Genomic DNA, 576716 nt, shown 5'->3' with positions numbered 1-576716 from the left:
TGTACTATGATAATCTTATTTTTAACTGTATCTTGGTTTTGTAACAAGAAAAATTTACTTTTGAAGTGTCATTTTTAAATATATTGACTCTTTTCCTTTCTTCTCCTTCATTTTTCTTTTTTTTTTCTTTTCTTTCTTTTCCTTTCCTTCCCTTTATTTTCCTTTTCCTTCTTTCCTTCAATTCCTTTTCTTCCCTGAGTAGTACAGCCCTGAAGACACTAGGTGGGACAGTGTAAGGTAGCCATTCACACTAGTGAATTGAGGGGAAGCCACAGTGGCCATGATAAGGGCAAAAGAGCAGAAACTTGGTGAGAAGGGTATCTGCATAGAAGGGCTGTCTGGCACAGGAAGCCCAAGCAGAAGTTATTTTATATTTTAGTTATCTTTACTTTTAAAAAATATTTTATTTTGACATAATCACAGATTTACAGAGAGTTACAAAGAAAGGTACAGGAAGATCCCATGCACCCTTCACCTTGACGCCTCCAAGTTTGATACCTTGTGTGACTATAGTACAATATTGAAACCAAATAAATGTCATTGGCGCTGTCCACAAAGCTTATTCAGATTTCACAAATTATACATGCACTCGTGTGTAGGGGTGTGTGTGTGTGTATGTGTGTATGTGATTCTATGAAATTCAATCACAAGGTAGCTCTGCATAACTACCCCCCCCCCCACAATTAAGATACATGACTGTTCCATTACCTCATAGTAATCTTGCACTACTACCTTATTGCCACAGAATTCCACACCTGTATCTCAATCCCAAATCCCTGGAAGCCACTATTTTTTTTCTTCTCTATATTGTTTATTCAAGAACGTTATAAAATAGAATCCATGAGGTTCATGTGAGTCGTGTCATGTATCAATAATTTGTTTTTTCATATTGCTAGTTAGTAGCCCATGCCCATGATATGGTTGCACCAATGTTTATTTGACTATTCACTTATTGTAGAAATTTTAGTTGTTTCTAATTTTTTGCTATTGTGAATAAAACTGCTGTGAACATTCTTGAACAGGTTTTTGTGTAGACATAAATTTTCATTCCTCTAAGATAAATGCTCAGGATTACAATTGTTAGCATGTCTGACAGTGGTATGTTTAGTGTTTTAAGAAACTGTCAAACTATCAGAGTGGCAGTACCATTTTACATTTCCACCAGAAATGTATGACTCAACTTTTCTGCATCCTCTCCAGCATTTGGTATCATCACTAGTGTTTTATGTTGGCCATTCTGAGAGGTGCATAATGATCTCATTGTGGTTCTACTTTTAATTTCCCTAATGCCTGATAGTGTTTAATATCCTTTCATGTATCTATTTGACATCTGTATATCCTCTTCAGTAAAATATCTTCTCATGTATTTTGCCCATTTTCTAATTGAATTATTTGATTTTTTTGTTTTCACCATTGAATGTTGAAAGAGCTTTATGTACTCTGAATATTAGTAATTTGTCATTGGTCAGAGATGTGGTTTATAAATATTTTCTCTAAGTCTGTAACTATTCATCTTATTACTAAGACCTTTCACAAAACCTTTAATTTACACGAAATTCAGTTTATCGAGGATCTCTTTGCCTAGTTCTAGATCCCAGTGACTTTTTTCCTACACTTAGTTCCAAAAATTTTATGCTATAAAAACTTACAGTAACGTTCATCATCTTTTTCAAGTTACATTTTCCATAATATGTGAGACATAGGTCTAGGTTCATTTTTGTACCTGTGGCTGTCCCATTGCTTCAGCACAATTTGCTGAAAAAACTTTCTCTCTCCACTGAAATGTTTTTCTACTTTTGTAAAAAAAAAAAAAAAAGTCAATAGGGCATATCTGCATGGGTCTATCTCTGGGATCTCTATGTTGTTCCATTGATCTATGTGTCTATTCCTCCATCAATACTACACACAACCTGGATTATTATAGCTGTATAAGAAGTCTTAAAATCACATAGACTAGACTGATTCTTCTCACTTTATTCTTCTTGTTCAAATTTGTATTAGCTATTCTAGTTCCTTTGCTTTTCTATATATGCTTTAGAATAATCTTATCTGTAACTACAAAAACTTAACTAGGATATTGAGCGATATCGTATATCAATTTGGGAAGAATGGACGTCTTTACAATGTTGAGTCTTCCAATCAATGAACATGGTTTGTCTCTCCATTTATAAAACTATTTGATTTTTTTAAATCAATATTGTATAAATTTTAGCAAACAAATCCTGTAAATGTTGCATTAAAATAACACATAAGTATTCCTCTTTTTGGTTTGAACAATTGAAAATAATACTCTATTTTAAATTTTAGTGTTCATGTGTTTACTATTAGTATATAAATGTACACAATTTATTTTATTTAAAAAATTGTAAGAGTATTCTGAAACCTTGCTGAACTCACATATCAGTTTTAGAAGATAATTTTGTGGACTGCTTAGGATTTTTCTGTGTAGACCATTGTGTTATCTTTAAATAGAATATCTTTAAATATTCTTTTCCAGTCTGTATGCCTGTTATTTCCTTTTCATGCCTTATCATGGTTAGCTAGAACTTCCAGCACTGTGTTGAGTAAGAATTGCAAGAGTGCATATGATTGCCTTGTTTCCAATGTTAGGTAAATGATTTCAGTCTTTCACCATTAGATATAATGTTAGCTGTGACTTTCATTAGGTGCACTTTAACAAGTTGAGAATATTCCTCTACATTCCGAGATTGCTGAGAGTTTTTATAATGAATGGATATTGAATTTTGTTAAATGCTTTTTCTGTATCTTTTGATAGGATCATATGACTTTTCATCTTTAACCTGTTGATACGGTGGATTTCATTGTTTGATTTTCAAATGATGAACCAATCTTGCATACTTTAAGTAACATGGCATATTATTTATTTATACTGTGCTTAAATTGATTGCCTAATATTTTATTGAGGATTTTTATATCAAACTTCCTGAGAGATATTAATCTGTGGTTTTCTTTATTTGTGCTGTCTTTTTCTAGTGTTGATAGTGGGATAATACTGACAATAAAATGCATTGGAAAGTGTTCCCTCATTATTTGTTTTTTAGAACAAATGTATAAATTTCATTTGGTGTGAATTCTTCTTCAAATATTTGGTAATATTTCCCGGTGAATCCACCTGAGCCTAGAGGTTTTCTTTTGGAGTACTTTTAATTATAAATGTAATTTCTTTAAAGGTTATACAAGTATTAATGTTTTCTATTTCATCTTAATTGTATTTTGGTTGTTCGCGATTTTTTGTAAATGGTCTATTTTTTTCTAAGTTTTCACATTTATGTGTGTAGAGTCGTTTGTAATATTTGCTTAGAATCCTTTTAATGGCTTCAGGATATGTAGTGATACCCCATGTTCATTCTTGATATTGGTGATGGGCATCTTCCCTCTTTTTGTCTTTGTCAGTCTTGTCAGAAGTCTATTTTATTTTTGTTTAAAAACACTTTTTAATTAATATTTTCTTGTTTTTCAGCCTTCAATTTTATTGATTTCTGCTCTTATCTTTACTATTTCTTCCTTCTACTTTCTTTGCATTTAATTTTCTCTTTTTTAAATTTCTCTAGGTAACAATTTAGATTATTAATTTGAGGTGTTTTCTTTTTTTTAATTTTCTTCCTTTTTTTATATTTATTATTTTTTGAGACAAGGTTTTACTCTGTTGCTCAGGTTGGAGTGCAGTGGTGCTATCATGGCTCACTGCAACCTCAGCCTTCCAGGCTCAGGTGATCCTCCCATCTCAGCCTCCTGAGTAGCTGGGTCTACAAGCACATGCCATGCCCAGCTAATTTTAAAAATATTTTTTGTAGAGACAGGGTTTTGCCATGTTGCCCAGGCTGGTCTTGAACTCCTGAGCACAATTGATCCATCGGTCTTGGCCTCCCAAAGTGCTGAGATGACAGGTGTGAGCCACTGTGCTAGGCACTTTTTTTTTCTAATGTAAGAATTAAGTGCTATAAATATACCACTCAGCACTGCTTCAGCTGTGTTCCAAACATTTCGATATGCTCTATTTTAACTTTTTTAGTTCAAAATATTTTTTAAAAAATTCCAACTTATTTTTGACCCATGAATTGTTAAGAAATGTGTTAATTTTCACTTGTTTCAAGATTTCCCTGTTGTCTTTCTGTTATTGATTTCTAGTTTGATTGCATTATGATCAGAGAACATACTCTGTGTAATTTTAATTATTTTAAATGTGTTGAGGCTTGTTTATGACTCAGGATATGGTATATCTTGGTGAAAACTCCCTGGACACTTGAAAAGAATATGTATCTTGCTATTATTGGGTGGAGTATTCCATAAATATCAATAAGATCATCTTGATTGATGGTCTTATTCAGTTCTTCTCTGTCTTTCCTGAATATTTTGTCTAGTTGTTCTATCAAATGCTGCAAGTGTAATTTTGAAGTCACGAACCATAATTGTGAATTTTCTTATTTCTTCTTTCAGATCTCACAATTTTGCTTCATGTATTTTGAAGTTGTGTTGTCTTGTGCCTTAATGTTTAGAATCACTCCATCTTTTGATGGATAGATTCTTTTAGCCCTTCAGACCCTTTCTTCTTGTTTCTTAGTCTCCTGCTTTGCCCAGTTCAAGAAATTTGTAAATACTTAAAAGAAAAGCTGGCAATGTGTCAAGCTCAGTTCAGAGAACCTCCCTTCTCACTGGGTTCATACTGGCTCTTCAAAGCAGTCTTGAACTCCTATTTTGGTCTGTCTTGACCCATAAGTTTGCCAAAAGTTCTACTTATTTCTCTCTCTGGGCAGCAGCCTAGAGATTACTGCCAAAGTGGCAGACTAAAAGTAAGCAAATGCTGTAGAATTCTTACTCATTGCTCTGTGGCTCCCTTTTTTATATTATCCCTCAAGTAATTTTGCTGAGCAGGTGTTTGATACTTTCACATATACTTTTTAAAATTTTATCCAGTTTTTCTCGTTGTTATGAGTGGCAGGACTGGTCTACCTCAAGCTCATAACTTGCTTAATTTTTATATAGTTTTAAAGAGGTCCTCTGTGATTGTCCTTTCCTGAAATGGTACCTCACTCTTTGTAACAAATTTTCACAGCAATCAAACATTTTTATGCATATATGACAATAACATGTATTAACCATGTATGTCAAGTATTTTGTAAGAACAAGAATTTTATACTTTGCTAGTTTTTTAAACTTCTAACTGCTTTATGCATATCAAAAGAAAATTTTCCAAGTATAGCCTTTAGAACGGAAGTTGACAACTTTCTCCATTTGTTTTTATGAGCTATATATGTATATCAAGTGTAATATATGATGACTAGTTATAACTCAAGCTCTGCTTACATACGGAAGATTAGCCATACACTGCAATAATTAATCTAACTGCAGAATTATAAAGTGATGTAGATTTTATAGAACCTCACATATCATATATTTATGTTTGGCGAGTATTCTGAAATGAAGTTGTTCAATAAGAAGAGATTCTGGTGGCGCCTGTTAATCTTCCCTACCACCCCCCATTACCTTTAATTATGATACAAAATTAGAAAGTGGGAAGGTTAACATGAAATATTTTGCATTTGAGGAGCATCTTAGTGAATAGCCAAAAGGCAAACAGTTTTAAGATGACTTCAAATTAAGTAAAAATGCTGGTAAAAATGAGTGAATGAATGAATGAGTGAGTGACCAAGCTATAGAAATCAGGTAACAAACACTCATTCTCTAACTTTAGCATATTTACCATATTTGTTCTTTTTTAGAGATTTAACCTTCTTAAGTGTTTGTCAATTAAGTATAATATATGACCTTTTAGTTTAGTATGCCATTCTACCTCAATTACAGAGAAGTAGATGGGTTAAAGCTATGGGATAATCATCCTGAAAATAATGTAAATGCTTTCATTTACATTTTATCTCCTACATTTATCTTTTCCTAATAGAAGTCTAAAATTGTATGTTTTCAGCAAGAAATTCTGATCATATTATTAAAAGCTTAATTGATTAATTCTGTCATTCATGTGTATGAGTATATGTCATTCATGTTTTATATGCAAAATATCTATTACAGTTACCATATAAATATATGTCATTTTTCTATACATAGAATGACATATCCTATTTCTGTTAAAACTACTTCAGAAAATTTAAACCAAATTGTCCTATAGTAGTTACGTTTTATGAAAGAAGTATTAAAGCAAAATAAACAATGTCATTGGTGAAAGGAATGTCAAGCTGCTTTTGAACTGACTAAATAGCAACTGATGTCCTCAAGGATTCTAGTGTATTATGACCCTGCCCTGCCAATCTGTTTAGCTACTGACGCTTCACCATATGGGATCAGAGCAGTGATTTCTCACATAATGCCAAATGACCTAGAAAAGCCCGTAGCATTTGCATTGTGAACACTTGCTAAAGAATTAGGCACAGATGGGGAGGTTTTACCTTATATGTTTGGATCTGCTGTCATTAAATTACTGAATATCACTTCCATGTATATTCCAATCACCATGGGAAAATCCTTGATGCTGAGACTCTAACTTCTGTTGGGGTCTTTCTCAATGTGAAATGCTCCACTTGGAATTGAAGTTGGTACTTTATAGTGGTACACATGATTCTATAAATGTTAAGAAAAAAAAAAACTTGAAATAATTTATTAGCAAAAGGTGTCCTAAGAGAAACTGTCTCTTAAAAGATAAAGAGACGTTGGATATAAACGTGATAGTGGAAAAAGAGGTTAAAATTTTGATACATCTTAATCACTTTTCTACAAGCTTGCTTATATAGAATGGTTATTTCACAATGCCATATGAAAAAGCATCTTAAATGAAAGCAAATGGTACAGAAGATGCCAAGGGGCATGTGTAAGACATCAGGATAAAGCAATTTCAGAGTGTTTACAGGACCGTCAGTGAGAGCAAAGTCTATAGACACAGTGAATAATATTTGACTTTATAGACGGTTAAGGGCAAATGTTGAGTGCAATGTACAGAAAACACAGATACCTAGTTTCAATGAAGGGAAACAGAAGTCGTTGCTCTACCTAATGCTACAAATCATGTTGAAAATGAGCATATTAGAGCTAGGTAACAAAGAAGATTACTGCTAACATTAATGAGGTTTTTCTTAGGGTCAGAAAAGCCAAGAAAATGTGAGTGGCAATTAACAGACATGAGTTTTACTTTAGTTTAATTAAAATAAATGTTGGGGGAGAAATGAATGTCGGGTTGGCGGGGGGCAGGGGGAACTAATTGAAAGAATCATGGGGCATATTATCAGGCTTTGATTGAGAGGCCAAAAAGACATTTTTTCACCCATTGCTCCATGTTCTTCCCTGTTAACTTTCTTTCATTTTTATATTTGTTTGCCGATGAATGTATTTCATTCCTTCTTTCATCATCTGTGTCTTAATGATGCGCAACACCTGACCTTGGTCTCGCCTCATAAACAGACCACCATTACAACAAATGTCCATAATGCAATTATTACCTTGAAATATACATTCTTCAGTGAAAAGTCACTTGTGTTCTCCATTTTCAATAATCCCCAAATCTGTTCACAATATGAGAGTCCAAAAAAGAGGAATCATCCTGAGTTATTTCACCCAGTTCAGAAACACTGCTAAATCCCCAGTGATGAGTAAACTACAATTTCATTTTCAAATAGCTTGGTGATGTCTTGTTCTACATGATTTTGCATCTAGTGAGCCTGCAAAATACATGCGTTCCAGTTAAATACACACTAAATCTTCTCATTCTGATGTCTGATGGGTGATTGGGTAATTTGTTTTTGGCCTTGGGTTAAGGTCTTACACTCTTTTGCTGATGAGAATATTATCTGTTGAACTCTGATTATGCATTAAATTCCCTTAAAGTTTTCCAACCAAGATTATAGTCAATTTTTAATTGTACCATTTTGGCATAAACAAAATAATATTATCTTAAAACTATCTGTGGTAGCCATGATAAATGTAAACGCTGCAGAACCTAAAAAACAGTGTTCACTTCATTTCTGAAATGAATTATATCATACGAGCATGTGCAACTTTCAATGTCAGCAAACCCCAGAAATGATTGTATGTTGCCTTCTCTAGAGTAAAATAAATTAACAGTTTTTCTAAGCTTGCCTGATACTTGTGCTTCTCTTAGAATGCTATCTTTCCTTTATACTTTCTTGGGTGAAAGAAAGTACTTTGTGTGAGCACCTAAAACTTTTTTAAGCTTAAAGAATCTGCTTTAAGGAAAAAACTGCCTGCTAGACAAACTGCCTGGAAAATGAAATGTAGAAGGCATTATAAGGATGAGAAACCTGCACAAGTGGAGACGGTTACTTGGGGAGTGAATGGTTTGCAGAAGCATGGGGCAGAAGAAAAAAACTGAAGGAACTAGCTCCTCATCCACTTTTAAATTGAATAGTGTCTCTAATAAAAGAAGGTTGATGAAGGTAAGAAAAAACTCAGAGACACCAGACTGTATTTGCATATATGTATGTGATCTCGCATATTTTTTTATAATAGCTCACCAAGGGTAAAAGTAATGTGTTTCCAGGGCCTACTTTTATGTAAATATTTCAGCATGTAGTATGTGCTTAAAATTATAAATTTGTGTGCTAGGAGGATAACTGTATGCCTGTTGGCATGCAAAAGTACAATTTGGGTATAGAACATAACATCTGTGTGCAAACCCTTTAACTCTTGACTTCACAGTATGGGATTTTAAGAAAATGCGTTTTTCTAACCTATCAGCCAAGGTTACATTCCCCAGTCCCCACTACTTATATTCACACAAAGTATTTTAACTTTTAACTCTGTAGATAGAGTAGGCACATTGCATTTGGGTAAATGACACAGAGGCATCCTAGTTGCAGTCTTCTTCTGGTTGATTAGGCATCCCAAGTAAAATTTTAGAAAAATAAGGCTTCTATGGTATGCACATGAGGAAGATAGAGAGATTGTGAAAAATGAGCTATGACATACAACTTCTGGGTAAATATGGGTCAATGGAGAAATCTTTGGCCAAATAATCGGGTCAAAAATCCTGATATCCTTATGTATGTGCATTTGCAAGTACATTCATTTATATAACTGTAATGCGTCAGACTTATTTACAGAGCTTTTCTAGATCACTGTAGTTATGTGACTGACTCAAGAAAGCCCTTTTTAGGTGCTAAGTACCTGATTTGGGTTTTACAAATTGATTCATAACTAGAGTGTTTTGGGCATGATTGTCAATCCCATACAGAAATACATTTCGAGGAACATATACTTCTAAAATGATGGCTCTATATGCATGTTTAGAATAAATCATTCAACAAAAGAATGGCTTTCATAACTGACTTTTCTACACTTTGTGACCTAAAGTAGACCATTTAATCATTTGGGGCATATTTAAGCCATATATATGCATATACATCTTCCTGGTTGCAGTGCTAAGAGAATGTTTATAAAGCACACCGGAACTCTAAGATGAAAGGTTCTAAAGAAAGCAAATTATTAAACATCCCAATAAACATGCTAATCATGAAAGGTTTAAGACTAATGAACAGCATGCATTTTATTTCTTGAGGTCTTTCTTAGCTTTAGTTATTATTATAAGAAGAAACAAATATTATTGACAGAGACAGGTACTTCAGAAGGCCAACTCACCCAGGTGAAATTGTATTTACATACATACACACATATCTTAAGGCAGATAATTCACTTATTTTCATCAAGAAATAACAGTATGCCTCCAAGTCAGGCCCCTCATTCTGTCTAATACTATGTCTAACTCATGACTTGTTACACGTGTTGTTTTGATTTAATACTACTTAGCAAGATTTAATTTAAAATTCATGAGTTATGAAAACGGCACACTGTGAGTGGCATTTTGACGAATAGGTAACTGGCAAAATTTCCCTTGTATCTTCTATGACTACCTAGGAATAGAAACAAAATGGCTAAAACGGAATTTGTACTCATTTTCATAGCCATAGCTTTTAAATTCTGAATTCACTGGGGCAAATCCTAGGCCTGCTGTTTTGTAGCTGTGTGACCACAGACAAGTTTTGTTTTGTTTTTTTTTAACTCATTTTCTCATCTGTAAAAGGGGATTAAAAATAAGTACCTCTCAGAGTTATTGTGATGATGAAAAGAGACAATTTGTTTTAAAAACCTACCAGTGGGGGGAGGGGGGAGGGATAGCATTGGGAGATATACCTAATGCTAGATGACGAGTTAGTGGGTGCAGTGCACCAGCATGGCACATGTATACATATGTAACTAACCTGCACAATGTGCACATGTACCCTAAAACTTAAAGTATAATAAAAAAAAGAAAAAAAAAACCTACCATAGTTCTTGGCACACAGTAAGTAGCAAAATGTTAGGTGTTTCTGTTTGTTATTAGCTGTATCACTCCTACTTCTGCTGCTACTGTTACTACTACTCCTGCTGGAGCTACTACTATTACTATTACATTACTATTACTGTTGCTGCTGCTGCTTCTAATACTCCACTACTACTACTACTACTACTACTACAAGATAATATCGCAATAAAAGGTCAGTTACAAATATTATAATTTGTCTTAACATAAGCAATTCATAGGTTTCAGGCACAGTTGCTTTCAAATTGTAATCTCTCTGTAGTAGATGCCAATCTGACTTTTTGTTTTCTTTGCAGGGGAATGACTGTGCTCTTTCCTTCTCTGGAAAAACTTGGGCTTTCTGCCTCTGCAATACTGTCAGCACAGACTGTATAATGACATGGTAGACAGGTAGCAAGTCAAGCAGGAATACGAAAGGGCACATAAGTTAACTACAACAACCACCACCACCACAAATATTCAAAAATGTCTGTCTTCTTTCCATGATATCAAAGCCACAACGAACATTGTGTTCAGCTTTGTGAGAAAGCCACATGTGTAACCATAAAATTCAAGCTGTTATCAGTCAAATAAACCTCTTTCATCAGCCTTCTGCGAAACATGTTGCAAACCTGAAGACACAATTTACTTCCGTGAAGTGAATGAATGTTTTATTCTCTCATTTTGACAATGACATAGGAATTTTCCAGGTGAACAAGCTCTCCTATTAAAACTTGCTGTCTTACCAGATGTATGCTTGAAGAAGGGAACAGTGCAAGCTTTTTGTCGGGGAAGAAATGTGAATAAACTTTGGCTTGGTTAGACCAGAAGGAAAGAAACATTGTGTTTATGCTCAATTCCTTTGCCATTTGCATTAATTGTTCCTTTAGATTTGCATATGAGCAGGCAGATGGAGAGTGGATTCTAGGGAACCGTTTGTAAGGAATCCTAAATGCATAGTAGTTAATATTTAGAGAAGTCCAACTTCTGTGTCTTGATTTCTTAATTTCTAAAATGAGATTCTCATAACATTTAGTATCCATCGATAATAAGGCTGTTGGGATGATTAGGTTAGTAATTTAATGGGCTTTGAGATCCTTGATTAAAAGTTAAGGAAAAGTAATGATTGCAATTACATTATCACACAGGAAGAATCCCAGTTTTCTTCCGTGCAATAAACCTACAATGTGGACCAGATTTTCAAAGGAAGGTGTAATGGGTATGCTTACCAAATTTCATGTACATGCGTAATACCCTCAGAAGCATATAATTGCGTATGCAAAATGGATAATTGCATACAAAATTGCCCATTTGTGTGTGCAATTACCCATTTTATGCACACAAATGCTTGTTTGGAAATCTTGCCCTAAAACTCTAGCTATAGAGAAAAATCAGCTTGCACACATGGTTTCTGAAACAGAAATTATGTCCTGCCTTTACTGTATAACTGCTGTCAAGTATTTAAGCTGTCTTCTTTTCAGAGTTGATTCAAAATGTATTTCCAGACTGTATTAGAAGGCAGGAGAATGAAAGATTTTTTAAAAGATAAACATAGAAACTTTTTATCCAGCTGCCTCAGAAGATGCTGATATAGCTTCTAACACTAGCAGCCAGTGATGAGGGCTGTGTAATCACTGCTGGGTATAAGAGGTTATTGTATGTAGAGGAAAAGGGAATCATGTTTGATCAAAACTGTGAAGCATTACATTTTAAAGCTCTCCACTTTTCCATAGTATAGGATGACTGAAAAGAGCCAATTAAATATTGGCTTAGTTAAAGGTAGACTGCTTGTTCTGTAATTATTACTAAGACCTGGCCTTTGTATAACTTGAGGTTTCTTCATTAGCAAAAACCCATCTATGATCTCAGTAGCTTTTGGAGTATATAAGGGCCTAAGAAGAAAATCAGAGTGCCTTACAAAATTAGCTTGTCAGCTTAGAATGTGGATTTAGCCCATTATTTAGTCTAGCTGTTTCTTTCAACAGAATAATCCATTGTTACAGAAGTGAATATCCAAAATTGCTATCCCAGGCTTGGTTATTTCTTGTCCAGAGCCTCTGATATAGTGCTGTCTTCCTAATGGCTAATTTACCTTCTCCTCCACTCTATAGTGACATCTTGTTTTCTCCACTGAGACCACACTTTCTCTCTACTAAAATGTCTTTCATTAGGATATGCAAAACTTCCCAAAGTGTTTCCTTTCATGGTTTCTTTTGCCTGCTATCTGAGTTCAGTCCGTGTCAACCTCGCTGCTGCTTTCATCGTTTTCTCACTTCTTACTTGACATGTTTTACCAGAAAATCTCTGTCATCCCAAGCCTGGCAAATAGTCTTCTTCCTCCTTTTTAAAAATTAATACTATGTGACTAAACTTCTTCAGACTGAAAAGAAGTGAAGTGACAATTACCCAACCCAACTTGTCTGTTTAATATTGTGGGGACAAACTTCATCTTACAAAAATTGCAAACATCCAAAATAGTGTAGCCTGTATCACTGCAGATTCTTGCCACTAAATTATTTATCCCATTGTAAGTTGCATGTATAAATGGGTTCAGTTTGTATTGTATTAATGTAAAGTCATGTGGAGGAAATGAGGTGAGAAGATAGGTTGACTTAGTATCATATATTATAGAGGGTATATTACCTGTCTCAGGAAAATTCTAGATTTTACTTCAAAATCCCTTTACCATTTACAATTAACTTCTAAACATATTATTCCATTCAATCCTCTTAAGAATTCTAGCAGAAGGTAGATGATGTCATAATAGCATATTTTTAGAGTTGGTAAACTGAACCTCAGCAAAATTCTTACTTGACCAAGAAGATATGGCTTGTTAGTGGTGGAGTTATGATTTTTGCAGATTTTATAACTGCAGAATCAAATTATTTCTCCTCCATAATGATGCCAACAATTAGATAATTGAGTGCACACAGAATGAATAATGGACACTGGCATATCCTTACCCTCTATCAGAATCACCACAAATCCCTACAAATACAATTATTCAATCCGTATTAACATCTTGAAATAAATTCAGTTCAGGCACAGTGGCTCTTGCCTGTAATCTTACCAGCACTTTGGTAAGCCAAGATGGGAAAACTGCTTGAGGCCAGGAGTTCAAAATCAGCCTCGTCAACATAGCGAGACTCCAAAATAAAAGTTGAACAATTAAAAATAAAAGACAAAATTTTTAAATTACAAATACTTGTAAAAGAGAAAAATTAAACGAAAAGAAAATTTAAAAAATTAGCTGGGCGTGGTGGCACACTCCTGTAGTCCCAGCTACTAGGGAAGCTGAGGCAGGAGGATCTCTTGAGCCCAGGAGTTTGAGCTGCAGTGAGCCATGATTGTGCCAATGCACTCCAGTCTGGGTAACAAAGTGAGACCCTGTCACAAAAAAAGAGAAGGAAGGAAGGAAGGAAGGAAGGAAAGAGAGAGAGAGAGAGAGAGAGAGACAGACAGACGGAAAGAAAGAAAGAAAGAAAGAAAGAAAGAAAGAAAGAAAGAAAGAAAGAAAGAAAGAAAGAAAGAAAGAAAGAAAGAAAGGAAAGAAGGAAGGAGAAAGAAAGAAACAAAGAAAGAAAAGAAAGAAAGAGAAAGAAAGAGAGAGAAAGAAAGATTGATTTAGCCTTTAAAAGAAAAAAAACATTTAAAAAATACAACTTGTTTTTACTTGCTAAAGACATTCTTACAAGTATAGATCTGGACCTAATTTCTATAGGTTCTCTTACTCTCAGGTATATATTTTTCCCAAAGTCAGAGAGCAGATCTCCAACTACTTTATAAGCAAAATTGTATGAAGCAAGACAACATATGTTCAGCAAATGCTTTAGTACTTGTGGAGAGGGAGAAAGTGTGCTTCTCTCCTGGTAATTTCAACTATAGTTGAAAACTTGCTGTCTTACCAGATGTATGCTTGAAGAAGGGAACAGTGCAAGCTTTTTGTCAACTATATTTCAACTATAGTTGTAATGGTTTCTAAATATATGATTTAAAAATTGTTATTGAGTAAATAGATAATCTAATACCCCACCCCTGTAGTAGAAATCATCATTAGATATATGCACCATGATTTAGGAGCCATTTTCAAGTTCAAGACACAACTTGGAGCATAGACAAAACAAGTGTTTGCAAAATAGAGCACTTAAGAGCTTCAGAGTATCTTCCAGTTGTGTTTAAACCAAAAAGTTTTAACAATCATAGCACATAAATGATAGTTTCCTGATTAAAAAATGTAATGTTTATTATAGAGCTGAATCATTTATATCTGGTAAATAAATACATTTATAGGAAATAAATATTTTGATAGAAAACTAACAGTTTTTAGCATGCCAGTTACAATTAAGAAGAGTAAATTGACTATTTCTATTTATGATTTTAATTGCCAACAGAGGCCGGGCGCGGTGGCTCAAGCCTGTAATCCCAGCACTTTGGGAGGCCGAGGCGGGCAGATCACAAGGTCAGGAGATCGAGACCATCCTGGCTAACCCGGTGAAACCCCATCTCTACTAAAAATACAAAAAAATTAGCCGGGCTTAGTGGCAGGCGCCTGTAGTCCCAGCTACTCGGGAGGCTGAGGCAGGAGAATGGCGTGAACCCGGGAGGCGGAGCTTGCAGTGAGACGAGATTGCGCCACTGCACTCCAGCTTGGGCGACAGAGCCAGACTCCGTCTCAAAAATAAATAAATAAATAAATAAATAAATAAATTGCCAACAGAAATACTTTTACAATTTTGCATAGAATTTTTTATAGATTCTTTATATCAACATTTGTACATTTCCCAATGGGTATTAGGATAATTTGTGACAATGCGTAATATTTTCTTACTGTCACTTTTGAAAATTCTCAGTTATCAAGAGAATACGTTTTAAAAGGAACATTCATGAAAAAATTATTTTTCAAATATTGTCATATTCATCTTTGAATTATCTGACTTCAAATTCTGTTTATGGAATGAGGTACAAATAAATACATTTAAACAGGGAGTAAAAAATAAATATGAAAATTGTTGTGTTAATCTTTGATTTGGTGAAAAACTATGTAAGACCAATGCTAAAGGCAAATTTGTAAATATAAGAAATATTAATTACATATAGTGTAACTGTGCCAGTTTGTAAAATATTATCTTTGAAATAATTACAGGCTAAGTTTATCTAGTTTATACAAGTTTACCCATTAAGCAAGAGAAAAGTAGTTGAAAATAATACCAAAAAAGGCTGAAGAAAGTAATTTATGTGAGCTTGCTGAAACATCCTTTCAGTAACTTCTACTTAAGGAGAAGATAATAAATAAGAAGCCAAGTATATCAAAAATAAGTCAGAATATAATAACAGTTGAAAAAAGTTTGAAGTCATATCAAGTGGTTCTATTGTAATTAAAACTAGAACCTGCTTAACTTAATTGCTGAGGACACAATACTTATATGGCGACGAGTCACTTCTGTTTCATTTCCATGACATTGCAAAGCAGTCCTCACACCAGCAAACTTGAATGCTGACTGAAAGGAGGGAAGGGAGCATGATTAGTATAAATCCATTCCTCCACCTGAAAAACCCAGCTCAAAGCAAGTATATTATCTATGCTTCACAAACATTTCTTTATACATAAAGCTTCTTTCTATTGCTTGAATAAACAGAAAGAGAGGAAGTCCTACAGAAAAACACATTACAAAATGAAAAACAGATTTTGTGAGCTTAAAAAATTGTTGGTGTTTTATGAAATACAATTGGAATTGTTTTGTAAAAGTGAGACTACAAAAGGCAGAGAGAAGATTGATAGGGTGAAAGTAAAGGCTGTAATTTAGCTCTTGTCATCTTTCATATGTGTTTTGCATAGTGAGTGTGAGAGATTTGGTTTCTGGCAATGTTGTTTACAATGACAACATTTAGAGTTTTATCCAGATTGGGTGGGGACAGGGGCACTATTATTAACAATGATGCAGCCTAAACAAAGGAACACAAGAGAGCCTCTGAGGCCCCTGTTGTCACATTCCACCAACTCATGGTTATGAAATTATGTGTGTTGGTTTTACCACATTATCATATGTTCATATAAAATGAAAAGAAGTCTTTCAAGTTTCCATATCTGGTAAACAGTAAACTTACTCTGACCCTCTCTCTCAGCATACATTCCCTTTTCACTCCCCCTTTCTGACCTGTCATCCCATCATCCCATGATGCACACACTTTGAACACATACACACACACACACACACACACATCAAAATGGGGGATAGTATCCCAGGCTGAGTTGTAAATATACATTTTAAATTTAAACAATCATGATCCCTTAACTCCTGAGAGCTATTGTTAATTAGTTATTACTCAAAAAGAGCATCAGCTATCTGCTGCCATGATAATGCTACATAACAAACCATTATGAAACTCAATATCCTAAATTAATAGCCATGTACTATTGCTCAGAGGTCAATTGTGTTGGCTGGGAAGTTCTCATATTAGTTGAGCTTGACAGGGCTCACTCATAGATCTGCAGATCAGTGGATAATATGCCTGATATTGGTTGTCTCACATAACAGAGACTTCATCTGGTGCCACTGGGCTGAATAAGCTCTGTTCCACATGGTCTCATGACTTCCAGCAGAACAGACTAGTTCTGCTCTTAGGAGAGAGGTAGGGGTTCCCCAAAAAAGTACAGACGTGTTGGGTCTCTTGGGGTCTAGACTCAGAACAGGACCATCATCTGCTACATTCTTTTGGCCAAATGAAGTCACACAGCTAGAACAGATTTAAGAAGTGGGAAATCAGCAGCTTTTAGCTATTAATGGGAGGAGCTGTAAAGTCACATTGCTAAGGGCATAGATCCTAACAGTAGTAGAGATTTATGCCATTTTTACAATGAATCCACCACAAAAATAGTCTAATAAAAGAGGATTCCAAAGATTCAAGTGTCACCCAAAATTAGAATCCCCCGATTTGCACAATATGCGAGCACTTATGAAACAGGCTTTCAAATGGAGGACCAGGACATATCTGCTCCCAGATATCTGCTGATTTTCTCTCTCACATTATTTTCTTTCTGCGCAAACTTCACCTCTTCAGAGAGACCTTTACTAACCACCCTCCATTCTAATTAAAATTGTAGACCCACTTCATTCTCTATCCCTTTACTCTGCCTAATTTTCCTTTCTAGCACTTATCACCACATGATATACTATTTGTCACTTATCCTGTCTGCCCCAGCTGCAATGTGAGTTCCTTGGGCCCAGGAATTTTGTCCATCTTGTTCACTGCTGTATCCCTGGCATTTAGAAAAATGACAGAATAGATGCTCAATAAGTGTTTGTTGAATGAGTGTCTTCACAGAACAAGACTATTGAGACCCCTAGGCCCTGCTTCAAGAGCTAGGCATAAAAAGGCACCAATATCAATGACTATTGGTAGTTATATGTAGGTCTGACTTATGCACTGGAATAGATCAAGCCACATCTTTGTTTCTGACTTCCTTGCATGTGTTCAACGATCAACAAGTCTTCATCTTGCTGTGATCATTTTTGAGGCAGAAGCCTCATATGTCATGCTCATAAATTCTATTTAGACCCCCATTCACAGTGAAAACACTGCCATAAGCCACTTCAAATCTATTTGATTCTCAATCTGTGTAAGAATGCTTCTTGCTTTAGGAAGAAGTTATAAAATGATGAAAAGTCTGACTGCGTTGTGAGCACAGGACCTAGGTACAAAGCTCATTTCTGCTTTGGTTGACTTTGGAGAATCTAATTCTCCTATTGAGATTCATTTTTCTCACACCTGTAAGATAAATGACAGTATCTATTGTACCTAAGCTCATAGCTGTCACTCTTCCTAACAGAAAACCTGGTCCAAGGAAATGGACCACCAATAGCCAAGCTTGTACTAGATGACCCATCCCCAGTCATATTTGAGTGGCCTGAATCTAACCCAGGTTAAATCCATCTCCCCATTCCACTTACCCTTGAAATTGGAAATGAACTTGGGGACTATGGACTGCCATCTTCTGCCATGGAGAATAAGCAACAAATAATTATTCTGAAGAATGACAGAGATAAAGCAGACCTTCAGAAAAAAATGAGAGTCAAGAAATGAGGGGAAAGTGCTTCCTCACTTCCTGACAAATTTTAATTTTCTCAATCCAATTCTTTTCTGAGGATTTTTCAATCACACGTTTGGATGTCATAAAACACTCTTGTGTCCTAACAAAGAATGTCCTTTTTCTTTGTTGATCTATTTCATGCTTCTTTTAGTTATTTGCAACCAAAATATCTAAATCAATCTACCTACTCTTGCTGTTGTTGCAAAGATTAGACAATAAGGCCTCAAAAATGCCCAGCAAGCTGTACATTAATTATGATTTAACTCTATTGGAACCATGCTTGACCCTAACCCTAATCTGTGCATTATTTCTGTTTGTGTCCTCAATGACCCTGCTCTCTGCTGACTTGGTGCAACCTGAGAAGGTTCTTATACTAAACTCTATCCAAATCTATTCAATACATCTTGTTCCTTTTCTACTGACCCATGCACTTTTAAAGATGTGCTTACTTTTTTTATCAAGCAGAGGTAGCACAGAGATAGATCACATCTGCTCTCACCTCCCTAGAGACTTTGTTCCTACCTTCACAGTAGCCAAACTGGCTGGAATGCTAGGTCTGACATTTGCTAGCAGTGTAGACATGGGTAAAATACTTAACCCATCTTGTTTCTGTTTCTTCTGAAAAATGGTTTTCACAATAGTACCCACTAAATAAATTGTTGTGAAGCTCCAATTACTTACCATGCAAAAAGCATTTTACTGCAGCTCCTTGAAATTGAACTAGTTTACTCCTAGAATACCTGGAGCCCATTTCAGTCAATATATACCTATTAATCATCTTAACACACCCCCTTTCAAATACATATTATCATTTGCTGATAGTATTAACTGAAATTAACAGATACTAACACACTAATTCTGATTTTTCCTATTATTTATATTTCGTTAATACTTACAGATGTATTCGATTATTTTGTACTTCCCGGTAAATTCAATTTACATTTAGAATATTTTTTAATTTTTTAATTTTTAATTATTATAGGCACATAAGAGTTGTACATATTTATGGAGTGCATGTAATATTTTGATGCAAGCATACAATGTGTAATGATCAAATCAGGGTAATTGGGGTATCTATCTCCTTAAGAATTTATCATTTCTTTGAGTTGGGAACATTCCAATCCCATTCTTTTAGTTATTTTGAAATATACAAAAAATTATTTTTCAGTATAGTTGCCCTATTGTGCTACTGAACACTAGTTCTCATTCCTTCTATTTAACTGTATTTTTATACCCATTAACCATTCCCTCTATATCCCTTGCTGCTCATTACCCCTCTTAGCCTCTGGTAACCATCATTGTACTCTACGTCTCTGTGAGTTCAATTATTTTAGATCCCACATATAAGTGAGAACATGAAATATTTGTCTTTCTGTGTATGGCTTATTTCACTTAACATAATGTTCTCCAGTTCCATCCAAGTTATTGCAAATGATAGAATTTCATTCTTTTTTCCCCCTTAACTATAGTGCAAATTCCTTAAGGACAAGAGCTATATCAGAGTTATTTGCTTCCTCTCACAGCAGTTGTTAGCTATGCTCTATACTTGATTCACAAATGTTTTCTCGTTTTTCACTTATTTTAATTTAAAGAGTTAATATTTAAGAATATGATATAATTTAGATTTACGTCACTGTGATGTCTTGAATCTGTATCACAAATGGAAGAATCAAGCTTGTAATATATTTATTTATTTAGTTTTTTTTAGGTGTGCTTATATTTTGCAAATACTACCTCAGAGATTTTCCCCAGCTTTTTATCTTCATTGTGATATTCTTTTAACTGGAAATGATTTTATTGTACGTAGTTAAAACTGTAGTGCTAGAGACAAAATCCCCTAGAGGTTAGATCAGAGTGACAAGGAAATGTACCCCATAGGGTTCCCATTTCTTTAAACACAGATTTTTCTAGAAAATATAATAAAACTATACCAACTAAATATTTTCTTTGAGAAACACAAATTTTTTTAAGCTAAAATCTGTTTGCCACTCTCAGTCCTCATGATAATTTATAGCTTTTTGTTCTAAAGTGATTTATAGTGAATTTAGTTATCAGATCCCTACAGATGTGGCCTAATAATGTGTTGATTAAGTGCTTCTGCTTGCATAAAAGTGGTTCGTACTTTAAAGACTATTTGCTCTGTTGAGCTGTTTGGTAAATTCTTTAAGCAACAGAAAATGCCTTCTCTTTCTATGTCTGCTCTCCTGCTGAAATCATAACGTTGTTTCAAGGGATTTCTCCATATGCTAACTAATGTAAACAAAATTATCCTTCTCATGTATTAGTTCCAAAATTGTGGATTTACATATAAATTCATTCAATTTGAAGTTGGTTTTTCCATTATCTTAGGTGTAATAATTTACATTACTACATGCTATTCTTTGTCTCTTAATCATTATACACCTCACCAGAATTTTTGATAATTTTAAAGTAATGATTTTTACATGACATGCACAGGCAATAACCTTAATTAGTGTTTAGTTTGAGTCCAAGCTATTCACCCAGAATTGTACTTACCTATTATTTCCAGATGTTCAGGGTTATATTTTTTTCAACCATCTGTCATTTAAACAGTATAAATATACAATAATATTACCTGATATGTTATCTTAAATAATTATCTCTGCAACAGTTTTCTAATACCTTCTAGACCTCTACTATCATTTATGTGTGCTTTTTCCATGCATTTCAATTTAATAATTTGATATGTAAGTTTAAGCACAACAAGAAAGTGATTCCAAAGAGCTTCTTGGTATAGAGTATTTGAATAATATGTACTATATGGTTTTCTGGAATGTTTATTTCCATCTCGTATGGTCATATTTCTAAAGGACCAGACATATCTTCTGCTGTAAAATGTTTCATATAATATCATGGAGAAGTAGAATCATTTAACAGTTGGGGTAAGTATGTAAATTGAGGCATTTGTAAGGACAACTTAGTCATATGTATCAGGACTCCTCACAAATCATGGATGTGTTTGCTTCAATGAGCAACTACACAATTCGTCTAAGAATTTATACTTAGGAAATGATCATGGATGTGTAGCAAACTTTATAGAAGGATGCCCACTACAAAATTGCTTACAGAAATAAAAATTTGGGGGAGAAGATGGAGAAAGATGGCAGAGTAGAAAGCTCCACTGATTGTCCCCCAGCAAGGATGCCAAGTTAACAACTATCTACACAGAAGAAAACATGTTCGTAAGAACCAAAAATCAGGCGAGCACTTCTAGTACCTGGTTTTAACTTTGTATCACTGAAAGAGGCACAGAAGAAATAAAAAACCATCCTATTTGCCGATGCCACCCCTTGCAGCAACAGTAGCATGGTGCAGAGAGATTTTCTGGGCACTGGGGGAGGGAGAACACAGCAATTATGAGGCAGTGAACTTAGTGATGTCCTGTTAGAGTAAAAAGGAAAACCAGACCAAATTCAGCAGACACCTGCCCATGTAGGGAGCATTTAGACCAGCCCTAGACAGAAGGGAATTGCTGATCCCAGTGGTCCAACTTCTCACAAACCTCGCCATTAAGGGCTACAGCACTCTGTGTCTCCAAGTAAACTTGAAAGGCAATCTAGGCCATAAGGACTGCAACTCTTAGGTGAGACCTAGAGCTGAATTTGGCCCAGAGACAGTGAACTGTGGGGGCATGCGATATACTGAGATACCAGCTGGGGCAGCCAAGGGAGTTCTGGCATCACCCTTCCTCTAATGCCAGGCTCCACAGCTCACGGCTCCAAAAGAGACCCCTTCCTTCTGCTTGAGGAGATAAAAAGGAAGAGTGGGGAGGACTGTGCCTTGCATCTAGGATACCAGCTCAGCCACAGCAGGATAGGGCACCACTCAGAGTCCTCGGGCCCCCATTCCAGGCTCTAGGTCCCAGACAACAGTTCTAGGTGTACCCTAGACCAGAAGGGAACCCTCTGCCTTGGAATAAAGGAGCCAGTCCTGGAATCATTCATCACCTGCTAACTGAAGATTCCTTGGGATCTGAACCAGCAGCGATACCCAGATACTACATCCTGAGCATTGGGTGAACCTCTGAGACTTGCTAGCTCCAGATGAGACTCAGCATGTACCCAGCTGTGCTGGCTATGGGACAGAACCCCTGCTTGAGAAAAGCAGAGGGAAAAGTAAAGGAGACTTTGTCTTGCAACTTAGTTATCAGCAAGGCCACAAGGGGACAGAGCACCAAGTGGGCTCTTGGGGCCCCTGATTCCAGGACTTGACTCTTGCATGGCATATCTGGACCCACCCTGGGCCAAAGGGGAGCCCATTCCCTGAAGAGTGAGTAACAGGCCAGTCAGCATACACTACCAGCTGACTCAAGAGACCTTGGGCCTTAAGGGAACGTTGGTGGTAGTCTGGCAGTACTCCTCATGGCCTGTGGTGGCAGTGGCTACACAGTGAGGCTTCTCTGCCTTTGGAAAGGGGAAGGAAGAGTGGAAAGCTCAGCTGCAATACAACAGAAAACCAGGTGGATTTCTAAGGATTTTGACTGTAGTCCCTGACTCCTGGATGGCACTTCTGGACCCATCCGAGGCTTGAAAGACCTTGCCTCCCTGAAGGGAAAGACAGAGGCCCAGCTGGCATTGCCACATGCTGATGGTATAGCCCCAGGGCCTTGAGTAATATAAGCCAAAGTGAGGGAGTGGTTACAGCAGGACTTGGGTGAGACCCAGTACTGTGCTAGCTTCACGTCTAACCCAGTGCAGTTATAGTGTTGGTGTCCACAGGTGTGCTTGTGTCACTCCACCCCCAGCTTTAGGTGGCTCAGAACACAGAAAGAGAGAGATTCTGTACATTTGAGAGAAAGTAAGGGAAAAGAACAAGAGTCTCTGCCTGGAAATCTAGAGAAGAATAGCAGAAGTCACTATGCTTATATCAGACAAAATAGATTTCAAGAAAAAAACTATGAGAGACCAAGAAGATCACTATATAATGATAAAGAGTTAATTCAGAAAGAAGATATCACAATTTTAAATATATATGCACCCAAACATGAAGCACCCAATTATATAAAGGCAATATTATTAGAGCTAAAGGGAGATATGGGCCATAATACAATAATAGTTTGAGACTTCAAGAGCCCTCTTTCTGCCCTGGACATATATCTTCGAGACAGAAACTCAACAAAGAAACATTGGACTTAATGTGCACTATAGAGCAAATGCATCTAAAATACATTTACAGAAAATTTTATCCAAGAGCTGCAGAATACACATTCTTTTCCTTAGTACAATGGCTCCTTCTCAAGAAGAGACCATATGTTAGATCAAAAAAGCTAGTATGAAAACATTCAAACCAATTAAAATAATATCAAGCATATTCTCTGGTCACAATGGAATAAAACTAGAAATTAATAACAAGAGGAATTTTGGAAACTATACAAATATGTATTAATTAAACAATATGCTCCTGAATGAGAGGGTCAATGAAGAAATTAAGAAGGAAATCAAAAATTTTCTTGAAACAAATGATAATGGAAACACAATATACAAAACCTATGAGATACAGCAAAAGCAGTACTAAGAGGGAAGTTTATAGCTCTAAGTGCCTACATCAAAAAAGAGGAAAAGCTTCAAATAAGCAATCTAACTATGCATCTTATGGAACTACAAAAGCAAGATAAAATCAAAATCAAAATTAGTTGAAGAAAAGAAATAATAAACATCACAGGGGAAATAAATACAATGAAAAGGAAAAAAATACAGAAAATGAATGAACAAAAACTTAGTGTTTTGAAAAGCTAAACAAAGTTGACAAACTATTAGCCAAACTAACTATGAAAAAAAGGAGAAACTATGCAAGGAAATAAAATTGGAAATGAAAAAGGAGACATTACAACTGATACTGCAGAAATTCGAAGGACCACTAGTGACTGCTATGAGCAACTATGTGCCAATAAATTAGAAAATCTAGAAGAAATGAACAAATTTCTAGATAAATACAACCTATCAAGATTGAATAAAGAAGAAATCCAAAACCTGAACAGACCAATAATAAGTAATGAGATCAAAGCCATATTAAAAAGTCTTGCAGTAAAGAAAAACATGGGACCCAATGGCTTCACTGCTGAATTCTACCAAACACTAAAAGAAGTACTAATACCAATCCTACTCCATCTATTTCAAAAAATAAGGAAGGAGGGAGTACTTCCAAATTCATTCTTTGAGGCCATTATTTCCCTGATACCAAAACCAGACAAAGACACATCATGAAAAGAAAACTACAGGCCAATATTTCTGATGAGTATTGATGCAAAAATACTTAATAAAATACTAACAAACAGAATTCAACAATACATTGGAAACATCAATCATCACGACCAAGTGGGATTTATCCCTGAAATGCAAGGATGGTTCAATATACACAAATCAATCAACATGATACATCATACCAAGAAAATGAAGGGTTAAAAACCATATGATCATTTCAATTGAGCTGAAAACATATTTGATAAAATTCAACACCCATTAATGATAAATAACCTCAAAACCTGGTGGTGGAAGGAAAATACCTCAGCATAATAAAAGCTATTATATGAGATACCCACAACTGGTTTCGCAATGAATAAGGAAAAGCTGAAAGTCTTTTCTTTAAGATCTGGAACATTACAAGGATGCCCACTGTCACCACTGTTATTCACTATAGTACTGGAAGTCCTTGCTAGAGCAATCAGACGAGAGGTCAAATGACTTTATATGAAAAAGTCTAATAATCCAATGAAAACATGGACAAAAGATTTGAATAGAGAAAGATCTAAAGGGCATCCAAGTTAGAAAGGAAGAAGTCAAATTATCCTTGTTTGCTGATGTTATGATCTTATCTTTGGAAAAACCTAAAGACTCCACAAGAAAACTATTAAAACTGATAAATTCAATAATGTTTCAGGATACAAAATCAACAAACAAAAATCAATAGCATTTCTATATATCAACAGTGAACAATCTGAAAAAGAAACAAAAAGTAATCTCATTTATGATGCCACAAATCAAATTAAATACCTAGGAATTAACATAACCAAAAAAAGTTCTCTATAATGAAAACCATAAAACACTAATGGAAGACATTGAAGAGAACACCAAAAATGGAATGATATTCCATGTTTATGGACTGGAAGAATGAATATTGTAAAAATGTCCATATTACACAAAGCCATCTAGAGGTTCAATGCAATCCTTATCAAAATACCAATGAAATTCTTATCAAAAATTGTAAAAGCAATCCTAAAATTTAAATGGAACCACAAAAGACCTAGAATAGCCAAACTATCTTAAGCAAAAAAGAACAAAACAAGAGGCATCACATTCCCTGATTTCAAATTATACTACAGAGCTATAGTAGGAAAAACAGCATAATACTGACATAAAAACAGGCACATAGACCAATGGAACAGAATAGAGAACCCAGTAGCAAATCTACACACCTAGAGTGAACTCATTTTTGACAAAGCTGCCAAGAAAATACAATGGGAAAAAGACAGTCTCTTCAATAAATGATGCTGGGAAGACTGGATATCTATATGCAAAAGAATAAAACTAGACCCCTATCTTTCACCCTATACAAAAGTCAAATCAAAATGGATTAAAGACTTAACTCTAAGACCTCAAACTATGAATCTACTGTAAGAAAATATTGTGGAAAATCTCCAGGACATTGGTCTGGGCAAAGACCTTTTGTGTAATACCCCACAAGTACAGGCAACCACACCAAACACGGACAAGTGGTATCACATCAAGTTAAAAAGCTTCTGCCCAACAAAGGAAACAACAAAGTGAAGAGAAAAATCCATAGAATGCCAGAAAATATTTGCAAACTACCCTTCTGACAAGGGATTAATAAGCAGTATATACAAGGAGGTCAAACAACTATATAGGAAAAAATCTAATTATCCCGATGAAAAAATAGGCAAAAGGTATGAATAGACATTTCTACAGAGAAGACATACAAATGGCAAACAGGTATATGAAAATGTGCTCAACATCATTGATCATCTGAGAAGTGCAATTGAAATGGCTTACATAAAAAAAAGACTGGCAATAGCAAATGCTGGTGTGGATGTGGAGAAAAGGGAACTCTTGTACACTGTTGATGGGGATGTAAATTAGTACAACCAGTTTGGAGAACAGTTTGGAGGTTCCTCAAAAAACTATAAATAGAGCTACCATAAGATCCAGCAATCCTGCTGGGTATTTACCCCAAAGAAAGGAAATTAGTATATCAAAGAGATATCTGCACTGCTATGTTTGTGGCAGCACTATTTACAATAGCGAAGATTTGGAAGTGACCTAAGTGTTCATCAACAGGTGAATAGATTAAAAAAATACAGTGTATATACACAATGAAGTACTATTCGGTCATGATAAAGAATGAGATTCTGTCATTTGAGGCAACATGGAGGGAAATGGATATCATAATGTTAAATGAAATAAGCCAGACACAGAACTACAGCATCACATATTTTCACTTATTTATGGGATCTAAATATCAAATCAATTGAACTCATGGACATAGAAAGTAGAAGGATGGTTAAGAGGCTGGGAAGGGTAGTGGCAGTTGGGGGAGAAGTGGTGATGGTTAATGGGTACAAAAAATAGAATGAATAAGACCTACTATTTGATAGCACAATAAGGCAACAATATTCAATAATAACTTAACTGTATATATTAAATTAAAGAATGTGATTGGATTGTTTGTAACTCAAAAGATAAATGCTGGAGGGAATGGATACACTGTTCTCTATTATGTGGTTATTTCACATTTCATGTCTGTATTAAAACATGTCATGTACCCCATAAATATATACAACTAATATGTAGCCACAAGAGTTAAACATTTTTTAAATTTAAATAAAGAAACTAAAACTTGAAAATAGCTCAAATATTTGAAGGCTATATAATAACATGGCAATAATGATTATCTCTGATAGCTAGGATATGGGGTCAATTTATTTTCTTCTTTTTGCTTACTATATTTAATTAATATTCTACAGTGAATATTTATTATCATTTTGTAAACGGAAATAGAACTACTTATTCAGGTTTTTACTGTTGTAACTTTTCTTCTCTTGATTCCTGATTGAAACAATCTTGGCACTTTGGTCTTCCCCAGATAAGACTATTTAACAGGTCTAAGTAATAATTTCTAAATCCTAATCACATTGGAGTGTGTGTGTGTGTGTATTTGTGTGTAACCTTGAATAAGTCCTAGAAAATCCATGAACCTCATCGCCTTGTCACTTAATTTGGCTTAGTAATAATTTACATGACTATGTGCAAGTGCCTAAACCAGCTGATATCTTGAGATTCCTTCTACTAAGATTTTAGATTATATGAAATCATGAAGAAAAATCACCTTACAAACACTGTGAGGAAAACTTTATTAGCATTAATATAAGACAACTGACAGCATGACAATAAGCCCCTAGCAGCATTAAAAAAAATTTTTTTTTGTCAGATCAGGCTGATTTGCCATGAATCTAATTTATACTGTGATGGGCCCTAGTATTGTGTTCACATGGTGATATTTATTTGCTAAATTTTAACATAGAAGATATTTTAACCACAATCTATTTTGATCATTATTTTTACAACTTCATTTTTCCTTTTCTCACATGTTATTTGGGGGATACAACTAAGGAGAAGTTGAATTGAGGGTATGCCATTTTAACTGCAATTTGGAAAAGCAATGCGAAATGTTTCAATTCAGCAAATGAGACATAATGAAGTCTTGATTTAGACATATATAACAGATATCTTTTATTACAATCTTAACATTTATTAAAGAAAATTCAAATAAAAATAATTAACAGATTATGAAAACAAAATAGAATGACATAATAGAAATTATTCTGATATCATGAAGTGAATCATAAAAACAAATTCAGGCCAGGTGCTGTGGCTCACGCCTGTAATCCCGCACTTTGGGAGGCCAAGGCGGGTGGATCACCCGAGGTCAGGAGTTCGAGAACAGCCTGGCCAACATGGTGAGACCCCACTTCTACTAAAAATACAAAAAATTAGCCAGGCATGGTGGCATGCACCTGTAATCCCAGCTACTCGAGGGGCTAAGGCAGGAGAATCCCCTGAACCCAGGAGGCAGAGGTTTCAGTGAGCCTAGATCACGCCACTGCACTCTAGCCTCAGTGACACAGCAAGACTCTGTCTCAAAAAATAAAATTAAAATTAAAAAAATAAATTCAGATCAGACCAAAGCAATAATTCATTAAGAAGAAGGGATAAGGTTTGAATCAAAATAATAAATAGGCTATTGGATTTTTTGACAATTTAATTAATGAGGAATTAATCAAATGACCACACTGAAAAAATCTTTAAATTTTTTGCTGATTTGATGTGAATTACTGACGTTGATAAAAGTAACACAAAACTCAAAATCTGTCAGTAAAACAAGGACATTGTTGGCAAACCGGATAATAAATGCTGTCAATTCTAAGGTTACTTAGGCATTGCTACTGCACAGGAAAACTTGAAATGCCTTTGAAATCTTACATCTAACATATGAAAAATATATGACAGAGGTTTCCCAAGTCTGATAGCAACCCTAAAATTTAAATGACATTGACAATAATGAGTTATAATATTGAAAGAAACTGTTCTAAATTATCAAAATTATAAAAACTGGGATTAATTATATTATTATTATTTTTAAAGCATAACTAATATATTAGATGCACATGTATGCATGAGAATCATACAATATATCAACTCAAAGAAAGGCCAGATGATTGAGAATTAAATGCCCTCTTCATAGAGGAGAAGAAAATGGGGGAATGAAACAACCTGAGGGTATGAAAGTAATAGCAAGCCATTGCAACCCTGGGTACTTCAGGAGCAAAGAAACAAATCTCCTACTCCCAAATAATAAAATACTACGTATCACAAAAAAAGTAAACCAAACATATTTTATTTCCCTTGAGGGATAAACTTCTTTCTTAGTGATTTTTGTTTTTGTGAATTTATCTTAGAATGAAACAAAATGAAAATTAAAAGCCTAGTTCATCAGTGTTGAGCTCAAAAAGGGATACCCCAAAGACTGGCACTTTTACATGCTGAGAGGCCTTTCAAGCTGCCTCAGAATCAAGGTCTTTTTAACCTTGTCTTATTGTCCACTGTTCCCCCAATACCTGCCCCCACTACCCCCATTCTTCACTAAGTGCAGAGAGAGACTCTCTGGAATTTCCTTATCTGAGTAAGAAAACTTGTTTTCAAAAGAAATGCAATCTTCTGAAGACCCCCTCCCAAGGAAACTCATCAAATAACCAGGAAAGATCAATCATCTAAAATTAATCATATTATAATAAAGGCTTTTTTTACCTTCTTATTCTCTCTATATAAACTATGACAAAATAATTTTTCATGTTTACAAGCGATTAGCGATTATACAGAGAAAAACATACAGAAAAAATATTATAGAAGTATTGTGGAAAATCACTTGAAACATTTTGCTTTCTTTTTCTCAATTATGTTTGTGATATTTGACAAGTTTTTTAATGTGTAATGTATTGCAAGTTACTTAGTCATTTTGAATATATATTAACTTTTGTGCTTAGTTTACATACTCAATTGTAATTGATATCTTTAAAAAAATAAAATCTCTAAAAATTTTTAAGCCTCAGGTCTCAGAAAACTTCGATCTACCCATTATCATATCATTTTATTTTGTGTTAGGGCTTTAGATGAAATAGAAAACTGCGGAAAATCTACGATCACATTATTCACTAGTCCAGAGTAAAATAAAATACCAAAAGAAATAATAAAAAATAAAAATAATAAAAAAGAAGAATAATAATCACCTATTGCATTACTGATTTTCCCATTCAGTTTTGGTAATTTTGTAAAGAAAGAATAGTAAAGATAAATTATTATTGTTGGTGATGCATCTCAGTACCTGAAACAACAGAAAAAAAGTAACAAAACAAGCCCTGCATCGTGGTTGTTTTTCACTTTAGAATGACCAAAACTACTTAGAATGTAAAGTTGTTTAAAATTGGGGATTTTATTTTGCAATAAATTGCCCGTAAAAACAGAAGTGTGAATGCTGAGCAATGTCACCTAACTGAGGCATACGAGATTATGCTACATGTTAAATAAAAACACAGTTTCTGACTATTCATTAAATGTGCTTGAATATTGTAATATTGGGATATGCACTGGGCTTTAGTTCCAGCAGTTGCAGTTTTTGTTACATACTATTTCCCTCATCAGTGGACTTTGGTTTCTTTTATATGTGTGATTCTCAACCTACTGCTTTAAATACTACACATTACATTTTTCTAAAAGTAATTATTGCATCTTTAAAAAAAGAAAATTTATTCTTACATGTATTCCAACACAACTTTATAGAAGAGAAGCACAAAAAGTTTGACAATCATCAAGTCTTAGATTCTGTTGGACGAGAATGCTAAAGCAATATAAATATGAAGAAAAGGGGCTCAGAAAAATACTCTGCATTAGTGTTTAGATTTTCTGTTAATTTATTTTACCAAGGTTTGAAATCTCTATGGTTTTTTTGTGTAGACTTCTTTTAGTTATTTGCCACAATAGAAAAGACCACTCTAATTGAGCGATGGCTTTGAAAAAAATACTTGGAACTCAAGAGAGTGAACATTTTACTTCTGTAATAAGTAGATGTCTTTACTTAAAGTGTGACTGTTCAATTGTATATTTAATAACTTTATTAAATAACTACTATATGTTGACCTACCCCTAATATGTGTGGGGTCTGGAGCAAGAGTACAAATAAAAGTCCACATACCATATTATAAATATTTACAATTTATAAACCAATATAACAAGCAAAAATATCATCACAGTGACAAATTTTTAAAATATGGGTAAAACTATCATTCTTATATGACTGAAAGTCGGCAAAATATCAAAGCTGACATTATTATTATTCTGATGTTGGGTTAGCAATGTTTGCATTAGTTATATATGTAATACAAAAATTGTACTTAATTCCATAAAATGCATTTTTCTTTCTCTTATTTCAGTAAAATCACTGTGTCATAATTGTTTCACATGATTAGAAATTTGTAATCTAAAGAATTAAAAAATAAAATGGCATTATATTCAAAGTACATTTGAGAATATTTTATCAAAATATAAAAAGTAAATGTAAAATTTTTAAAACTAAATTTACTTTTTATATGTAGTTATAACAAATTATTTATCATCTAAAATATTCAAAACATTTGTTATATTTAAATGATAATACAAATTAAATTTAATGAATAGTAAAATTTTAAATCAAATGTAAACAAATAAAATTTTAATTGTATCACATTTTTATAAATGTAAGTGTATTTTTTAACATATCTTTATAAGGAAAACTATTAATAATTCTATTCTTTAATGTAAATCAATATCACACTTCATATGTGTTATATCTATACTTCCATAATTGCAAATTTAAGGCTTACATAAATTATTTAATATTGCAAAATATCCCTAAGCTGCCATGTGGGAAAGTCATGCTAATACATGAATATTTTCAAAGCTATAAATTTGAATATGAACTGAAGCAATAAAATGGACACTCAGAACTACTGAGAATTCACACTTCATTTTGCAAGAATCTATTATTTTATATCTGAGATGAAGGATTTTATTATCTACTTTTTATAAAGTTTATTCAGAAAAGAACTACACCAAGACCCTAATAGATATACTAGATATAAGCAAAAGACATGAAAAGTCATTTCATTCTAAAGGAGGTGTATAAGGCAAACAACCATGTGGAAACTTTTTCATCTGACTAACAATAAATGTAATAGTCACTACAATAAGAGCAAAGTATTAGTCTTTTATTCAATTAGAAAAGTATTTTAAGTATTTTTTAAGCTTAATAATACGGGAGCAGAATAGAGAAACTGGCATAGTCATACCTTTCTGGTGGTGAGGGAAATTGGCACAATTATTCTGGATAGGTATTCGAAATTTCATTAATGTATCAAGAGACATAAAATTACTCATATCCTCTCTTTTAATAATCTTATTCAAGGAATTGCTTTAAGAAACCTATTCAAAAAAGAAGAAAAATTCCCTTTATACAAAAATGTATAGATCTTTGTATTAGAAAATTGGAGACATTAATGGTTTCACATGGGAGAAAAAATAAGTAGGTTATGTTACATCACATGTGCAAAGTATCTATTAAAAATTATAAATAAAAACTCTAGCAAATGAATAAAACTGTTTTTAAGTGAAGAAACAGCATAAAATTGAAGGCACAGTATGCTTAAATGATGTAAAATATTCGTACATATGGCTTAAGACTTGCCAGAGAACAGAGAATTAAAAATAGCTGTGAGATTATGTGGATTTTTTTTTTCTTTTCTTACTTTCTTGATATTACAAGTAATTTTATTTTAACTTACATCTATATCCAACTTACAGGTCATTGTCTATCATTTCCATATGCCTAGGGCCAACCCAGGAAACATCCTGACTCTCCATCTTCTCTTCATAATTTCTGGCAAAATTCCAACCCTGGGTAAAACAATGTCTACCATCTCTGTGCCTACACAAAGACAGCTGATTGCTGTCAGAGGAAATAATATGACCAGGATTTGGGTAGGATTCTAAATTCATGATCATGAACCTCAAATAAGTCCCCAGCTACTCTGGCCGTTTTATAATGTATAATTGTTTCTGTTTGCCCTCCCATGTCTTACAGTGATTATTTTAAAATTAGTTCCATTAACTTCAAATATCTAATGTGTCCTCCTCACTCACTTTCAGCACATTATTTCACAGAGAAAATAGAAGCCATTGGATAGAAATACTCTTAACTTCCATATATCACACCTGAAAACCTATCTGAATCTAAGATATAGCATAGCATAATGGTTAAGAACATAAGCTCTAAATCTAGATCTCCTATGTCTGAAACTTAGCATTGTCACTTACTAGCTGTGTGATTTGAGGAAAGTAATTTAACCTCTCTTTAATTCTATCTTCTCATCAGCTAGATAGAGATAATACTAGCCTTACATAAAACTGTTAGAACAATAAAAGAATTTAGCTTTGTAAATATATTAGGACAGTATTTGGCCTATAAGAAGGATTCAATAAATTTTAGCTGTTATTATCTGAACCCATCCTTTTTACCTTTCATTTTTATTACAATTCATAAATAACCCTCTACTTTGAATTATGATTGGATTCCATCATCTCATGTCTGCTCAAGAACATTATCCAGTGGAAATTCCTTTGTATTATTATATTTTCAACCACGTCTCTAGTATAGACTCTTTTTCAACAGTATTTAAATATGTGTAGGTATCTTGCATTCATAGCTAAATTTCTCAAAATAACGGCCTCTATAAGTTATTCTCGAATTTGAGCATACATCAGAATCAACTGAAGACCTTGTTGAAACACAAATTTTGGGGCCTACCCACAGCATTTCTGAGTCAATAATTGTGATGCGGGGCCAGAGAATTTGCATTTTTCAGGAGACCTGAGGTTGTTCATATGCGACTGGTCCAGAGACTACACTTTAAAAACTTCAGGCCTATACCACTCACATACCCTTACCTACCACAGATTTCATATCAGCATACCTTTACAAATGGTCTTTGTATGATCAACAGTGACTTCCAGGTTGCCTTTTGGATACTTATTTTGTGGTAATCATCACTCCTTTCAATTTTTCTCCGAGAGAAAATATATTGTGAATTTTCACCCTGCACTTTGTTAGATATGATTGGAAACAAACAACCTTAGCGCCAAATGATGATGATGTTAAAAACAAAAATAACAACAGTGTTCCAGGGCTCCAGATGAACAAAAGCAATTAGAATGTATAACAATCACATGAAAGATGTCAAAAACTGTGGAGTGCCCAGTGATTTGGATACCATCCCCACAGAATGGTAAAAATAATTCTTCCTTTTTCACAAGTCTATCAGGTGATGTTGACGCAAGTGGGCCTTGGACTATGCTTTGAAAAGTTGTGGCTACTGAGATAAAACCAAAGGTCTTAAGAGCCTGTGAAAGACCTACCTCCAGCAGATGGGTAATTTTGTGAAACATCTGCTCAAGGCTTTTGCCCATTTTTCTATTGTCTGTCTTTTTTCTCGTTGAGTTATAACATTTTTTTCATGTGTTTTGGGTGAGTCCTTTGTTGGATGTATACGTTATGAATATCACTTCCTATACTGTAAATGGGTTACCTTTTTACATTTCTAACGGTTTCTTTTGATGACGAGAATTTCCTAATTCTAATATAGTCCAGTGTTCCATATTTTTCTTCTAAGGCTAGTAACTTTTTGTATGTTAAGAAATATTTGCTTCTTCTAATGTCATGAAAATGTTCTATATTTTCCTCCCAATTTAATTTTTATCATTCATTATTATATATTAAGTCAATTGAAATGGTTTTGTTGTATGGCAGTGATTCTCTTATATTTCAGTCTCAATAATTATCTACAATCTTAAAAACCAGTGAAGACTGCAAAGAGCTTTTGTTTATGTGGGTTATATCTATTGATAGTTACCATAATAAAAAATAAAAAAGAAAATTTTAGAATATTTATTCTATTAAAATAATAATAAAATTACATGTTAATACAGCATGTTTTGTGAAAAATAATTATATTTTATAAAACAAAAGGCCTATTTACTGAGGAGAGCAACATTGTTTTTACATTTTTGAAAAACTCTTCAACATATGGCTTAATAGAAAATAGCTGTATTCTCAAGCCAGGCTCCATGGTGTGTGCCCATAGTCCCAGCTACTCTGGAGGCTGGGGCAGGAGGATTGCTTGAGCCCAGGAATTCATGTCCATCATGGGCAACAAAGCATGACCCTGTCTCTGAAAAAATAAATTTAAAAAGAAATAAATGATCTGAATTCTCATATCTGCTTCTCCAATCTGTTATGCTTTGTGGTTTGGGTTGAAGTTTACTAAGAAAATTTAGTCACACACAGATTTTAGTTGGAAAGGGGAGGAAGAAAAGTATTTTATTAATTTTCTGATATAATTGTGGATATTCTTTAATATTACACTTGACATGTGGTAGTTTCTTAAAGACTAGTTAAAATAGGAATCTGAAGAACTAGCAATGAACTTTTTGTACTTCGTTGCTTTAAAAGTAATTGATATATGTTGCACATTGAACGAATATTTTATCCATGAGTGATTTTTGTACCATCTTATACTGATAATTTTTAAAATATTTATTCATTGATTTATGCAGATCTTTCAAATGTTGACACATTTATTTATATAGTATCAAAAATCACATTAGTTAATAACATCACAGATCTCATCACAAAAATGTTTAAGTAGTTGAAAGATATCAGGTTAACAGTGGTACATAAAAGTTTTTCAAAATTCCAAATTTCACTTGAAAGATCAAATTTTATAAAGATATCAGGTTAACAGTGGTACATAAAAGTTTTTCAAAATTCCAAATTTCACTTGAAAGATCAAATTTTATTTTCAATTGACAGGCTGACTTCATTCAGTTTCAGCAATTTGCTCACCCAATAGTAGTCTTAATAACCACAGTTTGACAATTATCCTTTAAGATAAATATGTTGTACCATGTAAAAAAAATGGTTAGTTCAGCTGGCAACTCAGTCACACATGTGTTTTTCTTTGAGACAACTATTATTAGGCTTTAGTACACAGCAGAGGTCCTTTATATGTATTTCCCATTTGGTCACACAAAATATTAAAAAATAGGTACTAAAAATTGATATTTAGTAAAAGTAATAAGTTTGAGTGCTTCATCAAAGCCATTCTTAGATAAAACTGGCTTTTGTTTTTACTGTGAATACAGGGTGTTAAATAATACAATGACCACTGGTAAAGTTTGCTGCCACTGACTTGACTGGTGCGAAGGTATAGCCAGTTTTACCTATCCTTTCTTTTTGCACCATCATTTTAAATGTCAACATGGTATAAAAGGTAAAGAGTGTGTTAATATTGTTATGAAAATAGTTCTTACGTCAAGGATCTCCTCAAAGGATCTCAGGAACCCCAAAGATTCTGTGGATTACCTTTTGATAACCAGTAGTGTTGTCCTAAATAAATACTTTCCATATGGATATCCAATTCACCAAGTACAATTTACTGAAAAGACCCTTCTTTCTCCATTGTATTACAGTATCACCTTTGTCAGTCAGGCGACTGTATATGTATGGGTCTGTTTCTTTGTTCTTTCATCTGATCCATTAGTTCATTTCTTTATGCTTGTGACAGTATCATACTGCCTCAGTTCCCATTGTTTTATAATATATCTCAATAACTGGTAGTTTATGTCCTCAAGCTTTGTTTTCTTACTCAATATACCCTTGTCTGCTCTTGATCTTTTGCATTTTCATTTGAGTTTCATAATCAACTGAAAAATTATCTCAAAAACCCTGCTAATATTTTTATTGTGACGGCATTAAATTTGTAGAATAATTTGGAAAAATTGACACATTTACAGTGTAGAATTTTCTAATCCATTATCACATATCCCTCTATTTCTAGTTTCTCTTAATTATATTCTTTCATTTGTCAATATAGATGTCTTGCAAATCTTTCATTTGACATAGTTTTAAAGTACAATTTAGATTTTTTTAGATTTCTTAAATTTTAATTGTGAAAAAATATACTTAGAATAAAATTTACCATCTTAACCATTTTTAAAGGGTACAGTTCAGTAGTGTTAAGTATATTTACACTGTTGTGAAATTAATCTCCAGAACTCTTTTGCCTTCAAAAACTAAAACTCTGTACCTATTAAACAGTAACTCTCCATGGGACTCTCTCTCCAGCCCCTGGTAGCCACCTTTCTACTTTCTTTCTCTATGACTTTTACTATTCTAGGTACCTCATATGAGTAGATTCATACAACATTTGTCCTTTTGTGTCTGGCTTATTGTCCTTAGCATAATGTCTTCAAGGTTCATCTATATTGTAGCCGGTATCAGAGTTTCATTCCTCTTTATGGTTGAACAATATTGCATTATATGTATAGAACTCATTCTGTTTATCAGGTAATCTTTTGATGGGCATTTGGGTTGTTTCTACCTTTTAGCTATTGTGTTGCTACGAATAATGGTGTAAACGTATCTGTTTAAGTCCCTGTCTTCAATTATTGTGGGTGTATACCTAAGAGTGGAATTACCGGAAAATATGGCAATTCTATAGTTAACTTTTTGAGAAACTGCCATAGTACTTTCCACAGCAGCTGCATCATTTTATATTTCCACAAGCAATGTTGGATGGTATATTTCATGAAAATATATTTTGACTTGTATGATGTTGCTACATAGACTCCTTTGGATTTTCTAGATACATAATCATGCCATCTACAAGTAATGAGAGTTTTATTATTTCCTTTCCAAACCTTATATGTTTTATTTATTTTCTTTTCTTCTTGGACAGACTGGCTTTGCTAATAAAGTCCCAAATAAAAGTGGTGATAACAAGCTTCTTTATCACATTCCAAAGTTCAGTAAAAAAGTTTCCAAAATTTTCTGATTGAGTATAATATGTACTGCAGGGGTTTTGTAGATGCCCTACATCATATTTTTCTTCTAATTTGGTCTTGAGGCCTCTCTCTGAAGAGTGGGTCTAAATTCTAGCCCTGTCCTGATGGATTTCGAAGAGATTTGTTCATGGGTATTTACAGTGTGTCTTTCATAGCATACTTCTTTATCCTGGTGAATGGCATAATGTCTAAGTGTCTGACCCATCACCAGGTGCTCCTCTCACAGGAAACTTGTTTATACTTACAAAATGCTCCTGTGGCTCCTGTCTGATTTGTTTCTAGTTTATTCCTACCAAGAGAGACGGAGAGCCCTGACCAAGAAAAAGTTAAGTTCGGGTGTGTCACTAAAATGAGAAACAGAGGAGACAACTCAACAAAGTACATGAAATAAAAAAAGCATTGTATTACTTACAGATCCCAGAGGGAAGAAGGCAGCACACCTCACAGGGCCAACAGGAAGGGAAGAGACTTCTGGAACATGTATGCTCAACCGGCAGGTGGGATGCAAGACAGAGAAGGAGAGAGAGAGAGATGGACCTGTGGGCCAACATTTACTGCAATTTAGAGCATTACCCAAGTAGATTTCCTGCAGGGAGTTCTAATTTGTAAGTTTAGAGCAAGCAGGCACAAGTTCCATGGATCCATGCTGTGACTAAGAGGTCACTGGGTGTATCTGTGCAGTCCATTTGAGGCATGGGGTCAGTGGGGCAAGTCAAGTAGGTTGTATCTTGCTGTCCACACAGAGGTGGTCACCAGATGATGGTCGTATAAGGTAAATATCTAGATAGACCACATGGAGGAACAGAGCAGAGAGAGAACTGGAAACTGTGTCAAGGGTGACTAAGCCCTCCTTCTGGTATGAGAAAGTCCAATTCATATTCAAAATGGATGTTGAGGCAATATAAAATTATGAGAATTCACTACACCCTGTGGTAGACAGAATGATATTTCAAGAAGATGTTCATGTCCTAATCTCTGGAACCCATTAATATATTAGATTATATGGAAATAGGGATGTAATTAAGACTACAGGTCTTAGAATAGGGAGATTACCTAGATTATCTGGGTGGACCCAATCTAATCACATGAGCCCTTAGTAGCAGAGCACTTTCTCTGACTAGAGTTAAAGAGATGAAATGTGAGAGGAGGTAGGGAAAAATGCAGAAGAAAAGAAACTCAGAGAGATTGCAAGAATGAGAAGGATTCAATGTACCATTGTACTAGGACCATTTATAAGAACTAGATAGCAGCCTCTAGAAGCTAAGGACACCCCCAGGTAAAAGCCAGCAAGGAAATAGGAATCTCAGTCTTACAATCACAACGAATTGTATTTTTCTAAAACCCTGAGTGAGCTTGAAATCTGATCCTTTTCCAAGCTCCCAGTAAGGAACGAGGCCTTGCCAATGTCTTAATTTCAGCCAAGTCCACCCAGACATCTGAACACAGAAACTGTGAAATAATTTGTGTTGTTTTAAGCTGCTAAAATTGTGGACATTTTTATGGCTGCAGTAGACAACCAACACATGTCGTTTATCTGATTTAAAAAAATTCTTTCTAGCCTTAATTTGCTTAGAGATTTACCATGAAGAGATGCTGATTTTTTTCAAATGCTTTGTCTTCATCAAACAGAATGATTCTATGAATTTCCAAAGGTCTTTTATTTTCTGTTGGTGTAACTGATTTTCTAATACTAAGCCGTTTTTGAATAACTAAAATAAACTTCAGTTGGATGTAATGTATTTTTCTTATACTGTATGATTTCAATTTGCTAATATTTTCCTACTTTTTGCAACTATGGAAATGAGAGAGACATGGATTACATTTACTTTGCTGCCATACTCAGATTATGGAATTGATGTTATGCTGTTCTTTAAAAATAAAGTGAGGAACTATTCTTCTATTTTCTAGAAGAGTTTGAAAAAAATTGGTGCTATTTCTTTGTTAAATATTTGTAAGAATTTATTAATAAATTCACCTGAGCCTAAAGGGGTGTGTGTGTGTGTATGTGTGTGTGTGTATGTGCATGTACATGCATATGTGTCTGTATGAAAAAAATTAACAGCAGATTCACTTCTTTCAAAAGGATTCAGTGTATAAGGATATTCAATATCTTCTGTCAGCTTTGACGGCTCATATTTTTTGAAAGATATTCTATTTCATGCAAATTGTTAAAGGATCTGTATAAAGTCACTCTAATAATCTATCATAATCTTGAATGTCTATAGTATGTTATGATGTTCCTTATTCTCCCTTTTTTTAACCAGTCTTTCTAGAGATTTATTATCTATATTAATGTTTTAAAGAACAAAACATGTTAATGATGTTATCTATTTTATCATTGCTTTCTAATTCACTGATTTCTGTTCTTATCTTTCTTAACTTTCAATTAGTGTTCACGTGGTATATGGATTTCATTTTCCTTTAAACGTGCTCTGTCATTAAATTTAAGTTTTGCATTTTTTAAGTAACGTACAATTGGGTCTTATCTTTTTATCAATTATTATAACTTAATATTCTACTCAGAGTATTTTGTCCATTTTCATTTAATGTAACTTCTATATTTTTGGATTTATATTACTATCTAATTATTTGCTTTCTGCTTAGAAAATTTGTTCTAGGTTTCTTCTTTTCACCTTCTTTTTTCCTCCTTTTTATGACTAATCAAGTATTTCTGTTATTTTATTTTTCTTTGTAGAAACTTTATAGTCAATGTTATTTTACTATTCTTCTAATAATTACCCTGAAGATCACAACCCATAGCCATTAATCATCACGGTTTAATAAGTATTAATATTTGTACCACTTCTATGATACTTATATGAACTTAGAATATTTAAATCGATTTATTCCATCCCCTCAATATACTATTTTAATATATATTTTAAGTTTCTTATAACATGTACTTATTGATGCAAGAGTAAATATTTATTTATACTTATTCACATATTTACTTTTCTCAGTGTTATGAATTTCCTCCTGAATTTTCATTTTCTATATGAGATCATTTTTATTCTACCTAAAGAGTTATCTTTAATTTTTCTTTTAGTGTGGAATTGCTGGTGAAAGTCTTTGTTTTTGGCTTTTTAATAAATGACTTTATTTCACTTCTGTTTTTAAAATTTTAATTTTTTAAAATTATTTTCTTTATTTTCATTTTCTTATTTAAAATAAAATAAAGAAAAACATATTAAACAAATGTGTACTATAAAACAATCATTCTTTTTACCAACGAGCTCCAGAAATAGAAGTTGTTCAATTACCCAAGACCTCCCTTTATATGGCCTATTGTAATCACAGTCCCCACTCCATCTACAACTGACCACTATTCTTTTATATAAATTATTTGCTTGCTTTTCTTGATGGTTTTATCAATCGAGTGTGCATTATAGTTTAGTTTTGCCAATTTTAAAAATAGGCAATAAATGAGAAAATATGATATATTGTATCTGTCTTACAATTAATATATTTCCTTATACTTCCCTTCCTCTCCTTATTATTTACTTGCTGAAGAACCCAAGCTATGAGAATTGTAGACTTTCCCACGGTCTAGATTTTGTTGATTGCATTATTATGGTGTAGTTCAAAACATTCTTCGGTCCTCTATGCTTTCTGAAAATTGGTAGCTAGATCTGGAGTTTAATCGGCAGATTCAAACACTTTAGTGAGAATAGAAGTGGTATTGTGTTTTTTTATCAGGAGAATGGTAATGCCTGTATCTCTCGCTCTCCTTTTCTGTCTCTCTTCTTATGTTAGCAAGCATTGGTATTCAAAGCATAGATCAATTAATTCATTGCTAGGTTAAACAAATTGATATATTAATTCAATTATTTTCCGTTCATTTATTCACTGGGAGAATGTTGTAAGGAGACACTTCCCTTCATCTACTTTTTGGTTATCAATTGGCAAAGTTTATATAAGAAAAGCAGTACGAATATATGATTTATTCTATTTAACTACTTAATTTTCAAAATATTGAATAATTTCTCTGTGATCCTCAGAAGGTAATCAGCATTTTCCTGTTTAATACAATTAGAAACTCAATGGATTAAACACAGTTGATGAATTTTAATTTTTTTTCAGTTTTCTAACACAGTTTTTTTTTTTACCACTTTACACTTCTACTAGCAATGTATGAGTGTTCAAGTTGCTCCACCTTTTTGCCAACACATGGTATTTTTATTCATTTGAATTTTACCTATTTGAATGCGTGTGAGATGTGTGTATATGCATATGTGTGCTATGTCATTGTGTTTTAAACTGCATTTTACTAATGAGTAATAATATTGAGCATCTTTTCATATGTTTATTGGCGATCTGGATCCTGAATTATAATTGGTGATATTATCTGGAATTCTTTTCTGCCCCCTTATCTTTTCACTCTTCACTCCTTCCATAGTTCATCTCATCCAGACCCATGGATTTATTACTATTTGTATACCAGTGACTTCCAAGTCCAAACTTGGGCCCTAAACCCTTATGTCTAAATGCGCACTCTACATTTTCCATCACTTATTCACTTTTTTCCTTTTGCCTCTTTGCTCTTCTCTTTTCTTGACTGAAAAATTGATGTGAAGCCTGGAGACACAATAGTTACCTTGTGACCACAAATACAAGGGCAAAAGGCAACCCATTGAGAATGGCAGAAGATAAAAGTGGAAAAATTCTAGGTCACTGGCAGCATTGTGTGCATTATCATCCCTAAACTGCGTAATACTGAACATTTTATTATATAACACAAATAAGGCACAGTCTTTTTTTAAGGCATTGTGATAGGATTTTATTTTCAGTATAAGGCACTGCTGGTACAAAGGGCCCTCAAGAAATACTACTTACTATTTGATTCTATTATGTTTAAAAAGAAAATCTGAATGATTTGCTCTACAGAATGAGATTTTGAATATAACCTAATTAAAATATATAGATTTCAGAAATTTGCCAGTTATTTATTTATTTATTTATTTATTTATTTATTTATTTTTTGAGACGGAGTCTTGCTCTGTCACCCAGGCTGGAGTGCAGTGGCACGATCTCTGCTCACTGCAAGCTCTGCCTCCCGGGTTCACGTCATTCTCCTGCCTCAGCCTCCTGAGTAGCTGGGACTACAGTTGCCCACCACCACGCCCGGCTAATTTTTTATATTTTTAGTAGAGATGGGGTTTCACCGTGTTAGCCAGGATGGTCTCGATCTCCTGACCTTGTGATCCGCCCACCTCGGCCTCCCAAAGTGTTGGGATTACAGGCGTGAGCCACCGTGCCTGACCAGAAATTTGCCAGTTTTCTGATGTTTTTAACATTTATGATTTATTAAAAGGACTAGTATGAACATTTTTATTGATATGTACAGAAAGATACATATATGTGATATTTTATATATTTGTAGTTATAATGTACATATACGTATATTAGTCAAAACTCAGTTGCACATGAGAGAAAGCCAACTCAAACAAGCTTAAGCAGAAAGGATATTTATGGGTTCATATATATAGGAAAGTCAGGTTTAGATCTGGTCTCTGCAAGAATATTCAGAGTCTCAAACAATATTATTAATTTGCTCTCTATTTCCACTTCCTTTTCCTTTCTCTTCACTTAGTGTCTACTTTTTCTGTGGATTGGCCTCATTCTCTTTTACCATATGGAAGCTTTCTCTATATAGATAGAGATATGACCAAAGGCAGCTTTAGGTTTATATCATATTTTATGGTTCATAATTGAAAGAAAACTCTCTCTCTCTCATTCTCAGCTGTAGAAAAAAGGTCCAAGGACAAAAATCTATTTGACACAGCTTTAGTGACTAGCTCAACTTCTAGATTCCTTTAGCAACTGGGTCAATTTATGTTTGGTAGGCCTGGCAAATATTATGTTTTTCAGAGTGCTGGAGAAACTACTCATCAAAGAAATACAACATATAATGTTTTCTCAAGCAGTGGAGAAAAGTTGAGCAAATAATCAATATCTGTTAAGTCCACTCTTCTGTGCAGGTTTAAACATAGGTCTGTTCCTGTCACGTTAAGAAGTATAACAATATCGTCATATAAGAAATATAAATTTTAAAGGTAACATAACTATAGACAAACCAAGATAAGTAATAATTGTCCCAATGAAGCAGGCAAACATTTCATACTAACAAACAAGGATTATCATTACAAAATTAATAAATTTCTGTTTTTTAAAAGACAAAGAGGTTCCTCTTATGGAATGGCAGCATGAGGAGCTCCATGGCCCCAACCCCCGGTGAAAGAATCATAATTAATAAAAAATAATATGCATATAGGTATAGATATATTGATACAGATAGAGAGAGATTATATGTACATAAATAGATATGTCCATCTATATCTACCTATATCTATCCATATCTATATACGTTAAAGTCTCTGTAAATTGACCTAAGGGCTTACAGCAAGCGAAGAAACATTTATTCAAGAAAATCTACTAAAACTTTGTAAGAACAGCAAGAGTCTGTGACATTTGAACGATGAGTCACTTTGTCCTTCATCACTCCCACCTCAGCACAATAGGAATAACTGCAAAGACCACTAACATTTCAAAGTACTTAAGTATAAAAGCTAAAACTATAAAACTCTTAGAAAAAGGCATACATGTAAATATTCATGATCTTGAAATAGGCAATGATTTCTTAGATATGGCATCTAAAGTACAAGCAACAACAACAACAAAAAATAGATATATTGGACTTCATCAAAATTTAAAACTGCCTCAAAAAACAAAATCAAGAAAGTAAAAAGATAGAAAGATAGTCCACATAATGGAGAAAATATTTGCAAATCATTTTTGATAAAAGATTTAAATCCAGAATATTCAAATGACTCTTATAAATCTACAATATAAAAACAAACAACCCAATTACAAAATGGGCAAGAAATTTAAAAATGAAGTCTTTTATCCAGGGAATATATGAAAATGGCCAATAAACACATGGCAAGATGCTGAACACCATGAATCAGTAGGAAAAAGCAAATCAAATGCACAATGAGATACCAACATTATCCTCACTAGTATGTCTATAATTTAAAAAGAAAAAAACAGAAAATAAAAACTGCTGTATTAGGCTGTTCTCGCATTGCTATAAATGCCTGAGACTGAGTAATTTACAAAGAAAAGAGGTTTAATTGGCTTACAATTCTTTGGGTTTTACAGGAAGTATACTGATGACATCTGCTCAGCTTCTGTTAAGAAGTTTGCAATCATCGTGGAAGGTGAAGGGGGAGCAGGTACGTTACATGGCGAAAGAAGGAGCAAGAGAGAGAGAGTTGAGGAGAGGTGCCACGCATTTTTAAATGACCAGGTCTTGTGTGAACTCAGAGTGAGAACTCACTTATCACCAAGGGGGTGGCCCAAACCATTCGTGAAGGATCTGCTTCCATGATCAAAACACCTCCCACTAGGCCCTACCTCTAACACTGGGGATTACAATTCAACATGAGATTTGTGTGAGGGCAAATATCCAAAGTATATCACGGCACCCCTGGCCCTCCCAAATCTCATGTTCTTTTCACATTGCAAAATGCAATCACGCCCTCTCAATAATCTCCCAAAGTCTTAATTCATTACCCCATTAACTCAAAAGTACAAAGTCTTATCTGAGACAAGGCAAGTCCCTTCCACCTATAACCTGTGAAATCAAACAAGTTATTTACTTCCAAAATACAATGGGGATACCAGCATTGGGTAAATATTTCCATTCCAAAGGGAGAAATTGGTGAAAAGAAAGGGACTACCGGCCCCACACATGTCTAACACCCACCAGGGCAGTCATTACATGTCAAAGCTCCAAAATAATCTCCTTTGACATCATGTCTCACATCCAGGTCACACTGGTGCAAGGGGTGGGCTCCCAAGGCCTTGGGCAGCTTTTCTCCTGTAGCTTTGAAGAATACAGCCTCCGTGGCTGCTCTCACAGACTGTCAAGTGCCTACAGCTTTGGCAGGCACAGGGTTCAAGCTGCCAGTGGATCTACCATTCTGTGGTCTGGAGGATTGTGACCCCCTTTTCACAGTTCTACTAAGCAGTGCCTCACTGGTGACTCTGTGTGGGGGTTCCAACCCCACATGTCCCCTTGTCATTGCCCTAGTAGAGCTTCTCTTTGAGTTTTCTACCTCTGCAGTAGGCTTCTGCCTGGACACCCAGGCATTTCCATACATTCTCTGAAATCTAGGCGAAGGCTGCCAAGAATCCACCACTCTTGCATTTGTGCACCTGTAGGCTTAATACCACATGGAAGCCACCAAAGCTTATGGCTTGTGCCCTCCAGAATGGCACCCAAGCTGTACCTGTGTCCCTTTAGCTGAGGCTGGTGCTGGAGTGGCCAGGATGTGGGGAGCATTGTCCTGAGGCTACACAGGGCAACAGAGCACAGGGCTTGGCCTACAAAACCATTTATTCTTCCTGGTCCTCTGGCCTGTAGTGCTGCCATAAAGTGGCTGCCATAAAGGTCTCTGAACTTCCTTCAAGGACTTTTCCCAATTTTTTTTTTTTGGATATTAACACTTGGCTCCTTTTTAGTTATGCAAATTCCTCTAGCAAGTGGTTATTTCACAGCATACTTGAATTTCTCTTCTGGAAAAACCTTTTTTTTCCTCTGCCACATGGCCAGATTGCAAATTTTCCAAACGTTTATGCTCTATTTCCTGTTTAACTATATATGCCTACTTTAAGTCATTTCTTTGCTTCCACATCTGAGTGTAGAAACAAACAAGTCACATCTTGAATGCTTTGCTGCTTAGAAATTTCTTCCGCCAACTCAAACTTCCACAGATTCCTAGGAAATTCACAGAATGCAGTCAAGCTGCTTGTTAAGGCATAGGATGCATGACGTTTGCTCCAGTTCCCCAAAAATTCCATGTTTTCATCTAAGACCTTGTCAGCCTGGGCTTCACTGTCCATTAGTCTCTAGCATTTTGGTCTCAACCATTTAACTAGTCTCTAAGAAATTCCAAACTTTCCCTCATCTTCCTGTCTTCTTCTGAGCCCTCCAAACTCTTCCAACCTCTGCCTGTTATCCAATTCCAAAGCTACTTTTACATTTACAAGTATCTTATAGCCATAACCCACTGCTGGTACCAATTTTCTGTATTAGGTCATTCTTGATTTGCTATAAAGGAATAACTGACACTGGGTAGTTTAATAAAGAAATTTAATAAAGAAAAGAGGTTTAATTGGCTCATAGTTCTACAGGCTTTACTAGGAGCATAATGGCAACATTTGTTTGGCTTTTGGGGTAGCCTCAGGAAGCTTACAATCATGACAGAAGGCAAAGGGGTAGCAGGCATGTCACAGGATGAAAGCAGGAGCAAAGAGTGTGAAAGAGTGGGAGGGAGGTGCCACACAGTTTTGAAAGACCAGATTTCATGTGAACTCAGAGCAAGAGCTCACTTATCATCAAGGGGATGGCACAAGCCATTCATGAGGAATCCACCTCCACTATCCAAATACCTCACACAAGGCCACACCTCCAACATTGGGGGTTCCATTTCAACATGAGATTTGGGCAGGGACAAATATCCCAACTATATCAAGTGTTCACATGGATGTAGAGAAATTGGAATAATCATAAACTGCTGGTGGGAATATAAAGTAGGGCAGCTGCTATGGAAACAGACTGGTGACTTCTCAGAAGTTAAACATACATTTTCCAGATGATTCATAAATTCCACTCTTAGGTACATAGCAAATAATACTCCCATTGTAAGAATGTCCCACGTTTTGCTTATCCACTCATCAGTTGATGGTAATTTGGGTTGTTTTCATCTTTTGGCTATTATGAGTAATGCTGTCATGAACATCCATATACAAGTATTTGTGTGAACTTCTGACTTAGGTACCTGAGGGTTAATGGTGAAATTTGCACAAAGATTTTTAAGGGGTTATAAAAATGTTTTATAACTAATGTAGTGGTGGTTGCAAAACTTAGAATATTCTAAAAAATTGAATTATACACTTTAAGTGGTTGAATTGTACGTGAATGATATCTCAATAAAGCTGTTAACAAAAAAGAGAAAGATAGAGTAAGTTTTTATTGTAACAGTAATATTTGCTCTTCTGTAAGACTGGCTTTTTAAAGGATTTTATAATAAAATTTAAAATAATCTGAATACTCTTTATATTCTAATGAAGAAAAGTATTTTGTGTGTACATAGTACTTGTGTGATTTCCCCCACACTTGAAAAAAGAATCAAATCTATTTGTGTGAAAACTATTCTTGAGACAGGCTATAATGCAGTAATTTAAATATATTAAGTATGTCAGGGTATTCTGAGCTGAATTCTAACTAGTATTCATTAATACAATGGTATATAATTACCTCAGCCAGTAGAAACTTAATTATAAAGGCTATTTGGCTGTTAAAAAAATTCTAATCTGCATTGAAAAGTTTAGTGTGTCCACATCCACCCCGGAACAAAGACATTTCGTCATGTTGAAATCACTATGAGGAAAAAATTATAAATTTACTAATTCTTGTTGAGATCACTATGAGAAAATAATTATACATTTACTAATAACATGTTCAGTTAGTAGATCTAAAATATTTACTTTTAAGATATAGCTATTTAATTTTACAACTTTATATGTTTTCACATAATAAGAAGCATGTTTAAAACCTCAAAATGAAGGGATCTGATTGCCTGGATCAAAACAAAAACTTTGAAGGTAATAATCCTGCCAAATAATGGCATGTTTACTTAAAGAATTTGCAAACTTTCAGTTATGCCAAATTTGTTTTCCAAAGTTAGTCCAGCTGCACTGGAGAGACTTTCAAAACTATTTGCTTGAAGCAATCAACTTTTATTCAATGTTTCAGGTTAATCAATATTTTTGGCACTTTTCAAATAACAGGACACAACTTGTTTTGACACTGAATGGAAACTTACTTTTGACACTCCCTTCCTTCAATTAATCACTTGTCACTAAATCTACCTTACAAAAAGTCACTAAATTATTTGTCACTAAATCTACCTTATAAAAGTCTCTCTGTTTATGTATCCTGTATATGGCTAGCTTAGGTTGCTCAGGTTTCATTCTTAATGTCTCTCTTTTCTATCCTTTTGTATATATTCAAAATAGTTACGAACCCCACAGAAGAGAAAGGGGTGATAGGAGTGGTGATACCTAGGTAGTTTTGTGTGTCTGTGTGTGTGTGTATGTGTGTGTGTGTGTGTGTGTGTGTGTGTGTTTCCTTACATTGTAGAGGATTTCAAATAATTACCTACTTGAAAATATTTGATAAATTTATTCTAGTATTTGATGCAACATGTTATATGTAGTGCTTATCAATAAGAAAGTAAAAGAGAGAGAAACTTTGGAAAATATTTGCATTTTACTGGAAAGTTAATACCTTGTTAGAGAAACCAGCACACATTTTTTTCCCACCCAACACTCAGCTTGCTCAGACTCTTCTTGAGGCCATAATGCAATGGGATACGTAGCTAAAATGCTTTATTCTATTCTAAATGGAAAAATGTCTACAAGCTGTCAAAAATAAATTGCAGATAGATAGGTAAATTGATTTGTTTTATAATGTATCAAAAGTTTATATAACAGATCTTTCTCTTCATTGAATCATCAAAATTAACTAATTGTTTTGGCATTTTGTAAACTCAGATATATATTTATCTCATATATATCTCATATATATATCAGAGTTTACAAATATATATATATTCATATATATGTTTATATGTATTCATGCATGTATATAAAAACATTTTGTAATGCGGGGAATTATTCTTGGATCTTTTGGTAGTTTAACAAGTGTACCATATAATCCTTAGTATACATTATATTCTTGAATAGAATACTTTTTCTACTTAAGCACAATCTTATGTACACAGTCTTCTGTACAACATCACACAGTACAGGTTAAGAATAGACTTTGAGAAAAATTACAAACTGAGGTTCAACAAGAAGGAAGCATGCATTTACCAATCGTTTCATTTTTTGGTAACTATGCTTATTGTATCACTCATATTTTACAGATGGAGAAATGCAAGCTTCAGAATTTTTTAATCGACATAATAATTGTACATATTCATGGGGTATGTTGTTATGCTGCAACACATATAATGTAAACTGATCAGATCAAGGTAATTAGCATATCCATCATCTCAAACGTTTACCATTTCTTTGTGTTGGGAAAATTCAATATCCTCCTTCTAGCTATTTGAAACTATATATTACTGTTAACTATAGTCATCCTACAGTGCTATAGAACACTAGAAGTTTGTCCTCCTATCTAACTGTAATTTTGTATTCTTTAACAAATCTCTCCCTATCCTCCTACCCACCCCTTCTCAGTCTCTAGTATCCTGTTTTACATTTTACTTCTATGAGCTGATTGAGGCCAGATCATCTAGTAAGTTAATGATGGACTCAAGTTTAGAATGAGTCTCCGGATTCCATATCAGTGGTTTTTTTTTTTTTTTTTTTTTTTTTTAACTCCAGTGTTTCTGAAAATGTGCCCTTTGCATTAGAATTACCCATTTAGTTGCTTGTAAAAATGCAGATGACTGAGGCCCACTTCAGTTCTTTCTCCGTTTTTTTTTTTTTTTTTTTTGGTCTCCCATGTTTGAACACACGAATGCCACGAGCTCTTGAGTTTTACAATCTCCTTGGGAGAAAAACTGGGGGAAAATTCTGACTGACCTGACTTAAGTCAGGTATCTATCCCTCTATCAATTAATAGCAGATAGAAAAACGATATTCTCACATATAAAGATAAGCCTCTGCCAAGGCCTAGAGGTAGACAAGTGTGAAGCATTTGTGAGAAAGGAGCAGTTTTATTTGAAAAGAGTGAAAGATTCATGTGGCTAGAAAACAATGAAAAAGTAGCTTGGAGTATATTATAGTGGGCTTTGTATGCCAGACAGACTAGTTTGAACTTTATTCAGTAGATAAAAGGAAATTATTGAAGGTTCTTGAGCAGAAAGCAACATATCAGAGTTAAGATTAGTCTTTCACCAGTAAGTAAATTGAATTTGAGTGGAGGTGAACCAGACCAGCAGTTCCCAAACTTGTGCATACCTCAGAAATATTTAAGATGCTATTTTTTAAAAAAGCATATTTCAGATTCCTAGCCTCAGAGACTGTAGTTCTGGAGTACATTCCAGGAAATGATATTTATTATCAGCACCTCAAATGTTTCTTACATACTCTAAGACCTGAGAGCTTCTGCTCTGGTTTGTCTTTACTCTGACCTTCTCAACCCATTCATTAGTGATTCACTTGGAGTAGGGGGGACTGTGAGACAGAGATCCCAGGCTGTCTCTAAAGCAGGCAGCTGTGACTCAAGTCAAGCCAGTTTTTGCCATGGGACAATGTAGGTCTAATTTTGTTTGATCATCTGATTTTTCAGGAGAAATCAGATATCCCAGTTCTTATGGGACTCCCAATATTCAAATGTTTAATGTGAATTGTGTGTTTACAAACCAAACTGAACAGAAATTGTTTATTTTTTTTTTAATTTTTCCTTTGTTTCTTCTTAAAAAAAGTGAGATACACTTGCAGAACGGGTAAGTTTGTTACATAGGTATACATGTGCCATGGTGGTCTGCTGCACCTATTAACCTGTCCTCTACGTTCCCTCCTCTCACCCCCACCCCCCAACAGGCCCTGGTATATGTTGCTCTCCTCTCTGTGTCCATGTGCTCTCATTGTTCAACTCCCACTTATGAGTGAGAATATACGGTGTTTGGTTTTCTGTTCCTGTGTTAGTATGCCGAGGATGATGACTTCCAGCTTCATCCATGGTCTCATTCCTTTTTATGGCTGCATAGTATTCCATGGTGTATATGTACCACATTTTCTTTATTCACTCTGTCATTGATGGGCATTTGGGTTGGTTCCATGTCTTTGCTATTATAAATAGTGCTGCAATAAATATACGTGTGCATGTATCTTTATAGTGAAATGATTTATATTCCTTTGGGTATATACCCAGTAATAAGATTGCTGGGTCAAATGGTATTTCTGGGTCTAGATCCTTGAGGAATCGCCACACTGTCTTCCACAATGGCTGAGCTAATTTATATTCCCACCAACAGTGTAAAAGCATTCCTATTTCTGCACAGCCTCACCAGCATCTATTGTTTCCTGGCATTTTAATAATTGCCATTCTGATTGGCATGTGATGGTATCTCATTGTGGTTTTGATTTGCATTTCTCTGATGATCAGCAATGTTGAGCTTTCTTTTATAGGTCTGTTGGCCATGTAAATGTCTTATTTTGAGAAGTGTCTGTTCGTACCCTTTGCTCACTTTTTGATGGAGTTGTTTTGTTCTTGTAAATGTGTTTAAGTTTCTTGTAAATTCTGGATATTAGGCCTTTGTCAGATGGGTATATTGCAAAATTTTTCTCCCATTCTGTAGATTGCCTGTTCACCCTGATGATAGTTTCTTTTGCTGTGCAGAAGCTCTTTAATTAGATCCCATTTGTCAATTTTGGCTTTCGTTGCAATTGCTTTTGGCATTTTTGTCATGAAGTCCTTGCCCATGACTATGTCCTGAATGGTATTGCCTAGGTTTCTTTCTAGGGTTTTTATGGTTTTGGGTTTTACATTTAAGTCTTTAATCCATCTTGAGTTAATTTTTGTATAAGGTGTAAGGAAGGGGTCCAGTTTCAGTTTTCTGCATATGACTAACCAGTTTTCCCAGAACCATGTACTGAATAGGGGATCCTTTCTCCATTGCTTGTTTTTGTCTGGTTTATCAAAGATCAGATGGTTGTAGATGTGTAGTGTTATTTCTGAGGTCCCTGTTCTGCTCCATTGGTCTGTATGTCTGTTTTGGTACCAGTGCCATGCTGTTTTGGTTACTGTAGCCTTGTAATATAGTTTGAAGTCAGGTAGCATGATGCCTCCAGCTTTGTTCTTTTTGCTTAGAGTTGTCTTGGTTATATGGCATCTTCTTTGATTCTACATTAAATTTAAAATAGTTTTTTTTCAAATTCTGTGAAGAATGTCAATGGTAGTTTGATGGGAATAGCATTGAATCTATAAATTACATTTTGCAGGACAGCCATTTTCATGATATCGATTCTTCCTATCTATGAAGATGGAATGTTTTTCCATTCATTTGTGTCCTCTCTTATTTCCTTGAGCAGTGGTTTGTAGCTCTCCTTGAAGAGGTCCTTCACATCCCTTGTAAGTTGGATTCCTAGGTATGTTATTCTCTTTGTAGCAATTGTGAATGGGAGTTCATTCATGATTCAGCTCTCTGCTTGTCTATTGTTGGTGTTAAGGAATGCTTGAGATTTTTGCACATTGATTTTGTATCCTGAGACTTTGCTGAAGTTGCTTATCAGTTTAAGGAGTTTGGGGTTGAGATGATGAGCTTTTCTAAATATAAAATCATGTCATCTGCAAACAGAGACAATTTTACTTCCTCTCTTTCTATTTGAATATCTTTTATTTTTTCTCTCGCCCAAACAGAACTCTTGATTGGATTTGGCTCAAGGGCAGCTAATGTGAGGCCTCTGGCCTTTCTTTATACTCCTTTTTTTAAAAAAAATTATTTTATTTACTGATATATAACAGATACACATATTTTTGGGAAGCGTGCAATACTTTAATACTTTTATATAATCTGTAAAAATCAAATTATTGTAATTGGGGTATCCATCACTTTAAATATCTGTCTTCTTTTTTATGCCAAAGACATTTGAATTATTCTCTTTAGCTATTTTGAAATATATCATAGATTATTATAAACTATACTCATCTTACTGATCTACAGAACATTAGATCTTATTTTTCTATCAAATTGTATATTTGTATCAGCACTCAGCCTATCTTCATTTCCCCCTTCCCCCACCCTTCCTTGACCTTTCTTGACTAGCCTCACTCAGTCAAGGTTGTGTTTATTTTTGTAATTTTTAAAATTATCTTTTTGTGTGATCAGCCTTATATTTACATTTATTTCCATGGGGTTGTATATGTTACTATGGTTTTTAATAGATATCGACTGTGTCTCTTTAAGTTTGCTAAGAGTTCCTCCAAAGTAGAGATCATATTCTCTGTTTTAATTCTGCTCTACTTGGAGTGAGCACATTACAAGTGAGGTGGGAGGTTGACTTATGCTCCAGCAACAGTTGCTCTTTGCGGTCACTGTGTTTTAGTGACGGTGACCCTTATAGCCTAATATTAAAATATATTTAATAATTACCTATAAAAAACAATCATTCAATGTGTTATATTTTTATGTGAATTTCCCTGTTGCATACTTTTATGCATATAGATCTTTTCTGCATTATTCTGCCTTCTTTTCAGTAGCATGCTAGCTGCTGTGTGTTGTGCAAATGTTTCCCTACGTTTACTTTTCAAGTGGTTTCTCAGACCAGATGTTCCCCCAAGTGTACTTTCCTCCTCGTTTACTAGCTTTTTTTTGAAACAACAGATTGCTTTTTGGCTGTCTTTTAGGTTTAAGGAGAAAAAATTCACCACTACAGATGTTTGCTTCTCTTTCCCCACTCCAAGATTCTTAGCAACGATTTAAAAAGGAAGATGTATCCTTCTTCCTCTCTTTCATCCTTACCTCCTTAATGTCATAATGCTTGGCTTGCAAATATTTTCTATAGATTTATTGTTTATGGATTTTCCTAACAAAATTGCCTTCTTAGAGTATTATCATTAGATCAAAATGTAGTGCTCAGAGATTCATGAACAAAACTCACTTGTCGGCCAAATAAAATGAAATAATTTTATATTATCCAAAGTTAATTGGAAATAATTAAGAGTGTTGTTATTTATCTAAAGTTGATTTTTCCGATTGGTATCAAGGGGGTCTGTGAGACTAGGAATAAAAATAAGGGTGTCAAATACTGGAATTTACATACCTACTGTGTATTATAATGATAATTACACATTTATAGTTACCTTACCATATCTTACATTTGAATAGAATTTTGAAACTTACAAAACATTTTTACCTATACTATCTCATTTAATCTTCCCACTAACTAGTTCTGGTTTTATTATCCCTAGTTTTACAGTTAAAGGCTGAGAAATGATTTACCCAAACTCAGGCAGCCTCCAAACTGAGGTGCCAACATCCCAGCCCAAATTCAGTTGTTTATTTGTATTGTATGAATTTCCCTCTCTGCCATTTGTATAATTACTTTCAAAGCATCTTCAACTGAATTTTTGCAGCTTTATTTAAATATAATTCAATTGCATACAATCACCCATATAAAGTGTACAATTTAATGTTTTTTAATATTCACAGATTTGTGCAGCCATCAGTAAGAGCCAATTTAGAACACTTTCATTACCCCCAAAAGAATCATATCTATTAGCATTCGCTCTTCACTCTCCCTTCCTCCATCCCTAGCGATGGCTACTCTTCTTTCTATGTCTTTAGATGTACCCATTCAGGACATTTCATATAAATGCAATAATACAATATGTGGCCTTTTGTGTCTGGCTTCTTTCACTGAGCATAATGTTATCAAGGTCCATCCATGTTGTAGCATTTATTAGTACTGCATTCCTTTTTTTTGGCTAAATAATATTCTATTGTATGAACATATCACTTTTTGTTTATCTATTCATTCATTGACAGATATTTGTGTTGTTCCCACTCGTGAATAATGCTGCTATGGACACTCAATTGCTTTTTCACCTGTAATATATCTTCAGTTTTTTTACTTGATGAATGATCACCTTCACCTGGAAAAAAGAGTGGTATGTTCAAAGGCCAGCAGTTGAGTATACTTGTCACTCATTTGGGTGTCTAAAATAGTTGAGTATGGCTGGAAGACTAGAATAAAGATTTTGAATCAGGGAGGTGAAAGTTGAGGTTAGAACTTCAGGAGGGTGTCAGATCCAGCGAGGCCTTACAGACCACTTTAAAGATTTGAGCTTTTTCCAAATGCCACAGAAATGCCAAGAAGTGTTTTATTCAGGCTAGTGATTTATTTGGAACTGTAGAAAAACCACTTTGGTTACATTGTGAAGAAATGATAGGAGGGGAGACAAGAAGACTTATCAGGAGGCTATTTCAGCATTGCCTTTAAAAAATCAAATCTATGCATTATCTTTACATAAAAATAAAACTTCATTCATGTCTGTTACTGAGGCTTCTCTGAAGCTATGGCAGGTACAGTATCCTATGATGTAATAATGCAAAATGCTCTAAAATATTTATCCAGCTTGCTTCAATTGTGATAGGCAACATTTTGCTTTCCAAATAACATTTCTTTGGACCTTTTAGTTTATATTAGTGTCAGAGCTAGAAGGAATGCCAGAGATCTTCTCATCTGTTCTTGCCATGTTATAGAAAAAAAAAATGAAGCTTCAAGAGATTTTCTCAAGATCATACAGCTGTGTGACTTATGTCTCTTGATTTCGAGTAGAATATTTCTTCCACTACAGTATGCTTATGTATCAACTAAACATTCATCATTCAACAAGTATTTGTGGAACACCTGTTTGGGACCTAGAACAGTGCAAAGTGCTGTGGAGACTATTAAGAGTATATAATTGTTTTTGCTTCTGAAAAACCCTGGAAGAGATTAAGCTTATTTGTCTTTTTCTAGACACTGGTAATAGTACTTAGGATCCCTAGATAACTAACACAATGTAAAGTCCACGAGGATTTAGACTTCCATCCTGAGGCAAGGTATCTACTCAAATCCCTACTTCATAGCTTTCTGTGAATAATAAATAAGATAGTGTGTGTTTTGTGTTTTGCACAATGTCTGGCACATAGTAATTACACAATAATGTAAGGAAAGAAAGTGCACTAAGGACAAACTCAAAAGGGTATCAGAGAAGAGAGAGATCAATATAGGCTGGCATCATTGGAGAAGTATTCATGAAGGTAATGACACTTCAAATTGGGTGTTGACTGATGGAAAAACACTGTTCCCCTTTCTAGGCCAGTCAGGTAGCATAAAGTTATGGATAGCAAAAGAGTCAAGGGTCACCTTCTAGTAGTTGCCTTCTTCCTTTAGTGGAAATCTGTGGCTGTTGACAGAATGAGTCATGAAGATTAGCAATGTGTTTATTGGTTACAGAAAATGATTTATAATGTGGAAGATACAGGTGACTTTTAAGTAGACATTTTATGAATTTTGAATGTCTGGTTCAAATTTTCTCTTTCATGGACTTTTTAAAGATGTAGTTTCTTATGAAATTGAAATAGTAACCCAACACAACTTTCCAAGCTATTACTATGTCTTTTCTCTTTACTATGTAAAGTAGTGATATAAATTTGAACTCTTAGCCTAGCTTATTTTCTTCTAATGGAAAAGAGATTTGCTCACATAAAGCACATCAGTACACACATGATTGGCCTTACTATCTTGTGGTAGCTTTGATCTCAGGTCCAGTTACCTGAAATATTACCTTTTATAGGCCTTGTTTACCAGGCTCTTTCATCCTAGTCAATGAAAATTCTCTAAATGTCTGGAATTTTCTATGTTCTTCATATATATCACAAAGAGATCTAAAAGCACAAGGTGATTCCAAGGTTACTCTATAGGTGGTTCAACCTCTTCAATCCCCAGGCAATCATTGATCTGTTTTCTGTCATCATAGGCTTGATGGATATGTTCTGTGGGTTTGTGTGGTGGTGATGGGGGGGTGGTGGGGAGGGTTTAATGAATGTATTCATAAGTCAAAATTTATCAAATTCTTTATATCAATTATTCATCAATAAGCTGTTAAAATATATATTATATGGTTCAAGGGACATAGAAAAATTAGACATAGTAAAATTAAAACAAAAAACAAAATACCCAAAAATGTACATTATCTGACCCAATAATTTAACTTCTAAGACTCTATTTATTAAAACAATGACATATGTATACAGAGATATATGAATAAAGATATGCATGGTAAAAAAAAAACAGTGCAGACAATTTCATCTAATTTTCAGTTTTTGAGGTAGAATTTAAAGCAAGAATGTCAAGTGATACTTAAAAAATAGAATATTTTTAATCAAGTAAAAAAGAAATAAATGTCCATTACTTTTTAATTTTGTGACCTGTGAAAAAATATTTAACCTCTTTCATTCTAAAGCTGCTTTTTAAAAAAACTGGAAATAAGCAACCTACATAACAGATAGCATAAACCATAAAGTAAAATAGTGTATGAGAAAGAAGCTTGCCACTAATAAATCACAATAATTTCCCTTTTATGAGTTCCTAGTTTGTAAAGCATTGCACTAGATATATGTATTCTTTTCCTAGGGTCGCCTTAACGAAGCATCACAAACTTGGTGGCTTAAAACAACAGAAATTTATTTGCTCATAGTGCTGGAGGCCAAAAGTCTAAAACTGAAATGTTGGCAAAGCCACGGTCCCTTCAAGTGTTCCAGGAAAGAATCCTTCATTGTCTCTTCTACCTTCTGATTGTTGCTGACAATCCTTGTTTCTTGGCTTTGAGATGCATCACTCCCATCTCTGCATGTCTTGTATGGCCTGTGTGTCTTGGTATTTGTGGACATACTTCTATTTTCTTATAAAGACATTAGTCATATTGAATTTAGGGCCCACCCTAATCCAGTATGATTTCATTTTAACTTTACCGCATCTGCAAAAGCCCATTTTCTAATAAGGTCATATGCACAGGTTGTGGGTGGACATAAATTTTTAACTTGGAGGGGTCACTGTTCAATCCAGTATAGTGAGCTATAGTCATTACTTAACTAAATTCTGTTTATAATGCAAGGTAGATATTTATATTTTTTGTCTCACGGCTAAAAAAATTAATCATCAGTGTAATTTGACATCACTCAGCTCAGAACTAGTAGAGCCAGTATTCTAGGTTATACTTGACTGAATGCCAAAGCCTTCTTTTCACTCTACCATGATGATGTCTCTCCAGCATTATATGAATATAAAAGATTTTAAAACCTCTAATATTCTTGAAATTGTGGTAGTGCTTATTTCTGTGAAAGGCTCATATTACAAGACAGAATGATAATCTACTAGAATTACATATTTTTAAATGTGAATACATTTTGACAAACTGGCCTACAGAAAGGGTTACATCGATTTACATTTTGTGTAAAAATGTATTATTATAATTTATTCTGTTTGTCTTTACCAAAATGATTGGTCAAAAATAATCTCATTTTTTTCATTATTGTATGTTTATTTGAGTATTAGTAAGGTTAAATATTTTGAAAATAAGTTTGCTAAACATTTGTACTTCTGGTTTTATGAATTGCCTGTGTATTAGTTTATTCCTGTATTGCTATAACGAAATACTTGAGACTGGGCAGTTTAAAAAGAAAAAGATTTAATTGGCTCATGGTTCCTGAGGCTGTACAAGAAGCATGATTCTGGCATCTGCTCAGCTTCTAGAAAGGCCTCAGGAAATTTACAATCATGGCAGCAGGAGAAGGGGGAGCCAACACTTCACATGGCCAGAGCAAGAGGAAGAGAAAAAGGGCAGAGATGCCACACACATTTAAACAACAGATCTCATGAGAACTTCATCATGAGAACAGGACCAAAGGGGGGAAATCCGTCCCCATGATCCAGTCACCTCCCACCAGGCCCTTCCTCCAACATTGGGGATCACAATCATCACGAATTTGGGTGGGAATATGGATCCAAACCATGTCATTTGGCCCCTGGGTCCTTCCAAATCTCATATCCCTCCCACATTACAAAATACAATCATGTCTTTCCTACAGTCTCCAAAACAGTCTCTTAACTCAATCCACCATTAATTCAAAAGTCCGAAGTCTCACCTGAGACAAGGCAAGTCCCTTCCACTTATAAGCCCATAAAATCAAAAACAAATTAGTTACTCCCAAGATACAATAAAGGCACTGGCATTGGGTAAATACTCCTTTTCCAAAAGGGAGAAATTGGCCAAAAGGAAGGGGCTGCAGGTCCCATGAAAGTCCAAAACCCAGCAGGGTAGCCATTAAATCTTAAAACTCCAAAATAGTCTCCTTTGACTTCATATCTCACATCCAGGGCACATTCATGCAATGGGTGGGCTTTCAAAGTCTTGGGTAACCCCTCCCCTGTAGCTTTGCATGAGTCAGCCCCTGCAGCTGCTCTCATGGGCTGGCATTTTCCAGGTATAGGATGCAAGCTTCCAGTGGATATATCATTCTGGATGGTGGCCCTCTTCTTATAGTTTCACTAGTTAGTGCCACAGTGGGGACTCTGTGTGGGGGCTTCAACCCCACATTTTTGTTCTGCACTTCCCTAGTAGAGGTTCCCCATGAGGGTTCTGCCCCTGCAGCAGGCTTCTGCCTGGATATCCAGGCTTTTTTATATACCCTCTGAAATCTAGATTGAGGCTCCCAAGCCTCATCTCTTGCACTCTGCACACCCACAGGCTTAATGCCATGTGGAAACCATTAAGGCTTATAGCTTGTACCTGCTAAAGCAGTGGCTCAAGCTGTACGTGGGCCCCTTTAGCCATGGCTGGAGCTGGATATCTGGGATGCAGGGGCCAGTATCCCAACGCTGTGCAGGATAACAGGCCCCTGAGTCTGGTTCACAAAACCATTCTCTCTTCTAGGCCTCCAAGCCTGTGATGGAAAACGCTGCTGAAGAGATCCCTGAAATGCCTTCAAGGCCTTTTTTTCTATTGTCTTGGCTATTAGCATTGCCTTCCTTTTAGTTGTGCATATTTCTGCAGCCTACTTGAATTCCTTCCCAGAAAATAGGATTTTCTTTTCTACCAAATGTCCAGGCGTAAATGTTTCAAACTTTTACCCTCTGCTTCTTTTTAAAATATGTTTCAGGTTTAGGTCATTTATTTGCTCAAGCATATGGGCATAGGTTGTTAGAAGCAGCCAGGTGACATCTTGAACACTTTACTGCTTAGAAATTTTTTCCACCAGATACCCCCTAAATAATCACTCTCAAGTTCAAAGTTCCACAGATCCCTAGGGCAGGGGCCTCTAACCACTTTGATAACACATAACAAAAGTGACCTTTGCTCTAGTTCCCAGTAAGTTTCTCATTTCCATCTGAGACCCTTTCAGGCTGGACTTCAGTGTCCATATCACTATCAACATTTTAGTCACAACAATTTAACAAGTCTCTAGGAAGTTCCAAACTTTCCCTCAACTTACTGTCTTCTTCTGAGCCCTCTACTCTCTTCCAACCTCTGCCCATTACCTAGTTCCAAAGCTGCTTCCACATTTTCAGGTGTTTTTATAGCAATGCCCCACTCCTTGGTACTAATTTTCTGTGTTATTCCATTCTCACATTGCTACAAAGAAATACTTGAGATTGGGTAGTTTATAAAGAAAAGAAGTTTAATTGCTTCACTGTTCCACAGGCTGTAAAGGAAGAATAATTCTGGCATCTGCTCAGCTTCGGGAAAAGCCTCAGGAAACTTAAAATCATGGCAGCAGGATAAGGGGGAACCAGAACTTCACATGGCTGGAGGAGGAGGAAGAGAGAGACAGGGAAGGTGCCACACATTTCAACTACCAGATCTCATGAGAACTCTATGAGAACAGCACCAAAGGGGGAAATCCACCCCTAATGATCCAATCACCTCCCACCAGGATCTATCTCCAACACTGGGGATTACAATTCGTCATGAGATTTGGGTGGGGACACAGATCCAAACCATATCAGGTGTATATATATATTTAACACATTATTATATTAAGGTGTTCTATTTTAATTATTATGTTTTTATTAATTTATAAAAATATAAATTTTTTGTTAATTTGTAAAAATTAATATATTTGTATAAAAATTTATATATTTAAGCCATCAGTCTTATATCCCTAGATGTTGCAATTTTTTCTAAGTTTATGATTTTTTTAATTGCTCATTTATTTTTGTAACAAAGATTTTAATTATAATGCATTCGAATAATTATTTTTGCTCATTGATTCTGAATTTTGTCTCTTGTAAACCTTCTTTACTACAAAATTATAAACATGTTATCCTATATTTTCTTCCTGTATGGGTTAATTTTTACATTTAATGTTTAATTTATATGAAATTTGTTTTGAAAAATAAAAAAGTGAAGTATGTACTGACTTGAAATTTTAAAATGGCTCGTCAAATTTCCCAATGAATAACAATTCCTTTGTGCACTAATTTGAAATGCTAACTTTAACATATACTAAAGTCAGTCATGTACAAATTTGCTTTTGAGCTTTCTGATCTGCTCTATATTACTTAACTGCAATATAATATAATAAGTTCAGTGGTTTCTGGATTAAATATAGAATAACGTTGTTAGAAATGCAAGAAGTAGAGAACAGCCTGAACAATCTTGAAAAAATAACAAGGTTTGAGTACTCACACTTCTCAATTTCATAATTTACTGCAAACCGACAGTAATCAAGACAGCGTGGTGCTGGCATAAGAATAGACATATAGACAAAGGGATAGAATCGATAGTTCAGAAATAAACCCATATATCTGTGACCAATTAATTTTCAACAAGGGTGTCAAGATCATTTAATGGAAAAATAACAGTGTTTTCAACAAATGGTGCTGTGGCAACTGGGTATCCACATGCAATATAAAGAAGGAGGACTCCTACCTCACAGTATACACAAAAACTTAACTCACAGTGGGTCAAAGATGTAAATGTAAGAGCTAAAATTATAAAACTTTTTGAAGAAAATTTAGAAGTAAACCTTTATTTCCTTAGGTCTGTTAGTGGTTTTGAAGGTATTAAAAACACAAGCACCAAAAGAAAAAATAGATATGTTGGCTACATCACATTTTCAAAAAGTTTGTGCATCAAAGGATACCCTCAAGAAAATTAAACTGCAACTCATAGAATGGGAGAAAATGTTTGCAAATTTCCAACAAGTACATGAAAAGATACTTAGGGGAGGGAGTGGCCAAGATAGCCAACTAGAAACAGCTAATGTGTGGCTCTCATGGAGAGGAATGGAAGGTATGAGTAAATACAACACCTTCAACAGAAATATCCAGGTACTATCTTTGGGACTAATCAAGAAAACAACTTGACCCATGGAGAATGAAGAAAAGCAAGACAGAACAACGGCCTACCTGGGGGCAACATGGAGCCAAGGTAACCTCCCCTGCCCAGGGAAGCAGTGAGTGAATGTGCAACCCTGGGAAACCATGCTTCTCCCCTGGATCATTGCAACCTGCAGGTCAGGAGATCTCCTTGTAAACCCACTCCACCAGGGCCTTCAGTCTGACAGACAGAGCTACGTGGAGTCTTGGCAGAGCAGCCACTCAGGCATGCATGGAGACTCTGGAGTCACAGATATTTGAGCTATCCAGCAAAAGTTGCTGCAGCTTCGGCAAAGTGAGAGGTTAGACCCCTGTACATACCCCTAGAAAACAGGCTGAATCCAGGAAGCTGAGCAGCGACAGCCTGCAGGCCCCACTTCCATGGGACCTAATAAAATAAGATCCACTGGCTTGGAACTGCAGCCAGCCATGGGTAGTGGCATTGCCTCTTTCTAAGAAGGAGCTCGTGGGGGCTGGGGTGGGTCTCCATCTTTGCTGCTTTGGCACCTCAGCCTTTCCAGCCTTCGGGCTTTGGAGATTTCAAGTTGACTGAAGAGGTGAAAGGGATCCCTGAGCACAGCAATCTGCTCTACCAAAAAATGGTCAGAATGGGATTAAGCTTTAAGCAGGTGCTTAATCCCATTCCTCCTCACTAAGGAAGACCTCCCAACGGGGGCCTCCAGCCATCCCCACCCATGTTCTCCAGCCAACAGAGATATGAATTTTCCCTAGGATGGAGCTCCCAAATGGAGGGGTAGGTGACCATCTTTACTGTTTGGGTGACTTAGCTGTTTCAGCCTTTGGGATTCAGAGTGTGTGAGGTGAACAGGGGCTAAAGCAGACCCCAAGCACAGCACAGCTGCGCTACAAAAATGTGACTAGACTTTTTTTTTTTTTTTTTTTTTTAGCAGGTTCTCAATCCTATTCCTCTTTACTGGGTGAGACTTCCCAACCATAGTCTCCAGCCACTTCCTACAGGTGCTTTTGGGCTGGCCACAGGCCTGCACCTCCCTGGGACAAAGCTCCCAGAGGGAGAGACAGACTGTCATCTTTCCTGTCTCACAGCCTTCGTTGGTGATCCCTCCAAGGTACTGGAAAATTCAACAATCCAGGGACCAGAGTGGGTCCCAAGAATAATGCAGCATCCCTACAGAAAACTGGCCAGACTCTTACATGAGTACCCATTCCCATATCTCCTCATCAGACAGGTCCTTCAGGTCTGGACCTGCAGCCACGCCCTGCCAGAGCTGTTGAGCCAGTAGCAACTTGGCAACTACCTGGACAGAGCCTCCAGGGGCAACTGAAAGCTTCTCTGCCACTCCTTCTGCAGTGGAACTGCCCTTACCACCCTTATACTAATGAAGGAACAAAGACCCTAAGTGCCTTATCCACACCTCCAAGAAGCTGCAGTCGACTCAATGAGAGAAAGCCAGTCTGTCTCTCATGGGTCTCACACACCCCCAGCTTCTCATCACCAGACAGTAAACCCTTGGCTTGGATCAACAGCACAGGCCCTTCATCCTGGGATGACTGCACTGAGCAATTGCTGACCTGCATCTTTATGGGGTGGAGCCGCAGGAGACAAGCAAATGATCCTCAGCCACAACCACTGCTAGGATCTCTTCCTCTGCTGCCTCCAAGTCAAGGAAGGAACATAAACACTGAGATTTCCCCAGAGCTGAAGTGGGCAGCCCAGAAGTGGCAAGTCACAATCTATAGCCAGCACTCAAGAAGGAGAGGTACACATAAGTTTAGAGCATTGAGAGGGAACATGGGTGTAACTGCGAGGAAAAACTGGGAGCCAAACAGCCAAGCAAGAGTCTACCAATTGACCAATAAGCCTAAGTGCCACCTGCTGGATCACATCCCAAAGCTTCAACACCAAAAGTACCTCACTAACCTACCCCCCTCTGAAACCAGAGACAATAAATCAGCTTCAAACAAAGACCCTGAACAATGCTTCAGCCCAGTGAAAATATCCAGAAAAGACGCTTATTGACTGTACTCAATCTACATGGCAATAAAGGAATACCCACATGCAGAGATGAGAAAGATCCAACACAAGAACTCTGTTAATTCAAATGGCCAAAGTGTTGTATGTCCTCCAAAGATCACACCAGTTCTCCAACAAAAGTTCTTAATCAGGCTGAACTGGCTGAAATGACAGAAACAGAATTCAGAATATAAACAGGAATAAAGATCATTGAGATTTAGGAGGATAGCAAAACCTAACCCCAGGAAAATAAGAATCAAAATAAAGCAATACAAGAGCTGAAGGATGAAATACCCAATATAAAAGGAAAACCTATCTGGTTTGACAGTGCTGAATAACACAACACAAGAATTTCCCAATGCATTCACAAGTATTAACAGCTGAATAAATTAAGCTGAATAAAGAATCTCAGAAGTTGAAGACTGGGTCTCTGAAATAAGACAGTTACAAAAAAATAAAGAAAAAAGAATTATAAAAATAAACAAAAACTCTGGGAAATATGTGATTAAGTAAAAAGGCCAAATCTACTAATCATTGATATCCCTCAAAGGGAAGGGGAGAAAGCAAACAACTTGGAAAACATATTTCAGGATATCATCCATGAAAACATCCCCAAACTTGCTAGTGAGGCCAACAGTCAAATTCAGAAAACAAAGAGAAATTCTGCAAGATTCTACACAAGAAGATCATCCCCAAGAAACATAAACTTCAGATTTTCCAAGGTCAAAAGGAAAGAAAGAACGTTAAAGGCAACTAGAGAGAAAGGGCAGGTCACCTACAAAGGGTACCCCATCAGGCAAACAGTGGACCTCTCAGCTGAAACCCTACAAGCCAGAAGATATTGGGGGCCTATATTCAACATTCTTAAATTAAAAAACCTTCAACCAAGAATTGTACATCCAGCCAAACTAAAATTCCTAATTAAAGGAGAAATAAGATCCTTTTCAGATAAGCAAATGTTGAGGGAATTCATTACCACCAGACCTGCCTTACAAGAGATCTTGAAAGCAGCACTAAATATAGAAAGAGAAGACCACTATCAGCTAATTAAAAAAAAACAAAACAAAACAAAAAACACTTAAGCCCACATACCAGTGTCAGTGTAAAGCAACCACACAGAAAACTCAACATAACAACCAGCTAACAACACAATGACAGGATCAAATACACACATGTAAAATTGACCTTAAATTTAAATAGGCTAAGTGCTCCACTTAAAAGGCACAGAGTGGCAAGCTGGATAAAAAAGCAAAATCAAGTGGTATGCTATTTTCAACAGACCCATCTCTCACATAATGACACTCATAGGCTCAAAATAAAGGGATGGAGGAAAACCTACCAAGCAAATGAAAAACAGAAAAAAAAGGGGGTTGCAATTCTAATTTCAGACAAAACAGATTTCAAGCCAACAGAGATAAAAAAAGACCAAGAGCATTACATAATGATAAAGGATTCAATTCAATGAGAATACCTAACAATTCTAAATATATATGCACCCAACACGGGAACATCAAGATTCGTAAAGCAAATTCTTAGAGACTTATAAAGAGACATAGACTCCCACACAAGAATAGTGGGAGAATTCAACCCTACACTGACAGTATTAGACAGATAATTGAGGCATAAGATTAACAAAGATATTCAGAACCAAAACTCAACATTGGACCAAGTGGATCTGATAGACCTTTACAGAACTCTCTACACCCCAAAAACAGAATATACATTCTTCTCATCACTACATGGCACTTAGTAAAGAATTGATCATATAATTAAAAGTATAACACTCTTCAGCAAATGCAAAAGAACTGAAATGATAAAAAACACACTCTTGATCCACAGCACAATAAAAATAGAAGTCAAGAAAAAGAAAATTGCTCAAAATCATGCAATTACATGGAAATTAAACAACATGCTCTTGAATGACTTTTGGCTAAATAATGAAATGAAGGCAGAAATCAAGTTCTTTGAAAGTAATAAGAACAAAGATACAACATACCAGAATCTCTGGGACACAGCTAAGGCAGTGTTAAGAAGGAAATTCATAGCACTAAATGCCTACATCAAAAAGTTACAAAGATCTTGAATTAATAACCTAACCTCACAACTGAAAGAATCAGACAAGCAAGAACAAATCAACACCAAACCCAACAGAAGATGAGAAAGCATAAAAAACAGAGCTGATATGAAGAAAATCAAGACATGGAAAACCATTCAAATACACACATATCAAACTGAATCTAGAAGTTGATTTTTTGAAAACACTAATAAAATAGATAGGCTACTAGCTACACTAATAAAGAAGAAAAGAGAGAAAATCCAAATAAACACAATTAGAAATAATGAAGGGAATGTTATTACTGACCCCACAGAAATAAAAAAAAAATCAGAAACTACTATGACTGCCCCCACACACACAAACTTGAAAGCCTAGAAAAGATTAATTCCTGGACACATACATCGTCCCAAGACTGAGCCAGGAAGAAATTGTTCCCTGAAAAGACCAATAACAAGTTCTGAAATTGAGGCAGTAATAAATAGCCTATCAACCAAAAAAAAAGCTCAGGAACAGAAAGAGTCACAGATGTATTCTATCAGATGTACAAAGAAGAGCTGGTGCCATCCCTTCTGAAACTATTCCAAAATTCTGAGGAGAGGAGAATCCTCCCTAACTCATTTTATCAGGACAACATCATCCTGATACCAAACCCTGGCAGAGACACACACACACACACACAAAAGAAAACATTAGGTCAATATCCTTGATGAACATCGATGCAAAAATCAACAAAATACTGGAAAACCAAATCCAGCAGCACATAAAAAGCAAATCCACCATGATCAAGTAGGCTTCATCCCAGGATACAAGGCTGGTTCAGCATACACGAATCAATAAATGTGATTCATCACATAAACAGAATTAAAGACAAAAACCACATGATTATCTCAATAGATGCAGAAAAGGCTTTCAATAAAATTCAACACCTCTTCATGTTCAAAACTCTCAATAAACTAGGTATTGATGGAACATACCTCAAAATAACAAGAGCCTTATATGACAAACCCACAGCCAACATTATACTGAATAGGCAAAAGCTGAAAGCATTCCCCTTGGAAACCAGTGCAAGACAAGGATGACCTCTCTCACCACTTCTATTCAACATAGTATTGGAAGTTCTAGAAACAACATTCAGGTAAGAGAAAGAAATAAATAGCATACAAGTAAGAAGAGCAGAAACCAAACTTCCTGCTTTCAAACAACATGATTGTATATCTAGAAAGCCCCATAATCTTAGCCCAAAAGCTCCTTCAGCTGATAAAACAACTTCAGCAAAGTCTCAGGATATAAATTCCGTTTACAAAAATCACAAGCGTTCCTATATACCAGAAACAGCAAAGCTGAAAGCAAAATCAGAAAGGCAATTACATTCACAATTGCCACAAAAAGAATAAAATGCCTAGGAATACAGCTAACCAGGGAGGTGAAAGATCTCTACAATCAGAATTACAAAACAGTGCTCAAAGAAATCAGAGAAGACACAAATAAATGGAAAATATGCTATGGGTATGAAGAATTAATATTATTAAAATGGCTATATTGCCCAAAGCAAATTACAGATTCAATGCTGTTCCCATCAAACTACCAAAAACATTCTTCACAGAAATAGAAAAAAAAAACTATTTTAAAATTCATACGAAACCAAAAATGAACCCGAATAGCCAAGGCAATCCTAAGCAAAAAGAACAAGGCTGGAGGCGTCATGATACTTGACTTCAAACTATACTACAAGGCTACAGTAACCAAAACCAATAACAGTATGGTACTGGTACAAAAACAGGCAATAGACTAATGGAACAGAATAAAGAGCTCAGAAATAAGGCCACACATCTACAACCACCTGATTTTTGAGATAGCTGACAAAAACAAGCAATAAGGAAAAGACTCTCTATTCAATAAATGGTGCTGTGATAACTGGCTAGCCACATACAGAAGATTGAAGCTGGATCCCTTCCTTACACCATATACAAAAAGCAACTCAAGATGGATTAAATACTTAAATGTAAAACCTAAAACTATAAAAACCAAGAGGAAACCCAGAAGATACAAAAAAAAGATACGGTAAACAATAGATGACTGAAAATATTTATATTAAAAATGAAGTCAGAAAAGAAATATTAAATTTTAATAAAAATCTATATTTGTAATACAACTGAAAAATAGCTATACTTCAAACACTGTATAAATTGAGAAGAAAGAAAAAAATAGAAAAATAGGCAAATTATATGAATAACCAGTTGACAGAATATCAAATCCAAATGGTCAATAAATGTACAAAAATGTTGTAGAAACACACTTGCGGTCAGGGAAATGCAAGTTTAAGTTTCAAAGAGATTGAATTTCCTCCTATCCAAAAGATAATAAAATAAAATGCAATAAAATACTTATTATTAGTGTGGATGTGGGCAAAATGATACCATCAAAGGTTGAAAGAAGAGATATTATTTGTTACAAATGTTTGGAAAGGCAATCTGTTGGCATTTATTAATATTAAAATGCAAATAAACTTACACAAAATAATCCCTTTCAGAGATTCTACTCCTTAGACATAAAAGAGACAGTAAGTATATTTGTTGCAGAACATTTATTAGAGTATTATCTGTAGTGCACTGAACCTGAGAACAAATTAAACACCTACCAGAAAGGGCATGTTTAAATACATTTGTGGTCATTGAACACCATGGAATCTTAGGAAACCATTAAAAATAATAAATTGCAGATATACCTGTTTGCTGAAAGAGATACTTGTTTGCAGATATACCTGTTTGCTTTTATAACATACAGTTTAATGAAAAAGTAAAGATGCAGAGAATGTATATAGTAGAATTTTTTGTAAAACAATATCCAAACCTGTCCATATGTGCTGTATTTGTATGTGATTATATAAGTATAAAAATATAGAATTATGCAAAGTATTAGGTATTTACCATGATTTTTGGAGGATATAATTGAGGTAGACAGAGGCAAGTAGGGAACTTGAAGTGGTAAGCTAAAAGCCCCCAGAAAGAAGACTGCTATTCTAAAGAAGCATAAATTTTATATTACAATCCCATCTCATAAATATAAATTTATTTATACGTTTCTTAAAAACCAATGTTTAAAAGGAATAACTTTGTTATTCTAAAAAGTCAGATTAGATTTGAGTATTTTAAATATTAAAATCAACCTGGAGATAATTAACGATAGGGTATTGAGTCTTCTCATCCAAGAATAGTGTGTCTCTTTATATATTCTAGCACTCCATTAATGTTCCCTTATAGAGATTTTTTCTTCCCTTCATGTAGGTCCATCATATTTTTTTGATGCAGTTTAGAAGTGTAAATCTTTTATGTTTTCTTCTTTCAAAAGCTATATGCTTACTTTTAAAATGGAAATTACAGTATAAAAAACCTTCAGTGAAAACCAAATTATATTATATACTGCCCCATTAATACTATTTGTAAAAAAACTTTAGGCAATCACTTAATGTTTATCACGCATGTCTCTGAAAATTCAAGAATAAAGCGTCATAGGTACCATTGCTACTGAAAGTATTCCAAACAACTGAAAAGGAGGGACTGCTCCATAACTCATTTCATGAGGACAGCATCATCCTGATACCAAAACCTGGCAGAGACACAACAAAAAAAGAAAACTTCAGGTCAATATCCCTGATGAACATCGAGGCTGAATCCTCAATAAAATATGGACAAACCAAATCCAGCAGCACATCAAAAAGGTTGTCTACCACAATCAAGTTGGCTTCATCCCCGGGATGCACGGTTGGTTCAACATATGCAAATCAGTAAATGTAATTCATCACATATACAAAACTAAAGACAAAAACCACATGCTTATCTCAGTAGATGCAGAAAAGGCATTAGATAAAATTCAACATCCCTTCATGTTAAAAACCTCAATAAACTAGGTTTTGAAGGAATATACCTCAAAATAATAAGAGCCATATAGGACATACTCACAGCCAATACCACATTGAATGGGCAAAAGCTGGAAGCATTCCTCTGAAAAACAGGCAAAAGACAAGGATGCCCTCTCTCACCACTCCTATTAAACATAGTATTGGAAGTTCTGGCCAGGATGATCAGGCAAGAGAAAGAAATAAAGTATATTCAAATAGGAAGAGAGGAAGTCAAATTATTTTTATTTGTAGATAACATGATCTTATATCTAGAAAACCCCATCACCTCATCTCAAAAGCTTCTTAAGCTGCTAAACAATTTCAGTGATATAAAATCAATGTGCAAAAATCGCTAGCATTACTATACATCAAAAATTAGCAAGCAGAAAGCCAAATTATGAATGAACTCTCATTCACTATTGCTACAAAGAAAATAAAATACCTGGGAATACAGCTAACAAATAAAGTGAAGAACCTATTTACAGGAGAACTACAAACCATTGCTGAAGTAATTCAAAGAGGAAACAAACAAATGGAAAAACATTCCGTGCTCATGGATAGAAAGAATCAATATCATGAAAATGGTCATACTGCCAAAACTAATGTATAGATTCAATGCTATTCCCATTGAGCTACCATTGACATTCTTAACAGAGTTAGAAGAAACTATTTTAGAATTCATATGGAACCAAAAGAGAGCCCAAATAGCCAAGACTATCCTAAGCAAAAAGAACAAAGCTGGAGGCATCATGCTACCTGACTTCAAATTATACTACAAAGCTACAGTAATGAAAACAACATGGTACTGGTACAAAAACAGACACATAGACAAATGGAATGGAAAAGAGAATTCAGAAATAAGAATGCACACCTACAACCATGTGATCTTTGACAAACCTGAAAAAAATTAGCAATGGGAAAATGAGTCCCTATTTAATGAATGGGGTTGGGAGAACTGGCAAGCCATATGCAGAAAATTGAAACTGGACCCCTTCCTTACACCTAATACAAAAATTAACTCAAGATGGGTTAAAGACTTAAATGTAAAACCAAAACTATAAAAACCCTAGAAGCAAATCTAGGCAATACCATTTAGGATGTAAGCATGGGCAAAGATTTCATGATGAAAATGCCAAAAGCAATAGCAACAGAAGCAAAAACTGATGAGTGGGATCTACTTAAACTAAAAAGCTTCTGCACAGCAAAAGAAACTATCATCAAAGTGAACAGACAACCTAAAGAATGGGAGAAAATTTTTGCAATCTATCTGTCTGACAAAGGTCTAATATCCAGAGTTTACGAGGAACTTGAACAAATTTACAAGAAAAAAAGAAACAACCCCATTAAAAAGTTGGTAAAGGACATGAACAGAGACTTCTCAAAAGAAGTCATTTATGTGGCCCAGAAACATAAGAAAAAAAGCTCACCATCACTGATCATTAGAGAAATGCAAATCAAAACCACAATGAGATACCATCTCACACCAGTGAGAATGGCAATTATTAAAAAGTCAAGAAACAACAAATGCTGGGGAGGTTGTGGAGAAAAAGGAACACTTTTACACCGTTGGTGGGAGTGTAAATTAGTCCAACCATTGTGGAAGACAGTGTGGCAATTCCTCAAAGATCTAGAAGCAGACATACCATTTAACCCAGCCATCCTATTACTGGGTATATACCCAAAGGAATATAAGTCATTCTACTGTAAAGACACATGCACACATATGTTTATTGCAGCACTATTTACAATAGCAAAGACATGAAATCAACCCTAATATCCATCAATGATAAACTGGATAAAGAAAATGTGGTACATATACACCATGGAATAATATGCAGCCATCCAAAGGAATGAGATAATGTCCTTTGCAGGGACATGGATGGTGCTAAAAGCCGCTATCCTTAGCAAACCAATGGAGGAACAGCAAACCAAACACTGCACGTTCTCCCTTATAAGTGGGAGCTGAACAATGAGAATACATGGACACATGGGGGAAAACAACACATACTGGGGCATGTTGGGGGGCGGTGGGGGGAGGGAGAACCTCAGGAAGTATAGCTAATTGATGCTGGGCTTAATATCTGGGTGACAGGTTGATCTGTGCAGCAAACTACCATGGCACACATTTACTTATGTAACAAATCTGCACATCCTGCACATGTACCCCAGAACTTAAAATAAAAGTTGAAGAAAACAAAGAAATAAAAGAAAAAATGACTTTGAATAAAATTTTATTTAAAAAGATTAAAGCATCTTAAGCAAACTTTAATATGATAAACAGAACTACTCTGTAAAGAAATATTCTGTAAATTAACTACCATAACGCAGTTTACCTTTATGTTATATTTTTGTCCTATAGTTCAATATAAACCAATATTCAGAATTAGGTAAGAATTTCAATATTAAAGTATTATTTCAATATTAAAGTTTAAATATATATGGTATATGGATTTTCTTCTTCATCATATGATTAATCTTTGTGCTTCAGATTTCTTTATCAAATGAACAAGTGAAAGAATAAAGTTTTTTTTTTGGTTTTTCTTCTTGCCCTGATCTTTTTTGAGAATACTGTTAACTAACTGGAAATCTTCTTAATCATTTTTTAATTGTCTTTCTGTTAATCTGAAAAATGAGAAGACAATTGGTGGTTGACATGAGAAACCTTTTAAAAATTTTTACCAAAAAATATTGCTCCTCTTATTTCCCCCGCCCCCCTTTTTTTTGGTTCTGCTTTCTGCCCCTTTAATCATCACTTTGAAAAGTTTGCAGAGGACCTTTAAAGTGATTGGAAAATAACCGGGCTCAGAGGAGATAGAAATTTACTTAAAACAAAAACAGATGTGATACACATAAAACATTTTTAATATTTCAATCGTGATTGCTTATGTGCCTCACTTTATAAAAACTATGCCTAAAAATATGAATTAATGAAACAGAAAAACTGAGTTAACTATTCACCTCTCAAAGTTATTACCTTTATAAAATGAATCAACCTAGATTTAATTTAAACACTCAAAATGTCTGGGTCATTTAAAATATAACACAATTTAGAAAAAGGAATAGTCTTATGCAAAATTTAAGGAATAATTTGTTGCTTATAGAAAGGTTTATCTCTTTGCAGGTGTCAAGATATGAGTAGGATATAGTCCACTAGTTAAATCCTTCCATTATAAACATGCTTTTTCTGTTACAGCCATTTCTCTTGACTTCTACTTCATTCACTTTTGGTATCCTTTAGAAATGTTGCTTTACTCAGAAAAATATTGATGATGAACACTTCTAGAGACACAACAAGCCTTTGCTTATGAGCCTTAACCATGAGAAGCACTGAATTAGATCTTCTCGTAGTATTTTTCCTGGGTCTGTGGGAAAGTCTTAGAGAAGGAAACCAAAAAATTGATATGTAGACATTTGATCTTTGAGATTACTTCCTTCAGAAAGGATGTCATCTTTTGCCAACCATATCAGCATTATCTACAAGATGGACTTTCAACCATCTGGGTTTGGAATAAGACTGCTAACTTATTGTTCATAGATCACAAAGCAGCTAACAGATGGTAATCGCCCTGAGTCACCATTCATTTTGGATACATTCAAGCTGGTAGCCTATGGACAAAAAATAACTTTTCTAATTCTTAATCCCTCGGCCCTTTATTTCACCCCTAGGCTTATTAATTTAAAATAAGGTATCCAAATAAACCATTCTACTTACCTTCTACATCTCTCCCTAGCATGACATAAATATTTGTATGTATTAAGCTGTTTTATCTGAATGATGGCTTCTAAAACAATATAGTGATTCTAATACATCATCTGTTTGCTGCTTTAAGTTTTAATGGATATGTGAAATTCTTACACAGATCTTTAAGTCATAACTATTACTAGTCACATTCTCCTTAAAAAATACACATGTGATATGTCCCTAACAAAATCTCATGTTGAATTTTAATTCCCAATGCTGGAGGTGGGGCCTGGTGGGAGGTGTTTGGATTATGGGCCTAGATACCTCATGGCTTGGTGCTGTCGACATGATATTGAGTTCTTGTGAGATTTGGTCATTTAAATGTGTATGGCAAGTACTCCCCACTCTCTCTCTCTCTCTTGCTCCTGCTTTCACTATGTGAAGTACCTGCTCCCACTTTGCCTTCTGCCATGATTGTAAATTTCCTGAGGCCTCCCCAGCAGCTGATGCCAGAGCTAGGCTTTCTGTACAGCCTGCAGAACTGTGAGCCAATTAAACCTCTTTTCTTTATAAATTACCTAGTCTCAGGTATTTCTTTGTAACAATGCAAGAATGGACTAATACCACATGAGTTCACCAAAAAGACTGTGTGCCAATTGGAGGCAATATTATAACACTTTTAAATTAAAATTAAAATATTTGAGATTTTGGGTAACTCTGGAAGGGAGCATAATACTCATCTAGAATGAGTCTTTCATTTAGAAGGTGAGTGAGTTGCCCAAGGCCACAAAGCTTTCTGGTTGCAGTAGACTCAAGATCCCAGAGAATCAAACTTAGTATCTTGTTGTATGGAGTAGACTGCATGTTTCTCCTCAGAAAGTTCTGCAGTTATCTCTTTTAGTTCTACAGAATTTTTACAATGCAGTTCCCAATAGTCCCAGTCTCAGCCAGCCAAAATATTTATCTCAACAAACCTTAATAACATTAAATTTTAAAATAACTTTAAATATATCTAGTTATTTCTATGATTTCTAATCCATTCCAGTCCAATCTGTGATTTCTTATATTGGAAACTCTAGGTCAACATAAAGGTTTTTGATACTATTGCTGTTTTACTGATTAAGGAATGAAAGATTAGAGAATTTTAGTGAGCTGTCTAAGACACCACAGCTAGTAAGAGTGGGAGCTGGGATAGAACTAATGTCTCCTGATATTCACCTGTGGGTCTTTACACTAAAATATTTAGGCTGAAAAGGTTTTAGCATCCTGCATTTCTCCTAACTTTAGCTTTCTGCCAGTCATTGTGTCAGGGAGTTATGAAATATCAGAATTTCCTTTTTATTATCAGACATTCTGTACGCATGGGATTTCAGTGACATTAGCTATAAGCTACGCTCATACTACAGAGAAAGACATGGCAAACGTCAGAAATAGATGAAGTAATATAATAAAAGCTGGTAGAGTGCTTTCACGGCAAAGGTTATGCAAGCATGAAGGAAGACTCTTCTCACACATTCCGTCAATGGGAAAGAGAAGATTTTGAAGTGCAATTTAATGGGGAAACAGAAGTCAAAAGCCGACCAAAACTATCTGGATCTTAGTATACTTCAAATGGGATATAAATTTTTGCCTTGGAGTAGTGATGATCTACTTTTTACCCAATAAATGATGAACAATTCTGTCTACATTTACCTGAATTATGATTCACTGGTGTTCACATAAAAAATGTAATTCAATACATTTTAAGGATCCTCAATCAAAACTTATGGTCAATGAGTGAAAGCTTTTAACTGAATCTATAGGAAATAAATAAATTTATTAAATAAATAAATATCCATTGCCTTTGTGAAAGGAAAATAACTCCTAGGGCCCCAAAATCGCTAAGCTAAAGAGAAAAGTCAAGCTGGGAACTGCTTAGGGCAAACCGGCCTCCCAGTCTATTCAAAGTCACCCCTGTGCTCACTGAGATGAATGCATATCTGATTGCCTCCTTTGGAGAGGCTAATCAGAAACTAAAGAATGCAACCATTTGTCTTTTATCTACATATGACCTGGAAGCCCCCTCCCTGCTTCCAGTCATCCCACCTTTCCAGACCAAACCAATGTTCATCTTACATATGTTGATTGATTGATGTCTCATGTCTCCCTAAAACGTGTAAAACCAAACTGTGCTCTGACCACCTTAGGCACATGTCATCAGGACCTCCTGAGACTGTGTAATGGGTGTGCATCCTCAATCTTGGCTAAATAAACTTTCTAAGCTAACTGAGACCTGTCTCAGATATTTGGGGCTCACACCTTCGTTTGAGGACAACTGGCTAACCTGCTCAATGCTCCCTCATACAGATAGGTAGGTTTGAAATACCCCAGAGATCATTGGTGTGCAATCATTAAATATGTAATGACTCACTGGGCCTACAGAGCAGCTGCATGCATCCCCAGTTTTAAAGCACTAACACTTTACTTTCTAAAACACAACTTTGAAAGACAGTAACTCCTGTGCTTGCTAACAAAGACTTTTAAAAAACAAAACATAGAACTTTAGTCACTGATGTTCTCAGTGTACTTATTGTGCTTTTAATCTTCATTGCCATGCATATTTTAAAAAGCATTTTCATACATTTATTCGCCATTTGTGTTTTCTCTTTGTAAAGTTTCATTTCAAATATTTTTCATTTCAAATATTTTGCTGATTTCCTATTTTTCTATCTCATTTCAATTGATTTTGAGTTCTTCATGTTTTCTAGGTACTAGTCTGTCAGTTCTATGTATTGCAAATATCTTGTATCATTCTATGCTTTGCCATTTAACTGTTTTGATGGTATCATTTGATCAACAGATGTTGTTAAATTTTTATCAACTATTTAAAGTCAACTATATTGAATATATTATGTTTATTGACTATGATGCTTTGGTGCTTTATTATTTATTCATTATTTAAGTTTGTACAAGGAAAAGTTGAAGAGACTTCACAACACTACGAGAGCATATTGAATAAAAAATAATTGTCTCCTTTCGACAACACTCCACTGCCCACACAAAACTAAACACCAAACAGATATTTTTCTAGGCATTTGTGTGTCCATGTGTGCACATGCATATGTGTGTGAGTGTGCATATAAAGAGAAGCAATATGGAGTGGTGATTAGGAGCACAGCTATTGGAAGCAGATACTTAGGTTCAAATACAATCTCCAAAGTTTAGCAGCTAGGTGGCTTTGGGCAAGTTGGTTCACCTTTCTCTTTCAATGTCCTCCTCTGCAAAATGAGGATAATACTAATATCTACTTTATGGAGTAGCTATGAAGATAAAAGCATATAAGGCACTTAAAACAATGCCCTTCCCATTAAAAAAAAATAGCTAACATTTATTCAGTCCTTACTATTTGCCAAGCATTTTTTATGTGTTAATCTCTTTAACCATCCCAACAATTATATTCGTTTTCCAGATGAAGAAACTGAAGCCCAAAGGATTTAAGGGACTTGCCCAAGGTGGCACTGCTAGTAAAAGTCAGGATTGGCTTATGAAGCCCAGGTAGTCTGGCTCCAGAGTTTACACTCTTAACCACTATGTTATGTGCTAATCTTCCCATTAAACATACTCAACAGCTATTACCTGATATTACATACATATTCAAATATATGATTTAGTATGCATTTATTACATAAATGACACCATAATACACATTTTACTGTCAATTGCTTTCATCATTACACAATGTAATAGCAATTTTTCCTTGTTAGAACTTTATTTGTTTAAACAGCTAGATCTATACCATAGTGCAGTTGCCTATAATGTATTTAAACATTTCTTTCTTGATGAACATTGAAGTGGTTCCTATCGTTTTGCTACTGCAGTGTAGCAGTGATCATCTTTATACATTCATCTTCTGTGTGTATGTGCAAATATTTCGGCAGAGTGAATATCTAGTAATGGGATTTCCAAGGCAAAGGGCTTGATATTTGCTTAAGTACTTGCTCAGGCAGGGCATCCCTGAGTAAACACAGGTTTTTATATGTCACATATAGATTTTGATAAATTTTCTTTACAGCAACAGAATTTGTTGAATGTTCTTTGCTTGATTCATTCTGCCACTGTCCAAATGCCTAGCTTTGCAAATATCCTTTTATTTCTTTCACTTATATAAAAGGTAACTTTGTAAGAAATCCCATCATATATTTAGATAAGAATTTTAAGACTATCCTACTTCCATTCTCCCTTCTTGGAACCAACCTCAAAATGTCTAACAATTCTTTATTGGTAAATTGAATAATCTCAATTTTGTTTTCTTTCTACATCTACACAAACCATCTACAGTATCAGTGCAGTGCAGCCTCTGTGTCTGCTCACCCTCCCTTTACTCTGTAAGCAAGTTATCAGTCATAGGAGCAGTCATAAGTAAGTAAAAATTACCTTGTTCAAGAAATAGTTGATTATGGAACACTGTAAAGACCCCTGTGGACTGCATTCTCCCAGGGCTTCTCCTAGAAAGCAGAGACAAACACTATATTCAGTTTCAGAGCCCAGTCTCTTTAATCTTTTTATCTTCCTGGGATTCCTTCCAAGCAACACAACAGAATATAGCTCTATAGCTTGTCTCCCAGTGACACACCTCTCTTGGTCCTCTCTGCTGGCCAACAAGGCAAGCTCTCTACTGATTTTATCCAACTAAAGCAACCTCCACTTTCCTACCTTTTTCTTTTCATTTTAATCAAGTTCTCTTAATTCCTCTTTATAGACTTGAGTTTAGCATTTTGAGAGGCATTTATCTGTGAGATAACTTACACATCTTCAGGAGAGCTAGGGGGAAGCTGTCATCCTTGAAAATACTTTGGCAATATGGGGATTATCTTGACCTCATTTGTGGAGTACATCTCTAGCCTGAATAGGTTTGTTGTTTCCTTTTAACAAAAGATATGTTTTTAGTATTTGAGTCTTTTATATGTGCCTAATAGCAGAATATTTTGCTTCCATTGTAATGCTGGTATACTTCAAGAACAGCAGCCAAACTCATTCACAGAAAGTGATAATGAGAATAACTTACTATATAAACTTGAGTATGTACAAATGTAAGTTTTCTAAAGCTGCCCATTTTGTATTAAATCAAAAATTTTCTGGGTCAGCTGAGATACTCAGTGTAATTGATGACCAAGGCTAGAAGGTCCAAGTTGCTGATTAACACTTTGAGTGCTCAGTGCATTCTAGAATTTTTAATTTCTTTCCCAACCAGCATGAAGTCAGTCAGATTAAGCACTCTTGACATGTTGGTTTTAGGGGGATGCAGATGTAAAAATAAGTGCATCACCATCTTTATTCCTCACTTGTGTTCCTTCTGTCCCAACCTCCTTTGTCCAACATGGGTACCCAAGGGAAAAAGAGATGCATACAATAAGGAATTATTTAACTACCCAGAATTCCCCATCTAATATCAGCTCCTTGTTTTTTAAGCAAGTACAGGAAAATGTGCAGTAGTTCTAACTGAGATTTACATCTCAAATTCCTACATGATCGTCTATACTGATAAATTGAGCTAGATTATAGGTGAGTTTTAAAAAGATCCATTATTTAAATAAAGTTTTTATTTTGGAATAATTTTAGACATACAGGAAAGTTGTAAAGATAGTACAAAGAGTCCCATATATCCCATACTCAGTTTCTTCGATTTTTAACATCTTATGTAATCATGGTACATTCATCCAAACTACTGACATTGATACATTGTTATTAACTAAACTAGAGGATCCATTTTTTTTCCACTCCAATTTTAGTTTAAACAAGCAATAGAGCATAATCTTGGCATTCCCCGATGTTGGCATTCTAATGGCTGAAGATACTTTGGAAAAGTAGGTATAAAGAGTTTTAGTGAGAAAAGCTTCAAGTACAACAGGAATAAGCCTCCCATTCCCTGTTTCTTTTCTATGATACATTATCGCTAGCCCTGTTAGGCTATGAAAAGGGGGCAGGTTGGGATTTCTAGGCAGAAGACAATCCTGGGCCTATCCTACTGCACCAAATGACATAGAAGAAAGAAAAGAAAAATTGGAGGGAAAAATTAAGAATGTATATACCAGAAAGAAATGAGTTGTAAACATTTACACTTTCCACTACAAGTAACATTCCTTACTAAATGTGTGTCTCTGATTCATACTTGAACAACCATATAATGGTAGAAGTTTGTGATGAGGGGAACCCTTAAAATACCTTCATAGGTTAGGATATACCACAAACTGTACTCTATATAAACTGTTATGAAATTATGGTATAAATTACTTTCCAAATTTTGATGATCTTTTTAGGGATAAAAAGTGGATATTTACTTAGAATGAGGGGGAAGAATCATCACAAATGACACATTTTTTTAAAGCTGACAGTGCCATACCACCTGAACACGCCCAATCTCATCTGATCTGGTATTGTTACAGTAATTTGTTTTATTGGTAACTTTTTGTCTAAGGAACCAATGACATAAAGTTCAGGATTCTGTAAATATAACAGGAGATCATAATTTCCAAAGGTTGGAGGGGCTTTTAGATACACCTTCAACTGGAAGAAAAGGTTACCTAAATTAGTTATAACATCTCTAATAGTGTCTTCCTGTCTCTCCTTGAACTTTGACATCTTTGGGCAGCTTTGTTTGTTGGAAGGTTTTGTTTTGTTTTGCTGCATTCAGCTAACATTTACCTTACTGTAACTTTAATCCTTTGATTATAGTAGGTCTGAAGGATCCTACTAAAGCAAATACCCAAAATAATTTTTTTTTCTTTTGAGAGACTAACACACATCTAAAGCTAGCTATTACCTCTTGCACACAACTCTTCTCTTTTCAGGGCTAAAATATTCCTGGTTTTCATCAACAAATCTGTCTGAGGGATTTTACTACTTTGTCTTTGATTGCTCTTTGAGCAATCAATTTCAGCAAAATTACAACCTCATTTTTCTTACTAAATAAACACATTTTCTTTTTGTTGAGAGGCTGTCTCCATGGGAGTTATGAGTATATGCTGTACATGGAGAGAACTGGATTCAAATCCAGGTTTTATGATCATGTCAAATTACATAATCTCTGAGGCTCATTATTCACCTTTGTACAATGGACTATGGTAATAGTGCTTATCTCAGCATGTTTGTATAACAATAAAAGAAGGTTATTCAGGTAAGAAATTAGCTAGCACTCAACTAGAATTCATCTATTATTATTCGGTTTTTAAGGTTGTCATTTCATTGAAACAATTTTGTCTTTAACAAATACATGACATTACAATAAATAATTTATTTTTTAAATGTATCATACTCAAACTAATTTTCTTTCTTTCCCCACCCTCATCCCAAAACATTAGAATCCAAGGAAGAAGGACATTCTTTGCAGAAGGGTATAGGAAAAACAAAATTGAGAGAAGCAAACTAGTCTTTATTCCCTTTATTTGCATAAAAATGTTATTTCATTCAGCCTTCACACTATCCCTCTTAGTTACAGGTTATTGTGTCTTATTGTGTCAATGTTATTATTCTATTTCTTTAGTCATTAATAGTGCTGGTATTTAGTTAGTTTTTGCATTTCCTTTGAGTGACTTGTCCCAGGGCAGATACTTTATTTGAAATATACCAAAAAATTTTAATTGAATTATCAATCTTATCACGTAGATCTGGTTTCTAGGACATTTTTCAGTCTGCTGCTATGATACTATCTTAGCATGGATATCTTGTAGCATTGTTAATATTACAGTAGTAATAAAACAGTCTTAAAACGTGCTACCAAATGGTCACAAATTTTGAAAGAAAAGTTCAGCATAAACAAAGTTCAGAATTTAATTGCATAAATGGATTGCAATAGAGTCTTAAACTTGATTGTGTTGAGTCATGAAACTCCACAAAATGTTAAAATTCAAACATGTCTGGAATATTGGAAAATAATTTGTTGGTGATATTTTAAATGATGTCTAATAAAAATGGTCACCAATTTCTAACACCATGTAGGAAAGAAAGGAAATAGGTATGCTTTCCAAGCATCTAGACTGCATTAACTAAATATTTTCTTTGATGGAATCGCAAGTAATTTCAAATTGTGTTTGCTTCAGTAATAGAAAGTGCCTCTCAGACTCAGTTCTATCTTTACATGTGTCTTCTTTCGTGGGTACTGTGAAGAGGCTCAAAAACAAAGCAGCTTATTTGCCACAAAGAACAACATTAAGATGGTTGAAGGTGAGAATTTCAAATAATGCAGTTGTGAAAATAAGAGAGAACCTTTAACAAACTTCAATTTTGAAATTCTTTTTCCTCTTTCTATTTTGGGTCTCATCATTATTGTCAGAATGGTGGCTGTTCTATCAAAAAAGCATGGCAGAGAAATAGGTCGGTGGAAAACCAGTTGCACCACTAATCAATGTTGTGAATGGCAACCTGTCCTGGGAAGTGATCGTGCTGCTAAATATTCAAGGAAAGCTGTTGGATAGATTACAATAAACAAATCCTTGTAGTGTATAGTCTAGTGGTAGTAATCCCAGTGGCGCTGCTCATCCTGAATCCCCAGGTTCTAGCGAGTGTCTGCTAAATGTTTTGGACATGTGAATGCCATTGAGGTCCTAACTCTTGCTGTTTATTATCCTTGGCTATAAAACTGTAAAATCTAAGGAACAGACATTCACATGAATATTACCATTCATCCCATCAAAAGAAAAGCCCTGAAGCAATTTACCTATTTTTACTAAGCAGAGTTAGACAAGCAAGTTCTACCATGAATATATTGAAAGACTAATTAATATCTTAGCAATGTTTCCTAATCATTGTGTCATGACAATTTGAGCCATTGTCAAAAAACTCTCTGTATGTTGAAATATCCTGAGTTTCTTTACCCCAGGAAGTTCCTTTTTTTTTTTTTCCCAAAATCATTGTTTCTAAAGTCACTGCTTTCAGCTTCTGCCTGTATCTCAGAGATAAAAGCCAACTAGTTCCTTTGAGGAACACAAACAACTGAATAGGGCAATCAAGATTAAGGAAGAGACCTCCAGTACAAATGTAGTAGTTGTCCTGGACTGAATTCTAAAAGCATGAAGTTACAGACTGCACAGGAAATGCAAATTTTAAAATAAACTAACACTTAAACTCTATGCTATGTATAGAAAAAGTACTCAAAATTTGAAGTCATAGAATTGCCCCAAACCATAGAAGTATTTGTCAAAATTTGAAAAGGTACTGATTAAACATTCAAATGTGACAGCATTAATCTTCAGATATCCAGAAATTGGAGACCCACATCACCAGAAATTTTATGCATGTAAGTTATAGCATTTTGGTCTCAATATAGTCAAGGGAGAAAAATGAGTTGGGAAAATATTTACTGCAAGTAAAATGAATTGATTAAATTTGGAGCTGTGTTAAATTCTAGATACTCCTACAGTTCACTTCACCTATGTGATCTGTTCCTTAACCTCGATTTTCTATTTTTACTTATTTTCAAAAAAGAATGATTAAATCTTGCTTCAGTAATTATTCACTACTAACTACATTTTACAACACTATTCAGCTGACCAAGATATTTTCCTGAAATAACAGAACGTTTCCATTTTTGTACAATTCCTGATTATTGGAAACCAAGCACATGCTAAGAATGTTCTCGTGGACTTGTGGTCCCTCCAGAGTAACTGAAAATAGATGGTTTCTGTTTTCCAGGTCACTTTGCTAAGTAAATTTGGTTATCATAGAATAGGAATTTTTTTCCAGCTTACTTATTCATTATGAACAGAAAATTATGCTGGAGAGTATTTTTCTTCTAGCTGTCTGATAACCTTAAGAATGATTTTCTAGATGCAATTCGAGGAAATAATTTATCTTACAACAATAAAGATTCCTTCAGAAAAAATGAAATGAAGAACTAAATATGTATTAAATGAATTAGAGACAAGCTGTCCTAATTTGGGTAGTTTAAGGTTCCCAAATCACCTGAATTATTCAAACTCTCTGTCTCTGCTACCAGTTAATTGCTTAACAGTTTTGTTTTTTTTTTCAGGTTGATAGACCAGGCTCTAAAATACCTGAAATCAATATAGCATTGCTCAATGGTAAAACAATAGAAAGCTGATGTCTTCACTCTATCATTCATTCATTCATACATACACTAAACACATATTTGACATCACTTTTCTTAAGTCATGTTAAACAATTTTCATCAGGGAATTTTAAACAAAAATAACACATTTAAATATAAAAATATTCTAAGTAATTGAGAAGCCTTCTTAAGATGAGCCACATTGTTTAAACACTTCACTCAATAAAGTCATGTTCTATGACTTAGAAAGGGATGCTGTATTATTTGATAACAACCTCGAGTGTGAACAGAAGTCCTGGTACATTACTAATATGACATGGGTAATTCATGTAAATAATACTTATATTATAAATGGCTTTATATTTTCCAAAGAATGTTCACACTATTTATATCACTTGATCTACATACAAGCACTGGAAAGGAGATAGGGCAAACAGTACTTTTTTCTATTTTACAGATAATGAACCCCAGCTCACAGAAGGGTAGTGGCTTGCCCTGAGTATATATGGCAGAACTGAGACTAAACCTTTGTTGACAGACTCCGAATCCTTTTTCATTCGGTGCACAGGATGTTTATTAACTGAAGGTCACACTTACTGAGAGAATACATTGTGCCAGAGGCTGCACTATCTTTATATGTATTAGCTCATCTGCAATTAATAAACAAGGAAATCAAGGCTTAGTGAAATAAAATAACTTTAATCAAGGTCATACAATTACTTAGCGGCAGGACCAAAAATTGCAGGATAGCCCTGTGATTCTAAGGCTCACCTTTTTAACCACTTCTTATTTTGTAATTTCCTCCATCATCACAGGAAGGATTTTAATTAGGTATAATTACATCCATTTCCTCTTTTCATCACATTAACTTAGAGAACAGACAGGCACCTATCTCTATTAAATACCATTTAGTTTCTATTTTTGCTATTTTTCAGCTTTCTCTTCTAAATATTCACCTCTAACATTTTCTACTCTTTTAATCATTTTCAATGGGTTCAAATAAATTCTCTAAATTCTTCTCCTTTCTCATTTTTTTAAATAGTAACTTCTTTTTTGTGTCTTACCTAATCACACAGCTATATATTCTTAATGAAGAAAACATAAAGCACAAAGGAAAGAACAAAAGTTATCCCAAATACCACCAACGTAAGATAACAATGGTAATGGTTAAATTTTCTGAATATGTAGAAGTAAAAATAATGACTATGCTCGGTGCTTTCATATATTTAAGGATCACAACAACCCTTGGAAGTAGGTACTATACTTACATTCATTTATAGTTAAGGAAAGTTAAGCTTATATAGATTGAATTATTTATTCACATTCATATAGTTAAGAGGCAACTCTATGATAGAAGTAGAACTGTCCACCTGCCTTCCCAAGTGTATCTGTTTGGATTGATACTGTATAATATCCCTTCTCTTTCTATTTTTGGCCTTCAGGTATATCAGAAACATCTTCCGTATTCAGTAAGCTTCAACATGATTTCTAACGGAAGGGTAGTATTCTACATTAACAATGTAATGTAACTTATTTAAAGAACCTCCATATTTAGGGGTATTGTGACTGCTTTTTTTTCTGCCATAAAATTGCAATGAAACATCTTTGTGCTGTTGCACCAAAAGCCAGCATTCTATATCTGGCTTTCTCTGTGACATGGGGTCTATGTTTGTCTGTTTTGTGTTGCTATAAAGGGATACCCTAGACTGGGTAATTTATAAATAAGAGAGGTTTATTTGGCTTATTGTTTTACAGTCTGTACAAGCATGGCATCAACATCTGCTCAGCTTCTGATGAGGCCTCAGTAAGTTTTTACTCATGGTGGAAGGTGAAGTGGGAGCATACATGTGACATGGTGAGAGAGGAAGCAAGACAGAAGGGAGGACATGCCATGCACTTTTAAACAAGCTCTCTTGTAGACTCATTACCATGGGGAGGGCAACAAGCCATTCATGAGGGATTCACCCCCATGAGCCAAACACTTCCCACTAGGCCCCACCTCCAACATTGGGGATCACATTTCAACATGAGATTTGGAGAGAACAAGCATCCAAAATATATCAGTGTCTACTTTTGGTACCTTTTCTGCTCCTTGCCTGAGAGGAGCCCTGCCATCTCCAGGCTTTGTTTATTTGATTATCTTTACTCTTACGATTCTTAGTGTAGCTGATTTCAAGTGCTGAGTTTCAGTGATATTGATCCACAGCAGAGCAGCACCCAGTCTCTCTTGATCTTCACGTTTGCCTCACTTTCACTGTTAAAAATTTCTTTGTTCAGCTGGGCGCGGTGGCTCACCCCTGTAATCCCAGCACTTTGGGAGGCCGAGGTGGGCGGATCACGAGGTCAGGAGATAGAGACCATCCAGGTTAACACGGTGAAACCCTGTCTCTAATACAAAACAATTCGCTGGGCGTGGTGGCAAGTGCCTGTAGTCCCAGCTACTCGGGAGGCTGAGGCAGGAGAATTGCTTGAACCCGGGAGGCAGAGGTTGCAGTGAGCCGAGACTGTGTCACTGCACACCAGCCTGGGCGACAGAGCGAGACTCCGTCTGAAAAAAAAATTTTTTTATTTGTTCAGTCAGTTCAGGTTCTTACAGTTGCATTAACAGGAACAAAGACTAGCTAACTTGAAAAAAAGAGATGTGTTTAAAGGGTTTCAAGCAGCTTGCAGAATGGATGGGAAGATGGAAGAAGGAAGTTCAGGAAATGAATAGGAACCAAGGGAAGTTAAGCAGCCAAAATAGTGCAGGAAGAATAGTCTAGCTAGGTCCCTATACCACCACCACCGCCACCACCAGAAACACTGCTTTTGAAAACCCTGATGCCAGCACTTCTTTAATGGCTTCTCCTTACTTCTTTGTAAAACTCCTTTAATCTTCAGTCTTGGGTGACTACATCTAAATGAGCCTAGCTCACGTCCCTAGATGCTGCTTGGCTGCCAGGGACTAAAGAAAGGTAGAAGCTCCCTGCTTTAGCTTCTGTAGCTGGAGGCAATTACCCAACCAACAGAACACATAATGAGGAATTTCTCCCACATTGGTAGAGGATTTGAATGCTAGGAAGCTATGGAAATAAGAAATATCCACTACAGTTTTGCTTAAGAGATTTTTCTATCTCAGGTAAGCCTGTTATGAAATGGTTGCTCAATCTCTTTGATTTAGTCTTGTTTTCATTGTTCCATACTTAGCAAAAATCTTCCAAGTTTGTGGCACAGGGATGGCACTCTTCTCTAAGTACTCGACTTGATATAGAGTTCCCTCCAACTTTCATGTTATTTTGCAAGTCATCACAAGCATGACAGTGCTTCAAATGTGTACATTAAACAAATTAATGCATTTAAAATACAATGACTATATGTATGCAATATTTGAAGACAATATAAAAAGTCTAAATTTGGCTGGGCGCGGTGGCTCACGCCTGTAATCCCAGCACTTTGGGAGGCCGAGGCGGTCAGATCACGAGGTCAGGAGATCGAGACCATCCTGGCTAACACGGTGAAACCCCGTCTCTACTAAAAATACAAAAAATTAGCCGGGCGTGGTGGCGGGCGACTATAGTCCCAGCTACTCAGGAGGCTGAGGCAAGAGAATGGCGTGAACCCGGGAGGCGGAGCTTGCAGTGAGCCGAGATGGCGTCACTGCACTCCAGCCTGGGCGACAGAGTGAGACTCCATCTCAAAAAAAAAAAAAGTCTAAATTTGGGGAGGTCTTTTGTCAATATGCCGCCTTGGCCAGAATGACCCTTCTATATAATCCTCTGCTACACCCCCACTTCCTCCAATGATTCCCACAAATAGGTTCCTTTCCTTTGATTATTTAAGTCAGTCGTGCAGGAAAAGCATTTAAGAAAGAAGGATTGGATGCATTTACTCAAGTTACCCTCTTTCACAAAATCTCCTGTGCATATATTATTAATGGGATCCTAAAATGTCTGTAATAGTGGGGCGAAGTCAGGGCAATGTTATGTATGATGTAAAGTAAACTCTAGATTTCCATATAATAAGCTCTTTCCTTTTTTTTTTTTTTTGAGATGGAGTCTTGCTCTGTCGTTGGGGCTGGAGTGTAATGACACGATCTCGGCTCACTGCAACCTCCACTACCCTGGTTCAAACAATTCCCTTGCCTCAGCCTCCCGAGTAGCTGGGATGACAGACATATGCCACCATGCCCAGCTAATTTTTTTGTATTTCTAGTAGAGACGGGGTTTCACCATGTTGGCCAGCCTGGTCTAGAACTCCTGACCTCAATACATCCGCCCCCTTTGGCCTCCCAAAGTGCTGGGATTACAGGCATGAGCCACCGCACCTGGCCAATAAGCTCTTTTCTATTTCTCCCTGTATCACACTAATCCTTTAAAAATGTGTAGTATTTCTCATTATTACTTTAAAATAAATTAAACTTTATACCAATTAAACATTTTTGCAGCTGTTAATGACTTGAAGAACTGATAAAGCTTTATTTCTGAGCCTTGGTATTGCTAAATAACATAGTTTCATTTTATATTAGTAATAAATTGGCAACAATGTTGGTTAATTAACATTGGTTAATTGAATCATTATGGAAACAAACACTTGCATGACCCTCAGGAATTAAATGAGAAAACCAGTCTGGGATGTGCGTTGTAAATTCCTCCTAATAATGGGTGATAGGTACAATAATGCTCTCTTCCTGTCCACCTGATTAATTATGAAGCTTTCAAATCAAGATTGATTTTTTTTCTAACATCGTCTGTCACATTAACACTAAACTTTCTATTAACACAACATAATAATTGTAGACAAGATTAAGTACGTTTTCACATGGTGAGTTCCTTTTTGAAACCATCTTTCATTATCATGAAAATTTAGACACCTGGCCCCAGGTGGGTGTATGTTTTTGTCAATATGCTATAGCACTTGAATCTGGTCATAAAAATAAAAAGTAATGAGCTTTTAGTGGTTTGATCACTTTAATTCTTTGGATATATTTTACATGATATAGGTAATTGAAAATGCAAAACTAAGGCAGCATATTTATTTACTGAAATCACTGGAGAATACTGGTTCCACCACTAAATATATTACCTTATTTATATGAACTCGTCACCTGGTAAAGATATAAAAACAGAATAGAGGATATCCTACTGGTATTTGATCATCACAGACTATCGGTGAATTTTTGCTCCCTTTAACCAATGCTACACCTCGCTTCCACAACCAACCAAGTGTTTTTAGTTTACTATTTGGACTCTTTCTTCCTTGTCACTTGATATTGTTCTCATATTGGATCAAAGCCTTACCCTTTTTTGCTAGAGAAGACAATATCCTGACCACACATATAAGATATTCATATCCATTTCCACACATCAAAGCATACACATTCACGTTATTTTCACCTACTGTTTACTACTAGATTTATCTACTGGCAGATGTATTATTTGAAGGCAGAAATCCGGAAACAAAATGAATACTTTTCTGACATGTATAGAAAGTCCAAATCTCATGCAATTCATAACTAACTTACAGGAAGGAAGGGATGTTGAATATGTTTGGTAGAAGAGGCAAACTGCCTAGTGTCCAGTGCCTGAAAACTGGGAACATTTTATATATGACTTCAGGAAGGAAGACTCCCTATTAATAAAATGACTAAGAAAGTTTAAGCGTGGGACACAGGAAGGAGTAGAACTGATAATACTTCGCTGCATGTGTGGCATGAAGAGGGCAATGGGAATAGAGTTTCAGAGTATCCACAACAAGATGGAGTAATGATGAGAATTCTGCAGCTATGTTTCTGGGATCATTGGTGAGAATGAATTCACTACTGTGATTTGTGGTGAGTAAACAGTCAACAATGAAATGGACTGAGCCAAACCTGAATATTAAAAAAATACAGGCCTGGCACAGTGGCTCACACCTGTAATCCCAGAACTTTGGGAGGCCAAGGCAGGCGGATCACGAAGTCAGGAGATCGAGACCATCCTGGCTAACACGGTGAAACCCTGTCTCCACTAAAAATAAACAATAAAAAAGAAATTATCTGGGCACGGTGGCGGGCGCCTGTAGTCCCAGCTACTGGGGAGGCTGAGGCAGGAGAATGGCGTGAACCCAGGAGGCAGAGCTTGCAAGGGAGCCGAGATCGCGCCACTGCACTCCAGCCTGGGCGACAGAGCGAGACTCTGTCTCAAAAAAATAAAAAAATAAAAAAAACAGATCGATCAGTAGGTTCATTTCACCTCAATCATTTTCCCTGCAGACTGTGTTATGCTCACCTGTTCATTGGATCTTGACACATTTTCTGCTACTTCATCATTTTCAGCACCTTAATTGTGTTTCTTTTCACTAGACACAATTGCTAGTTCTCACCTGAATATAACACTGGTGTTTGTGAGTAATCACCAACTCTTTTATGCCTGTAGGGTAAAATTTGCAGCTGTATAATATCCTGGAAGTACTTCTCCATCTTGTATAATATACGATTTTCACACACTGAGTATTTCAGACAGTCTTAAAAGCTGAATAAGTCCACTTTTAGAAATTTAGTCATTCATATTTATTCATTGTATTATTTAGTCACATATTTTATTTTCTTTAGAAATTCTGTTTGTTTGATCTGGACATGTAGTACCCACTTTGTGTCAATTATGCTGGATACTGGTAATATATTTTTTTCTGCCAATTTCAAAATCAGTATATTCAAATATTTTGTATTTCCCCAAATCTACTTCTTGTTTTCCCTTACCACCATGATCTTAGATCATCCAGTCTGTCTTAGACTCTCTTATCCCAGTACTCACACTCACTCAAACATATCACACTTCTGATTGTATTCAGGACAGGCAACCCCAAAATATGGCACCTGGCATTTGAAAAAACAGCAGAACTGGGAATGTCACTTTGTCCTTCACCTTGCCCTTCTCTCCTGAAGCAAGTCATAAAATCCACATTCAAGAGGAGTCCTGCCTATTCTCAGAGGAGGAGAGCCAATGACACAGAGATGCTAAGAATAATCTCAACCAAAACGCCTTGCTAAATTACAACCCCAGTTTATTATCATCAGATCATCCTCCTTTTGTCTTCTGGTTATATTTCCTCACAACTTCTTTCCCCTTACTCTTCCAAGCTTTGTTGATTGTACTGCTGAAATCACATTCACACGTATATCCCACTCCCATCTGCTTGAGTTCAAGTTCTGTTATCTTCTGCCCTACTTAAAGTTCTTATTTTCCCCTACTTGGATTGGTTCTTGTTTCCAATTCATTGTTTCACAGAACTGTCAGAGAGATTTTCACAGTGACCTGACCAAGAAACTCCTTAATTTAAAAGCCATCTGGTTTACTCATATTTTTAGAGCTTCTTAACCTGTGTCTATGAGGTCCTTCATATCTTTGGTTCCTGTCTATCAAAACCACCCCAGTGTATTTCACTAATCCATTTCACTAGGCTACATTCTCTTCTGACCACCAAGAGACATTTCCAGAGTCTGAATCAGGTTGGCTTCTCTCATGATCGTAAGTTTCCTGAGGCCTCCCAAGACATGCAAAACTGTGAGGCAATTAAACCTCTTTTCTTTTTTTAAATTTTACTTTAAGTTCTCAGAAACACGTGTGGAATGTGCAGGCTGGTCACATAGGTATATGTGTGCCATGGTGGTTTGCTGCATGTATTTACTAGTCTTCTATGTTCCCTCCCCTCACCCCCCATCCCCTGACAGGCCCTGGTATGTGATGTTCCCCTGCCAGTGTCCATGTGTTCTCGTTGTTCAACTCTCCCTTATGAGCAAGAACATGTGATGTTTGGTTTTCTGTTCCTGTGTTAGTTTGCTGAGGATGATGGCTTTCAGCTTCATCCATGTCCCTGCAAAGGAAATGATCTCATTTGTTTTTATGGCTGCATAATATTTCATGGTGTATATGTACCACATTTTCTTTATCCAGTCTATCATTGATGGGCATTTGGGTTGGTTCCATGTCTTTGCTATTGTAAATAGTGCTGCAATAAACATATGTGTGCATGTGTCTTTACAGTAGAATGACTTATATTCCTTTGGGTATATACCCAGTAATAGGATGGCTGGGTTAAAAGGTATTTCTGGGTCTAGATCCTTGAGGAATTGCCACACTGTCTTCCATAATGGTTGAACTAATTTACATTCCCACCAACAGTGTGAAAGCGTTTCTATTTCTCTACAGCCTCGCCAGCATCTATTGTTTCTTGACTTTTCAATAATTGCCATTCTGACTGGCATGAGATGGTATCTCATTGTGGTTTTGATTTGTGTTTCTCTAATAATCAGTTTTGTCGAGATTTTTTTTTATATGTTTGTTGGTGGCACAAATGTCTTCTTTTGATAAGTGTCTGTTCATATCCTTCACCCACTTTCTGATGGGGTTATTTTTTCTTGTAAATTTGTTTCAGTTCCTTGTAAATTCTGGATATTAGACCTTTGTCAGATGGATAGATTGCAAAAATTTTCTCCCATTCTGTAGGATACCGGTTCACTCTTATAATAGTTTCTTTTGCTATGCAGAAGCTCTTCAGTTTAATTAGATCCCATTTTCAATTTTGGCTTTTGTTGCTCTTGCTTGTGGCATTTTTGTCCTGAAGTCTTTGCCCATGCCTTTGTTCTCAATGGTATTGCCTAGGTTTTCTTCTAGGATTTTTATGGTTTGAGGTTTTACATTTAAGTCTTTAATCCATCTTGTGTTATTTTTTGTATAAGGTGTAAGGAAGGGGTCTGGTTTCAGTTTTCTGCCTATGGCTAGCCAGTTTTTCCAGCACCATTTATTGAATAGGAAATTCTTTCCCCATTGCTTGTTTTTGTCAGATTGTCAAAAATCAGATGGTTGTAGTTGTGTGGTGTTATTTCTGAGGTCTCTGTTTTGTTCCATTGGTCTATATGTCTGTTTTTGTACAAGTACCATGCAGTTTTGGTTACTGTAGCCTTGTAGTATAGTTTGAAGTCAGGTAGCATGATACCTCCAGCTTTTTTTTTGCTTATGATTGTGTTGGCTATACAGGCTCCTTTTTGGTTCCATATGAAATTAAAATTATTTTTTTTTCTAATTCTGTGAAGAACGTCAATGATGGTTTGATGGGAATAGCATTGAATCTATAAATTACTTTGGGCACTGTGGCCATTTTCTCAATATTGATTCTTCCTATTCATGAGTATGGAACGTTTTTCCATTTGTTTGTGTCCTCTCTTATTTCCTTGAGCAGTGGTTTGTAGTTCTTCTAGAAGAGGTTCTTCACATCCCTTTCTATCTGTATTCCTAGGTATTTTATTCTCTTTGTAGCAATTATGAATGGGAGTTCATTCATGATTTGGCTCTCTGCTTGTCTGTTGTTGGTATATAGGAATGCTTGTGATTTTTATACATTGACTTTGCATCCTGAGACTTTGCTGAAGTTGTTTATCAGCATAAGGAGTTTTTGGGCTGAGATGATGGGGTTTTATAAATATAGAATCTTGTCATCTGCAAACAGAGACAATTTGACTTCCTCTCTTCCCATTTGAATACACTTTATTTCTTTCTCTTGCCTGATTGCCCTGACCAGAACTTCCAATACTATGTTGAATAGGAGTGGTGAGAGTGGGCATCCTTGTATTGTACCTGTTTTCAAAGGGAATTCTTCCAGCTTTTGCAAATTCAATATGATACTGGCTGTGGGTTTGTTATAAATAGTTCTTATTATTTTGAGATATGTTCTATCAATACCTACTTTATTGAGCGTATTTAACATGAAAGGATGTTGAATTTTATCAAAGGCCTTTTCTGAATCTATTGAGATAATCATGTGGTTTTTGTCATTGGTTCTGTTTATGTGATGCATGACGTTAATTGATTTGCATATGTTGAACCAGCCTTGCATCCTAGGGATGAAGCTGACTTGATCATGGTGGATATGTTTTTTGATATACTGCTGGATTCAGTTTGCCAGTAGTTTATTGAGGATTTTAGCATTTATGTTCATAAGGGATATTGGCCTGAAGTTTTCTTTTTTTGTTATGTCTCTGCCAGGTTTTGGTATCAGGATGATGCTGGCTTCATAAAATGAGTTAGGGAGGAGTCCCTCCTTTCAACTGTTTTAAATAGTTTCAGAAGGAATGGTACTGGTTCCTCTTTGTACCTTGATAGGATTCAGCTGTGAATCATGGTCCTGAGCTTTTTTGGGTTAGTAGGCTAGCAATTACTGCCTGAATTTCAGAAATTGCTATTGGTCTACTCAAGGATTCAGTTTCTTCCTGGTTTAGTCTTGGGAGGGTCTATGTGTCCAGAAAATCTATGCATTTCTTCTACAGTCTCTAGTTTCTTTGCATAGAGGTGTTTATAGTATTCTCTGATGGTACTTTGTATTTCTGTGGGGTCAGTGATGATATCCCCTTTATCATTTTTTATTGTGTCTATTTGACTCTTCTCTCTTTCCTTGTTTATTAGTCTAGCTAGCAGTCTATCTGTTTTCTTAATTTTTCCAAAAAGCCAGCTCCTGGATTCACTGATTTTTTTTGGAAGGCTTTTTGTGTCTGTATCTCCTTCAATTCTGCTCTGATCTTAGTTATTTCATGTTTTCTGCTAGCTTTTGGATTAGTTTGTTCTTGCCTCTCTAGCTCCTTTAGTTGTGATGTTAGGGGGTTAATTTGAGATCTTTCTAGATTTCTGATGCAGGCAGTTAGTGCCATAAATTTCTCTCTTAACACTGTTTAACTGTGTCCCAGAGATTCTGGTATGTTGTCTCTTTGTTCTCCTTGGTTTCAAAGAAACTTCTGCCTTAATTTCATTATTTACCCAGGAGTCATTCAGGAGCAGGTTGTTCCATTTCCATGTAATTGTGTGATTTTGAGTGAGTTTCTTAATCCTGAGTTCTAAATTGTTTGCACTGTGGTCTGAGAGACTGTTATGATTTCAGTTCTTTTGGATTTGCTGAGGAGTGTTTTACTTCCAATTATGTGGGCAATTTTAGAATAAGTGCCATGTGGCACTAAGAAGAATGTATATTCTGTTGATTTGGGGTGGAGAGTTCTGTAGATGTCTATTAGGTCCACTTGATTCAGAGCTGAGTTCAAGTTCTGAATATTCTTGTTAATTTTCTGTCTTGTTGATCTGTCTAATATTGACAGTGGGGTGTTAAAGTCTCCCACTATTATTGTGTGGAAGGATAAGTCTTCTGTAGGTCTCTAAGAACTTGTTTTATGAATCTTGGTGCTCCTGTATTGCATGCATATATAGATATATGCACCCAATTGCTCTTCTTGATGAATTGATCTCTTTACCATTATGTAATGTCCTTCTTTGTCTTTTTTGATCTTTGTTGGTGTGAAGTCTCTTTTGTCAGACTAGGATTGCAACCTCTGCTTTTTTTTTTTTAAACTTTCCTCCATCCCTTTATTTTGAGCCTGTATGCATCTGCATGTGAGATGTGTCTCCTGAATACAGCACATGGATGGGTCTTGACTCTTTATCCAATTTGCCAGTCTGTGTCTTTCAACTGGGGGCATTTAGCCTATTTACATTTAAGATTAGTATTGTTATGTGTGAATTTGGTCCTGTGATCATGATGCTATCTAGTTATTTTGCACACTAGTTAATGCAGTTTCTTCATAGTGTCCTTGGTCTTTATATTTTGGTGTGTTTTTGCAGTGGCTGGTACCAGATTTTCCTTTCCATATTTAGTGCTTCTTTCAGGAGCTCTTGCAAGGCAGGCCTAGTGGTGACAAAATCTCTCAGCCTTTGCTTGTCTGGAAAGGATTTTATTTCTCCTTTGCTTATGAGGCTTAGTTTGGCTGGATATAAAATTCTGCGTTGAAAATTCTTTTCTTTAAGAATGTTGAATATAGGCCCCCAATCTCTTCTGGCTTCTAGGATTTCTGAGAAGTCCACTGTTAGTCTGATGAGCTTCCCCTTGTAGGTGACCTGGCCTTTCTCTCTGGCTGCCCTTAACATTTTTTCCTTCATTTTGTCCATGGAGAATCTGACGATTACGTGTTTTGGGGTTGATCTTCTTGTGGAGTATCTCAGTGGTGTTTTCTGTATTTCCTGAATTTGAATGTTGGCTTTTCTTGCTAGGTTGGAGAAGTTCTCCTGAATAATACCCTAAAGTGTGTTTTCCAGCTTGTTTACATTGCCCCGTCTCCTTCAGGTACTCCAATCAATCATAGGTTCGGTCTTTTTACATAGTCCCACATTTCTCGAACTCTTTGTTCATTCCTTTTCATTCTTTTCTCTCTAATCTTGTCTGCATGCCTTATTTCAGCAATGTGGTCTTCAAACTCTGATATCCTTTCTTCCACTTGGTCAGTTCGGCTATTGATACTTGTGTATGCTTCACAAAGTTCTCATGCTGTGTTTTTTAGCTCCATCAGGTCATTTATGTTCCTCTCTAAACTGGTTATTCTAGTTAGCAGCTCCTCTAACCTTTTATCAAGGTGTTTAGCTTCTTTGCATTGGATTAGAACATGCTTCTTTAGCTCAGCGGAGTTTGTTATTACCCATCTTCTGAAGCCTACTTCCATCAGTTTCTCCATCTCATCCTCAGTCCATTTCTGTACCCTTGCTGGAGCGTGTTGCAAACATTTGGAGAAGAGGCACTCTGGGCTTTTGGGTTTTCAGTGTTTTTCTTTGACTCTTTCTCATTTTCATGAGTTTGTCTACTTTTGATCTTTGAGGATGCTGACCCTTGGGTGGGGTTTTTGTGGAAACTTTTTTTTTTATTGTTGATGCTGTTGTTGCTTTCTGTTTGTTTGGTTTTCTTTCAATGGTCAGGTCCCTCTTCTGCAGGGTTGTAGGGCTGCTGTGGTTTGCTGGGGGTTCACTTCAGGCCCTATTCATCTGGTTTGCCCCTGCACCTGGAGATGTCACTTAGGAGCCTGGAGAACAGCAAAGATGGTTACTTGTTCCTTCCTCTGAGATCTCTAACCTCAAGGGGGACCAACCTGATGCCAGTAAGATCGTTCCTGTATAGGGTGTCTGACAACCCCTGTTAAAGGGTCTCACCCAGTTGGGCGGCACAGGGAATGAAGCACTTTGACTGTACCTTGGTCCAGGAGGTGTGCTTCACTGAGGGGAAACCCACTCGTCTGGGCTGCCTGGATTCCTCAGAACTACTAGGAGGAAAGGCTAAGTCTGCCGGTCCACAGTGATTGCAGCCACCACTCCCCCTAGGGGCTCAGGCCCAGGGAGATCAGAGTTCTGTCCCTGAGCCCCTGGCTGAAGTTGTTGGAGTTCCTGCAGGGAGGCCCCATCAAGTGAGGAAGGATGGGTCAGGGTCAGGCCTGAAGAGGTGCTTTGGCCACAGTCTACCACAACTGGGGTGTTGGACTGTGGGGGACACCTTTTGGGACCAAGCCATCCAGCCTCCCTGGCTCCAGCAGTGGAAAAGCTACAGAGATGGCTACCACCCTTCCCTCGCCCAGGGAGCTTAGCGTGTTAGGCAGCTATCAGTCCCAGTGCTGGCTGTTGCCTCTTTCCCAAGGAACTCGAAAAGCTGAGACAGCAGGCAGCCATAGCTGTGGTGCTGACCACCCCTCTTCCCAGGAATATGGCAGGCTTAAGCAGATCCTAGCTGAGAGGCTGTTGAGAATCTGCACAGCTCTGGGGTTGGAACCCTAAGCCCCAGTGGCATGGGTTCACCCAGTGACATCTTCTGATCTGTGGTTTGCACAGTTCAGTGGAAAAAGTATGGTTTTCCCAGCTGGATAGCATGCTCACTCACCACCTCCCTTGGCTGGGGGGTGGGGGCTCCCCTGCCCTGTGTGGCTCTCAGGTAGGCCACTGCACCACACTGCTCTTTCTTCCTCTCCATGGGTCACACCAGCCACCTAATCAGTTCTGATGAAAGAACCTGGATACCTCGCTTGCCAGTGCAGGATTCACATGCTATTATGATTCTTTTCGATGGGTGCCTCCAATCACCACTGCTTCTAGTCAGCCCTCTTGGTCCCACCCCAAATCTCTTTTCTTTATAAATTATCCAGTCTGGGACATGTCTTTATTAGCATAATGAGAACGGACTAATAGAACAACCATATAGCAAGTGCTTAGCCATTTCTTAGGATTTTCCAGTAGTCTAGATTGCTACATATCTGATTTTTCCCAGAGTTCTTTTCAAAGTACTATTAGCATTATAGGACTATTTTATTTTCTTTTACATTAAAGTATTATGATGGTTCTTCAATTTAAAGTAATACATACTCATACAAGATAATTACAAAAACAAAAAGTTGGAAGAAGAATAAAACACCCATAGTTTTATTTTCAAAAAAAATCACTATTAATATTGGAAGATATTCCCTTCAAGGCTTATTTGCATGCATCCTTTATATTTTATAAATCATTTTTCTTTTTAAAATTAAAACAATTTTTCATTGTTTTTCTTTAGGTAAAAAAGTATAAGTTCATTTAGAATAAGATTATTCCAGGTTCAAAATAATGATACAAGTATATGAAAGCATTTTTTAAAAAATACCGTTGCTGCCTCTTATAGCAGAAAATGGTAAGTCTTCTTTGGCAGAAGTCTAAGAATTTGCAACTTAAATAACTGCTTAAAAAGTATTGGAAACCTTATAAAAATCAGGAAGTTATCCACTACTACAGTTAACGTTATTAACCTCTTAATATTGCCTTAAGAGAAAAAAAAGTTGGGCAAGTTAAATTGTTTCACGAAAGCTTTTATCCAGAAATTGTTCTCTCATGAAAAATACTTTTGGAAAGCTGCCTAGAATGCAACATTCAAGCATAAATTAAAGGTCAAGAATATGTTAATGAGAGGCATGCAATGTTCAGAACCACTTCATCCCCAACTGTCTCTTCTAACTCTGATTATTGCCCCTACCTTTGGCTCTATAGATACATTTTGAATCTCATTCATTTATGTTCTTCTATTGCTTTCTGACTCTATTCAGCAGTAGAACCATTCTAGAAATCATATTCACCATAACTCTCAGGATAACTTATCTAATGATAACTTCAAAAATGTTATTTCCTAGTTTCATTCCCCTTCTCCATCACGATGCTGTTGTCCGTATGGACTATAACTGAAAGATGCCAAATACGTAACATATTTTCTACCACTCTCCACTTCTACGCCCAGGTGTGGCCTCAGAATTATTCTTAACATAAAACCTGTGCAACCATTATTTCTCAATGGAATTGGATACTTGAATTGAAACTTTCTTATTATCCTTGGAAGTTAATTAACTAAACTGCACAGGAATATTCTGTTAAGGAAACAAACTCACTTATAGTTACTGGTTATACCATGTGATTAAATACCAAATATGTTGAGGGCAGCCTTTGAGACACAGGTCTCTTGCTGCCTCTAGTTTTCTGTTGCTCTCGATTCTGTTTCCACATTAGATCAGCTACTGCTTTTATATTCCCCTCTTTTTATTTCTAACCTTCCTTTATGTCATTCTGCTACTTTAGTCTTCATTCCAATGTGACACATACTCATATTTATTCCCTAGATCCCGGAAAAAATGTAAATTATTTTCCCTCTGTGACTACATTTCTCTTAATATCAGGTCAAAACTTCTAAAATGAGGATATGGATTTTTCTTCTGCAATAAGGACCAAAGTAACAGTGGTTTAAAAAATATAAAAATGTATTTCTCAAATAACAGTCTAAAGAAAGTAGCCCTGAGTCAATGTTGACTACATGGTGTTCAGAGACCTAGGTTCCTTCTATCTTCTTAATCTGCCATTGTCAACATTAAAGTGCTATATAGTGCTCATATCTTATATGTCTGCTCCAGCTACTGCCATCATGTTAACATATTAGATAGCTAGGTGAGGAGGAAGGAAAGAAAGGGCTTGATCCTCTTTTTAGTGGCATAACTGAGAAGTCTCACACATTACCTTTGCTCAACACCCATTGTTAGAACTTAGTCATGCTATACCAGACTAGAGGGGATACTAGGAAATGCAGTTTTCAGTCTTATGCTCAGCTAAAAGGTGAAAGTTCTATTATTAAATAAACAAGGGGAGAATGCATATTAGTGACAGCTAACCAATTCTGCCCAACTACTTTTTCTCAGACTAGTCATGTTCTCAACTCTAGTTAAATAATTTCCCTGAAATTTTGTCTGCTTTGTTTGGGACACACAGCATTGGCCTGTATCTATAATTTCCTCACTCTATAAGTCTGCTCTCTAAGCATCTTGACTCCTTTCACCTTAAATAATTAACCCCAGAACTTCATGTTTATTCATCAGAAGAGATGTAATACTTGTGAAAAGAGTATGGGTTATGTAGTCAGAGATCCTAGATGTAGGACCTTGGAGAAGTCATTAAATCTTTCTAGCTTCTATGCCATCTTTGCAGAATTATAGTGAACATTCAATGTGATAATATATGTGAAAGTTGGAAAAGTCTGTTAAAATGCTTTTGGCTGCTCCATTTCATTGTGGTATGTTACAACTGTCTCTCCATAGCATCACTACCCTATAACTTCCTAATTTGACATTCTGCTAAGTGATTTACTTCTCTAGGGTCCCAAGTCTTAACTCTTTGCTCTCCTTATTATTGGCACAGGTACAACATAATTATCTTTGAATTATTTGGCCCTAGAGACAATAGGGAGACTTACCCACATAGAATTTTATTGGGGTTTGATTTTTAGTTCTCTTCAGGTTACAGAATGGCATGATGTTATTCATTTCAGTTAGTACTCTATGCCCTCTAGGAACCCTACTTTGCGTCTACCTAACTAAGGCTAAGATTTGTAGTGATCTTTCTAATCCTTGATGGTATTTAATCTTCACATTCCCTTCCTGGGGCATTTTGTATTTATTTCAGCTATTTAGCATAAGTAATTTTAGCCATATGTAAAATCTGTCGAACTATACCGGTTCTACTGGTAACTATAACATGTGTTCCCTGTTCTCAATCAGAAAGGAGAAACTTTAGCTCACATAGAAAAGCAAGCTTTGTTTGCTTCAGAAAACAAATATTCTCATCTATGCTAGTCCCTATTATGAAATTGAGAGCCTTATGTAGGGAAGGTTATAGTATAAATTATACAGGGTGTCATATTTTCAGGAAATTGAATAATATGTGACATTAATCATGCTCAAATAGAGTTGATCACGGATTTAAAGTATACTATATTGTAATTTTGCAGGCTTTGTTAGAAATAGGGGTTAGAGAAATAAGTTTTAGGCATACTTTGAAGGCTTGTTGGCATTACACAGTCAATTTTAAAGTCAATGACTTAGAATATACTTGAAATGTTTATGTTTCTAGTAAATAAAAAATATGTGAGAGAAAAGTAACATCTACTGAAGGGCTAGTTTCACCATGTTCTATACTGCCTCTTTTATATCAATTTAATTAAAACTTAACAGCATTTCTTAAAGGTTGATATTCTTAAATATACCTTTTCATAATAAGGAAAATGATATTCAGAGAGATTAAGCATATTGTCTAAGTTACAGAGCTAGTAGGCACAGGACAAACTCTAGTGCACCTGCTCCAAAATCATTATTCATTCTTCAAGATCATGCTACTTTCTTGAAACACATGAAGGTAAACACACATGTTTTAAAATAAAATGTTATTAAGACATTGGTTTGCAACTCACCATTTGTAACTTTTGTAGAACAAGAATGATGTTTGGATATTGTCAAGCCATGTGGTGTATAGTTACTCTCTTCACAATTTACTGTTGATCAAGTTTAAAGTATAAGAAGCTGTCAGATACAATTAAGGAGTAAAAAATTGTACAATCAATATTAAAAATATAATTTTGTTAAGTATATCAGTTAGATTGTAGGTAAATCTTCCAAGAAGAAGTGGTTGGTAACTGTGCAGCTGAATTGCTTAAACCTAGTCTTGGCACTGCAACAGAACATGTGAAACATGAAATGCACACTGTAGCTTTTAGTTATTATGTTTTAGTAAGGAATGTAGTTGAGCAAGTTGGCCTTATCTTATTCCAATTCATGTCTGAAAAGTTACCTGAAAAGCAAAAAAAAAAAAAAAAAAAAAAAATGTTAACTGATTCCACATTTCCATTGATGCCATTATTATTCATTCAGACATGTATTCACCCAAGCAAAATATTTTGGCCAATTATGCAATAATGCAAATTCCACTAAACCTGGTCTAAGTCCTAAAGTTTGAGCTATAATTTCCAAGTATGACTAACCCAATGTTTATTTTGTAGACAAAAATCAAAACTCTCTAACTCTTAAAATGTTCAGAAGAAGAATATGTTTAGGTTTCAAAGACAGTATGAGCTCAGAACAATCAGAGGTCAGTTCCAAGGCCAGGAGATCCCTATGGTCCCTTCCAACTTTCTTATTTTAGTCCTAGGATAAATGCCAGCCTCTCTGTCTTCTGAACATAAACAGCATGTATCTTTTACATGTTAAAACTCTGATAACTCTAATTGTATATATGCTACAATATTTGAAGAATCAAAGAAAATTAAAAATACCCTTTTTCCAAACTTGCAAAGCCAGAATCAAGAATGACATGGGGATCCCTCCTATGCCACAACCACCACCAGTGAAGCAAACACATGTAGCCCTGCTCCTGCGGATACCCCACCCCAGCTGACATGTCTGCACTGCTGTGGCTACTGGCATGTGTGAGTGAGCATAAATCCCACAGCCACCACCCTGAAAAATCACTTTGCACAGCACCATGCATTGGAGTTTTGTGGCCAGCAGACTGAGAACAACTTAGCACCTCCAGTACAGCAGGTTTCTAACCTCAAGGGATCAGAAAACAAAGCTGGGGGCTCAATACCAGTCTGCAGAGTTAGAGCACACAACCCAGGAGTGCTGAGCTGAGACTTGGCCTCCCAAAATCTTCCAGAAATTAAGCCAGTTGACTTAACCCATGGTATACCACAATCAAACCCCCAAGTCCATCAAAGAAAAAAAAGCAAACAAAACAAACCAGAAAAAACAAACAAACAAAAAACACCCATCCAAAGGACGACAACTTCAAAGACCGAAGGAACATCAGCCCACACATATGATAAAAAATCAATACAAGAACTCTGGCAACTCAAAGACCAGAGTGTATTATTATCTCCAAGGAACTACATTAGCTCCCCAGCAATTGTTTTTAATCAGGCTGAAATGGGTGAAATGACAGAAATAAAATTCAGAATAGATAGGAATAAAGATCATTGAGATTCAGAGAAAGTTGAAACCCAATTCAGGGATTCTAAAGAACACAAGAAAATAATACAGGAACTGAAAGACATAAGGATCATTTTAAGAAAGAACCAACCAAACTAATCTGATAGAGATGAAAATCTCAGTTCAAGAATTTTTAATACAATCACATGTATAACAGTAGAATAAACAAAGCTGAGGAAAAAATCTAAGTGCTTGAAGACAGGAAATTACTCAATCAGACAAAAACAAAGAAAAAAGAAAAAGCAGATTACATGAACACTCTGAGAGATATGGAATTATGTAGAGACTAAATTTATGACTTATTGGCATCATCTTTATCATCCTGAAAGAGAGGAAGAGAAAACAAGCAGCCTGGAAAGCATATTTGAGGATATCATCCATGAAAATTTCCCCAACCTTGCTAGACAGGCCAACATTCAAATTCAGGAAATGTGGAGAAGCCCTGCAAAATATTATAAAAGATGACCATCCCAAAGACACATAATCTTCAGATTCCCTAAGGTCAAAATGAAAGAAAAAATGTTAAATGCTGCTACAGAGAAAGGGTAGGTCACCTACAAAGGAAACCTTATTAGGCTAACAGTGGACAATTCAGCAGAAATTCTACAAGCCAGAAGAGATTGGTGGCCTATATACAACACCCTAAAAGAAAAGAATTTCCAACCAAGAAATTCATATTCAGCCAAACTAACTTCATAAGAAAATGAGAAATAAAATCTTTTTCACACATGCAAATGCTAAGGGAATGTGTTATCACCAGATTTATCTTTCAAGAGATTCTTAAGGGGGTGCTAAACATGACAATGAAAGACCACTACGGGCCACCACAAGGAAACAGTTAAGTACATATACCATTGACGCTATAAAGCAACTACATAATCAAGTCTACTTGACAACCAGCTAACAACACAATGACAGGATCAAATTTGCACATATCAATATTAGCCATAAACATAAAGGGGATAATCTCTCCACTTAAAAGCCACAGTTAAAGTAAGTTAAAGAAACGATACTCAACTGTATGCTGTTTTCAGGAGATCAATATCACATGCATTGCCAGCAATAGGCTCAAAGTAAAGGGATAGAGAAAAATCTACTAAGCAAAGGGAAAACAGAAAAAAAGCAGGGGTTGTTATTCTAATTTCAGAAAAGAAAAACAGACTTTAAAAAAACAACAATCAAAAAAAGACAAAGAAGGACATTAAATAATGGTAAAGTGTTCAACTCCACAAGACCTAACTACCTTAAATATATATGCCCTCAACAAAGCAGCACCCATATTCATGAAACAAGTTCTTAGAGACCGAGATCCAAAGACCTAGATCCAAAGAGACCCAGATAACCACACAATAATGCTGTGAGACCTCAGCACCCCACTGACAGTATTGGGCAAATCATTCAGGCAGAAATCTAACAAAAACATTCAGGATCTGAACTTAACACTTGATCAAATAGACCTAATACCATCTACAGAACACTCCACCCAACGACAACATAATATGCATTCTTCTCATCTACAAGTGATACATACTCTAAAATCAACATCATGGTTGGCCATAAAACAATTCTTAGCAAATAAAAAACTGCAATCATACCAACCACACTCTCAGACAACAGTGCAATAAAAATACAAAAAAATACTGAGAAAATAACATAAAGCCATAAAACTATATTAAAATTAAACAAGCTGTCTTGGAATGACTTTTAGGTAAACAATGAGATTAAGGGAAAAATCAAGAAATTCTTTGGAATTAATGAGAACAAAGATACAACATAGGAAAATCTCTAAGACACATTTAAACAATTGTTAAGAGGGAAATTTGTAGTGCTAAAGGCCCACATCAAAAACTTAAAGAGATTTCAAATCAACAACTTAGCATCTAGAGGGACTAGAGAAACAAGAATAAATTAACCCAAAAACTAGCAAAAACAAAAAAGAAAGAAAGAAATAATCCAAATCATAGCTGAAGTGAAAGATGAGATGAAAAGAAAAATATACAAAAGATCAATAAATTAAGGACTGTATTAGTTTGTTCTCATGCTGTTATAAATAAATACCCAAGACTGGATAATTTATAAAGAAAAGAAGTTCAATTGACTCACAGTTCCACATGGCTTGGGAGCCCTCATGAAACTTACAATCATGGTGGAAGGTACCTCTTTAAAGGGTGGCAGGAGAAACAATGAATGCTAGCAGGGGAAAGGCAAGATGCTTATAAAACCGTCAGATCTCATGAGGACTCACTCACATACGAGAACAGTATGGGGGAAACTGCCCCCATAATTCAGTTACCTCCCACCAGTTCCTTCTCACAACACATGGGGATTATTACAATTCAAGGTGAGATTTGGGTGAGTACACAGAGCCAAACCATATCAAGGACTTTGTTATTTGAAAGAATAAATTAGACTCATAGACCACTAACTAGACTTATAAAGAAAAAAAAAGAAGATGCAAATAAACACTATGAGAAATGTCAAAGAAGTCATTATCACCAACTCCACAGAAATACAAAAAACCCTCAGAGACTAGCATGAACACCTCTATGCACACAAGCTAGAAAACCCAGAAAAAAATTGGATAAATCCCTGGAAACATACAACTTCCAAAGATTGAACCAGGAACAAATTGAATCCCTGAACAGACCAACAATGAGTTTGAAATTTAATCAATAATAAAACCCTAACAAACAGAAAAAAACCCAGGACAATACAGATTCACAGCTGAATTCTACCAGATATGTAAAGAAGAGCTAGTACCATTTCTACTGAAACTATTCCAAAAAATTGTTGAGGAGGGACTCCTACCTAACTCACTCTATGAGACTAGTGTCATTCTGATACCAAAACCTGCCAGAAACACAACACAAAAAGCAAACTTCAGACAAATATCCTTGATAAACATAGATGCAAAAATACTCAAAAAAATACTATTAAACCAAATTCAGCAGCATATCAAAAAACTAATCTACCACCAAGTAGGCTTTATCCCTGGGATGCAAGGTTGGTTCAATATACACAAACCAATAAATGTGATTCATCACATAAACAAAACTAAAAACAAGAACCACATGATCATCTCAATAGATGCAGGAAAGGCTTTCAATAAGATTTAATATTTCTTCATGTTAAAAATCCCTCAAGAAACTAGGTGTTAAAGGAACAAACCTGAACATAATAAGAACCATCTATGAAAAACCCACAGCCAATGTCATAATAAATTGGCAAAAGCCAGAAGCATTACTTTTGAGGACCAGAACAAGACAAAGATTCCCTCTCTCACCACTGCCATTCAACATAGTGCTGGAAGTGCTAGCCAGAGTCATCAGGCAAGAGAAAAAAATTAAAGGCATCCAAATAAAAAGAGGGAAAGACAAACTATCTCTGTTTGCAGACAATATGATTTTTATGTAGAAAATCCCAGAGTCTATACTCAAAAGCTCCTGGATCTGGTAAACAACTTCAGCAAAGTATCAGGATACAAAATCAATGTACAAAAATTAGTAGCTTTTCTATATATCAACAATGTCTAAGCTGAGAGCCAATTCAAGAAGGTGATTTCATTCACAACAGGAACAAAACAGAAATACCTAGGCGTACAGCTAACTAGGAAGGTAAAGATCTCTACAATGAGAATGATAAAAAGTTGCTCAAAGAAATCAGAGATGACACAAACAAATGGAAGAACATTCCATGCTCGTGGATAGGAAGACTCAATGTTAAAATGGCTATACTACACATGGCAATTTACAGATTCAATTCTCTATCAAACCACCAATGTCATTCTTCACAGAATTAGAAAAAAAATTTAACATTTATATGGAAATCCCCCTCAAAAAAAAAAAAAAAGCAAGAATAGTCAAAGCAATCCTAAGCAAAAAGAACAAAGCCAAAGACATCACACTATCTGACTTCAAGCTATACTGCAAAGCTACAGTAACCAAAACAGCATGGTTCTGGTACAAAAACAGACACATAGACCGGTGGAACACAGTAAAGAGCCTAGGAATATACTTGCACAATTACAACCATCTGATCTTCAACAAAGCTGAGAAAAACAATCAATAGGCAAAGGACTGCATACTAAATAAATGGCGCTGGCATTACTGGCTAGCCATATGCATAAGATTGAAACTAGACCCTTTCCCTACATCATATATAAAAATCAACTCAAGATGGATTAAAGACTTAAATGTAAAAACTCTAACTATGAAAATCATGAAAGATAACCTAGGAAATGCCATTCTGAACATAGGCATTCTGGCAAAGATTTCATGTTGAAAAATGCCAAAAGTGATTGCAACAGAAACAAAAATTCAGAAATAGGATCTAATTAAACTAAAGAGCTTCTGCACAGCAACAGAAACTATCAACAGATTAACTAGACAATCTGAAGTATAGGAGATAATATTGCAGACTATGCATCCCATAAAGGTCTAATATCCAGAATCTATAAGAAACTTAAATAAATTAACAAGCAAAAACCAAACAATGCCATTAAAAAGTGGGCAAATAACATGAACAGAAAATTCCCAAAAGAAGACATACACATGGCCAACAAGCATATGAAAAAATTCCAACATCACTAATCATTAGAGAAATGCAAATCAAAACCATAGTGAGATACCATCTCACAGCAGTCAGAATGGCTATTATTAAAGTGTCTATAAATAATAGATGCTGGCCAAGTGTGGTGGCTCTTGCCTGTAATCCCTGCACTTTGGGAGGCCAAGGCAGGTGGATCACAAGGTCAGGAGTTTGAGACCACCCTGGCCAACATAGTGAAACCCCATCTCTACTAAAAATACAAAAAATTAGCCAGGCATGGTGGCAGGCACCTGTAATCACAGCTACTTGGGAGGCTGAGGCAGGAGAATTGCTTGAACCTGGGAGTGGAGGTTGCAGTGAGCCAAGATAGTGCCACTGCAATCCAGCCTGGGAGACAGAGCAAGACTCCGTCTCAAAAAAATAAATAAATAAATAAAAATAACAGATGCCGGTAAGGTAAGGTTGCAGAGATAAATGAAGTCTTATACACTCCTGGTTGGAATGTAAGTTAGTTCAGCCATTATGGAAAGTAGTTAAAATGAAAGTACCATTCAACCCTGCAATCCCATGATTGGGTACATACTTAAAGGAATATAAGTTTTTCTACCATAAAAACATATGCACATGTATGTTCATTGCAGCAGTATTAACAATAGCAATGACATGGAATCAATTTAAATGAACATTAATAGTAGATTGGATAAGAAAATATAGTATATATACACCATGAAATACTATGTAGCCATTAAAACAACAACAACAACAACAAGATCATGTCCTTTGCAGGACCATGAATGGAGCTAGAGGCCATTATCCTAAGTGAACTAATGCAGGAAGAAAAAACCAAATGCCACTTGTTCTCACCTATAAGTGGGAGCTAAACTTTGAGTACACATGAACATGAAGAAGGGAACAACAGACCCCAGAGCCTACTTGAGTGTGGAGAGCGGGAGGAGGGTGAGGATCAAAAAACTATTTATCTGTGGGTGCTATGCTTATTACCTTAGTGATGAAATAATTTGTACACCATACTTCCATGGCATGCCATTTACCCATATAACAAACCTACACATGTACTCCTGAACCTAAAATAAAAGTTAAAAAAATAACAACATGGCTTATTTGGCTTTGGTGATGTATATTACTGGGCAAACTGAGAGCTGACTGTTAAGTCACAGTTCCACTCTGGAGAAACCACAGCTTTGGTTGAGAGTGACTACTGGTTAGATTAAATGAGTGACTAACCTCAAAGAGTAAAGCACTAAAACTGGTCCTAGTTTCTAGAATCCAAAACAACAGTCAATGCTTACTATGGTAATTCAATGTAACTAGGGCATTAACAATTTCTAACGTGCCTTCCAGTTCAAAAACAAAAGCTAATGTATAATATAGATGAGGTACATGAGAACATGTTAAACTATCTTTAATAGTATTTTTCTTCTCACCTATGCTATATGAATAGGTTTAAAAAAGTTTGGAAAAGCAATGTAATTGCACAGGTGTCTAGTTACATCATGACCACTGCTGAAGCTAACAAACTGCAGAAAGTACAAAGCTATTCTCCCATAAAGAGGATGTTGCACACAGGGATGGGAAATATCCATATTGAAAATCTCCAAGGATAAATTCCAATAGGCAAAGTTTATCTACAGTATTTTCACTCTAGAGGCAGCAACCTTAAGTGGCCTTCTATACACAAAAATATTTTTTCATTATAGGGTTAAGACCTTTTCATATTAATGTCAAGCACTTTCCTCCATGTTACTACTCAGAGAAAAATGAACAGAGGATCTTCTAAAATTATGAAAATTATGAAATCCTTATATATCCATATTCACATATATAAATATATATTATATTATATATATATATAAATTAGCATTCTTCGACAAAATGGTTTAAATCCAATTATCCAGCAGATCTCAATGTATGTGAAACTGGAGCCTGAGTTTACTCCATTTGTGTTTTTGCTTTCACCTTTCCTGCAATCTTAACCCCTTGAAATGAGTTTCTCACATTTCCCTGAGGTCAGGAGTGCAGAGTTGCATGCAGTAGAAACACGTTAGCTATTTTCTCATGGGCCAGTCCATTATTATTACACAGTTATTAGAACATAAGGAAATAGGCATAGAATATAAGGAAATAGGCACAGAACATTTACCTAATGCCTCACCTCATCTGTAGTGAAGCCTGGTTTTCTTCCCAATAATACTAATATATTTTGGCTCTGTAAATTACAGAGAATAAATGTATACTATGACATGAAACAGAGACACGTGACAGAGCCAACTACAGAAAGGGGATGGGGTAAACTACAATGAACAAGTGAAGTTACCCTGAAACCCTTGATGAAAAGTTTTACTCCCCTTCCTTGTGGGTGGCAAATAGTCTGACAAGCTTTGCTCTAGCATTCAGTGTATTTTTTGACATTAAACCAGAAAGACATGATGGCATTTCTAAGTTCACTAACAATAAAATTTCACAGGTAAGCTTTAAGAATTACAAAGAAAGGAGAAAAGGTGGAAAGAATGGAACTATGCACATAGTTTCTAATAAATGTCAACCTACCGTCTCTTGTTATGCTCTAACCAGAAAAAGGGGATGAGGGTGGCTTCCAAAATGTCTCATCAAGTTTTGGTTGCAACATTTTGCAATCATAATAATGAAACTATGAATTATAAGTTCATGAGAACAAGATCTTATTGAAAATAAAATATTTTTAAAAATGATTATAAAAGAACTTAAGAAAAATTGCTTATCTCCCATTCAGTATGATCTAGTATAAAGTCAGAAGATCTCAGTCAAATTGTTCCCTCTCTTATCATTCTATTTTCATTTTTATTAGCTCTTGTTTATACTCAAAAGATGGGGTTATAAAGGTGATAATGGTCAGATCTAGAAGTGAACTCTCTTACTGCAATAATTATGCTTTATTGATTTGTTAAATGTTTATATTCTGAAAAAACATTTAATAGTATTAAAATTTCAATCATTAGCCTCATACTAATTAACATAAATTTCACACCATGCATATCAATCACTTTATTTTAATACAAATAATGCACTTAAAGGAAAAATTTCCCAAATGTCTTTATTTTTGACTTGGCAAATAATGTTAACAATTATATATTCTAATATAGTCAGATAGGGGCTCCATATTTAGCTACATGAGTAAAATTCTGTTTCCATTCTGTGTTGAATATTTATGCTAAAATTTATTTTGATTTTTCTAAGTTGCACATCTCTTTTACATACCTTCTGAAGTAAATGACACCCTCCACATTCAAATCAAAAGAGACAGAGAAGTGGCTTAAAATTCATATTAATAGTTGGATTCAAAATTTAAACATTATTATAAACATAGAACTGCAACAGCTGTTGGCTTAAATTTGTGTGTAGATCCACACAGTCAACTGCTCTGTGACAAAGGAGCAATGATAATTCCAGGAAGAAAAAGCAATCCTCAACAAATGGTGCTGGAACAACTGGATATTCATATGCAAAAAAGATTCTATACACAGATCTTAAACATTTCAAAAATAATTAATTTAAAATGAATCATAAACCTAAATTTAAAGCTAAAAACTATAAAACTAATAGAAGATACTATGGGAGAAAGTCTAGGTGACCTTAGGTTTGGTGATGACTTTCTAGATGCAACACCAGAAGCACAATACATGAAAGAAAATATTGATTAGGTGTACTTTATTAAAAATAAAAACTTCTGCTCTGTGAAAGACACTGTTGGGAGAATGAAAATACAAGCCACAGATTGGAAGAAAATCTTTGCAAAATACATATCTGATAAAGGACTGAGCTCTAAAATGTATGAATAACTCTTTAAACTGAACAAAGCAACAACCCAATTAAAATATGGGCTGAAAACCTGAACAGACATCTGACCAAAGAATGTGTGTGTGTGTACATATATATGATATAAAATATGCTCAACATCATTTGTCATCAGGAAATTATAAATTAAAACAACGAGGAGATACCATGATACACCTAGTAGAATGTCTAAAATTCTAAATGCTTACACCAAATGCTGGAGAGGATGTGGAACAACAGAAACTCTCATTCATTACTAATGAAAATGCAAACAGTTACAGCCAATTTAGAAGAGAGTTTGGCAGCTTTTTACAGAAGTAAGCATATTCTTACTAATATGATTGGCTGTGTCCCCACCAAATCTCATCTTGAATTGTAGCTCTCATAATTTCCACATGTTGTGGAGGGGCCCAGTGGGAGATAATTGAATGATGGGGGTAGTTTCCCCCATACTGTTCTCGAGGTAGTGAATAAGTCTTATGAGATCTGATGGTTTTATAGGGGGAAACCCCTTTCATTGGCTCTCATTCTCTTTTGCCCGCAGCCATATAAGACATGTCTTTCCCTTTCCACCATGGTTGTGAGGCCTCCCCAGCCACACGGAACTGTGAGTCCATTAAACCTCTGCTTCTTTATAAGTTAGCCAGTCTCTTGTATGTCTTTATCAGCAGCATAAAAATAGACTAATTTACTAACCATACAATCCAGCAACTGCACTCTATGGCATTTACACAAATGAGATGAAAACTTCTATCTGCACAAAAACCTGCACAGATTTATAGCAGTTTTATTTACAATTGCCAAAACTTGAAGCAAATAAGATCTTTCCCAATAGGTGAATGGATAAACAAATGGTATTACACCTAATCAATGGAATATTTTCCAACAACAGGAATAAATGACTTGTGGCAGGGTTTCAAAATGGCAGCATAGAAGCAAACTGGCTTCACTCCCCCTCCACAAAATATAAAAACCAATATACACTGCAGAGACTATCACCAACAATATCCCAGAACTCAAATATGAGAGTGAGGCAGTTCCCAGGACTACAGAGAATTAAAACAAAACAAAACAAAAAAACAACTTGGAACATATGGTAAGAGAATTGGACCTTCATAACCAGAATGTTCCTCTCCTTAATCTTTCTAGTACCTGCTACTGGTGGTGAATCGGTACAGGTCTGCAGCAACCTCAATTCTAGCCTCCTCAGAAGAAAGAATTTAACTGAGGGGCATAGGTAGAAGGAGAGACTGAAGCAAATTTTAGATTTGTACCCCCAGAATTAGAATATTAATCCATATTTTTACATTACCCATCTATTTGTTGCTTCTGAGTCGAGCCAGAGATCACTGGTTGGTTCAGAGAAACAAGCAAGGTTAGTCTAAGTTGCAGACAAGAATTCAAAAAGTGAAAATTTATTAAAAAGCTTTAGAGTAGTAACAAAAGGAAGGAAAGTACACTTGGAAGAGGGTCAAGTGGGTGACTTGAAAGACAAGTGCATGATTTGACCTTTTGACTTAGGGTTTAATACATTGGCATATTCCCGGGGTCTTGCATCCCTACACCCTTGAGACTTTCTTTGGGGTGGGCTGTCCCCATGTGCACTGGCCTGCCAGCACTTGAGAGGGGAGCATGCACAGTGTGTTTAGTGGAGTTGTATGCATGCTTACTTGAGGCATTTTTCCCTTACATGCTGAATGTCCATTGGAAGTCATATACCAGTTAAACTGTGCCATTTTGCCTCTTAGTGCGCATGTGTAGGCCAGCTTGCCAAACTTCTGAGACCTGATCAGGAAGCTGCTGATCATCAGCTCCAGGTGTTTCTGTTTATTGAGAGACTGCCTTTCCATTGCACTGGTTGTGACCAATCGTTATTTTAGAGACACAGTTAACAACCACCTTACAATCGCCTGATGGTTGCCCAGGATTCTTTGTGTGTGGGGTGTGTGTGTGTGTGTGTGTGTGTGTGTGTGTAAGCCCTCTTCTGCTCTGCTCATGTCTGACTAGCTACCTACTGTAACATTTCCTCCCTCAAGATTCCAAGACCCCAATTCTTTGGGGAAAATGGGCAAAGGTTAGTCTTTTGTAACCGCTTCCTGCTGACAGAGGGATGATGGTGGTTGTTCTGTGGGTCTTGGCCTCTTGCTAGCTTTCATGGCAGGGGGGTGGTTCCATGGGTTGATGAATGCAGTTTCCAGCCAGGTCCAAGGGAGACAGGAGCATGACTTTACCTCTGTCATGTCTCACTTATGGGCAGTCTAGAGGTCCCTTGTAGAAGGGTGACTCTTGGATATTGAGCGGACAGTATACCTCACTGAGGATTATCTGGAGCTTGAAGGCCTGAAGGTGAGAGGGGACAAAATGAGTTATTAGATTTAGAAGAATGTTAAAACAAGGCTGGGCATGGCTTATGCCTGTAGTCCTAGCACTTTGGGAGGCTGAAGCAAGCATATCACTTAAGGCCAGGAGTTTGAGATCAGCCTGGCCAACATAGCAAAACCCTGTCTCTACCAAAAACACAAAAGTGAGCCAGGCATGGTGGTGCATGCTTATAGTTTCAGCTATCCAGGAGGCTAAAGTGGGAGAATCACTTGAACCTGGGAAGAGGAGGTGGCAATGAGCCAATATTGTGCTGCTACATTCCAGCCTGGGGGGACAAAGCAAGACTCTGTCTCAAGAAAAAAAAAAAGCAGAAGAATGTTAAAACAAAATAAGGGGGTGAGGATGACTCCAAAATTTCCTGAGGCTGCCAACATGCCTAGGTAGTTGGTGGTTATAGTCATGCCTACTAGAACTTGGGGTTTATGAGGTTGCTAGTCAATTCCAATATACCTCCAGAATTAGAATATTGATCTAGAACTTTACATTACCCATCCCTTTTGTTTCTTCTGAGCTGTAGCCAGAGATCACTGTTTGGTTAGGAGGAATAAGCAAGGTTAGTCTAAATTTCAGACAAAGATTCAAGAACAACTGATGGGACTAGAATATAATAATAGGTGTACCATAGTTCTTGAAACATAATTTTTCTCTCTCCAATCCTCAATTTTATTAAAAACAAATTATGATAAGACTGATTTGTTTGCAAAATAAGCTTTAGTCTTATTATACATGATCTCATTATTTGGATAAAGCACAGCAAGAATAATTATTTACCATATAGGCTCTTTTTAAATTGGCTTTGAGGGAACTTTATTTGATAAGGAATCTCAGATAAGACTCTTTTTAAAGCCTTAAGCCCACTCATGAGTTTATGCCATCAAATACCTGTATAACTTGGGTAAATCTCCCCCCTCTTGAGGTCCCAAGAAAACTTAGGGCTCCTGGGCCTGTTAGAAAGTGACACTCTACTTACCACATGTCAGGAACCCTGTACAGGGACTGTTTAGACAAAGTGTAAGGTGAGTTTTCCCAAGGGGCTTTCATTGGCTGTGTAAGTCACATTCGATTCCTTAAAAAGGAATCAAAGCACATCACTCCAGTCAAAGCCTTGCTAAAATAACCAAGTTTCTCCAATTGTGTCTGTTGTAAAAGAAGACAGATTCTTATTGCACTTATGCAAATAACTAAATTGCCATATGTTAAGAATACTCACAAATGGCTTCCAAATTTTGGAGAAATCTGGTAGAAATATGCTCCAAAATTTTTTATAGGAGTATACTTTACTCAATTGTTAAAAGCTATAAATAGCTCAAAAGAAAAGTCTTCTTGGCTTTGAAAAACAAAGGATTTGCAACTTTTTAAGGAAAAAAATCACAAAAGGATTATTTAATTCTTCTAGAACATTTACTCCATGCAGTTCACTCCTGTTCTGATTGATATTCATGAACATTTCAGCTCTCCATGATAGTCCTGAAAGCTTTTCTTCTATTTTAATGTCACAATCTCCAAAGTTATCAGAAACCTGCATTTAAGCCTACAGCTGATTATAAAATTAAAACAAAACAATTGTCTGTGGATAACAAAATGTCTAAGGGCAGCCACAGTCAAAGACACAATTGACAAGGAAATTTGTTATTTCTGTGGCACATAATAATCTTATATAACAATAATTATTACTGATAACATATACTAAGTCATATCAGAATTATAGGAGTTTTGCATAACTTTAGGACACATACCAATAATACATTTATACAAATACAGGTGAAAGAAATCCAGGTATTACCTTTGCATTAGTGTACTATTGATGTCAAACCCATTTGTTAATAAAACCTCATAGAGAAATCTATACACTTTTATTCAGTCTGACCATAAGTTAAGATTCTCATAAGCTTTTCATAACCCTTTACCATGTTTTTGTTAAAAAGCAGAAAAATTCTCTAAGAAAAACCTGTCATGGTTTTAGTCTAATATTCAATTTACTGGAAAACTGAATAATACCCTTTTAACTTTAGCCAATATGTTCACACACAGAATTTCTTTTACAAGATTAATTTTTTACAAACCTTTCACAACTTGTGCAAACCTTGAGATCTTTCCTATCTAACTTAAAACAAGCCTTAACCCTTTAATCTAGGCAAAAAAAATCCACATTTCCATGCCTTCTTATAATCTTTTACTAAAAACGCATTTTACTTTCCAACACACCTTGTGCGTAACACTGTTTCTTCAGTACTCTCAACTACATGTTACAATGTTAACTCTTAGCAACTTTTATTTTTGGTGAAAAACCTGGCAAGTAAGTGATTTTAATTATTAAGTATAAAGCCTGGGACACTAGACAGAAGTGCAGATGAGCTCTGACCCTTTCCTGTGTAGCCAGAGGGAATGGATAACTCCACACGTGCCCAGGCATTACCTAAAATCAAATGGTTCCCAAACAGGTAAGTTGAACAATTTTCAATAGTCACAGAAGCAGATTATGACCTTAAAGCATTTAGAAAACTGGATGTCTTACCTGCCTAATTTAGACCAAATGTTTAAATTTCTGAAGATTTTTTATTTTACCAATAATCTTTAAAACTGTCTTTATTTATTAAAGATTACTTAAGTAACATGAAACAAAATGCATTACAGTTTTTATTTTTCTGAAAAAATATTTGATTTAAGCTCTTATTATTTTTAAGCCAATCATTCAGAGCTCTCTCATATATAACCATCACACACGCAACACATATAAATACACAGAGAGGCAGAAGATTCAGTAGTTGTAAGATTTTTCATTTGTTAATTTTAAGTTTCTTATTTGGATTACTGGCTACAGGGTGGAGCCCTTTGAGAAACAGGGCCAGAAAAGCATGCAGGTTCTAGGGCCTAATAAGCAGGCAGGCACATCTGGAAGGCAAAACAGATCCCTGAAAATTAAGGGTCCCATTTTTATACCAGATCCTGGATTCCATATAAGGAAGGAATCAGTCCATCTCCCATGGGAGTCTTACCTCTCAGTGGGGAGTGAGGAGATCGCCATATCTTCTATGTGGGCAAGAGCATGCGTCTCTGATCCAAACGTGTAAAGAGATGCATATCCCACCTTAACTGCAAGTAGTCACCCCTAAAAGTATATTTCCTACCTAGTGATTATACACTAAAGCGCTCTCATAACGTGAAGTAATTTCTGATATCCACAAAAGTCATAAACATCAGATAATGCAATGCAAAACAGAACAGAGCCTTAGATTTTGAGAGAAATGTATCTGCTTTCAATTCCTGTGGCTTTCTGAGGAAAACAGAAGTTTTTCCCAAAATGAGGTTTGTCTCACTTTCTCCGTTTTTCCCAAGATGTCCCAGGCTGTTAGAAACTATCTTAGATCCTTTCATTTGTGCATCAAGAGTGGCAAGAAGACAAATGGAGAAAAACAATTCAGCTGATTGAGAAGAAAAAAAACCCTTTACTACAGGAAAACACAATCCAAGAAGAGAAAAAAAATATAAAGACCTTTTAAATATATGCATGGTTTAGATATCTGCTTTTAATAAAAGTTGAATTTTAATCATAGCATGCTTTTAAATAAATTCTTTTAAATATCTTATTACCCTGCTTTAGGTAGACCATACATCCAATATTTCTGGCTTTTAAACTTTACAAAAAGTAACCTCACAGGCGAAATCAATAAGCCTTAACTAAGGTTATGATTTAACCACAAGTGTACAGGGTATTTTCAATAAGGTGGCTAGCAGTTTTTACAGGATCTAGAATCTCCAAAGTAGCTTAGAGAAAGAAAAATTTAAGAAGGAAAGTCAGATATTGTTCATGGAGGAGCAGAGAATCAATAAATGGCAAAGGTCACACAGATATCAAGCAGAAAGCACTGATTCCCTAAGCCAGGAATTTAACTCTGAACCCATGCTGCCATTGGAAAAAGACAAAGCCTTAGCTACTAAACTGCAGCATTGGGCAGTTTCCATTTCTCTTCCCAGAAGGAGGCTAGAGCAGTGAATTTTGAGCTTGAAATGGCTTTTAACTTGCTCAAGATAATTTTGTGAGCTAACTATGACACGAATTCCAAAAATCCTGTCCTCCAGATGGTGGAGATGACCAAGACAAAGTTTCTGAACACGGTTACAAGGTCAAGCTCCTAAGGACATAAAACAAGAAGAGAGGAAAACTTCATTATTTTGTTTTTGTTTTTATGGTTCAGGGTTTTATGGTTCTGCATGGATCTCAGAGGATGGGGGCTGTACTCTGGCTGTTTTCATGACTGGCGTTGAGTGTCAGTGGCTTTTTCTGGTGCGTGATGCAGGCTATTAGTAGATCTACCATACTGGGGTCTGGAGGATGGTGGCCCTCTTCTCACAGCTCCACTAGGCAGTGCCCCACTGGGGGCTCTGTGTGGGGGCTCACAACCTGATTTTTCTTCTGCACTGCACCTAGCAGATGCTCTCCATGAGGGCCCTGCCCCTGAAGCAAACTTCTGCCTGGACATCCAGGCATTTCCATACATCCTCTGAAATCTAGGCAGAGGTTCCCAAACCTTAATTCTTGACTTCTGTGTACCCACAGACTCAATACCACATGGAAGCTGCCAAGACTTGGGGCTTGCACCCTCTGAAGCTATGGCTTGAGCTGTACCTTGGCCCCTTTTAGCCAATAGTCATGGCTGGAGGGGCTAGGATGCAGGGCACCAACTCCCTAGACTGCACACAGCAAGGGAGCCCTGAGTCTGGCTCAGAAAACCATTTTTTCCTCCCAGGCCTCTGGACCTGAGAAGGCCTCACAATCAAGGCAAAAGACAAAGGAGGAGCAAAGTCACATCTTACATGGCAGCAGGCAGGAGAGCCTGTGCAGGGGAACTCCTGTTCATAAAACCAGCAGACTGATGGGAGGGGCTTCTGTGAAGGTCTCTAACATGGCCTGGAGACATTTTCCCCATTCCCTTGGTTATTAACATTCGGCTACTTGTTACTTATGCAAATTTCTGCAGCGGGCTTAAATTTTGTCCCAGAAAATGTGTTTTCTTTTCTACTGTATTGTCAGGCTGCAAATTTTTCAAACTTTTATGCTCTACTACCTCTTGAACACTTTGCCATTTATAAATTTCCTCCCCCAGATATCCTAAATCAACTCTCTCAAGTTTAAAGTTCCACAGATCTCTAGGACAGGAGCAAAATCCTGCCAGTCTCTTTGCTAAAACATAGTAAGAGTCACCTTTGTTCCAGTTCTTAGCAAGTTTCTTAACTCCATCTGAGCCCACCTCAGCCTGGACTTCATTGTCCATATCACTATCAGCATTTTGGTCAAAGCCATTCAGCAAGTCTCTAGGAAGTTCCAAAGTTTCCCACATCTTTCTGTCTTCTGAGCCCTCCAAGTCTCTAGGAAGTCCTAAACTTTCCCACATTTTTCTGTCATCTTCTGAGCCCTCCAAACTGTTCCAACTTCTCTATGTTATCCAGTTCTAAAGTTGCTTCCACATTTTTGGGTATATTTACAGCAGCACCCCACTTTACCAGTACCAGTTTACTGTATTAATGTGTTCTCATGCTGCTAATAAAGACATACCTGAGACTGGGTAATTTATAAAGGAAAGAGGTGTAATTGACTCACAGCTTAGCGTGTCTGGGGAGGCCTCACAATCATGGCAGAAGGCAAAGGAAGAGAAAAGTCATGTTTTTCATGGTGGCAGACAAGAAGTCATGTGCAGAGAAAGTCGCCTTTATAAAATCATCAGATCTCATGAGACTTATTCACTATCATGATAACGGCATGGGAAAGATCCACCCCTATGATTCAGTTACCTCCCAACAGGTCCCTCTCACAACACATGGGAATTATGGGAGCTGCAATTCAAGATGAGGTTTGGGTGGGGACACAGCCAAACCATATCACTTGGAAAGCATATTTTTGCCCCAAAGATGTTTGAGGTATTTAGATATTACCAGAGACTGGTGAAAGAATGTTAATTGGTCCCTCAAGTCATATAAAGGGGTGTGAATCTTTTCTATTGGAGGGAGGGGATGCCATTTACTTTGATTGCCCAACGAGACTTGAAGGAGAATTGTTCAGAGAAGGAGATTAGCACAGAGTAGGCAGCTCTTGAACCCAAAAGGGAAAATTATAATTTTACTTGCCACCTCCAGAGTTGCCCTCAGCTTTATCTTGTTGGTGACAATGTCTCATTTGACAGCCAGCTGGAGCAGAGAGCTCCTTCTGCTCAAAGTTATCAGGGGAAAGAATTCTGTCCTGGGGTCCATCAGCCCTCAGGGCAGTCCTGTTCTAGTGGCTAAGCTTGTGGCAGAGATGGCACACCACATGAGGCTTTTTCCCATTTGTCCCAATGGGGCAGTTTGCCTTCCAGTGGCCTGGCGTCCTGCATCAATGGCACTTATTTGAAGGAGTGTCCTTAGGGAAACCTGGAAGGGGCTGGTGGGCTTGCAGAGCAGCCAATAGTTGAGTCCGCCTCCTTTTGATGTGTTTCTTCTTTTTCTTAGTCCTGTCCTCTTTATTCTACTCTCAGTTATAAAAGACTTAAAAGGCTTATTTGAGGACTTCCTGCTCAGGGGTACTGGGTTCCAAGGCTGACTTGTAAATTTCTCCCTGTTCCTTTTTAAGCCAAACAGTATTAAAAATGAAAACTAGTTTTTTGTTGTTGTTGTTGTTGTTGTTTTAAGGTTTGGGGATATCAAACTTTTCCCAGTTTTGGGGGATGCATCCGAGGGGCATGTCCTGTGGTACGTAGACATGATTACTGATCTGTGAAGAAATAATGGAAGAGAAAAAATAAAAAAGGCAAAAGAAGGTTTTTCCTCTACCTTACTATTATCCTTAATGGGGCACCCTTCATCATCCTTAGAATATTGGAATGAACCATTCTTACCCTGCACCCTTGGTCCCATCTCATCACAATTACCCACTTGAGAACAAAGGAGACACTGGAGTGAACAGTGGGCCCCCTGTTCATCTGTGGGGTTCCAGAATGAACTGGTCTTACCATATACCCTAATCTTTCATCTCTGTTCTAATGGTAATCTGTTAGCCTGGGACCACACTTCATCTCTGTCCTATGGGTCTCTCATGCCTGTGGCCTTGGGCCAGCCTACATCCTTGTCTCCATGACCTTATGGTAACTTTCACTTGAAGCACTCAAGTAACAAAATGATTATCTCTTTTCTCAGATTTCCATTTACCATGTTCTTTAAGTAGACAAGAAGGCTATTTTTCATCTAATCACCACAGGGGAATGGACTTCCTTTCTATCTCCCTTTGAATATGACCTTGAAGGTCTTGATGCATTTTGAGAAGGGCATAGAATTAGAGAAATGGAGGCTAAAGGAGAAAGTGGGAGGAAGCAAGAGTAATAGTCATGGAAAGCCTTCAAATGCTCGCAAAAACAGTAGCCCTTAGATTTGAGTGGGCAAGTTTTATTTGTCCTCTGGACATAAAGTAGTAACCTCTGGAGAAATAGGGCTTGGGGTAAGAACTCACAAATGGCAAGGAAAGAATTTTTCTTCCTCTCAAAGGGGTGATGACTCAAAAGTAGGTGGGATCCTTAAAAGGCCAGAGTGAGGCCCTAAGCCGGTGGACAAACTGCTTCAAGAGCCACCAGAAAACTTGGCCCTGGGTCATAACAGGAATGAAAAGCGTATGGTAAGTCATAAGAAGCTGACAGAGCCAGGGTTCCAATTAGTGTCTGTCCCAGCAATGCACTAGCCGACTGGAAAAGAGTTGGAGGTCATCGGAGCTGGTAGAGTAAGAACAAGTATAAATCTTAGGAATATCACAAGGGAGCCCATGCCTTTGCTGCTGCACAAATGCAGTAAAAGCCACAGATACACAAATAACAGGGAGTGTGTGCTTAAGAAGTCATGTGGCACTCAAAGTGGGTGCACAAGGCCATTTCTGAACACACACAGAGAAAACAGGAAAATAGTCAGTGCAGGTTCTTGGGAAAGAGCCCATTTTAGTTGAAAAAGCAGAGGAAACCCCAAACATTGCATGGTTTTGGGATTTAGCCTTACCACTCTCACAAACTTCCTGTCCAGGAGGGTCATTAGTGCCTCAGTTCTACTCGGTGTGGACCCCCAAGTTCCTTCCCACCCCTGCAAGCCACCCATTAGGGTGAGCTGAGAGATCATCCAGGGGGACCCGAGTCACTTATGGCCAAGAGGACTTGTTCAGGGGTTTGGTTAGTAAGCAGCAGAGAGAAAAGGAGAAGAAAACCATAGACAGGGTTTGAATGCCTGCAGCCAAAGAAGGTGAGGAATAATCTGTTACCACTAGGGAATGTATCTGAGTCACACAGCATCAAAGTATGTTAGCAGTGGAAGTTATCCAAGTCACATGACACCTAAATATGTTACCGGCAGTGAATCTGTATGGGTCTGCAACAATCTCAATTCTTGCCTTCTCAGAGGAAATAATTTAACTGAGGGGCATAAGACAGAAGAAGAGACCGAGGCAAATTTTAGAGCAGCAGTGAAAGTTTACAACAAAACTTTAGAGCAAGAATAAAAGGAAGGGATGTACACTTGAAAGAGGGCCAAGCAAGTGACTTGAAAGACAAGTCCACGGTTTGACCTTTTGACTTGGGGTTTTTATGCACTAGCATACTTCCAGAGTCTTGTGTTCCTTCTCTCCTGATTCTTCCCTTGAGATGGGATGTCCACTGCACAGTGGCCTTCCAGCACTAAAGAGAGGAGGATGCACAGAGTGTTTACTGGAGTTGTATGCATGCTCACATTGGGCATTCATCCCTTACCAGCTGAATGTCCCTTGGAGGTAATATACCAGTTGAACGCCACCATTTTGCCTCTTAGAGAACATGTGTGAACTCACCCAACTCCTGAGATCTTATCAGGAAGTTGCTGATCGATCACCAGTTTCAGGTGTTTTTGTTTATTGGGAGACTTCCTTTCCCTGGCACTGACTGTTACCAATTATTTTAGAGATACAGTTAACAACCACCTGACTATCACCTCGTGGTCGCATGACATTCCTGGTGTATGTGGAGGAGTGCAGTGGAGCCCTCTCCTGCTCTGCTCATGTCTGACTAGCTACATAATGTAACACACCAAGCACATAGAAAATTTTCCCCCAACTCATAGTTTCTGCACTGGAAAAAGTGAGGTTGAGGTGGACAACCTGATTCCCTGTTATCTTGGGTTCCCTGGCAGGAGATCTGTGTTTGCCTCACCCCATAGGAAACATCAGGACTGAAGGGAGAAACATCCCTGAGGACAGCTAGAAACAAAGGAAAGAGGTGCAACTACAATCACTAGCCCTGAAAACTCTGCTCTGTAACTGAGCCAAAGGAAACACCAAATTAGAGTAGCTGTTCCATAGCACCATACTATAGGAAATTCGAACAATAGATCCTGTGATGGTTAATACTGAGTGTCAACTTGATTAGATTGAAAGATGCAAGAATTCTTCCTGGGTGTATCTGTGAGGGTGTTGCCAAAGGAGATTAATATTTTAGTCACTGGGCTGGGGAAGGCAGACCCACCCTTAATCTGGTGGGCACAATCTAATCAGCTGCAAGCCAATATAAAGAAGGCAGAAAAAAGTGAAAAAGCGAGACTGGCCTAGCTTCCCAGCCTACATCTTTCTTGTGAGTTGCATGCTTCCTGCCCTCAAACATCGGACTAAAGTTCTCCAGCTTTTAGACTCAGACTGGCTCTCCTTGCTCCTCAAGCTTGCAGACAGCATATTGTGGGACCTTGTGATCATGTAAGTTAATACTTAATAAATTAATAGGCTATATATCCTATTAGTTCTGCCCTTCTAAGGAACTCTGACTTATACAGATTTTGGTACCAGGAGTGGTTCTAGTGGAACAGAATAATACAGATGGAGTTCTTTCATTGGTTTTTGGGTTTCTGGAGTTGGCTGCTCAATATGATTAGACCCCAAAATGCTAAGGACTCTACTTTTAATAGTATGAAGAACACTGACAGTCATTGGTATGAACTGCTTAGAAAGTTATGCAAAATAAATGCATTTGTCACTCCTGATTCATCACTCATGAGAGGCAAGGAGTTTAGTGATTCTGTACATAATATCTTTGACCATATGTGGAGAACCAAGGAACATAATGAAGCTGGTTGGGTGCTCCTAAGTTTAGTGGACAAAGTGATGAAAGAAAATGATGAAATCAGTGATTCTGTCTCCTGGCTTCAGAAGCAGGTACTGAGCCATTTAATGTTGCAGCTCAGGGAGTTAAAAAAGGTTCAAATAGCTCGTTTACTTGGTTAGCTGAGATAAAATTAAAAGATGGCCCACTGTGAGTGAGCTGGAAATGCCTGATCTCCCTCTGTTAAATATAAAGGAAAGGATCCAAAGGCTTAGGGAGATTGGAATGGTGGAGTGGATTAGTCACTTTAGACCTACTCATCCCGGCTGAAAGGGTCCAGAAGATATACCCTTGACCAATGCCTTGTGAAATAGATTTGTGAGGGCAGCACCTGCATCTTTGAAGAGCCCTGTAATTGCTCTTCTCTGTATGTGTGATTTAACAGTGGGGACCACAGTTACTCAACTACAAAATTTAAATACAATGGGAATAATTGGATCCCAAGGTGGTGGGGGCCAAGTGGCAGCACTCAGCCATCAAAGGCAAGGTGGCCATGGCTACCGTAATGGACAGCAGAGACAAAGCAGCAATCAGAATAGTCTGACTCATGTAGATCTCTGGCATTGGCTAATTAATCATGGTGTTCCTAGAAGTGAACTGATAGGAAGCCTACTGCATTCCTACTTAATTTATACAAGGAGAAAACTTTTAGGTCGAATGGACAAAAGACTAATTTGAAGTATAAAAACAGAGAATAGCAGCCCCTAAATCAATTTCCAGACTTGACCCAGTTTACAGACCCAGAACCACTTGAATGAAGGGGAGGCTGGGTCCCCTTGAGGAAGGCCTCACTACATTTTTGACAATTTATGCAGTGAATCTTTCTCCCTTCCTCCCCCAAGGAGACCTCCAGCCTTTCACCAGGGTAACTGCATTGGGGAAAGGGAAATGATCAGACATTATGGGGACTACTGGACACTGGCTCTGAGCTGATGTTGAATCTCGGGGACTCAAAACATCATTGTGACCCTCCAGTTAAAGTAGGGGCTTATGGAGGTCAGGTAATTAATGGAGTTTTAGCTCAGATCTGACTTACAGTGGGTCCAGTGGGTCCCCGGATTCATCCTGTGGTCATTTCCCCAGTGCTAGAATGCATAATTGGCATAGACCTACTTAGTAGCTGGCAGAATCCCCACATTAGCTCCGTGACTGTCAGGGTAAGGACTATCATGGTAGGAAAGGCCAAATGGAAGCAATTAGAGCTGCCTCTACCTAGAAAAATAGTAAATCAAAATCAATATCACATCCCTGGAGGGATTACGGAGATTCATGCCACCATCAAAGACTTGAAAGACACAGAAGTGGTGATTCCTACCACATCCCCATTCAACTCTCCCATCTTGCCTGTGAGAAAGACAAATTGATCTTGGGGAATGACAATGGATTATCATAAGTTTAACCAAGTGGTGACTCCAAATGCAGCTGCTTTACCAGATGTGGTTTCACTGCTTGAGCAAATTAACACATGTCCTGGTACCTGGTATGCAGCTATTGACTTGGCCAATACGTTTTTCTCCATTCCTGTCCATAACACCCACCAGAAGCAATTTTCCTTCAGCTGGCAAGGCCAGCAATATACCTTTACTGTCCTACCTCAGGGGTATGCTTTTTGTCATAATTTTATCAGAGAGAACTTGATCACTTTTAGCTTCTGCAGGATATCACACTGGTTCATTACATTGATGACATTATGCTGATTGGATCCAGTGAGCAAGCAGTAGTGAACACACTGGACTTATTGGTGAGATATTTGAATGCCAGGGGATGGGAAATAAATCTGACTAAAATTCAGGGAACCTCTACCTCAGCAAAATTTCTAGGGGCCCAGTGGTGTGGGGCCTGTCGAGATATTTCTTCTAAGGTAAAGAATAAGCTGCTGCATTTGGCCCCTCCTACAACCAAGAAAGAGGTACAACACCTAGTGGGCCTATTTGGATTTTGGAGGCAACACATTCCTCATTTGGGTATGCTACTCCAGCCCATTTATCAAGTGACCTGAAAGGCTGCCAGTTTTGAGTGGGGTCCATAACAGGAGAAGGCTTTGCAACAGGTCCAGACTGCTGTGGAAGCTGTTCTGGCAATTGGGCCATATGACCCAGCAGATCCAATGGTGCTTAAGGTGTCAGTGGCAGGTAGGAATGGAATGCTGTTTGGAGCCTCTGGCAGGCCTCCATAGGTGAATCACAGTGGAGTCCTCTATGATTTTGGAGCGAGGCCCTGCCATCTTCTGCAGATAACTATTCTCCTTTTGAGAGACAGCTCTTGGTCTGTTACTGGGCTTTGGTGGAAACTGAGCGTTTGACTATGGGTCATCAAGTTGCCATGTGACCTGAATTGCCTATCATGAACGGGGTGCTTTCTGACCCACCTAGCCATAAAGTGGGTCACACACAGCAGCATTCCATCATCAAATAAAGGTGGTATATATGTGATCAGGCTCGAGCAGGTCCTGAAGGCACAAGTAAGTTACATGAGGAAGTGGCTCAAATGCCCATGGTCTTCACTCCTGCCACCCTGCTTTCTCTTGCCCAGCCTGCACCGATGGCCTCACTGGGAGTTCTTTATGATCAATTGACAGAGGAAGAGAAAACTAGGGCCTGGTTCACAGATGGTGAACCATCTGAACGATAAGCAGGCACCACTCGAAAATGGACAGCTGCAGCACTACAGTCCCTTTCTAGGACATCCCTGAAGGACAGCGGTGAAGGGAAATCTTCCCAGTGGACAGGTCTTTGAGCAGTGCACCTGGTTGTGCACTTTGCATGGAAGAAGAAATGGAGAGATGTGCAATTATATACTGATTCATGGGCTGTAGCCAATGGTTTGGCTGGATGGTCAGGGACTTGAAAGAAGCATGATTGGAAAATTGGTGACAAAGAACTTTGAGGAAGAGGTATGTGAATGGATCTCTCTGAATGGTCAAAAACTGTGAAGATATTTGTATCCCATGTGAATGCTCACCAACGGGTGACCTCAGCAGAGGAGGATTTTAATAATCAAGTGGACAGGATAACCTGTTCTGTGGACACCACCCAGCCTCTTTCCCCAGCCACCTCTTTCATAGCCCAATAGGCCCATGAACAAAGTGGCCATGGTGGCAGGGCTGGAGGTTATGCATGAGCTCAGCAGCATGGACTACCACTCATCAAGGCTGACCTGGCTACGGTCACTGCTGAGTGCCCAGTTTGCCAGCAGCAGAGATCAACACTGAGCCTTCAATACGGCACCATTCCTCGGGGTGGTCAGCTAGCTACCCGGTGGCAGGTTGATTATATTAAATCTCTTCCATCATGGAAAGGGCAGAGATTTCTCCTCACTGGAATAGAGACTTAGTAGGGATATGAGTTTGCCTATCCTGCACACAATGCTTCTGCCAAGACTACCATCCGTAGACTCATGGAATGCCTTATCCATGGTCATGGTATTCCACACAGCATTGCCTCTGACCAAAGCACTTATGGCTAAAGAAGTGCAGCAGTGGGTTCATGCTCATGGAATTCACTGGTCTTACCATGTTCCCCGTCATCTTGAAGCAGCTGGATTGATAGAACGGTGGAATGGCCTTTTGAATTCACAATTACAACGACCACTGGGTGGCAGTACTTTTCAGGGCTGAAACACAGTTCTCCAGAAGGCTGTGTATGCTCTGAATCAGCGTCCAATATATGGCACTCTTTCTCCCATAGCCAGGATTCACGAGTTCAGGAATCAAGGGGTGGAAGTGGAAATGGCACCACTTGCTATCACCCCTAGCGATCCACTAGCAAAATTTTTGCTTCCTGTTCCCACAACATTATGCTCTGCTTGCTTAGAGGTCTTAGTTCCAGAGGGAGGAATGCTGCCACCAGGAGACACAACAACAATTTCCTTAAACTGGAAGTTCAGATTGTTACCTGGCCACTGGGATCCTCCTACCTTTAAGTCAACAGGCTAAGAAGGGACTTAGAGTACTGGCAGGAAGATTGACCCGGACTATCAAGATGAAACCAGTCTATTACCCCATAATGGAGGTAAGGAAGAGTAAGCATGGAGTACAGGAGATCCATTATCCTGTCTCTTAGTATTACCCTGCCCTGTGATTAAGGTCAATGAGAAACTATAACCGCCCAATCCAGGCAGGACTACAAATGATCCAGACCTCCCAGGAATGAAGGTTTGGGTTACTCTACCAGGAAAAAAAACCCACCACCTGCTGAGGTGCTTGCTGAAGGCAAAGGGAATACAGAATGTGTAATAGAAGAAAGTAGTCATCAATATGAGCTCCACGTGACCAGCTGCAGAAACGAGGACAGTAACTGTCATGAGTATTTCCTCCTTCTTTTATTAAAAACATGTTTGTGCATGTATATACTTGTACTAAGAAAATATCTTCATTTTATTTCCTTTTTCTTTATCATGTGACATCAGATTTATTGACTTCATATCAGTATTTACGTATTGTTAACTTTAAGTAGTAGTATTTGGGTTGGGGACTGATTGGTGCATTTCCAGTTGTACGAAGAATAGTTATATTAAGTTAGGGATAATTATGACCTTATTATTGTCTTTATTTGAAGATTATGTATAATCTCAGGAGATGTGTATGGGTTCAAGTTGACAAGATGTGGATTTGTGATGGTTAATACTGAGTGTCAGCTTGATTGGATTGAAGAATGCAGAGTATTGTTCCTGGATGTGTCTGTGAGGGTGTTGCCAAAGGAGATTAACATTTGAGTCAGTGGGCTCGGGAAGGCAGACCCACCCTTAATCTTGTGGGCACAAATTAATCAGCTACCAGTGCATATAAAGCAGGCAGAAAAACATGAAAAGGCAAGACTCCCAGCCTACATCTTTCTCCCGTGCTGCATCCTTCCTGCCCTCAAGCATCGGACTCCAAGTTCTCCAGTTTTGAGACTCGAACTGGCTCTCTTTGCTCCTCAAGCTTGCAGACAGCCTATTGTGGGACTTTGTGATCGTGTAAGTTAATCCTTAATAAATTCCCATATTTTATATATATAATATATATTATAAATATATATATAGTAAATATATATTATAAATACATATATTATAAATACATATATTATAAATATATATAATATATATTATAAATATATATATTATAAATATATATTATAAATATATATATTATAAATATATATATTTATAATATATTATAAATATATATTATAAATATATATATTTAAAATATATATATTTATAATATATTATAAATATATATATTATAAATATATAGTTTATATTTATATATAAATATACAGTTTATATTTATATATAAATATACAGTTTATATTTATATATAAATATATACAGTTTATATTCATATATATAAATATAAATGTTTATATTCATATATATAAATATACACAGTTTATATTCATATATATAAATATATATGTTTATATTCATATATATAAATATATATGTTTATATTCATATATATAAATATATATGTTTATATTCATATATATAAATATATATGTTTATATTCATATATATAAATATATATGTTTATATTCATATATATAAATATATATGTTTATATTCATATATATAAATATATATGTTTATATTCATATATATAAATATATATGTTTATATTCATATATATAAATATATATGTTTATATTCATATATATAAATATATATGTTTATATTCATATATAAATATATATGTTTATATTCATATATAAATATAGTATATGTTTATATTCATATATAAATATATAGTATATGTTTATATTCATATATAAATATATAGTATATGTTTATATTCATATATAAATATATAGTATATGTTTATATTCATATATAAATATATAGTATATGTTTATATATAAATATATAGTATATGTTTATATATAAATATATAGTACATGTTTATATATATATAGTATATGTTTATATATAAATATATAGTATATGTTTATATTTATATATGTAAATATATATAGTATATATTTATATTTATATATGTAAATATATAGTATATATTTATATTTATATATGTAAATATATAGTATATATTTATATTTATATATGTAAATATACGTAGTATATATTTATATTTATATATGTAAATATACGTAGTATATATTTATATTTATATATGTAAATATACGTAGTATATATTTATATTTATATATGTAAATATACGTAGTATATATTTATATTTATATATGTAAATATACGTAGTATATATTTATATTTATATATGTAAATATACGTAGTATATATTTATATTTATATATGTAAATATACGTAGTATATATTTATATTTATATATGTAAATATACGTAGTATATATTTATGTTTATATATGTAAATATACGTAGTATATATTTATGTTTATATATGTAAATATACGTAGTATATATTTATATTTATATATAAATATCTGTAGTATATATTTATATTTATATATAAATATAAATTATTTATATATAAAATATATCTATTATAAATATATACATAATATATTTTTTATATATATATATATATATATATATATATATATATATATATATATCCTATTAGTTCTGCCCTTCTAGGGAACCTTGACTAATACAGATCCCCTGGACACAAATCCCTAGCCAGACATTCCATACTTCCAGAATATTTCCTTTGGGATCTCCCCCATTCAGATTAAGTACCATTGATTCCTTACTAGAACAAAAGAAAACTTTGGCTAAAGTCACCATATACTGCTAAAAATAAGGCAGCATCTGCCAGGTGTGGTGGCTCATGCCTGTGATCCAGCACTTTGGGAGGCCAAGGTGGGTGGATCACCTGAGGTCAGGAGTTCAAGACCAGCCTGGCCAACATGGTGAAACCTCATCTCTACTAAAAATAAAAATTAAAAAAAATAGCCAGGCTTGGTGGTGGGCACCTGTAATCCCAGTTACTCAGGAAGCTGAGGCAGAAGAATCACTTGAACCCAGAAGGCAGAGATTACAGTGAGTTGAGATCCTGCCAATGCACTCCAGCCTGGGCAACAAGAGTGAAATTTCGTCTAAAAAAAAAAAAAAAAAAGGCAAATTACAAAAAAACTCTAAGAAAATGTATGTAATAAAAAAACTAAATAACCCAGACAGAAACAATTGGACTAAATAACGAATCCTTCAATGCAAAGGCATAGCTGTACATCCACAAGAAACGGTAGCAAATAAGAAATGGTAGCAATCATCATCTCCTCAAATTGACAAAGCCAAGTACCAGAGACTGACCCTAATGAGATGGTGATATGTAAACTTTCTGATCAAGAATTTAAAATAGTTTTATTAAAAAGTTCAGTGATCTCCAAGATAGCACAGAAAAGCAATTCAGGAATGTATAATAGAAATTTAATAAAGAGATTAAAATAATAAAATCAAACAGAAATCTTGAAAGTGAAAAATAAATTTGCTCAACTGAAAAATTCATAAGGGGCTCTCAACAGCAGAACAGATAAAGCAAAGGAAAGAATCAGTGAGCTTGAAGACAGCTTATTTGAAAATATAGAATCAGAGTAGAAAAAAAATGAAAAAAGACAAATATACCCAACAAGATATAGAAAATTATCTCGAAAGACCAAATCTAGGAATTATTGGTGTTCAAGAGGGCATTGAGCAAGAGCAAGGAGTGGAAAGCTTATTCAAAGAAATAATAACAGGATACTTTTTAAAACTTGAGAAAGAGATCCAGGTACAGAAAGATCCAGGTACTTTTTAAAACTTGAGAAAGAGATCCAGGTACAGAAAGATCAGAGAACACAAAACAGGTTAGACCCAAATAAGACAACCCTAGGACATAATCAGTCTCTCAAAGTTCAAGGAAAAAGAGAATCCTAAAAGAACAAGGAAAAAAAGCAAATATAATAGAAAAAAACTGAAATTATTCTGTTAACAGACTTTTTAACAGAAATCATACAGGCCAGGAAGGAGTGAGATGACATATTCTAAGCACTGATCTAAAAAAAATAAAAACTCTCATTGAAGAATACTGTACCCAGAAAAACTATCTGTAAAATATGAAACAGAAATAAAGTTTATCTTAGACAAGCAAAAGCCGATCACCACCACTAGACGAGCCTTACAAGAAATGTTAAAGGGAGTTCTGCAATGTGAAAGTAAAAGACAATAATGTGTAAAAAGAAAACATATAAAGGTATAAAACCCACTGGTAAAATTAAGTACAAATACAAACCCAGAATACTCCAATGCTGTAACTGGTGTGTGCAATCCACTCATAACTCTAGTATGGAGCCCCAAGACAATTCTATCAATAACAATATTACCTATAGCAACCTGTTAAGAGATAGGTAATATAAGATATGTAAATTTGGACAGCATAAAGCCAAAATGTGGAGGGGGGGGTGGAGTTAAACTGTAGAGGTTGTTTTATCATTTTTTCTGTTTGTTTATATTCCTTTTTCTGTCAGCTAAAGTAAGTTGTCAGCTGTTTGAAATAACTGGTAATAACTGTAAGCATTTTTTGTAAGGTTCATGGTAATTACAATGTAAAAACTTATCATACGGTCCTAAAAAATAAAAACCAATAAATTTAAAGATACTACCAGAGAAAATCACTTAACCACAAAAGAAGACAAGAAGAAAGGCAGACAGTAGTTACAAGACAATCAGAAAACAAACAACAAAATGACAAAAATAAGTCCTTATTTATCAAAAATAACACTGAATGTAAATAAACTCACTTCATTTAAAAACCATACAGTGGTTGAATAGATAAAGAAACAAGACTCAATTATATGTTTCCTAAGACAAAACCACTTCACCTATAAAGATACACAAAAACTGAGAGGGAAGGGGTGGAAAAAGATATTCCATGCAACTGGAAACTAAAAAAGAGCAGGAATGGCTATATTTATATAAGATGGATTATAAATCAAAAACTATAAAAAAAGATAAAGCAGGTCACTATATAATGATAAAGGAGTCAATTGAGCAAATTAATAGAACAGTTATAAATATCTATGCGCCCAACACCAGGGCTTCCAAGTATGTAAACAAACATTAATAGATCTAAAGGGAGAGGTCGATTGCAATATGATAATAGTAGGATACGTCAAACACCACACTGTCAGCAATGGACAGATCATCCAGAGAAAAAATTGATAAAGAAACATAGGAGATAAAGTATAGACTAGAAAAATAAGCCTCGCTGATATTTACCGATCATTTCACCCAACTGCTGCAGAATACACATTCTTTTCATTAGCACATGGGACATTCCCCAGAATAGGCCACAAAACAAGTCTCAACAAACTAAAAAAGATAGAAATCTTATCAACTATCTTTTCTGGCCACAATGATATAAAACTAGAAGTGAACAACAAGAGGAACCTCAAAATACACAAACACATGCAAATTAAACAACATGTTCTTGAATGGCCAATGGGTCAGTGAAGAAATTAAGAAAAAATTTAAAATATTTCTTAAAACAAAAGAAAATAAAAACACAACATACCGAAGTCAATACGATGCAGCAAAACTTGTACTGAGGGAATTTTATAGTAATAAGCAAATGCCTGCATCAAAAAAGTAGAAAGACTTAAAAAAAGCAACAACAACTAGTGATGCAGCTCAAGAAACTAGAACGGCGAGAACAAACCAAACTCAAAATTAGTAGATGGAAAGAAATAATAAATATCATAACCTAAATAAATGAAATTGAGACTAAAAATAATACAGATCAACAAAATGAAAAGTTGATGTTTTTAAAAAAGATAAACAAAATTGACAAACCTTTAGATAGACTAAGAAAAAAAGAGAGAAGATTTAAATAAATAAAATCAGAAGCCAAAAAGACGTAACAAATAAGACCACAGAAATACAAAGAATCATTGGACACTATTATGAACAACTACATTCTAACAAATTGGAAATCCTTGAAGAAATGAATAAATTCCTAGAAACATATAACTTATCAACACTGAACCAGGAAGAAAAAGAAAACCCAAATAACAAACAAGAATAACGAAGCTATAATAAAAAGCCTCCCATCAAAGAAAAGCTCAGGAGCTAATGGCTTCACTGCTAAATTCTACCAAACATTTAAAGGAAAAATAATATTAATTATACTCGAATTCTTCAAAAAAATTTAATGAGGAGGGAACACTTCCAAACATATTCTACATTGCCAGCATTTCCCTGATACCAAAACCAGATAAGGAAAAAAATAAAGATAACTACAGGCCAATATCACTGATGAACATAGATGCAAAATTCCTCAACAAAATGCTAGCAAATCAAATTCAACAACACATTAAAATGATTATTCACCGTGATCAAGTGGGATTCAGCCCAAGGATGTAAGAATGTTTCAACATATGCAAATCCATAAAGGTGATACATCACATAAACAGAATCAACAACAAAACTGTATGATAATTTTAATAGGTGCTGAAAGAGCATTCAGTAAAATTCAACATCTCTTTATGATTAAAGCACTCAAAAAACAGGGTATAGAAGGAACATATGTCAAAGTAATAAAGACCATCTATGACAACCCCACAGTTAACATCATACTAAATGGGGAAAAATTAAAATCTTATCCTCTAAAATCTAGAATAAGAAAAGGATGCCCACTTTCACCAGATGATTTAGGCAAGAGAAAGAAATAAACAGCATTAACATTGGAAAGAAATAAGTCAAATTAGCCTTGGTTGCAGATAACATAACCTTACACTTTGAAATACCTAAAGACTTCACCAAAAAACTATTTAATCTTAGAACTGGTAAAAGAAATTTAGGGAAGTTGCAGGATACAAAATCTACATGTGGAAAGCAGTAGCATTTATATATGCCAACAGTGAACAATCTAAAAAAAGTCAAAAAGCAATACCATTTACAATAATTGCAAAGAATATAAAATACATAGGAATCAATTTAACCAAAGAAGTTAAATACCTCTACAAAGAAAACTATAAAACACTGATGAAAGAAATTAAAGAGAATACAAAAAATTGGTATTCCAAGCTCATGGACTGGAAGAATCACATAACTAAATGGCACCAATACCCAATGCAATTTAAAAACTCTATGCAATCCCTATTAAAATGACATTCTTCACAGGAATAGAAAAACAATTCTAAAATGTACATGGAACCACAAAAGACTCAAATAGCCAAAGCCATCCTGAGCAAAAAGTACAAAGCTAGAGGCATCACATTAACTAAATTCAAAATATACTACAAAGCTATAGGAACAATATCAGCATGGTACTGGCATAAAACAGACACATAAACCAATGTAACAGAATAGAGAATTTAGATATAAACCCATAAGTTTACAGCCAACCCATTTTCAACAAAGGTGCCAAGAACATATAATGGGAAAGGGACAGTGTCTTCAATAAATGGTGCTGGGAAAGCTGGATATCCATATGCATAAGAATGAAACTAGACCCCTATCTGCTGACATATAAAAAATAAAATAAAAATGAATTACAGACTTAAATTTAAGACCTCAAACTTAAATTTAATACCTGAAACTACTATAAGAAAACACTGGGGAAACTCCCCAGGACATTGGTCTGGGCAAAGATATTTTTTGGTAAGACCTCAAAAATGTAGGCAACAAAAGCAAAAATTGACAAATAGGATTACATCAAGCTAATGAGCTTGATACAAAGGAAATAATCAACAAAGTGACAAGACAATCCACAGAATGAGAGAAATATTTGCTAACTATACATCTGATAAGGGATTAGTAACCAGAATATGTAATATTCCCAAACAACTCAATAGCAAAAAAAGATTTGATTAAAAAATGGGCAAAACATCTGAATAAACATTTCTCAAAAAAAGACATATGAATTGTCAGCAAGTATTGAAAAAATCTTCAACATCACTAATCATCAGAGAAATGCAATTCAAAATCATAATGAGGAATCATCTCACCCTGGGTAAAATGGCTTTCATCAGAAATACAGGGAATAACAGATGTTGTCAAGGATTTAGAGAAAGGGGAACCCTCTCACACTTTTGGTGGAATGCAAACTAGTATAGCCGCTATGGATAATCATATGAAAGTTCCTCAAAAAACTAAAAATAGAATGATCATATGATTCAGCAATTCCCCTAATATATAAATATTCTCTCATTCTGTGTGTGTGTATATATATATATATATATATATATATATATATATATATATATATATATATATCTCCAAAAAAAGGAAATTAATATATCAAAGAGATACCTCCACTCCCATGTTTATTGCAGGCCTATTCACTATAACCAAAACATGGAATCAACCTAAATGCCCATCAGTGGATGAGTGGGTAAAGAAAATGTAGTATATAAGTACAGTGGAATATTATTAAGCCATGGAAAAGAACAAAATCCTATCATTTGCAGCAACATGGATGGAATTGTAGGTAATTCTATTAAGTAAAATAAGCCAAGTATAGAAAGACAAATATTTCATGTTCTTACTCACATGTGGGAGCTATAAAACTGGATCTCATGAAAATAGAGTGTAGATTGGTGGTTACCAGAGTCTGTAAAGGAAAGGGAAGTTGAGTAATGAAGAGAGTTTGATTAATGGGTAAAAATATACAGTTTGATAGAAGAAATAAGACGTCATGTTTGATAGATAAGTAGGTGATGATAGTTAAAATAATCTGTTTTATATTTCAAAATATCTGCAAGTGAATAGTTAGAATGTCTCTATCAGAAAAAAAGACAAATATTTAAGGTAATGGATGCCCCAATTACACTGATTTGATCTTCATAAATTTTATGAATATATTATCACATGTACCTTCTCAAAAAAGCAAGATAATAGATTAAAATACTGTATACTATTTAAATATAAAAACCTGTAAAAAGTAAATAAATGAACTATGAACTCGAGTCATGAAAAGACATAAAGGAACCTGAATGTGTATCACTATGTGACAGAAATCAATCTAAAAAAGGTTAAATTTTACATGATTACAACTATATGACATTCTGGAAAGGGCAAAACCATTGAGATAGCAAAACAATCAGTGAATGCCAGGGTTTCTGGTAAAAGGGAGCGATGAATAGGTAAAGAACATGGGATGTACAGGGCAATGAAACTATTCTGTATAGTACTGTAATGGTAGATACTTGTCATTTATCAAAACTCATAAACTGTAGAACACAAAGAGTGAAACTTAATGGGATTTATGGACTTTAGATAATAATATTACTGTATCAATACTGGCTCATAATTTGTAACAAATGTAACCACATCAATGTAAAATGTTAATAATAAGGGAAATTGGAAATGGTAGTGAGGAAATATATAGAACCTCTCTCTACTTTCCACTCATATTTTTGGAAACCTAAAACTGCTCTTAAAAGTAAAGTCTATTAACAAAACTAGTGTTCAGGAATGTAGTGGTTGAACTCAGAATTTCTTTTGCTCAAATTTTATTTTTGCAAAAAGTTAAGTCTAGAAAGTATACGTATGCTGATCATATCTTCATAGTAACATATTTTAAGTAAGAAAATAGCACCGTGAAAATCGGTTAAAAATAGAAAATCTATTAAGTAGTCTGTTTCCATGAAAACATCTAATATTTATAGCACAATTTTATAATCCTACTTATCTAAAATTACATCTTCTAAAGGTTTTAAATGTGATGATTCCATACTTCATTTTACTAATCACTTTATGCATTTGTTGTGTGGTAAATGATGTGAAAAAATGATAAGAACTATGTATCCTTGCCTAAATCATAAAATAAAATGATTTTTTATCTAACCTTATTTTCCCTTAAGTGATTACTCAGCTGTCTTGTCTGCCCCAGAGTACTCTGCTAAAGCTTAACCAACTACAGGTTCTCAGTACTCTGTCTTGAATGACACCAACATATTATACTTTTCTTCTTTGAGTCGATCAAGGTATAGTCATATGTATAAATTAATTCAATCCCATTTAATGTCCATTGCCTTTCATTTTAGGGGCCACCAGCTGCATATACAACTTTCTCAGAAATTGCATCTCACAATCTAGTCGAGACATTTCTAACTTAAATTCCTAGCTTTTCTAGCCTTCTCTTACCTGTTTTAATAACTTTAAATATTTTGACTTACTCAAATTTGCCAATTTTTACACAAGTGAATACATGAATAAAAGTGGATGGCTAAATATTTGTTGACTTCTTTAGAAAAGCAAAATTTGTTCCAGTTAACCCTGATACAGTACACACAAATACGCTTGTGTGTGTGCACGCTCATGTCTGTATTCACCTGAAGGTAAAATTCTGAATTTGGAAGGACATTCTTTTTAAAATATCAGGCTCACTGCTAACATTTGTGAGGCCCAAGTTAAGAGTATAACTAGAGGCAACAAAAATGTGCTTAAATATTTTAAAGTGATTATCAACAAACTATTACATAGAATATGCCCTGTCTTCCTACATTGACAGATATACATTCATAAAAACAAAATTAGAAATATATATATATATATATATATATATATATATATATATATATACACAAAGATATGGTTTTTGTATAACTCAAATTTGGCAAAATTTCAAAGATCACTGAATGATATTATTGGGCATATCTAACTCTTCTGTTCATGAAACAGCAATATTTGAATAAGTAAAAATAAAGACATCTATAGTTTAAAAATTACCATATTGCTATTTCATAAATATTATTATTATTGTTTTTATTTTGAAAAAATACATAGATTGTGCATGCCCAATGAATTCTGGTGGGTCTCCACTGCTCCAACTCCTCTTCTTAATAAGGCCCAGCTGGCTCTGCCATAGCTTCTGTTGAACTGTGACCTTCAGGTACTGAGAAATCTATAGAGCATAAGGAAGATGCCAGGATACCTGGGAATCTGGGGAATGGAGTTAAATCCATTTATATTAAAATAATTACTGACCAAGAGACCAGACCTTCAAGAAGACTGACACACTCCAAACAGATCTTTGGATGGAAGGCATGAAAAGTAGACAGAGGGAGGACACTGACAATAGGTTGAAGCGGGAGGAAGCTGGGAAACCCGCACTGGGCTGCCAAGCAAAGAGACTTATTCCAGGAGCCCAGTGGCTCCTGAAGAAGGGGTGAGTTAAATAGGTGAATAGGGGCCCACTCACCATGGACCTCTTGAATCCTAATTGCAGGAGGCCCCATAACCCAGTGCAGACATTTGAGCTGGCAGGGAGAGCTGCTTGGAGAAGTGACAGGGACGGGACTACAGCCTGTGCAGAATCCAGAGGGTTTGGTGCAGGAATGGCTGCAGTGGAGTATGGCCAGGGATCCAGGGATACCCATCTCCCAAGGCCTGCCATGCTCCTTTAGGTGGCTTTGGCCTTTGTTAGTGGTAGGACCTAGATAGAGCAGGGCTGTCTTGCCTATGGGACAGGGTCAGTGTGTTCTGAGCACCCGTCTCTCTGCTGGGCACTCCTAGAGTCCCTCCCTGCCCATGCATGTTTGCAGTACAGCCTCAAATGACCAACTGGGGTGCTTCCTCGTGGCCACCATAGTTCTGTTAATGGCAAACTCTGCCTAACTATCAGAGCGCTTCAGCAGATGAGCCCCTGCCACCATGCACCCACACTCAGCTTCCCCTCATGGCTTTGCCAGTGTGCACTCACCCAGTGTCTCCCCTTAGCACATTTCCAGCATGGACCTCTCTACCCTGCTGCCACTGGCGCATGCACTTGTGCACAAACCTCACCACCACAGCACCAGCCCTGCCACCATGTGCACATGAGTGAGTGTAGACCCATTGCCACCACCTCAATATAGTGCTTTTGCCAGCAGCCCCCATCAGATTGTTGTTGCCAACAGACCAGGAATGCCTCAGCCCCTCCACTACAACAGGTGCCTAACTTTGAGGAGTCAGGAAATAAAGCCATGGGTCTGGTTCCAGCCCCCCAGGGTTACAGCATGCAGCATAGAAGTGCTGAGGTGAGCCTGGGCCCCCTGAAATCATCCAGAAACAAAGCCAGTTGACTGAATCTACCTATTACCACAGTCAAACTTTCAAGGCCATCAAAGAATATAAAATCCAAAAGACTCATCCAAAGGATACCAACATCAGAGATTAAAGGAACATCAGCCCAAACAGTTGAGAAGAATCAGGGCAAATCTGTGGTAACTCAAAGAGCCAGAATTTCTTCTTTCTTCAAATGACCACAGTACCTCCCCAGCAATAGTTCTAAATCAGGCTGAAATGGCTGAAATGACAAACTTAGAATTCAGACTCTAGTTGGCAAAAAAGACAATCAAGATTCAAGAGAAAGTTGAAACCCAATCCAAGGAATCTAAGGAATCAGGTAAAATGATACAAGAAATAAAAGATGAAATAGCCATGTTAAGAAAAAATTAAACTGTGCTGATAAAGCTGAAAAACTCACTACAAGAATTTCATAATACAATTTGAAGTATTGACAGCAGAATAGACCAAGCTGAACAAAGTATCTCAGAACTCAAAGACTGGTTCTTTGAATCAATTCAGTTGGGCAAAAATAAAGGAAAAAAAATGAATGAACAAAACCTTGAGAAATATGCGATTATGTAAAGAGAACAAATCTATGACTCATATGGGTCCTTAAAAGAGGGAGAGAGAGTAAGCAACTTGGAAATCTTACTTGAGGATATCACCCATGAAACTTTTCCCCTGTGTTAGAGAGGTCCACATTCAAATTCAGGAAATTCAGAGAACCCCAGTGAGATACTATACAAGATGACCATCTCCAAGACACAGAGTCCTCAGATTCTCCAAGGTCAATGTGAAAGGAAAAATATAAAAGACAGCTACAGAGAAGGGCAGATCACCTGCTAAGGACGCTCATTTGGTTGACAATGAATCTTTCAGCAGTAACCCAGCAGTCCAGAAAATACTGGGTGTGTATATTCAACATCCTAAAGAAAAGGAAATTCCAACCAAGAATTTTATATTCAGCCAAATTGAGCTTCACAAGTAAAGAAGAAATAAAACCTTTTTCAGACAAGCAAATGCTAAGGGAATTTGTTACCACCGGACTTACCTTACAAGAGGTCCTTAAGGGAGCACTAAACATGGAAATGAAAGATCATTACAGGCCACCATAAAAACACACTTAAATACATACATAATGTATTTGTACTACATTATGTACACAAATAATGTACATAATGACTACAAAGCAGCTACAAAGCAAGTTGCTACAAAGCAACTACAAAATCAAGTCTATATAACAATCAGCTAACAACATGACTAGGATCAAATCCGGACATATCAATATTAACCTTGTATATAAACAGGCTAAACTCTCCATTTAAAAGGCAAAGTTGGTTAAAGTCTCCACTTAAAAGTGTTCACTTAAAAGGAAAGTTGGTTGAAGATGCAAGACTCACCTGTATGCTATCTTCAAGAGACCCATCTCACATGCAATGGCACCTATAAGTTCAAAGTAAAGAAAAATCTACCAGCCAAATGGAAAGCAAAAAGAAGCCAAGGTTGTTATTCTAATTACAGAAAAAAAAAAAAACAAATTTAAACCAACGACAATCAAAAAGAGCAAAGAAGGGCACTACATAATGATAAGAGCTTCAATTCAACAAGATGACTTAACTATCCCAAATATATATTCACCTAACACAGGAGCACCCAGATTCATAAAACAAGTTCTTAGAGATCTATGAAGATAACTAAGTAACCATACAATAATACTGTGAGATCTCAACACCCCACTGACAATAATAGATCATCAAGGTAAAAAACTAACAGAGATATTTGGGACCAAAACTTAACACTTGACCAAATGGACCTAACAGACATCTGCCTAATACTCCACCCAAAAACCAGAATATACATTCTTCTCATCTGCACATGGCACATAATCTAAAATCAATCTCATGCTTATCAGTAAAGCAATTCTCAACAAATAAAAAAAATACCAACCACATTCTTGGACCACAGTACAATAAAATAGAAATCAATACTAGGAAGATATCTCAAAACCATACAATTACATAAAAATTAAACTACCTGCTCCAGAATTACTTTTGAGTAAACCACAAAATTACGGCAGAAATCAAGACATTTTTTCAAACCAATAAGAACAAAGATGCAACATACCAGAATTTCTGGGACATAGCAAAAGCAGTGTTAAGAGGAAAGTTTATAGCACTAAAGGCCCACATCAAAAATTTAGAAAAATCTCAAATTAACAATCTAACATCACACCTAGAGAAACTAGAGAAACAAGAGAAACCAACTATGAGGCTAGCAGAAGAAAAGAAATAATGAAAATCAGAGCTGAACTGAAGGGAATTGAGATGTAAAAAATGATACAAAGTGGAGACATTACCACCAACATCACAGAAATACAAAAAACACTTGGAGACTATTAAGAACAACTCTACACACACAAACTGGAAAATCTAGAAGAAATGGATAAATTCCTGAAAACATACAACGTCCCAAGATTGAACCAGAAAGAAATTAAAACCTTGGACAGACCAATTAGGAGTGCTGAAATTGAATCAGTAATAACAAACCTGAAGAAGCCCAGGACAAGGCAGATACACACCAAAATTCTACCAAATGTATAAGTAAGAGCTGGTACCACTCTTCCTGAAATTATTCCAAAAAATTGAGGAGAAAAGAGTCCTCCCTAACTCATTTTATGAGTCCAGCATCATTCTGATATCAAAGCCTGCCAAAGACACAGTGAAATAAGAAAACTTCCAGTCAATATTCTTGATGAACATAGATGAGAAAATCCTCAACAAAATACTACCAAACCAAATCCAACAACACATCAAAAAGCTAATCTACCACAATCAAGTAGGTTTTATTCCTGGGGTGCAAGGTGGGTTCAATAAAGGCAAATAAATAAATATGATTCAACACATAAACAGAACTAAAAACAAAAACTACATAATCATCTCAATAGATGCACAAAATGTGTTAAATAAAATCCAATATCCTTTTATGTTAAAAACCCCTCAAGAACTAAGCATTGAAGAAATATAATTCAAAATAAAAGCCATCTATGACAAACTCACATCCAATATGATACTAAATGGGCAAAATCTGAAAGCATTCCCCTTGAGAATCAGAACAAGACAAGGATGCCCAGTTTCACCACTCCTATTCAACATACTACTGGAAGTCCTAGCCAGAACCATCAAGCAAGAAAAAGAAATAAAAGGCATCCAAATAAGAAGAGAGAAAATCAAACTATCTCTCTTCACAGATGATATAATTTTATACCTAGAAAACCCCATAGTCTGTGCCCAAAGTCTCCTAGATCTGATAAACAACTTCAACAAAGTTTCAGGGTACAAAGCCAATGTACAAAAATTAGTAGCATTTCTATACACCAATAACCTCCATGCTGAGAAGCAAATCAAGAACACAATCCTGTTCATAATAGTGACAAAAAGAAATAAAATATCTAAGAATACAACTAACCAGGGAGGAGAAAGGTCTCTACAACAAAAATTACAAAACACTGCTTAAATAAATTAGCAACAAAAACAAATGGAAAAACATTCCATGCTAATGGGTAGGAAGAATCAATATTATTAAAATGGCCATATAGCCCAAAGACATGTAAAGATTCAATGCTATCCCTATTAAACTACCAATGATGTTTTTCACAGAATTAGAAAATACTGTTTAAAAAATCAAAAGGAACTAAAAACAGTCTGAATAGACAAATTAATCTTAAGTAAAAAGAACAAAGCTGGAGGCATTACACTACCTGACTTCAAACTATACTACAAGGTTACAGTAACCAAGATAGCATGGTACTGGTACAAAAACAGACACATAGACCAGTGGAACAGGTTATAGAACCCAGAAATAAAGCCACACAGCTACAACCATATGACTTTTGACAAAGTAGGTAAAGTAATTGAGAAATGACACCCTATTCAATAAATGGTGCTGAGATAACTGGCTAGCCATATGCAAAAGATTAAAACTGGATCTCTTCCTTTTACCATATAAAAAACAAGTCAAGATGAATTAAATATTTAAGTTCATAACTGAAAACTACAAAACAACCCTACAAGAAAATGTAGGAAATACCATTCCGGATATACGACCTGGCAGATTTCATGACAAAGGCTCCAATAGCACTTGCAACAAAACCAAAAATTGACAAGTGGGACCTATTTAAAACAAAGATCTCCACAGCGAAAGAAAATAACAGAGTAAATAGACAACCTACAGAATGGAAGAAAATATTTGCAAACTATGCATCTAACAAAGGTCTAATATCCAGAACTATAAGGAACTCAAACAAATTAACAAACAAAATCAAACAGCCTTATTAAAAAATGGGCAAAGAACATAAGCAGATACAGTCCAAAAGAAGGCATCCATTCATCCAATAAGCATATGAAAAAATGCTCAACGTCACTAATCATTAGAGAAATGCAAATTAAAACCACAATGAGATAGCATCTCACACCAGTCAGAATGGCTATTAGTATAAAGTAAAAAAAAACATCTAGTAGTGAGGCTGCAGAGAAAAAGGAACAGTTATACACTGTTGGTGGGAATGTAAATTAGTTCAGCCACTGTGGAAAGCAGTTTGGAGATTTTTCAAAGCAGTTACTACAGAACTACCATTCAACCCATCAATCCCATCACTGGGGGTATACCCAAAAGGATATAAATTATTCTACCATGAAGACACATGCACTCACATGTTCACTGGAGCATTATTCATAATAGCAAAGACATGAAATCAACCTAGATGCCCATCAACGGTGGACTGGATAATGAAATATGGTACATATATACCATGGAATACTATGCATCCATGAAAAAGAAGAAAATCTTGTCCTTTGCAGCAACATGGACAGAACTGAAGGACATTATCCTGAGCAAACTAAAGCAGGAACAGAAAACAAAATACTGCATATTCTCAGTTTTATGATGGTGCTAAACATTGAGTACACATGAACACAAAGAAGGGAACAACAGACACTGGGGCCTACTAGAGGGTGTGGGGATGATAGGAGGATGAGGATCAAAAAACTACCTATTGGGCACTATGCTTATTACATAGGTGATGAAATAATCTGTATACTAGACCTCCATGACATGCAGTTTATCCATGTAACAAATCTGCACCTGTACCCCCCAAATCTAAAATGAAAGTTGGAATGAAGAAAAAGAAAAAGAATTAATTATACTGTTATAATAAATATTTTCACGTATAATAAATATGTGTTGTAGTGACAGTAATGACTTAACAGAAGTTTAGCAAACTTCTCACACAAAGGACTAGAGAGTACAAATTTTCAAATTTATGGGCCGGTTGGTCTTTGTCACAATTACTTGACTCTGCTCTACTAGTGTTAAAGCAGCCATTGTCAGTTTATAAATAAATGATCTTTACTGTGTTCCAAGCAAACTTTCCTGGCTATCAGCTGGTGGCCACCCTCAGCTCCTGGAAGCAACACAAAGTTCCTTACCATGTCTTGATCTCCAACATCCCTTTTTGCTTCCTCAAAGCCAGAAGAGACAAGCTCAAGGAAAATGGGTGCTAAAATATTATATAATCATGTAATCATGTGTATGTAATGATGTACATCCCATTGTCTTTGCCCTATTCTGGTCATTAGGAGAAAGTTGCAGGTCTGGCCCACACTCAAAGGGAGGAATTACATATGCTTGTGGATATCAAAAGGTAGGGGTCGTGAAGACCACTCCATGAATCTGTACACCACAGGGTGTCCCTTGCTTGAATTTAAGATGGTACTGAAAAAGAGGATAGACCATTTCTCATTGTACTAGATTTATCTAAGTAATTTTGTCATAAATTCTTTAATCATAATGACTTTTTTTTCCAATTTCTTTCCACTTGCTGTGGTATTTGTTCAACTTTTTCAAAACAGCCAAGAGTCCATGTATTCAACTGTAAGGTTCTTTGGTCATTAACAAGAAGAAAAAGGAGGAAGGAGGGGTAAGGGGGGGTCAGAAAGAGAGAGGGAGAGAAAGAAGCAGGAGAAGGGGGAGGAAGAGAGGGAAGAAGAGAATGAGGAGGAAAATTGGAGAAAATAAAAGAGAAAAAGGAAGGAAGGAAGGAAGGAAGGAACGAACGAACGAAGGAGGGAAGGAGGGAAGGAAGGAAGGAAAGGATGCATGTTATAACCACCCCAAAATGTAAACAAGAGCACTTGGAAATAGGATGTCAATCATAGAATGTGAATGCTGTCTACTACAACAGGTCAATATGTTTGGTTTGAACAAATGGTGATTTGGAGGCTCTGGATGTACAACTTATAATAAAGTTTCTAGAGGATAATACTTTAATTTTCTTTCTACTTCATGGGTTATACCAACAAGGTCAGATTACCGTGATGTCTGATCATCTGCTTGAGCTGTCTGACTCTGTCCTTCTTCCTAGAAAACTTTCCTCAGGCAAGACAAACAGAATGATTGTTTGCTTACTCAGCTGCCAGGGCCTTGTCTTGGGGATCTGCCCACATACACAGATTTGGATAGTGATAGAGGAAATAATTTTGAACAATCTATTATATAAATCTTAAGGGCCATTCTTCATTAATTGCTGTTTCAAAATTGATTTTGCTTGTCTCTATTAGAAACTTTGAAATATCAAATTCTGAACCTGCCGTAAAACTCAGCATCAGACTTAAAGGAATACATTTAAGCTTTTTATATCTATATCCATCCACTGTTCAGAAACGATGACATTTTAAATCTTTATGTATTTATTAGGCTAAATTATATATCACGCCTATATAAGGAATCTCAAGGCTCCCAAAATAAATGCTGAACCAAAAGAGCATTATGTGTGCGTGTGTGTGTGTGTGTGTGTGTGTATATGTATAATATATATAACTATATATAATATAATATGTTAAATAACTATATATATTACATAACTATATATAATATATTACATAACTATATATAATATATTATATAACTGTAGTTATATAATATATTATATAACTATATATAATATATTATATAACTATATATAATATATTATATAACTATATATAATATATTATATAACTATATAATATAATATAATATATTAGATAACTATATATAATATATTATATAACTATATATAATATATTAGATAACTATATATAATATATATTATATAACTATATATAATATATATTATATAACTATATATAATATATATTATATAACTATATATAATATATATTATATAACTATATATAATATATTAGATAACTATATATATATATTAGATAACTATATATAATATATTAGATAACTATATATAATATATTAGATAACTATATATAATATAATATATAACTATATATAATATATAACTATATATAATATATAACTATATATAATATAATATATAACTATATATAATATATTATATAACTATATATTATATAATATATAACATTATATAGTATAACATAACATATATAACTATATAATATATAAGATATATAAATATATATAATATATATATGAGATTTCACATTCGCTGTTTGATTTTAAGAAGGACTATGTGTCAAAAACCGCTCGTATAGTCCCTCTCCAAATCTGAAAAAAGCAGTCCTTCTGCTGTGCACAGATTTGAACTGTCCTCATTTATAACCTTATGGTTTCTAAATCCAGTAGCTTTAAACAGCAAATCAATCATGAAGTGCAATGAGAGGTCATGGGGAATGTTAGAGGAGTTTAGTTTTGTAATTGTATAAAAAACAGAACATATTGCTTCTCTCAAGAGCAACCCATGATAAATAGCCAAATTCAAGTGTCTCACCCACTTTAGAATTAGAATCTGATCAAGTATTATGTCCTAGGCAAACAGGTGTAGTAGAGCTGACTAGTTATGCAATTTACAAAAGTGGAAAATGCTGATAAAATATAAAGATATAACTGAAACTATAAAGCTTCCATTATAGAATACTTTAAAAAGATAGCCCATAAAAGAGTAATAATGCTTACATAAAAAGCGATATTTTGGACTATTATTATAGGATCCTGCAGTATTTGCGGAAGCGTTTCCAAGTGTGAGTGAAATTAAAATTAGTGAAGATAGACTGGAAATAGATTTATTTTATTTACAAACAAACGAATACAACAGAAGGAAATAAGTCCTCATGAATCATTGACACGTGAACCCTGCATCAGGCCCCTCCTTAAATGTGACTGTTATTTTGCATATATACTAGTACTTTTATTTCCCCAACAACCATTAAGGTATTATTCATTGACTGAAAAAATACTCACTGAAAACATTATTTTTCAAGCCAGCAGAACAGAATTCCCATTGTTTTATTGCTATCTACGTAAATTTTACCTTGTTGCTTAATTCAAGCAGAGAAACCAAAAATATTATTCAATACATATTAATCAGCCAAAAAAGGTTTAATTTTAGATTACGGAAAGTACTACAGCAAGAGCTATGGTATTTAAAGAAGTGGATGAGGTAGAACATATTCCCTTATGGAGCTTAACAAAGGCATACGGCTATTGAGTTTGTCATGCATTTATTTTTAAACTAATTATTTAATGGTTTTAGATGTGAAGATAATTCATCTCATAAAATGTGTTTTTCAGCTTCTGCAATAAGGGTCTCATCTGCTGCATTAGTACAAAATAGTGACACAGCAGGCACAATGAATAAGGCTAAGATGCATTTAAAGAAGTTTAGCCCAATAAGTTCATGCTCTGTTTCTCCATAGCGGTTCATTCCATTATAAATTTAATTAGAAACCTTTTCTTTTTAATGTTCAGAAAAAGCATTTTGGTTGTTACTAACTCTCTATGTAGGATTTTCAAATTTTATTAAATGGCTGACTTATGTTACACTAAATCGACTTTTTATTTTTAATATACCTAGTAGGATGATGCTATAAAAGCTTTTAAGGAAGACAGTGAATCTTTCGGAGTGGGCTATATGCTGTTTCAATCAGTCTGTATTAAGCCATGATGGTCATAAGCACCAAATGAATTAATACAGTGTAGTTTTGGGAGCTAGATCAGGTAAAAAAAAAAAAGTTAGCTATAATTAAACTACGTAAAGAATATCCTTTTTATTTTTTACTGAAAATGGTAAGATTTTTATTTTGCAAACTGTGATTCTATTGCATTTGCGTAATGATTTGTAGTTGCTGAAAGTTGTTAGGCACTCTAAAAGCCAAAGTATGAATGGGATTACAATCTACCTAAAATTTACTGCATCCAGTAAAAGACTAAAGCACCCAAGCTTTAAAATCATCTATGGCAAAGACTGTTTATTCCCCATATAAAGTCTGACTGTATACTGTGTCCTCAAAGATATAAGGGCTGCAACCGAGCAGACTGTTAAACACCTCAAATATTAATTTATTGGCTTCCAAAACTGTGCTTACAGAGCATACAGAGTAGCAGATTAGGAGTTGGTAAGAAAGAATAAGAGAGATTTGACAATTCTATCTGAATCTTTGGTAGTTAGAATTGAAATATTTGAAGGTCACATTAGCTGCAAAAGATATTTTGAGCAAAAAGCTTGATAAAGCCTGTTTGGTTTTAAAAGCTGGAGGGATTTCAAAAATTCATTTTACTCTTCAAAAAATAATTAGAAGTGGGAAGCAGTTTATTGAAAAATCAAAACACAAACACTGCAAACTTCCCACAGGCGAGTATCTTCCTATTGTCTCACCCTGTTGGGAGAAACAGCCTATCTAGCACAGGTGCTTCTGCTTTCAAAAGGCACGTTTATCCCCTGGCCTCAGCATTTCATAATTTATTTCTAACAGTCTGGGTGGCAACAAAATCAGGTTTTGTATATTTTACAGTAACTTTTCAGAATGAGTTATGAAACCATGCTTTGGAACAACTTGCATTTGAATAAGAGATACTTTGTGGTGAGCTGACATCTAAGAATGTCTGGCATAGGGAGTGAGATGAGGAAAATAATACAAAGAAGAAAAGGATAAGCAGGAATTAGCTCTCTGCACAGCCTTGGTAACAGAAAGAGCCTATCAGTGTAATATATGGCAATGTATTTTTAAGTATTATAATAATTTAACAAGAAAGAAAAGAAAACGTTCTGCTATTGTGTTGGCTCATACAAAACCCTAGGGTGAAGAAATGAGCAAAACAAGTGATCATGCAACAAAAGATACCCCCAAATTTTGAGACTTATTAGTTTACACATGGAAATGTCTGGTTTGATCTCATTTTTGCATTTTTGGGCTAGTCGTTCCCCTTTCTTTAATTTACCTTAGCACAATATCTTCTATTATTTAAATATTTTGGAAGGCAATTTATTTATTTTTTCCTATTGAAGATTCCTTGGAATTCTGAACTAGTACCTTTCCCAACAGACTTTTCTCACCGCCAGCAGATCACTACTTTATAAACACATTGATGTAGAGTCCAAAAAAAGAGAAGTAACATCCTCCAGACACAGCCAGGTCACACTGAGGGTTAAAGAATAGTATTACACCTCTCTATCGACATATGTGAACTAAGTTCATTCCTCTTTTGTTGGTGAGGGGTATTTTGTTGGGTTGCTGGCAGATTTGGTTTTGCCACTAGTATTTTCTCAGATTTCTAAGCAGCTATCCTTTCTCTCTATGACCTTTGTGTTGGTGCAATTTGGATTTGATTCTCCAACTAGCTCAGTTACCTCATGACCAGTCCCCGGAGCCATACAGTCCCTTCACTTTTCTGCTTTGTAGTGCCAAAACCTTCATGCCTCACTGACAACTGCATAACATTAAACACATGCTGCAGATATATGTTCAAATTAGAGATGTAACAAACTATCCATTGAGAATCCACTAAATCACTGAAGCAACAAACCTGCAGGTCCCGAGTTAGCACCAGTAAATTACAATCTACCATATACTTCTCCTTCTGATGATAAAAGTAAAACATATTTTATTTTAAAATGCTGACAATAACTCCTGAGCAATCAATACCTTTCTTGGAGAAGGAAAATTGCATAGCCCCAACTGCTACTGTACATACATTGAAAAGGACAGATGAACTATAGATGTGAGCCCTTCAGCAAAGCCCAGGTATGAAAGGTTTTTGGAACCTGTCACTTAGATTAGATTCAGCAGTCAGCCCTTGAACTCTTTGTGTTACATGCACTGAGCTTCTCACGACTGACAGCATGTTGTCTTACAAGCTCAAGGGATGTCTAAAAATCAAATGCCAGGACTCTACTGACAAATGTATGACTTTTCCCCACTTCCCTTTTGGGGGATGTGGGCTTAGTTTATGTGATAAAAACAGCAGCAGCAAAGCAAAACTACATGAAATACTATATGAAAAAAATATATATATATATTCCTGAAGTAGCAAGTCCCATGCTGAAAAGATGTTACTTCTGCAATGAAAAATAAGACAATTTAAAAAAATAAAAAAAAGAATGATTCCATAAAATGGAATCTGATTCCATAAAAATGTTTGGTGATGTTTTATGCCTCTATTGTGCAAGGGGTGGGGTTGGGGGTGGGGCGTCTGGGAGGCTGTGTCTTAGAAAATAACATAAATACTGGAAATAAAACTTATTGGTGGGAAGAGGGGCTGCATAGAAATAGAAGTGGGCAATAAGCATATGAGTACCACTTATTTACAGAATACACAAATCCAAAATGTCTGAATTTGTAATTACTGCATAGTTACATTTTGATAAGGAAAATTTATTAAAAATTTCTCCAGATGAAGCATCAGCACCTTTACTGTAAATATGAAATGGCTTATTTTCAAAACTCGGCTTATTTTTGTAATTGCGCCGTCACCGTAGAGGCATAGAAAATGACAAGAATCTGTATGGTGCTTCAAATAGGGGAGTCTACCCAAGCAACCAACAAAAAGAGTTTTAATAATTTTTCTATGCAAAAAGAAATGTATGAACCTGAAAACTTCCAAAAAAGAAAAGTTGTGCCTTTAAATTACTGCTGTGGACGAGCTCAAACTGATACAATTCTTTCACTGCTTCCATATGTAGTAAGGGTATACCTTGTGCTAGGCATCGAACTAGCAATACATCTTATCTTTAAAAAATGAGTTAGATATGGCCGGGCGCGGTGGCTCATGCCTGTAATCCCAGCACTTTGGGAGGCCGAGACGGGTGGATCACGAGGTCAGGAGATCGAGACCATCCTGGCTAACACGGTGAAACCCCGTCTCTACTAAAAAAAAAAGAAAAAAAAAAAAAACACAAAAAAAGAGCCTGGCTTGGTGGCAGGCGCCTGTAGTCCCAGCTACTCGGGAGGCTGAGGCAGGAGAATGGCGTGAACCTGGGGAGGCAGAGCTTGCAGTGAGCCGAGATGGCGCCACTGCACTCTAGCCTGGGCGACAGACAGTGCGAGACTCCGTCTCAAAAAACAAAAAGAAAAAAAATGAATTAGATATTATCTTTGATCCTTTTGTGGTTCTGTCACATACGAATTTATCCAAAAATATTATGGAAGCAATTCACATTTTCAGGCTACAGGCTACATGGTCTCTGTTCATTTAGTTGTTCAATCATTCATTCTTTCAATGTTTATTAAGTTATGCTTTTTTATCCCTTTATGACTATGTAACAAAAGGTGTTTGCTCTGCTCTCTAAGTGTTCATGGGCTTGTGAGGAGGCAGACCATTAGACAGCTAACTATAATAAGAAAGATTAATTAGAATGCTGTAAGAGAAGCTGGAACATGAGGGTTCATGGAGCTATGCTGGGAATTGCAAGTAGTTTGCTATGCCTAGAGCTTCAGGAGCCTGGAGTGAAAAGCAGTGGTAAGGGAAGGGACTGAAGCAGTTAGGATTAGACTATAATTGGGATCAAAATGGCAGAGTAAGGAGTTTGGAGGTTATCCTACGTGCAGTGAGAGGTCTTTGAAAACTATTGCATAAGAAAATCATACAATTAAACAGGGATTTTTAAAGGTAAATCTTGAAACTAGGTGCAAGACGATTTGCAAAGAGGAGAAATGAAAGATTAGGAATAGATTAGAACAGCATAAGAAGTTAACATAATTCAGGCAAAAATGGTTCAGGGCAGAACCAAGGATGTGGCAGTGGGAATAGAAAAGTGGGTCCTGATTTTGGGCATATTTCAGAGATCAAACTGGCAGGATTTGAAAACTGGTGGCTATGCCATTTTGTGATAATTCAGAGGGTTCTTTGGGAGAGGAAGGCCTGAAAAACACCATGGGATGCTATTCAGTGAGAAAGGAACACAAGAAGAGTAAAACGTACATAAGGGGAAGAAGATAAAGGATTTGTTATTACAGATGTTGACTTTAATGTGTCTGGGTGAGAATCAGGAAGAGATGTCAAACAAGCAGTTAGAAATAAAAGTCTATCACTTGAGAAAGATGAAATAAAAAACCTCTGGCAATAAGAGTTTCCATAAATCTATTCTTCACTGTAGAATGTAGGTTTTCAATGTCTTTTCTATTTTTGGAGATGCTTTTCTCAAGTTTCATCAGTTTCATTCATTCTAGTATTTGGGAATTCAATAAATTAAAATTGGAAAAATGTAAATTATGTCCTCAGCTTAGTTACCTCTTATTAGTTTTAATTTTTTGAAAAAAAATCTGCTCAACCCCTTATTATGTCTTTTTATTCCTTTGCTTTTTGTCATTAGTTCACTGATCATAATTGTTTAATGTTGCAACAATAATTTTTAATCAAAGGGTGGATGATTTTTATTTTCTACCTCCTTCACTCCTCTCTTAATGAAGTACATAGCTTTCTTTTTCTTTTTCTTTTTGCCTCAACAACGCACTAGGCAGATGTATTCAGGGAACAATTTCTCTTGGCTCTCAGAACCTCTCTTGGATTTCCTTCTGGTATAGTTTAAGTAATATTTCCCTGAGAACGTTCCCTCACACTAAGCCACGTTGCCACTTTGCACAGTCACTGGGGCCTTTCTACACCTTCCTACATCCCTCCACCCTTTAACTGCCCAGAAGAACTTAAGGACAACTTCCAGCTTGAAGACTACCTCGAGATCATTTGTAAGACATTAACCACACAGATCCTTGGGGAAACTCACTATTTGTAATTCTCTGTTTTAGAAATGCCTACTTCTTTCCTAAATTGAAGCAAACTATCTATTGTGTGGTGAAAGTGGTTTGTTTTATTGTTTGTTTAATTTTGTTTTGTTTTTAACAGACTTTGAAGATATGGATTATTGTCAAAGATTTTTTTGAGAATCTAAATAGATGGTATCTACTGTGTCCCCTTTGTCTGTATGCATATTTTCCCCTAGAAAAAACACAATAAACCAGTCAAATTTCCTCTCGCCTTGTACAAAGCTTGTTGTCTTTTTCTCAAAATATTCTTTGCTTAAGTGTTTGATAATGGAAGTAAAGTATGTTATTTGTCAATGACTCAATATAATTATGACAACAATGAAAAAAATTCCCAAATATTTACATGGTGACTGAACAAAATTAGTAAATATCGTCACTAGAATATACAGAGTTTGTTTTATGATATGACTGTATGTAATAATGCCACAATACCAAAATACTTGTTGTATTTTCTAATGAGTAATGTAGATGAATGTGACGTTTTCTCTGATGTGGGAGGATGAGGTAAAGAGATAAAAATAAAGCTCTAGAGCCACAGAAAAACTACCAAAAAGCAATCCCTGAAAAATAAATAAATGGATTGATTAAAAAGTAGGTGCTTTTGAATCTGACATTTTCGGTTGAAATGACTTTTGATAAAATGAAGTGAAATACCAGCTTTTAAAAATGCCAGGTTGTTCCTTTCTAAATAGGTTTTTAAGTAAGTTTTTTTTTCTTTTTCACTCACTTAGGAGGGGAAAAATTTCAACCTTTTTGAACATAGTACATATGGTTGCCTCGGTAACAAGCACAATAATAACATCTACAGCATCCATGTGAACCTTAATTATGGCATTTATTAAGCTAGCACATGTTAATTCTTTAGGAAACACATGAATTTGTTACTATAATGAGTATTAGCTAGTAATACATGGTCTTTCAAATTATTTGCTTTTTTATAAAGATAGTTTTATGACAGATAGCTAAGTATACAAGCAGCTTCTCACGATATTTCAGGAATCAAAGCAAAGACTAATGAACTGGACATTTTGTTTATAGTATGTTCACTTTGTCAATTATTTACTAAGTATCAGTGATGTGCCTAGCTCAGTGGGAAAGATTATAATTATTATTTTTTTCCATATAAAACATGGTCTCTTCTATAGAAGAGCTTAAAAGTGTACTAAGGAGATAAGACTATCATGTAGAAAAAAATCTAAGAATATCAGTGTTTAATTATTTTCACATACATTTTCTAAATAAAGTAATATAGTCAAGTGTTGATTTGAATCACGACCATCCTATGGTGTTACTGGATAACCAAATGTCATAAATTTATGGCTTAAGACAACATGAATTGATTAGCTCCTCTCAAATTGTAGAAGTTTTCAGTATTCTATTCTGATATTGTCAACTCCAGCTTCAAGCCAGCAATGGAACATCAAATCCCTCTTGTACTCTGAATCTCTGACTTCTCCTTCTATAACCAGCTGGAGAAAATTTTCTGCTTTTAAAGAGCTCACCTGATTTTGCCAGGCCCTCCAAGTTACTCTCCATATCTTCAGATCAATTGGTTTGAGATTTTAGTTACATCTTCAAAACTCCTTCAGAAATATATCTAGATTAATGTTTGATTGAATAACCAGGGGACAAGAATATTAAGTGACTATACTTAGAATTCTGCCTACCATGGTATGGGATATAAGGAAGGGATGGGACTAACTGGAAAATCTCCAGTATTGAAATGAGACTTGGACTTCTCTTTGAAAAATAGGTACGATTTGAACATGTGAAGAAGAACCAGGCATGCTATTCCTGACAGAAGAAGCAGCATGAACCAAAGCACAGAGTTTCAGGCAACAAGTAGGCTTTGTACAGGAGAACATTGGAGAGGCTTATGGACTGCTCTAGATGGCACATGTTATTGAACAATGGGAGATAGTGATGAATAAGTTTTTTGCTTATTCACTGCATTTCTTCTATGCCTTTGGAGAGGTCAGTGAATCCTTTTGCCTAAATATTGAAGCCAAATCTTCTGAGCCCATGTACATGCACCTAAACCCTGTTCTTAGAACTTGTAAGATGGAGATTATAACAGTAAGTAATTAACAATATTGACTGCAGCTGATTTGTGTACATTGATAAGGAAAAGCATCCACAAAACAAGTTGAACAACAATATATGATATTGTCCCCCTTGTGAAAAAATACAAATTTTGTCTACTCTGTATTTCTGTACTTATATATTTCTGTCACTCTGTATCTATACATCAATGTGTTTCATTATTAGAAAAAAAGGTATATAACAATATACAGAAACAGCAGTGGTTACCTTGGGGGATTGAGATTTGGGATGTGGACATGGTAAAGACAGAAGGAGGGTTTAAGATAGAGTTTTCAGGGTTTTTTTTCTTTACATACATTTTTGTTGCTTTAACTTTCAAAATGATCATGTATACATTTTGTTAAAAGTGTGTATATGTGCACATGTGTATGTCTGTGTGTGTCTAATTATGAATTCTGAGGCATCATGACCTAAGTTGAAAGTGAACTTCATAGCTGTGTGACTTGAGCAAGTTATTTAACCTAGTGAGTCTGGTTTGCCCATCAATATATTGAAGGTAATAATACAATAAAACTCACAAGATTGTTGGAAATTTTGACCGGTAGATGGGTAGGTGGTCAGACATAAATAGAGAAAGAACAATTATAACTTCTGTTAATGTATACTAGGATGACCTCATCTTTTATCACATGGAGTTGCATCATTAATTCATATTGTTTATAGTCAGCTTTAGGATTATAGGATACCTGCTGATAATTTCTGCCTCTTAGATATATCTTTCATTTTGTACACATTTTAAATTTTAAAATAGTGTTGACCACATATAATTTCATTGTATCTGGATAATTGGTGAGAATATTAAACTAAATAAAATTAAATAAAATCAAATAAAATATTTCAAGGAGGTAAGTAGAAACTCTGCCCTTACTTCCTGTTCTTGCCCCTATAGTTGACACACCACCACTGATTACTGTCATTTGGGTATACATTTTCAAATCAGCTAATAGTCCTTAACAGTAGTGTCATACTTTCCAAGAAAACAGAAAAAAATCTTTCATTTGGAAAAGAATAAGAAGTGTTCATGAGGTAAAGACAGATTGATTATACCTTAGTTTTTTACTTATCTATATAACCTATAAATGATTTAATCAACAAAAGTGAATTGAGCACCTATTGTGTGTCAGGCACTGTGCTTAAGAATTACAAAGATGAATAAAATATGCTTTCTCTTCTTAAAGATCTCATACATTGGTAGGGGAGATGTACACATATGCAAATATGCATACATATATGATTAATTGTAAAAGTCTTAATATACAGTGTTAATACTTGTTAGGCATTTTATGATATATATTCTGTTAAATTCTGCTGTGTGACATTGTGTTGAGTGTCTATAAGGTATGTAGACAAGTCTCTACTTATTAATGCATTTAGTTGTTCCACCAGCATTTATTGAGTCTTTCTTGTTCGCAGGCTGTGTGATAAACTTCTAATGCAAAAATGAATAAGGAAGAGTCAGTACCCTTAAGGAGCTCACAGTCCAGTGAATATAAGAAATATTCCAAAGAATGTCATGCAAAAGTGATAGTTCTAAATTAATAATCTACGAACCTCATGTAAGCATGAGGCTCAAAGTATGTGGCCATGAGAAACTAAGTGAAACCAAAATTATAGTCTTGGGAGAGTGTATGTGTCGAGGAATTTATCCTTTTCTTCTAGATTTTCTAGTTTATTTGCGTAGAGGTGTTTGTAGTATTCTCTGATGGTAGTTTGTATTTCTGTGGGATTGGTGGTGATATCCCCTTTATCATTTTTTATTGCATCTATTTGATTCTTCTCTCTTTTTTTCTTTATTAGTCTTGCTGGCGGTCTATCAATTTTGTTGATCCTTTCAAAAAACCAGCTCCTGGATTCATTAATTTTTTGAAGGGTTTTTTTTGTCTCTATTTCCTTCAGTTCTGCTCTGATTTTAGTTATTTCTTGCCTTCTGCTAGCTTATGAATGTGTTTGCTCTGGCTTTTCTAGTTCTTTTAATTGTAATGTTAGGGTGTCAATTTTGGATCTTTCCTGCTTTCTCTTGTGGGCATTTAGTGCTATAAATTTGCCTCTACACACTGCTTTGAATGTGTCCCAGAGATTCTGGTATGTTGTGTCTTTGTTCTCGTTGGTTTCAAAGAACATCTTTATTTCTGCCTTCATTTCGTTATGTACCCAGTAGTCATTCAGGAGCAGGTTGTTCAGTTTCCATGTAGTTCAGCGGTTTGGAGTGAGTTTCTTAATCCTGAGTTCTAGTTTGATTGCACTGTGGTCTGAGAGACAGTTTGTTATAATTTCTGTTCTTTCACATTTGCTGAGGAGAGCTTTACTTCCAAGTATGTGGTCAATTTTGGAATAGGTGTGGTGTGGTGCTGAAAATAATGTATATTCTGTTGATTTGGGGTGGAGAGTTCTGTAGATGTCTATTAGGTCCACTTGGTGCAGAGCTGAGTTCAATTCCTGGGTATCCTGGTTAACTTTCTGTCTCGTTGATCTGTCTAATGTTGACAGTGGGGTGTTAAAGTCTCCCATTATTATTGTGTGGGAGTCTAAGTCTCTTTGTAGGTCACTCAGGACTTGCTTTATGAATCTGGGTGCTCCTGTATTGGGTGCATTTATATTTAGGATAGTTAGCTCTTCTTGTTGAATTGATCCCTTTACCATTATGTAATGGCCTTCTTTGTCTCTTTTGATCTTTGTTGGTTTAAAGTCTGTTTTATCAGAGACCAGGATTGCAACCCCTGCCTTTTTTTGTTTTCCATTTGCTTGGTAGATCTTCCTCCATCCTTTTATTTTGAGCCTATGTGTGTCTCTGCACGTGAGATGGGTTTCCTGAATACAGCATACTGATGGGTCTTGACTCTTTATCCAATTTGCCAGTCTGTGTCTTTTAATTGGAGCATTTAGTCCATTTACATTTAAGGTTAATATTGTTATGTGTGAATTTGATCCTGTCATTATGATGTTAGCTGGTTATTTTGCTCGTTAGTTCAAACAGAGAGCCAAATCATGAGTGAACTCTCATTCACAATTGCTTCAAAGAGAATAAAATACTTAGGAATCCAACTTATAAGGGATGTGAAGGACCTCTTCAAGGAGAACTACAAACCACTGCTCAAGGAAATAAAAGAGGATACAAACAAATGGAAGAACATTCCATGCTCATGGGTAGGAAGAATCAATATCGTGAAAATGGCCATACTGCCCAAGGTAATTTATAGATTCAATGCCATCCCCATCAAGCTACCAATGACTTTCTTCACAGAATTGGAAAAAACTACTTCAAAGTTCATATGGAACCAAAAAAGAGCCCGCATCGCCAAGGCAATCCTAAGCCAAAAGAACAAAGCTGGAGGCATCACGCTACCTGACTTCAAACTATACTACAAGGCTACAGTAACCAAAACATCACGGTACTGGTACCAAAACAGAGATATAGATCAATGGAACAGAACAGAGCCCTCAGAAATAATGCCACATATCTACAACTATCTGATCTTTGACAAACCTGAGAAAAACAAGCAATGGGGAAAGGATTCCCTATTTAATAAATGGTGCTGGGAAAACTGGCTAGCCATATGTAGAAAGCTGAAACTGGAACCCTTCCTTACACCTTATACAAAAATTAATTCAAGATGGATTAAAGACTTAAACGTTAGACCTAAAACCATAAAAACCCTAGAAGAAAACCTAGGCATTACCATTCAGGACATAGGCATGGGCAAGGACTTCATGACTAAAACACCAAAAGCAATGGCAACAAAAGCCAAAATTGACAAATGGGATCTAATTAAACCAAAGTGCTTCTGCACAGCAAAAGAAACTACCATCAGAGTGAACAGGCAGCCTACAAAATGGGAGAAAATTTTCGCAACCTACTCATCTGACAAAGGGCTAATATCCAGAATCTACAATGAACTCAAACAAATTTACAAGAAAAAAACAAACAACCCCATCAAAAATTGGGCAAAGGACATGAACAGACACTTCTCAAAAGAAGACATTTATGCAGCCAACAGACACATGAAAAAATGCTCACCATCACTGGCCATCAGAGAAATGCAAATCAAAACCACACTGAGATATCATCTCGCACCAGTTAGAATGGCAATCATTAAAAAGTCAGGAAACAACAGGTGCTGGACAGGATGTGGAGAAATAGGAACACTTTTACACTGTTGGTGGGACTGTAAACTAGTTCAACCATTGTGGAAGTCAGTGTGGTGATTCCTCAGGGATCTAGAACTAGAGATACCATTTGACCCAGCCATCCCATTACTGGGTATATACCCAAAGGACTATAAATCATGCTGCTGTAAAGACACATGCACACGTATGTTTATTGCGGCACTATTCACAATAGCAAAGACTTGGAACCAACCCAAATGTCCAATAATGATAGACTGGATTAAGAAAATGTGGCACATATACACCATGGAATACTATGCAGCCATAAAAATGATGAGTTCATGTCCTTTGTAGGGACATGGATGAAATTGGAAATCATCATTCTCAGTAAACTATCGCAAGGACAGAAAACCAAACACCACATGTTCTCACTCATAGGTGGGAATTGAACAATGAGAACACATGGACACAGGAAGGGGAACATCACACTCTGGGGACTGTTGTGGGGTGGGGGGAGGGGGGAGGGTTAGCACGAGATATACCTAATGCTAAATGACGAGTTAATGGGTGCAGCACACCAGCATGGCACATGCATACATATGTAACTAACCTGCACATTGTGCACATGTACCCTGAAACTTAAAGTATAATAATAATAAAAAAAAGAAAAAAAAAGAAAAAATAAAAATATATTAAAAAAAAAAGAAACCAAAATTATAATTCCCAGAATTTAAAAGCACAAAACAGAAAACTACAATATGTCTTGAATTGATGGGGATACATATTAAAATTGGTCATATTTGCCAGGCTTCCTTTGGGTTGAATATGGCCCTTTCTATGGTGGCCTTTTAAAATGCAAATGTCCCTGGGGAGTTAATCCATTTAATCAATATCACATTAGTAGTGTTTGTCTCTCATAGAAGGGGCCAGAGCAGCATGAAGATATAGAAGTTGATGGGGAAGGAGGGTTTCAAAAAGAAAGTCCATCTATTTTATATTTTTGCTGAGGTTCTGATGCTGCATTTCTATCTTAACTACAACACTTATTTTAAATTGAATCATTTTAACTAATCAGCACTCTCAATTTTCTTTGCATATCTTTAATATATTTCTATTTCTCAATCCACTTTTACTAAAGACATTTAATTCTGCCTCCTTAGGAGCAAAGTGGCCTATATGAATTTATATAATACTTTAGTTACAACTCTTTCTTGCAACTTTGAAATGAATCATAAATAAATATATGTCACAAACACTTTCAAAACTATTTAAGCATAAAGATTTATCTTTATTTCACATAAGTGGATGTATGACCACAGCAGTTGGTGTCATTACAGGCAAGCCTTCACAATGATTTCCAATAAAAGATTGTGCAGAGACAAAAATCTTTATCTTTAAATGTATGATTTGATTTTCTACTCTTCTTCTGTTTGGGAATTTAGCTAATCTTTCATTTACTTTACAACAGTAGACTTTGCCTAATCTTCCTAAACTACTTACCGTAGAGCCTAAATAAAATATACAATATATTGACATGGTTTGGATGTTTGTCCCCTCCCAAATCTCATGTTAAAATGTGATTCCCAATGTTGGAGTTGGGCCTGAGGAGTTTGAGTCATGGGGCCAGATCCCTCATGAATGGCTTGATGCCCTCCCCATGGTAATGAGTGAGTTCCTTCTCAGAGATCTGCTTGTTTAAAACAGTGTGGCACCTCTCCCCCTCTCTTTCCTGTTCCCACTTTCACCATGTGCTGTGCCTGCTCCCCCTTTGCCTTCCACAATGACTGGAAGCTTCCTAAGGCCCTCTCCAGAAGCAGATGCCGGCACCACACTTCCTGTATAGTCTGAAGAACTGTGAGACAAAATAAGCCACTTTTCTTCATAAATTGCCCAGTCTCAGGTATTCCTACATAACAACACAAAACCAGACTAACACATATTTCCAGTGAATTTTGCTAAATACTTTTTAACATAACTGCATGGTGAAACAATATTATTTTTCTTCTTCTATAATTGGTTTATATCAACACTGTTTTCTTTACAACTTTATCTTATGTTTCCTCCTTTTCATTTCCAAATAATTAATGAGATATGGCTAAAACTAGTGTTTCCATTTTATGTATCTATAGAGTAAATACTAACAATCTTCTCTAATATCAAAACAGAAAGCCACCAGACACATTTTTTTCTCATAGCTATAATGACAAGAGAGCTACCATCGTGGTATGACTACAGCATTTGAGTTTGGAAGCTTTTTAATCCCACTTAATATTTCTAATTCTGACTATATTCTTGGATAAGCTATTTAACATATTTGCCTTTATTTTCCCATTTTAAAAGGCAGAATGATTCTTTTTACATCAAAGGAGAGCATTAGACCAATTAATAACCTGAAAATGACCTACAATTTTTCAGGTGAAAAGAAGAGTCACATGTCCCTCACTTTAAATCGAAAGCTCAAAATGATTAAGCATAGTGAGGAAGGCATGTTGGAAGCAGTGACAGGCTGAAAGCTAGGCCTCTTGCACCGGTTAGCAAAGTTATGAATGCAAAGAAAAAGTTCTTAAAGAAAATTGGAAGTGCTATTCCAGTGAACACACAGATGATAAGAAAGTAAAACAGCCTTATTTCTGATATGAAGAAGGTTTTAGTGGTCTAGATGGAAGACAAAACCAGCTACGATATTTCCTTTAACTAAAGTCTAATCCAGAGGAAGGCCCTAACTCTCTCTGTTCAGTTCTATGAAGGCTGAGAGAGGTAAGGAAGCTGCAGAAGAAAAGTTGGAAGCTAGAAGAGGTTGGTTCATGAAGTTTAAGGAAAGAAGCCATCTCCACAACATAAAAGCATGAGGAAAATCAGTAAGTGCTGCAACAAATTATACAGAAAATATACCTAAGATAATTGTTGATGGTGGCTACACTAAACAACAGATGAAGACGTAGATGAAGCTGCCTTGTACTGAAAGAAGATCCCATCTATGACTTTCATAGCTGGAAAGGAAAAGGCCAATGCCTGGCTTCAAAGCTTCAAAGGACAGGCTGACCCTCTTGTTAGGGGCTAATGTGCCTGGTGACTTTAAGTTGAACCCAATGCTGATCCACCATTCTGAATCCCAGGACCATTAAGAATTATGCTAAATCTACTCTGCCTGTGCTCTGAAAATGGAGCAACAAAGCCTGAAAACAGCCCATCTGTTTGTAGCACCGAATACTGAATATTTTAAGCCCACTCTTGAGACCTACTGTTCAGAAAAAAAGACTTCTTCCAAAATATTACTGCTTTTTGGCAATATACCTAGTGAACCGAGAGCTCTGATGGAGATGTACAAGGAAACTAATGTTGTTTTCATGCCTGCTAACACAACTTCCATTCTGCAGCCCAAGAATCAAGGAGTAATTTTGACTTTCAAGTCTTATTATTTAAGAAATACATTTTGTAAGGCTAATGCTGCCATCAATAGTGATTCCTCTGATGAATCTGGGCGAAGCAAATTGAAACGTTTCTGGAAAGTATTTACCATTTCAGATGGCATTTAAAATATTGGTGATTCATGGAAGGATGTCAAAATATCAACATTTATAGGAGTTTGGAAGAAGTTGATTCTAACCCTTATGGATGACTTTGAGGGGTTCAAGACTTCAGTGGAGAAAGTCACTGCAGATGTGGTACAAATTGCAAGGAAACTAGAATTAGAAGTGGAGCCAGGCTGGGTGCAGTGGCTTACGCCTGTAATCCCATTACTTTGGTAGGCTGAGGTGGGAGAATTACCTGAGACCAGGAGTTCGAGACCAGCCTGGGAAACACAGTAAAAATCCATCTCTACAGAAAAAAAAAAAAAATTAACTGGGTGTGGTGGTGCACTCCTGTAGTTCCAGCTACCCAGGAGGCTGAGGGGGAGGATTGCTTAAGCCTGAGAGGTTGAGGCTGCAGTGGGCTGTGATCATGCCACTTCCCTCTAGCCAGAGCAACAGAGCAAGACCCTGTTACAAAAAAAAAAAAAAAAAAAAAAAGTGGCTCCTGAAGATGTCACTGAACTCCTGCAATCTCATGATAAAAATTGAATGGATACGGAGATGTTTGTTTATTATGGATGAATAAAGAAAGTGGTTGTTCAATGTGGAATTTATTTCTGGTCAAGATACCATGAGCATTTTTGAAATGGCAACAAAGAATTTAGAATATCACATAAACTTAGTTGAAAAAGCAGTGGCAGGGTTTGAAAGGTCTGAAAGAAGTTCTACTGTGGATAAAATGCTATCAAACAGCATCGCACGCTACAGGGAAATCTTTTGAGAAAGGAAGAGTTAATTGTTGAAGCAAAATTCATTGTAGTCTTATTTTAAGAAATTGTCACAGCAGCTGTAACTTTCAGCAACCACCATCCTGATCAATCAGCAGCCAACAACACCGAGGCAAGGCCTTCCAACAACAAAAAGATTGTGATTCACTGAAGGCTGAGATGATCCTTAGCACTTTTTAGCAGTAAAGTATTTTAAAATTAAGATATTCACATTTTTTTTAATAATGCTGTGGCCTACTTAATAGATTACAGTATAGTTTAAACCTAACTTTTATATGTACTGGGAAACCAAATATTGGAGTGACTCACTTATTGTGATAATTTGCTTTATTGTGATAGTGGCTTTATTGCAGTAATCTGAAACCAAACCACAGTATTTCTGAGGTATGCCTGTATTAAGGGCAAAAACTTGAAGTTTAAGGTGACAGCTGGGAAAATTCATTCCATAAAAAGTGTCAACTCTGAGTCTGTAAAAATTTGAGTTCACTGTAGGATTTTTTCAAAGACACATTTTAACCCTTTATGGAAGCATAACATGCATACATAAAAGTGCACATGGCATAATATTTAAGTGCTGTTTGGTCTACATTCTAATCAGGAATAGAAATTTAAGCAGATGTATTGCATAAATGTAGTTTAGTATAATAAAATCAACTCTGGTTAATTCCTTTCTTCTCTAGGTCTGTCCCTTGCTCCCTTTTTCCCTTCCTCCTACCTTCCCATCTTCTTACCTTTCTTTGTTTACTTCCTCTCTTCTTTCCATCAATAAATACATTTGAAATATTTTTATTTGCCAGATGCTATGCAAGGCATTAGGGATGAAGCAGAGAACAATACAGAAAGTTTCAGCCCCCACAGATTTTTTAGTCCATTAAGAATGGCAGAAAAATAAACAGAATGCCACAATAAAACATTAAGAGGTGATAGGGGAAATACATTATGCTATGGGAGCAAATTAAGAGTTGAGCTTTTTCCTTTCCTTGCTGTTGTTCTGGCTGAGTGAGCCCAAAGTGAACCTTTTGGTCTTTTTAAATATTACAAACTTTATCAAATTTACAAATGCCTTTGCTCCTAAGACCGAACATACTTTCTAACAATAACAGCTGAAAAGTGTGGTTTTCACTTCCCCTTTCACACCATGGATCTATTATAGCTCCATTCCCTGTTACCCAGCTCAGAAATGTTTCATTTTCAGTGATTCTCCTAACAACTCAAGAATAGCACCTACTCTTTTTAATCAACTAGGCAGTTAACATATAAACAGTTGAATCTCTAGATAGCTGTTCCTGAATCTCAAGTGGGCATTCAAAAAGAAGGGTGGAGGATCTTGGACTTGTGCACTCTTAATTTCAAACTTTTATTTTCTACTTATTATTCTTGGCAGAACTATTAATTCATCCCTGACAATTTCTGCTATGTCATAGGCTATTAAGACACACACACTCCCTCCCTCTCCCTCTTCGTCTCCCTCTCCCTCTATTTTACTTTATCTCTTCCATAGTTCCTCATTTTCAAACTCAATTTCACTCTAGTTATCCAAATCCATGTATTTGTTGTATGTTACATGGGGTAACTTACAGCAATTGTCTAAGTCTGGGCTGCTACAGTGAAATACCTTAGACTAGGTAGTTTATAAACAACAAAAATATACTAATCACAGTTCTAGAAGCTGGAAAGTCCATGATCAAGGCACCAGCAGATTTGGTGTCTGGTGAAGGCTTGTTCTCTGCTTCAAAGATTGTGTCTTCTTGCTATATCCTCACATGGCAAAAGGTTGGGGGGCAGGATGGTGGCAAACAGGTTCCCCCAAGCCCTTTTACAAGGATGCTAAGCCCATTCATGAGAGCTCCACATTCATGATGTAATCATCTCCCAAAGGCCCCATCTCTTACTACTATCTCCTTGGGAGTTAGATTATAACAAATGACACTGGGGGGACACCAACATTCAGACCATGGCAGAAATCATTCAAGTTTACTTTATATTCTGAGGCCCAAAAAAATACATGTACAAACCCCTATGGAATATAGTATGGAGATTTCTTAAGTAACTAAAAATAAATCTACTATTCAATCCAGCAGTCCCACTATTGGGTATCTACCCGAAGGAAAAGAAGACATTATATGAAAAAGACACATGCACATGCATGTTTATAGCAGCACAATTCACACTTGCAAATATATGGAAACAACTTAAGTGCCCATTGGCCAATGAGTAGATAAAGAAAATGTGGTATATATACACCATGGAATAGTATTCAGCCAAAAAGAGGAATGAAATAATGTCTTTTGCAGCAAATCGGATGGAGTTGGAGGCCATGATTCTAAGTGATGTTAACTCAGTAATGGAAAACCAAATATTGCATGTTCTCATTTATAAGTGGGAGCTAAGCTGTGAGGATGCAAAGACATACAGAGTGATATAATGGACTTTGGGGACTCAGGGAGGTTGGGCGGGGGTGAGGGATAACAGACTACATATTGGGTACAGTGTACAATGCTCTGGTGATGAGTGCACTAAAATCTCAGAATTGACCACTATAGAATGAATCCATGTAGCCAAAACCACTTGTATCCAAAAAGCTATTGAAATATAATGGTTTGATCTGTGTCCCTACCCAAATCTCACGTTCAATTATAATCCCCAGTGCTGTAGGTGGTGCCTGGTGGGAAGCAATTGGATCATGGAGGTGGTTTCTCATATTTGGTTCAGCATCAACCCCTTGGTGCTGTTCTCATGATAGTGAGTGAGTTATCATGAGGTCTGGTTGTTTAAAAATGTGTAGCACCTCACCCTTCGCTCTCTTCCTCCTGCTCCGGCCATGTGAAGTGCTCACTCCCTCTTCATTTTACACCATGTTTGTAAGTTTCCCGAGGCTTCCCCAGAAGCTGAGTAGATGCCAGCATCATGCTTCCTGTATAGCCTGCAGAACCATGAGCCAATTAAACCTCTTTCTTTATAGTTAACCCAGTCTCAGGTATTTCTATATAGCAGTGCAATAATGTACTGATACAATATGATAGCTTTATGATGAACTTTTTCTGATGAAAAGTTGTGGCTTCTACTTAACAGGACACATACATTAAATATTTTGAACAACAGAATTTTGTGTGCCGTTCCTAATAATGTCATTATTTCTAGTAATTTGTGCAGCTGAAGCATGAAAGCATCGAGAATGAGGATTTGTTCTTAATTCAAAAAATACAAATCATACTAGAAAATATACTGATTCACAGGTGAAAGAACTTAGATTCTAGTTCTGTTATAGCCACTTATTATGAATTGCTTCAGTGTCTCTGGACCTCAGTAACACTGTCTGGAAAATAAAGATACTTACGCTGCCTACAAAAAAAAAATGACCCATGTTATCTGTCTCACATGGTTATCATAAGGCTCCAATAAGATGACGAATAATTTTGGAATTGCTTTTAAAAACTGTAAAGCACTATACAAATGTGAAATTTTTGTTTAGCTCTTAAATGTAGACACTTGATTTGTCTTTACTGCTGCTTTTGTAACACATTTTGTTTTAGAATCTGACAAAGCAAACACTCATAAGATGGAAACCATAGTAGATTCTAGGTTCCAAGAGAAACGTTTCTTTTTATTAATTACAGTGCTATTTTTATTCAAGTTATGGTAACTGGTATTACTCTCTGTGAACTGAAGAAAAACCAGTGCCTACTCCTTTAGCGTGTCTTAGCCCCATCTTGCTATCTCACACATTTCCCTTTGAATTTAACACATTTTGAATGAAACAAGCTTGAAGCAATATTTTTGATTCCAGAGTTTCCAAAAATAATGATGAAAAGGTTTATTTAAATATTCTGTTTTGTTATTTGTACTACACGAGAAAACAACATGTGAGTTTAGCTTGCCAGTACCTCTAGTTCTCAATCCAACTGAAAATGGGAAGGGGACCATTCTTTAGGAAAACAAAGAGATATGGTAGTAGAGAATGTACGCACCAGCACGCAGTGGAAAGAAAATGCCATGACATACCCTCAGGACCTTATTTCGTAATCTGTAATTTTAGGATCATACAATTCTGCAATTCAAGTATGCACTCATCTGAAAAATGGTTCCTACAGGTAAATAGGCTTAAGCAAGTGCTAATTTTAGAAAATTCAATTTCACTTAAGGAGAAATATTAATTTATTACCTACACAGTCAATTTATATCGTCATCTTCCTAAAAACATTTGTGTGTGTGTTCACGTGTGTGTACTATCGTGTGATACAGATATGCTTTAAGTAACGGGGTCCCCAACCTAAAAATGTATTGTTGTAAATCATTCCTACAAAACAGTTCCACCTAATGTCAGAAAAATACCTGTTGTCTTATTCCCACTGCAGTCACCAAATGGAGCTCCCACTATAATAATAAAACTCAAACTTTAAGAACGACTAGCACCAAGTTGGCTCAACAAATACTGTCTTGTTATTGTTATGTTCTTACTTCCCAATGATATCACTCTTTATTGGAAGGAAAACAAAGGAAAGGAAGGGACGGAGAGGGAACGGGTGGGGAGAAAGAAAGATAGAAAATGTTAGAAAGTAGAAGAAAGGAAGAAATATTGGGCATGTGGCTTTTCTAAAGATCCTGACATAAGGAGGTGGCTCTATCCAGTTTGAAATAGTACTCAATTTAGAGCTGATAAGTAGCTTGGTGAGAGGCAGAGTGGTAGGCACACAATCACTGACCTGAGAGCCAGAAGTCTGGAGTTCAAGTCCGCCTAACTGCCGCATAATGACTTTGTGTAAGTCATCTCCTTTTTCTGGACCTCTATTTTCTCTCTTGTAAGACGAAAAGGGTAGACTAAATTATCTCTAAAAGTCCTTGCATTTTGAATATTCTACACCTGATTTAAGAAAGAGGATACTGTAGGCCAGGCGCAGTGGTTCACTCCTGTAATCCCAGCACTTTGGGAGGCCAAGGTGGGTGGATCACCAGAGGTCGGGAGTTCGAGACCAGCCTGACCAACATGGAGAAACCCCATCTCTACTAAAAATACAAAATTAGCCGGACGTGGTGGCACATTCCTGTAGTCCCAGTTACTCGGGAGGCTGAGGCAGGAGAATCGCTTGAGCCTGGGAGGCGGAGGTAGTGGTGAGCCGAGATTGCGCCATTGCACTCCAGCCTGGGCAACAAGATTGAAACTCCGGCTCAAAAAAAATTTTTAAATAAATAAATAAATAAATGAAAGAGGATACTGTAAAGAGGCTTGTGGATCTTCACAGATAAATAATTCCTCTGAATTAATACTAAAATGGCGCTTCAAATTAATATTTTGTTAGTACTGGCCCTTTCTGTTTTATAATTAAATGTGTCACACAGTGTAGTGAGAATACAATAAAAGAACTGGAATCCGAAGTTGCTCTTTCTACCACTGAGTCCTCCAAGAAGTACCAACAGATGTCTTACTTCACCTCAACATTTAAACTGTTGTGAGGTGTATTATGTATGAAATCCTGTATATTTCAATCTGATCTCTCATAATATTGCCAAGTCAATAAAGTTTCTTCCTTGATTCTTTTCTCCTCTATCTGGATCATTCTCATTCTACATAGGACTTTAATCTCAGATATCCCAAATAACACCTTGAATTATTCCTCATTTTAGAGGATTATACTTGTAGAATTTTATACATTGTATCACTGAGGAGATCAAGGCAAGGGCCTACCTTAAATCATACTACTATGGCTTACTTTAGGGTGTCCACATCTGTTTATTGTTTTCTACATTCTAAGCATCTCTGCCTGATAGTAATAGTGATTGTGAAAGAATCACTAATTCAGTATTACCTCAGGCAAGTCACTTCAGATCTTTGAGCATGTTTCCCCATATGACAGCTGAACTAGGTAATTCCACCTTAAAAATATGTGGTTTTACACTTTATTTACAGAGTTTGGCATTTTAAAGCCATACGACAGCAGGAGCTGTATCATAAGTATTTAGGTAATGTTTGTGCATAAGATCCGTGAATGGATGCACCCATGTAAATCCTAAAAGTATAATTTCTGTCATGTTGTAAACTAGTTAGGCTTCAGAAGCCTGTGGATAGAGCTTATATCTTATTACTACACAGGGAGAGAAAGCAATCCACTAATCCTTCTCATTGCTTCTTAGTTCAGTTGCACCCTCCAAAGTGCAAGTTTCAGGGGCAGATTTATAATCTGAAAGTGAGACACTGGATACCGAAAGTCTTGGTGGAAAAACCCCAAAGGGCTTGCAATTATTCTTCTGCACACACGTTCATAAAGTTATTAGATATCCTTTTTGGAAAAGAATGTCTGACAAGGGACACAGCATGTGGTTCAGCTCCTGCCATGAATTTGATATAAGGTTTTCAGGAAACCACAGCAAGGGCATTATGAGTCTACTTATCAGCTCTCTAGTTTTCTTATTTCCACTCTATGTGTCTGGCTTATCCCTTACTTTATATGGAACTGCTTGACAGAATTAAAAATGCCTTCTAACAGAAAATCATGCTCCTATAGATAGATTTTGGACATTCTATTTGTTTAGAGATAATGTCTAAAAAATAATACCACAATAAAGCATATGCGTGAAGGATGGTAAGGAATTTACAGATAAGAATCGAATATGTTAGGTGAAATAACAGCTCTTCTCTGCTGCTCATGCATGACTAATCATTGAAAAACAATTAGAGAGCATATAGATGAAGAAATCTGCAGATATGAAATGCCAATAGTTAAGTGTAATAGCAATCACAAAACTGAAAAGCAAATGACAAACTAGAAAAAGTCCATGTAGAATAAATATATCCTAGAGTAAGATTTCTATCCTCAATGTAAAAAGAGCTCTTAGACATCAAATAAGGTACAGATGACCTCTCCACAAAAATTGGCAAAGAACAAGAACAGTCAAAACAGGAAAAAAGAAAATTAAATGGCGAATAAATTTTTTAAAAAATGATGGGCTGTGCCAAAGAAATTACATTAATAAAACTAAATCACAGTATTTTTTCATCAAACTAGCAAAGCATTTTAAGAAATAACAATACTCTTTATTGCTAAAGGTGAAGGAAATAAAGATTGTCATCTGTAATTTGTGAAACCATAAGTTAGTGCAGTCTTTTTTTTTGGAAGAGAATGTGTCAGTATTCATCAAAGGTATGGAATTTTGCATGACCTTTTAAATAATATATGGATTTATACTAAGGAGATTATGTATGTGCACCAAGGGGTTACTACAAAAATATTTTGCAGTGTTATTTATAACATTAAATAAATAGCAACAGATTAAATATCCAATAAGATTCACTAAATACTATACATCCGTACTAAAGAAACATTAAGCGATTATTAAATATGATGCTGATAAGAAAGATTTAATATGTAGAAAATGTTTGTGACAAATAATTAAATGAAAAGATTGTATTATCTTGATGTGTGACTTTGAGTTTTTAAAAGTGAAAATGTGCCTCACACACACACATGCACATACCCAATATAAGCAGAGGCTATACGCCTAAAAAGAAAAGTAGGTGCAATCAAACATGGGGTGGTGAGATTTACAGACCTTTCTCATTCTTTAAATTTAGTTGTATTTTAATGTTTTTTAAAATAGATATTCTATGGTAATAAAATATTTTAAAATCTCAAATTTACTTGAAGATTACAAAATTAAAGCATTCAAATGTGTGAATTTTTAAGGCTACATATCTTAAAAGCAATACATAATAGATAACATGAATTAAATTAAAAGAAAATCTCTTAAGTCTCCAATAAATTGGTTATATTAATAGCATGAAACAGACTTGTAGATGTCAATTACAGAAAAATATAAAGAAGAAAATGAAAATCATCCATCCCAGCACCCAAAGATAACCAATTGTATCATGGTTGATATTTTATTTTAATAATATTTGTTAATATTGTTACTATTTTGGCATATATACTTTTTTAGATATATAAACATATAGATATATAATCTTTTTATAATTTTTTCAGTAAAAGTGTATTTATAACCTGATTTTCTACTTAACAATATATCACAATCATTTCCTTTAAATGTAATTCAAAAAAATTTATTGGTATCACATTATTTTATAATATAAATATACTGTTATTTATTTAATCAATCTCCCATAATTGGGCCTGTAAATTCTTGCTATTTTAAGAAGCTATTACAATGAACACTTATGACAAATATCTATATAGATTAATCTTGCAATTCCTTTCTGATTTTCTCTTAGGATAAATTTCTAGAAAATCACTGCTTCAAAGTATTAAACTTTGCCAAATTGCCATTAAGGCAAGTTCTATTAATTAACGCACTACTTTAATTGTATGGGACTTGCTAGTGCTCCACAACTTCTTAAACATCGAAGATTACCACGCTTTACTTCTTTTGCCAGATTGAATAGTGAGGTTGCATCATTTTTTCCATATTTTTCTTTCGTAATTTGCCCATTGCTATATTTTGTTCTTTGATTTGTTGGTACTGATGTTATTCTTATTGACTGATTAAAACTTACTTTATATTGGTAATATTTGTTGGGCAGGACTAACATTAGGGACATTCAGAAGAAAATTGGGTTAGATGTGCTTGACACCAAACTAAGGAATAAGCCAATGAAGTAGATACCTTGGAGTAAGTATCCACCACGTTTTGAGTTTCTGCACTTTTTTTTCTATAGTACTTCTATTTCTTTAACTAAGGTTAAATAAAATATTGTATGGTGATATTCTACATTTTCTTTTACCTTACAATGATTTATATTCTATTTTCTGATTAGGATATCTGTGCCTTATCTATACTGGCTTTTTCAGATATTTGTATAGTCTTGTTTCTTATCTAACATACTAATATTACAAGGACATACAGAGTTCTGCTAAATACGCTCAGCACTGAAAGTCAGAGGGAGTAAGTTGATTCATATGGAGACAATGAAATATTCAGTAAGTGGAATGCTTATCATAGCACATGAAGCATCCAAAAGAGGAAGAGTTTATCAGATAAAACTTATGAGAATCAACTGCTCCAAAGTATGGGTTAAGACTACTAAGTAAAGTCATTTATCTTTCATAATAATGACTGTGTCTTCTTACAAATGGAGAGTGATGGGTGAGCACTGCATTGAGAGGGAACGATGAGAATCATTGTTAATGCAATATTCATATAAAATTTGTAAAAGTTCGAACCTTTGAGCTGAGCTGAGACACTGCATTTGCTACTTCCATGCTATTGATTTACAATTAACCTGATTATAGCACCTAGGATTTTGCAAGGTAGAATCCCCTGAGTCTTCATGAAGTTACACCAGAGTTCCCAAGAAGGCTATGACCATTAAAGGAGGCTTTAGTACTGCGTTGGTTTTCATATAGTTACAAGTTCCCATTGACTGTCACCATAGGCCTTAAAAATTTCTGGTTATTTCTTTAGGTAAAGATCAGAAAGGATTCTTTCTACTAGAAAGAAAGAATCACTTAAGAATGCATTTATAGATAGATCCCAAATAGGCTAAGCAATCTGATCTATAATCTAAATAAGAGTGTTAGTTATCCTTTTATAAATAGCAAGTCAACTCTATTTACCTGATCTTAATGACTGAATGATTAATAACGAAAAAGTGCTAAAAAAAAAAAAAACAAAACTTAACTGATAAGAACCTTTATTTACTGTAGAAGGAACCAAGAGCTAATTTCTGTAGAAGTTATGGTTCTTAGCAGCAACTCAGAAAAGGATAACAGCTATGCAAAGCAGATCACTATAAAACTTTATCAGAAGCAGACATAAAAAACCTCTGCTAAATGAGTATGCTTTAAAAAAGGTTAATCTGTATCCGGCATAATTGCACTGTTTTGAAAGAACTCAGTCTGAAAAGCAGCCACACTGTATACTGGAATTAAAGAGAAAATGTTTATGACTTGAAAATGATGCATGCTGAAATACTAAATAAAATACTGTCAGATCCTGGAATTCCCAATTTGGCCTGTTTTAGAAACCCACCAATAGCATGATTCTTCTGTTTGCTGTCCAGCTGTAAATGTGCAACTTGCTCATGATCCACCCCTGAATTGACTTCCTACAGGCATGGTGTACTCATCAGGATAAGACAATAAAGGTAGGATGAGAAAAAGGGGAAGAAGAAAAAGAAATGCGTGCTAAAGAGCCAATGTAGTCCCAAATGTCTTTCACTTGAAAAATGTTTCTAGTCAACAAAATGTAGCCAAGTTTTTCAATGAATATTGACCTTTTGTTTCAAATTTCTACAGAAGTAAATGCATAGTTTCCTTTCAGGTACAGTCTTACAGACAAGCAGAATTAGCAGCTACGTACAGGGTATGATATAAGGGGTAGCAAAGACCCTCTTCCTTCAGGGCCTTCTCATCCTGTTTTCTTGCCTGGTCTTCAATTTATACCTTTAGGATATCTGTGACTCAGATTATAAGAGAAATATCTTTAAAGTCAACTTTTTATAGGAAAAGTTTAAAAACCACAGGAATGTTGAGCTGATAGTGTCCCAATTTCCTCATTTTACAAAAGAAGAAACTAAAGCCCAGATACGGAAAAGTGAGTTGCCCAAAGTCCCTCTAAATGGACATGTTACCTTTAGCGAAAGTTCTAGCCACTCTCAAGAACAAAGTAGAAATCAATGATAGCATTAGCTCCCGTAAGGGCTTTATCTGATTAGCTAGTTTCTATGTTAAAAGAAAAACCATTCTTAAAGGAGAAAAATCAAGACAAAAAGAGAAAAACAAGCAGCCGAGTTTTGAGAAGATTAGTTACAAAGTAAACCAGAAAACTTATAATGCAGTCTCAGGAGAAGGATGTGGCAGCAAGAGAATAAGATACAAGACACAATCAGGGAACAGAAGATAATGGAAACAATCATTGCCAGGTTTACAATGTTGTCTAGCTTCCTGATTCACAAATAGAGGACTAGGAGCTAAATATATAATTAATTTTCTCCAGTAAGAAAAATTATTCTTGGGACTAATTTAAAGACGCAAAGAAGAACTTTAGGTTAATATATGGAGAGTATGCAGTAATTCCCCTATTTTTGATTTGTAGTTTATTCTTTCTCTTCGATTTGTCCTTTCTTTTTGGCCACTTCATCAGATAGCCAAATTTACACTTTAATTTTTCACATTTTCATTTTATCTAAAAATATGAAAGTACACACAAAAAGAAAAAACAAACTTTTTCCAATGGTTTTGATGGGGTAAGTTAAGGTCAATGTTTTCAGCACTAGCTCTGAATGTCCTTGTTTTTATGAATTTAAGTCAGACTTCTAATATACAATTTAAATACAGCTTTGACTGACTAGGAAATGTTATTTAAAATCCCCAGAAGACATAGATCAAAGGACAGTAAAAATGCATCCGATATTTGTTTTAATGATGCTTTGAATTAAAGTAAAAGGAACATATGTTGAAACGTTGATCCATTGATTATTCAAGTTCAGTTTAAGACTAACCTGCTGTAGTTTTACAGGAATCCATAGCCTAATATATAATACCTAATAGAAACTACCTGTTTGTAATAAAAATCTCGATATGACTTCAAAGCTATTCTAGGTTGCCAAGTCCAATTGTGTGTGTTGTGTTTACAGTTTTCTGTAGTGTTTATAGCTTTATATAGCATTTGTAACATTGCCTTTTACTTCTCTTCCAGAGAAGATCTTATTTCCTTCTGTCTAGCCCTGGAGGAACTTAAACAAGGGCCTTCACCATTGTTTCTCTGTCTAGTGACAACTGGAATTTCTATTTCAGGCTCTAATATTTTTTTTTTCACAGTACTTTTCATTGAGCTCGGTGAGCTCATCTTTCCCACTTTCATCTCCATTCATACAACATCTGAAAGATTGCTACCTTCCCCTCTCATTGTATGTCACACTTTGCCATGTACTTTACCCAATACAGGGACTTCTGCTATCACTTCTTTGCAGTCACCTCTTACGTATGTGACATTCAACTATAGTCTGAACTCCAGATCCATGTTTCCTAATGTGGGCCTCATATCTCCTATTGGATACCTCACCTGTCTTTTCTGCATACATCCTTCTTAAACTATACTTCCTGACTTTCCTTTTCTGTTAGTAGTAGAACCCTTTTTCCCAGTCACTCGTATTTGAGCACTTCAGTCACCCTAGACTCCTTTCACTCTTTGGCCCTTCGCATGCAATCAACTTCCAAGTGCTTCTGATTCTACTTCCTTAATATCTCTTGCATCTGTCCCCTCTCCTTTTTCCACTTCCAATACTCTGGTTAATTCTGTCATTACTTTCATCTTGAGCTACTGAAATAGTCTTCTAATTGGTCTTTCACCACTTATTCCTCTTTATCTGACTGTATGCTGCACATACTGTCAGAGTAGGCTCCCTTAAGGTAATTCTGATCAAGTCCCCACTCAAAACTTTTAACACTTCCCCATTGCCACCCAATCAGGTAGTAACTGCTGACTCTGGCATATAAGATCTTCTATCACATGATACCAAACTTCATCTGTAATTATTCTTCCACATTAAAGCTGTGCTCTAATGAAACTAGAATGCTGACATTTTGAAAATAACCTATGATACCCAGTAATTTGCCTTTGATCATATTGTGCTTTCTCTCTGGTTTGTCTTTCTCTTCCTCTCTCCATGTAGAAATACCAGTCATTCTTTAAGGTCAATGACTTCTTCCATGAAGCCCTCTATACCTGCCCATGTGCTAAAATTGTAATCCTAGAAAGAAACTTTTGAAGGCAACATGGAGAAAGGGTAGATCAACATTACAAAGTTCGTGTACACTGGCCTGAAGCTCAGAAGAAGTAATCTTTGAGGGCCACATAGAAAAATATTCTATGTGAATAATCATTTAAAACTAAAAGATAAGATAAACTAGGTTGGGCTATATCACGTATGGCCAATACCTGGCAGACATTCTACCTATTCTTTTGTTTATGTGCATGGTAGATACAAGACAATCTTTTGTCCATGTGCCTTTAGACTGGGGCATAATTAATTCTATGGCCTTTAGCTGAGAAACATTGAACCAAGTAGCTATCTCTGGTCTAGGTATTTCTTAATCCTTGGCTACTCATTTATCTTTGAACCCCATTTGCTTTGGGCCTTAGTTATATTATGGAATATTTTCCTCTACTTTGCACTATGCACTAAGCAGGTATTGGCTAAACAAATACATCATCTGTATATTACTATTATATTCCCCTATTGGGCCATAAGATCTTTGTGATAAAAGACTATGTCTCAGTAGTTGCTGCTCCATTATTATAAGAGGAATGCAGGGATAACAATCTAGTCAGATGGGTGGGGAAGAAGAAGATCTAGGCTAGGAAGTCACATTTGCTTATCATGTATACTATTTTACTCAAACTATATGTATTTGTCGTGGCTTGGTGGGTGCTTGTGGAAGTCATGAAAACGCAATAAACTCTCTCAAGCCACCCTTTGTCATTTAAACTGTGTCTTGCTCCTCATATACCTTTACATTCTTTACAGCAGATATAACAGTAACTATAACTCTGCACACAGACTTCTCAAATACTATTATCTCCATTATATTTCCACATGGAGAATACTAATTTAATGCTAATTCTAATCCTGTAGAATACTAATCCCACACTAATCCTTCCTCTCCCTCTCTTATCCCTTTCGTTCCTTTATTTCATTTTTCTTTCTCCCTTCCTCTTCCTTTCCTTTGTTTATTTTCTTTCTTCTTTTTTTTCCTTCCTTCATTTCCTGTCAAGAACAAAATGGATTCTTTGAGATTCAGAGAGCAACTGTGGTACAGTGGGGTTTGAGAATCAAACCGACCTGAGTTGGTATCCCAGCTCTGTCGGTAGCTGTGTGCCTTTAAACAAATGACGTGACCTCTCTGTTCTCCGTTGTCTTTAACTAAAGGTTTTGTAATAATGGTTTTGCTTTAAAATATACAATGGAGAAGAAGCAATGGTATACCAAGAAAAATAATGCACAAATATACAGATTTTGCTTATGTTTTCATTTTGTATAGTGTGGATTTCTTCAACAGTTCTTTGAATTTATATACGTGAATGAAATTGATTACACAAGGAACATATATAGAATAGGAATAGTGTCTATATCTTTGGTGTAATTTATGTATTTTTGTAATTTCTGCACTATAATTAGAAATTACTCTTTGTTCTTAAACAAATTAAGAACCCTTGTGCAGTGAAATGGTGCAAATGCTCATTTCACTTGTGTTAATATTTTCAGAAAACTTCAGCACTATCTATTTATGATTCTGGTAATGTAGATGGATATTGTTTTGCTATCATCGCATCAACTCTAAAACTACCAAATTTTACCATCCTAATGGGGCTTATCTCAATAAAGATTTGAGGAAATAATTTTGCTGTCATTTGGACATCCTATTATCATCTCCTCAAAATTTGGCACTAAAATAATATTTTCTTTTTACTCATTTGCTTTTGGAAGAAATATGAAATTCAGAACAGGTTTTCTAGTAAAATGGTGATTCTCTAATTTTTTTAGCAGATTGTCTACATTTTACCTGCTGTTCAGCATGAATTCAAGTAGCTAATTACTATCTATAAAATGCTACACAATGAAAATATTTTCCTCAATAAGTATAGGTTTCCTTTTATATGGGTGTATTTTCCTGGTTCAAGTAACTCAAAATCCAGAGGCAGAGCAGTCTTCAGGGCTGATGTAATACAGAAGCTTTGGCTCCACTACTCTGTGATTCTTATCTTGGCTCTCCTCTGGGTGGTGGTGGCTGCATTCTCAGGTTGATATTGAAATGGCTACATCAGTTTGGGTTCATGTCCAATGAAGATAGTGTTCAGAAGGAAAGAGGTATGTCTAGCTTTTTGTTTAGTTTGGTTTGGTTTTAAAAATTTGTTTGTTTTTAATGAGATCCAAGGTAATATAGGCTTCTCATGACCTGAGTCAAAGGTAGTAAGCAGGTATTGGCTAAACAAGTACACCAAGTGTTTTATAAATGGAGAACTTTGCCATCTGGTGTTACCTCCACAGAGAGGGAGTCTATGACTTCTTTCATATCCTCTTTAATATATTTTAAGTTAAATAATTTTTTAAATTATATCTAAATTCTATCTTGATACATTTTAAGACTACATTTTCCTCATCTGCCTTTTTGACCAAGTGTCAATGTCATTATAGTAAATCCCAATATGCTCAAAGAAAACATGATTATGTGTATGTACGCTGAGTAACTGATTAAAAATGGGGAAAAGTAATGGGAATTATATGTCTAATGCCATGTAAACAGTTTTAACATATTTTTTCCTTGGTGAAAAGACAAAAATTCCTTTTGGAGTTCATAACACCTTCCCTCTATTTATCCAGGCAGAATGCAGACCAAACAGCTAGATATGCAAGTAAGAATCTTTATTCTGCCACTTACTACCAATGTAACTTTGAATAAATTACTCAAACTTTCTGAGCCTCAGTTTCCTCACCTATAAAATGGACATAATAATTTTTATCTCATAGCTTTGTTGTCATTCATTAAATATTGGTTTCCTTCTCTTTATCATTCATGTTTTTCTTTGGCTTTTGCACTTTTTCCCAATTAAGGTTTAAACTTAATACTGGTAACTGAAGTAATATCGGCTGGTGACATAAGTATCCAAGAATGTGTGTCACCAGCCTTGCAAACGTATCCTAAATCATTCCCCAATAGACTATAGTGCTGTTATAGAACGTGTCCCTTCATTTAGAACTGATTCAAAATAAAATATTTGAAATTAATTTTCAGCATATAAAGAAAGCTGTGAGGTGGCTAGAATTATAAATGTCAAGGCAATCTGATGTGAAACATTGTGTTTTTTTAAACACCTGTAAGTGATGGATTGCAGACCACTTCAGGAATACTATAATGAAGCTTCACTGTATTTACTTAGAAGAATATTATTAGCATAGCAATTTTGTAAGATTAATATTCTGCTAAATTGTCTCAAAGGTTTCAGATAACTCTTCTAATTTTATGGGAAATTGTTACCAAAATTACATCTCTTATGAAAAACACATATTAATGTACCAGACAAGCTAAACATATTTTAATAAATAAGCATTATGTTACAAGGGAGTTACATCTTATTTGAACGTGATATAATGAGTAATGGAGCATTCAACTTGATACAATGAGTAATGAAACCTTTCGACAACATTGATGATTCACTATGTCATTAAAATATACTGAAATTTTAAAACAGAGACATTAAAATCATCACAGACACCCATTCAGAGTCTACAAGAATAAAGCCTGAATTATTTTCCATGCTCTGGCAGAGCAAGAAACAGAAGCTGCTTGCAGAAGTTGTTCATAGAATCCTAAAAGGAGCAGAGTCTGAATAATTTATTTCCCCTGAAGTTGCCCAATACTGTACTACAAAATGGTATAACTGATGAAACTACCCATTGTAACTTGACATCTTAATGGTCTAGTGTTAATTTTGACTAGACTTTATAACGTCATTTATTTTTCATTATCTCTGTAGATTTGCACTGGCTTCGTAAGATTGTTAACAACTGAATGTAAAATTAGAGTTATAAATCAAGAATGAAAATGGGAAAAGTAACTTTCCTATCAAGTCATGTTATGTCATTTCCATTTCAATAATAGGGTCAACTAAGTGCAACTCTTTGTTTGTTATAATCAAATTTCTTAATTATAAAGACAACATCTTTTTCTCCTTTCGGAATTATTTCTAATCTCTCCTTGCTTTTCCTATATAGATTTTCAGGTGCTGTTTTTCCCTTAACATATATGTGATATCTAATTCAATGTTGCTGATGGCTGTGTTTTTGTGCTACATAATGTTAGATTGCAAAATTAGAGTGCTACTATTATCATCCAATTTTTTCAAATCACCTTCTTGAATCAGAGTTGAGCAAAATATATGAACCCCTCCAGGTAAGTAGGTTCAGGGAAAGTAAAAAAATATATATATGTCTAAAGATGTCAAATGTTAATTGCCTAAGTCTTTCTTTAAAATAACTTCCTTGAAATTCAGAAAAAGGATACTTGAACTTTCAGAGTTCATAAAATTTTTGCTGGAAAAGCTCTTTACAAGATATCATTCCAAATATAAGTTGGTTTTCAAAAACTAGCTGCTTTAGCACTGCAAAGAACTTCAGCCCCAACTAGCAAAGTTTTATCTCTAGAATTTCACAACCAATCTAATTGTGTCCATTTTGCTGTTGCCAGTTGAACTCAATGATTTCATCTGTCACTTGGAATCTGTCAGACATGCTTAGACATAATATTCAACACCCAACCTGGAGGTCACTAATTTGTGCAGATTAGAAACCAGTATGACTTCAACAACACAAATGCAAATGCAGTAGTTGTCAAAAAAAAAAAAAAAACCCTATGAGTTTCTCATGGGATTAAAAATATAAATATAAGGTTAGATAACATAGTCATCAATCAAGACTCTGAAAGATAGTTGTCTTGGGCTCACTTAAGGGAATACTTGTGATCAATGTGGTTGTTTTGACTGGCAGCTTTTTGCTCTTTCTCATGTCTGTTTCTTACCTATACTTTTTACATAGTTTTGGTGCACTATATAATGATACTTCCATACTTATTAATGATTCTCTGGTAATGCCTGTCAAAAATACTTTAAATTTATTTTTACTGTTATTTTCAGACACCAAAGTGGCATAAACAAATTGCTCGGTGTGAGACCTATAAGTAATTGCAAGCTTTTATGACTAATTTTTAGTACGGTCAGTAATTCTTCCAAAAACTAATCTCCCTTGCTAGCTTGAACCTATTACTTGTCAGTACTGTTCTCTCATTAAAAAGATATTTGCACAATGCTACTAATAAGTATTAAAAATTCTTAATTTTTCTGTACATATAGCTTATTTAGTTATATGAAAATAATGTTTTACAACAGCTATTCAATTAAAGTAGCATCGTTTAAAGTATTTAAGTAAGCCTGCATTATATATCCCATTCAAAAATGAGTCAGAAGTTTAAAAAGCTATGTCTTGAAAATAATGCTCTCCTGAGTGTGTTTCAATAGCAACCCAAGCCCAAATAGTACAACTTTAGTGAATGACACAGAGGAAATTTAGTTTTCACATGAACATGTTTGGTCACAATGCCCTCAATTATTCTTGCCATCTTGCCAAATTGCTTCATCCTAAATCTGGCTGGAATTTACTCTCCAATGCCAAATTATTTGTTGACTCATCTCCTTCCATCCTTGTTCAGGCAACAGACAGGAAAAATGTCTGTGTGCTGAAAGTGTATTCATTCCGTTTTCCCATCGTGAGTTTTATTGTTTCCTCTCCTTTTGTCTGACAAAGATTTGTCAACATCTATCTTGAGTACACCAATATCAGTACCATTATGAATATTTAGTAGGTACAACTCCACACCCACATAGAGGCCAGTAGTCACTTAATTTTAGGCAAGATGAGGGCTGACTAATCTTCCAATACTTCCTCAAGCTTTTTGTTAACTCCTTTGTTTTCCTGTGCCAGATAACTGGAAAAGAAAGAGTTAAAAATGGTGCTTTACCAAATCAAATATTGCTAGGAATGTTCCACTTTAAGTCAGCTATTGATTTAAGAAAAGTTAGGTGATAACACACCTTGGCACAGATTGTACTATTGACTGTTTTCTAACAAGTACAGTCAAATTTTATTTATCCAAATAGAATTAATTTGATTACACTAATGGTCAGATGACAGAGAAAATAAGAAGCATTTCAGATTAATATTCATGTCTTGCAAAAAGACCTCATTTAGTTGACAGGTTTGAGGTAAGAAAGACTGTGGTGAAGGAAGTTCAACTGTAGATTTCAGTTCAAAAGAAGAGAGGAAACTTTTCTAACTGCATTTGCATCACATGTTCTAGGCATTTTCTTCTGCAATAAATTGAGGTTGTTAGAGTCTTTAGGGAAATGTAAGGATTAATACCTTCTCATCTGCTGTTGCTCTTTAAGATAGCTATCAAAAATGTTATATCACAATGAAAAGTATTCTTGTGAGTAAAACATCCAATGTCACTTTAAGGCTTACAGTTCTCTGCACATTTCATGCAAATAAATTTTAATTTTTCAATAAGGAGTCAACTATTTAAACTGATGCTGAAACACATTGGTCGACCTAATTAGACATAAAACCTGGTGACTAAAGTCACCAAGAGTATATGATCTCATGCCCTAGGTAACACATTCAGTGTTTTTATTATCATTGTATGATAATTCCCCCAGCTTTTTTTGTAAGGAACTCTCTCTGGGCTAGGTAATTGGTAGTTTCTCATGCATGTTTTAATAGTTTTCAGAAAAAAAGGTTTCTGAACAAATGCCATCTACTATGGAATACTATTTGAACTGCATTTATTTCTACAGCAGATTTCCCTAGTTGGCCAATTAATTGCAAGGTATAAAGGTCTTTTTAAAGTCACTTGGAAAAAAAAGCACAGCAGTTATGGCTCATTGTTCCAATCTTGAACTGACTCTAATAATGCAAGTAGTGTACATCATAAATACCTTTCCAATATTGTTAGAACAAGGTATAAAATATATATAGACTATTCAAAATTCTCATTAATTATATGGTATGGACTTTGATTTTATTTTTATCAGTTTTGTGCTTGGAGAATGAAAAAAAAAGAAATCTGTACATAAGCATTTTTTAACCATTGCTCAAGAGGAATTTTAAACCAATGGAACAGGCCGAGTGTGTTGGTTCATGCTTGTAATTTCAGCACTTTGAGAAGTTGAGATGGGAGGATCGCTTGTGGCCAGGAGTTCAAGACTAGACTGGGAAGCATTGTGAGACCCCATTTCTACAAAATAATAATAATAATAAATAGCTTGGCATGTTGGCGTGTGCCTCTAGTCCAAGCTACTTTTGGGGGTGAGGTGGGAAGAACACTTGAGCCCTGGAATTTGAGGGTACAGTGAGTAGTGATCACTTCACTGTACTCCAGCCTGGGCAACAGAGTGAGACTCTCTCAAAAAAAAAAAAAAAAAAGAAAGAAAAAGAAAAAAGAAATTAAAAAAAAAACCTATAGAACAGTTACCATAGTCAGTACTGAAATGTTTAAATTTAATTAATTAAAGAAATAAGATCACAATGCAGTAGAGATTGAATTAATTTCTCCTTTTTGTGTATTTGTTCTTGGAACCAAATTATCATTTTTTTAACATTAAGAGCTTATTTTTAGAGGTTCTATCAGGAGAGCACCGCTATTCATAAACTCTTGAGCAAAGAAGAGTCCTCATATTTTCAGAACAATTTTTGGAACCTAGGTTTTGGCAGATTATATATGTTTTTAAGGTAAATCTTAAAAATGACTAAATATATTTACTAGCCATTTAGTCTCCATTAATTGATCACAGACAAGATAATTATTTTCTCTCACACAAAGTAAATTAACTTCAAACATTGTATCACCATGGCAGAATCTAAAATATACTGGGATTTTGGATATTTCAGAATCCTATTTATTTGGTTACCTGGATCCAGAGCTAAATTTTAATACATCTATATAAAGCTGAGAAATCTCAGAATCACAGTAGAGATAAAATGATGAGAATCATGAGTCAGAGCATTTTCTAGACTTAATGTTATTACACATTCCCAATATCAAAGAATTCACATACAGTGCATAACTTGTAGTAGGCACTTGAGACATATTTCATGAATGAATGAATGGGAAAATTACATATACGTTTTAATCACAATTGTATATTTGGCAAATATCTACATAATAAGTGATTCACACAGGCTTAACCTGTGTTTTTTTTTTAAGCAGTAATTATACGTAACCATCTAGGTGGATTCACATGTAAGTCACTGGCTATGAGAAATATTACTACATTTTAGGTTGAATTTGCTTTCCAACTAGTCTTTTCACTTTCGAGAGTTATCAGCTAGAAAGTCTATTTATCAGAAAGGCACTTTTTGCATTTTAGAAATGACTGTAACCCCCTAAGTCGGTTTTGAAATTTGTAAAAAGCCTCCCCAGGGCTCCAGCTGATATTTTGACCTGACCAGGAGAGCTGGGCCTTTTTTCTTTGGGCTCACTGCTGGTAATACTGATATGGACCTCTCACTTCATTAGCTGTGATAAGGGCATTATTTCCCCCACTGCTTGTGAGAGACAAGACTATAGAGATTCTCTAGAGCGGTAGTAAATTCTGCCCTTATCACACACAAAAAAAGGGAGTCTGTTCTCATACACCCTTATCACATTGGAAGGCATATTAATCACAAATGCACTTTGTGAAGAAGCTCGGTCCTACATCTTTAAAAATAGTTTTGATTGGTTTGGTGTATTTTTGAAATAGGTTTGAAACAGCTGCAAGAAGTAGTTGCAGGGAAACAGACAGGACTATGTAGAAGATAATAAGGCTGGAAAACAGTGCTCTTGATATGACAAATAACGCATGGCCCAGAGGCAGTTTAACATAGTAACTACTATTACTACTAATAATGGCTAGCTTGTATATAGCACTTATTATGTACCAGACCCTAATTCTAAGTGCTTTATATTTCTTAACTAATCTTTACTTAATCTTATTACATTGCTACTATCATTAACCCTATGTTATATATGAGGAAACTGAGGCAGACAAAGTGTGAATAATTCACCCACAGTCAAACAGCTAGTAAGTAATGCAATCAGTATTTTGTTTTGTTTTCTTTTGTTTTGTTTTTCAGCTTTTTAGATTTAGGAAGTACATGTGCAAGTTTGTTATGTGGGTATATTGTGTCAAGATGAGATTTGGGTATTAAATGGTCCCATCATCCAGGTACCCAATAGTTGGTTTTTCAACACTTGCCCCCTGCCTTACCTCCTCCCTCTAGTGGTCCCCAGTTTCTATTGTTGCCATATTTATGCCCATGAGTACCCAATGTTCAGCTTCCACTTATAAGTGAGAACATGGTGGTATTCGGGCATCTGTTCCTGCTTTAATCTGCTTAGGATGCTGGCCTCCAGCTGCATCCATGTTGCTGCAAAGGACATGATTTTGTTCTTTATTATGACGGCATAGTATTACATAGTGTATATGTACCATATTTGTTTTATCCAACCCACCATTTTTGGGCACATAGGTTGATTCCATGTCATTGCTATCATGAATAGTGCTGCAATAAACATACAAGTGCATGTGTCTTTTTGGTAGAAAAATTTGTTTTCTTTTGCTGTATAACCAATAATGGGATTGCTGGGTGGAATGGTCGTTCTGTTTTAAGTTGTTTGAGAAATCTCCAAGCTCCTTTCCACAGTGGCTGAGCTAATTTACATTCTTACTGACAGTATATAAGCTTCCCCTTTCTCTGCAGCCTTGTCAGCATCTGTTGTTTTCTGACTTTTTAATAATAGTCATTCTGACTGCTGTGAGATGGTATATTATCGTCATTTTAATTTGCATTTCTCTGATGATTAGTGATGTGGGGCATTTTTTTCAAATGTCTGTTGACCACTTATATGTCCTCTTTTGAGAAGCGTCTGTTCATGTCTTTTGCCCATTTTTAATAGAATTATTTGGGTTTTTTTTTTTTTTGCTTCTTCAGTTGTTTAAGTTCCTTTTAGATTCTGAATATTAGACGTTTGTTAGATGCATAGTTTGTGAGTATTTTCTCCCATTCTGTCCATTGTCTGTTTATTCTGCAATGGTTTCTTTTGCTGTGCAGATACTCTTTAATTACGTCCGACTTTCAATTAATATTTTTGTTGCAACTGCTTTTGAGGACTTAGTCATAAATTCTTTCCCAAGACTGATGTCTAGAATGGTGTTTTCTGCGTTTTTTTTTCTAAGATTCTTATAGTTTGAGGCATTGCATTTAAATCTTTAATCTATCTTGAGTTAATTTTTATATGGTGAAAGGTAGGGGTCCAGTTTATTCTACTGCATATGGCTAGTCAGTTATCCCTAGCACCATCATTGAAGAGATTGTCCTTTGTCTAATGTTTATTTTTGACAACTTTGTTGAATATCAGGTGGTTGTAGGTGTGTGGCTTTATTTCTGGGTTCTCTATTCTATTCTATTGGTCTATGTGTCTGTTTCTGAACCAGTACCATGCTGTTTCGGTTACTGTAGCCTTATGGTATAGTTTGAAGTAGTGTAATTTGATGCCTCTGGCTTTTTTTATTTTTCCTTAGGATTGCTTTGGTTTTTCAGGCTCTTTTTCAGTTCCCTATGAATTTTGTAATAGTTTTTTCTAGTTTTGTGAAAAATTGGATTGATAGTTTGATAGGAATAGCATTCAAACTGTAGATTGCTCACTACAGGCTGTCAAACTCATTTCATTTGTGACAAGAGCTGGAATTAAACTTTGTTCTCCAGAGATGTGATGCCCATGTATTAATCTGATCTGTGCTTTTTTCCAAGCCACCTTGTATATTGCTATAGCAGCTTTCCTTTTTGCTGCTAAATCTATCTTATTTGTTTGCTTGTTTCATTTGGAAGTAAAGAGAAAAGCATTTTTGTGTTCGCCCTGTTGGTAGAAAGAACTTTCATTGCCTCTGATTGGCATGGGGTCAGCCTTCTACTGAGCTCTAGCAGGCTCAGGCAGGCCACCTAATCATATGTCCTTTATTTGCTACCTGCTTCTCTGGCTCTGGCTCTGTCTCCTCTGATTTATCAGCCATCTCTGATGCTGCAAAATAACACAAAGCTCACATATTGAAGAAGCTTCAAACTCATACCTATGTCAAAGGATTGCCATTTTTACATCTCATCTGAGATGGCAAATCATTTGCCTTTATATTTTGTTTTAACATGACCAAGGGAGACCAAATCATGTAGTCCTGGGTTAGATGGGGTGGTGGGTCTTAAATATTATCAGTAAATGATGATAGATAAATGGCTGAGTTCCATTTTTAAACTTATATGCCTTTGGATCAGCATTAACATATCCGTTAAGTCTTTTTCTATAAGAAATCATATTTTTAAAATATTAGAATATAAGAAAAATATACTTTTAAATGTTGCTCAGATAGCATTTCCCGGCTGAAAAGACTGAGGTCATTATAACTGTCTTAATTGATTTTGAAGTTGAGTAAACGCAGAGATTAAAATAGAATACAAATGTGTCACTTGCTATCATAATTTAATAAAAAGTAATGCATGGCCTCTGGGAATGTATATTAAGTTTAAGTTTTGGTCAATCAAATTAAAAGCAATGCCTACTTATTTGAATTGAACGATTTTGAGGAAGACTCTGAATACTATTATTTTAGAAAATGATTTTTCAAGCTAAGAAATATAATTGGACTTAATGCAGTATTAATGGTCACATTGTGGTTTCCCTGACATTTTAAAACACTTTTATGCTAATAGGAGTGTCAGTTCATGTTGCCTCTCAAATACTAAATGACTTTTGATTGGTTATTGGGAGGAAGTTTTTTTTTTTTTTTTTTTTTTGGCACAATGTCTCAGCATGAAAGTGTGTTGGAGGGCATACTTGTTGAAAAAAATTTCAGGTATATGCTGGGTAGCCATCAGCCTTCTTGCTAAGTTTGATTTAATTTGCAAACCCCATATCAGAACATCTGTGCATTTAGACTGTCTGTCTAATGGAACCTGGAGCCCAGGACCCTTAGAGGGATATAGCAATCAGATTTTATTCATAAGGCTTTTTTCTTATTTTTCCCATTGTACCAGGTTAGTTCTAGGCCAATTATGGGCACTGATTTTATTGGGTCAATTGTTAAACTAAACACCTAAATTAATACTTTTGAAAATATTCTGTCAATAGAAAAAGTATTTTGATGAATTTTTACCCTTAGAATCTCTGAACATACATTGAAACTGCATCCTAATGATATGCTTGACTTATGTGACACCTTTCTAAAGACCTTTGAGTACAGTTATGAATTGAGAATGTGTAGCAGGATATATTTTTTCTCCATTTTCCCTTAAACATGGAAACTAAGGTATAACCAATACAATTGCCTCAAGGTGACAGTGGCAGAGGTAGAATATAACTGTAGTTAGAAAAAGGGCATGGTTTTTACTTCGTCATACAATTGTTTGTCTAGGCCAAATGATACCTATCATTCTTCCTTCCATCTCAAAATGATAAGGAAGCCTTGAGTGGCTTCATTTATTCACTACAGACCATGGGCAGGCCTAGAAAGCTGGTCACTTCACTCTGGAGTATTACTAAATCTTTGTTTAGAGATAAAGAGTAAAACTATGTACGCGTCCTACTTCTATGCATCCTAATCTCTTTCTTCCCTGCAGTAACAAGCCTCACACGTCTCTATCTGAGAGGGAAAATTAAAAGATTAACAATACTCACTCTTGACAATGGTATGAGAGAATTGTTACCTTCATTCACCTTTGTTGAGAGCATACATTGATTAACAGCTTTTTGGAGAGCAAATGGCAATATGGAACAAAACTTAAAGGTGTATATCTTTCTTTTTTTTTCTTATAATTTATATTTTAAAGAATTTATCCGATACTGTAGCTTCCAGTGATAGGGCAAATTTAAATATCTGGGAGACACAAAGAAGAAAATACTAGATTCTGCATAATTATAATATGTATTATATTGCTTGGAACACATAGAGTAAGGAAAATCTCTGAGATTAAGAAAATGTGAGCTAAAAACAGAGGCGTGAGCAGGAAGCACATGAAAAGACAGGATTGTCTAATAATAAATGCTGAAAACCACATTGAAAGGAGAAAGGGAGATACTGGAACCCAATATTCCTGAGTGAAGTGTAGGCCTCTGAATAAGTGATTAAAATGTTCAAGGTTACTAGCACCCCACGACTCTCAGAAAAAGCAAACTCAATTCCTCTTTGGAATATAGAAAGATGAAGAAGAAAACAACTCTAAGTTCATATTCAAAGATCACAAAATTCACCAAGAAATGAACCATCATGAGTTAGGGTCAGCAGGAATCAGCAACAATAGCAAAATCCCAACAGATTTAGACTCATAGAGGTTTCTGAATCTAAAATTATCAAATCCAGAATACATGAAAATTACAATGAAATGAAAAATCACCATGAATAAATAATGGATAGAATTATAAATTGAGTAATCAAGAAGAAACTACAAACTGTGTACAGGCAATAAAACTTACTATAATACTTTGGGAGGCCGAGGCGGGCAGATCACAAGGTCAGGAGATCAAGACCATCCTGGTTAACACAGTGAAACCCTGTCTCTACTAAAAATACAAAAAAAAAAAAAATTAGCCTGGCATAGTGGCGGGTGCCAGTAGTCCCAGCTACTCGGGAGGCTGAGGCAGGAGAATGGCGTGAACCCGGGAGGCGGAGCTTGCAGTGAACTGAGATCGCACCACTGCACTCCAGCCTGGGCGATAGAGTGAGAATCTGTCTCAAAAAAAAAAAAAAAAAAAAAACCCTTAATATAATAAAAACTATCATTGTTGAAATAATAAAATTAATGGATATGTTAAAGAGTGAACTCACAGACAATATTGAAGTGAAACTAAAAGAGAGCTCAGAAAGAAACCAACTCGGTATATGGCAGTTTAGCATATAGTGATGGTAGCACAGGAAGGCTTTATTTTACCCTCTTTTTGACCAGAAGTCAGCTAACTATGGCCTGTGGGCCAAATCTGGCTCACCACATCCATTAAATTATGTACTATCTATGGCTGTTTTTGCTCAACAAAGGCAGAGTTGAGTAGTTGTGATGGAGACTATGTGATCCTAAAAGTTTAAAATATTTACTATCTGGCCCTTTACAGAAAAACTTTTCTGACCCCTATTCTTGAAATGTTACTTTGCTAGGTTTACAATTCTAGGAAGACTAAAATCTTAAGTATAATAATTCTTTCCAAATTGATTAATAATGCCAATGAAAATGCAATTAAAATCCTAACATATTATTTTGAGGAAGCTCACAAACAATTCCAAAATTCATAAGAAAGAAGAAGCGCCCAGGAAGATTCAAAAGAAATGTGAAAGAGGAAGTGGAGGAGGAGACAGTGTGAGAAATTGCTTTACCAGATATCAAAAATTATTATAATGATATGAAAATTATGAAAATATGACATTGGCTCCAAAATAATCATAATCATTAGTAGTAGTCATGCCAGTAGTAATACCTAACACTACATATTAATGGTTTTAATCTTTACAACAACCTTATGAGAATAGTGTTCATTTTCTCCATTTTAAAAATTTAAAAACTGAACCACAAAGAAGTAATAAACAAATTGACCAATGGAACAAGTAGAGATTCTAGAAGGAGACATTGTGTTCTGTTTATCTAATGCTGTGTAAAAAAAAAAAAAATCATTGTCAAATTTGGTGGCTTGAATCAACAACAATTTACTCTCTCTCACAGGATCTCATTAAGTTGCAGTGAGATGGTAGCAAAAGCAGGGGTAATCTAAAACCTTTGGTGCCTGGGATGGGAGGACTCAAACAACTGGGGATTGGAATATTTGTGGTACCTTAGATACTTCTCTTTATTTTCACGTAGTTTCTTCGGTATAGTGCCTTCGGTGTAGCCAGAATTCTTCCATGGTGTCTTAAGGTTCAAAAAGCATATGTTCTGAGAGATAGCCAGACAAGGAGCTGCATCACCAATTATGCCCTAGCCTAAGAAGTCATGAAGTTACTCCATTGTAATCACTGGCATGACCAGATTCAAGAGGAGGAAACAGGCTTCAACTCTTTATGGAAGAGTATCATGTAACATTGTAAAAAGAGCATGTTACATGGGCTCTGTTCCTGTGGCCATTTTTTGGGCCATACTCTGATGCATGTGGCAACAATATGCCTGAGGTGTCATTGAAGATTAGCTGGGAGAGGGCTGATCAATGTCATACATTGTACTGATAAAGTTGGCGGTATGTAAAAAAGAAAGAAATTGTACATTTATCTCACCGACCTCCCCAAAAAATTTTGATAAATGATTTAAATGTGAAAGGCAAAACCTGGAAGTTTATGGAAGAATAGTTTTATGTTCTCAAAGTAAGGAAAATTTTTTTTGAGACACACTAATTGCTAAGCATAAAATAGAAGATGAGCAAATTTAATTATATTAAAATAAGAATGTTCATGAAGACAAAATAAAAAAGTAGGAAGACAAACTAAAAACTAAGAGAAGATATTTGAAATACATAAAATAGACAAAATTTTGTTATCTAGAATACATAAAGAACTCTCACAAATCAATAAGATAAAGACAAACAATAGAAAACTTGTCAGAAGCATGAATAACTATTTCACATAAAGGAAAAAAAAGTATGAACATATCAAAAAGTGTTCAACCTCATTTGGAATAAAGGAGATTCAAATTACTAGCAAAATGATATAGAACCTCAAAGTTGGCAAAAACTAGTAAATCTGATAAAATTCATGTGATGATATCAATATGTAAAACAATCATAATTCTTCTTTTCTAATACTATTTTTATGAACGTTTAAATTTCTACAATCATTCTGGAAAACAATTTTGTAGTGTCTTGGACATTTGAACATGCATATATTATGTGATCCAGCAATACAGGAGAATGGACTATTAAATTGTAGGACAGTTACAAATTGCAATAATTTATAAGAGGAAAAATGAATGAACCATAACTACACACAATAATGTAGATAAACTCAATATAATATTGACAGAAAAAGAAATTTCAGATTACATACAAAAAAATATGATGTTTATAAAGGTCAAAAACATGTAGATCAAATACACTATGTGTTCAGGAATAAAAGAAAACCCTTTTAAAAAGCAAAATGCAAAAATTCAGCAAATTAAGTAGGTTGCAGGCAGTGGAGGCAGGAGAATGAGAGAGGGATAGAGTATATGGAAATAACAAAGGAATCATAATGACTTACTTTTTGAGTAGAATGATGGATCCATGCTTCTTAATTTTATTATTTGGCTTCATATTTCGCATATATGTTATAGTTATTTTAATCATATCAAATAAAACCTGTTAAACATAATGATTAATACCAAGCCTCTAGTATACAAAAATTATTGCATAACTATGTAAAGGCATCTGTCAGAAGATGTTCATTGTAGCATTATCTTTAATAGCAAAAGACTGGAAACCACCAAAATGTTCATATCCAGAGAGTAAATAAATAAACTATAGTACATATGAATTGAAGTGCTTTGCATCCATTACAAATAATGTGGGACATTTGTATGTTTTAACATAGAAGTTTATCTTTGATGTGTTTACTGAAAAAAGGTTGCAGAGAAGTTCTTTTCTATAATTCCATTTTTTGTGAGAAGAAATGTTATAATGTATATATATTATATATATACATTGATGTGTGTGTTTTTACACACATGTGCTTTTAGCACTTTACAAAAGTGCTAAATGATGCACATTAAAATTTTATTGGTACTTGTTTCTTAATATGTGTGAGGAAAAAGGAGAATCTACTTTTAATTGTTTATATTTCTGTATTGTTTGACTTGAAAAATCGTGTGTGATTTTGTAATAAAAAAACAAATGCAAATGAAAATTAGGCACAAATCTCCTCTTTCTAACTCACATTACCATACTGGGTCTGCCAAAGTCAATTATTTGCCATTCTACTTTTTTTCTAAGGTAATCCAAGCACTATCCACACTGTAATAAGAGAGCTCCCTGCTATGACCTGGCTGGCAGTGTACCTGGGTTATGATTTGATGAGGAGGAAGTGTCTCAGAATCCTTTTGTGTATCAAGGCCATTGTCACACATGTGCTCTATCTCAGAGATTGCCTGAATATCAGTAATAAATGAACGTACATTCTTCTTGTCATGAGCAAAAGTTTCCCTCAGGATGTTTTACAGTTATTTTCTCACTTGTTGATGGCATTCCTTTTTCGTTCTCCTGTACCTTTTCCAAAAACACAAGATCCACTGAAGCCCCTGTAAATATGGTCTTGCCAATGTTTCAAAAGCAGTTAGATGTTTCAAGCCAATGCAGATGCTTCTATTTACCAGAACAGCTCTTCTCCCTTCCTCACACCTTTTCTATGAAACATTGTATCAATGGGCTCATAGAATATAAACATCTGGATCCAGCAACTGTATTAAGAAATTATATGATTTGTTTACACAGGTGTTTTCCCTCATATTTTTTCAATCTAATGACATTTTCCTTCTAAAGATCCTTGTCACAAAAGCTATTAATAGCATTTTTCCCCGATGGTGCTAATGGCCATTTCACATACGAAAGGAAGGTAGCAGCAAGGCAGTGCCATGCTGACTTTTCTGACTGCTATACTTCTTGTCCATTATAACCCAAACGCTTTCTTTCTCAGGCCTTTCTTCTCTCCCACCTCTATCAGCCCTTCAAAAGGGCCCTTTGCCTTGTAAAATATAAAAGATTTTTAAAAATCTCTGCTGTGAATCAAAGCCTCAAACTGTCCACTTTCATTTCTTTAAACAGTGTATTATGAAGTTGGAAGAATTGCCACAACAGCAGTATAGAGTGAAGAGTATAAAACATCTCGAGCTGAGAGCATAGCAAAAGGTTTTTTCTGTGCTTGGAAAACTGACACACACACACACACATTTATACATGCATATACATATAGCCACATTTACCAAGTTGTAAAATTTAAAACAGAAAAGTGGAGAAGGTAATAGTTGTAAATCATTTGTGACTTTTTTTTTTTTTTTTTTTTTTTTTTTTTTTTTTTTTTTTGAGACAGAGTCTTGCTCTGTCGCCAGGCTGGAGTGCAATGGCGTGATCTCAGCTCACTGCAAGCTCCGCCTCCCGGGTTCACGCCATTCTGCTGCCTCAGCCTCCCGAGTAGCTGGGACTGACTGTAGGCGCCCGCCACCACGCCCAGTGAATTTTTTGTATTTTTTTAGTAGAGATGGAGTTTCACTGTGTTAGCCAGGATGGTCTCGATCTCCTGACCTCGTGATCCGCCTGCCTCGGCCTCCCAAAGTGCTGGGATTACAGGTGTGAGCCACTGCGCCCGGCCTCGTTTGTGATTTAAAGACACAAAAACTTCAAAAGCAATATGGAATTAAAATGAGACATGAAGAAAAGTGTGACTTAACTAAAGAATACAATGAATAACTGGTTAAATAAATAGACTTCACCAGTAAATTTAAGCATGAGTTGTTCAGACATTCTCTTGTAGGGAAGAACACATCGGCAGCTTAAAATTCCTCTGGTATACTTCGTAAAATGATCCTCACTGGCAAGTTATAATCCTGTTCAAGCTCCTTTCATGCCTTTTCCTCCTCCTCTTCCCCCTTCTCTCCCATTCTCTCTACCACTTCTGTTCATTCCATTGTCTACATCCTAGAAATTTACTTTCTCTATTACAACTTGCCAAAGCAATTCCACAGTTGCTTACCTGATAGGTCTCTGGTCCTGACTTTCCATATTTGGCTTCTCCCTGGCTCTCATCACCTTTCTTAGGCTATATGCTCTCCTTTCTCCTCTCCCTTTCTATTGATAATTGTTTCAGCCTACAAGGTAGTATGAAAAATGAATCATTTATATTTGAAAATTGTATCTTTGACTTAAGATAACAAGGCTGCCTTTGGAGAAAAGAAAAAAACAATGGTGGCTACATGTTTAGTTGCTAAGCTTTAGCCAAACTAGGGCCAGAGGGCAGGCTTTCTGCTTATGGAATCTAGTGCCAGTAGGAGTTTGGACAAAATGTTTTGGCCGTCATCCTTCAGTAGCACCAAGCTGTGTTATCTTTTGTGCCAGGCTCCTGTGATTAGGACCACAGGAGACTGTCACTTTGAGGTACATGCAGAACAAAGCATAATAAGATTTTAAAAATTGAAATGTGAGGGATATATATTTTTTACTATTAGTTTCCACTGGGAAGGAACATTTCTATTAGAGACTTCCTCTTTTCAAGACAAAAGCAAAAAAGAAATCTAAGAAAATAGTTTAAAGTTTAAATGGTTATTGACCAAAATATATCCATTCCCTGAGAAATCTATTTCTTACAGGTTAAAGTGTCTGATTCATCTATGGTTGCTTGAGAATTGCCAGTTGGAAAGCATCAAACCTCCCACAGTGCTAGCTCCTCCACTAATGGCACTCAATAACAGTTTAATAATGAACTGTTTGTGGATGCGGTAGTTGAATTTTTCCCTATTTTGTCACTTAGTCATTCGAAAAGTAAAAATTCCATGGGTTCATAAATATTAGAATCATTGTTAGGAATAGAGCACTAGCTATTATAATCCCCAAAAGTAGACCTATACCACCTGATAGAGAGCTGCAATTATTTCTTGGAGAAATAAGGCTTAGTTTCTTAAGCCAATTTGCTTGTATCAGAAAGTAACAATACTCAAAATATGCAAAGCAATGAGGAACTATAAAATAATTCTAATCTCGGCAGGTCAGTGTATATCTATACTCGGTGTAGTTTTTCAGTCTGGGAAACAAGCTGGGCAAGACTGAAATTTTTACACTTGGCCTCTATGAACTTGGTTTCTTGTAACTGGATAAGGAAAAACATGATCTTCCTTATAGTGGATTTAACTAAGGCATTTCTATGTAATTCCAAAACCATAGGCTAGGTTAGTTAGCTCAATCAAACATCTAGTAAACTCAGTGGTTTAAAAAAAAAATCCCAAGAATAAGATACTTTTTTTTTAATCCAAAAACCATTTGACAGATTTTTATTTTTCTTTTTGCCAGTTGAATTTCCATTGCGTAAAGGGACCCTAAGGCCATGATTCCAAATACTAGTTGTGTTAACAACTGAAGTTGTCTCCAAGAATGTCAGAGGCTGTCAAAAATTCTCAAAACAAAATTACCTTTAATTCATTCCAAATCACCAAAAATATGCTACAGAGCACAGTTATTGAAAGTCATGAACTCAAATACTTAAAGTGTCACAATTTCAAATCAGACAAGAAATAGATGATCCAGCCCAACACTATCATAGAGCTATTTTTCTCTCTAAATTTTCAATAATGTGGGTTATTAAACGAGGTTTTCAGGAATGGTGGTGAAACATGTTGATTTTTAGTGTGGTGAGGTTTTTTTAATCATCTGCTTGTTACATTATTATTATTTTTGATGACACTTCAGAAAGTGTCCATTAATTGCTTGTTGGGGATTTGAAAATAATACTAGCTACCAGTTATGTTTCTAGGTGTAGTTAGGGAGGTACTCTATGGAGAAAACAACTGTGTTAGAATACTTTTGCTTACAAGTCACAGAGACCGGCCTGAAGTTGGCTTAAGTGATTAATAATGATGATGATGATGGTAATGCTGATGATAATAATCCATTTTAAAGAATTTTGACTCATAAACTGAAATGTCAGAGTATCTAGGAACAAGAAGGAATAAATCCAGCAGCTTAAACCTTTTCATCAAGACATGATTTTTCTAATCTCTTGGCTCAGCTTTTTATCTGTACTTGCTTTACATGCTTTGCATTGTTGTGTCTTTTGTCTATGCAGGCAGACTCCCCCCATGTCATGACAACAGCCCCAGTGGTATATCAATAAGCTAGCAACCCTAACATAAAGAAGTGGCTCAATAAAAATACTAGAGCTCATTCTTATTTGCTCTGGGTCATGTTCATGTAGATGAACAAACGTCTGTGAGGATGATCAGATCTGGGTCATGCTCCTACTTTTGAGACCAAGGGCTCAACTTTAATCACATGGATTAGAAGAACTGAAAGGTGATGGTCCTTCATAGGAAAATGAAGGACTTGGTGTTTTGCTTCCCCACATAAACCAAAAAAATAACATCTGAACATGTGTTCTTGATTTGTTTTTCAGAAACCTGGACCTTCACCAGATGGAAAACACTGACCACTATCATGTAGCCCTAAGATAAGAAGGAACTGAGGACTGAACACTGACAGAAGCTCTTTTTCTAAATTTCTTCCTGCAGGGCCTGGCGAATCATGCCTACAGGCCAGGCGAAACCTTAACATTCCTTTCTTCTAACCCCAAGTTTTTACACAAAGCCTTCCTTCCTTAACAAATTGCAAATCATAGAGTCTCTGAATCCACCTATAACCTGTAAGCTCCCACTTCAAGATATCCCACCTTTTTGGGAGAAACCAATGTATACCCTCTATGTATTAATTTATAATTTTGCCTCTAACTTCTGCTTCCCTGAAATGTACCCCTGCCTTTCAAAACCTTTGCTTGTAAGACATCAGGGAGTTTGGGTATTAAGCATTAGCTTTCCAATTTTTCTTGCTTGTTGTCTTGCAATAAATACCTCACTTTCTCTGACTGCAAATCTTGGTGTCAGTGTTTAGCTTTTTTTGCACACTGGGTAAATAGACCCAAGTTTGGCTCAGCAGCAGAAACAAAGGCTCAAAGGAGCTAAATTATTTGCCTATAAACACATAGCTAGCTAGAAAGAGTCTAAGCTAGGATTTGAACTCAGGTCTGTATAGACTGGAAGCCTGTGTATGCTATTTTCACTGCGTTATTGAGCACTCCTTATTTATATTGTTCTTGCCCATATAAAATTTTATGTAAATGACAAACTATTACACTTTGATACTAAGAAGTTAGAATGGCTTGAGTGCAATCTAAGAAGGAAGAATTGAAGAACTGCCTTGACACTTGAAATCTGACAATAGTAAAAGCAGTATTCTATGTGGGAAGCAGAGCAGAGTGAATTATCTCTCTCATTTGACAAGACTGTTGACAACACTAACCACATTAACATCTCAGAACATCCTTGATCTCATCATTCCATCTTTTGATTTCAAGATAACTTTACCCTGGGAATTAAATATTGCACTCATCATTGATGCTGCCTATAATGTAAATAGAAAGCGTTGCATTAGCTTTTAAAATCATTTTTGGCGATGCTCCTTTTCCATAGAAGTTAATGCTTAAGAATATTTCATTGAAGAACAAGTCACAATCAACCACAGAAATACTGAACAAGCCAATTGAAACTAGTCAACTCCATCATGCAGAAAATCACACATTATTTATAAAAGAAAATCTGGGAGTTATTCCAGAGAACATACCAAAAAGTACAGATAGGGCTTTTCAAATATTTTAAACTTGAAATGAGTATTCTAATACATTAACAATTTATTTACTAACAACATTTATAGTGCATGCAGTAGTTTTTTCTTTCTTTTTTTAAGTATCAAGTGAATCTTTCATTACAGTCATTTATATTATGAAATCAGTCTTTCTGTACTTGGAGATTTACATTTTAGTGGGCAGCATTGGACAGCTTTCTGTGCTTAAAGTTTGTCAGTATTTTCATTATCAGCATTTCTTTTTCTCCCTCTGAGCTATTTCACAACCATTCTAAATTGTATCTGGCTAAAACTTGGCATCAAATTGCCAGCTTAGAAAGAATTCCATCTCAAAGAAAATCCCAATGTCAGTCTAATGAGCTGAATTGCACATACAGCACAGGCGTTTTTCAATAACTCAAACCACTATTTTTAAATTCAGCTATAACTAAAATATTGAGATAATTATGATATACAAGTCACTGTAGATGAGAAGACAATTAGAAAATCAATTTTCTTATTAATTTTCTCAACTATGTCCAGGAATTTTTGAACCATTGTCTTCATTCTAAGATGAAATAGATTCATTTCAGCAAAGTTGTGGCAAAGTATTTTTCTTTTTTAGTTGTTATTTGGCATAACTCACCTACTTGAATGTTTGCTAAAGTGTTACAGTTTAGCTTAAAACTTTTTGTTTGAACATTGACTCAGACTGTCTTCCCATAGTTAAAAAGGGACAGAATTGATGCATTGTAGGCGTCCTCTGCTGCTTGGTGTGATAAACACTGTCTAACAAGTCTGGAAAAATCTATTTTGATGCTACTTCCCCAATTAGACCTGTTAAATGGTCTTTGAATGACTGAATTTGGTTTTGGTTTTACACCCAGATAGATTGTTAAGCTAATGTTTTAAAGTAGAGTAAACTAAAGAATCATTAACATTAATTTCTAAGAAGTACTTTTTTTTTTATCAAGTCTGACTATAAGCAAATGAAATTCTAATTGTTTTGTTGAGATTCAGTGTAACTTGATTACCCTCTAACTACTCAGTAATTTTTGGAAATTCTGTTCATTCAGTCTGAACAGTTGCAGATGACTTGTATGTGTATAAGAAAACTCTGTCATTAGCATACGTTCTGAGAACACCTTCGAATATGTGTACATATTTGAAAGCTCCTGAGGAAAAGATGTCACATTCATTCAAAAACTATTTACTGAGGCTCTTTGTCACCTTGTGCAAGGCTCTGAGGTAGTTCTCTGAAGGATGTAAATTGATAAGATAGCACACACATTCAAGGCACTTGTTATTTACTATGAGAAATAACATCTACAAAAAATCTTGAAAAGTAAGGCAATATAGGATATGGGTTCAATAGAAAGAGATTGCAATCCCTGAGAAAAGCTGAGGGCTGTTATTTCTGCTTTATTTCTAAAATATACAATGCAAATATATTTATTATTTGAGGTACACTAATCCAAACTCTGGTTTTTTAGTACTATTTGATGAACTCTGATCAATCAGGTTGCTACATGCTGACATAATTTAGTGGGTCAAATGAAACTGCTTCATAAATTTGGCAATTGTCAATCCTTCTGTAACAGGCTTGGTCAATAAATTCTCATAGCATTGTTTTCTTAAATAGCCAGATTATAACTAAGGCCATGTAGAAGCTATTAAACTATTGCCACCATGATTTTATTGATGTTCACATTTGTATTTTCCAAATGACAGTTCCATTTAAATCTGAACTAGTGCCTTTTTCAACCCTGGATCCTTCAGAGAATTTGCTAGTCTGTATAAGTACAGATAACCTGTTTGTATTAGTCCATTCTCATGCTGCTGTAAGGACAGACCTGAGACTGGGTAATTTATAAGGAAAGAGGTTAATTGACTCACAGTTCCACATGGCTTGAGAGGCCTCAGGAAACTTACAATCATGGAGGAAGGGGAAGCAAGCATGTCCTTCTTTACAAGGCAGCAGGAAGGAGAAGAATCAGCACTCAGTGAAGGGGGAAGCCCCTTATAAAACCATCAGATCTGGTGAGAACTAACTCACTATCACAAGAACAGAATGGGGGAAACCGCCCCCATGATTCAATTATCTCCAACTGGTCCCTCCCACAGTGCATGGGGATTATGGGAACTACAATTCAAGATGAGATTTGGGTGGGGACAAAGCCAAACCATATCATTCCACCCGTGACCACTCCCAAATCTCATGTCCTCATATCTCAAAACACAATCATGCCCTTCCAACCATCCCGCAAAGTTGTAACTCATTCCAGCATTAACACAAAAGTCCAAGTCCAAAGTTTCATTTGAGACAAGGCAAGTCTTTTCCACCTAAGAGGCCATAAAATCAAAAGCAAGTTAGTTACTTCCTAGATACAATGGGAACACAGCCATTGGGTAAATACATCTGTTCTAAATGGGAGAAGTTGGCCAAAAAGAAGGGGCTACAGGCCCTGTGCAAGTCCAAAATCCAACATGGCAGTCATTAAACATTAAAGTTCCAAAATGATCTCCTTTGACTGAATGTCTTACCTCCAGGTTATGCTGGTGCAAGAGGTGGGCTCCCATGGCCTTGGACAGCTCCACCCCTGTGGCTTTGCAGGGTACAGCCCTCCTCCTGGCTGCTTTCATTGGCTGACATTGAGTGTCTGCAGCCTTTCCAAGGACACAGTGCAAGCTGTCAGTGGATCTGCCATTCTGGGGTCTGTAGGACGGTGGCCCTCTTCTCACAACTCAACTGGGCAGTGCCCAAGTGGGGACTCTGTGGGGGCTCCAAACCCACACTTCCCTTCTGCACTGCCTTAGCAGAGGTTCTCCATGAGGACTCCAAGCCTGCAGCAAACTTCTGCCTGGACAACCAAGCATTTCCATACATCCTCTGAAAACTAGGCGGAGGTTCCCAAACCTCAATACTTGACTTCTGTGCACCCACAGGCTCAACACCACTTTGAAGCTGCCAAGGTTTGGGGCTTGTGCCTTGTGAAAGCCATGGCCTGAGCTGTACCTTGACCCCTTATAGCTATGGCTGGAGTGGCTGGGATGCAGGGCACTAAGTCCTCAGGCTGCACACAGCAGAGGGGCCTTAGGCCCCACCCAGGAAACCATCTTTCCCTCCTAGGCCTCCTGGCTTGTGATGGGAGGAGCCACTGCAAACGTCTCTGACATGCCCTTGAGACATTCTCCCCATTGTCTTTGTGATTAATATTCAGCTCCTTGTTGCTTATGCAAATATCTGCAGCAGGCTTGAATTTCTCCCCAGAAAATGGGTTTTTCTTTTCTATTGCAGTGTAAGGCTGCACATTCTTCAAATGTTTATGCTCTGCTTTCTCTTGAACACTTTGCACTTAGAAATGTTTTCCCCCAGATACCCTAAATCATCTCTCTCACATTAAAAGTTCCACAGATCTCTAGGGCAGAGGGCAAAATTCTGCCAGTCTCTTTGCTAAAGCATAGGAAGAGTCACCTTTGCTCCAGTTCCCAACATGTTCTTCATCTCCATCTGAGACCACCTCAGCCTGAACTTTATTGTCCATATCACTATCAGCATTTTGGTCAAAGCCATTCAACAAGTCTCCAGGAAGTTCCAAACTTTTCCACATCTTCCTGTCCTTTGAGCCCTCCAAGTCTCTAGGAAGTTCCAAACTTCCCCCCATTTTTCTGTCTTCTTCTGAGCCCTCCAAACTGTTCCAACCTCTGCCCGTTACCCAGTTCCAATGTCACTTCCACATTTTTAGGTATCTTTATATCAGCACCCCACTATGCGGTACCAGTTTATAGTATTAGTCCATTCTCACATTGCTATAATGACATATCTAAGACTGGGTAATTTATAAAGGAAAGAGGTTTAATTGATTCACAGTTCCATTTGGCTAAGGAGGTCTCAGGAAACTTACCATCATGGCAGAAGAGAAAGCAACCACATCCTTCTTCACATGGTAGCAGGAAGGAGAAGAATCAGTGCCAGTGAAGGGGGAAGCCCCTTATAAAGCCATCAGATCTCATGAGAACTCACTCACTATCATGAGAACAGGATGGGAGAAACTGCCTCCATGATTCAATTATCTCCACCTGGTCCCTTCCACAACACGTGGGGATTATGAGAACTATAATTCAAGATGAGATTTCAGTGCAGACACAGCCAAACCATATCACTACTTGTGAGAGAGAAAGAGAAGGAAAACTAGATGGTTGAAAAGCATGAAATATTAACAAGAATAGCTTTTATGGTGTTTACATAAAACACAATAAAATAACTTCACTTGACAGATATTTCTCTCCTAGTAAGAAATTTAATGTTTTAAAATTAAGATTATTCCTCTGGATGTAATCTTGTACCCCAGCTAATGCCGTGTGTTCCCATTGAATATATACTACTAATTCATAAACTACCACATAATTTTTGAGATAGAATCACCTTAATCAATGGACACACATAATAAAACAAATGTAGTAACACTATTTATTAGAGTTCAAGTGATGCTATGAAATTTTAATTAACTTTTTCAAAGAATTGCATGATCCAAGAATAATAAAGAATCAGAATATGAATATGTACAATTTTGACTACCTACACAAACTACTTGAAGGTCAAGAGAGAATTAAACACATTTGCTCTACTTACATTTTCCTGTGCAGTTTAAAATGTCCCCATGTTTTTGTCCTTACAAATTTCTTGGTACACTATACTCAGTTTTTTCCCAATACTTCACTGTAATCACTAATAATCAGGGTATAAAATCATGATATACTGCTTAATACTCACTGATTTTTTTGTCAAAATTGTTTTGTAAGAGTGTACTAAGTTATTACTCATGATTTAGGTGACAATGAATCTACTCCTATTGATGAGTAACCAATCATTTTTAATAAAGCATTTAATTTTATATGATCCTTTTCAATACCATTTTGAAAATTTCTTAGAAATACTAAATTCTGCCTTTCAAACTGGAGTATGCAGTGGTATGTGAAAGTGCTTGTATGAAGAGTGAATTTTACTTAGTAATAAATATTTTTTAATTATAACAAGCATTGATATAATATAAAGTGAAATGCCAAATCAAATGATTGTTTAGATAAAATATATGACATAAAAGAAATCTTCACCCTACAACAGTTCCTAATTTACCTGACTCCATTTTTTCCCTCACTCTGTGGGATATATTATCATCTGGTTTTTATAAGTCTACTTTGATGGAAGCAAGCTGAGAAGCAGCAAAAAATTACAACTTGGGGCACAGAAAAAATAATCCAAATGCATAGTGTAACCTTGACTCACTGACATGCTCAACCCCAGAAATAGTCTCTTTTTCTATTAAAAAAAATCTACATGTGGTCACAAATATAGTCCTGGATTAGTGATCGTAGCATTTCTTATTGATGCTATCTGTGGCAGGTACAGAAACAGAAAGCCTGCTCTATTCTCAGAAGGCCATGAAAGAGAAAGGTTAATGTACATCTTCCCCTGTTCACAGTGATCAAGTAGGGAGTTGAAAGACTTGGAGACAGGAATGGGGGAAAGCTTTCTGGTTGAACAGGATTCATAGAGCAGCTTGTTCCTAAGCTGTAAGCATCACAAAATAAATATAAATACTGGCTGTGCTTGCTGTCTTTAACTGCCTTCAGGCTAGAAGATATTCCTAATTTAAGTCTGACTAAAAAGGCATTTATTATTTCATGTAATTGTCACAGAGACACTACACATGAAGGTACTCGCACATGAGTTTTACAGATGAGAAAACATTCTTATGAATGTTAAATAACTTGCTTATGATCACACAGAGTTCTTTTCCTTCTACCCTTCTGCTTTTCTTCTTTGATTTCTCCTTATTGTTTGAGAATATTCCCTGTGTTGTCCATTATAAGACCTCACACCTCTCTACCTGATAGTTTAGAAATTTGAACTGTGAGACAATTTTCAGGTTCCTTGTTTTAAATACAAAAACTTTTCACTTATTCTCTTATGAGGGACTAAATCACTTCCTTTTGTGCTAAAAAGCTGTTAGGAATTTAAACTCATGACTGTTAGGTCTTAGAATGAAACCACCAACTCAGTCTTGTGTTAATCTGAATATTTTAATTATTTTTTATTATAACAACTGAATTTGCAAAAGTTACAACAGTGAAATTAATTATCATATAAGTAATGGAACTGTTGCTTTTCTACATGAAATTTTTTACTGCTTCATTACACACCTATGTGGTAAGAAAACTAAAACATGGCTCCTAAATTCTAATGTAGATATGTTTCCAATTTTTGGAAAAGGAATGGATTCTGTGTTTAGGAAAGGATTCAATAAACATATATAACAATTGCAGTAAAATGTCTTGTGAAATATAAATTTTTCTGGATATGAGACTAGTATATCCTTTTTCCATAATAACTGGCTATTTTTCAAGTAGGTTAATTGTTGTTTGGTAGCCTGAGATAGATACATATGTGTATATATATGTCATTCAAATTTATTTTTGTCATCTCATAATGTCATAAAAATCAAATCATATAAAATATGAATTAGCATTCTAGAGTTTTGATGCATTGCTGTTGAATCCTTTACATTCAGAATAACTCTCTTTATGTTCAAAGTAAACATCTAGGCAGCAAATAGAAAATGTATGTGCCAGGGATCTTATAGGAGCATAAATTGCAATAATAACTTATAATAAAGAAGAATCAATGACACAATGTTGGGATGTAAACTTTGGTTGTTGTTGAGACTGGGTCTCACTCTGTCGCAGTGGCACAGTCTCAGCTCACTCCAACTTCTGCCTGCTGGGCTCAGGCGATCCTACCACCTCAGCCTCCTGAGTAGCTGGAACTACAGGCACCTGCTACCATGTTCTGCTATTTTTTATTTATTTATTTATTTATTTATTTTGTACTTTTGGAAGAGACAAGGTTTCACCATGTTGCCCAGGCCTGTCTGAAACTCCTGAGCTCAAGCAATTTGCCTGCCTTGGCCTCCCAAAGTGCTGGGATTACAGGTGTGAGCCACCGCACCTGGACACAAGAGAGGGATCTTTTAACGCCCAGTGGTCTGGCCTAATATTTTCTGGCTGCTCCCCAAGGATAGCTTGACAGATGACACTGCACAAGCATTTGGAAAGCTTTCTTCCTTGTAATAGTTACATTTGTTTCTATGTTTGCTCAGGAAAACATAAGCACCTAAACATAAAATACAATAAAATAAGTAGATTCCAGTTCAGCTAAAGATTTTAAAAGTCTTCCTTTAGTTTACTTTTTAAAAATTGGGATAGTGAATTGACACATAATGTTAATAGGAGAAGAAGAAAATAGTTGGGAATTCATGTCTTAATAAAAACTCATGTTTTAGGCTAAGATTTTTGTAACCATTTATTGAACATTTGAAAAATATATTTATTTTTAAAATATAACATGCAAATTAGCAAAAATGAAAAAAGAAACCATAATCTCATCTTTTGAGATAAATGATCCATTAACATTTTAATCTGTAGACTTTCAAGGGTTTTTTTTGCATTTATTCCATAAATGAGAGCACATTTTTCATATTGCTTTTTTCACTTCATCGTATGTCATAAAGTTCATTTAGTTCATTAAATACTTTTCTACTGAATCACTTTTAATAACTGCACGGTATTCCACACTACTTTTTATACAACCTCAAAAATATGTAACAAAACTCTTGTTTTAGGGCATTTAGGATATTTCTCATTTTTCACTGATACAGCAATATTGCAATAAAGATTCTATTATATATATTTTTGTGCATCTATTTATTTTTAAGATAAATTTCTCTAAGTAGATGTTCAAAGAATATGAATATCCTTAAGATGTTTGGTACATATTTCTAGACTTCTCTCTGAAAAGGTTTTATGAAATAAAGTTCCTACCAGTCATGTGTGATAGTGTCTATTTCATCTTATGCTCCCCCACACTGGAATGCTACATTTAAAATGGCATTAGTTATCTTAGGTATTTATTCACTGGGGACCAGGCATGTGATATACACCCCTAAAACAAACCATTACTCAAGTAAATATGCAAAAAGAAGTAAAAAACAACATGGACCAGCATACAGGAAGTTGCAAGACAAGCTTGTCCAACCCATGGCCCACCGGCTGCATGCAGCCCAGGACAGCTTCAAATGTGGCCCAACACAAATTTGTAAACTTTCTTAAAACATTATGTGAGTTTTTTTGCAATTTTTTTTTTAATTTTAGCTCATCAGCTATCATTAGTGTTAGTGTATTTTATGTGTGGCCTAAGACAATTTTTTTTCTTCCAATGTGGCCCAGGGCAGCCAAAATATTGGACACCCCTGTTGTAAGGAGTTGTTTAGTTCAATCCAATTCTGTTCAAAGCTTATGAGCTAAGGTAGGAATAGACACATAAATGACCTATTCTAAAATGCATGGAATGCAGGAGTTGTCTATTGTTGAAGATTTCTGCTTTTGCATTGTTCGTGAGGTTTTTTGTTTTTGTTTTTTCTGCAGAGTACCTAACATACTTAAATATCCTTGAGGGGACCATTGTCACTTTTATCTTTTTAAATACTTTATGTTAACAACAACATTCTAATAAGTTTGATTTTACCAAAGAAATAAAGGAGCCAAAATCTTATTTTAGGGTTATATCCTATACTTTATTTTGAATCATTTAGAACTTCAGATAAATCTTAACTAATGCCTAACTATGGCTGTTGATAATAAGTTGATTAGTGTCCCCCAAAACTTCATGTCTACCCAGAACTTCACAATGTCATCTTATTTGGAAATACACTTTTTGCAGATGTCATTACTTAAGGATCTCTAGGTGAAAGCATTTGAGATTTAAAGTGGGCCCTAAACTCAATTGCTGGTGTGAACTTATGAGCAGAGAGGGCTATGAGACACAGAAGAGAAGACCATGTAAAGATGGAGGGAGACATTGAATGATGTGTCTACAAGACAAGAAATGCCAAGAATTGCCTGCAACTATTGAATGCTAGGACCGAGGCATGGGTGGTTTCTCTTTCAGAGCCTCCAAAAGGAACCACCCCTGCCAACAACTTGATTTTGGACTTCCGGCTTCCTGAACTGCAGTAGGATAAATTTCTGTTATTTTAAGCCACCCAGTTTATGGCATGTTGTTACAGCAGTCACATAAAAATAATATATTTAATAAGCTACTTAATTCAATACTTTCAATAACTAATTTGAGTTAAACCCTCCTTGCCTTTGCCTACAAGTTTTTCATCTTCTCCATTGGTCTATCACTTGAGAACACTCTACATTGACCAGCAATAGATGTTAATAACAATTTACCCTTCTCTGCTGCCAATGAATATTTGGGACTGTGAAGATTTGAACTGTCTCAGCTTTCACACTGAAATCTATATTTGTGTTTCACACAAAACAACATAAAATAAAAAAAGAAAGGAAAAACAACTACACTTTCACAGTGAAATTACAGAAAGATATGTCCTCTGTCCATTTTGGCATATCTCCAAATTGAACCCTTTTTCTTGTTGTCTCTCTTTTCAATTTCACCAATTGCATGAAAGAACAAAAGCATGCCAGTATCCCCAGTGTTTACTTACGGTCAGGTATAAAGCTGAGCTCTGGCGTAATTAGCTAAATATATATGGTAATACCTAAGGGTGAGAAGTATTTTTTTATTGGAGGAGCTGAAGGAGAATTTCATCTTAATTAATTTTGTCTTACAGTCAAGCAAGACTGTAATGTAATTTTCTATTTTCACACTTCCCTTATTGCAAATTATCATATTTGCTGTCTGAACCTTTCCATGATAGAAGTCCCACATCAACACTCAGATCATGCTAATGCTGTGAAGTGATTGTAAAATGTAGCTTCTTAAAGACAGCTAGACTATTCAAAGTCCTTGGTATCTAAAGTATCTTCTTCAGTCAACAATCAAGTTTTTAATTTAAAACATTATGTTTCATTACCTTTCATCTACATTGCTAATAAAAAAGAAGATCCTTTATCACAATACACGAACAATCATAAAGAATGCTACTGTGGTGTATTAGTAGTCTATAGTGGTCTAGCAAATCACCCCAATATACAGTGGCTTATAACAGCAAATATTTATTATCTCACATTTTCAGTGGGTTAGGAATCCAGGTCTGCCTTAGCTGTGTGTCTCTGAATCAATGTCTCTCCCAAGGATACAATCAAGTTATCAGCAGGGGCTGCAGTCATCTCAAGGTTCTAATGGGCAAGAATTCACTTCCAAATGTACTCACAAGCCTGTTGGAAGGCTGCAGGTCTTCACTGGCTGTTAAATGGCTATATTAGTTCCATGTCATATGGTAATCTTCATAGAGAAGCTCAAAACATGGCATCTGTTTTCCTCCCAGAGTAAGTGAGAGGACAGTGAGAAAGTAAGAAAGTGCTCCCACGGATACAATCTCTTGGTAACCTATTCTCAAAAGTGACATCCCATCGCTTTTTCTGTATTCTATTGTGTAGAAATGAATCACTAGTTCTGACTCACACTTGGTGGCATGGGAGATGACACACAGGTGTGTATATCTGGACACAAGGCTCATTGGAGGCCATTTTAGAGGCTGTCTACTACATATGGCTAAAATGTTGTCACTGGATAAAAGAGCTGCAGGCCCTCTCTAGAGCCATTATATGGGTATATACAAATTTATGAGTATTTTAAGTTCCTCCATCCTACAATTATTAAAAACATTGTGATTTGGTCAAATTTAGGACTTCAAAACTAAGTATACATATTTCTAAACTTGATTTGTTCTCTTAGTGTAGGACATTTTAAATGGTCTCTCTGAGACTTTTGAATAAATAAAGCCTGAGTCTTGAAGAGTTGCTGATTGCTAGATATTTTATTATACATTAGAAAAAATGGAAATTCCTCTGTCCTGTAAGGACACCACTTCCTAAGGAGAGTTCTTTCAGGCTGTGCATATACCAGTGAGGTCAATCAAAGGAGTGAGTAAATCACCCTGAGCTAAGGCTTAATTAGTGGAGAAAAGCAAACTTAAGAAATTCATTATTCCTTTTTTGGTCCAAACCTTAGTTTTCATGGCAAAAAATTATGAATAGTCTCTGGAGTTTTGATAATTTGATAATTTCTTCATCAGGGGCTCAGCCAACTTGACAGTGCATAAAATTTCCACATAGATTTTTAAATGCATTTCACATTATTCATCTCATGTGGTTGGATATGCATGACTTTTCAATCACTCATAATACTGTAACATCAGCCCCGAACATACAGTTCATACGAATGCACTCTGGAGTCTAAATTAGGCCTACTTTATATACTATAGTGTCTCCTTACTGAGGCTGAAGATAACCAATCTCTTCAATCTTGCACAGCTGATATATTACATTTCAGATGAGTAATTTCAAGCCCCATTGCATGAGTATCCCACCTTCTTATCCTATATCTTAATGCTGATCTTAGGTTTAATTGATTGGGTCATAATTGGCTAAATTTTGCTTTATGGAAAGTTAGACTGTCCTCACGTATTTGCATTTATGCCTGAAATTTTTTGTTTTTGTGATTCAGTCAAGCTCTTTTTGCTGCTGATTAAACATGCTGCTACTATTTCCACTGACATATTTTTCTGGGTGTGTGTGTTAGTTCAGTGAATATTTATAAGCTTATCTGATTCATGTACATAATATTTAAAAATTTGTTAAGAAAAATTATGTTGGCTGACAATGTTGTGACAAATGTGCACCTCAATGGTAAAAAGGACGAAAACATTTACCTGCAAAATGACAAACCGCGATAAATATGAAAATCAGACCTTGTGATGAGGTTTATGGAGGAAAGAAAAAACACCCATAGGAGAAATAAAGGGCAGCAAATGCACCTATATCACAAAGCTTAATGCTTATGTTGCCAAATCAGTAATAAGCAAAGCACGTATAAAAATAAGCTGCTGCATGATAATTGATCAAGACCGATGAGGAAACTCACCAAGTGATTAAGGTAAAAATGCCATTGTATTAGAATTAAAATATTACCCAGAAAATAAAATGAAATGGTAGGAAATTGGTATATTAAGGCAAAAAAAGAAATTAAAGAAATTTAAATCATGATACATAAAGATGTATTGGCAAGAATTGATTGGAAACAGGATATAGTGGTTGGAAATAAGATATAATCAATAAAAGTTGTTTAATCTCACAGAATAGTGGTATTTAGCTAGAAGCTTAGCACAACAATATAAAAGGATGAAAAAGAGTGTCAGTGAGATATGAGGCTGATGTTGCCCACAGTCCCTTGGTATTTTCTTCACCACAGTTTATAAGAGACGAAAGTTATATTTCAGAGATTACTGCCAAGGAATGGGAAATGTTAAAACAAAGGCAATTATATTCATGCCATGGCAGGTAGCAACACAATTAGAATGATTAAATGCTGATAAAGTCCAAGATGTAGAGAACTAAATTCTAACTTGTAGTAAAGTTGCAGTAAGTCCAAAGTAGCCATCCCTTAATGAAAGAACTGCCCTTTGAAAACGGCATGCATTGGTCAAAGTTAGAGCATTAAACTTTGGTAGCAAATGAAGAATTTTATGTCACTCTATGACTAAGCAGTTTTACTCTTGATTATCAAATCAGGCCTCTTCAACTACAATTATGTCTATTAAGTTTTAAAAGTTGAAATTTGATTGGGAATCCTTCCAGGTCTGTGTGATGGCTGCTCAAGTTTTCCCATCATGACTCAGGATATTTAGAACCTTGGAGAAGGGGAAATATATTTTGGTGGCTAACAGTGTGGTTTCTGGCATTAGACAACCTAGCTTCGAATCCTGGGTCCTACCACTGAGGAGTTTGGCACTTTGGGAAATTTATTTAAGTTTACAAAACTTCTGTGTCCTGACGTGAAAATGAGAATAATAGTAGCCAAATCCTTGGATTGTTGGAAAAATAAATGAAAGAAATATAATTAGTGAAACACTTTAGCAAGTGCCTGGCACACAATAATGGAATTCAACTGAGGTGGTCCTTGAAAAAATTGAAAACATAATGCAAATGAGGCATTTAGCACAGTATTTGGCTTAATGCAGTAAGGCTCAATATAGATTACTTATAATGACAATAATAATTATAATAATGTTATTGAAATTTTAGCTATAATTGTAGGAAATAATTTGGAGGTATGGGAAAATGCTGACACACAACAGCTTGCAAATTTAAAGTTAAATTTTTAGATGACACAAGTAATAAATGAATGAATGAATAAGTAAATGTGTCACATATCACAGAAAGATATCAGAAAAACATTGTAATGTGTCCTCCTTTCACTCCAGCATCAATGCCAATAACCTGGCCTCCTGAAAATAACCACTGCTATCATTTCCCCTTTTGTATATGTATGCATGTACATGTATGTGGCTGTGTGATCATACTTGATGTGTTATTCTACAACTAGCTTTGTTCCTTGCTGATATGCCTTGGAGATCATTCCATGTCAGTACACAGAGATCCATCTCACTCTTATGTTAAAATATTGCATAATTATCTGTAATATAATTGCACATGACTATATTTAACTGTGTCCATAATCATGGACTTTTAACTTGTCTCCATTTTGTTCCCCTATAAACAATGCTTCAATGAAAATCTGTGTAAATGGCTCTTTGTGAATATATGCAAATGAATATTTAACTGGAACACAGTCCTAGAAAAGGAATTGCTGGATTGAAAAGCATGCACTTTTAAAATTTGGGTAGATACTGTAAAATTTTCCTTCAAAAGGTTGTTCCAATTTGTACTCCTTTCAACTGTGTATGATAGAATTTGGTTCGTCACATTCTTACCAATGCTAGAACACTAGACATTCTCTCTTGCTCTTTCTGTCTCTTACACCTTTTCTCTTTTTGTTTCTCTCATAGGAAAAATATGTCATCGTTGTTTTAATTTGTATTTTCTGAATTTTCAAAAGGTAAAATGAAAATTTATCTTATGTATTTTCATATGTTTATTGGCAATTTGTATGTCTTTTTGTGTGAACTATCTATTGATATCCTCTGTCTATTAATTTATATTTGGTTGTTTGGCTTCCTCCCAACCTCCCACCTCCACTTCTCATATTTATAGTACTTTCTTTATTCTTGATTTCAAACATTTTTCTTATATAAAACATAAACATTTTTGCCCAGTTTATCACTTCTTTAAAACTATATGATATCTTTTGGAGTTTAGATGTTTAATTTTTTTGCAGTATTATCCATCCATATTTTTCTTTTATAACTTCAAAATTTTGTATCTTGCTCTTCATTGCAAAAAGTACTTCCATGATTTTCTTTTAACACTTATAAAATGTTTCTTTATGCTAAACTTCTTATTACATCTTAAAATTATTTCTAATTCTAGTGTGACAGCTGTATCTAAGTTTTTCCTTTTTATGGCCAAGCAGTTATCTATAAACACCCAAGTACCTTTCATTGAAGAGCTCATCTTTTCCCTGCTGATTTGAAATGCCACGTTAATCATGTATTAAATCCCTTAAATAAATTGATTTTTTCTAGACTCCATAACTTTTTTATTGTATATTTGTCTATCCCTGTGGCCTCTTGCTATACTGCACCATTGTAATTATTACAGCATCAGAGCATGTTTAAAATCTGTTGGCACAAGTTCCCCTACCAATTCTTTTTTTATATATCTGAGCCATTCTAGTGCATTTTTTCCCAGTAATATTCACATCAAATTATCAAATACCATAAAATCCTTGTAATATTTTGATTCAAATGCATTGTGTTTATTATATTAAGAAGTAGAGATGATCTTGATGCTAAGAAATTGCTTCCAAGAAAATTTACTATACATCTATTTAATACTTTATTGAGCACATTTTCCTTTTAATTTCAACTTCTATTTTAGATGCAGAAGGTAAATGTGGAGGTTTGTTACATGGGTATATTGTATGAGCCTAAGGTTTGCGGTATGGATTCCATCCCCTGGTAGTAAGCACAGTACCCAATAGGTAGCTTTTCAACCCATGTTTCCCTCATCCCTCCCCACTCCTCCCTCTAGTAGTCTGCCATATATGTTGTTCCCATATTTCTGTCCATGTGTGCTCATACTTAACAAGTGAGAATACACAGTATTTGGTTTTCTGTTCCTGTGTTAGTTTGCTTAGGGTTGTGGCCCCCTGCTATATCCATGTTGCTGCAAAAGGACATGATTTTGCTATTGTGAATAGTGCCGCAATAAACATACGTGTGCATGTGTCTTTACAGTAGAATGATTTATAATCCTGTGGGTATAGCACATATACACCATGGAATACTATACAGCCATAAAAAAGATGAGTTCATGTCCTTTGCAGGGACATGGATGAAGCTGGAGGCCAACACAGGAAGGAACAGAAAAACCAAACACCCCATGTTCTCACTCATAAGTGGGAGTGAGAACGCATGGACACAGGCAGGGGAATATCGCACACTGGAGCCTATCAGGGGGTGGGGGGCTAGGGGAGGGATAGCACTGGGAGAAATGCCTAGTGTAGACGATGGGTTGATGGGTGCAGCAAACCACCATGGCACATGGATACCTATGTAACAAATCTGCATGTTCTGCATATGTACCCCAGAACTTAAAGTATAATTTTTAAAAGGGCATGATTTTGTTCTTTTTTATAGCTGTGTAGTATTCCATAGTGTATATGCACCATATTTTCTTTATCCAATCAACTATTGATGAACACTTAGGTTAATTCTGTGTCTTTGCTATTGTGAATAGAGTGGTGATGAGCATACAAGTGCATATGTCTTTGGGTAGAATAATCTGTTTTCCTTTAGATATAACCTCAGTAATGGGATTGGTGGGTTAAATTGCTGTTTTAAGTTCTTTGAGAAATCTCCAACTGCTTTCCACAGTTGCTGAACTAATTTATATTCCCACTAACAGTGGATAAACGTTCCTTTATCTCTGCAGCCTCACCAGCATCTGATGTTTTTTGACTTTTAAATAATAGACATGCTAACTGGTGTGATATGATATCTTACTGTGGTTTTGATTTGTTTTTCTCTGATGACTAGTGATATGGAGTATTTTTTCCTGTTTGTTTGCCACTTATATGTCTTTTTTTTTGATAAGCCTCTGTTCATGTCCTTTGCCCACTTTGAAATCGAATTATTTGTTTGTTTCTTGTTGATTTGTTTAAGGTCCTTACAGATTCTGAATATTAGACCTCTGTCGAATTTATAATTTGTGAATATTTTCTCCCATTTTGTAAGTGGTCTGTTTACTCTAGTGATAGCTTTTGTGCTGTGCAGAAGCTCTTTAGTTTATTTAGATCCCACTAGTCAATTTTTGTTTTTGTTGCAATTGTTTTTGGGGACTTAGCCAAAAATTCTCTGCCAAGACCAATGTCAACAAGGGTATTTCCCAGGTTTCTTCTAGCATTTTTATAGCTTGAGGCCTTACATTTAAATCTTTTTTTTTTTTTTTTTTTGAGACGGAGTCTCGCTCTGTCGCCCAGGCTGGAGTGCAGTGGCGGGATCTCGGCTCACTGCAAGCTCCGCCTCCCAGGTTCACGCCATTCTCCTGCCTCAGCCTCCCAAGTAGCTGGGACTACAGGCGCCCGCCACCACGCCCGGCTAATTTTTTGTATTTTTAGTAGAGACGGGGTTTCACCGTTTCAGCCAGGATGGTCTCGATCTCCTGACCTCGTGATCCGCCCGCCTCGGCCTCCCAAAGTGCTGGGATCACAGGCGTGAGCCACCGCGCCCGGCCTTAAATCTTTAACTCCATAAATATACACCTACTATGAATCCCAAAGAATTAAGAATAAAAAAGTTAGAAGTAAATAAATATAGAAATAAATATTTAATCCATCTTGAATTAATGTTCATATATGTTGAAAGGTGAGGTTACAATTGCATTCTTCTGCATATAGCTAGCCAGTTATCCCGGCACTATTTATTACCTAGAAAGTTCTTTCCCCATTGCAATACACTTTGTTGAGGACCACATGGTTGTAGGTGTGTGGTCTTATTTCTGGGTTCAGACTCTTCCATTGGTCTATGTGTCTGTTTTTGTACTAGTAACAAGCTGTTTTGGTTATTGTAACCTTATAGCATAATTTGAAGTTGGGTAGTGCGATGCCCTAGTTTTGTTCTTTTTAAAGTACATTTTTATAACATTGTTATCTGGTCTTGGACATACTTTAAAATTTTTCCTTGATGTTATGAATTTTGTTGCAATTATAAATATGACACTTGTATTTTATTTTCCAATTAGTTAATTTGGTATACAAGATTGTCAGGAATTGTTGTATATATTGTATCAATCTAGTTTGTGAATGGTTACAGCTATTTTACTGGATTTTTAGTTGCATCTTTTGGATTTTCTATGTTGACCAACATATGGTCTATGAAGAATGGCAACGTTGTCCTTCCTTGATGTGGTGCATACCATGGGTTGGCTTGTTCAACATGTATTTGATCCCGCTTTTAGCTTCAGAGGATGAAATCTAAAAACTGTATTTCCCAGAATCTCTTTTAGCTAATGGTTTTGGATACGATTTAGTTTCAATCAGTCATATACACTCAAACCCAACTTTTATTTGGAAATAAGTTATGTGGTGAGAGAGGCAGATGCAAATCATTCATTTTTTTTCTGGCACATGTTATAGCAAAGGTAACATGGCTCTAAGGGAGCATAAAGTTCAGAGGCTTTCTCATTAGCAGGCAACTTCCTGATATGACAGCTTCCTGATGACAGAGACAATAGCTCTCTTGGTGACCCAATTGTTTGATGTGGTTTTAGGAGTCACTCTTGGTAGATTCTGTTTCTTCAGCTTTCCCATGATTTATCAATACCATTGTGTTTATTAGCTGTGGTTTTTGTTATCTGAAACCAATAAAACCTAATAGGCTTTCCAATATTTAAAATAAATCAAATTTTCTTGTCTTATTGCAATGGGTAGCAATTCAATAATGATGTTGAATTAGTACCAGTAATAGTTGGAATCTTTATCTTATTTCTATAGCAATTCAAATGTATTGTATTTTATGTTAAGGATAATGTTTGCTCTGGCTTTATATGTTAATACTATTTTATCAAGCTATGGGATTCACTTCTTAGTTTGCTAAGAAGAGGTTATTTATCTTAATATCAAGAATGTTTGTTGACTACTGGTAGAAATATAAATTAGTTCAGCCACTGTGAAAAGTAGTGTGGAGATTTCTCAAAGAACTTAAAACAGAACTACCATTTGACCGAGCAATCCCATTATTGGGACTACACTCAAAAGAAAATAAATCATACTACCAAAAAGACACATGCACCTGTATGTTCACTGCAACACTATTCACAATAGCAAAGACATGGAATCAACCTAGGTACCCATCAATGTTGGACTGGATAAATGTGATACATATACATAATGAAATACTACACACCCCAAAAAAATGAAATAGTGTCCTTTGCAGCAACATGGGTGAAGCTGGAGGCCATTATCCTAAGGAAACTAACACAGGAACAGAAGATCAAATACCACATGTTCTCACATATAAGTGGGACCTAAACATTGAGTACGCATGGATACAAAACAGGGTACAATAGACACCAGGGTCTACTTGTGTGGGGAGGGTGAGAGCAGTATGAGATTCAAAAAACTACCTATTGGTAGTAAACTACTTTGTTTACTACCTGGGTGATGAAATCATTTATATACCAAATCCCAGTGACATGCAATTTACACATGTATAAACCTGAACATGTGCCCTTGAAGCTAAAATAAAAGTTGAAGAAAAATTTTAAAAATTAGGTATGTTGAGATGTATTAATTACTTTTTCTATATCTGTTAAAGAATGACAATTAGATTTTTTTATTTTTTCTGTAATTTGCTAATATGGATTTTTTTATGTTATGCCATCTCTGAAGTTTGAGGATAAATATTGTTCATAAGTTATATACACTTAATACACAAATTCATTTACTATCTTCGAATTGTAATTAGAATTGTGCAGTTTATGATATTGCAAAAATTTCTATTTTCCTGCCAAGAAATAACTTTTTTTTTCTGTAGATGGGACAAAACAAATTATCATAAAGAGAAGCCATATCTATAAGCAGCTGTTTTCTGTGACAGAGAAGGAAAAAGTTGTTGCCTTGCAATCCTAGAAGATACCATGCCATCCTCTGCATGCTAGAAATTAAAAAGGGACTTAACTAAATGAATGAGTGAGAAACAAAGTAAGAGAAAGTATCTGCTGATATAATTTGCTTGAAGATACAGACTGAAGGCTCCTTGGAGTGATAAAATTCATCATGCCAAGATTAAAGTGGATCTACAGAATTTCCAAGTACACCTGGGCTCTTCATTTTCTTAAGATCAGAAGCTTCCATAAAGGTTTGGTAAGATTTTCTCTCTCTAAGACTTGTATACAATAATTCAAGTGACGTTACCAATCTGTTCTTGTGCATATTTATTGATTAAATGACTCATGTTCTAAGATCAAACATTTTCCTTCTTTGCCAGGTATTCATTTTTTTCTGCACATCAGTTAAGCAAGTGGAGAGAACCAATCAAGATGGAGGGTAGAGCCTCAAGCTTGTGGGAAAGCTATCTAAGACTAAAGCCCTGATGTGTGAAATTATATACATATATATAATCAATTATATATAATTTGTATGCAGTATAAATTTATGTATATATAATCAACTACCCCATTACCAGTTTTAAAGGCTACTTCCTGTTTTCATGAAACGATAGCTGGATATTATAAATTGAATACAGAAACTATGAATTATCTTCATAAGATTTCCAGATGCATGTGCGCAAATGTGTGTGTCTGTGTGCATGTACTTGAAAATTCATAATTAATACATTTACAGAAAATAAGGATTTCATATTCATATGTACTTTGTTCTAAGGTTCTACTTAAATTTCTATATTTATAGACATAATATTCCTTTGTTAATTAGACATATTTATATTAACATCTTGATTAAACTTTCACAACTTAGATCAGAGACAGACAAATTTTTTTCTGTTTCAGATAAGTCATTTTTGGCCATAGGTTTCTGTTACAACTAATTAACTCTGCCATCGCAGACTGGAAGCAACAAGCAGTAAGCCAAATTTGGCTAGCAGGTTACAGTTTGTCAACTCATGGCCCAAATATTTGTTCAATATTTAACATAAAATATTAGACCAAAGATTCTACAAAAATATATACCCGTTTAGCAAAACAATACTGAAAATGTGCACCAGTTTAGTAAAACAATGCCAGTGCTATTTACTATTTCAAGACAATAAACTTCAATAAAGTGATCCCTGGCTAAGAATACATATACAGATGTTATTACTTTCAACAAAGATCAATAAGATAGCGAAAAGAAAAAAATGGGATTTTTGAAGGTACAATTTTTGACTGCATTAACTTATTTAGTTTAAGCTTTTTAAGAGATTGTGTTTGTGGTATGTAGTCAAAGTCTGGCAGGTAATAATACTAAATAATATTAAATAAAAATATTTAGTATTTCTTACTGATATGCTGCAGCTGTCCTTTTTGCTTAAATAATTGACTTCACAACAAAGTAGAGAGTGACAGAACAAACCGGAGTTCAAAAGGAAGGGGGCACTAATTTTTCATTGTTCTCCTGTCTATATTGATAAGTATCCAATATAAATACAAATATATATATATACATATATATATATATATATATATATATATATATATATATATATATACATAAAACAACCAATAACAACTCAATTTTGTTTCCTTGCAAATTACCTCAATTACTGATGTGGGAGTGTTGAAATCAACTGTGATTGTGGAGCTGCCCATTTCCCCCTTCACTTTGATCAGCTTTGTTTTGTGTATGTTAACATTCTGTTACTAGATACATGTACATTTAGGGTTTTTATGTCTCTTTGATGAATTAATTTTTTACTTCTTATAAAATGTCCATCTACATTCCTGGTAGTACTCCTTCTTCTGAAGTCTACTTTGTCTGATGTTAGTATGGTACTCTAGCTATCAGTGTTTGCATGATACATTTTTTTCTGTCCATTTACTTTTATTCTCTGCCATTATCTCTAAAATTTATTGTAGATATCATATAGGTAAGACTCAGGTTTTTTATCCAATTTATAAATCTATGTCTTTTAATTAGAAAGTTTAACCATTTATATTACAAAGGTGGCTGCGTTTATATTACAAATGTGGATACCCCTTATTTTATTACCTTCCTTTGTGTAACTAGAGATTTCAAAAATTGATTTTATTTTGTCTCCTCTATTTGCTTATTCACTATACCTCTTTATTAATGGTGGCTGTAGCACTTACAATATACATCTTTGTTTTATTTGAGTCTACTTTGAAATAATATGATTTTTCAATGTTTATTATATTTCAGTGCCTAGTAAGGTATTTGATACAGGGTAGGTGCTTAATAAATATTTATATTAATCCTCATTTTGTGTGAGGAATTCTAACTCCATTCTTTCTGTGCCTCTCTCCCCATCTCTTAAATACACTTTCTAAATAGCCTTCTCTTACTAAATCTACAACTTTCTAAATTGATAACCTTCACTAAGTTACGTGACTGAGTCTTAGTTTTCTCATTCTCAAGTGGAGACAATTCCTACCTTGCTGGCTTGACATGATAATTAAATGAAATAACTGATGTAAAAATGGCTGTGGCATAATAGGTGATCAATTAATATGTTTCATTTTTTCCAGGCCCAGTGGCTGAAAGCCAAGAATAATTTTTGTCTTTATCTTATATAGACTATTTTAATATTTTTGAATTTTATATTTGGGAGTTTTAAGTGAAAGGGTTTTAGAAGGCAAGCATATCTTTTGTGTTTGCCTTTCCATTTATCATTTTCCCTTTTCCTTGTGCCACCTAGAAACATCACTCATACTTCAATTATTAAGCACATACTATGTGCTATTCCCTTTGCATCAACTATCTAATGACAAAACAATTGCAAGTATTAACACCAAAACTTAATTTATGCAAAGCAACAAGAAGTGATTTTTATGAAACTAGGGTGTCTTAGTAGCAGTTGTACCAATCTTTGCTGAATTGGCTGGGTGGTCTACTGGCTTCAGCTAGATTTGTTCACATGGATGGGAGTTGACTGGTTCTTAGGTTATTTAGGGTGAGCTCATCTAGAAAAACTGAAATGACCTTGTGTCTCTCTATCTCCAGCAGATTAACATGGGCATGTTCTCATAGTAATGGAAGAATGCAAGAACAAGCTGGCCAATCACACAAGCACATTTCAAGCCCATATTTGCATCACATTTGCTAACATCTTATTGGCCATACCTAGTCATATGGCCAAGCTCAGAATTAGAGTTGAAGAATACTAGAGGTTGACAGGTAAAGGGTATGGATACTGAGAAGGATCAAAATTTATGACTGTTAATACAATCAAATTCTCATGCTCAGTGTTACATACTAGGGAGACAAAGGGGTGAGATACCATCATTCTCCTCAATGAGCAGAGCTCAAAGTCTAGGGTTAGGGAGATAGATATGTAACAAATAAGTGTAGTCACATTTTAAGGTGTTCAAATAGAAAGTCATACATGGGACAGTGGCTGATACAAATAAAGACAGGGTGATGGATTCTCTCTGGAAAGGGAGAGGGAAGAACAGATATGAGAAAAATCTTCATTGAAGCAATGTTTGACATGAACTTCCAAAGAAAGTAGATATTATGGAATAAGGACATCTTGTTCTGATATTTTGAATGAGCCTGAAAGATTACCTGGCATTCATTCATTAAACCAATTGCTATCCACAGACAACCTATTAGATTAAAAGTGAGAGAAAAGCCAAAACAGTATCTTAGTATTTTTGTAATGATCTCTGACAATATTTTGACATATATGGGCTGTTATTTTCAGTGGAAATGAATATGATTTTTGCATTTATTTTATAGAGATATGCTGAGTCATTCTAGAAGCAAATTTATGTTTCTTAGTTTATGAAATTTTTATTTTGTGCACTTATGGAGTTCTGAAATTTGGAAATAACTAAATATTATAATATGTGCTTCTGCTATTTGTATGCTGGTGTCAAATCCAAGAAGTAATAAAAATGTCAAATGGATTGGTGGGAAATAAAAATCAGAAACTATTTTTGGCTACATGATGAGGCCAGTTTTTTAAATGAAGATATTCAGATGACAGTCAATTTCTTGAAATATTAATATTATGGAGTTTTAGATAATACTCAAGCATGATAGTAAATGTAGTCAATTTAGAAGAGCATCACTGTTCATTGAAAACTCATTTGGCCTTAAATTTATGAATTCACATATCCCCAATTTTCTCAAGCCCTTCCTAGTCCCTTAACTAATCTTATAGCTCTCTCAACCACCATCAAATTGCTATTATTTTTATGTAAATAACAGATGTAAGAGACTACCTCCAAAAAACTGACAAGAAAAATTATTAGTCTCATCTTTGCAAATCAAAATGGAATTTAATTAGTCTGCTGCTATTTAATAGCCAAGTATGCACCTTCTAGCCATCATAAAATAAGAGGAGTTATTACTAGAGATACCAAATTAGAGGAATATGTTTTAAAAGAAAACACCATAAATTCTAGAATAAAATGGTAGAAGACAAAGAACTGGACCTAAAGCTTGAGATATGTACTGACTGCCCTCCAGAAGCCTCACGCTCATTTGTTTTCCAGAAAACACTTGATACTATACATATGTATATTATTTGTGTATACGTGTAAATGCATACTATACTATGTACATTAATGGAAACCTATTGAATGAATGACTATTGAATGTTTTGCTTTATCAAACCACCTTACGTAACTCTTTAATGTATGTGTCATGTGTGTAAATTCTCCACGGGTAGGGACCATAAGTACAATATATTTTCCGATTTTTTCTCTGTCTTAAATAGAAGACAAATCTTAGGGTGGTGGAGCAAGATGGTGAAATAGAAGCCTGCACTGTTCATGCCCACTGCTGGAACACTAAATTTAAAAAACTATCTGCACACAGAAAAGCATCGCCACAAGAACCAAAAGGCAGATGAGCAATCACAGTACCTGATTTTAACTTCATATCAGAGAAAGAGGTATTGAGGAAGGCAGGAGACACAGTCTTGTATTGCCATTCCCACGCTTCCCTCATCCCCCAGCAGCAGCTGTGTGGTGCGGAGAGAGAAACTGTGTACTTATGGGAGGGAGAGCACAGTGACTGGGGGACTTCACATTGAACTCAGTGTTGTCCTGTTACAGTGGAGAGCAAAGCCTCAATGGGCTCAGCTAGCACCTGTGCATGGAGGGAACATTTGAACCAGCCATAGTCAGAGAGGAATTGCCGATCCCAGCGTTTGGAACTTGAGTTTCTGTGCAAGCCTTGCCACTGTGGGCCGAAGTGCCCTGGGGTCCTAGGTAAACTTGATAGGCAATCTAAGACACAAATACAGCAACTCCGAGGCAAACCCTAGTGCTAGGTGGGTCTTAGAGCCAGTGGACTAGGGTGTCATGTGACCTAGGGAGACACACTCTGGGGTGGCTAAGGGAGTGCCTGTGGAGCCCTCCCCCACCTCAGGCAGTGCAGCTCACAAAAATGAAAGTGACTCCTTTCATTTGCTTAAAGAGAGGAGAGCAAAGAGTAAAGAGAAATTTGTCTTGCATCCTGGAGACCAGCTCAGCCATAGTAGAGCAGGACACTGAGCAGAGTCATAAAGGCCCCTGTGCCAGGACTCAGGTCCTGGATAACACTTATAGATGCACTATGGACTAAAAGGGAACTGGCTGCCTTGAAGAGAAGTACCCAGTCCTGGAAGGATTCATAATCAGCTTACTAAAGAGCCCTTGGGCCCTGAATAAACAGCAGCAACACCTAGGGAGGATGCTGTGGGCCTTGGGTGAGACTCTGAGACATGCTGACTTCATGTGTGATCCAGCACATTCCCAGTTATGCTGGATATGGTGACAGAATATTTCTATTTGAGAAAAGCAGAAGGAAAAGTAAAGGGGAGTTTGATTTGTACCTTAGGTACCAGCCCAGCCATAAGAGGGAAGAGCAACAAATAGGCCCTTAGGGTCTCTGAGTTAGGCCTAGGCACTTAAACAGCATTTATGGATCTGCCCTGGTCCAGAGAGGAGCCCACTGCCCTGAAGGATGAGTGCCAGACTTGACAGCATTTACCATAAGCTGACAGAGAAGACTTTGCTCCTTAATTGAACATTGGTGTGGGCTATCAGAATCCCTTTGGACTGGTGGTGGTGGTGGCCACAGGGAGAGGCTCCTCTGCCTGTGGAAAGGTGAAAGAAAAGCAGGAAGGACTTTGTATTGTGGTTTGAGCGCCAGCTTCGTTGTAGTACAATAGAACATCAGGTAAATTGCTGAGGTTTTGACTCCAATTCCTGGCTCCTAAACAGCATCTCTGGACATGCCCAGGGCCTGGAGGATCTTGCCACCATAAAGGGGAGGACCTCAGGAAAAACCCAGTGCTGGGTTAGGTTCAGATCTGACTCAGCACAGTCCTAGTGGTGATGGCCACAGAGGTGCTTGCATTACTACACCATCAGTTCCAGGTGGCTCAGCACAGGGACAGGGACAAAGTTTGGCACTGTGTCCCGACCCAAATCTCATCTTGAATTGTAATCTGCATAATCCCCACGTGTCAAGGGAGGGACCTTGTGGGAGGTGATCAGATCATGGCAATGGTTTTCCCCATGCTATTCTCATGATAGTGAGTGAGTTCTCATGAGATCTTAAGATTTTATAAGTGTTTGTTACTTCTTCACATGCTCTCTCTTTGCAGCTGCCATGTAAGACTTGCCTGCTTCCCCTTCCACCATATTGTAAGTTTCCTGGAGCCTCCCCAGCCATGTTGAACTGTGAGTCAATTAAACTTCTTTTCTTTATAAATTACCCAGTCTCAGATATCTCCTTATAGCAACGTGAAAACAGACTAATACAGGAAATTGGTACCAGGAGTTTGGGGCACTGCTATAAAGATCCCCAAAAATGTGGAAATGACTTTGGAATTGGGTAAAAGGCAGAGGTTGGAACAGTTGGGAGGGCTCAGAAGAAAACAGGAAGATGTGAGAAAGTTTGGAACTTCCTAGAGACTTGTTGAATGGTTTCGACCAAAATGCAAATAGCGATAAGAACAATAAAGTCCAGGCTGAGGTGGTCTCAGATGGAGATGAGGAACTTGTTGGGAGCTGGAGTAAAGGTCACTCTTGCTATGCAAAGAGACTGGAAGCATTTTGCCCCTGCCCTAGAGATCTGTGGAACTTTGAACTTGAGAGAGAAGATTTAGGGTATTTGGTGGAATAAATTTCTAAGCAGCAAAGCATTTAAGATGTGACCTGGCTGATTCTGAAAGCATTCGGTCATATGCTTTCCAAAAAGATTACCTGAAACTGGAATATTTATTCAAAAGGGAAGCAGAGCATAAAAGTTAGAAAAGTTTGCAGCCTGACAATGAGGTAGAAAAAACAAATTCATTTTCTGGGGAGAAATTCAAGTCAGCTGCAGAAATTTGCATAAGTAATGAGGAGTCAAATGTTAATTGCCAAGACAATATGAAAAATGTTTCCAGGGCATATTGGAAATCTTCATGGCCACTTCTCCCATTACAGGTCTGGAGGCCTAGGAGAAAAAAATGGTTTCGTGGACGGGGCCCAGAGCCCTGCTGCTTTGTGCAGCCTTGGTTCTTGGTGCCCTGTGTCCCAGCTGTGTCCCAGGCTAAAAAGGACTGAGGTACAACTTGGGCCATTGCTTCAGAGGGTCCAATCTCCAATCCTTGGCAGCTTCCACATGGTGTTGGGCCTCTGGGTGCACAGAATTCAAGAACTGAGGTTTATTAACCTCCACCTAGATTTCAGAGGATGTATGGAAATGCCTGGATGTCCAGGCAAAAGTTTGCTCCCAAGGTGGAATCCTCATGGAGAACTTCTGCTAGGGCAGTGTAGAAGGGAAATGTGAGTCTGGAGCCCCCACATGGAGTCCCCACTGGGGCACTGCCTAGTGGAGCTGTGAGAAGAGGGCCACCATCCTCCAGATTCCAGAATGGTAGATCCACCAACAACTTGTACCATGCACCTGGAAAAGTCACAGACAATCAATGCCAGCTGTGACAGAAACCAGGGTAGGGGGTGCTGTATCTTGCAAAGCCACAGGAGTGGAGCTGCCTAAGGTCATGGGAGCCCACCCTTTGCATCAGCATGCTCAGGATGTGAGACATGAAGTCCAAGGAGATTATTTTGGTGCTTTAAGATTTAATGACTGTGTCTCTGAATTTCAGATGTGCATGGGGTCTGTAGTTTCTTTGTTTTGGTAATTTTCTCCCATTTAGAATGCGAGCATTTATCCAATGCCTGTACTACCATTGTATCTTGGAAGTAACTTGTTTTTGATTTTACAGGCTCAAAGACAGAAGGGACTTGCCTTGTCTCAGATGAGACTTTAGACTTGGAGTTTTGGGTTAATGCTGGAATAAGGTAAGACACTGAGGGGTTGTTGAGAAGGCATGGCTGTGTTTTGAAATGTTAGGAGGATATGAGATTTAGGAGGGGCAGGGGTGAAATAATATGGTTTGGCTCTGTGTCCCCACACAAATCTCATCTCCAGTTGTAACCTTCATAATATTTACGTGTCAGGGGAAGGACCTGGTGGGAGATGATTGGATCATGGGGGTGGTTTTCCCCTTCCTGTTCTCATGATAGTGAGTGAGTTCTCATGATATCTGATGGTTTCATAAGTGTTTGACAGTTCCTTCTCCACATGCTCTCTCTCACTTGCTGCTGTGCAAGGCATGCCTGCTTCCCCTTCTACCATGATTGTAAGTTTCCTGAGGCCTCCTCAGCCATAAAGACTGTGGGTCAATTAAACCTCTTTTCTTTATACATTACCCAGTCTCCTGTAGCATCTTTATAGCAGCATGAAAATGGACTAACAGAGAGAGAGAGAGAGTCTGTTTGTTGCAGAAAAAGTAACAGAAGAGAATAAGAGTCTTTGTGGAGTAATCCAGAAAATTGATCCAAATATTATCCAAGACTACTAAGGTGGTACCTCTATGAGACTGCAAAAACCATAGTGCTATTGGGCTTGAAGCCCAAGTCTCTTTAAATGCCTAGAAAGCCTCCACAAGAGGGACAGGCACAAACAAGCCTAGATTGTGAAGACTTTAAGAAATGCCTAATTCTTCAATGCTCAGAAACTGACAGACATCTACAAGCATGAAAACCATCCAGGAAAATGTGAACTCACGAAATGAACTAAATAAGGAACCAGGGATTAATCCTGGAGAAACCGAGATATATTACTTTTCAGACAGAGAATTCAAAATAGCCATTTTGAGGAAACTCAAAGAAATTTGAGATAACACAGAGAAGGAATTCAGAATTCTATCAGATATATTTAACAAAGAGATTGAAATAATTAAAAAGAATATAGCAGAAATTATGGAGCTGAAAAATTAAATTGGCACATGAAAAAATGCTTCATAATCCTTTAATGGAAGAATTGATCAAGTTGAAGAATTGGTGAGCTTAGTGTATTTGAAAATACACAGTTAGAGGAGAAAAAAAGAGAGAAAAATAAAAACAATGAAACACATCTATAGGATCTAGAATATAGCATCCAAAGTGAAAATCTAAGAGCTATTGGCTTTAAAGAAAATGTGGCAAAAAATATATGAATAGAAAGTTTATTCAAAGGGATAATAACAGAGAACTACCCAAACCTAGAGAAGGATATCAATATCCAAGCACAGAAGATTATACAGCATTAAGCATATTTAACTCAATGATGACTACCTCAAGACATTTAATAATCAAACTCCCAAAGGTCAAGAATAAAGAAAGAATTATAAAAGCAACAAGAAAAAGAAACAACATACAACACAGCTCCAGTATGTCTGGCAACAGACTTCTCAGTGGGAACCTTACAGACTAGGGGAGAATGGCATAATACATTTAAAATGCTGAGTAATTAAACCTTTTACCTTAGAATAGTATATCTGATGAAAATATCCTTCAAACATGAAGGAGAAAAAAATACCTTCTAGGACAAGCAGAAGCTGAAGAATTGTATCACCAGACATGTCCCATAAGAAATACTCAAGGGAGTTCTTCATTCTGATAGATAAAGATATTAATAATCAAGAAGAAATTATTTGAAGGTATAAAATTCACCGATAATAGCACAAAGACAAACACGAAATAGTATAATACTGTAATTAGAGTTTATAATTTACTCTTATCTTAAATAGAAAGACTAAATGATGAACAAATCAAAAATAATAACCACAACACCTTTTCAAGACATAGACAATAAAATAAGACATAAAGAGTAACAAAAAAAAAGTTCAAAAGTAGGGGACAAACTTAAAGTGTAGAGGGTTTTTTTTGGTTTTCTTTTGGTGTGTTTGTGTGTTTATGAAATAAGTGTTAAGTTGTCATCAGTTTGAAATAATGAGTTATAAGATATTATTTACATGCCTCATGATAACCACAAATCAAAAAACGTTCAATAGATACACAAAAACTGAAAAGGAATAAATTAAATTATACCACCAGGGAAATTCATTTTCACTAAAAAAAGACAAGATGGAAGAAAAGAAGGAAGAGAAGACTGCAAAACAATCAGAAAACAAATAACAAAATGGCAGGAATAAGTCTCTACTTATCAATAATAACACTGAATGTAAATGGACTAACCTCTTTAACAAAGAGACATAGAGTGGCTGAAAAAACAAGACCCAATGATCTGTTGCCTACAGGAAACACCCCTCACCTACAAAGATAACATAGACTGGACTGGGCGTGGTGGCTCATGCCTGTAATCCCAGCACTTTGGGAGGCCAAGGCAGGCAGATCACCTGAGGTCAGAAGTTCAAGACCAACCTGGCCAACATGGTGAAACCCCATCTCTACTAAAAATACAAAAATTAGCCGGGCGTGGCAGTCACCTGTAATCCCAGCTACTTGGGAGGCTGAGGCAGGAGAATCACTTGAATCCTGGAGGTGGAGGTTACAGTGAGCCCAGATCGCGCCATTGCACTCCAGCCTGGGGGACAAGAGCGAGACTTCATCTCAAAAACAAACAAACAAAAAAGATAGACTGAAAATGAAGGGATGGTAAAAGATATTCCATGCCAACAGAAACCAAAAAAGGAGTTGCTATACTTATATCAGACTAAATAGATTTCAGCACAAAAACTGTAAGAAGGAACAAAAAGGTCGTTATATAATGATAAAGGGGTCAATATAGCAAGAGGACATAATGATTGCAAATATATATGCACTCAACACTGAAGTACCCAGATATATAAAGAAAATATTACTAGAGATAAAGAGAGAGATAGGACCAAATACAATCATTGTAGGAGATGTCAACACCCTACTTTTAGCATTTGATAGATCTCCCAGACAGAAAATCAACAAAGAAACATCAGAGTTAATTTGTACTATAGAACAAATAAAGCTAATAGATATTTACAGAATATTTCATCCAAGGATTGCACAATACACATTCTTTTTCTCAGAGCATGGATTATTCTTGAGGATAGATCACATGTTAGGTCACAAAGCAAGTCTTAAAACATGCAAAAAATTGAAATAATATCAAGCATCTTCTCCAACCACAATGGAATAAAACTAAAAATCAATGAATTGAGAAATTTTAGAAACTACACAAATACATAGAAATTAAACAATATGCTTCTGAATGACCAGTGAGTCAATGAAGAAATTTAAAAAGATATTAAAAAAGGTATTGAAACAAATCATAATAGAAACACAACATACCATAATCTATGGGATACAGCAAAAGTAGTACTAACAGAGAAAATTATACATATAAGTATAAAAAAATCAAATAAATTACCTAATGATGCAGCTAGAAAAACTAGAAAACAAGAGCAAACCAAAGCCAAAATTTGTAGATGAAAAGAAATAATAAAGATCAGAGCAGAAATACATAAATTTGAATGAAGGAAGTAATACAAAAGATCAACAAAGCAAAAAAGTTTTTTTGAAAAGATAAACCACATTGAGAATCCTTTAACCATACTGATGAAGAAATAAAAAGACCCAAATAAATAAAGCCAGAGATGAAAAATAAGACATTACAATCGATACTGCAGAAATTCAGAGGATCATTAGTGGCTACTGTGAGCTACTATACCAATAAATTGGAAAATCTGGAAGAAATTGACAAATTCCTAGACACATACAAGAAGCCAAGATAGATCCATGAAGAAATTAATAACCTGAACAAACAAAAAACTAATGAAATTGAAGCCATAATAAAAAGTCTCCCAGTAAAGAAAATCCAGGGACCCAATGGCTGCACTGCTGAATTCTACCAAACATTTAAAGAAAAACTAGTAACAATCCTACTCAAGCTGTTCTGAAAACTAGAGAAGTAGGGAGTACTTCCAAACTCATTATACAAAGCCAGTATTACCCTGCTAACAAAACCACACAAAGGCACATCAAAAAAGAAAACTACAGACCAATATCTCTGATGAGTATTGCCTCAAAACTCCTCCATAAAATACTAGCAAACTGAATTCAACAGTTCACTAAAAATATTGTTTATTGTGATTAGCTGAAATTTATCCTACAGATTCAAGGATGCTTTAACAGATGTAAATAAATCAATGTGATATATCATATCACAGAATGAAGAACAAATACTGTGTGATCATTTCAATTGATATCAAAAAAGCATTTGATAAAATTCAACATTCCTTCATGATATAAACTCTCAAAAAACAGTATAGAAGAAACATACATCAACATAATACAAGTCAAATATGACAGACCCAAAGCTACTATCATACTGAATACAGAAAAATTGAAAGACTTTTAAGATGTGAAACATGACAAGGATGCCCACTTTTGCCACTGTTATTCAGCATAGCCTACCTAGATAAATCAGGCAAGAGAAAGATATAAAGGACATCAAAATTGCAAAGAAGGAAGTCAAATTATCCTTGTTTGCAGATGATATAATCTTATATTTGGAAAATCCTACAGGCTCCACAAGAAAACTATTTGAACTGATAAACAAATTTAGTAAAGATGCAGGATACAACATCAGCATACAAAAATCAATAGCATTTCTATATGCCAATAGTGAGCAATCAGAAAAAAGAAAGAAAAAGTAATCTCATTTACAACAGTCACAAATTAAATTAAATACCTAAAAATTAACTTAACCAAAAAAGTGAAAGATCTCTATAATGAAAACCATAAATGACTGATGAAAGAAATCAAAGAGGATACAAAATAAATTGACAGATATTTCATGTTCATGAATTAAAAGAATCAATATTGTTTAACTGTCCCTACTCCCCAAAGTAATTTACAGATTCAATGCAATCTCTATCAAAATATCAATGACATTCTTCAGACATAGAAAAAACAACCTAAAATTTATATGGAAACACAAAAGACCCAGAATAGCCAAAGCTATACTAAGCAAAAAGAACAAAACTAGAGCAATCACATTACCTGATTTCAAATTATACTACAGAGCAATGGTAACTAAAACAGCATAGTACAGGCTCAAATAAAGGCACATAGACCAATGGAACAGAATAAAGAACTCACAAACAAATCCACACATTTACAGTGAATTAATTCTTCACAAATATGCCAAGAACATATGCTTGGGAAAAGACAATCTCTTCAGTAAATGGTGCTAGGAAAACTGGATATCCACAGGCAGAAGAATGAAACCAGATTCCTATCTCTTGTCATATACAAAAATAAAATCAAACTGGATTAGAAGCTTAAATCTAAGACCTCAGACTATGAAACTACTATAAGAAAATATTAGGTAAACTCTCCAGGACATTGGTCTGTGCAAAAATTTCTTGAGTAATACCCCACAAGCACATTCAACCAAAGCAAAAATAAATAAGATCACATCAAGTTAAAAATCTTCTGCACAGCAAAAGAAACTATCAACAAAGTGAAGAAACAATCTACAGAATGAAAGAAAATATCTGCATACTACTCATCTGACAAGAGATTAGTAACCAGAATATATATATAAGGAGCTGAAACAACTCTATAGGAAAAAAAATCTAGTAAGTCAATTTAAAAATAGGCCAAAGATTTGAACAGATATTTTTCAAAAGAAGACATGCAAATGGCAAACAGGAATATGAAAAGGTGCTTAACATCATTGATCATCAGAAAAATGCAAAGCAAAACTACAAGGAGATATAATCTCACCCCAGTAAAAATTGTTTTTATCCAAAAGTCAGGCAATATCAAATGATGGAGAGGATGTGGAGAAAATGGAACTCTTGTCCACTATTGGTCAAAATGTAAATTAGTACAACCACTATGGAGAGGAGTTTGGAGGTTTCTCAGAAAACCAAAAATAGAGCTACTATACGATCCAGCATTCCCATTGGTGGCATATACCTAGAAGAAAGAAAATCAGTGTACCAAAATGATATCTGCACTTCTATGTTTGTTCCAGCACTATTTAAAATAGCTAACATTTGGAAGCAACCTAAGTGTCTGTATTAGTCTGTTCTCACACTGCTATAAGGAAGTATCTGAGACTGGGTGATTTATAAAGAAAAGAGGTTTAATTGAGTCAGAGTTCTGTATGACTGGGAGGCCTCAGGAAACTTACAATCACGGTGGAAGGTGAAGGGGAGGCAGGCACCTTCTTCACAAGGCAGCAGGAGAGAGAATGACCAAAGGAAGAAATTGCCCAACACTTATAAAATCATCAGATCTCATGAGAACTTACTCACTATTCCAAGAACAGCATGGGGGAAACCACACCCATGATTCAAATATCTCCACCTGGTCTCTCCCTTGACATGTGGGGATTATGGTGATTACAATTGAAAATGAGATTTTGGGTGGGGACATAGCCAAATCATATCAGTGTGCATCAAAAGATAAATGGATGGAGTTAAATGTGGTACATATACACACTGGAGTATTGTTTGCCCAGAAAAAAAGAATGAGATCCTGTCATTTGCAACAGCATGTATGAAACTGGAGATCATTATGTTAAATGAAATAAACCAGGCATAGAAAGACATGCATCACATGTTCTCACTTATTTGTGGGATCTAAAAATCAAAACAATTGAACTGACGGAGATAGAGTGTAGAAGAATGGTTACCAGAGGCTTGGAGTGGTGGTGGGGTGGTGGGTGTGAGATGGAGATGGTTAATGGGTAGAAAAAAAAAAGGAAAGAATGAATGAAAACTGGTATTTAATAGTACAACAGGGTGACAGTAAATAACAATTTAATTGTACGTGAAAAATAACTAAAAGAGTGTAATTGGATTGTTTGCAGTACAAAGAATAAATACTTGAGAGGATGCTCAATTTTCCCTTATATGATTATTACATATTGCATGCCTGTAGCAAAATATCTCATGCATCCCATAAATATAACTACTATGTATGCACAAAAATTAAAAAATCAGAAATTAAAAATTTAAAAATAAAATCAATAGAAACACTGATATTATTGACAGTTCGAGAAAAGAAAACATTAATTCAAAATATCACATCTTATCGTAACTTCTTGTCAAATTATTATTTTCCAATTTTTGCCTGTATTAAAATATCTTCTACATGATTGAAATAATTTGGTATATCTAGTTGTATACTTTAGAAAACAATACCTTATAAATATTTCCATGTTTCTATATAATTTTCTTCAATATAAGTTTTAACAGTGGCAAAATATTTAATTCAGATAATATAGCATACTTTTATTCAGTATTAATTTATTAAATAATCAACATGTGCTTTTAACCTACTCTTTAACATGTAGAATATTTTCAGTTGTTTTCTCTCCTATATGATGCTACAAAGAATATGTTCAATTATATAGGATATATTTCTATAACAAGCCATACTTGGTCACAGACCGTGCATGTCTTTACTGGCCTTGGTATATACATCCATATTTCTTTCCAATTTTAAAATGCCACCAAAAAGGATATATGATTACCTTGCTAGCACTGGACAGTATGACTTTTTAAATGGTGATAACATGTATAATCAAAATCTCTATAGTGCCTAGCACAGTAAATTCTTCAGCAGTAGTGAACAGAAAATAAATAAACATTCAATAAATATGTGGTATATCACACTATGAGGTAGAAAAATGAGGTGATACTAAAGAAATTATATTGACATACTGGAGAAGAAAATCCTGCATGAGTCAAAGTACTTCAAAGAGGAATGTCCAACCATGACAAATACATAACAATAAAGAAGGACAAAGAAAGAGCATTAACAACCATAGATATATTATAAAGATGAAGTGAGAACAAGATGTATAATATATTCAAAGTGCTTAGAATACTATCTGGCATATGTCATATGCTATATGATTGTTTTGATGATGATGATCACAATGAATTTGATTGCATGTTTCAACTAAAGCCATTCAGTTCTCTAAATAATCCTATGAAATAGGTATTATTATTGCTGTCATCTTGTAGATGAGAAAACTGAGGCAAAGAGACATTAGGTAACTTGCTTTATGTATACACTAGAGCGAAAGAGATGACTCCAAGAACCACGCTTTTAGTGATCGCACTAATCTGCCTTTAATCAACAACAGTTGTTGATTATATAAGTAAAGAGATGCCTCTAAAATAACAGGCTATATTAAAAATTTAGTGTAGAAATCAGGAAAATTTTAGATGGAAGAGGAATAGTTTGAGAATTTTATACTTGATAGTCTTTAAGAACAGTGTGATGGCAATTTTTTTCTAAGTGAACTATGTAGAGGGGAAAGCAGAAGATTGGAGCTTGAGGAAGAGGAAAAATGCTAAATAGACATTGTGAAGAATGATTTATGGATTCAATTTATTCCTTTATTCAACAAATATTTATTCAGGTCCTACTATGTGCCAGACTCTGCATTAAGTGCTGGAGACACAGTAGTAAATGTGCACACATATACACACTCAAAGTTCCTGTCCTCATAAAACTTACACTCTAGGGGATAAGGACTTAAAAAAAGTAAATATGTAAGTAGATAAATACATAGACACACACACACACACACACACACACACACACACACACACACACAGATACATTATGCCCAGTGGTGAAAAATGCTTAAAAAGGAAAAATAAAGCAAAGTAAGGGGTTTAGAGAGCGCCAGTGCTAGTGGAGGGAGAGTTCTATTTTATTACAGATGGGGGCATTGATAGTCTTTCTGATAAGATGGGATTTGAGCCTAGATCTGACAGAAATGAAGGCCATAAATCATGCAGATATTGGGGGCACATCATATGACAGACAAAGAACAGCAACACAAAATTCCCAAGGTGGAAGGATGCTTGGTATTTACATAGATGAGAAATGAAACAAATGTGATGGAATGAGTAAAGGAGAAAGAACAGGATATGAACTAATGAAAGTGGTGATGAAGGTGCTGTGGTTATATAGCGTCCTGGAGGCTATTGTAAGGGCATTTTACACTGAATGAGATGGAAGGTCATTGCAGGGTTTTGAGTAGAGAAATAACACGATCTTACTTATGTTTTGAAATAATTCTGGTTGTTGTGTAGAGAAGGACATGGTGGAAGGAACAAGGGTGGAAGCAGCAGCTATTGCAATAATCCAGGCAAGAAAATATGAGAACTTGGGCCAAGACAATGGTGGTGGAAATGAAGATTAGTGGATGGACTCAGAATATATTTCAGAGGTAGAGCAGATTGGATATTCACAGACTGAATTGAGCAAGAGATAAAGAAATAAGAAAACTCAAGGGTAATGGTTAAATTTTTGGTTGAAGCAAATATGTAGATAGTGGTGCCATTTAAAGATAGAAAAGTGTGGAGGAGGAGCAGATAGGTGCAAAATTCAAGAGTTTAGCCTTTCACTTATTAGATTTAAGATATCTATTAGACATCCATATGGGGAAGCTGTAGACTATGCAGTTGGAAATACAAGTCTGTAGTTCAAGAATGAGGTCTAGATTGAAGATATTAAGTTAGGAGCCATCAGTGTAAAGGCAGTACTTAGAGTCAAGGTATGAGATCATTAGGGAAGTGGGTGCAGATATAAAAAAGAGGTTCAAAGGAGGTCCAAGAACTTGTGTACTGAGCCTGGAGAAATCTGACGATTAGAGGAGGTTTTGAATAAGAGTAAAGCAAGTGGGGCACCCACCTTGGGCCCAAAATTTAAAGGGGCACCAAAAAACTCAGTAACCAAGAAAAACTACTTTAATGCAATATTTTCTAAAAATAAAAATGAATGACCGGGTGCGGTGGCTCACTCCTGTAATCCCAGCACTTTGGGAGGCCAAGGTGGGCAGATCACGAGGTCAGGTGTTCGAGACCAGCCTGACCAACATGGTGAAACCCCGTCTCTAATAAAAATATAAAAATTAGCGGGCAACTGTAATCCCAGTTACTCGGGAGGCTGAGGCAGGAGAATCGTTTGAACCCGGGAGGCGGAGGTTGCAGTGAGCCGAGATTGCACCATTGCACTCAAGCCTGGGTGACAGGGCAAGACTCTGTCTCAAAAAAAAAAAAAAAATTAATGCAAAAATCCTTGATGAACAAAATACTAAAATTTTAAGTAAAGATAAAATCAGCATTGGTCATTTTTCCCTTTGCCTCAGGCTTCAATATGGCTCAACTGGGCATTGTTTCAGAGGCCCAGAAGATGAAGAGGAACAGGTGAAGCAGAAACTTTGATGCTGTCTTCAATTGACTGAATTAAACTGTAGAGGAAAGACTTCTACTTACAGTACATCAAATCTGCTGTTTTAGACCAAGTTTATTATTGACATAAGATGTCAATAATAAACTTTAACTTTATAATTTTGAGGCTTTAACAAGGGGAACTAAACATTGATAATAAATTTTATCTTATAACAATTTTAAAATAGTGCATAGAATAAGATAACTGAAATAGAATCAAAAGACAAATGAAAAACCAGCAAGAAAACGCAGCACTTGCAGGAAACAAATAGATAATTTCCCAATTTAAAAAGAACACCTACATCAGAAAAATAAAAAGGCAAACAACTTAATGTTTTTTAAATGGGCAAAGGGTGTGATCGGGTCACTTAATAACAAAAAAGAAATAGAAGGAACTTTGTGTTTAAAACTCCCTCTTAATTTAAAAAATCCATATCCACATGAGACATAATTTTGAATTATCTGAAAGGCTAAAACTAAAACAAATAAAAACCCAGTATTGTTGACAGTTGAAAAAGCAAAGCACTCTCAAACATAGCTGATGAAAATCTAAATTGGTTGAATTTTTTATAGGGTAGTTTAGTTATACCTATCAAAATAGTACATTCACATACTGTTTGATGCAAAAATTTCATTGCTATAGATTTACTTTCTGTATTTCTTAGCCAAAATATGTAAAGATCTATGAGCATTGATTTTCTTTGCAACATTGTTTTTAATAGTAGAAAACTGTGTATACACACAGATAACTATCTATATAGAGATAGATAGATATAAATCTTAAAACTGTTTATGATAAATAACATTATCATAATATTATAGTGTTTATAGATACTTTGGGAGTTTGTATATATTTTTTTTATAAAAATAATAGAGAACATGCAATAAAATGTAACCATTAAAATAATAAAGTAAATCTGTATGTGCAGATGAGTAAAGATACTAACAAAAAAAAACAAAGCTTATTATAATCTCTAAAGTACAGTAGCGTATCATACCATTCCCATAAATAAAAAGAAATTGCATTATGTGCATTTAAACAGGGATGTTTGTATGTCTGTATATGTGTGTGTATTTAATCTGGAAGAACGTGCAAGAAATTTTAAGAGCATTAACCTTTGGAGATTAGGACTAGGAAGAACTAGGGAGTCTTTTACTTTCCATTATATCTGTCTGCATTGTTTAAATTTTGGGCTAATGTGCATGTAGTATGTTTTGTAAATGTTACAGGTGAGGGAATTATGAGATTTTTTGTGTGTGTTTCCAAGATATAAAATGGAATCTAAATTAAATTTTTAAAAATTTATAGATGACAAATTACTTAGGATAAAAATTTATAACACAACTGTATTGGCAGATAAAAATTTATTTTATAATGAACTTACCAAAGATTTATTTAAGTAATCATGACAAATTACACTGAATGATTTTCTTAATAATTAAATGTATGTGCAGCATCAAATTGTACATGTATACAATTTTAGTCATCTTAGGGAGATGTTCATTGCCTAAAAACAAGGCAGCTAACAGGAAATTTCTTCTCTTAAAATTTGGTCTAAAAAGAAAACATTACAAGTAAATATCATAATTTTGTCATAGTATTTGCACTTTAAGACTTATTTGATATTTTCATCAGATTTCCTTTAAATATAATTTTTAAGTGTTTTCAACAGTTACATCTAATTTTCCTCATGTTTTGGGATACCAGATTATTTCTTGCCACTACATGTAGTCTGAAAATAAACTGTAGAATGATTTGATTAATAGAACTGTATTTGATATCTGCCTTTATTGAGTATGAACTCGGAAGTTACAATGTTTGAGTTAACATACCGGGATATCGTGTGGTTACTGTGTGATCTTCGGTAACCAGAGAGTTTTTGTGTCTCAATACTCTCAGTTGTAAAATGAGAATAATAGTAGTCCATGCCTCACAGACTTGTAAATTCTATGTAAAGTACTTGGGATAGTATGTAACATAAAATAAGCACTACATCTGTTATCTATTGCAGTTTTATCTGTAAGAGTATTATATGTCCATGGGAATTAGTGCAGAGTAACTTAATAAAGATGACACAAATAAAAATTCAGAGTCAAAAATGTATAAGAACATACATGTAAGACTTTTGTTCATAAACTACATTTAAGTTGTACATTGTTACCATATAAAGTAGCCACAGGACTAGGTTGCTTAATTATGGTTACAGTGGTGTGCATGTTAAATTAGGAGTCAAGAGAAAAAGGATTCTGTAATGCCAGCACTTTGGGAGGCCAAAGCCGGTGGATCACTTGAGGCCAGAAGTTCAAGACCAGCCTGGCCAACATGCCGAAACCCTGTCTCTACTAAAAATACAAAAAAATAGCCAGGTGTGGAGGCTGAGACATGAGAATTGCTTGAAGCTGGAAGGCGGAGGTTGCAGTGAGCCAAGTTTGCACCACTGCACTCCAACCTGGGCAACAGAGCAAGACTCTGTCTAAAAAAAGAGAGAAGGATTTAATCCACCTTGCCACTGTGCTCAAAGATGTGCAGCTTTGGACAAATTACTCATACTCACTGAGCATATTTCTTCACCTATAAAATGAAAGACATGTTAAACAGCCTATTCTGTCCCTTCAGGCTTTAAAATTATTCTAATCCTTAAGTAGTTGTTGACCAAATAATTGAGGCATGAAACTTGTTGATAAGAATGAGTCTGGTAAAATATCTAATTAGTGCTGAATGAAAGAGCGGTGTGTGTGTGTGTGTGTGTGTGTGCATATTTTGGGGAGGGGGATACAATGAATCAGTGCTAGGTACATTTTTCTTTTACATTAATGAAGTAATTTGGATGTTAAGTTTATCAAATGAAGAATTAAATAATCAAAAGCTATGAAACTTCAATTCAGATCTACATTCTCATTACTTTTAATAAAATCTTTCTTTCAATCGTTCCTCTACTATTTTGTACATTTGTAGATAAGCTTAGCACCTTCCTTACCAAAGACATTATGAAGTAAGCAAGCACAGCAAAAGGGCAGTTCATTCTTCTTACACTGTGTCCAATTTGTGTAAAAAGTTGTGTGAAAGCTATGTCTATCTCCCTCACATATGAAAAATATCAGTTTGGGGAACTAAAATAGTGGGAAAACAAAAGTCTGCATTTTTAGGCAAACTGATTTAACAAGCCTCCTGCAGATGCATTTTACTGGGGCAAACTATCCCTGTGTGGGCTTTCCAGGATCTTGGTAGCAAATTAAACCAGCAAAAGAGAGACGTTAATAATGCCTTTGAAAGAAGTGAAACATCAGCCGGGCCCAGTGGCTCGTGCCTGTGATCTCAGCACTTTGTGAGGCCAAAGTGGGCAGATCACTTGAGTCTAGGAAATACCAGCCTGGACAACATGGCGAAATCTTGTCTCTACTAAAAATTAAAAAAATTTAAAAAAAAATTAGCTAGGCGTGGTGACCCGTGGCTGTAATCCCAGCTACTTGGGAGACTGAGGCACAATAGTTGTTTGAATCCAGAAGTGGGAGGCTGCAGTGAGCCAAAGTTGCACTAGTGGACTCCAGCCTGCGAGACAGAGCAAGACTCTTTCTTAAATAAATAAATAAAACAAAGTGAAACATCAACATTAATAAAATCTCCATTGCTAGAAAAGCAGCGGCATTTTCCAAGCTTCCCATGACCTGAACCAGTGTTCCATTCTAGGACAGAGGAAGAGCAATAGCTGCAGTATCAATACACACTCATGCAATTGACAAAATTTACAAATTTAATGAGCTTGCTCTCATCTCCTGCCTTCAAATTATTGGGTATAGATGTGAAACGCTATCAAGCAACCACTCTAGGCCAACAAATGAGGCTGAAGTTGATTTTTATAATATGTCTTTAATTATGATCCCATGACGAGGGCTGCCAAATAGTACAACTTCAAAGGAAACAATTCATAAAGAGTTGTGATCTATGTGAACTGCAATCCCTCAAACAAATATAAAGGCTGAACATGGCCTTCTAGAGTTGTGCAACGTGACAGTCATGCCTATGAGTGTTTGAACATCTATTTAGCAGGTGTTGTATTTAGATCACATTTTTTGGTACTAGTGATAACAACATCAATAACCTTGCCAATTTTGTAGGTTTCTCTTACTATTTCTTCCAGATCAGTTATCTTGCCAGTCTCCGGAGAAGTCATTAGGAAGTAACACCAGGGACCTGATTCCGTCAGTGAGCAGTAATCATTTACAAAATGAATATTAAAAGTACCCTTAAAGATTTAGTGTATAATGTTTTTTTACTCCCTTTTCACTGTTAGAATCAGTTCTGCCATGCTGTATAGTGGAAGAAATCTTGACAGTTTACCTGTCATCAAAATTTTTCATAAATGGAGGTTTAGGGTGCTTAATGAGTAATCTGGACCCACAAACTGCATCCATGTATTACCACACCCCTGCACATTTCACTATATAATCAAACTGAGTCAAAATATGACAAATTGGTGAAGATGGACAAGGCCAGGTGAAAATGGACTTAGCATGTATGTAACTGAGAAGAAAATAAATTGGGTTTCTCACACCCACAATGCTATGAATCATGAAGGAAAATCCAAAACAATTCTGTGACTTAGTTTGTCCTTTATCTCTCTTAAATTTAAAATTCAAATATTTTCCAATTCATTTGGATTTTCTTATACTTTGAGAAAATATGCAAGTGTTTCAAGCAAAGACATAGAAGTACAACTCTATGCTCCTTTATCCATTGTGTAGGTTTCACATTGCCAATCTTCCACTAGGTATTAACAAAAGCAATCTAGGCCTAGTTATAATTGATAACAAGGCCATCACTGTCAACTGTTACAGCATTAGGCAGTCCCTGCAGCCTTTCCACAGATGGATAGAGGTGAAGTTGATCTCACTGATTTTCTAAATGTTCATTCTCTCTCTCTCCAATCCTGAGTTGGCTAGGTTTGCCTGTTTCCTTGACTTATCTCCTAGATACCCTATTAAATAAAAAATGTAAATGAGAATTTTTTCCCCTGAGGACTTATCCTAAACCAGAAAATGACATGGTTGGCACTAGTGCTACTGAGTTGCACCTGCAGGAATACGCAAGGTGCATGGACAGATTCTAAAGTGTACAACCAATGATCCCTATCTCAGGGTTCACATATTTTTGTAATCCGCTTTCCCTGTATCTGGATGAGATCTGTGACTTGCTTCTAAGAAACTGAATATGGCGAAGGTGATGAAATGTTGCTTCCATTAGCAAGTTACATTATAAGACTTCAACTCGCTAGCAGATTTGCACTCTCTCTCCCTTGCTAGCTTTGAAGGAGCAAAGTTCCATAAAGTAAGTGGTCATGTTGGAGAAGCTCATATGGAAAGAAACTGTAGGTGGTCTTTAGGAACTGAGGAAGGCCTCTAGCAAGAAACAAACCCTTGGTCCTGAAGCAGCAAGAATATGAATTCTGTAACAACCTGAGTGTGCTTGGAAGCAGATCTTTCCCTAATGAGACTATAGCCCCATTTGACACCTGCTTTGCCAACTGGTGAGACTGAAGCAGAAAACCCAGCTAAGCTGTGCTGAGGCCTCTAATCTACAGACACTGTGAAATAATAAATATGTGTTGTTTGTGAGATAATAAATACGTGTTGCTTTAAACGCCACTGCGTTTGTGATGATTTGGTTTGCAGCAACATAAAACTAGTACCAAAGGATTTCTGAAAGATATTAGAATGCACCAGTCACCTATGAATCAGTTATGTAATACTGTGGTCTCATCAGCAAGCCCTTCATACTGACTGACTTATTTGAACACCCTGAGATTGCATAGCACCAGGAATTAGCTAGTATCTGGGCTAGCATTTTGGCAAACCTTCCACTGAAAGATAAGAAGTTCATTAGTAAACTGATCAGTGCTTTATGGAGGATTGTGTGGAGGACTCTGAAGAATGAGGCAGCACTCTGTTCAGTGATGTTACTGTGCTTCTCCTCATTGATGCTCCTATTCCTTGCCTATACATGCTCTGGAAAAAAAAAAAAGTGAACCAACCACTCCATATCAGCCCTCTATTTTTGTCTCTGTCATCTTTCTTGTTTTCATTTCCACCCACTCCAACTCTTCCCTCTAATTTTGAATTTCCCTAAACTAGGTAAGTATTAAAATGGGTATAATCAGAGTTTCAAGTCACATAAAAAGGACAAAATAAATTACTTTTTTCTGCTTCTGGTCATTTAATTACCTCAGCCTCTGACATTTTGCTATTTTATAAGCAAGACATTGGATCTCTTTGAAGAGGTATACGGTTTCACAGATAGTACAGCATATTCCTAAAAAAAGGATGATGTGACTCTTATTCAGCGCAACTTAGTGGGAAAAACTGAATGTGTGCAAGTGTTTGAAGAATCTTAGGCTTATTGTTTCAACAATACCATGACCAAAGGCAGATATAAGAACACTGATCTTACAAGAGTCTCAGAATAAGTGAAAGCCAAATATTAAATTGAATTTCTTTATAGGAGAGTTAAACAGCTTTTTAAAACACAGAAAAAAGTAGTAAAATTCTTTTGGTCACATTATGTTACATATCATAAGATTTACATAAGTCTATTGTTTTGAGGCCTTATCAGTATTTTGTGGGATTAATTAACAAAGTTTTCCAGTACCTCTAAGAGAGTACCTCTAACAATTATAACATTCAAATGCAGAGAAGTAACTTAAAATATTAAATTAAATAAATTATTAAAGTCTAAATGGGACCTCAAAATCTCAATTCTGTCTTTATTTCCAGCCACAAAAAAAAAAAAAAATCAATCTCATTCCCTTACTAAACAAAAAAGATTAACAAACACTTTTATTTTGATATTTCATGAACATAAAATGTCCTCTACAAAGACAATTTCCATTTGAGAATAAACATATTTATTTCAAATAAATGAATAGGCACTATAGACATGACTATGTAATATAGACTATGACTATAAATTCCAATTCCTACCTTCATACCTTACAAAACACTGGACATACCCAGGGGATAATCAAATACACACTGAGTTGAAAACGAAATAGGGAGACTTAGCTAGATTTTCTGAACTATTATATATTACAAAAATACTAGTGTTCATGAGATATTAAGGATTATACATTGAATGTAATAATTCTGATAATTATATGACTTTTAAAATTTAATGTCTCAGTAAAATGATGCAGTCACTTTGGAAAATAGTTTGGCAGTCTCTCAAAAAGTTGCATGTAGAATAACCATATAACCCAGAAACTTCACTCCTAGATATATACCCAACATAATTACAAACATACGTTCACACAAAAACTTGGACATGAATGTCTACAGCAGTATTGCTCATAGTAGTCAAAATATGGAAACAACCCCTATGTTCATGCACTGATGAATGGATAGACAAATGGAACGTTATTTGACAATTAAAAAATGAGATACTGGGCCGGGCGCAGTGGCTTATGCCTGTAATCCCAGCACTTTGGGAGGCCGAGGCGGGTGGATCACGAAGTCAGGAGATCGAGACCATCCTGGCTAACAAGGCGAAAACCCATCTCTACTAAAAAATACAAAAAATTAGCTGGGCATGGTGGTAAGCGCCTGTAGTCCCAGCTACTCGGGAGGCTGAGCCAGGAGAATGGCGTGAACCCGGGAGGCAGAGCTAGCGGTGAGCTGAGATCACGCCACTGCACTCCAGCCTGGGCAACAGAGCAAGACTTCGTCTCAAAAAAAAAAAAAAAAAAAAAAAAAGAGATACTGATACCTTTTACAATATAAATATACCCTGAAAACATTATGCTAAGTGAAAGAAACCAGACGCACAAAAGGTCACATAGTATACAATTTCATTTAAACAAAATGTACAGAATGAAGAATGATAGATTAGTAGTTGCCTAAGATTGGGCTATGGAAGAAAGAGTAAGTAAGTGGTAATGAGTATGAGGTTTCCTTTTTGGGTGATGGAAATGTTCTGGAATTAGATAATAGTGATGGCTTCACAACTCGATGACTATACTAAAAAAAATCATTAGTTAATTTTATGGTATGTGAATAATACCTCAGTAAAATTGTTATTAAAAAATTAGATTGTAATGTATAAGGTAAAAATTCTTCAATATTTGTATAACTGTTAATTGTAGTAATAAGTATGTAATAACATACCCCTAAGAAACAATATGACAAATAACAATAGCAGGATGTCTTCTTATGAATATATATAAAGGAAGCTTGAAATGCATATTGTTATCTAGACTTGTCATATAATTTCACATATTATTTTTTATTAATATGATGCAATTATTTTTAAAAATATATAGTGCGTTATAAAGATTTAAAGAGCATCAAAGTCCAATTTTGGTCTTTTCTTTCAATGTATCTGAAAGAAGTATATTTACCATCTACCTTAAGCCAAGTGAGCTTTATATGCCATGAACTACTATTGGTGTTCTAGCATTTACAAAAAATAATCTGTGAACAAAAAAAGTTTTTTTAAAGAAAAGTCTTCTTCATTCAGGACTTGACAGGTGGGCAGGTATGATAAATGGTTGATTTAAACAGGTTGCCTGAAATATGATACATGATAAATCAAATAAAATGATTGGATAGTTTTGGAGCTAAAAAAATGGCAGTACTGTATTGTAGTATGCATTCAGGAAATGCTTGTTAAGAAATCAGAAAGAGGGCCAGGTGTGGTGGCTCACATCTGTAATCCCAGCACTTTGGGAGGCCAAGGCGGGCAGATCACCTGAGGCCAGGAGTTTGAGACCAGCCTGACCAACATGACCAAACCCCGTCTCTACCAAAAATACAGAAAATTAACCTGGTGTGGTGGCAGGCGCCTGTAATCCCAGCTACTCAGGAGGCTGAGGCAGGAGAATTGCTTGAATCCAGGAGGCAGAGGCTGCAGTGAGCCGAGATTGCGCCATTGAACTCCTCCTGGGCAACAAGAGCGAAACTCCGTCTCAAAAAAATAAAAAAAAAGAAATCAGAAGGAATAAGCCAAACAACCAATTCTAACCTATTCTGTTTGTTGCAATGAACCTTGCAGAATCCTAAGACACATTTAGGATATGGTTGAAAAAAAAACACATACAATATTAAAAATAATTAACTAATTAAAAAACACATACAGTGAATCAATCTTACTTTCTTTTTGGAAAATGGTTTTACCCAGAAGGGTGATTCAAGTTGGGAACAACTGACACTCAGTTGAAATTTATACTAAACTGTGATCTAACACAATTTGTTCCATCACTGTTTGTGCAAACAACTTGCGGAGTGGAGGGACATATTCACAACCCTTAGAGAGGCTGTTTTAGGCAACATGTTTAAGTATGTTAAACATTAACTTGCTCCATTTGTAAGAGCCTGTTTACTCTCTCATGATATTTGAGTTCCTTATAATGGCAACAGTATAGAAACTATGAGACCTTTCTTAAATTCTAAAATACCTTTATTAGTTGCTTTTTGATCAACAAAGATTGGGAGTACTCTTTCCTTAAACTGAGATTCCTCTTAACTCCTTTCTCCAAAAGACTCGTATCAATGGTTTCTCCCATTCTTGTCTCCTCAATTCAAGACGGCAGCTTTCCTTTAGCGTGCCCCAGAGAATTAGTTGATAACCTGGATATGGCATTACTTTGCTTTTAGCCTGGCAAATACTTCCTATGCAGATCTGCGGATTACTGTCCTGGCCCCTATTTTATCCAATTACCCACCAAGACAGGACTGTAATTGTGACCACAGAGATACTCACTACTCACTTCTTTACTTGAAAAGAGGCTTCATTGTTAATGTGTACTTCATAATCCTGGAATACAAATAAATACAAATAACTATGAAGTGGTTGCTGGGCACAGGATTGGGGGAAGGTAAGGAGCATTAACTGAGACATTCAAAATTGTAAATTAAAATTTGTTGATAATATTTATTGAAAAGGATATTTGAACAAGAAAGACAGAAAATGCAGTGTGTCTATTTCTTTAGTTTAATTTCTATTTCTAGTTTAATTTCACTCACAAAAGCTGTGGAAGCAAAGATATTATTAAACAATATTGTATAATGGGATATTTGGATCCCAACTATTTCTTTCTCTTTCTCTCTCTCTCTCTCCGTGTGTGTGTGTGTGTGTGTGTGTGTGTGTGTGTTTGAGTGTGTGTGTGTTTATACCTATTTTGCTTCTCACCACTGGCAATAATGCAGTATCCTTATGTCTTCTTTTCAATGGTAAGCTTACACTTTCAATTTGTTTCTGTTTAACAGTCACTGTGAATTCTGATTAGTTCTTACAGACAAGAGGATAGGGAATCTTGCCAAATGCAATTACAAAGTTTTAAACAAAATGTTTTCCTTTTATTGTAGCAATATATATTAGGTGGCAACAAAAAAGACCTCACCATATGACTATGCTTATTCTCTAAGTGTGCTCAACTTTGAATGATATATTCAGTCTTTTGGATCAGTGGGTAACTATTTAGTAGAGCTATACAGCATTTTGAGAGAGTTTCTGCCTAAAAGGTACTACCTAACTTAGTTTCTATGAGTGTCTTAGTGTTAGGGACTGAACGTTTGCATGTCCCCAAGATTCATATCTTCAAATTTTAACCCCCAATGTGATGGTATTAGAAAGTAGAGTCTTTGGAAGGTGGATCCCTCATGAGTGGGTTTACTGCTCTTATAATAGAGACCATAGAGTGCTCTCTAGCCTTCTTTCTGTCACATGAAGACACAAAGAAAATATGGACATCTATAAATGAAGAAGCAGGCCCTCACCAAACACTTTATCTGCTGGTGCTTTGACATTGGACTCCCAGCCTCCAGACCTGTAAGAAATAAATGTTTGTTCTTTAAGCCACCCAGCCTATGGCATTCTGTCATAGTAACCCAGACTGACTAAGATACTTATTTATCTAGAATGACCTTTGTTTGGAGAATAATCTTTTGTGTAAATTCTGGATGTCTACTGTACACAGAGAGTCAGGGTAACATGGTTGTATTTCTGCTGAGATTGTTCTTAACAATTCACTCTTACAATCTCATTAAACACTCAGGCTGATAAAAATCATACTGCATGCAAAAAGTTGTTTTGTCTTATTATTAGTACAGCTTTCATGATGCTTTTTAAATATAGTGTTGAATGGTCATCCAGCCTCTTTAATTGAAATATGTTAGTTGGAACTTTAAGAGCCATCAGGTTTTGGTGAAGTTAATTGATTGGCACCTTCTAGCCAAAATAGTATTTCATAAATAAACATTAAAACTTTTTTATACAGATCCATTGTATGCCCAATGAGTATTCTCATATGAATCATGCATACTTAATGAAAGTTTTCATGTATTTTAGCGAACAGGGTAAATAAATGAAAGACGATAAAGTGTGAGTTTGGATCATATTTTTATTTGCTGGACATTATAATATAAAAGGAACAGATAAGCTTATAGGATATTTAGAACCATTCTATCCTATTAAATAGAAAGATAACATTCTAGCTTATTAATATTTTAGAAATCTTTCTGATTCAGCTAAGAGCAAATAATTTGGGGTCAGATTTTTATTAAAGAATGTTCAAAATATTTGATCAGAGAATCTTGGATTTTTATCTTTTTAAAACATATTGTTAATATTTAAAGACAAATTTTATAAATCTTTAAAACATAGACTTTGAGAAAGTATCTGTTTGCTTTTTGCTACAAATAATTAAACTCAACATACAAAAAATCATAACATCAGATGCAATGAAACTGAAGAGAATGGCTTCTGACAAAATTAAATGATGAACACCAGAGATTTTCACTTGTATCAACTTAAGCAGGCAAAGAGGTAGAGCAATCAAAGTCCCTTTCTTCTTCTCGGCCTCAACTAATATTTACTGGGTCCATGAAACAAAATAAATGTGCTGTGTTCAAAGACCTTTCTCTCTTTTAGAAAATTTTTAATTTTTTTAACATTTATTGAGAAGTAGTTTATATATCATCAAATTTATAAGGCAAAAAATTAAAGCCTAATTTTAAAAAAAGCATATGTATACATCCTTGTATTAGTTCATTATCATGTTGCTAATAAAGACATACCCAAGACTGGGTAATATACAGAGAAAAGAGGTTTAATGAACTCAAAGTTCCACATGGTGGGGAGGCCTCACAATCATGGTGGAAGGCAAAGAAAGAGCAAAGAGATGTCTTGCATGCTGGCAGGCAAGAGGGTGTGTGCAGGGGAACTCCCATTTATAAAGCCATCAGATCTAATAAGATTTATTCACTATCAGGAGAACATTATGGGGGGAAAGCAACCCCATGATTTAATTATCTCCAACTGGCCCCACCCTTGACACATGGGAATTATTACAATTCAAGGTGAGATTTGGGTGCGGTCACAGCCAAACCATATCAACCCAATTCAGCTTAAGGAATAAGTAAAATGAACAAAGTGAAGACCTCTGTATACCCTCACAAATCAGATTCTCTTCCTTTTACTCTGGAAAAATAACTATGCTGATTTTTATTTATATTATTTCTATTCATGACTTCACACTATATACTACATACGCTGATACAGTTTGGCTGTGTCCCCACCCAAATCTTATCTTGAATTTTCACTTCATGTGGGAGGGACCTGGTGGGAGGTAATTAAATCATGGGGGAAGGTCTTTCCCATGCTGTTCTCATGATAGTGAATAAGTCTCATGAGATCTGATGTTTTTAAAAGGGGGAGTTTCCCTGTACATACTCTTTTTGCCTGCCGCTATCCACATAAGATGTCACTTGCTCCTCCTTGCCTTCCGCCATGATTATGAGGCCTCCCCAGCCATGTGTAACTGTAAGTCTATTAAACTTCTTTCTTTCATAAATTGCCCAGTCTCGAGTTTATCTTTATCAGCAGCAAGAAAATGAACTAACACAGCAAATTGGTACCGGGAGCGGGGCATTGCTGAAAAGATACTTGAAAATGTGGAAGCGACTTTGGAACTGGGAAACAGGAAGGAGTTCAAATAGTATGGAAGGCTCAGAAGAAGACAGGAAAATGTGGGAAAATTTGGAATTTCCTAAAGACTTGTTAAATGCTTTGACGAAAATGCTAATAATGATATGGACAATAAAGTCCGGGCTGAGGTAGTCTCAGATGGAAATAAGAAACTTGTTGCGAACTGGAGCAAAAGTGACTCTTGTTATGTTTTATCAAAGAGACTGGCAGAATTTTGCCCCTTCTCTAGAGATTTGTGGAACTTTGAACTTGAGAGAGATGATTTATAGTATCTGGCAGAAGAAATTTCTAAGCAGCAAAGCATTCAAGATATGACTTGAGTGCTGTTAAAGGCATTCAGTTTTATAAGGGAAACAGAGTATAAAAGTTCAGAAAACTTGCAGCCTAGCAATGCAATAGAATAGAAAAACCCACTGGGGGTTGGGGGAGGAGTGGTGTATGCAATTCAAGACTTCTTTTTCTATCTCTCCTATGCCTATTTCAGCAACATGAATTAAAAACAAGGAACTATGAGGCTCACCTGATTTTTGGTTCTGACAAAGGTGGTTTTTCTGTGTAGATAGTTGTTAATTTGGTGCCCTTGCTGGGGGGACGATTTATGAAGCCTTATATTTCACCATCTTGCTATACCTCCTCTTTGTGATAAATTTAAATAGTATACACTTCAATGAAATCTGTACACATGTATATAAGTAGATGTATAGAAGAATGTTCATAGAATATTGTGAAGAGCAAAACAGTGAAGACAGCACTCACGTATGCCAAAAAATGAAAAAAAAAGAAAGGATGATTGTGCTATATTAATTCAACAGAATGCTACCTTAAAGTGAAAATACATAATATAGATTCACATATGTCAGCATGAAAATATTCAAAATATAGTGTTGAGCAAGGCACAAAGTTGCAAATTGTACCATTTATATGCAGTTATAAATACTCAAAACAGAGGGAGATGGAGAAAGATGGCAGAATAGAAAGCTCCACTAATTGTACACCCTGCAAGGACACCAAGTTAACAAGTATCTATACAGAAAAAACATCTTCATAAAAACTGAAAACCAGGTGAGCAGTCGTAGTACATGGTTTTTAACTTCATATCATTAAAAGAGGCACTGAAGAGATAAAAAAATAAAATAAAATACAATAAAAAACAGTCCTGAATTGCCAATGTCACCTCTCTTCCCGGCCCCAAGAGCAGTGGCCTAGTGCAGAGCATCTCTGGGCACTGGGGGAGGGAGAACACAGCAATTACGAGGCATTGAATTCAGTGATGTCCTGTTAGAACAGAATGGAAAACCGGACCAAACTCAGCTGATGCCTGCCCATGGAAGGAGCATTTAAACAACTCTAGCCAGTGGGCAATTGCCAATCCCAGTGGTCCAAGCATGAATACCTACACACTTTGACATCCAGGGCCACAACGTCTGTGTCTCCAAGTATACTTGAAAGGCAGTCTAGGCCATAAAGACTGCAACTCATAGGCAAGTCCTAGTGCTGAACTAAGCCCATATATGGTGGACTGGTTGCAGAGGCTTGTGATATACTGAGATATCAGTTGGGGCAGCCAAAGAATTGTTGGCATTACCTTTCCCTTAACCTCAGTCTGCACAGCTTGTGGCTCCAAAAGAAACCCCTTCCTCCGTTCTTCCACTTAAAGAGAGGAGAGAGAATAGTAGGAGGACTTTCCCTTGCTGCTTGGTAACTACCAAAGCCACAGCAGGATGTGGCACTATCATGGGGCCCTGGGTCAGATTCATGAGGCCCCTGTTCCAGGCCCTTGCTCCCAGAGGACATTTCTAGACACAGCCTGGGCCAGAAAGGAACCTGCCCTGCTTTGAAGGAAATTACCCAGTCCTGCCAGCATTCATCACCTGCTAGCCGAAGAGCCCCTTGGCCCTGAATAAACAGGAATGATACCAAGGTACTACGATATTAATGGTTTTGGGTGAGCCTGGCTGCTTTCAGGTGAGACTCAACATGTTACCAGATGTGGTAGCTATAAGGCAGAACTTCTTTTGCTGGAGAAAAGCAAAGAAAAATGTAAAAAGGGCTCTGTTTTGCACCTTAGTTACCAGCATGGCAACAGGAGGGTAGAGCACCAAGCTGGTTCTTAGTGTCTTCAATTCTAAGACTTGACACTTGGATGGAATTTCTGGACCTGCCCTGGTCCAGAGAGGAGCCCACTGCCCTGAAGTGTTAGTCCCAGCCCTGGAAGCATTCACAGCACTCTTACTTAAGAGATTTTGGGTCAGGCATGGTGGCTCACGACTGTAATCCCAGCACTTTGGGAGGCCAAGGCTGGTGAGTCACCTGAGGTCAGGAGTTGGAGACCAGCCTAGCCAATGTGGTGAAACCCCATCTCTACTAAAAGTACAAAAATTAGCCAGGTGTGGTAGTGGGTGGCTGTAATCCCAGCTACTCAGGAGGCTGAGACAGGAGAATTGCTTGAACCCAGGAGGCAGAGGTTGCAGTGAGCTAAGATCGCACCACTGCGCTCCAGCCTGGGCGACACAGTGAGACTCCATCTCAAAAAAAAAAAAAAAAGAAAGAAAGAAAGAAAGAAAGAAAAAAAAGGAAAAGAAAAAGAAAACAAGAGAGAGAGAGAGATTTTGGGCTTTAAGGGAATATCAGTGATCAGTGGTAGTCTGGTAGTACTCATCATGGCCTGGAATGGTGGTGGCTATATGATGAGGCTCCTTTGCCATTGGAAATGGGAGAGAAGACTGGGAAAAACTGCATCTTGCAGTTTGAATACCAGCTCTGTCATAATAAAATTGAACACAAGATAGACTTCTGAGGCGTTTGACCCTAGTCTCTGACTCCTGGATGGTAGTTGTGGACCCACTCAGGGCCTCGGTGACCTCACCACCCAGAAGGGAATGACATGGGTCTGGCTGGGTTTGCCACCTGCTGACTGTAGAGCCCTAGGGCCTTGACCAACACAGGCATTCACCAGGGAGTGGTTACAGCAGGACTTGGGTGAGACCCAGTGCTCTGCTGGCTTCAGGTTTAACCTACAGCAATCATAGTGTTGGTATCCACAGGGTTGCTTGGGTCACTCCATCCCCAGCGTTATGTGGCTCAGAAGAGAGTGAGAGACTCTGTATGTTTGGGAGAAAGGAAAGAAAATGAAAGTCTCTCTCTGGTAATCCAGAGAATTGTCCCAGATCTTGCCCAAGACCATCAAGGTGGTACCTCTATGAGTCTGCAAGAACTACAGCATTACTGGGCTTGGGGAGACCCCCTAAAGCACATACAGCTTAGATTACAACACCAACTCCTTTCAAACATCTGGAAAGCCTTCCTAAGAATGATGGCTAAAAATAAGCCCAGATAGTGAAGACTACAATAAATAAATACCTAACTCTTCAATGCCCAGAAACCAAAGAACATCTACTAACATCAACCCCTCCAGGAAAACATGGCTTCACATAATGAACTAAATAAGGTACCAGGGACCAATCCTAGAGAAACAGAAAAATATGACCTTTCAGAAAGGGAATTCAAAATAGTGATGAGAAAACTCAAAGAAATTCAGGATAACACAAAGAAGAAATTGAGAATTCTATCACATAATTTTAACAAAGAGAATGAAATAATTTTTAAAAATCAAGCAGAAAGTCTGGAGGTGAAAAATACAATTGGCATACTGAGGAATGCATCAGAGTCCTTTAATAGCAGAACGGATCAAGCAGATTTTATCCTTCATTGTGTTGATATGATGTATCACATTGTTTGATTTGTATATCTTGAACCATCTTTGCATCCCAGTGATAATTCCCGCTTGGTCATGACAAATGATCTTTCTAATGTCTTGAGCATTCTGTTTGCTAGCATTTTGTTGATGATTTTTACTTCAATATTCATCAAGATATTGGCCTGTAGTTTTGTTTTTTTGATGTGTCTTTGTCTGGTTTTTGGTATTAAGGTAATACTGGCATTGTAGAATTAGTTTAAAATTATTCTCTCCCTCTTTATTTATTGAAACACTCTAAGTAGGATTTTTACTAGTTCCTTAAGTGTTTGGTAGAATTCAGAGGTCAAACCATCAGGTACTAAGGTTTCCTTTGCTGGGAGAAAATTAGGCTTCAATCTTGTTACTTGTTATTGGTCTGTTCAGATTTTGAATTTTCTCCTGGTTCAATCTTGGTAAGTTGTATGTGTCTAGGAGTTTGTTTATTTTTTATTTTTTTTTAGATTTTCGAATTTATTGGCATGTAGTTGCTGTTAGTAGCCCCTAATGATCCTTTGAACTTCTGTAGTATCTGTTATAATATCTTCTGTATCATTTTTGATTTTATTTATTTGGATCTACTCACTTTTATTCTTAGTCTGGCTAAATTTGTCAATTTTGTTTAACTTTTCAAAAACAATTTTATATTTCATTGATTTATTGTCTTATATTTATTTTAATTTTATTTTTTCTCTGATCTTAATTATTTCTTTTTATTTGTCTAATTTTTGGTTCGATTTGCTCTTGCTTTTCTAGTTCTTTAAGATATATTATTAGATTGTTCATTTGAAGTTATTTCTCTTTTTTAATGTAGGCACTTATAGCTATAAACTTCCCTCTTAGTACTGCTTTCACTGCATCCCACAGGTTTGGTATATTGTGTTTCCTTTATTATTTGTTTCAAAGAATTTTTCAATTTCCTTCTTAGTTTCTTCAAGAGCATATTGTTTAATTTCCATGTATTTGTATAGTTTCCAAAATTCCTCCTGTTATTAATTTGTAATTTATTCCATTGTGGTCAGAGAAGATGCTTGATATTATTTCAATTTTTTTGAATGTTTTAAGACTTCTTTTGTGACCTAAAATATGGTCTAAACTTGAGAATGATCCATGTGCTGAGGAAAAGGATGTGTATTCTGCAGCTGTTGGGTGAAATATTCTGTAAATATCTGCTAGATCCATTTTATCTATAGTGTAGATTAAATCTGATGTTTCTTTGCTAATTTTCTGTCTAGAAGTTCAGTCCAGTGCTCAAAGTGGGGTGTTGAAATCTCTAGCTATGATTGTATTTGTGCCTATCTGTCTCCTTAACTCTAATATTGGCTTTATAAATCTGGGTGCTCCAGTGTTGGGTGCATATATGTTTACGATTGTTATATCCTCCTGCTGAATTGACCCCTTTGTTACTATATAGTGCTTTTTTGTCTCTTCTTATACATTTTGTTTTGAAATTCATGTTATATGATAAAAGTATATCTACTCCTGCTCTTTCTTGGTATCCATTGGCATGGAATATCTTTTTCCATCTTTTTATGTTTTCAGTCTATGTGTGTCTTTATAGATGAAGTGTGTTTCTTGTAGGTAACAGATCATTGGGACTTATTTTTTCATCCATTCACCCAGACGATGTCTCTTGATTACAAAGTTTAGTCTATTAACATTTAATATTATTTTTTTATAAGAAAGGACTCACTCCTGCCATTATCATTTGTTTTCAAATTTTAAAATTGTCTCTCTTCTTTCTTTCCTTTCTGTCTTCTGCTAGCTGAGGTAATTTTCTCTGATGATCTGATTTAGTTACTTGCTTTTTTGTTTTTTATGTATCCATTGTATGATTTTTTGGTTTGAAGTTACCATGAGGCTTGCAAATGCTACCTTACAACCCATTATTTTAACCTGATAACAACTTAACACTGTGTGCATAAACAAACTAACATGCCAAAAGGAACCTAATGAAAACATTATGCCTTCACTTTGTTCTCTGCTTTTTAACTTTCTGTTTTTTCTATTTATACCTTATCGAACTCCCTATGTCTTGAAAAGTTGTTGTAGTTATTATTTTTAATTGGCTCACTGTTTAGTCTTTCTACATAGGATTAGAGTAGTTTGCACACCACAGTTACAGTGTTATACTTTTCTGCATTTTTTTTTTATTACTTACTATTGCCAGTGAGTTTTGTACCTTCAGGTGATTACTTACTGCTACTTAATGTACTTTCTTTCTGACTGTATTTCCTTGACCATTTCTTGTAGGACAGGTCTGGTATTGATGAAATCCCTCAGCTTTTGTTTGTCTAGGAAGGTCTTTATTTGTCCTTCATGTTTGAAGGATAGTTTTGCCAGATATACTATCCTAGGGTGAAAGTTTTTTTCTTCAGCACTTTAAATATGTCATACCACTCTTTCCTGGCCTGTAAAGTTTCTACTGGAAAGTCTGCTGCCAGACATATTCAAGCTCAATTGTATGTTCTTTCTTTCTTTTCTCTTGCTGCTTTTAGGATCCTTTATTTATACTTGAGCTTTGAAAGTTTGATTGTTGAATGCCTTGAGGCAGTCTTCTTTGGATTAAATCTGCTTGGTATTCTACAGCCTTCTTGCACTTGGATATTGATATCTTTCTCTAGGTTTTGAAATTTCTCTATTATAATCCCTTTGAATGATCATTCTACCCTATTGCTTTCTCTACCCTCTCTTTAAAGCAAATAACTCTTAGATTTGCCCTTTTTATTTTCTAGATCCTCTATGTATGTGTCATTTTTTTAGAATTCTTTTTTCTTTTTTCTCCACTGACTTTGTATTTTCAAATAGCCTGCCTTCAAGCTCACTAATTCTTTATTCTGTCTGTAATGAAAACACCTGTTTACCCCATAAATATATACACCTACTATATACCCAAAAAAATTAAAAATTAAAAACTAAAGCAAATAAAAAATATATAAATTTAAAAAATCACATTATGCCAAATTATTTTCCAGATGGACTGTATCTACATTCATGTTCTCAAAGTTCAATTTCTTGATGGTCAGACTTAAATTTTTCAATTTCAGTAAATGCAAAATGGTAAATTCCCAGAATTTAGTTTGCATTTCTCGAATACTAGTGAGGTTCAGTAGAGTTTCATATACTATGCACCATTTAGTTATTTTTTTGTGAATTATATATTCATCTATTTGTAATTATTTCTATATTTGGAATTTTAGATATTAGTTTGTTGTCAGGTAAATGGTTTGCAAATATTTTCTCTTAGTCTGCATTTTCCTTTGTTTATGATTTTAAAATTCTGCTCAGCGTTTTTTATTTGCCTGTTTAATTTTGTTCAAATAATCAATGTATTTTGTAAGGTTGTAAAGATGAGCTTCTTGTGTCTTTTTACAGAAATATTTCTCTATGCAAAGTAATATATATGTGTATATTTCTATATTTTAAAAGTTCTAAAGTTTTGTTTTTTATATTTATGTCTAAAATCAATTAAAATTATTTTTGTGTACAATTTGATGTAAGGACTTATTACATTTTTTATATAGCTATCCATATTCCAACCGCAACTTATTTAAAAGTTTTTATATAAAGTTTCTATTAATGCACATATATTTCTGGGCTTTCTCTTGTTCTAGTAGTTTATTTGCCCATCTCTGAAACAACATCATACTGGTGTAATGACCATAACTTGATGGTATTTTCATATCTATTAGGAAAATTCCTCCACTTTTTTCTTCTTTAAGTGTGTTGCACCTATTCTTAGCACTTTGTATTTCTATACTGTTGATTAATTTTAGGTGTCGACATGACTAGGCTAAGAGACACTCAGATAGCTTGTAGAATATTATTTCCGGATGTGTCTGTGAGAGTGTTTCTGGAAAATGTTAGTGGGTATCATCCAATTCGTTGAACACTGTACAAGAACAGAAAGGTGGAGGAATAGCCAATTTGCTTACGTTTGAGTTGAGGCATCCACCTTCTCCTTCCCTTACACATCAGTCCTCCATCTTCTCCTTCCCTTAGACATCAGTCCTCCTGGTTCCAGGCATTCAGACTCCAACTGAGACTTACACAATGAGCTCCCCTGGTTCTCAGGATTTTGGATTGAATTACATGACTGGTTTTTCTAGTTCTCCAGCTTGAAGATGACAGTTGTGGAACTTCTTGACCTTCATAATCATGTGAGTCAATTCTTATGATAAATCTGTGTGTGTGTGTAAGTGTGTATGTGGATGTGTATATATATTTACACACACATATTTACACACATGTGAGTGTATGTGTGTGTGTGTGTATTATTCTTTTCTGTTGGTTCTGCTTCTCTGGAGCATCTTGGCTAATACATTATATAAATTTTAGAATAAATTTGTTATTTCTGCAAAACAACATTGTTAAGATTTTTATTAGAATTTAATTGAATTAAATTTATAGAATAATGTAAGACAACTTGTCATCTTTATGACACTAATTCTTCCAAATCATGGACATGGAGTTTCTCTGCAACCATTTAGATTTTCTTTAATCTCTTTCAAATGAGTTTTCAAATTACCTTTTTTAAATGACTTGCATTATCTGTTGAATTTATTTCTAGGTACCTAATATTTAATATCATTTTAAGAGGCATCCTGCTTAAATATTTCACTTTATTTGTTCCTAGTAATTAGGATTGCAACGGGTTTCAGAATATTGATCTTATACTCACAGACCTTTCTATAAACTTTTATTAATTCTAATAATTTATTTATAAATTCTCTTGGATTTTGTATGTGTGCAATCTTCGTGACTGTGGAAATGAACACTTTGTTTCTTCCTTTCTTATACTTGATCATGTTACTGACTTAGCTGGAGATGTTAATTATAATGTTGATGGAAAGTGGTGATAGCAGGAATCCTTGTCTCACTTTTTTTATTATACATTGAAAGCTTTTAACATCATACTATTAAGCATATTTACTAGAGTTTTAGATCAATACTTTTTATGAGAATAAGGCAGTGTTTTCCTCTATTCAATTTACTAATTAAACATGGCAAATTTTGTCAAATGATTTTTCTCTGCATCTAATGAGGTAATCACAAGTTTTTCTCCATTAATCCATTAATATGGTTAATTATATAAGTGGATTTTGATATGTTAAATCAACCCTGCATTAATAAGATAGACAATTTGGTTGTGATTTTTTCTAATACATGCTCTGTATTTGACTGCTTATATTTGTTCAATTTTTACATCTATATTCAAAGTGAGATTAGCCAATAACTCCTGCCTCAAAATTTCTTTATCTGGTTTCAGTGTCAAGAACATACTAGCCTCAAAAAATGAGTTGGGAAGAATTCTCTGTTTTTGTAATATTCGGTAAGTTTTTCAACATTTGGATTTATGTATTATTCCAATATTTGCTAGAATTAATGTGTGAAAGTCTGGGCTATTTACTTGTGTGGCAGTGGGTTGATTAGGAAAGAATGTTAAATACTAATATGATTTCTTTAATGATTATAAATCTAGTCAGGATTTCTGTGTTTGTGTTGATCCTGTTTTGAAGTTATATTTTTATATAAAATAGTCAATTTTGTCTTATTCCTTTAGAATTTTTGACATAAAATTATTCATAGTTACAGTTATTGTGCTTTAACTTCTACTGACCATATAATTGAGATGAAGTGTCCAATTTTATTAAACATTTTTATTGTTTAAATGTTTTAAAATTGTTATTTTTAATTTTCCCTTTAGCTTTTTCACATCAGGCATCCTAATTATTTCATGATTATCCTTATAATGGTAATATATATCATTGATTTAATGAATTCTAATTTTAATTAATACCTCTTCCCTTCTCTCAATCAATAGAAGGGTCTTAAAATACATTGATAACTTCTTCCATTCTCAATATTATTGTTGACCAACAATTTAATTTAACCTTGTTTTCATATCCTTAATATTAGTTGTTGTTATTGTCACTGTCATTTTATCACCTTTATCATTACCATCTTTTGCAGTCCATATTAGTTTAAATTAGAGGTCACAAAACTTATTTTCAAAAGGGCCAAATAGTAAACATTTTCAGTTTTGTGAACCACGCAATCTCTGTTACAATTGCTCAGCTCTATTGTAGTACAAAATCAGCCATAAACAATACAAGAATGAATGAGTGCATTAGTTAGGTTTCTTCATAGAAACAGAACCAATAAAATGGGGTATGCGTATGTGTGTGTGTGCATGAGCGTGTGTGTATTTATATTAAAAATAGGCTAACACAATTATGGAAGCTGGCAAGTCTCAAGATCTGTAGTCAACAACTAAGGATTCAGAACAGCCAATGGTATAGTTCTAGTCTGAAAGCTGACAGTTTTGAGACCCAAACAAAGCCAGTGTTTGAGTAAGTTAGGAAGAAACCAATTTCCTGGTTCAAAGGCAGTGAAACAGGAGGAGTTTCCTTTTACTTGAAGAGGATCCCCCTCTTTGTTCTACTCAGGCTTTGAAATGATTAGATGAGGCCCACCCACATTAGGGAGAGCAATCTCCTCTACTCATTCTACCATTTGATTCAAATGTTAATTTCATCCAGAAACATCCTCACAGACACACCCATAATTATGTTTGACTAAATAACTAGACACACCGTGGCCTTGTCAAATTGACACATAATATTAACCATTGGAGTTCCAGTGGCACAACTGGTTAGCATGCCATGCTTATATAGTATTAACCATCACAATGACCATGGCTGTGACCCAATAGAACTTAATTTACAAAAACAAGTTGTGGGCTAGATTTGGTCTGTGGGACGTGGTTTACTTACCTCTGGTATAGAGAATCAACGTTTACTAATATTTTTTTCTTCCAGTCTTTCTGGTATCTTCTTCATTTGAATTTTATTTTTACTCTTCTTAAAGTTTGTAATTTAGAGTGGTGCTTTCAGCACCTTTTCTTATTTTACTGTATCCTGGCCTTGTGTCATATTTTGATGTCCACCTTTAGAACTCTCTAAGCATTTTAAACATATTTATATGTATCTGATCTTTCCAATAGCTGATTTTCTTCAGGTGTTAAATTTGAGGATTGGTATTTATGCTGACTCTTAATTATGGAGGCATCTTTCCTTGTATATTTTATAATTTTCAATTATTTGCTCATATTAAACTTAATTTCATCTGTGAGAATATTGCAAACCCTGGCTTGAAGATACTCCTTACCAGAGAGTATGTGCAACTGCTTCTCATAGGTGTCTTGGGGCATTATTATTTCAGACTACTTTACATTGAAGTCTCTCTTTAGGGATTCCCAGAACTTGGATGTAGTATAAATGTGAACCTGACACCTGATTATGAATTAACAGTATAAAACTATATTTTTTATCCCAGAGGAAGGCTGAGACTAATAGTGTTTCCTGTTATCTCTCTTTGCAGGCAAATAGAGTTCTTGTAGTGCAACTTTTCATTAAAGTTGAACATAGTAATTCATAGATCAGACTTTATGTGGAGTTTTCAATTCTGACCCCCACACCCTACCTTACATAGGAAAAAAGTCTTGGCTGCTGTTCCTTCACAGCTTTTACATACCAAGCACCTATCTAATAGAGTTCTCATAGTGATAAAAAATTGAATAGGAGAAGCTCTTAGAAGAATAACTAACAACCAGTAAACCCTACATATGTTTTTATAATAACAACAATTATCATTATTGTTGTTATTATTTGCCTTTCCATCTGCTTATAATTATTATCACTCTTCCTTAGAAATCATCTATTTATTTTGACAACTCAGATATATTAGTGACAGAAACTCGATGAAATATGTAAGAAATATTTAATAAAGTAGGAAGTTAGTCATAGACTGTTGCTCTCATTTTTGTAATGAAATAGAGATAGATAGAGGTTAAATCTCAGAATAGCTGTAACTATTTTTTGTCAGTATTGCTGGAACAACACTGTCTGGAGGAAAATCTCAAAAATATTAGCAAAAGCCGTTGCTGGGCTTGATTATGTATACTTATGGATATTTGTGTTTTGTTTTTGTTACATCGTTAAGATACAAACTCACACACTGAAAGAACCAGGGACTACAAGTAGACAATGCATGTGAAAAAGCCAAAAAAAAAAAAAAACCCACACACACATTATGTATGATATGTATTAATGATAACTTATTACAGAAGAGATTCAGACTTTAAATGAAAAAATGCCTCAAAACATCAGACTATAAGAGAATGTCAAAAAAACTCTACCAATAGTGTTAAAAATGCTAACATTGAAAAATGGAAAACTTGGGGGGTGGCCAAGATGGCTGACTAGAAGCAGCTAGTGTCTGCCGCTGTCACAGAGAGTGTATTATTAAACTCTCGCACTGCTATAAAGAAATACCTGAGACTGGTTAATTCATAAAGAAAGAGGTTTAAGTGATTAATCATTCCACAGGTTGTACAAGAAGCATGGCAGCATCTACTTCTGGGGAGACCTCAGGGAGCTTTTACTCATGGCAGAAGGCAAAGGTGGAGCAAGGTGTCTTACATGGCAGGAGCAGAAGGCAGAATGGGGGAGGTGCCACACACTTTTAAACAACAAGATTTCATGAGAACTCACTATTTTGATGACAGCACCAAAGGGGGATGGTGTCAAACCATAAGAAACTGCTCTCATGATCCAGTCAGCCCCCACAAGGTCCCACCTCCAAAACTGGGGATTACAATTGAACATGAGATTTGTGTGAGGACAAAGATCCAAACTATATCAGAGAGGAACAGAAGGGGCAAGTAAATACATCACCTTCAACTAAAACATCCAGGTACATGCATTGGGACTAATCAAGGAAAAAAAATGATGAACGAAGAATGGAGAAAGCAAGGCAGAATGATGGTGCACCTAGGAGTAACACAGAGCCAGAGGAACCTCCCCACCTAGGGAAGTGGCTTGGCAGAGTCTGTGGGGACCAGAGACTGGTCCAGACCACCAGCACAGAGCAACCACCTAAAAGAAAGTGGCCAAACTGTTCTCTACACAGATGCTGGTCCTCACTTCTCACTGGGCAGAGCCACCTGAACTGTGACTCTACCACAACCACACTACCCTTGCCAGATCACCACAATCAGAAGCAGTGCAGCATTTCTCCAAGGAGGAAATCTCAGAGTCAACCCACAACCCCTCTACCTTCTGCCACTACAGTTACAGTGGTGCAGTCCTAAAAGTCATCAGGCTGGGGAAGGAGCAAAGGGCCTAGTCACTACGCCAGCACCTTCAGCGCACTGCATCCACCATACAGACAGAAGCCCAGGCCCTCTTCTCTGCAAACTCCCACCCCTCCCCTTCACCAGACAGGCCCCTGGCTCATGAATGTACAAAAGTCACCCCACCCACAGCTGAGCATACCCACTGTTAGTGACCCAGAGTTCCCTTAGGGAGAGGCTCAAAGAGGCACAGGACAGCCCCTCTGCCATTGCTACAGCAACAGTTCTATTCCTGTCATCTTTGGTCTGGGAAAGAAACAAAGGGCCTGAAGGGTACATCCAAGCTTACAGCATGCCACAGCCATCATACAGAGAGACGATCAATCTCTCCTTCCTGTGACACTTTGACCCCCTGCTCCCCAACAAGTGGAACCCCAAGCTCACGCCAGTAGTACAGCCACCCCACCCCACTAGCTTAACACTCCCAGTAGCAGCAGCTCCATGTTCCTCAGAGGTGGAGCTCCAGTGACAACTAAAAGCCTCTTTGCCACTGCCTCTGCAGTGAAGCTGCCCTTGCTACCCTCAGATTAACGAAAGAGCAAAGACTGTAAGTGCCTTATCCTCACCTCCAACAAGCTGCATTTTACACAAGGAGAGGAGACCAGTGCATCTCCCACTGGTCTGACCCATCCCCCAACCACCACAGCTAGTTACCAGGCAGAGAACCCCTGGCTTAGGCCCACAGCATAGATTCTCCATCCTGGTCTGACTGCACTGAGCAATTGCTCTCCTACACCTCTCTGGAGTGCAGTCCCCAGGAGAAAAGCAAAAGACCCTTGGCTGCAACCACTACTAAGGTCCCTTCCTTTTCTGCCTCCAAACTGGAGAGGAAACATAAACCCTGAGATTGCCCCAGAGTAGCCGTGGGCAGCCTGGGAATGCCACACCACAAACTACAGCCAGCACTTAAATAAGAGAGAAGTACACATTTTCAAAGCATTGAGAGGAGCACAGGTGCAACTGTGAGGAAATATAGGAAAGCCACATGACTGAGTGCATTAGTCTGTTCTTACACTGCTGATAAAGAAATACCCAAGACTGGGAAGAAAATTAGGCTTAATGGACCCACAGTTCCATGTGGCTGGGGAGGCCTCACAATCATGGCAGAAGGCAAGGAGGAGCAAGTCACATCTTACAGGGATGGCAGCAGGCAAAAAGAGAGCTTGTGCAGGGATGCTACCCCTTATAAAACCATAAGCTCTCATGAAACTTATTCATTATTGTGAAAACAGCATGGGAAAGACCTGCCCCCATGATTCAATTACCTCCCAGCAGATCCCTCCCACAACATGTGGGAACTCAACATGAGAGTTTGGTGGGGACACAGCCAAGCCATATCATTCCACCCCCGGCCTCTCCCAAATCTTATGTCCTCACATTTCAAAACAAATCATGCCTTCCCAACAGTCCCCCAAAGTCTTAGCTCATTTCTGCATTAACTCAAAAGTCCACAGTCCAACATCTCATTTGAGACAAGGCAAGTCCCTTTCACCTATGAGCTTGTAAAATCACAAGCAAGTTAGTTACTTCCTAGATACAATGAGGGTATGGGCATTGGGTAAATACAACCATTCCAAATGGGAAAAATTGGACAAAACAAAAGGGCTACAGGCCCCAAGCAAATCCAAAATCTAGTGGGGCAGTCAGATCTTAAAGCTCCAAAATGATCTCCCTTGACTCCATATCTCACATCCAGGTCATGCTGATGCAAGATGTGTGTTCCTATGGTCTTGGGCAGCTCTACCCCTGTGAGACTGCAGGGTACAGCCTCCCTCCCAGCTACTCTCACTTGCTGGCATTGAGTGTCTGCAGCTTTTCCAGGCACACGATACAAGCTGTCAGTGGATCTACCATTCTGGGATCTGGAGGATGGTGGCCCTCTTCTCACAGCTCCACTAGGCAGTGCCCCAGTAGGGACTCTGTGTGGGGGCTTCCAACCCACATTTTCCTCCTGGACTTCCCCAGCAGAAGGTTCTCCATCCCCTGAAGCAAACATTTTTCTGGACATCCAGGAATTTCCATACATCCTCTGAAATCCGGGTGGAGGTTCCCAAACCCCAATTCTTGACTTCTGTGCACTTGCAGGCTCAACACCACGTGGAAGCAGCCAAGGCTTAGGGCTTGCACCCTCTGAAACAACAGCCCTAGCTGTACCTTGGTCCATTTTAGCCATGGCTGGAGTCTCCAGGATTCTGAGCACCAAGTCCCTAGATTGCACAGAGCAGGGGGGCCCTGGGCCCAGTCCATGAAACCATTTTTTCCTCCTAGGCCTCCAGACTTGTGATGGGAAGGGCTGCTGCAAAGGTCTCTGACATGCCCTGAAAACATTTTCCCCATTGTCTTGGTGATTAACAGTTGGTTCCTCCTTACTTATGCAAATTTCTAAAGCCAGCTTGAATTTCTTTTCAGAAAATGGGAATTTTCTTTTCTATCACATTGTCAGGCTGTAAATTTTCTGAAATTTAATGCTGTGTTTCCCTTTTAAAATTGAATGCCATTTACAGCACCCAAGTTACCTCTTGAATGCTTTGCTGCCTAGAAATTTCTCCCACCAGATACCTTAAATCATCTCTCTCAAGTTAAAAGCTCCACAAATTTCTAGGGCAGGGACAAAATGCTGCCGATCTCTTTGCTAAAACATAACAAGAGTCACCTTTGCTCCTGTTCCCAACAGGTTCCTCATCGCCATCTGAAACCACCTCAGCCTGGCAGTTCTCACAACACATGGAAGTTCTTGAGTTCCCAGAACACATGGGAACTCAAGATGAGATTTGGGTGGGGGCACAGCCAAACCATATCACTGAGCAAGAGCCTACCAACTGAACACTAAGCCTAAGTGCCACCTAGTGGATCCCAAAGCTTCAACACAAAAAGAACCTCGCCAACACGCCAACACGCCAACCTGTGAAACTAGAGACAAGAAATCAGCTTCAAACAAAGACCCTGCACAAAGCCTCAGCCAAATGAAAACATCCAGATGTCTATTAGCTGCACTCAATTTACACTGCAGTTAAAAGAACACCCACAAGCAGAAATAAGAAAGAACCAGTGCAAGAGCTACAGTCACTCAAATGGCCAGAATGTCTTATGCCCTCCAAACAATCACACTAGTTCTCCAGCAAGGAATCTTACCTGGGCTGAGTTGGCTGAAATTACAGAAACAGAATTCAGTATATGGATAGGAACAAAGATAATTGAGATTCAGCAGAATGGAAAAACCCAATCCAAAAAAACTAAGAATCACAATAAAATAATACAGGAACTGAAAGATAAAATAGCCAATATAAAAAACAACCTAATGAATCTGACAAAGCTGACAAACACAATACAAGGATTTCACAATGCAATAACAAGTATTAACAGTAGAATAAACCATGCTGAGGAACGAATTTCAAAACCTGAAGACTGGCTTTCTGAAATAAGAGTCAGACAAAAATAAAAGACAAAGAATGAAAAGGAATAAACAAAACCTCCAAGAAACATGAGATTACGTAAAGAGGCTAAATCTACTAAACTTTGGCATTCCTGAAAGGGAGGGAGAGCAAACAACTTGAAAAACATATTTTAGGATAATGTATATGAAAATGTTCCAACCTTAATAGAGAGGCCAACAGTCAAATTCAGGAAATACAGAGATCCCTTGCAAGATCCTACATGAGGAGATCATCCCCAAGACATATAATCATCAGATTTTCCAAGGTAGAAATGAAAGAATGTTAAAGGCAGACAGAAAAAAAGGGAAGGTCACCTACAAAGGAAACCCCATCAGGCTAACAGTAGACCTCTCAGCTGAAGCCCTACAAGCCAGAAGAGATTGGAGGCTTATATTGAACACCCTTAAAGAAAAATTTCTTCAATCAAGAATTTCATATCTAGCCAAACTAAACTTCCTTAGCAAAGGAGAAATAAGATTGTTTTCAGACAAGCAAGTATTGAGGAAGTTTGTTACCACCAGATCTGTATTATAAGAGGTCTTCAAAAGAGCACTAAATACAGGAAGAAAAAAAAAAAAAAAACCTGTTTCCAGCCAATACAAAAATGCACTTAAATACACAAATCATTGACACTATAAAGCAACCACATAAACAAATCGGCAAAGTAACCAGCTAACAACACAACAGCACCATAAGAAGATCAAATCCACACATATCAACACTAACTTTGAATGTAAACAGACTAAAAGACTAACAGACTAACTTTGAATATAAACAGACTTAAAAGGTGCAGAGTGACAAGCTGGATAACAAAGCAAGACCCAATGGTATGCTGTCTTCAAGAGACCAATCTTACACATAATGACACCCATAGGCTCAAAATAAACAGATAAATGAAAATTAACCCAAGAAAACGGAAATCAGACAAAAGCAGGAATGGCAATCCTACTTTCAGGCAAAATAGACTAAACCAACAAAGATCAAAAAAGACAAAAAAGAGCATTACCTAATGGTAAAGGGTTATATTAAACAAGAAGACCTAACTATCCTAAATGTATGTGCACCCAACATAGAAGCACCCAGATTCATAAAGCACATCCTTAGAGACCTACAAAAAGACATAGACTCCCACAAGATAATAGTGGGAGACTTGAACACGGCACTGGCAGTACTAGACAGATCATTGAAGCAGAAAATTACAAAGATATGCAAGACCTGAATTCAACATTGGACAAGATGTATCTAACAGACATCTACAGAAGTCTTCATCCAAAAAACACAGAATATATATTGTTCTCATCACCACATGGCACATACTCTAAAATTGACCAGATAATTGACCACAAAACAATCCTTAGCAAACACAGAGGAACCAAAATGATACCAAACACACTCTCGGACCACAGTGGAATAAAAATAGAAATCAAGACAAGAAAGTCACTCAAAACCATGCAATTACATAAAAATTAAATAACATGCTCCTGAATGACTTTTGGGTAAATCATGAAATTAATGCACAAATCAAGAAGTTCTTTGAAGTGAATGAGAACAAAGATGCAACATATGAGAATCTGTTGGACACAGCTAAGGCACTGTTAAGAGGGAAATTCATAGCACTAAACACCCACATCAAAATGTTAGAAAGATCTCAAATTAACAACCTAACATCACAACTGAAAGAAATAGAGAAGCAAGAGCAAACCAACCCCATAGCTAGCAGAAGATAAGGAATAACAAAAATCACAGCTGAATTGAAGAAAACTGAGACAAAAAACTATTCAAAAGATCAACAAATCCAGGAGTTGCTTTATTGATAAAAATAAGACAGATAGGCTGCTAGCTTCTAATAAAGAAGAAAAGAAAGAATATCCAACTAAACACAATTAGAAATGACAAAGGGGATGTTATCACTTTGAATACCTGCTCCTCAACAAGTAGAACCCCAAGCTCTTGCCAGCAGTGCAGCCACCCTACCACAGAAATAAAAATAACCATCAGAAACTCCTAGAAATACTTTTATGCCAAAAACATGAAAATCAGGAGATGGATAAATTGTCGGACACTTAAACCCTCCCAAGACTGAACCAGGAAGAATTTAAATTCCTGAACAGAACAATAACAAGCTCCAAAATTGGACCAATAATAAATAGCCTACCAACCAAAAAAAGCCCAGGACCGGATGCATTCACAGCCAAATTCTGCCAGATGTATAATACAAAGGAGAGATAGTACCGTTCCTACTGAAATTATTCCAACAATTGGTAACAAAGGACTCCTCTTGGTCTCATTCTGTGAGGCCAGAATCATCCTGATACCAAAACCTGGTGGAGACACAACAGCAAAAAACATCAAGCCAATATCCTTGGTAAATATTGATGCAAAAATCCTCATCAAAATACTGGCAAAATGAATCCATCACCACATCAAAAAGCTAATCTACCACAATAAAGTAGGCTTCATCCCTGGGATACAAGGTTGGTTCGACATATGCAAATCAATAAATGTGATTTATCTCATAAACAGAACTAAAGACAAAAAACACATGATTATCTCAGTAGATGAAAAAAAGTTTTCAATAAAATTCAACATATCTTCATGTTAAAAACTCAATAAACTATGTACTGAAGGAACATTCCTCAAAATAATAAGAGCCACATATGACAAATCCATAGCCAACATCATACTGAATGAACAAAAGCTAGAAGCATTTCCCTGGAAAACTGGCACAAGACAAGAATGCCCTCTCTCACCACTCCTATTTAACATAGTATTGGAAGTCTTGCCTAGAACAATCAGCCAAGAGAAAGAAATAAAGCCCATCTAAATACAAAGAGAGGAAGTCATACTATCTGTTTGCAGATGACATAATCATATATCTAGAAAACCCCATAGTCTCAGCCCAAAAGCTCTTCCAGCTGACAAATTTAGCAAAATCAATGTACAAAAATCACTAGCATTCTTATACACCAACAACAGCAAAACCGAGAGCCAAATCAGGAAAGCATTTCATTCACAATTGCCACAAAAATAATACAATACCTAGAAATACAGCAGAACACTATTTTAGGAGCACAGCCATCATGGAACTGTATTCTGTCCTGTGGACAACAGCCTCTCTATCTCCACATCCTGGTAGCTGACACTAACATTTCCCAGTGTCCACTCAGAGGATTACTGTGGTACAGAGCTGGCTGGACCCAAAGGTACTTTGAGGTTCTCAGTACCTTAGCCCACAAGGAGTGCTGTGCCCCAAGGACATGACAGTGTAGCACACCAAAAAGCAGCCCCTGGTACACCAAATCATGTGCTTTTCAGAAGCTACGAACACCCTGTATGGGGCTGTGGGAAGTGATTTTATCCCCAGTAGTGGCACAATCTTTGTACCTGGCTTGGCAAGTGAAGAGTGAAATTTCCTTCCACCAGTGGAGTGTTGTCTGTGTGAAGACTCTCATGCAGAGAATGAGTCCCCTCCTCCTCCACCACCCAACGGCTTCTGCTGCCACCAGAGGCCAGGGTGGGTGAGCCAGAAAGCTATCAGGCTGGGGCAGTGAGTTGTAATTGCAACCCTATTGGTGGCATGGGCTCTCTGTGTGGCTTCTACGTGAATGTAGGGTTCCTACTCCCTTTGCATGGTGCTATGGTGCTGCTGCTCCAGAGAGCAAAAGAGCCTAAGAGTGGCATTTCTGGACCTTTGGGGGGTGAACCCACACCACAGCTAGAGCAAACAGCAGCTGGCACCACTCAAAGCCAAGAGGGTTGCAACACCATTGCTTCTACCATTGCCCACACCACACCAGCTGCTCAGGGATCCAAGAACCCACTCAGCCCACAACTATTGCTAATAGCATCTGAGTAAGCCATCTGGAGTCCCAAGAACTGGGCTTCTAGTAACTGCCAACACAGGTACCAGCATATACCACCCTGGGGCACAAAAGCTGATACAATCAGTCCACTGCTGCCTCCACTGAGTCTTGAAGACTGGTCCACCTGGCTTCCCAGTCTCTAGCACAACTTCACACAACTTCACCACAGCCTCCATTAACAACGGCACCCTAACCCTCCAGTAAATCACAAAAGACACTAACACTGTTTACAACCAAAGAAGTCATACAGAGACTACACTACTACACACATCCAGGATCAAAGCCAAAAATACTCTACCCAACAAACACCACAGATATATTTTCAGAAAAATGTCTTCCACTACAAAAGTAAATTCAAAAATAGGAAGAAGCAACTCTTACATCTGATGTGCAAATGTCAATGTAAGGGCACAGAAAGCATGAAAAAGCAAGAGAATATGACACCTCTAAAGAAACACAATTATTTTCCAGTAATATATCTTAGTAAAAAAGAAATCTTTAAAATTCAAGATAAGCAATTCAAAATATTGATTTCCAAGAAGCTCAGTAAGGTGCAAGAGAATTCTAAAAAACAATATGAAGAAATTTTTAAAAATCAGGATAAGAATAAGAAATTTTCCAAAGAAATACATATTTTTAAAATAACCAAATAAATATGGAACTGAATAATTTATTGAAGAAAATGCAAAAGACATTAGAAGATCTCAATAACAGACAGAGGAAAGAGGCTCAAAATTTGAAGACAGGTCTTTTGAAATAACCCACTTAATAAAAAATAAAGGAAAGAGAATGAGCAAAGCCTTTATGGTATTTGAACAACAAAAGTAACCAAATATACAAAGTGTCATTATCTTTAAGAGTGAAGAGAAAATGAAAGGATTAGAAAATCTATTTCACAAAATAATAGATGAAAACGCCCCAGGTTTAGCAAGAGATTTAGACATTTGGATACAGGAGGCTCAACATTCCCCAGGAAGATACAATGTAGAAAGGGTTTCTCCATGATACATTATAGTCAGCCTGCCAAAACTCAAAAATAAAGAGCCCATCTTAAAAACAGAAAAAGTGCCTAATCACCTATAAAGAAAACCCCATCAGACAAACAGTGGGTTTCTCAGCAGAAACCTGGGATGACATATTTAAAGTGCTTTAAGAAAAAACCTGCAGCCAGAAATGCTATATGCACCGAAATTATCTTTCACAAATGGAGAAATAAAGTCTTTCCCAGACAAGCACATAATTAGGGAATTTGTTATCACTAAAACAACCATACAAGAAATGCTCAAGGGAGTCTTAAACCTGGGAGCAAAAGAACAATATTTACCATCATGAAAACACATAAAAGAATAAAATACACTGGTAAAACAATCACACAATGGAGAGAGAGAAAGGTCTCAAATGGTACCACTAAAGAAATTCATCAGACCACAAGAACAAACAAAAAGATAAAAAAAAGGAACAAAAGATAAATAAAACAACCAGTAAACAATTAAAAATATGAAAGGAACAAAACCTTACATATCAATAATAATGGTTAACATAAACGGATTAAATTCTTGACTTAAAAGATATAGAATAGCTTGATGCATTAGAAAAAAAAACATGATCCAACCATATGCTGTTTACAAGAAATGAATGAGTAAAGACACAAATACACTGAAAGTAAAGGAATGTAGAAAGATATTCCACACAAACAGAAAACAAAATTAAGCAGGGGTAGTTATACTTACACACGATAAAACAGATTGTAAGTCAAGAACAATAAACATAGAAAAGGAAGGTCATTATATAATGACAAAGGGATCAATTAAGCAAAAAGATATATAACAATTATAAATATATATGCACCCAACACTAAAGTCACCCAGACTCATAAAGCACATATTACTGCATCTGATGATGAAAACAGACTGCAATATAATAATAGTGGGGGACTGCAACACCCCACTCTCAGCATTAGACAGATCAACTAGAAAATTAACAAATAAATATTGGATTTAAACTAGACTTTAGACCAAATATACCTAACAGACATTTACAGAACATTTAATCCAACAATTGTAAAATATACATTATTTTTATCAGCATGTAGATCATTCTCCAGGATAGACCATATGTTATATTGCAAAACAAGTCTCAACAAATTTTAAAAGTCAAAATAATCTCAAGTATCTTCTTAGACCACAATGTAATAAAACTATAAATAAATACCAAAGGGTATTTGGAAACTATACAAATCCATAAACAACATACTTCTGAATGGCCATTGGGTAAATGAAGAAATTACAAGGCAAAACAAAAAAATTTCTTGAAACAAATGAAAATGGAAATACAACATATAAATCCTATGGGATACAGCAAAAACGTGTTAAGAGAGAAATTTATAGCAATAAATGCCTACATGAAATAGGTAGCAAAGTTACAAATCAGCAATCTAACAATGCACCTCAAGGAGATAGAAAAGCAAAAACAAACCAAACTCAAGATTAGTAGAAGAAAAGAAATAATAAAGGTCAGAACAGAACTACATGAAGTAGAGACTAAAAAATTCATTCAAGTAATCAACAAAACAAAAGGTTGGTTCTCCAAAAAGATAGAATTGATAAAGTGCTAGCTATACTAAGAAAATAAGAAAAAATATCTAAATAAAGAATATAAGAAATAAAAATGGAGAAATTACAACTCTTACCACAGAAATACAAAAGATTATCAAGAATCTATTATGAACAACTATATGCTGACAAACTGGAAAACTTAGAGGAAACTGATTAATTCCTGAAAACTTGCTACCTACCAAGATTGAATCATGAAGATACAGAAAACCAGAACAGACCAATAACAAGTAGTGAGATTGAATTAGTAACAAAAAATCTCCCAACAAAGAAAAGCCCAAGACTAGATGGATTCTCAGCCAAATTCTACAAAAATGTATGAAGAACTAATAAAAATTCTCCTGAAAATATTCCAAGACATCGAAAAGGAGAGAATTCTCCCTATCTCACTCATTCTATGAGGCTTCTAGTAACTGGTAGCAACCTGATACCAAAACAAGAGAAGAACACACCAAAAAAAAAAAAAAAGAAAAAAAAGAAAAAACCTACAGGCCAACATCTCTGGTGAACATCAATGCAAAAATCCTCAACAAACTACTAGCACACTAATTCCAACAGCATATCAAAAAGATAATACGCCACAATCAAGTGAGGTTTATAACAGGGATGCAAAGATGGTCTGACATACATAAACCAATAAATATAATACATCTCATCAACAGAATAAGGTGTAAAGCCATAGGATCATCTCAATAGACACAGAAAAAGAATTCGATAAAAGTCACAATGCCTTCATAATAAAAGCTCTCAACAAACTAAGCAGATAAGAAACATATCTGAAAATAATAAAGGCTGTAAATGGCAAACCTACAGCTAACCTCATACCGAATGGGGAAAAGCTGAAAGCCTTTCCTCTAAGAACTGGAACTGGGAAGGATGCCAAGTTTCACCACTCACATTCAATATAGTTCTGAAAGTCCTAGTCAGAGCAATCAGGAAAAAAATGCATGAAAATAGAAAATGAAGAAGTAATATTGTCCTCCCTTGCTGATAATATGATTGTGTATCTACAAAAGTTTAAAGGTTCCCATGAAAATTCAGATTTGATAAATGAATTCAGTAAAGTTGCTGGACAAAAAAAAATCAATGTATAAAAATTAGTAACATTTATTTATTTTTACTTTATTTTATTTTTTTGAGACAGGGTCTCACTCTGTCACCCAGGTTGGAGTTCAGTGGCACAGTCATAGCTTACTGCAGTCTTAAACTCCTGGACTCAAACAGTCCTCCTTCCTCAGGCTCCCAAGTAGCTGGGACTACAGGCACATGCCACCATGCCTGCCCATTAAAAATATATATATATTGGAGAGATGGGATCTTGCTTTGTTGCCCAGGCTATGTAGCATTTATGGACACCAATAACTGACTAGCTGAGAAAGAAATCAACAAGACAATCCTATTTACAATAGCTACCAAGAAAATAGCTACCTAGGAATAAACTTAACAGTGAAGATAAATTATTTCTACACGAAAAACAAAATATTGATGAAATAAACTGAAAAGGACACAAACAATTGTAACAGCTTTCCATGCTCATGGAGAGAAAGTATTAATATTGTTAAAATGGCCATATTACCCAAAGCAGTCTTCAGATTCAATGCAATCTCTAACAAAATACCAACATCTTTCTTTGCAGAATTAGAATAAAAGAATCTTAAAATTCATAGAGAATCAAAACAGAGCCCAAATAGCCAAAGGAATTCTGAACAAAAAGAACGAGGCTGGAGACATCAGGCTATCTTACTTCAAAATCTATTAAAAGGCTATTGTAACTAAAACAACATGGCATTGGTATTAAAATAGATACATAGACCAATGGAACAGAAGAGAGAGCCCAGAAATAAATCCACATATTAATGGTCAGCTGATCTTCAACAAAGCTAACAAGAATTTATATTGGGGAAAGGACACCTCCTTCAATAAATGGTGCTGGGAAAATTGGATAGCCACATGGAGAAGAATAAAAACGGACCCCTATCTCAAACCATATAAAAAAATCAACACAAACTGAATTACATTCTTAAATGTAAGACCTGAAACGATAAGACTACTGGAAATAAACTAGGGAAAAACTCTCCTGAACATTGGTCTAGGCAAATAATTTATGACTAAAACTTCAAGAATACAGATATAGACAAATGAGACTTAATTAAACTAAAAAGCTTCTGCACAAAGAAATAATCAACAGAGTAAAGAGACAATCTGCTGAATGGGAGAAAATATTTCCAAACTCTTCATCTGACAGGGAACTATACAAGGATATCAACAGGCAATAAACAAGTCCCATTAAAAATTGGCCAAAAAGCATATGAATGGCCAAGAGCTACAAGAAAAAAAAATCTTAACATTGCTAATTAGAGAAATGGAAAATCAAAACCACAATGAGATACCTTCTCTCCCCAGTCAAAATGGCTATTATTAAAAAGACAAAAAAAATTGCAAATGTTGGCAAGGATGCAAAGAAAAGGGAATTCATAAACTATTGATAGGAATGTACACTAGTACAGCCACTATGGAAAACAATATGGAGATTTCTCAAAAAACTAAAAATAGAATTACCATTCGATCCAACAATCTCACCATTGGGTATCTACCCAAAGGAAAAGAAATCAATATATCAAAATATACCTGCATCTCCATGTTTATTGCAGCACCATTCATAATAACAAAGACATGGACTTAACCTAAATATCCATCAGTGGATGAACAAATAAAGTGTTTACCCAATGCAATACTATTTAACTATAAAAATAACGAAATCATGACATATGCTGCAACATGAATGGAACTGGATGTCATTATCTTAAGTGAAATAAACCAGGTATAAAAAGACAAATATCATATGTTCTCGCTTTTATTTGGGAGTTTAAAAATTTGATCACATGGAGATAAAGTGAAAAGACAGGTAACATAGACTGGGAAGGGTGGGGAGGGGAAAGGTGAGAGGTTGAGGAGACGTAGGTTAAAGTTCACAACCATACAGTAAGAAAGAAGGAATATATTCAATGTTCGATAGTAGAGTAGGGTGACCACACTTAACAAAAATGTATTGGGCTCAGGTGATGGACACCCTACATATCCTGACTTCAAAACTACACATTATATACATGCAACAACATTTCTATGTGTCCCATAAATTTGTACAAATAAAAAAAAAACTTTCAGTTTAAAGAAAAAAAGAAAAAAAAAAGCAAAGGAAGAGTTTCACTGAATGGGTGAGATGATTAATGTTAACAGATGGGAGAAGTTTGAACCATTTCAAACTTATTTTACTTTGATATCTTCCAGCAAGTAGTAATGGCCTTCCAACTGGAAAATCTAGAACAAACATCATAAAAAATATCATAGAGCTTCCATTTAAAGCCCAATAAAATTGTGGTGGCATTAAATGAGCTTACATGTTCCCCAGAAGCTTCATCTAAAAATGTGCAGGTTTGTAACAGTGTCAGTGTAAATAACAATTGAGGACTAATGTAAAACAAAAAACAAGTTTAAATATTGGAGATAGGGCCATATAACCTGTTTTCAAAAATGAAGGGGAAAAGGCAGTTTTCAGAATCTATGGGCCAAAAACCAAAATCTATGGGTTTTAATTTTTAACAATAAATTTCAAAACAAATTGTTATCAAGATTTCTTTGTAAAATTTAGAAAAGAATAAGAATAATCAGTAGGTGCCAATGTGGGTTCACACAGCATAATAAAATATGATAAGCTAAACTTTTTTCCTTATTAGATAGGGCTGTTAGGTTGCTATACCAGGAAAATGCTCACATGTTGTAAGTAAAGAATTTGACGAAGTCTCAGATAATAATCTTGTAGTCATATGCTGAAATATAACTCAGATAGTTCAAGTTAGGTAGATTGAGAACTGGTTGTACAGCCTTACCATAATGACATCAATGAATTAATTGATCAATGTCAACCTAAAGTGCAGTCTCTTGCACTGTGCCATAGGTTTCTGAGGACAAAGATGGTATGTTGCTAGTTTGGAAGATGACTCAAAGCTGTGTGTAAACTACTATAATATGAGCCAGAATAATGATTCTAAATGATATAAACAGGTTGCAGCAGTAGACTGAATCTAATTAGGTAAAAATTCAAGTAATACTTTTAACCAAAAAGCAGGATTTGATAAGTATAACATTAACAAGACCTGGCTTGGCAGCCATTTATGCCAAAACAACAGAAAATCTGAACATGTAATTGGTCACAGAGAAGTCATCAGGGTGGGTCAAATCATCTATTTTTCCTCTGGTTCCAAGTCCATGGTAGGACTGTATGTCCTCAACGCCTTTGAATTTCATTGAGGACAACTGATTGGCTTTGGAAACTTGAAAAGCCAGTGCACAATTCACCATTTCTCTTTTCAGGTCTTGTTGACTATGAAAGTAGATACGGTGATGGAGTTTCTGTCAGCCTGGATTCCTGAATTACTGTGATACGTATTGGATATTCATTGTAAGTGGGAAATAAATGTTTGTTGTATAAAGTCACCGAGATTTTGTAGTTCTTTGTTGGTACAACATAACAAAGGCACTACTGACTGATAAATCACCACTGCTCCAACTCCAAAATAAACTAAACTTAATTTTAATCTTTTTCAAAAGAAGTTTTGTATAGAGTTAATGAGATAAAATAATCCCATTCTACTTTGCAGCATTAAATTATTTCTGAAGTATTGATTAATTCTGGGTGTTACAATATCAGATTAACTTAAGCAAACTAGAGTGGGTCTAGAGGAAGGTAACCAGGATGATGATAATCTAAAAAGCATATAAATGATAAACTACCAAAAGAACTAAAAAGACATAGAGACTACCTTCAAGTGTTTTGAAGAATTTGAAAAGGTTAAAGAAAAAAGATAAGATAAATATTGTGTAGGTCCAGAGAGTATAATAAGGACACTTCTGAGTTTAAAGAACCTTTTAATGACTTCCCCTTGTTGATAAAACCTAAACTCAGCACAGAACACCCTCAGATGCCAGCCACTTTTTGATATCTCCATCCTCATCTTCTACTACTCCTTCATTCACAGGCTTTGCTTCAGCAGAGCAAAACTTATTAGAGCTCCTAAATGTGTAGTACTTTCAGTGATGTTCTTCAACCTAGATTACCTCAGCCTCTCCCACTTCAAGGTTCAGCTCAAGCTGTACTGCCTCTGAAACTCACTGCTTGACTGTCCCTTCCCACTCCCTTTATTATTTTTTGCTCAAATGGGATTATATACTTCATCTTTCTGTTCCAATAGAACCTGTGCATAGATTAATGCTACAGGGAGATGGATTTTGGTATGATAACTATATTTTTAAATGCGGTTCTGAATAATTTCTTGCAAAGTTGTAATTCATTGCTGTTGGAAACATTCAAGGAGAGGCATTTCTACTTAATGACAGTTTAAATTAAATGACCTCCATGGTTTCTTCAAGCTCTAAAAACATGGGGTTGACTTTACTACATTCAGGGTACAGATTCCATAGTGAAATGTGTTCATCATAAGAAGATACCAGTATTAAAATAGTAGTGGTTAGTGAATAGTTCTTTTAAAGACCTGGTTGATATTGAGATCCAGGGGTCTCACTGATTTTTTGAGTATCTTTTTTTCTTTTTTTGTGGAGATCCTTTGTTTGAGATGTAAAATACATTTTATGTAAAATTGGCCTTCTTATCGAAGTCTAATTTTCTAATAATGGTAACATCCTTTTGCTTTTTTATGAATTTAACTCTTTATTTTTCTACTTTTTATGAATACTTTAACTCATTTAACCATAATGTAAATGGCACGAGCTCTGCAGAATACGAATGCCACTTATCCTAAAGCACGTAACTAGTTACAAAAAGAATTGGACTAGATGCAGCTAGCCCCTCTTACAAGTTTCTAAGTATAAGTGGAGAGACGTGTTCCTAGATGGAAGCATTAAGTGTTGTTAAGATTTCAGTTTAGAGGGTGGCTGGCAAGATGGCCAAATAGAAACAGCTCCGGTCTGCAGCTCCCAGCGAGATCAATGCAGAAGGCAGGTGATTTCTGTATTTCCAACTGAGGTACCTGGCTCATCTCATTGGGACTGGTTAGACAGTGGGTGTAGCACCCAGAGGGTGAGCTGAAGCAGGGTGGGGCGTTGCCTCACCCAGGAAGTGCAAGGGGTAGGAGAACTCCCTCCTCTAGCCAAGGGAAGCCCTAAGGGACTGTGACGTGAGGAACAGTGCACTCCGGCCCAGATATTTTGCTTTTCCCATGGTCTTCGCAACCCACAGACCAGGAGATTCCCTCGGGTGCCTGTGCCACCAGGGCACTGGGTTTCAAGCACAAAACTGGGTGGCCATTTGGGCAGACACTGAGCTAGCTGTAGGAGACTTTTTTTTCATACCCCAGTGGCTCCTGGAACACCAGTGAGACAGAACCCTTCACTACCCTTGAAAGGGGGCTGAAGCCAGGGAGCCAAGTGGTCTTGCTCAGCAGATCCCAGCCCCATGGAGCCCAGCAAGCTAAGATCCACTGGCTTGAAATTCTCGCTGCCAGCACAGAAGTCTGAAGTCAACCTGGGACACTCAAGCTTGGTGGGTGGAGGGGCACCCACCATTACTGAGGCTTGAGTAGGTGGTTTTCCCCTCACAGCGTATACAAAGTCACCTGGAAGTTCAAACTGGGCAGAGCCCACCACAGCTTTGCAAAGCCCCTGTCGCCAGACTGCATCTCTAGATTCCTCCTTGCTGGGCAGGGCATATATGAAAGAAAGGTAGCAGCCCCAGTCAGGGGCTTATAGATAAAACTCCCATCTCCCTGGGACAGAGCACCTGGGGGAAGGGGCAGCTGTGGGCACAGCTTCAGCAAACTTAAATGTTTCTGCCTGCCGGCGCTGAAGAGAGCAGTGGATCTCCCAGCATAGCACTTGGGCTCTGCTAAGGGACAGACTGCCTCCTCAAGTGAGTCTCTGACCCCCGTGCCTCCTGACTGGGAGTCACCTCCCAGCAGGGGTCGACAGACACCTCATAAGAGAGAGCTCCAGCTGGCATCTGGCAGGTGCCACTCTGGGAAGAAGTTTCCAGAGAAAGAAATAGGCATCAATCTTTGCTGTCCTGCAACCTCTGCTGGTGATACCCAGGCAAACAGGGTCTGGAGTGGACCTCCAGCAAACTTCAGCAGACCTGCAGAAGAGGGGCCTGACTATTAGAAGGAAAACTAACAAACAGAAAGGAATAGCATCAACATCAACAAAAAGGATGTCCACACAGAAACCCTATCCAAAGGTCATCAACATCAAAGAACAAAAGTAGATAAATCCACGAAGATAAGGGAAAACCAGGGCAAAAAGGCTGAAATTCCAAAAACCAGAACGACTCTTCTCCTCCAAAGGATCACAACTCCTCACCAGCAAGAAAACAAAACTGGACGGAGAATGAGTTTGATGAATTGACAGAAGTAGGCTTCAGAAGCTGCGTAATAGCAAACTCCTCCAAGCTAAAGGAGCATGTTCTAACACAACGCAAGGAAGCTAAGAACTTTGAAAAAAGGTTAGTGGATTGCTAACTAGAATCACCATTTTAGAGAACAGAAATGACCTGATGGAGCTGAAAAACACAGCAAGAGAACTTTGTGAAGCATGCACAACTATCAATAACCGAATTGATCAAGCAAAAGACAGGATATCAGAGATTGAAGATCAACTTAATGAAATAAAGCGTGAAGACAAGATTAGAGAAAAAACAATGAAAAGGAGCAAAGCAAGCCTCCAAGAAATATGGGACTATGTGAAAAGACCAAATCTACGTTTGATTGGTGTACCTGAAAGTGATGGGGAGAATGGAACCAAGTTGGAAAACATTCTTCAGGATATTATCCAGGAGAACTTCCCCAACCTAGCAAGACAGGCCAACATTCAAATTCAGGAAGTACAGAGAACACCACAAAGATACTCCTCGAGAAGAACAAACCCAAGACACATAATCGTGAGATGCACCAAGGTTGAAATGAAGGAAAAAAATGTTAAGAGCAGCCAGAGAGAAAGGTCGGGTTACCTACAAAGGGAAGCCCATCAGACTAACAGTGGATGTCTCTGTGGAAACACTACAAGCCAGAAGAGTGTGGGGACCTATATTCAACATTCTTAAAGGAAAGAATTTTCAACCCAGAATTTCATATTCAGCCAAATTAAGCTTCATAAGTGAAGGAGAAATAAAATCCTTTTCAGACAAGCAAATGCTGAGAGATTTTGTCACCACTAGGCATGCGTTACAAGAGCTCCTAAAGGAAGCACTAAATATGAAAAGGAAAAACAGATACCAGCCACTGCAAAAACATACCAAATTCTAAAGACCATTGACACTATGAAGAAACTGCATCACTGCATCAACTAATGGGCAAAATAACCAGCCAGCATCATAATGACAGGATCAAATTCACACATAACAATATTAACCTTAAATGTCAACAGGCTAAATGCCCCAATTAAAAGACACAGACTGGCAAATTGGATAAACAGTCAAGACTCATTGGTGTGCTATATTCAGGAGACCCACCTAACATGCCAAGACACACATAGGCTCAAAATAAAGGGATGGAAGAATATTTACCAAGCAAATGAAAATTTAAAAAAAGCAGGGGCTGCAATTCTAGTGGCTGATAAAAGATACTTTAAGCCAACAAAGATCACAAAAGACAAAGAAGGGCATTGCATAAGGTAAAGGGATCAATGCAACAAGAAGAGCTAACCATCCTAAATATATATGCACCCAATACAGGAGTACCCAGATTCATAAAGCAAGTTCTTAGAGACCTACAAAGAGACTCAGACTCCAACACAATAATAGTTGGAGATGTTAACACCCAACTGTCAATATTAGACAAATCAATGAGACAGAAAGATAACAAGGATATTAAGGACTTGAACTCAGCTCTGGACCAAGCACAACTAGTAGACATCTACAGAACCCTCCACCCGAAATCGACAGAATATACATTCTTTTCCGCACCACATCACACTTATTCTAAAATTGACCACATAATTGCAAGTAAAACACTCCTCAGCAAATATAAAAGAATGGAAATCTTAACAAGCAGTCTCTCAGACCACAGTATAATCAAATTAGAACTCAGGATTAAGAAACTCACTCAAAACCACACAACTACATAGAAACTGAACAACCTGCTCCTGAATGACTACTGGGTAAATAACAAAATTAAGGCAAAAATGAATAAGTTCCTTGAAACCAATGAGAACAAAGACACAATGTACCAGAATCTCTGGGACACAGCTAAAACAGTGTGTAGAGGGAAATTTATAGCACCAACTGGCCACAGGAGAAAGCAGGAAAGATCTAAAATTGACACCCTAACATCACAATAAAAAGAACTGAGAATCAAGAGCAAACAAATTCAAAAACTGGCAGAAGACAAGAAATAACTAAGATCAGAGCAAAACTGAAGGAGAAAGAGACACAAAAAACCCTTTTAAAAAATCAATGATTCCAGGATCTGGTTGTTTGAAAACACTAACAAAATAGATAGACTGCTAGTCAGACTAATAAAGAAGAAAAGAAAGAAGAATCAAATAGACACAATAAAAAATGATAAAGGGGATATCACCACTGACCCCACAGAAATACAAACTACCATCAGAGAATACTATAAACACCTCTACACAAATAAACTAGAAAATCTAGAAGAAATGGATAAATTCCTGGACACATACACCCTCCCAACACTAAACCAGGAAGAAATCAAATCCCTGAATAGACCAATAACAAGTTCTGGAATTGAGGCAGTAACTAATAGCCTACCAACCAAAAAAAGTCCAGGACCAGACGGATTCACAGCCAAATTCTTCCAGAGGTACAAAGAGGAGCTGGTACCATTCCTTCTTAAACTATTTCAAATAATAAGCATCATCCTGATACCAAATGCTGGCAGAGACACAACAAAAAAAGAAAATTTCAGGCCAATAGCCCTGATGAACATTGATGTGAAAATCCTCAATAAAATACTAGCAAACTGAATCCAGCAGCACATCAAAAAGCTTATTCACCACAATCAAGTCAGCTTCATTCCTGGGATGCAAGGCTGGTTCAACATACACAAACCAATAAACGTAATCCATCACATAAACAAAACCAATAACAAAAACCACATGATTATCTGAATACATGCAGAAAAGGCCTTCGATAAAATTCAATGCACCATTCATGCTAAAAACTCTCGATAAACTAGATATTGATGGAATGTATCTCAAAATAATACGAGCCATTTATGACAAACCCACAGTCAATATCATACTAAATGGACAATGGAAGCATTCCCTTTGAAAACCGGCACGAGACAAAGATGTCCTCTCTCACCACTCCTATTCAACGTACTATTGGAAGTTCTGGCCAGGGCAATCAGGCAAGAGAAAGGAATAAAGGAATAAAGGAAGAGAGGAAGTCAAATTGTCTCTGTTTGCAGATGACATGATTGTATATTTAGAAAACCCCATCGTCTCAGCCCAAAATCTCCTTAAGCTGATAAGCAACTTCAGCAAAGTCTCAGGAGACAAAATCAATGTGCAAAAATCACAAGGATTCCTATACACCAATAATATACAAACAGAGAGCCAAATCATGAGTGAACTCCCATTCACAATTGCTACAAAGAGAATAAAATACCTAGGAATACAACTTACAAGGGATGTGAAGGACCTCTTCAAGGAGAACTACAAACCACTGCTCGAGGAAATAAGAGATGATACAAACAAATGGAAAAACATTCCATGCCCATGAAGAGGGAGAATCAATATCATGAAAAGGGCCATACTGCCCAAAGTAATTTATAGATTTAATGCTATCCCCATTAAGCTGTCATTGACTTTCTTCACAGAATTGAAAAAACTACTTGAAATTTCATATGGAACCGAAAAAGAGCCCAGATAGCCAAGACAACCCTAAACAAAAAGAACAAAGCTGGAGGCATCATGCTACCTGACTTCAAACTGTACAACAAGGCTGCAGTAACCAAAACAGCATGGTACTGGTACAAAACCAGATATATGGACCAATGGTACAGAACAGAGGCCTCAGAAATAATGCCACACATCTACAACCATCTGATCTTTGACAAACCTGATGAAAACAAGCAATGGGGAAAGGATTCCCTATTTAATAAATTGTGTTTGGAAAACTGGCTAGCCATATGCAGAAAACTGAAACTGGACCCCTTCCTTATACCTTATACAAAAAATTAACTCAAGATGGACTAAAGACTTACACATAAGACCTAAAACCATAAAAACCCTAGAAGGAAACCTAGGCAATACCATTCAGGACATAGGCATGGGCAAAGACTTCATGACTAAAACAGCAAAAGCAATGGAAACAAAAGCCAAAATTGACAAATGAGATCTAATTAAACTAAAGAGTCTCTGCACAGCAAAAGAAACTATCATCAGAGTGAACAGGCAGCCTACAGAATGGGAGAAAAATTTTGCAATCTATCCATCTGACAAAGGGCTAATATCCAGAATCTACGAGGAACTAAAACAAATTTACAAGAAAGAAACAAACAACCCCATCAAAAAATGGGTGAAGGATAGAACAGAGACTTCTCAAAAGAAGACATTTATGCAGCCAACAAGCATATGAAAAAAAGCTCATCATCACTGGTCATTAGAGAAATGCAAATCGAAACCACAATGAGATACCATCTCATGCCAGTTAGAATGGCAGTCATTAAAAAGTCAGGAAACAACAGAGCTGGAGAAGATGTGGAGAAATAGGAACACTTTTACACTGTTGATGGGAGTGTAAATTAGTTCAACCATTGTGGAAGACAGTGTGACGATTCCTCAAGGATCTAGAACCAGAAATACCATTTGACCCAGAAATCCCATTACTGGATATATACTCAAAGGATTATAAATCATTCTACTATAAAGACACATTCACACATATGTTTATTGCAACACTATTCACAATAGCAAAGACTTGGAACCAACCCAAATGCCCATCAATGATAGACTGAATAAAGAAAATGTGGCACAGAAGATGGCCGAATAGGAACAGCTCCAGTCTACAGCTCCCAGCGTGAGCGACGCAGAAGACGGGTGATTTCTGCATTTCCATCTGAGGTACCGGGTTCATCTCACTAGGGAGTGCCAGACAGTGGGCGCAGGCCAGTGTGTGCGCGCACCGTGCGCGAGCCGAAGCAGGGCGAGGCATTGCCTCACCTGGGAAGCCCAAGGGGTCAGGGAGTTCCCTTTCCGAGTCAAAGAAAGGGGTGACGGACGCACCTGGAAAATCGGGTCACTCCCACCCGAATATTGCGCTTTTCAGACCGGCTTAAGAAACGGCGCACCACGAAACTATATCCCACACCTGGCTGAGAGGGTCCTACGCCCACGGAATCTCGCTGATTGCTAGCACAGCAGTCTGAGATCAAACTGCAAGGCGGCAACGAGGCTGGGGGAGGGGCGCCCGCCATTGCCCAGGCTTCCTTAGGTAAACAAAGCAGCCGGGAAGCTCGAACTGGGTGGAGCCCACCACAGCTCAAGGAGGCCTGCCTGCCTCTGTAGGTTCCACCTCTGGGGGCAGGGCACAGACAAACAAAAAGACAGCAGTAACCTCTGCAGACTTAAGTGTCCCTGTCTGACAGCTTTGAAGAGAGCAGTGGTTCTCCCAGCACGCAGCTGGAGATCTGAGAACGGGCAGACTGCCTCCTCAAGTGGGTCCCTGACCCCTGACTCCCGAGCAGCCTAACTGGGAGGCACCACCCAGCAGGGGCACACTGACACCTCACACGGCAGGGTATTCCAACAGACCTGCAGCTGAGGGTCCTGTCTGTTAGAAGGAAAACTAACAACCAGAAAGGACATCTACACCGAAAACCCATCTGTACATCACCATCATCAAAGACCAAAAGTAGATAAAACCACAAAGATGGGGAAAAAACAGAACAGAAAAACTGGAAACTCTAAAACGCAGAGCGCCTCTCCTCCTCCAAAGGAACGCAGTTCCTCACCAGCAACGGAACAAAGCTGGATGGAGAATGATTTTGACGAGCTGAGAGAAGAAGGCTTCAGACGATCAAATTACTCTGAGCTACGGGAGGACATTCAAACCAAAGGCAAAGAAGTTGAAAACTTTGAAAAAAATTTAGAAGAATGTATAACTAGAATAACCAATACAGAGAAGTGCTTAAAGGAGCTGATGGAGCTGAAAACCAAGGCTCGAGAACTACGTGAAGAATGCAGAAGCCTCAGGAGCCGATGCGATCAACTGGAAGAAAGGGTATCAGCAATGGAAGATGAAATGAATGAAATGAAGCGAGAAGGGAAGTTTAGAGAAAAAAGAATAAAAAGAAATGAGCAAAGCCTCCAAGAAATATGGGACTATGTGAAAAGACCAAATCTACGTCTGATTGGTGTACCTGAAAGTGATGGGGAGAATGGAACCAAGTTGGAAAACACTCTGCAGGATATTATCCAGGAGAACTTCCCCAATCTAGCAAGGCAGGCCAACGTTCAGATTCAGGAAATACAGAGAACGCCACAAAGATTCTCCTCGAGAAGAGCAACTCCAAGACACATAATTGTCAGATTCACCAAAGTTGAAATGAAGGAAAAAATATTAAGGGCAGCCAGAGAGAAAGGTCGGGTTACCCTCAAAGGAAAGCCCATCAGACTAACAGTGGATCTCTCGGCAGAAACCCTACAAGCCAGAAGAGAGTGGGGGCCAATATTCAACATTCTTAAAGAAAAGAATTTTCAACCCAGAATTTCATATCCAGCCAAACTAAGCTTCATAAGTGAAGGAGAAATAAAATACTTTATAGACAAGCAAATGCTGAGAGATTTTGTCACCACCAGGCCTGCCCTAAAAGAGCTCCTGAAGGAAGTGCTAAACATGGAAAGGAACAACCGGTACCAGCCGCTGCAAAATCATGCCAAAATGTAAAGACCATCGAGACTAGGAAGAAACTGCATCAACTAACGAGCAAAATCACCAGCTAACATCATAATGACAGGATCAAATTCACACATAACAATATTAACTTTAAATATAAATGGACTAAATTCTGCAATTAAAAGACACAGACTGGCAAGTTGGATAAAGAGTCAAGACCCATCAGTGTGCTGTATTCAGGAAACCCATCTCACGTGCAGAGACACACATAGGCTCAAAATAAAAGGATGGAGGAAGATCTACCAAGCAAATGGAAAACAAAAAAAGGCAGGGGTTGCAATCTTAGTCTCTGATAAAACAGACTTTAAACCAACAAAGATCAAAAGAGACAAAGAAGGCCATTACATAATGGTAAAGGGATCAATTCAACAAGAGGAGCTAACTATCCTAAATATTTATGCACCCAATACAGGAGCACCCAGATTCATAAAGCAAGTCCTGAGTGACCTACAAAGAGACTTAGACTCCCACACATTAATAATGGGAGACTTTAACACCCCACTGTCAACATTAGACAGATCAACGAGACAGAAAGTCAACAAGGATACCCAGGAATTGAACTCAGCTCTGCACCAAGTGGACCTAATAGACATCTACAGAACTCTCCACCCCAAATCAACAGAATATACATTTTTTTCAGCACCACACCACACCTATTCCAAAATTGACCACATACTTGGAAGTAAAGCTCCCCTCAGCAAATGTAAAAGAACAGAAATTATAACAAACTATCTCTCAGACCACAGTGCAATCAAACTAGAACTCAGGATTAAGAATCTCACTCAAAGCCGCTCAACTACATGGAAACTGAACAACCTGCTCCTGAATGACTACTGGGTACATAACGAAATGAAGGCAGAAATAAAGATGTTCTTTGAAACCAACGAGAACAAAGACACCACATACCAGAATCTCTGGGACGCATTCAAAGCAGTGTGTAGAGGGAAATTTATAGCACTAAATGCCTACAAGAGAAAGCCGGAAAGATCCAAAATTGACACCCTAACATCACAATTAAAAGAACTAGAAAAGTAAGAGCAAACATATTCAAAAGCTAGCAGAAGGCAAGAAATAACTAAAATCAGAGCAGAACTGAAGGAAATAGAGACACAAAAAACCCTTCAAAAAATCAATGAATCCAGGAGCTGGTTTTTTGAAAGGATCAACAAAATTGATAGACTGCTAGCAAGACTAATAAAGAAAAAAAGAGAGAAGAATCAAATAGACACAATAAAAAATGATAAAGGGGATATCACCACCGATCCCACAGAAATACAAACTACCATCAGAGAATACTACAAACACCTCTACGCAAATAAACTAGAAAATCTAGAAGAAATGGATACATTCCTCGACACATACACTCTCCCAAGACTAAACCAGGAAGAAGTTGAATCTCTGAATAGACCAATAACAGGCTCTGAAATTGTGGCAATAATCAATAGTTTACCAACCAAAAAGAGTCCAGGACAAGATGGATTCACAGCCGAATTCTACCAGAGGTACAAGGAGGAACTGGTACCATTCCTTCTGAAACTATTCCAATCAATAGAAAAAGAGGGAATCCTCCCTAACTCATTTTATGAGGCCAGCATCATTCTGATACCAAAGCCGGGCAGAGACACAACCAAAAAAGAGAATTTTAGACCAATATCCTTGATGAACATTGATGCAAAAATCCTCAATAAAATACTGGCAAACCGAATCCAGCAGCACATCAAAAAGCTTATCCACCATGATCAAGTGGGCTTCATCCCTGGGATGCAAGGCTGGTTCAATATACGCAAATCAATAAATGTAATCCAGCATATAAACAGAGCCAAAGACAAAAACCACATGATTATCTCAATAGATGCAGAAAAAGCCTTTGACAAAATTCAACAACCCTTCATGCTAAAAACTCTCATTAAATTAGGTATTGATGGGACGTATCTCAAAATAATAAGAGCTATCTATGACAAACCCACAGCCAATATCATACTGAATGGGCAAAAACTGGAAGCATTCCCTTTGAAAACTGGCACAAGACAGGGATGCCCTCTCTCACCGCTCCTATTCAACATAGTGTTGGAAGTTCTGGCCAGGGCAATCAGGCAGGAGAAGGAAATAAAGGGTATTCAATTAGGAAAAGAGGAAGTCAAATTGTCCCTGTTTGCAGACGACATGATTGTTTATCTAGAAAACCCCATTGTCTCAGCCCAAAATCTCCTTAAGCTGATAAGCAACTTCAGCAAAGTCTCAGGATACAAAATCAATGTACAAAAATCACAAGCATTCTTATACACCAACAACAGACAAACAGAGAGCCAAATCATGAGTGAACTCCCATTCACAATTGCTTCAAAGAGAATAAAATACCTAGGAATCCAACTTACAAGGGATGTGAAGGACCTCTTCAAGGAGAACTACAAACCACTGCTCAAGGAAATAAAAGAGGACACAAACAAATGGAAGAACATTCCATGCTCATGGGTAGGAAGAATCAATATCGTGAAAATGGCCATACTGCCCAAGGTAATTTACAGATTCAATGCCATCCCCATCAAGCTACCAATGACTTTCTTCACAGAATTGGAAAAAACTACTTTAAAGTTCATATGGAACCAAAAAAGAGCCCGCATCGCCAAGTCAATCCTAAGCCAAAAGAACAAAGCTGGAGGCATCACGCTACCTGACTTCAAACTATACTACAAGGCTACAGTAACCAAAACAGCATGGTACTGGTACCAAAACAGAGATATAGATCAATGGAACAGAACAGAGCCCTCAGAAATAATGCCGCATATCTACAACTATCTGATCTTTGACAAACCTGAGAAAAACAAGCAATGGGGAAAGGATTCCCTATTTAATAAATGGTGCTGGGAAAACTGGCTAGCCATATGTAGAAAGCTGAAACTGGATCCCTTCCTTACACCTTATACAAAAATCAATTCAAGATGGATTAAAGATTTAAACGTTAGACCTAAAACCATAAAAACCCTAGAAGAAAACCTAGGCATTACCATTCAGGACATAGGCGTGGGCAAGGACTTCATGTCCAAAACACCAAAAGCAATGGCAACAAAAGCCAAAATTGACAAATGGGATCTAATTAAACTAAAGAGCTTCTGCACAGCAAAATAAACTACCATCAGAGTGAACAGGCAACCTACAACATGGGAGAAAATTTTTGCAACCTACTCATCTGACAAAGGGCTAATATCCAGAATCTACAATGAACTCAAACAAATTTACAAGAAAAAAACAAACAACCCCATCAAAAAGTGGGCAAAGGACATGAACAGACACTTCTCAAAAGAAGACATTTATGCAGCCAAAAAACACATGAAAAAATGCTCATCATCACTGGCCATCAGAGAAATGCAAATCAAAACCACTATGAGATATCATCTCACACCAGTTAGAATGGCAATCATTAAAAAGTCAGGAAACAACAGGTGCTGGAGAGGATGTGGAGAAATAGGAACACTTTTACACTGTTGGTGGGACTGTAAACTAGTTCAACCATTGTGGAAGTCAGTGTGGCGATTCCTCAGGGATCTAGAACTAGAAATACCATTTGACCCAGCCATCCCATTACTGGGTATATACCCAAAGGACTATAAATCATGCTGCTATAAAGACACATGCACACGTATGTTTACTGCGGCATTATTCACAATAGCAAAGACTTGGAACCAACCCAAATGTCCAACAATGATAGACTGGATTAAGAAAATGTGGCACATATACACCGTGGAATACTATGCAGCCATAAAAAATGATGAGTTCATGTCCTTTGTAGGGACATGGATGAAATTGGAAACCATCATTCTCAGTAAACTATCGCAAGAACAAAAAACCAAACACCGCATATTCTCACTCATAGGTGGGAATTGAACAATGAGATCACATGGACACAGGAAGGGGAATATCACACTCTGGGGACTGTGGTGGGGTCGGGGGACGGGGGAGGGATAGCATTGGGAGATATACCTAATGCTAGATGACACGTTAGTGGGTGCAGCGCACCAGCATGGCACATGTATACATATGTAACTAACCTGCACAATGTGCACATGTACTCTAAAACTTAAAGTATAATAATAATAATAAAAAAAGAAAAAAAAAAAAAAGATTAAAAAATAAAAATTAAAAAAAAAAAAAAAGAAAATGTGGCACATACACACCATGGAACACTATGCAGCCGTAAAAAAGGATGAGTTCATGCCCTTTGCAGGGAAATGGATGAAGCTGGAAACCATCATTCTCAGCAAACTAACACAGGAACAGAAAACCAAACACTACATATTCTCACTCATAAGTGGGAGGCGAACAATAAGAACACATGGGCACAGGGAGGGAAACATCACACACCAGGGCCTGTCAAGGAGTGGGGGGCTAGGCGTTGGATAGCATTAGGAGAAATACCTAATGTAAATGACGGGTTGATGGGTGCAGCAAACCACCACGGCACTTGTATACCTATGTAACAAACCTGCACATTCTGCGTATGTGTCCCAGAACTTAAAGTATAATAAATTTTAAAAAGTCAGTTTATCCCATATTTTTTACACTTTATTCAATCAAAATAAAATTGCCAATCAAGTATTTTTAATATGCCACAATTTTTCTAAAATTTATTGTGAATAGTAAAAAGGCAAGAATATCTAAGAAATTACTTTTAAAAAAGGAAGAAAGTCATCTTTCATTAAAGGTATTTAAAACATCAATGCCTAAAATAGTGTGATTCTTGTTTAAGAATAACCAGACGAATGGAGCAAAACAGACAATACAAAAATACCCTAGAACTTATAAGGAGTATATGGCAAAAGTAGAATAATAAATTATTGGATAATTGAAGGATTAATTCAAAAAATCCTACTGGGACATTTGATTATCCTTTGGAAGTAAAACACTCATGTTGTTACTCTACAAAACAAGCCCCAGGAGAACAATAAAAATAATTATAGTCAAACCAGAAAGAAACATGAAATATACACCTATTAATAATAATAGCCACCATTTATTTAGTGTTTGCTATATGCCAGGTAGTATGCAAAGAGTTTTATACATATTATGTCATTTAATTATTACCATACACTGTGAAATAGGCACTATTATTGATAGTCTTACTTTATAAATAAAGAAACCAAGACCCAGAGAGACAGGACCTTGTTCCAGGTAACACAGCCCATCAGTGTCAGAAATCTGAATTCAGACAGTTCTTACTCCAAGTCTCACTATATTCTGCTACGAGCATCTGATTGCGGGAGATCTGATTGTAAAGTCAGATGCAATTGAAAGACTAGATAAATCTTACTATATAAAAATAGATATTAAAAGACTTAAAAGTTCTTTTGATGGCAGGACACAATGCAATGTCACTTGGATAGATGAAAGGCAGTACGCTTTGTTACTTATATCTTGAAATGAGGGAATGCTGCCAGGCAGGGCCACATAGGGAGTTACTCACGGGAACAGGGTAAAAGCAAGTAGGAGCTGTAGGGGGCAGCTTAATGTATGGCAAATGCAGTGGGGTTAATTTGGTTTCACAGGTTCCCTGTGAATTGGCCAAGTAGGCTCTGGGGTATAGGGGATGTCTCTAGTTGTCTGATACCTGGTCCCAGGGCAATTAGGGTAGGTGTAGAGTGGCCTAGAGGAGTGTGAAAGCTCCATAAGGAAAGTAATTGGGGTGTGGACTTAATCAGCTGCTCAAGAAGGGAACTGACTAGCCTTGACCTCAAACTGGGTCAAGACAGCATTTCAAAAAACAAAACAAAACTATATTACAACATATGCCTCATCTGTAGAGCAAAAATTCTGTAAACAAAAACAAAGGAGAGAGTTCAAAAGTCACAGTAAAATAAGGATTAATAAAATAGACTGGATCATAGGAAAGAAAAACAATACCCCCATTCCCGGAATCTTTCACTATTCCATGAAGCAAGGGTGGGGCTGGGATCCTGTAAAAATCTCCAGGGGCTGGGGTTTTTGAGGCTACACGTATTTCCTCACAGTCCAGATTATCTGATATGTGTTCTATGCATCCACGTCCTACAGCTCCCTCCCCAGCCTTGAGAACTTCCTTAAGAATCACTACAGTGAGAAAACTATAAGAGAATGTCTTGTGCATGTGAACAGTTCAGAAGCAAAAATATTGAAAACAATTATATTGTAGCAGGCTGTCCTTACACAACTATTTTTAGCCTGATAGAGGATGGTTTGACAAAGACACAAGTTAAAATTGAAAACAAAATGAGCTGATGGGTTTTTAGCATAACTCCCACCCATACTCCTGTACTCATTAGCAACTCCATATAAGAGCAAGGAAGAATATGACCATGTCTATATTTCAGTTGCTTTCACTTTTCTTTACATATCTAGGAAGTGTTAGCTTATGGGACCTGCCAAAATTTATTGACATGTAGGCTGAGTCATTACACTAAAAGAAGAAAGATTTGTAAACATGTAAACCTCTATAAAACACGCTGCTTAACAGCCCAAATAAATTAGAAATGACACAAACAAATGAAAAAAAATTCCATGTTCATGGATAGGAAGAAACAATATTGTTAAAATGGACTTACATCCCAAAGCAGATTCCATGCTATTTCTACCAAATTACAAATGACATTCTTCACAGAACTAGAAAAAACTATTATAAAATTCATATTGAACCAAACAAAGCCCAAATAGCCAAGGCAATCCTAAGCAAAAAGAACAAAGTTAGAAGCATCACATTACCCAATTTCAAACTATACTACAATGCTATATTAAGCAAAACAGCATGGTGCTGGTACAGAAACAGACACAGACGAGTGGAACAGAATAGAGAGCCTAGAAATGAAACCACACACCTACAACAATCTCATCTTCAACAAAGTCAACAAGCAATGGGAAAACTATTCAATAAATGATGCTGCAATAACTGGCTAGCCATATGCAGAAGAGAGAATCTGGACTCCTTCCTTACACCGTATATAAAAATCAACTCAAAATGTATTAAAGACTTAAATGTAAACCTATATATAAAACTTATAAAATGATACAGAATACTTATAAAACTATACATAAAACTATACAACCCTGGAAAATAACCTAGGAAATATCATTCTGGACATAGGACCTGGAAAATATTTCATGTTGAAGATGCCAAAAGCAATTGCAACCAAAAAAAAGTTAACAAATGGGACCTAATTAAACTAAAGAGCTGCTGCACAGCAAAAGAAGCTATCAACAGAGTGAACAAACAACCTACAGAATGGGAGAAAATATTTGCAAACTATGCATCCAACAAAGGTCTAATATCCAGCATCTATAAGGAACTTAAACTAACCAGCAAAAAACAAACAACCTCATAAAAATGGGCAAAGGACATGAACAGATATTTATCAAAAGAAGACATAAAGGTAGCCAACAAGCATACAAAAAAAGCTCAATATCAATAATCATTAGAGAAATGCAAATCAAAACCGTGAGATGCCATTTCACACCAGTCAGAATGGCTATTATTAAAGTAAAAAGAAATCAGATGCTGGTGAGGTTGCAGAGAAAATGGAATACTTATACACTGCTGGTAAGAATGTAAATTAGTTCAGCCATTGTGGAAAGCAGTGTGGCAATTTTCCAAAGAACTAGAAACAGAACTACCGTTCAACCCAGCAATCCCATTATTGGGTGTATGCCAAAAGGAATGTGAATTGTTCTACCATAAAGACACATGCATGCATATGTTCATCGTTGCGCTACTCACATTAGTAAAGACATAGAATAAACCTAAATTCCCATCAACAGTAAACTGGATAAAGAAAATGTGGTACACATACATCATGGAATACTATGCAGTCATAAAAGAGAATGAGCTCGTGCCTTCTGCAGTGACACGGATAGAGCTGGAGACAATTATCCTAAGCAAGGTAACACAGGAACAGAAAACCAAATACCACATGTTCTCATTTATAAGTGGGAGCTAAATATTGAGTACACATGGACACGAAGATGGGGGCAACAGACATCAGGGCCTATTTGAAAGGGTAGAGTGGGAGGAGGGAAAGGATCAAAAACTACCTATTGGGTACTGTGATTATTACCTGGGTGACAAAAGAATCTGTACATCAAACCTCAATGATGTGCAATTTACCTAAAGATATGAAAAACCTGCACATGTACCCCTGAACCTAAAAAGCTAAACGCTAAACACACACACACACACACACACACACACACACACACACAGTATTTATCACTTATTTTATTTATTTTAATGTACAATCTTCACATCACAGATATTCTTATGTGTCACATGAGGGGTGGGGTGGACATTCATTGTAAATAGAGAAAACAACATTTTAAAAAGTTTTACTAGACAATTTAAAATACTTTGGCGCATTCATTTGCAGAAAAAGTCTAACATTTACATAGGAGGGAGCCATTGTCTCCATTACTACAATGAACATAAGGTGATTAAGGAATATTGAGGAATCCAAAGAAAATGCACCATTATGGTATGAAATAGTGGTACCAAGCAGATGCGATAATGAATCTTGACGAAGACTGCAGTGCTCAAAAGGAGATGGTGCTGTCCAGTAGAAATGACTCCTCTCTGAACACACAAAAAAGTGGTAATGTATATCACTGGGAGGTGGAGGAGGCAAAACATAGAGAACATGGAAAGGTAATCAACCATTGACAAGGCTTATTTATCAACATATAGGAAATTAAATTGGGAAATTCCAAAAAAAAAATCTTAGGGAATTTAACGAGAGGTCTGGAAATCCTGCATTAACAGGTCCAGACTAAAAGCCAACAAAATATGTGAGGAAAAAGCAGAAAAAAATCCATACCTTGATACCAAAAATTAGCTGAATACTCTGTATCATTTGTTTTGGTTTTTGTTTCTTGTTTTTAGAGACTGAGTCTTGCTCTGTTGCCCAGGTTGGAGTGCAGTGGCACAATCTCAACTCACTGCAACCTTGGCCTCCCAGGTTCAAGTGATTCTCCTGCCTCAGCCTCCTGAGTAGCTGGGATTACAGGCACATGCCACCATGCCCAGCTAATTTTTGTATTTTTAGTAGAGATGGGGTTTCACTGTGTTGGCCAGGCTGGTCTCAAACTCCCGACCTCGTGATCCGCCCACCTCGGCCTCCCAAAATGCTGGGATTACAGGCCTGAGCCACCTCTCCCAGCCCTCTGTACTACTTTTAACTTAGAACTTAAAATTTAAGGTTCCCAGTCTTAGGCTGAGCTGAGAGGTCAAGCAAAATCCTGACAAACTTTTTCGATCTGTATGCGCACACAAATCATTGCTTATCCTAAAAAGAGTATTTTCTCTGCCATAACAAAGACTAAACATCTGACAAAAAAATCTCACAAAGGTTACTAATCTCATGATGATCCTACAGCAGCTATAATGCAGTCCCTGGGGGAGGGGGAAGCAGATTTCTGAGTCAATCAAGTTTGATTTTATTTGAATTATGGAATTTTTAGAGAAGTGTTTTATCCCTATTATTAACTGTGTGTTTCACATAGGAAAATAATCATGGGTCAGTGAATTAATAACTTTTCATGCCTTAAAGAAGCATATTTCTGTTTGATGGATTGGCCAATACCAAAATCTAGTGTTTTAAATGGTTAATAATCCCAGGAAATTTCAGATTGATTTTGCTCCTTTCACCGACCAATCTGCTAAGGAGTGTGATAAAATATGATTAAGAAACCCTCAATGCCATCATTCCGCTGGATTTGTTTTTAAGTTGAAGCTTTAAAGTAATTAAATAGTACTTGATGAATTGGAAATCTCTTCCAGTAATTTCAGAGATGGTTTCCTTCTTCAGGTTTTGCAAGGCTTTTAACATTGTCTTCATACATACTAATGCCAGTTTAAGGGCTCTCTCTATATATGCATACTTACTCTCTCCCTCGATCATTCCAACATGGATATAAACATACTGTTTTGTTCTACCATGGCTACACCTTTGCCCCCTAGGAATTTCTATCCTCTCCAAATATTATTAAAATATTAAACAAAGGAGCAAGTTTGCTGGAGATAAGTATTTATATAAAAAAATAAGAAGTTTGATGCTTAAGGTTTGTGGAAGAGTTTGTAGAAATATTAAAAAGAAAACACCAGACAGGCCTCTCCAATCGTGTGATGCCAATCCTCAAACAGCACTTAATCCTGGCATCATTCTATTGCTTGCTAGTAGCTCTAAAGCCTATGGTGGAAAAGAGGAACTGGGGGAGGGATAGCTGGAAAAATTTAGGTCCAGGTTGTCTCAAGCTTATTCATGGAAAAATTTTCAGTTTAAACTTACAAAAGCAACGGTGATTTGGGTTTCTTGGGCTCTTCGTGTGTGTGTTAATTTATTTATTTATTTTTTTCCAGTTTGGTAACTCATTTCAACAACAGTCAGTATTTCTATCCTGTCAGGTTAGAAAATCAATGTGAAGACAACCAAGCACGGAGATTGGACCAAGAAAATATCCAGACCAGTGCTTTATTAGAGGAAGGAGCACTGAACCTGGCTACCAGGAAACTCGGTTTTGATTCCACTTTGCTACAAGTTGCCTTGTTCTGCTCCTTCTTCATCTGCAATATGGACAACATAATATTGGTAATATTTCTATTGACCATGTGAGATGAAGAATGTTGAAGTGTTTTGAAACCCCTAAAAACCAATACGAAGTGTTGCCATCTTAAGAGAAAGAGAAAGAAAAGAGGATAGGTCTTAATGTCATCCTCACTCTCAGATTAATAAAGCATAAAGGGTCCAAATGAAAGCATATTTATAAATTATAGATGAAATCATAAAATTGGTCTAGTGGTAACAGGTACACACACACACACACACACACACACACAGAGAGTATTTATTTATTTTTCTAGGAATGTTGCCTCTCAATTATATGTTAACCAGAGGCCTTTGGATTCAACTAGCTTTACAACATGAAGAAAAAAGGACACCATGCTTAGAGATACTTTTATTATGTTTGACCTTATATCCAAGACTTTCTGTATTTTCTAGTTGTGGACTGTAATTATTGATTATTTTTAAAATACTCTAGTAAATTAGCTTTTTTCTAGAATCCTTTAGTTTTTCCTTTTAATATTTAAAACCTTATGTTTAAAACAAACGTTGCACACATAGATAATCAAACCAATCATCCCTAGACACAGGAAACTCCTTTTCATAATGCTCAACATTTTCTCTTTGATATTATTTTTTGATATGTCCAATGTAATCCTCATTGACATTGTTTAAACAGTATGCTTGCTGTTCATAAAGTATATACACATGGCTCAGCTCAAAGTTTCAGACAATATCATAAGTGACAGCAAGAGTATAGGCTCTGGAGACACACATTTAAGTTTCTTATTCTTATTCCGTCATATATTAACTGTCTGACCTTCAGCAAGTTATTTAATCTCTCAGAATCTCACTTTGGGTGATAACAATTTCTACTTCACAGGACTTATGAGAATCTTAAAACACAAATATACTCACTTTCCACTGAAGGGTTTGGCACCTAGTAGGTAAGTGATAAATGTTACTATTAGAATAATAACTATAGACTGGATTAAACAATAAGCAATTTCAATTACCTGACAAATATCATTGGCAAAGAACTATGCTTTGGGATTTAAAATCCATAGTGTCTATTGCTTGTATGCCTTCATATGTGTCTCTTTGCAAGTTCTATGAGGATTGGTTTTTCACCCTTACAGTTTGATTCAGCAGAAAATTATTGACTACATATTAAGTGCTAGTCACATTATTGAGTGCAGAGGACTCAAAGATGAATAAAGCAGGGTCCTTGCACTAGAGGAAACCTTGAGGATTCAGAAGTGAAGGCACTCATTTTATCTATCTTTGTACTGAGGAAAGGAAAAAAATATTGATGATTATCACTAGAATTATGTATTTACTTTTTGATAAATACCATCTAATATTGTTCTTTGTTTCTTAAAGTGTAAAAAGTGAAAAAAAATCCACTCCCTTTCACTTTTCATTAATCTACTATGTGTGCAGACAATGAACATCAGAGAAGCAAGGCACCCCCCAACATTATATTATAAATTCTCTCAGTATTTCTTCTGTTTTTATTGCTTTTTTTTTTTAACACGTCTTGACATTTTCATGTGAGTGAAATATAGTTCCACAGTCAAGTTCTTTTCAGTCAGGCCTACAAAGAGAAAAGTCATTCAATAAACATAAAAAACTAAAGGAAAATGCTAGAAGCCAATCCACTGCTGATATCGGTTTGAGTGTTCTTCTTTCACTTTGATTAAAACTGCATGCAATCATGCATTTGAGGAATATGATTTTGCTGTTGTTATTGCCAAAAAGATATGGGATTAGACCAGTTAGAGTAATTACAGGTACTGCCTTGGATGATGAGAAAGTCCTCTAGGGATAAAAATGTTTGCCTAATTATATAATTCCTGACCAGATTATAAAAATGTTCTGTTTGATCCATGTTCTTGGTGGAAGGAATCCAAATTTTTGACAGCAAATGTGGTTAGTTGTAAGAGCCCTTTGGGTATCATCTCAACCCCAGAATTCTGGACTACAACTGTGGAATGGCTTCAGGTTCTTTCTGATACAGGCAAGGATTCAGAATTTTCATTATTTCAATACCAGATACCTCCAGTCTCCAAAGAATTCCCCAGTATGCTATCAAGATTAAGAATGCAGAATTTCTGTGAACTTGGAAAAATTACTTAACCTGTCCATGCCACAATTTTTCCATTTGTTTGATGATGATAGTATCTAATTCAGAGGATTATTGCGAGTTTTAAAAAGTTAATAATACATGTAACACGCTTTGACTTATGCTTGACATGTAGGAAGTGTTGATTGGTTTTATTAGCACCCTTTTTGGCAGTTAATTGAAAATCCTGTCAGGGTTTCCGATAATTTTTTTAGAAAATCAGTTTTAATTATTCAATTATTAGGAAGAAATTGAGTACGCACCCTGTGAACAGAACTATACTGGTTCCTGAGAAAGAGAAGAGTGTAAAAATCTGGGGAATAGAATGAGCATAACTGGCATTCACATAGTCTTGATTCTGCTGTAGACTAATTTCTGAAAGTAAGGAACAAAAAGATGCTTCACATTCTAGAAACTATTCTAATATAGTAGCTTTGAAAATGTTCTTTTACTACTATTATTTAACTTTAGGGATGTCACATCACAGCATAGTTTTGTTCCTGTTTTCTCTCTCTCTCCAATATAGGCAGAGTTTTGGAAGATTTCCAGTCTGTTGAGAAGTTCAGTGTCTTCACCAGTTGCTTTCACTGAATATCTGTAGCTATGTATTACTTGCAAAAGTCTTCAAAGAGTGTTCTTTATAGTTATATTAATGTGGGTGACTTTCTCTAACTCTTCTGAGGCATATATGAGGGCATTTATTTAAACATGCAGTATAGGCAAGTTAAGTATTAGAATTTTCTGTACCACATATATGAATTTTTGTAACATTTTCTTTTCTTTACATTTGGAAGACATAATTGTTTTTGCTTCATTTCCCAATTTGAGGATTTTCCTCCCATGTTCTCCAAAGTAGTTACCTTACCATGATTCTCATCCAAAAATTCTAAGAAGAATCTGATATGTACACATATTTTGACCATGATCAGCCTCTTAAAAGTATTTCATACTTATACCTATTGTTTTCTGAAGAAATTGATCTTTCAATTTAGGTGTTCATATTTTCCTTTGGGTCTTTCAAGGTATATGCAAGAATATTTGTTTTTAATTTTTGTTTCACCAAATGAATCTGTCAAATACCATGACCTGCCCTTAAATTCTTGTATAGGAAAAGGATGATTTTAGCTGGAATTCAAATTGAAATTTGTTCCAAAGATGAAGTGGGCCAATAGGATTCAATGAGAGCATAACCCGGTATATTCTCCTACTGCATATGAAACAAGAAGCAGTTGCCTTGCTTGTGACAAGGAATGATATGACATTGTGAGGTTGTGGAGAGAAATGACTAGCTCTTTCTCTTGGTTTTTTGAACAAAGTAAGTTAATGGTCTACTGAAAAAAAGATTAAAAGTCTGCTTTTAATCTACATTTAGACAGAAATATCTGACCTGGATACATCAAACTCTCATCTAAAAGTACCTAATAATAATATTTTCTTATTTTCTGTGTTATTTTGTCAGTACCATTTCCAATGAACAACATTCACTTCCAGAATATTTGAAATCTTAGGTACTAGGAATAGGGAAGTGTGACACAATTACTTCCCCATGGGAGCCTTGCTCAGAGCTCATTTAAGCTGTGACCTGCTTAAGCTGCCAGGAAGTGCTAGTATTTTTGTTGCATCTTTTAAATGGAGATCCAGAGTGAAGCACAATGCATCAGAATTAGACCTTTTTACACTAAAGCAAATGAATAATATAAAGAAGTATATTTTCTTTCATGGAAAATTGTTTTACAACTTTTGCCCTTTATCAGATCTTCTTAATGGAGAAATCTTATCTGTGAAATTACTTTTTTTTCAGTAAAAATTGTTCTATGCAAATTGTGCCTCTTGAATCCTAGAATGTTGGCTAGCAGCAGCCAGATTTAAAGTCTGTGAATATCTCAAGCCAAGTATAAAAACCTCTGAAGATATGGGGGTTGATGTGAGTTCATGGGTGAATAAAGTAGTGACTATAGAAATATTGTGGGTACATTTGTAAATGAAATTTTTTATATGGAGCCAAGAACAGACTTTTAAATAGTGTTCTGATGTTTAAAAAGAAAAGAAAAGAAATAGGGGTGGAATACAGAAAGGAATACCTGTTCTTGTTTGGGATAAAGTCTTTCAATTGCTAGATTCCCTTTAACTTCCATAACACTGCAATGGACAAAGAATAGCCTAGGCATAACATCAGGAATAAACATGGGTCACTTTTTTTTTTTTTGAAACAGAGACTTACTCACTCTGCTGTCCAGACTGGCGTGGAGTGGTGTGATCTTGGCTCACTGCAACCTCTGCCTCCCGGGTTCAAGTGATTTTCCTGCCTCAGACCCTCCCGAGTAGCTGCGAGTAGCTGCAATTACAGGTGTGAACCACCACGGCCAGCTAACTTTTCTTTTTGTATTTTTAGTAGAGACAGGGTTTCACCATGTAGGACAGGCTGGTTTCGAACTCCTGACTTCAAGTGATCTGCCCACCTTGGCCTCCCAAAGTGCTGGGATTACAGGCATGAGTCACTGCATCCAGCTACATGGCTCACTTATAACAAAAAAGGTTTATGTTTTCAAGACTTAAATTTCTGAATGTGTTCTTGTTCTTTGGTCTTTTGCTGTTTCTCCTGTGAGAAGCATAGTCTCCCCCTGCATTCCCAATGCTTTCTCTCCACCTAACTAATTTCTTATAAAAATTCCTAATTTAAACATCACTTTCTCCAGGAAGCATTCATTCCATGGCACTTCAGATTAAGGTTATGAGGGATTTTTTTTGTGGCTTCCATGGTGACTTTGATTCTTCTAGTGTAGCACACATCACATTAATTACTTATTTGCTTATCTTCTCCCCTAATTGTAAGCTCCCTCCACTATAAAAATAATAACTACTATTTCTTAAGTATATACTATGTGCAAGATACTTTTCTAAAGACTTTATATATTTTATATTTACTCCTCATAGCAATTGTAACTTATCAAGCCAATTTACAGATGAGCAAAGTAAGGTACATAGATGTATAAGTATCGTGCTCAACACTACACAGCCAATAAGTTATAGAGACAGAATTTGAATCTCACTTCAGAATGTAGTTCCTTAGCCATTACTTCTTACTATTTCCTTAATGACAAAGGCCATGTCTGCTGGCTTTACTCTTCTATTCGGAGACTAAAACAGTGGCTAGTAGACAGAAGGTACATAATAACATACTTGTGGAATAAATAAGTGTATCGTGAATAAAAGCATATATTGTCATGCAGACAGCATAATACTGTTGCACAGTAGCAGGAATATAACTGGCTCTTGATCAGAACCCTTCTGAAATTAAAATGAATGCATCTAATTATCAGATTAGCCTTTTGCTCCTACTCAACTCACATCTACAAATGAACACGGTCTGTGCATTAAACTCTTCATCTCTTGTTTTTCCCATGTAATCAATGTATATAAGGCATGAAGAGAAACAATGCATACAACGTAAATATACATAGAGAGAAAGTCTGAGTTAGAATGATCAGCTTTAGTTAGGGCTGGGCCAGACAAGAGGACCAGATTGACAGTGCCCCAGCTGATATGTGCTTTGAGTAATGGGTACTTTAATTCACATAAGATTTGTACATTCAAAAGCAAATGAATATACTATTTCTACCTTATGTTTCCCCAACAATTTGCAATTTCATCTAAGACAAACCTATTTTAGGTACACCTGGTTAATGGGTATGCATACATACACATACATTTGTCTAAAATAATATGCTATACTTGTGAACATAATTCTTGTAAAATGTCAAAAGTTAAATATTGAGTTTGACATTTTCCATAAGTTTGAAAAAAAAAAAGATTGCTTTCTAAATCCTGGTTAAATTGGTTCTGCATGAAGTACTGTCAGTTCCAGTATATGGCAGCATTGTGTGGAATCTTAGACAGAGTCCGATGGTGCTCTAGAGAGAAAAGATTATCTAGTGGAATATGTTACTGAGTGACATACAGCGGAGGGATCAGAGGATCCCTTGAGTTTTCTTCACTCAAAATTGCCTAGTGTACATTAAGTAAAGCCATCAGTAATGTTGATATGTCAACATAATTTAATTTACGATCTTATGAGCTATTGCCCTGAAATTATTAAGCGGTCTAACAAAAAACAGTAGAAATGATCAGACAGTATAACTTACAAAAGCCCTAAGACTTCTGTGACCTTATGAATACAAGTAATGGACAAAAAGAATTTTCTTCAGGGAGATCCTTGAAACAGTATCCAATTACTCACAAATCTCAACGGAGATTGACATTCATATTAAGAAAAAAACAGAAGTAAGTAATTTCTCATATTAGAAATTGTTTTATTGAGGTTCATGATTATGTTTTCTAGCTTCTCTGCTAGACCTTCTTACTCAGTGAGCTTTCCATGGTTTAAAATTGGCTATCCTTTGAAAGCCAATACAGATGAGTCATGATGTAGTAAAGAGTCATATTATTAGAACATAAAAGTGTGTTTTTACTCTAGACATTTTAAAGTATATAACTGTACAATTGTTATTAAACTAACTTTTGTAAACCGCAGATTAGCATATTCCTAAAGCAAGAAACATATGTTGGGGGGAGGGAGGGTGCATATCAAGTAGCAGTGATGTACAGGTTGTTCCAAGAATGGCTACAAAACACTTCATTGTTTTTATATTCCAGTCCATTCTTTATATCTACAAACCTATGTCCACTCTCCAAAAAGAGTTGCCCAACTGACTAAGGTAACAGTGTGGACCATTTCCTTTCCTGCTGCCTTGGTCTCATAATTTTAGTGGGTTTTAGAAATGAAATAAACAGGTGTGTTTCTTCTTTATAAACAAGGAGTGTGTCAGACACCCCCACTATGCATTTAAGTATTACATTAAAAATGTTTACAACAGAGAGAAAAAATAATGACTCTGAGATATATGCATATGAAAAGCTTACTGCCACTTGGCTCTGTCCATGATACGTCATTTGGGAGAGAGTTTATTCTTCTTGATTTTGTAGGATAATAAAAAAATATTTTTGTGTGTGATGTTATGATTATAAACCCTATTAACTTGAGGGTTATAAGTTTGTGTCCTTTGTCCTTTATCGGGGGAACTCACCCCTTCGTTCAGGGTCCCTGACTTCCCGCAACAGTCCTCTAAAGAGCATTGAAATGATACAAAAATACAGTTTTATTATATTCTGTCCTTCATTTTAGGTATTTAAAATCTACATATTTTAATTTTTGTGCGTTACACAAGTTACATACATGTACTAGCTACATATTTTGAATTTAATATCATCTATTGCTAAATAGTAATATCAACTCCAAAAATGATAGAGACCAAAGAGTAAATGTTTCTTTTCCATTCAATAACAAATTGAAAGCTAAAAAGATCACTCCGTTTTAGTAGCTTGGCACTGTCTATGGTTTGAACATGTCTCCAACAATTCAGGTGTTGAAAACTTAATTCCCAATACAACACTTTTAAAAGATGGGATCTTTAAGAGACAATTTAGGAGGCAGAGCCCTCATGAATGGATTAATGTTGCTATTACAGGAGTGGGTTCATTACAGCAAGAGCCAGTTTGTGGAGGCAGAGCAAGATGGCAGAATAGGAAACTCCACTGATTGTCCACACTGCAAGGACACCAAGTTAACAACTATCTACACAGAAAAATCACCTTCATAAGAACCAAAACTAAGGTGAACACTCATAGTTTAGTACCTGGTTTTAACTTCATATTGCTGAAAGAGGCACTGAAGAGATAAAAAAAATATGTCTGGAATCACAGGCCACCCTGCTCCTGCACCACCAGCAATTGTGGCGTGGTGCAGAGTGTGTCTCTGGGCATTGGGGGAAGGAGAACATAGCACTTGTGAGGCATTGAATTCAGTGCTGTTCTGTTACAGCAGAAAAAAACCAGACCAAACTCAGCTGACACCCACCCACAGAGGGAACATTTAAACTAGCCTCGGACAAAGGGGAATCCCTGATTTCAGTCATGCGAAGTTTAGTGCCCAGAAACCTTGCCACAGAGGGCCAAAGTGCTCTTGGTTTCTAAATAAACTTGAAAGGCAGTCTATGCCATAAGGACTGTAACTCTTAGGCAAGTCCTAGGGCTGAACTAGATCCAGAGACAGTGGACTGGGGGGTGGCGTGTGATATACTGAAACACCCCTTGTGCAAGCCAAGAGAGTGCTGGCATCACCCCTCCCCTAACCCCAGGCTGCACCGCTTGTGGCTTCAAAAGAGACCCCTTCCTTCCACTTGAGGGGAGGAGAGGGAAGAATGAGGAGGACTTTGTCTTGCATCTTAAACACCAGCTCAACCACAGCAGGATAGGGCGTGGGTCAGAGTAACGCTACTCTCATTCCAGGCCCCAGTTCCCAAACATTTCTAGACACACCCTGGGCCAGAAAGGAACCCGCTACCTTGAAAGAAAGGACTCAGTCCTTCCAGCATTCATCATCTGCTAACTACAGAGCCCTTGGGTCCTGAATAGCCAGCAGTGATACCCAGGTACTACATCAAGGGCTTTGGTGATCCTCTCAGACTTGCTGGCTTCAGGTACCAACACCATCACAATGAGGTAGAGCACCAAGCAGGCACTTGGGGTATCTGATTCCAGGACTTGACTATTGGTGGTGCTATGGTTTGGCTCTGTGCCCCCACCCAAGTCTCATGTTGAATTGTAATCTCCAATGTTGGGGGAGAGACCTGGTGGGAGGTGACTGGATCATGAGAGTGGATTTCCCCCTTGTTGTTCTTATGATAATGAATGAGTTACCATGAGATCTGATGGTTTAAAAGTGTGTAGCACTTCCCCCTTTGCTCTCTCTATCCTGCTCTGCCATGATAAGATGTGCTTGCTTCCGCTTCACATTCCACCATGACTGTAAGTTTTCTGAGGCCTCCCAGGCATGCTTCCTGTACAGCCTAGGGAACTGTGCATCAATTAAACCTGTTTTCTTCATAAATTACTCAGTCTCAGGTAGTTCTTTATAGCACTGTGAGAATGGACTAATACAGATGGCATTTCTGGACATTCTCTGGACCAGAGGGGAGCCCACTGCCCTGAAGGGTAAGTATCAGATCAGGTAACATTTGCCACAAGCTTACTTAAGAGATTTGGGAGCTTCAGGAAAAATCAGTGGTAGTCTGGCAGTATTCCTCATGGCCAGGGGTGGCAGTGGCTATGAAGTGAGGCTTCTCTGCCTTTGGAAGGAAGCCAGAAGAGAGAGAAAGACTACATCTTGTAGTTTGAGTACCAGATTATCTATGATACAATGGAATACCAGGCAGACTTCTGAGGTTTTTAACTCTAGGCCTTGACTCCCAAAAGCCACTACTGACATTTTTAAAGTGATGATGGAAAAAAACTTTTACCATAGAATAGTATATCCAGCAAAAATATCATTGAAACATCAAGAAAATAATAAAGACTGCCTAGATAAACAAAAGCTGAGGGATTTCATCAATATCAGACACATTCTGTAAGAAATGCAAAGGGAGTACTTCTATCAGAAAAAAAGACATTAATGAGCAATAAATAATCACATAAAGGTACAAAACCTAATGGCAAGTACACAGAAAAATGCAGAATATCATAACACTATAACTGTGGTGTGTAAACTAGTCTTATCCGAAGTAGAAAGACTAAAGGATAAACTAAACAATAATAGTAACTACAACAACTTTTCAAGACATCATCAGTATAAGATATAAATAGAAATAACAAAAAGTTAAAAAGCTGGGAAACAAAGTTAAGGCAAGTACTTATTAGTTTTCTTTTTGCCTCTTTGTTTATGCAAATAGTGCTGTTATTGGGTTAAAATAATGAGTTGTAAGATAGCATTTTCAAGCCTCATGGTAATGTTAAATGTAAAAACATACGATAGATACACGAAAGAATAAGCAAGAAATAAAATCATATCACCATAGAAAATCATCATAAATACTGGGAGACAGAAAGGAAAGAAAGAAGAGAAAACAAAAACACAACCACAAAACAAATAACAAAATAGCAGGAGTAAATCCTTACTTACCAATAATAACATTGAATGTAAATGGACTAAACTCTCCAATCAAAAGACAAAGATTGGCTGAATGAATGAAAAAACAAGGCCATTAATCTATGGCCTACAAGAAACACACTGCACCTATAAAGACCCACATAGACTGAATACAAAGGGATGGGAAAAGATATTTCATGCCAATGAAAACCAAAGAAACCAGGAGTTGTATTTTTATTTTGTTTTTTATTATTATTATTATTATACTTTAAGTTTTAGGGTAAATGTGCACAATGTGCCAGTTAGTTACATATGTATACATGTGCCATGCTGGTGTGCTGCACCCATTAACTCGTCATTTAGCATTAGGTATATCTCCTAATGCTATCCCTCCCCGCTCCCCCCACCCCACAACAGTCCCCAGAGTGGGATGTTCCCCTTCCTGTGTCCATGTGTTCTCATTGTTCAATTCCCATCTATGAGTGAGAACATGTGGTGTTTGGTTTTTTGTCCTTGAGATAGTTTACTGAGAATGATGATTTCCAATTTCATCCATGTCCCCACAAAGGACATGAACTCATCATTTTTTATGGCTGCATAGTATTCCATGGTGTTTATGTGCCACATTTTCTTAATCCAGTCTATCATTGTTGGACATTTGGGTTGGTTCCAAGTCTCTGCTATTGTGAATAGTGCCGCAATAAACATACGTGTGCATGTGTCTTTATAGCAGCATGATTTATAGTCCTTTGGGTATATACCCAGTAATGGGATGGCTGGGTCAAATGGTATTTCTAGTTCTAGATCCCTGAGGAATCGCCACACTGACTTCCACAATGGTTGAACTAGTTTACAGTCCCACCAACAGTGTGAAAGTGTTCCTATTTCTCCACATCCTCTCCAGCACCTGTTTTTTCCTGACTTTTTAATGATTGCCATTCTAACTGGTATGAGATGGTATCTCATTGTGGTTTTGATTTGCATTTCTCTGATGGCCAGTGATGATGAGCATTTTTTCATGTGTCTGTTGGCTGCATAAATGTCTTCTTTTGAGAAGTGTCTGTTCATGTCCTTTGCCCACTTTTTGATGGGGTTGTTTTTTTCTTGTAAATGTGTTTGAGTTCATTGTAGATTCTGGATATTAGCCCTTTGTCAGAGGAGTAGGTTGCAAAAATTTTCTCCCATTTTGTAGGTTGCCTGTTCACTCTGATGGTAGTTTATTTTGCTGTGCAGAAGCTCTTTAGTTTAATTAGATCCCATTTGTCAATTTTGGCTTTTGTTGCCATTGCTTTTGGTGTTTTAGACATGAAGTCCTTGCCCATGCCTATGTCCTGAATGGTAATGCCTAGGTTTTCTTCTAGGGTTTTTATGGTTTTAGGTCTAACGTTTAAGTCTTTAATCCATCTTGAATTAATTTTTGTATAAGGTGTAAGGAAGGGATCCAGTTTCAGCTTTCTACATATGGCTAGCCAGTTTTCCCAGCACCATTTATTAAATAGGGAATCCTTTCCCCATTGCTTGTTTTTCTCAGGTTTGTCAAAGATCAGATGGTTGTAGATATGCGGCTTTATTTCTGAGGGCTCTGTTCTGTTCCATTGATCTACATCTCTGTTTTGGTACCAGTACCATGCTGTTTTGGTTACTGTAGCCTTGTAGTATAGTTTGAAGTCAGGTAGTGTGATGCCTCCGGCTTTGTTCTTTTGGCTTAGGATTGACTTGGTGATGTGGGCTCTTTTTTGGTTCCGTATGAACTTTAAAGTAGTTTTTTCCAATTCTGTGAAGTAAGTCATTGGTAGCTTGATGGGGATGGCATTGAATCTATAAATTACCTTGGGCAGTATGGCCATTTTCACAATATTGATTCTTCCTATCCATGAGCATGGAATTTTCTTCCATTTGTTTGTATCCTCTTTTATTTCATTGAGCAGTGGTTTGTAGTTCTCCTTGAAGAGGTCCTTCACTCCCTTGTGAGTTGGATTCCTAAGTATTTTATTCTCTTTGAAGCAATTGTGAATGGGAGTTCACTCATGATTTGGCTCTCTGTTTGTCTGTTATTGGTGTATAAGAATGCTTGTGATTTTTGTACATTGATTTTGTATCCTGAGACTTTGCTGAAGTTGCTTATCAGCTTAAGGAGATTTTGGGCTGAGACAATGGGGCTTTCCAGATATACAATCATGTCATCTGCAAACAGGGACAATTTGACTTCCTCTTTTCCTAATTGAATGCCCTTTATTTCCTTCTCCTGCCTAATTGCCCTGGCCAGAACTTCCAACACTATGTTGAATAGGAGTGGTGAGAGAGGGCATCCCTGTCTTGTGCCAGTTTTCAAAGGGAATGCTTCCAGTTTTTGCCCATTCAGTATGATATTGGCTGTGGGTTTGTCATAGATAGCTCTTATTATTTTGAGATACATCCCATCAATACCTAATTTATTGAGAATTTTTAGCATGAAGGGTTGTTGAATTTTGTCAAAGGCCTTTTCTGCATCTGTTGAGATAATCATGTGGTTTTTGTCTTTGATTCTGTTTCTATGCTGGATTACATTTATTGATTTGTGTATATTGAACCAGCCTTGCATCCCAGGGATGAAGCCCACTTGATCATGGTGGATAAGCTTTCATATCAGACAAAATGAACTTCCAGAAAAAAAAAAAAAACTATTGAAAGAGACAATAGAGGTCACTATATAATTATATGGGGGTCAATTCAGCAAAAGAATTTAGCAATTCTAAATGTATATGCACCCAACACTGGGGTTCCCAGAAATACAAACCAAATATTATTACAGATAAAAAGAGAGATAGGCACCAATACAATAATAGCTGGAGACTTCAACACCCCACTTTCAGCACTGGACTGAACTTTCAGTTCAGAAAATCAAAAAAGCAACATTAGACTTTATCTACACTACAGACCAAATGAATCTAATACATATTTATAGAATATTTCATGCAAGGGCTGCTGAATACATATTTTTTGTCCTCAGCACATGGATCTTTCTCAAGGACAGACCATATTTTAGGTCACAAAACAAGTTTTAAAACATTCAAAAAATTGAAATAACATTGAACATCTTCTCAGATCACAATGGAATAAAACTAGAAACTAAAAACAAAAAGAATTGTGGATTCTCTACAAAAACATGAAAATTAAACAATATGCCTCTGAATAACCAGTAGGTTAATGAAAAAAATAAGAAAGATATTGAAAAATATCTTGACGCTAATGATAAAACACAAAATACCAAAATCTATGGGATACAACAAAAACATTACTGAGAGGGAAGTTTATAGCTATAAGTGTTTATATCAAAAAAAGGAAAAACTTCAAATGAACAATCTAATGATACATTTTAAAGAACTAGAAAGGCAATTGCAAACTAAATGTAAAATTAGTAGAAGAAAAGAAATAGTACAGATCAGAGCAGAAAGAAATGAAATTGAAATTTAAAAAATGATACCAATGAAACAAAAAGTTGGATTTTTTTGAAAAGTTAAACAAAATTGACAAACCTTTAGCCCAATTAAGAAAAAATAAAAAGATGAGATCCAAATAAACAAGATCAGAAATGAAAAAGGAGACATCACAACTGATACTACAGAAATTCAAAGGCTCATTAGGGGCTACCATTAGCAACAATATGCCAATAAATTGGAAAGTCTAGAAGAAATGAACAAATTCCTAGATATATACAACCTACCAATATCGAATCAGGTAAATATCCAAAATCCGAACAGACCAGTAACAAGTAACAAGATCAAAGCTGTAATAATAAATCTCCCAGTAGAGAAAAGCCCAGAACCTAATGGCTCCACTGCTGAATTCTACCAAACATTTAAAGAAAAACTAATACCAATCTACGTCAAACTATTCTGAAATACAGAGGAGGAGGGAATATTTTCAAACTCATTCTATGAGGCCAGTATTAGTCTGTTATTGAAGCCAGAAAAAGACACATCAAAAAAAAAACAAAACTACAAAACAATATCTTTTATGAATACAGACGCAAAAGTCTTCCACAAAATACTAGTGAACTGAAGTCAGTATTACATTAGAAAGATCATTCATCATGACCAAGTGGTATTTATCCCTGAGAGGAAAGGGTGGTTCAACATTCAAAAATCAATTAATGTAATATATCATATCAACCAAATGAAGGATACAAACCATATGACCATTTCAACTGATGCTGAAAAAGCATTTGATAAAATTCCACATCCATTCACAATAAAAAAACCCCCAAAACCTGGGGATAGAAGGAACATACATCAACATAATAAAAGCCATATATGTAGACCCACAGGTAGTATCATACTGAATGGTGAAAACTGAAAGCCTTTTTTCTAAGATCTGGAACATGACAAGGATGCCCACTGTTACCACTGTTATTTACTATAGTACTAGAAATCTTAGCTAGAGAAATCAAATAAGAAAAAGATATAACAGGTAACCAAATTGGAAAGGAAGAAGTTAAATTATCCTTGTTGGCAGATGATATAATCTTATATTTGAAAAAACCTAAAGATTCCAGAAGAAAACTATTAGAACTGATAAATTCAGTAAAGTTGCAGGTTTTAAAATTAACACAAAAAACTCAATAGCGTTTCTATATGCTAACAGTGACCAATGGTGACAAATAAATTTAAAAAGTAATTGCATTTACAATAGACACACATAAGCCGAGATCGCACCATTGCACTCCAGCCTGGGCAACAGAGGGAGACTCCGTCTCAAAATAAATAAATAAATAAATAAATAAATACAATAGCCACACATAAAATTAAATACCTAGGAATTAACTTAACCAAAGAAGTGTAAGATCTCTATAATGAAAACTATAGAACACTGATGAAAGAAAATGAAAAGGACACCAGAAATTGAAAAAAAATATATTTCATATTCATGGATAGAATGAATACTGTTAAAATGTTCATATACCCAAAGCAATCTACATATTCAATGCAATTCCTATTAAAATACCAATGAAATTCTTCACTGAAATAGAAAAAAAATCGTAAAATTTATATGCAACCACAAAAGACCCAAAAGAGAAAAAGTTATCCTAAACAAAAAGAATAAAACTGAAGGAATCATATTACCTGACTTCAAATTATACTACTGAGCTACAGCAACCAAAACAGCATGATACTGGCATAAAAACAGACACACAGACCAATAGAGCAGAATAGATAACCACCCCCCCTCCCACAAAAAAAAAAATCCACACACCTACAGTGAACTCATTTTCAATAAAGGTGTCAAGAACATACCCTGGGGATGTGTTCAGAGGCTGACTTTTCCCCCTCTCACTCTTTGGTAACTCACAGTTTTTCAGCTGTCTCACAGCATTTGCAGTGGCAAGCCACTTCTTTCAAAGGGTCTGTGAATTCTTTCAATTTTTCTGGTATGTTCCTGCAGTGGTTCTTGGAGCAAAAGTTCACAATGTGAGTCTCCAGATGCTGTTCTGTTCATCTAAGCGGGAGTTTAATCCTGTCTCCTATTCACCATTTTCCCCTAATTATCTGTATTCAAATAACGTTTTATAACATCCCCAAAAGATCACACTAGCTCTCCAGCAATTCATCCAAACCAAGAAAAAATCTCCGAAGTGCCAGAAAAAGAATTGAGAAGGTGGATTATTAAGCAATCAGGGAGGCAACAGAAAAAAGTGAAAAACAACTTAACGACATTTTAAAAAATTCAGGATATGAATGAAAAAGTCTCCAGAGAAATAGATATTATAAAGAAAAGACAATCACAACCTCTGGAAATGAAAGACACACTTAGAGAAATGCAAAATGCGCAATAGAAAGTTTCAACAATAGAACTGAACAAGTAGAAGAAAGAACTTCAGAGCTCGAAGACAAGGCTTTTAAATTAACCCAATCTGACAAAGACAATGAAAAAATAATTTTAAAACATGAACAAAGCTTCCAAGAAATTTGGGATTATGTGAAATGACCAAACATAAGAATAATTAGTATTCCTGAGAAAGAAAGTAAATCCACAAGTTTGGAAAACTTACTCGAGAAAATAAGGAAAAATTCCCTGGTCTTGCTAGAGATCTAGACAACCAGATGGAAGAAGCTTAAAGAACACTCAGGAAATTCAACACAGAAAGATCATATGCTGTAATAAACATTATATATAATGCGAATTTTGTCCTAGATCATAAGAATTTTAATACTTAAGCTATGTTTCATAGATACAGTTCAACTCTAATGTGTTAGTTAATTGCTTAGAGTAAATGGCAAGTGGACACACAAAAAATAGATTTAGCGAACTGAAAGAGGTAATTGAAAGCAAGGAAGACAGAAACAATGCAGAAACACATTCTAAGCAATACGATATAACTATAACTGGTTGAGACTTCACTTTAACTAACAGAAAATCTGTTCTTAGCTCTGAGGTGGTTCTTTTTGAGCAAAGCTCAATTATACACTCAAGGAAAAGGGTTAATATTGCCCTGGTCTTTGTAATAGTTGGTACAGTAGTTAGTTAAGCATACTCAGTGTGAATTCTGTCAAGCACAGAATGTAGAATTAAATTGAGTTGTGAAAATTCTTAAGTTTTTTTATCATCTTTCTAGGCATAATGAGTGTACATTGGTGACAGGAATCCTGTCAATAGTTCCTTCTTCAAAGTAAAACAAAAACCCAGGAAAAAGTTATTGTCTTTTAAAATAACTCTTGTGATCTGTAGTATCAGCGGAAACAAAACAAAATTCTTGATTTATAGCGGAAATAAAAAACTTGTGGGGAGCAGGTGGGGGAGGGGAGTTATCATCTCTGTAGTCAATCAACTCATGATTCATCTGGTACCTGGCTGTTTCTAATGGGCTCCCTTGTCATTTCAGCCCAGAGGAAGCTCGGGACCAACCTAGTGATATCTCCAATCATTACACCACCAATAAAACCAGTTTAATTATTTCTCCAAAGTCCTAGAGAATCTGAAATCACCAGATTCACTCCAGTCTTAATGTGAACTGAACTCTCTTTAACGGGAAAATCAAACTGGTTTATTGTTTTTCAGGCTTCAGCATCATTCCAAGTGTCAAGGCTAATAGACACTCAATTAAAACTTAATTTATACAAAACTCTGGCTGGTAATTTTACCTCCATGCAGACAACAGACTTTCTAACTGTAGGAAAGGACTAGAAAAGAAAAAACAAAAACTGCTTGGCTGTAGATTAAACCATTAGAAATGTTGAGCCAAAATAGCATAGGTAATAGGCCAGAAATTGAGTTGAATGGTATCAGATGGTGTTCATAATGGATTGATCATAAAATCATGTCTAAGGAGCTATGTATTAAGATGCACTAACTGAATTTTGCATTTACATAGTTTACATTACAAACAAAATTATGGTTTTGTCATTCCTACGAATTTAACAAATTTTACTCAAGATTATATGTAACTTAAAATTATACTTCTATAAATTAGATTTAATAATTTATTTCTAATTTTGAAAAGAGTGTACGGAAGTGGTAAACTATGTATTTAAAGAATAGATCTCATAATTTTATCACCTCATTGTAATTTTGGTATATTCCCTTCCAGTGTCCCTTTCCACTTTAAACATGATTTCATTTTTATATAGCTATAATGATACAGTTGTAGACATTTGTATCATTTTTCCATGTAATATTTTTCCATGTAATATTACAGATGTAATATTACAGATTGTCCCTGCCTCACATTGATTCCATTTATGATTTTTCAACTTTATGATGGTACGAAAGCCATATGCATTCAGTAGAAAGCAGTGTAATACCCTCTTGCGATTCTGGGCAGCAGTAATGAGCAGCAGCTCCCAGAAACAACTGACACTCTAGAGTTTAATGTGTTACCAGATGATTTTGTCCAACCGTAGGCTAATGTAAGTAAGTGTTCTAAGCATGTTTAAGTTAGGCTAGGGTAAGCTATGATGTTCAGTAGGTTAGGTGTATTAAACACATCTTCAACATACGGTAATTTCAATTTTCAATGTGTTTATCAGGTTTTAACTCATCATAAGCTGAGGAGCACCTGTATATGCACAAGCTTTTTTTAAAAAAATTGTTATTATGCATTTTGTTACCTTTATTCTCTTCTCTAACATTCACAATCCTGTCACTATAACTTAGCAATACATTTTGGAAATGTTTATATTAGGTCTTTATTCTTACACATATATAATTTACATTACTAAAATTATTCCTATTCATTGACATGCCAAGTATAGCTTCATAAAGATCAAGTTCAGTGGTTACCTAAAAATCACTCATCTGTGGCTAAATCTTTGTGTTGCCTCCACTACTATGGATAATGCCTGTCATTTGTTTTCAGGTTTGAAAATTGGTATTTGTTTAATAAAGGGGCTATTGCTTTAATTTAATAGTATATTTTATTGGAAACAGCAATATACTCCATTTTGTGTGGACTTCTTGCTCTACTGAGTTCAACCAAAAATGAGCCTAATTTTAGAGTTTAAGCTACTCTAAAGAAGTACTACCATTTGTCTTTTATAGGTATTTCTTGAGCCCCCTACTGTGTGCCAATTTCTGTGCGAGGTTCTGGGGCTAAAAATATAAAAATAATCTAGTGCCTTTTAAAAAGCTCAGAGACAAGTCAACCATTAACATGTAGAATTATGAGACAGATTGGTATTGAACTTTAATTTTTTATAGAGAAATCCCATGTAAATGCTACAAGTATTTGTTCCCCCATCTCCAGTCTTACTCCTCTCCAGTTCTTTTTCCACACTAAAACCAGAGTGAGCTTTCTAAAAGGGATGTCTGATCGAGTCTTAAAATAATTCAGTAGCCTTACTAGACAATCATAATTTCCTCAAAAGTTCCTCTTTCACACTTTCAAACCTTCACAAAAATGTTTTTTTCTACTTGAAACCCTCTTCCGTCTTTTTCTTCCCCAATTCACCTAGTTAATTCTTATACTTCTTTGAGTATCAGCTGAAATTTTACTTTCTCTGAATCATCTGAACCAGCTGGAAGTCTATGCTCTGGACTCTGCCCCTTCATGCCCTAAATGTTCCCTTTTAGAATTTATCACAATTTAAATGCATGTTTAACAACACATGTTGTTTTTATACAGCTATTATTATACAGTAAGTATACATTTGTGTTATTTTTTATTTAATACTATATTATACACAAGCCTCTAAGTTTTTAAAAACATTATTTCCAATGGCTATACGATATTTCATTGAGTGGATGACACCATGTAACTTACCAACACTTTCTCTATCAGTGGTTTTCAATTTTTCAGTTACAAACAAACCGTGACGATCTTTGTGCATAATATATATTGTGTTGAGGATAATTTCTGTATTAGTCAGTGTTCTCTAGAGGGACAGAACTATTGGAATAAATACACATATAAAGGGGAGTTTATTAAGTATTAACTCACATGATCACAAGGTCCCACAATAGGCCATCTGCAGGCTGAGGAGCAGGGAGAGTCAATCCAAGTTCCAAAACTGAAGAACTTGGAGTCTGATGTTTAAGGGCAGGAGGCATCCAGCAAGGGAGAAATATGTAGGCTGAAAGTCTAGACCAGTCTCTCTTTTCACATTTTTCTGCCTGCTCTATATTCTAGCCACACTAGCAGCTGATTAGATTGTGCCTACCCAGATTAAGGGTGGGTCTGCCTTTCCCAGCCCACTGACTCAAATATTAGTCTCCTTTGGCAACGCCCTCACAGGCATACACAGTATCAACACTTGGTATCCTTCAATTCAATCAAGTTGACACTCAGGATTAACCATCACAAGCCCACCCCTTGTCAACTTGAACCCATATACATCTCCTGAGATCATACACAATCTTCAAATAAAGACAATGATAAGGTCATAATTTTGCCTAACATAATACAACTATTTTTCATACAACCAGAAACACACCAAACTCCAACCCAAATACTATTACATAAAGTTAACAATACTTAAATTCTGATGTGAAGTCAATCAATCTTATGTCACCTGATATAAGAGAAAGGAAATAATACTTTCTTAGTACAAGTGTGTAAATGCACAAACATGTTTTTAACAAAAGAAGGAGGAAATACTCATGACAATTACCATCCTCATTTCTGCAGATGGTCACGTGGTCATGGCTGGTATTGATGACTACCTTCTTCTACTACCCATTCTGTATTCCCTTTGCCTTCAGCAAGCACCACAGCAGGTCATGGTTTATTTTACTGGTGGAGTAACCAAACCTTCATTCCTGAAGGGTCTGGGTCATTTGTAGTCCTGCCTGGATTGGCCTGTTTCCCATTGACCTTAATCACAGGGCATGATAATACTAACAGATGCCCTAACTGATCTCCTATATTCCATGCATACTCTTCCTTAGTTCTGATGTGGAGTAGTAGACTGATTTCATCTTGATAGTGCAGGTCAATCACCCCAGCCAACACTGTAAGTCTCTTCTTAGCCTGTTGACTTAAAGGTAGAAGCAGCCCAAAGTGTCCACGTGGCAATCTCAACTTTCAGTTTAGTGGAATCGTTGTTGTGTCTCCTGGTGGCAGTGTTCCTCCCTCTGGAACTAAGATCTCTAGGCAAGCAGAACATAATGCTGTGGGAACAGGAAGCAAAAATTTTGCTAGTGGATCACTAGGGGTGATAGCGAGTGGTGCCATTTCCACTTCCACCCCCTGATTCCTGAACTCGTGAATCCTGGCTATGGGAGAAAGAGTGCCATATATTGGACGCTGATGCAGAGCATGCACAGCCTTCTGGAGAGCTGTGTCTCAGCCCTGAAAAGTATTGTCACCTAGTGGGCGTTGTAATTGTGAATTCAAAAGGCCATTCCACCGTTCTATCAATCCAGCTGCTTCAGGAATGATAGGAAACATTGTAAGACCAGTGAATTGCGTGAGCACGAACCCACTGCCACACTTCTTTAGCCATAAAGTGAGTGCCGTGGTCAGAGGCAATGCTGTGCGGAATACCATGACAGTGAATAAGGCATTCCATGAGTCCACGGATGGTAGTCTTGGCAGAAGCATTGTGTACAGGATAAGCCAACCCATATCCCAAGTAAGTGTTTATTCCAGTGAGGACAAACCTCTGCCCTTTCCATGATGGAAAAAGTTCAGTATAATCAACCTGTCACCAGGTAGCTTGCTGATCACCCCGAGGAATGGTGCCATATTGAAGGCTCAGTGTTGGTCTCGGCTGCTGGCAAATTGGCACTCAGTGGCCATAAGCAGGTTGGCCTAGGTGAGTGGACGTCCATGTTGCTGAGCCCATGCATAACCTCCATCCCTGCCACCATGGCCACTTTGTTCCTGGGCCCGTTGGGCGATGACAGAGGTGGCTAGGGAAAGAGGCTGAGTGGTGTCCACAGAACAGGTCATCCTATCCACTTCATTATTAAAATTCTCCTCTGATGAAGTCACCTGTTAGTGATCACTCACATGGGATACAAATATCTTCACAGTTTTTGAACACTCAGAGAGGTCCATCCACATACCTCTTCCCAAAATTTCTCACCAATTTTCTAATCATGCTTCTTCCAAGTCCCTGACCATCCAGCCAAACCATTGACTACAGCCCATGAATCGGTATATAATTGCACATATGTCCATTTCTCCTTCTACGCAAAGTGCACGACCAGGCACTCTACTTGAAGTTCTGTCCACTGGGAAGATTTGCCTTCACCACTGTCTTTCAGAGATGTCCTAGACAGGAGCTGAGTGTTGCAGTTGTCCACTTTCAGGTGGTGCCTGCATATCGTGCAGAACCACCTGTGAAAATGGCCCTTGTCTTCTCCTCCTTTGTCAACTGATCTTAAGGAACTCCCCATGAGGCCATTGGTGCAGGCTGGGGGAGAGAAGGCAGGCTGGCAGAAGTAGAGACCATGGGCATTTGAGCCACTTTCTTATGTAACTTACTTGTGCCTTCAGGATTTGCTCGGGCCTAATCACATATATACCAATACCATTTGATTATGCAATGCTGCTGCGCATGAGCCACTTTATAGCTAGATGGGTCAGAAAGCACCCAGTTCATGGTATGCAGTTCAGTCACCTGGTGACTTGATGACCCGTAATCAAACGTTCAGTTTCTGCCAAATCCCAGTAACAGGCCAAGAGCTCGCTCTCAAAAGGAGAGCAGTTATCTGCAGAAGGTCCCAGGACCTTGCTCCAAAATCCCAGAGGTCTTCACTGTGATTCACCTATGGGGGCCTGCCAAATGCTCCAAACAGCATCCCTATCTGCCACTGATACCTCAAGGACCATTGGATCTGCTGGGTCATATGGCCCAAGCGGCGGAGCAGCATGAACAGCAGCCTGGATCTGTTACAGAGCCTTCTCCCGTTCTGGACCCCACTCAAAACTGGCATTCTTTTGAGTCACTTGATAAATGGGCTGGAGTAACACACCCAAATGAGGAATGTGTTGCCCCCAAAATCCAAATGGGCACACTAGGAGTTGTTCTTCTTTCTTGGTTGTAGGAGGGTCCAAAGGCAGCAACTTATCTTTCACCTTAGAAGGAATATCTCGATAAGCCCCACACCACTGGACCCCCATAAATTTTACTGAGGTAAAAGGTCCCTGACTTTTGGTCAGATTTATTTCCCATCCTCTGGCACACAAATGTCTCAGCAATAAGTCTAGTGTGTTTGCTACTTCTTGCTCACTGGATCCAATTAAAATAATGTCATCAATGTAATGGACCAGTGTGATATCTTGCAAAAGTGAAAAGCGATCAAGCTCTCTCCAAATAAGATTATAAAACAAAGCTGGAGAGTTGATATACCCCTGAGGTGGGACAGTAAAGGTATTTTTCTGGCCTTGCCAGCTGAAGACAAATTGTTTCTGGTGGGCCTTATGGACAAGAATGAAGAAAAAGGCATTTGCCAAGTCAATAGCTGCATACCAGGTACCAGAAAATGTGTTAATTTGCTCAAGTAATAAAACCATATCTGGTATAGCAGCTGCAATTGCAGTCACCACTTGGTTAAGCTTATGATAATCCACAGTCATTCTCCAAGATACATCTGTCTTCTGCACAGGCGAAATGGGAGAACTGAATGGGGATGTTGGTGAGAATCACCACCCCTGCGTCTTTCAAGTCCTTGATGGTGGCATTAATCTCTGCAATTCCTCCAGGGATGTGACATTGTTTTTGATTTACTATTTTTCTAGGTAGAGCCACCTCTAATGGCTTCCATTTGGCCTTTCCCACCATAATAGCCCTCACCCTACCAGTCAGGGAGCCAATGTGGGGTTTCTGCCAGCTGCTAAGCATGTCTATGCCAATTATGCATTCTGGCACTGGGGAAATGAACACAGGATGAGTCCTGGGAACCACTGGACCCACTGTAAGTCAGACCTGAGCTAAAAACTCCATTAATTCCCCAACCTCCATAAGCCCCTACTTTAACTGGAGGACCACAATGACATTTTAGGTCCCCTGGAATCAACATCAGCTCAGAGCCAGTGTCCAGTAGTCCCAAAAATGTCTGATCATTTCCCTTTCCCCAATTCACAGTTACCCTGGTAAAAGGCCTGAGGTCTCCTTGGGGAAGGATGGGAGAAAGATTCACCGCATAAATTGTCAGTAATGTAGTGGGGTCCTTTCTCAAGGGGACCCAGCCTCCCCTTCATTCTAGGGGGTTTGGGTCTGTAAACTGGCTCAAGTCTGGAAACTGATTGACAGGCCATGATTCTGTTTTTATACTTCAAATTAGTCTTTCGTCCATTCGACCTGAAAGTTTTCTGCTTGTATAAATTAAGTAAGAATGCAGTAGGCTTCCTATCAATTTAACTTCTAGGAACACCGTGATTAAATAGCCAATGCCAGCGATCTACAGGAGTCAGACTATTCTGATTGCTGTTTTGCCTCTACTGTCCATTACGGTAGCTATGTCCACCCTGCCTTTGATGGTTGAGTGCTGCCACTTGGCCCCTGCCACCTTGGGATCCAATTATACCCATTGTATTTAAATTTTATAGTTGAGTGAGTGTCATTCCCACTGTTAGATGTGACATACAGAGAAGAGCAATTACAGGGCTCTTCGAAGATGCAGGTGCTGCCCTCACAAGTATATTTTGCAGGGCAATGGTCAAGGGTATATCTTCTGGACCCTTTCAGCTAGGATGAGTAGGTCTAAAGTGACTAATCCCCTCCACCATCTCAATCCCCCTAAGCCTTTGGATCCTTTCCTCCTACATTAAACCAAGGGAGATCAGGCATTTCCAGATCACTTACAGGGCCATTTTTTAATCCATATTTTAGCTAACCAAGCAAATGAACTATTAGAACCTTTTTTTAACTCCCCGAGCTGCAACACTAAATGCAGAGACCCTACTAAGTGGGCCAAATCAATAAATTCAATCTGATTCATCTCTATGTTCCTTCCATCATTATCACACACGCTTAATATCCATTCCCATTCCCGTTCTCCAGATTTGTTTATACAAATTAGAAAAGTCAAGCAGTATTTTTTTTAAATGTAGCACAGCTCCTCATGGGTCACACTCTCAGCCTCACCTCTAGGGGCCCCCAGGACTTTAGCTATAGGTCTAGAAGCAAACAGGGGTGTTGGGGGCGGCTCCTGAGGAGAATCAACATTACCTCGCCTGGCAACTGCCTCAGGGGAGGCCATCATAGTTGTCTCAGGCAGCGCAGGGTTTATCTCCTCAGACTAAAGTGGAAAGGCTGATGGCAGCATGCGTCAGGGAGCAGATGTTGCCACTAATGGGAATGGGAAAGCTGTTTCTTCTGGCAAAAAAGGTTCATCAGAGTTCACAAACTCAGTGTCCCCGGCTTAATCAGGGTCCTCCCACACATCTCCGTTCCAAGTTGTGAGGTCCCATTCTTTTCCAATTAATGCCCTCACTTTAACAGTACACACCTGTTGAGGCTGTGCATGAACCTTTCATTGCAGGTCAGCCACTCATGTGGTAAGAGCTTGTGTCTTTTTTTCCACAATTTCAGCTCTTTCTCTACAGGCGATAAAACTCTCACTCAGGGCAATCTTAGCAGATTTGAGGTTCAGTATCTGCTTCTGAAGCCGGGAGATAGAATCCCTGAGTTCATCATTTTCTTTCATCACTTTGTCCACTGAACTTATGAGCAACCAACAAGCTTCATTAAGTTCCTTGGTTCTCCACATAAGGTCAAAGGTATTATGTATAGGTTCACTAACCTCTTTGCCTCCCATGAGCAATGAATCAGGAGTGTCAAATGCATGTATTTTGCATAACTTTCTAAACAGTTCATGCCAAGGACTGTCAGTGTTCTTCATACAATTATAAGTAGGGTCCTTAGCATGTTTGGGTCTAATCATATTAAGCAGAACTCCAGAAACCCCCAAACCAATGAAAGAACCCCATCCCTAATATTCTATTCCTCTAGAACCACTGCTATTGCCAAAATCTATATTAGTCAGGGTTCCCTAGAGGGACAGAACAAAGGAATAAATAAATAATAAATAAATAAATGCATATATATATAAGTTTTTTAAGTATTAACTCACACGATCACAAGGCCCCACAATAGGCCATCTGCAGGCTGAGGAGCAAGGAGAGCCAGTCCAAGTTCCAAAACTGAAGAACTTGGAGTCTGATGTTCAAGGGCAGGAAGCATCCAGCATGGAAGAAAGATGTAGGCTGGGAGGCTAGGCCAGTCTGTCTTTTTACATTTTTCTTCCTGCTGTATATTCTAGCCACGCTGGCAGCTGATTAGATTGTGCCCACCCAGATTAAGGGTGGGTCTGCCTTTCCCAGCCCACTGACTCAAATATTAGTCTCCTTTGGCAGCGCCCTCACAGGCACACCCAGTATCAATACTTTGTATCCTTCAGTCCAATCAAGTTGACACTGAGTATTAACCATCACAATTTGCAAAGCATTGCATCCTAAAGGTGAGCTTATTGAATCATAGTAAGATCATTTTTAAGAATGCTAATACTTATTTTCAAATTGCTTTCCTAATGTGTTTACCAAATTCACTTCCACTGACAATATGTTAGAAATCCTGTTTCCACATGTCTTTGCTAGTACTGCACATTTTCATTATTTTAAATAATTGCTAATTTGCTCAGAGAAGTTTTTTTTTGTTTTAATGTACACACTTTATACTACTGGTGAGCTAAAGCATTTTCCATAGATTTGTTTACAAATCCCTTGCAAATTGCTGACATGTTTAAATTTTTCTGAAAGTCCCCAGGGGTATCTCACATATGGTCATGTTTAGTATTTACATTCCCTTTTTATGACTAAGTGAACTTAACAAGAATAGATAGAGCTCTCCCTCTCTCTCTCTCTCTCTATATATATATATAATTAATATATATATTTAATAATATATTATATATAATTATATATGCATTTAATATATATTATATAATTCACAAAATCACAATATATATTATTTTAATATATATTATATATAATATGTATAATATATAATACATATTAAATTAATATATTATATATTAAATATAATAATTAATATATATTAATTTAATATGTATTATATTATAATATATTTAATATATATTATATATTATATATATTTAATATATATTATATATTATATATATTTAATATATATATTATATATTATATATTATATATATTTAATATATATTATATATTATATATATTTAATATATATATTATATATTATATATTATATATATTTAATATATATATTATATATTATATATTATATATTATATATATTTAATATATATTTTATATATTATATATTATATATATTATATATTAAATATATAATATATATATTTAATATATAATATATATATTTAATAATGCTTATTTGAACTTAGACGGTTAGACTTTAAAAAGCAAAATAGTTTACTTTTTCTGTCCAAAAGCACTGATACCAAACATTTGCTTGAAAACCACTTGGGAAATTTGAGCTGGAAATTTCAGTAGGGAAAGACTATCTAAGGAAGAAAGAGGTCTCTTGGAATAGTTTAGTCTTTATGATTGCATCCTTAAAAGGAACCTGGGGAATGAATGTGTGTGAGTGACTTGAAAGGGAAACAGGAAAAATAAAAACAACAGTGAATAATTTAATTATAATTGTAACTGCTATCAATATTAAATCAGTGGTTTAGATAAAGCCTGTGCTTTTTATTTTACCCAAATTATTTTACAGATCTCAGGGTTCTTTTCACATATGTTATTTCCTTATGTAATTAAAACTTGTCACCTGGTATTTATTCAAGTTCCACAATCACAGTTATTTGCTGTTTGGGTTAGGCTCTCTTCCTGTCTGAGTTATCTAGGTGTCAGTGGTAAGTACTATAAAAATAAAGAGACAGAAAACAGCAGGGTAAAGGACTTTTAAGACACTTAATGGACTGTTTGACATGTATTCTAGGCATGTGACAGGTAATAATTAAGACTGCTTAATTAGTTTCTGAATATTGGGATGAGGAATAGCAGCAAAACTGAATAGTACTAACGAAAGACTGAATTACTATAATCAAAACACTATTTTCTTTTCAACAGGTAAAAGACTTTCACATACAATAAGTGTACTGGCTTTCTTTTTGTATAAGAGAAATAAGAGTTGAATTTCCACAGTGATTAAAACCGAAGTTCTGGCCTAATTCTTATAATTAAAAGTATTCTGTAATGTTAGAAAAGAACTTAAGAAATTAGGCTAGACTTTCTCACATAAATGAAAGCTTGCATGGTGAGGCAAACACAGTATTTCAGTTACATTTCTGTGTATATTTAAAAATTAGATGGAAGGGATTAACATCCTGTAAATGAGATAAAACAAGGAAAATACTAAACTATGAAATCTGAAAACCACACTATTATTTCTTTTTTCTAAAACTGATCATTTAGGACAAAGATACACACCCCCAATTTACTCATTATTTCTTAAATCTAACATAACTGAAGCACTTTGAGATCCTATAAAATTAGACAACATACACCTTATGTGGCTGGCTCTATGATTTATTTTTCTATCTTCAGATTCTATTACTTATATAATATGTTTAGCAAATATCTGTTCAAGGGAATTTTAAGTGGCTGTCAGAATAAATCAGAAACTCCAAGAACATTTTCAGTATATTTTCTTTCTTTATTCTGTTGCCCAATTATGACTGTGTGTGTGTGTGTGTGTGTGTGTGTGTGTGTGTGCGCGCGCGCGCGCGCGTGTGCAGTTTCCCTCTTTAAAGCCAAACAGCTGGGGCTTCCCTCACTATTAAGAGTCAGTAACTGCTAAACTCAAGTTTTAAGATTGCAAAATAGATGGAATTCTCAGGAGTGCTTTGTCCCAGAGGATGTGGAATTTGAAAGCAAAGCAGATGGAGTCCTGGAGAAAGACAGCTTGGTGATGATGATTTTAATGATTAAATGGAAATCGAATGAGGGACCACTGAAGGGTGGAAAGAGCAGAGAAGCTGTCAGAGGGTCACGGAAGGAGAGGAAAGGAGAGTTTCAGAAATTCTCTGTGAACCAGACTAGCTTTCCTTAAGCAATAAGCCATAGGCAGGAACCATAATGCTCTAAGAGCCCTGAAGCCCAAGGACAATAGATGTGTGTACCATCCTGATTAGTGATGGCAGGAGACACAGATGGCTGTTCAACCCGTTAGGTAGTCAAGAAGGACAGCCACCAGGGAATATGTGGCAGCTTCATGCAGCCAGACCCAGACAGGTGGCAGACAGCTTGAGCTGGGCTCTTTGTGTTTGGTTTCTGACCTTATTTTAAATAACAGTAATAAATGCCTATTAAGTTTTAGCTTCACTTTTTTTTTTTTTTTTTTGCCAAGTGTTGGTGAATGGGAGAGCTGTGTCAGGAAGCTAAGTCTCAATTTTGCTTTGATATTTTTATCTTCCCCATTTCTAGTGATTCTAGCAGATGTGATCTTTCTCTGAAAAATGTAAAAAAAAAAAAAAGTTTGATGGTGACCCAGTTAGTTCTTCCTTTAAGTGAACTAACTGCTCATCCTCAAAATTTATCCAAGTCACCCCCCATACTAAGCAGCACAGTAGCCTGGCTCTATAAATGTATGAAACTCAAGGGCAGCCATGTCAAATGCAGATGTAACAGCAGGTAAATTCAGTAGGTGAACATACCTCTTGTAACTTGTTTTATTTATTGTTTGAAATACATAAAAATGCTTTAGGGAATATTACCCATTAAGGCAGACACTCAAGAAGCTGATGTACAAGTATATAACCTATGCATTGCTCTAGGCATTCTTTGATTTGTGGTTAATCCAATTTTTGTGGCTTCTCAGTTTTGCATTTAAGCAAAAGCAATTTTAAATGCTGTAAAATAAAACAAAAGTTGTTTTTGTTGTACAACTGCAAGGAACGAGAATTCTAAGCATGGCTTTCATATGAGGTGCTTTTGACAACATTTATTTGGTTCAGAAGAATGTGCTATGATCTTCACCATTCTTATAATAGAGGGAAAAGCAAAGCAAGTTAGAAAGAGTTGCCTTAAGTAATAACCAAATAGGGTCAATTTCAGACCAGAAATTCTGTGGGGCTATTCTTTATGAAATAATTGTTCTTTCTAGACCAGAAAAATATTAAGAAGAAAGAAGGAGGAAATGGAGGGAAAAAATGGACTTGTAATTCCCAGGCTTCCATTCTGCTGCAGCGTGTGGGTAAGGTAAGCATTACTGATAGGAGTTAGTTCTCTCAAAAAATAAGTTTGAAAAATATTGGGTTAAGCAAAGTTGAAGAATTGTCTTTGTTACAAGTCTTCTCAGAGTCTTTTACATGATTAAGTACATTGTGAAATTTTAAAAGTTTATATACAATGTTTGCTAAACTTATTTGATTATATAAAATCCCTTCGTCTTTTTTTGTTACCGGGCATTTCATGAGTTAGTGAGCCAAGAGACAAAAGATTCTTTCAGAACTGTGAGGGCTGAGCCATCCGCTGTGTCATATAGAGAAATAAATTATGTGAACATCAGTTGAAAGCAAGGTTAGGCACAAATCTGTGAAGATTAGGAAATAATAGCTTTAACTCAATAGTTTTCTAACTCAACATTTCCTAATGTGTGTTGTGCAGATTATTTGCTCTGAATAATATTATTACATATGGGTAAAAATGGGATCTTGTAGTCAAATGAGTTTAGGTAAAGTCTGGGTCAACAAAATTAAGCAGATTTCTTTTAAAAGGCACTTCTTAGAATGTTTCTAAAGGCAGAAACTTCTTGGGGTGGCTACGCAGTTCACAAAGATTTTCTCTTCTCTGGGAACTGCCCCGTCTTCATTTGTTCAGGCTGCTATAACAAATTCTTTTAGACTGGGTAATTTTTAAATGACAGATATTTATTGCTCACAGTTCTGGTGACTGAGAAGTCCAAGATCAAGATGCCAGAAGATTCAGTGTCTGGCAAGGGCTCATTCTTCATAGACTAGGTGTCCTCATATGGGAAAAGGGGCTAATAAGCTCCTTCTGCCCTCTTTTATAAGGGCACTAATCCCACTCATGAGGTCTCCACCCTCATGACTTAATCATTTCCCAAAAGCCCCCACCTGGTAATACTATCAAACTGGGGATTAGGTTTCAACATGTGAATTTTGGGGAAACGCAAACATTCAGATCATAGCATACCCCTATTACTCAGAAATATGTCTTCTGAAGTCAAGTATATTCTAATTCCCTAGCCATAGCTGTTTGGCCACGAAGTAAAATGTTTGAACCTCAAAGGCCCCATTAGAATAATTGTCCTTATGCAATTTTGAGCTGAGAGACACAGAAGCTGGGCATTGCTGATGTCTGTGGCACTTGATACCGGTACATGAGAACTGGATCCCAAATCTGGCTCCACTTCATACTCATGTGGGAAGTTATGCAAAAATGCTGATTCTTGAGCCCCATCCCAGATCTCCACATCAGAATATCTTGTGCCTGATTTGCACATAAAATGTTTAATAAGGATAGCTAAGAATTATTGAAGACTCACATGCAATGTGTACCAGACACTGCAGCCCTTAAGATTTTTAGGATAATTTTATACATTCTGGCCAGCACTGGTCTAAGACTGTACATTCAGGAAGCTCCATGAACTCTTGCTGCTGAGATATTCTAATTCCTTCTCTTATTGAGGTTCATTTGTTCAACCGTTCTTTTGATTTCTGTGAATTACCATAATTTTTTTCCAATTAATTACCTTTTAGCTGAAGCTAGCTCAAGTTGGTTTCTGTTACTTGCAACCAAAACAACCTTAACTAATACAGCACTGTAAATTTCCTGGAAGGTGATTATAGCATATAGTGCTTAACAAATTTATTTGACCACTAAATGCTTTTCTTAAGGAGCTTTTTATTAAACCAGTGTTCTGCCACACATGCTTTGGGAAAGCACTAGTTTAAGGTAATCGATTTAACATTGCTGTGACTTTTCTACAGGACATTTATTGAGTGTTGAATTTTAAGCCCAGTTTCTTGGGGTTTCATTAATTGTTATAATATATGTTCTTAGAATTAGGGACACTCAGTGGTGATACACACAGTTAGATGCAAATAAATAAAGCCTTGATACCCAGTTTTAGGATTGCTCTGGAAAACAAGAAGTCAGGGCTCTTCCTCATTGATGCAGTTTTATTTGCACATGATAAGCCATCTTTCACCTACAGGTATTACATAGAAGACATCTAAATTTGCAATACACCTAGAGGCAAAAGTGGTAGAATCAGATGGTTTAGTACAGGGCTGATAATTCTATGGCCATAGGTACAAAAGAAATAAGTATTACTAACTGAATTGACATAAAGTAATAATCTTCTCTTTTAAATATCTAAAATGTTGTGGAAACTCAGAAAAATAGCAGGATAAAATGAATGCAGTGGAATAGCAGCAGCCATTTATTAGCTCTGTCACTTTGAATAAGGTCCTTTACTCTAAACCTATGTCTTGTTCTATAAGATAAAGATAATACTTTTTCTCCTATGTTTCGGGTTTAGTACTAAATAAATAACAGTTAACATTACTAAGATATTCCTACCTGCCAGACACTATGCTAAATGCTTTAAATTCATTATTTTATTTAATTTTCTAAACATTTCTATGAAGTGGTATATTAGTCCATCCTGACATTGTTATAAAAAAAATACCTGAAACCTGGGTAATAAAGAAATGATGTTTCATTGGCACACGATTTTGCAGGCTGTACAGTAAGTATGGTGGCATCTGCTTCTGGGGAGGCCTCAAGGAGCTTTTACTCATGGCAGAAGGCAACGTGGGAGCAGGCATCTTACACGGCAGGAGCAGGACCAAGAGAGAGGGTCCTGATCTCTTAAACAACCGGATCTCACGAAAACTCACTATCATGATGACAGCACCAAGTAGGGATGGTGTTAAACCATGAGAAACTGTCCCCATTATCTAATCACCTCCCATCAGGCCTCACCTCTAGTATTGGGAATTACATTTCAACATGAGATTTGGGTGAGGACACAGATCCAAACAATATCAGGTGATTTACCATTTATTTTTTCTATTTTGTAGATGAGAAAACCTAGGCACAGAAGCATTAAGAACACTTGCCTAAGGTTGCCTAGTAGACAATACAGTCAGGATACAAACCCAAACAGTCCGATTCCCATGCCTACATATTGCAAGCATTCAGTATTTAACCATTTTCTCCAGGGAGCTACCTCCTTCCCTTTTGACTAATTGGCAGTAGAGAAACATATTATCATGAAAATATATACAGACTATGATGAAAAAATAAATAAATGTGTGTGGATAACACTAGTGAATTCTGGCTTCTATTCTTGGTCAAGTTAGCCACCTTTGAGAGGATGATTTCAGTGGAGAAGGGAGAGGATTGAATCACCAAGATAACCACAGAAAAACTGACAGGAGCACCTACATCACATATACAATGCTGCAGGATTCCTGGAATCTGGGTGGGATTAGTGAAGGAATGTCATCTGAAGTAAGAGTTTTAACTAGAGTATGAATGTTGTTTGGTGGAAAAGAACAGGCTACTATAAGCAGGAATAATATGTTCAAAGTCTGTCTGAGTGACAAGGAAGAGCAAACTGGTTTGTTTAGAGTACAAGACTTAGATTAAAGCATATAAGAACAATAAGAATGGCTAGATTGAGAAATGGCTAAACGATAATGTTTCCCTCACACCACTGATGTGGGAACTAGCATTTATTAATTGGATACTCTATGTGAGGTACTCTCCTAATCATTTTACTTGCATGAAATCATCTAATCATCACACCAACCCTAAGAAGTTGGCACAATCACTAGTTCTAATTTACTGTTGAGGAATATGAAGCACAAAGAAGTTCAGTAACTTACACAAGGTTGCTAGGAATTGAAAGAAGCCGAATTCAAATCTATTAATTGAGATTCAGACTCTATGATCTGTACCAGTATGCTATACTCATTGTAGCCTGGATTTGCTTTATTATGTTACTCCCTTTCTTAAAAAACTAAAGTGGTTTCTTATTATGATTATTAACAAATACACATCCATCTTTCTGATCTTTAGAGACCTCTATCAACTTGCAACTGTTAATCATTAACACCATTTTTCATCAGTCTCCCTAAATGAACCCTCCTCTATTACACATAAACTAATGAGTTCCTACTTAGAATGCCCTCTCTCTGCTGATCCATCTCTCTGAGCTTTAAAATTCAGCTCAATAAATTTAGCCATTGCCTCCAAGAAGCCCCCTCTGACTCTTTACATTGAATATCAATTCTAAATTACTCTTTTTCTCACAAAATATATTATCTCAGTAGACATTAAGTGGATATTGGTGATTATTTTGCCCTTAGTAACCTTACTTGATAAGCAATATTGACTCTATGTATCTTGAACACGTATTTTTTCACTAAGTGAATTATCAGCTACTTGTAATTAATATAATGTATCTGCATGCAATATACATGCATTTCATGTTAACCGTGTAGAATAGGTAGAAATAGGAAAATAGCACTAGTAATACAAGGGCAATTGTTTTCTTTTCTCCTCATTTATCTCCTCAATAAAAATAGATTTATTTAAAAATTCAATTTTTCTCTGATAAAAGCTTAAGTTCAGACTGTTAATATTTTTCCCAATCAGAAAGTAACACCAATGTTGTCAAGGTTAAGCCTCATCTTCTTGTTTGTGAAAATGAAATCACTGGTTCAAAAAACAACAGAATTTAGCTTAGAAATAAGTATAAATTAATTGTGCCTTTTTTAAAAAAGCAAAGGTGTTAATTATACAGGCCCTGCAGAGATTGTTTATTTCATCATTACTGAAAAATGGCAAGTATCCCACATAACAACCTTTCCTTTTGAATATGAAAATGCACTTACACAAATGCAGATATTTGTTTGGCAACTAGACAATGGAGAAGATTCCCATTTGTGCTCAGTGGAATGGAATGAGTTGGTCCTCACTAATTCAGCCAAGATTCTCTCTGCTAATGGCAAAACATGCCTGTCCCTGTAGCTAAACAAACACTGAATTATTCATTTTCCTTTGGCAAATACCATCATGGTAATGCTCACGATACTTGTTTATCATGAATGACTGTTGGGGACATCCCTTGTTAAAAGAAAAACTGTACAAACCAAGTTAATAAGGATGAATTGAAATGTTGCAGAATTCTGTGTATATGTGTATGTGTTGATGTGTATCCAAGGCTTTATGTGATTTTTGTTTTGTCTGAATATCTCATGTTTCATGTTTCAACGGAATTTTTCTTTTGTGGTCCTCCAAGCTTAGATTAAAGGAGCTAATATAAGTGACCTAGGATATACTCAGAATCCAGATAGTACCTGGCTCTTTTTTGAATTGTTAAAGGTATATAATAAAGGCTACTCACAGTGTCTGCCCTCAAAAAATTTTGTCCTTAAATAGATACACAATCATATATCTGAGTAAATGGTTGTGAATAAAAAGAATATGTAAAACCAGATCAGCGTTCCTCAACCTTTCTGGCACCGGGGACTGGTTTTGTGGAAGACAATTTTTCCATGGAAGCAGGGGGTTGGTTTTGGGATGAAACTGTTCTACCTCAGATCATCAGGTATTAGATTATCATAAGGAGTGTGCAACATAGATGCCTCGCACACGCTGTTCACAAAAGGATTTGAGCTCCTGTGACAATCTAAATCCGTCATAGATCTGACAGGAGGCGTTGCTCAGGGAGTAATGCCCAATCCCCGCTGCTCACCTCCTGCTGTGAGGCCGGGTCCCTAAGGGTCGGTGGCCTGGGGTTGGGGACCCCTGAATTAGATGGACAATGGTAAGAGCGATGATTTTCATCAGAAATTACAGAAAAGTGTTTAAATAGATTTAAACACATCATTATTATATTCCAATTATCTTAGTTGGTTAAAGCAAGTTGTTAATGAGGACAAAGTATAATGGAATTAGAAATTAAGCCAGAGTCAGAAGACCTGAGTTCTAGTTTTAGTGCACCAATTACGTCACTATTTGACATGAGCAAGGGTATCACTCTTGTTGCCCTCACAAATAAAAGTGTATGCTTGTAAAAATACAGTTCAACCTTGATTAGGAATATGCATAACAGTAGCCAAAAAGAAAAGCAAAAATATGGTTTTGGAAATAAGAGACCACTTGGCCAGAATGTTGAGACAACTCATTTTGCCCTTATTTTTTCTTTCAGAATACAAAATTCAGACAGAGCATTCTTTAAATGAGGTGACAATTGCAGCATCATTTTTTTTTTTTAGATATTTCATAAAGGATAGCCCATTATTATGTGTGTAACTAGGGCAAATTACATAACCTACCTAAGATTTAAGTTTCTCTCTGTAAAGATAGGGATATTGACTGAATGAAATTATGCCCATAAAACATTTAACATAGTGCTTGCTACATAGTAAGTGCTCAATAAATAAACACTAGAGGCAGTAGAGTATTATGAATAAGTCCACTAGAATCAGAATATCTGTGTTCAAATACTGGGTTTTCCAATTAACTGCTGTGTGACCACTGAACAACTTATTTAACCTTGCTAAATTTAAATTTTCTCTTTTGCAAAATAGGGATGATGGTATCTACCCCATAGCGTTATTGTCAACATTAAATGCAATGATACTTATAAAACAAGGCCTGGCATATAAAGTTCAATAAATGTAATTCTTTCATTGAACAAATGCTTATGGAGCATTTACCATAAGTGTGTCACTGTTTTATGTGCTGGGATACAATGGTGAACCAAGACAGAGAACAGTCCTTTCTCTCAACCATCTCATATTCTAATTGGAAAGATATATAATACATAAACAAATAATGTCAGATATAAGTGCCATGAAGAAACTAGATCAGAATAAGGGACTACAGACAGACTGTAGGGGTAGGACACATGCTATTTTACTTACGGTTGTTTGGAAAAGCTTCTCTAAAGATGTGGCACTTGATCAGAGACCTGAAAGACACAAAAAGAGACAGCCATGAAATAACTGTGTTGGGGTGGGAGGGTGGGCAGGGAAGAACATTTCAGGCAGGGAGAACAGGAAGTGTAATGTTCTTAAAAAGGGAAAAATGCTATTAACGTTCTCTAGGAAAGACAAAGACATTATTGTGGCTGAAAAATACAGAGTTAAGGGAAAAAGAGGAGTAGGGCATGAGATCAGATAGGTAGGCAGAGCCAGATCATGTTGGGTTATGTCTAATGCTAGCTATTATCATTGTTATTATTGTTAAGCTCCAGGGGTTTTGATTATTGAAATAATGCTTTATCTCATTTGGTAAATTCTTTTAAGATTCCACAAAGCAGAAACTTATGATAATAATAATGGCTGACTTTATCATTTGGCCTTTTACAAAGTGATTCACACATCTATTATCTCATTTACTCTTTTCAGAATCCGTGTAAGTTAGATAATTATTAGTATCTTTCTTTTGAGGAGACAAGGTCACAGAAGGTAAAGTCCTTGGGCACAGTCAGACAACAAAGGATGTAGAAAGTATAGGGTTCAAAGTATGTCTCTCGATTGTTGCTTTATTTACAGGATGCATCTCTGTCTTGTTGACCAGGTAACAAAAGTGATTGACAGAAGAGGATCTGATTTAGCAGGGAAATAGAGATCAGTTCCACAGTTACAAATAGAACTCAGTATCCTGATTTAATGCTTTTAATATTATCAAGTCCTATATTCAGGGTGCCTACTTGCTACTGAAGAAATAACTATTTGTTCTTAATATTCATGAATTTCATGAATAAAATTTACAAGTGCAAGACAGTGACTTTGAAGAGTCAGTAAAAATGGATAATATTTGGACACTGCTTTTAGCATGATAAAATTCTGTAAAAAATGACTTGCTTGTTCTCACCCTCTAGTGTTTTCCGTTAGTTCAAGGATAAGACTTATGAGGAACAACATCTGAATTTGATTGAACAAATGATAATCTCATTTAGGAAGAATGAGACATTTCAAACACAAAGATGCTGGCAGCTTGGTGCCAATCCATTCTATATATAACATTTATTAAGATATATCAAATGATGACCAAGTTTACTGTGAAACAGAAGATACAGAATCAAGCTGTTACTTTGTATTCTGCTTTAGATATTCCTGAGGTTGTTCTGGAAGACAAAAAATGTATAATGATACACAGTGAACTGTAAAATAGAGTAAAAATTTTTTAAGCCATATGTATTGTTCAAGACTTTTTTGCTTCCTGACATTCCAGCAGCTAGTTTTGTTATGGTTGCCTCTCTCTGCTCTGTGCTATGAGGTAAGACAGTCTGGTCAGCATTCCTAATCATATTAATGGCCCTACTGATATTTTCCAAAGAGACTTAGTTTACTATTGTGAGCTATATCACACTAAGCCAATTAGCCTGTTAACATACCAGTTGATTAGTCTGGTCGATAATATTATTAGGTGTGATGGGAGACACAATGATATGCATACATAGTTTCTGTCCTCCAGAAGTATGCAATCCAGTCAGGGAGTCCAAGCATGCACAAATACAAGTCGACTAATATACAAGAGCTTTACAATATACAACCAGTACGTTTGATGCATAATCTTACAATTTAGGCAATTTTCTGCTTTATAGAAATCCCCATTACACAAAGTCCACATTTTAAAACATTTTAGAAATGACCTATATCTTAAGCAAATAATGCTGGAACAGAAAATAAAATACTGCACTTTCTCACTTGTAAGTGGGAGCTAAACATTGAGTACGCATGGACATAAACATGGAAACAACAGACACCAACTACTAGAGGGGAGAAGGAGGGAAGAAAGTGCGGGTTGAAAAAGTACCTATGGGGTGCTAGCCTCACTCCCTGGATGCAATATATGCACATAACAAATCTGCACATATACCTCCTGTATCTAAAATAAAAGTTGACTTTAAAAATAACCTATAACAATACAAGTGAATTCTGAAAGTCCTCTATAATATCCTAAACTGGATATGTTATCTGTCTGTTGAATACAAATTAGAGTGTTTGACTTGAGACTTACTTAAAAAGGTAACTATTATATATGAAAATGTATAGAGCTAGAAAATTATTATTGCCTATTCAACACTATAGAAAGGATATTAGGACACATTTTGTTGAATAAAATTAGAAATGATGGTTAGGCATTACTGAAATGTTACTATATCCACATACATTTGGAGATAAATACACTTCTATAGTCCCAACTGAGGACCTAACCATCATTTATAGCATTGTTTCTCAAAGCATTGGCTGTGTATCACTTTCATCAAAATTGTCTGCAGTGTTTATTAAACTGCAAAACCCTGAGCTTCAGCTCATATCTACTGAACCTAAATATCTTGAAGCAAATTTCTGGGACTCTATATTTGTAACAAGTTCTCTACCTCCAGGTGTACACCAAAAGATTGGAACCACATTTAAAGCATAACCACAGTCTTTATAGAGCAATACATGCCATTCTAAAATTACTCACCAATTTTGTATATAGAGCATTAATAATTGAGAGAGGCATGTTCCCTTCCTTTGACAACCAGTAATGTTTTCCCACTGCCCTCTTTTTTTTCTATTTGTTTTTCTTTTACAGTGGCAAAACATATATAACATTAAATTTACCATTTTAATCATTTTTAAGTGTACAATTCAGTGACATTAATTATATTCACAATGTTGTGCAACTATCACCATGATCTATTTCTGAAATTTTTTATCACTCCACACAGAAACTCTATACTCATTAATGAATAACTCCACATACACTTTTCCATCAATCCCTTATAACCTCTAATCTACTTTCTGTTTCAATGAAATTGCCTATCTTGTATATTTTCTATATGGGAAGTCATACAATATTTGTCATTTTGTGTTTGGTTTATTTCACACAGCATAATGTTTTCAATGTTTGTCCATGTTGTAGCATGTATCAGAATTTTATTCCTTTTTATGGCTGAATAATGGTCAATTATATGGTGTCTTAATCAGCTCAGGCTGCCATAAAAATGCCATAGACTGATTTGAAGTGGTATTTCAGTTTGGTTTTTATTTGCATTTTCCTAACGACTAATGATATTGAGCATTTTTTCATGTGCCTATTGACCATTTGTGTATCTTCTTTGGAGAAATGTCTATTCAAGCCCTTTGCCCATTTCTTAATTGGGTTTTTTGTCTTTTTGTTGTTGAGATGTAGGAGTTTCTTATATATTGTGTATATTAAGTCCCTCTCAGATATATAATTTGTTAGTATTTTCTCCCATCCTCTAAGTTGCTGTTCACGCTCTTTTTTTTTCTTTTGGGTTAAGCCAACTAGTGTGCCTTTCTTTTATTTTTATTATTATTATTATTATATTTTAAGTTCTGGGGTACATGTGCAGAACGTGCAGGTTTGTTACACAGGTATACACGTGCCATGTGGTTTCCTGCACCCATCAACACGTCATCTACATTAAGTATTTCTCCGAATGCTATCCCTCCCCTGGCCCCACACCACCCCGAGAGGCCCCGGTGTGTGATGTTCCCCTCCCTGTGTCCCTGTGTTCTCATTGTTCAAATCCCACTTAAGGGCGAGAACATGTGGTGTTTGGTTTTCTGTTCTTGTGTTAGTTTGCTGAGAATGATGGTTTCCAGCTTCATCCACGTCCCTGCAAAGGACATGAACTCATCCTTTTTTGTGGCTGCATAGTATTCCATGGTGTATATGTGCCACATTTTCTTTATCCAGTCTATCATTGATGGGCATTTGGGTTGGTTCCAAGTCTTTGCTATTGTGAACAGTGCTGTTCAGTCTCTTGATAGTGTCCTTTCAGGTACAAAAGTTTTTAATTTTGATGAAGTCAAATGTGTCCATTTTTAATTTTTTAGCCTGCATTTCTGGTGTTGTATTTAAGAAGCCATTATCAAATCCAAGAGCCTACATATTTTCCCCTGTGTTTTCTTCTAAGAGCTTTACAGTTTTTGCTCTTCAATTGACATTTTAGTTAATTTTTGTGTATGATGTAAGGTAAGGGTCCAACTTCATTCTTCTACATGTGTATATTCAGTTCCCCTAGCACCATTTGTTAAATAGACTGTTCTTTCCCTCATTGAATAGTCTTGGCTTCCTTGTAAAAATTACATTGACCATAGATATATGGGTTTATTTCTGGACTGTCAATTCTATTCTATTGGTATATATGTACACTTTTAAGCCAGTATGACACTACTTTGATTACTGTAGCTTTGTAATAAGTTTTGAAATCAGGAAGTGTGGGTCCTCCAATTTTGTTCTTTTCCAATATTTTTTGACTATGGTGGGTCTCTTCAAATTCCATATGAATTTTAGAATGGGTTTTCTCATTTCTGTAAAAAAAATGCAATTGGGATTTTACTGGGATTGCACTGAATTTGTGGATTGCTTTGGCAGTATAGTCATCTGAGTAGTATTAAATCTTCAAATCCACGAATATAGAATGTCTCTCCATTTATTTAGGTCTTCTTTAATTTCTGTCAGTAATGTTTCATAGGTTTCAGTGTACAAATTTTAAACTTCTTGGAAAGTTTGTTTATATGTATTTTTGATAATATCGTAAATGAAATTATTGCTTTAATTCCCTCTGTACATTATTCATTATTAGTGTGTAGAAATACAATTGATATTTGCATGTTTGCTTTGTATCCTACAATTTTGCTGACTGTTTTAGCTCTAACAGGTTCTTTTGTGAATTCTTATGGGTTTTCTAGATATAAGATTTTGCCATCTGCAAATGCAGATAATTATACCTCTTCCTTTTTATTGGATGCCTTTTCTTTCTTTTTCTTGACTAATTACTTCGGCTAGAACTTCCAGTACTATGTTCCAGTACTATGTATCTTGTTCTAGACATGCTAGTTCCTTAAGCTGCATAGTTAGGTTACTTGCTGATTTTAGATATTTCTTTTTTACTGTACAAGTTTACAGCTATAACTTGACATCTAAGCACTCCTTTAGCTGCATCTCATAAATTTTCCTGTATTGTGGTTTTCTTTTTTCATTCATTTCAAGGAATTTTCTAACTTTCCTTCTTCTTCTGTGACTTTCATATGCATATGTTGTTTTGCTTGATGCTACAGGTGCATTAGGCTATGTTCACTTTTCTCATTCTTTTTTCTTTCCGCTCCTCAGACTAGATCATTTTAGTTGGCCTGTCTTGAAGTTTGCTGAGTCTTCCTTCTGCCTGCCCAAATCTACTGTTGAACTTCTCTAGCAATTTTTTTCATTTCAGTTATTGTGCTTTTCAGCTCCCAAATTTGTTTGGTTTCCTACTGTAACTTCTATCTCTTTATTGATATTTTCAGTTTGTTCATACATCATCTTGCTATTATTCTTTAGTTCATTTTTATGGTTTCATTTAGCATTGAACATGTTTGAAACTTTTGATTTAATGTCTTTGTCTAGTAAGTCCAATGTGTGTGGTTCCTCAGGGATGGTTTCTGTCTATTTATATTTTTCTTTGAATGGGCCAAAATCAAGCACTAGTCATTCCTGAGGCTTCAGGAGAATTGAGGAGTTTAAGATTTATTGTATGGAGTTGGAAAAACCAATTCATTTTTCATGTTACTGTTAATTCTGGAAAAGAATAATCACTGCCCCTTCCAATGTTGAGGGGGTCTGATATAATGAATTTGTCACAAATGTCTGGTTCATTTCCTTGAGAGATTTTACCAACTCAAAAGCTCAACATTAACTGCTGACATTCAGACAGGTCAGAATTTAGTAGAGAGAGCAGCTAGATCATAATTTGTGTGAAGGAGTCATGCAGTTGAACTTGGGCAGAGCCTCCATCGCTGCCATCGTGGTTGTTCTGTTCATGTGCCCAATGTGCCACCACTCAGGGATGGTCAAGTACAAATGACGACTAATTTTCACTGAATGAGTTAGTCTATCTATCTGGTTGTTCAGTGCCTCTCTGTGGTAGACGTTTTCTTAGGCATTAACACAAAACATGCAGTTTCACACCAGTTTATGCCATTTCCATTGGTCCATTAAAATGTCTGTTTCCCAGAACTCCTTGTCTCTGACCTTCCAATTTTGCTTCTTCCATATCTCTAACCAATCCAATATGTCACTGACCATTGACTATGAGCCCCTACATTCTTAACTCTAGGCAGTTTTCTCTCCATTGACAATAGGCATGGGAGATTTGAGGAGATCTTATCATTGGGGAGATTTCCCTCACTACTGTTCTACAAAGCCACCCCTGAGTGGTGTGATAGCATACCAGCAATCAATTGCTTGCTTCCACCAACATACTGAGTTGTCTCATCTACGAACCAGACTCAGGAAGTACTGGGTTTATGTAGCAGCAATAACACTAGAGCAATATGAAATCAATAGTAAATATAAGGATTGTGGAGTTGTCTGGCTTTTGTTTATTTTCTTGAATACCTTAATAAAAAGAGAATGACAGGCTCAAGTCACCCATTAACAACTCAAAACAAACATGGAATGCATGAGGCCAATATATTAGTTTTCTAAGGATTCCATAAAATATTACCACAGTCTGAGAATAGAAATCTATTTCCTGACAGTTCTGGAAGTCAGAATTCTGAAATCAAGGTGTCAGAAGCATTGGGTTCTTCTGGAGGCTCTAAGAAAGAAACTATCTCAGAACTCTCTCCTAGTTCCTAGTGGCTGCCAGCAAGTCTTGGCATTCTTAGGCTTGTAAGTGTGTGACTCCAGTCTCTGCCTCCATCTTCATTTGACCTTCCCCCATGTATCTCTGTGTTTTCTCCTATATGTCTAAGTATACTCATAATTGAATTTAGTGGCCACCCTAAATCCTGGATGATCTCATCTTGAGAGCCTTAACTTAATTACATCTGCAGACAACCCATTACCAAAAAAGATCACATTTATAGGTACCAAGAATTAGAACTTTGGCAAGCTTTTAGGGCCACTATTCAACCCACCACAGCTACTATGGCAGTATTTAGCAAGATCCTCATCTTCTGCAGTCCTAAGGCAGACTGCTAAAAAACAAATATAGGATTTAATTGTAAGGATAACAGAGATACAAAGAGATAAAATATGCAGCTTGACAGGTCTCATATGCTAAAATCAGGGCCCTATCTGATAAGGATGGCATAAGATTCTGAGACCTATGAGGTAGAATTTTCAGTAAATTCATTTGATAAAAGAATGGAGGTAAATCAATAATTTGTGGCAATTAATTCATTATTTCATTTTAAAATATTTTTTCTAATTTTAAGATAATTGTAGATATATAAAGACCTAACATACACAGCATATCAATTATCATATTTAATGAACAATATTTTGAGATATTTGTCTGAGCTGTATTTTTTAAATAATGTTACCTTTCCATTCTTCTCTCTACCCTTACTCAAAGGGAGCCATTATAGTAGTTAACAACAGCCTCTCTGATAAGGTGACAAGTATATGGAAACTTGAAGGAAGACAGAGAGAATAATAGAGTCATATGTATATCATTCATAAGAACATAAAATATTATTTGTGTTCTTAAACTTTACATACAGCTTTCAATTTGTTTTTGCAAATTTTTTTTCCTTAATGCTGTGTTCCAGATTTATTCATATTATTAGTTGACATGGTCATTCTGCATAAGTAGGATGAACTCCTTCATCCAAAATTTGGCTCACATATTAAAACTGTGGTGATGCTAGCACATACGCACCAAGAGAGTACTAAAAGGTTTATTATACTTTTATAATGAGACTTTCTGAGGAGAGCAGTGAAAGCTCCCAACCTGAACTGAAAACTATTTCAGAGAGCTGAGAAAGAAGACTGTCTTGGCTTTTATTGTGATTAGGGGCTGTGGCTGCAATGAGGTTTCTGTTCATGGGCCAAGGTTTGCATGCTTTAAACTTCCTGCCAGTACTAAAGGTGGAGCCCCAGGGCTTTCTTATCAGCTTGGCCAGGAGTGGGCATGAGGGAAAGAGGGAGTGGTGGGTCTTGAAAACTGTCAGCAGTCAAACAAAAAAAATGAAGTCAGGTAGTATATCACAATAATTGAATATCTAGTATATTATTTTAATCACCTTGTAATATTTGTTTATCCATTTATTTATTGATGGGCATATATGTTGTTTCCAAATTGAAGATATTACAAAATTATCTCCTTGTGAATACTTTCAAGATTTTTACCTAGGTCCATGCTACTTAAAATGTGGTCTTTAGATCAGTGCTAATCCATTAACTGATAGTTACATGTCTGTAACGAGATAAGGAGCTGGTCCCAGAATGCAAATCAACATGCTAACTAAATTTACTATATAATTCAGTTGATAATTATTTTCATAATAAGAATTTCTCAATAAAGAAAGCACTGAATTAATTTACACTTTGACACAGGCTCCTTATCTCATGGAAGACAGATAAAAAATAGTCCTCAGACCAGTGACCCTGAGTAGCTTTTGTTCTGATTAAAAGTGGAATTTCTGAGTCCTAGGATGAGTGCATCTTCAACTTCACTAGCTATTGCTTAATTGGCCCGTAAAATATTTGTTTTGTTGTTGTTGTTGAGGAATGACATTTTATTTTTTAATTTCTGTGGGTAGATAGCAGATGTATACAATTATGAGGTATGAGATGCTTTGATACAGGCATGGAATGAGTAATAATCACATCATGAAGAATGGGGTACCCATCCCCTCAAGTATTTATGCTTTTTGTTAAAAACAATCCAATTATATTCTTTTAGCTATTTGTAAATGTACAATTAAGTTTTTTAACTCTAGTCACCCTGTTATACTATTAAATATTAGGTTTAATTCGTTGTTTCTATTGTTTGTACCCATTAACCATCCCCAACTCATGCCCAATTCCCACTACCCTTCTCAGGCTCTAGTAATCATCCTTCTACTCTCTGTGTTCATGAATCCAATTTTGATTTTTGGTATCTAAAGATGCCACAAATAAGTAAGAACATGTGATGGTTGTCTTTCTGTGCTTAGCTCATTTCACTTAACATAATGACCTTCAACAACCCATGTTGTTGCAAGTGACTGAATTTTATTCTTTTTTATGGCTGAGTAGTACTCCATTATGTATAAGTACCACATTTTCTTTATCCATTAATCTGTTGATGGACACTTAGGTTGATTCCAAATCTTGGTGATTGTGAACAGAGCTGCAACAAACATGAGAATGCAAATATATCTTTGACATATTGACTTCCTTACTTTTAGTTATATACCCAGCAGTGGAATTGCTGGATCATATGGTAGCTCAATTGTTAGTTTTTTTAGAAATCTCCAAACTATTATCCATAGTGGTTATACTAATTTACATTCCCACCAACAGTGAACAGTGTTGCCTTTTCTCCATATCCGTGAAAGCATTTCCTATTGCCTGTCTTTTGGATATAAACCATTTTAACTGGGGTGAGATGATAGCTCATTGTAGTTTTGATTTGCATTTCTCTGATGATCAGTAATGTTGAGCAACTTTTCATATGTCTGTTTGCCACTTGTATGTCTTCTTTTGACAAATGTCTATTCAAATCTTTGGCCCTTTTAAAAATAGAGTTATTAGTTTTTTTCATGTTGAGTTGTTTGATCTTCTTATATATTCTGGTTATTAATCCCTGGTCAGATGGGTGGTTTGCAAATATTTCCTCCCAGTCTATGGGGTTTTCTCTTTACTTTGCTAACTGTATCCTTTGTTGTGCAGAAGCTTTTTAACTTAATGTGATGCCATTTTCCATTTTTGCTTTGGTTGCCTGTGCTTGTGGGGTATTACTCAAGAAATCTTTGCACAGACAAATGTCTGGACAGTTTCCTCAACGTTTTCTTGTGGTAGTTTTACAGTTTGAAGTATTGGACCATCATTTTTCTCTGTATGTTAATTCTTTGGTATTTGTTCTTTAATCCATTTTGATTTAATTTTTATATGGCAAAAGATAGTGGTCTAGTTTCACTCTGCCTATGGATATCCAGTTTTTCTGTCACCACTTATAGAAGAGACTGTCTTTCCCCCAGTGTATGTTCTTAGCAACTTTATTGAAAATGAGTTTGCTGTGAGTGTGTGAATTTGTTTCTGGGTTCTCTACTCTGTTTCATTGGTCTGTGTGTCTGCTTTTATGCTGGTACCATGCTGTTTTGATTACTACAGCTCAGTAGCATAATTTGAAGTCAGGTAATGTGATTCCCCTGAGTTTTGCACTTTTTCCTCAAGATAGCTTTGGCTATACTAGGTCTTTTGTGGTTTTTATAAATTTTAGGATAATTTTTTTCTATTTCTGTGAAGAATGTCATTGGTATTTTGATACAGATTGCATTGAATCTGTAGATTGCTTTGGGTAGTATGGACATTTGAACAACATTCTTCCAATCCATGAACATGGAATAACTTTCCATTTGTGGTGTCCTCCTCAATTTCGTTCATCAGTGTTTTATAGTTTCCATTATAGAGATTTTACTCCTCTCTGGCTAAGTTAATTCCTAGGTATTTAATTTTATTTGTGGCTACTGTAAATGAAATTACTTTTTAAATTTCTTTCTCACATTGTCCGTTGTGGGCCTATAGATAGGCTACTGATTTTTGTGTGTTAATTTTGTATCCTGCAACTTTAATGAATTTAACGGTTCTAATAGTGTTCTTATGGCATCTTTAGATTTTTCCACATATTAGATAGGATAATTTGACTTCTTCCTTTCCAATTTGGATGCCCTTTGTTTCTTTCTCTAGTTTGATCACTTTAGGTAGGATTTCCAGTACTGTGTTGAATAACAATGGTGCAAGTGGGCATTCTTGTCATGTTCCAGATCTTGGAAAAAAAGCCTTTCAGTTTTTCCCCATTCAGTATGAAACTTGCTGTGGGTCTGTCATACATGGTTTTTATTATGTTGAGGTATGTTCCCTTCATGGGCACTTTTTTTAGGGTTTTTTAAATCAGGAACAGATGTTGAATTTCATCAAATTCTTTTTCAGCATCAATTGAAGTGATCATATTGATTTTTTAATTTATTCTGTTGATTTGATGTAACACATTAATTGATATGCATATTCTGAACCATTCTTGCCTCTCTGGGATAAATCCCACTTGGTCTTGATGAATGAGCTTTATAATATATTAATAAATTTGGTTTGCTAATATTTTATTGAGAATTTTTGCATAAGTATTCATCAGAGATATTGGCATATAGTTTGTCTGTTTGTTTTTGATGTGTCTTTGTCTGGTTTTGTTATCAGGATAATATTGGCCTTGTAGAGTGAGTTTGGAAGTCCTTCCTCCTACTCTATTTTTCAAAATGGTTTGAGTAGGATTGTATTAGTTCTTAACATGTTTGCTAGAATTCAGCACTGAAGCCATTGGTTCCCAGCCTTTCCTTTACTGGAAGAATTTTTATTATGACTTTGATCACATTACTTATAATTGGTCTGTTCAGGTTTTGGATTTATCCCTGGTTCAATATGGGTAGGTTGTATATTTCTAAGAAATTTGCCCATTTCTTCTAAATTTTCCAATGTATTTCCATATAATTGCTCATAGTAGCCCTGAATGACCCTTTGAATTTCTGCAGTATCAGTTGTAATGTCTCCTTTTTCATCTCTGATTTTATTTATATGTATCTTCTCTCTTGTCTTCTTAGATAATCTGGCTACAGCTTTGTCAATTATGTTTAGCATTTCAAATACCAACTTTTTGTTTCATTGGTCTTTCGTATTTTTTATTTCTATTTTATATATTTCTGCTCTGATACTTATTATATATCTTCTACTAATTTGGGGATTGGTTAGCTCTTGCTTTTCTCATTTTTTTAAGATATATTCTTAGGGACAGTCAAAAACCATAGAAATCCATCCAGTGTTCTATCGTATTGTGGCTGAGCTGGCAATCAAGCCACAAGATGCAGTTTTTGTCACTCTTCTCTCCTCTTTCCAAAGACAGAGGAGCTTCACCCCATGGCCACCATCACCTCAGGCCCACTGGGAGTAATGCCAGACTACTGCCAATGTTCCCTTAAGGACCAAGGGCTCTTTGGTCAGCTTATGGTGAGTGTCTCCTAGCCTGGGACCCATCCTTCAGGGCAGTGGGCTCCCCTATAGCCCAGGGCAGGTCCAGAAATGCTGTCCAAGAGCCAGTCCTGGAAATGGTGACCCCAAGATCCCACTTGGTGCTCTGCCTTACTGTAGCCAAGTGGGTACATAAGATTCAAGACAAATTTCCCTTTGCTTTTTCCTCTGCTTTTCTCACATAGAAGGACTCTCATGCTGTAGCCGCCACAGCTGGGAATGTGTTGAGTCTTGCCAGTGGCCAGCAAGTCTTAGCATCTAACCCAAGGTTCCTGTCATAGTACCTGGGTATTGCTGCTGGTTATTCAGGGTCCAAGAGCTCTTTAGTTAGCAGGTGATGAATGCTGCCAGGACTAGTTCCTTCCTTTCTAGGCAATCAGTTCTCTTCTGGCCCAAAGTGTGTCTAGAAATGTTTGATAGCTAGAGCCTAAAAAGGGGCTTCATGACTCTGACTAGTGTCCTATTCTTCTGTGGCTGAGCTGGTTTCTAAGATGCAAGACTAAGTCCACAACTCTTCCATCTCTTACTCTAAAGCAGAAGGAAAGAGTTTCTTTTGAAGACAAGAGCTGTGCAGACTGGGGTTAAGGAATGGGTGATGCCAGCACTTCCTTAGCTGCCCTGGCTGGTGTCTACATTGGTTGCATGCCCAACCCAGTTCACTCTCTCTGGGCCCGGTTCGGCCCTAGGACTCACCTAGGTTTTACAGTCCTTGTGGCCTAGATTGCCTTTCAAGTTTATTTGGGGTCCTGGAATGCTTTAGCCCACTGTGACAAGGCTTGCAGGAACTCAAGTTCCAACCACTGGAATTGATGACTCCCCTCTGGCTATGGCTGGTTTAAATGCTTCCTCCATGGGTAGGTATCAGCTGAGTTTGGTCCATTCTTTGCTTTCTGGTATAACAAGGGCTAGACTGAATTCAATGCCTCAAAATTGCTGGCTCTCCATCTCTCCAGGGCACAGAAATGCTTTCTGAACCATGTCACCACTGCCGGTGAATAGGAAAGGCATTGGCAATTTAAGATTGTTTTTCCTACCCCTTCAGTGCCTCTTTCAGTGATATGAGAGTTATTTACCGATTACCTACACAACAAAAGTACCTTCATAAGGACCAAAAATCAGGTGCTTTTGTTGTGTAGGTGGTTGTTAAGTTGGTGTCCTTGTCTGGGGGGGGACAACTGGTGGAGCCTTCTAGTCTACCGTTTTGCTCTACCTCTCAAGGCTGTGAGTGTGTTAATATACACTCACACCAATGATGTGTGTGTTTCCTCACATCTTCACCATCACTTGATATTACTGAGTTAATTCTTTTTCAAACATTATGAGAAGTAACATCTATTTGTTTTAGTTGTTCATCATGTCTTTTCACATATACAAATTTATGATTTTACTATAATCACCTGTGTCCATCTTTTTCTTTATAATTTGTAACTTTGTGTATTTTTAAGAGATGATTTGTTATCCTGAGATTACAAAGGTATCCACTTAAATTTTCTTCTAAATATTTTAAGCTTTCTTTTTCACATTTAGTCCGTTAATGACAAAATGAAAATTATTTTTCATGTGTAATATGAAATAGGGATGAAGGTTATCTCTTTTCATATAAATCACAAACTTTCCCAATAAATACCATTTATTGAATAGCTGAATCTCTCACCACTGTATAGTAGTTTCACATCTATCATATGATAACTTACCATAACTCTGTGGGTCTGTTTTGAGGCCATTTAATATGTGCCAGTCTCCATTTGTCCATGCCTAAATCAAGATCACACTATTTTAATTACTATAGCTTTATATTAATTATTGACATTTGGTAAGAAAAGTTCTACCTAATTATTTTTCTTTTTATATTTTACTTGGCTGAGTTTTTGGCCATTTATTCATTGCTGAAAATTGAATGTGTTTTGCAAAGTTTGTGTGTTGGCAATTTAATCCCCAATGCAAATGTGTTGAGAGGTGAGACCTTTAAGAGGTGATTAGGTCATAAGGGCTCTGCTCTCATAAATGGATTAAGGCCATTATCATGAGAATGGGTTATTGTCTCTGGATTAGGTTTCTGATAAAAAAGATGAGTTCGGCCTCATTTTTCTCTCTCTGCTCCTCTTGTTCTTTTTCACTCTCTTGCCTTCCATCACGGAATGAGGGTGCAAGAAGGCCCTCACCAGATGCAGGCCCCTCAACTTTGTACTTCCCAGCCTCCAAAACTCTAAGAATTTTTTTTTTCATTATCAATTGCCTAGCCTGGGGTATTCTGTTAAAGAAGCACAAAATGGACTAAGATACTTATATATAAGAATTTTCAAATAAGCTCAGCAAGTTGTGCAAAAAACCCCACAGCCCAACAACACTATGGGTTTTCTAATTATATAGAGAGTTATATTGAGTTTATCAATTTTAGAAAAGCAAGCCTCTTCTCATTCATGAATCTAATCTATCTATTTTAAGTCTTATTTTATGTACTTAGGTTGTATAATTTCTCCTTAAATACATTATACTTCTGTTTGAAGAAGGTCTAGGTATACCTCACAAGGAATGCTCTCCCCTCCTACTACCAGAGCCAAGAGGTATTCTTTCTCATTTATTTATCATGAGAACCTAGTGGGGTTCCTGGAAGTCAAACCCCAAAATGTGCAAGAAATTTCTCACTCTTACGCTAATCCAAATGCAGCTTCCAGCAATTCATCAAAATTACTATGTAGGTGATTCTACTAGTTTATGACTCCAGTGGCTTCTGATCTAGGCAAAGAGATCTTGGCTCTAATTCTCCAAATTTACTTGTCTCTCCAAATTTAGGGGTTGCAGATTGCCGTGTGACCTCAGTTCTATGACATCTGCAAGAAAAGTACTTGCCTAGCTTTCTCTTAGTGTAAAGATATGAGTGATAGCTTACAAGTTCTTTACATGTTGAAGTTGAAACCGACAGACATCCTTGGGATGGATTTTATGCATTATTTAATATTTTGTAAGTCTAAGCTACAAAATATGTTTCTAAACATTGAAAAGTAGGTTCAAACCCAATAGCAAGTCTCCTCCTAGAAGAAGAAATACTATTCCTATTTCAAACACCAAATAAAATATAAAATATTTTTCCATTCACAGCTCTGAAAATCATAAGAATTCTACTATTTTACAATTATAGGAAATGTAGGCAAAATTATCTGTTTCCTAGGCTTCCACTGTAGTGGATCACAATGTCAAAATTTATTTTACACATTGTTGAATTTGCTTCCAAATATTTTATTGTTTATGATTCTTTTATCTGTATGAGATTATCCTAAGTTTTTCTTTATTGCATGAATAATATCCAGATTTTAGGTTAACACAATACCACATAAAATTATTTGAGAACCTTTGATTTTTTTGTACTGTTAAGATTTTGTATTAGTGAGAGCTAATCTATGTTTTAAACATTTTGTAGAATTTACCTGTAAAACTATCCGACCTGGTTGTTATCTACTCTGGTATCTTTGGTTTGGGGTTTTTCTTTTTTTGGTAAATATTATTTTGTTTTTGTTTTGTAAAAACAAATAAAAACAGAAAAATAAATTTGATTTACTTAATGTATATAAGTCTATTCAGATTTTCTGCTTTGTAAATTGGATTTGATAGAAATTATTTTCATATTTATTTGATAAATTTACTTATAACTCATCCTTATAATTTTGTCAATGTCTAATTAATGTTATGTCATCTTTCATTCTTAATATTTTTTACTTGTAACTTTACATTTTTCTCCAATTCAGTCTAGCCAGAGATATGACTATTAGTCTTTACATAGAACCAGCTTTTGGTTATGCTGATCCTCTAATTTTTTCTATTACTTTAACTTTTGCCTTACTTGGTATCATCTTTCTTTTCATGTTTGATATTTTGATTTTCTTTTTCCAGCCATTTTCATTATAAACTGAACTTATTAATTCTCAATCTTTCTTCTTTTCCAATAAGAACATTCAGAGCTCTACAGTTTGATGTATATATTTTTTGCCTGTATCCCACATAGGTTTTCCTTGTATAATGTTTTGTATTGTCATTATAATTTATATCTTCACCAATGAATTATTTAGAATTATTAGATATTTAGAACACATGTCTGTTCTAAAGTTTCCAGGTCCACGGCGGTTGCCATATCTTTGTTATTGACTTACAATTTTATTGTGTATTGGTTGGAGAAGATAGTTTATATGTTAATTCTTTGGTATTTGTTCAAAATTCCATTGTAGTCTGGTATGTGTTCTATTTTTATAAATGTTTTATATTTGCTTGAAAAAAATATAACGTTTTTCACTGTTGAGTGAGAACTCTATAAATATAATTTCTTTCAAGTCTATTGTGGTTGATGCTCAAAATTTTATATATTTAGTAACAGTTTCCTCAAGTCTATCAATTATTAAGAAAATGTTTTAAAATCTCCCCTAGATTATAGCATTTTCATTTTGATGCTATGTTTTTAGGTAGAAAATGATTCAGAACTGATTATATATTCCTGATTTTTTTCTTTTATCACCATGTAATTATATAATTTATCACCAAGAAGGCATATTTTCTTGAACTCTATTATGTTGGATATTCATATTACTACATCAGTTTTCTTTGGATATTCATTAATATCTGGAAATGAAATATCCAGAAAAAAGCTGATGTAGCAATTTAATACCAATGCATTTTTCTACCTTTTTACATTCATCCTTTCTGTGCCATATATTTTAGCATGTCTCTTATAAATAGATAAAACTAAATTTTTAATTCAATCCAAGCATTTATTTACCAAATAACTTTAATCTTTTAAATTTTACTAATTTTTAAATGTATTTAGATTATGCTTTTGTTTTATTTATACTTTGTAATCCCTTCCTACATTCTATTTTGCTCCTTGGATTTTATTTGTCACTTGCCGTATTCCTTCTGTACTTGTGTGAAGGTCATTAATTTTTCTAGTGGGTACACTACATGTTTCATATGTATACTTGACTTAACAAATTATAAAATTAATGAATATCTCCACTATACTCATAAAACAAGGACTTTCAAGTGCTTTTATACTATTTATCCTTTACCAGTTCTATTTTATTATTGCCTTGTGTTTTATTTCCAACTTGGTTTAAGCTCCAGACTATTACTTGTGTTGTTTTCTTTGCTTAGCAAATGCTTATTAAGATTTGTTTATATTTCTACCAATTTTAATGATCATTATTGCCTCTTGCATTCCATTTCCTCTTTCCTAGTTCAGGTTAATTATACAAGAGATTTTTTCTTTAGTCGTTCTTTCAATTAGGACTTGGATATAGTATAGTAGATAATTCTTTTTCTAACTATAGCTTAAATTTGTTAGTTCTGAAAATTCTATTATCTGAAGTTTAAGGGTTGCTAATCTTTTGTTTATTGTATCTTCTGTTTCTTCCTTATGGAGGATCATATCCCTTTGTAGTATTTCATTACTTATTGTGATCTCATCTTTATCAGTGACTTTTTTATTGAAATCACATTTACCCTTGGTTTTGTGTTACTATAAAGTGGTTTTAGCCAGGCATAGTGGCATGCACCTATAATCCTAAGTACTCAGAAGGTTGAAGAGAAAGGATCACTTGAGCCTAGGAGTTTGAGATCAGCCTGGGTAACATAATGAGACCATATCTCTAAAAAAGAATAAAAAGAAAAGTAGTTTTGCATTTGATTCTACAGATATCTCAGGATTTTGGTAGTCTGGTATGATACTACGTTATTTTCTCAGAGAATTCCTGTGACATACAGGTAGTATGAGTTTACTCTCCAAACCTGAGGGTAGCATGGGTCTATAGCTTTCATATTAGTATGAGAGTATATTAGTTCGCTAGGGTTGCTGTGGCAAAGTACCACAAACTGGTACCACAAACTGGTTTATCCCTATCTCCTCATTCATTGAAAAAAGACTTGTGTTCTTTTCTAACTTCCAATAACCTCTCTCTGTACTCTAAAGATGCTAACAGTGGAAAATTCTTAATCACAAAACATGACAATGTTCTTTAGGCCACAGAGTCTGAGACTGCAGCCCTTGCCATATCAGCTAGTATGACCAGCTTCTGTCATCTAGTTATTTGTCTTGATTGCCTCCTTTTTTCTATCTGAGAGGATAATTTCACTTTTTTCCCCTCTGACTTAAACCAGTCTTTTAATATCACCCAGTGATTTGGATTCATGAGTATCTAACTACCTTTACCCTGCCAATGCTTTAGGCCCAGCCATCTGCACAATGGGTCTAAGAAACATTTCAGTGAAGCATCATGATAGGCCAACTTTGGAACTAAAAAAGTCTATTTGGATGTAAATTAGGAATTTGAGTCGACAGACATACTCTAGATTTTCTGGCTTAGTGTCTCAGTATCTATTTTAGTTGAAACAATTCTGATTAAATCAGATGTTCTTTTCCTTTGTAATTTTCATTATAGAGTTAAATGTCTTTTATAGTGAAGCAGAATGTTTCAAAGTATTTTAGAGAGTACAGATTTCTATTCCAGCGAGGCTCTTCTTAAAAATTACTCTATGAAGTCTTAATTTCTCCTTGACCTGGAAATAAGTAAAATTTGTTTCTATAGATATAGCAGAAAATAATTTCAATTCATATTGAAATATTATTATTTGCATCCTAAAATTTACCATAAGAGTTTGTTCTAATTCTCATATTCTTACAAGAAGTTAAGAAAAGTCAGTTTACAAGAATAACAAACTGTTTTACCTCCAGCTAGAACTTCTTGAAATAAACAAAAAGAAAAAGAAAGAAAAAGGAAAGAAAGAAAAACAAAGAAAAGAAAGAAGAAAGAGAGAAAGAAAGAGAAAAAGAAAGAAAGAAAAGAAAGAAAGAAAGAAAGAAAGAAAGATAAGAAAGAAAGAAAGAAAGAAGGAAAGAAAGAAAGAAAGAAAGAAAGAAAGAAAGAAAGAAAGAAAGAAAGAAAGAAAGAAAGAAAGAAAGAGAAAAATGGTGTGTGTCTGTGGTCCCACCTACTTGGAAGGCTGAGATGGGAGGATCGCACGAGCCTGTAGGACAGACGTTGCAGTGAGCCAAGATCACACCACAGCACTCCAGCCTGGGTGACAGAGCAAGACCTTGTCTCAAAAAGAAAAAGAAAAAGAAAAAAGGAAGGAAAGAAGGAAGGAAAGGGAAGGGGAGGGGAGGGGAGGGGAGGGGAGGGGAGGGAAGGGAAGGGAAGGGAGAAGGAGGGAAAGAGGGAAGGAGGGAGGGAGGGAGGGAAGGAAAGAAGGGAGGGAGGGAAGGAGGGAGGGAAGGAAGGAAGGAAGAAAGAAAGAAGGAAAGAAGAAAAAGAAAGAAAAAAGAAGAAAGAAAGAAAAAGAAAAAGAAGAAAGAAAGAAAGAGAAAGAAGCCATATTTCATAAGGAAGTTATTAATGCTCATCATTAGGTTATATCCAATTGTAGAGAAATACCACACTTAGTTTGTATATTATTTTTGTAAAAACATACATATTTTTTCCAAGTTAAAAATATATGTGAGGCTTCTAACTACCTACTAATTTCAATTACTAGGGCATTCTTCTAGGAGTTTTGAAATGGTACAGTACAATCCTGATATTTGAATACTCCATTCAACTAGTAAGATGCTGCCTGGTTAATAGTATCAGAAGCACCTATATCATAGCTCTTAACATCACTTCATTTTTTGTGTTTAATCCCTATGCTGTACGTATTGTCTTTTTCTGTTTCACGCATATGGTAAAACAAACAAATCTAGGGTTAATAATGCCCTTATTTATTGGGGAGGTTTTCCGGTAATTCATTTTATCTGGATATAATTTTTAATAGTGCTCCTCTCACTCTCAAAAGTGTTTTTGTTTAGAGAATGAATTATATGCTCACTCTAAAAATAGAAGAATCTTGGATAGACCTGTATAACATAAAATTATCTGTGGTGCCTAATTTACCTTCTTCTCTCTCCAGGCACTTTAAGGTCCCAGTAATTGAAATATCTAGTTGTCAATTATTACTGCTTTTTTTCTGTCTCACTTAGTATTAATTAAAGTGAAATCAGATTACAATACTTAAATGTTTCTTCCAAGCTTTCATCTCGACTTATGTGATGTTAAATGGAGAAGGAGCATTATGACCAATAAGAGAGTAGTTTCTAAATGGTTGCTCCATTTATTGAATGTCTCAAGGAGAAACAAGCTACTTGGAAAGATTTCAATACAGTGTTTTTCTCAGAACTTTTCCTATCAAGTGGATATAAATGTTATTCATATGACTTGTGTAAGTCATGTTCTTTTGATGAGGAAAAAAATGACAGTCATGAAATTGTAAAAAGAAAAAATAGTTAATGACATGCATATATTAACTAATCTAAAGAAAGACCCTTTTTCGTATCTTTCATAACGCATTGCTTGGCATCTCCTAGGGCTTGGGGCCAGGTAGAAACCAAGACTGTGTTAAGTTAGTGTCAACCATCCGTAATTGGAAGCTATCAGAGAGACATTTGAAGAATTTAAGGGTAATTTAGCAGGTGAACAAGACACTGAGTAGCTCTTGAGGCAGTCCTTCAAGCTATAATACAGAAACAGAATGGGAGATCTGAAACTGCAAATGCTGTAGGGTTTGAGAAATACAATGTGGGGTCCAGGTAGCTTGGCCAATTCTGCAGACCTCTATCCGTGCATAAGTTACTTTTCCTGGGCCTCTTTTGCGGACATGGTGGCTTTACCCTAACACCTCTTAAATAAATGTGCCACCTGGAATCATACCAGATACCATCTAAGACTATCCTTTCTACTCTTAATAAAATGTTAAAAGTTACTGGAATCACTTCATACGAGGTATTATTTTTCTCCTTAAAATTTTAGAGATTGCCTTTTTTTTGCAAGCCAACTGTTTTTGGGACAATTTGGATCTCTGTTTTGATTTGAGTGAATTTTCAGTCTTGTTCTCCATAACAGAAAGCCAATTTACATGGAAGGTATCCCCAAAAGCAGTTTATGTGTTAGAAATAATTTTAAAAGTCAATGTTTCCACATTTTTAAATAAAATAATTTGTATTGCTTTAGCTTATCTTTTAACATTAGTATTCATGTCCATTTCCGAAAAGTGCTTAATTTCTAAAATCTGTGTGCTTATTCCTGATATTTAATTATTTTGTATCCCTCTTGCTTTAATTTCAGGAAAAGTGTGAATTTGAGCTGTAAAATATAGTGTCAATGTTTATAAGAAAAAAATAGTGACCTACCTGAGGCTACACACAATAATCATAGGTCCGCCAAATGTCACTGACAGGAGGCAGGCTCATCTACAACTTTTGTCTCTCATTATTATGGAAATAAGGAGCCAAAAAATCAGAAATATAAGGGAAGGTACAGTCAACAATTTTGCTTTTGTTTAGCATGTTTATTTTTAAAAGGATCAACCAAAACAAATACGCATAACCTCTGAGAAATGAAATTATTGTTAACACAGTATGAAGCCCAGAGAGGAAAAATCTTGTCCAAAGTATGTAGATATTCACAGACATAAGTAAGATCGCAGGCTCTAAGAAACAACTTCCCTTACTTTCTTTATATCCTATGCCTTTTAAAAAATACTTTTTAATGCTAGAGAAGTTGAATCAGTCACTGTTAACAAATCTACCCTAATACATTCCACCCTCCAGTTGATTGATGAGAAAAAGAGCAACAAAGCATGAGCAATTACTGTATAAGGATTCAGCAATGATAAAAGCTTAGCACTATCTTGGGAATAAGGTACAAACAAAGCATTACAAGGGTTATGGGCCTACGCAGGAGTAGGAGTGTGTGCCCAGTGTTGGTTCCTCTTACTTATACCTAACAACAACCTTTCTTTCTGGAAATGCTTTTGTTGTATGTTTGTTGGGGAAATACCTGAAATTCTGGCTTGGATTTTAAAGACGCTATCAAATAATAAGAGATCAGAGCTCAAAGGGCCTTTAGGAATGGTTTCATCTGGGGTCTATATGGTAGATTGTGATGGTTAATTTATGTGTCAACTTGGCTAGGCAATGGCGGTCAGTTGTTTGGTCAAACACTAGTCTAGATGTTGCTGTAAAAGCATTTTCTAAATGTGGTAAATTTCTATAACCAGTTGGTTATAGTAAAGGGGATTAACTTCAATAATGTGAGTGGGCCTCATCAAATCAGTTGAAAGGCTTATGTTTCTGAGAGAAGAAGAAATTTTGCCTGAAAATGTAAAAATTCTGCCTGAATTTCCAAAATGTGAACTGCCCTTTGGATTTCAGACCCAAGACTACATCATCAACTCTTGTCTTAGGTTCTAGCTTGCTGGCCTGCCCTATAGACTCTGGACTTGCCAGCATCTATAATCACATGAGCTGGTCCCTCTAAAGAAAAAAAGGAACATCCTATTTGTTCTGTTTCTCTGGAGAAACCTGAGTGACACAGAGAATACATGTTTCTTTTGTAGGCTATCATAGTGTTCTAAAGTAATTTTTAAACTAGAATGCATTTGGGAAGAGCATATGTTCTAATTTTCCTAGGTAACTACCATTCCCTGTTGTCCATACATCTAGTAGTTTTGCCTCTGAAATTACCTGAGTATGAGACCGGTATCCCAAGCTACCCCCTCAGTTTACATATAAGGAAACTGAAACACACAGTTGTGAATGGGTCTTGTATGAATTCCTAGGATTTTTGCAGAATTAAGACTGAAGCTTAGGTGACCTGGCATCTAGGGCAATGTTCTTTCCATGACTCTTGCTGTCTTCTTCTCCTTTCCCTTTGTAATTCTATCAACAGCTTAGACTTGGGATTGGCCAAGATGGCTGAATAGAAGCAGCTAGGGTGTGTAGCTCTCACAGAGATAAATGAAAGGGGTAAGTAAACACAGCACCTTCAAGTGAAAAATCCAGGTACTCACATCGGAACTAATTAAGGAAACAACTTGACCCATGGAAAAGGGAGAAAAGCAAGGCAAAATCATGGCCAACCCAGAAGTGACACAGAGTCAAGAGAACCCGCCCCATTCCAGGGAAAGCCATGAGTGAATGTGCGACCCTGGGAACCCAAACTTCTCCCACGGATCTTTGCAACCATTGGGTCAGGAGATCCACTCATGAACCCACTCCATCAGGGCCATCAGCCTGACCCACAAATATATGTGGAGTCTTGGCAGAGCAGCTCCTCAGGCATGCAGAGACCCAGGAGCTTTACATACTCTAGCTCCAGGCTTGCCAACAAAAGTAACTGCAACTCTGGCAAAGTGGGAGTTTGGACTTCTGATATGATTTGGTTGTGTCCCCACCCAGATATCTTGAATTGTAGCTCCCATAATCCCCACATGTCATTGGAAGGACCTAGTGGGAGGTAACTGAATCATGGGGATGGGTTTTTCCCATGCTGTTCTCATGATAGTGAATAAGACTCATGAGATCTGATGGTTTTATAAAGGTCAGTTCCCCTTCACACACTCTCTTGCCTGCTGCCATGTAAGATGTGCCTTTGCTCCTCCTTCACCTTCTACCATGATTGTGAGGCCTCCCCAGTCATGTGTACCTGTGAGTCAATTAAACATGTTTCCTTTATAACTTACCCAGTCTCAGGTATGTCCCTATAACAGTGTGAGAACAAACTGATACAGTAAATTGGTATCAGGAGTGGGGAGGTGTTGTAAAGATACCTGAATATGTGGAAGCAACTTTGGAACTGGGTAACAGGCAAAAGTAGGACAGTTTGGAGGGCTCAGAAGAAGATAGGAAAATGTGAGAAAGTTTGGAACTTCCTAGAGACTTGGAGGGCTCAAAAGATAGGAAGATGTGAGAAAGCTCACAACTTCCTAGAGACTTATTGAATGGCTTTGACCAAAATGCTGGTAGTGATATAGACAGCAAATTCCAGGCTGAGGTGGTCTCAGATAGAGATGAAGAACTTGTCAGGAACTGGAATAAAGCTCACTCCTGCTATGCAAAGGGACTGGCAGCATTTTGCCCCTGCCCTAGAGATCTGTGGAACTTTGAACTTGAGAGAGATGATTTAGGGTATCTGGTAGAAGAAATTTCTAAGCAGAAAAGCATTAAAGATGAAGCAGAGCATAAAAACTTGAAAAATTTGCAGCCTGACAATATAATAGAAAAGAAAAACCCACTTTCCGGAGAGAAATTCAAGCCTGCTGCAGAAATTTGCATAAGTAACAAGAAGCCAAATGTTAATTGCCAAGACAATGGGGAAAATGTCTCCAGGGCAAGTCAGGGGTCTTCATGGCAGACCCTCCCATTACAGGCCCAGAGGCCTAGGAGGGAAAAATTGTTTCATGGGCTGGCCCAGGGACCCACTGTTCTATGCAGCCTCAGGACATGTCCCGGCTACTTCAGCTTCAGTTGTGGCTAAAAGGGGCCAATGTACAGCTGAGGCCATTGCTTCAGAGAGTGCAAGCCCCAAGCCTTGGCAGCTTCCATGTGATGTTAAGCCTGCAGGTACACAGAAGTCAAGAATTGAGGTTTGGAACCTCCACCCAGATTTCAGAGGATGCATGGAAATGCTTGGATTTCCAGGCAGATGTTTGCTGCAGGAGTGGAGCCCCCATGGAGAACCTCTGCTAGGGTAGTACAAAAGGGAAATGTAGGGTTAAAGCCCCCACATAGAGTCCCCACTGCCTAGTGGGGCTGTGAGGAGAGGGCCACCATCTTCCAGACCCCCTGACAGCTTGCACCATTCACCTGGAAAAGCCACAGACACTCAACACCAGCCCATGAAAGCAGCCAGGATTGGGGGGCTGTACTCTGCAAAGCCACAGGGGTAGAGTTGCCCAAGATATTGGGAGCCCACTTCTTGCACCAGCATGACCTGGATGTGAGACATGTAGTCAAAGGAGGTCATTTTGGAACTATGAAGTTTAATGAGTGCCCTGTTGGATTTCAGACTTGCACAGGGTCTATAGCCTCTTTATTTTGGCCAATTTCTCACATTTGGAACAGGCGTATTTACCCAATGGTTGTACCTCCATTGTATCTAGGAAGTAACTAACTTGCTTTTGATTTCACAGGCTCATAGACTGAAGGGACTTGCCTTGTCTCAGATGAGACTTTGGACTTGGACTTTTGTGTTAATGCTGGAATGAGTTAAGACTTTGGGGTACTGTAGGAAGGGCATGACTGTGTTTCAAAATATGAGGACATAAGATTTGGGAGGGGCCAGGGGCAAAATAATATTATTTGGTGGTGTCCCCATCCAAACCTCATCTTGAATTGTAGTTCCCATAATCCCCACGTCATGGGAGGGACCCTCTGGGAGGTAATTGAATGCTGAGGGCAGGTTTTTCCTGTGCTGTTCTCATGACAGTGAATAAGTCTCATGAAATCTGATGGTTTTTAAAGGGCAGTTCCCCTGCACATGCTCTCTTGCCTGCTGCCATGTAGGACGTGCCTTTGCTCCTCCTTCACCTTCTGCCATGATTGTGAGGCCTCCCTGCCATGTGGAACTGTGAGTCAATTAAATCTCTGTCCTTTATAAATTACCCAGTCTTGAATATGTTCTTATTGCAGCATGAGAACAGACTAATACAACCTCCATACACACCCCTAGGAAAGAGGCTAAATCTAGGAGGTCAAGCAGCAATGGCCTGCAAGCCCCACTTCCATGGTGTCTCACAGGATAAGACCCACTGGCTTGGAATTCTAGCAGCTACTAACAACAATGTTGTGCCTATCTGGGACAGAGTTCCTGGGTGTAGGGACAGGCTGACATCTTTGCTATTTGGACAACTCAGCCATTCCAGCCTGCAGGCTTTGGAGAGTCCAAACCAACCAGGGGCAGAAGTGATCCCCCAGCACAGCACAGCTGCTTTACCAAAACATGGACAGACTTCCTCTTTAAGGAGTTCCTGATCCCATTCCTCCAGACTTGGTGAAAGCTTCCAAGCAGTGTCTCCAGCCACTTCCTACAGGTGCATTTTGGCTGGCAACAGGTCCATACTTTCCTGGAAGGGATTTCTCAGAAAAAGGTGAAGGCCACCATCTTTGCTGTTTCACAGCCTTCACTGGTGATGCCTCCAGGTACTGGAAAATACAAGGTGACTAGGGATGGGAGCAGACCCCCAACAAACTGCAGCATCCCTATGGAAAGGTGGCAAGACTGCTAAAAGAAAAAAAAAATCCAAAGGTCGGCAATCTCAAAGATTGAAGGTAGGTAAGCCCAAAAGATGAGAAAGGATCAGTGCAAGAATGCTGAAAACTCAAAAAGCCAGAGTGCCTACTTTCCTCCAAATGACCGCATCACCTATCCAGCAAGGGTTTGGAACTGGGCTGAGGCTGAGATGGCTGAATTGGAATTAGAATTAGAAGTAGAATTCAGAATATGGATAAAAATGAACACAATGCAAAGAAGCTAAATATCATGATAAAACATTGCAAGAGCTGACAAAGTAACCAGTAGAGACAAGAACATAACTGAACCTGATAGAGCTGAAAAACACACTAAAAGAATTTAATAATGCAATTATAATTATTAATAGCAGGATAGACCAAAGGGAAGAATCTCAGAGCTTGAATACTGTATTCTGAAAAATAAGACAAATAGACAAGAATGAGAAAAAATATTGACAAAAAATGAAGAAAACATCTAAGAAATATGGGATTATGTAAAGAGACTGAATCTGTGAATGATTGGTGTACCTGAAAGAGATGGGGAGAATGGAACCAATTTGAAAAATATATTTCAGGATACTGTCCATAAGAAGTATCCCAACCTAGACAGACAGGCCAACATTCAAATTCAGGAAATCCAGAGAACTCCAGTAAGATACTCCACAAGAATATCATCCTCAAGACACACAATCATCAGATTCTCCAAGGATGAATGAAGGAAAAAATGATAAGAGCAGCTAAAAAGAAAGGCCAGGTCACCTACAAAGGGAAGCCCATCAGACTAACAACAGCAGACCTCTCAGCAGAAATCCTACAAGCCAGAAACCCTACAAGCCAACATTCTTAAAGAAAAGAAATTCCAAACCAGAACTTCCTATCTGGCAAAACCAAGCTTCGTAAGTGAAGGAGAAATAAGATCCTTTTTAGATAAGCAAATGCTGAGGGAATTTGTTTCCACCAGACTTGCCTTAAAAGAACTCCTGAAGGAAGCAATAAACATGGAATGGAAAGATCATTAACAGCCACTACAAAAACACACTGAAATACAGAGACCAGTGACATTATAAAGCAACCACATAAACAAATCTGCAAACTAACCAGCTAACATAATGATGACAGGATCAAATACACAGATATTAATAATAACCTTAAATGTAAATGTAAACACCCCAATTAAAAGACACAGAGTGGCAAACTGGATAAAGAACTAAGATCCATTGGTATGCTGTCTTCAAGAGATCCATCCCACATGCAATGATACACATAGGATCACAGTAAACAGATGGAGGAAAATCTACCAAGCAAATGGAAAACAGAAAAAAGCAATCCTAGTTTCTGACAAAACAGACTTTAAACCAACAAAGATTTTAAAAAGATAAAGGAGGGCATTACATAAGGGTAAAGGATTTAATTCAAAAAGGAGATCTAACTATCCTAAATACATATGCATGCAACACAAGAGCACCCAGATTTGGAAAGCAAGTTCTTAGAGACCTGCAAAGAGATTTAGACTCCCACACAATAATAGTGGGAGATGTTAACACCCCACTGACAATATTAGACAAATCATCTAGCAGAAAATAACAAAGATATTCAGGACCTGAACCTCAGCCCTGGATCAAATGGACTAGATAGGTATCTACAGAACCTTTCCCAAAATATAACAGAATATACATTCTGCTCATCACCACATGGCACTTACTCTAAAATCAATCACATAACTGAAAGTAAAACACTCCTCAGCAAATGCAAAAGAACTGAAATGATAACAAACCATCTCTCAGACCACAGTGCAATCAAATTAGAATTCAAGACTGAGAAATTCACTCAAAACCATACAATTACATTCAATAACCTGTTATTGAATGGTTTTGGGGTAAATAATGAAATTAAGGCAGAAATCAAGTTCTTTGAAACTAATGAGAACAAAGAGACAATGTACCAGAATCTCTGGGACATAGCTACAGGGTTAAGAGGGAAATTTATAGCACTAAATGCCCAATCAAAAAGTTAGAAAGAGCTCCAGTTAACAACCTAACATTACAAGTAAAGGAACTAGAGAACCAAGAGCAAACAAATAACAAAGCTAGCAGAAGATAAGAAATAACCAAAATCAGAGCTGAACTGAAAGAGATAGACACACACACAAAATTCCAAAGATCAACAAATCCAGGAGCTGTCTTTTTGAAAAAATAAATAAATAAATAGACCACTAGCTAGACTAATGAAGAAGAAAGGAGAGAGGAATCAAATAAAAACAACCAGAAACAACAAGGGGAAAATTAGCACTGATCCCACAGAAATACAAATTATCAGAGAATATTATAAACACCTTTATGCACATAATCTAGAACATCTAAAAGAAATGGATAAATTCCTGGACACATGCAACCTCCCAAGACTGAACCAGGAAGAAGCTGATTTCCTGAACAGACCAATAATGAGCTCTGAAATTGAATCAGTAATAAATAACCTACCAACCAAAAAAAGCCCAGGATCTGATGAATTCACAGCTGAAGTCTACCAGATGTACAAAGAAAAGCTGGCACTATTTCTACAGAAACTATTCCAAAAATTTAGAAGAGGGACTCCTCCCCAGCTGATTCTATGAGGGCAGCAGCATCCTGATACCAAAACCTGACAGAGATACATGAATAGTAAAAAAACAAAACTTCAGGCCAACATCTTTGATGAACATTGATGGAAAAATCCTCAACAAAATACTGACAAATCAAATCCAGCAACATATCAAAAAGTTTATCCACCACTATTAAGTAGGCGTCATCTCTGGGATTCAAGATTAGCTCAACATATGCAAATCAATAAATATGATTCATCACATAAACAGAACTAAAGGCAAAAATCACATGGCTATCTCAATAGATACAGAAAAAGCCTTCGATACAATTCAATATCCCTTCATGTTAAAAACTCTAAATAAACTAAGAATTGAAGGAACATATTTCAAAATAATAAGGGCCATCTATGACTAACCCACGACTAACATTATACTGAATGGCCAAAAGCTGGAAGCATCCCCCTTGAAAACTGGAACAAGACAAGGATGCCTTCTCTCACCAATCCTATGCAACACGGGAAATTCTGGGCAAGTCAATCATGCAAGAGAAAGAAATAAAGAGCACTCAAATAGAAAGAGAAAAAGTCAAACTATCCCTTTTTGCGGAAGACATGATCCTATATCTAGAAAACCTCATCCTCTCAGCCAAAAGCTTCTTAAGCTGATAAAAAATTTCAGCAAAGTCTCAGGATACAAAATCAATGTGCAAATATCACTAGCATTTCTATACACCAGCAACAGTCAAGCGGAGAGCCAAATCAAAAAGGCAATCCCATTCACAACTGACACAGAAAGAATAAATACCTAAGAATACAGCAACTAGGGAGGTGAAAGATCTCTATATGGAGAACTATAAACCATTGCTCAAAGAAATCAGAGATAACACAAACAAATGGAAAAACATTCCATACTCATGGATAGAAAGAATCAATATCACTAAAACGGCCATACTGCCCAAAGCAATTTATACATTCAATGCTATTTCCATTAAACTGTCATTGACATTCTTCACAGAACTAGGAAAAACTATTTCAAAATTCATATGGAACCAAAAGAGAGCCCAAATAGCCAAGGCAATCCTAAGCAAGAAGAACAAAGCTGGAGACATCATGTTACCCAACTTTAAAACTATACTACAGGGCTACAGTAACCAAAAAACCATGGCACTGGTACAAAAACTGACACATAAACCAATGGAACAGAATAAAAAACCCAGAAATAAAACTCCACACCTACAACTATCTGATTTTTTACAAACCTGACAAAAACAAGCAATGGGGAAAGGATTCTCTAATCAATAAATGGTACTGGGATAACTGGCTAGCCATATACAGAAAATTGAAACTGGACCCCTTCCTTACAACATATACAAAAATTAATTCAAGATGGATTAAAGACTTAAATGTAAAACTCAAAACTATAAAAACCCTGGAAGACAACCTAGGCAATACCATTTAGGACATAGGCATGGGCAAATATTTCATGATGAAAATGTCAAAAGCAATTGCAACAAAAGAAAAAATTGACAAATGGCACCTAATTAAACTAAAGAGCTTCTACAAAGCAAAGGAGACTATCAACAGAGTAAACAGACAACCTACAGAATGCAAGAAAATTTTTGCAAACTATGCATGTGACAAAGGTCTAACAGCCAGCCTCTGTAAGGAACTTGAACACATTTACAAGAGAAAAACAACTCCATAAAAAAGTGGGCAAAGGACCTGAATAGACACTTTTCAAAAGACATACATATGGCCAACAATCATATGGAAAAAAGCTTAACATCACTGATCATTAGAGGAATGCAAATCAAAACCACAGTGCGATACCATTTAACACCAGTCAGAATGGCTATTATTAAAAAGTCAAAAAATAACAGATGTTGGTGAGGTTGTGGAGAAAAAAGGAACTCTTTTACACTGTTGGTGGGAGTGTAAATTTGTTCAGCCATTGTGGAAGAAAGTGTGGCAATTCCTCAAAGACCTAAAGACAGAAATACCATTAGACAAAGCAATTCCATTACTGGGTATATACCCAGAGGAATATAAGTCATTCTATTATAAAGATATGTGCATGCATATGTTTATTGCAGCACTGCTCACAGTGGCAAAGACATGGAATCAACCTAAATGTCCATCAGTGATAGACTGGATAAAAAGTATGGTTTATATACACCAGAAAATACTATGCAGCCATAAAAAATAATGAGATCATGTCCTTTGCGGGAGCATAGATGGAGCTGGAGGCCATTATCCCTAGCAAACTAACACAGGAACAAAAAACCAAATACTGCATGTTCTCACTTATAAGTGGGAGCTAAATGATGAGAACACAGGGACACATAGAAGGGAGCAACACACACTGGGGCCTTTCACAGAGTGGAGTGTTGGAGGAGGGAGATTAGGAAACATAACTAATGGGTACTAGGCTTAATACCTGGGTGATGAGATAATCTGTACCAAACCCCCATGACACAAGTTTACCTATGTAACAAACTTGCACTTGTACCCCTGAACTTAAAATAAAAGCTAAAAATAAAAAATTTAAAAAAAAAAAGAGCTCAGCCTCAGCCTTTTTTCTAGCGGCCATCCAAAAGTAAACAACTCAAAAGACAGCCTAGTTTGAACCCTCTCTGATAAGGCCTTTCATTCAGACTTAACAGTTCTTGCCCCTGTACTTCCTCCCCAGCCAATATAAGAAAGGATTTTGAATGATGGCCTGCATAAAAAAGAGATTGTGCTTATTTTTCCACTATAGATGAGGGAACTGTTGCAGGATAGGGTAGAGCCAGCCAGGTTTCTTCATGGTCTCAAGAGACAGACCTGAAGTGTCAGAAAGCCAGAGTAAGTACCAGAGCCTCAGTATACTTGAGATTCAGTGGCAGGCAGGTCTTGAACTCCATTCAAAAAGGTTTAGTTATAGGGCTTTTAAAAAAAGTCCTTGTTGCAGAATGGGTTCAAATTTATGTCATCCCCTTGCAAGAACACAGAGGAGAGCTTTATTATAAGCTTTGTTGACATTTTACTTGCTATGTAAGGAATAACATCAGAGCTAAAAAGTACCTTTCAAACAATGTCTAACCCCTTTATTTGTCAGAAGGGAGACTACTTAGAGAAGATAAGTGAGTTACAAAAAACTCACAGAAATGAGGTTTGGTATACAGAAAGCTCATAAAGGAGTCATGATATACAGGACACTCGTAGAGGAATCAGCATTGGAATCCAAGCATCCTGCTCATATGCAGTGCTCTTTCCATCACACCACAAATTTTAAATGTTCTGAGACTCATTAAAGCCGCACTAAATATGCAGTTGTCATTTGTAGATTATCTGGGTTTTTCTTTGCTAAGAGCACCTCAGGACTGTGTTTTCAAAGGCAATCCCACTTTTATTTTTGAATTTGCATTGATTTGTTTGCTTTTGTTTGTAAAGAAGACAGCATTCAATCAAAATGCTTAAATCCACTCACAGAGATGCTTGCTTACTTACTCCAGTGAATGGAAAAGGAAAACACACAGAAGAAAATGATTCCATGTTGTAAAGTTGCACGGTCCTTTTTTCTTCTCAGATTAATGCTCTCTGACATGAACATTGCAATTCACTGCATCATGAAGAAAATATAAACAGACAGCTTTTCTGAAAAGCAAACCACAGTTTTTAGGAATATACGTAAAATAAAAAGGAGCATGTAGATGGCTCTTCTGGTCAGGCACATGGAAAATGCTTTTTATTTGGCAGCATTTATCCAGAGGCCAAAAGATTTTATGACCAAGAATTTTGCTATTTGTATAACTGTGGTTTTTTCGTTTGTTTTTCCCCACTTTACTTTCTCCTTGCTACATTCTACTCATCTTTTCCAAACTGCCCATTCTGCTACTTCCCCCCATGCAAGCTCTTAATTGAAAACAAAAAATTCATGACTTGAATCCTTTTTACCATTCTTTCCATCTCCATTCCTCTCAGTATTTACTAAATCAAAAGAATGATGCAAATAGTGTATGTGGATTTTTCCAAGGAATATGACAAGCCCTTATGTTATTTTTGTGAAGAAAATGGATTGATGTTAGGACACAGGTCAATTCATAGCTGACTAAATAATAATACTCAAAGAGTTTCAATTAAACAACCAAACTTAGAGAGAGTTCTCTAGTGTAAAACCAGAGGAACCTGTCTTTAGTCATTCTCTCTTTTTTTATATTTGGGAATGGCCTCACCAGACTAGGATCACTATGAAGCTAGACTTTCACTCAGTGTTTGACATAAATTAGGAAGCCAATAAATATTTTTTTAAGAATCAATGATGAGGATGAGCATACTGATAATATGCTGATCAAATCCATAGGATCAGGAATTGAAAAAGCAATCTCAACCTATTATTGATGACCTTAGCAATGAACCAGATCTATTAAGAACTTGGCTACAGACATATCACAATTTCTCAGATATAACAAAGAGGAAGTGTGATTTAAGAGCAGACTGTGTTTAATGTATAATTTTTAAAAACAACTCTGAGATAAAGCCAGCTCAAAATATTATAAAAGCATGATAGAACTGCCAATTAAGCCAATAGTATCTGAAACTGCACTAAACAAATGGGGTCCTGAGCTAGAAAATTGAACTCCTAGTCCAGTTTTCAGCAGAACACCCACATTGGCTAAAATCAGTTTTACTAATGATCCAATATCCAATATCCAATTTCAGTTTGACTAAAATGGAACTTGCTTTCAAGTGATTTGGCATCCATTCAGAGATCCTAAAAATAAAATTGTATTATATTATAATTAATTATATTATATTAAATATAATTTTATATTATAATTATATTATATTAAATATAATTTTATATTATAATTATATTATATTAAATATAATTTTATATTATAATTAATTATATTATATTAAATATAATTTTATAGTATAATTAATTATATTATGTTAAATATAATTTTATATTATAATTATTTTATATTAAATATAATTTTATATTATAATTATTATGTTGTATTATATAATTATATATTATAATTAGCATATTAATTATAATATATTATAGTAAATATAAAAATAATATGTATATTTAAATTATATTATATCATATTAAAATTAAGGGATAGGGGCTTTAGACAAACCAGCCAAAAATTTCCTAAGTAAACAAAAGAGGAAAAGGCATCCATTAGAAAAACAAATCATCTCACCATTCATAATAAGCAGCACACTTAAGAACTACCATTAAAAATATAAAATTGTGTCTGAAACACCCCTTTACATATTAAATTTAGAATACCTAAAATTCCAGAAAGATGATAAAAGCAAATGCAACAAGATATGAGTGCAAAAGCACTTAGAAAAGCATTGCAGTTCAGATGAAAGTCGCAAATAACTTTCAACTTAGTTTACATTGACACAATTACAGCTGGACCATTGTACAATAATTCACCCTTATCCATGGGCGATACGTTCCAACACCCATATTAGATGCCTGAAATTGTGGATAGTTTTGAATCATATATATATATATATATATATATGTATATGGTTATATAAATATATGGTTTTTATATATATATATATGGTTTTATGTATATATATATATATATTCCTATACATATATACCAATTATGAAGTTTGATTTACAAATTAGGCACAGTAGGAGATTAACAATAACTAAAAATAAATTAGAACAATTAAAACAATATACTGTAATGAAAGTTACGTGAATGTGGTCTCTCTCTCTCTCTCTCTCTCAAAAAAGTCTTATTGTCCTGTACCATAAGTAAAACAAAAAAACAGAAAGTGAAATTGTGGATAAAAGAAGACTATTGTACATATGGTTCCTGACTCGCCATGGTTCAATTTACAATTTTTCAACATTACAGTGGTGGGAAAGCGATACACATTCAGCATGCTCCTTGACTTATAATGGGGTTTGCCTTAACAGTATTTTCAATTTATGATGAGTTTATCAGGTTGTAATAATGTGGTATGTCAAGGAGCACCTGTACTCAGTTCTGAATGCCCACTGAGAAAATGTAACATGTTCACAGAGGAGAAACAAGAATGATTGGAAGACTTGAAACCATGTCATTTTAGGAAGACATGAGGGCACTCCAGATTATTTGCACGGAGGAGAAAGAAGACTCATGTTGGACACAATATTTGACTTTAAATATTTGAAAGTATTTAGTATACTTATTCTGTTGGCTACAGGAATCCTACCTAAAATTAATAAAATTGATAAAGATGCAAATCTGGGCTAAAGATATGATGGAAGGCTTGGCCAGTTATAGTTTTAAAAATTTGTAATGGCTACCTTGGAATTACATTCTTAAGACTGTTTTGCAGGTAATTGATTACATTTTTAATGTATCACCAAGGTTATTTATAAATAAACTGTAGGACTGCAATTTAGAAATATTCTACTGAGAGCTGAGACTTTGGATTTCTATCCTAGGCTTAGTATTTTCATCTTTCTCTCTGCAAATTCTCTCCACCCATAATGGCTGCTATGACTGTGTTATTTTCCTGATTTTCTTTCGAAATGAAGTCTTATGAACTGTAACTTGGTTTTTATTTGGAGATTAAGATTCTGCAATTTTAAGCTAGGCAGAACACAAGAAACTGATAGCAAGAAACATAATTATTTGCCATCAAACCCATGACATAACGTCCTTCACCTACTTGTGTCAAATGATCACAGACTTATTTACTTAGTGTCTTATCCAAAATATAACAGAAATAGTATATTAGAAAGGTAAAACTATGGGTGCATTATAGGTACATTGATCTCAGTGAAACCTGATATAATAGCTCACAATCCTGAGGGACAAGATAGCCATAAATAGTGAGCTGGAGCATAAAGAATATGTCTTTGCTTACCTTTTGGGCAAACAACACTACAGTCTCAGTAGCATCTTGGGGCATCTCTCTTTTTCAACCAAAAAGAATGATCATTATGTATAGTAATCAGTAATTATCAAAGATAATAGTCCTATTAAATTATCTAATGGATACTGTCCTTAAGAAGTTAGAGAAATGTTTTAATTGTTCTTGAAAATTTTTAAAACATAGTTTATATTTTAAAAGTCAAACCAATAGAGAGATTGACATCAGCTATATAAAGTCATTTTTGTAAAGTGCACCTATGCCTACAGATGTCAGATAAGCTTCCCCATACTTGATCCTGTATTTCACTTTTCAATCTTGTTTCCTTTGGGTTTATATAATTAACAATATTAGTTGTGTCTAGGAAATTGGCATTATTCCACTTCCTACCCTAGGGATTCACAATTGTTACTAATTAATCATATGGGGTAGGGGTTGGTAAGATAGGAATAACCTCATACATCAATATTAACATCAAAATATTCCTGGACATGGGACATTAGAACCACATACCAAGTAAACAAAATGTTTATTCCCTAAGCTAAACTATTCAAAGAATGTTTATTTCTCCCCTGAACTATGTTACTTAATGTTCGCAGGTTATTGTTGCCTTTTCAATATTTAACCATTTAATTACTAGCCAATTACATCATATTTGGACATTACTTGATTTAACTAATAATTACCACCCAGAAAAATGGCTTGTAAAGCAAATTTGTGTAAAACAAGTTATCTTTTTCTATCAACCTTTATAATAATTTAAGGAATGAAGAAATGTGTCCCTGAACTATTGCAGGTTTTTTTTTTGTTTTTTTTTTTATGTTCCTGCCCAAAGGTGATTATAGCGCAAGAGGGGTACAGTTACTCCACTAACTCAAAACATCTGCCAGCTGCCTGAAGCCATGGCTCAATTCAGGCATGGAATGCAGGAAGTCCTGCTCTTTCCACCTTGCTTTAGTTTCAAATGTTTGCCTCATGCAGACAACTTCTCATCCCCCATTGCCACAGCCTAGATTTGATGTCACATCCAGGATCAAGCTGTGGGAGATACGAGTAGCAGCTGGTCACATCCTGCTGTTTCTGTGGCAAGGTACAGACAACTGGAGAGCTCATTTTGTATATGCTCTCAGAAACTGTTTGTCTGCTGGCAAATTTCAGTTCATGTGACATTTCTGGAAGCATATATTGAATTTATTCCCTACTTTTCTGTTATGGTAAATGTCTAGTTGGTGAAACCCCACATAATGGGGTACACCTGCACTGGCAAGAAGCTGTGAAGCTGCACAGTAAAATTAACCGTTGGCATTTGGTGTCAGGACACATTACTGTATTTACAAATTCACCCAATAAATCTACAGGCTTTAATATTTCTTTTTGTTTGTTTGTATGTGTACATTATATACCCAGCTAAGAAACTATCACATCTCCTGGTTGCTTCACACCATGACTCTGTGTTTAGGCAGCACTGAATCAGCATTCGAGAAGACACTGTTACTGAAAGCTTTGTCCTTGAGCTAAAATGTACAATTAAAGTCCTGACTACTTTGTACTGACTAATTATCTAGTGTGACTTTTTCAATGATATGGACATCAATTAGCTCCAGTGTCTTAAACTAATTTTAAATTAGGTAATTACATTGTATACCCTGCAATTTCTTCTGGGAAACACGTTCTTTACTTCCCGTCTCTAACTGATGGCCAGCTGTTAAATAGCTTCCAAGTTTTCTCTAGAGATGGTTATATATCAGAAATGCATCCTTTATAGGATTTTTTCAGAACGTTCAAGATGAAAGGAACTGTGCAAGTGGTACTGTTATTGTTTATTATTATTATCAGTGACAACTCTTTTCACAGCAGCATTGCATTGGTAATTTGGAGGCAAATGACAATATTTTAAGATGAACCTCAGGAAATACTGTTAGATGAATTTTTGCCTTAAAAACTATTTGCTTTACTTTAATACTTCCCAAGTTCTTACTAAATGCATACATGTTGGCAGAAAAGAATTTTAAACTCATCTCGATTTGAAATTTTGTCCAAGTGTGAGGGGGGGCCACGGGGAAGAGAAAAAAGTAAAAAAGTAACCTGAAGCCTCTTTTGAAAAACATTAGAAATAATATTCAAGGTCTTGAGTACTCTAAAGGACGAAATATTCACTAGTGATGAAAGCAAAACATAATGTGGGAATTTGTTTTGTGAGCTACCCATGTTTCCTCAATCATGAAAACAAATCTTATCAGCAGATGTCAGGTATTAGACATTCTGAGTAGATTTCTCCTCCCCAAAAATCCAAGTGCAAAAAGCCACATTTATTTAGAGACCAAAAATTTAAACCATACGTAAGCACTGATCTATTTATTATAACTCAGTTTTTAATGGTCACATATACATTCCAAAACTTAAGGACTATATATAGTAGTATGTGTTTGCATATAGACAATCTGAGTCCGTAAATGTGAGAAGTGTGAGTTATTTTGTGTATAGAAATTGTGCTGGTCATGTCAGCTATTTTGATAGTCGTTGACGTTGAGACAACTCCTAGTTAGCAAGTTGCACTTTAATGGAATCCATGTTATCTCTTTTTAAGTTGCATTATCACAGTAAGTACATAAGATCCTCAGAGAGGGGAGGCATTCAATATTTAGTAAGTCTAATCATCTATCCTCTGAATCTACTAGACTGAGACAGCGCTGTGGATAGACAGTTCCCCTCTGTGACTCATTCTTTCAAGATTAACACTATAATCACAAAAATCCCTAGTTCTCTTAATAATCCTTTGTAGATTTAAAACCCATTTAAAAAAGTATGTCTTGCATGAGATTAGCATGTGTATGCTCCTTTAGAAAAGAGACCATGCCTTATTCATCTTTGTAGCCACTTCCCTTTGTAGAGTAGTGCACTACAGGAGCTCAATTAAAAACTGCTGAATGAAAAACTTAATGTTTTTTCTTTTTTCAGTCTTTATCATTTCTTGAAATATAACAATTTATATGATTAACTGTGTAACAGTATTTCCTTTAATTCATCCTAAAACTGTGTCTTTATTGTTTCAGAGGCTACCTTTTGTCACTCTGGAATTTCGTGAATCCATCTGTGGTCATCCAAGTTATTTATTTGCTCAACAACAATTTATCTAGCCCCTCCTACATACAAGGTCTGTGAAGATACAAATATGAAAAAGCCAGGCCCCTAAAAGAGTTTCCTTCCTACTGGAGAACGATAAAACAGTAAAAAGTCGCAAGTTCCCTAATACAGAAAAGGAGAGAAACATGATATTGTGTGGGAGATGAATTAGGTAGGAAACTATCCAGCTTATAATTGCAAAGTGAAACTTTCTTTTGTTTAGGAGGGGTTTCTTCAAAATCTTGTCCTACTGGCATGGATTGGTTGTCATCTTTTAATCCCTCTGGGAAACTATTTCTTATTCACAAAGTTATTGATTTTTTTAGGTAAACTTGACCTGCTCAGAGAGACTGCTTTATTCAATGGTTACTGTGTGATGTCATGCCAAGTACTGATATGTTAAATGTTCTTAGGAAAAAACTTGTCTCCCCTAAGGTATTCCATAAAAACTTTGTACCATTCACATCACTTATAAAATCACTTTGCAATTCCAAAATTATTCTAAAAAATACCTTATGTATATACACAGTCACCAGTCAAGCCAATAGATAAATTCCTAATCAAACTTGCTTCTTCAGAAAAGAACTATCTTTCAGATCACCTTAATTTTGTTCTAAAATAAGTTGTAGAGGGACAAGTCAAGCATGCAGAAGTCATTGGCCAACCTGCTATTTCTCAGCTAATAAGAAATGTCTCCCGTGTTTCCATTTATTACAAATTATTATGATAAGAAAAGGGCAAGCACCAGCAGTCATTAGTCAATCCAATAAAAGAAATCAAACCTTACTAGAATTGAATGACAAAACACTGTAGTCCATTTCTTTCCTGAAATCCATTAACCTCTATTTCATATGAAACCTCTCGTAGAATTTATTTTGATCTAAATACACATTTCTTTCATTATCATTTACTGCACCACATACTGTATTAAATTTACTCTGTACACATTAAGAAGTTAGGTGTCCCAGAAATTAAATAGCTATCCTGTCGTGTGATAATATAATATCTCTTTGAAAAACAAAGAGATCATTGATGACATAATCTGAGATTCAAGAAGACAGTTTTCTAGAATAATGGATAAAGACTTAGAGTCTCATTCGTGAAAGAGAAAAGTTATCTTACTTTAAAGATGATTGAAAGGAAATTACCAGGCCTCAAGTGATATAAACATTTAACTCACTATTCTTTCCCTCCTATTCTCGTTTCATGAATATTAAACAAATTAGTCTTTTGTTACTGTAAGAACAAAAACTTGTTTGATTGATGAGGAAATATGATCTTTACAGGAGTCCATTAGTTCTTTCCATAATAACACAATCAAAAATATATTTCTCAGTTTAAATTTTAGGGAAGAACTCTCAATACACCAGAGTTAATACCTGCTACATAACTACTCAGAAACTATTCTTACTTATGCTTTACCATGCTAAATTGGACATCTTATGGAAAAATATATCTTTGAAATACCACAGCAGTCATTCAGTATCTGCTAGTAATCTATACTAGCATTTTGAGAACAGCACACTTGGAAGCAGTGTTATAGGGACTCCAAAGGGGTCTATTTTCTTTTATCTAAAATAGAAAGAGAAGTAATTACAACAGCAACCACAACAACAACATAAAAAAGGAATCTCTCACACATTAATTCAATTTTGTATGACTCTAAAACAATGGGTTGAAAAATAAGAACTTCAGCTAATTGCTCATTCTACATGATTATAAATAATCAAGTCAGAAATTTTCCAAGTATTTATTTGACTTACCCCTTTGGTGAAGTGACTATATTGCATTGGGACAATTTGGACAGAGTCTGACCCATAATATGAAACATAAGGGATCGATAAACTCCTCAGGAGTAACGTGAAGATGTATTTGATAACTAAGTATTAACCAAGTATTTTATCAACAATATATGGCATTTATGAAGCCAAATAATTTATATTTGCAACTCATATGGAGATGACTGTAATGGAGTTTACCGCCTTGTTCTAAACTCTGGAAAGTATTTTTTTTAATAAGTATGATAATGTATGCACTTCTCTGGCATGAAGGAATGTACTTGCCCTGAGAAAGACAAACTTTACAGGATTCCAGAACAGATATATTTTATTGCAAATGAGTGTATACAGAAGGGTAAAAAAATTATATTTTCAGATGATTTGGGGGAAAGTTAGATCAATATCACTTTTCCAACCATATAAAACTTAGTGATGTATGCTTTGTACATACTCATGCTGTAATTTAATAGTTTTGGCGCCTCTCCCACATCCATTTACTCCAGAAGTATGACTCTCAAGGTGGATGATAAAAGTTTCCTGAAATGAACTGGTCAAAATAGTTCCTAAAATATGTTAGAAACAAATTTGTGAAAGACAGAAAAATAGATATTTTTTACTGCTTTTGATAAGCACTGTTATTTCATGGGGTGGCTAAGTAAAAGTTCTTCAGCTCTTTTCCTCTGGAAACACTCTCACCCATCCAAATACACACACACATACACTTGTACAATCTCAGCCATGAAACCACATCAAGAGTACCATTACTAGTCTAGAGAAATTATTATAATAATTCTAGATAGCATATAGCCAATAACCTCTACCATACCCCCTTGGGCAGTGTAATTATTCTCATGCTAAAAAAAATGTGGGCTTTTGTGGGCTTGGTCATGTGATAAGAGTGCCACAGAGAACAACAGATTTTAAAATTATGAGTCCCAAAGGAAAAACACAACAAGTAAGTTGGCTAGAAGGCTGGCTTTATTTGTATATGACAGAAGTGACTTATCAGGACCCATTTCATTGCAAGTGACAAGAATCAAATTCAAACTAGGTTAAATCAAAACTGAGAATATGCTTAGCTCATACAGTTTAGAAGGATATGAGATAAACTAAAAATGGATAGAAGAACAACAGAAACCAGGATTTCAGGGACTAGAAACAGAGGAGAGAGAGAGAGAGAGAGAGCAAGAGATAGAGCAATCACATATATGTGGTGTCTTTTGATTAGCTATGAAATTTTCATTTTGAAACACCTAATGCTGTTCAGTTCAAAAGCAGTGACATTGCATTACAGACCTACTTGAAATACGTAAATTGCTGATTGGCGATTCTTAGGGTATATTCAAGCTACATCTGTGGGGGAAAGTGAACAAGAACTGCAGACAGAATAGACATTTCTCAGTGAGCCAGAGAAACAATGATGTGATTCAGAAAATAATAAGTTGATTAAAGAACTTAATGTCTAACACTTAGTAAGCATTCTTGTGCTGTACTTTTCATAATTTACCTTATTTAACCTTCACAACATCCAGATAAATAGAAAGTCCCATTTTACAACTGAAAAAACAAGGGGGTCAAGCAAATTTTGCAAAGTCACATAGTTTATGACTTTCAACCCAGCAATCCCACAATTGGGTATATACCCAAAGGGAAAGAAATCATTATATAAAAAAGATACCAGTAGTCGTATGTTTACCACAGTGCTATTCACAAAAGCAAAGATGTAGAACCAACCTAAATGTCCATCAATAGAGGATTAGATAAAGAAAATGTGGCATATATATATATGTGTATATATATATGTATGTATATATATAATATGTATATATATGTATGTATATATATAATATGTATATATATGTATGTATATATATAATATGTATATATGTATGTATATATATAATATGTATATATATGTATGTATATATATAATATATATATATATATGTATGTATATATATAATATATATATACTAAGGAATATTACTCAGCCATGAAAAAGAATGAAATCATGTATTTTGCAGCAACATGGATGGAACTAGAGGCCATTATCCTCAGTGAATTAACTCAGAAACAGAAAGCCTAAGACTGCATGTTCTCATTTATAAGTGGGAGCTAAACAATAAGTACACGTGGCTATACAGAGTGGAATAGACATTGGAAAGTACAAAAGATGGGAGGGTAGGAGGAGGGTGAAGACTGAAAAATTACCCATTGGGTACAATGTTTACTATTCAAGGGATGGGTACACTTCAGACCCAGACTTCACCACTATGCAATACATGCATGTAAGAAACCTGTACTTGAATCACCTAAATATATATTTTTTTAAAAGTTTAAAAAATAAATTAATTGAATAGCTATTAAATACATTTCTCACTCTAAAAATAAAAATTAAAAAAATGTAGAATTGTCTTAGTCCATTATCCATTATTATAACAGGATATCCCAGACTGGGTAAATTAGAAGCAATAGAAGTTTTCTTGGCTTATGGTTTTCTGGAGGCTGGAACTTCTATGTGAATGGCAGCAGCTTTTCATGAGGGCTTTTAAATTGCATAACATAACGGAAAAACAGAGGGGCAAGTGAGGGCATGTGAAAGAGACCGCAAGAGGGAGCTGAGCTTGCTTTCATAACAACCCCCTCTTGTGAGAATTAATTCACTGCCTTCGTGATGGTGTTAATGTATTCATGAGGGCTTCACTCTCATGACTCAATCATCTCCCAAATACTCACGCTCCTAATAGTGCTACATTGGCAATCCAGTTTCCAACACATGAACTTTTGGGGGATCCATTCACACCATAGCAAGAGTAATAATGCTATATTTACTTTTAGCATATAATAATATTTAATAAAAAGCTGCCATGTACTATAAAAGTAACACACTTAGATCCTGGAAATACAAATAAGAGAACATCAAAGGCTCTCTGGAAGACAATGATTTTATTATACTGAAAGCTGCACAATTTTACAGCCTGTGAAAGATTACTTTTAATTCTATGAAAGGAAAAGGACAATACAAACAAATATTATCAGTATTAGCCCTTCCCTAGAAGTTTTCTTTTTAAAAAGAAAAGGCAGGCAAGTTGAAGCTTAACTATAAGAATTTCCTCAAATCATTATTTGTCCTTGAACTTTTATCTCTTATACCACGTCCTCTTTCTGTAGCAAAGTATACACATAAGGGAAAAAGGGATTCATTATCCTCTTAGCCACACAAACCTGACAAAGGTCCCTCAAAGAACCCTACATAAAACAAAAAATGGTTATATAAATGATTTATATATAAAAATAAATGTCTACTCTCATTTCCTGTTCCACAAAGCCTTGCACTGTTGACTGAGGTTCCAGATAAAGAAAGGCAGCCTAAAAATCACTTTCCACATGATAAAATCTATTGCTCCTAATATAAAGAAAATAAGAAAATTACCAACTCATTTAATGAAGATGATCTAGTTTTATTTGTTAGAGAATAAGAACTTATTATTTTTACTCATGGGATATGGCACCTTCTGGTGTTGGCAACTGCCAGATTACATTGGCACCTGCCAATAGTGGTTAGTGAATTGGGGAAATATCAACAACTTTATGAACATCTGTGATTGCTATTACTTGTCCTAAGGCATTACTCCAGACTTCTTCAAATCTATGGCAAACCAATGTAAAATGCATTTAGTGACAAGATTGTTGTCATTCTGAGTTTCTAAAAGTGTCTGTTCTTATATCCATAGAGATTCTTTTCTTAGTTCCTGGGGACAGATTTTTTTTAAAAAATAAACTTTATTTTGTAATAGTTGTAGATTTAGAGAATTATGGCAAGGTTTGTTCAGAGAGCTACTATATCTTCCACACCCAGATTCTCCTATTACTATCATCTTACATTAGAATGGTACATTTGTTACAATTAATTAATCAATTGAACACATTTATTAACCAAAACCCAACCTTTATTCAGATTCCCTTGGTTTTTATCTAATGCCCTTTTTCTGTTCAAGGATCCCATCCAAGATATCACATTACATTTAGTTATCGTGTCACATTAAGCTCCTCTTGGCTGCAATAGTGTCTCAGATTTTCCTTGTTTTCGAGGACCCTGACAGTTTTGAGGAACAGTCGGGTATTTTGGACAATATTCATCAATTGGGATTCATCTACTTTTTTTATTAGAATGGGGTTATGTGTTTTTGGTAGGAAAACTACAGAGGTAAATTACTATGACCATCATATCATAACAGAGGCGCATACTATCAATGCGAATTATCACTGTTTTTTATAGTTTTATTTTTTATTGATGCATAATAGATACACACATTTTGGGGGTATATGTAATTATTTAATACATTCATATAATCTGTAAGATCAGTATAACTGGGATATGCAATGACTTAAATATTTGTATTTTGTTCATGCTACATTCAAATTATCTTTTCTCTAATTATTTTGAAATATACAATAGATAATTGTAAACTATAGTAATCCTACTCATATATCAAACACTAGGTCTTATATCTTCTATCAAACTGTATTTTTGTACCTATTAATCAACCTCTGTTCATCACCCCTGAGACCTTCCCAGACTCTGGTAACCAGCAATCTGCCCTCTATTTTCATGAGATCTACTTTTGTGGCTCCCATATATGAGTGAGAACATGCAATATTTGTCTTTCTGTGCTTGAGTTACTTCACTTAACTTAATGACCTCCAGTTTCATTCCAGTTGCTGCAAATGGCAGGATTTCATTCTTTCAAGAGCTGAATACTCCATTGCGCATATATACCAAGTTTTTTATATCCATTCATCCATCGATTGACATTTATGTTGATTCCATATTGTAGATACAGTGAACAGCACTGCAATAAACACAAGAGTGTAGATATATATCTCTTCAATACATTAATTTCCTCTTTTTGGATATATGCTCAGTAATGGAATTGCTGGATCATACGGTAGTTCCACTTTTAGTTTTTGAGGAACCTGCATACAGTTTTCCATAGCATCTGAATTAATTTACATTCCCACCAACCGTGTATGAGGGCTTCCCTTTGTCGACATCCTTGCCGGCATTCGTTATCTCAAATTTTTGAATAAAAGTTATTGTATGATTTGCATCTCTCTGATTATTAGTGATGTTGACCATTTTTTAATATACCTGTTGGCCATTTGAATGTCATTTTTTTGAAAAATTTCTACTTACATATTTTGCCCAATTTTTAATCAGATTGTGTTTTTTGTTTTGTTTTGTTTTGCTACTGAGTTGGTTGAGCTTCTTATATATTCTGGTTATTAATCACTTGTCAGATGGTGATATGGTTTGGATGTTTGTTCCCTCCAATACTAATAAGTGCATCAAAAATATTATTTATTTCTATGGTATTTAATTTTTCAGAATTTCCTTTTTATTTATTTTTGTTAGAATTTCTATGTCTCTGCTTACATTACCTATCTGTTCTTACATATTGTCTGTTTTTTCATTAAAGGACTTAACTTATTGATCATAGCCATTTTAAATTTTATCTGGTATTTCCAACATCTGTGTCATAACTGGATCTTGTTCTAATGCTTGCTTTGTCCCTTCAGCCTGTGGTTTTTTTTCTCATCTTTCAATGTGCCTAATAACTTTTTGTTCAAAGCCAGACATATTGTATTAGATAATAGAAAGTAAAATAAATAGGCATCTAGTGTGAGAATACATGTTAATATGGCTAGAAATCAGCCTTTCTTAAATATTTGTTGTAGCTGTAGGTTGCAGAGGCTTCAAATTCCTCTAGCATCCTTACTTTTGTCTTCCCTCTTGAAATAGTTTGGCTGTGTCCCCACCCAAATCTCAAATTAAATTGCATCTCACAGAATTCCCAAGTTTTGTGAGAGAAACCCAGGAGGAGGTAATCGAATCTTGGGGGCCAATCTTTCCCATGCTAGTCTCATGATAGTGAATAGGTCTAATGAGATCTGATGAGTTTATCAGGAGTTTCTACTTTCCTTCTTCCTCATTTTCTCTTGCCACCACCATGAAAGTGCCTTTCACCTCCTGCCATGATACTGAGGTCTCCCCAGCCATGTGGAACTGTAAGTCCAATTAAACCTCTTTTTCTCCCAGTCTCAGGCATGTCTTTATCAGCAGCATGAAAAAAGGACTAATACTGTAACCTGGTACCAGTAGAGTGGGGTGTTGGTGAAAAGATACCTGAAAATGTGGAAGTGACTTTGGAGCTGGGTAACAGGCAGAGATTGGAACAGTTTGAAGGGCTCAGAAGAAGACAGAAAAATGTGGGAAAGTGTGGAACTTCCTAGAGACTTGCTGAATGGCTTTGCCCAAAATGCTAATAGCGATATGGACAATAAAATCCAGGCTGAGGGTGTCTCAGATGAAGATGAGGAACTTGTTGGGAACTGGAGCAAAGGTGACTCTTGTAATGTTTTAGCAAAGACACTGGCAGCACTTTGCCCCTGCCCTAGAGATTTGTGGAATGTTGAACTTGAGAGAGATGATTTAGGGTATGTGGCAGAAAAAATTTACAAGCAGCAAAGCTTAGAAACTCAAGAGGTGACTTGGGTGTTGTTAAAGGCATTCAGTTTAAGGGAAGCAGAACATAAAAGTTTGGAAAATTTGCAGCCTACTATGTGATAGAAAATAAAAACCCATTTTCTGGAGAGAAATTCCAGCCGGCTGTAGAAATTTGCATAAGGAGCAAGGAGCCCAATGTTCATTCCCAAGATCATGGGTAAAATGTCTGAAGGCTATGTAAGAGACCTTTATGGCAGCCCCTCTGATCAGAGGCCCAGAGGACCAGGAGAAAAAAGTGGTTTCATGGGCCAGACCCAGGGTCCCTCTGCCCTTTTTTCCAGCTGCTCCAGCCATGGCTTAAAGGGGCCAACATACAGCTTGGGCTGTGGTTTCAGAGGGTGAAAGCCCAAGCCTTGGCAGATTCCACGTGGAGTTGAGCCTGCAGGTGCACAGAAGTCAAGTATTGAGGTTTGGGAACCTTCGCCTAGATTTCAGAAGACGTATAGAAATGGCCGGGTGCCCAGGCAAAAGTTTGCCACAGGGGCAGGGCCCTCATGGAGAACCTCTGCTAGGGCAGTGCAGAAGCAAAATGTGTTGGGAGCCCCCACAAAGAGTCCCTACTGGGGCACTGCCTAGTGGAGCTGTGAGAAGAGGGCCACTGTCCTCCAGACCCCAGAATGGTAGATCCATCAATGGCTTGCACTGAGCACCTGGAAAAGCTGCAGACACTCAGCACCAGCCCATGAAAGCAGCTGTGAGGGAGGCTGTACCCTGCAAAGCTACAGGCGCGGAACTGCCCAAGACCATGGAACCCACCTTTTGCATCAGTGTGACCTGAATGTGAGATCAGGAGTCAAAGGAGATCATTTTGAAGCTTTAAAATTTGACTGCCACACTGAATTTTGGACTTGCATGGGCCCTGTAACCCTTTTGTTTTGGCCAATTTCTCCCATTTGGAACAGCTGTATTTACCCAACACCTGTACCCCCATTGTATCTAGGAAGTAACTAGCTTGCTTTTGATTTTACAGGCTCACAGGTGGAAGGGACTTGCCTTGTCTCAGATGAAACTTTGAACTGTGTACTTCTGGGTTAATGTCGAAATGATTTAAGACTTTGGGGGACTGTTGGGAAGGCATAATTGTTTTGAAATGTCAGCACATGAGATTTGGGGGACCAGGGTGGAATAATATGGTTTGGCTGTGTCCCCACCCAAATATCAACTTGAGTTGTATCTCCCAGAATTACTACTTGTTGTGGAAGGGACCCAGGGGAGGTAATTGAATCATGGGGGCTGGTCTTTCCTGTGCTATTCCCGTGGTAGTGAATAAGTCTCACAAGACCTAATGGGTTTTTCAGGGGTTTCTTCTTTTGTTTCTTTTCCATTTTCTCTTGCTGCTGCCATGTAAGAAGTGCCTTTTGCCTCCCATCATGATTCTGAGGCCTCCCCAGCATGTGGAACTGTAAGTCCAATTAAACCTCTCTTTCTTCCCAGTCTTGAGCATGTCTTTATCAGCAGCATTAAAATGGACTGAGACATCTCTTGATATTGAATTTTTTAAAATTATTCCTCCTCAGAAAGAGTCTGTGTCTTCCAGCTCTTTCAGATATAATCCGCTAAGATATCGGAGACCTGTTGCAGAGATGAGTAGGGGTGGGAGATGGAAAGCATTCTATTTTCTTTTAATTAAATTTTAAGTCTTTTAGTGGTCCTGTGTCTCTGGCTTTGACCTTCACAACTGTTTCTTCTACAGCTTTTTTTATTTCCTTCTGAGTAGGTAAGATAGGAAGAACTGAGGAGACTGTGATAAGTAGTATATATTTTCTTTCAAGGAGAACTACAAACCACTGCTCAATGAAATAAAAGAGGATACAAACAAATGGAAGAACATTCCATGCTCATGGGTAGGAAGAATCAATATCGTGAAAATGACCATACTGCCCAAGGTAATTTATAGATTCAATGCCATCCCCATCAAGCTACCAATGGCTTTCTTCACAGAATTGGAAAAAACTACTTTAAAGTTCATATGGAACCAAAAAAGAGCCCGCATCGCCAAGTCAATCCTAAGCCAAAAGAACAAAGCTGGAGGCATCACGCTACCTGACTTCAAACTATACTACAAGGCTACAGTAACCAAAACAGCATGGTACTGGTACCAAAACAGAGATATAGATCAATGGAACAGAACAGAGCCCTCAGAAATAACGCCGCATATCTACAACTATCTGATCTTTGATAAACCTGAGAAAAACAAGCAATGGGGAAAGGATTCCCTATTTAATAGATGGTGCTGGGAAAACTGCCTAGCCATAAGGAGAAAGCTGAAACTGGATCCCTTCCTTACACCTTATACAAAAATCAATTCAAGATGGATTAAAGACTTACATGTTAGACCTAAAACCATAAAAACCCTACAAGAAAACCTAAGCATTACCATTCAGGACATAGGCATGGGCAAGGACTTCATGTCTAAAACACCAAAAGCAATGGCAACAAAAGCCAAAATTGACAAACGGGATCTAATTAAACTAAAGAGCTTCTGCACAGCAAAAGAAACTACCATCAGAGTGAACAGGCAACCTACAAAATGGGAGAAAATTTTCACGACCTGCTCATCTGACAAAGGGCTAATATCCAGAATCTACAATGAACACAAACAAATTTACAAGAAAAAAACAAACAACCCCATCAAAAAGTGGGCAAAGGACATGAACAGACACTTCTCAAAAGAAGACATTTATGCAGCCAAAAAACACATGAAAAAATGCTCACCATCACTGGCCATCAGAGCAATGTAAATCAAAACCACAATGAGATACCATCTCACACCAGTTAGAATGGCAATCATTAAAAAGTTGGGAAACAACAGGTGCTGGAGAGGATGTGGAGAAATAGGAACACTTTTACACTGTTAGTGGGACTGTAAACTAGTTCAACCATTGTGGAAGTCAGTTTGGCGATTCCTCGGGGATCTAGAACTAGAAATACCATTTGACCCAGCCATCCCATTACTGGGTATATATCCAAAGGACTAGAAATCATGCTGCTGTAAAGACACATGCACACGTATGTTTATTGCGGCATTATTCACAATAGCAAAGACTTGGAACCAACCCAAATGTCCAACAATGATAGACTGGATTAAGAAAATGTGGCACATATACACCATGGAATACTATGCAGCCGTAAAAAATGATGAGTTCATGTCCTTTCTGGGGACATGGATGAAACTGGAAATCATCATTCTCAGTAAACTATCGCAAGAACAAAAAACCAAACACTGCATGTTCTCACTCATAGGTGGGAATTGAACAATGAGAACACATGGACACAGGAAGGGGAATATCACACTCTGGGGACTGTTGTGGGGTGGGGGGAGGGGGGAGGGATAGCTTTAGGAGATATACCTAATGCTAGATGACGAGTTAGTGGGTGCAGCGCACCAGCATGGCACATGTATACATATGTAACTAACCTGCACATTGTGCACATGTACCCTAAAACTTAAAGTATAATAATAATAATTTAAAAAAAAAGAAGTATACATTTTCTTTATGGCTCTTAGATAACATTCTGATCAAACCATTTCTCCTGGAGGCCCAATCCTCTGTTATGGAGAAGGTCTGGGTATATCTCAAAAGAAAAACTTTTTCCCTCCCACTGCCGGAGCCAAAAGGTATTATTTCTCACTTATTTACCATGAGAACCTGGTGGGGTTCCTGGAAGTCAAACCCAAAAATGTTCAAGAAATTTATCACTCTTATACTAGTGCATAATCAGCTTCTAGCTAATCATAAGAATTAACATTTAAGTGATTCTACCAGTTTATGGCTCCAATGGCTTTTGTTCTAGGTAAACAGATGTTGGCTCTGACTCTCTAAATTCACCTGTCTCTCCATATTTGGAAGTTGTGATTTGCCCTGTGACCTCAATTCTGTGATGTAAGCAAGAAAATCTTTGTCCGGTTTTCCCTTAGTGTAAAGATATGCTAAATCAACTTTAGCTTAAAGCTGCCTCCTTACCTATTTTAAGTTCAGCCTAAAGGTTTTGCTATGCATCGTGAACTATAACAAGTGAAAGTATAAACAGACTGTACCCTACGCTGTGCCATTCACTGAGTTTTAGCCAATCAAATGTAGCCAACTGTTCAAACTGTGTTCAAATAAGGCAAACGCCAACCTGCAACCAATCCAGCTGTTTCTGTATCTTGCTTCTATTTTCTTTATGTCACTTTCCTTTTTCTGTCCATAAATATTCCAACATGTGGCTGTGCTGGAGTCACAGAGCTCCAGGAGGCTGCCGGATTGATGAATCACTCATTGCTCAACTAAACTATTTTAAATTTAATTTGGCTGAAGTTTTTCTTTTATCAGTTGGTGTCAGAAGTGGGATCCAAAGTATAGCTTCTAGTGACCCCCAGGAGCTCTGAATGACTGACTGAGAAACCACCAGACCCATTGTGTCCATTGATCTCTTGAAGCAGCTGGGGATCATGGTAACTTCTCTCTCAGATTCTGAAGCTCCATAGATTTCTTTTCTGAACTCTCCAAGTTTCTTTGAGCGAATTAGTGATCCAAACTGGGTTTGGAAGTGAACAACAGAAACTGGACTGGGTTCAGGATTGGATTGTATCTGGTAATTAACTGTCTTGGATTAAGTAAGAGGTCTCTTACATCTGACTGCATCTGAAACAAATGGATAGTAAATGACCATATTGCAGCGGGTATAAAATTTTGCTATTGAAAATTTGCAGGGATTTTTGTGTTCTACCACTTTGTTTCATTTTTCTTGTGTGCTTAGGTAGGAAAAAATCATTGGCTAAGGTGATCAAGAGGACCTGACAGCAAAGTCAATATTTGAAATAAAAATAGTATTTTTAATTTCTGAAGAACTAAATTTCTTCCAGCTTATACACGCATAAGTGTTGGACCCTGGAAGCAGCAAAGTCTTAAAGAAATGGTGAAATCTTACTCAAGATAACTTACAGTGGAATATTCAAAATGAACAACACTGCACTGAAGAGCATTTAAAAATGAGGGCTCCCAAATTAGTCTCATCTAGGGATGCCTATTAATATGCAAAGCTTCTAAAAAATTCAATATTTTTATTTAAAGACTTTATGAAAGGCAAATAAAAACTTTAAGTGACTAATTGATTAAAATAATTAAATCTGCTGAGCTTTGGCTTAGTTATGATCCTGATCCAAAGGTAATAGACAGTAGCACCAATTGGCCAACTTTGAGTAAGTTGTGGGGTACATTTTACCTGTGTAAAGGATGGAATTGAGCTAGAGGCCCTCTCCTCAGTAAAGTCCCTCTTGCTTAAAAATGGATATGGCACTATAGGAAGTTAACTGCTATTCTCTTTGGAATAATCTACCTTGCACTCTTTGCTGATGGGTATGGGTAACAGGGTTAGGCAGGTACTAGATCACTGGACATGGGAAACCTTTTTCTCCCTACGAGGGAAACTTGAGAGCTGATGGGACTGCTGGAAAAGATGAATTGTTGTGACTGACAAGGGGCTGCCTCAACTATTGATTCAGTGTTGTTGCAATCGGTGGGTCTTTCTTTGGCCTTTCTGAACTCCTTGCCTTCCGCACCCTGTTGCAGGCAATGCGTTTCTCCTTTCCCTTTCCTCTCTCTCTGTGCAAGCCAGTTGTAAGAACTGCAAAAATTACTATCTCTTCCAAAGTTTTAATTAATGAGAAAAAGGATTCGTGAGGCTAATATTAAACTGTAGCAAATCTGGTGTAATTTGTCCTGTGAATTTGTCTTTCTGCATTGTTCTGTCATAAAAAATGTACCATAAGATAGAATGTAGGCCTAGGCCCCCATAAGCTTGCTGTTCAAGATGACCCAGCAAGCTGATCAGTAACAAACAAACAAAATGGGATGAGGTTTTCATCTTGTCTTTTGTTATGTCCTTGGGAACTTGACCTTGTAACCATGTAGCAGTACTTTCTCTTGGTCTCTGCCATCAAGAGAACAGGAATTTTGAGGTTCATGTCATAGTTAGCTTTAAAAATTATCTTCAGCAGGTAAAAGGCTTTGCAAGCTCAAAATTGGCTGCTCTAGATTCCTTCTGGGAAGAGCAATGGAAAGTGCTCAGTACTGTAGCTTAGCTGCCAAAGCTTGGCTACTGCCAAAGCTTGGCTTTGTCATTCCACAATGGCAACCCAGGTTCAATCCTGGCCTGGGGGATGAGTACTCTCTAGTTGACATCTGTGTGACCTTTACCATTTGTTGATTCTCTTCTCCATGTACAATTTCTGGCTTCCCTTCTTGAATTTTCCTTTAGCAAAGAACCTGGGAGGTTACCTTTGTTAAAGTTCAAAAGCCAGAAATATTGGCTGTTTGGCTTGGCTAAACTCGGGTAATATGAGATTTAAAAGGATTTTTATTTAAAAGTGCTATGGTTAAAAGTCAGCTTAATTAAAAGTGATATTCAAGTTCTAACATCCTGGGACTTCTTGGGAAAATCGTATTCAAGTTCTAACATCCTGGGACTCCTTGGGCAAAAATAGTCACACATGCTATTTTGGGGGAAAAAAACTCCTCTCATGGAACCCCAGGAATTGAAAGTGGATAGATCCCTCTCAAAATCTAAGGCTCTGTTCTGCTTTGAATTGGGTTATCTGACATTTTTTACTTTTGGGGGTATATCAGAAATTACTTCACATTATGAGAGAACTTTGGTGTGTAATAACTAGGTAAGAAATATACCTTTAGGGATAGCTAATGGCATTATGGGGCAATAATGTCAGTCATGGGGAGTACTCAGCTCTTTGCATGTTTGGATCATAGAAGCATGCTCTTGGCCACCTAGAACGTATGGAAATTCCCCCACCCCCACTGAGAGATAAGACTCCCTTGAGGGATGGGCTTATCACAGAATAAACTGAGACACTGGGGTGCTTTGCGATGAAATACATGGTGAAAGCATTGCACTGTCTTCTTCCATAGAATTTCCCTCTTTTGGGGGATCCAGGATGTGATATAAAAATGGGACCCTTAATTTTGGGGATCTGTTTTTGCCTTCCAGCTGTGGCTGCTTATTGGGCCCTAGAAACTGCATGCTTTTCTGCCCCTGTTCCTTGAAGGGCTCCACACTAAAGCCAGTAATACAATTAAGAAACATTTAAAAACTGGCAAATAAAAAATTTTACAACTACTGGATCTTCTGTTTGTCTATGTATTTATATGTGTTGTGTTCATGATGTTTATATAAAAGAGCTCTGATTAATGGGTTTAAAGATAATAAGTGCTTATATCAAATATTTTGTCTGAAAAAATAAAAATTGTAATGCCTTTTAGTTCATGTGACTGTAGTAAGCTTTGGAAACAAAAAGTTTTAAAAATTATTAGTAAAATAAAGACATTTGGTCTAATTTAGGCAGGTCAAATATTAGGTTTGCTTAATGCTGTAATCTGCTTCTTTGACTGAAAAATTTTCAACTTACCTGCTTTGAAGCCATTAGATTCTAGGTAAGGCCTTGGGACATGTGGAGTTAGCCAAGCCCTCTAGCTATCCTGGAAAGAGTCAAACTATATCTGCACTTATGTCTGGTGCCCTAGGCTCCATACCTAGTACATAATTAAAATCATTTACTTACCAGGTTTTTCACCAAAAATAAAAATTGCTCAGAGTTAACATTGTAACATGTAATTGAAACTACTGATAAAAGAGTTCTACATGCAAGGTGTGTGAGGAAAGTGAAATGTGCATTTAGTAAAAGATTATAAAAAGGCATGGGAATAAAAATTTTTGCCTAGTTTAGAGGATTAAAGTATTGTTTAAAATTAGATAGCATGAAGCTGAAGGTTTGAGCAAGTTGTGGAAGATATGTAAAAAAAAAACTTGTAAAAAATCATGTTTGTGAACATATTAGCTAAATTTAAAGGTGTATTATATATTTGTTTGTTTTTTCTGTAAATGGAACATTGAAATAAAAGCACAACAGGATTTTCTTAGAGCACTGATTTGCTCTTTAACAAAAATTTGCAAAGGGTTATGAAAGGTTTATGAGAATCTCACCTTATGGTCAAACTGATTAAGTTGGATAGATTTGTCTATCAGGTTTTATTAAAAAGTGAGGTTGACATTAATAGTACACTAATGCAAGAGTGAAATTTGGCTTTCTGTCTTGCACAAGATTTTCATGTAATATTAAAGGATAATGAAAGATTTTTGTTTGCCTTTTGAATAAACTACATGAAAAAGAAAGGGAAGACAAGAGACAGAGTGTTTGGAAAGCTAAGTCATCCCTTTATCAATGAATAAAGGTATTTGCCCTTTTAAAATTTTTGAGTCATCATTTTGGCTAAATGAATGACTTATGGTGACCTGGAATTCTATTTTATAATATCAAGTGTTTTAAAATGTTAACATATTTGACAGCCTTCCCCAAATTAAATTTCAGCTTCAAAATTGTCTTTTCTGACCTCTGACTTTGGGATGCTACAGAAGGCCCCTGAAGCATCCAAAACAGAGGTAAACAGGATAATTTGACATGTTGAGTTGCATGGGAGCATTGTCAAAATAAAATATAATTGTTAATGTTTAACCTTCTTCAGGTTATATTTTAGTGAATGATATTAATACATGTTCCAAAATTGTATAGGATTTCTAAAATTCTAATGTCTGAGTATATGCTATCAATCATAATTATGATTATTATGTTAAGTTATTGTAGACCACAGAAATAACCAAATTTCCTTGTCAATTGTGTCTTTAACTATGACTATTTAAAGCCATTTCCACAGTTAATTGCTTAATGCTGATGCAATTCCTGAAAACTTCAGAAGCATGCAAAATTCTAGAAGATAATGTCTTTTAAGGGTTCCTGAAAGGATGAAAGAGACCCTGAAAAGCACTCTTGAATACAGGTTTCTGGTAATGTTAGAATCATATCATTTGGACTGGGTAAGAATTCCTGGAACTTTAATGAAAACACTGACTGGTTTATAAAACTGCTAACCCAAGCAGAACAAAAATTAATTGAATACCAAGAAAATACTTTGCCAGATTTTCATGCTAAATCAGCCAATACTGAAATTGTTTAGATATACAATTTGAATGAACTCCATGGTCTAAGTCAAATGGTCTATGATAACCCATCAGTTATCAGTGCTAAGTACCTAAATTGGAGAAACAACTGGTATTCAAGAGGACATAAGTCCAATGCTACGCATGCACTCATGGAGAACCAGGACAGCTGCCTTGTCCTTCTTGAGTCATTAATGCTTTTGTTATTAAAAGTTCTGTATTTCATGACTCATCATGGAAAAGATAAATGATCCAAATTAAATATTATATACATTGGTGTGGTGATTTCTAAATTACTGAAATAGTTTATGACCAATGTTTTGTTTGTTAAACCCGTATTTCTGAGAAGATAATCAAAGCTTTGGGTATATTTGGCTACCTCATGGCCATTTAAACTTTTATAGAGGGTTTTCATTCAATTATCATTTTCAATTCATGTTTTCTGGTTGTATAACAGCTTTCCCATGCAAGAGGGATGTACATGGTAAACCCTAGAGCAACCACAAAAATGTAGTAAAAAATTTATTAAAGTAACTAAAATAAGACATTAGAAATTATTCACTTAGTGCAAAAGAAAGAAGCAAAAAAGGAATAAAGGAACAAAAAAGACATGAGACATATATAAAACAAAAGTAAAATGGCAAACATAAATATATCAATGATAACAATTAATGTTAATGTATTCAATAATTCAATCAAATGCAAAGATTATTAGACTGGATTTTTTAAAACATAATTCAACTATATATTGTCCATAGGAGACAAACTTTAGAGTCAAAGATACAACTAGATTGAAAGTAAAAAACATAGAAAAAGATATAACATTTAAGCCAATCTGTCAGGAATATATGATAATTATAAACATATATGCACCTAATAGAATACCAAAATACATGAAGCAAAATGTTATAGAAATTAAGGGATAGACAGTTCAAAAATAATAGGGTAGACTTCAATACTCTACTTTTAATAATAGATTGGACAACTAGACAGAAGATCAAAAATAGGAAAACAGAAGAATTAAATGACACTATAAAATCAACCGGATTTAACCATACATGTCTAGATTACTCCAACCAAAAACAACAGAATATACAGTCTTATCAAGTTCACACAGAACTTTCTCCAGGATAGACCATATGTTAGCCTATAAAACAAACTTCAATAAAATTAAAAGGAATAATACAAAGCATGTTCTTTGACTATAATGGAATAAAATTAGAAATTCATAACAGAAAATAATTATAAAATTCACAAACGTAAAATTAAACAACACACTCCTAAATAATCAATGGGGTCAAAGAAGAAATCAGAGGGAGAATGAGAACATACTTTAAGATGAATAAAAATGAAGACAAAACATAAAAAATTATACGATGCACCTAAAGTAGTGCTTAGTGAGAAACCTGTACTTAATTTCTGTATTATGAAAGGAGAAAGATTTCAAATTAACAGCCTAACTTTCTACCTTGGGGCACTGGACAAACAAAAGCAAACTAAACCTAAAGAAAACAGAAGGAAGGAAATTATAAAGGTAAGAGCAGAAAGTAATGAAATAGAAAATGGAGGGGGAAAAAAAAGAAAAACCAATGAGACAAAAAGTTGATTGTTGGAAAAGATTAAAAAAAATTGACAAACCTTTAGCCAGATTGACAAAAAAAAAAAAGGAGAAGATTCAAATTACTAGAATGAGAAATAAAAGTGAGAACATTACTACTGGCCCTACAGAGATGAGAAGCATTTTAAAGGAATACATGAACAACTGTATGCCAACTAATTAGAGAACTAGATTAAATGAACAAATTCCTCGAAAGACATAAACTACTAAAACTGACTTAAGAAGATATAAACATTATTAATAGATCTGTAACAAGAAAATAAATTGAAATAGTAATAAACAAAAAGAACTACCCACAAAGAAAAGTCCATGTGCACATGGCTTTACTGATAAATTCCATTTAAAAAAAAAAAAGGCAATTTTCACAAATTTTCCAAAAAAAAATCAAAGAGGAAGGAACACTTCCCAATTCACTCTGTGAAGACAATATTGCTCTGATACCAAACCAAAGATACTGCAATAGAAGAGACCAATATCTCTTATGAATATGGATGCAAAAGTGCTCAACTTGGCAAGATGAATCCAGTAATACATAAAAAGAATTCGACACCATTACTAATTGGGATTCTAGTGACCAGAATGGCCAAAGAATGCTTGATATTTTAAGTATACTTTGCTATCCTGTATTTTGTCATGCTCCTAATGCCCAAAAACTTTCAATAAAAGGCTTTTATAACCAAGTTTTGGGTTAGTGTTCTACTGAGAGAATGTTAGAGTAGGTCCAGTGTAGCATACTTATACAGCAACTGCATGTTTGAAATATGTGGAAGCATAATGTGGATCAACAAATTGGCAGTATTAGGAAATCAAATATAGAAGAGACTAGGGAAAATGTCATTTCCCCAAGATCTCTAATGATTCTGTCAAAGAATCATTAGAGATCTTGGGGAAAACCCTGGGTTCCCCACCACACGTGGTTGGGAATATGAGGCAATTTATGTAAATCTTAAAGGACAGGTTGACCTTAATGCATCAAAGGACTTTGGCATAATTTAGGTGACTATACTAATCTACTTGCATAACAGCAAATATTTAATAAGTGTCAGAACTAAAATTAGAACCTCAAACTCCTAATTTTAGTCTAGTCTTCTATACTTTGTCATTTACTTGGAGGAAAAGAGAAAAGAAATTCTATCATTTGTGCATTTTTAAATGAGAAAGTCTAAAAGGTACAAATGTATAAAATTATACATATACAAGCTTCTGAATTTTAAAGTTTTTATTTGGTTGGTTGGTTGGTTTTTTTTGAGACGGAGTCTCTCTCTGTCGTCCAGGCTGGAGTGCAATGATGCAATCTCGGCTCACTGCAACCTCCGCCTCCCGGGTTCAAGCAATTCTCCTGCCTCAGCCTCCCAAGTAGCTTGGATTACAGGCACCCACCACCGTGCCAGGCTAATTTTTGTATTTTTAGTAGAGATGGGGTTTTGCCTTGTTGGCCAGGCTGGTTTTGAACTCCTGACCTCAGGTGATCTGCCCTGCTCGGCCTCTCAAAGTGCTGATCTTACAGGCGTGAGCCACCACACCCGGCCTTAAAGCATTTTTAATAATAAGTTTATCTTTGTGACAGAGGAAAATTTTCTGGAAAATCTAGCCACTGCCCCTATTTCTTACTAGTCAGCTGTTTGAAAAACAGAAACTTCTCTGTAAAATAGCAGCCAAAAAGGGAGTGGTCTCTTCCCCGATCATTTCTATTCCCTAACTGGAAAGCATTCAAGAGATTCTGCATGTTGAATGTTGCAGGATCAGGCCATGTGACAGAGCAGGTTTTACTAGCAATGGCATTGTTGACCTCAGATGAGGGAATGGTTAAAAAAATCTGTAGAGATAGTTCACTTTTTGACAAAGGAGTTAGGTTGAAAGAAAGCAAACTAATAGACTTAGCTGCTCCTTCTTCTAATCCCCTTTACTAATAAGGTTGGGAGGAAGGATTGCCATTCATCTTGGTTGGTATAGATGCTTTTAATATGGGACTTGCAAAATTGATGTTCAGAGAGGTACATAGTACGGCTTAATAAAGGGGATCCTTTTACAAATGAGCTTGGAAGACATTGGTTTTAAAAAAAAATTACTGCAGAGCGTCTCAAAACTTTGAATGATATTTCAAATGTGAATATCCAATGGGAAAGAGAGGATGCTGTATTTCTCACACTATCTAGAAGTGTTTCTAAACATCTATCAGGTCAGAGTTTTGACATCTAACCATTTTTTCTCTCACCAGCTGTCAATGATGTCTCTTCATTAAAAGTCCAAAATACCAATTGGTTTAGCACCTCCTTCCATGATATTTCTTGTCTAATATTTTATAGTTTAGAAAGTACTTTCACTTCCTGCCTCATCCCAAATTGATTTTCTGTCACTTAATATAATCTGGGTATACAGACTAATAATTTTGGCGTTATCCTATGTGATGGCAAATTTTAGATTCAACTTGACTGGATTACACCTTGAGAAGTGGTAAAACATTATTTTGGGATGTGTTTATAAGAGCGTTTCCAGAGGAGATTTACCTGTGAGTCTAAGTGGACTAAGTGGGGAAGAGCTACCCTCAATGCGGGTGGGCACCATCCAATTGACATGGAGTCCAGATGGAGCAAAAACAGAGAAAAAGCAAATTGGCTTCTTTGTTTCTCAGAGCTGGGACACACTCTTCTTCTGCCCTTGCACATCAGAACTCTAAGCTCTCTGGCCTTTAGACTCCAGGAAAGTGCAACCTCAAGCCCCCAACCCCCACCTCACCTGCCCCAGGGTCTCAGGCTTTGAACTTTGGCAAAGCCACAGTAGCAGCATCTGAAAGTCTCCAGCTTGTGGACACCCTGTTGTGGGACTAGTCATCCTTCATGATCTCATGAGTCAATCCTTCTACTAAATTACTTCTCATATATCTGTATATATCTTATTGGTTCTGTCTCTCTGAAGAACCTTGACTAATACGTCATACCATTAATACTTTTAAACATAAAACTTCAAGACTGTTTTGTCTTTGTCTTCAATTTAATAGCTATCAATGACTATTTCTCCTTAACTCTATATATTTAATTTCAAAATGCATTTCCAGTGCTTGTTTACCACAATGTTTATATTCTTGAGATTTTTATTTTTAATTTCCCTCTCTCTTGTCTATAACATCTAACACATCTTAAAGTAACTTTTCAGAATGGGCACAGGAGTAAGATCTTTTCTAATCTCTTGCACATGTGGAAATACTTTTATTATATTAATAGTGTTCATGTATGTATTAGTTTTCTGTGGCTGTTGTAACAAATTACCATAAACTTGGTGGCTTAAAATAACAGAAATTTATTTCTCATCATTCTGGAGCCTGGGAAACCCAAGATCAAGGCACTGACAGGTTCAGTGTCTAGTGAGGAATCATTTTCTGGTTCTTATTTGGCTCCTTATGGATGTGTCTCCACATGGCGGAAGGGGTGAGCTGGCTCTCTGGGTTCTCTTTTATAAGGTCACTAATATCTTGCTATTACATTCCATACAATTTCAACATAAGAATTTGGGAAAAACATAAACATTCAATCCATAGCAAGCCTGTGGTACACATTGCTTCTCTTTGGAATACTGAGCCCCTTTTTCTTCTCCTAAACTAGTACTATCCATTATTCACATCTAAGTTTCAATAATATTTCCCTTAAGAAGTTTTTTTTGGTCTCATAATATTGAATAATATACTTTGCCTATATGCACCTAGAACACCTTGCACTTAGGTAATCACAGCGTGTATTATACTACTGTATAATGATCTGCCTTTCCCACCAGACGATGAGCAACTTGAAGGAACAAATTATGACTTGTTCACATTATATTATCAAAACGTAGCATAGTACCTAACATCAGTAGGCAATCAATAAAAATTTGTTAAATTGTAACATTAGAATATGTCAGTTATATAAGTTCTTTGAACCACCAAGGATTTGTTTGGTACCTCTATCTGGGTTCACATAATATCTTGTACTTACTTTTATCATAAAACATATCACAATGTATAGTGATTTGACAGTAACAGTAATAAGGATTTATTAGGCATTTACTATGTGTTAGACACGTGCTAAGCAATTTATTTGTATATGCTAAGCAATTTATTTGTATTATAACCTTTAATTTAGTCCTCACAATTGTCAGAGTAGACAGATAGTTAGACATGAGTGGGAAAGGAAGGAAGCACTGGAAAATCTCACACCCCAGAGACCACCCAAAACATGTATGCTAAATATGAGCAGAGAGGAGGGTAAATACCTATGCAGAGAGGAATGCCCCGAAACACCCTTTAAGATGCCCAGTAATTGCTCACTCTGCAGTTAACCTGTCGGAATGTAGCTAGCTTCATGCTGATAAGAAGGGAAAAAGGGGGGCCGGACGCAGTGGCTTATGCTTGTAATCCCAGCAGTTTGGGAGGCTGAGGCGGGCGGATCACCAGGTCAAGAGATCAAGACCATCCTGGCCAACATGGTGAAACACCACCTCTACTAAAAATACAAAAATTAGCTGGGCATGGTGGCACATGCCTGTAATCCCAGCTACTCGGGAGGCTAAGGCAGGAGAATCACTTGAATCCGGGAGGCGGAGCTTGCAGTGAGCTAAGATTGTGCCACTGCACTCCAGCCTTGGCAACAGAGCGAGACTCCATCTAAAAAAAAAAAAAAAAAAAAAAAACAAGGGAAAAAGGACAAAGGGGAAATTCTTAAGAGTTACACAGGCACAAAAAGTACCTATTTGACCACTACATGACCTTGCAGGGACGGTGGTCATGAGTAACTCTGTCATTAGGTAGAATCTATATTGATCACCAGACCTGCACGTGTGTATCAACTGAGAGTAAGTGACAATTCCACAAGGCAAGGACAAGGACAAGGCCAAAACTTAAGAAAGAAGCAGGACACCATACAAAGACAAAGGTGGAGACTTAAGACAGAGGCGGTAACTTAAAGAAAAAGTCCAACATAATAAAAACTACAACGCAGAACTCTCAGGGCTGCTCCCAGCCAGGTCAGCCTGTTCCTCACTTTGAGTGTACTCTTATTTCCTTAATAAAACTTTTGCTTACTTTACTAATTGTCTCTTGGCGGAATTATTTCTCCCAAGTAAGATAAGAACTGAGGATCCACATACTTCCCAGTAACATATTGTGGTGCTGTGACTCAGAGAGCCTAACCTGCAAATGGTTCTTCAAGATAAGTGCCATGGTTGTCTCAGACTACCTGGTCAACTACCTCTGCTTCTTCCTGGGCTGTTTTACTAAAGTTTTGAGAAAAACCTCCCACTCCTAATGCTGTTCTTGCCAATTTAAAATGAGGCCTTCCTTTGCTCACTCTTTCACATTCTTACAAATCTCCAGTACAATTCCCTTCAGCCACTGTGACTATGCTAACTCTGGCTGATTTCTCAGTTGACTCTGATGGGGTGACAAGTGAAGGTAGAAGGACTTCAAGGTCCACACCACATAGATCTAAGCCACTGTAAGCCTCCCTGAGAGGAGGCTAGTGAAGGTGGTGGGGATTAAGACTAGGCCATGCAATGACTGAGGATCTTCGTATCTCTTAACTAAAATGGTAATCCGCTGCCCACTTTCACCACTTCTACTCAATATTGCACTGAAAGTCATAGCCAGAGCAATTAGACAAGAGAAAGAAATAAAGGGCATCCAAATCAGTAAAGAGGAAGTCAAACCGTCACTGTTAGCCAATAATATGATTGTATGCCTAGAAAACCCTAAAGACTCATCCAAAAGCTCCTGGACCTGCTGAATGCATTCAGAGTTTCAGGATACAAAATCAATGTACACAATTCAGTAGCACTGCTACACACCAACCACAACTAGACTGAGAATCAAATCAAGAACTCAATCTCTCTTACAACAGCTCTTAAAAAATAAAATACTTAGGAATATACCTAACCAAGGAGGTGAAAGATCTCTACAGGAAAATCTACAAAACACCACTGTGGAATGAAATTATCCACAACACAAACAAATGGAAACGTATCCCATGCTCATGGATAAGTAGAATCAATATTTTGAAAATAACTATACTTCCAAAAGCAATCTACAAATTCAATGCAACTCCCATAAAAATGCCATCATCATTCTTCACAGAACTAGAAAAGAAAATCATAAAATTCATATGGAACCAAAAGACAGCCCACATAGCCAAAGCAAGGCTAAGCGAAAAGAGTAAGTCTGGAGACATCACGTTACCTGACTTCAAACTACACTACAAGATTATAGTTACCAAAACAGTATGGTACTGGTATAAAAACAGGCATCTGGACAAATGGAAGAGAATAGAGAACCCAGAAATAAAGCCAAACACTTACAGCCAACTGATCTTCAACAAAGGAATCAAACACATAAAATGGGGAAAGGACACCCTATTCAACAAATGATGCTGGGATCATTGGCAAGCCCCATGTAGAAGAATGAAGCTGGATCTTCATCTCTCACCTTATACAAAAGTCAACACAAGATGGATCAAAGACTTAAATCTAAGACCTGAAACCATTACAATTCTAGAAGATAACATTGGCAAAACTCTTCTAGACATTGGCTTAGGTAAAGAGTTCATGACCAAGAACACAAAAGCAAATAAAACAAAAACAAAGATAATAGATGGGACCTAATTAAACTAAAAGGCTTCTGCACAGCAGAAGAAATAATCAGCAGAGTAAACAGACAACCCATACAGTGAGAAATAATATTTGCAAACTACACATCTGACAAAGAACTAATATCCAAAATTTACAAGGAATGCAAACAAATCAGCAAGAAAAAAAAAATCTCATCAAAAAGTGGGCAAAAGACATGAATAAACAATTCACAAAAAAATATATACAAATGGCCAACAAACATGTAAACATTCTCAACATCACTAATTATTAGGGAAATGCAAATCAAAACCACAATGAGAAACCACTTTACTCCTGCAAGAATGGCCATAATTAAAATATCAAAAAATAACAGATGTTAGCATGGAGGTGGTGAAAAGGGGACACTTTTACACTGCTGGTTGGAATGTAAACTAGTATAACCACTGTGGGAAACAGCATGGAGATTCCTTAAGGAACTGAAAGTAGAACTACCATTTGATCCAGCAATCCCACTACTTGGTGTCTATCCAGAGGAAAAAAGTCATTATATGAAAAAGACACTTGCACATGCATGCTTTTAGCAACAAAATTCGCAAATGAAAAAATATGGAACCAGCCTCAATGCCCATCAACCAACGAGTGGATAAAGAAAATGTGATATATATATGTATACCATGGAATACTATTCAGCCATAAAAGGGAACAAAATAATGGCATTTGCAGCAACCAGGATGGAGATGGAGACCATTATTCTAAGTGAAATAACACAGGACTGGGAAATCAAACATCATATATTCTCACTTATAAGTAGGAGCTAAGCTATGAGGATGCAAAGCCTTAAGAATTACATAATGGACTTTGGGAATTTTGCGGGGAAGGATGGGAGGTGAGTGAGGAATAAAATAGTACACATTGGGTGCAGTGTACACTGCTTGGCTGATGGATGCACCAAAATACCAGGAATTATCACTAACAATTTTTTCCATGCAACCAAACACCACCTGTTCCCCAAAAACCATTGAAATAAAAATAAATAAATAAATAAATAATAGTATAAAATGGTTATCCTCCAATAATTTCACTGTTAAACTTTCCTTTCATTGCATTTTACCCCCTTCTCTCCCCTGAGTGGGTGCTAGCAACCACAGAAAGGAGGCATGCCCCCATGGACAGTTAATCTCACAAATTAGCTTACTCCCTGCTGTGTCTTCGTTCTCCACAAGGTTTCTTTGAATTCCTTCTTCATGCTTAGCCTCCTAGCAGGATCTGCTCCTCTGGTTCCTCCTGCAACCATTTAAAGCATCCTTCATTTATTACCAGGCCTTTCTAGCCTGGCCACCCTTAGTAAACACATTAGGCTTTAGCTTCTCAAGTGGGCTGTCTGGCTCCTCCAGGTAGCCATCTGCGGCCCCCACCTTCTCTTCCTTCTGTCTCACTTTACAACTGGAGCTCCTTATGGGCCAATGGGATGTTCTTCCTCTGTCTCTTAAGACCATTATTGTCAAACTCTGAAACCCTAAAGCATTTTTTGCTTTTTATTAAACAAACCAACAGAAAATGTCCCTGGGCTCCCCTTGCCATTCATGTAATTATATAAAAAACTGGAGTCAAGAACCTAGTCCACTTAGCCTGGGACCTAGGAATTACCATGCCTTCTCAAGCATCTTTTCAGCATAAGCCCTAAGGAACCTCCTCAAAACAGGGGAAGGTTTCAAATCTTCCCTGACTCCTCTAACCATCTACACCATTTATCTAAGTGTCATTATAGACTAAAACAACCCTATGTGGAGGTCTCTTCTCTTCAAGCTTTGGCGGAGGTACAACTATTGGGTTTCTTAAAGGGCCAGGATCATTGAGAATATAAAAGGCAACAAAATTACTCCTGTATCAGATACTACTCCACCCCCTTGCCTGGAATAGAGGCAAGAAAGATGTCACCAGTAAAATATTAACCAAAATGAGACTGGGGAAATCTTTCTGATTAAAAGAGAGAAAGCAGAGACAAAAAGAGCACACAGCAAGAATCAACCAAATCCAGAGCTCCCTAAGTGCAAGGTGAGGGGCATTTTGCCTTCCTTGGTCTGGTGAGGGATGCCTCACCTTCATAAGTCATTGTAGGAATGGACAGGGAGACACCTCTTTCATCCTACAGTTCTCCTTTGTCTTCTCTTTAAAATGGATAACCAGACTTCCATACCCCAAGATTCACCCCTTCTGAGATGCATCCTTAAAAATTTAGATAAATTCAACCCTCAAACCCTAAAGTGAAAAAAAAAAACTATTTTTCCTTTATAAAACCAGAGGAAATCTGGCTGGAGAACAAAAGTACAAATTTTAATACCATCCTCCAGCTGGACTTTTTCTGCTGCCATCAGGGCAAATAGTCAGAGCTCCCCTATTTACAAACCCTCATGGCTTTGAGGGAAGACTCTAATCTTTGTAAAGCTTATAAGCCAGATCCCTCTGTCCTACCTATGCTTAGCCACCATAAACTAGGGGCCAAAAGAAAATCCTATAGCCTTTCTTAAAAAGCTACAGGAAACCCTTATTAAGCACACCAACTTAAACACAGAATTCCCAGAGGGACTAGGCCTGAAGGACCATTTCTTCACTCAAGCCACTCCAGACATTAGGAGAAAATTGCAAAAGTCAGCCTTAAGACTCAGTGCCTCTATGCCAGAAATCCTTAATTTAGCTTCATTGGTCTTTTATAACTGGGATCAGAGTGAGGAATACAGGGTCAAGAAGAGAGAAAAACAAAGAGACAGGAGGAGGCAGGCTCAACTATTGGCTACTTTACAAGTCTTCCAGACCCCACCAAGCTGCCGTAAAAATACGCTCCCAGGTAACTGCCATCAGTGCAAAAGACCGGGCCACTGAAGAAGGAACTGCCCAACTGGAAGAAAGCCCCACATGAACTCCCCCTTTGCCATAAGCTCAGCCACTGGAGTAAGGATTGTCCCAGGAGCCAAAAGACTCCCTCGCTGGATCCCCCATCTAATGATGGCCTTGAGCTGAAGGGGCCCTCCACTACAGCCAGCTCCCAGATCAGACATAATCATTAAAGGAATAGAGCCAAGGGCAACTCTGGAAGCGGCAGGTAGGACTATAATTTAAAAAAAAAAAATACAAGGGCCACCAAGTTTGTGCTAACCTTCTTTGGAAAACTTTCCTCCAAATCTAGTTAGGTGATGGGGGAAAATAGCACCCCCCAATAAAGATTCACACCCACTTTATATTGCATATGGGGATCAATTACTATTCTCCCACCAGACCCTGGCAATGTCCGAATGCCCCACACCCCTTTTGGGAAAGAATGTACTTCACAAGGTGGGTGCCTCCTTAATATTTACCCAACCTCTGGATTCATCTTTCCCCCAATGGCCTTATTTCTCCCGGGAAAAGCTGCCTAAACCTTTAACCAATGACTTCAATCCAGACAGTCCTACCTCTGGTTTTGTAGACAGCTCACACATCCATAAAGCCCTAGCAAGAAATCTAACCAAGCTATTCTTGATGAAAGACAACTTCTACAATATATACATAACCTACTCCTTTGCCCCACCCACCACAGAGCTTGTACAACAACATGCAATACAAACCTTAAACTTTCTAGCAAAAGAGGATACAAAGTATTCAAAGCTAAGACAGAATTTCATACCTAGAACTAACTGAATATATACACAGAGTACTGCTGGCTAGTGACCCCTTCAACAACCAACAACTCGTATACCTGCCAGGGTCGCAAGTCCTCATTAAAACCTGGAGAGACTGGTCACCTGGGTCTCAGCTAACCCCCTTATGGAAGGGTCCTTTTACTGTCTTACTTTCCACCCCAACAGCTATCAAAGTTCCTGACATCTCTAGTTGCATATATCACTCCCAAATAAAACCCTGGGAAGGCTCCAAAGAACAGGAAAAGAACCAACGCCCAGTTACTCTTCTGAGCCATTGGAAGACCTGAAGCTTCTCTTCAAACAAAAAGATAAGCAAATGGCTCCTCCCTCCTCATCTCAGAGTTTTCAGGCCCAAAAACATCAAACAGATAATGTTACCTAGGTCATAAACTGTTTCTATGACTTTTGATAATTATTCAACTTGCCTGCTTTAGAGTAATTAAATTCTTGGCAAGGCCTGGGGACATGTGGAGTTAGCTATGCCCTTGGCTATGCTATAAAAAGTCAGACTTACCTATTCTTCTCTAACAATTGGAGGGGAACTTGCTCATTAATTTATCTTTCCCTTGATGTGGCCCTCCTAAACCAACATCAGTCAGTACCTATCCCCCTTCCCTCCAAGTCCACATCTCAAAGAGTGGTCATAGCCTTCCTTCCCTTACTTACAGCTCTGGGGTTAAGAACTGGAGTAACTAAAATAAGAACAGGAGTGTAGGAATTTTAATCTTTCAGCAAATGCATACCACCTTATCCCATGAGCCAGGACAGGCTCTTGAAGAGACAACCAAAGCCATTGGTTGTCCAATGGCTTGACCAGCAATTTAACTCCCTAGCAGGGATGGGCCTCCAAAACCAACACGCCTTAGACATCAGCACCTCAGCCCAGGGAGGAACCTGTGCTATGCTCAAAGAAGAATGTTAACCAGTTAGAAATCATACAGGACAGCATTCAACAACCACAAGAAAAAGCTAAACATCTACAGGCAGCTTCAGGCCCATTCTCAGGGACATGGAACATCCTCAGTTGATTCTGACCTCCTCTTGGCCCACTCTCCACGGTGCTCCTTCTTCTCCTCTTAGGCCTTTGCTTGGTCAATTTGTTAACTAAATTTATTTCTTTCTGCATTCAGGCTACCAGTCATCAAATGAGATTACAGCAAGGATATAACATATTACATTTGCAGATCCCAACACCTATGTAAACACCTCTCCCTTGAATGCAGGAAAAGGTTCGGGGAAAAGGAGGGGCTCCTGACAGAGGGCAAGAGAAGGAGACCCTGGATGAGTTAATTCTGTATCAGCAGGAAGTAGTTACAGAAGACCCAAGATACTCCTAGACTCAAAAATTGTTAGGGTCTCAAACTTTTGAGGGGGGAATTTTGGAGTAGGCAGATAGTTAAACATGAGCAGGAAAGGGAGCCCCTGAAGGAGAAAGCTCTGGAAAATCTCATGCCCTAGAGACCACCTAAAACATACATGCAAAATATAAGCAGATAAGAAGGGAAATACCTATGCAGAAAAGAACACCCAGAAATGCCCCTTACAATGCTCAGTAGTTGCTCACTCTGCAGTTAACCTGTCAGAATGTAGCTAGCCACATGCTGATAAGAAGGGAAAAAGGATCAAATGGGGAGGGATAGCATTAGGAGATATACCTAATGTTAAATGACGAGTTAATGGGTGCAGCATACCAACATGGCACATGTATACATATGTAACAAACCTGCACGTTGTGCACATGTACCCTAAAACTTAAAGTATAATAAAAAAAAAAAAAGGGAAAAAGGACAAAGGGGAAATTCCTAAGAGATACGCAAGCAAAATAAGTACAGATTTAACAGCTATATGACCCTCCAGGGGTTGTGGTCATGAGGAACACCTTAGGTAGAGTTTGTATTGATCACTGGGCCCACATGTGCACATCAACTGACAGTAAGGGAGAATCTCACAAACCTGAGCAGGAACTACTACATGGAGACAAGGGCAGAGACTTAAGACAGAAGTGGGAAACTATACAAAGACAAAGGCAGAGACTTAAGAAAGAGGAGGGAACTTAAAGAAACAGTCCAACATAATAAAAACCACAATGAAGAATTCTTGGGTCTGCTCCCAGCCAGGTCAGCCCAGTCCTCTCTTGGAGCGTACTCTTATTTCCTTAATAGATCTTTTGCTTATTTTATTACTTGGTTCTTGACTGAATTATTTCTCCTAAGTAGAACAAGAACCAAGGACCCCCGTACTTCCTAGGAAGATAATGACCCTGTAAGTTAGCATATTATTTTCCCCATTTCAAGATTATGAAATGGGCACAAAGAGGTTAAGAGTATTATTCAAAGTAACAGAGTTAGCAAACAGAGAAGCTTCTAACACAGACAATTTGACTCCAGACATTCTATTAACTAGTATACTATACTTCTCATGTTTCCTTCTCTAACACCAAACTAAAAGAAAATTCTCGGAGGAAGGTATTGTACCTTCTTCCCATTGCCAAGCATGTTATTGTAGGTACCATAGGCTCTTGGTCCCTTAAAGGTTTGCTAAACTTCACTGATATCAGGCAGATTGATTAACAGGAGAAAAGGCATACAGTTGTATGTAACGCATACACACAGTAGCTTCAGACTAAAGACTCAACTTTCCAGTGACATACAGAAACTTACCTAGTATCCCAAGGACACAGTAAAGAATGCAGATTCACAGCATGGCCAGAAACAGGTTATGTTGGTAAATCAGGTTTAGTGGCAAGATGGCGTGAACCCGGGAGGCGGAGCTTGCAGTGAGCCGAGATCGCGCCACTGCACTCCCGCCTGGGGGACGGAGCGAGACTCCGCCTCAGAAAAAAAAAAAAAAAAGAGAGAAAGAAAGGAAGAAGCTTGGCTAGCAAAGGTGGCCTTAATATGTAGATGAAGCCTCTTTCTGAGAGAATAGATGGCAAATATTTCTTTTCAGACTTTTAAAGGTGTCGGGCTCAATCTCTTCTGGATCTTGGAAAAGTCATATAAAGGAGAGAGGGAAATGGGGATTCTCTACAAATGCAAATTTTCCCCACTCAAGACAGCTTTGCAAGGCCACTTCTGTCAGGATGGCCAAGCAGAAGCCATTTCGAGATATGTCAAAGAAATATATTTTGGTGTAAAATATTTTAATTTCCTTCATTATATAATTGTGTAATAGCTGCTTAATATTTTCTGTATGAATAAATGATAACATGAAGTAAAGTTCAAATTAATGCTCAATGTGAGTTCAAATATATTATTATTTCAAAAAATGACAATATACCAATAACTTTTATATTGTCTTCACAGAATTTTGAAAAATATCTATGTATTGATACTCAGCATTAAAAATATGAGCCTCCAAACCAACTCAGATATGCTCAGATATGCAGCATAGGTGCCTAAAGAGATATTAAAATGTTTATTTCCATATATTATATAAAGAATATTTAATAATTCTACGTATATCTTGATAGAATTCATTAACAATGAGCCAAAACTTTTCAAAATAATTTGAATTCTCAAAAATTGATTCAGTTAGACTATGTATTCCTTGGAATGTGATTTTCCTAATCTTATATATCTTTTTATGCTTTTCATAAATTTTCAAACATGCTCCTACCAGCTCATCATGTTAAGGGTCTAACACTCAGATAAATAATACCTTCACCTTCAAAAGTAAAATGTTCTTCTAATGTAGGTGCTATTTGATTCTTTCACCTATTTCACGGAACATTATTAACTCAACAGCAGCCTACTTCATGTCTCTTTCCTGTTACTATCCACCATCAAAGACAACCATTATCCAGACTTTTAATGCAATACAATATTTGTTAGGTGTTTGTTAAATGTTATAGAAATGTAATCTTGCAGTACTTATTCCTTGTGTTCAGCATATTTTTGTAAATATGTTTTCTGCAATTCATCCTTACTGTTTCAGGTAGTAATGATTTTTTCCATTTTTTATTACTGTGTAATAATACCTTATATGAACACACTATCCATTTTACTGTTGATAAATATTTGGATTGTTTTTAGTTTGGGGCTATTCTGTACAAAGCGACTAAACACATACTTCTATGTGTATCTGGTGAATATATGCACTCATTTTTCTTGGGAATGTACCTAGTAGAAATCGTTGGATTATATGTTCAACATATGCTCAGCTTTAACCAATATTACAAATTTTTTTTCCAAAATGTTTATGCCTATTTACACTTTCAACAGTGTATGAAAGTTGCAATTGCTCCATATCCTTTCCAGCACATAGTATTTTTAGTTATTTAAAAGTATTCATTGTAGTGAATGTGTAGTAACTCACTGTGGTTTTCATTTGCATTGTCCTGATGATCTTTTATATGTATATTGTCCACTTGAATATTCTTTTTTTGGTGGGAGAGGAAGAGCCTATTTAAGTCTTTTGCCTTTTCTATTTCTCTTGAGTCTCCCTTTACTTTACTTATTGCTCTGGATGCATGTCTTTTATTGTACAAAAACTTTAAAATTTATTTTCTCATTTTATTGCTTTCCTTTCACTCTTTTATGTCTTCTGATGAAAAGATATTTTTAATTTTAATGTGGTTGAATTTATGATTTATTTTCTTTATGGACATTACGTTTTGTATACTGGTTTAGGAAATCTTTGCTGACTCCAAGCTTTAAAAGGTTTCTTTCTTAACCTTTAGTCTTACCTTTTATGTTTATGTCACAATACGTTTTGAATTGATATATTTATATACTGAGAGGGAGAGATCAAGGTTTCATTTGGATATCTAATTAATCCTGTACTCTTTATTAAAATATGTATTCTTTCCCCAATGAATTTTAGTGGAGATTTGATCATGTGACTCTATTTCTGAACTGTCTGTCATGCTCCATTGTTCAATTAGTCTATTTATGCACAATTTATAGTGTCATAATTACTGTAGCTTTAAAATAAATATCTGAATATTTGTTGGTGTAAGTCTGATAATATTAAATCCTCTAGCTTTCATCTTGTTCTTTAAGATTGTCTTGGCTATTCTTGTCTATTCTATTAAAATTTCTTATAAATTTCAACATGAACTTGTCAAATTATATGCAAACATACATACACACAAACTGGCTGATTTTCGGGGGGGCTTGCATAATCCTACAGATAAATTTGAGGAGAATTGACGTATTTATAATATTGAGATTTCCAATTCATTAGACTGGTTTGTCCCTTTATTTTACCTTATTTAGGTTTTCTTTAATTACTCAGTAGTGCTTTTCAGTTTTCTCTTTAATTGATGTTGTTTTGAATGTGGTGAGTCTTATTTTCTAGATTTTTTTTTAAAGATTTTCTCTTTCACATTAGTTTTAAGCAGTTTTATTGTTATATGTCTATGTGTGGCTTCTTTTTATATTATTCTGCCTGAGGTGCATCACAATTTTTGAATTGGGGTTTAATGTATTTTGTTCATTTGGGAAAAATTAACGCTACTCTTTTGCTGTCTATTTTCCTGAAGATATTGATGATAATAATTTTAAAGTCAAAGTCTGATAACCAAACAGACAGATTCCAAGTGGGTCTTTTTCTGTTGTCCAGATTCTTCTTTTGAAGTTTATTTTTGTTATGCTGGTTAATCTTTTATTGAGTGCCAGGCATTGCCTATGAAAAATTATGGAAGCTCTCAATTTGATTGTCTTTCTCCAGAGAAGATTAACTCTATCTCTTATCCAGGCTGCAAAGAGGCAAGTCACCTGTATCTAATCCTGGAGTGACATGATCCAAGACTAGTTTGCAGTCTCTATAAATTCCTTCTCCCATTTTGCTTCCAATCCTAGACTTTAAACCTTCATGGTTTAAATGAGAGCCTGTAGAGTCTCTCAGCTATGCTACTTCATAAGGGATCCTGAACTCCAAATTTTTGCTCCCAGGTCATGAAACTGCAAAAAACTCCACTTTGCTCTTCAGCTGTTTTCGGCTTGGTTTCTGACGATTTTGCCCTGTGCAGCTTAGTGAGAAAAGGGCTCGAGGAGAAAAATGGCATCAAGTATTTAACCGAAGTATTTGTGCTTTCCTTCTCTTTGGGATCTTATCCCCTCATGTTATGATTCCTTTGAATATCAGAAGTTCAATATCTGTCCTGCCATTCTATGAGATTAACTAAAGCTATCCTCGCTTCTCTGCCTCTTTCTTGGGACTATGAATCAGCAAATGGACCAAGGGGAAAAATAATAGATAAAAACTTGAGTTTAGTTCAGTTACCTTTCCTTCTCTTTAGGATCTGGGCCTTGAAATTCTAGTTGTCTTTGAAACTATCCTGAGACCTTCAAAATAGATCTTGAATTTTATCCAGATTTTCTCTGTTATCATCAGGAGCATTGGTTTGCTGCAAGCTACTGTATCAAAGCCCATAACATGTATTTCTCTTTGAATTAATTCTAGTGTGACAGAATATCATGGGTTAAAAATTCCACAAAGCACTCATAAAATACCATATTTATCATGTACTAACTCACAAAGAATAACTCAATAAAATACAAAAGCAAAAAACATACAAATTATTTTACTTTTTTCAACTTCAGGGAATCAACTAGAAAAAAATCAAAATACTAGCCTGAAACACAGAAGATGACTTAAAATGTTTAAAAAACTGTTCTAATTAACTTGTTTTAAGAATAAATCAAAACTGATATACAGAAAACTTAGATATAAAGAAAGCATGAAATCATTGCCTCTCAAAGTCTTAGTCTTAAAGTGGTTGCAAGAAGAATATGTGTAACCTTAATTGCTTTTATTGAAAACAAGTCACATAAAAATATATTAATTGCAAATTTATCTTAAGAGACAAGAAAACAAGAAAATATTCTGAAATAAATTGATACAAAAATACAAAAATTATGACAGAAAAATTAGAAAAATAAATACATAAAACAGTTTTTTAGAAATACAAAAAAAAATGAACAGATATTTGGAAATTCTCACCGAAAACACACACAAAAAATTTAAGAATGATAAAATGTCATAGCTATACATATAAAAGAGAAACTGCTTTCAAGATGTAAAGGAGTTTTACAAATAAATTTGTAAATTTTGATGAAATGAGCCACCTTCTGGAAAATTAGAATTGAAAATAATTGTCTTAGTAGAGGAGATAACATTAAGAACTCAATGACCAAAGAAAAAGTTTAAAAGTGAGGAAAATCTGTATTCCCACAAAGGCCACAGGTGAAATTTTGAAAACTGAAATTTACTATACTTAAGGGAAAAATATAAGAAGATAAAGTGGAAGCAGAAGAGGTTAAGCGACATAACCAATGTCACACAGCTGGAACCTAATGGAGCCTTTTTAAAAAAAAAAACTTCTCTAGTGCCTAAAAGCTGGAATAACATTGATATTAAATCAACAATATTTTAAAAATTAAAGAGTGTATATACTGATTTCACATATGATCATAGATGCCAAAATAACTAAAATATTAGCAAAATAATTTCAGAAAAGTCTTCAAGAATATATTATAAACAAGTAGGGAAAAAATTCTAATATTGCAATGGTGGTTTAACTGTAGGAAAAATATAATTGATAGGTTAAAGAAAAACTTCTATGACCATCTAAACTAATGCTGACATAACAATAAAATGGAAAACAAAAACAATTTTAAGAGAAAAAAGAAAATAATTAAAAATTATATGTAGCCTAGAAATAGAAGGATATGTTTTCGATGTAATAGATAAAAATCAAAAATAATAAATCAACAAATCGAAAATAAGAAATCAACATTTTATTTTCTAGTGAAACACTGAAGACAATCCAAGTAAAGTAAGGAACAACACAAGGATGCCTAATAACACAAGTATTATTCAACATGGATGTAGAATTCCTAACAAATGTAATTATACATCACAAATAAGAAAAAGATATAAATATAGGAAGAAAAGGATTATTATTGTTTGTGGCTTATTTGATTTTCTACTTATAAGATGTAATAGAATAAAAATTTAAATCTTTAGAACTAATAAGAAAACTTAATAAAGTGTCTGTATGAAAAGATTAATGTATAAGAACCATTAATGTTTTTATATAACAACTTTAGCCAATTAAAAAAGGGAAAAAGATGTCACTCCCATAACAACATTTTAAAAAGTAAAAATAAACATAAGATCTAAGACCTATAAGAAGAAAGCTTTACTGAGAGACATAAGAATTCTGAATAAATGGATAAAAGTGCCGTCTTCTAGAAAACACAGAATCAATATTTTTGAGTCAATTCTCCCCAAGTTAATCTATGGATTTAATGCAAAAATTGAATCAACATCTTAATGAGATTTAGGTGATTCTAAAGTTCATCTAGATGATCAAATGCATACTAACTGTGAAATTTGTAAAAAAAAAAAAAAATTATTACAGAGGCACTCTTCTGCCAGTTTTCAAATCCATTCTAAAATTTTAGTGATTAAAATAATGTAATATCAGTTCAAATCAAGACATGTATTTCTAAAGAAAACAATATATACTCCAGACAGGCCCATGTGTATATATGCATGTCTCTGTGTTTGTATTCTTATACAAGATAAGGCAACATTTAAAATCACTGTTGAAAACATAGACAATTGAGTAAAGTGTGTTGACAAAATTAGAAATTTATTTATAAACCAGTAAATGCGCATCACATCCCCACACCACATCATATATCAAAGTAAAATCTAGATGAATTGGTGATTAAAAAATTAAAAATAAAATAAAACTCAGGAGGAATAACTTCAAGAGCTCTATTGTACATTATAGTGACTATAGTTAATAATAGTATAAAATTTACTCAAAAATTGCTGAGAGTAGATTTTACATGTTCTCACCACAATAAAAAGTGATAAGGCTGAGTGCCGTGGCTCATGCCTGTAATCCCAGCACTTTGGGAGGCTGAGGTGGAAGGATCACTGGAGGCCAGGAGTTTGAGACCAACCCTGACAACATAGAGATAACCTGTCTCTAGAAAAAAAATAACAATTTTCTGGGCATGGTGGCATATGCCTACAGTCCCAGCTACTCAGGAGACTGAGGTGTGAGGATCACTTGAGCTAGGGAGGTCAAATCTGCAGTGAGCTGTGTCTGCACCACTGCACTCCAGCCTGGGTGACAGCAAGACACTGTCTCAAGAAAATAAAATGATAAGAATGAGATGTAATGCATACGTTAAATAGCGTGATGTAGCCATTCCACAATGCATACATTTTTCAAACATCATATTGCACAACATAAATTTATATAATATTTACTTGGCAATTAAAAATAAAAATAATGTTGGGACAGGAAAGACCTTACTAAGAAAGAAACAAAATCCAGAAGCCATATAGGAAAAGATTAACAGATATAATTACATAAGAAGATAAAATATCTGTATTACAAAAGACACCATGAAAGAAATGCAAAATAATAGACACAAGAGAGACCAACCCAGGGGTCTGAGAGATATCATTTACAAAAGTAAAGTATTAGAATTCAAAATGTATAAAGAACTTCACATTCATATTTTAAAAATCAAATACCCAATTAGAAATGTGACCAAAAGTATATATACTGACAATGCACAGAGTAGAAATGGCAAAATTCAATAACTAATTGAAAAAATTTATTCAACCTCACCAGTTGTCAAAATGCAAATTGAGAAAACAATAAAATACCATTTCCCTTTCAACAAACTGGCAAAAACAAAAACAAAAGAGTGATATCAATAATATCCAATTAGTAAGGGCTTTGAAGAATCAACATTCTCATACACTCTTGACAGTGCAAAATAGTACTGCCCATTATTTATAGGGCAATTTGACAATGTGCATCAAAATTGTAAATATCTGCACCTGAAAGAACAAAAATCCCTTATTTTTCTCCCTAAACAAGTAGTATGAAGGAGGACAGGTGTTGTTAATAAACTTAAACAATCGAGACTTTTTGAAAGTTTAATTTTAAAGTAATAGCAAAGATCTTTAAACTGTTAAAAACAAAACAGAGTTTGGGAAGTAAGCCTGAAGAAATTAAAATATCTCTGTACATAAAAACAGGAAGAATTAAATTTTCCTTGCTTCTGAGAAACAGGATTGAGGGAAGAGAAATCAATTACAAAAGGGATGGGAACAGGGGAAGAAAACCCTTGCTTCTTGGCACAGTGATCAAAGACTTTTAAAAATGGGAATTATCATAGTAGGTTTTGGGCATTTTGTGTTTCTTAAATGCAAAACCTATTTTAACTCCTCAAATCTTGAATAAGGTTGTCTTTATCTCACACACACACACACACACACCCAAATATGCACACACCTTTCTTGAAAGGACACACTTCTCTTGTTTGTTAATTACATATGGCAAGGAAAGACCAAATATTGGCTACAGTCAACATTAGACATAAAGGTCTGCCAGCCCTCAACAGTTCTATAAATTACAAACCAAAAATCCAATAATCAGAATTTAAAAGACGAAGCATCTATTTGAGTGTTTTCTTTTTATATAAAATTGACAGACAAAAGCAGAGTTCTACATTTGGTACAATGTGGTACAGGATAGGGACCCCATTTGTTGGATGGCAAGATTATTCATAAAGTAATTCACAGGAAACAGGAGCTGAGAAGCAGGGATGTCCACGAGAGAGTGAGATTCTTATGAATTTCCAATGATTAGAGATGGAATAAATCTTATCTACTTATCTAGATATAAAAAGCAAGATTAACCCAGTTGATATTTGGTTCATACTCTGCAAAAACTGAGTCCCAATTCCTGGGATCTATCCTAAGGAAATGGTAGCATAAACATCCAAAGCTTCATGTACAATGATGTTTGTTGCAACATTATTTGTGTTCAAAAAATTGGACATTAACTATATGCCCATCAATAAGCATGGTTAAAGGATAAGAAAAATATGCACTGGAGGGCAGTTCCAAGATGGCTGAATAGGAATAGCTCCAGTCTACAGCTCCCAGCCTGAGTGACACAGAAGACGGGTGATTTCTGCATTTCCAACTGAGCTTTGAAGACAGTAGTGGTTCTCCTGGCATGGAGTTTGAGATCTGAGAACAGACAGACTGCCTCCTCAAGTGGGTCCCTGAACCCTGAGTAGCCTAACTGGGAGGCACCCCCCAGTAGGGGCAGACTGATACCTCACACGGCCAGGTACCCCTCTGAGATGAAACTTCCAGAGGAACAATCAGGCAGCAACATTTGCTGTTCAGCAATATTCACTGTTCTGCAGCCTCCGCTGCTGATACCCAGGCAAACAGGGTCTGGAGTGGACCACCAGAAAACTCCAACAGACCTGCAGCTGAGGGTCCTGACTGTTAGAAGGAAAACTAACAAACAGAAAGGACATCCACACCAAAACCCCATCTGTACATCGCCATCATCAAAGACCAAAGGTAGATAAAACCACAAAGATGGGGAAAAAACAGAGCAGAAAAGCTGAAAATTCTAAAAATCAGAGCGCCTCTCCTCCTCCAAAGGAAGACAGCTCCTCAGCAGCAATGAACAAAGCTGGATGGAGAATGACTTTGATGAGTTGAGAGAAGAAGGCTTCAGATGATCAAACTTCTCCAAGCCAAAGGAGGAAGTTCCCACCCATCGCAAAGAAGTTAAAACCCTGGAAAAAAGATTAGACAAAAGGCTAACTACAATAACCAATGTAGAGAAGTCCTTAAAGGACCTGATGGAGCTGAAAATCATGGCACAAGAACTACATGATGAATGCACAAGTTTCAGTAGCCGATTCGATCAACTGGAAGAAAGGGTATCAGTGATTGAAGCTCAAATGAATGAAATGAAGTGAGAAGGGAAGTTTAGAGAAAAAAGAATACAAAGAAATGAACAAAGCCTCCAAGAAATATGGGACTATGTGAAAAGACCAAACCTAAGTCTGATTGGTGTACCTGAAAGTGACAGGGAGAATGGAACCAAGTTGGAAAACACTCTGCAGGATATTATCCAGGAGAACATCCCCAACCTAGCAAGGCAGGCCAACATTCAAATTCAGGAAATACAGAGAATGCCACAGAGATACTCCTCGAGAAGAGCAACTCCAACACAAATAACTGTCAGATTCAACAAAGTTGAAATGAAGGAAAAAATGTTAAGGGCAGCCAGAGAGAAAGGTCGGGTTACCCACAAATGGAAGCCCATCAGACTAACAGTGGATCTCTTGGCAGAAACTACAAGCCAGAAGAGAGTGGGGGCCAATATTCAACATTCTTAAAGAAAAGAATTTTCAACCCAGAATTTCATATCCAGCCAAACTAAGCTTCATAAGTGAAGGAGAAATCAAATCCTTTACAGACAAGCAAATGCTGAGATTTTGTCACTACCAGGCCCGCCCTACAAGAGCTCCTGAAGGAAACACTAAACATGGAAAGGAAGAACCAGTACCAGCCACTACAAAAACATGCCAAATTGTAAAGACCATCAAGGCTAGGAAGAAACTGCATCAACTAACAAGCAAAATAACCAGCTAACATCATAATGACAGGATCAAATTCACACATAACAATATTAACCTTAAATGTAAATGGGCTAAATGCTCCAATTAAAAGACACAGACTGGCAATTTGGATAAAGAGTCAAGACCCATCAGTGTGCTGTATTCAGGAAACCCATCTCACATGCAGAGACACAAATAGGCTCAAAATAAAGGGATGGAGGAAGATCTACCAAACAAATGGAAAACAAAAAAAGGCAGGGGTTGCAATCCTAGCCTCTGATAAAACAGACTTTAAAACAACAATGATCAAAAGAGACAAAGAAGGCCATTACATATGGTAAAGGGATCAATTCAACAAGAAGAGCTAACTATCCTAAATATATACGCACCAAATACAGGAGCACCCAGATTCATAAAGCAAGTCCTTAGAGACCTACAAAGAGACTTAGACTCCCACACAATAATAATGGGAGACTTTAACATCCCACTGTCAACATTAGACAGATCAACGAGAAAGTTAACAAGGATATCCAGGAATTGAACTCAGCTCTGCACCAAGTGGACCTAATAGACATCTACAGAACTCTCCACCCCAAATCAACAGAATATACATTCTTCTCAGCACCACATCACACTTATTCCAAAATTGACCACATACTTGGAAGTAAAGCACTCCTCAGCAAATGTAAAAGAACAGAAATTATAACAAACTGTCTCTCAGATCACATTGCTATCAAACTAGAACTCAGGATTAAGAAACTCACTCAAAACCACTCAACTACATGGAAACTGAACAACCTGCTCCTGAATAACTACTGGGTACATAATGAAATGAAGGCAGAAATAAAGATGTTCTTTGAAACCGACAAGAACAAAGACACAACATACCAGAATCTCTGGGACACATTCAAAGCAGTGTGTAGAGGGAAACTTATAGCACTAAATGCCCACAAGAGAAGGCAGGGAAAATCTAAAATTGACACCCTAACATCACAATTAAAAGAACTAGAGGAGCAAGAGCAAACAAATTCAAAAGCTAGCAGAAGGCAAGAAATAACTAAAATCAGAGCAGAACTGAAGGAAATAGAGACACAAAAAACCCTTCAAAAAAATCAATGAATCCAGGAGTTCGTTTTTTGAAAAGATCAACAAAATTGATAGACTGCTAGCAAGACTAATAAAGAAGAAAAGAGAGAAGATTCAAATAGACACAATAAAAAATGATAAAGGGGATATCACCACCGATCCCACAGAAATACAAACTACCATCAAAGAATACTATAAACACCTCTACGCAAATAAACTAGAAAATCTAGAAGAAATGGAGAAATTCCTGGAAACATACACCTCCCAAGACTAAATCAGGAAGAAGTTGAATCTCTGAATAGACCAATAACAGGCTCTGAAATTGAGGCAACAATTAATAGCCTACAAACCAAAAAAAGTCCAGGAACAGACAGATTCACAGCCGAATTCTACCAGAGGTACAAGGAGGAACTGGTACCATTCCTTCTGAAACCATTCCAATCAATAGAAAAAGAGGGAATCCTCCCTAACTCATTTTTTGGGGCCAGCATCAACCTGATACCAAAACCTGGCAGTGACACAACAAAAAAAGAGAATTTTAGACCGATATCCCTGATGAACATCGATGCAAAAATCCTCCATAAAATACTGGCAAAGCAAATCCAGCAGCACATCAAAAAGCTTATCCACCATGATCAAGTGGGCTTCATCCCTGGGATGCAAGGCTGGTTCAATATATGCAAATCAATAAATGTAATCCAGCATATAAACAGAACCAAAGACAAAAACCACATGATTATCTCAATAGATGCAGAAGAGGCCTTTGACAAAATTCAATAGCCCTTCGTGCTAAAAACTCTCAATAAATTAGGCATTGATGGGATGTATCTCAAGATAATAAGAGCTATTTATGAGAAACCCACAGCCAATATCATACTGAATGGGCAAAAACTGGAAGCATTCCCTTAGAAAACTGGCACAAGACAGGGATGCCCTCTCTCACCACTCCTATTCAACATAGTGTTGGAAGTTCTGGCCAGGGCAATCAGGCAAGAGAAAGAAATAAAGGGTATTCAATTAGGAAAAGAGGAAGTCAAATTGTCCCTGTTTGCAGATGACACGATTGCATATCTAGAAAACCCCATCGTCTCAGCCCAAAATCTCCTTAAGCTGATAAGCAACTTCAGCAAAGTCTCAGGATACAAAATCAATGTGCAAAAATCACAATCATTCTTATACACCAATAACAGACAAACAGAGAGCCAAATCATGAGTGAACTCCCATTCACAATTGCTTCAAAGAGAATAAAATACCTAGGAATCCAACTTACAAGGGATGTGAAGGACCTCTTCAAGGAGAACTACAAACCACTGCTCAATGAAATAAAAGAGGATACAAGCAAATGGAAGAACATTCCATTCCATGCTCATGGATAGGAAGAATCAATATCATGAAAATGGCCATACTGCCCAAGGTAATTTATAGTTTCAACGCCATCCCCATCAAGCTACCAATGCCTTTCTTCACAGAACTGGAAAAAACTACTTTAAAGTTCATATGGAACCAAAAAAGAGCCCGCATTGCCAAGTCAATCCTAAGCCAAAAGAACAAAGCTGGAGGCATCACGCTACCTGACTTCAAACTATACTACGAGGCTACAGTAACCAAAACAGCATGGTACTAGTACCAAAACAGAGATATAGATCAATGGAACAGAACAGAGCCCTCAGAAATAACGCCGCCTATCTACAACCATCTGATCTTTGACAAACCTGACAAAAACAAGAAATGGGGAAAGGATTCCCTATTTAACAAATGATGCTGGGAAAACTGGCTAGCCATATGTAGAAAGCTGAAACTGGATCACTTCCTTACACCTTATACAAAAATTAATTCAAGATGGATTAAAGACTTACATGTTAGACCTAAAACCATAAAAACCATAGAAGATAACCTAGGCAATACCATTCAGGACATAGGCATGGGCAAGGACTTCATGTCTAAAACACCAAAAACAATGGCAACAAAAGCCAAAATTGACAAATGGGATCTAATTAAACTAAAGAGCTTCTGCACAGCAAATGAAACTACCATCAGAGTGAACAGGCAACCTACAAAATGGGAGAAAATTTTCGCAACCTACTCATCTGACAAAGGGCTAATATCCAGAATCTACCAATAACTCAAACAAATTTACAAGAAAAAAACAAACAACCCCATCAAAAAGTGGGCAAAGGATATGAACAGACACTTCTCAAAAGAAGACATTTATGCAGCCAAAAAACACATGAAAAAATGCTCATCATCACTGGCCATCAGGGAAATGCAAATCAAAACCACAATGAGATACCATCTCATACCAGTTAGAATGACAATCATTAAAAAGTCAGGAAACAACAGGTGCTGAAGAGGATGTGGAGAAATAGGAACACTTTTACACTGTTGGTGGGACTGTAAACTAGTTCAACCATTGTGGAAGTCAGTGTGGCGATTCCTCAGGGATCTAGAACTAGAGATACCATTTGACCCAGCCATCCCATTACTGGGTATATACCCAAAGGATTATAAATCATGCTGCTATAAAGACACATGCACACGTATGTTTATTGTGGCACTATTCACAATAGCAAAGACTTGGAACCAACCCAAATATCCATCAATGATAGACTGGATTAAGAAAATGTGGCACATATACACCATGGAATACTATGCAGCCATAAAAAATGATGAGTCCATGTCCTTTGTAGGGACATGGATGAAGCTGGAAACCATCATTCTCAGCAAACTATTGCAAGGACAAAAAACCAAACACTGCATGTTCTCATTCATAGGTGGGAATTGAGCAATGAGAACACATGGACACAGGAAGGGGAACATCACACACTGGGGCCTGTGGTGGGGTAGGTGGAGTGGGGAGGGATAGCATTAGGAGATATACCTAATATAAATGACGAGTTAATGTATGCAACACACCAATATGGCACATGTATACGTATGTAACAAACCTTCAAGTTATACACATGTACCCTAGAACTTAAAGTATAATAAATATATATATATATATAAAGAAAAATATGCACTAAGTATATGAAAGGTATTCATAATTCATGATTAAATGACTAAAGTTCATTGTGGAAAAATATGTTGTATATATAACCAAATTTTTGTAGAAAAATGTGTCCTAATGTATTTTTGAGTGTGTTTATATAGATCCATTTTAAGTAAATGTGAGTACATATATGTGTATTTATGTGTGTGTACACTGTGTATATGTTTCCTTACACACAAATCTGAAAAAAATAGCATACCTAATCACAGTAGAATGGTGATGGAGATTAGCAATGTTTATTTTTCTTCCTCTACTTTTCACATTATTTGAAGTTTTGCAAATATGTATTACTTTTTTATTGTCTTTCTTCTCCACTAGAATGCACTCTCCTAAGGGCAGGGAGTTTGAATCTCTTACTTTTAGTATCTTGAAGAATGACACAAATTAAATGACTTAGTAAATATTTATTGAGTGCATGAATTGTCAGAGAGGTAGAGGTTGGTCAAGGGACTAGTTTCTCAGATACCAGGGGAAAATAAGTTGTTTCAAGGAGCGAGTGGTTGAATGCTGCTGAGAACTTAAGAAAGATGTGTTGCATGCGTCCATTAGAAAGAAATTAGAAAGCATCATTAGAAGTAGTTCATGAATAGAAATCAGGAGCATAATTGAAAGTTGTGAAAAATTTGTACAACATATTATTATCTTGAAGCATGCTTTTTTTGAGCATGTTTTTCCATAGAGAGAAACATTTAATTCCTCCTAGAGAGGCTACATAGCATGGTGGTTAAAAGTGTGGACTACAGAGCCAAACTGACTGGGTTCAAATTCATCTCTGTTCTGGGTAGACAACCTTGAGCAAATTACTTCAACTATCTGTGCCTCAGTTTCAACTATAGAAAATAAGGATAAGAATAGTACTTAAAGATTTGTTTTGAGTATAAAATGATTTAGTACATGTTTAGCACATAAAGCAGTGCTTTTTATATTTTAAAGGTTCAATAAATGTTAGCTATTATTAAAAAAGAAGGAAGGGAGGAAGCAAGGAAGGAAATAAGGATGAGAAAAGAGCATCGATGAGCTATGAAACAATTTTAAGTGACTGAATATATGTGTAATTGGAGTCCTAGAAGGAAAGATAGGAGTAGAAAGAGAGAACACACAAATTACTAATTTAGGAATAAAAGAGGTGACCTTCCCACTGACTCTAAAGATACTAAAAGAACAACTTGGCCTGGTTCAGTGACTCACACCTGTAATCTCAGCACTTTGGGAGGCTAAGGCAGGAGGACTGCTTGAGCCCAGGAGTTCAAGCCCAGCCTGGGCAACACAGGGAGACCCCATCTCTTCAAAAAATTTAAAAATTAACTGGGTGTGTTATTGCATGCCTTTAGTTCCATTTACTCAGGAGGATAGGCAAGAGGGTCACTTGAGCCAAAGAGTTTAAGGCTGCAGTGAGCCATGATTGCACCCCTGCACTCCAGCCTAAGTCACATAACAAGGCCCTGTCTCAAAAATAATTAGTTAAATAAACATAAAAACTTTATGCCAATAAATTCTACAACTTCGATGAAATGAAAACATCATTGAAAGACATGAATTCACAAAGCTCACTCAAAAATAGATGCCCTTAATAGCACTATATCTGTTAAAGAAATAGATTTTGTACTTAAAAGCTTTCAGAGTTAGTGACTACAGAGAAACTAATTCTACAATCCCTCTAGCCGCTAATTATGAAAGCTAGGAGTCATTTTAGACCCGTTCTCCTTTCACATTACTAATATTTAATCTTCAAGTCATTTATCTTGATTTCAACTCTGAAATAAATCTTGTAACAGTCTTCTACTTTTCATCATTCATTACCACTACTTTATTCCAGGCACTAAAAATCTTTTGCCTGAAGTATTGCAACAGCCTGGTAGTTGCTTTCCAGAATAAAATCTATAGCCCACGCTTTCCAAGATGAAATATTGTACAAATTCCAGTTCTTCCATATTAACCACATGATACAATCTAACTTCTTATCATTTTATGCATGACTCTTGGTGATCTGCCTCACCTTCTGTCTCTCCTCATTTCTCATTCTATATTATAGCAACATGAAACCAGATATAATTCCTCAAACACTATGTTCTAACATAGCTCTGTGCAGTTGCATACGCTTTTCTCTTGCCTTTTTTTTATTTCAATAGCTTTTGGAGTACAAGTGGTTTTCTGTTGCATGAATGAATTTTATAATGGTGATTTCTGGGATTTTAGTGCACCCGTCACCCGAGTAGTGTACATTGTACCTAATGTGTAGTTTTTTCATCCCTAGCTCCCCTCCCAACCTTCCCCTTCTGTGTCTCTAAAGTCCATTATATCACTCTGTATACCTTTGCATACTCATAGCTTAGCTCCCAGTTATAAGTGAGAACATACAGTTTTTGGTTTTCCATTCCTGTGTTGCTTCACTTAAGATAATGGCCTCCAGCTCCATCTGAGTTGCTCTCTTGCTTTCTTTTTTTTGGCTCCCTGGTGAAAACTAGCCATTCTCAAGAACTCTGTTTCACCAAAACTTGACAGGTAGTAGTTTCTTAAAGTTTAGTTGTAATATGAAATCTGTAATCGTATCAATGAATTGTTTGTACTCTGTTACATTAACACTATTGATATATCTTGCACTTTCAATGAATCTTTTACTCTTGCATGATTTTGTATCATCAGATATTAATTATTTGGAAAATATTCATTTACTAAGTTATACATACCATATGAATATTGATACATTTCATTATATCATACCAAAATTCACCTTTATTATTATCACCACTGACCTCATCAAAAAACTCTTCAAGTATTAGGAAGCTGTTAATCTCATGGAGGTATACCCAAGTTTTCCAAAATTCTAATATTAGCTTGAAATATTAAACATTATTATTGACAACAAGTGTCAGTTATTTTCCTTGAGGTAACAGGTTCACTTCAGTCATTTTTGAGAAAACATCTGCCAAATATCCAAGTCTCAATAGCAATAGTTTATCCAACAGTCATCCTTTCAAGTAAAAATGATGATCCATTAAAAAGTGGCCCATTGATTTCCTACCTCAACTGATTGTACAAGTGCTTTTCCTTGAGACAGCCTTAATACTCCCCCAAGTACAAGTGCTTTATGTGCACTTCCATTTCATCGAAGAGACTATTGAGAAAACATGTACGCAAGTGTCAAGCTTCAATACAATTTAAAAATTACTGTTTTATAGAGAGCATTCTTAAATGAAACTGGCTTTTTTAAACTCAAAGGGCATTGTAGTGAAGAATACAATAACTAATCATACCACTTTGTTTCATGTCAAAGTTTCTGCAGTTTTTCCCATCATTGCTTTTGCAACATCAATGTGAAGTCCAACACAGTGAAAAAGGTCAATATTTTAGGGTTATCATAAAAAGAGTGTTAACTTCATGAAGTCCCTGAAGGAAACTTGCATACCACATGATATGGTTTGGCTGTGTCCCTATCCAAATCTCATCTTGAATTGTAGTTTCCATAATCCTCACATATTGTGGGAGGGATCAGATGGAGATAACTGAATCATGGGGGAAGTTTCCCTCATCCTGTTCTTGTGATAGTGAGTTAGTTCTCACAAGATCTAATGGTTTTATAAAGGGCTTTTCTCCACCTTCACTCTGTACTTCTCCTTGCTGCTGCCATGTGAAGAAGGACATGACTGCTTCCCCTTCCCCAGCCATGCTGAACTATAAGTCAAATAAACCTCTTTCCTTTACAAATTACCCAGTCTCAGGTATGTCTTTATTAGAAGCATGAGGATGGACTAACACAACACACTTTGCAAATCTCTGAGACAGAAAACAGTAATTGAAAAATATGAGACATGCCAGTTCTACAACAATTAGGATTTGGGGAACTTTCCAAAAATAGCTAAGATTTATTGAGTGCTTACATTCTAGGCATTGTACTAACCACTAAGGATGCATCAGTCTACAAAACAGAAATCTCCAAAAATTATGTTGTTAATATTTATCCTTGTCCTGATAAAGCTTACATATCAATGGGAATGAGTTAGTTGAAAAAAAAAAAGAGGGTTGTATGAATTTGAACTGTAGAGTAACTTAGGACAAATGGTTGGAGAAATTCTCCCCACCATGACTCTTTTTTGGGGTTCAAAAAAAACAATAAATTCACTAAATCTTTTAATTCATTGGAAGTCAGTGATACTTGTTTTGCATAATTAGCCACAAATGAACAGCTGTGAATATTCTCAAACTGTTTTGTGTTCATGCCTATATCCACTGTAGCCTTTCAGATCTAGAATTCAGGATGCAATATTGCTTCCATTTTAATTTCTTCCTTTTTAATTTTCATTATTTCCTTAAGACTGGGAGAATGACTTCTAACTGAAGATTAACTGGAGACATGGGGATTACAGATACAAGCAAGCCGTCAGCCTCACTAGAGTCTAAAATGGTAAAGGTTCTATAAAACTTGCTGATAACCTGAGGCCATGAATGTCTCTCACTGTCACCTGGGGCTGTTTGTCAGTGTCACTCTCTTCTCTCCACAGCTAAGATTCAGTTACAGTCATGAACACAGTGCTCTACTTACTTCTCTCTCCTCTGCTGTCAAAATCTAAGAAAATGACATCTACAAATAAAAACTTGCATGTGATTTTAGCTGAGGGTCTGGAAAGACTCATTAGCAAGAAATAGCTTCAAATAGAACACAGTACCACTGAGTTGAAACACATCTCCAAATTAATTTCATCTGAATTGATTTGCCCTGTCCAGATGGTGTAAGCCATTGAGACTATTTCCAAAAAAAAGTTAATGATTTTAAAGGTGATTCAAAGGGGTGTGGTTGACAATGGCAAATGAGCTGAGGTTTGGTTCTGAGGGACAAAAATCTCTCTTTCGAGTTACATTAAACCCTTTGAAGTAATTCAATTAAACTCTATGGGCCTCTGCTTTCTCATCTAATAAAGTGAGACCATAAATACTTCCAACAAATATCACAGTTTTAAATTGGAAAAATTTGCTGGAAAGTGTGTTATACATATGAAATTTATAAATGTTTCAAAATAATAATCACTAGAATAAAGAAGCATTGTAAAGTTCAGTGTTTCTAGAAAGTCACCACTCTTAGAAATGTATGTTGATCTTTAAATAGCTATAAAGTTGTCTTTCCACTTAAAGTCCTCTTTTACTATCTATTCTTCCAATGAGAGAAATAATAAATTTTACGCATGGTTGGAGTATAAAAAAAGTATTTTTCAATCTTTCCCTAAGTGAAAGAAGCACTTCTATTTTCACCTTTATCATTTCTTCCCTAATCATTCATAATCAGAAAGTAACAAATGCTCTAGACATACAGTACTTTTTTCCAGAAAATAGGAAAAACGTGTTCTTTTGTGGTTCTGTATTTTTGTACACTTTGTATTCCCTGACTGTAATTCCATTTTTCCTCTTTTTTTCTGAATGATTTCTACTGATCTCTAAAAACCAGCCAAAACGCTATTTTTTCTATGAAGCCTTTTCTAACAACGCGAACATAGAGCTAGTAGAACCTTCTTTCTTTTTTCATTATATTGTATGCTAATTCTTTTTTTTAACAAATAACTACTGAATAGATATACCATCACTTATTCCATTTTTTTGTAATCTCACTCTAGAATGTGAGATCATTAAAGGTATTGATCATATTTTCCTTCCCCTCTCTGTACTCAGGGCAGTTCCAGCCACATAACTTAAATAAAAGTGAATGAGGCCAGGGCAGTAGCTCACGCCTGTAATCCCAGAACTTGGGAGGCTGAGGCAAGTGGATCATTCAAGGTCAGGAGTTCGAGACCAGCTTGGCCAACATGGTGAGACCTCCGTCTCTACTAAAAATACAAAAATTATCTGGGCATGGTGGCATGTGCCTGTAATCCCAGCTACTCGGGAGGCTGAGGCAGGAGAATCACTTAAACCCGGGAGGTGGACATTTCAGTAAGCCAAGATCATGCCGCTGCACTCCAGCCTGGGCGACAGAGCAGGAATCTGTCTCAAAAAAAAAAAAAAAAAAAGAATGAAACCATGAATCTATCATTCTAGACAAGCTTGCTTTAGTTTATAGATATGTGACAAATGGGGACAGCCCTATGTTATTTCCATTCTGACTTGTCACTGTCTATGTGATCTCTATGTGACTTTCATGGAGATCCATTTCATCCCTAACTCTCTGCTTGTTCTGGCACTCCAAGTAATATCTTAAATGTGCCTCAGACATTCCTATCTATAGCATTATTTAAATAAAATATAATTTTGTATTTAAAACAGAATGTATCAAGTCACCATGTAAAATGAAAGCTGACCTTCTTTTTACTGACAAAATCCACATAAAAATCTGAGCATGGAGGGAAAAGTTTTTTTGCTTTGTTTTCTTGTTGTTGTTATTTTTTAAAATATTCTCCAAGAATGCTTCAATTATAGGCATTTCCTCCCAACTTTTAATGATATATATTTGAATTCCTAACATCCTTTTGCTATTGCTTGACAATAGAAAAAATAACTTGAGTTATTTAAAATTTACAGCACATTATTCCTACTATTTTAGTGAAAGAAAAAGGAAACACACAAAACAAATACAAAATCTTTATTAATGGCTTGCTTACTACAGAATTATTTCCAATATTTCTGGAATCTTTTCCTCAGAAAGTTCCTCAGTACTCTAGGGCAGAAGTCAGCAAACATTTTTCTATAAAGGGGCAGATAGTAAACATTTTAAGTTTTGTAGGCCAAAAGGTAATATTGAGGATATTATGAATGTACTTATATAAAAAAGGAAAAATACATTTCCCTATAATTTCTATTAAAAAAATAATAATTAAGAACTTTTTTTGTCATACAAGCCTCCTAATAAAAAGAATGGAATTCTTTTTTGAGAGAAGGAGAGGCAACACCTCACTTAATTGGGATTCAATGTTCCCTATTATTAAAATTAATTGCAAATTTTATTTGTTAATGCTAATCTGTAATGAGATTTTACATTTTTCATCTTTGAAAATGTCTTTTCACACAGATAGATGATACATGTGGTATTAAAAATGCTGATAACTGCATTACTGAGATTTATAGTAGCAGTGAGAAATGATAAGCGTGTCATATACAATCTGTCACAACTACTGAACTCTGCTGTTGTAGCACAAAATCCTCCATTGAGAATGAATGAGTGAGTATGGCTATGTTCTAATAAAACTTTATTTATGGTACTAAAATTTAAATTTCACAGAATTTTCATGTCACAAAATATACTTCTTTTGATTTTTTTCAACTGTTTAAAACAATATGAGAGCTATTCTTAGTCCATGGATTAAACACAAACTGGTGGCAGGCTGGATTTGTTCCACTGACTGTGGTTTGCTGTCCCCAGATCTATAGTATACCCCTGTATTACAGCCATGATTACAGCTGACTTGGTGGGGTTGGTGGTAGAGTGTTCAGGGGTAACAAAAGGAAGAAAGAAAATAAAAAGGGATCTAGGCTGGTCCTTTCTACTGGATCCTCTCTTAACTGCCCTATTTCCATACTTCTGTTCCCAAATTCCCATTCTCCTTCTCTTATTCTATTATTCCCATACTGGGTATATTTACCACTCTGCAGTATAATGAACATGCTATTGCTGTTTCATAGGCAAATCACCACTCTGTGACCCTGTATTTCTATGGGAACTTTGATGAGAAGAATGGAATTGTTTTGAGGAAGGGGAGATAACAGTCACTTAATTGTGGTTCAAAGTTAGTATTCCCTAACATTAAAGTTGATCACAAATTTCTTTTGTTAATGCTGACTTGTGATGAGATTTTGTGTATTTCTAAGTTAAAGAAGAAAAAGTCAAAAGGTGGTTAACCTGTGTGACAAATAAATTTTAGACATGTACCTAAACTGCTACATATTTTAGGTCTAATTACTATGAAGCACAATGTAAGAAGTCATAATAAAGCAGAAAGATAATATATTTTGTAGTCACCTAAACATGGTTGTAAATATCATTTCTGTCTCTTACTAATTAAATAACCTCAGGTAAGTTATTTAATCTCCTTCTAAGCATTATGTTTTTATATTTGAATCCTCAAAAGGTAGGCATAATTATCTTGAGTTTATAGATGAGCAAAGTGTGTAAAACACAGTCCCATAACTGACACTCAAAAAGAACCATTTTAATATTTATAAATAATGTGCATCATTAAATGTGTTATATTAACTGTTTACTGATTATTGTTTGATAATAACAGCAGATTAATTATACATAACATTATTCTCCTAGAATTCCCTTTCATCCAACTCCTACATATCCTGTACTGACTTTCATTAATTTATTCAGAATGCTTTCTTCTCTATAAAGACTTTCAGATACGCTCAGACAAAACCAATGTCTCTCTCATCTGAAATATCAACAGTTTGTGGCTTATTTAGTATATATTTTCTATTTTCAATTATACCTACATTTATTCACATTATTCACATGCTTGGAATCACAGAACTTTGGAACTGGAAGGAACATAGTATACCATCTCACCCATTCTCCTTATGTTACATGGAAGTTACATGGGGAAAGAGTTACTTATAGTTGAAATGAATTGTCAAGAGTCACACAGAACTTTTAGGACAACTCATGATTTTCAACTCTGAATTTAATACTTTTCCCACTACATAATTTATCTTCCATTTCCTAATTTTCTTCTGTCTCCCTTGTCTTCACTCTGATCAGTCAACCAGTCTTACTTGCTGTCTTAGTCTATTTAGTGTTGCTATAAAGGAATACCAGAGTTTGGGTAATTCATAAAGAAAAGTGATTTATTTAGCTCAGAGTTCTGCTGGCTGAAAGGTTCAAGACTGGGCATCTGGTGAGGGCCTCAGGCTACTACCACTCATGGCAGAAGGCAAGGGGAGCCAGCATGTACAAAGATCACATGACAAGAGAGGCAGTAAGAGAGAGAGGAGGAGGTGCCAGGATCTTTTTAAGAACCAGCTCTCCTGGAAACTAATAAAGGAGAACCCACTCACCAACACCCTTGAGGGAGGGTGTGATGGTTAATGTTAAGTGTCAACTTGATTGGATTGAAGGATGCAAAGTATTGTTCCTGGATGTGTTTGTGAGGGTGTTGCCAAAGGAGATTAACATTTTAGTCAGTGCACTGGGAGAAACAGACTCACCCTCACTGTGGGTGGGCACCATCCATTCAACTGCCAGTGTGGTTAGAATAAAGCAGCCAGAAGAAGGTGGGAGAAGCTGACTTGCCGAGTCTTCCAGCCTTTATCTTTTCCCCTTGCTGGATGCTTCCTGCCCTCCAATATCAGATTCCAAGTTCTTCAGCTTTTGGATTCTTGGATTTACCCCAGTGGTTGGCCAAGAGCTCTCAGGCCTTTGGCCACAGACTGAAGGCTGCAATGTCGGCTTCCGTACTTTTGAGGTTTTGGGACTCAGACTGGCTTTCTTGCTCCTCAGTTTGCAGATTACCTATTGTGAAACTTCACCTTTTTATCATGAGAGTCAATTCTCCTAATATACTTCCCTTCATATATACATATATCATATTAGTTCGGTCCCTTTAGAGAACCCTGACTAAACCTGACCCACAGCCAACATCACACTGAATGGGGAAAAGCTCGAAGCTTTCCCCTTGAAAACCAGAATAAGACAAGGATGCCCTCTCTCAACATTCCTACTCAACATAGCACTGGAAGTCCTGGCCAGGGCAATAAGGCAATAAAAAGAAATAAAGCGTATCCAAATGGGAAGAGAGGAAGTCAAACTATCCCTGTTTACAGACAACATGATCCTATATCTAGAAAATAGATATTTTAGTCTTAGCCTAAAAGCTTTGTAAGCTGATAAGCAACTACAGCAAAGTCTCAGGATACAAAATCAATGTGCAAAAATCGCTAGCATTCCTATACACCAACAACAATTAAGCTGAGAGCCAAATCCCAAATCAGGAATGCATTCCCATCCACAGTTGCCACAAAAAGAATAAAATACCTAGGAATACAGCTAACCAGGGAGGTGAAAGATCTCTACAAGGAGAACTACAAACCACTGCTCAAAGAAATCAGAGATGACACAAACAAATGGAAAAATATTCCATGCTCATGGATAGGAAGAATCAATATCATAAAAATGGCCATACTACCCAAAGCAATTTATAGATTCAATGCTACTCTTATTAAACTACCATTGAGATTCTTCACAGAACTAGAGAAAAGTATTTTAAAATTCATATGGAACCAAAAAAGAGCCAAATAGCCAAGGGAGTCCTGAGGAAAAAGAACAAAGCTGAAGACATCTTGATACGCAACTTCAAACAATATTACAGAGCTACAGTAACCAAAAGAGCATGGTACAGGTACAGAAACAGAAACAGAAACCAACGGAACAGAATAGAGAATCCAAAAATAAGACTGCACACCTACAACTATCTGATCTTTGACAAACTAGACAAAAATAAGCAATGGGGAAAGGGTTCCCTATTCAATACATGGTGTTTGGACAACTGGCTAGCCATATGCAGAAGACTGAAACTGAACCCCTTCCTTACATCACATACATAAATTAACTTAAGGTGGATTAAAGACTTAAATGTAAAACTCAAAAATATAAAAACCCTGGGCCTCCCATACATTGATGATGATAATGTATAATACTACAGCCACTTTATAAAACAACATATATTAGTTTTTTAGGCATGCCATAACAAAGTGTCACAAATTTGGTAGTCTAAAAAGGAAATACAAATTTATTATTTCACAATTCTGGAGACCAGAAGTCTGAAATCAAGAAGCCAGCAACCATAGCTCTCCATCTAATGGCTGTAGGGGAAAACCTTTCCTTACCTCTTCTAGATTCTGGCATTCTAGATTCAAGCATTCTTGGCTTGTGGCAGCATAATCCAAACCTCCGCCTTTTTGTTCACGTGGTCTTCTCCTCTGTGTCTGTCTTCTCCTCTTCTATCTCTTACAAAAATACTTGTCATGGGATTTAGGGCTTATCTGTATAATCTAAAATGATCTTGAAGGGGAGAAAGTATGTTTTTTTGCAACCCTCATAATCTCATAGTTGGACAGATTTCCTATTAATAAATGACAGATTAACAAGAGAAAAACAAGCAATTTTATATACACACACAGTGCACATCATGCGGGAGAAATCTCAATTCAAAAGGATCTCTGGAAAGTAACTCTTTCATAGCAGTGGGTTAGGGGCCTTGCTTAAACAGTGTTTTAACAAAGGACAATACATTTTAGCATAGTAACAAGACAAAGCTTCAGGCTTGCAAAGGTGGGAGAACTGTAGGAAGGTAGTGAAGTTTGCTCCCAGATTCCTCTGGCCCAGCTGGCACTGTTTCTGAGCTGACACAAGCCCAGTGACTTCTTTAGTAAAGAAAGAATTTACATCCTGCCTTTAGGCAGAAAGGAGGGGCAGAAGCCCCTGTTCATGTTTTTCAAAGGAGTTTTTATAGCCTGCCATTACGTTAAAAACAGCAACGCAGACTGCCCTTTCTATAACTGCTTCTTCCCAATTGCCTCTAATTTAAAAATATTTATTTCAAAAGGGCATTTTTTTTTTTTTTTTTTTACCAAATACAGTCATCTTCACAGATTCCAGAGGTTAGGATATGAACATCTTTTTTTTGGGAGCCATCAAGCAACCTACTACACATAGATTAGCAGTTTCTCTAAAAAGTTAAACATATAGTTATCAAATAATCCAGCCATTCTACTCTTAGGTAGTCTAAAGAGAAAGCACATATCTGCATAAAGACTTGTATATGAATATTCATAGCAGCCTCATTCATAATAGCAAAACAAACAAGAAAAAAGAAACAACCCAACTGTCCATCAATATGTAAATGGATAAACAACTTGTGGTACATTCATATAGTTGAATATTGCTCAGCAGCTAAAGCAAAAACATAGCAAAAAAGTCAGACAAGAAAGAGTACATAATGTATAAAGTCATTCATTTGAAATTCCAGAGAATTTCTACTAATCTATAATGACAAAAGGCAGATCAGTGGTAGCCTACAGTTAAGGGAGCAAGGAGGAAAAGATTACAAAGAGGCATGAGGATACTCTTGGGTGTGATATATTTGTACTTCATTTTGATTGTGATGATGGTTTCATGGGTGGTATACATAAGTCAAAACTTATCAAATGTACAATTTTAATACTTGAAGTTTATTTCACATACCTCCCTAAAGCTGTAAAAATGAAATAATTTTTTTAATTAAAAGTTTTAACTATAACTTTTGACTATTGTAGTCAAGCTATTCTCTCAGGCTATGAATGAAGGGGATGGTGTGTGTTGATTCGGTATTGCCATTAAGGAATTTCTCTTACTTCTTTCAGAGTCAGTTAGACATATCTTTCTCAGTGATTAGTGCCTTGGCCTCACTCAATTCTCTGAAATTCTCCTATTCTTCTCGAGCTGGCTTCCCTTTCAATACTGGATATAAGGACTATTTCATTCATGTCTGCCAACCCTCTAAGTAAGTTGAATGGGAAGCTACCAGGTTGGTGAGATTTGAGGGCAATGTCTTTAGCTCCTGCTCACAAATATCTTTGTTTTTAAACTTTGTCTTTCCTTCTTGTTTTGAGTATCAGAAAGTTTCAGGGAGAAGCACAGAAATGACAAGCAAAAGGTAGAAGTAGTGGTGGGTAGGAGAAGACAGCCTTCAGAGTACAGGTGGGTCACTGAGATGCTGGGCATCAGGGTAGTTCATTTGGAAAGGGAGAGGTTAGTGCTGAAGGGAAATTGTGCTGTATTCATAAATTTGCTTAGAGCCAATCTTGATTGTTTCTTCATTTCAATTAAGAGAGAGTTGAAGCAAGAAATAGCAGAAAGTAGACCTAGCTCAGAGTGCCATCAGCAATGAGGGTCGCTTGACATCATCTGATACCAAATCTTTTCTTCTGTATGTCTCCAGAACCTAACCACTAATCACCAGCTCTTCTGCTACCATTCTTTTCTAAGATACCATCATCTCTCTCTTGGGTTGTTACAATACCTTCCCAACTATTCTTATTAATTCCATCATTGTCTACATTAGTAAATTGTCAGTGTGGGTAGAAAAAAACTGAACAATAATTTTAAAACAATCACTCCCAGGTTTTTTCTCCCTATGCTTCAAAGTTATTGTTTTAAAATATAGGTCTAACCATGTCACTCCTGTCTCAATCCATTCAATGACCTCTCATTTCAATCACAATTAAGGTCATTACTACAGTCTATAACAAGAGATGGCAAACTAAGACTCATGGGACAAATCTGAACCGTAGCTTGTTTTAGCATGGCCCACAAACTCAATTTTATTTTTTTACATTTTGAAAAGGTTGAAAACAAAAACAGAAGAAGAATATCTTGTGACATGTAAAAATTATATACAAATCAAGTTTCAGGGCTGGGCATGGTGGCTCAGGCCTATAATCTCAGTACTTTGGGAGGCCAAGGCGGTTGGATTGTTTGAGCTCAGGAGTTCGAGACCAGACTGGGCAACATGGCAAAACCCCATCTGTACAAAAAATACAAAAATTAGCTGGGCCTGGTGGCATGCAGCTGTAGTCCCAGCTACTCGGGAGGCTGAGGCTGGAGGATCACCTGAGCTGGGAGTCTGGGTTGCAGTGAGCTGGGATTGCACCACTGCGCTCCAGCCTGGGTGACAGAGTGAGACCCTGTCTCAAAAAATAAAAAAAACTTAAATTCCAATGTTCATAAATAAAGTTTTATTGGCACCATAATTTATTTATGTATTTCTTATGGCTGCTTTTATAGCAGTTTTCAGTAATTGCAACAGAAATCACATGTAGTGCTTTCATTGTTTTATACTCCTACTCAGTGCTTTACAAATCACAGTGATTCAGTGGCAACTTGGGTGTATTTCTAATGTCACATGTTCCACCATGCATACATTTTGTATTTATTTTTATTACCACTGAATATCCATTATGCAGAAGTAAGGAAAATATTTTTTATAAACTTTGAATATCATCCTTTTAAGGCACAATGAAGTATGAGTTCTTTTGTTATTGAGTTAGATGGCAAAGTGTCATGTTTATTTTTCAATGACAATAGAGCTGTGCTAAAAGAACACAACACATATTGGCATAACTAAGTTCTCATCCCATTATTCCCAACTCAGAGCAAAGCAACAATGATAAAAACAATTTTAAGGGAAATATTTTTTCACAGCTTTCGTCACAAAAATAAAAAATGAAAATGAGACTGCTACCAAAGTAAGTTTCTGAGTGGCTCATGTGGTACTCAAAGCAAGGAAAGCCATTTACTGATAGTAAATAAACTATGTTTGATTGCAGCTCTTCAGTAAAAAGGGTTTCTTTAAAAGTTTTGGACATTGGTTGCTATCAATAATCAATGAAAAAAGAAAGTAAAAAATTTAAAGTGGTTTTCCCCTGGGCTTTGATGCACCAACAAATGTTACTAACGCTTCTCAGTTGTTATTTATTTTAGAAAGAAATACCGAGTTTAAAGTGGCTGAAAGATCAACCTGTATAAACAGTCTGCATGGAACAAGCAAGAAGTTGAGAAAGTACTCATTCAGTATGACCTGAAGTGGAATCCACTAAGATATGATACAATCGAGGGTGGTAAAAATATGTGTTGAGCAGAAAAAGAATTAGTTGAACAAATTTTTAAAGCTCATGAAATTACAAAGTGTTTAAAGCCTCAATGTATTATTCAACAGCAGGTCCATTGTGAAAAATATTGGAATCTGTCATGTGTTATTGAATCAGTGTCAATGGTAAATTCCAATCACTCTTATGTACTGAACCATTGTCAGAATTAAAAGCTGAATATCCTGACTTGTTCTACTAGATAGCAAATGGTTAAACGACTTGGCAGTCATATAGTTATGAGTTTTTTGAGCTCTGGGTTAATAGTAAAATTTGTCCAAATAAGAAAACCACTATTTCAATCACTATATTATAACACTGAAAAGTTTTGGAAATTAGCTTTTGCTGCATACTTGATAATGTGTCTTAATGAATTCAACCTATAATTACAAGGCAAAGAAACATTTAGTATTATTATTTTTTTTTTTAGACAGAGTTTCACTCTCATTGCCCAGGCTGGAGTGCAATGGTGTGATCTCGGTTCACCGCAACCTCTGCCTCCCAGGTTCAAACGATTCTCTTGCCTCAGCCTCCTGAGTAGCTGGGATTACTAGAAAGTTATACTATGTAGGCTGGGGCGAGGTGGCTCATGCCTGTAATCCCAGAACTTTGGGAGGCTGAGGCAGGAGGATCACCTGAGATCAGGAGTTCCAGACCAGCCTGGCCAACATGGTGAAATCCTGTCTCTACTAATAATACAAAAATTAGCTGGACGTGGTGGCAGGCACCTGTAATCCCAGCTACACAGGAGGCTGAGGCAGGAGAATTACTTGAACCTGGGAGGCAGAGGTTGCAGTGAGCTGAGATGATGCCACTGCACTCTAGCCTGGGTGACAGAGTAAAATTCTGTCTCAACAAAAAATATATATGTTATACTGTGGAAACTTTTTTGATGACAACTAACAACTGAGTTTTATCAATAAAAAATTGTGAAATGTATGTTTTCTCTTTTGTACGTAAGTACCTATATAATATCCCAAATTTTGCCTTTTGGGGCACAAAGGCTAAATTATTTGCTGCCTATCCTCTTTAGAGAAAAAGTTTTCCAATGTCTTGTCTATAAGGCTTTACATAGTCTGATATCTCTCTACCTCCATGATCTCATGTCCAATTACTGTCTCTCTCATTTACTTTTCTCTGATGGACCTGGCTTCCTTGTTTTTGTTCTTTTGGCCTAGAACACTCATTCTCCAACTGTGAATATAGGCGGTCTCCTAACTTCTCTCAGGTTCTGCTCAAAGGTCACCTCAATGACACCCTTCCAGGCCAATCCATGTGAAATTAGAACAATATCACCACCTCCTACCTAGCACCTCCCTGTTCTTCTTTGTTCTTTATAGCACTTATCACCACATGACATACTATATTGTCTATTTTTGTTGTTAGTTTATTGCATATCTATATTCACTAGAAAGTAAACTCCACAGGATAGGGATTTTTTTATTCCTGTTCTATTCACGAATATACCCACAGCACCTTAAACAATATCTGGCACATAGCAAATTGTCAATAAATATCTGTTTAACATATGCAATTTTCTAAATTTTTATGTTTTTAAAAATAAATACAAACACTCATAAATATACATGCCTTGCATTCATCATCTACAGTCTTTTCAACCTCCCTCTTTGCTCAAAATCACTATTTTTTTCCTTTCTATTAGCCATACAGTTACTGTTCACATATGGAAGGCACATGGCACACACTAGCATTTTAGATAATAACACTGTATTTTTCTATTTTTTAATGTTAATAATAATAATTAATATTTCAGGTTTGGGGATATACCACACACTGCACTGAACACTTGAAGTGAACATCTGTTTTTTGTTGCTTACCACCACCCTTTTTCTTCTGGAAAAAAAAAAAGAGAAAAACAAAAAGACTTTTTTTTCCTTTTGGGAGCTACTTCTCTCATATTCATACTATTTTTGTGATCTTCAACTTTTGTTGCCCCTTCTTTTCATTTGATTTCATGGCTACAACCAGGAATCTCTGTTTTTTTAATAGAAAGTTTCCCAGGCATTTCTAAGATTTAGCCAGTTAAGAATCATTGTGCCATACAATTATCACAGATGTGAAAAATATGAGGCCCTCTCTATTCTTCCAAAATCATATGTACATGATCCAGTCTAGCCAACTATGGTATTCAACACCCTGGGAAACAATATTGGTCTAGAGTATAAGTGATCAGAGTATTTTATATGGATAGATATGGATTCACAGAGGGATAGGCCATGTTTTTTCTTCTGAAAATATGGTCATCCTCCTAAGGCTGTCAAGGGCCATATATTTCACAATATGGCATGAATCTGATTAGTAATGATATAAAAAACAAAAGAAAAAAATAGAGAGAGAGAGAGAGAGGAAAGGCCTAATAACATTATTTAAAATATTAGATCCAGTTGATCCTGTAGTAATTTTGCCCTTTTCCTCCCATTCAAGTCATTTGAATCAATATACTCCCTTGTTTTTGGTTACTTTGGTTTAAGAGTCTTTCATTTGCAAACAAGAATTCTCAACATCACAGCAAAACCATTTATGCAAATTATCTTATTTGAACTCCACATGAGCTCTGTGAAGTATATGAAATCATGTTCTTTACTTTTTAGATGAGGAAACTGAACTTCAGAGTAATTAAATAACATGTGTAAGGTCATATAATTAGTATATATCATAGGTGGCATTCAAACCCATGTTCTTTGCACTATACTTAATATCTTCTAATTGTTTTATCACATCTACTTTTAGCTGACTTCACGGCATCCTTCTGCCTAGTTTTTGACAAGAGAGTTGATGTTTGATTTTTACAACCAGATTGTTCTTTTGGCGTGAGAAAACAATCCTGGAGCCTCAGTAATGTTCACACGTGTCACATAAGGATATTCCTGACTGTCAAACACTGTTTTGTTTTGGTTTGGTTTTTTTTTTTTTTTTTTTTTTTGCCTCAAACAGGCCTTGTTAAAAAAACATTGCATTCCATGAAAGGAAGGTTCATTTTCATGCATACAGGCCCACATAAAAACCTACAATGTGGAACACTACATTGTCAGTACAATTGTAATCAATGTGTACATAAAATGTGTTCCCTCCTCTGACATTGGAGAAAATACTGTTCCTATGGAGGTAATAATAGAGAAGTTTCTTTAAAAAGTTTTCCACAATAAAAGTAATTCTGGAAAACATTCTCTTTAGACACAAGCCCTTTTTAATTGGTGTTTATCAAATATTACATAGCGGTGAGTGCTCAATCAACTATTATCCTTTTAAACATTAAAGGATAGTTCTACCATGACAGCTAACCCTAGAGCAACTAGGGTAACAGTAACAGGATGTTCTGAAAATGCACTGGAAGACCAAAGGATAAATTTAGAATTTAATGTTTAAATTTTTTGTCATAGAATTTTTTGCTATATATTGTAAGGTATTTTTTCAAGATGAATATAAGTAAACTATTTTAGGGGGAACAATACCTAGGAGTGGTGCTGGGAGTAGCTTTGGGAAAAGGAGGGTAGGGTGTATGGGAGACAGTGGTGTCTGAGGAAATGGTGCTCTAGTATCCTCACATTCCTGCAGACACACTCTTTTCTGGTCCCCTGAGGCAAGCATCACATCTCTTACTTTCCCCAAGTTTAGTGTTCCTGCTTCCTTCCTTCTCCTGGCCAGGCCAGGAAAAACTGGAGAAGGGAGACTTCCACAAGCCCCAACAGTGAGGGTCAGGATTGCTACCTCTTGGCTGATGTCACAGCAGGCTTCCAGCCTACTTTTCATTGCCTCAGTCTGTCTTCATTCCTGCTCCCTGATACAGAATTAATTAATGAGATACAGAGGGCAGAGAGGGAAAAGTAGAAAGAGAGAGTCATTTGCCTGTCAGCCCTATGCCCCAACCCTGTGATATTGTGCTACAACAAAAAATATGTATTTCGGTCTTAGTCCTATTTCCAGGTAGGCAGTTCCTAAAACCCCTGGAATCTCTGAAGTGGTGTCTTTTAATATGCTAGTGAAATGACTAATGGCTGGGGCTCCTGGATAAACTCAGGCTGGGCATCTGGTTGCTAGGGGAAACAAATAGATGATTAGAGGGTTAAAACTTTCAGCCCCACCCCCTGAATTCAGGGAGGGGAGAGAGGCTGAAGGTTAAGTTGATCACCAGTTGCCAATGATTTAATCAATCATGTCTACCTAATGAAGCTTCTACAAAAACTCAAATGGACAGAGCTCAGAGACCTTCCCAACTGACGAGCACATGAGGGTTCTGGAAGAGTGGCCACCCCAGAGAGGGAATGGGAGCTCTGTGGCCCCTCCCACATAGCTTGTATAAACCAAAGATAAAATTCTAAGCCCAGAAACCATCTGAATAGACACCTCCTCTTGGTGAAGGGCATTCCAAAGTTAACCTGAAAAACTAGTTCAGGTCATGATGGAAAGGGGGAGTCTGATATGTCTCATTATCCCATCCTCCCTTTTAAAATTCAGGCCAAGCTGGCCAGCATTAATATCAACACAGACATTAAGACTGATAAAACAGACTATAAGAAACATTTGCAATCTATCATCTCTGAAGTCAGCTACCTAGAAGCTTTATCTGCATGATAAAACATTGGTTTCCACAATCATTATGTTACTGTATCCCAGACATATTGATTCTAGATCTTTAGATAATAACTCTTTCAACCAGTTGCCAATTAGAAAACCTTTGAATCCACCTATGATCTGGAAGACCCCGCTACCAGTTGCCCCACCTTTCCAGAACAAATCAATGTATATCTTACATTTATTGATGTTTTATGTCTCCCTAAAATGTATAAAACCAAGTTGTAGTCTAGCCACCTAGGGCACATGTTCTCACGATCTCCTGAGGGCTGGGTCATGGGCCATTGGTCACTCATATTTGGCTCAGAATAAATCTTTTCAAATATTTTACAGAGTTTGACTTTTTGTTGACACTTGTCTCACGCATCTCTTCCAAGTGGCTGTTACTGAGTTGTATTATTTTATAATAAATGAGTAATAATAAAGTGCTTTCCTGAGTTCTGTGAGCCTCTGTAGCAAATAATCAAACCTGAGGAGTGCCAGGAGTAAACTCTAATTTATAGCCAGTTGGTCAAAAGCACAGGTGACAACATGGGTTTGTGATATTTTGCTTGTTTGTTTCTTTGTTTTTTGAGACAGTTTCACTCTTGTTGCCCAGGCTGGAGTACAATGGTGCAATCTCAGTTCACTGCAACCTCCACCTCCCAGGTTCAAGCAATTCTCCTGCCTCAGCCTGCTGGGTAGCTGGGATTACAGGCGCACGCCACCACGCCCAGCTAATTTTGGTATTTTTAGTAGAGATGAAGTTTCACCATGTTGGTAAGGCTGGTCTCAAACTCCTGACCTCAGGTGATCCACCCACCTCAGCTTCCCAAAGTGCTGAGATTATGGGCGTGAGCCACCGCACCCAGCTGTAATTGACTTTTGAAGTAGGGGTGGTTTTAATTTTTTTTTTAAATTTCTGTGGGTACACAGTAGGTATATACACTTATGGGGTACATGAGATGTATTGATACAAGCATGGAAAGTGAAATAAGCACATCATGAAGAATGGGGTATCCATCCCTCATGCATTTTTCCATTGAGTCGCAAACAATCCAATTATACTCTTTAAGTTATTTTAAAATGTACAGATATTATTGAATATAGTCACCCTGTTGTGCTATCAAATAGTCGGTCTTATTCATTCTTTCTACTTTTCTGAACCCATTAAATATACCCATCTCTCCCAGCCCCTCCACCACTACACTTCCCAGCATCCAGTAACCATCCTTCTACTCTCTCTGTCCATTAATTCAATTGTTTTGATATTTAGATCCCACAAATAAGTGAAAACATGTGATGTTTATTTTTCTGTTCCGGGCTTATTTCACTTAAAATAATGATCTCCAGTTCCATTCATGTTGTTGCAAATGACAGGATCTCATTCTTTCTTATAACTGAATAGTACTCCTTTGTGTATATGTACCACATTTTCTTTATTCATTCATCTGTTGCTTCCAAATCTTGGCTATTGTGGGTAGTGCTACATTAAACATGGGAGAGCAAGTATCTTGTTGATACACTGATTTCCTTTCTTTTGGGTACATACCCAGCATTGGGATTGTTGGATCATACGGTAGCTCAATTTTTAGCTTTTTTGAGGAACCTCCTAAATGTTCTTTATAATGGCTGTACTAATTTACATTCCCACCAACAGTGTACGAGGGTTCCCTTTTCTCCATATCCTTGCCAGCATTTGTTATTGCCTGTCTTTTGGATATAAGCTATTTTAACTGGGGTAAGATGAGATCTCATAGTAGTTTTGATTTGAATTTCAGTGATGATCAATGATGTTGAGCACCTTACCATATACATGGTTGCCATTTGTACGTCTTCTTTTGAGAAATGTCTATTCAAACATTTTGCCCATCTTTTGATCAGATTTTGAGATTTTTTTCCCATATAGTAGTTTAAGTTCCTTATATATTATGGTTATTAATCACTTGACACAGGGGTAGTTTGCAAATATTTTCTCCCATTCTGTGAGTTGTCTCTTCACTTTGTTGATTGTATCCTTTGCTGTGCAGAAGCTTCGTAACTTGACGTGATCCATTTGTCCATTTTTGCTTTAGTTTCCTGTGTTTGTGGAGGTATTGCTCAAGAAATTTTTGCCCAGATCAATGTCTTGAGAGTTTTCTCAATGTAGTTTCATGATTTGAGGTCTTAGATTTAAGTATCTAACCTATTTGGTTTGACTTTGCCCAAGGCAAGAGATAATGGTCTAGTATCATTCTTCTGCATGTGGATACCTAGTTTTCCCACCACCACTCTTTGAAGATACTGTCTTTTCCCAAGAGTATGTTCTTGGCAAATTTGTGGACCATGAGTTTGCTGCAGGTGTGTGGATTCGTTTCTGAGTTCTCTATTCTGTTCCATTGATGAATGTATCTGTTTTTATGTCAGTACCTTGTTTTTTGTTTTTTTACTATATCTCTGTAGTATAATTTGAAGTCAGCTCATGCAATTCCTCTATTTTTTTTCTTTTTGCTTGGGATAGCTTTGGCTATTCTGGGTCTTCAGTGTTCCATATAAATTCTAGGATTGTTTTTTTCTAATTCTGTGAAGAATACTGTTTGTACTCTGATAGGGACTGCATTGAATCTGTAGATTGCTTTGGGTAGAATGGACATTTTAACAACATTGATTTTGCAAATCTATGAACATGGAATGTATTTCCATTTTTTTGGTGTACTCTTCAATTTCTTTCACCAGTGTTTTATAGTTTTCATTACAGAGGTTTTTCACTTTTCTGGTTAAGTTAGTTCCTAGGTATTTAATTTTATGTGTGGCTATTGTAACTGGGATTACTTTTTATTTCTTTTTCACATTGTTCACTGTTGATATATATAAATGCTACTGATTTTTGTATGTTGGTTTTGTATCTGGCAACATTACTGAATTTTTTTTTATCATTTTCAATAGTTTTCTTGTGGAGCCTTTAGGCTTTTCAAATATAAGATCACATCTTCTGCAAACAGAGATACTTTGACTTCTTTTCTAATTTGGATGTTGTATTAGTCAGAGTTCTCTAGAGAGACAGAACTAATAGGATAGATGTATATATAAAGGGGAGTTTATTAAGGAGTATTGACTGACAGGATCACAAGGTGAGGTCCCACAATAGGCCGTCTGCAAGCTGAGGAGCAAGGATGCCAGTCCAAGTCCCAAAGCTGAAGAACCTGGAGTTTGATGTTCAAGGGCAGGAAGCATCCAGCATGGGAGAAAGATGCAGCCTGGGAGACTAAGACAGTACTGTCTTTTCACGTTCCATCTGCTTTTCTTCTGGCTTCCTGGCAGTTGACTAGACTGTGCAGACCCAGATTGAGGGTGGGTCTGCCTTTCCCAGTCCACTGACTCAAATGTTAATCTCCTTTGGCAACACCCTCACAGACACACTCAGGAGCAACACTTTGTATCCTTTAATCCAATCAAGTTGACATTCAATAGTAACCATCACAAATGTCCTTTATATCTTTCTCTTACATGATTGCTGTAGCTAAGACTTCCAATACTATGTTGAATTACAGTAGTGAAAGTGGTGGTGGTGAAAGTGGTTGTCTTGTATTTTAGATCCTAGAGGAAATGCTTTCAGTTTTCCCCTATTCAGTGTGATACTAGCTGTGGGTCTGTCATGCATGGCTCTTATTATGTTGAGGTATGTTCCTTTTACACCCAGTTTTTTCAGGGTTTTTAACATGAAGCGACATTGAATTTTATCAAATGCTTTTTCAGCAACAATTGAAATGATCATATGGTTATAATCTTCCATTCTGTTAATACAATGTGTCACATTGATTGATTTGTATATGTTGAACCATCCTGGCATCAAAGCGATAAATCCCAGTTGGTCATGATGAATGTTCTTTCTAATGTATTGTTGAATTTAGTTTGCTAGTATTTTGTTGAGAATTTTTGCATCAATATTCACTAGAGATATTGGCCTGTAGCTTTCTTTTGTTAATGTATCTTTGTCTGGTTTTTGGTATGAGGGTGATACTGGCCTCACTCATAGAAGTAGTTTTGAAGTATTTCTTTCTCCTTTATTTTTTAGAATAACTTGAGGATGATTGGTATTAGTTCTGCTGTAAATGTTTGGTAGAATTCAGCAATGAAGCCATCATGTACCAGGCTTTTATTTACTGAGATACTCTTCATTACAACCTTGATCTCATTATTTGTTATTGGTCTGCTCATGTTTTGAAGTTTTTTTCTGGTTCAATTTTGGTAGGTTGTATATATATAGGAAATTGTCCATTTCTTCTAAATTTTCCAGTTTATTGGCATATAGTTTCTCATAATAGCCACTAATGATCCTTTGGATTTCTGCAGTAGCAGTTCAAATGTCTCTGTCTTCATCTCTGATTTTCTTTATATGGATCTGCTCTCTTTTTCCTTAGTCTGGCTAAAGGTTTGTCAACTTTGTTTAACTAAAAAAAAAAAAAAAAAAAAAAAATTCTTTGTTTCATTGATCTTTTGTATTTATTTTCCCATTTCAATTTTATTTATTTCTGTTTTGATCTTTACTATGTCTTTTCTCCTACCAAATTTAGGTTTGGTTTGCTCTTGCTTTTCTAGTTCTTTAAGATGCATTATTACATTGTTTATTTGAAGTTTGTCTTCTTTTTTGATGTAGGCACTTATAGCTGTAAATGGGTCTCTTTGTACTGCCTTTGCTATATCCCATAGGTTTTGGTAGGTTGTGTTTCCATTGTCATTTGTTCCAAGTAATTTTTCAGATTTTTTCTTAATTTCCTCACTGATTCAGTGGTCATATTGTTTAATTGCCAAGTATTTGTATACTTTCTAAAATTCCTTTCATTATTAGGTTCTAGTTTTATTCCATTGCAGTCAGAGAAGATGCTTGATACTATTTCAATTTTTTTGAATATTTTAAGATTTTCTTTGTGACATAACATATGGTCTATCCTTGAGAATGATTCATGTGCTGCAGAAAAGAATATGTATTCTGCAGCTCTTGGATGAAATGTTCTGAGAATATCTATTAGATTCATTTGGTCTATAGTGCAGATTAAGTCTGATGAGTCTTTGTTGAATTTCTGTGTGAAAGATTTGTCCATTTCTGAAACTGGAATGTTGAAATCTCCAGCTATTATTTTATTAGAGTTAATCTCTCTCTTCAACTCAATAATATTTGCTTTATTGATCTAGATGGTCTAGTGTTGGGTTCATACATATTTCTAAATGTTATATTCTTTTACTGAATTGACTATCATTATATAGTGATCTTTTTTGTTTCTTCTTATAGTTTTTTCTTTAAATCTATTTTGTTTGCTATAAGTACAGTGACTCCTGCTTTTTTAGTTTGCATTGGCATAGAATATCTTTTTCTATGCCTTTATTTTTAGTGTATGTGCGTCTTTATAGGAGAAGGGAGTTTCTTGTAGGTAACAGATCAATGGGTCTTATTATTTCATCCATTGAGCCACTCTATGTCTTTTGATTAGAGAGTTTGGTCAATTTACATTCAATATTATTATTGATAAGTAAGGACTTATTTCTGTATTTTTTTAAATTTTTTAAATTTGTTTTCTCATTGTTTTGTGGTCTTCTCTTCTTTCTTTCCTTCCTGTCTTCCTCTAGTTAAGATGATTTTCTTTGGTGGTATGATGCAGTTTCTTGCTTTTTATTTTTTGTGTATCCATTTGTATGTTTTTGGTTTCAGATTACCATGAGGCTTGAAAATCCTATCATATAACCAATTATTTTACCCTGATAGCAACTTAAAACTGTTTGCATAAACATACAAACAAGCACAAAGAACACTAATAAAAACTCTACATTTTAACTTAGTCTACCCACTTTTTAACTTTTTGTTTCTATTTATATACGATTATACTATGTCTTGAAAAATTGTTTTAGTTATTATTTTTGATTGGCTTGTCATTTAGTCTTTCTACTTAGGATAAGAGTAGTTTACACACCACAATTACAGTGTTATAATATTCTGTTTCTCTCTGTGTTTACTACTACCAGTAAGTTTTTGTTTTTTTATTTTTTTGTTTTTTGGGGTTTTGTTTTGTTTTTTTGTTTTTTTGTTTTGAGATGGAGTCTCCCTCTGTCGCCCAGGCTGGAGTGCAGTGGTGTGATCTCGGCTCACTGCAAGCTCCGCCTCCCAGGTTCTTGCCATTCTCCTGCCTCAGCCTCCCAAGTAGCTGGGACTACAGGCACCCGCCACCACGCCCAGCTAATTTTTTCTATTTTTTAGTAGAGACAGGGTTTCACCATGTTAGCCAGGATGGTCTCGATCTCCTGACCTCGTGATCCGCCTGCCTCGGCCTCCCAAAGTGCTGGGATTACAGGTGTGAGCCACCGTGCCCAGCCTATTACCACTAAGTTTTATAACTTCAAGTGATAACTCATTACTCATTAATATCCTTTTATTTGTGATTGAAATACTCCCTTTAGCATTTATTGTAGGACAGTTCTGGGATTGATAAAGTCTCTCAGTTTTTGTTTGTCTGGGAAAGTATTTCTCCTTCATGTTTGATGAATATTTTTTGCTGGATATACTATTCTAGGGTAAAAGTTTTTTTCCTTCAGCTCTTTCCCTCTCTCTCTCTCTCTCTCTCTCTCTCTCTCTATATATATATATATATATATATATATATATACACACAGTATCACTCTCTCCTGGCTTGTGGGGCTTCCACTGAAAAGTCTGTTGCCAAACTTTTCATGTTTGATGAATATTTTTTGCTGGATATACTATTCTAGGGTAAAAGTTTTTTTCCTTCAGCTCTTTCCCTCTCTCTCTCTCTCTCTCTCTCTCTCTCTCTCTATATATATATATATATATATATATACACACACACAGTATCACTCTCTCCTGGCTTGTGGGGCTTCCACTGAAAAGTCTGTTGCCAAACTTTTTGGAGCTCCCTTGTATGATTTTTATTATTATTATTTTGCTGCTTTTAGAATCCATCCTTTATCCTTGATCTTTGGGCATTTGAGCATTAAATGCTTCGAGGTAATCTTTTTTGGTTAAAATATGCTTGGTGTTTGAGAACCTTCACATACTTGGATATTGATATCTTTCTCTAGATTTGTAAGTTACCTGTTATTATCCCTTTGAATAAACTTTCTACCCCTATCTCTTTCTCTATCTCCTAATTAAGGCCAATAACTCTCAGATTTTCATTTGGAGCTGTTTTCTAGATCTTGTATGTGTGCTTCATTGATCTGATAGAATTCTGCATTCCTTCTCTGTGTTATCTTGAATTTCTCAGCCAGGTGCGGTGGCTTATGCCTGTAATCCCAGTGCTTTGGAAAGCTGAGGCGGGCAGATCACAAGGTCAGGAGTCCGAGAGCAGCCTGGCCAACATGGTGAAACCCCGTCTCTACTAAAGATACAAAAAAATTAGTCAGGTGTGGTGGCAGGCACCTGTAATCCCAGCTACTCAGGAGGCTGAGGCAGGAGAATCACTTGAACCTGGGAGGTGGAGGTTGCAGTGAGCCAAGACCGCACCACTGCACTCCAGCCTGGGCAACAGAGCGAGACTCTGTCTCAAAAAAAAAAAAAAAAATGAAGAATTTCTTTGAGTTTTCTCATCATAGCTATTTTGAATTAATTGTCTGAAAGGTCACATATCTCCATTTCTCCGTTTCCCTTGATGGTACTGATGCTCGTTGATGTTCTTCAGTGTCTGGATGTTGAAGACTTAGGTATTTATTTTAGTCTTCACTGTCTGGGCTTATTTGTCCCATCCTTCCTGGGAAGGTTTCCAGATATTTTAAAGGACTTGGATGTTTTGATCTGAGCTGTTTCTGCTTTAGGGGAAACCCCAATCCCAGTAATGCTGTGATTCTTGCAAACTCATAGAGGTACTGCCTTGATATCTTGGGCAAGATCTGGCAGAATTCTTTGGATTACCAGGTAGAGAGTCTTACTTTCTTCTCCTACTTTATCCCAAATATATAGAGCCTTTCTCTCTGTTCTGAGCCACCAAAAGCTCTAGGTGAAGTAACAGAAGCTCTCCTGTAACCACCACAACTATGACTGCACTGAGTCAGACCTGAAGCCAGCACAACACTGGGTCACATCCAAGACCTGCTGTAACCACTCCCTGGCTACTGCCTAGGTGCACTCAAGGCCCTGGGGCTCTACAACCAGTTGGCAGCAAAGCCAGTCAGGCCTGCATCCTTCTCTTCAGAGCATCTAGGTCCCTTAGGTCCTGGGTGATTCTAGAAGTGCGGTCTGAGAGTCAAAGACTAGAATTAAAAACCTTAGGAGTCTATCTGGTGTTCAATTCTATTGTGGCTGAGCTGGCACTCAAATCACAACACACGATTCTTTCCACTCTTCCCTCCCCTTTCCAAAGGCAGAGAGCCTCACACTGTAGCTGCCACCACAGCTGGCCGTGAAGAGTACTGCCAGACTACCACTGATAAGCCCTTAAGACCCAACGTCTCTTAAGTCAGCTTATGGTTAATGTTGCCTTGTCTGGGAATTTCCCTTCATGGCAGTGGTCTCCCCTCTAGCCCAGTGTATGTCAAGAAATGCCATCCAAGAGTCACATCCTGGGATTGGGGACCCCAAGAGCCTGTTTGGTACTCTACTCTCCTCTGGCAGTGTTGGTACCTGAAGCCAGCAACTCTCAGAGGCTCACCAAAGCCTTTCATGTAGTTCCTGGGTATCGTTGCTGATTATTGGGGCCTTAAGAGTTCTTCAGTTATCAGGTGATGAATGCTGGAAGGACTGGGTCCTCTCCTTCAAGGCAATATTTCCCTTCTGGCCCAGGGTGTGTCTAGGAATGCTGCCTGGGAGCTAGGTCCTGGAACAGGAGTCTCAAGACTCTGATTGATGCCCTATCCTGCTGTGGCTGAGCTAGTACCCAAGATGCAGGACAAAAAGTCCTCCCAACTCTTCTCTCTCCTCTCTTCAAGTGGAAGGAAGTGGTGTCTTTTGGAGCTGTGACCTGTGCAGCCTGAGTTTAGGGGAGGGGTGATGCCAGGACTCCTTTTGCTGCCCCAGCTGGTGTCTCAGTATGATGCTTGCCCTCCCAGCTCACTGCTTCTTGGCCTAGTTCAGCCCTAGAACTCACCTAAGAGTTGCAGTCCTTATGGCCTAGACTGTCTTTCAAATTTACTTAGACATGGAGACTACTTCGTCCCTCAGTGGCAAGGTTTGTGGGCCCTCAAGTTTAAACCGTTGGGATCAGTCATTCCCCTCTGGCTAGGGTTGGTTTAAATCCTTCCTATGTGGCTGGGCATCAGCTGAGTTTGGTCTGGTTTTTCTTTCTGCTCTAACACAACAGCAATGAGTTCAATGCCTCACAATTGCTGTGTTCTTTCTCCCCCAGCACCCAGAGATAATCTCCACACCAGGCCGCCAGTGCCAGGAGTAGGGGAGGGGTGGTTCAGTGATTCAGGACTGTTTTTATTTCTATCTATTCAGTGCCTCTTTCAGTAATATGAAGTTAAAACCAGGTACTGTGAGTGCTTACCTGATTTTTGGTTCTTATAAAGGTGTTTTTTCTTTGTGGATAGTTGTTAACTCAGTGTCCTTGTGGGGGTGATCATCAGTGGAGTTTATTTTCTTCCATCTTCATCCACCTTCAACCAAAGTGGTTGTGGGACTGAGCCCTTAACCTGTGGGGTCTGATATTCTCTCTAGCTACATAGTGTCAGAATCGAGTTTAATTATAGGACACCCAGCTAGTGCTGGATAATTGGTCAGTGTGGGGAAAAAAAAACCCCACACATTTTGGTGTCTAGAAGTACTGATTGGTGAGAGGGTAGTAGAAGAGAAAAACCCAAGTTTTTCCCTATCCACAACCCCAAGCTATAACCATATTCCATTCCTTAACTGTAGTCCTGACAATTGCCCTCAGTACCTGAGGGCCTTGTTCCCCTCTTCCCTTTTTATTCTGTTCTAAAAAAAAAAAAAAAAAAAAATGCCAACCATTTTGATTACAATTTCTTTCTTTTTTTTTTTTTTTAGCATAGACCAATTACATATTCAAACGTACCTAAGTCACATTATGAAAAGACAAGTGCTGCTGTTGAAATGATTTCATCTGGGTTAACAAACGGCATTTTTATAGAAATTTGTGCTATATAGGGTCAAAACAAAAAAATAAACTCTGCAACAACTTACTTTTAACAGTAGTAGACAAAAAATCTGGAAAATTAAACTATAATAATGAAACTTCTTTTTAGGCTAACATTTTGAATTTAAAATCATTGTCATTATTTATAGTATAATAAGTTAAGGAAACCAGTGGACAGTACTTATAGTGAGTGCTACAAAGCAGGCAATCCACCTTGACTTACCTTACTAGAACCTATTCGGGGCATGGAAATGTGCTAATTGTTCTGTTTCCCCACTTGACTCTTTCTCAGTAGCCTATACCAAAGTATGCCTTTGCTTGGCAAACTAGCAATAAAGAAAACAGAAAGTATGCATTACTGATGAGGTTGCTTCTGAATTAAAAATCAAGGTACATATATGTATATAAATACCCTACCTTTACCTGTAAAGATGGCACTGTTTTAATGAAAAAGGAAAAGCTGGTATGATTATCTGTAGAGTTATATTACCCGAAATTTAATTACAACATAAATTGGAAGAATGAATATAAACTTTGGGGGTACAATGAAGAAGGGATCTGTTTTCATATCCTTGGTTTCTGTTTGAGTTGTAATTCTAGTGCAGAAGAGACAATCCAAAGTGAACAAAGACCTGAACATGGTTCATTTACTTTTAGGTATTCCACAGTATCATTGACTTTTGAGTAATCGCTAACTTTCTGTCTTGTGGTCTGCCGTAAGTGTCAGGCCTCCGAGCCCAAGCCAAGCCATCGCATCCCCTGTGACTTGCACGTATACGCCCAGATGGCCTGAAGTAACTGAAGAATCACAAAAGAAGTGAATATGCCCTGCCCCACCTTAACTGATGATATTCCACCACAAAAGAAGTGCAAATGGCCGGTCCTTGCCTTAAGTGATGACATTACCTTGTGAAAGTCCTTTTCCTGGCTCATCCTGGCTCAAAAAGCACCCCCACTGAGCACCTTGCGACCCCCACTCCTGTGCGCCAGAGAACAAACCCCCTTTGACTGTAATTTTCCTTTACCTACCCAAATCCTATAAAACGGCCCCACCCTTATCCCCCTTCACTGACTCTCTTTTCGGACTCAGCCCACCTGCACCCAGGTGAAATAAATAGCCATGTTGCTCACAAAAAGCCTGTTTAGTGGTCTCTTCACACGGACACGCATGAAATTTGGTGTCGTGACTTGGATCGGGGGACCTCCCTTGGGAGATCAATCCCCTGTCCTGTTCTTTGCTCCGTGAGAAAGATCCACCTACAACCTCAGGTCCTCAGACCGACCAGCCCAAGGAACATCTCACCAATTTTAAATCAGGTAAGCGGCCTCTTCTTACTCTCTTCTCCAACCTCTCTCACTGTCCCTCAACCACTTTCTTCTTTCTACTCTTCAATCTCTCCCTTCTCTTAATTTCAATTCCTTTCATTTTCTGGGAGAGACAAAGGAGATACATTTTATCTGTGGACCCAAAACTCCGGCGCCGGTCACGGACTGGGAAGGCAGCCTTCCCTTGGTGTTTAATCATTGCAGGGACGCCTCCCTGATTATTCACCCACGTTTCAAAGGTGTCAGACCATGCAGGGATGCCTGCCTTGGTCCTTCACCCTTAGCGTCAAGTCCCGCTTTTCTGGGGAAGGGGCAAGTACCCCAATCCCTTCTCTCCTTGTCTCTACCCCTTCTCTGCTTTCCTGGGGCAGGGGCAAGTACCCCTCAACCCCTTCTCCTTCACCCTTAGCGGCAAGTCCCGCTTTTCTGGGGGAGGGGCAAGTACCCCTCAACCCCTTCTCCTTCACCCTTAGTGGCAAGTCCCGCTTTTCTAGGGGGCAAGAACCCCCAATCCCTTATTTCTGCACCCCAACCTTGTATCTCTGCGCCCCAATCCCTTATTTCTGTGCCCCGACCCCTTATTTCTGTGCCCCATCCCTTATTTCCGCACCCCGATCTCTTATCTCTGTGCCCCAACCCCTTTTCCCACTTTTCTGGAAGATAAGAACCCCGAACCCCTTCCCTCCATTTCTCTAGTCTCTCTTTTCTCTAGGCTTGCTTCCTTCACTATAGGCAATCTTCCACCCTCCATTCCTCCTTCTACTCCCTTGGCCTGTGTTCTCAAAAACTTAAAACCTCTTCAACTCACACCTGACCTAAAACCTAAATGCCTTATTTTCTTCTGCAATGCCACTTGACACCAATACAAACTCGACAGTAGTTCCAAATAGCCAGAAAATGGCACTTTGAATTTTTCCATCCTGCAAGATCTAAATAATTCTTGTGATAAAATAGGCAAACGGTCTGAAGTGCCTGACGTCCAGGCATTCTTTTACACATCAGTCCCTTCCTAGTCTCTGTGCCCAGTGCAACTCGTCCCAAATCTTCCTTCTTTCCCTCCCGCGTGTCCCCTCAGTCCCAACCCCAAGTGTTGCTGAGTCTTTCTAATCTTCCTTTTCTACAGAGCCATCTGACCTCTCCCCTCCTTGCCAGGCCAAGCTAGGTCCCAATTCTTCCTCAGCCTCCGCTCCTCCACCCTATAATCTTTTTATCGCCTCCCCTCCTCACACCTGGTCCAGCTTACAGTTTCATTCCGTGACTAGCCCTCCCCCACCTGCCCAGCAATTTACTCTTAAAAAGGTTGCTGGAGCCAAAGGCATAGTCAAGGTTAATGCTCCTTTTTCTTTATCCCAAATCAGATAGTGTTTAGGCTTTTTCATCAAATATAAAAATACAGCCCAGTTCATGACTTGTTTGGCAGCAACCCTGAGACACTTTACAGCCCTAGACCCTAAAAAGTCAAAAGGCCGTCTTATTCTCAAAATACCTTTTATTACCCAATCTGCTCCCGACATTAAATAAAACTCCAAAAATTAAATTCCGGCCCTCAAACCCCACAACAGGATTTAATTAACCTCACCTTCAAGGTGTACAATAATAGAAAAAAGTTGCAATTCCTCCTTGCCTCCACTGTGAGACAAACCCCAGCCACATCTCCAGCACACAAGAACTTCCAAACGCCTGAACTGCAGCGGCCAGGCGTTCCTCCAGAACCTCCTCCCACAGGAGCTTGCTACACTTGCCGGAAATCTGGCCACCGGGCCAAGGAATGCCTGCAGCCCGGGATTCCTCCTAAGACACGTGACATCTGTGTGGGACCCCACTGAAAATCGGACTGTTCAACTCACCTGGCAGCCACTCCCAGAGCCCCTGGAACTCTGGCCCAAGGCTCTCTGACTGACTCCTTCCCAGATCTTCTCAGCTTAGCGGCTGAAGACTGACGCTGCCTGATCACCTCGGAAGCCCCTTAGACCATCACGGATGCCGAGCTTCCAGTAACTCTCACAGTGGAAGGTAAGCCCATCCCCTTCTTAATCAATACGGAGGCTACCCACTCCACATTACCTTCTTTTCAAGGGCCGGTTTCCCTCGCCTCCATAACTGTTGTAGGTATTGACGGCCAGGCTTCTAAACCTCTTAAAACTCCCCAACTCTGGTGCCAACTTAGACAATACTCTTTTAAGCACTCCTTTTTAGTTATCCCCACCTGCCCAGTTCCCTTATTAGGCTGAGACACTTTAACTAAATTATATGCTTCCCTGACTATTCCTGGACTACAGCTATATCTCATTGCCGCCCTTCTTCCCAATCCAAGACCTCCTTTGTGTCCTCCTCTTGTATCCCCCCACCTTAACCCACAAGTATAAGATACCTCTACTCTCTCCTTGGCGACCGATCATGCACCCCTTACCATCTCATTAAAACCTAATCACCCTTACCCCACTCAATGCCAATATCCCATCCCGCAGCACGCTTTAAAAAGATTAAAGCCTGTTATCACTCACCTGCTACAGCATGACCTTTTAAAGCCTATAAACTCTCCTTACAATTCCCCCATTTTACCTGTCCTAAAACCAGACAAGCCTTACAAGTTAGTTCAGGATCTGTGCCTTATCAACCAAATTGTTTTGCCTATCCACCCCGTGCTGCCAAACCCATATACTCTCCTATCCTCAATACCTGCCTCTATAACCCATTATTCTGTTCTAGATCTCAAACATGCTTTCTTTACTATTCCTTTGCACCCTTAATCCCAGCCTCTCTTCACTTTCACTTGGACTGACCCTGACACCCATCAAGCTCAGCAAATTACCTAGGCTGTACTGCTGCAAAGCTTCACAGACAGCCCCCATTACTTCAATCAAGCCCAAATTTCTTCCTCATCTGTTACCTATCTTGGCATAATTCTCATAAAAACACACGTGTTCTCCCTGCCAATCGTGTCTGACTGATCTCTCAAACCCCAGCACCTTCTACAAAACAACAACTCCTTTCCTTCCTAGGCATGGTTAGCACGGTCAGAATTCTTACACAAGAGCCAGGACCACACCCTGTAGCCTTTCTGTCCAAACAACTTGACCTTACTGTTTTAGCCTAGCCCTCATGTCTGCATGCAGCGGCTGCCGCTGCTTTAATACTTTTAGAGGCCCTCAAAATCACAAACTATGCTCAACTCACTCTCTACAGTTCTCATAACTTCCAAAATCTATTTTCTTCCTCATACCTGATGCATATACTTTCTGCTTCCTGGCTCCTTCAGCTATACTCACTCTTTGCTGAGTCTCCCACAATTACCGTTGTTCCTGGCCCACACTTCAATCCGGCCTCCCACATTATTCCTGATACCACACCTGACCCCCATGACTGTATCTCTCTGATCCACCTGACATTCACCCCATTTCCCCAAATTTCCTTCTTTCCTGTTCCTCACCCTGATCACGCTTGATTTATTGATGGCGGTTCCACCAGGCCTAATCGCCACATACCAGCAAAGGCAGGCTATGCTATAGTACAAGCCACTAGCCCGCCTCTTAGAACCTCTCATTTCCTTTCCATCGTGGAAATCTATCCTCAAGGAAATAACTTCTCAGTGTTCCATCTGCTATTCTACTACTCCTCAGGGATTATTCAGGCCCCCTCCCTTCCCTACACATCAAGCTCGAGGATTAGCCTCACCCAGAACTGGCAAATTAGCTTTACTCAACATGCCCTGAGTCAGATAACTAAAATACCTCTTAGTCTGGGTAGATACTTTCACTGGATAGGTAGAGGCCTTTCCTACAGGGTCTGAGAAGGCCTCCTCAGTCATTTCTTGCCTTCTGTCAGACATAATTCCTCAGTTTAGCCTTCCCACCTCAATACAGTCTGATAACAGACGAGCCTTTATTAGTCAAATCAGCCAAGCAGTTTTTCAGGCTCTTAGTATTCAGTGAAACCTTTATATCCCTTATGGTCCTCCGTCTTCAAGAAAAGTAGAATGGACTAAAGGTCTTTTAAAAACACACCTCACCAAGCTCAGCCACCAACCTAAAAAGGACTGGACAATACTTTTACCACTTGCCCTTCTCAGAATTCAGGCCTGTCCTCGGAATGCTACAGGGTACAGCCCATTTGAGCTCCTGTATAGACGCTCCTTTTTATTAGGCCCCAGTCTCATTCCAGACACCAGACCAACTTAGACTGTGCCCCCCAAAAATCTTGTCATCCCTACTATCTTCTGTCTAGTCATACTCCTATTCACCGTTCTCAACTACTCATACATGCCCTGCTCTTGTTTACACTGCTGGTTTACACTGTTTTTCCAAGCCATCACAGCTGATATCTCCTGGTGCTATCCCCAAACTGCCACTCTTAACTCTTCAAGTAAATAAATAATATTTGCTGGCAGGACTATGCTGAATCTCCTTAGGCACTCTCTAATCAGATATCCTGAGTCGTCCCAATTCTTAGACCTTTTATACCTGTTTTTCTCCTTCTGTTATTCCATTTAGTTTCTCAATTCATCCAAAACCGTATCCAGGCCATCACCAATCATTCTATACAACAAATGTTTCTTCTAACATCCCCACAATATCACCCCTTACCACAAGACCTCCCTTCAGCTTAATCTCTCCCACTCTAGGTTCCCATGCCGCCCCTAATCCTGCTCGAAGCAGCCCTGAGAAACATCGCCCATTCTCTCTCCATACCACCCCTCAAAAATTTTCGCCACCCCAACACTTCAACACTATTTTGTTTTATTTTTCTTATTAATATAAGAAGGCAGGAATGTCAGGCCTCTGAGCCCAAGCCAAGCCATCGCATCCCCTGTGACTTCCACTGTATATGCCCAGATGGCCTGAAGTAACTGAAGAATCACAAAAGAAGTGAATACGCCCTGCCCCACCTTAACTGATGACATTCCACCACAAAAGAAGTGTAAATGGCCGGTCCTTGCCTTAAGTGATGACATTACCTTGTGAAAGTCCTTTTCCTGGCTCATCCTGGCTCAAAAAGCACCCCCAGTGAGCACCTTGCGACCCCCACTCCTGCCCGCCAGAGAACAAACCCCCTTTGACTGTAATTTTCCTTTACCTACCCAAATCCTATAAAACGGCCCCACCCTTATCTCCCTTTGCTGACTCTCTTTTCGGACTCAGCCCGCCTGCACCCAGGTGAAATAAACAGCCATGTTGCTCACACAAAGCCTGTTTAGTGGTCTCTTCAAAGGGACATGTATGAAAGTAAGTCTGAAGAAGAATTGCTGTATAGAGCATAGTAACTACCCACTCTTTGTTTCTTTCAGGAATGCTCATCAGAGTTTGCTAGATAATAAAGTATTAATGGAAAAAACTAAATCCTATAAAATATTTTAAAGAGGACTATTTTGAGCCAGTATGAGTAACCATGGCCTGGGGAAAAGTCTCTGGAGGTCCAGAGAACGTGTGCCTGAGGTGGTCAGGTTACAGTTTGTTTTTATACATTTTAGGAAGGCAGGAATTACAGGCAAAGACATAAATCAGTACATGGAAGGTATATGTTGATACAGCCCCCAAAAAGGTAGGATATCTTGAAGACGGGACATACATGTTATAGTTGAATTTAAAGATTTTTCTGATTCGCAATTGGTTGAAAGAGTTAAACTTTGTCTAAAGATTTGAAGTCAGTAGAAAGAAATACTTAAGATAAGTGGGGTCTTGAAGGCCAGGGTTCTTGTGATGTAGATGAAGCCTCTTAGGTAGCAACCTTCAGAGAGAATAAATGGTAAATGTCTCTTTTTAGACTTTAAAAGTTGTCAAACTCTTAATCTCTATAGATCCAGGAAATGCTTAGAAAGGGAAGGCCTGGCTACATTATTGAAGGTTCTCTACAGATGCAAATTTTCCCCACAAAAGACGGCTTTGCAGGGTCATTTCAAATGTGTCAAAGAAATATGTTTTGAGATAAAATATTTTTATTTCCTTCCAGGTCTACTATCTGTCATGCGATGCTATACCAGAGTCAGGTTGGAAAGCCACATTATACCAGGTTAATTAAAAAACAAGTCTAACAAAATTGTATGGTTTGTAGGATGTGACTTAACCCTTATCTTGCATGGCCTCAGGTCTGGGTTATAATCTGGTATCTAATTGCCACAGTCTGTTTTGTCAGTTTTGTGTTCTCTATTTTAACCTTAATACCGGTCAGTTGTGCTTAAGCTCCAAAAGGGAGGGAGGGTAATGAGGTGTGTCTGACCTCCCTTCCTGTCATGGCTGGGAATTCAGTTTTTCAGGTTTCTCTGTGGTCTCCTTGGCCAAGAGGATGTCTATTTGTGGCAAGCGAGGTCTCCCTAACGGCTGAACAGGCAGGCCACCATAACAACTGTCTCAGCACTGACTGAGTGGTTAGGTTAGATACTAAAAGCTGAAAGAGCCAGTGCCCTTATACAAAGGCTGGGATGTAACAAAAGCCCACCAAGAGTTTTGCCTAAGCCTTTCCTGGGCCTTAAAGCATGACAAGATAATGAAGGAATTCTTAAAAGGACCCATTTAGGATTAAACAAGTTTTATTGGGTGTCTGAAGAAACTCCCCAGGCCTCCACAAACAAGTTTATTGGGGGTCTGAAGCAACTCCCCAAACCTCCATGCTTTAGTAGGAGACAAGATAAGGGTAATCACCACAACACCGGGACCCATTTAGATTGAGTAAATTTACTGAAGTTCCAGAGGAAGTTCTTCAGGACTCAGACCTTAGTTATAGATTAGAATAAGTTAATCATTTATGTCTTTAGATGGATGCGCACTTACACGTAGACATATAGCTAAGAAGGTATATAAGCTCTGGAAAAGTTTGTAATTTTGAGTTGGTCTGATGATAATTTCCAAGCCTTCTCCCTGCACCCTGTTACAGAAATAAAAACACTCTTCTTTCCCAGTTCATCTGCATCTTGTTATCAGGCTGAGAGAATAAGGAGCTTGACCCTCGGTTTCGTCTGGGAACACATTCAGTTGTTTTGGAGGCTTAGGATTTTATTTTTGGTTTACAGAAACTACAAGCTGAGCATCTGCTAGCAATTCACTTTGTGTATTGTTCACAAACCAAGGTTCAAATGAAGATACTAAGGGGACATCAGAGGAAAAGGGTAATTATTCTTTTTTTGTTTTGGAGGTGTGCCATATTTGCCTATTTGTTTTGTTTTCTCCTGGGTCCACAAATTATGTCAACACTAGAAAGAGAATATTGTTCATAGTTGAATAGTTGAAAGAGTTGGTGTGATGTGGACACATATCACTAATTATGTGGAAAATATTAATAACACTGTGACTCTTATAAAATCCTTTGAGAACCTTACTAGTATAAGGCAATTGTTTGGTCACAAGTGTTAGCAAAATCTCTCAAAAGATAGTAGAAGGGTTTGACAAAGATGATCTTTTATCTTTTGGTAGTATGAAGTGGATTCTGGTACTATCTATAACATGTTCAGAAGATCTCAAAGGAGGATGGCAGGACCTCTGAGCATAAGTTCCTCTGCAGCTCTGGCTAACTTGGATGAATTGTTTTAAGTCTCAAGCAGAGAACATGACTATGGCTAAAAGAAAAGGAACTTAACACAGAAACATCAAGATTACGTGCGATTTAGTGGAGTGATTCTTACACTTTTTGATCATTACTGTAGTAAAAATCCAAAAATGCCTAATTTGAGAGCCTTGTAGATGACAGACAGCCTAACAGTAAGAAGCTTCTTGCCATGTTACTTCTGACGAACATTGACAATTCACCACAGAAATAACTTGGCTCATCATTAGTAGTTTACTCTGCTAGGCAACCTCTTCTTTGATTCAAAATGTTTTAAAAGACAAAAATCACTGCTGTTGTGCATCAAGGATGCATTGGTCTTTTAAATCTGATTGAAGTCTAAATTAGCCATGAGGAACTATAGCATAGGAACAATTTCAATCTATGCACCCATTACTTCAAATAGTTGATTTATACATTGTCCCATGCTAGAGCCAAACAAATACCATAGAGAACAATTAGCATTTTTGACACATATATTGAAACATTTTGAAGTATTTGTCTCATATAACTTGAAAAGAGATATTCAGATCTCTTAGAGCTTTAACCATGTCTTCATTTTCTATTAATCAGTATTGCATTGCTAAACTACAGTGTTTAATACTGGGAAAATTTACCACAATATTTAGCATTGTTTGTAATTAATAGTTGATAATTTTTGTACTTTAAATATTTTTTCTTCAAGAATTCACAGAATGTAGACCACTCTGACAATACCTTATGAATTAAGGAAAGTTATATGCTTTGTGAATTGTCTTACTTGCATATTAATCAGACACAACACAATTCAAATTCGATTTAACATACTTTGCTATATGCTTACTTACAAATAAACATTTGACTAAGTGCTGTAGTGGGATGTCATAATGAACGAAATATATTCTCAGTCCTCAAAGACATACACTTTAGTCAGGAAAATAAGGTGTGCTTATAGATTACTTCTTTGCTACAAATACATTCATGTACAGACATATCCTCTAGCATCCAATTGACTTCAAACACAAGTCTTACTTGACACTCTTCAATTGCTCTCATTTTACTTTAATGGCAAAAATGAATACTTTTTTCTAAGACCCTTTACCTGACTCTTGCCTGCCCCTCCAACCTCATTGTTTCATTAAATCCTCTCCATCATCTCTATAATCCAATCATAATAACAAATTAATTGATCAACATTGTTATTTTGTTCTGATTTTTACTTTTTACATTAGTTTTTAGTTAAGCGATAAATAAACATATTCTCTTGGTAAAATAATTACAAGTATTTTATAATTACAAATATTACAAATATGGCTAAAACACAGTCTGAACAGTATCTCAAATGGTCTATCCTGTCCCCCAGTGGTAATCACTGTATCAGGTATATGTCCTTCCAGATGTTTAATACATTTACATGTGTAATGTTGCTTTGTTTCATGTTTTAATCTGTAGAGGATCATATTTTGCACAGTTTCTGTGATTTATTTATTTCATTCAACAAATACCTCGGAAATTTTACTATATCAATGTAATAATATAGCATTTCCCTAGCATGAATTAATAAATAGTTTTAATCTCTTTGTTATGTCTCTTTTTAATGCTTTAGATATTTATTTTAATTCCTCTTTCTTTTTTTAAATTATATGTAATAACAGTTAGTTTCCTTTTTTGGTCCTTGCAATTTAGCTAGTTTATGTTTTATTGATCAAATCTATATTTTGTTTTTTATTATTAATTTCTGCACTTGTCTTTTATTAATTTCTTTAACAGAATTTACTTTATGATCCTTTTAGCTTCCTGAATCAGAAGGGGTTTTAAAAATTTATTCTGTGCTTTTCTTATCTGATAAATTCATTGAAGGTATATAATACTAATTTCTATTATTCATTGAAGGTATATAATACTAATTATAATACTAATTTCTGTTTCCTTTTTTAACCTAAGATGTATTCCAATGTGTGCTTTTAAATTTTTAGGTGTATAGGGTTTCTGTTTGTTTTGTCTTACTACATTTTGGTTATTACTATATCAATTGTTTATTACTTTCTAATTTTATTGCATAGTAGTCAGTAAGTATAATGTGTCCTGTAAGATTTTGATTTTTTAATTTGTTTAGATTTTTTTTCTTGAGGCTTAGTATATGGTCAATTTTTGAAAAATATTTGAAAATAATTTGCATTCTTCTTTTGCAGGTACAAATACATGTGCTTGTAATATATGTATATTAAACTTAGTTTGTTAATTCTAAAATTCAAATTCTCTATATTCTTTCTCACTTTTTTAATACATTTGGTCTATAAACTTAGTGAAATATGTTAAATTATCACTGTGATTGCAGATTTTTCCGTTTCTCCTTGAAATTCTGTCAGTTTTTGTTTACATTTTTTAAAACTACATAATTAGGTAATAAACTTTCATGATTTTTGTATTTGTGATGGACTATTCTTTTTCAGTATGAAATATTCTCTGTGGCCTTTTGATACCTTTTGCTTCTTTTGCTTCAAATTCTGGTTTTCTGATAATGTCATACCTGTATTTCTTTTTTTTTTTTTTTTTTGAGATTAAGTCTCACTCTGTTTCCCAGGCTGGAGTGCAGTGGCCTGATCTCGGCTCACCACAACTTCCATCTCCCAGGTTCAAGCGATTCTCCTGCCTGAGCCTCCCGAGTAGCTGGGAGTACAGGCCCGCACCACAATGTCCAGCTAATCTTTGTATTTTTAGTAGAGACGGGGTTTCACTATGTTGGCCAGGCTGGTCTCGAAATCCTGACATCGTGATCTGCCCACCTTGGCCTCCCAAAGTGCTGGGATCGCAGGCGTGAGCCACCGGACCCAGCCCACACCTGTATTTCTTACAGTCTCTGTTGCAACCAAAAATGGTTACCAGCTTACAATGGTTCAACTTGCAATGTTTTGACTTTATAATGGTGCAACATTGATACACATTCAGTAGAAACTACACTTCTAGTAGCCGTGCAGCCATTCTGTTTTTCATTTCCAGTACAGTATTCAATAAATTATATGAGATATTCAACACCTTATTGCAAAATATGCTTTGTATTAGATGAATTTGCCCAACTGTGTGCTAATATAAGTATTCTGAACATGTTAAGTTAGGCTAGACTAAGCCATAATGTTTGTAACATTAGATACATTAAATGCATTTTTGCCTTATGATATTTTCAATTTACTATAGGTTTATATGGGATGTAACCTCATCGTAAGGTGAGAAGCATCTATACTCAACTCTGTTGTTATAATATGAAAGCAGCCTTAGACAATATATAAGCAAATAAGTATGACTGTGTTCTAGTAAGCCTTCATTCACAAGAACTGGTAGCTGGGTGGATTTGGCCTGTGGGCCGTAGCTTGCTGACCCCTGCTTCAGGTGATATTGCCACAATCTAAGAAGAACTTAGTTACTACAACTTTGACTAAGTATTTGTTTTCTTAAGGCAGAAAGATGCTGATTATTATGTGTTCTAAATAGATAGTAGCTTTCACAACTTGCCAAGCATTTCACGAGCATCACACTTGTTAAAATATCTGAGAGGAGGATACTAGATTTTATAAAGGTATAAACTCACAGGAAGAGAAAGAAAATGGCCGTAAAGCTGCACAAGGAGTTAGTAGAAAAAGCAAAATAATAAACACCATCCACTCAAGGTGAGATTGAACTTTCTAAGTAGCACCTTTGTCAGCAGTTACATGTACTTGCCTTACAGGCCCTGAAAGAGCCACTTTTCAAGAGACCTGATTTGCATTATTATCTGGTATGCAATAGTGACACCACATAGAAAAACTGAAAAAAAATTGAGAGTGTTTATTTTTCGCATTTATTTGCCTCTAACATGTTTTGACTATATTTAATTTAATAATTATCATTTTTTTCTTTGGTTTACATTCTTATGCTGGCAACAATAAACACCAAAGGGATTGTGAAAGCATTAACAGATTTGTCATCTGTATTTTTTTCTCTATTTCCTTAGAAAGTCATTAAGTTGCTCTTAATTTCCTCTTGAAACACACATGTGTAAAAATCAATTTCCCAAGCAGATTCACCAAAAAAAGATGAACAAACAGCAAAACAAAAGCAGAATATTTGCGACCACTATTTTGGAAACATTTGAGTAAGAAAATTTAAGTAAACCCCATGCTAGAGTTGTGAAATTGAACGGATATCAAGAATGTCATGCCCTTTGTCGTTATGAACAAAAGGTCAGGCCTATTTGATCAGAATATGTTATTTTTAGAAAAACAATTTTATAAAAGTGTTTTTCCTTTTCTCTAATTCTGCTCACAAGAACCAAAGAATTATTCTGCTTTTAGTTTCAACTGTGAATTTTCAAAGGAGTTGTTTTTCGTAATGCCACTCTGTACAGTATTTGAAGGAAAGTTTCAAAGTATAATAATTATGGAGTTCTGTGGTTGACTCTAAATTTCCAAGGAAGTAAGTGTTGCGTCACTGATTTGGGGTGGCATCTTTTGCTTCTAGACTACTTTTAAAAATTCAAATGTATGAACAGAAAATTCTCACTTCAAAGAGAAATAAAACTGTTTTGAAAGACAGCCTTTGAATGCAATCTTTTTCAAAAAGAGCCTATTTAGAGAAAATGGAATCCAAAAATGTCAACTTCCATATTCTTCCTGAGAATATGTTTTCTTTTTGACAACAGCACTGATAAACTAAGAGTACTTTTTAAAACAAACACACTTTGTTTGGTTATAGAAAAAGTAGTGGAAAATTGATGGTGCCAACACTCATAATATAATTTCATTAAAAAGCAATACATTTTATGTATTTGATATGAGCAACTGCCTAAACCCACATAGTGTATATGAGAAGACTCAAATTCACTTTAAAAAAACAAGTCATAGGATGTGTTTATGTGTGCATGTGTATGTCTCCAACGAATCTATTCAAACCCAAAAGAATGATTTCTTGCTACAATTTTGATCAATTTTAAAAGTTGAAATATAATAGAAAAATATGTTCTAACATTATATAATTGATTTTGTTTTTCCATTTTTATCGAAGATTACTATAAGTACCCTTTGATGTAAAAGAAAATAGTCTTCCTCATTGGTAGCACAAAAGATATTGAATATGACAAAGATCTTTTAAATAATAGTTTAAATCAAAACATTGTGGATAACAATACTTGCATTCCTACAGACTAGGAAAAGATAAATGCTACTGTCACTGTTAGTTAAATAAGGGTGAGGCAGAAATTGCAAGAAGGATGTTGATCTGTCAGGGAGTTTGGGTAGCCATTTTCAATAATAAGTGTAGTTTTGCTTCAGGAGTTCACACCAATAAGGCATAATGAGACAAAATGGTTGTGTAAAACCCTAAAGAAAAAAAATGCATGTATTATTTAAAACACTTTTTTTTAATTTTGCGCACAATTCTCATAAGAGTTTTAACATTTATTTTCCAGAAAAAAAATGCAATCACAGGTAAAGATAATGCTCTTAGATAGACAATGCTGTTACTTTTATTAACATATTTTTATGTCTCTGTAATTCATTTTCTTCCAAAAAACATTTTTATTATAAGTTCTCAATTAAAATTTTCAATCACATTGAATAAGCACTACAGATGGTCATATGAATTAAATGGTCACATTACGCAATATACAATATAGGTGCCATGTACTTCTCTAAGTTGCCTGACAAATTTTTATTTTTAAAATGTAAATATTTAACATTAAACTTATAAGAGTAAAATGATCTGTTAGAAACAAGCTCATCCTTTTATACTATTCCACTTCTAACCAAATCAAAAAATTCAAACCTGGTAACTGTGTTTTAGCCTTGAAAATGTCTTAAAAATATACTCAAAGAAAGGAAAATAGTTGGTTTTCTGCTTGTGTTTTTTAAAAAAAAAAAAATTGGTGTAGTACATTTTCTTTTTTACTTTACGTGATCTTTTGTGTTTCTAATGTGAAGATCTACCAGGCATGAATGAAATGATTCATAGGTTTCTACAGTTCCAACTCAAACAGAATAATTCCTAATGACCAGATCTCTTAGGATATGTAATAAAGAAGATAAAGTAGGGCAAACATTAAGGAGGATTTTATTTTTCTTTTAACAACATACTTATACATGCATCAATCAATATTAAGATCAGAAAAACGTACACTTTGACCACTAATTCTGTGAAAGTTGGGAGTCAGACTCTGGTTAAGCAAGATCAAACTAGGAGAAGTTGAGGTAAAAGTGTAGGATATGGAAAATAAGATCCAAACAACAAAATAATATTAGGGTTTGGTTACTTTCACAGTGAGTACACGGGATCATGAATCCAAAGGAAGATCTGAAATCTGAAAATCGGGCCAGCATGGAAAGCACAGAACAAATGAATAAGAAGTGGGAATTCAGGCAGACGGTAACATTTTTTTTTTCTTTAGGTATTTTGGAAGCACCTGTGGGCAACAAATTCATTGGCAGGAGACCTAGGCACTGGGAAACTCATATTTCAGTGAGTAAAGCCAGTGTTTGGGATTACTGAAGTCCTGTTTATGAACTAAAGCATCAAAGTTAGAAGAGGACAAGGAGTAAGATTCATGAGTCTCATTATACCCTTCCCCTTCTCAATTTAAACACCCAACCTACACACCTACACACACACACGCATGCATACATGCACATACACAACAACCTCTGCATAGTCTGAAGTCTGAGGTGTGGCAGATCCTGAAAAAAGGTAATGTAAGAATAAGTAAGAATTATAGACAGCCATGATTTTTAGTTGTTTTAAAGGTATCTAACCTTTTTTTCCAAATGGAGAATATGAGGCTCAGAAAAGTTACTCAACTGTTCAACCTCACTGAGGCTGTTTCTTCCCATAAAACAAAACCATCGGGAAGATTAAATATGGGATAACAGATGAAGGTTCATAAGTATTAGGTGCTCCCAGTTTGCAACTTCCCGTTCCATAAAACCATCCCTAGTCTTCCTATAAAGAAGTACTGTAGGCTCTTAATGTATGTACAGGAATATATATACATGAAAATCATGTATATTGTCACTTTTTGTCTCTTTTTTTTCCAATTATATCACATTTGGGGAGGAAGAACTTTCTAGGAGAAATAAGGTTTCTCTCACCTCTGGAGTGTTACAGCAGGCAGGATGATGTCTAGGGAAACATAAGGCTTCATGCTAAGTTAACTCCCTCTGCTAACGCAGTGTTAGGGAATGTGATTATAAAATATAAATCATCACATAGCATGGATTTTCAAGGTCATTTGTGATTAGTAGAATCACAATTGTTAAATCTGTGTATCATAACAGACTTTTCTGTGAAGTACAAAACTAATCTGTGCTATATATACCGTATGTTCAGATGATCTCAAATTAATTATAATTTCAGTTATTGTCATATTTGAAGACAGGATTGCATTACCCCATTCTCACTCTCACTATCCGGTGTTAGAAATCACTCTAAGATCAAGCTGTAATGTAACTGACATTGGATTCTTCTCAAACAAAATGCAACCAATAATGACAAATTTATGTAGAGCCATTTTTCTCCAGAGAGCCAAAGAGTTTTTCAATGGAAAAAAAAGGAGGGATGGTGTTCATGACAATATGATAAGGTATTTTGGCATCCCTAGAGTGTAACTTTGTCTGATATACAGGTGTCAGAACAACACATCTTTATGGTGTGTGCTAATGGAAGAAACAAGATGAATGCCCTTGAGCAGTGTAAGGAGGAGAAGAAGCAGCAGAGCCTGGGGACAGATGGTGCTGATTTATTACTTTGAAATGTCAGAGGGTAAGTGTTTTCTGCATATTGAGTTAGAGGTAATGCAGAGGTAATGTTTGAGATTATTGTTTTGGGCTTGATATTTTGATACTGAATTTGAATCAAAATCTCATTTCCTAAGCAGCCTTATTAACAAAAGAGATGGCTAGATTTGAAAAGGCCTGACATCTTTTAGAATATGCTCAGAAAAATAATGTACTGGATCCATGGCTCATGAATGTATTTGAAATGAATACAGGCATTTTTTTTCATCGTCTTCATTTCCTGCGACAGAGTGTGATTCAAAGTGGCGTAACCAAAATTCATTGTAACCCAAGCTGCTACTGTATTGTGGTTTGACAATGAGATTAAATCTAAAAGAGAATATCGTGGACAGAACATCCACGAACCACAATCATTTTCTTGGCTTTTACTTTGCCAATCAGCTTTGTCTTATGTGGATCCGGTCTCAGAGAAATAACTACCAGAGGACGATTTTGACCTCTTCATTACATAGATATCACTTATGATAATAGATGTCTTAAATTGTTTGATAGATTATTCAGCCGCGTTAGGTTTTTGAGACTTCCAAATTGAAATGAGTTCATGTAAATTGTTTACTGATTGAATTTAAGAGAGAAAAGAACCCTTTAGTTTTTATCATCTGTACCCTAGTATCTGAGGAGTGCAAGATTCTATACTGAACTATATTTAATCACAGTTTAAATTAAGTTTTTTCACTGCTGAACTCCGAACTGATATGTACACTGTTAGAGATGTGTTTAGTTTTGTAAACTGTACATTCTATAACTTGTAATTTCCATTCCACTATTCAGTAAGGCATTTTCATTGATATTTACAGTTTTCAAAAACAAGTAGAAAGAATGACATTGTCTACTGCATAAAATTATCAGATTGAGAAGACTGAACGTCTATTCTCAGTTTCTCCACCTGCCTCATTTATCTGACTAAAGTTCTTCACCTATAAAAAAGTAATCAATTACACTTATTGTACATATATAAATATTTTGTGAAATGTTTACAAGGAACGTTGATCTCAGAATAAAATATAAGTGGGTAGCTAATATTTAGATATAAACACATTTGTATAACACTTTAAAGTTTTGACACATTTTTTAAAGTTTTATAGATGATAGATTGTTATGTGTAACAATCCTGTAAGATAGTCAACGTCTGTATCATTGACTCCATGTTTTTGTACATGAGCTAACTGAGCTTCAAAGGGCATAAGTAATTGGTTTATGGTAATTCAGCTAGAAAGTGGAGAAGGCTGAATAATACATGGGTCTTCCAAAACAAGTGCTCATTTTTCTATACCACACTGTTTCATTTTATGCACAATAGATACATGTGTGAGAACATCAATGTATGTCCACAATGATACATGTCCAGTCTGCTATTTTAGAGAGAAAAAGTAATGAAAAGAATATAAGCTGTACAGGCAATATAGGTGCTCAATAAATATTTGTTGAATTAGAAAACAATTAACATAGAGGACATTTTAGCGCTCTAGAAATTTAAACAGGAAACAATTTGGGGCATTTGTTGAGCATCTACTAAATGCCAGGCCCTGTAAGGTATTTCACATATATTCTAAGATTATATTGTCCTGTCTAGCTACTTTGAAGGAATTCTAATTAATTTTCAAGGTTGAAAAATTTGGTAAAAGATATGACAGTGTGAGGGAAAAAAAAAAAAAAAGAAAAGGAATGGTACCATCCATCTTCCAAAAGAGTCAAGGCAAATAAATACATCAGAAACACTTAGGGTTTAATATCATGCTATAGAAAGATGAGGAAAAAGCAAGAGAGTCAACCACTCAACGTACCAGCCTAAAGGCTGAGTAGGAGAGGGGCAGAAAAGCAATATCAAAAAAGCTGCCTTGGGTTCACATGCTGTTGACTGACCAACTAATGCGGAGGCATTTGAGGATATGACTAATATGTAATCCATATTTACTCTACAGGAATTTGGTAAAAACTAATTAAGGTGTTAGACTTCAAAAGATAATATTGAAGGATGTAAAAAGAATCTCACTCCCTGGGGATTTCTAAAGAAACGGCACTTTTCTGCCTGGCTATATAATACCACCACAGTGTTTCTAACATTTTCTACCAGTAATTACCATAAGGATTCTCATTACCTTCCCATCAGTACCCTGTGTTGTTTCTCCTCCAAGCCTCTCCTGCATTTCTGTTTATAGTTCTCTTCATCTTCTGACACAGGACTAACAAATCCAGCCAGACTCAGTCTCCTTTTTCAAATACAGTGTAAATTAAGCACTTCTTTTGGTTTTCTTGTTTGTTTTTTGTTTTGTTTTGCTTTTTTGGTTTTTTTGAGATGGGGTCTCACTTGTTGCCCATGCTGGAGTGCAGTGGCACAATCTTGGCTCGCTGCAGCCTCCGCCTCCCAGGTTCAAGGAATTCTCCCACCTCAGCCTCCCGAGTAATTGGGATTACAGGCACCTGCCACCATGCCCAGCTAATTTTTGCATTTTTAGTATAGATGGGGTTTCACCGTGTTGGCCAGGCTAGCACTTCTTTTATTAATATTAGCTTTCCTGATTTGGCTACAATTATGGGAGCAAAAAATATTTACATCCTTGTTCATTATAGGCATCTTCACCAAGAAAAGCACATGGTAATGATCACAACAAGTTAAAAATTAGAAAATTAATTAATCATACTTTCATAGACAGATTTATTTTCAAAGTTAATGATTTATTTAAATAAAATGATTGTCAATTTATTGAGTAGATATCTGGTATATTCAATAAGCCTAGTTTTCTAGTGAGAAATATAAGCTTTGAAAAGAGAAGAAAAAATTAATGATTTTATAGGACTATAAAAAATTCCATGCTTATTGTAAGAAATTTGGAAACCATAAAATGTATAGAAAGGTAGCATAAAACTATCTGTAATTTCATCACTCAGAAATGAGTGTTGTTAACATTTTTCTCTAAATGAGGAAAGAGCTCTTATTTCCTGAATACACACACAGGCACGTATGCTCACACTTGGAAGCAATAATGAGTGACAGGCCAGCAATAACAAACAACAATGGTTTTATAACCACAAAAATGTTTAGATATTGGAGTTATAGGACAGAGATAAATAGGTTTAGTATTTTTAAACCAATAAAATAAAGAACTGAAAGTAAAATGATTACAATTAAAGTGCTCTATGTACTTGCAGTGTTTGGGACCAGGATAAATATATTGATTAAATTTAGATTTTGATAATATAAGTAAAATGTTCTAGGTTTGCTAGCAAAATGGAGTAGCCATATGCCTCACAGGTCTTCTCTTTTCCAACTGAAATAACTCTGGGTATAAATAACAAACAAGCGTAGGAAATCTCTGAAAGATGTAAAGAAGGTGGGCTGCTTAGGGACATCAAAATATAAGGAAGGACATTGAGGTGAGTTCCCTGGGTATCCGTAGTACTTCTCATATATCCCAGATGGAGTTCTGCAGAAGCCTCCATCTGCATCTACCAACAAACACAAAGAAAAGCTCCAAGAAAATCTTTTCCCCAAAACCAAAGAAACAGGAAATGATGGCCTCATAGAAAAATGTTTTGGCTATACCCACCCTACTCAAGTCAAACACCAATAGAAAACACCACTTCCATCTCCCAGTACCACTGTAGTCTCAGCAGGCCTTGTGATGAGTTGATCTTCCTCCCTTAACCCTGTCGAAGCAGGAGGTATGCTCCCATTCCCCAGCCAGGTGGTGTAGTTGGAGCCTAGCAAGGAGCTAATCTTCCCTACTGTGCCTGATGGAAACAGGTGGTTCTTCAATTCCCTTGGCAGGTGGTATTACTAGGTTAAACAGGGAAATGATCTCTTATACCCTTCTCAGGGGGACCAGGCAGTGTTCCCAATCCTCCTCAGTGTCTGTGTGGTCTAATGGTAAGCTGTGGCTCCAGTGCTACCCAGCAGAGAGACTGATCAAAGTAGTGCAACTCAATGCAAGTAATACTTCACTCTTTCTCCCACCCCAGAGGTCAGTGAAATCCACTGGAGAGCTGAATCTTCACACCCACCCAACTGCAACAAGATTGAACAAGGAAGTGTAAAGCAGAGCTACTTGACACTCCACCTGTTCCACAGTCTTCAGTGGGGTCCAATGCAAAAATGAACTTCTACCTCTACCCTGCATCAACAAGATGGAACAATCATGGTAGATTGGCTTGATGACTCTGTGCTTTTCCCTTTCCCTGGTGTTGGGGAGAGGATCAAGGGGGATCTAAGCCCCTACCCCAACTAGCATCAAGTCATCCGAGGTTGTGAGAGTTGCAGCTATTTGACATTCTATTTTCCTCGACTCTCCTCCAGCAGTGTCATCAGGGTCCAGCAGGGAGCTGAAATTCTGCTAGCCATTCTGCAGGAACAAAGTAGTCTGAACTAGCTCTCTGCTTCCCCACTCCCTACTTCCACCCACACTTCCTGGGTCAGTGTGGCCCAGTGGAGAACTAATTTGCTATATCCACTTGGAGGCAATAAGGTGGTGTGAGTCAATGCCCCAACTTTCTGGGAAGCTGTTATCAGAGTCTAGGTGAGAGCTGAATTTTCACCCCACCTATCTCTAATGAGGAGTATGAGTTAGTGCCCACTTTTGCCCAGTGGTCCAAAAATAAAGGTGAACAGACACATCCAATTATCTTTTACACTGGACCTCAACAGGAGGACTGCCTGTAAAAAATAAATAAATAAATAATTCAATATAGGATACTTTTAACACAATATATAGAATGTCTAGGATCATAGCTAAAATTATTTGTCATACCAAGAACCAGAAAATTACAACATAACCTATAAAAGGCAATGAACAACAACATGAATCAGATGTTGGAATTATCTGAGGAATATTTTAAAGTAGCCATTGCGGAACTGCTTCAACAAGCAATTATAAATTTTCTTAAAATAAATGAGTCCGGGTGCGGTGGCTCACGCCTGTAATCCCAGCACGTTGGGAGGCTGAGGCGGGTGGATCATGAAGTCAAGAGATCGAGATCATCCTGGCCAACATGGTGAAACCCTGTCTCTACTAAAAATACAAAAATTAGCTGGGCGTGGTGGCACGTGCCTGTAGTCCCAGCTACTTGGGAGGCTGAGGCAGGATAATCGCTTGAACCTGGGAGGCAGAGGTTGCAGTGAGCCGAGATTGTGCCACTGCACTCCAGCCTAGCAACAAAAAAAAAAAAAAAGAAAGAAAAGAAAAAAAAAGTACTCTCAGTGAAGAAATCTAAGTTAGAAAATAACAAATTTAAACTGTACAACTGAAAAAGAGAATACTGAAATAAAATGTCAATCAATGAGTTCAATAATAGAGTGAAAATGACAGTGGATAGAATTCATTTTCTTAAAGAAAAAAATCATTAGAATTTACCCAATCTGAAGGACAGAAAGAATAAAGAATAAAAATAAATGAACAGTGTCTCAGTTGGGATATAAACAAAAGAAGTAGCATTCATGTCATCAGGGTCTAAGGTGTTGTGAGAAGTCAGGGATCCCGAAAAGAGGGACCGGCTGGAGCCATGGCAGAGGAACATAAATTGTAGATTGAAGATTTCATGGACGTTTATCAGTTCCCAAATAATACTGGTATAATTTCTTATGCCTGTCTTTACTTTAATCTTTTAATCCTGTTATCTTCGTAAGCTGAGGATGTATGTCCCCTCAGGACCACTGTGATAATTGTGTTGACTGTACAAATTGATTGTAAAACATGTGTGTTTGAACAATACGAAATCAGTGCACCTTGATTTTGCCCTTTGCCTTGTGATCTTTGTTGGATCCTTATCAGCAGTTCTCCTTTTTGCCCTTTGAAGCATGTGACCTACTCCCTGTTCTTACACCCCCTCCCCTTTTGAAACCCTTAATAAAAAACTTACTGGTTTGAGGCTCAGGTGGGCATCACGGTCCTACCCATATGTGATGTCACCCCCGGCGGCCCAGCTGTAAAATTTCTCTCTTTGTACTCTTTCTCTTTATTTCTCAGCCGGCTGACACTTATGGAAAATAGAAAGCACCTAAGTTGAAATATTGGGGGTGAGTAACCCCGATACTAAGGAGAGAAGAGAAAGAGCAGAACTGAAAAAATATTTTAAAAATTAATGGCTGAAAACTTTCAAAATTTGGCAAAAGACTTAAACCTAGAGATTCAAGAAGTTAAGCAAACCACTAAAGGATAAATCCAAAGAAATCACTGTCAAGATATATCATAATCATATTTCTGAAAACTAAAGGCAAAGAAAAACATTGAAAGCAGCCAGAGAGAAAAAAAGCATACCTACAGGGGAATATGAATTTGAGTGAGAGGAGATATTTTGTCTGAAACCATGAAAGCTATCATGAAATAACACTATTTTTCAAGTATTGAATGAAAAGACCTTTCAATTTCAGATCCTGTATTCAGTAAAACTATGATTCAGGAATGGACGGACAATTAGAACTTTGCCAGATTAAGGAAAACTAAGAGAATTTGTTGCTAGCAAATTTACTCATAAAGAATGGCAAAAGGAAGTTCTCTAAATGGAAAATAAATGAAAACAAAAGAATGGCCAGAGTTTCAGGAGAGAAATAAAAGCATTGGATAGGCTAAAAACAGGGATAAATATAACAGATTAACCTTTTATATGCGTTTCTTATATCATATTTGATGGTTATAGCAAAAATTTTAACACCATCTGACATGCTGCTCAATACGTGTAGAGGAAATCCTTAAGAAAAATGCAGTCATGTGTTGCTTAACAACAGGGACACATTCTGAGACATGCTTCATTTCTCAATTACATCCTTGTAGAAACCTCATAGAATGTATTTACACAAACCTAGATGGTATAGCTTACTGCACACATAGGCTATATGGTATAGCCTATTGCTCCTGGGCTGCAAACCTGTAGCATGTTGCTGTACTGAATACCATAGACAATTGTAACACAATAGTATTTGTGTATCTAGAAATATTTGAATATAGAAAAGGTACAGTATAATTATGATATAAAAAGATTAAAAAATGGTCCTCCTATATAGGGTACTTACCATGAATGAAGCTTGTAGAACTGGAAGTTGCTCTGGGTGAGTCAGTGAGTGAGTGGTGAGTGAATATAAAGGCCTAGGACATTACTGTACATTCCTGTAGACGTTATAATCACTGTGCACTTAGGCTACACTAAATATATTTTTAAAATCTTTTTCTTCAATAATAAATTAACCTTAGCTCACTATAAATTTTTACTTTATAAATTTTTTAATTTTTTAACTCTTTTATAATAACACTCAGCTTAAAACACCAGCACATTGTACAGCGGTACAAAAATGTTTTCTTCTTTATATCCTTGTTCTATAAGCTTTTTTCATTTTTAAAATGTTTATTTTTATATTTTACTTTTTAATCTTTTTTGTTAAAAACTAAGACACAAACACACACATTAGCCTAGGGCTACATAGGGTCAGGTCATCAATATCACTGTCTTTTACCCCCATATCCTGTACTGCTGGAAGATCTTCAGGGGCAATAACAGGCATGGAGATGTCATCTTCTATGATAACAATGCTTTCTTCTGGAAAACCCCCGAAGGCCCTGCCTGAGGCTGTTTTATATTAAATTCTTTTTATAGGTAGAAGGAGTATACTCCAAAAACAAAAAGTATAGCATAGTAAATACTAGGTGATAGGAACTTTTCTGGTTCTTTTTAATCTTATGAAATCACCATAGCATGTGTGGTCTGTCATTAACCATGACATCATTAAATTTGATAAAGTAGACTTTAGAACAAAGAAAATTACTAAAGAGGGACTGAATGATAAAAGCGTCAATTAATCAGGAAACATAATATCTTAAATGTGTGTGCATCAAGCAACAGAGCCTGAAAACACAAGAAGCAAAAAAAGCAAAACCTGATAGAGCTAAAAGGAGAAAAAAACAAATCCATTTACAGTTGGGGACTTTAACACCTTCATTGATAGAACTACCAGATTAAGTTGTTTGCTTTTTTTTTTTAATCCTTGATGTATGCTTTTCTGCTATGTTTCTAGGTGTTATTTATTTCCATTTAACATGTTCGATATGCTGTATACTTTTTTTTTTTTTTTTTGAGATGGAACCACTCTGTCACCCAGGCTGGAGTGCAGTGGTGCAATCTTGGCTCACATCAACCTCCACCTCCTGGGTTCAAGCAATTCTCCTGCCTCAGCCTCCCAAGTAGCTGAGACTACAGGTGCATGCCACCATGCCCAGCCAATTTTTTGTATTTTTAATAGAGACAGAGTTTCACCGTGTTGGCCAGGCTGGTCTCGAACTCCTGACCTCAAGTGATCCTCCCACCCCAGCCTCCCAAAGTTCTGTGATTACAGGCACGAGCCACCGTGCCCAGCCAATGTGTTGTATACTCTTAATGTGAAGATGTGTGTGTTGTAGAAAGCTGTAGAAATTTTGGCATATTTCCTTCCACCACTCCCTCAATTTTCTCCCTCTGATATTCTCATTCAGCATGTATGGATGGAGGCTCTCCATCTTTTCTCCATGTTTTTTCTAAACTCACATTTTTTTAAAAAAAGTCTCTTAATTTGTGCTGTGTTCTTGGTGAATTCCTTGGTGCTAATTTGCAATTTATTGTTTTCTTTCCTCAATTCTTTACAAGCGAAAGGTTATCCCATCTACTGAAATTCTCAAATTGATGACTATATATATATGTATATAAATATATATATATATTTCTAGACTTCTAATTATATGTTCTTTATCATGTACATAAACATATTTTCAGATAAGCAAGGATTTGAAGTAGATATTCACTGAGTATTCTCCTTGGAAAAGTCACTTATTTTGTTATTTTATTTACAAAGAAAGCAATCAATGTTAAATCATTATAAGAAGTTAAAATAGGGCTAATAATAAACATTAAAAGAAGTCGGCTGAGCACGGTGGCTCACGCCTGTAATCCCAGCACTTTGGGAGGCTGAGGTGGGCTGATCATTTGAGGTCAGGGGATCGAGACCAGCCTGGCCAACATGGGGAAACCCTGTCTCTACTAAAAATACAAAAATTAGCCAGGCATGGTGGTGTGCGCCTGTAATTCCAGCTACTCGGGAGGCTGAGGCAGGAGGATTGCTTGAACTCAGGGAGGTGGAGGTTGCAGTGAGCCTAGATCATGCCACTGCACTCCAGCCTGGGCGACAGAGTGAGACTCCATCTCCAAAAAAAAAAAAAAGTTATACAGATGTAAGTCTAAATGAATATAACAAACTTTGATGCAATATAAATGTTAGCAATTAGTCTTAAAACAAATATTACATTTAAAATATTTTTGGAAGACATCAGGAGAAAAAAAAATGTCTAAGGAAATAGATTTGTACAACACACAAAAGCCAGATAGAATATTACCTTCAAATGAGTCTTCCTTGAAGTTCCAGCATGAATTTACATATTACTTTCTGCTTTATTTCTTACTATTTTAGAGGATTTTCTAAGTAAGTTTCATAGAACCAGATTCCTAGCTCAAAAATATGAACTTCACTGTTATAATTTCTTTTCTTTTTTTCTTTTTCTTTTTCTTTTTGAGATGGAGTCTTGCTCTGTTGCCCAGGCTGGGGTGCAGTGGCGCAATCTCAGCTCACTACCACCTCTGTCTCCCGAGTTCAAGTGATCCTCCTGCCTCAGCCTCCCAAGTAGCTGGAATTACAGGTGTGTGCCACCATGCCCAGCTAACTTTTTTTAAAATATATTTTTAGTAGAGATGAGGTTTTACCATGTTGGCCAGGCAGGTCTCAAACTCCTGACCTCAAGCAATTGGCCTGGCTTGGCTTTCCAAAGTGCTGGAATTACAGGCGTGAGCCACTGTGGCTGGCCTATAATTCCATTTCTTCCTATTTGAAGTCTTTCCATCAATCAAAAGTTCTACTTTTCAAGTAAAAATTATATTGAAGGAAGTCACTCCTTAAAAATCATTTAGCATTAATACATATATAGTACTATAGCACATGAATGCTACATTGATGAAAATTGGATATGGGAGTGGCAAAAGAGAATAAGTCTCTGACATGAGAGAAGAAAGGATTAGCAAAAACAGATTCCCCATCTGTGTCCAAGGTCTCAAGCATACCACTTAAAAATGCATTAAAAGTATGGCTCCGCAATAATATGTGGATCCTACATGGAGTTTTCAGTAGAAATAAGAGAAAATTGACATGACAACACTAATTGATATCAATATATTCTAAATATTATTTGAGTGACTTAAGGACAAAAAAGCATACTCTCGATGGGTGAACATAAAAAAAAAATCTACCTTTCATGTCTTTTTTGGCTCTTTTGCATGTGCATATCCTGTATCTTAAGATGAAGAGAAAATAAAGTAGTTGCATCCTAATTTAAGTACTATATTTGTCATTTGTACAAATCACATGAAGGCACAATCTTGAAAATTATCTATAAAATAGATGTATCTTGAGTCTTTCAAATGGATACACTTGGGTCATACGGTTTTGGTCAGCTGTACTTGGCTGACTATTGAGAAACTTTAATTAAAGAAAAAAATGTGAAATTTGTCAAAATACAACATCTGAGGTAAATTAAGTGCTGTCACCTCACTGTAAAGAACTCGACTTTCATTCAATACAAATATATTAAACAATACATATTAAACAACTATACATGGTGTTTCATAGGTACTTGAGAATTTGAGTCATCAAAGAGAGAAGTGGTACTGGCCTTTCTGGAACTTATATTGTCTTGAGAAAGACTATTAAAACTACTTCCAAAATAAATTAATTACAATTTAACCAACACTCTAGAGGAGTGCGAGATATTTACAGATTTTATAGCAGGAAAATCTACTTTAGATTGGGATCTGAAAGAGTGAAAGAGAGCAAAAAATTTCCAGCAGAGGGAACAGCATGTGGGAAGCTCCAGAGGTGGGGAGGAATCGAATTCATTGCAGGAGCTCAAAGAAAGTTTATATGGTTATAATTCAAAGAGTGAAAGGAGAGTAGTGTAAAACAGGTAGAAGAGTCATACTAAGGGTTTTTAGCCTTCATTCTAAGAGGAAAGGGGAGCAAATATAGTTTTCTAAGAAAGATAATAGCAGGATCAAAATGCGGTTTTAAAAGATAATTCTGATTAGAAAGAAATGACTATTTAGAGTATTTCCGCAGTTTATGTAAGTAATCATGGCAGCTAGGTCTAAGGGGTGGGATAGAAAAAGGCAGACATTTGAGAGATTTAAGAGATATTTTAGACATAAAATTGTCAGGACTTTTATGATTAGTTAGCTGTGGGGTGTGAGTGAAAAGGGAAAAGTCAAGGATGACTCCCAGCTTTCTTGCTTATGTTATTGAATATACTTAAATATAAACCTTTGAGTGAGAGCAAAGTTTGAGAAAGGTATTGATTTGTTCAGTTTTGTCCATATCAAATTTGGGCACTTTGTAAAATATCCAAGTGAAAATGCTAAAGAGAGTATATACAAGCCTGAAATTTTACTGTGAATTTTCACAGTAGCCTATTTTTTTGTTTGCTTGTGTTTGTTTGTTTGTTTGTTTGTTTTGAGACGAAGTCTTGTTCTTCTTCCCCAGGCTGGAGTGCAGTGGCGCAATCTCGGCTCACTGCAACCTCCGCCTCCTGGGTTCAAGTGATTCTCCTGCCTCAGCCTCCCGAGTAGCTGGGATTACAGGTGCCTGCCACCGTGCCCGGCTATATTTGTATTTTTTAGTATAAACGGGGTTTTTTCACCATGTTGGCCAGGCTGGTCTCGAACTCTCGGCCTCAGGTTATCTGCCCGCCTCAGCCTCCCAAAGTGCTGGGATTACAGACGTGAGCCACCACGCCCGGCCAACAGTGGCCTATGTTTAAATGTATTGACTTTCCAGTTAAATTGTGCAAGCAAGAAATTTTGTCACCATTAAACAAATATTATGTCACTGTATCTGCAGTCAATTGTTTTTAAAGATCTTTTTAACCAGTAACTTGCAAAGATTGTGGCAAGAATATGCTTACAACACTCCTATTAATCCAAAATTCTCGAATCAACAAGTTATACATAGGAAACAGTCACCTAAGAATTAACAGGCTAAAAATTAAAAAGCAGGAGAGTAAATATTCATATATTGCCTTATCAACTGCTGGCTTGCCAATATTTTTTTTTCATTCCTGGTTTGTCCCTTTACCAGCTGCTTAAATGAAAATTGAGATGACCACAAGATCTAAAAATATCTTTTCCCACAGTCAAAGCATTAACCTTCATCTCATTTGAAGAAAATGAATTAAGAGAGTAGCATCCCACTCATGGACACATATTTTTGAAGCTAATCAATCTCTGGACTCATGATCATTGAGTAGAAATAAAAGCCCTGTTGAACAAAACAAATTTTACAGATGTTGATGAGAGAATATGTAGCTTTTCCATACATTTTCAAAGGCAAATGTGTTACTTCTTTCATATGTCTAAAATAGGTAGCACAGTCTATCTTAGAATGCCAGCAGTACTGCTGCAAACACACACAGACTGTGGGAAAGTTACATGAATCACATTTGTGCATAACAAGCTGGCAAACTGTGACACACAAAGGCAAGAACGTGCTTGCTGAGTGTTCACTTTACTTGGTACTGTACTTCACAAAATGTTTTTCTAACACTCTTGATTCTTTGATTGCTGATGCAGCATCCTCCAGGCCTTCAAAAAACGATTTGCAGTTAAAATGAGGAAGATATATTTTCAGAAAAAAATGAACACTTGGTGTTATGTTTTTCCATTTCCAAGAAGTAGCATTAAGAGGAGCTGAAGCGGGTAGAGGCAGAGGGTTGCAGAGATTCTTGAGGGCTGAGAATATCACTTAGTATGAGGTAGAATCAAGTTTGGCTTACAAAATGGTTCTTGTTTCTAAGATTGTTTTTTCTAATGAAAAGAAAACATTTGAATAGAAAATCTTAACCTTAAAATGCTTGAATGGAATATAAATTTTGTCAATATAACTTCAAATAGCTGATATTTTGAGTTGCTGCTGTTCATTCACATGATCATTCTTTTATATACTCTGTTAGAAGGCTCATTTCATATATATTTTTCTAATTAAAAAAGCATAGGTAAGTAATATTATTATGAAGACTAACCATATTATTTTTATCTGCTGATAAAAATCCAAAGAAAAAAGAGAGGAAGAAACTAATAAACTAACACTGACTTTGGATTCCCACAATCATCAATACATTTGAGTAAGGGAAGATACGAATGCTTCCAGTCCTTGGATCGCCATAGAAACATCATCCTCCTTCCATAATTATCCTGCCTTTGCCCCCTTCACCTCCCACTCCCCCATCTCCAACACACAGGGTCTGTGCCAGAGGTCTTTGGGGAAACAAAATACAGCTACTTCCCATGTAAAAGGTTGGTATCCTGCACATTTCTTTCGATGAAAGGCCTACTGCACAAGCCTGGTGCTTCTGTCAGTTCCCATAGTCCTCAGATTGATTCTTTCAAATCTCTTCAACAGAAACAGGGAGAAAGAGACAAGAAATCTTGCTAATGTGATTTCACCAAACAAGAAATTTGCTCACACATTGTCTCACCAATGGTGAACTTGACTTGCATCTACATATAGAAACTCTCATCTTCAGGAGAGTTCATCCCTAATAGCATCCTAAAACATACTTGCCTTTGCCAACAAGCATCTGGAAGAGGATAGTTTAGAATGTTATTTTAGGGAGTATTGCCTTTTAAATATTATTCTCAGCTAGGAAGATCTCAAAGTAGAGAATGAAAGTGTTTTTATGATAGTTAGAATGGAATCATTTTTTTATTTTCCCTCTCTCACTCTTACTCAGCCACACTGGCCTCTGCCCTTGCTCTAACCTGGAGACACACTCATGCCTCAGGGTCTTTGCATTACGGTTCCCTCACCTCAGAAGTTCTCCCCAACTTCTTCCTTCTCTCTTTCTTATCTTGCCTCTTCTCTAGTCAAGTGCCAATTTATTAAAGAAGCCTTCTCTGGCCTCCCTGTTGAAACTGCAGACACCTCACTTAGTCCTAATTCCTGTTTCCTACTTTATCTTTCTTCATAACACTTATTATTATATATCTTATTTGTTTGTTTTTATTTTTCTTGGGCTACTAGATTTTAAGCTTCATGAAGGGAAGGATTTTTGTCTGTTTTATTATGAACAATAATAATATCCTCAGACCTAGAAGAGTAAAAACTCAAATGTTTGTCAAATAAATGAAGCAGTGAATGAGTGAATCAATGGGTGAATGAGTAAATGAATATTGGGCAAAAAGAACACTAGATATAAACTGCTACTCTAAGTTTCCTGTACAAATAAAAAGGATCAAATTTTTCCACAAATGACCCACCGTCACCTTCCACTTAATCCTACTTTGACTTATAGGCAGCATCATATATTTTGTATAAGGCAATAATTTAATTCTTTCTTTGACTTCTTATTTGTCAATGACATCATGAACTCTAAAGTCTTTCCAAACGTGTGCTACTAAGTTAGCTAGACATTGAAATGCTGATGGATTCAGCTAGCCCTGATCGGAGTTATTGTGTTGTTTCATACCACCACTACACATTAATGGGTCTCTTGTCATTCTCTTTTGGTGCCATTAGATTTGCTGTCTGCCATCGCAGTAACAGACAGCTCTGGAGCAGATGTTTCTGAAGTATCATTGATAACAGTGTCAAAAAGATTGTGCAGAGTCAAAGGCCAACAAGCTTGACTGATGAGGAAGAGATTTGGGCATCTGATATATTGCCTCAGTGAGGGAGATTTTGTACTTCCTATGCCTCAACAGCTACTGAAAGCAGACAGCCATTTTTAAACAAAAGCCACAGCTGTGTAGCAATACCTGGTCTCTTGGTTTTTACCACTTTGACATCATTCATCTTTCTCCAATTTAGCTATCTTTGCATTATTTAGCCCCACGGCTGCTAAATTTGTGTCCTCCTACATTTTCTTTATTAAAGTTGCTTCTCAGCACCTGTGGTTTATGGTTCAGAAATCTGACTTACAGTATCACCTAACTAGGCTGCTTTTGCCATTCTATCTGCTGTCAAGTTAGACTACTAGGAGAAATATTAAATAGATCACACTTAGCTTCCCAAAATAATCAAAACCCTGCTACCACCACTACCACCACAAAAATCTATTACACCATTATGAAATACTCAGTGTTGTCGTTTTGTAGTTATAACTGTTTTTGAGGAATATCAACATACTTGTGATTTCATATAATCATACTTCATGTGTAACATTAGAGATTAAACATTTCCACCTTTTTTTCAGACAAGTAAATTAAGGTCTCCAAACGATAAGTTTTTGTGCAAGATCACAAAGCATTTAACTATCTACATGAATATAGCTCTATATTGGAGCCTGTGCAAACCTGTTCCCTGACCCTTGTTATCTAAAAACTGGATGTGTTGATACCAAAAGATAAAAATACATGTAAAATTTATCTTCATAATTCTAATTTACTCTGCTATTCTAAAATATACTTATAAAAATCTTAAATTGGGAGAACTTCATTCACTCAGTCACTATTGTATTATGCATCTACATTGTGCTTGGGACTGTACTGGGTTGCTGGGGATATGAAAGTTATCAAAAGAGACATAATTCCTTCCATCACCAGAGCTTATAATATACTGGGAGAGACAGATGAGTAAACAAATATAATCAGAGTAAGGTATAATAAATGGTAATATAGGAGAAATATAGCAAGCTATGGAAACATAGAAGAGCAGTACGTAACCTAGAGTGGGATGGCAGTGAGGGTCAGGAAAAGCTCTCTAGAAGAAGTAATTTTAAATAGAGATTTGAAGAACGAGTAGGGGTTAGCTAGGTAAAAAGTGGGTGGAGGATACTGCAAGCAGAAGAGAAGCTCGTGAGTGAAGGCTTTGAGGTGAGACAGTGCATGACATGTTAACAGATGGAAAGGAAGCTCAGCATGGCTGAAAAATAGAGTACCAGTAGAATAAGGCAAAAGATGTAGCTCAAGAAATAGAACAGATCTGATAAATTTCACAAAGGAGCTATGGTTTTATCCTAAGACCAATGAAGACATTTTTCAAACAGGGGAGTAGCATGATAAATGTTTGGCTAAATAAGATGACTCTAACTATAAAAAATGAGAATAGATTCAAGAGGGTAAAACTGGAGTCAGGGAGAATAATTAAGACACTTGTGCAGTAATCTGGGCAAAAATCCTGGTGGCCTAAACTAAGGTAGTGGTAGTGGAGATAGTGAGAAATGGATGAGGTCAACAGGGGTTTCAACTGATAAATCTAACAGGGCTTGGATACTGTTTTGATGTACTGTAAGAAGAAATGAAGAAATTGTATATGACTACCAGCTTTCTAACTTAATAAACTGGTTGGATAACGGTGTCATTCATTGAGATAGGGAATGCTGAAGAGCAGGTTTGTGTGTGGAATGCAAAGAAATGAATGTTACACATGATATGTTAAAGGTACTTTGAAGGTACCCATGTAAAGTTGTACAATAGGGCATCAGATACACATGTCCAAAGGTCAGGGAAGAGATTTGGGTTGGAGATGTAGATTTGAGAGTCATCAGCACTTGCATATTAATTGCAGCAATGAAAGAAGATGATTTTACTATTAATTTATATTCTCTCACAAGACAAAGAATCAAGAAAATAATAGATCATTAACATTCAAGTAATGAACAGAGAAAGAGGAGACAGGTAAAGACTCTGAGAATGAATAAACACAGAAGTTCAGGACATTCATTGTCTTGGAAAGCAAAGAAAGAACATTTTTCAGGAAGCACTAGTCAAAAAAATAAATCTCATATGCTGCTGAGCAACCAAGTGAAATAAAAATTTTAAAATATCTGTCAGATTTAGCAACAGGTCATTAGCATCTTTAAGAAGAGTCATTTTAGTGATACAATGAAGTATAAGACCGATTTGTGTTCATTCATTCTTTTATGCAACAGATGTATTTGTTGAGATTCTGTCTGTAGCCTGGCATTGTGTTAGATATTACAGATGCAATGGTAAGTACAAATATTGTCCTCATTTTCATGAAGCTTGCCATCTCATGATCAAGATAGATATCAATAAAACAATCATGTTAATAATTATTAACTTGCAGCTCTAACAAGAGAAATTATTATGTATGAGTACATACGTAGTAAGGGCCTGTGACCTGGAAGGTTTTTTCTTCTGTGGCAATGACATATGAAATAAATGTAACATATGTAGAAAGTTACATTGGAGAGTGAGGATACTGGGGTAAATAGGGTTCTGGGTGGAAGAGAGAGCATCTACAAAGACCTGGGACAGAGAAAAAATTGCTTGTCCATGGAATTAAAAGAATGGCAGTGTGTCTGGGGTATAGGGAATGAGGGGGAGCTTGGTAAGAACCAGGTCTAAGAGAAGTGGGACAGGGTCAGCTCAAGTCAGGCTCTTGCTTATTAAGCTAAATATTTGGTTTTTATCTGAAAAGCAGTGGGAAGCCATTGAAGGGGTTTAAGTGTGTGCATCTGTCTTGGGAGAGGGGGAGAAGGAAGGGCTAATATAATCAGGCTTGCAATTGAAAAGCTTATTCTGTTGGTAGAAACAATTTAAAGAGAAGTGGAGTAGGTAAAAGTATACTTGTTAGGATCCAGGCCTGCAGTGGTCCAGGCAAGAAATATCAAACGTTTGAACTAAAACAGTAGAAAAGGAAGTAAGTAAAGTGATTAGAGATTTATGTAGATGATAAAATTGATAATGCATTCTGATTGATGAAATATGGGTATGAGGCAGAAGGAGGTTTCAAAAACAAACAAAAAACTTCCCAAGTTTCTGTTTAGAGCAGTTAAGACAACAGTTACATATCTTCTAAAATTTTTGTCCAAGAAATTGGGGAATGTCTTAGTCTGTTTTCTGTTGCTATAGCAGAATACCACTGACCAAGCAATTCAAAAAGAATAGAAGTTCATTTGGCTCACTTTTTTAGAGGCTGGGACATAGGAGAGCATGGCACCAGAATCTGGTGAAGGCCATCCCATGGCAGAAGGCACTATGTGGCAAGACAGTGTATGAGCAAGAGAGAAAAAGGATGCCAAACTGCCCTAATAACTATCCCACTCTCATGGATAATGGCATTAATCCATTCATGAGGGCAGAGCTCTCCGAATCACCTCTTAAATGTCTCACCTCTTAATGCCATCACAATAGCAAATTTCAACATGAGTTTCAGAGGGGACATTCAAACCACAGCAAGGAGAGAAAAGGAGGCAGACGTGAGTCAATGAAGTTTTTTTCTACTTATTTTTTTTCAGACTGTAAAGATTTAAGTATGATGAAATGTTGATGGGAGTGACCTAGAGAGAGGGAAGAAAAGTTTACATACAGGAAAGAGGACTAATCAAAGAACATGTTCTCTGAAAATGCAGAAGGAGGTAGACTCTAGAGCACTTAGAAAAGAAGGAAATAACAAGTTGGGATACAGGTAAGTTATAGAGCTGCTGACAGGATGATGAGGATGTAACCTTCTGATGGCTGATATTTTTTCGGTGTACTGATCTGCTGAATAAAATGGCACATGACAGTGTTGAAGTTTGTCATGGCAGTATGTATATTAAGGAAATGTTAAAAAACAATAAAAGTGCTTACTATAGGGGATTGGTAAAATAAATTATGATGCATGTCTATACTGTTCTAGTATGTAGGATTCAAAAATTATCCTAAATAAGGATAGTTATAGAAGAGTATTTTTTTTAGATCAAGGGAAACGATTCATTGTGTATATATATATACACACATATATACATACATACACACACACCAAACACACACACACACATATATATATATATAGAGAGAGAGATTTGTTTGTTTTTTGGAGACAGGGTTTCACTCTATCATTCAGGGTAGAGTGCAGTGGCAAGATCACAACTCACTGTGTCCTCAACCTCCTAGGCTCAAGTGGTCCTCCCGCCTCAGCCTCCCAGGTAGTTGGGGCTACAGGCATGTGTCTGTATAGATGGAGCCTTGCTTGCTTTGTTGGCCAGGCTGGTCTTGAACTCCTGGGCTCAAGTAATCCTCCCACCTCAGCCTCCCAAAGTGCTAGGATTATAGGCATGAGCTACTGCACGCAGCCCTCTCTCATCATATATTTTAAATAAAAATAATAGTTTACCAAACAGTATGCATGATATGCTCACAATTGACAAAAATAAACATTGAATACATGTAAAGTGGAAAAGACTAGAAAGGTGTACAAGATATTAATTGCACATATTATATACACATGTATGTATGTATGTGTATATACACACATGTATGAGTAGAAAGACTAGAGGTGATTTATATTTTCATTTTTGCAATTTTAAGGATTTTACTAATTTTCTAAGTAAATATGAATAGATGTATGCATTTCTATGTCATTAGAAATAAATATTTTATAAATAAAATAAGCTATATAATTCAATAATTTGTTATATTATCAAGTTTTATATGATTTTTTTAATAGTTCATTTAGAGCTTCCTTGCTGTAGCCCTAGCACCTAGCTCATTGTAGATGTTCCATAGTTGTTGTTAAAATAATACAAACTAATGCCTTCACTTTATTTTAAAATAATAGCATAACATTCCACAGTTCAGTATAGATCGTGTAAGGAAATTGTTGTAGAATTATACTTTCATTGAAAAAGCAGGAGGCTGAATCATATGTTAATAAAAATAGATATGACTGTTATAAGCTCTTAGTACATGCCTGACAATATTAGTGCTTAACACTATGATTAGTGATATTAGTACTCTCTGAAATAATTACTAATATCATTAGCATTTATGAACGAGAAAAATGAAGCCTTGAGAGGTCATTGGGTCAAAACTATTCACTGGGAAGTGGCAGGGTTAGGTTTGGAGCCCAGGTCTGTCTGACTCTAGAGGCACTGTGCTACACTAACAGTGGTGGAAAGAACTAACCAGTTTCTGTCAGGCTGCCACAGAAAAGTAAACCTCTGCTGACAAATAGCACCATTTTAATTGAAGCAAAACATCGAAAGAACTAATAAAAGAAAAAAATCTACTTTTTATTAATAAGTAAGCACCATTTATTAAACAAAAGATATTTGGACAGATTTTCTGACAGGAAAATTAATATTGCCAATGTTACAGAAACAATCACAAGCCCTGTCTCATTCATTAAATAATTAGCAATAGTTAAAAAGGCTTTTAAAGGGCAAAAATAAGATCAGGTGAAAATTGAAAATGACATTTTTTTTGTAGAAAAAGCTTTCAACAACTGTGGATTTGGTCTAAGGGTATTTGCTAATTGTGCTGCGAATTCAACCATTAGCATCACTAGCTTTTATTCTTATGTAGGATCAGGAACACCAAGCAAGCTGGAAATGATATTCTTTTCTACATGTAAGCAAAGCCCTAAAGCCATTTCCTTAATCCATCTCCTCCTCATACTTCCAAAAGACATTTACCCTGTACTTGTTTTTAGGACTGCCAAATGGGATGTTATACTGATGCAATTTGATTGAAGTGATGACAACTACAAGTTGATAGAGTGAAACAGTAATCTTTATCATCAAGATATTTGTAAGAGCATTGTTTTAACTAATGCTGCAGGTATTTTTTCAATATCGTCTACATCCTCTCTCCCACATCAACTAAAGAATCAAATAAGTAATAAAGAAGAAAGAAGTGAATGCATATTTCAGTAGCAAGAGGCAACAGATATCTTCTTGCTGTTAGATATTCTTAGCTGGTAGTATTTCGGAGGGTATATTTGTTTGTTTTAACTTATTTGCTTTATTTTTTCCTGAATCCATTAAAATAGTAATAAAAATATCTTCCATCTTTCTCTTTTCAACTCAGAAGCTCAAAGGATTTAAAAATTGAATTCCTCCATACAACCTCTATAAAAGCAGAAAAATGAAAGATAAGAATCTATCATGTTAAAACAGAATTCATGCAATAATTAAGAAGTAGTTTCATAAATGACAGTTTCTATTTTAATATGACACAGCAAACTACACTATTTTAACTCTGATAGTAAATTGATTAATTAGAATTGTTTATTTAATACATAGGGCAGTTAAAATGTAACCATCTTGGTTGATTGCTGGGTATCTGAGGGAGGATATAACACTGATGTATCTGAATTCTTTGAATGTAGAGTAGAAATGGATTACTATCACCTCTTGCCTTAGCATGAATTTTCCCTATAAGCAGAGGCTGAGATTGAAACAAAGGCTTGTGGAGGTCGTTTATACTCAGAGGGCAGGAACTAGGGGACAAAGAGAGAAAAACAGGGAAGGAGGGAGAGCCCATATAAAGTGATGCAGAGAAATAGAAAATTCTCTGCTCTGAATATAAGCTGACCCCTGTGCTCTGCTCCAGAGCGACTAACTCACTCTCTCTCAGTCCCTTCATTCAGTCAACACTTCTGAGACTAGGACTAAATGGCCTGAAATGGGCAACATCACGAAGAAAAACAACTTAGCTGTGCTCTGCTGCTTTTGTCTGTTTTCCCTTAAAGCCCTCACCACGCCCCATGTTCAAGGAAGCATCTCCTTTGTTTCCCCTTTTCAACTGCCTGAATAGAGTACCCATTACCTTGCAGTTTGAGTATTGGAAAAATTTTTGAAAATTTGCCAGCATGTTTCCTACCATTACATGGCAAGTGTTTGATCTTGAAGAAACCCTCCAAGGAGCCTTATGAAATGCACCTCAGAATTATCTAACAAAAAAGAGAAAGGGATAAACACTCGTCCTTCATGAGTCAGGAGTTGGTGTACCAGGCATCAATTCTTTCATACAATTGGGTTGTGCAAGCTTAAGTATGAACAGGTTTCAATGGGTACTTCATGCTTCGGCATCAGAGAAGCTCTGGAGTAGGAAGCACAAGATTCAAGGTGCTGGCCCAAGGCAAGGCACTGTCAGGCTACACCTTTAAGAAACTGAGAGCACCTATTCATGTGTGAACTGGTCACTCTGGTAGGTGCTGGCATGAGAGGTGGAGCTGAGAGGATTTGAAGTGATGCGCGAGAGGTGTCTGTCTATGTATGACTTCTTGTGTTAGGTTTTCACCTTCCTATCTTTGTGGGAAGGGACACCTGACCTTCATAAATTTTCTCCCACCACTATGTGGATCACTTTTTCTGATTTCACTTGAAGGAATTTTGTGAGCTTATTCAACTTGCCTTTCCTTCCAAATGGAAGATGGCTGTAGTAGTTGCTGTTAGTGGCCCACTCAGATCCCCTTTGCCATCCTCTCGTTGCTGTGATTTCTGGCTACTAACTGCTCAGAGCAGCTCCCTTTTCTGAAGGATTATCTTAGGAAAGGAGTTTCCTCACCCAAAAAGATGTGCACCCCCTGCCACCAACTCAGATGGCATCCTGCAGCCAATGACGAACTGACCAACTGATTCATAGCTCCCCTCAAGGCCAGACTTATTCTATGGTGAATTTCCTGCAGTAGTGTTCTGGTAAACTGACACTTAAAACAAAAAGTCCTGATTTGTAATTGTTTGTTTTCCTACTCTCACTCTCTGTTCACTCAACACAGCTCTTCTAACACCAGAAGTGCAGGGAGTTTTCCCACACATCAGGCAGTTCTGTAGCAGATATTAGCTGGGTGTCCTATAATCCAATTCAATTACGACACTATCGACCTGGAGGTAATGTCAGATACCACAAGTTAAGGACTCAGTCCCATAAGACTGCCCCTCACCTAAGGCGCTAATCACGAGTCCCAAGTTGTGACCTGTATCTCTCACCAACAGGCTTTAAATTGGGGTTCCCATGACCCCTTTTGGGGGTTTGATTAATTTGTTAGAGTGGCTCACAGGGCTTAGATAAACACTTTATGTTTAATCATTTATTATAAGGATTGATACAAAGGATGCAGATGAACAGTCAAATAGAAGAGATGCATAGATGAGGTATAGGAGAAGGGACTTAGTATTTCTGTGCCCTCTCCAGGCATGCCACTCTCCAGGAACCTCCACATGATCAGCTATCTGGAATTTCCCAAACCCTGTCATTTTGGGCTTTATAGAGTCTTCATTACATAGGCATAATTGATTACATCATTGGCCACTGATGACCAACTCAATTTTCAGCCCTCTTCCCTCCCTGGAAGTCAGGGAGTGAGGCTGAAGTTCTGACCCTCTAATCACATGGATGGTTCCCCTGGCAACCAGCTCCCATCCTGAGGCTATCCAGGAGCCCACAAAAAGTTGCCTCATTAGAACAAAAGATGCTCTTATCACCCCAAAAGTTCCAAGGGATTTAGGAGCTCTGTGTCAGATGCTGCTATGACTCAGCAAATTATAAAAGTCTTAGGAGCTCTGTGCCAGGACAGGGTTGGGTATGGGACAGACACCAAAAATGTATACCTTATTATATCACAATATCACAGTAGTTTTCCTTAATTCCTGTGGTGTAAATTCTCCCATTAAGTCTCATGTCATTCTGCAAGTCTGACACTAGTAAACATAGAGTCGGGAAGAAATGTGCACAATCTACTCTTACAAGCCTGTCCCAGAAAACTGCTCAATTCATACTCCAGAGCTTCCTGTGGGAGCAAGATAAAGCTAGGTTCCAACTGAAACCACATTATTTTTTTCCCAGTAACTTTCCCTGCCCTAGCCTGATTCACTCATTTCCCTATAGACTTCTGAGACGAAGACGTCTGTAGTGCCTGTATCTGAAACTCCTGAGATATAGCCACTGCTATTCTCCATTGACAGCCTCAATGAAGCACTTAATTCTTGCGACAGATTGTGCTTCTAGGGAACTCAATCTAAGACAACGACAAAGAGAATCAACTGCTGCTCTTATTTTTGTCTGTCCATCTATCGCACCTCTAGGAACATAGTGCTCCATTAACCATCTCTGTAGAACTCTCTGGATCAGGTCCCCTGGCTACCACTCCAACCCTTCCTCTTGTTATAATTGTGCTCACTTTGCTTCTAATGACTAAGCACAACAACTTAGCCTCTATTATTTCAAGATCCCATAATCGCCTATTGTTTTTAGGGGACTGAGTTCTGTAGTCACATCTCTTACCATCAGCCCTTGCCTCAAGAGGATGGCCACCTCTGTACTTCTCGATGATGATAGCACCTGTCTCACCAACACATTCCTTATCACTTTTGTAAATGGACTGTCTTCCAGATTTTACTGGAGGAACATAGACACTGGCACATTTTCTGGTCACACATAATAAATCCATTCTATCATGCCCATTTCACTAAGCATTTTGATCCCTTCTTCCACTGTCTTCCATGGCAGTTCTGAAGTTTCTACTTCATTTACTTTGGGCCATCACTTCATTCAAACTCCCAAGTGTCATCCTAGCAGCATATTAGCACTATCATCTAGGGACATTGCCAGGGTGTTTAAAATATGTATGGGTGTTTAAAATATGTAAAAGAGTGCATCCACATTGATAAATTCTCACTTATTTAACTATATGTTTTCTTACCCCAATCCCATTTGATCCATCGCCTTCAGAATCCAGTCTCATATATACTGTCTCAGATGCTGCTGGTACATATTGGCTCGGTTCTTAATCTCTCTGGCCTAGTACTTTTCCTACCTTACCATATCAAACACTTTCCCCTCCAGGTTATGTGTGACATGGCTCTAAGTATTGGTTTAGTGGCCAGGAGGGGAGCTGAGAATAAAATGTGAGGAGACACAGGTTTTCTTGCAAGAGAGGCATCTGCATTATTTTCAAGCAAGATGATAGTAGTAGCCTTTAACAGGGAGGAGTAGATTGTAGATTATATCTGCCAGCCCAGAGTATTCAGAAAAATCAGAGAATTCAAAATTTTTAAAAACATCTTTATTAAGATATTATTCACATACCACACAATTTACCCATTTAAAATGCAAAGCTCAATTTTTTAGTATGCATAATCACAGATTTGTGCAACTGTCACCAAAGTCTAATTTGAATATCTTTATCAATTATAAAAAAACTCACACCCTTTAGCTATTACCTCCCTATTTCTGTGAATAAAGACTGGACAATATTATATGTGTTTTTGTGTGTGTCTGGCTTCTTCCACTTAGTATAATGTTTTCAAGGTTCATTTATGGGTTGTAGAATTCAAGGGTATCAACCAAATATCCCTATTCCACATTTCAGACCTTCTCTCCTTCTCAACCGGGGCCTTTTCCTTGGTGTAATAAAATTGACAGAAGTGGGAACATAATCCTTCTCTGGACCTGCACTGCCCTTATAATTAAGTCCTGGGCCTGATTCTCTGGTCGCAGAAAGTGAAAGTATTTTTAAATATTTCCAAGGTCCTCTTACTTTCACACTTCCCCTTAAATTGGTGATTAATCACCCTCAGCTTTTCATCGTTTCTCCAGTGCATCTAAATACTCAGCAATAGCCAGCCATTGTCAATTTCCCTTATCATTACTTATCATTACTATTTGTCCTGAACCTCTCAACCCCCTGAGATATAGCCACTGCCATTGCGCTCCCTTCCACCCTAAGAATTTTAACAATTGCATTGCTATTACATACTGAAGGTTGTCCATATTCCACCTACCATCAGTGACAGTGTTCTCATTTCCAGACAGCTGATGAGTGATCCAACTCCAATATTCCATTTTAAAGATCCCTTCCTCAGAGCACACCTAGCACCAAATATTTTAGGTCAGGTTCTCTGTGAAACACAAACTAAAATGGATATTTGCATACAAAAATTTATTGAGGGCTCTCTGAAACAATACTTATGAAGGAGTGAAAGAAGCACGATTGGGCAAAGAAATAATTTCAACTGCAAAGAAGTAGCAACAAAGGCCTCCTCTAATCCCACAAGGATCTCCGGAAGTGAGATGATCCCTCAGACTTCTAAACTGACCAATCATTGGATGTGGGCTGCCTCGATGTAGAGGCATAAAGTTGGCCAAAGTAGCTGCCTTCAGTGGAGGACAACGCCCAGGAAGAGACTCAGTTATTTGCGCTTTCAGCAGAAAATACTCCCAGTAGCTAGGGAAATGAAGGCACTCATCCCAAATGAAAGTCTGGGGCAATACATTATAGCATCCACTGCAAGGTGATAACCCAAAAGTTGTCATTGCCAAAGACTGCCACGCCTCCAAAATCTCAGTTTCACCTTCCTATTTTTGCAACCATCATATTCTATTTTTCAAATCTCATGCCCTAAAATACCAGGGCTTCAATAATCTTTGAACTGAATCTTTCCAATCTGTTGATCCATCTATATTTGTTTTATTCCCCACTCCCTTGAATTCCTCTCCCCTTATCTATCTTAAATCCATGATCAGTCAATATAATCATTGACTTTCATATAATATAGGGTAATATTCCCTGTCCCCTCTCATACCCTTATCCTCTTTTGGCAAAGTATAACTCTACCTATATTCAACTGCTATGGACTGAATTGTGTTTCTTCCCAAATTCATATGTTAAAGCCCCAACCCCAATGTGACTGTATTTGGAGATAGGGTCTTTAGAGTTAATTAAGGTTAAAATGAGGTCATAAAGTTAGGGCCCCAATTCAGTAAAACTGGTGGCCTTATAAGAAGAGGAAGAGAGAGAGAGAGACAGATCTCACTCGGAGGAAAGGCCATGTGAGGACAGAGTGGATATCTACAAGCCAGGAAGGGAGCCCTCACAAAAACCAAATCCTGCCAAACCTTGATCTGAGTCTTCCAGCCTTCAGGACTGTGAAAAAAATAAATTTCTGCTGTTTCAAGTTACTGGTCTGTGGTATTTTGTTACGGCAGTCTGAGCAGACTAATACCTCAATTCTCTGTTTATTCTGTGTCTGCACTTTTGCAGTTGAATTTGGCTAAAGAAACATACGCAATCACACTAAATAGCTCACTTTAAATTCATGGCCATAAATATAAAGTATACATTTAATAATACCTGGAAATCACAGTAAAATTTGCAAATGATTTAATTGTCCCATTCTCTTAGATGAGTATTTCATTTTTCTCTTACTCTTCAACTCCCAAACTTCATTCTTCATTACCATGAGAGCTAATATTTTTGCTTCTTCACCTTTGAGAAAGTTGAAGCAATCAGAAAAAAAATTTCTACAGATCCCACCAAAACCATATCTACCCACCTAGCAATATCTACAACTACATTCTTTATCTTCCTACTTGTTACCTCAGATAAAATATCCATGTTGCTATCTAAAGCTCATCCTTCCTTTTGTGTAGCAGATCCTATCCCATCTCTGTTACTCAAGGGCATCTTTCCAACAGTTCTCTTTTACATCATTAATTGTTTCCTCTCTCCTAGATTATTCCATCAGTAAACACACATGCCATTATTTCTCCCATCATTAAAACAACAGCAACAAAAAATTTTAGTCCTCATTTCCCCCGCTAATTAATGGTTCATTTATTTGCTCTCCTTTTCAGTAAAACTATTTGAAGAGTTGTTTATACACTACTGTTTCCAATTTCTCTCCTCCAATTCTCTTAAACCCTGCTACTCCACTGAAACTGCTGTTTCAAGGTCATCAATGACTTCCATGTCATTAATTTCAGTACTGAATTCCCAGTCTTCAGTTTACTTAATACAACACAGCAGTTCTCAAACTGTGGTGATTTTACTCACTAGATATCATTTAACAATGTCTGGAGACACTTTTGGTTGACAAAAATTGGCAGGGAGGCAAATCCTACTTGGAGAGGCAAACCCTACTGGCATCAAGAAAGTAGAGTCCAGAGGTGCTGCTAAAACTCCTTCAATGCCATACATAAGACAGCACCTCCTCCACCTAACCACCAAACAAAGAATTATCTAGCCCAAAGTGTTAATAATGCTAGGGCTGAGATGCCCTAACCAACATCATCTGGTACACTCAATATATTTTCTTTGATTGGTGTTCAGGATACCACCCTTTCCTGATTTCCCTCCTACCTGACTGGGTACTCTTCAGTATCTGTTGTTAATCCCTCCTCTTCTCCCTAGCCTCCTAATGTTGGAGTCTCTGAAACTTGGTTTTTACTTTTTCCTTCTCTATCTATACTCACTCCCTAGGTGGACTCCTCTGTTCTCATGGATTTAAATGCCATCTCTATGTTGTTAACTTCCAAAGTTGTACTTTTGTCAGTCCTTTCTTCAGATTACTGTACTGGTTTCTGTACAGACTTCTATGTTGATTTCCCTACAACTGCCTACTCACACCTCCACTTGAAACCTAATAGGCATTTCAAAACATAATAATGTCTAAAATGAAACTTCCTACCTTGCTCAGCAAATCTGCTCCTTTCAGTCTTCTCTCTCTTAGAAAATGAAAACTCCATTCTTCTAGTGGCTTAGGCCCTGAAACATGGAGTTATCCCTGACTTGTTTTTTTCTCTCACAGCTTACACCCAATCTCTCATCTGATCTATCTTTACAATATATTCAAGATCTGAAAACTTCTTGCTATCTCTCCTTTTGCTTCCCTGTTCCAAGCCATCATCACCTCTCACCTGAGTAACTGAAATATTGTCCTAACCTCTTTCTCTGATTCTACTCTTTTGTCCACTACAGTCTATTCTTATACAGAAGCAAAGTGATCTTTTAACAGACATCTGCCCAAAACCCTCTAATGGCTCTCCATTTTGCTTAGTATAAAATTCAAAGTCCTTATTATGACTTACAAGGTCTTATATAAACTTGCCACTCTTTACCTCTCTATCCTTACCACCTGCCACTGTCTCCCTCAGTCACCCTTCTCCAGATGCACTGATCTCCTGCTATTCATAAAATCTATCGGGTATATTTCTACATTATGGCCTTCATAATGCAGTGCTCTCATTAGGTGACCATCTTCTTGCTACCCAATTCCCTTCAAGTCTTTGATCAAATATCACTTTTTCAAGGACGCCTACTCGAATCACCCTATTTGCAATTAACAGCCACAGCATATATAGCTCTTATTGCACTCTATTTTTCTTTTTCCCAGTATTATCATCTTCTGACATACTATATAACTTACATATTACTTATTGTCTATTATCTTCTCCCTTCTTCCTACCCCAGAACAGGGATTATTGTCTGTTTTGCTTTCTGACATATTTCAAGTGCCTAGAAGAATATCTAGTATGTATCATATACCCCCAAAATATCTGTTGAATGAATGAATTTTGACTAGAAGATTTGGTGCCAGCTTCTGCCACTATCTTTACAATACATTAATATTTAGGGGCAGTGGGAAAATTTCTTTGAGTTGTTTTTTCTATGTCTGTTACAGGAATTGAGATGAAAAGTTCAAACAGTCTGTATTTTAAGCCCGAATGCAGCTTTCTCTTATACATGATAATTCCAGGCACAAACTTCACTGTTCTTCAGTTTGTATATATCTTCATTCTTCTTTGTTCATTTTATAGAAGCATCAAAATTTTATATTTATTTTGCAGCTTATCATACAGGGAACCCTAATTGAGTTCTGTGTTAGCCCATTTTCATACTGATATAAAGAACTACCTAATACTGGGTAATTTATGAAGAAAAGAGGCTTCATTAACTCACAATTCTGTAGGCTGTACAGGAAGCATGGTTGGGAGGCCTCAGGAAATTTACAATCATGCCAAAAGGAAAAGGGGAAGCAAGCACATCTTTACCGTGGCAGAACAGGAGAGAGAGAGAGAGAGAGAGAGAGAGAGAGAGAGAGAGAGAGAGAGAGAGAAGCGGGGCATGCCACACACTTTTAAACCATCAGATCTCATAAGAACTCAATCACTATCTTGAGAACAGCAAGGGGGAACCCCGTCTCCATGATCCAATCACCTCCCACAGGCCCCTCCTCCAATTTGACATGAGATTCGGGCAGTGACACAAATCCAAACCATATCAAGTTCATTTGCATATCTAATTAGTTTTGAAGCAGCACGTTGGCACTCTTCCTACTACACCTCTCCCACCCTCATCCTTTACCACATTTTTTTTTGGAGAAGAAATTGGCTTTCTATACCAAATGTTTCTTTTCAATATGCTCTTCCCTTTTCCTTTCTTAATCAGAATATAGAAAGTCCTTTTGTTGTTCTCTTACATTGAGAACAAAAGAAAATCTTGGAAAGCTTATTCCATGACTCTAGGTGCTGAGCAATTCCCATGGATAGTCTCATTTGCATCTTGGGAGAAGGCAATTGAATCCATTAACTTTTCTATATCCTCTTTCTTCTGAATGCTTATTTTGCATCAAACATTAGAGATAATTCATCCAGTTACCTAGCAAACTCAGCATTTTATTTTCAACCTGACTCATTTCCAGATACTTTTGTAGGTGCCAACTCTCTTGCGTACTTTTAGGCTTTTTTCTTTCAAAGATTTAAATAAAAACTCAGTGCCACATAGTAAATTTTAAACAAAGATACACAATAATTTCTTCAAAATGAATAAGCCAACTAGGTCTGTAAACCTAAGAATTGAAAAGCTAAATGACTTATTGAGGCCTTATGATAAAGCCAAGCATAGAGTAAGTATCCTACTCTTGGAATGGCACCACAGGTCTCATAGACCTATGTGCAAAGAACATTTGTACTTTCTGCCACCCTATGCTTTGAAGCTGCAAATCTCTTTCCTGACTAGTTGATTATGTTCATTTTTATGTTTGCCTTTCTTTGTGCTGGGAAATTATTAAAATCAAATGCATTCTGGAGATGTAGGTTTTGTATTACGTTAAGCTCTGAATTTGAGCAATTTATGATGGGATGTAAGTTTTGTATGTATTGTCAGAAAGCAGTGTAGAGTTTGTGTTCTAAATTTCTTCTTAACTGTCTCGATACACATGAAAGCCATATGCAAACATTATGTATTCGCAATGTTGTGACTAAGATCTGCAATTCACCAGGCCTGGGCCAGTGTTAGTTTATTGTAGTTACTACTCTTGTCTAGTACATTAGTTGGTACTGAGTGATTCTGTTGGCTCCTGACAACTGATACTTTCTCTTCCTCTCGTTCCTCCAACCTGAATCCAGATACTTGGGTTTAGAATTGGCAGTTGAAAACAAGTTTATTCATATACATATGTATTTTGCTGATAATAATTAAAAATTTCACTCAATATTCAGTCACTGATATATGTGGGTGGGAAAGACAACAGAAAAATAGTCAAGGAAACTGGAGGATCACTGAGACTTGGTGACACATTAAATGTGGGTGGTAGTCACTTGTAGAAAACTAGACAGGCAGTGCTTCCTGAGTCACTGGGCTAACTATTAAGATGCATCGTGTTTACAAACAAATAGTGGGATAATGACAAACTCAGAATTTATTTCTCCTACTGCAATATAAACAGGATAGAACACATTTTAATTGTTCCATTTCTAGCCTCCCTCTGTATATTTAATGATCACTTTTCAGACATTTTGTTAACACTTAACTTGCAGTCTCATTATAAGCTGGCTTTGATTAAGAGAATTCCTGAATATTTAGAACTGAAAGGGAGTTTAGAAATTATTTTGTCCATTGCTCTGATTTATACCAATAGAAAACTGAGGTCCAGGGAATTGAGGAACTTTTCCAATCCATCCATAAATTTGGAGATAGACTAAAATCTAGAGTTCCTGAGCCACCACTACTATGTTTTCTTCTATACCACATCGCCTAACCCAGAAATTGTTGATAATTATGTCTTCTTTTTCAAAAACTCTAAATACTTTATCAGCTACCCTTGCGTATAATTGAGCTATGATATTCAGTCACTTGCAAGATCACTTTAAAATATCACCACAATGTTATAGGATTGGTTATAATCATGAGTGGGGTTTGCTGACATTTTCCAAACATGGGGCAACTTCTTGTACTAAACAGTAACCATAGAACCATTTTCTCCATTGCTAAGATTTATTACACATTAATCTGAGAATTCAAAAGGCTACTAAAATAACGGCGCTTGATGGTAAGGAATTTGTATGTGTTTTTCATAAGTGGTCTGCATAAATATCTGCTATATACTGCTAAAGAAACATTCACAAGACTTCTCATAGGTGAAATCAACCGACCTTACTAGCTTGAAGGCTCCATCAGGGAGCACACCAATGTGCAAAAGTACCACACTGTTGTACTACATTACCCAGATAGCTGACTTGCTTGTCACCAATTAGAGCAACAGCCCTGACTTTCTGTAATGCACTCTCCATATTCTTCTTCTACATTGCAATTAATACTTGCAAGGAAGCGAGATGAAGGTGAGAAAAATACCAATACATCACATTTTATCAGCTTTCAATTTTTGTTTGTCATTGACTGCTTTGTCTCTCCCATCCCTCACAGCTTGCCAGGACTGCATTTACAATAATGCTTGTAGTCGCTTCTTTCTATGGTTTTTTGATTGATTGACAAGCTGTAGAGCAGCATATTTTTCTGCTCTACCATTTTCCCAGTGGGCGGTACTACACAATAGTGATGAAGAACTGTAATGGCACTGCATCAAGTTACTGAAATGTAAATATGACATGAATTTCTTCATTGCATGAAGCTGAATCCCTTTATCCATTTACTTACATCACTTTTACATGTAGCAATGATAGGAAATGTTAACCCTCTACTTTCCAAACCTACTCAAATAGAATTTGACTCTAATTGCTCTTTGGAGACACACACGTTAATATAAGTGTATTCTAGGACTTAAAGCACAGCCACTTTTTATATTTATGCAGTCTCCTTTCTAAGTACTTCCTATCAGAGAAGATTTAAAGCAGATGGAAATTATTCAATGTAGTTATGAATTGAAAGCTCATAAGCTAGCTGCTCTTCAAAGTGCCAAGAACACCTGGGCCATCAAAATTGCTGAAGTAGACAATGGCATTTATACTGAGATTACAGCATCATCTTATTCTAAATGGTATTTTTGTCTTTAGAGTGCAACAAAGACGCCAGCTCTTCTCAGTGTTTAATTGGGTTTCTCCCTTAACTTTAATTAAACTCACCCTAAGCCTGCAAAACCCCAAGGCTGGCTGCTTAAGGGTGTGAAGACCCAGTGTTTCCAGCTTTGAATATAATGTGATAAAGAATCAATTGTACTGTTTGATTAACTGAGTATGCGACAATTTTACATTTTTAGACAGTTACACAATCAACAGCATTCTAAAAATTGCTCTATTGTAGATGAAAAGAAACGATTTTCATAAGTCTCCAACAGAATTTTAGAAAATATTTAACCTGCAATGCTATAATGCATATGTTCACTGCTTGGCAATGTACCATTTATATTACACTCAATTATAAAGCCTCATTATTTACTATTATGAAATTATCTTGGTATCATTTACATCATTTAAAGAGAATCTCAGCTTTGGCATTTGTTTCACTTAGTGGTGTGACAAAGATCAAGGTCTTAAGCATTCTGGAAATAACCCAATTCCCATCTGCTTACTCAGTCCTTTATTGGAAGGTCATTTGAATTGAATTGACTGAGTCAGTCGTACCTGAACAGGGAGAGAGTCTGCTGTCTTTTCTGGGATGAGTCAGCACTCAGTTTTAATATTGTACCTGTACCTAGGGATCGGACAATAGAAACATGAATAGAAACACATATCCTTATAGCAGGTATCGAAATTCTACAGCGCTGGAAGCCATCTCCACTAGGAAACACAAATTAAATACTGAGTCAGAAAAAGATAACAGAATAGGAACCTATCTAAAGTGATTCCACACTACCTACATACAAGTGATTGAAACTCTAAAATGGCATTTCAGAAATACAGATTTCCTGGCTCCATGTTTTGCTTTGTTTTTTAAATAAAAGAGGCTACCATTTCTTTAGGACTTAATATGTGCCAAGCACTCTCCTAAACACTTTATGCATATTAGCTAATTTAATCTTTATATCAACCCTATAAAGTAAAAAATACTATTATCTCTACCATTTTGGCACAGAAACTGAGACACAAAGAAGTAAAGTAACATGCCTTAGGTCACATAGGTAGGAAAGATAGGTCCAGAAAGAAAACCCTTGCAGTCCGATGCCACAGCCCCTGTTTTTAACCACTATATTAGTGAGACGAGTTAGCAGCTAAACAAATCTTAGTATACTGACTTACAGCGAAGGGCAAAAGATTGCCGTTAGGCTTAATGACCCTGAAGATTCAAAAGCTATTCTAGGAACATGATTAGTAATGTTTTAATAGCCCAATTAGAATACAAGTAAATGTCCCCAGAAGCCTTATAGGCTGATGACTGCCTTAGTACTCTCATTATGGACTGTTCTCCCAAGAACATGACTGGGAAGAGGCACCACTGAATGTAAACTGAAGACTAGGTTCTTCTTGCCAAAAATAAATTTCGATAATTTATTCATTTAGCAACTATTTATTTCGCTACTCACTATGTGTCAGGTATTGAGCTGAGCAATATGATTTGCACTCCTCTCATCTGAAAGGAAAACGTCAACCACTAGACTTAAGGGAAAGTTGAAACATTGAATCAAAACACAAGAAGAAAGGAGTACAATTGTGAGTATTAGAGGTTGGAAAGGGTAGGAGAGAGGGAAGGATAGGGAGAAATTGGCTAATTGACACATATTACAGCTAGAAAGGAGGAATGAGTTCTGATGTTCTGCAGCACTGTAGGGTGAATATGGTTAACTATTATTTATTGTGTATGTTCCAAAAGCTAAAAAAGAGGATTTTGAATTTTCCCAACACAAAGAAATAATAAATGCTTGAGGTGATGTGGATGCTAATTACCCTGATTTGGTCATTACACATTGTATACAATTATTTAAATAATCATTACACATTGTATACATAAATATGTATAATTATTACATGTCAACTAAAAATAAAAGAAAATAAAACACAGCATGGGATACAAAGTGTTAGGTTCCATCTGGGTTATAAAAGGATAGAATCTGGTGGCTGCCTTCAAGAAGATTTTATTCTACATAAGTAGATAAGACACCCATGAAAAACTAATTAGATGAATATTCTTTCTTTCTGTTTTTTTTTTTTTGGAGACGGAGTCTCACTCTATCACCAGGCTGGAGTGCAGTGGTGTGATCTCAGCTCACTGCAACCTCAAACTCCCAGGTTCAAGCGATTCTCCTACCTCAGCCTCCCCAGAAGCTGTGATTACAGGTGCATGCCACCACGCTTGACTAATTTTGCATTTTTAGTAGAGACAGGGTCTCACCATGTTGGCCAAGCTGGTCTCGAACTCCTATCCTCAAATGATCCACCCGCCTCGGCCTCCCAAAGTGCTGTGATTAGAAGTGTGAGCCACCGTTCCTGGCCTAACATTCTGATAATGTCAAAAACCTATGTAGCCAATAACTATTGTGGAAATCTGAAATAAATGAGAGATCACTATGGGATGCAGAAAAATTCTTAAATGCTAATTTACATGCAAAAACCTTGGAATTTTGTGAAAATGCAGGTTCTGATCTGTAGATATGGGGTGGGGCCCAGGATTCTGCATTTCTAACAAACTCCCTGGTGGTACTGCTATGCTAATCCACCAATCACACCTGGAATAACAAAGGGTTAAAAAGATTGGGAAAACGTTTATAGAAAAAGGTAGGCTTGAGCTGGACCTTGAAGGGTGTCACATATGCATGAGTGAAGAAATTGGAGAGAGCAATGGCAATGGCACAGGGGGAAAAGTGTCAGATTGGATCAAAGAAATTCTGTTGCCAATCACTAGGAGATAGATGGTGGTGGAAAAATTGGTTACAACTAGACCTTGGGAGGAGAAAGATGCATTTCAGACTCAGAAATTCGAGCATAGAGAAATGAAGGTTAATATCTATATAATTAATCACAAAAGTTTCTGCTTAATTTGAATGTCTGAGCCTCAACTTATTTCCTTGAGAATTGGTTTGAACTTATTTGCCACCTTAAAGTGTTACATTCTTACTTGATGGAAATGTGCAAAATGCAAGACAGGCAGATACTAATTTTGCAAGAATTTTAGTAAAATTGATCCATCATTATATTGTTTAAACAACCATGTTAATTGGCAATGAAGAGATACTTGCCCATTTAAGATGATTTGAGGAACTAATCTATTTATAATGCTTCATTGATACATTCCCTAAATTTCTAAAAGCAATATTTTGTTTGTTTTTAGTTGTAGCTTTCTGCTTCAAATGAGACTTCAGCTGCTATGGATAAAATTATTTATTGAGATGGAATTACACAAAGAAAGCTTTAAAAATAATGAAAACTTAAGCCAGATAATGTGAATGATTGACTGTTACCATATCTGAAAATCTTGTTCACAGTGTTAGTAGTGATTAGAATTCAAGAAAACTCATTGAACATTTTGGTATTGTTACTCCTAAAAATAAAATGGATGAGCTAGTGCTATATGATGACAAAATATATCATCAATTCATTGAAAATGAGTCAAATTAATATTTTTAAAAGAAATTTACTTTTCACTTTTCAACTGTGGTTTTGGCCTTGAAGACATAGCTTTACAATATTTTTGAAACTCAGAATATTTTGCTGTCATCTATCATTAAAATGGTAACAATTCCACAGATGATAGTTCCTTTTTGACTCTAGAGACAAGTAGCACCATAGAGTGTTGGATTTTTTTTTCCTTGTATACAATGAATAACCATTCCTATCATGTAGAGAAGCTAGAGGGTTTCAATACATTCTCTTCATCACAAAAAATTGTAGATTTTGTGAAAAGTCAATATAAAACACAAACTCCTGTGGATGTCCTTGTATTCAGAAGTCAGATCACATCAGCCCTTAAATGAACAAGAACTCTCCCCTTCAGACACTGCAAACACTAGACAAAAGCAGAAATAAAACTTTCCAACATTACAAACATGGGTGAGTCCTAGCTTTATAACAACTATAACAACCTTAGCAAAAAATTGTTCATTTTATAATTGTATGTGTGTTTGTGATATAAACATATCTCAGAAAATTACTCCAAATTGTCAGATTTATAGTACTAAGTAGGTTCTAACCAAAGAGGTAAGCCTACAGGAGGTCAAACCTCATTAAAAATGCAAATTACAATTAAAACTTCAAAACAGTAGAATTCTTGTGGTCCATTTACAACATTGTAGATTGCTATTTAAACATAATGCCAACCTCTGCTGTTTTGTTCACAAGTCTCAAATGAAAAAGACACTCTGAGAAACATTAAGTTAGTCACTACTATAGTTTGAAATGAAATTCTTATTCTCCAGATCTTAGTAGAACTAGTTGGTCTGTCTTGATTTCTGTGGCCCTTGCAAAAATTTGGTCTGCATTTAAGAATATTAGGACCTTCAAGAAATGTTCAGCTGACTTTATTTTCTACACATATCCAACTGCTGAGTTGTCATGAAAATTATAATAATTTTCCAGTGTATCTGGAACAAATTTAAAATATTCCAGGTTCATGTTGTTAGGAAGAGCTTTTCTTCACATTAATAGTATTTTAATTTGTATTATTAGAATAGACACAAGGTGTGTGGTGTGACACAAGGTGAGAGGTATGAAATTCTAGATTTAGAGACTGGAAAAACATTGGCCATCTTTTTGACCATCTGAACCAGGAATATGTTTGTACTGTGTTCAAAGTGTACACCAGAATTTTAACCATGAGCCAAGTTGGAGTAAAAAGAACCAGATTTACCTTCCTGTTTAAAACAACCAGATATCCAGACAAAATGTATATGAGATGTATATTAAGTTTTTAAGATACTTGACATCAGACAGCAAATGAGAATGATCCCTAAGAGACAGGAAATGGGCAAAGTGAGCCCAAGGATTGCACCAGCTTAATGGCTTGAAGGAGTTTCCAGGCTATGATATAGAGAGGGGAAAACCTCTCTGTCTGAGCCTGGCAGACAACCTGAGTTCAGAACATGGAACTAGCAAGACCAGGGCAGCTTGAGTTTGTAGGAGACAGTACTGAACAGGAGAGAACTGCACAGAGAGAAAACACCAGAGATCCACAGTAGGTTCCACTGGAATATTCAGCAGACTACTGATCAGTACATGTATGTGAAAAAAACTATTCAAGGAGAGGAAAAAAAAAAAAAAAAAAAAAAAAATATATATATATATATATATATATATATATATATATATATATATATATGTACACATGAAAAGATTAGAGGGAACAATATCCAACATTTTCACAGGGTCACAGATAATAACTGATTGCACCAGCTAGACTGACATTCCTCATATTTCATAGGTAGACTACTCAGAAGGGCATTGCCCCAGTAGTGGGGAATAATTAGCCTTAGATTAATCATGGCTTTGGTCCTCCCCAACAAATTTTGGAAGTAAGACCAAGAAGGATTAAACTATTTCCAGTTAACTGTATCATAGAATATAGTTTAAAATGTTGATGGGAATACGAAACTATCCTGCACCAACAAGTTAAAATTCACCAAGTCTGACACCAAATCAAAAATTATCAGACATGGAAAGAAGCAGCAAAATATAACCCATAATGAGAACATGCAACCAATCAAAATTGTCTGAAAACTGACACAGATACTACAATTAGAAGACAAGAATATTGAAACAGTTATCATAAATGAAATCTATATGTTCAAAAAGTGATTTAGAGACAAGAAAGATGTAAAAACTAATAAGTCAAACTTCTAGAGATAACTGCAACATCTGGTACAAAAATACACTGGATGAAATGTACAGCAGATTAGACATTATGAAAAAAAGGTCAGTGAACTTGAAGATACAGCAATAAAAACTATCCAAAATCAAATACAAAGATTCAAATAGACAAAAAAAATCATTAAAAATCACTGACCTCTGCAACAAGTTCCAGATAACTGAAATACATATAATTGGAGTCACCAAGGTGGAAGGCAAAAAGCATTTTGAAGAAATAATAGCCAAATATTTTCCAAATTTGATGAAAATTATAAACCCAAACACCCAAAAAAGTTCAACAAGTTTCAAACACAAAAAATAAAGAAAATTATACCAAGGCATATCGTAAATTTCTCAAAAACTAAAATAAAGAGAAAATCTTTAAAGGAGACAAAAAGAAAAAAGACATTATATACAGAAGATCAAAGATAAGGGTGAGGTTAAATTTATCATCAGAAACATTAGATTTATCATCAGAAACTGTGTAATTGAGAAGGCAGTGAAGCATAATCTTTAATGTACTGGAAAATATGTTTTAAAAATATTTAATGTATTTATTTATTTACTTTCAGACATGAGGTCTCACTATGTTGCCCAGGATAGCCTCAAACCCCTGGGCTCAAGCAGTCCTGCCTCGGCTTCCCAAGTAGGTCGTACTAAGGGTACTCATCACCATGCCTGACTTTGTTTTTTAAATGTTTAAAAAAAAGTTTTAATGAAGGTAAAATTAAAAAGTTTTCAAACTCACAAAAGCTTAAAGAATTCATCATCAAGACTCACACTGAGAAAAATGTTAATAGAAATTCTCTATACAGAAGGAAAACAATACCAAATGACAATATGGATCTACACAGTGCAATGAAGAGCACTAGAAATAGTAATGATTTGGGCAACTACATAAGATTCTCTTCTTATTAGTTAAATTCATTTAAAGTATAATTGGTATTTATCGAAAATATTGATAATATAATTTGATATTGACAACATGTATAAGAGTAAAATATAGGACAACAATCTCATAAAGCCTAGGCAGGGAGATATGGGAATATTTAAGTTTCTTAAACTATTCATGAAGTGGCATAATATAACTTGAAGGTAGACTGTGTTATGTCAAATATATATATATATAATAAACCCTAATGCAACCACTAAAAAAAAACAAAAACAAAGCATTATAGCTAACAGGCCACATAGGAGATAAAATGAATAATTGAAAATAGTAAATTAATCTAAAAGAAAAGAGAGAAAGAGGAAAAGTGGAGAAAATAACAGGTGGGACAAATAGAAAAAAATGGCAAGATGAAAGCTTTATATCTAATTATATCAATAATAACATGAAATGTAAATGGTCTAAACCAGTGATCCCCAACCTTTCTGTCACCAGGGACTTGTTTCGTGAAGGACAATATTTCCATGGACGGGAGGTGGGGAGGGAATGGTTTCAGGATGAACCTGTTCCACCTCAGATCACCAGGCATTAGATTCTCATAAGGAGTGTGTAACCTGGATCACTCTCACGCACAGTTCACAATAGGGTTCATACTCCTGTGAGAACCTAATGCTACCACTGATCTCACAGGAGGTGGAGCTCAGGCAGTAATGCTTACTCATTGGCTGCTCACCTCCTGCTGTGAGGCCTGGTTCTTAACAGGCCATGGGCTGGGTGTTGGGGACCCTGGTCTAAACACATCAATTTATAGGCAGATATTATCAGATTGGAGAAAAAAGCATGATCCAATGATATGCTACTTATAAGAAACACACTTGAATATAAAAGGCACAAATAGATTAAAAGTAAAAGGATGGGATAATATATACCATGGTAACACAAACAAAAAATGCTGAATGGCTCTATTAATATCAGACAAAGTGGATTTCAGAGTAAATAATACTACCAGGTATAAACAAGATCATGTCCTAATGATAAAGGAGTCAATTTAGCAGGAGGATATAACAACAGTAAATGCCTGTGCACCTAATAACAGAGCTTCAAAATACAAGGAACAAAAACTCATAGAGCTTTTTACCAAAAATTTAAATATTCTCTTTGATGTCTGCACTTATAATACTAAATATAAACAAATCTGTTTTATAATTACCAGATAACTGAAAAAAAAAAAACCTCATAGAATTGCAAGGAGAAACCGACAAATCAAAATTATAGTCAGAGATTTTCAGTACCACACTGTTATAGACTGAATGCATGTGCCCTCCCAAAAATTATATGTTGAAATCTTAACCCCCAATATGATAGTAGTCCAATGTGATGGAATAGTAGTACCAATACTACTACTACTAACAATAAAACTTAATATTTACTATACACTCATTTTGTTCCATGTACTATTCTTGGTGCTTTTTATGCATTATAACTTTTAACTCTGTATTATAATCTTATAAAGTAGACACCGTCAATTTTCCCCTTTTACAGGGCCTTTGGGAGGTAAATAGGTCATGAGGGTGGAGCTCTAATGAGTGGAATTCAGTGCACTTATAAAAGTGTCCCCAGAGAGCTCTCTCACTCACTTTCTGTCATGTGAGGATAAAAGGAGAAATCAGCTGGCCAAAACCTGGAAGATGGCCTTTGCCAGAACCCAATCATGCTGGTACCCTTATTTCAGACTTCTGGCCTCCAGAACTCTGAGAAACAAATTTATCTTGTTTATAAGCCACGTATGGTACTTTGTTATAGCACCTGGAACTAAGACATATGCTCTCAAAAATTGATAAGAACAAATAGACCAAAAATTAGTAAGGATACAAAAGACTTGAACAACAGCACCATTAAGCAACATGACATTTGACATTTATAAAAAACATGTCCAACAAACAATAGCATGTTACACATTCTTCTTAAGCTTGTGTGGAACATTCACCGAGGCAGATTATATTCTGGGACTTAAAACAGGTCTCAACAAATTTAAAAGTATTCAAGGCATGCAAAGTATATTCTCTGACCTCAGCGGAATTAAATTAGAATAACAAATATCTTCAGAAAAAAATACCCAAATACTTGCAAACTAAGTAAGAACCTTCTAAAAAAAAAAAAGAGACCCTTAGGTCAAAATAGAAATAACAAGGGAAACTATGAAGTATCAAGAATTAAATGAAAATGAAACAATAACATATCAGAATTTGTGAATAAAACTAAAGCAGCATTTAAAAAAAATATTAGGGAAAAAATAAAAAGTCTCGAATCAATGATTCAGCTTTTATCCAAAAAAAAAGAGAAGAGAAAATGAAACTAGAAGTAAATAAGAAAATAGAAATAATAAATATCAGAATAGAAAGCCATAAAATGTGTTCTAGTTCTAGATAAACTGTATTGTAAGTCAATGAATTCAAATGCTGGTTTGTTAGAAAGATAAAAAATACCGATAAACTTCTAGGAATATTATTTGGAATACTTTGCTTTATAAAAATGAAGTGAAATCGTAGCATTAACATCAAAGATTAGTTAAGTGTATACCTAAATTAATAAGTGATCCCCTAACCTGTGTAGTGGACTCATCTGTAAAGAAATGACCATTTGTAACAGAAAAAAAAATCACTAACTTTAAAAATATCTAATGTATGAGTTTAAATCTATTTTGTTTTTAATGCATATGGCAGCCATTGAGATACACTGCTTAGAAGTCTTTCAAGAGAAACTGCTGTGAAGTGCCCAGTTAACTGACTGCTTTCAGATGTGTCTCCTTTTTAATGGTAAGGCCACATGTACTCCCTGGTTCTCCTAGTCAGTGATGGAATATGGTAGGGGTACTAATGAAGATACTTTCCTGTCCAACAGGGGATCCTTATAGCACACAACCATGGCTCAGGGACCTCCCCTTTCCCGTTTATCTGGCGAAGGTCTTCTCAAAAGTGGCTGCAGTCTGTACCTCTTGCTGCCCAATGTTCCTTTATGTCCTCTTTCTTTTTTCATAAGTGTCAGATCCGCATTACATTCTAAAGGCTCTCCCTGCCTACTCTAGCTTCCTCTACCTTTACCCTTCATAGGTATTTTCTCCAATTAATTGTTTGCTTTTCTAATCCTGACTTTGCATTTGTTTCTTGTTGGACTCAAGCTGGCACAATCTAGACATTCCTTAAGTGGGAATATTCTTTAACTAACGAAGCACAATATGGTATGCCATGTAAAATAAAAGTGCCACCAATGTTACTATAAATATACTTTATAAAGTTATACAAGTATGCTTATCATTATTGTTACCAATAATAATAATAACAGTAATGAAAGTTAATGTTTATTATGTGCTTGCTACGTTCCGTGTACTATTCTTGGTGTTTCTCATATATTCTCTCTTTAACTCTCCGTTATAATCCTATGAGATAGACACCAGCAAACTCTCCTTTTTAAATATGATGAAATGAGTTTGGAAAAATTAAGCAATTTGCCCATGTTGGTACAAGTAGTAAACTGTTAAACTAGGATACAAACCCAGGCAGCCTTCTACTAGAGCCCACACTCTCATTATTACACCACTAAAGCCTCAGTTGGCGTCTTCAACTCCATGGCACCAATAAGATTCAGATATTGGCCAGGCAGCATAGGTTATCAATTCCCACGCTGACTCTTGAGCCGAGGTATGGTCTGGTCCAGATCCAGGGGTCTGCAGAGTAAATTGTGTCACTGTACTCACCAACTGCCCTCAAAGCTGAGAGAACCTCTAGATCCTACAAGACCAAAATCATTACCCTCTAATATCAAGGGAAGACAGCATATTCAAAACATGGTTCTCAAGAACAGATGATCACTCCCTTTGGAATCTTGTCTAAGGGAAAGAATAAGAATTCAGAATACCTTTGTGTACAAAAAGAAAGATGATTAGAATAACTTCTGCCTTATTACTCAAAGTATTAATGTTCACAAGATCAATTACTTTTAAAAGTATCAATGAAATTTGATGAGTTTAAATTAACTTTTTGATAATTCTCTGAAGGTAATGACTAAAATTTTGTAGAATTCTGACACTCATGTTGATCCAAAAGGTTGGATGGTTCTTAGAAGCCGTACATTGGTCAACATCAGTCTAACAGGGTAAAATTCCTGCTGATATGTTTAGTAAGATGTGGTCATATGATACTTACTTTTATGTACACAGGTGCCAGTGTGTTTAGTAGAAGCTAAATGAAAAGTACCAGAACAAAATTCCTCTGGTAATGGCATATTCTCCAATAATACCTAGGGCTCCCTTCTGAATTATGCAAAGTTTAAAGCAATCTCATTCTTAAGAGATAACTGAAAAAAAACCCTAAACACTTCAAATAATTGACTTTTGAGTTATTTGCAAATTCATGTGGAATCACAAACGGGTTAAGAAGGCGAAGGTGCTGTAAGACATTAGTGTAAATCCATAACAAGGATGGGCAAACCTGTTTAGATAAAATTCGAATGAGTAGTCTGAAACCTACAAATCTTTAACCAAATCAGAACCTCATTAAATGTGGAAATGTTTCATTGAATATTTTAGAAGTATGCTGCTCCACATTTCAAGCCTATTTCAAAGCAGGAATAAGAAATAAATAAACTCATTGTGAGAGGGCTAGGGCTACTTTTACTTTTACAAATGCTTAAGAAGCTCAATAAATATTAAGTAATAGTAATGGTCTAGGAAATTAGGTCTCTAAGCAGTTTTCGATGAATAAAAATCAGGAAAGACTAACCAATTAAGATAAAATCAGGGTCTGGCACAGTGGCTCATGCCTGTAATCCCAGCACTTTGGGAGGCCGAGATGGGCAGATCACCTGAGGTCAGGAGTTCAAGACCAACCTGGCCAACATGGTGAAACTCTGTCTCTACTAAAAATACAAAATTAGCCAGGCGTGGTGGCACATGCCTGTAATCCCAGCTACTCGGGAGGCTGAGGCAGGAGACTCACTTGAACCCGGGAGGCAGAGGTTGCAGTGAGCCAAGATCGTGCCATTGCACTCCAGCCTGGGCAACGAGAGTAGAACTCCGTCTCAAAAAAACAAAACAAAACAAAAAAAGGATAAAATCAGAAGTCATTTGAGCTGTTGTTCACTTACATATAAATAGATGTGCTGAATGCTATTCACTGTTATCATAGCTTATAATAAACTGCACAACTCTGGCACTACTAAACAGGTTGTCTTAAGTTTGATTTTTAATTGCTCTATTCCTTTATTGAAAATAACTTGAGGATTGTTAACTTGGAAGAACTGGATATAACAATGAAAGGGTATAGTAGTATTAACCTATTTCTTGGGTTTGCTGATTGTAAACATAATTGCATTAATTAGTTTACATAAAAATCATTTATTACATGACTTTACATGGAGCCAATAATGAAATAAATGGGTATGGATATAATATCCTCTGTATATTAATTCTGTACCATTCATAAAATCATCTTTAAATGTATGTACATTTCTTCAGGCAGCTACACTTGTTTGTTTTCTCCCACTGCTACTGAGACTCATTTGCTATGGTCTGAATGTTTGTGTCCCTCCAAAATTCATATGTTGAAACCTAGTCACCAATGTGATGATATTAGCAGGTGGGGCCTCTGGAAAGTGATTTGTTCTCTTATAAAAGGGGCCCCAGGGAGCTGCTTTGTGTCCTTCTGCCATGTGAGGATGAAGCAAGAAGATATCTTTTATTAACAAGAAAGTGGGCCCTCACCAGGCACTGGATCTGCCAGTGCCTTTATCTTGGACTTCCCAGTTCCAGAACTGTGAGAAATAAATTTCTGTTGTTTATAAGCTATCCAGTTTATGGTAGTTTGCTATAGCAGTCTAAACTAATACACCACTACTGTGTTAAAATGCACAAAAGAAATTTTACATAGAAGAGTTTCATATGTTTGCCAACAATTTTCCTTGCAATACAAATTTATCTATTATTAAATTCTTTTGATAACCAAATGTCAATGGTACCATAAATTTGTAAGATGATACACGAAGCACTTTAATGGAAACTAAATAGATTTTCTCATCAATGAGTAGGCAGAATAAGTATCTTATTTTACTAATGAAGGAACTGAGACTTTTAATTGACTAGTTGACATAATATTGTCAATTCAGATATTGTCCAAATAAATGTCCTAAAAAGCTCAGACTCAGAAAATATAAAGTAAATAAAAGTTCATGAAAGCACAACTACAAATAGGATGGCAAATCTGAGAAAACACAGAAAAAACAAGGTACAATAATGAATCATTTCTTTATAAACAAAAGTATCATGAGGCTTGTAAAGCATCTGAGTACCTACTACAATACCATTGATATAGCAAGGGCTCAGTAGACAAAAAGATGAAGGAAGTGTTATAAAATAAATAGACCATCGACCTTACAGACAATCATGGCTTTGTATAAATCCAGCCTGTGTCATTTACTATTTGACACCTAGACACATCGCCTGTCAAATCCTATTTCTTCATTAGCAAAATTGGGATAGCGATAATGCTTATCTTTTAAAGGTTTTTGTTTTGTTTTGTTTACTTTTAAGTTCAGGGGAACAAGTGCAGGTTTGTTATATAGGTAAACGCGTGTTGAGGGGTTTGTTGTACAGATTACTTAATCACCCAGGCATTAAGCATAGTACCCATTACTTATTTTTTCTGATCCTCTCCCTCTTCCCACCCTCCACCCTCTGGTAGTCCCTATTGTGTGTTGTTCCCTTCTATGAGTCCATGTGTTTTCATCATTTAGCTCCCACTTATAAGTGAGAACATGTGGTATTTGATTTTCTGTTCCTGCATTCTTTTGCTAAGAATAATTGCCTCCAGCTCCATCCATGTTGCTGCAAAAGACATGATCTCATTCATTTTTATGGCTGCATAGTATTCTATGGTGTGTATCTACCATATTTTCTTTATCCAGTCTATCATTGATGGGCATTTAGGTTGATTCCATGTCTTTGCTTTTGTGAATAGTGCTGCAATCAACATACACATTCATGTGTCTTTATAATAGAACGATTTATATTCCTTTGTGTATATATCCAGTAATGGGATTGCTGGGTTGAATGGTATTTCTGTCTTTAGGTCTTTGAGACATCACCACACTGTCTTCTGCAATAGTGAACTAACTTACACTCCCACCAACAGTGTATAATGGTTCCTTTTTCTCCATAACCTTGCCAGCATCTGTTGTTTTTTGACTTTTTAATAATAGCCATTCTGACTAGTGTGAGACAGTATCTCATTGTGGTTTTGATTCGGATTTCTTTAATGATCAGTGATGTTGAGCTTTTCTTCATATGCTTGTTGGTTGCATGTATGTCTTCTTTTGAAAAGTGTCTGTTCATGTCCTTTGTCTAGTTTTTAACGGGTTTTTTGTGCATTTGTTTAAGATCCTTATAGATGCTGGATATTAGACCTTTGTTGGATGCATAGTTTGCAAAAATTTTCTCCCATTCTGTAGGTTGTTTAAAGGTTTAAAATTAAATTAATTAAATTAAGTGGCTATCATTTAGCAAGTGATCAAAAAATGTCAGCTCTTCTTCTTACTTCTTGAAGCTAAAGCAAGTAACATGCACAAACAGAAGAATCATCTGCAAATAGTGGACAGTACACACAAAAAAGACCTTCATTTATCCAGAATGGATGAAAAAGTTTTCCATACCCTTTGGAATTTTCGGGCAAATACACAAGCATTATAATACGGTCAGGAGCATTTCCTTTAATACCAAGAAAATAATGTTAATATTTCAAGAAAAAACATTTCAGTTCAAAAATCCTCACATATTTTCTAAGTAAGCTATTCAGTTGACTTCATTTTAAATGGTCCATAGGTAATTTTGTGTAGCTTCATTTTACCATTCATATCATTCCTTAAAATGAAATTATTCAAGCTGCATTTTGACATGCAAACATAGCTACTTTTCTCTTTTGAGCCATCATGATCTATTATCAAGAATTATCAGAGCTTGCTTTATTTTGAAAAGTAATAGATCTCCCATCATATTTAAATACTTATGTATAAGTGTAGAATATACTTTCTAGGTTACTCTTTCTCCATGGTTCTCTCATTCATACAGCAAATATATGTAAATGCTATGAATAGTAAAACAAGGTCAAGATGAGTAAGTATCAAAGATTATAACATAAAAATATCCCTATTGGTCCACCAACTTTTAAAATTTATTTCAATCAACAGCCAAATTTCATTAACTATGTTTATTTTAAATTGACGAGTCATTTGGCCAATCTTAGAAATCAAAACTAAAATGGTAACCATAGTCAATAAATCTTCAAATTGTGATGATTTGCACTCTATAAAACTTGTGATTTGTGCCAAAACCTGTAGGGACTATAGGTGTATTTCATACGAACATATAATTTATTAATTATACAGAGAGTGCATTTTTGAAAAATAATCATCAGTTTGGCAAACAACATTCTCTGATAAAGAGCCTTAAGTTGATTTTAAAATTTTAGGTAAGTTGATGTGACAATGTGCTTTTGTTCATTATTTGGTTTTCAAAGAACCACATGACATGACTAACATATCAATACTCACATATTAGCTATGCAGAAAAAATAAGCTTTAACTATTTGATGTCTAGATTAAAATTTTTTTAAAAACAATTCACATATGTTTTCTCCAGGCTTTGAGATCTAACATGGCTGTCAGGCTGGATAAAGAAGATCCCTCCTGAACAGTTGCTTTTGCTCTTCCTAGCAAGAAGCGGGTCCTTAACATAGTCAATCTTGACTTTCACAAGTGATCATATCTGCCTGCTAGAACTCATGGTGAGATGGTCTAGCATGGCTACAATGGTCTTGTCATGCTAATCCTAGCCTGAAGATTGATTCATTTGGTGGGAAAACTTTATCTCTTTGTCTCTATTTTCTAAATCATCCAATCACTTTACCCAATTACCTTAGGTGAGCAGTACTTCACAGTGAGTAAAATATGATCATCTTGTTATTCACTTCTAATTCCAGATACGTAACAATCAGAAACTAGGTAAAGAAAGGAGAATTAAAATGGAACTTTGAGCTGATAAGTAATAACCACTCAGTAATGAGTTGTTATTTATATTCTTTAGTATACCAGTTCTCCTTCTTATTTCCTAGACAACTGTTAACTTTGAAAGGTAAATGCATTTATTCTATTTCCTTCTGACTTTTTGACTGCCTTCTGACTGCCTAACTTTGAGGCATCCTCTCTCTATAATGAAAGGATAAAATTATGTTTTCTCAACTATTAAATTTTCATTGGTCTGAAAACTGAAAGAGAATCATACCTGGGAATAGAAACTCTTGAGATTTATTTCCAGTATCATTGCTGGTTGTGACACTTAAGACAACTCATTTACATTCTCTTATACTCTCATTTACAATGCGCTCATGCACTTGCAGTTTCTGTCACCAAAATACAGGCAGTAAGAGATTTCTGAGTAAAGAAGATAAAAATGGAAAATGCATTATCTCAAGAGACAAACATGGGCATATAGACACAGAGACTAGCTCAGGTCTTTGGGTCTCCACACAACAAATCATCCATTCTATAAAAATTCTGAAACTCTCTCAACCACCAAATTGGCCCTCCAGTCCCTGAGCTCATAGTGGAAACCAAGAACAATATAACAACAGTTAACAATAAACATGCTTATTCTTAACACCACCAATAAATATACTGACTCAAACATTAAAAAATACTATAATCTTTCTATCTGTCATGTACACATTTGAGTGTGGTTGAAGGGCATTGAATATTTGGCACTTTGCTTTGTGTCCTTCCTCATTGTCAGAGTGCACAGACATCTTACTCTTGTATAGAAAGTGATCAACCAGCCAGATAAATTCACTGAAGGTAATAGGCAAATCAACAAATGAAAAGCAGGCCGGGCGTGGTGGCTCACGCCTGTAATCCTAGCACTTTGGGGGGCCGAGGCGGGCAGATCACGAGGTCAGGAGATCAAGACCATCCTGACTAACATGGTGAAACCCCAGTCTCTACTAAAAATACAAAAAATTTTCCCGGCGTAGTGGCTTGTCCCAGCTACTCGGGAGGCTGAAGCAGGAGAATGGCGTGAACCCGGGAGGCGAAGCTTGCAGTGAGCCGAGATTGCGCCACTGCACTCCAGCCTGGGCGACACAGCCAGACTCCATCTCAAAACAAAACAAAACAAAACAAAACAAAACAAAACAAAACAAAAAACAAATGAAAAGCAACAAAAGTTATCCCTTGCTGGTCACCAAAATATTGTATTTTTCGTGGCTTAATTGTGCCTCATAACAGCATGCTCATGGACTGTATATGTTTGAGTGAAGGAATAAAATAACAATTCAAAGGGGAGGTAAGAAGGGACCCAAATTCTTCCTGGTAGATGCACAATGCCATATCCGCCTAATAGTTAACATTTTTAGCATTTACCATATGCTAAATGCTTTGTTGATATTATTTCAATGGATCCTCACAAAACCCTTGTTGAGCAGGTACATTATCATCCTCATTTTACAGCAAAGATAACTGAATCTAAAATACATTAAGTAACTTACTCAGGATAAACCAACAGAATTAGGGAAATTTGACTCCACACCCTGTCTTCTTAACCACACTATCACCTCCTTAGCCTTCTTGGCTTTCTGTCCCCATGGCTCCAGCTCAGGGTTTTGCAAACTTATGCTTTCAACCACATGGCTTCTGTTGAAACTACTCAGCTCTGTGTTTGTAGAGCAAATCAGCCATAACAACACTGAAACAAATGGCCATGGCTGTGTTTCAATTAAACTTTATTTATGGGCACTGAAATTGGGATTTTGTATAATTTTCTGTGTAACCAAGCATTATTACTCTCTTGATTTTTCCAATTGTTTAAAAATATAAAAACCATTTTTAGCTCATGGGCCCTATGAAAACAGGCAGTAGGTCAATGGTGCCCAAAGGCAGTAGTTTGTTGACTCCTAACTTAGCTGCTACAGAAGTGGGTTTCATAATGTACACCTATAATTACGTGTGTGCCCTACCTGCCCTGAAACCTCCTTCCTTACACCTTATGGCCAAGGATGACATTTAGGTTGGCTTTCAAAGACATTTATTTTCTAAAGCTTCTTTTGTGACCAGTCTCATCTTTTCTTTGACACACAGCCTTCGGTTTCTTAAACTAACATACTTCCCCCTTCAACTATAACATCAGAAAATAGCTCAAAATTTTTGATAATGACCTTTTCAAAGGATTTTTGTGTGCCTTTATGTAGTAGGATGGATAAGAATTCTATTAATGGATTGATCAAGAGGAAAAAACTAGACCCATTATTCCAACTTTGTGCTTTAATGTTTGACATCACCATAGTGCTGCTCTTTGAGGCTCTTCAGTGTCATCAGAATCACAATATACTGAGCTTAAAATACATGTGATTTTAAGAATGCCACTTAAATGTTCTATGGGTAATAACTTTAGTTTTATAAATAATGATTTAAACCTAAACTATTTCCATGGTAGAGGCTATGAGTAAGGGACATAAATATTACTTGAGAAGAACTGACTTGTACCACTGTCTCTATCCCTCACTATCATGAGTATCCACTTATTTTGCCTTTTTTATTTTATTCTTTTGAACTGTTTTCTCTTGAGTCCTTTCTTTTTCTCTTCTTCCACATCCCTGCTTTGTAACTTTTCCTCTATTATTACCTGCTAAATTCAGCATGGGGTCGTGGAAGGAGTCCTAAATTTGTACAGTATTGAAAAGAATGCATGTGTCAGTGAAAATATTTTCAATTCTAAGAAACAGAAACCAAACACAAACTAGCTGAATAAAAGAGGGAGGTGGTGAAGAAGGAGAAGCCGGGGGTGGGGTTGGGGGGGCATGTTTTTATGCACAGTGAAATCCAGTTGAAATGATAGTATCAAAACTGTTTCTTTTTCAAACTCTTGGCTACAGCTCTGCTTATTTCTACTTGCCTTGTTTCCCAGAGGGCTTTCTCTATGTGGCAACAAGATAGTTGCCAGTAGCCTCAAACCCATGTTATTCTTGTAGGTCCCAATCCTAGATAAAATGATAGTGTATTTCTTAATAGCTCTTATAAATTTCCAGGGTAAGTTCTGCTGAGGCTGTATTGGGTCACATGGCTATCACTGAGCTAATCATTCTGGCCAGAGTCATGAGAAACACTTTTTGGCCAGGTCTGGGCTGTCCTCACCCCACATCCCTGTGGAAGACCAACGTAAATGAAAGCACATAAACTTAACCGAATTATAATGCATTGAGGCAAGAGTGGTTCTTCAAAGGAAGGTTATGTTGAAAAGATTAATACCTGTGCATGAACTATGTTTTGTGAATTACTTCTATTAAAGCAACTATATGACACCAAATTATTCAAGGTTCACTATAAATTTGGGAAACTCTGCATATGCAATGGCCCCAAAATATTTATATCTACAACATATACAAGAGATTACTGTGATTTAGACCTGTCAGTGAACTGTAGGGTTATCCTGAGAATTCTTTTGCCCTTGGTGAGTATAAGGATCTAACCTTTATTGATTGCTTTCTTAGACTTGGAGATATGTAAAAGGTGGGCTATTATCAACCACAAATCTCTATTTAGAGATTAAATCTATTTCATGTTGTCCTGTAAGACTGTTATTATATTAGTATCTCAATTTCATAAATAAAGAAATGAGACTCATAAAGCTAACTAGGTAGTAGAGCCAGGATTCAAACTCACTGTTATTGTTGTTTTTCCTGCATCTGTTTGAATCCAAATTTATGTTCTTCCCTGCTGCTATGTTATCCTGTAATCCTTAGTGTTAAGTGGGGAATTGGCTCCTATAGATGAGTTTTTATAGCATTTACAGACACATATGATGGGTGTTCTACAGAGTAACTCCAACAAATACGTTTCTATCATTTATTTGGAGAGTAATGTAGATGCTTCTATCATTTATTTGGAGAGTAATGTAGATGCTTCTATCATTTATTTGGAGATAAAATAAATGATAGAAATATGTTTCTATCATTTACTTGGAGAGTAATGTAGATGCTTCATCAGGACAGTTATTTGTGATTTAAAAGCTAGAGAGGCTTCAGGGTATGGGTTCCTGCAACCTACCCACAATGTTTCCTTTCTCCCATGCAGGAAATGTTTTCTGAGAAACTATGAATAATCAAAATCTTATACAACAACATCTTGCCAGATCTTTATTCTAATCAGATAAGAAGTATATGGTAATAGTCTATTTACACTATACAACAATTCTATCTTCATATCTAGTTAACTTCAACTCAGCAATTAGAATTTTCTCTCATGGATCACCAAAGAAAGCATTGCACATAAATAAGATTATTGAGAAAGGAGAATATCCTGAAAATCTCTTCCTTGGCCTTAAAACTGGCAGCATTTTAAAAGCATGCTTTTTTAGCTTAGACTTATACAAATGATATTCTTAAACCAGCAGAAAGTTCCCTTTAAGGGTCTTCTTGCAGTCTGTTATATTCTTATAATTATATTCTTAAAAATGTAACTATACTCTATTTGCAGATAATATAATCCTCTATATAAAAATTATTTAAAAACACTTAAAAACTATTAGAACAATAAACAAGTTCAGGAAGGTTGCAAGATACAAGACCATTATACAGAAAAATTTGTATTCCTACAAACTAGCAATAAACAATCCAAAAATGAAATAAAGAAAACAATTCTAACATCATCAAAAATAAAATAATTAAGAGTAAATCACACAAAAAAGATACAAAACTTTGACACCCCAAATGACAAAACATCATTGAAAGACATAAAAGAAGAACTAAATTAATAAAAAGACATCCCCCACTTATGGATTAGATAAGTTAAGACTGTTAAGAAACTAATAGTCTCCAAATTAATCTGCAGATTCAATACAATCTCTATCAAAATTTCAGCTGCTTTCTTTGCAGAAACTGATAAAGTTATTTTAAAATTTATATGGAATGGAAAAGGACACAGAAGACCAAAAACAATCTTGGAGAACTCATATGTCTTGATTTCAAAGCATACTACAAGGTTATAGTAATCAAGACTGTGTGGGATCGGCATAAGGATAGACATGTAAATCAATGGAATAGAATTAGAAGTCCAGATATAAACCCCAATATTTAGGACTAATTGATTTTCAACAAAAGTGTCAACACAATTTAATGGAAAAAGAATAGTATTTTCAACAAATGATGCAGAACAACTGCATATCCATGTGCCAAAGTATTAAGGTGGACCCCTATTTCATACTTTATAAAGAATTAATTCAAAGTGGATCAAAGACATTAGTGTGAGAGCTAAATCCATAAAATTCTTAGAAGAAAACATACCTATGAATATTTATGACCTTGGATAAGGCAGTAATTTCTTATGACACCAAAAGCACAAGCATCAAAGGAGAAAAATAGACAAATTGAACTTCATCAAAAAATGTTTTAGAACTTTTCTGCATCAAATAAGTGAGAGGACAATTCCTCAAAAATGGGAGAAAATATTCACAAATCAAATACCTGATAAGGTAATTGTATCCAGAATATAAAAATTTGCAGCTCAATAACATAAAGCCAACTATGGCAGTTTTAAAATGGGAAAGGAGCTGAATAGACATTTCTCTAAATAAGATACACAAATGATCAGTAAGCACATGAAAAGATGCTCAACATCATTAGTCATCAGAGAAGTGTAAATCAAAATTACAATAAGAGACTACATCACATCAACTAGACAGGCTATAATAAAAATGACAGACAATAACAAATGTTGGTGAGAATGTGGAGAAATTAGAATCATCCTACAATGCTGATTGGAATGTAAACTGGCACAGAGGCTTTGGAAAATAGTTTAGCAATTTCTCTAAGCTAAAACATATAGTTACCATATGACTCAGAAATTCCCCTCCTAGGTATATACTCAAAAGAAATAAAAACACACATCCTGGCCAGGCATGGTGGCTCATGCCTGTAATTCCAGCACTTTGGGAGGCCAAGGTAGGAGTGTCACTTGAGGCCAGGAGTTCGAGACCAGCCTGGGCAACATAGTAAGACTCAATCTCTATTAAAAAAAAAAATAAAGCTTTTTAAATAATTAAAATAATTCATCCACATGAAAACATGTACACAAATGTTTATAACAGTATTATTTATAATAGTTAAAAAGTAGAAAGAATCCAAATGTTCATCAATGCATAAATGGATCAACAAAAAGTGGCATATTCATACAAAAGAGTATTATTTTGTAATAAAAGGGAATGAAATACTGATACATGCTAGAACATGGATGAGCCTTCAAAACACTGTGTTAATTGAAAGAAGCCAGTCACAAAAGGTCATATATTGTATGATTAAATTTATATGAAATGTATAGAATAGGAAATCCATAAAACAGAAAGTAGAATAGTAGTTGCCTAGGATAAAAGGAGAGCAAGGTTACAGGAAAATGCAGAGTAACTGCTGATAGGTAAGGGATTTCTTTTGGGAGTATTGAAAGGGTTCTAAAATTGATTTGGTGATGGTTGTACATTCTGTGTGCATACACTAAAAACTATATACTTTGTGTGAAATATATGGTATGTGAAACATCTCCATAAAGCTGTTATTTTTTAAAATGTAATCATAATTAACTTGCACAAGTCATTTCTGAGTTATTTTGAACTAAATATTTTTAGCACTCTGAGATATCATTTAATTCAAAGTATGCTCATTGAGTACCTCTGTCAGAGGGGATATAAAGATGAATAAGGCCTAGTATTTACCCTTAGGGTAATTTCAATCTAAGAGTGAGACAGGACAATCAAATAAATAATATAAGACAAGCTAATAAAGGACAATACATGGTATATTAGTTAGGGTCATACTAGCTGCTTTAACAAACCCCAGAATTTCAATAACTTCACACATATATTTCTGCTCATAAAATAATCCAGTGCAAGTGTCAGCCTTCTGTACAATTATTTAGGCACTCCAGTACCTTTCTCTTTGTAGCTCTAACATTCCCTAGATCCCCAGAGTCATCTGTGTTCAGCTGATTAAAGGTAAAAGAGAACAAGCAGAGAAGGCCTACCTGTTGTATTCTTTCCATTTGCAATAACTGGTCCCAAAGCTCCACCTAGATATGAAAGTACAGTTTCCAGCTAGACTGCCACTCCCAAGTGATAATTGTCTGCAAACGACAAAAGTTTAATCCTACTGAAACTAAAAAGGGAAATTACTGGTTTATATAACTGAAATTTATGAGTTTGAAGCCATCCCATTAGTCTATTTTTGCTTTTGCTGTCTCTACTTTCAGGGTCATAGTCAACCAATGGTGCAGAGCTTTTTCCCAATGTTTTCTCCTAGTAGTTTTATAGTTTTAGGTCTTATATTTAAGTCTTTAACCCATTTTGAGTTGATTGTGGTATATAGTGCAAGACTAGGTTCCAACTTTATTCTTCTGCATGTGGATATCCAATTTTCCCAACACTATTTATTAAAGAAACTATTGTTTCCCTATTGTGTATTCTTGACACACGAAATATTTGCAAATTATACATCTGATAAGGGATTAACATCCAAATTATATAAGGAACTCAAACTACTCAATAGCAAGAAAATAAATAATTACATTTAAAAAATGGGCAGAGGACCTGAACAGACATTTCCTGAAAGAATACACATAAATCGCAATAGATTAGTGATAAATGCTCAGCATCCATAATCAAAATGCAAATTAAAACCACAGTGAAATATCCCCTCACACCTGTTAGAATGGCTTTTAACAAAGAGATGAAAGATGACCTTTGGCAAAGAAGTGGAGAAAAGTGAACTCTTGTACATCGTTGATGGGAATGTAAATTAGTACAGCCGTTATGGAAAACAGTATATAGCTTCCTCAAAAACACTCAAAATAGAACTACCGTGTGATCCAGTAATCCCACTTTTGGGTATATATCCAAAGGAGTAAAATCAGTATGTTAAATGAATATCTTTACATTCATGTTTATTGCAGCATTATTCACAATAGCCAAGATATAGAATCAACCTAAGTGTCCATTAACAGATAAATAGACTTTTAAAAATAGTATATATACACAATGGAATACTCTTCAGCCTTAAAAGGAGAGAAAATCTTGTCATTTGCTACAACATAGGTGAATCTGGAAGACTTTATGCTAGTGAAATAAGCCATACACAGAAAGACAAATACCACATGATCTCACTTACACCTGTTGATAAAAGGGTACAAAGTTTCAGATAGACAGGAGGAATAAGTTCTGAGATTTATTGCACAGCAGGGCAACTATAGTCAATAATAGCGTATTATATATTTCAAAATAACTAAGAATACATTTCAAATGTCTCACCATAAAAAATGATAAGTATGCGAGATGGATACATTCACCTGACTTAATTATTCCATATTGTATACATATATCAAAACATCACACTGTACCTGATAAATGTATACAATTTTGATTTGTCAATTAAAAATAATAATAAGTAAAATAAATAGAATTTATAAGGATAGTCTTCCTTCAGGTGTGGCTGGATCCCAGATGCTCCAGCAACAAAATCAAGATTCAATTTCTTTCTTTTTAATCTCTGATTAGCTGTCCATTAGATTCATTTTGAGATAGGCTGTCTTCACAATATGGTAAAGATGTTCACTTGCGGTTCATGATTCATTTACTGTTTAGCACTTACTATCTGGGAAGACTAGAGACCTACTTTCTATCAAAATCCATACCTACAAATAACTTTCATTGGTCTGATTTGTGTCACTTAGCCAATCTTGACTTGATCACTTTTCCTATGGTGACGAAGTGCTCTGATTGGCCAAGTCTGGCTCCTATGCCTACTTGATGGCAAGTAAAGGAGGATCCCTTGATTGAAAGTTTCACCAGGTCGGGGGAGGGATCATTCGTAAAAACCAAAATGGGATTCTTTAACAGGAAAAACAGGGAAGGAATGTAGATTAAAAAAAAATTGTATTCACTTTAGGTTGATGGCTTAAAACAGTATATGAGACTCTGGCAAGATTAACTGGAAACTATATTTTAGACCTGAGTGAAATCTAAAGTTGTGACTCTCAAGATCTTACTTACTAAGTAGAACATGAGAAGGTTTTGAGGTTTACAAGACACAAAACCATCTAGTCTAGTGTCAGGGACATTACTATGGTTCTTTGCCTTAGACAGAATAGGCACTGGCTATTCTACTTAATAGTGATCGCCAAAGTGGAGTATATAACATGATCCTTGGAGGTGTAAGAAGAAAAAGATTTTACTTATAATTTACAGGATGTCATTTACGCACACACACACAAAAAAGACCAATACATGGTGACATATCTTCAATACATATATGGTGAGTGACACAGAAACTATTTTGTATCACACGGAGGTTCTTTGATTACCTTAAGACGAAGTACTTAAAGAAGTTTTAGAGCTTAAAGATGCATTAGGCATTTTTCTTTTACTAAAAGATAAGTGTTTCAAGTGTGATGACCTTTACTCTGATGACAAAAGGCTCTCAGTAATGTGTTACTTAGAATGTAGTTTTAAAAAGAATAAACAACCCATCTACCTTCAAAGGAAAAGTGATATTGTAACAATAATAAAGAGGACATCTCATTTTCAAAAGAAACTCACATTATGGAAAGATCATCTTTAAAAGGAGTGTTTGAAAATATTTCTAACATTCTGTGATTTTATTGCAGAAACTACGTGTGCCACCTATAAAAACAAGTAAAAGATTTCTATCTGCACCTTTAAAAAATTGAAAACACAATAGAAAAAAAATGACAAAAGACATAAACAATTCACAGAAAAAGAAAAACAAATAGTTTTTATATGTGAGAAAACACTCTCCCACCTAAGGTATTAAAGTTAAAACCATACTGAGGTAGCATTTTTCATATACACTGACGATAAAGTTTGTTAGCTTAGTGTAAAGAAATAGTCACTCTCTTAAATTGCTGGTAAGTGTGCAAAATGTTTAAACCCCCATGGAGAGGCATTTGGTAATATCTACAAAAATTCTGTGGTTTTAGTTTTTGATCCAGCTATTCAACTTCTAGGAATCTACCTCATAGATACAACTCCAAAGGAGTGTGCCCTACGTTATTCATTGCAGCATTATTTGTAATAACAAAAATGTGAAACAACTTAGATATTCACTCATAAGGCACTGGTCCTACAAACTACGATACAGTGACACAGTGAGGTACATGCAACATTTTTAAAAACTGAAGATTATTTGATTTAGTTTTGCAAGAAGAAATACAGGAAGGATGGAAGGACTAACCAGAAACATCATAAACTAATGAAAATGGAGGATAGGTGGAGGGAGCACGTCTTCTCTGAGTATTCTGAGTGTATCTTTTTATATAGTGTTAACCTTATTAATTTATTTTTTTGAGACGAGGTCTCGCTCTGTCGCCCAGGCTGGAGTGCAGTAGCATGATCTAGGCTCACTGCAACCTCCGCCTCCCAGGTTCAAGTGATTCTCAGCCCTCGCCTCCCGAGTAGCTGGGACTACAGGTGCATGCCACCATGATGCCCAGTTCATTTTTTGTATTTTTCATAGAGAGGGGGTTTCACCATGTTGGCCAGGCTGGTCTTGAACTCCTGGCTTCAAGTTATCTGCTCGCCTTGGCCTCCCAAAGTGCTGGGATTACAGGCATGAGCCACAATGCCCGGCCTCTTGTTAACTTTTAAACTACGCAACTGCTGTAATTTTATTTGAAAGATAAAATTAAATGGGGCCGGGCGCAGTGGCTCATGCCTGTAATCCCAGCACTTTGGGAGAATGAGGCAGGTGGATCATGAGGTCAAGAGATCGAGACTATTCCGGCCAACACGGTGAAACCCCTTGTCTACTAAAACTACAAAAATTAGCCAGGAGTGGTGGCGGGCGCCTGTAGTCCCAGCTACTCAGGAGGCTGAGGCAGGAGAATCACTTGAACCCGGGAGGTGGAGGTTGCAGGGAGCCGAGATTGCACCACTGCACTCCAGCCTGAGTGACAGAGCGAGACTCCATCTCAAAAATAAATTAGTTAAATTAAAAAGTATAAAACATAAATTTTTCAACACAAGTGGAAACGTACGAGCATAAATATATATGAAAAACAATCATACAGAGAAAATAATTATTTAAAATAATTTTTAACGCAATACTCTGCCTGTGCATCCTTAATTAGACACAGTAAAAAGACAAAAATAGCCGCAAAGAAAACTCAGTAGGTTTGTTTTTATTTTTAATATTGATTGTAATTTTGAAACTAATTTAGATATAGTGTAAGATAATGTAAATAAGTGTATGTGTATGTATACATGTGGTTAGGCACCGATATTTTCAGAGTAATGAAAAGAAATATAATTTTATAAAGTTGGAAATTCTGTCATTTGTGGTAACATGGATGAATTTGGAGGACATTATGTGAAGTGAAATAAGCCAAACACAGAAAGACAAATACCATATGTTCTCACTCATATGTGGAAGTTAGAAAAATTGATCTCATAGATGAAGAGAGAAGAATAGTGGTTACCAGAAGTGGAGAAGGGTAGGGGAAAGGTGGAGATAGCTAAAGGCCAGTTAACAGATACAAAAGTACAGCTAAAGAGGAGGGATCAGTTCTAGTGTTCTATAGCACTATAGGGTGACTGACTAGAATGAACAACAATTTTTGGTATATTTTCAAATAATTATAAGAATGGATTTTGAATGTTCCCAACACAAAGAAATGATAAATGTTTGAGTGGATGGATATACTAATTACTTTGATTTGATTATTATACATTGTATATATGTATTGAGATATCACACTGTACCCCATAAATATGTAAAATTGTTATGTGTCAATTAAAAATAATAATAAAAGCAAAAAAATACACCATAATAGAACCCAGTTATAACAAGTACATGCAAGTAGACCAACTTTATATTCAACAAACAAATGATATGTTGTTTACTTGAAATAAAATATTGAGAAGGACAAATGGTAGAAAGCACTCCACGAATCATAATATCATGTTAAATGTATCTATTTGATGACTGGATAATGCCACTGGCTCCAATGTTACTGTGTTGGAGGGTAACAATGATCTCCTGAAATTTATATCTGTTGTATATTTTCTAAAGTTTCATGTACAATTTCAACATGAAAACAAACATTTTGATTTAAAAATGGTAAAAAATTTAAAAAGATTTAAAAAATGAGATAGAAGTAATGAATAAATTACAAAAAAAAGCTCTGCAACTTAAAAAAATGAACTGAAATCCACTATGCAAAACAGTGCAAATCTTCCTTTAAAAATTAAAAATAGAATTACCATATGATCCAGCAATCCTACTTCTGGGTGTATATCCAAAGGAATTGAAAGCAGGATCTTGAAGAGATATTTGCACACCCAAGTTCATTGCAGCATTATTCACAAATAGCCAAGAGATAGAAGCAACCCAAAAGTCCATTAATGAATGAATAAACAAAAACATGGTATATACAAACAATGGAATATTATTCATCCTTAAAAAAGAAAAAAATCTTGTCACATGCTGCAACATGGATAAACCTTGAGGACATTATGCTGAGTGAAATAAGCCAGTCACAAAAGCGCAAACACTGTATAATTCTACTGATTTGAGATACTTATAAAGTCAAAATCTTGGAAACTGAAGGTAAAATGGTGGTTTCCAGGGGCTGGGGGGGAGGAGAAAGGGGGAGTTTTATGGGTATAGACTTTCAGTTTTGCAAGATGAAAGTACTAGAGATCTGTTTCACAACATTAACAAAATGTATGTTTAAAAATGATTGGGATGTTACATTTTATTATGTGTATTTTTACCACAAATAAAAATAAAAAGATGACAGTATCAAGATGAACTCATAATTTTAAAAAGCATTTTTCCTAGTTCTGGCTATTGATAGTCCTAGAAGTAAGTAATGACACTCAAGAAGCATGAGGTCCCACTGGCCACATTTGAAACAATTTGAGTGGGAGCTTCTTCAAGGTGGATCCTTTACGCTTGTGAAGTGACATGTCTCTATTGGTCTTCAAGCACCACCTTGTGATCTCTGAAACAAGATGTTTTAGTCTCACCTTGCACTTTCCTGCCCCAGACATGAAGAAAGGTAGATAAAAGGAGACTGCTTCTTTCCAGAATACCAGTTAATAAATTAAACATAAAATAAATGAGAAATTTAGAAAACCACTATTTTGTAACCTCTAAAGTAATCATTGATCAAGGCAATGATTATTAATGAATGCTAAAGCAGTTTAGTGAAAAGTTGTTGTGGAAAGAATATTGGCCTTGTGGAAATATGCCTAGGGGAAAGTACATTTATAGTGGAGAAGTCTGGAGGTCACCACCATAAGCAAATGATCAAGTGTACTGTTACTAGTATAGGGGAAGCCAGATGTGGTGTGCCTATCAATATAATGCAAATGGAAATAAATGATATTGTCTTTAAAATATTCCTGCTGAAACATTTAATCTTAATTTAATCAAGCTTCTAGAGGCCTTACTTTTAGTTCATAAGAAATACATGTGACTTGTAAAAAGTTAAACAATCCCAGGAGGAAACAATAAGACAAACTCAGTATCCAGGATATTCTACAGGAAAGCAATCTTAGACTAAAAAGTAGTCAATGTCATGAAAAATAAAATGGATGAAAGACAGATATTCTTTTCTGAGAGGCTAATAAAACAAAAAATGTAATATGTGAACCTACATTGCCCATTGGTTCAAAAAAGGCTATAAAAGACATTCTTGGGACAATTATCATGTTTTTCATATGGACTACATTTTAGGTAACATTAGAGAATTACTGTCATTTTTCTTAGGTGCCATATTAATATAGTAGTTATATAAGAGAATGTCTTTATTATTAGTAGATACAAGCTGAATGTGAAAAGAGAAAGTACTATGATGTTTGCAATTTACTTCTAAATTATTTAAAATAAAAACTAATGTATCAACATAATTTAACCAAAACATTTACAAAATTGGTGGTTGGAACAAAGAATTGAACATCAGTATTTAATAAATGCAGCCAACAGTGCACTCTTTTCATTTGGTCCTATATATTTTTGTGAAGTAGGTTTTTTGACTATAATAACCATTAAAACCAGGTATCAACATATACGAAATTTAGAACCAGACCATTAAATCATTGCATCACAAACTATTAAACTAAGAATTTAAAAGTAATTAACTACATCCAGTAGCATTGCTCTCACTAAAGTATAATCTATATGTAACATTTGTAATAACATATTAGTGAGAACAAAAAAGTTTTCCTACTATTAAAAATAAAATATAGAATATTTTCAGGCATTTTTATTCCCACTTTATCTCTTTTTTCATTTCTATTTGGATAGTGTGCCCTAGGATGTGTGTTGACTGTTATTACATGTACTTTCCTGAGAATCATCCTAATAAAAACTCATCTCATTTATTCATGATTTTTAGTTTCATTAAAGGTTTTCACTGACTTGAGTTTTGAAATATGAGTTAACGTAGAAGGAAAGTTTAGCCCTTTATGTGAATAAATCTTGAAACATATGAAGTTTTGAGAAAGAAACTACATCAGTTTCCTAGGGCTGCTATAACACAGCACCACAAACTGGGTGGCTTAACACAACAAAAACATATTCTTTCACAGTTCTGGAGGCTAGAAGTCTGAAATGGTGTCAGCAGGAATGGTTTCCTCTGAGGGAAGATCTGTTCCATGCCTCTTTCCTAGCTTCTGGAGATGTCTGGCAATCCTCGGCATTCTTTGGCTTGTAGGTGCACCACTCAAATTTCCACCTCTGTTGTTACATAGCATTTTTCTTATGCATCTGTGTCTCCTCTCCTTTTCTCATAAGTACACCAGTCATACTTCTTTTAAGGGCCACCTATTCCAGCATGACCTCATCTTAACTAGTTACATCTGCAACAAACCTATTTTCAAATAAGGTCACAATCTGAGGTATGGGGGATTAGGAGTTCAACATACCTTTTTGTGGGACACAATTCAACCCATAATAGAACCATAATTGATGCTTTCTTCAAATTGTTCTGTGTGGTAATTTCCTGTCTTAGTCTTTTCTTCCATTATTTATGCATTCACACATCTGGTGGAGAGGAATCAGAGGAGAAAGAGGAATCAGAGGAGAAAGAGAAAAATAAAACCCAGCCTCAATATGTCTGAAGGCATATTTATTTTGTGTTGTGATTTATTATATAGTTTTGAACTAGAAATAATTATTTTGAGACTGCTAGAATTGTGATTATGTCTCATCATGAAATAGATTTTTTTCTTTTTTCCAAATAACAGAAATTAGGACTGTGAATTCTATCCTTGCAGTTTCCTAATCCATGTCATAAAGTATGACTCTTTTTTATTAAATTTTCCCTGGTCTTCAAATTCTCAGCTTCACCCTTTAGCACTATTATAATTCTCATTCTCCTCAAGTTATCAAATCCAACATGTACAGTGTCTCTTTAAAATGACTTTTCTGAAGATTATTACCTTCAAAGTCTGATTTATCTTCCCTTAAACTATGGATCCTATTTCCTTTGACATGATATGTTCCTACATTTCACTTCTAAACAATAAATCTTAAGGCTCATCAGTGTGTGACCTGTTTAATTGATTGGATGTATTTGCAACTGCATTACTAATAGATACATTAGGATCAAGCTAAAAGAAGGAAATGTTTCGTTTGTTGTTGTTGGCTTTTCTAAATTCAGAAAAGTGGGCATTGATTCCTCTTACCCCAGTCTGCTTCAAGTTATTCTGTGTTGTTTAATATGGTTTCAATTTGACAGGCAGCAGGAAAATCCTATTTCACACAGAAATTCAAAGAAGAAAAACCTCTTCTGTAAGAATAAAGCCACTATGGTGGCTATTTAATAAATATTAAGTAATAACAGCAGTATTCATGGGGAAAATAGCACAAAATAGCCTCTTATTGTTGGACAAAAAAAGCAATCACACATTTTAAAGGCCAAATGACTTGGAAAAAGCATGCTATATTTGTAAATTGTTAAATAAGCATTTATCCCATTTATTGAAATACCCCTTTTAAGGTGTAAAGAATATTGTATTTAGAAAGTCTTATTTTCTATTCCCAAGGTGAGTGCACTGTGCCAATTCCACAACTACACATTACACTTCAAAGATTTCTACTATTTCAGGCCGTCAAAAAAATTGTAAAGTGTAACTTGTCTTGGAGCTATGTTTATTCTCCATTTTTCCTTCTTTCTTCCTCCTTTCATACTCTCCTGCACTGTCTATAGCCATCAAAATCTACCCTCTGGTAATGATCTGATAGTTCCTTTACAGTAAGCCAGTGGTTCTTAAAATGTGTTCCCTGGGCCATCACCATCAATGTCACCTGAGAATGTGTTAGAAATGCACATTCTTAGGCCCTATCCTAGACCTACTAAATCAGAAACTCTGGGGGTGAAGCCCAGCAATCTGTGTTTTAACAATACCTCCAGGTGATTCTGATGCACCCCGATGTTTGAGAACCACTGAACTTACCCAAAAATCACCTATAGGTTTTTATATGTTAGCCACACCAGGAGTACTTGGATATTTTTAGAAAAGGAAAATAACTGAATTTCTAATTAAGTGATTTTATTCGCCAGCTAATCAGTGGGGAAAGTAAAGGTTAAGTAAGTGTTCTTGATTTTCTGGCACCATTTCTATTCTTAAGACATCTCTGCATAACATATGCAATTTGTTAAGTCAGTCATCAAATATTTATTTAAAGATTCATTCTAGTTGCTTGAGACATAACGACTCAGTCCTTGCCCTCAAGACACATCTCATTTAGTGACAGAGATTGGCAATCCGACAATTAGAATACAATATTGTAAGTACACTTATAGACATATACACAAAGTGCTAGGCACACACAAAGGAGGGATCAGAGGTGAGATGCATTGAAGGCCAATGACAGCAGGACTTTGGAGACAGCCCTGCCACCTACCTGGCTACATGAGAGTTGCACAATCCTAGGATTCCTGACTAGGTTTACCGGGGTCCCGGAGTTCGAGGAGACAGGAGATACTGTTTTCTAGTGATCCTAAAATTAGCAAACTTCACACAAAATAGGATGCTTTTTATAGTCAATTTTGACAGGGTGGTGAGGATTATCCCAGATAACCAAGAAGAACAATTCTCAAAGTGATCACAATTGCTTGGGCTTAAAGGCAGGAGTTTTCCTAAAAATACTATTCTCCTGAGTTAGCTGCTTATGTGTTGTTGTTGACTTTATAATTTGCACATATCAAACTAGAGTCCCACTAATTTCTGTCAGAGAACTTGATTTGCCATTTACGCCATTAGAATTAATGTTTTAATGGCAAGAGTAAACTATCTGGTTCCATAGACCATTTTACTGTAATAGTAAAATGAATTAGGAGCATTTTCTATGCTGAGAATGGCTGATTTAATCTTGAGACCCTGATTCCATACCATGTAAATTCTGGCCAGAATGCATAATTATTCCCCCATTCACAGGCTTTTAGATGATAGGCTTAAAAATTAAAACAACATTTAAAATGTTTTAAGGTGTCTATTATTATCAACTTACATTGAATTTATGGTGTCTTAAGCTTTCTTGTGGATGTTAAATCTTAAAGGAATTCTATAGACCTTTGTATACACCTTGAGGTACTTTTAAATATAAACCTAATATTTCTTTATACTTAAAGGCCTATTTATTACAATAAAGACCAGTCCCATGGTCTGAAAGTTGGTGTTTCTCCAAAATTCATATGTTGAAGCTTACTCCCCATTGTGGTGGTATTAAGGACAATTTCCCCTTTCTATAGCCTAAGGAGAACTACTACAGGCCTTTTGGAGGTGATTAGGTCATGAGGGCAGACTCTAATCCCTAACCTATTGGGGATTAGTGCCCTTATAAAAGGATATTGAGGGAGGCTGTTTTTCCCCTCTGCCTCTTCTACTATGTGAGGACACAGAGGCACCATCTATGAGAAACAGACCCTCACCAGACACCAAATTTGCTGGCATCTTCATCTTAGACTTCTCAGTCTCCAAAACTGTGAGCAATAAATTCCTATTGTTTATAAATTACAGTCTAAGGTATCTTGTTATAGCAGCCTGCATGGTCTAATACAACCAGTAAATACATCAACTATGATCAACACTCATTCAACAAATATTTGAAGGCTTACTGTGTGTATTTACCCTATATTGGCTTCATGAATATAAGCAATGCCTATCTTTTGTTCGTTACTGTTAACTAAATAAATGACTGGATAAAGGAACAAAGGGTATGAGCTGTGGGAATATAAATGCCTAGTGATGTCTGCCCTTAAGAAGTGTATAGTCTGTCCAGGCATGGAGGCTCATGCCTGTAATCCCAGCACTCTGGGAGGCCGAGGCGGGTGGATCACCTGAGGTCAGGAGTTTGAGACCAGCCTGGCCAACATGGTGAAACTCCGTTTCTACTAAAAGTACAAAAATTAGCCGGGCATGGTGGTGCATGCCTGTAATCCGAGCTATTTGGGAGGCTGAGGCAGGAGAATAGCTGGAACCCAGAAGGCAGCGGCTGCAGTGAGCCGAGATCGCGCCACTGCACTCCAGCCTGGGCGACAGAGCGAGACTCTATCTCAAAAAAAAAAAAATTAAAAAAAGAAAGAAAAAGAAGTGTACAGTCTTATGGTGTAGATAAAACACAGCTAATTTACTGCAAAGTAATAATTCACATCTACTATAAGAGAAAAAACAGATCATTTCTCTTGGCTTTCTGAAGAGTGAGAAACTACAACAGGCTAAGGAATCAGAAAAATCTTCTTGGAGAAGACAAGTTTGCATTTGGACTTGACAAATTTGAATATGTGGAAGTGCGATTGGGAGGTATTTTAGGCATTTGGAAACAGTTTTGGGCAAAGAAACTGAAGCCGGAAATGCAGGACATGGGTGGGACACAGGGCACTCAAAAGGGAAAAATGAGAAATAAAACAGAAAGGGGCTGGGGGTGCAACCAAGAGAAATACTTTTGAATGCTTTTAATCATCAGTAGGAAGCAGGTGAAGTTATCTGACCAAAAAATGAGAACTACTACAATAACGTGATGATAGAGATGGCCCAGACTAGCGCAAATATGGGAAAAGAAAAAAAAAGACTGACTATATTAATATTTCTCTGATGAAGATTCCTTGGGGTCCTCATGCCCCTAAAATCCTCACTAGCTTTTACTTGTGCCAGTTTCCTGAGGGTAAAACTTACAGAGAACTGTCCAGCCAAATGCACGTACTTCTCTTAGTTGGGGTTTTGAAACCAAAATTCTTTCCCTGGTGTCAACAATGGGCCATATGTGAATCTTAAGAGGCTTGGTTTTGCCTGCATATCCTGACCCTAGCCTTCTAGATGTTACCACCTCGGCTACAAGCAGCACAAAATAGCAAAGCCAAAGAAAACTTTCCCCTTTCTACAGCCTAATGAGAACCACGTACTTTCTTCCTCCCTATCCCTGAGCCTCACACAAACAGGAATCAGCCAATTTTACCTTGAAATATAAGGGGGCAAGTTTAGAGAGATCAGATCCCAGGAAAGATAGAGCTTTTAAACTCTTCATTTCTCCTAAGAAAAGCACCATTCCCTACTAATCCTAATAAAGGGAGTTTGGAGTAATGGTGAAAAGTAGGGAACATTGATGCCAGACTGACTGGATTCAAATCGTGTTTTTGACACTTACCGTATGTGTGTCTTTGGACAAAATACTTAAATTTCCTCTGCCTTAGTTTCTCTATCTTGAAATGGTGACTAAAATAGTACACTAAGTTTAATGTCATTGTTATCATTAAACAACACAAGGTCAATAAACTTAGAATGGTACTTAGCCCTTTCCATGTTTACTTGAGGTGAATTGCTGCTTTTCTAATTGTGAGTCCTTTTATTCATATTTGTCATTTAAAAAAAATCTATTTCAATAGTTTTGGGAAAACAGGAGGATTTTGGTTACATGGATAAGTTCTTTAGTGGTAATTTCTGAAATTTTTGGGCACTTGTCATCCAAGCAGTGTACACTGTACCCAATGTGTAGTCTTTTATCCCTCAACCCCCTTCCAACCTACCCCTCAGGTCACCAGAGTCCATTATATTACTCTTATGCCTTTGCATCCTCATAGCTTAGCTCCCACTTATAAGTGAGAGCATATGATATTTGGTTTTCCATTCCTGAGTTACCTCACTTAGCATAATGATCTCCAACTCCATTGAGGTTGCCGCAAATGCCGTTATTTTGTTCCTTTTTATGGCTGAGTAGTATTTATATATATATATAGCACATTTCCTTTATCCACTCATTAGTTGATGGGCACTTGGGCTGGTTCCATATTTTTACAATTGCAAATTGTGCTCCTATAAACATGCATGTTTTTCATACGATGACTTTTTCTCTGGATAGATACCCCATAGTGGGATTGCTGGTAGTTCTACTTTTAGTCCTTTAAGGAATCTCCATATTGTTTTCCACAGTGATTGTACTAGCTTACATTCCTACCAGCAGTGTAAAAGTGTTACCTTTTCACAACATCCATGCCAACATCTGTTTTTTTTTTTTTATTTTTAAATTATGGTCATTCTTAAGGTGGTATCTAATTGTGGTTTTGATTTGCAATTCCATGATAATTAGTGATATTGAGAATTGTTTCATGTTTGTTGGCCATTTGCACATATTCTTTTGAGAACTGTCTATTCATGTCCTTTACCCACTTTTTGATGGAATTAATTATTTTTATTCTTGCTGATTTGTTTGAGTTCCTTGTGGATTCTGGATATTAGTCCTTTGTCAGATGCATTGTTTGTGAATATTTTCTCCCACTCTGTGGGTTGTCTGGTTACTCCACTGATTATTTCTTTTGCCATGCAGAAGCTTTTTAGTTTAATTAGGTCCCATCTATTTATCTTTGTTTTTGTCACATTTGCTTTTGGGTTCTTGGTCACGAACTCTGTCTAAGCTAATGTCTAGAAGAGTTTTTTGCCAATGATATCTTCTAGAATTTTTATGGTTTCAGGTCTCATGTTTAAGTCTTTGATCCATCTTGAGTTGATTTTTGTATCAGGTAAGAGATGAGGACCTAGTTTTATTCTTCTACATGTGGGTTGCCAATTATTCTATCACCATTAGTTAAATAGAGTGTCTTTTTCCTACTTTATATTTTTTATTGCTTTGTCAAAAATCAGTTTGCTGTAAGTATTTGACTTTATTTCTTGGTTCTATATTCAGTTCCATTTGTCTACATGCCTATTTATATACCAGTACCATGCTGTTTTGGTGACTATGGCCTTACAGTATAGTTTGAAGTAAGGAATGTGATGCCTCCAGATGTGTTCTTTTTGCTTAGTCTTGCTTTGGCTATGTGGGCTCTTTTTGATTCTGTATGAATTTTAGGATTTTTTTTTCTAGTTCTGTGAAGAATAATGGTGGTATTTTGATGGAAATTGCATTGAATTTGTAGATTGCTTTTGGCAGTATGGTCATTTTCACAATATTGATTCTACCCATCCATGAGCATGGGATGTATTTCCATTTGTTTGTGTCTTCAGTGATTTCTTTCAGCAGTGTTTTGCAATTTTCCTTGTAGAGATCTTTCACCTCCTTGGTTAGGTATATTCTTAAGTTTTTTTTTTTTTTTTTTTTGGCAGTAGCAGTGGTTGTAAAAGGGATTGAGTTCTTGATTTGATTCTCAGCTTGGTCGTTGTTGGTGTATAGCAGTGCTACTGATTTGTGTACCTTGATTTTGTAGCCTGAGACTTTACTGGATTCATTTATCAGATCTAGGAGCTTTTTGGATAAATCTTTAGTTTTCTCTAGGTATATGATCACATCATTGGCAAACAGTGAGAGTCTGACTTCCTCCTTACCGATTTAGATGCCCTTGATTTCTTTCTCTTGTCTGATTGCTCTAGCTAGGACTTCCAGAACTATGTTGATTAAAAGTAGTAAAAGTGGGCATCCTTGTCTTGCTCCAGTTCTTAGGGACAATGCTTTCGAATTTTCTCTGTTTAGTATAATGTTGGCTGTGTGTTTTTCATAGACTGCTTTTATTACCTTGAGGAATGTCCCCTCTATGGAAATTTTGCTGAGGGTTTTAATCATAAAGAGATTCTGAATTTTGTCAAATGCTTTGCCTGCATCTATTGAGATGGTCATATAATTTTTGTTTTTAATTCTGTTTATGTGATGCATTACATTTATTGACTTGCATGTGTTAAACCATCCCTGCATCCCCAGTGTGAAACCTACTTGATCATGGCATACTATCTTTTTAGATATGCTGTTGCATTCAGTTAGCTAGTATTTTGTTGAGGATTTTTGCATCTATGTTCATAAGGGATATTGGTCTGTAGTTTTCATTTTTTGTTATCTCCTTTCCTGGATTTGGTATTAGGATGATACTGCCTTTATGGAATGATTTAGGGAGGGTTCTCTTTTTCTTCATATTTTGGAATAGTTTCAGTAAGATTTGTACCAATTCTTTGAATGTCTGATACAATTCAGCTGTGAATCCATCTGATCCTGGACTTTTTTTGTTGGAAATTTTTTATTACTGTTTCAATCTCGCTACATGTTTTTGTTCTGTTCAGAGTTCCTATTTCTTCGTGATTTAATCTAGGAGGGTTGTATATTTCCAGGAATTTTTCCATCTCCTCTAGATTTACTAGTTGGTGTGCATAAAGGTGTTCATAATAGCCTTGAATGATCTTTTGTATTTCTGTGGCGTCACTTGTAATATCTCATGTTTCATTTCTGATTGAGCTTATTTGAAACTTCTCTCTTCTTTTCTGGGTGAATGTTACTAATGGTCTAATAATTTTGTTCATCTTTTAAAAGAACCAGCTTTTTGTTTTACTTGTCTTTTGTATTTTTTTTTGTTTCAATTTCATTTAGTTCTGCTCTGATATTTATTATTTCTTTTCTTCTGCTGGGTTTGGGTTTGGCTTGTTCTTGTTTCTCTATTTCCTTGAGGTGTGACCTTGGATTGTCTATTTGCACTCTTTCAGACTTTTTGATGTAGGCATTTAATGCTATGAACATTCCTCCTAGCACCACTTTTGCTGTATCCCAGAGGTTTTGGTAAGTTTTATCACTATTATCATCTAGTTCAATCAATTTTTAAATTTTCATCTTGATTTCATTGTTGACCCAAAGATCATTCAAGAGGAGATTATTTAATTTTGATGTATTCGTATAGTTTTGAGGGTTTCTTTTGGAGTTAATTTGCAGTTTTATTCCACTGTGGTATGAGAGGATTACTTGATATAATTTTGATTTTGTTAAATTTATTGAGACTTGTTCTGTGACCTATCATATGGTCTATCTTGGATAATGTTCCATGTGCTGATGAAAAGAATGTATATTCTCAGTTGTTGGGTAGAATATTCTGTAAATATCTGTTAAGTCCACTTACTCTATGGTATAGCTTAGGTCCATTGTTTCTTTGTTGACTTTCCATCTTGATGACCTGTTTAGTGCTTTCAGTGGAGTATTAAAATCCCCTACTATTGTTGTGTTGCCATCTGTCTCATTCTTAGGTCTTGTTTGATAAATCTGGCAGCTCCAGTGTTAGGTGCATATATATGTAGGATTGTAATATTTTCCCACTGGACTAATCCTTTTACCATTATATAATGTCCCTCTTTGTCTTTTTTTACTGTTGCTGCTTTAAAGTCTGTTTTGTCTAAGAATAACTACTCTTGGTCACTTTTGGTTTCTATTTGCATGGAATATCTTTTTCTACTCCTTTATCTTAAGTTTATGTGAGTCCTTATGTGTTAGGTAAATCTCTTGAAGACAGCAGATACTTGGCTTGTGGATTTTTATCCATGCTGCAATTCTATACCTTTTAAGTGGAGCATTTAGGTCATTTACATTCAACATTAGTATTGAGATGGGAGGTACTGTAACTATCCATCATGCTATTTGTCACCTTAATACCTTGTTCTTTTTATCATTGTGTTAAGTTTGATAGGCCCAGTGAGATTAATGCTTCAAGGAGGTTCTATTTTGGTGCATTTCAAAGTTTTGTTTCAAGATTTACAGCACCTTTTATAATTTCTTGTAGTGCTGGTTTGGTACTGGCAAATTCTCTCAGCATTTGTTTGTCTGAAAAAGACTTTATGTCTCTTTTATTTATGAAGTTTAATTTTGCTGGATACAAAAGTATTGGCTGAGAATTATTTTGTTTCATTAGGCTAAAGATGGGACCCCAATCCTTTCTGACTTGTGAGGTTTCTGCTGAGAAATGTGCTGTTAATCTGGTAGGTTTGCCTTTATAGGTTACCTGATGCTTTTGTCTCACAGATCGTAAGTATCTTTCTTTCATCTTGACTTTAGATAACCTGATCACTATGTTCCTAGGTGATGATCTTTTTGTGATGAATTTCTCAGGTGTTCTCTGACCTTCTTGTATGTGGATGTCTAGATATCTGGCAAGACCAGGGAAATTTTCCCCAATTATTCTCTCAAATAAATTTTTCAAACTTTTTGATTTCTCTTCTTCTGCAGGAACACCAATTATTCTTAGGTTTGGCCATTTAACATAATCCCAAATTTCAAGGAGGCTTTGTTCAAGTTTTTTAATTCTTTTTTCTTTGTCTTTGTCTGATAGCATAAATTCTAAAGCCTTGTCTTCAAGCTCTGAATTTCTTTCTTCTTCTTGTTCTACTATTGATGAAACTTTCTAGTGCATTTTGTATTTCTCTAAGTGTGTCTTTCATTTCCAGAAGTTGTGATGGTTTTTTTCTCCATGATATTTATTTTTCTGCAGCATTTTTCATCCATATTGTGTATTTTTTTAAATTTCTTTACATTGGTTCTTACCTTTCTCCAGTAGGTATCTCCTTGAGTAGCTTAGTAATCAGTCTTCTGAATACTTTATCTGGAAATTCAGAGATTTCTTCTTGTTTTTGATCCATTGCTGGAAAGCTAATGTGAATTTTTATGGGTTTTATAAAACCTTCCTTTGTCATATTACCAGAATTACTTTTCTAGTTCCTTCTCATTTGGGTAGACTATTTCTGTGGAAAGTTCTGAAACCCAAAGTGTGCTGTTCAGATTCTTTTGTCCCACAGGGTGATCCCTTGATGTGGTGCTCTTCTTCTTCTACTAGGGATGGGGCTTCCTGTGAGCCAGGCTACAGTGATTGTTATTGCTCTTCTTGGTCTAGCCACCCACCAGTAGTACCAGGCTCTGGGCTGGTGCTGGGGAATGTCTGCAGAGCATCCTTTGATGCAATCTGTCTTCAGGTCTCCCAGCTGTGGATACCAGAACCTGTTCTGATGGAGGTGGCAAGGGAGTGAAGTAGACTCTGTGAGGGTTCCTGGTTGTAGATATGTTTAGTGTGCTGGCTTTCTCAAATGCTGGTTATGCTAGCAATGAAGTTGTCATGTGGACATAGTCAGGACCTCTGGTTAGCCAGGATGTTGCAGGCAGTGGAATTATCTGTTGTATTTTCCTTCCTAGGATCAGGGTTATTCTGTAATGAGTTGCTGTAATGGCCTGAGTTGGTTGGCCTCCAGTGAGGAGGTGGTACTTTCAAAGGAGCACCAGCTGCAGTAGTAGTAGGGGAAACTAAGGTTGCCCTAAGTTGGCCAGTGTAAGTATTGTGGGTTCTCAGGTGTTGGGTAGCACCATAAAGCACCCAGGAGTTTCTGTCTTTTGTGTTTGGCTACCGGGGTGGGTAGAGATAAACCTTCAGGTTGGGGCAGGGTTAGGCAGGTGTGGCATCAGACTCAACCTGGGCAGGGCTTGCCACAGCCACTGTGGAGGATGTAGGGGTAGTTCTCAGGCCAAAGGGGTTATGTTCCAGAGGGAGTTTTGGTGCCTATGCTGTGTCCTATAGTTTGCCAGGGACGTGGGAGATAGCCAGTAGCGAGAGTCTTCACCCAGCTCTCATGCAGTTGGCAAAACCAGTTTTGCTCCTGTAGGGTCCCACTCAGACCTTGCCCAGGCCATAGGCTTCCCTAATTGTGAGTCTTTAAACCCACATCAAGAGCTACTGCTTCTTGGAAAGGGATAGGAGTTAGAGATCTGAGTATCAGCTAAAATTAGAACATCCCCATTCTAAAAATTTTACCAGTAAAAGGTTATAATTAATAAGTAAATGGTGTATGGATATAGGAGGAAAATAAAAGAAAACAAATACATTAAGATTTCATATGTGGATGAAATTTGACAACAGGAGAAGGGGCAGATATTAACACATACATGTACACTTTTATGTCCATGATGCCACGCTAAGTACCACTGCCAAATTACAGATTATAAGCACAGCTGCCAAGTGCGTCAGTCAGCTTAGGTTAAGTTGTGTTATAATAGCAAATAACCACAAAAACTAACTGGCTTAAAACCATAAAGATTTATTTTTCACTCAAACTACAGTTCTATTTAAGGTCAGCTATAGCTATATTCCATGATACATTTGCTCTTGGACCCAGATTATTAGAGCAGCCTCTTCCTAGGACATTTCTGGTTTCACAGTAAGGAAAGGAGAGCATACAATAGCATATGCTATCTCATAAAGCTTCAGCTTGAAAGGCATTTATGCTTAATTGAACAAAGCAATTCACAAGAACAATTCTGATGTCAATGGAGAAAGGAAATCCTCCATAGAGTGTTCCTATAGGATAGAGTCAAAATATTTTCAACAAAAATACAGTTTACCATACCAGGGCTTTATTGTCTATAATCAAAGAAAGGATAGATGAATACAATCTACAATGGTACACGGATTATTGCCTACTCTTATGATACAGGAATCAGCAATTCAATTTTCTAATATGGTTAAAATCTGGGAATAAACTTAGGTACACTATAGAAAAAATATAACAAACAATTGGTAAGAAATTACTTCAGTAGAATTAGAGATAAGATGCAATGAATTGACATAGATCTCAAATGTCATATGCATTCGGGTATGAGTGGGAAATGACAGGTCAAGAATGATGTTAATATAATGTTAATAAAAGTTAAATCAACTATCTACATAGGAAAAAAAAAAATCTTCACAGGAACCAAAAATCAGGTGACCCCTCATGGTAGTACCTGGTTTTACCTTCATACCGCTGAAACAAGCACTGAGGAGACAGTAAAAACAATCTTGAATCACTGACACCACTCCTTCCCCACCCCCCACTCTCTGGCAAAAGTGGCATGATGTGGGTGGAGAGTGTCTCCGGGTGCTGGGGGAAGGAGAAGACAGCAATTGTGAGATATTGAACTCTGTGCTGTCCTGTGAGAGCATAAAGGAAAACCAGATCAAACTCAACTGACTTCCTCCCAGGGAGAGAATATTTAAAATAACCCTAGTCAGGGAGTAATTGCTGATTCCAGAGGTCCAAACTGTAGTGTGTAAACGACTCTTATCCTACATAGAAAGACTAAATGATGAACCAATCAAAAATAATAACTAAAACAACTTTTCAAGACATAGTCAGTACAATAAGATATAAATAGAAACAACAAAAAGTAAAAAAGAGAGGGGGATGAAGTTAAGGTGAAGGGTTTTGTATTAAATCTAAGACCTCAAACTATGAAACTGCTACCAAAACCAAAAACAACAACAACAACAACAAAACACTGGAGAAACTCTCCAGGACCTTGGTATGGGCAAAAATTTCATTTTATATATATATACACACACACACACACACACACACATATATATATACATATATACATATATATACACATATATATATACATATACACGCATATATATAAAATATTTGGAAACACCTAAACATTCCACAAAAATAATAATAGCCTACAAACACAGGTAACCAAAGCAAAAATAGACAAATGGGATCACCTCAAGTTAAAAGACTTCTGCACATCAAAGGAAACAATCAACAAAGACACAATGTACAAAATGGGAGACAATATTTGCAAACTACCCATCTGATGAGGGATTCATCACCAAAATATATAAGGAACTCAAACAACTCCTTAGGAAAAAGTCTAATAATCCAATTAAAAAATGGACAAAAGATTTTAATAGACATTTCACAAAAGAAAACATACAAATGGCAAACAGGCATAGGAAAATGTGCTTAACATCACTGATTATCATAGAAATGCAAATCAAAACTACAATGAGAAAGGAAAACTACAAAACTACAAAGGAAATCAGTATATCAAAGAGATATCTGCACTCCTATGTTTGTTGCAGCACTATTTACAATAGCTAAGATTTGGAAGCAACCTACTGTCCATCAGCAGATGAATGGATAAAGATAATGTGGCACATATACACAATGGAGTACTATTCACCCATAAAAATAATGAGATCCAGTCATTTGCAACAACATAGATGGAACTTGAGATCATTATGTTAAGTGAAATAGGTCAGGCACAGAGGGACAAACATCACATGTTCTCGCTTATTTGTGGAATGTAAAAATCAAAACTCGTGGACAAAGAGAGTAGAACGATGGTTACCAGAGGCTGGGAAGAGCAGTAGGGAGCTCTGGGGGAGGTGGGGATGTTTAATGGATACAAAAAAGTTAGTTAGTTAGAAAGAATGAAAAAGACCTACTATTTTATACCACAACGGCGTGACTATAGTCAATAATAACTTAATTGTACATTTAAAAATTACTAAAAAAGTATAATCGGATTGTTTGTAATGCAAAGGATAAATGCTTGAGGGGATGGTTACTCCATTCTCCATGATGTAATTATTTAGCACTGCATGCCTGTATCAAAACATCTCATGTACCCTATAAATACATATATCTACTATGTGCCTACAAAATTAATTTTTTAATTTAAGAAATAAAACACATTTATCAAAATAAAAATACAAACAAACAAAAAAGAATTAAGAAGGTATGACAGTCAAATGAGATGCCCAAAAAGTCAGCACGTTGCTCTGTAGGGGGAGAGAAAGAAAAACACAGGTTATGTGTGTGTCAGAGAGAGAAAGAGAGAATAGAGCATTTGGCAGTTCAATTAGTAAGGGAAACAAAAAACAACAAAGTCAAAAATCATAGGGAATGTCTAAGATTGGAGCTATAACAAATCATTGTTGTAGCCAATACCTTTGGAAATCTTGAATACCTTCATTATATGGAGGAGATGGAAAGGTTTCCCAGTTAAGATTTCTTGAGATGCAGCTTCATAACAGACCTGTGGAACAGAGCTGAGGTTGTAATCCCAGCACTTTGGGAGGCCGAGGTGGGCGGATCACGAGGTCGGGAGTTTGAGACGAGCCTGGCCAGCATGGTGAAGCCCCGTCTCTACTAAAAATACAAAAAATTAGCCGGGCATGGTGGCACGTGCCTGTAATCCCAGCTACTCAGGAGGCTGAGGCACGAGAATTGCTTGAACCCAACAGGCAGAGGTTGCAGTGAGCCGAGATCGTGCCACTGGACTCCAGCCCAGGTGACAGAGCGAGGCTCCATCTCAAAAAAATAAATAAATAAATAAAATAAAATAAAATAAAATTCTCATTGACTTAGTGCCTGCCTCTCCCATTTACATTTAATCATCTTCTCCCTTAAAATGTTATGTATTATTATTTATAAATGAAGTTAATTCAAATTTACTCTATGCTTCTAGAAACAGTAATTTTACACAGGTATGAGAAAACATATCTATTTATGACACCCTAAGAAACTTTAAGATAATCATTATCAAAGCTGTATGAAGTAAGACTGTGTTCTGCTTTCTCGCACCATTCATGATTATCATAGTGCTTCACTTACAGTAAGCAAGCCAACTGATGATTGTTGAGTGAATGGAAGAGTCATGGTTGTATTGCTGTTGTTTACTATTGTACAGTCATTTGAATGCCCAGTAAATCCAGCAGTTGTATCTCTTTGGGCCTTAGCCTTCTCATGTGATAAATGTAAGGTGGATTATTCAGGATCCTCTGCAAGACTGCTGAGAAACAGAAACACAGGTGTCAGATAGTTTGTAGTCATAAGATTTGATGGCTTATGTAGAAGTAAATTGGTGCAGTGATATTTTAAGATTCTATTAATATGTTTTTCAAATCTTAGTACTTATTATTTAAACAAACATCTGCAATAGAATTTTTGTATTATAGAATCATCCTAGATTTATATGATACTAAACACTCCAATGTAAACTGAAAATACTGGGAAACTATCTAGATATTGTCATGTACTCAGGAAATTGCTACCATATATATACATAAATTAGCTGTATGTTTTAACTGTTGAAAATCTGACCTCTAATTATGTGTCCTAAAACTGACAGGTGGAATATAAAAGAAGTTCTAGAACTTGGCAAAGCTTTTCAGTTTTCATGTAGGGCTTTGGCATAATAAAAGTTTAACTACAGAAAGCAAAAATGCCCGCTATAGATTCTTTAGAAGTTTATTTCTTCATGACTTTGCAAATATCATCTCCTGCATCCAAACAATGTATTTATTTCTTCATACTAGGCGAAATCAAAAAGACCAGAGCAATTCCATATTTTTAAGCGGCAATTTCACACATGTATAGTAAAGCATAACTATTTCTGACAGTTTTAGAAGTTTTGAAAGTATCATTATCAAACAAAGCTTTAAGAAACGAGAAAATGTTTTTAGCTTGTCCTTTGCTTCTGTATTTGTTGTTGTTTATCCAAATCACTGCAGTTAACTGAGGACAACATTTAACAAGGTCCCTAGCACATTTAAATATATGCTGTCGGAATATCAAACAACTTATATATACTCACAGAAAGTAACAACCAAAGGACAACAGGGGTGGTGGTGAAGGGTTGCAGTTAAAATTAGACTCTCCACTTACATTAAGATTGTTAATTTTACCACAACATAATTTCCTGGCTATCAAAAGATTAATTGACTTTCTTTTTACAAGATTACTTAAATTATGCATGGACCCATGAAAAATAGTAGTATTATATTTGGGAAATAATCATCTAATGTGAATAAATCTGATAAAATGTTTAATGTATATGAAGATGCCATTGCCTACTGAACTATCAAATCAGGGACAGGCAAATGCAATTCTTTCTTGGACCTTTTAAATCATTTAAATTCAACCTTTTTTGTCATTTGTTTCAATAGCTAGAATTTAATATGCACAGCTTATGATAGGTACTAATATACTTTAAATGTTTCAGGCATTGAGTATACTGTATCACAAAGCCATTTTCTTCAAATTAATAATACAAAGCTTTCAACTTTGTTTAATTTGGCATGTAGACAAAAATACTGAGGGAGAGCATAAGGCACTCTAACTACAATCCTCTCTCCACCCTTCAGACCAGCCAAACCTATAAACCATTTTGAGGCTCTTAGAGCTAATTGCTAAGCAGCATAGATGCCACTTAATTAGAGAAAACTAGGAGGAAACAGTAATCTAGAAACCACAATTTGATTGGAAGTAGGAACATCATTAATGGACACAATTCCCTTTCTGCACATTAAGTCACGGTAAAGCAAAAGGAAGGAAAGTGCTTCCGGAAAAGTAATCTCTGTGATTCCTTTGAGAAAGAAAGCCAATGCAACATGAGTTTTATAAAGTTTAGCAGCATTTTACTGCCCTCCATTTAGAGTAGTACGTTAGTTGCAGAATCATGATTTTCTCCTGGCTATCCTTTATGTTGCATATGAAGAAGTCTCCTGTGTGTCTGCTTGGGCTGTTTTTTTAGTGTGTTGTTGTTTTTTTTTTTTTTTAAATGCTGTTTAGTGGTAAAAAACAAGCAATTTTGTTTGCCTAGAGGACTGACTTTGTACCCCCATATCAGCTCTGGTTCTTCACTTTTTCCCTGCAGTATCTCCTGACAAGGTACTTGAAAGAAACACCCAAATACCCTAAGTACAAGATTGCCTGTCTTGTCTATCCAGAAGTATGTGGTTTTTCAAGACAAACTATAACATAATAACATTGTCACATTTAAATTTCAGGTTGTGGGACCTCGTGGTAAAAGCATATCAAATCTGGGCATTATACACGATGCTGTTAGTATGTAAGATGCTGTCTTGCATCTATCAGGGAAGCAGTGCACAGGCTGATGAGACTTGGAGTGAATAAACAAATGATAGTTGGTCATGGAGGGTGAAGGTGTGTGTGTGCAGAATCAGCACAATCCATGAATAGAGCTTGGCTGTAGTCGACTGATGTCTGTACCAGTGTTTCAATGTGTGTTGGTCAAAAACACTGTCAAGACTGATCCTCTAGGGACACATCCTTTCAAACTGGTGTTTGCCAATAAATGTGCAGCTGTCAAGTTCTACAATTTATTATGAGTTTTGATAGCACACAAAAAAATATTTACAGATTAAAAAAAACCTTGTGTAAGCAGGGGTACAGGCAGGGAAACATGGGTAAAGTGAACATCTTTATCCCTGTTGCTACCTTATTTGATTATAAATACATCCTCAGAAAAATAGAAAAGCTCGTTTCCACATCTTCAAAATGGCACCCACTAATAAAGCAACTATATTAGAGATCAGACAGCAGGACAGGAATTGGGGCAAAGGCTAAAGATGAGGGACAGAAAATTGACACCATCAAAAGAGGAAAGAAATAAAATAGGAAAGGCTAAATAGAAACCTTGTTTTTGTTTGCCTTGGAAAACCATGTGAGGCAGTAATGAGGATGCAATTCCCTATAGGCAGGTACAAGGCTGGGACCAACTAGAAAGTATGTCTGGAATGAGAAGAAAGGCAACATGAGAGTTGCTATTGTTCAGCTACTTCTTCAGAGAAGCCCAACCAGGTATGTCTCAGAGGGATCCACACAATAGCTACCTGCAAGCTAGCTAGGAGCTGCAAACCTACACTGGTCTTTTTGATCATTGCTCTTAAAAAGGAAAAGGAATATTCCTGGTGGTAAGTTTAACCTCCGATTCCACAGCTTGGGGGATTCTAATGGGGGGCTGAGTTATAGTGACAGTAATTTCTAACTCTGATCTCAATAAAAATGCCCAGAATCCAATCCCCTCAAGTCCTTCCCTTACCACCCTAGCAAGGTAGCTGGGTAGCTTGGTGTCTTATGCCTTTTCCAGGATTGGCACTATAATTGTCCTGAGCAGCTGCTAGCATTCATTTATCTCCTCCATCCCAATGCAGTCTCTGCTCCAATGATGTCAGCTGACCTTGATATAATCTGGTCATTTGTCACCACTTCATTGTCATGACTCCGCCTATCATCAGATGGCCCTTGTTATTACTAATTAGGGTCACCATATATTCTGGTTAGCCCAAGACAAGCTCAGATTAATTCTGTTGGCCCAGCATAATTACTTATAGTGCTCATTTTCACTCTCAAAAGTGCTGCCTCTTACTGGAAAAGGACTCTCTTCCATCAGTTTGTAATTCTTGTTTAATGAAGCTCCCAAATAGAATATTCTAACTCAGTTTCCTACAATCCTCGTACTTTTAGAATTCTTTTGTTTTTCTCATTCTCAGATTCTTCCAACCCATGATGTAGCACAAAAAGCATGCATTTGGGAACCCAATAGATTTGTGTTCAAATCTCAGCTCTGGTATTCTCTAGCTGAATAAAGTAAGGCAAAATCTCAGTTTTCTCATCATAAAAGTAGAATAATAATATGACCTAGCTTATATGATTGTTTTGAGGATGAGTCAAACATAACATAAAAATAAAATCTAGGATGGTATCTAATGTATTATAGGAAATGAATTAGTTCCCCTTTTCACTCCCTACCTTTACAGCTGGTGATATAAGATAGATTCTCCGAGGCTTCACATAGAAAACATTTCACCTGATCACATTTAATGACTTACTCAGATTCTCTGTTCTTACTGACAATTTCTCCTACCTGATAGTGAATAAATTATGTACCTACTGAATTATTCCCTGAGTGGTTAGAAGTGACCCCTACCTCTCTGTCTCTGATTGCACTTCAACTCTTTGGTCCTAGATAGAATCACAAATTTCAATGCACCCCATTACTGTCTGCCTAGGAGATCAACAGAAACCTTAAACAACAACAACAGGCCGGGCGCGGTGGCTCATGCCTGTAATCCTAGCACTTTGGGAGGCCGAGGAGGGCAGATCACGAGGTCAAGAGATCAAGACTATCCTGGCTAACACGGTGAAACCCCGTCTCTACTAAAAATACAAAAAAATTAGCCAGGCGTGGTGGCAGGCACCTGTAGTCCCAGCTACTCGGGAGGCTGAGGCAGGAGAATGGTGTGAACCTGGGAGGCGGAGTTTGCAGTGAGCTGAGATCGCGCCACTGCACTCCAGCCTGGGCGACAGAGCAAGACTCCATCTCAAAAAAAAAAAAAAAAAAAAAACTACCAAAAAAACTTTTGGGAGTCAGCTGCTTCAGTTATAAATATTTTAGACATTGCTGTCCATAAAGTCTCTGTCACAACTACTCAACACTGCTACTGTAGCACAAAAACAGAAACAGATGATGCATAAATGAATGAGTAGCTGTGTTTTTATAAAACTGTACTTATGGACACTGAAATTTAAATTTCACATAATATTCATGTGTCATAAAATAATATTTGTCTTTTGTTTTTCTTGTTTATTTCAATCATTTAAAAATGAATACAACTATTCTTAGCTCATGGGCCATACAAACACAGTCAGTGAGCTGGATTTTGCCCATGGGTTGCAGTTTGGTTATAAATGTCAGGAAACCAAGCTGAAACAAACTTAATTAAAAAGGAATGTATTGGTCTCCCTAATCAATATGTTTCAGGTACAGCTTGATCCAGCGGTTCCAAATAATGTCACCAGACTCTGTCTTACAGTTTCTCAATCCTTTATGTTGACTTCATTCTCATGTTCCGATTGTATGGTGTGTGGGTGTCCATATTTCCAGGACTTTTGCTTCCATGTTCAAACCCAGCAGGAAAGAGAGTGAATATTCCTCTTTCTAAAAGGACTAACATAAAGAATTGGGTCTGATTATCAGTCCTTTGTACTGGGGCGTATGCCCATCCCTAATCCAATCACTGTGGCCAGAGGCATGGGATGTCTTCATTGCCTTAGGCCAATAAGATAACCCTATCCCGGAGGACTGGTGAGATCAGTTCCAATTAAACTATATAGATCAATGATTCCCCAAGGGTATTGTAAGGTACTGTTACCATAAAATAAATGAGTGGGAGGTGAGACAAAATGTAACACATGTGTACTGTACCGTGTGCCATGGAACATGCCTGACTTTTAAGGGTAATCAAATTTGGCCTTCCCTCATTTCCTGAATAAAATTAATATAAATATTTGGAAAATAAAATTAGTTCAGTGGCATTAGGTTGAATGCTCAGAGGTCATTGTATATATGTATGTAGGTAGGTATACGTTGAATAAATAAGCCTTAGTTTTTACCTATAATATGAAAAGGTTAAAATTAGACTATGGTAGGGGGAGGAGCCAAGATGGCCAAATAGGAACAGCTCTGGTCTACAGCCCCCAGCGTGAGCGATGCAGAAGAGGGGTGATTTCTGCATTTCCATCTGAGGTGCCGGGTTCATCTCACTAGGGAGTGCCAGACAGTGGGCGCAGGTCAGTGGGTGCACGCACCGTGCGCGAGCCGAAGCAGGGCGAGGCATTGCCTCACTTGGGAAGTGCAAGGGTTCAGGGAGTTCCCTTTCCGAGTCAAAGAAAGGGGTGACGGACGCACCTGGAAAATCGGGTCACTCCCACACGAATATTGCGCTTTTCGAACAGGCTTAAAAAACGGCGCACCACGAGATTATATCCTGCACCTGGCTTGGAGGGTCCTACGCCCACGGAGTCTCGATGATTGCTAGCACAGCAGTCTGAGATCAAACTGCAAGGCGGCAGCGAGGCTGGGGGAGGGGCGCCCACCATTGCCCAGGCTTGCTTAGGTAAACAAAGCAGCCAGGAAGCTCGAACTGGGTGGAGCCCACCACAGCTCAAGGAGGCCTGCCTGCCTCTGTAGGCTCCACCTCTGGGGGCAGGGCACAGACAAACAAAAAGACAGCAGTAACCTCTGCAGACTTAAATGTCCCTGTTTGACAGCTTTGAAGAGAGCAGTGGTTCTCCCAGCACGCAGCTGGAGATCTGAGAACGGGCAGACTGCCTCCTCAAGTGGGTCCCTGACCCCTGACCCCCGAGCAGCCAAACTGGGAGGCACCCCGCAGCAGGGGCACACTGACACCTCACACGGCAGGGTATTCCAACAGACCTGCAGCTGAGGGTCCTGTCTGTTAGAAGGAAAACTAACAAACAGAAAGGACATCCACACCAAAAACCCATTTGTACATCACCATCATCAAAGACCAAAAGTAGATAAAACCACAAAGATGGGGAAAAAACAGAACAGAAAAACTGGAAACTCTAAAACGCAGAGCGCCTCTCCTCCTCCAAAGGAACACAGCTCCTCACCGGCAACGGAACAAAGCTAGATGGAGAATGACTTTGACGAGCTGAGAGAAGAAGACTTCAGACAATCAAATTACTCCGATCTACAGGAGGACATTCAAACCAAAGGCAAAGAAGTTGAAAACTTTGAAAAAAATTTAGAAGAATGTATAACTAGAATAACCAATACAGAGAAGTGCTTAAAGGAGCTGATGGAGCTGAAAACCAAGGCTCGAGAACTACGTGAAGAATGCAGAAGCCTCAGGAGCCGATGGAATCAACTGGAAGAAAGGGTATCAGCAATGGAAGATGAAATGAATGAAATGAAGCGAGAAGGGAAGTTTAGAGAAAAAAGAATAAAAAGAAATGAGCAAAGCCTCCAAGAAATATGGGAGTATGTGAAAAGACCAAATCTACGTCTGATTGGTGTACCTGAAAGTGACAGGGAGAATGGAACCAAGTTGGAAAACACTCTGCAGGATATTATCCAGGAGAACTTCCCCAATCTAGCAAGGCAGGCCAACGTTCAGATTCAGGAAATACAGAGAATGCCACAAAGATACTCCTTGAGAAGAGCAACTCCAACACATATAATTGTCAGATTCACCAAACTTGAAATGAAGGAAAAAATGTTAAGGGCAGCCAGAGAGAAAGGTCGGGTTACCCTCAAAGGGAAGCCCATCAGACTAACAGCGGATCTCTCGGCAGAAACCCTACAAGCCAGAAGAGAGTGGGGGCCAATATTCAACATTCTTAAAGAAAAGAATTCTCAACCCAGAATTTCATATCCAGCCAAACTAAGCTTCATAAGTGAAGGAGAAATAAAATACTTTACAGACGAGCAAATGCTGAGAGATTTTGTCACCACCAGGCCTGCCCTAAAAGAGCTCCTGAAGGAAGCACTAAACATGGAAAGGAACAACCGGTACCAGCCGCTGCAAAATCATGCCAAAATGTAAAGACCATCGAGACTAGGAAGAAACTGCATCAACTAACGAGCAAAATCACCAGCTAACATCATAATGACAGGATCAAATTCACACATAACACTATTAACTTTAAATGTAAATGGACTAAATGCTCCAATTAAAAGACACAGACTGGCAAATTAGATAAAGAGTCAAGACCCATCAGTGTGCTGTATTCAGGAAACCCATCTCACGTGTAGAGACACACATAGGCTCAAAATAAAAGGATGGAGGAAGATCTACCAAGCAAATGGAAAACAAAAAAAGGCAGGGGTTGCAATCCTAGTCTCTGATAAAACAGACTTTAAACCAACAAAGATCAAAAGAGACAAAGAAGGCCATTACATAATGGTAAAGGGATCAATTCAACAAGAAGAGCTAACTATCCTAAATATATATGCACCCAATACAGGAGCACCCAGATTCATAAAGCAAGTCCTGAGTGACCTACAAAGAGACTTAGACTCCCACACATTAATAATGGGAGACTTTAACACTCCACTGTCAACATTAGACAGATCAACGAGACAGAAAGTCAACAAGGATACCCAGGAATTGAACTCAGCTCTGCACCAAGCGAACCTAATAGACATCTACAGGATTCTCCACCCCAAATCAACAGAATATACATTTTTTTCAGCACCACACCACACCTATTCCAAAATTGACCACATACTTGGAAGTAAAGCTCTCCTCAGCAAATGTAAAAGAACAGATATTATAACAAACTATCTCTCAGACCACAGTGCTATCAAACTAGAACTCAGGATTAAGAATCTTACTCAAAACCGCTCAACTACATGGAAACTGAACAACCTGCTCCTGAATGACTACTGGATACATAACGAAATGAAGGCAGAAATAAAGATGTTCTTTGAAACCAACGAGAAAAAAGACACAACATACCAGAATCTCTGGGACGCATTCAAAGCAGTGTGTAGAGGGAAATTTATAGCACTAAATGCCCACAAGACAAAGCAGGAAAGATCCAAAACTGACACCCTAACATCGCAATTAAAAGAACTAGAAAAGCAAGAGCAAACACATTCAAAAGCTAGCAGAAGGCAAGAAATAACTAAAATCAGAGCAGAACTGAAGGAAATAGAGACACAAAAAAACCTTCAAAAAATTAATGAATCCAGGAGCTGGTTTTTTGAAAGGATCAACAAAATTGATAGACCTCTAGTAAGACTAATAAAGAAAAAAAGAGAGAAGAATCAAATAGACACAATAAAAAATGATAAAGGGGATATCACCACCGATCCCACAGAAATACAAACTACCATCAGAGAATACTACAAACACCTCTATGCAAATAAACTAGAAAATCTAGAAGAAATGGATAAATTCCTCGATTCATACACTCTCCCAAGACTAAACCAGGAAGAAGTTGAATCTCTGAGTAGACCAATAACGGGAGCTGAAATTGTGGCAATAATCAATAGTTTACCAACCAAAAAGAGTCCAGGACCAGATGGATTCAGAGCCGAATTCTACCAGAGGTACAAGGAGGAACTGGTACCATTCCTTCTGAAACTATTCCAATCAATAGAAAAAGAGGGAATCCTCCCTAACTCATTTTATGAGGCCAGCATCATTCTGATACCAAAGCTGGGCAGAGACACAACCAAAAAAGAGAATTTTAGACCAATATCCTTGATGAACATTGATGCAAAAATCCTCAGTAAAATACTGGCAAAACGAATCCAGCAGCACATCAAAACGCTTATCCACCATGATCAAGTGGGCTTCATCCCTGGGATGCAAGGCTGGTTCAACATACGCAAATCAATAAATGTAATCCAGCATATAAACAGAGCCAAAGACAAAAACCACATGATTATCTCAATAGATGCAGAAAAAGCCTTTGACAAAATTCAACAACCCTTCATGCTAAAAACTCTCAATAAATTAGGTATTGATGGGACGTATTTCAAAATAATAAGAGCTATCTATGACAAACCCACAGCCAATATCATACTGAATGGGCAAAAACTGGAAGCATTCCCTTTGAAAACTGGCACAAGACAGGGATGCCCTCTCTCACCACTCCTATTCAACATAGTGTTGGAAGTTCTGGCCAGGGCAATTAGGGAGGGGAAGGAAATAAAGGGTATTCAATTAGGAAAAGAGGAAGTCAAATTGTCCCTGTTTGCAGACGACATGATTGTACAGCTAGGAAACCCCATTGTCTCAGCCCAAAATCTCCTTAAGCTGATAAGCAACTTCAGCAAAGTCTCAGGATACAAAATCAATGTACAAAAATCACAAGCATTCTTATACACCAACAACAGACAAACAGAGAGCCAAATCATGAGTGAACTCCCATTCACAATTGCTTCAAAGAGAATAAAATACCTAGGAATCCAACTTACAAGGGATGTGAAGGACCTCTTCAAGGAGAACTACAAACCACTGCTCAAGGAAATAAAAGAGGATACAAACAAATGGAAGAACATTCCATGCTCATGGGTAGGAAGAATCAATATCATGAAAATGGCCATACTGCCCAAGGTAATTTATAGATTCAATGCCATCCCCATCAAGCTACCAATGACTTTCTTCACAGAATTGGAAAAAACTACTTTAAAGTTCATATGGAACCAAAAAAGAGCCCGCATCGCCAAGGCAATCCTAAGCCAAAAGAACAAAGATGGAGGCCTCACACTACCTGACTTCAAACTATACTACAAGGCTACAGTAACCAAAACAGCATGGTACTGGTACCAAAACAGAGATATAGATCAATGGAACAGAACAGAGCCCTCAGAAATAACGCCGCATATCTACAACTATCTGATCTTTGACAAACCTGAGAAAAACAAGCAATGGGGAAAGGATTCCCTATTTAATAAATGGTGCTGGGAAAACTGGCTAGCCATATGTAGAAAGCTGAAACTGGATCCCTTCCTTACACCTTATACAAAAATCAATTCAAGATGGATTAAAGACTTAAACGTTAGACCTAAAACCATAAAAACCCTAGAAGAAAACCTAGGCATTACCATTCAGGACATAGGCATGGGCAAGGACTTCATGTCCAAAACACCAAAAGCAATGGCAACAAAAGCCAAAATTGACAAATGGGATCTAATTAAACTAAAGAGCTTCTGCACGGCAAAAGAAACTACCATCAGAGTGAACAGGCAACCTACAAAATGGGAGAAAATTTTCACAACCTACTCATCTGACAAAGGGCTAATATCCAGAATCTACAATGAACTCAAACAAATTTACAAGAAAAAAACAAACAACCCCATCAAAAAGTGGGCAAAGGACATGAACAGACACTTCTCAAAAGAAGACATTTATGCAGCCAACAGACCCATGAAAAAATGCTCATCATCACTGGCCATCAGAGAAATGCAAATCAAAACCACAATGAGATACCATCTCACACCAGTTAGAATGGCGATCATTAAAAAGTCAGGAAACAACAGGTGCTGGAGAGGATGTGGAGAAATAGGAACACTTTTACACTGTTGGTGGGACTGTAAACTAGTTCAACCATTGTGGAAGTCAGTGTGGCGATTCCTCAGGGATCTAGAAGTAGAAATACCATTTGACCCAGCCATCCCATTACTGGGTATATACCCAAAGGACTATAAATCATGCTGCTATAAAGACACATGCACACGTATGTTTATTGCGGCATTATTCACAATAGCAAAGACTTGGAACCAACCCAAATGTCCAACAATGATAGACTGGATTAAGAAAATGTGGCACATATACACCATGGAATACTACGCAGCCATAAAAAATGATGAGTTCATGTCCTTTGTAGGGACATGGATGAAATTGGAAATCATCATTCTCAGTAAACTATCGCAAGAACAAAAAACCAAACACCGCATATTCTCACTCATAGGTGGGAATTGAACAATGAGATCACATGGACACAGGAAGGGGAATATCACACTCTGGGGACTGTTGTGGGGTGGGGGGAGGGGGGAGGGATAGCATTGGGAGATATACCTAATGCTAGATGACGAGTTAGTGGGTGCAGCACACCAGCATGGCACATGTATACATATGTAACTAACCTGCACAATGTGCACATGTACCCTAAAACTTAATGTATAATAAAAAAAAAAGAAGAAAAAAAAATTAGACTATGGTAATTTTTCTTAAAAGATCAGATGAAAACTAAGTTGGGCTTTGCAGACCACATGTATAGGTATATATCCCATACATATATCCACCCCCCTTCCCCAACACACACACTTTTACAACCCTTTTAAAATATAAAAATCACTCTTAGGGCTGTATAAGAAATAGCCAGATTTGGCCTGCAGGTCATAATTTGTGTACCCTTGGGCTAGATGGTCACTAGGACCCCTTCCAGCTATGTTAGGTTTCTGTTTTAGCACGTGTAGCTCCTACTCCCTCTGTTCAAGAAGGACTCATTCTTTCACAGAAGTGCTCAAATGCCACTGTCACTATTATTCCCTGTCCCGAGAAGCATGGCAAAAATATATAAATGGTACCATGCTCACCTGTATCCTTTTTGGCCATTGAATACCTGGGTGTCTGTAGTTTAACTGTTCCCACAAAATACAGCTAACCCTTGAACAACATGGGGGTTAGAGATGCTGACCTCCCACACAGTTGAATATTTGTGTATAACTTTTGACACTGCAAAAACGTAACTACTAATAGCTTAGTCTACCAGAAGCCTTGTCGATAACATAAACAGTTTATTGATACATAGTTTGTATGTTATGTGTATCATAAACTGCATTCTTACAAAAATAGTTTTTTGTAATAATACAGTTTTTTACAAAATATAGTACTGTATTTTTATAAAATACAGTAAAAACTGTAATTTTTACAAAAATAGTTTTTATATGTATCATAAACTTCTTATAAAAATAAAATAAGCTAGAAAAGAAAATGTTATTAAGAAAATCATAAGGAAGGTATATTAGTCCATTCTCATACTGTTAAAAATAAATACCTGAAACTGGGTAATTTATTAAAAAAAAAAAAGAGGTTTAACTGGCTCACAGTTCTGCAGGCTGTACAGGAAGCATGGCTGGGGAAGCCTCAGAAAACTTTCAATCATGGTGGAAGGTGAAAGGGAAGCAGGCATGTCTTACATGGCCCCAGAAGGAGGAAGAGAGAGAGAGGGGAGGTGCCACACTCTTTTAAACAACTGAATCTCATGATAACTCCCTCACTATAAAGAGAACAGCACCAAGGGGGAAATCCGCCCCCATGATTCAATCACCTCCCACCAGGTCCCTCCCTCGACACTTGGGGATTACATTTCGAGATGATTTGGGTGGGGACATAAAGCCAAACCATTTCATCATATATAACTAATTTGTGGTGTATATCAACAAGAACATGCTTTAAATTTCCTTGCCAATTTACAGCCCCTATACTATACCAGGAAAGGTTGGTGGCTATTGAAAATACCACCAGGACAGGGCTATCTAAAGACACATTTGGCAGTGTGTTAACTATACACAAAAGACACTGTACAGTTTAAAAACAAATCCTAGACAGCTGGAAATTTCCATTTTTTCTTTACAAGGAGTAAATTATGTTCAGGGAGGTAAAATGCTTTATAGAGAAGAAAAAATCTGCCTGAACCAACTTATTGATTATCATCTTCATCTTCTTTATCATCCTCCTCTTCCTTGTTTTTCTTGCTTTTTTTCAGCCTTGATGACTCCCTTTTTTGCTGAATCAGGCTTTTCTTTAGCATTTTTCCTTTAGTATTTTTTCTTCAGCTTCATGGCCTTCTTTTCATAAGGGAGCTTGTCATCTGCAGCAGTGTCATTCCACACCTCTTCCAGTTTTGTTGCAACATCACCAACAGATAGGCTGGGGTGTTCTCTTTTGATTTTGTGCAAATATTCAGAAGAGAACAAGAAAAAGGCTGAAGGATGCTTCTTGAGTACATTGGGATCCTTGTGCTTCTTTTTGGTTCCCCTTTAGGATGAATATATGTTTTTACTTCTCTTTCATAAAGGGCCTTGTCTGTCTTTTCTGTCATCAAATTTTCCTTTCTCTTTCACAGACATGGTCTTCCACTTCTCAGAGCACTTCTTTGGAAACTCGGAGAAGTTGCAGTGGACCGAGAGCACGCCATTGCACTCCAGCCTCGGTGACAGAGTGATATCCGTCTCTCAAAAAACAGAAGGCAAAAAAAAAAAAAAGAAAACTGAAAAGTTGACTGAACTATCTGGGTACTCCTTCTCGTGCTCCTCCCAACAAGTCTGCAAAGAATGCATATGATGACAGTGTGCCTCTCAGCTTCTTAGGAACTCCTTTGCCCACATTTAGTTATTTTTGCTCAGCAAGACACAGAGTCACCCATTGCCCATCTAGCTCTCTCTTGCTTGCCTCACTGCTATCTCTATGGAGCTCAATGTACTGCAATGGCTGTCTATACTCTCTTCTTGTGGTTTTCTGGAAAACAAGAAGAAACTTCTGCCAGGCCAGAGGCATGAGGTAGCAGCTAAGAATTACCTTTCTAAAACACAAGTATGATATCACTTCACTAACAACCTTCGCTGACTGCCACCACCTACAGAGCAAAGGCTGTATTTCTTAGAACTATCACTACCTAACTCTACCTAGCTTTTTAGCCTTACCTCTCATGACTGCCCTCAAATGCCTTATTCACTACCTACTCCAGTCTACTTACATTGTCCATACTTGTCACACATTGGATGCTTTATACATTTGCATAGGGGTTGACTACTCACTTTGCCTATAATAGCATTTTTTTAAATCTGTCTCTTGAAATCTTACTCTTCATAGGCCACATCCTTTTTGAAACCTTCACTTTCCCACCTCTGGAAAGAATTTAATCCCTCTTGTACTCCATTATGATCATATTCCTAGTTAGTTAAACAGCAGAATCAAACCTCACTTGAGAGTAAGGTTCTAAAGATATAAGAAGAAAATAAAAAACTCATATAGTTTCAAATTAATTTTGAAAAGAAATGTCTCAGGAAGTTTATCCCTTAGGTTGAACAGTAGATAAAGTAATTAACTTGCATGTAGGAACCAGATTGTACAAAAAATATAAACCTTAAACCCAAGAATCACACTCAGCACAGAGGGTTGTTCACCCTGTAACAGTTAAGTGGGGACTGTGACTATGGAATTTCAGTTTCCTATCCTCCATTATCATGCTAATCATAGGGCATTGCACACTAAATAGTGGAAAGGCTACATTTTCTGTCTCTCTCTTTCTCTCCCCCTCCCCCACTGCTTATCTAGTTAAATATGAGTATTTTAAATATTGTGTACTCTGTAGTTCTCCTTTCTCCTTTCAGTTTGAGATTATAAGATTTTTGTGGGCAGGAATTATGTCTTCTTCTCTTTGGATTCTCAATACATTTCCACCATAACAGCTCATAGGTGCTTATAGATGCAGCATCATAGGTGCTCACAAAATGGGAAATTGGATTGAATTTCATATTCCTTGAGTGGTTTCCATGTCTTCTTATTTCCTTTCATGCTGAACAAATTAATTTAAAATAATTTGCTGATGGGGTGGTGGACTATCTTGTGTGAAAAAAGGAAACTTTAGGCAGTTGTCCCTTCCAAAGTAGCCTAGGGACAGTTCAATTTTGCAAAATGTGAATGACATAATGCTGCTTTCCTTTACAACTATATGTTATATTAAATCATTAGATAAGAAATGACATGAGACCAAAGTCAATCCATTTTAATTTGACAATAATTACTTCTTACCCCCTTCATCGTGCAATCAAGCACTAAACCTGCTGAATATCCTTACGTTTGCTGGCAGTTCAATAACAATATTTTCTAAAAGTTTTGAGTCTCAAATCATTTTAATTCTTCTAGTTCTTCATTTTACTCTTCATATAAAATTAACCTAAAATACCGAAAACTTTTGATACCTTCTCTGTACCTTTCCAAACAACAGGAGCACTTTTGCTATTTTTTCTTACAATTCTAAAATAAAGAACTTTCTTGTATAGAGTCACCTCCTAAACTTCTCAGGGAATGGATTGCATGCTGATATTTTTAAATAGGGAAAAGTAGTCTATCCTTTTACCTGTTTTAAGTGTTTTGACTTCAAAAACACCATAACGGACTCAGGAAATGGAGGCTCTATCTTGTTTCTATGACGCTCTGATTCTTACTCAGCTGTTTATACTTGAAAATATATTTTGGCTGCCAAAAATATTCTCCCATAAACAATGTTCAAAAACAGTTTAATAATTAAAGCACTAAATATTAAATAAATAGATGAATATGTATGAAAGATATAAATATATAAACATGACTTAATAATTAATTCCTAGTATTTTCAGTTGGCTTTTCCCTAGTGCAACTCAATCAGAGGGAAGCGATATATCTGAGTCAAAGCTCATATAACAAACTAAAGGACTCCTTTCATGCATAGCCTAGAAATTACCCTAGATCTGTCTATGTCCCCACTCTTTTGCCTCTGTTCCTGTTGTAGTAGTAAACTGTGACAAAAGATGAGTTGGTAATGTTTGTTGTGTGATCAAGCCTCAGAAAACTACAGATGTTATGGCTTTCACACGCTAAAGTTGTTCAGTTAGAAGATGGAAGAGAAAGGAGGCAAACCCAGGTTCCTGTAATTATAAAGCCGTAGTTCTCAGATGCTTTATACTGTCTTTCCATGTAACCTGCCTTCTTTTGTTTCTGGCTGTATAAGGGAGAGTCAAACCTGTATAGAACACATAATAATTGTAACCTGCCATGAGATATGAAGATAAACATACAAGTTAATGTTTTGGTTTCTGCCTTTTCTGGAACTGGGTCATTGAGACACAGCAAAACAGACTGACAAATGGTTTTTCACATTTGACAAGGCTGCATGTGGTATCTGATGGTTTAAAAGTATGTAGCACTTCCCCCTTCACTCACGTTCTCTCCTGCTCCACCATGGTAAGATGTGCTTGCTTCCCCTTCGCTTTCAGCCATGATTGTAAATTTCCTGAGGTCTCCCCGTCACGCTTCTTGTTAAGCCTGAGAAACTGTGAGTCAATTAAATCTCTTTTCTTCATAAATTATCCAGTCTCAGGTGCTCTTTATAGCAGTGTGAGAACAGACTAACACACCCATCATTAAGGGATACATGACTGTATTGTATTCATTTTCTACAAAAAAATCATGTTGTAGAATTCTATTAATTGTCAGAGGAAACAAAAGACTGTGCTGACTGTGTGATAATTTTCAGTTATAAAAATAGTATTAAAATCTGAAGATCCTGATGATTTTTATTCCAAAATTCTATAAAAATAAGGTCAAAGTTTTTGTAGGGCTACAGTGAGGGTATATTTATACATTTATATTTATCTATTTTCCCCAAGAGGAAAATGATTCTAGAAATAATAGACATCTAAGCTTACCTTCTTTTCTTATATAAAACAAGTTTGGAAAAATTGCCCCAAATCTATATGCAGGCCATTTGAATGGAAAAAGAAATTAAGTAATAGGCTTGTGAAAACCAAATCCTATCAGAATAAATTTATCTCTTTCTGCAGTAGACCAGATAGACTGAAGAAGGAACTTTTTTGAGGCTGTCAACTCTATCCTGCTGACACAACCATCAATGAAATAGAAAAGTGTGATATGAACCACATAGCTATTAAACCTGACCACAGTTAGCTGGAACATTATATTTAGAAAGTGGCATCTTGGCAGGCATGGTGGCTCATGCCTGTAATTCCAGAACTTTGGGAGGCTGAGGCAGGGGGATTGCTTGAGCCCAGGAGTTAGAGACCAACCTGGGTAACACAGGGAATTTCTGCCTCCAAAAAAAAAAAAAAAAAATTAGCCGGGCTTGGTGGCACACGCCTGTGGTCCCAGCTATTTGGGAGACTGAGGTGGTAGGATCGCTTGATCCCAGGAAGTCAAGACTGCAGTGAGCTATGATCACACCACTGCATTCCAGCCTGGGCAAAAGAGCAAGACACTACCTTAAAGACAAAAAAAAAAAAAAAAAAGAAAGGAAGGAAGGAACGAAGGAGAAAAAAAGTGGTATCAATCTAGGTAATACAATAATTAGGGATCCAAAGGGCCCATTCCCAGAATTTTAGAAAACAAGACTTCTGAGATTTTTAACAACATTTCTATCAGTTGAGCTAAAAATTAAACTATTATTATCCCTGCACTTCTTTTTTTTTTAAATGAATTATGTATATTATACAATGGTATATATTGTTTAGCGAGTAAAAGGGATAAGATACACGTGTTTCAACAAGGAAAAAAGGCTGCAAATATTCTATGCAAAAAAGTTGTGTGCAAGGCCGTATATATGATACAATCCCATTTATGCAAAATATACAGCTACATATTAATATTTGCATTCAAAAGACCAGAAAGATATCCAGCAGACTGCCCGCAGTTATTAACTCTGAAGAGTGGAATGGGGCTGGGGTTGGGGAAGAACTGCCTTTCACTCTTCTTTTTTTTTTTTAATTTTATTTTATTATTATTATACTTTAAGTTTTAGGGTACATGTGCACAATGTGCAGGTTTGTTACATATGTAGACATGTGCCATGCTGGTGTGCTGCACCCATTAACTTGTCATTTAGCATTAGGTATATCTCCCAATGCTATCCCTCCCCCCTCCCCCCACCCCACAACAGTCCCCGGTGTGTGATGTTCCCCTTCTTGTGTCCATGTGTTCTCATTGTTCAATTCCCACCTATGAGTGAGAACATGCAGTGTTTGGTTTTTCGTCCTTGCAATAGTTTGCTGAGAATGATGGTTTCCAGCTTCATCCATGTCCCTACAAAGGACATGAACTCATCAATTTTTATGGCTGTATAGTATTCCATGGTGTATATGTGCCACATTTTCTTAATCCAGTCTATTATTGATTGACATTTGGGTTGGTTCCAAGTCTTTGCTATTGTGAATAGTGCCACAATAAACATACGTGTGCATGTGTCTTTATAGCAGCATGATTTATAATCCTTTGGGTATATACCCAGTAATGGGATGGCTGGGTCAAATGGTATTTCTAGTTCTAGATCCCTGAGGAATCACCACACCGACTTCCACAATGGTTGAACTAGTTTACAGTCCCACCAACAGTGTAAAAGTGTTCCTATTTCTCCACATCCTGTCCAGCACCTGTTGTTTCCTGACTTTTTAATGATCGCCATTCTAACTGGTATGTATCTCATTGTGGTTTTGATTTGCATTTCATTTCTCTGATGGCCAGTGATGATGAGCATTTTTTCATGTGTCTTTTGGCTGCATAAATGTCTTCTTTTGAGAAGTGTCTGTTCATATCCTTCGCCCACTTTTTGATGGGGTTGTTTGTTTTTTTCTTGTAAATTTGTTTGAGTTCATTGTAGATTCTGGATATTAGCCCTTTGTCAGATGAGTAGGTTGCAAAAATTTTCTCTCATTCTGTAGGTTGCCTGTTCACTGTGATGGTAGTTTCTTTTGCTGTGCAGAAGCTCTTTAGTTTAATTAGATTCCATTTGTCAATTTTGGCTTTTGTTGCCATTGCTTTTGGTGTTTTAGACATGAAGTCCTTGCCCATGCCTATGTCCTCAATGGTATTGCCTAGGTTTTCTTCTAGGGTTTTTATGGTTTTAGGTCTAACATTTAAGTCTTTAATTAAGAATGTTGAATATTGGCCCCCACTCTCTTCTGGCTTGTAGAGTTTCTGCCAAGAGATCAGCTTCCCTTTGTGGGTAACCCGACCTTTCTCTCTGGCTGCCCTTAACATTTTTCCCTTCATTTCAACTTCGGTGAATCTGACAATTATGTGTCTTGGAGTTGCTCTTCTCGAGGAGTATCTTTGTGGCATTCTCTGTATTTCCTGAATCTGAATTTGGCCTGCCTTGCTAGATTGGGGAAGTTCTCCTGGATAATATCCTGCAGAGTGTTTTCCAACTTGGTTCCATTCTCCCCGTCACTTTCAGGTACACCAATCAGACGTAGATTTGGTCTTTTCACATAGTCCCATATTTCTTGGAGGCTTTGTTCGTTTCTTTTTATTCTTTTTTCTCTGAACTTTTCTTCATGCTTTATTTCGTTCATTTCATCTTCCATTGCTGATACCTTTTCTTCCAGTTGATCGCATCGGCTACTGAGGCTTCTGCATTCATCATCTGGTTCTCATGCCATGGTTTTCAGCTCCATCAGGTCCTTCAAGGACTTCTCTGCATTGGTTATTCTAGTTATCCATTCGTCTAATTTTTTTTCAAAGTTTTTAACTTCTTTGGCATTGGTTCGAACTTCCTCCTTTAGCTCGGAGTAGTTTGATCTTCTGAAGCCTTCTTCTCTCAACTCGTCAAAGTCATTCTCCATCCAGCTTTGTTCCATTGCTGGTGAGGAGCTGTGTTCCTTTGGAGGAGGAGAGGTGCTCTGATTTTTAGAGTTTCCAGTTTTTCTGCTCTGATTTTTCCCCATCTTTTTGGTTTTATCTACCTTTGGTCTTTGATGATGGTGACGTACAGATGGGTTTTTGGTGTGGATGTCCTTTCTGTTTGTTAGTTTTCCTTCTAACAGTCAGGACCCTCAGCTGCAGGTCTGTTGGAGTTTGCTGGAGGTCCATTCCAGACCCTGTTTGCCTGGGTATCAGCAGCGGTGGCTGCAGAAGAGTGGATATTGGTGAACCGCAAATGCTGCTGCCTGATCGTTCCTCTGGAAGTTTTGTCTCAGAGGAGTACCCGGCCATGTGAGGTGTCAGTCCGCCCCTACTGGGGGGTGCCTCCCAGTTAGGCTACTCGGGGGTCAGGGACCCACTTGAGGAGGCAGTCTGCCCATTCTCAGATCTCAAACTGCATGCTGGGAGAACCACTGCTCTCTTCGAAGCTGTCAGACAGGGTCATTTAAGTCTGCAGAGGTTATTGCTGTCTTTTGTTTGTCTGTGCCCTGCCCCCGGAGGTGGAGCCTACAGAGGCAGGCAGGCCTCCTTGATCTGTGGTGGGCTCCACCCAGTTCGAGCTTCCTGGCTGCTTTGTTTACCTAAGCAAGCCTGGGCAATGGCAGGTGCCCCTCCCCCAGCCTTGCTGCTGCCTTGCAGCTTGATCTCAGACTGCTGTGCTAGCAATGAGCGAGGCTGCATGGGCGTAGGACCCTCCGAGCCACGTGTGGGATATAATCTCCTGGTGTGCCGTTTGTTAAGCCTGTTGGAAAAGTGCAGTATTAGGGTGGAAGTGACCCGATTTTCCAGGTGCCCTCTGTCACCCCTTTCTTTGACTAGGAAAGGGAATTCCCTGACCCCTTCTGCTTCCCGGGTGAGGTGATGCCTCGCCCTGGTTTGGCTCACACACGGTGCGCTGCACCCACTGTCCTGCATCCACTGTCCGGCACTCCCCAGTGAGATGAACCTGGTACCTCAGTTGGAAATGCAGAAATCACCTGTCTTCTGTGCCGCTCATGCTGGGAGCTGTAGACTGGAGCTGTTCCTATTCGGCCCTCTTGGCTCCACACCCCATCCCTGCACTTCTTAATAGGTCAGAACTTTGACATGGATAAACAAAATACTCAAACAATAATAGAGAGAAATGGATAAGCAAAACAAATGAACTTTCAGATTTGTGCTTTGTGCTTAGCAGGAATTCAGTAAACATTTGCTGATAGATTTAATTCGTGTGTTTTGATGTCATAGCTGCTAAACATTCGTTCATTCCAGATATATTTGGGGAGGGTTTACTACATACCAAGCATTATTCTAGGTGCTGCAAATCCAGAGATATCTATTAGTAGTAGAATTTGCCTTCGTTTGTTATTCTCTTTGTCTGTGGTGTTAGATGTTGTAGTACTCTGCTAATATCTGTATGCATCATTACTTCTAGTTTATTACTTAAGCACTAAAAACTCAGAACACAAACAAAAATAATTATTTTTATTTTCCACCTCTAAGATAGCAACCAGGATTTTTAATTGACATCAATATCTCTGAAAATGTTGAAAAATTATTTTGAACTGAATAGTTGTCAGTACTTTTAACCAAGCAAGTACTTCAGCCCTGTGATAAACCCATATTGAATAAGGTTCATACAAAGATGGCAAGGATTCCTTACAACTCCATTGCCATTTTTACATGATATAATCATTTCCCAAATGTACTAAATCATGTGGCCCCCAAATCATGGCCTTTTCTTGCTCCTTTTCATTTATCTCTCAGGCCAGTCAGAGGTTGAGAGAGAAGGAAGGATCATTAAGACCTCAAAGAATGATAGTATGTTATATGGAGTATGGCCTGGTCTTCAACATATGGCCTGGTCTTCAACATATCTGGGCGTCTGTAGGCTCATTGAGATGTGTTCCTGCTCAGAAACAAAATAATGTCATCAGACCTAGAGTGGCTGACAGTGCCAGAATGCCCAGGACTGTCCCAGTTTTAGCAGTGAAAGTGCTACCATCTGGGAAACCTTCCAACCCCAGGCTAAAAAGATCACTCAGTCACACTAGACTTCACTTTTATTTTGCCAAAAACTTCCATCAGGATATGAGATAGGGTTCCACAGGTTAGGACCACTTCGTCTTACGATTGAGTTTGCTAGATTTACTGGGATGGCAGGAGGCAGAGATGTCATCTAACTCTGACAATTTATTTTCTTAACAGCTCTATTCACCTTTATCAATTTGTTTAGCTGTCTTCTATTATATATATATATTATATATATATAATATATATAATATATATTATATATATAATATATATTATATATTATATATATATAATATATATTATATATATAATATATAATATATATTATATATATAATATAATATATAATATATATTACATATAATTATATAATATATTACATATTATATAATTATATATAATATATATATATATATCGTGTCAACTTCCTTACATTTACATGGGGTAAAACAAAATGTAGAAAGTTGTCCACTAGATACAGTGGAAGACATAGTCAAAATCGGAAATTTGGTACATATCTGGACTACACTAAGGCATTTCCAGATCAAATGTGCCTGCTTCTAAGTGAACAAATCCTTAGGCTTTGTCCCAGCATTGATTAACGAAAGGAGCTAGAAACAGAATGGATTTTTGTCTACAATGTAACTATAACAGCAAAAAGTTTTTGAGTGTTTTTGTGGCAGAATGCCATGCTTGAAAACTAGGGTGTCCTAAAGGCTCTATTAACTGATAATTGATTTTTCAAAGTTATGAACCACTCTGAATGTCCTTCAATCTGCCATTTCCCAGCAACTGGTAGAGTCAGAGATACACTAGGCACAGAAACTTCCTGTGTTGAATATTACAGCATAGTTGCAGAGCCAGATTAACTCTGCTGGTACTTATAACCTTGACCTTCGCAGTGATAACAGGACATCAAGGAAAACTAGGCTTTAGTTTAGAAAAATGTCTTAATACTTTGTCATGTTTTCAGTTTGCTCTAACTCTCAGGACACAGCAAAGGAGAAAAGATAACCAATAGTCAAGACTCGAAATATACTTTCCTAATCCCCAGAAAAAAAGCTTGGTAAAAGCATAAGGTAGGGAACAGCAGAGAATTCATTTTGTCCCAATTAGAAATTCTTTCTATTCATTTTAGATGATTTTCATAATCCTAGAATTAAAAGTCGACATCAGTATTAAAGAATACTGAAAAAAAATTGATTCAAATTTTGAAGCAGTTTGGGAACCAAGAGAACTGAAGTTAAGTTTATTTCACTCCAGGAACTTTAAAGATAAAAGGTGATTCATTGATTTGAGATGCATTCAGACAATTCCATTGTTCCCTTGAATTATAAATGAAGAGAAATGCTGAGGGCTGGGGTGGGGGTGATAAAGAAATTATACCATGGATCTACTATAAATCTTATTAAGCTTGGTACAAAAGTAATTGAGGTTTTTGCCATTGAAAGTAAACGTTTAAACTGCAATTCATTTTGCACCAACCTAATAGTAATCTCAACATGCATTACTGAACTGCTTGAAATTAATAGAAAATTCTTCTACGTCTTGTCCAAAATTTAAGTGGAAGCCACACTGATTGCTTAAGTGTGCTTAGAAAACTGCTAATTTAAATAGCATCTACTCCCGAGTTTTATACAGATGACCCAGGGCACTTTATCAGCACATTTGCCAATCACCATAAATTAACCAGAATACCAGGTACCAGAACAAATTAAAAGAGACAACTTTAATAACTTAATGATCCATTAGTATGTCTAATTTTGATGACACATCATTATACAAGAAGTAAAAATGAGCTGCTTTGTTTCAGATTACATTTGTACCTCTGAAATCTGTAAGCACTAGCTCCAGTTTCCACACTGAAATCATTTTAAAAGTTCTAAAAATCAGTGAGACTATTTGATTTGTGTAACAACCTACTCTGTAGTGGAAGAAAGGAAATAATATTCAGTAATCTCAAAATTCTTTAAATCCATTGATGTAAAAGCAAACTATATCTTAGCCACCTGTGGTTGGGTCTTCAGGAATTTTTATCAGATGGAAAAACTTGCATTTGCACTTCCATTGTTTCCAATTTTTGCTTTAATACTGGGTCATCTCAAAGCTTTCTAATCTTCCATAAAAATCCATTATGGACTTATCCTCCACAACTTTTTAAAATGCTTCTTGAACCTATTTATGTTTTGGGGTTGGTCATTTATCACTCTAATTACTTTCATAGATTGACTACCTGCTTCATGAAAAGATCTTAATTTGCTCTTAAATTAACCATCTTCAACTGCAATATTGTCCCTTGGCTCTAGTTTTTCTGTGATTTGTTTAAATAAGCCCAAATTAACCAACCTGTATGTTTCATAATGTTAAAAATTGCAATCATGTTCCTATATCGTCCCTACAAAATGAACACTAATTTCATTTTGTATAAGCAGAGCCTAAATGTAGTATAATTTTAAGATCCTGTTTGATGTTTGAGGCCCAGAGTAATAATTCATTTATTTGTATTTAGCAATATCTCCTCACATCTGGGATGGTGAAATAGGTTTGGAGAAGGGAAATAGCGTTGTGGGCATGGACACCAAACCAGTTTTGCTGCCAAGAATAGGATCTGAGCTTAGATGTTCAATCTAATACAGAGAGGTTTCAAGCATAATTTCTTCCTGGCTGTGTCAAAATCATTAGCGATTGGGGTTCTTTCTGGCTGTGTCAAAATCATTAGCGATTGGGGGTGCTGGAGAAAATACAGATTCTGACTCAATAAGTCTGAGGTTAAAGCCCAGAAATTCTTGTTTTTAATGAGCTCCTACATTAATTCTGATTAGCATCCAAGTTTGGGAAACCATGTGTATAATATATCATTGGTATCAACTAAAACACAATGAGGAGGGATAGTGCTGTGCTATTTTACGACTCAGCCCCAACTATGTTGTCTCCAGTATCTCAAACTCATAGCATGTAGTACCAATATCTGAGAGACCAAGAAATCATTGAATAGCATTATTGTGTTTTTCTTAATCCTTCACATAGTTATTTTAAGATATATAATGTACAGCATGAGTTAAATGTAGCCTTTTGAAGAGTGGATCCTCTTTTTTAACGAAGATTAATCTTTTGCGTTGGAACCTGCTTCGTAATACTAATCCCAGTGTTTTATTTTCAGGAAATGTCCGTGTCGATTGAAGACATGTAAATCAGCACATACAGTGCTCTAGCACAGCTGAATTATAAACCCATTAAAGGCTGAAATTATGAAAATGATGACCTAGTCTTCCGTGTGTGTCCACCATTCCATACCTCCAGCTGTTATATATCCAAGCTACAACAGGAATATTTAAGCACAATCCTGGGAGAGCTTCAACAAGCTTAAGAAAGCTCTGACCCAAATAATTTAGTTTGGTTTTAACTAATTGTGTAGGGTGTGTGTGCATGTGTATTGAGGTGGGGGGGTAGAAAAAGAGAGCAAGGAGCGACTGAGAATGGAGCACTGTAAAATTTTCTTCAAACCAACATCCTGAATAAGGATGAATGAAGAACAGCATAATTGACTGATGAAACGGTTTTATTTAATTCAGCTAGACACACATAACCCATGCTTTTGAATTTTTGTTTTAAAAAGCTTGTGATTCTCAATTCATTGATTTTTAATTTACAATATCAGAAAGAAAGAATCATGTTATAGAATTGAATTGAAGATCTCGTTGGGAAAATCCTGTCTTGGCAACCTAAGCTAAGAAAGAGGGTGTGATGCTGGGGCAGTGCATTTTGTTGTTGCTGTTGTTACAAAAGAGAAAATTGTTCTTCCAGCTATAGCAATAGTGCCTAACAGCAACTGCTTCCTGTGAAATTGTTCCAAGCACATTTCCATAAAGAAGGGTTCTATTCTACTCGAACCCTGCTTATATTCCAACCCTATCTACATTCCACTCCAGGCTTTCATGTGTTTCTCCCCCCAACAATTTGGCTATTTAATGCTCACACAGGCCTATAATTGTGCTGATGTCATCTACCCAATCAATCATAGAACTATTCATTAGGATATCTGCAATCAGGGCAGTGTCAAAGTGAACTACATTCATTTTGCTACTAAATATCAGATGACGGTAAATTAAACTCTTATTGTAATGATGATATTAAAGTGAATGGTGTGCAATTATAATTTTTCTCACCATTGTGCTATTTTTACTAGAGAATAGTAAACATGAATTTTACTGGCTTTAAGACTGGAGCACAGCTCAAAGAAAGAGGGCAGGGGAATTATATTTCCACATGAAAAATCCCTTATATTGAGTTGATGGAAAACAAGGCACTAAACACTATATTTTAGCAAAATAAGAGTGTATGAGCATGTTTTCCATATATAGTTCAGTCTATGACCATGTGCCAGTGCTAAAAATAGATGAATGTAGGTGCACTGAATACTTCACCAGCCACACAAATCCCACAGAAACAAATTGCTAGTTATAACCAAAGAAAAATAATTCACATGCTTACATATTTCCCTTCTGCAAAAATGTGCTCTTTTCAAAGTTAAGGTTAATATAATATTTTATCATTGAAAAACTATACCATATCCTTTCATAAATTTACCTTTTATAAAAGGTCATTAGTAAAAAGTGGAAAATTGAATAGCAATGGTAAGAATAAGTATTTGGTATTTTCTCCTGTTTTTCAAGCATGTTTAAGAGTCAAATGTTAATTAAAATAGTTTAATAAATAAAAAGAAAATTTTAAAGTAAGTTAAATGTATCCTTTGCAGCTATCCTTTCCTTGAATTGCTTCAAGATATATTAGAAGCTCTCATATTAAAATCATTAAGGATGGTTTAAAACAGATTTTCACAGCAGGAGGTATTTACATTTTAGTAAAATTTTAATAGGAGACTTTCACATGGGGCAAAAGGGAAAGCAAGGAATATTTTTAAATGAAACTATTAATTAACCAACAATTTTCTGTTGTTCTGATGTTTCTTTCTTAGCAACATTCCCTTTCTTCTAGATTCTACAATAAGGTCAAAATAACCCTCCACTTATCTCATTATAGTCACTTTCTTTCAGTGTCTCAGTTTCTGGACGTGATTTCACTATAGAATGGAATAGAGGAAGATCAGTTGTACCATGGAGAATATTTTCTTTATTGAAATACAACTGGACAAAAGCCAAATTCACAAGCACCACTATGAAAATCTTGGCATAAAAAAATAATTTTCTCTTAAATACATTCTGAAACATCTTCTGGTACATCACACTATGGCAGTGTGTCTCTAGTTCTAAAAATAATTTTATACAATATATACATTTTAAGAATGCAGTTAAGAATATCACAAACTTATTTATTGGGCACGTATTTAGCCAGTAATCAATCAAATCCAAATTTTCTCAAACATGAGAAAAAAAACTTTATAATTTAATAAAGAAAAATATCTTTTTAAACAATGTCTTTTTCAATCAGGTTTACTAAAAAGCAAAATACATTATTGATTCTAAAATATCATTCATTAAGTTGAACAAAACTGTGCTATCTCTACAAAAGTTATCAACCAAAAGTTCTTTTCCTTGCTTTATGTAGTTCTAAAACCATGATGTCTCAGTAATGGCCATTGTTCCCCTTTTTACAACATAAAATTATTCTTTTTCAATATTCGAACAAATAAATTTAATGATAACAAATACCCCATAATTTTAATGATTAACAATTTGCCTGTTTAATGCTTAGGAAGGTAGGATAAAATTTGTTAAAATATGCAAATGCATACAGCAGCAAGGAGAATGACATAGATTGAGGCTACAGTCCTCTTTTCTGTATCTAGTCATAAGGCCACAGTTGGTATTAATGACTTTCTTCCTCTGCTTCCCATTTCACTTTTTCTTTTCTCTCAGCCAGCATCTTTACTTGCTAGGGTTCTTTACCTGTGAGTGACCAAATGTTTATTCCTGAAGGATCTAAGCTCTCAGTGGTTCTGCCTTGTAGGGGAGAAAAAAACAAATATTGTCCTAATTTATTATAAGATTAATGGCTGAGGTCCCAATAAGAAAAGACAGAAGAACAAGAGGAAAGCATACAAATTTATTTAATGTAAATTTCACCTGACAAGAGAGCCTTCAGAAATGAAGACCCAAAGAAACAGAGAGATGTGTATATTTTTATGGACAGTCTTGCAGAAGTATGATTGAAGGACAAAAGGGTATGACGTCATGGTAATAAACTAATGGGTGGGGGGTACTGTGCAAGGTCTGTTCAGATTTTTCTTGGTGTCTTTGTCTGACATTCCTTCCCTCTGAGTATAGGGCAGGACACCTATCACATGAGAGTCTTCCGGAAAGAAGGGAGGCAGAAGGTCAGAGGATGACCTTCGTAGCTTTTACGGCCTGCTCCAGGGAATAAGCAGTGAGAGGAATTCTAGTTTCTATGGCCTGTTTCAGAAGAAAGGGGGCAGGAGAAGGTCAGGAAGATTTTCCTGCTTCTGCTCTTTTTTTTCATTCCCAAGGTATCATATTTTGGGGTAGTGTTTTCTACTTGATTAGAGTTTTAATATTATTTCCTTTTATCACTGACCATTGGGTGTAGCTATACTAAGAGCACCCTCATGTATGCTACTTCTCTCTACTTAAATTGTGTAACAGCAATCTTATCCAAGTTACTAATGTAATTCCATGTTTTGCTTGTTTAACACATGTAAATAAGGCACCTGAAGTGAATGGTTGATATTTCAGTTTTCAGTTCAGTGTAACCATTATTATTGTTTCTGCAGGTGGAAATATTACCCCTTTGAGTACTAAGATCTTTCAATCAACAAACCCTAGAATTGAAGAAATGGGAAGTGAAAATCATGAGTGTTTTATTAGGTGTAATAATGAGAAAGAGGTGCCATTCCCACTTTCTCCCATTGGTTCTCAGACCTATGGGACCTATAATTATGGAAGAAGCTGGACCATACATTGATCACTGGTTTAGATTAAATACTGCATCCCATAGAAGGGTATCCCAACCTCACATATCTGTCTCCTAACTGACATAATCATTATGTCTTTAGTAGGGTGTATCATTCCAAAAACCAATTTGCTTCTAGGTGGCAGTTTTTCATAAGACCAGTGAATCACATGGAAATCAGCCAACTCATTGCCTTACTTCTTTTCTTTTGCTAAAAGATAAATTCTTTTGTTAAAGGTAATATTGTGTGGGATAGTATGACTGTGTTTATGGCATTCAGTAAATTAACAGAAGCAAGAAAGAAAATCAAAATATTTTATCCCAGCAAAAATAATAAAATAATAATAATAATAATAATAATAATAATAATAATAATAATAATGCAGCCACTTTGGGAGGCCAAGGCAGGTGGATCACCTGAGGTCAGGAGTTCGAGATCAGCCTGGCCAACATGGTGAAACCCTGTCTCTACTAAAAATACAAAAATTAGCAGGGTGCACATTTGTAGTCCCAGCTACTTGGGAGGCTGAGGCAGGAGAATTGCTTGAACCCCAGAGGCAGAGGTTGCAGTGAGCAGAGATTGTGCCAATGCACTCCAACCTGGGTGACAGAGTGAGACTCTGTCTCAAAAATAAATAAATAAATAAAATAAAATAATAATAATAATGCAGCCCTCTTCATGACAAAGTTCACTGTTGTCACCTGTTACTAGGTGGTTGACTGGTCCCCGGGTATATAAGGCTCAGAATCAGGTGTTACTGTAGGCAAATTGAGCATTTAGTAAGGCCAACCTTGGTGAGAGAGATTTCCTATTATTGATGCCGGGCAGAAAGTCCATTCCTGCCATCATGGCCATATTTTTCATTAACCCACTGAGTGAGCACTGGAAGACTGAGGAAAGGACTCCAACTGTTATTATAAGAAAATGACATTTTTTATATGATTATTGAAAGCCTGTTCTGCCAAGGATGACTTTGGGTGAATGTTTACATGAGATACAAACATTCTCCCACTTGGTGCCAATTCTAAGTGATCCATGCAGAAGCCTTTTACTTAAACTTTCTTATCACCAATCCTCCAATTTTATTCTTTCAAACTTTCTGATCACCCAGCCAAACCATTAGCCACTACCCATGAATAACTAATGATCCACACCTGAGGCCATATATCCTTCCAGACAAAGTGAACAATGAGATATACAGCTTGAATTTTAGCCAATTGGAAGGATTTTTCTTCATCAGTGTCTTTCAGGGTAACCTCTAAGTGAGCCTGTAATACTGCAGTAGTCCACTTTTTACTAGTGTCAGCACATTATTCAGAACCATCTATAAACCAGGCTAAATTTTTTTCTCCTTTGTTAGCTGGTCATCAAAAAATCTCCAGGAAGTCAAAGGTGTCATTTGCAAGAAGAATGCCAGTGCAGCTGAAATAGGCATATTGGGAGTATGAGTCATCTACCCATACAAATTACTTAGGCCTTCAGGATCTCTTCAAATCTAATCTTGTGTATACCACTTGCTCTGAATTATGAAATGCTGTTGTATGTCCAAGTTTATGTCTTAGTGAATCAAATTACACCTGTCTCATGATGATTAGCTCAGGTCATATTAGTACTTGATGTGGAGCCAAGATCAGCAAGTTAGGAGCTGTTTCTCAAAGAGAAAACGATGACTTGCCAAAGTAAACAAACTGTGTTCCAAAACCCTTTGGGTCTGCATTGAGTTTCTTCTTGCTACAGGAGGTTTATTCCAGGATCCATCCTGCATCCCAACATGCCATGGGCACATTTCATATTTATGAGTCTACTGGGTCATAAGATCCAAGTGTCAGAGCAACTTGTTTGCAGCTTTCATTTGCTCCAGGCCCCGTTATAAAATTTTTTGTTCCTAGCCTTACAACATGGGCTCCACTAGTATAGAGATCTTTAACCCAATGAAGGAATAATTCTACATGGAACTCAACCATGGATCCTACCTCTTAATACTATTTAGATTTTTCACTACCTTCAGTAGCAACTCAACCAGAAACCAATTCCAGATCTCCCATAGGTCCTAGAAGATATGCTGCTGCAGCCAATCCTTATTGGAGTAATACTAATGTCTATATCACTTAGTATTCTTAGATGCCAGCAACAGAAAACAACTTTGGCTAGTTAAGCATAAAAGAAGTTTATTCAAGGATATCAAGGATATTAAAAAGCACTCAGAATCTCTAAAAGTATAAGATAATCTGGCATAAAAAATATTAATTAAAAAAATAAAGAAATACCAAAATTGCACCACAGAATTGATCCAGTGATAAATTCATTACCATTTTCAATGCCATTGTTTCTTCCACTTGAAGCAAACAACAATTTACATACTGCTGTTGTCTGAATATGTCTTTCCTATATGTTGAAACCTGATTGGCAATGTGATAGTATTAAGATGTGGGGTCTTTGGGGAGGTGACTAGATCATAAGCATGGAGCCCTCATAAATGGAATTAGTGCCCTTATAAAAGGGTCCCCAGAGGGCTGCCTTGTCCCTTCTGCCATGTGAGGACCCAATAAGAAGGCACAGTCCATGAGGAATGGACTATTAACAGACACTGAATCCATTGCTGCCTTAATCTTAAACTTTCTAGCCTCCAGAATTGTGAGAAACTAATTTCTGTTGTTTATAATATACCTGGTGTATCATGTTTTTGTTATAGCAGCCTGAATGGACTAAGACACAGACCCTGAGCCCTGGATTATATCACAAGACTCACTGGCACTGTTACCTCTAGAAATTGAATTTCTTTATGCCATTAATATGTAATAAGTTCCTACCACATGCCAGGCACTGTTCTCAGTGCTAGAGACATATCAGTGAAAACAAAAAGAGAAAAAAAATACTTGCTCTCATGGAACTTACAGTTCAGTGAAGGAAGAGAGACAAAAAGCAGATTTATTAGATGCTTATAATTACTAGGAAGAGAAAGAAGGCAGCAGAACAGGGACAGGGAAAATTACATTGGAATTGCAATTTTAAGTAAGATGACCAGAAAGAGACCTCCTGAGAAACTGACATATGAGTAAAAACCCAAAGGTAAACCAGCAACAATTCATCCAACTATCTGGATAAGAGCATTTCAAGGAAAGATAGCAGCAAGTCCAGAGGCTCTAAATTTGGAGCATACCTGAGATATTCCAGGAACAGCAAGGAGGCCAGTATGGTTAAAGAGACTAAGCAAGGGATATGAGATCAGATCATGTAAGGTTCTGTAGACCAAAGTTATGGCTTTAGCTTTTACTCTGATTAAGATAGAAAATCACTGGAAAATTTTGAGCAGAAGAGTGACCTGATCTCGCATATTCTGATAGGGTAACTCTGTCTGCTGTGTAGGCAGCCTGAAAGAATGACGAATGCATGCATTCATTCATTCAACAAATATTTATTGAATACCTACTATTCCAGACATATTTTTAGGGGCTAGAATGAATAGCAAATAAGACAAAAATTCTTGAGCTCTTGAAGCTTATAATACAGTAGGAGAAAACAGAATATAAATAACCAAATAAATATATAATATACATGGTAGTGGTGATAAATGCTCTGAAGAAATACAAGGAAGGATTAAGGAAGTATAGCACAGCATGAATGGGAAATACATTTTTAGCTTAGGTGACCAAGCAATTTCCCTCTGACACAGAGACATTAGACCAGAGATATGAATGAGGTAAAGGGGTAAGCCATGCAGGTGCCTGGGAAAAGAATGTTCTGAGCAAATTATACAGTGAGTCCAAAGACCCTGATATGTGAGCATGGTTGGTGTATTCTAAGAACAGCTAGGAGGCCTGTGTGGGTAGGACAGAGTAAGAGAAGAGACAACAGTGGTTTTATTTATTTATTTGTTTATTTGTTTATTTATTTATTTATTTTTGAGATGAAGTTGTCCAGGCTGGAGTGCAGTGGCACCATCTTGGCTCACTGCAACCTCTGTCTCCAGGATTCAATCGATTCTTCTGCCTCAGCCTCCTGAGTAGCTGGGATTACAGGCATGTGCCTCCATGTCTGGCTAATTTTTGTATTTTTAGTGGAACTGGGGTTTCGCCATATTGGTCAGGCTGGTCTCAAACTCCTGACCTCAAGTGATCCACCCGCCTCAGCCACCCAAAGTGCTGGGATTACAGGCATGAGCCACTGCACCTGGCCAACAGTGGCTTTAAATGAAGGCAAAGATATATGAAAGTACTTTATCATATGAGGCCTTGTAGGCCATTGCAATCATTTTGGGTTTTATTTTGAGTGACATAAGAAGCCATTGAAGGGTCTTGACCAGAAAAGTGACATAATTTGACATGTTTTTTTGTCTTAGTCAGCTCAGGCTGTTATAACAAAATACCATAAACAGATGGCTTATAAGTAACAGAAACTTATTTCTCACAGTTCTGGAGGCTAGTAAGTCTTAGATTGAGGTGCTGGCTTATTCAGTGTCTGGTGAGGGCTCCCTTCATAGATAGTCATTTTAACTTTATATGGCAGAATCAGGGAGGGTTGTTCTCTTTTGAGTCTCTTTTATAAGAACACTAATCCCATTTATAAGGGTAGAGCCTAATCACCTCTCAAAGGTCTCACCTTCAAATACCATCACCTTGAGCTTTGAATTTTTTTTTTTTTTTTTTTTTTTGAGACGGAGTCTCGCTCTGTCACCCAGGCTGGAGTGCAGTGGCGTGATCTCGGCTCACTGCAAGCTCCGCCTCCTGGGTTCACGCCATTCTCCTGCCTCAGCCTCCCAAGTAGCTGGGACTACAGGTGCCCACCACCACGCCTGGCTAATTTTTTTTTTATTTT

General features: G+C 36.4%; 1 long non-coding RNA gene and 1 pseudogene across 2 annotated transcripts, besides 7 other annotated features; both read right to left on the bottom strand.

The window, feature by feature from the left end:
- Positions 1–111243: 111243 nt before the first annotated feature.
- On the bottom strand, positions 111244–405135 carry LINC03077 (long intergenic non-protein coding RNA 3077). Of its 2 annotated transcripts, NR_186574.1 has the most exons (4): positions 405076–405135; positions 399934–400022; positions 334434–334480; positions 111244–114397 (listed from the first exon to the last, which is right to left on the bottom strand). It is a non-coding gene; the product is annotated as a long intergenic non-protein coding RNA 3077 (long non-coding RNA). The 2 variants fall into 2 exon arrangements; NR_186575.1 differs by lacking the exon at positions 399934–400022.
- Positions 122444–122604: a silencer, noted in NCBI's record as "fragment chrX:98111402-98111562 (GRCh37/hg19 assembly coordinates)". NCBI's record gives its function as "represses an EF-1alpha promoter that drives an FKBP-Casp9 reporter gene in an ReSE screen in HepG2 liver carcinoma cells {active_cell/tissue: HepG2}" and the evidence as "EXISTENCE:reporter gene assay evidence [ECO:0000049][PMID:32094911]".
- Positions 448833–449358: an enhancer, noted in NCBI's record as "OCT4-NANOG hESC enhancer chrX:97784648-97785173 (GRCh37/hg19 assembly coordinates)". NCBI's record gives its function as "activates a minimal SCP1, AML or CMV promoter by ChIP-STARR-seq in primed H9 embryonic stem cells {active_cell/tissue: H9 hESC(primed)}" and the evidence as "EXISTENCE:reporter gene assay evidence [ECO:0000049][PMID:30033119]".
- Positions 453764–454607: an enhancer, noted in NCBI's record as "OCT4-NANOG-H3K27ac hESC enhancer chrX:97779399-97780242 (GRCh37/hg19 assembly coordinates)". NCBI's record gives its function as "activates a minimal SCP1, AML or CMV promoter by ChIP-STARR-seq in naive and primed H9 embryonic stem cells {active_cell/tissue: H9 hESC(naive and primed)}" and the evidence as "EXISTENCE:reporter gene assay evidence [ECO:0000049][PMID:30033119]".
- Positions 454608–455451: an enhancer, noted in NCBI's record as "OCT4-NANOG-H3K27ac hESC enhancer chrX:97778555-97779398 (GRCh37/hg19 assembly coordinates)". NCBI's record gives its function as "activates a minimal SCP1, AML or CMV promoter by ChIP-STARR-seq in naive and primed H9 embryonic stem cells {active_cell/tissue: H9 hESC(naive and primed)}" and the evidence as "EXISTENCE:reporter gene assay evidence [ECO:0000049][PMID:30033119]".
- Positions 455452–456295: an enhancer, noted in NCBI's record as "NANOG-H3K27ac hESC enhancer chrX:97777711-97778554 (GRCh37/hg19 assembly coordinates)". NCBI's record gives its function as "activates a minimal SCP1, AML or CMV promoter by ChIP-STARR-seq in naive H9 embryonic stem cells {active_cell/tissue: H9 hESC(naive)}" and the evidence as "EXISTENCE:reporter gene assay evidence [ECO:0000049][PMID:30033119]".
- Positions 548353–548935: an enhancer, noted in NCBI's record as "H3K27ac-H3K4me1 hESC enhancer chrX:97685071-97685653 (GRCh37/hg19 assembly coordinates)". NCBI's record gives its function as "activates a minimal SCP1, AML or CMV promoter by ChIP-STARR-seq in primed H9 embryonic stem cells {active_cell/tissue: H9 hESC(primed)}" and the evidence as "EXISTENCE:reporter gene assay evidence [ECO:0000049][PMID:30033119]".
- Positions 548936–549520: an enhancer, noted in NCBI's record as "H3K27ac-H3K4me1 hESC enhancer chrX:97684486-97685070 (GRCh37/hg19 assembly coordinates)". NCBI's record gives its function as "activates a minimal SCP1, AML or CMV promoter by ChIP-STARR-seq in primed H9 embryonic stem cells {active_cell/tissue: H9 hESC(primed)}" and the evidence as "EXISTENCE:reporter gene assay evidence [ECO:0000049][PMID:30033119]".
- Positions 556266–556873, bottom strand: HMGB1P32 (high mobility group box 1 pseudogene 32; annotated as a pseudogene).

The sequence above is a fragment of the Homo sapiens genome, chromosome X (genome assembly GCF_000001405.40).
Source record: "Homo sapiens chromosome X, GRCh38.p14 Primary Assembly".
Taxonomy (NCBI): domain Eukaryota; kingdom Metazoa; phylum Chordata; class Mammalia; order Primates; family Hominidae; genus Homo; species Homo sapiens.
The sequence above is the reverse complement of the archived record's forward strand: the minus strand, read 5'-3'. Positions and strand labels throughout refer to the sequence as shown.